Raw genomic sequence first — 576,716 nt, forward strand, 5'->3', positions numbered from 1 at the left:
CTTTTATTGACCTTATCTCAGGGTCTCTTCCACCACAGCCTAACCTACTTCCCAGGGCTCCTTCTCCTTGCTGATTTCCTGCCTGTTTAAGCCCTAGCTCAAGATTCCTCTTAGAGCCAAATTAACCCTTGCTTTACTTCAAAGTAAACCCTACCTCTACTATAGTCCCTCCACTTCATTATAATGCATGAGCGCCTAATGATCCTTACCTATTTCCACCACATCTGGCCAGAGGAAATCAAACACAGGTGTGCTAATAGGCTCTTAATCCCTTGTGTAACAGGTGATGGGAGTAAGCCCCACCACAAGAAGGAAGAGAATTAATTTATTCTGCCAATCTGACAGTCAAGTGTGAACGCTAGCACCCAAGCCAAAAGGGGAAGTGTTCAGGCAGTAATACAGGAGGGGCCTCTCAGGAAATCTCACCCAGTAATTACCCTGGCACATCAACACCATTTGTGCTCCCAAGTGTTTTGTTAGTTTTTCTTTCTCCCTAGGTAGATGGACCTTCTTCCTAAGCAACCTAGGAAAGACCTCACCAATGTCTGCCTCCTCCAGGCAGCTGTTGCTAACTTGTAAGTACTATATGAGACTGAGATTTCATATTGTCAGCAGAAAAAGAAATGTGTGATAGAAAAATGGATCCCTCCTTCCCATAGAAACATGTTGTGTAAAAATGGGTTTGCTTTTGATCAGTCCTAAACTCTAGTTAACTCAGGTACAGAGCTCACCGTAGACAGGTCCCATTCACCATTGGGCACTGCATGCTGATATGTGGGACACCACTATCCCCTTCTTCCTGGTAGAGGAAATGGTGCATTGTGGCAGCTTTTTAATTAGGGTAAAGGATATCTGCAGGATGAGTGAAGGCTGGGCTGGGATTCTGAAGCTCCACTTAAGATAGGATTGCTGCCTAGTGGTACCTTTACTTGCCAGGCGGAGATGATTAGTGATTATTATTTCTCGGAGGGACTACTCCATATTTCAGATGGTTAACCTCTCTGATCTGGTGGGACTGACTGGTTGTGGTCAATAGAGTATGTGACATAATTCTGGGATTTGCTAGTGATTGAATGTGTTGAGTGTCAGATTCCTTGTGAGCTAACAGTGGATGAGTGTCAGCTGTACCTACCTGTTAAACCACTATCAACTGCTGATATAGTCCCTAGGTCTTCACTATAGATCCATTTCATACAGAAATCTGAATTTTGGAGAACCGCATATGCTGTAGCACAACTGGGGGAATGTTATGCTTATTTCTCTTGTATTATGCATATGTATGTCTGTGTATATGGTATTCCTTGGTTTTGTCACCCACTTAAACTAATTTAAAAACCTACTCCAAATGAGTCATCTTCCATTTAGCTTCCCAGAAGCAGTTGTATCACTACTCTTTCCAGTCTCAAATTGAATATAACAAGGGTACTATTATTAATTATTTCTGTTACTGTAACACCAAGGAGTCCTTGGAGAACTAGAGTTATTTGGTTACTAGAGAACCCAACTCTACCACCTTCCCTCACACCTAGTAGTACCTTACTCTGAGAATAGTCCCTTTGAAATCAACAAGACTACTTTTATACTTAGATACTACTGGGGTGATAGAATTTGTGAAAATACATCAAGAAACCTATACTTGCTTCCTATACTTTATTACATTTTCTATTAAGTTAGGGAGATAAATAACTGGTAGCATTATAAACATCTCAAAAATTCACTTACTAGTAAGATTCATTTCACTGATAATGTTATATATATTCATGTAAATCTTTAATACTAAATTACCTGCTGTTTTCAGTGTTGTAGCTAAAACTTACATGTATGCAGTATTGCAACAAATCACAACTTCCCTTGAAATAATTGGAGAGAGATTTCTTTTCTATAGCCCTCTATAAGTATATTATATATAAAACCAATGCTCTATTATTGGATAGTATGTTGCATTCTCTTCTCTAGCAATATGTGGTCATGTAAGAAAAGACCCTATCACGCAGACACAGGAGGAGACACAGTTAAGGTTGCCATGGGAACCTTAGCTCTAAATGGTCTGGCTTTTGTTGACTTAAAATCTCAAACATTGCATTAATTATGTTTTTGTTGGGGTGGGGGTTGCACTGAATCTATAATTATGTTGGATTTGCTCTTTTATAAGGTTATGTATGAATGCAGAATTTGTAAAAACAAAATTACATGCACTTTCAAATACAAAAAGAGCAAAGATGTGTTTAACTACCAAAATTCTTTAAAATGCCAAATAGGATTATGCTTTATAAATAGCGATGGGAAGAATTCTTTTTTTTTTTATTCATCTAGATAAGTAGTGGCTACCAGTTCCACCAAATACTGAATGTGGATCTTGGATACTGATAGACACTATCACAGAATGAGCTGCAGTAGTGGGGAGCCATGAGAGGAGACTCTGGAGCCAGGAATGGGGCAATAGCTGTGGGAAGGATGGCTTGGGGAAAATCTATATCTCAGGCAGTAGGAGGGAGCTGGGCAATGGGAGGATGGGTAGAAGGATGCTGAGGACAGAAGCTGTCTGAAGGAAGGGAACAAGACAAATGGACAGAGCAGGGAGAGGGACTTGAGCAGTGACAGGCAGCAAGTTGAGAGACTGATCCTAAGGCAGGAGTAAAAGGGAAAACAAACAAACAAAGGGACTGTGAAGCCAAGGTGAGTCAAGCTGTGAAGTGGGAGGGAGGGAGATGGACCACAATTGAATGGACACTGTCAGTCATTATGGTAATTAGAGTGGTATAAAACCCTAAATATAGGATCAAATAAAATATCTATAAGTTGTATAAATACTTTGAATCAAACTCCTACCAATTTTAAATGGGCAAAAAATAAATTAAGATATATAACATGTTATTCTATAGAACAGAATTTGTACTTTAGCCTCTTTCATACTTGGCAGGTATCTCAAAATACTTTAGTAGGCAAAAAACAGCAATGCCTAACCCAGTTTTAGATACTAGAATTTTTTTAATGAGAAAGGAAACCTTGTCCAGGGCACAGAGTTTATGCCCTTCTTTTTTCTGAAAGTGCAATTTGATCATTTTCTTCTTCCTGGAAAGCCACTTATAGATAATGTAATTTACAAGAAGGAAAATTAAGCCATATGCATTATCTGTTCCTGAAGAGTTTATATTTCATCTGATAAACTTGCACCAAGACAGTCACAGTCTTTATTCATCTTTATGGGTGGCACAGAATCTGGAGCTTTTGTGATGAAAACTGATACAACACTTAAAAACTTTTCTGTCCTTGAAAATAATTCATTGCACTACAGGGTGGCAGCCACAACCCAGGTATTAACAGTATGTTACTTAAGCCCATTATACATGTCCTTATTTTAAAAAAAAAAGCTGCTAACATTTCATAGCATCTTAGCAACCTTTTGAAATGCCCTCATCATCCTATTGCTGTTTCTTATACACCATCATTTTACTGATACCTACGTGTTGTTCTCAAATGCAAACTGGCATGTTAAACATTCAGTTTACTTGTCATTGTTTATGCTATGTTTTTAAGTTTTGCATTTCTGTCAGTTTGGACAATGAAAATCAATTACTCCTTTCTCTTAGAAACCGCAGGGGAAAGAGGTGCAAATTAATAATCTGATTTACTTTATATGAGTTTTCCCTTTATGTTGTGGCACCATCATAGGGCATTTATAGGTGTAACCATAAGGGAGAAGATTTTGAAAGACCCGTTACTGCAGCAGTTGTGCTATCTAGGGACTGGGTGGGAGCCAGTCAGTTGAGCAGAAGCATGGGGCATCTGTACGTCCTGCAAATTCCTGATACTTCCTGCAAAGCCCTTATCGTCTGTGGGTTAAGGAGGTTGAGGTGGAAAGGCAAACCCTGCTTCCATCTTCCATTCAGAAGAATTCCTGGGAAACTCTGAGTTAAAACTCAAAAGTTTCTTCTCTCCTGTGTGGGTCTTTTCACATACCCTCTGTGGCAGGTATGCATTATGGCTTAACTTTAGATAACACTGACTGCTATGAATAAAGTCTAAATTTTACAGTCCCCTTTTAAATAGTAAAGAAAGTTCTCAAAAAAAAAAATTGTTTCCAGAAGTAGGATTTGAACCCATTCAGATACTTGTCCTTTAAGTCTACTTCCTAACCACCCACCCACCAGCATAAATGGAGAGAATAGCAGTTATGCACACTGAAAAATGTTATGGGTTGGGTCCTTATATGAATGGCTTTGAGAAACTAATTGAAAAGCAGTGGATTGAAGATGCAATACGATGTAACGGGGTAGTCTGCCTCTCTAAAGGCCAGAGGGTCTGGGGCCAGCCAGTGCATTTTGATTATCAGACCAAGCTGGGAAAGGGTCAGGTGTTTTCTATAAACTGCTGAGGGAGCTCAGATGGAGAGTATGGCAGGAGGGAGATTAGTGCCTGTGACTTACAGAGGAGGGTTGGCTCTGGGCCACTATGATGTGTGTTGGTCATAGCTTTATTTTGTGTTACTTTGTGAGTGTTTTGTTTGAATTAATAAACTTTGTCCTGAGGGAAGGGCCCGAAAGAGACTAGAGTGGCCCTGAGTTTTAACTAAGGTGGTGAGGGGACCCACCAGCCTATATAAAGCACCTTTGAATAAAGAGAGAATTTTACATTTTAAGCATAAACTTCTTTATTTAAACATGCAGTCACAAAGTGAATTTCATAAATATGGGGGAGGGAGGGAAGATAAAGATATATATATATCTTTACCTGATACCAGTGTTACCAAAGATGAAAATGACTTAAATATGATACCTGAAGATTTAAAGACTAAGTTTTATGAAAATGGGGTTCAAGTGAGACTTTTGAAGTGAGGCAACTGATTTTTTTAATAGAAATTTTGGAGTAGTCAACAAACTTAACCTAGCCAAAATGTTTTCCCTTGGGAAATACCAAAATCTTGGTATTTGCAGTTGATGGCAAACAATAGCCATTGTGATTGTATAAAGCATACAATGGCCTCACAGTCAAATTCATTTTTAAATGCCAGTTGTATGATTTATTGTAAACAAATGAAAGTAGACATTTTAGTCTAAAAGCTGTTTGGCAGAGGCACTTTTTATTGTATGCGAAATGATTAGTGCAATTGGTTGGGGCTTCTAGGTTCTACTGCAGTACAAATAATAAATCATAACATCTTTAAATATGTGTTATACAGAAATTATAAAACACTTGGATTAAATGAAAACAGGCACAGTAACTTTTTCCTTCTATTACAGTATTAAATCGGGTAATGGAAGAGCCAAGTCAAAGGGTGCCCAAAGCATGGCCTTGGATTTTAACAGTTGGGATGGCTATGATGTTAAATTTGTTCAATACTCCATTATTTCTTTGTGCAAAATCAGTTGCTTCAACCTAAAGAGTGATTGAGTGAAGAGTGTAGGTATGAAAGGAATGAAGTTGTGTTAGGTACAGTTGGTTCAAGGCAGGTGTCTTTCAAGGGACCACATAAGTTGTTCAGTTAGTGAGGGCCTTCTAAACGAGGACCACCTATTGTGTAGGGCAGCAGTGGCCAACCTGAGCCTGAGAAGGAGCCAGAATTTAACAATGCACATTACCAAAGAGTCACAGTAATAAGTCAGCAGCTCCACATCAGCTCCCCGACCCCGCTCCCAGCGCCTCCCACCCACCGGCAGCCCTAACGATCAACGCCTCCCACTGCCTCCCCACACCTCCTGATCACCTGTTTCGTGGCATGCAGGAGGCTCTGGGGGAGGAGGGGGGAGAAGTGAGGGCACTGCAGGCTCAGAGGAGGGGGCGGGGCCTGTGGCAAAGCCAGGGTTGAGCAGTGAGCACTCCTGGCATATTGGAAAGTTGGCGCCTGTAGCTCCAGCACCAGAGTTGGTGCCTATACAAGGATCCGCATATTAACTTCTGAAGAGCCACATGTGGCTCTAGAGCCACAGGTTGGCCACCCCTGGTCTAGGACCTGGTATTTTAATTAAGTACCACTATAGGTTTTGAGTTTGCAAATGATTACCCTTTTCATTTCAGCTATAGTGAGGTTGGGGGCACATATGCTATTTTATACATGCCTCTAGCCATCAGGAGTTTCCTTTCCTAAAACATTTCACACGAGGTTAAGTTGCTGGAATAAAAATGCAAAGCAGTTGAAGGACATGGAGAAAACCCTCCCTGTTAACTCTATGTAATTTTGGATCTTTAGAAGTGAGAAAAACCATAATAATGCTCATCACTATATAAGGCTGTTTTAATGAACTGAATGATCTAGAGTCCTAAATACAGGTCAGGTATCCAGGAACTTCTGAGTTCTAATCTTGGCTATGTCACATCATACTGTGTGCCCTTGATTATGTTAGTGATCCTCAAGGAACTACATTAATCTGAACAAGGAATCTTTTAGTTCTCACCCGCAGCATCCACATGGGGGCGTTACAGTGCAGCACTCTGATGTGCACTGCTATTCACACCCCATAATCCGAGCTGTGGGGCAGTGTAGATGTACCCTTAGTTTAAACTGTTGCCGTAGGAAAAACACTAGCTCCTGCTCACGGAGGGGTGAAATTTCTTCATTAATGCCTGTACTGCACTTTGAAAAGTGCTTCATGAAGTCTAGTTACTTCCTACAATTTCCTAAAGCTCTTCCAATAAATTATTATTATTAAACCTCTGTTGGATATTTAAATTTTCACAGTAACAGTTACAGTTCATAAGTGCCCACAAAAATGCATTAATAAAATAACATCACTAATAGCTTTATGGAGGAAAAACAGTTTATTGAACCACAACATAAATATTACGATATTATTTTTCATCTGTACTTGGAAAAGGGGGTTATCTTTTTCATTTGTCTTATGTGAACAAATTAATATTAACTGTAAGTGAGCTTATGTGTTCTCTCTGTGTATGTTGGCAGAAAGCAATTTTTTTTTAATAATTTTGATGGATAATATTGACGTTTGTAAACATTTTTAGATTTTTTTTTAATCTATTTAAATTTTCACGGTTATGGGGAAATTCTGGGATGGTCAGACAATATAGGGTCAAACAATAATAATTTAATGATGGTAGATGTTGAGATTCAAAAAGTTAAAGCTTTATAATTTAAAATACAAATTGTCAACATCATATGTCAAAATATGCAAAATGAATAGCCTTAAATCAAATTCTAATAAATTCTCCAACAGCATGTTTCTTTCTTTGCCTACCTGTACATTTTGATTATTAATGGAAATATTTTTCATTGTGTACTTGTGTGTGTACAGTGAAATAAACATTTGTTGATATTTACCAATAAAAATCTAATCCTTACAAGTGTAAAAATAATGTTGTTAAAACAAGTATGAGTGTGTGTACGTATTTTTGAGGGTGTCTGTGCATGTACTGCCTGCATTTAGGTTGGTGTATATAGGCTTTGCACACAACTGTAGGCATGTATGGATAAGGGAGTTTCATGATTTTTTACCTTTGCCTTTTCTGAAATAATCATGTATGTCAACAAGGGGTTTTTTGTGTGTTTTTCTGCATGTGTATATTACATTTTGTGTTTCTATTTATGTGTACTTGTACTGATTGCACTTGATGTTCATATTGCCCTTGTATATATTTGCAAAATTTATAAAGCCAGTCTGGTCGGTAAAATCTGTATGAATGTGCATTAACTTTGGCACAAAGGCTGTCTTGCAGTTTTCCCCTAGGTTTGTGAGAAGTTCATTCTATCGGAGCTTGACATAGAGGGGAAAGGAGTAGTGAGAGGAAGTAGTCTATAAAATTATGTATTTGCTTTCACACTTTGAGCCCAGAACTTTATCTCTGACTCATAGCCTGAAAAGAAGAAGTGTTAGGATAGAAGTAGCCTTGCTATTAATTCTTCTAACAATAACAAAACTGTCAGAAAGAAAACCCAGTTTTCGGAAGGGACTGCATGTGGGCAGTTAGGCCTACTGGTATTCTGCACGTTTCCTTTCTTTAACTTTTTTATTTTTTTTTAAATCAGCCACAGCCAAGAACAACATTTATTTCAGAAAGGAGAGGGGAATGTCTGTTTGTCTCTCTAAGACTTTCATGATTTTGATTTGGTTTTATGTTTTGCTAAATAAATCAAATTAAGAATGTGAAATATTTATTGCTAAAGCATTTAAAATATGTTGAGAACATTTTCTTTGTAATTTTTTGGTTTACAACTACTAAAATGTAGCTTCCCCTAATATTTCAAGGCTATTTTTATTGTAGTGAAATTCAAATGTAATTTCATGAAAATGGTTAATTTCATTATTTAAAAACACAATAAAATAAAACACCTGTTTGTACTTGGGTATCTGGGTACTTCATATTCTGAATGAGTTACAGTTAAGGGTATGTCTACACTACGGAATAAGGTCGAATTTATAGAAGTCGGTTTTTTTAGAAATCGGTTTTATATTTTCGAGTGTGTGTGTCCCCACAGAAAATGCTCTAAGTGCATTAAGTGCATTAACTCGGCGGAGTGCTTCCACAGTACCGAGGCAAGCATCGACTTCCGGAGTGTTGCACTGTGGGTAGCTATCCCACAGTTCCCGCAGTCTCCGCTGCCCATTGGAATTCTGGGTTGAGATCCTAATGCCTGATGGGGCTAAAACATTGTCGCGGGTGGTTCTGGGTACATATCATCAGGCCCCTGTTCCCTCCCTCCCTCCCTCCGTGAAAGCAAGGGCAGACAATCGTTTCATGCCTTTTTTCCTGAGTTACCTGTGCAGACGCCATACCACGGCAAGCATGGAGCCCACTCAGGTAACCATCACCGTATGTCTCCTGGGTGCTGGCAGACGCGGTACTGCATTGCTACACAGTAGCAACAACCCATTGCCTTCTGGCAGCAGACGGTGCAATATGACTGGTAGCCGTCATCGTCATGTCCGAGGTGCTCCTGGCCACGTCGGCCAGGAGCGCCTGGGCAGACATGGGCGCAGGGACTAAATTTGGAGTGACTTGACCAGGTCGTTCTCTTTAGTCCTGCAGTCAGTCCTATTGAACCGTCTTATGGTGAGCAGGCAGGCGATACGGATTGCTAGCAGTTCTATTGCATCATCTTCCGCCGGGCAGCCATGAGATGTGGATGACTTGCAGTCCTTCTGCACCGTCTGCTGCCAGCCAAAGATGTAAAAGATAGATGGAGTGGATCAAAACAAGAAATAGACCAGATTTGTTTTGTACTCATTTGCTTCCCTCCCCCCTCCCCCGTCTAGGGGACTCATTCCTCTAGGTCACACTGCAGTCACTCACAGAGAAGGTGCAGCGAGGTAAATCTAGCCATGTATCAATCAGAGGCCAGACTAACCTCCTTGTTCCAATAAGAACAATAACTTAGGTGCACCATTTCTTATTGGAACCCTCCGTGAAGTCCTGCCTGAAATACTCCTTGATGTAAAGCCACCCCCTTTGTTGATTTTAGCTCCCTGAAGCCAACCCTGTAAGCCATGTCGTCAGTCACCCCTCCCTCCGTCAGAGCAAGGGCAGACAATCGTTCCGCGCCTTTTTTCTGTGCGGACGCCATACCAAGGCAAGCATGGAGGCTGCTCAGCTCACTTTGGAAATTAGGAGCACATTAAACACCACACGCATTATCCAGCAGTATATGCAGCACCAGAACCTGGCAAAGCGATACCGGGCCAGGAGGCGACGTCAGCGCGGTCACGTGAGTGATCAGGACATGGACACAGATTTCTCTGAAAGCATGGGCCCTGCCAATGCATGCATCATGGTGCTAATGGGGCAGGTTCATGCTGTGGAACACCGATTCTGGGCTCAGGAAACAAGCACAGACTGGTGGGACCGCATAGTGTTGCAGGTCTGGGATGATTCCCAGTAGCTGCGAAACTTTCGCATGCGTAAGGGTACTTTGTGACTTGCTTTCCCCTGCCCTGAAGCGCATGAATACCAAGATGAGAGCAGCCCTCACAGTTGAGAAGCGAGTGGCAATAGCCCTGTGGAAGCTTGCAACACCAGACAGCTACCGGTCAGTTGGGAATCAATTTGGAGTGGGCAAATCTACTGTTGGGGCTGCTGTGATGCAAGTAGCCCATGCAATCAAAGATCTGCTGATATCAAGGGTAGTGACCCTGGGAAATGTGCAGGTCATAGTGGATGGCTCTGCTGCAATGGGATTCCCTAACTGTGGTGGGGCCATAGACGGAACCCATATCCCTATCTTGGCACCGGAGCACCAAGCTGGTGAGTACATAAACTGCAAGGGGTACTTTTCAATAGTGCTGCAAGCTCTGGTGGATCACAAGGGATGTTTCACCAACATCAACGTGGGATGGCCGGGAAAGGTACATGATGCTCGCATCTTCAGGAACTCTGGTCTGTTTCAAAAGCTGCAGGAAGGGACTTTATTCCCAGACCAGAAAATAACTGTTGGGGATGTTGAAATGCCTGTATGTATCCTTGGGGACCCAGCCTACCCCTTAATGCCATGGCTCATGAAACCGTACACAGACAGCCTGGACAGTAGTCAGGAGCTGTTCAACTACAGGTTGAGCAAGTGCAGAATGGTGGTAGAATGTGCATTTGGACGTTTAAAGGCGCGCTGGCGCAGTTTACTGACTTGCTTAGACCTCAGCGAAACCAATATTCCCACTGTTATTACTGCTTGCTGTGCGCTCCACAATATCTGTGAGAGTAAGGGGGAGACGTTTATGGCGGGTTGGGAGGTTGAGGCAAATCGCCTGGCTGCTGGTTACGCGCAGCCAGACACCAGGGCGGTTAGAAGAGCACAGGAGGGTGCAGTACGCATCAGAGAAGCTTTGAAAACCAGTTTCATGACTGGCCAGGCTATGGTGTGAAAGTTGTTTGCTTCTCCTTGATGAAACCCCCCGCCCCTTGGTTCACTCTACTTCCCTGCAAGCTAACCACCCTCCCCTCCTCCCTTTAATCATTGCTTGCAGAGGCAATAAAGTCATTGTTGCTTCACATTCATGCATTCTTTATTCATTCATCATACAAATAGGGGGATGACTACCAAGGTAGCCCAGGAGGGCTGGTGGAGGAGGGAAGGAAAATGCCACACAGCACTTTAAAAGTTTACAACTTTAAAATGTATTGAATGCCAGCCTTCTTTTTTGGGGGGGGCAATCCTCTGTGGTGAAGTGCCTGGTTGGCCGGTGCCCCCCCCGCACCGCGTTCTTGGGCATCTGGGTGTGGAGGCTATGGAACTTGGGGAGGAGTGGCAGTCTGTGCTCCAGCTGCCTTTGCTGCAGCTCAACCATACACTGGAGCATACTGGTTTGGTCCTCCAGCAGCCTCAGCATTGAATCCTGTCTCCTCTCATCATGCTGCCGCCACATTTGAGCTTCAGCCCTCTCTTCAGCCCGCCACCTCTCCTACCGGTCATTTTGTGCTTTCCTGCACTCTGACATGATTTGCCTCCACGCATTTGTCTGTGCTCTGTCAGTGTGGGAGGACAGCATGAGCTCAGAGAACATTTCATCACGAGTGCGTTTCTTTTTCTTTCTAATCTTCACTAGCCTCTGGGAAGGAGAAGATCCTGTGATCATTGAAACACATGCAGCTGGTGGAGGAAAAAAAAAGGGACAGCGGTATTTAAAAAGACACATGTTATAAAACAGTGGCTACAGTCTTTCAGCGTAAACCTTGCTGTTAACATTACATACATAGCACATGTGCTTTCGTTACAAGGTCGCATTTTGCCTCCCCCCACCGCGTGGCTACCCCCTCAACCCTTCCCCCTCCCCGTGGCTAACAGCGGGGAACATTTCTGTTTAGCTACAGGCAAACAGCTCAGCAGGAACGGGCTCCTCTGAATGTCCCCTGAAGAAAAGCACCCTATTTCAACCAGGAGACCATGAATGATATCTCACTCTCCTGAGGATAACACAGAGAGATAAAGAACGGATGTTGTTTGAACACCAGCAAACATACACTGCAATGCTTTGTTGTACAATGATTCCCGAGTACATGTTACTGGCCTGGAGTGGTAAAGTGTACCATGAAGGACGCAATAAGGCTGCCCTCCCCAGAAACCTTTTGCAAAGGCTTTGGGAGTACATCCAGGAGAGCCGCGAATGCCAGGGCAAATTAATCCTTTCACATGCTTGCTTTTAAACCAGGTATAGTATTTTAAAAGGTACACTCACCGGAGGTCCCTTCTCCGCCTGCCGGGTCCAGGAGGCAGCCTTGGGTGGGTTCGAGGGGTACTGGCTCCAGGTCCAGGGTGAGAAACAGTTCCTGGCTGTCGGGAAAACCGGTTTCTCCGCTTGCTTGCTGTGAGCTATCTACAACCTCCTCCTCCTCCTCATCATCTTCTTTGTCCCCAAAACCTGCTTCTGTGTTGCCTCCATCTCCATTGAAGGAGTCAAACAACATGGCTGGGCTAGTGGTGGCTGAACCCCCTAAAATGGCGTGCAGCTCATCATAGAAGCGGCATGTTTGGGTCTCTGACCCGGAGCGGCCGTTCGCCCCTCTGGTTTTCTGGTAGACTTGCCTCAGCTTCTTAAGTTTCACGCGGCACTGCTTCGGATCCCTGTTATGGCCTCTGTCCTTCATGCCCTGGGAGATTTTGACAAAGGTTTTGGCATTTCGAAAACTGGAACGGAGTTCTGATAGCACGGATTCCTCTCCCCATACAGCGATCAGATCCCGTACCTCCTGTTCGGTCCATGCTGGAGCTCTTTTGCGATTCTGGGACTCCATCATGGTCACCTCTGCTGATGAGCTCTGCATGGTCATCTGCAGCCTGCCACACTGGCCAAACAGGAAATGAGATTCAAAAGTTCGCGGTTCTTTTCCTGTCTACCTGGCCAGTGCATCTGAGTTGAGAGTGCTGTCCAGAGCGGTCACAATGGAGCACTCTGGGATAGCTCCCGGAGGCCAATACCGTCAAATTGTGTCCACAGTACCCCAAATTCGACCCGGCAAGGCCGATTTAAGCGCTAATCCACTTGTCAGAGCTGGAGTACGGAAATCGATTTTAAGAGCCCTTTAAGTCGAAATAAAGGGCTTCATCTCATGGACGGGTGCAGGTTTACATCGATTTAACGCTGCTAAATTCGACCTAAAGTCCTAGTGTAGACCAGGGCCAAGTTAAATGGGCACAGTTTGTGGAAAGAATAGTAAAGAAAATGTTACCTACTCCTTAACATAGAGTACTTTAAGCAAGGCCTGCATTTTGTATCATACTAAGAAAGGCATCATTGTATTAATCAACTGTTCTCAAAGGTTAGCTAGATTATAGCTTTGAGAGCAAATGTGCAGAATATAATTAAAATGTAATCTTTTATTTCTCAAATGGTTAAATTTCTTGGTCATCTCTCTTGAGCACAGGACAAGAGCAAGTTTCCTGCCTTTATAGCTTTTTAATTTTAATATTTTAAACTTTATTTATTGTAAGTACTTTCTCCATTCATTATTATAAAGGTCATTACTATAAATATATCAAAAATATATATTTTGACAATCCAAGCATTTTCTTTTTCACTCATGATATTAAAAACAGGTATAACTTTCTGGTCAGATGTTATAAAATCTGTGCAACAGTTATTTCAGTGGTTATAAACAATGACACACCTATTTAGAATATTTATAACTGCATTTTATTTATAACTGTGTATTTTATCACGTTGAGTGCAAAAATACATAGAACCAGAATAAAAGAATTAGGAGAAATGGAAATGCCTGTATTAGATTAATAACTGAGCTATTTGAGGAAAGATGGGCTATATCGGATAAAATGATTTTTTTTAAAATTGATACTAAAACAATATGAATTCCTATGGAAATGAGTATTCCATGATGTCTTAGCTCTTTTGTATTTGCTCCCTTTCTTTTAATAATTATGTAAGGATATATGTACCATCAACAATTCTGTTCCTAGAAACATAGGACTGGAAGGGACCTCCTGGGTCATTTAAGTTCAGTCCCTTGCTGTCACAGGCAATGCAATCATATAATCCCATACATAAATTTATCTAGCTCTGTCATGACCCCAGATTTCCTATGCCCTGGGCTCTTGTAACTGCTACCATCACCAAGCTCTACATTAGGAAATTATATATCATGTCACCCCTCACTCTGTTACCTTTTTTCCAAGGACTCTGTTCCCAGGAGCAGGGTGCTCGCTGATCAATATGACAGGTGCTCTTCAGGGCCACTGCAGGAATACCCACTATCCAACAGCTCCATTCCAGATCTGGTTAGCAAACTCTCTCTTACAATTAACTTACAAGTAAACCCATGGATGAATTCATTTACTGTTCATCTGGAGGTACCTTCTTTACCCTCTCAACACAGGAAAGCCTGCTGCAGGTCTCAGTTCAGATTTCCTTCTCAGAAAATGTGGGGTCCTAAATCTTCCAACATGGATTTCAATGCTACCTTCCCAGTAGCCTGGACCCATACAGTTCCTGGGCCTTGTCTCTGGTGTCCTGAAAGGCCAGTCCTAGCACTTTCATTGAAATCCTTACAAAACCCCACGTGTAGCTGGCAAGCTTCAACTCTCTCTTCTAACAGTACATGCACCCCTGCTGACATTTGAATGAACATTCCATGATGGCTCCTAGCAACTAAATGGGCCTTTACAGAGTCTGCAGATGTTAAATCACTGTCTCATGTCCTATCACAGGTTTTACTTCCCACAACCCCATACACAAAATAACATTAACTGAACTCACCATATTATTCTCCACAAGCTTTGTCTTGAAACTAGTTAGTTAGTTTTTTTTTTTGTCCCCACTTCTCCTATTGGAAGGCTGTCCTGGAACCTCACTACTATGATGGTTAGAAATCTACTTCTATTTGCCAGCCTAAATTTACTCATGGCCAGTTTATACCCATCTGTTCTCGTCTTGTAATTTATCTTTAAATTAAAGGTCTAATGTTTTGGTTTAAAATATGTAATAAAAGTATATAATCTGTGACAGGAGGTATTATAAATCCTAGGGTTTTTACAATTTTCTCTCCAATTACTCACATAGGAAAACACATTAGGATATTTTAGTTAACATTCAGATTTATAAATGGCCATTTTTCCTTACCAGGTATCTCTGCACTTATTTAAAATACATGTCTATTTTGTATTTTAAATTTTTAAAACATTTTTAGCTTCCTCATGATTTTAGCTTTTCCCTCCCCCCCCCCCCCCCCCCTTTTTTTTTTTTTAAATTATTTCTAGAGGTGGTGTTACTTTGCAGTCATTGGCTTAGAAGTACTGGGCCATACACCAATCTTATTGGTTTCCCTCCCAAGGTAAGATGGTTTTCTAGTTGGGGGTCAGGTGCTGGAATACGTTCAGCTGGACCCTGAGCATAACATTATATCTGGTTCGCTGTCACGTCCCGTGATATCTTATTTCTCAGTCAATCTCTTATCTTTCCCATTAATCTCATTTTTAACATGTTACTCTAGCCCAGTTCTGTTTGAGTTCACAAGCTACGAAGGAATGTTTAAATTTAAAAACAATTCTTTTTTCTTCCAGGAAAATAATGAACAAGGCTGTGCAACAAAAGAGTATTACATTAACGTAAGAAAGCCCAGGTAGATGAGGTAATGTCTTTTATCGGACCGCCTTCTATTGGTGGAAGGGACATGTTTTTGAGCTTCACAGAGCACAGAAGTCTTCAGGAAAAGCTCTGTGAAGCTCAAAAACATGTCCCTTCCACCAACAGAAGGTGGTCCAGTAAAAGATATTACCTCACCCATATTGTCTCTTTCATATCCTGGGACTGACATGGCTACAATAACCTTACTTGTTTATGTAACACCCTTAGCAGCAGATAACCGCTTCCTCATTCATAAACGTTCATAATAATAACAGGAAATCTTATAGACAATAACCTTAATGAACAAACACCTAACAAATCAGTATCTATTTTTACTTTAGGGTAAGGTTGTGAGAAATAACAGATTTTTTTCAATGAAAAATATCAACAAAACATTCTGAGCCATCCCCCAGTCTACTTAAGCCAAATATCCTCTGACATCGGGGTTTATTATATACTTTTTTTTCACATGTAGATTTTTGACCTATTATTTGTTACGTGTCCTTATAAATCCTAACCAGTGTAATAATAGAGAAGAAAAAGAGCTGTTAGGTCATTTTTCCAGCTCAGGTGGCTCTCTGGGGGGGCCTATGTAAGAGTGCTCACTACAGTAGATTACCAACTGCATTGTAATACCAGGCAAAGCTATCTCAAATCACTTGTGGCATAGGAACAAGAAGTAAGCTTGATATTGCTTTAGAAAACACAATATGGTATGTGTCAGTTAAAAGCAGCTCATCTGAGGATGGTAGAAAAAGGAATATTGTAAGAAAAAGAAGAGCTAGAGCACAAATAATGACAGGTTTCAGAGTAGCAGCTGTGTTAGTCTGTATTCGCAAAAAGAAAAGGAGTACTTGTGGCACCTTAGAGACTAACAAATTTATTTGAGCATAGGCTTTCGTGAGCTACAGCTCGCTTCATCGGATGCAGCTCACAAAAGCTTATGCTCAAATAAATTTGTTAGTCTCTAAGGTGCCACAAGTACTGCTTTTCTTTTAGCACAAATAATGTAGATGAAAAGTTCCCAAGAACACCCCATGGAAAAAAATCAAATATAAATTGCCCTCTACTTTGACAGCTAATAATCTTAAAGGACAATCTCGGGGGACAAATTCTTGTGCTGATTTATACTCCATAGAATTCTGATAGCATTGGTGGTAAATCAATGCAGAATTTATTTTTATCGAGGTTTCTATAAATTTCATAATGGAGTCTATGCAACTGCAGAAGGCTGGAAATAATGCGGAACATCACCAGAGTTTTGGCTGCAAAGATACTGGAGCTAGGGTTGCACTATCCTAATCAAATTATATTGCATAGCCAATGCAACGAAGCTTCCGTGGAACAGTGCTACTCCTTTCCTTCTGTAGCTTTTGGGCTAAACGTAACAGAAGACAAAAATATATAAAGATGATGTGAGCAGGAGGCAGAAAGAGAATAAAAGGACAGAGACAGATAGTGGAAAATAATATTTTTTTTCATTTTGTCCTAATGCTTCTCTCCAACATAATTTTTAGAATTCACAGTTCTATAAGCAAAAATTTTGTGTTTAGGCAGCCCACAGGACTACCATGTAATAAAACAATTTATTCATTGTAGAAAGAGACAGGAAAAAAATAGAATGGCTAAGCATAAAGAAGATTGCCTGATTAACACGATTAATGAAGCCATCAGTTTTTCAAACTATAAAGGTGTCACTGAAAGAGTCTTCTTGCCTTGTGAAAGTCAGGAACGTGGGGGAGGCTTCTTCTGTTAATAAGAAATCATTAAGGCACTGAATGTATTGTCTCTGTAGAACCTCCCCCCAACCCCACTCCATCAAAAATGTAAAAGCTGAAGTGAGGGGGTCATGTCACAGATCACAAGCCAATCCAGCTCCTTAAAAGACCATGCACCAGAGCAAGCATATGTAAATTTATTAGTATACACCAAAGATTATAAACACAGTAGCCCACATGGGGTACACATTGCCAAGGAAAACTGCAGGTGGTTTTTGCTGCTGCTTTGTTTGTTTGAGCTGGCATTTAAGTTTCTTTCTGGAACTTTATCTTCCATCCTTCATACTTCTGCCTGTGCCAACACTAACTGATCATAACCTCCTCCCACTTTGTGTTGAAGAAGGCTTTATATATCAAAGGTCCCATGTTGCTTTGGGCTCTATTCCTATAAATACTTGCATGCTTTATATCAATAGGACACATGCATAAGTATTTGCAGGATCAGGGCCTTAAATTATGCACCTGTGACTGTCAATCAGTCAGAGCTGGGCTAGTCAGACTCTAATGGCTGCTATTACTCAGAAAGCAGCTGTCAGACTTATTCCTTCTCTTGGCTCAATCAGAGAGGACCATTTCAGGTAAGGAGAAAAGAGGAAATAAAACCAGAAAATCTATAAGATTTCTTTATTAGGATATACTAAACTTATCTTTTCTGACTCAATTAGCCCTCAATTAAGGGAAATGGCTTTCTCTTTAATTTTGGGAGGAAATTAAGAGAATGCTGCAGAGATGTAAAAAGAGGATGAGAATGGTTATGTTCATTCACATACACATATAACATGAAAAATAACTTCTAAAGTAGAAAAAGGGACTAGGGGAAGGAATAGGGCTAAACACTCCTCTTTCGGAACACTTTCCTTTCAGGAATCTCTAAATAGATGAGATACCAGAGAATAGAGTTTCCTTTTCTGCTATGTAATTTAGGAAGAGCCCTTCTCCAGAAAAAAGTAGATGTTAAACAACAAAATCTTCATAAACAGACAGGATGCCTGCCCCAGCAGGACAGCCTAAAATCACGAGCACAACCAGTTTAATATCTCGTAATTCCTCTTGCTGAAGTCAATATCGTCCTCCTGTGGGGGTTACTCTTTAAATGGTCCATTTCATTTCAAACTACTTTGATGTTCATTCATTAAAAACAGTAGCAAAGACTGGGACATAGGGTTTATGGAATTATAATCGCTGTCATTGATTTGGTCAATAAAGACACACGAGCATATCAGCATTTCTTTTTTTTTATCAAAATAAAACTCCTAGTTTTGGAAAACACTTTGTTAGATTTGAATCAAAAGTCTGGTCTCGCTCAAGGGAGACTTCCTCATTTTGAATTAGCATTATGGACCCAGCCCTGCAACTGGATAAAAGTAGAACCTTATGCCCTCATGGGGCCACACTGAGGCATAGTCTACCCGCATGGATCCCATTGCAGGATCAGGGTCTTAGTATCTGTCTGTCTGTCTCTCATGATAAAGAATTTTGTTGTTTTAGGTTTCAATGAGATATTTAAAGTCGTTCTCATTTTTAACATAAATCCTATGCATTTATCTTTTTCTAGCTTGAACTTTGAATTTAATCAGTAATGAAATACCACCATGTCAAATGTTCTAATTCCTCTCTGAGTAAAACCTGTTTTTCTAAGACTGGCATTTTGAAGACTAAGGATTTAGGCTTCTCAGTACACTAAAACTTTCAGAGCACCCTTTCAGCAATCCCTTAGTTCAGGAATTGTAAGGTAGAATTAGAGGAATTCTTTAGTCTTTTTTCTTACATGCTATCTCTTATGCTTGGAACTTCCTCATCCTATTTGTATGAAAATTGACTGCTCTCTTAAAATATTTCCTTAAAACACACTTATTTCCTGAAGTCTTTCAAGGATAATCTAGAAAGTAGGTAATATTTCTATAGTTTTTTTTGTTTTGTGTTTTAAATCTGTATTGCTTTGTTTCTGGACCTTGAGCTATTTGTTTGGTGCATTATGTACTTCAATTTATGTAATTTAGGGCCTGATTCTCTAAACTCCTATTGAGTTCAATTGGAGTTTTGGATGTGCAAGGAATGCAGGAATTGTAAATTCACCTTGGCCCAAGGACCACATCTATCTTTTAAAATTTGGCTTTAAATTAGGCACTTAGAGCCCTGATTCTGCTATAAGTTTGTGCTGGTGAAATCCTCTTGTGCAACTGAGGGAGACTGGCCAAAGTGTCTCATATTTTTGTTCTTAAAGCTTGGGCTCCTATGATTGTGAGAAACTGTTTCCATTTTAAAACATAAGTTTCTAACTCCCCTGCTTTGAGAGAGAAGCTTTAAACTGTGAACCCTAAAGGCTCAAAAACCCCTTATTTTTACGTTTATTTTTAATTTCTCATGATTTTGACGGGCTTGACTCTGAATGTTTGGTGTTGACAATATCGTGCATCAGCGTTTGCAGACTCCGCACCTTAAGCACTTAAATAAGAATAGCGTCAGCGGGATACTGGACAATTTTAGAAACTAAAATAAATTAAATAAGCGAGGCCTTGGCTTTGTGTATGTGTTTGATTATGACCTAGAAGGGGTTGGCAGGATCCTCGGCACAGGATTCACTAATTGCCCCCTCAGTCTTTAAAGCTCATTCATTTTATGTAGTTCAACCACCCACACCTCACCTTTCCCCCCACCAAGCGGCAGCCTCCTGAGCTGATAAGGGGGGAGCGGCAAAGCCTTAGATATTTACCGGCACAGCCCTTGTGCGGCCATTTTATCATCCAGGGGATAGGGAAATTAGAGTCCCTTTCCCTGGAGGCTGTGGGCTGCACGCCCTGGGGTTAGGGTAGGGGCTGTGCGGCGGGGCTGAGGGATGACTAGTTAAGTCCCCGGGAGGAGAAAAAGGCAGCAGCAGGCTTCCTCGCTCCTGCAGCGAGGATATGTGCGGGACCCGCAGGGAGAGGCTGGGTCAGGCCCCCTTATTCCCCCGCCGAGGTGGCAGCAGGCAGCTGCCAGGCCAGGCCTGGGCTGGAACCACTGAGGGCTGCCGGTGGCGGACACAATAAGGGAACGAGCCGACGCGCTGCTTCTTCCTCCCGCAAGCGGGCCGGAACAGGCAGGGAGCGGGGCGGGGGAGCGTCGCTCGGCCGGTTGCTGCGGTGCCCTGGGGAAGCCGGGGGAAGGGGCTCGGGGCTGGGTTGCTGTGCGGAAGGGAGAGCGCGCGGGCCGGGCGAAGGGCCTGGCCCCCGCCGGCGGTGCCTGGGCGAGCAACGCGGGCATGGAGTGAGGGGAGCAGCGCGAGGAGGAAGATGGCCGGTGGCGGCGGCGGCTGCAGGGACAGCTTGTTTCTGGAAGGTGCGTGTGTGGCTGAGTGGGGAAATGTGGCCCACGGGCGGCTCCTTCCTCCTGGCAACCAGCCGGCAAAGGGGCACGGCACGGACCGGAGGACATGTGGGGGGAGAGGGGGTGCTGGGGGAGGGACGCAGCGAGAGGTGGCCTGGTGTTGGGGGGAGGATGAATGTTTGTAGGGGCAGGTTTGTTGAGGGGGGGGAGCGAGGCAGCGGGGGGGGGGGGGGCAGGACCGTGGGAGAGAGTTTATCCAGGGCTGGCACAGGGTGGCTCGTTGGCCTGGGATTAGCGACGTCCGGTATGGAGGGGCGGCTTGCGGGAGTCTGAGGTGGGAGGTTAATGGTCAGGTGGGGCTTGATGCAGAGCGGGGTCTCCGCTCGCTGCTCTCAGCCGCTCGGGCCCCCGGCCTCCGCTGGTTTCTTCTTCTTCTTCTTTTTCTTCTTCTTCTAACGTTATAAAAGGCCGATCTGAAGAGTTGGGGAAGTGGGGGCTGTGATATGGCCAGAGAAGACTTTTCTTCTGCTGGGGTTTCTCTCTTATGTTTGTGTCACTGGAAAGAGGGAGCTTTGGGATTATTTTTAAAGCTTCAGGCTACTATTAGACTTAGACATAGTCTTGGTTTTTGCATCTGTCTCTAATAATAATGCAGAAATTAACTAAAAACAAATTAATAAGGCTTAGAGATATTTACTCTAAACCTTCACAGTACAATTAAATATTATATTCTGTTGATCTAGCCTTGCAAAATTGCCATAAAAATTGACTAGAATAGGGGCAGTGTACCTTACCTGCCCTCTTACCATAATGATAATGAAAAATCATAGACCTGAAAATACTCTGCTTGTATGAATAGAGTTTTGCATGTCTGTGATGGTTTGTTTTTTCTTTGGCACAGCATATTTTGCAGCATGTATATTGTATAAAGCATGTACTGTACAGGATTTCTCTTAGTTTTTTGGGTTGTTGTATTTTTGCGGTTTGCATACAGCAGAAATGTTGCCTTTCTGTGTGAATGAATACTTACTTTAGGACATCAGCATTTCAGATGAATTTTTTTAAAGACCTATTTCTTAGCCAACAATGGCAGAAATTTTTTTAAGCATATGGTGGTGAAATAATGGTACCTATTCCACTCTCCCCCCCCAAAAAATCTGATCGTGATACTACCATAAGAATGACAGGTGTGGGGACAACCATATGATGATCACTAGTTTTGTGTGTGTTCAATGGGTGGTATGCCACTCCTGTATGTTATACAGGTGGCAAGCAAAAATAAGTAGCATGCATAATATTTCAAATATTATAAATCCTGGGGGGCTCCCTTTCTAACAGCAGTGGCAGATTAGCTAGCGTGCATTACAGTGCCAAAATATTTGGTAGTCCTATGATCGGTGGACAAAATAGGTCATTAATTTAGTTACATTTATATTGTATTCCAGATTATTTGGGAAACCCATTTATTTTATAGGTAGTGTCCAATAATGGTGATGGTCTAAGGAGTCAAAATATGTTAACAGAGACTATTATGAGCTCTGTGTGAAGGAAAGTTTATGCAGGCAATGGTGCTAGGAAAAAGGAGTTAATTCTCCTGAGCGCACAATGTCAGAGTTGCAGCCTATTAAAATAGCAGAATAGGCCTGTAACTGGATTATGGTGGGTTTTAATGTTTTGCAAAACTTCATGTTTTTGTTTATCAGGTACCATGACTACTATATGTGAAAGTAAAAGCACAGGTGATGCAGATCTTTGTTTTTAGCAGCTAATGATATGGAATGGATGAGCACTTCAAATCGGCCTTTGGCGTTAGACCTATCATTGTCTAGAGTTCTGACTTTGGACAATAACAAAACCAGAGGGTTGGGACAATGGTAAGAGAAGTGTGAGGTAGACAAAAATAGGAGTGAAGGTGTAGTATAGACAAGGAAGTGAAGTAACGCGTGTTGCTGAACCATGATTCGCAATCTGTATCTAAGCTGAGTAGAGACCGAAAGATGTTTTAAGACATAATTAAAACATCAAGAACTTCAATTAATATAAAAAACCCTAAAACAAACCAACAACAACAACAAAAAAAAACAGTAAGGAATTCATCTTTATTAGGTTACTCTTAAAAAAATGTATATATATATTAGTGGGCAGAGTTTTGAGAATTGTTGTTCCCCTCCCTGTCCCACATCAATCTTTTGGGAAACAAATGAGGTAGGAAGTGTGTGTAGGTGTAGCGACTGTCTGTTAATTCTGGCCTCATAATTAAATTGAGATAATGAGATCAAAGGTGGACAATACTTTTTTTTTTTTTCCTTCTTTAAGTTAATGCGCATATTTAATAGCTCTGTTTGGCTTATAGTAACAGTCTATCAATCAGACTATAAAAAAGGTAAAATATACAGTACAGAAAGAAAACTATTAAATTGTAAGCATGACAGTTTTATAGGTTTAGTATTTTTTGGGATCTCCATTAAGACATTTGTTTTCTTTCATTTGGTGTAATAAAGATTCAGTTAAAATGTCTGTCATTGTCTTAACGGTTAACATTCCTCTTTTTATATTGAAATTATCCTATCAAAAATAGGATGGTTGATGTATGGAAAAACATTCCCTGAGGGTTGTATATATTGCCTGTCCTGTTGTGCAGTGTGGTGATTCATAAGGTCATTCAGTTTTTGTCCATTTTCACCTATATAACATGGTGTGTCATCACTTAAAAAAATGTAGATTTGTCTTCTTGGAAATGCAAGAATGATTCTTAGAATTTCTGTGCTTGACTCTTTGACACTATGTTTGGTATGATAATGTAAATAAGGTAGAGCATTGATTAACCTGGCTCAGAGCTGAGCTTTCCTTCTTGACTTTCAGCTCTAGAGGCTGTCAAAATACAGGTGGTATGGGGGAAAGACATTTATCTGTGTGATGCCAGTGGCCAAAGAGCTAACGTGATCCGTGGATGTATAAACAAGGAAATCTTGAGTAAAAATAGGGAAGTTATATTATCTTTGTATTTGGCACTGGTGCCACTACTATTGGAATACTGTGTCCAGTTTTGGTGTCCAAAATACAAAAAAAGATATTGATAAATTGGAGATGGTTCAGAAAAGAGCCACAAGAATGATTAAAGGATTAGAAAACATGCCTTATAGTGATTGAGCTCCTTGAGTCGCTATTTATCTCCCAAAGAGAAGGTTAAGGGGTGACTCCATCAGTTTATAAGTACTTACATGAACAGAAATTTGGTCGAGTGCTCTTCAGTCTAGCAGACAAAGGTATAAAAATTTCAGTGGGTGGAAGTGAAGGTAGACAAATTCAGATTGGAAATAAGGTGAGGAAATAACAAGGGTGGTTAACCATTGGAAAAATTTACCAAGCATTGTGGTGGAGTCTCCGTCACTGAAAATTTTTAAATCAAGATTGGATGTTCTTCTAAAAGATACTCTAGTTCAAAGAGCAATTAATTCAGGGAAGTCCTGTGGTCTTTGTTACACAGACTAGATGATCGCAATGGTCCCTTCTGGCCTTGGAATCTATAAAGCTTATGCTTTTAAAGGTAATTTGCAAATGGAATTAACAATTTTTTTAGATAGCATTAGTATGTGCAGAATGCAGACTAATGAAAGCTTTCAACACATTTCAACTGAAAATTCTAGGCCAAATTGTCACTTCCATGATAACATGTTGCAAAAGGACAAGGAAAATCTAAGTTCCAAATTATGTAACTTCCGTAGGCCACGTCTACACTACCCGCCGGATTGGCAGGTCGTGATCGATCTATCGGGGATCGATTTACTGCGTCTAGTGTAGACAAGATAAATCAATCCCCGGTCGCTCTGCTGTCGACTCCGGAACTCCACCAGGGTGAGAGGCGGAAGCAGAGTTGACGGGGGAGCGGTGGCCATCGATCCTGCGGTGTGAGGACGCGAAGTAAGTGATTCTAAGTCGATCTAAGATACGTTGACTTCAGCTACGCTATTCTCATAGCTGAAGTTGCGTATCTCAGATCGATTTCCCCCCCTTCCACCCCAGTGTAGATCAGGCCTTACTGGAGGAACCGAGGCCAGAGTTCTTGCCATACACTCACATTTTAAAAGAGCACTGAGCTTAAAACTCTCCTTAACTCAGAAGCCTGGAGGGGGGCGGGGGAATGATCCCAGTTAGTCTACAGAGGACCAAAAAATTCACAGAGGCTCAGTGTCTCTGTGAATTCTTTGTTTCCAGTGGCAGCGCAGTTATCTCAGGAACTTATGCTTCATGGGATCCCTGGTGATGGCTGTCCCAACTCACTTGCCTTTAGTGAGAGATTGGAAGTTGCATGGGGAAGCTGCACAAGATCTTGCCAAGATCATTGTGTTGCATGGAAAATCCCATCTAGTTGGGAGACTCGTTATTTGTAGCTGAAAGTGATCAATCTCCAGCAGTATCCATTCATTACTCAAGCCATAATGTGGTGAAATGTTGTGGAAAGGTTTACTCGGAGTTGGGATAGGGAAAATTATTCTCAGTCCCTCCTCCCTACAATAGAAATGGGGCAATTCCCACTGTTCATTTTTTCTGCAAACGTAGGAACAATGGTTATGATTTGGCCCCTTATATTTAATTTAGCTGCAAGGGGAATGTTTGTGCTGCTGTATGTCTCCTTCAGTCTCAATTTGAAGCTTTCACTTTCACGGTATTGTGGTAACGTGTATCAGATACATTTGAAGCACTCTGAAATGCACACTGTCTGACTGGTAGACTTTTTTTTTTTTTTTGCTTTTCTTTTATCTCAGTCTCCTGGCTACTACAAGAATGTGTTGGGAGTCCCTGTCCCTTCCCAAGCTTCTTTTTTAGAGCCGCCTCATGGGAATTTTTCCAAAGATGATCTCTCAGCTGGTGAGCGCTTCCTAAGCAGCCACAGAATGAAATAGATTCCTATTAATATCATGCTCACCACAGATTTCTGACTAACAATAAGAATGACAACACTGGCTCTTAGCAGCAGCAGAAGCTTTGGACTTGTCTGCGGGAGGACTCTGGAAGACAGCACTTTATACTCAGTTCACACTTGGAGAATTCTTTGCAAATGCAAGTACGGTAGAATAGTGTGTTTTTTTTGTTTGTTTGTTTTTTTTAAATGAAATTTAGATTCTGTAGAAGCTGATGATATTTGTGGGAAAGTATCCTTTTTGCCCTGGGAGGTTAGATTTTTTTTCAAACTCTCACCATTGGAGGTAGGGGAGATGGTGGTAGTGGGAATTTTATTTGGGGTGGGATGTGTGAGTAGTGTAGGATAGAGTGGAAAGAAGGAGGAGAGAGTGAAGCTTTTATGCACATGGAGAACTTTAAGTACTCTGCCTTCCTTTGACCCCCTCTGACCTTTTCTAAGCAAGCAAATAAAGGTTTGGTTTTATTTTAAACAAAGTTAGCCAATTCCATTTGACACGCTACTTATAACCTAGTGTATATGCAGTTTAAATGTGGGTAACTGGTGGGGATTAAATTGATTTTGGATTGTAGGGAAATAGGCTTTTTTAAATCTAGGTAAGGCCTGTGTTTTCTCAACTTTCAGATGCACCTGTGCACCCCTTTCCATGTCTCTTTCACACTGCCCTATTTTATACTCTGATTAATGCTCTGTCATATCCCCTTCATGTCCATGAATGTTCTGTCCCCTCCTCTTGCCTCCCTCAGCGTTAGTCTTCCATTCTGAGAATGGGGAGCCTTGCTCCCTTCCACAGTTTCATGTGCTTCCTGGTCCTCTACCCCTTTCAAGCCCCAGCTTGCCAGTCCTTTTCTTTTCATGGTCCTCTGATCCACTGCACTTTCCCCTGATTGCCTTTTCAGTGTGTGCATTTCATCTGTTTCCTGGAATCATTTAAGAAGTGGGTCAGTTTCTATTAATAAAGACTGCTTTTCATACAGTTTAAAAAAAACAAAACCCAAAATCAACATCATCAAACCTGAAAGCCACTTCTCAGTAAGAAACAAATCTGGATAATATTTTCAGACTTTACAAAAGTGAACAGATAATATTTCAAACTCTCTGTCTTATTTGCCAGTCTTCCCTAGGATGAAATGTGGCATGCAAAACTTCAGGGTGATGGGGTTTGTTTTAGGGTACTATGGCAGGCGTTTAAAATCGAATCTAAAAAGGAGCCAGCTTCAGCCTTAACTATGGAGTGGATGATGCTGTTCCACGATAATGGACAATGCAATAATTGGTGGTATTCTCTAAAATTCAATAATTTTAAGGAAAAATCCTGTTCCGTATTACCTCCATGGGGAGAAAGGGTTTTATTTAGGGCTATCGATTAATCGCCATTAACTCACGTGATTAACTCGAAAAATTAATCGTGATTAATTGCAGTTTTAATTGCACTGTTAAACAATAGAATACCAATTAAAATTTATTAAATATTTTGGATGTTTTTCTACATTTTCATATATATTCTGTGTTGTAATTGCAATCAAAGAGTATATTTTTATTATAAAAATTTGCACTGTAAAAATGAGAAACAAGAAATAGTATTTTTCAATTCACCTCACACAAGTACTGTAGTGCAATCTTGTTGTTGTAAAAGTGCACTTTACAACTGTAGATTTTTTTGTTTTGTTTCATTACATAACTTCACTCAAAACCAAAACAGTGTAAAACTTCAGAGCCTACAATTCCATTCAGTCCTACTTCTTGTTCAACCAATCGCTAAGACAAACAAGTTTGTTAACCTTTACAGGATATAATACTGCCCTCTTCTTATTTACGTCACCAGAAAGTGAGAACAGGCCTTTGTATGGCACTTTTGTAGCTGGCATTTAAAGGTATTTATGTGCTACATATGCTAAACATTCATATGCCTCTGTGCTTTGGCCATCATTCCAGAGGACATGCTTCCATGCTGATGATGCTCATTAAAAAAAATATGTTAATTAAATTTGTGACACAATTCTCCCCCAAGGAGTTCAATGTCCCTTGCTCTGTTTTACCCCCATTATGCTATATATTTCATGTTATGGCAGTCTCGGATGATGACCCAGCACATTTTCTTCATTTTAAGAACACTTTCACTGCAGATTTCACAAAACGCAAAGAAGATACCAATGTGAGATTTCTAAAGATAGCTACAGCACTTGACCCAAGGTTTAAGAATCTGAAGTACCATCCAAAATCTGAGAGGGACGAGTTGTGGAGCATGCTTTCCGAAGTCTAAAAAGAGCAACGCTCCACTGCAAAAACTGCAGAACCCGAACCACCAAAAATGAAAATCAACCTTCTGCTGGTGGCATCTGACTCAAGATGATGAAAATGAACATGCATTGTTCCGTACTGCTTTGGATTGTTGTCGAGTAGAACCTGTCATCAGTATGGATGCCTGTCCCCTGGAATGGTGGTTGAAGGATGAAGGGACATATGAATATTCAGCGCATCTGGCACGTAAATATCTTGCGACACTGGCTACAACAGTGCGCTGGGAATGCCTGTTCTCACTTTCAGGTGACATTGTAAACAAGAAGCGGGCAGCATTATCTCCTGCAAATGTAAACAAACTTGTTTGTCTGAGCTACTGGCTGAACAAGAATTAGGACTCAGTGGATTTGTAGGCTCTAAAATTTTACATTGTTTTGCTTTTGAGTGCAGTTTTTTGTACATACTTCTACATTTGTAAGTTCAACTTTCATGATAAAGAGATTGCACTACAATACTTGTATTAGGTGAATTGAAAAATACTATTTATTTTGTTATTAACAGTGCAAATACTTGTGCTCACTTCATATTTTTGATTACTGTATACTTTATATTCTGTTGTAATTTTAATCAATATATTTTAAAATGTAGATATCATCCCAAAATATTTAAATAAATGATATTCTATTATTGTTTAATTGTGCGATTAATCATAATTAATTTTTTTAATTGCTTGACAGCCCTAGTTTTATTGCTTGTGAGGTACAGGATTCTGGGAGCGTGTCCACAGCCCCTTTGAACACATTGTGTTCCAAGTGGGATTTCTGAACCCAGAGGTCTTTTTTGTAAAGAGGGCTAATGGAGTGTAAGGAAATGGATCCTGATTGACTGAAACCACAACACACTATGTATCCCCATGTATGGATGGGTAAAGAGGGCCCCAGAAGACATTGCCAGGGTTTCTTTTTAGGAAGCTCTGGAAGGTGTTGAAAATTGAGCCTTAACTATCGAGTGGCTAGTCCTGCTCCCCAGTAGCAGAATATGCTGTCCTATGAATGCAGGACTGGCTATCTCATGATTTTTTTGGTGGTGGGGGGTCTTGACTTAAGATTTTTGAATGCTTGGTGTTGGCAATTACACACTAGCTTTTCTAGGGGGAGGGATGGTTCTGAAATCCAACTGTTTCTAGGTAGCAACCTCCCTCCCCCACCTTATTTAACAGTATTTCAGTGACATTCTTACACCTGTTAACATGATGTGCCAAATATTTTAACAGACTAGTGCATAGTCTGATAAGGATGAAACAACATGAACATTTTGCAAGTGTTCTGAATACAAAGACATCAGATAACATTGTAGTCAGCCAGCTGAAATATTCTGAATATATTGTTTCCTCTTGTTTCACGTATAAGTATGGAACACATCATGGATTGCTAGAAAGAGGCGTTATAGCTGTCAACAATGTTGGCTCTTGCTACATATGTGACCTCTTTCTGTATTAGTTGATCAGTGTCTATACTCTCACACAATACCTGCTGTTCAAAGTTTCAGCTGTTATACCTGAAGTCAACAAATGATCATGCTTTTTTGTGGTAGGTCCTAAAATGTGAAATTAATTACCTTACACTAAAAGCCATCTTGTTTTTTCTCTTCAAAGCTCTTTCTAAAAAAAGCAACAGTTTAATAATGACAGTGTTTAGACCCATGTTTATCACCTTCCCTTTTAAAAATTGGCCTTTTTTTTTTCATTTGTATGTGTTTATTTTGTGTATGGAAATGTCTTTATTACATTTGTTGAATTCTTTCATACAATGGCCAAACCCCTTCACGTGCCCTGCAAAAATTGTTTGACTACCTTTGCTACTTTTTTGAATCCTGCACTATCTAAATAAAATAATTATTTTTATACCGTAGTTGTTTGTGATAAGTCAGCATTGTGTTTTATAATTTTTAAAAGCAATATATTTTTGTTGAATGTGAATAAGGGAAAATGTAAAACAAACCCCCTCACATTATTTTTGATTAGTTTGGACAACGTGATGTGTACGTTAATGTAAGGAAAAACTGAAGTAATTTATTAATATAGTATATTCTAAACTTGTCTTTTACGGACCAGTCCATTCCAGTAGCAGAGACCACCATTCTTAAATGTATAAACTACTAATACATCCTTACTCCTTGAAGAAATATTGGGACAGAGATATCATAAATAAATCTAATAAGAAATCTAGAAGATTTACGTTGGTCCTTTGGTGTAACTACTGACCCTAGTCTTTGACAGTTGCTTGCAAGACTATCTATTGATGTGTCCAATAAATAATTAGATGATTGGTTCTGTCTACACTGGATTGATAAACTGATTGTATATTGCTGTGATTCTGGGTTAATTAATAAATTGTTGATTGGTTAAGAATAATCAAGTGTCCTGATTTAAAAAGAATATTGTTTAAGTTAAAAGTTGACCTGAAAATAATTTAGTGTTAAATTAGTAAGCTAATGTTCCATGGACTCAATAAAAGGGGTTATCCTAGAAATTCCATTCTGATATTGGCTATAACACTTATCCAACTGGCAAATGTAATTTGTTAGATTTCAGCTTTAAAATCTGTCCCCTTTGCAAATTTGTAAAATTGACTGCATTTTCACAACATTTGGTTATTCTACACGGGACACTGAAACTTTTATGGGTTCAGGACATTATTGAAAAATCCACATCCTATTTCTACTTCAGATTTTTTGTTGTTGATATTCCCCAGAAGAGGTGGTGGTTATCTTTGACTTGTGTAGACTGTACTGGGCCAGACAGAACATAAATACCTACAGAGTTCAATTTAAGTATAGGCCTTAAAACTTTTGGGATAAAGAAATTAAGACAAGTGATTTAGGAGGGAATTGCTAGAAGCTCCAACCACTGCAAAAAAGGAGGGGAAGGGAGGAGGAATTTAAACCATTCACTCAAACTTTTTTTCTCTCTAAAGCCAACTGCTTCTAAGCCTCCAACTGTATCTAAGGGTATATCTACACTGCAATTAAAAACCTGCAGCTGGCCCTTGCCAGCTGGCTTGGGCTCACAGAAAATTGCCATGTTTATGGTTGGGCACAGAGTGAAAGGGTCCCAGAGCTCATGCTGCAGCCCGAGCCTGAATGTCTAAAGTTAAACCACAATTAAACAGCCCTTAGCCTAAGTCAGCTGGCACAGGCCAGCTGTGGGGTTTTTAAATGCAGTGTAGACATACCCTTGGTGACTGCTGCTGAGCTAATGTGACATTAATGCTTCTAGGATACTGTAAAGGCTGATTTCAAACATTTAGACCGAGATTTTAAAACCTTTCTCTCCACACCTTGCATATCTCCCAGATCCTTGAGAGTGATAGTTACTATTTTAGAATTAATTTGATCTGTTTTGTGTGATTTTGTTTTTGTTTTGTTCATTTCAGTTTCTCTTTTTTGACTGGTTTCTGCCTTATAGTCAAACCAGGGAATTTACTGAATTGTCTAGATATGAAGCTGCCTGAATAGGAGCAGGAAGGCCTTTAGTGACCTCTTTTGCTGTTTTAATTTTATCTGGAAGTATTTTGTTTAATAATAAACCAATTATTTGTTATGGTTTGTGTGTCCTGTGGGTAAATAGGACAAACTTACTTGCCTGTGACAAGTCAGAAGCCAGCATGTGAGAGATTGATTGATTTGATTATTCCTTTATCCATAATTGTTTTCTTCCCATTTTTATAGTAGGGTATAGAAAGTAACAGCTCACTATATATTTAATTTGCCACCCTCCCCCCCCCCCCCCTTTTATGGTAAGATATAGTGTTCTACATTTTTGTTGATATCCCAGCACCTGGATTTAATTTAACAGCAAACTAGTGAGGTTTGGTAAATGTTCTCTGCAACAGATTGCAGCAATATAAATCTCTGCTGTGGAAGGAGATATATTTACCTTGCTACACCAATGCCTGTGGCGTAAATGTTTTTTGTATTGTTCAGTCTGCCTACATGGCATTGGGGGGAAGTGCCAGATAGCAGGATCCACCCTATCAGAGCTAGAGCCTAATACAAAACAGAATATAGAACGGTTAGTGGGTAGTGGATTGCTATAGAAGGAGGGTCTGAGAATAAGTAACTCTTTTTAGGAGATTTTTGGAGCATGGCTGTTTGTAAGTTAAAAGAAAATTTAGTCTATTGATGAAATCAGTTGTTGGTTGAAGCAATTTTTGTTCTAGATAGGATGTCAAAAATGGTACTCTGGTGACTGTCCCTATGACATATAAGAATATTTCATTGTTAAATTGAATTAGTGCATTTTATGGTAAAACTATGAATGTTGGCGTCTTATAATTAAACCGCCCAGCAGTAACTAGTGACATGCCAGTACTGGGGCGGTGGAGGGAGGAGTGAAATACAGCTTTTGAACGTGGTACCAGGAATATTGTGGGGTGGGGATGATGTCTAGTGACACAAAGTTATTTGGCTTGTAAAAGATGTTTCAAGATTCATAACTACTGATATTTCTGTTGTTAATATGGTAGTTCTAAATGCTGTGTCTATCTGTCTTACCCGGTTTAGGGTTAATTTAGCAAAACATAAATATCCTGCTCTAAGGCAGGGTCAGGCAGAAAAGATATGCAACAGCAGGAGCAACCATGCTGGGGCTCATTGCTGCAACTGCATTTATAATTTCTGTGGCATATTTCTAAATGAAACAACCAACTTGTCACTGAAATTCCAGCAGAGGCAAGCATTGTGGGCTCTCTTTCATCACATCTTGGTAACAGATGATGTCCAGGTCTCTCTGGAGGCAGTTGAGGGACACTTTGCTATTAGGAATAGACTTCCAAGCCCTTACTGTCCAAACTTTTATGACTGTATGGCAGTGGTTTTCAACCTGCAGGCCGCTTGCAGCCCAGTTAGCACACAGCTGTGGCCCAACTATGTGCTTAAAAAAAATTCAAAGATTGCCACACCGATTGGCTCACTCTTTGGTCCCAGCAAGGGTGGAGTCAGGGCCACCTGAGGAGGAGATGGCACCACGGAGCCCTGCTGGTGCTCTCCCTTTTGGTGGAGGAGGAGCTCAGCTAGCAGCCTGCTGCTTTCTCCCTCCCTGTGGTTCACGGATACACTGAGAGTGCTACTGTCAGGGGGAGTGCAGCCTCCTCGCTTCTGGGCATCTGTGCCAGAGGCGTCTGGAAAAATGGGCAGGGGGTATGTGTCTCCCCTCTTCTCTCTCCCCCCCCCCCAGCTATGTGTCACCTCTGGAGGGCAGAGGGGAATGAGCATGTTCCAGGCTGCAGTGCACCCTGGGCTGCCTGCAGCAGACATCGCCCGCCTGCCCATCTCCTGCTGGCCATGTCTAGACCTGGAGCGCTCAGCCAGAGTCATTACAAGGCAACTTGCCTCAATGTAGCTTTGTTGTGTAGACCAGGCCTAATTATTTCTCATACTGCCAAGTCAGTGGTGTAGCTTGTACTAGGGCTTTCATTTAGATACAAAATATTTGCAAGTACACATTTCAAAAGAAGCATTTGTCATCTTAAGAATTGGAGAACCAAGAAAGGTTGAAAACATTTCCAACTATGCATGGTTTTGTCTTTTCTCAATCAAGTTTTTAGAGGAATTATAAAGTTAACTTCAACTAGGATATTTCTCGAATTAATTTGTGATATTTTGTTTAATATTTTCTTTTTGTTAATAATAAAAGAAACCATGATTATTAATGATTATTTTGCTTGGTTTTGATCAGGGTATCTCTGAAGTTATGTAAAAATACCCCTGTGACTGAACACTGGGAGCCACACACCTGAGTTGGCAGTAAGAGAAGGAATTCGTAAGAGTTGGCCTCCCATTTCTTGCTTCTCTACATAATACATATATATTTTTAGTAATGTTTAAAATACAGTTATTTGGCATCCTGTTTAAAACTATCTCTGTCAATCCCACACTGTCCTGCGGTAGGATCCGCTTTCCCTGATTGCTTGGTTCTCGACTGGATAGAGAGTTCTAGGAAGCTTGTGTTGTCTTAGCTTTCTAAATGTCATCTACCAGAAGCATTTGCAATAATATAGGAGGATAAATTTGGTGCATGATGCAGACAGGCCCATTTGGACCACCCCTCTATTTTGCATGTTTGACTACTTTCTCTGCTTTTCTGAATCTGCCATGCGTTAATCTTCAGGATCTGCTACAAAGCACATCTCTAAGGACTCAGGAGAGCAAGGAAGGGAAAGGAGGGCTGGGGTTGGTGTATAATGTGGCTGGAGTTGATTGGAAGGTGTTGCCTGCCCTTTTTTTTTTTTTTTTTTTTTTTTTTTTTTGAGAAAACTGCTGTCTTTTGCTTCTTTAAAGGTTGTTTTGAACTTTTCCAGGGACGTCAAAATTGCTATTTTAGATTTTTTAAAAAGAAAATCTAAATGAAAAATACTAGCAAATTAAAACACTCTTGGCAGCTCTTTTGTCTTATCGTGGGTTAGGCACAAGTAGGTCAATGTCTCTGAAGCCTCGGGCATCAGGTTCATGTGGGGTTTGACACAATACAAAGCCCCCTGTGATTTAGGGGATTAATGTGGTTATAACACTGAGTTTCTGTGAGCTTCCTGCCCTAATATTGGTCTACCTTGTTCCAGTTCTTAACCAAATAAGGTAGTACTGTGGACTTCACCCAAAATTCCTATTCAGGATTATGGGGGAGAGAAGCTTATTAAAGTTATCATCCTACCAATGTTTTCTCCATGCTTGTGTGTTCAAACTAATGAAGCACTTCTCTGTATGTTGTATGTTAAAAGTTTCTTGAACTTAAAGCTGACTAAAAGCTCTTAGAAGCTCCATGTTTCTAGTTTCTTTTGCCAATACTTTGCTGGGTGATGCTTTAACCAAGAGGATGTTTTCTAAATTGGTTGCATTTCTTATTGCTTTGACCTTGTTAGCCAGAAATTAAGACTGTCTTAGGCTGTGGCTTCACTAAAGTGTGTGTTCAGATTTTTCCCCAGACACTTTTCCACTTCTCTTAATTGGAGCTCTTAACTCAGGGTGTCCTGTCCTGAGGTATAAGCTAAAACCCAAGAGAGGCTTTAATTTGGGCTGCTAACCCACCGACTCTGCAGTGGTGACACAGGCTGTCACTCAAATGCTGACAATCCTCCAGTGTCCTCCCACAGCTCACTGAGGGGAAAAAAAAATCCATAGAGCTCCTCAGCATACTGCAGCACAAAGAAGCATGGAATATATACCCGGAAGTCCTATCAACACATGGGTAAGTGAAGCACCAGTGAGGACACAGTAACTTGGGTATGGTTTTGCAGTATGTCTGGGCTAACATAGGTGCTCAGATTTAGGTGCTGGTCACCCGGGTTAACTCTGCAGTGAAGATACCTCCTCTGTGATGTTTCCATAACACACATCTGTAAAGCAGCAAAGTTGTCTTTCCATATAGGATCTAGTCAACAGTGTTCTGTAAGTATCTTCTCTTCACCCTCCTCTCTCCCTTCCGCCCCTCAAAGTTTTTCTTTTGGAATATGCCTTATTTTCCAGCTAGCAAAATTTCTGCATGCCTTCCCCCCCCCCCCCCCCCCCGACTACTTCTGCACACTTAAACATCCAACAGTAAACAACATGAAGAGGTATTTTGCTTCTCTTTTAATTAATAGAATTTAATTCTCCCGGTTGTGTTCCTGTGTATATTACTGACTTTCTTGAGGAAGCTACTTAACTGCTATGTATCCTGAGTTTCCTTATGTTAAAGGGAGAACACCTTCCCATAAGCACTTTGCAAACAAAGCTTGCATGAAAGTTGCTTATGTGTAAAATACTATAAATTTTTCTTACATACATTTTTTTTTCCCTAAGTGTAGCTGTGGTGCTGTTTACTTCAACCTGACATTCCAAGCTATTGTATTGAACTCTGGGAAACTATGGTGCACTTTCAGTTGCTACTTTTGCAGCTACTTAAGCTAGGTTCTTAAATCGTATTTTGTACCTAACTGCCTTTCTGCAGTTTCTAAAAATAGATGTGCAGTTTGATTATTGCTGTTACCGTGTATGTAATTGCACAAGCTTGGCTCTTTTGATGACAGCTGTGATGGTTCCTGCAGTTCATAAGTGGGTCTGCAATCAGCAGTCTGCAATTCGGATGCAAAAATTCACTGTACATCTCCTCCTGTTTCAAAGGCAGCATTTGCTTCGTGTCTCAAACTTTTACAGTTCCTGTGGTTCTCATAATTTGAGACCTGATATGATTAACGTCACCTGCTGATTGTTGCTCCCAAATCTATACTAAAGTTGGTGGCCACAGAGCATCTTGTTTAAAATTACTTTTTAGCTGCTTCTCTATACCATTTTCACACGCTTCCATTTTGAGAATAAATTGTAAGAGGAGAACCCGTGGATTTCCTCCTCTTCTATGAAACCCATAAACTTTCTTTCTGCTTGGACTGCTTAAGCATACCAGACAAATGATAATGGTCTTATAGGAGCAGGGAATTGCGTAGTGCCAGGTCACTAGACATGCAAATGTAACTTTTTTTTTCTGGATCCGGATTTATAAAAAATATTTAAATTTTGAAGAGTAGTTACGAAAGGATTTCAGCCAGTGGGTGGTTTTCAAACTGTTCACTTATTATTTACTATTTACAGTGTGCGGTTGGCACGTAAGCAACATAATGTTGTCCCTTTTTGACCCGTATGGCTAGTCAAAGTTTGGGTACTGTAAATTGTTCTAGTTGGGAGTAGAAATTGATGGAGTGTGGTGCTTTCTGTGATGCAATCATGTTTATTTACAAGCAACGTACAAAGTTCTACTTCTCTGAATGCAGGGAGGAAACAAAGGCAAAAGGAAGTGGTTTTTTAAAAACAGGCTAAACTCTCCTCCGCCCCGCCCGCCAGCACCTTTACCTAAAACCTTGTTTTAGGCTTCTCTCAGTTTGACACTGTGCTTAGACTTCTGCTTGGATTTTTTCCGGTAGTCTCTGATGCACTCTAGTTCTGTGTTCCAGACACAGACCCCTTATCCAAAACAATACTCTGAAAAAGCCGCTCTGCCCACACACTCCAAACTCCTGGGTGGGGTCACATAACCCTTTAGTCTTAGGTGAAGGCTTGTGATAGGTTAATTGAAGGGTGTATTCACACAAATAAATGTAAATGAGATTTTAATTCACCCATAATGAGGTTGCACCCAGCTCCTAACAATATTATTTCTGTCCCTGACTAGAAGAGTGACACCTTTATAAAACAGGAGCCTAAGGGAAAATGTACTTAGAAATTATTAATCCAAATACATGCATTCAAATATTTATCAGTATTTTTAGAAATCACCTGGTGGTCATCCATATACTTATTTGTGGGATATTATCCCACTATTAACAGCATGCCTGATTTGTTGTGCTCATGAAAATATTCATGAGTCACTTAGGATTGGGGTCTGCAGTAAAATTATTAGTGAAGTAAAGCTACCTTAAATGTGCTGGTTACATAAAGTATATCAAAACATATTTTGCATTTAAAGCTAACTGGTTTAGTAAACAAAGGAAGTATTAAACGTAGTTAGTGAACTTACTCACCTATACATACTTTTGGTCACTGTGGTCTGGGTTTTTAAATGTAGTGGGATTTTAAAGTACCACACTCCCATTTGAAAACAGGAGTTAGGCAGGTTGGGTAATCCTACCAGACATTGTTGTGATGCTTCCCAGGGGTACCCAGAGTTTTAAGGCACCTAACTACCACCTGCCCTTAGTGTGAGGAAGTCTTGTCTGTGCCTGCTGCGGGACGGTCTCCAAACGTTACTGGCCATGGCCACCACAAGCACTCCCCCTAGGTCTCTCAGTCATTCTACAGGTTAGCGACTGGCACACTCCAAACCCTCAAGCCCTCTGAGCATCTCCTTGGAGTATCGAGCCCCTGGTCTACTGGGAACTTGTGGTATTCACAGATTCGCTGTTTCCAAAGAAACCATTCACCACAGCTTCCTGCTTCCACATCAGACAACTGCTCCACTTAAGCATATTCAATTGCTGTGTATTATTGTGAAATAAAATGTTTATTTAACAAAGCATAGAGACTGATGTAGTAGAAAATATTGGAAACGTTTACATAAACTCATAAAATGCATGCTAGAGCCTACATTTAATTAACAGAATGCTCTCATGTCAAGTATTGCTCGCTCAAAATTCTTGCATCGCTTTCCAGGTAGTAAATTGGAGAACTGAACTATGTTGAGTATCAGGTGAGATCATGGAAGACTGCATTCCCTCTACCCAAAACATTAAAACCGAAGAAATAAGAAGTTAAAGGGAAAGACTTATTCTTTTCCACCATCATGTTGTCTCCAACATTGAGGTTGAAAAACTTTGTGCTCCATTGGGCTTTCACTTCTGTCTCCAACAAGTACCCAAAAAGGAATCCATTCCCCAACTGATAACTCAGTGTTAAGGCAGAACCTGCCAAATGCATGAAATATGTGACAATCAGATGCACTGATCTTTGGATATAATTGATATAAGCATATGAGGTTACTGTGAAAGTTTTATTTTAGAGTGAAAATTTGAAGTGTTGGGCATCCATCTAGAGATGGATGTTGAAAGTCTTAATGGAGCATTGGAGAATATGCTATCAACAGTTATAGGCAATCTGAAGGTAGATAAGAATGCACTAGTCTTTCCCCTTAGTTCTTATTTCCCTACTTCTAATATTTTTGGGTGAATGGGGTGTGTCCTGCTGCAACCTTAAATGGCACTAAATGTAGTTTTTGTTAAATATATTCTCAGCAGCATTGCCGTTTTCCATTGGTTCTTAAGTCCTTTTTGTAATCTTGAATCTTTAAATGAGTTCTCAAATCTGTTCCGTTAGTAGTTTGTTCAGATTATTATAGACTGGGCACTAGATGGTACTGCTCTTCTCTCCCCTCCCCACCCCCGCCTGTAAATATGATGTAGAGTTGTGGTGTTTTGTTTTTTTTTAAACTCCTCCAGATTTCAATCCACTCCATGTCAGTCTTCACAGTGGGGAATTCCCGGATTGCATGGCAACTGGGTGCAGACCAGGTCTTTGCTTTCAGCTTGGGTTTAAGACTGCTCCTCAGGAAGAACTCTCCAAAATTCTGTCTCCAAGTGGCACATGTGACAGCCTTCATGTTTCCCTTGGTAGCAGAATTTTCCCAGGATTTTTAACTGAAGGTCTGTTTCTTCATTGGCTTTAAGGTTTTTCTCAAAATTGCTAAACTAGAAAGTATTGTGGCTTTCTGAAGAGGGTTTGAAGGACAGCCCCTCCCTCAGAAATGACAGGCTGCAGGAAGTTGTCTCCCCACTAACGTGTGGGGCAAGGTCCATGCCAAGAGTTGAGCAGACTGCTGTGAAACCTGACTCCTAACTGATGTGTGGACAAGGTGCAAGCTGCATGGAATCTCCCTTCACCGAGACCAGTCTAGAATCAGTGGCATGGAATTGGAGAGAAGTTATGTGGTTTTTTTTGTTCTGTTTTTCTTTTCCTCCAACATCCATAACTCCCCCGTAGACATGGAAATCCCTATTTTCATGGCTTCCAGAGCAAGCAGGAACAGTTCATGGAAGCCTTCTGAATCTTGGGGGAAGGCAAGGTCCCCCACCTCCCTCACTGGTAGCAACCTGGAGGAAGAAATCCATGCTCACAGCCAGCACATGGGTAAGGCCTGTGACGGGATGGTTGAGAAGGCTTCAATCTGCCCTTCCTGCAGGCTGTTTTAACTCGAAGTCCTCTGTTCCTGCAAACTTTGATACCAAGCAGTCATTTGTCTCCAGTGGCTCTGGCTTACTCCTTGTTCTATGTGGTGAGCCTCTGCTTAGCCCAGATAAAGTAGCAGGGATTGAATTGATTCAGATCCCTTTCCTTGAGGGAGACCTATTTCTTCTCTCCTCCTAGTCTCCTTGTGTCCCATAGGACATCATAAAGTGGCTATGATTTTCCTTAGGGAGACATGCAAGATACATGTCTGTAGACTGTCCTTTTAATCTCCCTGGTAATGCTCTTTCCACCTCACAGGGCCACTCCCATACTCTCATGTTGGTGAATAATATTGCTCACAATCAGCTCTTAAAAGGCAGCATAAAATCTTAAAACTCATGAGAGTCTCCCCTCTAGATTCTTGAAAATGAATAGGTGCCTAAAGCTGGGGCTTTGATGGAGATAACTTATTCTGATCTAAGGTTCTCAGAGTAAGAGACTTCAGCCAGTAATGTCAAGACTGAGGTTGCTGTATCCAAGTTTAGTCTGAGTGATGATTTTATTCTCCTGTCTGTGTTTGGCTGGAGTTCTTCCTCAGTTGGTATAAATGTGTTTACTAAGGAGACTGCAACAGGCTTAATCTTACGCAGAGTAGTGAAGACCTTTTAGGTCTTAAGTACAAGTACTTCCTGATGGGGAATTCCCACTCCACCTTAAACCCTCATAAACGGTTGAGGAAGAATTATACACCTCTTCAGCTCTGCAAGGTTTTTGTTTTATTTGTTGTTTTTGTGCTCACCTGGGAAGCCATGTTGAGCGCACATGCATTCACATATATAGCCAAACAAAATCGAAACAAAATAACCTAGTTTAAAGTAGACTTTCTGTAGTTTTCTTATTTTTTTTCAGGACTGGTATTTCACCTGACTATGATTTGCTGTGCATTCAAAACTTCCAAAGACATGTCCTGAAAAGGTCCAGTCAAAGAAAGCTGAAATTGTAGGCTAACAGCTCATATCCTTCCAGATATGTTGATCTCTTTGATGAGCACAGGAGACACAATAGTCACAAAGGCTTTAGCCAAAAGAATAAGGCCTCATCCACACCTAAAATTTAGGTCAACCTAGCTGAGTTGCGGGGGGATGTGAAAAACTCACACCCCTGAAAGACATTTTAGATGGCATAAGCCCTGGTATAGACACCACTACATTGACCTAGCCACCGCCCCTTGGGGGGTGGATTTAGTACAGTGATAGAAAAACCCATTTCATTGCTGTAGCAAGTATCTACATTAGAGGTGTAGCTGCAGTTGTGCTGCTGTAGCACTTGTGGTTGTAGACCTTGCCTAAGTCACTCCCTCATTTCAGTGAGGACCTGGTGAGAGAATCTTCAAACTCCCTTGTCTTAGCAGGCGTTCTTGTTGAAGCTGCTGTTTCTCCAGGCTCCACTGTAGAGATTACATATGAGGAAGGGGGCTATTGCTGTCTTTCCTGAGAGCTGGAGGACCACGACTGGGATTCTCTAGAGGAAAACTATCCAACTCCAAAAGCATCTCTTGAGTTGTAAGTTTCTGAAGTCTGAGAAGATCCCCTGTCCCCTTCCCACATATGATACTTCATGGTGGGCCCTCATCTGGGTGTGAATTACCTCAGAAAATGGGTGCTTGAGATTCAGGAAAGGCTCCACAGTAGAACTCACTTGTTGTCCCTGGGGATTAAGCATGGAAACAAATCTGGCACAATATACCATTTACCTTCTTGAGTCTCAAACTATGCTTGATGTAAATTAGCTTCTGTTAGACTCCAGCACTTTGCTGAATCTGGCATTTGCCACCTCTGACTGAAGTGGGGCTGCTAATGCTTAAGATTAGGCATGTTCTTAAATACTCTGAATTGGGACCCCTGTTCTCCTTTCAAAGGAGAGGCAATCTGGATTTTTCCTGTCGATTCTGGGAGATACTGCAAAATATTCTTGCATGATAGAAATTCTTCCCAGGGGAATGACTTACAACATAGTTCTAACATCCTTACATCAGTGGGTACTAATCTGGTCCTTCCAAAATTGTCTTTATATTCTTTCCACTAACATCTTACCCATCACACTTCTTTTTTTTCAGACTTTTTATTTTTCTTTCTATAATCACAGCTCTATTAATTGGCTAAGATATATTTACACACAATTGAAGTTGTATGCATACTTTTAAAAAATCATGACAGCTTTGGTGTATGTTTCTGTGTATAATCGAGTGCTCATTTGAAAGATAATGCAATAAAAACATACATTTAAAAAACTAGTTGCTCCCCTAATTTGTCAGTATCATAATTTTTTCAAAACTAAATATTGTCTAGTTAAAAGCTTGCTTCTAAAGTTGTCAATTTTTAAAAGAATTAGTTTGCATTGTAGCCATTTTCTATTAAACATTTTTAAAGACAAATTTATTGGCACACGTCCAGAGTTCTTAAAATGCTGTGTACTGTAGCTGCAATCTTAAAGCTACAGTATAGATACTGAAATTTAATTATTCCCACACAAATTACATGACAAAATCCCAGCTAAAGTGTTGAAACACTGATTCTGCACTCAACAAAGCTTTGCTAGACCTATTTACTTTCTGCCGGGAAAATGAGATGATTTTATCCCAGGATTTCGAAGATGCCAAAATCATTACAATCTACAAGTGCAAAGGGGACAGACATGACTGTGGCAATTATCATGGCATTTTGCTCCTTTCTATTGCTGGTAAGGCCCTTGGTGAGTTGTTGCTGAAAAGGCTTCAGGTTATTGCAGATGATGTACTTCCTGAATCCCAGTATCGTTTTCATTCATCGCTTAGCACCTTTGAAATATTTACCTTCTGCCAGTTACAGGAGAAAGCTGCTGAACAACAAATGCCCCTCTATTTGCCTTTGTTGACCACAGTAAGGCGTTTGACTCTGTCAAATGCTCTGCTCTTTGGTGCCATCTTGCAAAGTTTGGCTGCCCAGACAAACTAATCAACCTTATCTGCTGCTTCCATGACCACATGCAGGCCCATGTGCCAGTTGGTACTGGCTCACCTGTCCCTTTCCTGTACCCATGGGGTTAAACAGGGCTGTATGCTTGCCCCTACATTATTTACTTTGTTCTTGTCTGGAGTGCTAGAAGTTACCACATGTACTACCACTGCAGGTGTTGCTCTAACAACACGATTTGATGGTAGACTTCTAAACCTCTGCCGATTCAAGGCCAAAAGCAAATCCCAGCAAAGTGAAGTAAAGGACCTATTGTATGCCGACAACTCAACATTTGTTGCCCTTTCTGAGAATGACCTGCAACATTTTGCTGAATTTCTTTGCCCATGCTTTATCTATGTATTGGCCTCTGTACTAATGTGAAGAAAAGAAGTCCTGTACCAACCATCTTCAGACCACTTCCATCACCACCAGAAATAAAATTGAACAGCTGCCAATTAAACAATATCAAGTCCTTCAGCTATCTAGGTAGCACAGTTACTGGTGACCTCAAAATAGAAAAAACTTTCAGTATGGTTAGTCAGCTGCCTCTGCTTTCGGTTGTCTACAAAAAGGCTATGGACAAGATGGGGTGGAGGGGGCAAAGTGTCCATAAAATGCTAAGTTTACAGAGCTGTTGTGCTTCCTTGTCTTCTATAGTCATTAGAGACCTGTGCCCTTTATCATCTTATTCAAAAACTTAACTCTCTGCAACAATGCCACCAATGCAGCAAGATGGGAATCGCATCTGACAAAATCACCAACAGTGAAGTACTACAGCTGGCAGCTATGCTAAGCATGGAAGCGATGCTAGCACGGAGGCAAATGACCTGGACTGGTCATGTTATATGTATGGATAACAATCGACTGCCTGAGGGGTTCTGTATAGCGAATTTGACAATGGGACGGCCAGTCTTCCTACTGCCTAACTCCGCTACAAGCTCGTACAATCTGCTGGGCTGGACTTAATGAAGTGGGAGGATATGGACCATGGCAGGCGAGGTTGGCACTCCATTACGGAGGAAGCAAAATGAGCATGTTGTCATGCCACCCTTGTCCAACAGTTGGGGGGAACATTAGACACCAACTTGCCCTGGCACGTCTCCTAAGCCCTACGTGTGGAAACTGATTTCCAGTCATAGTCCTACTTGAATACAAATAACAGTCATTGCATTACAGTCTCTGTGGGGCATTGATGCTACTTTCTCAGGGGCATCACTGAGAGGGTTGTGGTGGGAAAACTGATTCACCTATTCAGTTGAATGCCCCTCCAGCCTGCAGTTTGCTCTTGCATGCCAATCAGAGAGCATTTAGTTCAACCTGCTTTTTATATCAGTGTTGTCTTTATGTGAAATTGTCTTGCTTGCTGTCATGGCATTAGTGCTTGGTCAGTGGAATATTTGGGTGAAAAATGTCCAGAGGTGACGACTCTTCTGAAACGCTGACATTGTGCTCCCCTTATAATGAGAGGATCTAAAAAATGTACGTTCATTTCAGAATGCAATAGGTTTCTACCTATATTGTAGAAAGCTTGGTTTTGCAGTATACACTTAAATTATATCCTGGTTCTAGTTCCTCAGGAGAGTTAAGGCTTCATTCTCATTAGAGGTTATCAGCTACTAGGCCTACGACTGTGTACAGTTTGACCATTTGCATCTAGAAGGTTTTACCTGCCAGATTATTTAAATAAAGCAATGGTTGATTTGAAAAGTTTAACTGGAAAAATAAATGGAGTGTATTTGTGCATGGTTGAGGTTTAGACTGACTGATTAAGAGTAAAAATGCAGAGAGACTGGTATAGAATGTGTATACAGGGAGGAAACTTTGAAAGTGTGAATGTTGTCAACCAAATGGCTGATTAGTCTAGTTAACGGTATGCAGTTGTCTTTTTTTTCCTCTTCAGTTAGCAATCTTGTAATAATAATGTGTGGTGTCAAATGTGTGCAGCTACTTACAGAAACACAATGCTTTTTCACTTTGAATCTCCTGTTCCAGTATTAATCAACATGCTGAAAGATGTTACTATATAGCTGTGCACGTTCTAAAAATAAGTCTGTGCTTCAGTCACTAACCTTATTTTGTCAAATGGTACTTGAATGATTATATCAACTAAATATCTGGGATTGAGTTATTTTACCCTTCCAGTTTGAATTGATTAGTGACCTGGCTTGGAATCAAAACTTATCTTATCTTGTTCTCATTTCAGCTTTGAATAGATCACAGTCCAAGAGAGATGGAGGTTATAAAAATAATTGGAGCTTTGATCACGCAGAAGAAAGTGAAGGAGATGCAGAGAAAGAGTAAGGATATTTTTATCTAGGTTATTGAACATAAGTGCTTAATTATAGAAACCTAATTTTTTGTAAATAATTAATAAACTGTAGTATATAATAGTGTGTGTGTGTAGAAAATTAGATCCTTAACTTTCTCTTCAGTAATTTAATACTAATTTAAGAAAAATCTATTTTGCAAGAACTTGCTATTGTTAATTATTCCCAGACAAAAACATGCATTCAAATGGAGTTAAGATATAAAGCAGTAATTTAGGTAAAACAGTTGGCAGAGATGTTGTAATTATCCCCAAAACAAACAATACAAATTCAGGAAATTCAGAGTTAAAGGTTAAATTTAAATGAAATCCAAACATGTTAAGGTAAAGGCATATACAGTTAGGATACCCAAACAATCCTAACTCTGCCCTATAGTGCCTTTCTGCAATAACCATATCAGTATGATTAAAGCATTTTAGTGTTTGTAGTCTCAGGTTAGATTAAACTGGTTTAAAAAAACAAAAACTGGATTCTCACCTCAATCCCATGTTGTTAATCACATGTTCTTTGTTCCCTAATTGTGCACTTCCATACCTTGTATGTTTGGTTTATAATACATTTTGTTTTTGGTTTTTTTTTAAATAATTATCCCATCTTTCTCACATATTTTACCCTAAATTACTGATATGTTTTCTCAAACTTAATGTAGCTTTCTGTCTGGGAAATTTTTTGGTTTCCAAAAATTAGTACAAAGTTCACACGTAAACAATAAATGAGAAATCGGAGAAAGATCTCATGATATTTCTAATTATTTGAAGATACATAGTATGACTTTTAAATTGCGGTTGAGTGTATCTGGTGGATAGCATAGCTTTTTAAAAAGAAATATTTAGGACTAATGGTCCTTTCTTGGAATTTTAAAAATGAAAGTTAATGTATAAGCTGAAGAATAAAATCTTCTGCTCTAGAGAAACTCATGAAGATCACCCTCTTTCAAACTGGGCACTCTTCCTATTGCTCCCAAAGGGAGTGAAGCCAAGCTGCCCTCAGCAAGCTGATAATCCTCTATGCTATATGGGGGGAGGAACACTCTGAGGAGTGGTAATTGGAGGAAGTGGCCATTTTTGGAAAGGCAACCTTTCTCAGTCCCATTGAGGCCGAAAGGAGATGACAGTCATTTTGGAGGAGGGTAATTTTCATGGAACCTTTTGATGGAGATTGTGTTAGTCTTGCTGAAGAATAATAAGCTTTCATTAATTAAACAGCAAAATGTGATCTTCAATAAATATGATAATCCATCCTTTTTTTTCTCCCTAATGTACCCAATATACAAAACTTCAGTGAGTTTTAACTGTGTGGATAAACTGTGTTTTTTATTTATTAAGATCATTCAGTGGGGTCTAAAAAGTTGACAGAAGCTTGCTAAATTTCTTAAAGGACTCCTTCTCTGAATTTGAGAATTTGGAAGCAAATTTGTTAGTTTTTAATTAATTTTTTAAAATGATGTAATTTTGAAGATGCTATTGTATTTTTATGCTTAGCAAGCAAAGAGGTTGAATTCTTGTTTTAAGTGCCAAATTTAACTATATAGAGCCACAAATGAGCCTCCATAATATCCTCAGCAGGTGTTACATCTCTGCATAGACTGTGACAAAGCTCTGTCCTTGCCTCCGTGGGTCCCACATTTCCTGGCGGATTTTGCTAGTCTCAGAGGCTCACTGTGACCCTCCACGTAACCCTTCTTTCTCTAGAGACAAGGGTCACAGCCTACTGAGCCATTTTCATCATAAGCCAGCGAGGGAGGTGAGGAGAAGTTATCCTTCCTTGCAGTCTCTGCTGTCTCCCAGTCTCAATGATTAATCAGGGGGCAAAGGTCGGGGGGAGCCCAGGCCCACCCTATACTCCAGGCTCCAGCCCAGGGACCCGAATAGTATCAGCTATGGTAGCTGACCTTTTAGAAACATGACATGTACAATTCCCTGGGCTACTTCCCCCACAGCAGCCCTCGCTTCCTCAAGCTCCACTTCACCCTTACCTCAGGGCCTCCTTTCTTGTGCCTGATATGGTGTGTACTACTCAGCCTCTCCAACAGCACAACTTCCTTCCACAGCTCCTGACATGCACCCCCACCTGACTGACTGGGAGGCTTTTAACTAGTTTCAGCCAGCCCCTGATTGGCTTCAGGTGTCCCAAGCAACCTAGCATTCTCCCTGCCTTCTGGAAAGTTCTTAATTGGCCCTAGGTGTCTTAATTGACCTGGAGCAGCTTCCATTTCACTTACCCTGGTACCAGGGATTTGTTTAGCCTGGAGCTAATATATCTGTCTCCCACTACTTTTCTATAGCCATCTGGCCTTGCCCCGCCACAAGACTCAGGAGCAATCGTTATTTTCCATCAACCCCAGCGTATGGAGTAAGGTAGTGGAGCAGGCAGACATATTGTTGCCATCTTTGATCGCAATAGCAGACTGCTTAGAGATCTGTCAAAAGCATCAAAAAATTACATTTCTTTCTTGAAACAAAGCCACAGACACACAATCCAGTTAATTGTACTGTTGCGTTGTAAAACGCAAAAAAATTCCAAAAAGCTTAAGAGTTGAACAGTTATAAGTTGAAAAATTTAAAAGTGAAGAAAGCAGAGGAAGAGAAATGAGAAGCATTTGTGAAGCAAAGGGGGGAAAGATATTTTCAAATGAGATTGGAAAATAGATGTAGAGTCTCTTGGATTGAGAGACCCAAGAATACTGTTCCAGTAGTGTGAGCGAAGGCTTTTATATCAATAGTGGCAAAATTCTGTTAAAGGACAAAGCAGGCAGAAGAAGCTATGAGGAAAGCAAATACAAGAAAACAACCTCCTTCTCCCCCCCCCCCCCCCCCAAACCAGGTATGCATGCTTAACACGCATAGTATGTTAAGTTATTAGAAATAGTATGTTCATCGAATGACAAGCACTGAGATCCCCTTGTTGAAATGAAGGTTTATCAGAAATTTAGAAAAGCCCTCAATAAAAGGTCGTGCTTACAAAATAGCACATTCTTAATTAATTTCCTTACTGTGCTATTTAACACTTTTTTTAATTGCCAGTTTTAATAGTTTAATTTTAGTGTGAAGTATTGTTTGGTGGTGGTTTTTTAAATTTTTTTTGTATGCTGGCAGTTTAGTTTTGCTTTTTACTCCTCTTGGAAAATGAAGATGATACATCAGGAGATGATTTTTTTTTTTTCTTTCAATAATTTCCTACTAGCCTCTTGCTGCCTTCAAAAGATGACTTCTCAGCATAGAATGAGACTTGTATTTAGTGGTAGTCCCATTAAAATCTCTGACGAGTCAATGGGTAGCACGTGTTTTCATAGTGAATCTGTTCTCTAATTTTAAACCAGTGTTTCTGAATGGTTGTACAATCCCACAAAATAGGTCCAACAGACAGCAGTATAAGTATTGTATGTGTAGTCTTATATTTTCACGTACAATACTTACACTGCTGTCGGCTGGATATCTCACACCTTAGGAGATTTTTGTTTATGAATTTTTACAGGTTTGATACCACTGATTCATAACTACCTAGTTTTCTTCTCTTTTCTATAACATATAGAAGCTATTGAGTATTCCTCTTCCTTTTTTTGTATATAATCTATTTTTATAAAGGAGTAGCTCTATACAGGATCCACTGTGTTTAAAAATTCTTTGATAGAAACCATCTTTCTATTTCTGCTTTCCCCATAGTTGGGTGTTTGTTTTATGTGCATCTTACATATGTAGCTGCTGATAGAACCCCAAGCTACATAGAACGTAATTCTTCAAATGTAGATACAAAAGTAGTTGAAGGTTGTTAAGCTTGTTTTTAATTTCTGTATTTATTTTTTGTGTGAAGAAAAATAAAAGAATACTAAGAACCTTTGACCCACCTTCTTCCTCTATCCCATATCTTAACCTCCCTAATCTTGTGCTCAGAATTTGCATTTTGTTCTCCAGTACTTTTTCTTCTTGTTGCGCGTATATGTATGTGATTTCACTGATCTGGAAAATAAGTGGTGATAGCATCTTTTGCCTTGTGTCCTTGGTAGAGAGAAACGGTATTAGAACTGTATCCATTTACAGTGTATCAGTTGTTGCCTGGGGATGGAAATGTGATGGTTTCTATCCATTGAATAAACTGCAGGTCTGTGCCCAGGGCATTGACTGTTGTTTTTTAATGTCACCTTACCCTATCAAATGCCTTTTCCTCCACACTAATAAGAGAAGTTGAGAGGGGGATTCTTGAACAGGGTCGAGTATAACATTCTTAACCTAATAACCACTATATATAAATCGATCTTAGTTTCTCTTGTAGCCGGGCAATATTTTGATGTTGATCAGGCATACCTTGACCACATTCTTTATGTGTAAGTTTAATAAAGAAATGTAATGAGCATGTGCTAAGGTCCTTTCCAGATTTAGAAATAAGTTACTGCAAACTCTTGAAAAGAAGCTGGTATCTATTCCCCTTTTAATAGCATATTAAGCATGTCTGTGAGAGGCCTACCAGTCTGTCTTTACATGTTTATAATTTATCAGCCCAAGGTTCTGCTGATTTTCATACTTTTTATGATGAAGACTGGTTCCTCTCTGCTCAAATATCTCCAAAAAAAAAAAAATTGAAATCTGAGAGGGTTTCCTTTTTTCATATAACTTACTACTTTTTCTAATATCTATTTTATTATTCTCTAAGGATCTTTTATAAGAGGTTTTAAAGCCCCCTCTGTAAATTTTGGGATAGATAATTATTTGCTTCCCTCTATTCCAGACTGGATGGATAATATAGTCAGATGGCATTCCTTTTAGTTTTCTAATCACTAGATTATTCTTTTTATTCGCTTCGTCACAATATAATTTATTTCATATACCTGATGGTTCTTTGTGTATTATCTGTTAGTAAAATGTTTAGCATTCCCCTTAAATTGGTTGAAAATCTTGTTCAAAGCAGTCACTTTATGACAAGATTCTGGTTTTTAATGTTCAGAATTTTGTGATGAATTAGTAATGTCATTTTTTTCAATCAAAGATTGATTAATTTATAGAGCTATCATCAATGTTTCACTTGAATTCTAGAGAAGGCGTCTTTATATGGTGTTTATCAACATATTTGAAATATCTTATGAAATGATTCTTCTCTGGATCTATTAATAGTCAATAATAACCTCTTAGTTTTCTGCAAAATGATTTTCAGCAAGGTTAAATTTCAGTTTGGTTGAAGAGCGATTTGGACACATACTATTACGTATGACAGCTTGCAGTTTTTAGGAGGATAGGCTTAATGCTAATCATTAACACTATCTTTGTGTAAAGTTTCTGGATGATGGTAAAATTGAGCACTTTTTTATTTGGATTATGGCTTTTCAACTTTTTCTCTAAATCTCATTGTTTATAAACAAATTATAAGAATAATGGAATTTGTATTTCTCTTTAGTCTCTAGGATTTAATACACAATTAAGATCTCCTCTTTGCAAGAAGTCTAGTATTCTAAACTATTTTGTTTTTAAAAAAAGTTGTGTTTGGTAATGGATATGATTTGAGTTTATTTTAAATTTCTTCAATTTTTAAGTAGCTACTGAATATTAGCCCTACCAGGAATATATCCTAATTTGGTTTAATTAGTAGAAATTTAATTTCTTTTGAAAAGAGAATACCTACTTCGTTTCAAAAATGTTGGTGGAGTTAAAAAGCCCCACAACAACCATATTCCTCTGATGTTCTGTCTCTCTCTCCTTTTAAAAAAAGAAAAAAAAATCCTGTATGCAGGTAGTGTGATGCAGTCAATAAAAATAGAAAAAAACCTGTATCTTTTAATTATATTATATAGGCATTTAGTATTTATGGAGCATGTAAACCTCTGGACACTAATTTTTTTTTAACATTACATTCTAATTTACTTAAGGCATATGTACTTTGTAATCTTTTGAACAGAATTAAAACAAATGTGTTCTTTAAGATCATCCAATCACAATACATTTTTCTGGTCCATGTCATTACTTTTATTCCTCAAAAATTATGAGCATCAGAAGATCTATTCCTATTCAGTTTAATTTATCCTTTTGAGACTTTTTGTTGATTCAGGGGTTTGTTTGTTGTAGTCCTCCCTGTTTTTTGCTCTTACTCTTCTGCTGTTGTGTTCTGTTGATACAGTAATATCTAGGGGCCCCCTTGTGATAGACACTGTGCAAGCAGTAAGACAATTCCTATCCTGAAGAGCTTGAAGTCTAAAAAGAAAAGATCAGCCAAGGGTAGGAAGGGAAACGAGAGGCAAAATTACTTGTTTAGGGTTACACAGCAGACCAATGAGAGAGCTAGATATAAAAATCTGTCTTCTGAATCTCAGTCCAGTTGCATGTTCACTAGACTATATTGCATTTATTTCTTCTATAGGTTTTGGTCTTTCAACAATCAAGGTCCTGTTTGTAGCCACTCTTGCACATTTTTCATGAACTGTACCATCTCTCTTCTTATTAGAGATCTAGGGAAGTGCAACAGAACTCTTTTTTGAGGGAGTGAATTCCCATCCTTGAAAAGCAGATAAAAATGTAGTATGTGAAGGTTTTCCAATCCACAAAGATTCCATCAAAAATATTAAACCCCTTTCTTCCCTTGTTGTGACTGTGTAATTGAAAATTAGTTTTTCTTAACTTTTTTTTTTTTTTTTTTTTTTTTTTTGCGCCATGGTATCTCTAGAAAAGTTCTGATTCCATAATTGAAGCTAGAATACAATAACATTGATGACTAACCAGCTTGCTTTCAATATGGAGAAAAAGTTTGCACAATACGTACCCATACCAAAGCTAACTATATGCACATTCTTGCTTCTAGAAGTTTATTTGCATAGATAATGGAGTCCTCCTTTGTTCTTCATCCTACCTAGGAAGAATTGTAACTTGAAGGAAAACCTTCAGTGGCATATTTTGAAATTGTGCTGTAATCTCCCTAAGGTCTTTTTACCTAATTACAGAGATGCAACAGAGAGGCCTTAGATAGGGTTACCATATGTCCGTATTTTCCCAGACATGTCTGGCTTTTTGGTTCTTAAATCACCGTCGGGGAGGAATTTTTTAAATATCTAAAAAGGTCCGGGATTTTGCCATTCTTATTTTTCCCCAAGAAGAGTTGATCATTTAAGAAAGAGAGTGAATGTTGATCACTCGAGCGAGTGCCCGCTTTTCCCCCCTAGCTTCCAACACTTGCTCTGCGAAACAGCTGTTTCGCACAGCTGGGAGGGAGGAGGAGGAGGGGGAATGCAGCATGCTCAAGGGAGGAGGTGCGGCTGGGCCGGGGATTTGGGGAAGGGGTCCCTTGGGGCAGGGACGGGGTGGAGTTGTGGCGGGGCCGGGGGCAGTGGCACGAGCTAATACTACACCTCCCCTGTGGAGTGTCCTCTTTTTTGAATGTTCAAATATGGTAACCCGTGTTAGAAGATCAGTATCCTATGAACTTCATACCTGTTTTTCCCCAACTCCCATTTCTCTACATGTATACTACTATTTCATTGTGCTATCACTGGCATATAGGGTACAGGTTTCTGTACCCTTTTCATCTGGAGAATCCAGACTTAAGAGTTCTCCAGAGCCATATCCTAATTTGTGCGATTGAACTACTATTAAATTGAATATCTCTCAAAGGTAGACTTGTCTGTTTTGGTGGAAGTTTAAATACCTTAACATTTTTATCATGTAAACTCGCATCCTGAAGTGAAACTTGCATAGTGAGTTTGACAGTAATTGAATCATACTCTTTTTGCCCATGGACAAATTAACCTTCTGCTTACAGGATAAATTTTAGGACTTTATTGTGTCTGGGTGTCCATTTTGTGTGAATGGTAACTTCACAAATGCTGGGAGAGCCAAAAGTTAGTATAACTTTCCCTTTTGTGTAAACATCTCATATACTAAAGCTTTCTGCATAGCATAACCATTTATGTAACCCCATGGGCATTAAGTTGGCCCCTTTTAAATATTTAAGTTTTGTTAACAGTACAATATTTCAAATTGCTGGTAACTTTATTTTATTCTCATTTCCTGTTTGTAGTTTTCTTTGTGCATTCACTTAATGTTAATCTCCAAACAAATCTAACGTAATATTGCTTGCTTATTATACTGCCCACTGTAATGTTTGTTTTTTTGGGGAGGTCTGTTTGTTTAAAAATACAAAAAAATATATTTTTTTTTAATGTGTAGACTGGCTTTGAGTTATAGTATGGTTTTATGACTATTTTGCTGCCATTTTGCTGTATTACAGTATACCCATACTTTTCTCCCCAACTGTTTAGTGAGGCAAAACTGCTCAGCATAGATGAGAGTGATGGGTCCTTCAGTCCCAGTGAAGAAAAGAAGGCAAGTATTTTATATATTCATTCATTAAAACACCTATTAAGATTTAGTTTTAAACAAAGTTGTATAGTAATCCCACTGAATTAAAAAAAATTTGAAAAATGGGTGAATGTGTTGCTTTTCTATGATGCACACTGCAAAAATATCTTGAGTTGCATTCCTTTAGTATGTTTCTCATTCTGAATTCCAGGGGGCTTGCTTGCTGTACAGTACTATATTTTCTTTTCTTCTGAACTCTGAAACTATCAGCATTGATGGTTACATTTATCTCTAGACAACTACCAGTCTAAAACTAAATTATTTTTCCTTTGCAGAAAGACTAAATTTACTTCCTAATCTTTCTTGAGCAGGGAGCAGCCATCCATTATATTTTTAAATTGACATGTTTATATTAATACAGGCTTAATAAATTTAACAGTAATCAAAAGGGAATAGTCCTCTATTAAGATATTTTCCAAAGTTCAAAAAGTCTCAGCAAGTAAAATGCTATCTGGAATCCAACAAAATATAGTTGAAATGCTGATGTTATCTCAGAAAGACATCATCTTGGCAATGCAGAATAGTTTTAGTTCCTATTTATTTACCTTTTTTTGGGTTTAAGGGCATTGTAAAATTTTCTCAGTATAAATGGCGTGTTCTCTTTTTTGTAGTTCCTGGAATTATGCTATCCAGGACAAAACTTTAGACAGAGTTCTGAACAGAATATTATATGAAACATAATTTTAGTTTGAGTTATGAGATCTTGGGGAAAACTGTGTTTGAAGACCAAGGGACAGGATTTATATAGGAAACGGCTTTTGACTAGATTTTTAGATAGAACATTAAGATCTTTAACATCTAGTACAAAGGCAACATAAATATGGATTCCAGTGAGTATTCATATAAGTATTTCACAACTTAATAGTTGTATACTCTCATCAACCAAACATTTTGTTAATTGTCTCATTACAGTCACTACGCTGTCGACCAGGAACCGTTGGCACCAGTGGCGAGTACATAAAAACGTATGCAAGGCGAGGCAAAACTGGAAGTTATAGAGTTTTGAAAGGGAACTCAATTGGACTCAACATGCTGGCAAATAGCAAGAAACTGAGGTACAGAGTTTCCAAGTTTACTAAGTAATTGTTTAGTTAACCATCAGTTTTATTTAAACATCATATATGAATATCATTTTAGATACTTTTTTTTTTTTACTGACTGGAGTGACATTAAGGAAACTACAGCAAAGACTCTCAATTTGCACTTTGCTAATCTGTACAGTTGGCAAGTTACAAATAAAAGTGGTCCGTCCTTTTCAGCAAAATTTAAGATCTTTTAAAATTCCATTACTCTTACAAAATGTGTTACATAGCACTTACTAGTAAATGCTGAAGGCTTTCTGCACAAAAGTAACTGACCCTGGATATTCACTTGCATTTTGACTAAGTACCATTCAAGACTGCTTCTACCATCACCCAATCTCCCATTCATCACCCTGAGGTACAGAATGTAATGTACTCTCTCTCGGTCATAGGCTTCTGCCTCTTCCAGGCCATCTCCAGCACTAGCTGGGATGCTCCTTCATTTTCCCTCCTATTGGACATTATATCACACAAGAACCACTTTGCACTACTTCAGAGCAAGACTTCAGCAACTCTACTCACTCTCAGATTCAGCCTATGGTCTCAAAAGAATTGAGCACAAATGCTGATATCTATCTATCTGGTGTTTCAGCTGCTCACCACCACTGCTGGTATTCAAAATTGACAATCCTCCTACTCTACTCCTATTCAAGTTGTAACTGAAAGCAATAGCCACAGGAAGTTCATAATATAGTTAAATTGTTTCCAGTGCAGTCAGTTCCCATCCACCCCATGTGCAGAGAAAAGATCACAAGACCGCTACATCCAGTCAATAAGTAGCCATCCTATATAAAGTCAAACCAAGCATAACCTGAACCTCAGCCTTGTTGATAAGCAGTAAGTTATTGGTTAGTAAGTGGTAGTGTAGCCATGTTGGTCCCACGATATGAGTGAGAGAGGGTAGGTGAGGTAATATCTTTTATTGGACTACAATTCTATTTACAGAAGGGACTAGCTTTTGAGCTCCACAGAGACCTAACAGAGCTTTGTGAAGTTCAAAAGCTTAACCCTTCTGCCAACGGAAGTTGGTCCAATAAAAGATACTACCCCGCTTACCTCTTTATCTTTTATCTTTCAAAAGCTAGTCCCTTCTGTAAATAGAATTTTAGTCCAATAAAAGATATTACCTCACCCTACCCTCTTTCACTCCTATCATGGGACGAACATGGCTACACTGCCATTTGTTTCTTATTAGTAAATATGACAGTTCCAGTGACTATCTTGTCATGGAGAGTCACTTCAGCTAGTGTGCATCATAGAAACATGGAGTGACCTTACATCCAGTGCTATCTCGCCTCGTTTCCTCCCACTACTCTGTACGCTAGAGACTCTTGATAATGGAGAAAACAAATCTGTAAATGGTCAAACCATTCTATTCCTAGCCATACAATTTCCAGTTACATGTAGTCTGATCTGAGTCCTTGGACCGAATATAAATATAAGGAATACAAGAACTTCAGGCAGAAATGAGAAACCTCTGTGTCCCCAGATAGGAAGAAGCTGTTACACTGGTCCATACCTAAACACCCATGAGCAGTCTGCCCCCCAAATTTGAAAACCTATGTGAAACTAACTTCACCTGACAGAAGAACTATATGCAAACTCGACTGCTTTGATTTAGCATTTCTCCAGTAGCATGCAAGCGTGTAATGCACACGGGTCAAACTCATCTCTTCTTAATTCTACAAGCAATGGAAGAGGAGTTGATTTTATTTTAATTTTAATTACTGGGGAGATGCTGAAATGCTACTCTGGTGAAGGACATATAAAAATCTAAATCCATCAGATAAACAAAGTATATTTTTTCCTGCATTTGTTTTCTTTTGCTTATTTAATTTTGCCAAGTAGCAAGTACCTTGCAATGGGTGTTCCAATTATTTAGTGAGATTCTGCACTAAATGTTCATTTCTTGGTGTAATTTTTCTGTAGTACAATAAATTAAGTGACTCAGATTTGCCTATAAAGGGTATTTCACTCTAACTGTTGTATATTGAGAACTATAAAATAAAGATATTTGTTTGGAATAGGCTTTAAATAGCTATAATTTACAATGCAAAAGCTTATTGCTACACTGAGGTTTAATTAAATCTCCCATATCTAAAACTCCTCTGAACTCCATGAAGACTGCCAGTAGATTTCTTTTGCAGGTGCAGAGAAATAGTTTCTTCTTTTCAGTTTATTCCATTAGTTCATTTGAATGATGAGTCCATTAGTTAAGAAACAAATTGGGAGTTGAAAAAGAAGGAAAGCAAGCTTTCTTCTTCCAATCTATGAGAGGATGAGATCTACTAGCTATAAGATCTTACAGCATGTGGTGACCAGAAACCGTCAGCTCAGCTCACTAATTAGAGATACCACTTCCTTTGTTTTAAGAAATGTTAGTTTTAACTGGAAAATTCATTTTGATAAACTTTTCCATCTTATAGATATAGCACATTTAAGGTAGTTTAATTAGCTTAAAAAAATTACAGTGCTGTTTTGCACTCTAGTAATTAAATTTGAATTTACATCCAAAAAGGGCTGGATAAAAACTGCAAGTAAAAATTTAATTATCCAGTAAATGAGAAATGCATCATTCACCGTTTTCTAACACCATAAAAATTAAGAAACTGAAGGTAAGCTATATAGTTGCTTAATAAATGTGCATAGATACACTATATCTTCTTGGTTAACAAAAAGAGGCACCGAATTTAGCGTAAAGCTATATTTAGTTGCAGCTAAATTTGTTTTAATGGTTATCAACCAATGAGAATCAACCTTTCTTTAGGAAAATAAAGTATAAACGCAAAACACTGTTAAAATCACGAACGAAGGCATGAATGAAAAACACCACCTTGGCTGCAATGAACATTTTTGATGGTGTTGAAACTATTACTGGTATCTCTTACCGCTAACTGCTTTTCTGACTTTGGTCATTTAATCTGGTCAAGAATGTGATTATCCTACAAGCAGTTATCTTTGTTTAATACTGAAGTGCAGCATCTCCTAACTTTTATATACTACAGGCATCACAAGAAAGGCCAAAAATATATTTTTCCTGTTTTTATATATTTTGTTCTGTAGATTTACATAATTGGGACCAGTTTGTTTATTGTGAACATTAATGTGCCCACTGATGTACAATATGAAGGGTACTCAGTAGTAATTCTCTTGAGTTTTGGGCATCTAATTCTCAGCAGACTGAAAAGTTTAGTCATACAATTAAATCATAGAATTAGCTGTGAGCAGATGAGATTTATGAAATTCCTGAATTTCTCAGTGATAGTCTGAGACCTTGGGAAATCACTGTGCTTCAATTCCTCTCCTCTTCCTCCCCACCCCCCATTTGTAAAATGAGGATAATATAACCCACCTATATAAGGTATGTTTTTAGATCCTCTGATGAAAAGCATTTAAATTAATGTAGCAGTATTGTAAATCAGCGTTTTTCCTAACGTGGGTGAATGCCTGGCAGTGAGGAGGATTGTGCAGGTTGAGTGAGCACTGATACATGGTCTCAGCTTTAATTTAAAAAAAAAAAGGTGGGGGGGGCGTGTCTAGCTGTTATGGTTACAGTAATATGCATGCATTATAGAACTGTAGGACCGGAAGGGACTTTGAGAGGTCATCTTATCCAGTCCCCTGCACTCATGGACTAAGTATTATCTAGACCAGGGGTTCTCAAACTGGGGGTCGGGACCCCTCTGGGGTTGCGAGGTTATTACATGGGGGGTCGTGAGCTGTTAGCCTCCGCCCCAAACCCCTCTTTGCTTCCAGCATTTATAATGGTGTTAAATATACGAACAAGTGTTTTTAATTTGGGGGGGAGGGTCACACTCAGAGGCTTGCTATGTGAAAGGGGTCACCAGTACAAAAGTTTGAGAACCACTGATCTAGACCATCCCTGACAGGTGTTTCTCTAACCTGCTCTTAAAAATCTCCAGTGATGGAGATTCCACAAGCTCCCTAGGCAATTTATTCCAATGCTTAACTATCCTAACAGGAAGTTTTTCCTAAAGTCCAACTTAAATCGCCCTTGCTGCAATTTAAGCCCATTGCTTCTTGTCCTATCCTCAGAGGTTGAGAACAATAATTTTTTTCCCTCTTCCTTGTAACAACTTTTTATGTATTTGAAAACTGTTATCATGTCCCCCATCAGTCTTCTCTTTTTTCCAGACTAAACAAAGCCAATTTTTTCAATCTTCCCTTACAGATCATGTTTTCTACACCTTTAATAATTTTTGTTGCTCTTCTCTGGACTTTCTCCAGTTTGGCCACATCTTTCTTGAAATGTGGCGCCCAGAACGATACAGTATTCCAGTTGAGGCTTAATCAGCACTGAATAGAGTGGAAGAATTACTTCTCTTTTCTTGCTTATAACACTTCTGCTAATAAATCCCAGAATGATGTTTGCTTTTTTTGCAACAGCGTTACACTATTGACTCATTTAGCTTATGGTCCATTATGACCCCCCAGATCCCTTTCCGCAGTACTACTTCCTAGGCAGTCATTTTCCATTTTGTATGTGTGCAAATGATTGTTTCTTCCTAAATGGAGTACTTTTCATTTGTCCTTGTTGAATTTCATCCTATTTTCTTCAGACCATTTCTCTAGTTTGTCCAGATCATTTTGAATTTTAATCCTATCCTCCAAAGCACTTGCAACTGCTCCTAGCTTGGTATCATCCACAAACTTTATAAGTTTACTCTCTATGCCATTATCTAAATCATTGATGAAGATATTGAACAGAATCTGACCCAGAACTGATCCCTGTGGGACCCCACTAGTTATGCCCTTCCAGCATGACTGTGAACCACTGATAATTCTCTGGGAACGGTTTTCCAACCAGTTTTGCACCCACCATGGTTGTAGCTCCATCTAGGTTGCATTTCCCCAGTTTTGTTTATGAGACAGTCATGTGAGACGGTATCAAAAGGTTTACTAAGGTCAAGATATACCACATCTACTGCTTCCCCCCCATCCACAAAGCTTTCTTTGACAGGGTAACAAGCCATCAGGTTGGTTTGACACACTTTGTTCTTGACAAATCCATGCTAACTCTTACTTATCACCTTATTATCTTCTAGATGTTTGCAAATTGATTGCTTAATTATTTGCTCCGTTATCTTTCTGGGTACAGAAGTTAAGCTGACTGGTCTGTAATTCCCCGGGTTGTCCTTATTTAACTTCTTACAGATTGGCACTATATTTGCCCTTTTCCAGTCGTCTGGAATCTCTCCGGTCTTCCATGACTTTTCAAAGATCGCTAATGGCTCAGATATCTCCTCAGTCAGCTCCTTGAGTATTCTAGGACGCATTTCACCAGGCCCTGGTGACTTGAAGACATCTAACTTGTCTAAGTAATTTTTAACTTGTTCTTTTCCTATTTTAGCCTCTGATCCAACCTCATTTTCACTGACATTCACTATGTTAGACGTCCAGTCACCACCAACCTTCTTAGTGAAAACTGAAACAAAGAAGTCATTAAGCACCTCTGCTATTTCCACTTTTTCTGTCACACCCCCCTTCCCCCTCCCCCCCCCCCCCATGAGTAACGGGCCTACCATCTCTTTGGTCTTCTCGTGCTTGTAATATATTTGTAGAATATTTGTTCCTTTTATGTCTCTAGCTAGTTTGATCTCGTTTTGTGCCTTAGCCTTTCTAATTTTGTCCCTACATACTTGTGTTATTTGTTTATATTCATCCTTTGTAATTTGACCTAGTTACCACTTTTTGTAGGACTCTTTAAAAAAAAAAAAAAGAAGAAAAAAAAAAATCACTGAAGATCTCCTGGTTAAGCCAGGGTGGTCTCTTGCCATACTTCCTATCTTTCCTACACAGTGGGATAGTTTGCTCTTGTGCCCTTAATAATGTCTCTCTTTGAAGAACTGCTAACTGTCTTCAGTTGTTTTTCCCCTTAAACTTGCTTCCCATGGGATCTTATCTACCAACTCCCTGAGTTTTCTAAAGTGTGCCTTCTTGAAATCCATTGTCTTTATTTTGCTGTTCTCCCTCCTACCAATCCTTAGAATCATGAACTCTACCATTTCATGATCACCTTCACCCAAGCTGCCTTTCACTTTCAAATTCTCAAACAGTTCCTCCTTATTTGTCAAAATCAAATCTAGAACAGCCTCTCTCCAAGTAGCTTTCTCCACCTTATGAATTAAAAAATTGTCTTCAGTACATTCCAGGAACTCGTTAGATAATCTGTGCCTTACTGTTATTTTTCCGAACAGATATCTGAGTAGTTGAAGTCCCCCATCACCACCAAGTCCTGTGCTTTGGATGATGGCTAGTTGTTTAAAAAAAGCCGCATCCACCTCTTCTGCCTGGTTAGGTAGTCTGTAGTAGACCCCTACCATGACATCACCCTTGTTTTTTACCCCTTTTATCCTTACCCGGAGACATTCAAGAAGTTTGTCTCCTATTTCCATCCCAACCTCAGTCCAAGGATATACGTTTTTAATATATAAGGCAACACCTCCTCCCTTGTTTCCTTGCCTGTCCTTCCTGAGGAAGCTGTTCCCTGTGATGCCAACTATGTCATAGTTGTGTTTATTTACTAGCATTTTAAGTTCTTCCTGTTTATTCCTCATACTTCTCGCATTAGTATACAGACATCTAAGATACTGATTTGATTCCCCCCTTCCAGTTCTGTCTCGTCTTTTCTTTATCCCTGCTATAACAGCCCATGCTCTCCTCCCCCCCAACCCAAAAAAAAAAAAATTCTAAACCCTTCTCCCAGGTCTCCATGTTTTTGACTTACCTGTGGGCTTTGGTCACCTGCCCCCTAGTTTAAAGCCTTCCTCATTAGGTTAGCCAGTCTGTATCCAAATATGCTCTTTCCCCTTCCTCAATAGGTGGACCCCATCTCTGCTTAGCAGGCCTTCTTGCTGGAACAGCATCTTCTGGTCAAAGAAGCCGAAGCCTTCCCGTCAACATCATCTTCGCATCCTGGAAGTGAATGCCTGGCTGCATCTGTCTCTGCCTGGGCCCCACCCCTTACCCTTTGCCGGAAGGATCAAAGAGAACACCACCTGTGCCCCCAACTCTTTCACCCTTACTCCCAGAGCCCTGTAGTCACTTCTGATCTGATTATAGGTGGAGCTGGTAGCAACCTATAATTCAGGTTGCCAAACACTTTCCGTTGCAAGGCTCTGTTTCAGTTGTTGTTTATAACAACCATTCGGACTGTAATTTCCCATGCCGGATGTGTGCCTTGGGCTTTTTTTTTTTTTTTTTAAATGTTTCAGCAAAATTCAGCTGTTTCTCAGAACAAAGTTAAGGAGAAATATATTATTTTGCCCACATTAAGTGCCTATGTCCATTTCATTAGGAAGTTTTATCATCTCCATACTTTGAAATATGATCTTGAAATTTGGCAGGGCTGTCATCCTGGTGTCAGTCATGTGCCTTTTGTCACCCCCATGAAAACCTGTCCAAATTGGCCAAGTTAAAAGCCTCCCAAAAACTGCAGTTTGCATATACTTAATAGAGACTTGTTAGTTTGGCAGTTAAATTGTCTGAAGATTCCATTTGCACTGAGCATGCTCAAGCCCAGGGCTGTGGATGCTGAGCAGGTGTTTTCCTGCAGTTGCTGCTTTTGGTAGCCAGGAACCATTGTAGCATGAGGCACAGGAACTGAAAGCCTGTGTAGTTAGTGATATGTGCACATTCAGTGGTGTGAGCACATCTGCTCCCTGCCACCAGGGATAACCTATTATACTGCATTCAGATAGTCGTTTTGCTTAAGAAAGGTGTTTGACACTAAGAGCTATTGACTTTGATTGGCTCTCAGCTGCTGGCCCAGCTTCGTGTAACAATAGCTTTTCTACTCAAGGGCCTGCCGGTCATGCAGGCAAGAGAGAGGTGTGGCTGGAGCTTCTCAGTTTTGTGTATGTCATAGAGGGGAGACCCTGTTTAAGAGTAGGGTTCTTCTTTGTGTAGGAGGGGGTGGAGATTAGGAGTAACCATCACCAAATATGAGGAGGACTTGGAGAAGAAAGAAGGCAGGAGAGACTCTGCTTTCCTGAAGTGCTTATGAACCTCTGACTCACAGTAAGGGTAAGATTAGTCCAAGGGAGGGTGTATCTCAGGACTTCAGTTATTTTCAAAGGTCTTTAACTCTCTAGAGTGCTTTGAGTAAAGCTTCTCTGGTTAAGAAGTTCCATTGTTAACTCTGTTCTTGTTTTCTGCCATGTTGTCCCCATGTTATCTACTTATATCTAAGTATATTATCTAAGATAATTAAGTCCCAGGCAGACTGCGAAGAGCTACAAAAGGATCTCTCAAAACTTGGGTGACTGGGCAACAAAATGGCAGATGAAATTCAATATTGATAAATGCAAAGTAATACACATTGGAAAACATAATTCCAACTATACATATAAAATGAATGGGGTCTAAATTAGCTGTTACTACTCAAGAAAGAGATCTTGGAGTCATTGTGGATAGTTCTCTGAAAACACCCACTCAGTGTGCAGCTACGGTCAAAAAAGTGAACAGAATGTTTCAAATCATTAAGAAAGGGATAGATAATAAGACAGAAAATATCATATTGCCTCTATATAAATCAATGGTACGCCCACATCTTGAATACTGTGTGCAGATGTGGTCGCCCCATTTCAAAAAAGATATATTGGAACTGGAAAAGGTTCAGAAAAGCCTAACAAAAATGATTAGGGGTACGGAACAGCTTCCATCTGAGAAGAGATTAAGAAGACTGGGACTTTTTCAGCTTGGAAAAGAGACCATTATGGGTGGGGGATACGATTGAGGGTCTGTAAAATCATGACTGTTGTGGAGAAAGTAAATAAGGAAGTGTTGTTTACTCCTCCTCATAACAAGAACTAGGGGTCACCAAATGAAATTAATAGGCAGGAGGTTTAAAACAAAAGGAAGTATTTCTTCACACAACGCACAGTCAGCCTGTGGAACCCTCTTTGCCAGAGGATGTTGTGAAGGCCAAGACTATAACAGAGTTCAAAAAAGAACTTGATATATTCATGGAGGTTAGGTCCAGTGATGGCTATTAGCCAGGATGGGCAGGGATGGTGTTCCTAGCCTCTGTTTGCCAGAAGCTAGGAATGGGAATGGATCACTTGATGATGACCTGTTCTGTTCATTCCCTCTGGGGCACCTGGCATTTGCCACTGTTGGAAGACCGGATACTGGGCTAGATGGAGCTTTGGTCTGATGCAGTGTGGCTGTTCTTATGTTCAAAGGTGTTAAATTAGAAGCCCGGAGTGTCCGCATCTGAGGTGGAGCTCGAAGGAGTGTGTGTAAGCAGCTGAGGAAGCTCACAGGTTTTAAGCAGTGATTTGTGGGATTTAGAGTGACTGCGTGGCAGTGCTCTATGGCCCATGGACAGCCTTCTGACAAGAGTTCTGAGACTGGGCATATGCTGTATAGACCAGAGCTAGAAATAGTGATTAGATTCTACCCAGACCCAACTAACTTGAATTTGGCAGCTGGGTCCACTTGCAACAGACTACTGATTACGGCTGGGTACTGGCCTAGGTTGTAACAAACTGAGCCACTAATTAATAATGAACATAGTACAACTAAGTTCAATATACTTGAGGGAGTAATTGTGCCAATCACTAGCACTGTACTGAACATTAGGAAGGTCTTTAACCTTTTCCCTTTTTTTTTTTTTTCCTTAAGTTAAAAACACATTGAAATCAAAAGTGAAATTAAAATCCTTACACACAATACAGCAGCTCCTTAAAGGTAGCACATTTCTTCCTGAACGCATTCATATTGCTGAACTAAAAAGTAAGGCGGAACAAAAATCCAGAACAAAGAACACTCCTCTGTAATATATGAGGGTACAATGCAGACTGAGCAGCTTCCTCTCTAACCTGAGGTGCCCTTTACAATGCTTTCCTGCTGTAGCCATCAGCCTGGACTGCTCACAAACAGCCCCCAGCATGCAAGTCACTACTGGCTGTGTGTGTGTGTGTGTGTGTGTGTGTGTGCGCGCGCGCGCTGCAGCCAGCCACACTTTGGCTCTTACTAGCCTTGGTTATACTGCAGAGTGACCTAAACAGACTCCCAATCTTAGATTTTTCCCCAGAAATGTATGTCCTGTACTGCCCAGCCCTCTTCTGGACTTAATATAATACAAGTTTATATTAAGTTTGTTATTGCTTTAGTAGAAATAATATGCACATAACATGCCACCTCAAATGGAGTTTCCCAAACACTTCAGTTTAAGCACATTGGATTAGATAAAACAAATGTATTAACTACAAAGATTTTAAGTGAGTTTAAGTAATGAGGCATAAAAGTCAGAAATGGTTACAAGAAAATAAAGTTAAAATACTACCGGTGCCTAACTTAACAAATTTTCTCACCATATGCTTTCAGCAGTATTACTGACCAAATTTCTTAGGTCAGGATCCCTTCTCCCAGAATTCAACAAATGCTTCCTTTGTTGCTTCTGGTGCCATGAATGTGGTGGGCAGGGAGAGAGGGTGTGCTTAGCTATATTTGTTCCTCCTTTTTATAGTGTCCCCTTCTTGAAAAACATGTCCAGCCGAGATTCAGGAGACCAAGTCTATGTGGAAGGATGTCCCCTGCTGCTTTTCCCTCACTGATTTGAGCGTCCTTTGTTTCCCTTCCTGCTTGATGGCTCTGTTTACTGCTTAAATGCAACTTAAGCAGAGCACATACATTCCTCTGTTTTGGGACAGACCTGTCCTGCCAACCTCAGTTTCGAATGTGTTGTTAACACTATACAGTGGAATCTTATAACTTTTCTCATACAGTGTTGTCACACACATTTTATCAGGACAATGACTGGCAAATTATGAGTTTTCAAACGGTACCTCACAAGGCATACTTTGCACAATGATTATTATGATAGTGATGTGTGAGGTGTGGACACACATACATTTTGTCATGCTGTCCCACCCCAGTATTATGGCTAAATGGCAAGGTATGATATGTTGTTTCAGCCATAAAGTTACCCTTTATAAAATGGAAATACTTCTCAAACGAAGTCAATAGAAAGGACCATGTACTGTAGCAAATAAAATGTAATATCGAAGTTAAGGGAAAAGAAGGGTTTTGAAGAGCAAATGGACAAAAATATAAAAAGTAACAAAATAGACGGCTGTGTGGGATCTGGATTTTTTTTTTTTTCCCTGTTCCGGAGCAGAGCAAAACAAAATTCTGAAAATAACAATCACAAAATCCTGGTTTTGGCTCAGTTGAAGTGTTTTGTTTAGAAAGTAAAATATAAAATAAATCAAACTCATCTTGAAATAAAAATGGAAACATTGTTTTGCATAATTTATAAAAATGTTGTCAGGGTTTTTTTAAAGAAAATTTTGTTGAAAGAGGCACGTTTTCTGATCCACTCTAATAAAATACTGTAAGTGCATCACAAGATGGAAGCCTATGTGAAAGAATGGGTGACTCCATTGCACTACCAGGGAGCGATTTATTTGTGTAATGATATTGAAGTGAAGCAGCATAATTTCTTTGTATCTATCTTTACCACAAAAGACAGGAAGGAAATAGCTATCCCTGATTTTCCTTTTTTTCAGGTAAGTATTGTCAGAGATTGACATGTCAAAAGAGGAGGTGCCTTAATAAAAGAAAACAAAAGACTAGGTGGTGTATAAATGGGGTCTCGGATGAGGAATACGAAGCAGTGAGCCTGCCTGCAGTATTTAGTAAATTGACTGAAAAAACAGTTAAGATGAACAAAACAATAAGTATAAACCAGCATGAAAATTATGCATCTATGAGAGTTCTTTGAGCATGTGAACCAAATAATAGATAAAGGGATCCTAGTTGACATTAATTTGGACTTTGAAAAAACCTTTTACAAAGTCCCTCATGAGGCTAAAAAGGAAAACCAAGCAGGCCTGGGAGAGAGGTAGACTACTCTGATGGATTAAAACTGGCTAACAGACAGAAAATGAAGAGTAGAAATAGCTGATCAATTTTAAGTATGGCAGAGGGTAACAGTGGTGTGTCCACAGGATTGATACTCGAATCGGTGTTCAGTATGTTAATGATTTGGAAAGGGAAGTGAATAGTGAGGTCAGACTTTTGTGGATTGCACAAAACTGTTTAAGTCAAGATATGAAAAGAATCCTATGATATGAAAAGGACCTAACAAAGCTAGGTAAATACTGATGATGTGTGGTGACTGATTACCTCGCATTAGTCAACAATGAACTTCATGTGTATATGGGAAGGAATAATTTGAACTACTCATTCACATTATTGGATTCTAAATCAAAGTTCATCACAGTGGGAAAAAAAAGCTGTTTATCATTGTGGACAACTCAATGAAAACCTCTACTCTTCTGGTTTCCATTGCATATTGATTACTCATCATGCTAAGATTTATAAAGAGGGGGGAGAAAATAGTGCAAAATATTATTCCATTATAAAACGTGGTGATTATCCCATATCATGAATGCCGTGCTAAATTCTCTAAAATAATTATATCAAAGGTGGTAGAGCGCCAGAGATAAGCAAGTGATTAGTCATGAAAAAACTTCCAAAGGGGAGAGTGACTAGATTAGGACTGCTTAAAGAGACAAGTAGGAAGAAACATAAGACTTAACAGTGGTTCTCAAACTTTTGTACTGGTGACCCCTTTCACATAGCAAGCCTCTGAGTGTGACCCTCCTTATAAATTAAAAACACTTGTTGGTATATTTAACACCATTATAAATGCTGGAGGCAAAGCAGGGCTTAAGGTGGAGGCTTGCAGCTCATGACCCCCCATTTGACCTCTTGAGGGGTACCGACCTCCAGTTTGAGAACCGCTGACTTAAAACAAAAAAAAACCCACAAAAACAAACAATCAAAGGAATGAATGAAAATGAAGGCAGCTAAATTAAAAAAAAAAAAAAAAAAAAAAAAAAAGATTCCTTTTGAACACAATGCCTAATTAACCTGGGGAACTCATGGCCACAAAATACTTTGTGACCAGGAGTTTATCAGCATTGAATAAAGGCTTTTGTCAACCTTAGGTATTATAAAATAAAAGGTATATCTTAGCCAACCACGAGCTGCCTCAGGTTAGGAAGAAATGTTCCTTTTTGGCAGAATAGTCTATAATGGTCTATTTATTATGCAGATTTTTGTCCCTTCTTTTAAAGAGTCTGGTACTGGCCAATGTCAGCAATAGGATGCTGGGCTGTTTTGATATGTCATTTGTGCTCCTGCAGGCACAGAAGTATACTTCAGCATGGCCAGGTTTAGAACGAGAGACATTGATTTCCAGTTCTGTGTACATTAGTCTGGACATTTCCTATTTTTTGTTAGATTTTTTTTAATAACATTTTCAAATTAGACATTTGTGACTGCAAAGGATTATAGAATATCATTGCAAAAGATTATAGCACTGAACCACAAGAAGAAGCCGTGTGTGGTTTATGGGCCCGGAAGTCGGGAGAGGCTGAGAATCCTCATTTTTGACTGTGCTGCCTCTTTATCAAACCAGTCTAGTTATGTAATTTAAGTATTATATTATTTTAGTTGCTGATTAGCTACATGACATTTCTTAGCTTTTTTCATTGTTTCTGCAGTTTTGTTAATTTTGTAACTTTTGTTTACCTTACTTTCTATCATATTTACAGTGAAAATTCCCAGAATATAACTTGTCCAGGAACCGTAGTGCAAGGTAGACGTTTTCACCATGCTCATGCACAGATACCAGTAGTAAAAACAGCAGCCCAAAGGTAAGACTGAAGAAACCAACGTGTGTCATTCTCGTGTCATCCCCTCACACTTTCCCACCCGTGCATCTCATTTGTGGCAGTGGTTCAGAGTGCTATGTTTTTAAAAAGAATTTTCATACTGTCTTGTTTTCCCACAGCTGAGATTCGTACATGGTAGTCTTCACAGTCCCGAAAACATTTTTAAAGTAAACAGGGATGTGTGACATGATAGTGCTTTCTGGATCCTTTAATATCTGCCTTCTTTGAATTGTGAAGGTCTCCAAAAGCTTATCTTGTTAACCTTCATTGTGAACGAACCCTTCACTTTTAAAAAAAAAAAAAAAAAAAAAAAAAAAAAAAAAGTTCATTTGACAGCATTTTGTGGAATCTAACCTTTCAACTGGAAAGTAGTTAACAGTGAAACTATTTTAAAAAAAAAGACGTCAAGCAATTGTAAATAATGTATAATAGAACGTCACTTAATAAACACTCCTGTAATCAAACACTTGAATTGATAAAAATTCCAGTTTCTTCCGCCACTTGGCAACGATTCAGTAGCAAATGTACTGAGATGTCATATAAGTCACATTGCTTAAAACAATACAGCAGACTTAATAGTTCACTATGACATATAAACCTTAAAAACAACAGCCATCAGAATAATTGGAGAAATACGTGTCTTCAGTGGGACTGCTCATGAGCAAGGTTATGCATGTGTGTGTTTGCAGGAGTAGGGTCTTAAAGGATGAAAAGGGAAAGTGTAAGTAAATGCAGTTAAGTCTCCTACAAAATTTTGACCTTTAAAAATCAAATATTGAATTGAATTGAACACATGCATTGGTTTTTTTTTTGTTTGTAGTAGCACCCATTGTGCGTGGGTTGAACGCTGTTAAGAGAACAACCTTCCTAACCAATAGCTTAACCTTGTCTTTTTATTTCTCCTTCTTCCTCCTTTTTTTTTTTTTTTTTAAAGTTATGCTAACCACCAAAATCATTTTGTTGCAGGGAAGTGTCTGAGGAATCTCAAGGGATCTCCTAGGTCTGATATTAATGGATATCTTAATGGTCTGGGACAGCTAGTAAAAATCAAGTTAATGAAAAATGTAGATGTTAAATTAGGAAGATTTACAAACATCAGCGAAGATCAAGAGGACGACTTACGTTATAAACATGAGCAGAAAATAACTAAATGAGCTTTAAGTTGAAAAAATGCAAGCTAATAATACCTCTAAAGGGAAAACATTGTATGGACCCTCACCAGAAGTTAGAAATCTGGGAAGAAATGATAGCAATAGAAAAGATGATATAGTGGACAGCAAGTGAGGCATGAATTTGCAAAGTGATAGAGGCACAAAACAAAAATATAACTTTTGGCTGCATATGCAGAGGTCTCATGTCATAGGCCTCATAGTCCCTCTGTATTTGGTCCTACTACAGAAGCAACAGGAATACTATGTTCAGGTCTGGGCTACTGAGTGCCATAAAAGATATTGACTAACTGAAAGATGTTGAAAGAAAACATCAGAAGTTAGGGTGTTTGAAGGATTTTTGTCTTTATGAGTAAAGATGGAAAGAGCTAAATAATAGATCGTGGCTAAGGGAATAAATGGTGGGAAATAATGTAGAAATGTGTAAGATGTAAACACTGAGAAGGGTGAGGTATAACAAGGTGTAATGAGATGAAATTAAAGGAAGACACTTAAATAGAATATTAGGGGTAAGCTTGTTAATGAGATAAGTTTGACTGGCATAGTCTAAGGAAAGTGGTAGAAATCCTGTTGCTTGGGACACTTAAAACTCTGTTGGACCAAAACAACCAACCATAGTAAATGTACAATAGGGAACAACCCTGTGTTGGCCGGGAGATGGAAGAAACCTATTAGGTTATCTAGTCCATCTCTAGATTCTGTAAGTACTTCAGAAAATTAAATAGTGGAGAATTGCTTTTATGAGGTCTTCCACTGGTGATATTACTGTTTGTATAATTTGTTTTAAATTAGTCATGTATTGAGGTGCATGTACATACCACCTAAGTCACATCAGAAAAATGTGAACGACATCACTCCTTATTTCCTCCGGCAGGGCTGTCCTTAGCGGGGTGTGGGGCCCGGGACATTGGTGCAGAGTTTCTATCTGCCGGGGGGAGCTCCCCCATGGCTCCACCCAAGCCCTGCTGCCACTCCACCTCTGCCCCCCCTCTTCCCTGCCTAGTTCTGCCCCCTCCCTCGAGTGTGCTGTGCCCTCACTCCTCCCCCCAGTGTCTCTAGATGTTGCGAAACAGCTGATCGGTGGTAGGCACTGGGAGGGATGGGGAGAGGGGTGGAGGAGGTGCTGATTGGCAGGGCCCACAGGAGGTGATGGGGGTAAGGGGTGGGGAGGGGAAGGTTGGGAGGGGTGCTCTTCCTCGCCCCCGGTTGCCCATCTCCCACCTCACCTCCCGGCCCACCTCCTCACAAAGTGCGGGGTGGGGTCCGGGGTGGTCACCCCGATTTGCCGTACCCTAGGGACAGCTCTGCTCTCCAATACTGGTGAGCATCCTTAAGACCACCAGGGATTCTCTATCATTGGAAGTATTTAAATGACGATATGCTTTAATTCAAACAGGAATTAATTCGAGGGAGTCCTACGATTGTGGTTTATAGTTCAGACTGGATCAGTGTTACCTTCTGGCCTTCTAATTAGTCCACCAGTGCACACCATATATGCATTTTGTATCTATAGCCATTTTATCTTTTTTTTTTTGTTTTTTTAATTAATTGTAAAACAAAAAAAAGATAAAATGGCTATAGATACAAAATGCAAACACCCTTGCCTCCCCCCCCCCCCCCCACAAAAAAACCAACATGCTCTTGAAATATGTGAATGTGTTACAGAAATATAAGAGTTAAAGAGATGCTTTAAGAAGTTCTTCTGTCCACGGTCTCTCCATTCCAGTGCTATCTTTTTATCTGCGAGTTTCTCAGATTTACAATGGTGCCACGTGAGTGCTTCCTTCCATAGCTGTCCTCCCTTCCCCATCCTTATTCCTCTGTTACCCTGCGAATAATTCAGTTCACTTCTGATTGGTGTGGCTGTCGCATCAGATGTAGGTCCTTAATCACATCCCTTTTTCCATCCCATCTTGTTTTTTTTTTTTTTTTCTTCTTTTGCTCCTAACCCATGTATAACATGGCTGACTAAATGGTGTGATTTAAGTAAGGTGGCCACGGAGAGTTTTTAATTTTGTGTTCCACACACTGTTCCTGCCCCCTCTTGGAGTTGTATTATTAAGGGTGGTCCTCCCTACGTAAAATGCGCTGGCACAGGGCCTCTGTCCCCCTGGTACTAGCAGGCATGGCAGTATACCGGTCTGCTCCCCTCTTCTCTTCTAGAGGCACAAGTGGCAGAAGAGGGCTGGTGGCACCTCCTCCAATAATTAACCTAGAAATCAGGGTATGTCTGTTTGTGTGGGTGGGCCAAGTCCACCTGACTCTTTTCCTGCCACATGCAGTTTTCTGTTTGGGGATGGGGCAGTGGGAGAGGGGAACCCCCAGAGCATCTGGTGTTAAAATGAGTGCTCCATTGAGAGACATGGAGCAGTTCAAAACACTCCAGCTGTTTCAGTTGTCTGCAGAAAGACAAAGATCAGTTAACGCAGGTCACATTAATGAAAGCAGTGACATCATATCTACAGAAGTCACTAGAACATTTTTTAAAGTAAACAAGGACATGTCACAGGGTGCTTTCTTGGATTCTTTAGTATCAATCTTAATTTAATTGAGGTTTTCTAAAATATACCCTGTTAAACTTTATTGTGAAACCATCCCTAGGCATAGACCTATAGCACCTATACTGTAATCCTGGTCCTGATGTGACATTAAATTTCTCCTTATGCTGTCTTATGTTGCCAACTACAGACCTATAGGTTTAAGCAAAAATAGCTCATTTGTAAGTGCACCTTTGCAAAATTAATTGACACACCAGTAGATTAGCTATTTAAATAATTTGATTTTAGTGATTTTGATTTTTGATTTTTTTATGCATATCCAAAAATTATATTTCAAGTCCATTTCTTATTGGTGCTATTTGCCTTCACTTGTACTAAATAACAGGCAGATGACTGCAGGATGAAGATTTTGTGTGTTAGTTACAGACAGGAAATAATATCATACTTTCTTGAGTGTGATTGGCTCCAACATCTGCTAATAACAATGTAATCTGACTGATTTGAATACAGTGTAACCTGTCAGCATGGATTCACCAAGGGCAAGTCATGCCTGACTAACTTAATTGCCTTCTATGATGAGATAACTGGCTCTGTGGATGAGGGAAAAGCAGTGGACGTGTTATTCCTTGACTTGAGCAAAGCTTTAGATACGGTTTCCCACAGTATTCTTGCCAGCAAGTTAAAGAAGTATGGGCTGGATGAATGGACTATAAGGTGGAGAGAAAGCTGGCTAGATCATCGGGCTCAACGGGTAGAGATCAATGGCTCCATGTCTAGTTGGCAGCCAGTATCAAGTGGAGTGCTCCATGGGTCGGTCTGGGGCCCAGTTTTGTTCAATATCTTCATTAATGATCTGGAGGATGACGTGGATTGCACCCACAGCAAGTTTGCAGATGACACTAAACTGGGAGGAGTGGTAGACACACTAGAGAGAAGGGATAGGATATAGAGGGACCTAGACCAGTTGGAGGATTGGGCCAAAAGAAATCTGATGAGGTTCAACAAGGATAAGTGCAGAGTCCTGCATTTAAGATGGAAGAATCCCATACTGCTATAGGCTAGGGACCGAGTAGCTAGGCAGCAGTTCTGCAGAAAAGGACCTAGGGATTACAGTGGATGAGAAGCTGGATATGAGTCAGCACCGTGCCCTTGTTGCCAAGAAGTCTAACGACATTTTGGGCTGTATAAGTAGGAGCATTGCCAGCAGATCGAGGGACATGATCATTCCCCTCTATTGGGCATTGGTGAGGCCTCATCTGGAGTACTGTGTCCAGTTTTGGGCCCCACGCTACAAGAAGGATTGGAAAAATTGGAAAGAGTCCAGCGGATGGCAAAGAAAATGATTAGGGGGCTGGGGCACATGACTTATGAGGAGAGGCTGAGGGAACTGGGATTATTTAGTCTGCAGAAGAGAAGAATGAATGGGGATTTGATAGCTGCTTTCAACTACCTGAAAGGGGGTCCCAAAGAGGTTGGATCTAGACTGTTCTCAGTGGTAGCAGGTGACAGAACAAGGAGTAGTGGTCTCAAGTTGCAGTGGGGGAGGTTTAGGTTGTATATTAGGAAAAACTTCACTAGGATGGTGGTGAAGCACTGGAATGCGTTACCTAGGGAGGTAGTGGAATCTCCTTCCTTAGAGGTTTTAAGGTCAGGCTTGACAAAGCCCTTGCTGGGATGATTTGATTGGGGATTGGTCCTGCTTTGAGCAGGGGGTTGGACTAGATGACCTCCTGGGGTCTCTTCCAACCCGGGTATTCTATGATTCTGAGATTCTATGATTTACCTTTGGCATCTAAGGCTGGAATTTTCAAAGGAGCTTTAGGGTATATCCATACTGCAAAAACAAAAAACCCTGAGGCATTGAGTCTCAGAGCTTGGGTCTGTTCACTCTGGTTTGGACTGTGGGGCTAAAAATAGCAGTGTTAGATATTCCAGCCTGCGTGGTGGAACCTGACATGAGGGAGGGTCTCAGAATCTGGGCTGGAGCCCAAAAGGGAGCATTTACGCTGCTATTTTTATCCCTGCCACCTGAGCCTAAGTTATATTGACGTTCAGCCAGCACAGTAACTAAATCGCTTTTGCATGTCTGCATTATGCTCCTTGCATCGGACGTGTGCGTCCTCACCAGAAGCACTTGCACCTACTTAACTGGCAGTGTGGGGAATTGTGGGGCTTCTGAAAGGCAGCAACGGTAGATGTAAGCAACACAGTGTTTGCACTGACACTGCATCAGCCTAACTACATTGATATTGACTCTACACCTCTTTTGGAGTTATTAAATTGGTGTAGTGGGTGAGATTCTAGATGCTTAAAGAGTTAGGTCAACGTAAGCTGGTTGATGCAGATGATGTCTCAGACACAAGTGATCGTGACTTGATCAGAGTTACCAATGTGCAAGAAGAATAAAGTTCAGACCAGTAATACAGTAAAAGATTTGTCATCCGGCATGTTGGAGGAATAGGAGGTTAGTCAAAAATTCCAGTTAACTATGAGGTATACTTACCAATGGAATACCAATTTTCAAAGAATTTAGAATACAATAAAATGAATAAAGTATAAAATAATAAACAGGTACTCGCCAATCCAGTAGTAGTACTGCACTGGAGAGTTGTAGGTTTCTTGAAGCACGTAAGTGTATGCAGGTGAAGTTTTCTATACAGCAGGTTATCTTATGACACTACGTATCACTATGGACAGTGCATGGTGTACATCCAGATCACTAAAAATACACTTAACAGTAAAACTGTATTGAACATAATTTAATCGATGGTTCAGAAGGCACCTCAGGGTCATCATTATCAACAGCAATTATCATCGTAGATGTAGAAGGTGTATGAGATTGGGATGAACACCCTCGAAACTGCTTTTTTGAATAAATCCCTAATATCAACTTGCTGACTTGTCTTCTGCCTCTTTTGCACAAAAATAGAATGTAGAATGTGCAACTGCATGACCTCCTGGGCAGTATACTAGTCCCGGTTACTAGATTGAAGATTTGTATTGGGAGATATCGGAAATGCCAGTTAATAGAGCTTTCTGGTTGATAAAGTGCTGGATAACATAGCTTTATGTGTGTGTTTATCAAGACCAATTTCACAACGCTGAAAACAATTAAGAGTCAAATCATCTGGGAGGAAGAATTTAATCAGAAAAATGTGAACGATTGGGAATCACTTAAGAACACCTTATAGATGTCCAAAAAAGCTACAATCAGGAAGAAGGCTGTGCTGGTTAAACAATCAACTTGGTTTAGAGGGGAAGTGAAGACAGCTATTTAAAATAAATAAATTAAATATAACCAAATGGAAGAAAGGGGAAGTTGACAGTAATGAATATGAATCAAAATTTATGAATTATAGAAAAGTGGTGAGACCCAAGGAGAAATCTATGGCCTGCAGAGTTAAGGGCGTCAAAGTGTTTTAAAAATTATATTAGGAACAAAGACTCCTGGTGCTGGTATTAGTCCATTAGTAGATGGAAATGATCGAATTATCGATAATAATGCAGAAAAGGTAGAAGTGTTCAGTACATATTTCTGTTCTGAATTTGGGGTGATAGTCTCCTCATATGCTCTTTCCTTCAGAAATACTAGGGGAATGAATGTTAAACACAAGCTAATAAGGACAAACATTTTTAAATCAGCCAATCCAGATAACTTTTATCCAGAGGTTTCAAAAGAGTTGGCAGAGGAGCTTACTGGATAGTTAAGATTGTTTTCAGTAAGTTTTGAAGTAGCGGGGAAACTCCACAAGGCATGCACATTAGCTTTCTTCCAGTCTTTAAAAAATGTTGACAGGATGACATGGGTAATTCATAGGGCTGTCAGCCTGATACAGATCCTGGGAAACACAGTGGAGTTGCTGATACCGGACTTGTTTAATAAAGAACTAAAGGAGGGTAATGTAATTAATGCAAATAAACGTGGTTTACTGAAAATATATCTTGTCAAATTAATTTGTCTTTTTTGTGAGATATAATCGTTTGGGTGATAAAGATAATAGAGTTGATGTTCAATTCTTATACTTTCTGTAAGGCATTTTACTTTGTACTGCATGACATTTTGGTTAAAAATAGAACAGTATAAAATTAACATCACACATTATAGAAACTGGCAGACTGATAGTTCTCAATGTAATTGTAAGCAGGAAATCGTCATCAAGCGGGTGTTTTCCCAGTGGAGTCCCAAAGGGATTGGTTCTTGGCCTTACGCTATTTAATGTTTTTATCAATAACCTGGAAGAAAACAAAACTATCACTGATAAAATTTACAGATGAGACAGTCATTGGGGAGTGGTAAATAATGAAGAGGATAGGTCACTGATTCAGAATGATCTGGCTTGCTTGGAAACTGAGTGAGAGCAAACAATATAAGTATTGATATGGCTAAATATAAATGTATTATATCTAGGAACAAAGCAGGTAGGCCATGCTTACAGGATGGAGGACTCTATCCTGGGAAGCAGTGATTCTGAAAAAAATTTGGAGATTGTGGTGGATGATCGTCTGAACATGAGTTCCCACTGTGATACTGTGGACAGAAGAGCTAAGGAGATCGTGGAATGTTTAAACAGGGAATCTCTAGTAGAGAAGATAAGTGATTCTGTCTCTCTATGTGGCACTGGAATGACTGCTGCTGGAATACTGTCCATTTTTGGTGCCCCAATTCAAGAAGGTTGTTAATAAATTGGAGAGAGCTCACAGAAGAGCCATGAGACTGATTAAAGGATTAGAAAATATGCCTATAGTAATAAACGCAAGAAGCTCAATCTAGCTTAGCTAAAAGGTGATTTGATTGCAATTTGTGTATCTACATGGGGAACAAATATTTAACAATGGATTATTCAATCCAGCACAGAAGGGTATAAAACAATTCAGTGGCTGGAAGATGAAGCTAGACAAATTCAGTTTGGAAATAGATCTTTTACAGTGAGAGTGATTACCATTTGAACAGTTTTTGCTAGGGGTCATGGTGTATTCTTTATCACTAACAATTTTTAGATCAGAATTGGATGTTTTTCTAAAAGATAAGCTCTAAAAATTATTTTGGGGAAATTCTATGGCCTATGTTATATGGGAGGTCAGACTAGTGTATCAGAATGGTTCCTTCTGACCTCTAGCCTCTCTTATTCTAGTTTTACCAATAATGTAGCCAAATAGTATGTGCATGTGCCAGATTAAGGTCCTTAGTGTCTAATGTACGTTACGAAGTGTGATTCAAGTAAAACAGCATTGGGAACTTGAAAGTAAAAACCTCATGACAGCCCTATGCTGTATAATTTCCTTGTAGAATTCCCTAGCATGTCATTTCTGAAGACCTATATTTTTAAATCTAGATTGTATCATAAGCAGAACTAGTTCTGTGGTTCATTTCAGCTCTGTTCTCTAGTTAATATTATTTCAAATAATGAACGCCACTGTATTTTGAGCCATTCTGGCAGATTCTTCTGAGATTCAGGATTGGAATAGCATGTATATGCTACATGTCTCAACCAGATTTTATTGCATGAGCTTAATGGGATGATTTCTTAAGGCAGTGCCTGTGTTTGATGCTTGTCTGTGTTCTGGAATCAATCTCTCTCCTGAAGTGTACAAAATCAAAGTAATCTTTTATTCCTTTTTTTCTTTAGGCATGTTACACTAAAAAGATATATAATAGGCAAACAAAGCATTATCTGTTGTATGCATCATATTACACATTCAGGAAGATTTCTTCTGTCCTTACATATGTGGCGTTCTGGATTCTGAGTTAATATGAAGGATTATGGAAAGTGGGTGGGACAGCATGATCACGGACAACACCCTGGTGAAAAGCTCAGTAGACTCCCCATTGCTGGTGACTGAAAAGTAGGGGTGGAATTTAAAAAAAAAAAGGCGTTCTCTCTCAAGGCAATATCTTAGACTAGGCTTTGGGTCCCCTACCTTGCATATCAACCTTGTGTACTAAGGGTCTGACTTCCAGAAGTTTTGAGCACCTCCAGCTCCTATTAGCTTTAAATAAAACCCTTCTGAAAATAAGACCATAAGGCAATAAGACAACTGCGGCTGGCCTGTGCCAACTGATTCAGGCTTGCAGGGCTTGGGCTACAGGACTGTTTAACTTGGTGAAGACTTTCTGGCTTGGGCTACAGCCTGAGCTCTGGGACCCTTCCACTTTGTAGGCACCTAGAGCCTGAACATCTACACTGCAATTAAACAGCTCTTGCCTGAGCCCCATAAGCAAGAGTCAGTGGGTTTTTAATGGCAGTGTAGACATACCCTGAGTGTCTGATATATTTAGAGCTTCTTCCTTGCCCCTCCTTTTGGATATGAGGAGAGCTGTTCTGTCACTTTCCTCTCTCAAGTATCTGGTCACATGTAGACTCTGGAAAATATGTAACTGTAATTTTTTTGCACCTGTGAATATTACATTTTCTCAATCTAAATACTTATTTAAAAAAATATTTTGAATAGATAGGATTGGATTGCTGCCTAAAAATGCAAATAAATGGTAAACCTGTAGACTTTTATTTTCCGTGATAGTCCAGTGGGGTTAGAGCAAAGCTCTGTTTTAATTCATTCTGTCATGCCGTCTACATGGAGTGATTTAAAGCAGATTACCAGTCTTAACTCAAATTTAATGAAATTATTTGAGATTGAACAGGGTGCATGTCAGTATAAAACTTTGCTCACTGACTTTTGCTGGTTTGAGGAATAAAGCTAATTATGTTTGTATTTACTGCTGTTAAAATGCGGTCAATATTTTTAACTTTTAATTAGAAAAGTATTGCAACATGAGTTCAAGAAGTGACCAATTGGTGGTAGTTTATATTTGATAACTATTAAAACTTGAGTGATGTGCAACAAATGTGGGGCTTTGCATCTTATGTTTTTCTCTTTTTTTCATATTTTTAAGCAATCTGGACCGAAAGGAAAGGTAAGTTTAATGTTGATGAAATAAGCATGGAAATGAGAAATAAGTAAGTTAACTGAATGATTACCCTATCAATACTAGCTAAAGAATTATCCGTAAAATCATGGTCAGCTCTGCTGCCTGTGAGCTATTTTATGAAAAGAACATGGAATACAAACAGTACCTTTTTATATTCAGCTATAGGCACTGATTGCCTTTTTAATGTGGACAGTGTACTGGGTACATTCGCATACAGAAACATGGATATAGATGTACAGAAAAAAAGATTGACTTCAGTTTTCTGTGGAAACTTGGAAGTTAATTTTAAGTGTTTTGATATTGCAGGAGAGCTATTGCTATCTGGTTTCTAACAAAGTCTTGTTAAGCTATTTTTTAGTTTTCTAGCAATCTCGTAGCTTTGAATAAAGTTTGAATTTCGTTCTAAATATAGTCATAATTTTTATTCATTAAATATACAAATTAGAGCAATTAACCAAAACACAGAGCAAAGAAAGAAATCTACTATTAAAGCTGATTTGGTGCTGTTGTTTATTGTATTTGTGTGGAAACACTAAAGTTTGCCATGTCACATATTTCATGTTACTTGGAAAATGCTGGTTTCTGTTAATATTCTTTTATATAGTTTAAGTATACAAATAGATGTAAATATTTTGTTCATTTTGAATACTTTATTAAAACCAATCAGACATCTGACATCATTTGACATCTGATGTCATTTATTCCACAAGAAAGTAATTCTTTTCTGTTACATGGCAGTATAAGCTTTATATTAAAGTTAAATTATGATTAAACTGTACATTTAATATTGAACTAAAATTGAAAATAATTTACATAACTGTTTAAAGTAGTTTTCTTTGGAAATTCAGGATTTAGTGGATTGAGTGTAAATCAATAGTATAATATTGTGCTTTCTTTTACTTTCCAAAATTAAAATTTAAAGGGATGCTGACATATCAGCCTTGGCCCTCATATTTTAATCTCATAAGGAGTTTTACAACTTTTTCTTGTTTTTTAATTTTTTAAATGTTCATGATTTTTTTTTTTTCAATTTTATAGTGTGTGGATTTTAAAGAATCAGTTATTATCCTGTTAGTGTTTGATTCAGGCACAGTAGGGATTGTCAGAAGAATAAATTGTGCACAAGGTCACAGCCCCTAGTTTTTTTTGTTTTTTGCAAAAGTGAAACAGCAGCTTCTGTTAAATGCTACTAAGAACCACTACCAGCAACTAGGCTCCATAGACATATAAAGTTGGTAGGGGCTTTGTCTCCCCCCAGCATTGTGGAAAAAATCATGGAGCAGGCCTTGGAGAAACACAGTTCTTCCTCTCTCTTGCTCCAGGCAGGAGCTTTTCCCAGTTGTTTTTCCCCTTGTATCCAGTTCCCTTCAGGAAATGAGATTATTCTGGGGAACAAGAGACCACAGGGGAACAAGCCCTTTTGAGTGTAGTGGGTCCCAGACTAAGATCATAGGGGCTCTTGGTCTGGTTCTGTGAGCCATGCTTCCTTTTCTCTATTCTCCAACAACATGGCTGCTGAGCCGTAAGCCGTTTGGGGCAGAAATTCAGCCTCAGAATCTGACTTTGCAATCTACTCTCCAAAACATTAATCCCTGGTTACTCTATGTATGAGATGAAACATAGGTATGAGGGGTGACTACAACAGCAGGGACATGTCAGGCAAGACTTAAGCTTCTTGGACAGAAATTCCACACCAAAATCGTATGCTCTGAAAGCTAAAAGCCCTCCTTGACTGTTTTCTTCTGGCTGAAGAAGAAACATGAAATCTGAGAGTATCCCGGAAGAACAAATCATTTAGATGGCTAGGAAGTGGCCAAGGGGCAGCATGTTCCATACCCTGCCACTGAGCAGAGTGGGCTATTATTTTGCCTTCCTTGTTCCAGGGAGGGCTTGATATTCAGTCCATGTTATCCGCTATTTGCCTGTGTTGCTTCTTCTCTGGATTGTTTCCCTCAAATATTGGTTCCTCTCCTTCTACTTGAGGGAACAGAAATCAAAGTTCTTGTTTGTTAAATAAGTAAATAAATGGAAAATCTCAAATGAATTGAATTTCCAGTGTCTGGAACCTGTTAATAATTCCTGTGGGTAAATGTGGAGCTCATAGAATTATTTTCAGGGCGCTTATTATCAAGAGAAATTTGCATATTCCTTCTTGGAACAGTTCATTGGCTACCTCCAGTGGGACCTGCAGGAAATATACTCAAAGCAGAGTGTTGTACCTGCTATTTGACATGCCCTTGATGCCACTTCAAAATTGAAGATGACTGGCTTGAGATTTATAAACTGGATTGAACAGGAAGGAGGAATTTGCCTCAGAAGTTTAAAAAAAAAAAAAAAAAGTATTTGTGAATGCTTTCTTTGGCAGGTCATAAGACATGTCTTTCAAGTTGTGTTTTTGTATATCAAACATTGTTTAGTTCTTAAATGGTTAGTTGAGAGCAAAAACTAAAATAGAAACCACACAATGAAAATGTACCACCTGTTTAAAATTTTCTGCTCTACTGGGGTGGAGTCAAATCAGCTGGTGTTCAAGTGTGCTGCAAGTAAACCTCCTGGTCACATGTAACCTTTGTTTTACCAGCTCTAAAAGCTTTCAGTTATTTTATTATTCTCCTGTACGGCTTTTTAGGCGTGTGAGGGTTGTTTAGACTGATTTGAAGCGGTTCAAGATTTTTTTGCCATGCTCTCTGTCGTTGTTCCTCAGATGCCACTTTTCTGAGATAGATGGGAAGCCAGGCCTGAACGGGATACATTTGAGCACTTCTCAAATCTTTAAACATCAGCAATAAGCTTAACACATCCTTTATTTCAGTGAAAGACAAAATAGTAAAATAAAATGCCTAATGAATAGATAGGACAATTTTAAAAAAATTCTGTCATCATTCTGAGGTTTGCATGGGTGATATAGATCTGGAGTTGCTGGCATGCATGTAATGCAAACAAGGTCCAATAACTAATTCTGTTGACGGGACCGATGGCTACAAACATCCCCCTTGATATCTTTGGTAGGGAAAAAATGAGAGTGAGGCATGTGAATACTTGGAGCTCGAGTGTAATAAGTTCTGTTTATATTTATGAAGAAATGTATTGATTGTATTTTAGATCTTAGACCTGTTAGACCCAGCAAATTTAACTGAATTCTGCTGAGAAGATGAACCGAGAGAGGAGATTATTTTATGTTTCATCATGTTAATAACACTCCAAAACCATATGACAGGAACTTGAAAGCCCAGAACAACCTGGGAGAGAAATGAAAGCCAGGACTTTTAAATTTCTTTGAGGCTGAGCTTCATTATGAAGAAACATAAGGCTGTCGTAATCAAGGGATATGTGTACACTCCAATAAAAAAAAAAAAAACCACGGCAACAAGTCTCAGAGTTCAGGTCAACTGGCTTGAGCTGCAGGGCTAAAAAAATAGCAGTGTAGATGTTAAGGCTTGGGCTGGAGCCTGGACTCTGAGACCCTCCCCCTTGCAGGATTTTAGAGCCTGGGCTCCAGCCCAAGCCTGAATGTCTACACTGCTATTTTAAGCAAGTCTGGATTCTCAGACTTGCTGCCGCAGTGTATGTGCGTGTTTGGTTTTTATTGCAGTGTAGACATACCCATGTAGGCCTTTTGGGAATTAAGATATGGTGGTGCCTCTAATTTTGTTTATGGCTAAAATCTCTACTCTTAAACTTCTGAAAAACATAGAATGTTTCAATAAAAAAGGATGTGGAAAAAACCAACTATTTCAGAATACCTTTTTGCTGATGTCTTCTGTTTGAGGAAGGTTAGAAATTTAGGAAGTATATCCATTAATGTACTACTAGTACCGTGTGAAATATGTTCTTGTTTTCTTAACGCAATGTTGTTTTCTCATACCCGTCTCCCCCTCCTCTATTTGTCACTTGTACACTATCAGTAAGAGACCGATATCCACAGTTGGCCTTAAAATTTTGGAAAAGGTTAAGGTGATGCTTTTAAGTGATTTCCTCTCTTCTCCCTCCTCCCCCCCGCCCCCAATATTTTATTCTCATTATAAACAAATAATCAAAGGACTGCCATTAGGCTCTTGTGCTGCAAAGAAGGAAGGCAGCCTTTTACACTGGCACCTTTGCATAATTGTCAGTCTGGGCTTCTTTTCTATTTTTTCATTCTACATACAATTTTGGCTTTTGGCTATTGTTTTGTGATTGTTGTAATTGCAGAAGACTAGATATAACTGTCCAGTACCTTGAAACGTGACAGTGAGCAAGCTTGATGGTGCCTTGCCTTGGCTGAGTGCAAAGCTTAAGTTAGGGAGTGTGCAGTATACTGTTGAATGTAATTTCAGTGTTCAACTTATTTTTAATTATTGTTCAACAATATATGATGTGAAACATGAGTTCAGTGATACCATACAAATTTTAAAATGTGTTTCATCAGAAGTATGAATATGCCAAGGTAAATTGCTATTTCATCTGCTGAATTTACTGTGCATTGTCAACTGTGTATGAAGATTGGTCAAGAAAAGTTGAAAATGGAGAAAGCGTAAGAGATCTAATTTTTTTCCAAAAAATAATTACAGTATACTTTAACTATGTGCAGAGATTTTGAATTGTCAAACTAAGTAGCTTGGTCCAGCACTTAAAAAGCCTTTGATTTCTTAGGGGGGTGTGTGTGTGTGTGTGTGTGTGTGTGTGTGTGTATATATATATATACGTATCTAATACTTGTACTAAGCCTGTACTCTCTGTTGAATTCAGATATTTAAATACTATCAAATAGTTTTACAAACAGTAATGTCAAATATATGACACAAGCCAAGGCATGTTCTGGTTGTTGAGATGAGGGGATTGTTAAAATAAAATTGTAATAGGCTTGAATCATCCCAGAAGCAAAATGGTTTTATACTTTTATATCTCCTATACTGCATTAATACATAATAGTTCTAGTTATTGCTAATGTTAGTGATAAATGAAATATTAAAGGTACAGCAAGCTAGCTACATAATGCCAAGTGACATCTCACATACGCTTTTGCCTTACAGAATTGCACCTTAACTGTTTTTGTTATGCTGTGAATCTTTTGACTTTTTTTCATTTCTACCAAAACAAGTCAAACAAAAAACCCACACAATTTTTATAAATGTGTAAAACTTACTTTTTGGTTCAGTTTACATGCATATTAAAACACACACTTTGAAACAGAGTTGCCACACAAACATACTTGTTACAGACACAGAAGCAAAGAAAATAAAAAAGTTAAGGTACATATCATTACATGTTCTCTCCTCTTCATCCCCATGCACAAATCCTAAATTATCACAGCATCCATATGTACATGCCACAATCTTATCAAACTACTCCTTCAACCATCCCTACTGCATAATGCTATCATCGAACTGCCGCCACCCAACACTATAAGATATGGATGTTTGGTGTAGTTGTTTGGTAAAAAGGGTGCCAGAAGGCATTGTAGATAAACAGTAAAAAGAAAAGGAGTACTTGTGGCACCTTAGAGACTAATAAATTTGTTTGAGCATAAGCTTTCGTGAGCTACAGCTCACTTCATCGGATGCATGATAAACAGTGTTTAGTCAACAATAGAAGCCCTGAAAAAAATTCAGCCAGAGACAAATTTCATACACTTGCAAGTAAACATTTATTATTCAGAACCAAACAAACTACATATAAAATTCAAAGGGGATAATAAATTTGCACTTTGGTAAATTTCCCACATTGAAAAACTGACCGGGGGGAAGGGGGGGCGGCAAGCGAAAGGGAATTTATGCTACATACTAAGCTCATTTCAGAATGCAAGCTTAGTGTTTCACAACCAGCATCTTTATAATTTTTCTTCAGTTTCCCAATCCAGTACCAGAAACATCTAGCTAACTCATTAGCACCTTAGTGGAGCTGTACGGTTAGCACAAGCTGAGTAAATGCACATTGCGTCACTTTTATGTATAGAATATACAGAATTCTTAACATAAGAGCATAAGATTCTGTTGAACAGCAGCTTCTGCAATATAAAAAAGTAAACAAAGTGGTAAAGTATTTTAAAGTGAAGAAATGCCAAAGTTAAGATAGCACATATACATATTTATCTTTTTTTTTTTTTTTTTTTAAAGTTTTCTTAATAGGAAATCTGTTAGTCACTGTCATTCTAAAATATGGATCAACCTTTTATTAAGGTAATTTTTAAAGGGGGGAAAAGGGGAAAATTTCAGGCAGATACTGGGCCTGGAAAATTTCATCCTGAAATGTGAAAGATCCCAAGTTTTCAGCCACTGAAAAAGGGGATTGAGGTTGGAAACACTTAGATAACCTTAAATGAGCGTAGCTAGTACTCTGGCAGTGAGATTTAGGTTATTAATTTGTCTGTATCGGAACATACAGATATTTCAGTGTATGTGTAGTATATAATAGGAAAAGCTATTCACTTTCTTAATTCAAATATATTTATTCAGAGTGCTAAAATTCATATTTCTGGGTTTGGTGAAATGTATAACAGTGTCAAAATACGTTACAATTTCTGACAAAACTACAACTGTATTAATTTTTTTTTCCCAGAAAAGAATACCCTCCTCATTTTCAGAAGATAGAAATTGACCCTATTAGATTACCTCGGCCTCATTTGATGGGTAGGTATCCTTAGCATTTCATTTACTTTAAACTAGGAAGTAAGTCTTTATTTTTTTAAATAAACTGCTTTGAACATGTCTGTGCCAAATTCTATAATCACACCTATGTGTATCTGTAGTATATCCATTGATATCAATAGGATTACTCTGTATTTATACAGGTGTGATGGAAGCTGAATTTGGCCCTTTGTGTGGATTGAATTATGCAATACGTGCTGTCTTATTATTGTGAATTTCAAATTACATCTCAATTTTTCCAAGGTGAACTCAAGTGGAAAAAAATAAACTATCAGTGGTTGAAATGGTATTTCTGTAACACTGCAAAAGTGTAGTATATGATGTATGAAACAAGTAAGAATGCTGCACTAAAGACCTTAGCTTTGTACAATGCAAAAGAGAGAGGCAAAATGTCTTTTTAGCTTTATATTCTTCATGGAGCAGCATCTTGAAGCTGGAGACTAAGGGATGGATTTGTTTTTTATTTAACTATATTAGTAATTGTTTTGTAGTAGCACCCAAAAACCCCACTCAGAATTGAAACCTCAGTGTACTGAGGGGCTGTACAAAGAAGTAGGAAGATTTGAACCCTGCCCTGAAGAGCTTACAGTCTAACTTTGAAACAAGACTCAACTAGTAGCAGCCCAATAGACTGGGGGTGGGAGGGAAGTTGAGAATCAACAACTGATTACCAAGGTTCTTTGTCTGAGTCCAGTTTAGAGCAATTGGGGGCTGCTCTATCACCAGCTGACTCTTAGGGACCATATGCCAGCTGGGATGAGTTTGGGTACAGTGCACTTCAGCCATGTTCCCTCTCCATTTTTGACTCACCCCTCCAACTTAGGGGGTGAAGGGAATGTGATGTGGGAGCTGGTGGTTAGACCTGTCTCTGTACCTGATGTGGAGTACCTCATATCGGGGGAATTCTCAGTAGGGAACTGTCAGGTGTTGGTTCCATTTGCACTGCATAGTCAACTTAATGGGAGTACAACAGGGCAGAGTATATACCATTAAGTATTGGTTGTGGCCCCTTAAACTTTTTGAAATAATGTTCAGCCCACAGGCTGAAAAGGCTGGATGCTACTCAATGAGGAAGAGAATCCAGACTAATAGTAACTATTGTTAAAGTATTTTTTTCATGCCTTGAAAATGTTTTATAAGTTAATTCAAGAAACAGAAAAACCTAGGCGTACTAACACTTCAAGAGTCAGTAGACCTTGCAATTTATATTTCAAGTTATCTACATGGAGTTAATGTAAAACTTATTAGCTATAGCTAAGCAAACTTAGAGCTGAGAAAAGATGATTGTTTTACTTCCTAAATATGCACACTTTTCTGAAAAACTACATATTTTATGGCTGGTAACTCTTTAAAAAGCTTTGTATTTCTCAATGATTTACTTTTTGTGCATGGTGGTGTATATGTTTAGTGTCCTGAGACTGAGTGTAACAGATATCATGATGCTTCTTAACGGATGGATAATATTAAAGGGAAATGCAGAAAGAGAAACCAGGAGTTGTAAAATATGAGAAAAGAGGAAAAGGAGGAGTGTCAGATACTTGAATGTCAAAAGTGCTGGATAAATCCAGAAGAATCAAGATGTGCCCTTTCAGTTTGGCTAAGAAGAGTTTGTCAGAGACCTGGGTGAGAATGGTTTGCTGGAGAAAAGAGAATAGATTCAAATTGAAGGGTGTTGGTCATTTGCTGCCAGAACTTCCTATCTGCCAGGAAGGGAAAGAGCACTCAGAAGCTTGGAGATAAAGGGGAGGAGGAAGATAGTACAGTATATGGAGTGAAGTCTCGGAAGACTGACCAGATGAATTAAAATCCCATTCAAAGACACAAATTTGTTGACAGAGGAGTGCTATATTAAGACTTGAAAGATCAGTGGATTTAAGTATTGTGTCCTGTACTTTAACCCCACCCACCCACACAAATGTTCAGTCAAATGAGACTTGTCCTGACAGCAGCTTGAATTCTCTGGCCCACATTGGGAATATTCTTACAGTAAGCACTTTAGGGCAGGGATTGTTTACATAGTAATGCAGGAATTGCCATACTGCATCAGACCACTGGTCTGTATAGCCCAGTATCTTGTCTCCAATAGTGACCAGCACCACATGCTTCAGATACCGACAATAGACATATCTCTGGTGATCACCCTCAAGGGGTGCATCCTCCTGATTCTTAATAGTTAGGAATTGGTTAGGGTTCTTTAACATGAAGTTTTATATCCCTTCTAAAAATTCTTAGTATTTACTGTTACAGTTTGGGGTATTCTTCATATAAATGTCCAGTCTCTGTTTGACTCTCTTGCTAAGTTCTCGGCCTCAGTGAAATTCTGTGGCAATGAGTTCTGCCATCTAATTATGCTAAGTGTGAGAGAGTATTTTCTGTAATGAAATATGAATTTACCACCTTTCCGTTTCACTGAATGACCACTTGTTCTTAAGAAGGAAAGAGTAGAAGCTCCTGATCCATCATCTTACCATTCACTACTTTTATGTCTTTTCACATCCTCTCTCATTTCTCCTTTCTAAACTCTAACGTAATGAATCTGTCTTTTCAGTGTTCGCTCATATCTGAGTTTTTCCATGCTCCTAATATGTGTCATCTCTGAGTCCTGGCTGATTTTGCAATATCCTTCTTTGAGATGGAGCGACCAATACCATGAAAAGGATTTGGACTAGAATCCTGATCTGTGTTCCCAATTCCCAATCTGGTTCTGTAACTACAAAGTCTTTTGGACTTGAAGCCACCTTGGAGGAAGGTCCTATCTGTGAGAGCAGCCCATCTTCACAAATCAGGAATCATGATATATCTGTATCCAGGCACAATCCTTCAATGCCCTATTAGCCACGCAAAAGACTATGTATTCACGCGGTTGGGACTACAACTGAACACTAAAAATCGACTCTGACTCTAGTGCAACATCTAGAATTCATAGGAGGCTATCTTGATGTGGTGAAGTCCAAAGCCTTTCTCTCACTACACAGGTTCAACACCCTAACTGTCTAACACGATTCAGATCAGCCCCCAGATCTTGGCCACACACTACTTTCAACTACTCGGGCACATGGTGGCAGGCACCTTTACGATAAGTCTCACAAGGCTCCATATGCTTTTCCTTCAGGCATGGCTCAAAACAGTACACCAAACAGGGATAGATTGAACAAACTACTGTAGATGCCTTCGATGGTCGAAGACTCTCTTGAATGGTAGAAAGATCCCCAGCATATGTGCACAGGGCTCCCATTCATGCAGCAACCTCCAACATTGATACTGACAACAGATGCATTTTTATCATCTAGACAGTCACACAATTTAAGGCAAATGGTCCCCCTTACAAACTTATTGGAGCTCAGAGCAGTCAGGAATGCTTGTGCATATTTCCTACCATTGATCAAGGGGCAAATGTATAAAAGTCATGACAGATAGCATAGCATGTGTGTTCTAAATAAACCACCAGGAAAGAGCAAGATCACTATCCTTTTGCGCAGAGGCAGTAAAACTGTGGAATTGGTGCATTCAGCACAGCATCATAGCAGCAGCCTACCTGCTGGGTGTGCAGACTACCACAGCAGACACCCTTACCAGAACGTTCTTGCAGGAACATGAATAGGAAATGTACCTTTGTTGTTCTCCACAACGTATTTTGGCATTGCGGGGTCCCAAAAATAGATTTGTCACGACCAAAACCAAAAATTGCTCCCAGTACTTCTCCACAGCTGGTTTGGGACATCATTTGCTAGGAGATGCCTTAATCTTTTACTGGAACACAGGTTTCCTTTACACCTCTCCTCCAATTCCTGTCATATCGAAGGTCATGCTCAAGATAGGATAAGAGCAAGCAAAAGTTATTCTTATAGTTCCCATGTGGCCAAGACAAACTTACTCAGTTAGTGATTAGCCCATCAATCACTCTTCAGCCCCTTCCTCATTTCCTCTCTCAGAACACTGAACAGATCCACCATCCCAATTTATAGGTTCTTTGACTGATTCGTCAATCATTTGAAAGCATAGAGGTGTCCTGTTCAGAGGATGTGTAAGAAGTGCTATTACATAACAGAAAAATGACTTGTTACAAGTATATGCAGATGTGGAAAAGATTCCAAATCTGGTGTGGCTCAAAACATGTTACCACTGCATGCTCTCCCCTTTTGCTAGTACTAGACTATATCCTAGGTCTAAAAAAGTCAGGATTATCTCTAAATTCAGTAAAGGTATAACTCGCAACCATAACTGCCTTTTCATCATAATATAGATGGCTACTCCTTATTCACTCATCCTAAAACAAAAAGATTCCTCAAGGGTCTGGGTAATTTCTTCCCACAACTCAGATATCCTACACCAACAAGGGACCTTAACCTGATCCTTAAGTGCCTTACAAAGCCTCATTTTGAACCCACGGTCACATGCTTGCTTATATATCTAACTACGAAAATAGCATTCCTAATAGCCATCACCTTGTCTCAGCTATTTGGGGAATGGCAACCCACCTTTCACCTTTTTTTTTTTTTTTTTTTTTTTATAGTGTTACGGTCACACTGAGACCACACCCAAAGTTGGTCCCAAAATATTCCCTGCTTTCCATATCAACAAACTTATTCACATCCCAACTTTCTTGCCAAAGCCATACCATGATAAAAGAGAAGCAATATTACGTACGCTCTATCAGGAGAGCTTTAGCGTTCTATTTGGATAGAACAAAATACTTCAGAAAATCTCCTAGACTGTTCTTTTTAATTGCAGAGAGGTCTAAAGCAGGGGTGGCCAACCTGAGCTTGAGAAGGAGTCAGAACTTACCAATGTACATTGCCAAAGAGCCACAGTAATATGTCAGCAGCCCCCCCATCAGCTCCCCACCCCAGTGCCTCCCGCCCACTGATCAGTGCCTCTCGCTTTCTCCCCACACCTCCTGATCAGCTGTTTCATGGTGTGCAGGAGGCTGTGGGGAGGAGTGAGGGCATGGCAGGCTCAGGGGAGGGGGCAGGAAGGGGTGGAGTGGGGGCAGGGCCTATGGCAGAGCCAAGAGTTAAGCAGTGAGCACCACACGGCACACTGGAAAGTTGGCACCTGTAGCTCCACCCCCAGAGTCGACACCTATACAAGGAGCCGCATATTAACTTCTGAAGAGCCACATGTAGCTCTGGAGCCACAGGTTGGCCACCCCTGGTCTAAAGGATCCTCAATCTCATATCAAAGGCTTTCTAGATCAGGGGTAGGCAAACTTTTTGGCCTGAGGGCCACGTCGGGGTTCTGAAACTGTATGGAGGGCTGGGTAGGGAAGGCTGTGCCTCCCCAAACAGCCTGGCCCCTGCCCCTTATCTGCCCCCTCCCACTTCCCGCCCCCTGATTGCCCCCCTAAGAACTCCTGACACAGCCAACCCCCCTGCTCCTTGTCCCCTGACCGCCCCCTCCCGGGACCCCCCACCCCTAACCGCTCCCCCCAGGACCTCACCTCCTGTCCAACCCCCATCCCCTGACTGCCCTGCCCCCTATCCACACCCTCGCCCCCGACAGGCCCCCCCAGGACTCCTACACCTGTCCATCCCCCCCCACTACCTGTCTCCTGACCGCCCCTTGACCCCATCCAACCGCCCCCTGTCCCCTGACTTGCCTACGGGGCCCCTGCCCCTTATCCAACCCCCCGGCTCTGCGCCTTCTTACCATGCTTCTCAGAGCAGCAGGACTGGCAGCCGTGCTACCCGACCAGAGCCAGCCACGCCGCTGCACTTCCCGGCAGAAACTCGCAGCTCCACCGCCCAGAGCGCTGGCGGCACGGCGCACTGAGGCTGTGGAGGAGGGGGGGACAGCAGGGGAGGGGCCAGGGGCTAGCCTCCCCGGCCAAGAGCTCAAGGGCTGGGCAGGATGGTCCTGTGGGCCAGATGTGGCCCACAGGCTGTAGTTTGCGCACCTCTGCTTTAGATGGATATTGAACTGCATTATATATTGCTATTACACCCTCAATCTTCAACTTCCATCTGCAGTTCAAACTCATTCCAGGAGATCCATTTCCATCGCTATAGCCTTCATGTAAAACGGTCCCATCACAGAAATATGCAGAGCAGCAACTTGGACATCTGTTTATACTTTTGCGGAATATTCTGTGATTACCTATGACTTGACATCAGATTCTATGTTTGGATCCATGGTTTTTATCATCAGTACTAGACTCTACTTTGAAGCTCCAACCCTCCATCGGGATACTGCTGTAGAGTCCCCTAAAGTGGAGCAACCTGTAGAGACATTGCTCAGAGAAGAGGAGGTTACTTACCTTGTGCAGTAACTGTGGTTATTCGAGATGCATGTCCCTTTGGGTGCTTCATGACTCACTTTCCCACACCCCAACGCTATCTACTTCAGAGCTCTTAATAAGAGAAGGAACTGAAGACGGTTTGCCTGCTCAGTACTAGGTAACCTCGAGGCAAGGCATGAGACCAGGACAGCACATGTATGGTCCAAACAGACATGGCTACCTAAAATCTCTGAGGAGAGGCATAGGGACTTGGATACACCTATAGTGGGACAACTCTAGAGAAACTAGAGTTACTGCATAAGGTGAGTAACCCCTTCTTTCCCTCTCCTGTCCAGCCGTCTATGCTACCTCCTATCTCAAACACTGTGGGCAACACTATCATCCTGCCTGTCGCTCAGTCCCATAACCTGGGTGTCATCTTTGACTCGGACCTGGACCTACCCATGCTGTCTAAATCTTGCCGATACTTTCTGCATAACATCTTTAAAATACAGCCTTTCCTATTATTCCTCAGTTCTGAAACTGTTGTCCAGGCTATTACCTCATCTCTTAATTACTGCAATTTTTTTCTTTGGCCTTGACAAATGCAGTCTTGCCCCAGTCATATCCATTCAAATGCTTTTGCAAAGGTTATTGTCCTAGCCCAGCGGTTTTCAAACTTCATTGCACTGTGACTCCCTTCTGACAACAAAAATTACTACATGACCCCAGGAGGGGGTACTGAAGCCTGAGCCCACCTAAGTGGTGGTGGTGGGGGGGGGGGGGCAAAGCCCAAGTCCCACCGCCCTGGGTGGGCGAGCTGGCCAAAGCTGAAAACCAAGGGCTTCAGCCCGGGGCAAGGGGCTTGTAACCTGAGCCCAGCCACCCAGAACTTACGATCTCTGGCTTCGGCCCCAGGCAGTGGGGATTGGGTGTCGGCCCTGGGCCCCAGCAAATCTAACGCCAGCCCTGGTGACCCCATTAAAACAGGGCCGTGAACAACTTTGCGGTCCTGACCCATAGTTCGAGAATCTATTGTCCTAGCCCATTGCTTTGGCCATGTCACCCCCCTCTATGCATCCCTCCACCAGCTTCCCCCTCTATTGCGTCAAATATAAGCCACTTGTCTTCACTTTGAAGGGTGGGGACAGGCTATGAGGGGCCTATCTATCACATCTTATTCACTGTTAAGAGGTTGATGCCCACCTCCAGTCAGCCAATAATGCCAGTCTCTATCGCCCAGTCATTAAATTTTCAAACAAGCACCTTTGTGCTTTCTCTGTGCTCCCCCTCGTGCTTAGGAGGAGCTCCCCATGAACACCTGTAAAGCTAACTCATCCTCATTCAAGCCTTCCTTAAAACTACAAAAAAAAAAATTAAGTTAGGCTGTTGGTGTGCTGAGACTTCTGCCTACCATGCTGATCAGTATTGTTTCCTTGTACACCCCTATTGGCCTGTCTTCTGTCTCTTTTCTTACATTATAAGCTCTCTGGGGCAGGGATCATCTTTTTTTTGTTCTGTTTTATACAATACTTAGGTCTGTGGGGTTCTGGTCCAAGTCCAGGACTCAGAGGTAATGTGGTAATACAAATGTATAATAATAGTGTATTGAAAGTATTGAGTTTCCTTGGTAGGGATCCAGATGATCAAAAGAGAACCTGAGATAATGTTTTTTACCCAATCAACAGTGTCCTAATGATTCTGCTGGAATTTATTTCTCATTTTATGTTAGTATTAACTGAAATATGTAACCATTTTTAACTTTAAATTCTGTATATGAATAGAATCCTCTTCAAGTCTAATTATTTCTTGAGTGAAAATAGATCCTTCTCTAAATGTAAGAGTCAATGATCCTTGTAGTTGTCAGGGAGATGCAGGTGGGAGGGAGAATGGGACAATCAATACGTTGTTTAAATGGCATGTATATCTATTTTAAATAGTGTAGCCCTAAAAGGAAGTTCTAATGTAAAATAAAATATTATAATTAAATGTAGTTTGCACACTTTTATTAAAAATCTTTAAATGAGAAGCCACTGTTTTTACAACAGGTTTCAGAGTAGCAGCCGTGTTAGTCTGTATTCGCAAAAATAAAAGGAGTACTAGTGGCACCTTAGGGACTAACCAATTTATTTGAGCATAAGCTTTCGTGAGCTACAGCTCACTTCATCGGATGCATCTGAAGTGCCACAGGTACTCCTTTTATTTTTGCAACATTGTGCAAAGTATCCCTAAAAAGAATAGCCTATCTGAAAACATTGTAAACTAGGGCTTTTTTTGCATTAAGGATTTTTTGTACCAGTGTAGCTATGCTAGTGCAGCTCCCCCAGTATAGATGAGCTCCACCATTGTAAAGTAGGGCTTGCGCAGGAATAGCTTATACCAACGCATTACATGTACACTGGGTTTGTACCAGTGGAAAAACTCCCTATTAAGACAAACCCTTGGTATTCCACAGTTGTTCCAAGTAAGTGCTCCAATTAGCAAATTTCCTATGGAAATCATCACCACATCCTTGCCTGCCATTTGGGAGGTTGTGTTGGCTCTGAGCTTTTCATGGTAAAGCAGAAGCTATAGGAGTCCTTTACTACTTCCTTTTCTTTATTTCTGGCAGAGTTTCCATTGCCAGAGACTGGGTTCTTCTGGTGTGGAGTGAAGTTAGCAAGGTTAGCAAGTTAGCAAGACAAGGTCGCCTGCTAGGAAATAACATTACAATTACAGATTTCACTGAGGCACACCCGAGCTCCCTTAATAAAATGGGAGTCGGCAAATGGTGGCTGATTTCTAAAACAAAAAGTTCAACATTTTTCTTTTGGTGTGCGTTTTTTATCCTTTATTTATAAGATCATTAGTAGGGCCCTACCAAATTCACGGCCATGAAAAACGCATCATGGACCGTGAAATCTGATCCCTCCCCGTGAAATCTAGTCTTTGTGTGCTTTTACCCTATAGTATACAGTTTTCATGGGGAAGACCAGTGTTTCTGAAATCCAGGGTCTGGGTTCAAAAGGGAGTTGTAGTGGGGGGGTCACACTATTATTTTAGGGGGGTTGCAGTATTGCCATCCTTACTTTTTCAGAGCTGGGTGGCTGGACAGTGCTGACTGTTGGCCAGGCGCCCAGCTCTGAAGGCAGCACCCTGCCAGCAGCAGAGCAGGAGTAAGGGTGGCAATACCATAGCATGCCATCCTTCTGCACTGCTGCTGCTGGCAGTAGCTCTGGTTTCAGAGCTGGGTTCCTAGCCAGCAGCCGCCACTCTCCAGCTGCTCAGCTCTAAGGGCAGCACTGCCGCCAACAGCAGTGCAGAAGTAAGGGTAGCAGTAACGCCCCCCCGCCTCCAACTCCTATTTGGGTCAGGACCCCTATAATTACAACACTCTTAAATTTTGAGATTTAAATAGCTGAAATCATGAAATTTACAATTTTAAAAATCCTATGAAATTGACCAAAATGGACCATGAATTTGGTAGGACCCTAATCATTTGCTGTTCCTCTGTGTAGTTGGAACTTGATTGGGTATTATGTCTATTGGTTACAGTGGTTTTTAACTTTTACTTAACTAGCAGAGTTGTCACTTAACCATTCATACGTTTTATCATGCCAGTCAGCCATGTAGATATGGCTGAATGGCACGATAAATCAGACTATTACACAAACATCATAATATGTTGGGGATAACAATAAAAAAAGAGACATAAACAAATAGTCAAAAAAGGGAAGGTGGATATGGGGAGGAAGAAAGGGAAAAAGCTGATAGCTCACAGAATACCAGACTTTTTTTCCACCTGATCTATCTCAGCATTCTTTATCCAAATGTATCAAGAAATGGAGTCCAGATGTCTTCAAATTCATATAATTGCTCTCCATGTCTATATGCTCTTCTTTCTTTCACTGCTAATTCATACAGGTCCAAATGGCATTGCTATATTCTGGGCATAAGCCTACTTCTCCATTTTTGTAAAATTATGCAGTTGGTAGTCGTTACAGTCCTCAAGAACCCAAGTTTTTGTGATGGAGTTACTCCCAGTGTAGTAGGTACAGAACCTACGATATAACTTTCAGCTAAGATTTGGTTGATGAAACCAAGCACTATTTTCACTCTTGTGCTCACCTCTTTCCACAGCTGCCTGACTGTTGGACAGTCTCATAGCGTATGTATCAGGGTTCCTTTTTCTTTATTACAGTGCCAACAAACATCAGAGGACAAGACCCCTATCTTGCTCAACCTTTGTGGCATCGACAATATTCTGAATAGAATCTTTTGCTGTATTGGGTGTAGCCTGAGATCCACAGAAGCATTTTTAACATATATGGTCTGCCACTGGGGTTCTTTTACGGGCTGTGATAACTCCCCTTTCTACGTTTTCACGAGAACTCCAGACCGCTGGAATTTGTCTTTGTTAGTAAAGCATACATAGTGGACATAGGCTTGGGGAGATTATGAAGCATTTCCAAGGTCCCCAGTAGCTCTGGGGCCTGTGACAATCCTAGGGCATCCAGACCAAACTGGTACATTAGCACGTGTGTTAGTTGTAAGGACGGCCACTATAGTGAGGGTGGCAGGTCATATGGTTTCTTTAGTGTTTCGAAAAGAGAAAAGAGCCTTTATCTTTGACTAATTGGGAAATCTGTTTCATGCCCTTCCTCAGCTAGTTCTTTGTAATTATAGGTTTTTTTCCCCCCAGTTTGCAAGTTTGGGTTACACTTGATAGGTACTTTGTGGTGAGGATGAAATTGGTACCTCTTAGCTAGGATAGTCCAGACTGTCTTCGCAGCCACCACTATAGGCACCTTATTTTTGTCCATTGGACAAAAGGGAGCACCCAGGAGCTCCATAAGAGGAACTGGATGCATTAATACCCTTTCAGCTTCCTCCTCTATAGATATAAGTGTATTAGAATGCTAGAACCAGTTTGACATTTGTAACATGATAAAAGCACAATAGTAATTTTACAGGTCTGGGAGCGCAAACCCACCTTTTGGCTATAGGGAGCTGGAGTTAAAGTAATAGTCCTGGGCATTGATTGACTGGGGACCCACAGAAGGGCTCTAACAATGTTGTTAAATTTTCTAAAATTAGACAGAGAGATATAGATAGAATATATAGTAGTCTAGGCAGAATATTCATTTTTATTGTACTAACCGTTCCCTACAGGCTGAGGCAGAGTAGATGCCACCTATTTATATAACTAGTTATTTGACAGAGTACGGATTCTAAACTACTGAAGATAAATGTATTAATGTTTCTTGGTACTTATATATTGAGGTATACCTCTCCCCCGATATAACGCTGTCCTACCAAAAGTCTCACCACATTATAGGTGAAATCTCGTTATATCGAACTTGCTTTGATCCACCGGAGTGCGCAGCCCCGCCCCACCCGGAGCACTGCTTTACCGCTTTATATCCAAATTCGTGTTATATTGGATCGCGTTATATCGGGATAGAGGTGTACTTAATTGCATCAGTTTGCCTATGGAAAAAGCCCAACTACATGACAGCAGAGAAATGGTTCTGATTTTTCCCAATTTATTTTGGAACCAAATATTGCTCTGAATTTTTGAATTAATGATAGAAAGGTTGGAATAGTGGTTTCTGGTTTTCGATGTATACAAAGGGGTATCGTCTGCATATAACATCAATTTATACTCCATGGAACCAAGTTGTACAAGATCATTATGATATCTGAGGCATACAACTATTGCCAGGGGCTCAAGAGCCAAATAAAAAAGTTAATGGGGCCAGCAAACACCATTTTCTAGTACCCCAGAAGAGGCTGAAGAGGTCTCATTGTTGGTTGTGATATGGAGGGCTAGGTAAGAATATAACAGTTGGATCCAGGAACTAAATATGGGTTCCAATCCAAATTCTTCTATGGTGTAAAACATATACCTCCAGCCCACTCCTGTCAAAAATCTTTTCTGCATCTAAAGCTAATACATTGATTTCTGTGTTAATTTATTTGATTTTTTTTTCCGCCCCATAGAAAGTATAATGGAGAACACAGAAGAGTCAGGATCAGAATCGGAATCTGAAATTAAGAGGAAGGTACAACAGAAACGTCACTGCAGTTCATGTCAATCTGATTTGCCTCTTTCTTCTGCTACAAAAAACTGTTTAACCCACTTAGAGGTGGGTTAGATACAAAATGAAAAGTTCTATTTTAACTTCAAAAACGAGTAGCATTAGTAAGACACAGCTCAAGTTTTGGAGTGGAAATAGTTTTAAAAGTGTTTGTAACTGAGAAGGGAATGTTTTGGTGATTTTAAATGTGTTTATCTACCACTCTGATACATCCAAAGTGTAAAGGGTCAATATTGGTACTTTATAATATTTATTTCTTCAAGTGATGATCCCTGTTTTATTCTGTGGAGGGTAATATGCTTGTGCCATGCATCCAGAGATTTTGAAAGTAGTAGTGTCAGTTGGTCTGCAAATGCACCCTGGATCTGCGCATGCATTCTTGATTTCGTCTGAGGTGATAAAGGGCAGGGCAGACCGACTGCCCTCAGTTCCTTCTCACTGCCACGTGGTAGGACTTGGAGCCTCAATTGTTTTCTCATCTCTTGGAATGTACTTTCTAAAACACAGAAAAGAAGACTCTTATTCTTGTATATAGTTGGTATGTTGGTCAACGATGCTATTCTCCAACAGGCCCACACTGTCTGGCATACTCTAGCCACTTGTTCACCCACCTCAAAAGGGGGCGGAAAAGAAATGCTATTTACTGGTGAAGGGAGCTGAGTTTTTCTCACCCAACCCCCCAATTTCCTGGTTATTCAAGCAGCAACGGAACAGGCCAGGCAACAACATCTGTGTTCTACCCCAACTGACAAGGAGGGTAGGAGATTGGACCTCGTAGGTTGTAAGGTCTTTTCTTAAGCCAGCCTTCAGTTTTGGCTCTCCAGTTACCTTGCTTTACCAGCAAAATGACTTTCTGAACTATGACCAGTTAGTGGACTTTGCTGACAAACTTCCCCAGGAGGACCTTGCCCAATACCATACTATCTTAGAGGAAGGTAAATTGGTTGCCAGGATGATGCTCCAGGCCGTGGTGGATTTGGTGGACACATCTTCACGCTCTGTGGTCACAGTGATCGTCATGAGAACAGAATCGTGGTTGCATTTGTCTGGGAGGTGCAGAATACCACTGACGATCTCCCTTTCAATGACTCTCTCCTCTTCAACCCAAAGACTGATGATTCCCTGCACTCCCTCAAGGACTCCAGAGCTACTCTGCAGTCACTGCGGGAGTGTGTGTGTATACACATACACACCAGCACCTAAATGCAAGTTCTACCACCCACCCCTTGCACAACAGTTCAGAACTCCTCAATTTTTTGAGCAACCCTACGAGCCGCCTCTTAAGAATTAGAAAATCCAACAATCCTATCCACCTGGTCCGTCAGCGCAGACTTCAGCACTGTGTACTCAGTCTTTGCATAAGTGATATTTCTGAGTGCATTTAGAGAGCCAACAACCACCTTGCATTCCACCATACATACAACCCACCCCTTTTGGGGAATGTCTAGCACTCTTTCTACCAGCCTGAAGTGTGATAATGGACAACTGGGTTCTGGATGCCATTTGACATAGCTATGTGATCAAGTTCATGATACTACCTCATCCACATCCCCCATCCTGTCTCTGGGACCACTCTCATGATAGTATCCTCACCCTAGAGATAGATGCCCTCCTTCAAACGGGAGCGACAGAACCTGTTCCCATGGCCTTTCGAGGCACCGGGTTCTATTCCACTTATTTCCTGGTACCTAAGAAAAAAGGAGGATGGAGACCAATCCTAGATCTGTCATCTCACCCACTTCAAACGTGGGCCAAAGTTTTCTATGGTCATTCTTGCAACCAATTACATGCTCACTAGAAAGAGGCACGTGGGTTACAGCTTTCGATATGCAAGACGCTTACTTCCACATATTCATCCTACTCACAGATGGTTCTTGAGATTCGTGGTAGGCTCTCGACACTTCCAATACAGTGTTGTACTATTTTTGGACTCGTCACTGCTCCATGGGTCTTCGGCAAGGTTTTCTCTGTAGTGGTGGCCCACCTCCAGCAGCCAGGGATCCTTAGAGTATGTCTACACTTGCCGGTAGATTGGCCCTGCTGCAGTCAATGCAGCGAGTGTCGATTTTTAGCGGGTCTGGTGAAAACACGCTAAATCGATGGAAGAGCACTCGCCAATTGATTTCATATACTTCACCTCCCCAAGAAGCATAAGGGAAGTCAACAGGAGACGCTCTCCCATTGACACAGTGCCATGTAGCTATCGCGGTAAGTGGATCTAACAACGTCTACTTCAGTTACGTTATTTACGTCACTGAAGTTGCGTAAGTTAGCTAGATTTACCATGGTAGTGTAGACCAGCCCTTATATTCCCCTACGTCGATGACTGGCTGCTAGCAGCATGATCCAAACAGGAGGCTCAAGCATCTACCTCCTTGCTGCTTCTACTGCTCTCCTCCCTGGGGCTGAGCATAAATGAGAAAAAATTGACATTAGACCTCACACAGTCCTTAGAGTTCATTGGGCCATGCATCAGTGCGGTCTCTGCATGTGCTTACCCTACCAGAGGACAGATTCCAGACCCTGCTAGAACTGATTACTATGGTGACTTCCAGTCCTTTTGTTCCTGCCAGAATTTGCCTTTCCCTTTTTGGCTACATGGCGATGTGCACGTATGTCACCTCCTTCGCTTGTCCCTGCTTCCGCTGCCCACAGCTGTGCCTACAGAGAGCCTGTTCTCCTACGAACCATTCCATGGACCTTCTACTGACTGTCCCCTTCTCTGTCCCCTTCCCCCACCCAAGTTTCTCTCCTTGTTTTCAGTGGTGGAAGAACCAGTTCAAGTTTGCACCAGGATACCCTTCCTTCAGTCTTCCCCATGCACAATGGTCATTACAGATGCATCGCTCAGCACATGGGCTAGCACCTGACACAAGGAACTTGGACTGCTCAGGAATCCAGCATGCACTTGGGGCAGCAAGGAGAGTGTGTTGTGCATTTCTCCCGTCTATCCACTCCCGTCGTGGTGTTATCATGTTAGATGACACCACCACCGTTTACTATTTAAACAAGCAAGGGGGCACAAAGTCGCCAGCACTTCGTACAGAGGCGGTTCGCTTGTGGAACTGGTGCATCTCACACACTATCCTGTTGTCAGCAGCTTATCTTCCGAGGACTCAGAACATGATTGCAGATTCTCTTAGCAGGAAATTCGTGACCAACCACAATTGGGAACTACTACAACTCTGTGGTCAATGACATTTTTGACTGCTGGGGAACTCCAACCAGGGACCTCTTTTCCTCCCACACCAGCAGCAAATGCATACAGTACTGCTCCAGGGAAGGGCTCTGCGTATGTCCTAGTCATACGCTGGTCGGACCACATCAAATTACGCCTCTCTTCTTCTACCGTTTCTGTCCCTTATCCTCCTCAAGATCAGACTGGAGAGAGCAACGGTCATCCTGATCGCCCTGTACTGTCCTCTTCAGTTCTCATTTTCTCTCCTCCAGATGTCAGCATGTCCTCCATTTCTGCTCTTGGGTTTTCTGGAATTGCTCATGCAACTCAACGGCAGGATCAGACACCGCTATCCACAGGCGCTGGTCTTTAGAGCTTGATTTTTTGGATGAGTATCTTCGCTAGAACTGAAGTGTTTGTCAGCAGTACAAGATGTATTTTCAAGTAGCAGGAAAAAATCCACAAGACAGTCCAGTCGAGCCAAGTGGCAATATTTCGCCTCCTAGGCCCAGCAGAAGGATCTTACTCCTGAGGCTGTGGATGTTCCTTTCCTTTTGGACTATCTCCTATCGCTGAAGGCCTTGGGACTCTCTCCAACTCCGTCAATATGCATGTAGCGGCCATTAGTGGTTTTCACCCCCACCTGTGGAGGAGACTTTTGTCTATATGCACCCCTTTGCTGCAAGGTTCTGGAAGGGTCTCTTATGAACTTATCCTCCCATTCAATCCATCGCTCCCGAGTAGGACTTCAACTTTGTCCTCACGGCATTGATGAAATTGTCCTTCAAAGCTCTGGCCTCTTGCTCACTGTGTCTCCTCTCCTTCCTGGTAGGTATTACTTCTGTGAGAAGGGTAGGCAAACTGGGGGCCATGATGATGGACCCCCACCCCCCTTTATCAAGTTCCATAAGATGCACCCCAAGATTCTGCCAAAGCGGTTCCTTGCTTTGACCTCAACCAAACCATTGCTTACCTGCTTTCTTTCCAAAGCCGCACTCCTCCGAGGAGGAACAGTGCCTTCGCTTTCTCAACATCCAGAGGTCCCTGGCCTTTTACCTGCAGAGGATGAGGCCATTCAGGAAGTCCCCTAGACTGTTTATTGATGTAATGGAGAGGATTAAGGGGCAAGCCATCTCCCCTGAGCAGACTTCTAAGTGGGTTTCAATTATGTTCTATCGATTATCGGGACTGGCTCCACCCCTTGGGTACGAGTCCACTCCACAAGAGCACAGGCATCCACTATGGCCACGCTTCGCAACGTGCTGCTTACAGACGTATGTAGGGCGGCCACATGGAGTTCAGTACATACCATTTCTTTCCATTACGCCTTGGTGCAAGACTCTGCGACAGATGCCTCATTTGGTGTGGCTGTTCTCTGCTGCACCGTTCTGTCATCTTCCTTGCACCTTCCTCCTAACTAGGTAATGTTTGTCTCTATTATATTCCACTGAGGCTGATTAACAATCACTCAAGAAGCGGTTACTTACATGTAACTGGTGATCCTTCGAGATGTGTGGTCCTTATCTATATTGTGATCCCACCTTCCTTCCCCTTGGTTCATGGTACAGAAGGAACTGAGGGTGCGGTCCATTCACCCCGCCTTTTATCGCTTTGGACGAAACTATGAGGCGGACTACATGCTTGGGCCAAACAACACTACTACTTTCAAAATCTCCAGCTCCAAATGCATGTTGCATGCGTATAATCCTCAGTGGAATAGAGATAGAGACCAGGCATCTCGAAGAACCTCCAGTTACAAGTAAGTAAGCTCCTCTTTCTGATGAGAGGTCAGAGTCTAAATTATTTAAATCCTTTCCCATGCTTTAACATGATCAGTTATATTTTGACAAACCCGAAAATGCCAGTAATTTACAATACTTGTGTTTTGTATACTCAATGTTTGTGTTCCATATTAAATAGTAGTAATATTTCAGTGTGTTAGTATTTTAAAACAAAAGGAATCTGGTAAACAAGAGTTACTTTTTAGTGTTTCAGACACTAGAGAATAAAAGTTATTAATAAGATAGATAATGCCCTCCTTGAGATTGATCTGTAATATAATAAAAATTAATCTGTTCTTTTTTGAGTGCTTGCTCATGTTGATTCCATTCTAGGTGTGTGTGCTCCCACATCATGGCCATCCGAGACTTTTGCCTTAGCAGTACCCATAGGGCTGGCTGTCATGCCCTCTGGAGTGCCACGCTCATGGTGCAGTATATCAGGTGCCCCCAGCCCTGTGCCCTCTCAGTTCCGTCTTACTGCCCGTGGTGGTTAGAGTGCCTTCCTTGCTCGTCAAGGAATTGCAGTTACTTCCTTTGGACTTTGTGCCTTTTGGCTTTGTATATAGTTATCTTTAGTGTTAATTACCTGTTAATTGTGGTAGTTTAGTGTTAGTAGTTAGGTCCCAGCAGGGACTTTGTGCTCTGGTCTCCGGGCTTTAAGCCTTGCGACTCCTGTAACAGGCCTATGCCTGTTAGCGACCCGCACAGCATCTGTCTCAAGTGCCTGGGGGAAGCACATGTTAAAGAGTGGTGCCGCATTTGTAGGAACCTTAGGCCTTGCACGCAGAAGGAGAGAGACATCAGGCTTGGAGTCCGCCTTCCACCTGGCATTCAAGTCATCTCGGCATGAGGCTCCCAGCACCTCGGCATTGGCCAAGTGCGCCATTGGCACTGGGGCCCTCCTGGCACCGCTCCACGTTGCTGGTGCCAAAAAAAAAAAAAAGGGCCGAGTAGTACGGTTCCCCGGCATCAGCAAAGAAGGCTGTGAGCAAGGAGCTGGCCCCGAGCTACCTGCCTACACCAAAGCCCCACAGTTGGCCCTCCCCGGTCAGGACAGTCTGCTGACAAAAGGTCCTTTGTCTCCTGCGAGCGAGACTGGACCTACTCCCCTGCCGGCACGGACGCCTTTGAAGGCCCAGGTGTCAAAGGAGCACAGGCCTCTGCCTGTTGCAGGCTTTGTCTAAGGCTCCCCAAGGGGGCAAGTTGGTCGATAAGGCTCCTCAGTGAGCAGAGGAGCGCTGCTGATCCCTCGAGACAAGGCATGCTCTCCACCTCAGCACAGTCAGTCGCCAGTGCCGTCGTCGAGATCGGCGAGGGCTTACCATCAGTCGCCGGCTCTGCGGTCGTGGTCACCTCATCTCAACGCAGCTCACTGGGAGGGAGGCACCGGTCCCCATATTACTGATGCTGGTCACCATCCCGAAGATCATCGTCCTGGCACCATTCCGGGTCACGGGCACCGTGGTAATGATCTCCTTCCCGCCTCCTCAGTACTGCACCTACTCACCGCACCATCAGCACCAGTCTCCTCGGGCGGGGCACAGTGTCTGGTTTCAGTGGTCTTGAGGCGGACCCAGGCCTCGTAAGCCTCTGTGGTCTCTGGAAGGGGGCTTCTCTGGTACCGAGGGCTGCTTCAGCCCGTCACCCCGGCCTCAGCAGTGGGACTGGGCATTGGAGCCAACATCGGTGGCAGCTAGTCTGTGGTCTGCTCAGTGGCAGTGTTGGAACGCCTGGGGTGTTCCAGTCATGGAAATGCCCCCCTTGATCCACTCGTTGGCTGCTGCTGTGGAGCAGCGGCTGCCGGCATTGTTGGCGCTGGGCCCGGCACCGGAGGAACACCCAGTGGCCGAACTTAGAGCCTGTGCCTACCCCCAAGCCATCCTCCCCAGTGAAGGAGGAGGAATAGGTCCCCCCTCCACCCATACAGCCATCCTCGTCCTCCTGATGAAGCAGTCGTGGGCCCATCCAGCACCAGCCTGCCTGATCACTTTAAGGACTACCAGGCCTTGCTTCGGTGGGTAGCCGACAACCTGGGCTTACAAGTGGAAGAGATGGCTGAATAGGAGGACACTGTTCTGTCAGCCTCAACCCCTGCTCATAAAGCGCTGCTAGTGCATGAAGGGGTTCTCAAAATTGCCAAAGCCATTTGGCAGATGCCCTCCTCCATCCCTCCTACATCAAAACGAGCCGAGAAAAAGAACTTTGTTCCTGCCAAAAGTTTTGAATATCTTTATACCTCACTCCCACCCTGGCTTGTTGGTGGTCTTAGAGGCCAATGAAAAGGAGAAGCAGGTGCACTTCAGTTCCACCCCAAAAAACAAGGAGGCCAAGCGGCTGAACTTGTTCGGAAGAAAAATTTATTCAACAGCAAGTCTACAGTTTCAGGTGGCAAACCACCAGGCCCTCCTGGGCCGCTATAACTTTAATTTATGGGACACTCTCCATAAATTTAAGGAGTCCCTCCTGCAGGAGCAGGCCCAGGAATTTGGCACTCTCATGCAGGAGGACACCTCAGCAGCCCGCTGCGCCGTGCAAATGATGTGGGATGCGGTGGACCCAGAGTGGTGGCATCTGCAGTGGGGATGAGGTGCAGCTCCTGGATTCAAACCGCTGGACTTCCCCAGGAGATGCAAACGTCCATTCAAGACCTTCCCTTGGATGAACACGGTCTGTTTTCTGATCAAACGGATGTGAGGCTGCATGGAGTAAAGGACACCAAAGCAAACCTCTGTCCTCTGGACATCCACACGCCACAGTTGGTGCGTAAGACGTTCCGGCCGCCTCCACCGCCAAGGTCTTGGCAACCTCGTTCTGGACCTGCCAGGAGAAGGGGTAGGGACACCACCTTTGGTCGTCGCCGCCCTTTTACCTCCTGCTCGCCCATGCAGCCTAGCCAGGCTAAACTTACAACAGGGCAGAAGCGCCCATATTGATGGAGCAGTCGAGAGCGATGCCCAGGTCAATTTCCCGGATCCGCCACCTTTCATCAACCGCCTCTTCCAATACCACTTGACCTGGTTGAGGGGTATGTCGGACCATTGAGTCCTGGACATAATAGCTTGGGGCTGTACTCTGCAATTTTCGGCTGCCCCTCCTTCCCGCCCGTTCACTTCCTTGTCCCTCATTAGGGACCCTTGTCACGAGGAACAGCTTGTTCAGGAGGTCGACAGCCTTCTGCGTCTGGGGGCCATGGAGGAAGTTCCTCGGGACATGAAAGGAAAGGGGTTTATTCTTGGTACTTCCTAATCCCAAAAGCCAAAGGGGGCCTCCAACCTATCCTGGACCTGCGCCACCTCAACAACTCTCTCCAGAAATTGAAGTTTTGCATGGTTTCCCGGGCCTTCTCCATCCCCTCCCTGGATCCGGGAGACTGGTAGGCTGCTCTCGACTTAAAGGATGCTTACTTCCATATTTCCATATTCCCGGGGCACAGGCGCTTCCTCCGTTTTGTGGTGGGAGCGCACCATTTCCAGTTCCTGGTGCTGCCCTTTGGCCCCCAAGATGTTCATAAAGTGCATGGTGCCGGTAGCGGCATACCTCACGTGGTGGGGGGGTCCACCTGTTTCCGTACCTTGATGACTGGCTCATCAAAGGCAGGTCTCCGGATCAAGTGTGGGGCAGCCTCGATCTGGTGTGTTCCACTTGCTGTGATCTGGGCCTGTTAATAAATATAGAAAAGTCCATGTTAGTGCCAGTCGAGCGCATAGAGTTCATTGGAGATGTTTTAGACTTCGTGTGGGCCAGGGCCTTCCTACCGGAAGCGTGCTTTTGGGCCATGTCGGACCTGATCTCCCATATGAAGAAACACCCGCTCTCTACGGCCTAGGCCTGCCTATGGCTGGTGGGTCATATGGCCGCATGCACATATGTGATTAGCCATGCTTGGCTCCACCTATGGCCCCTACAAGCGTAGCTCGCCTCGGCCTACGTTTCCAACAGACACGCCCTGAAATGGGCGGTCAGGGTACCGGACTGTGTCCTTTCTTCCCTTTAACTGGTGGCTAGATCCCCGATTGGTGCTGCAGGGAGTCCCCATCGCTGACTCTGGTATCCGATGCCTCGGATCTGGGATGGGGAGCCCATCTGGGAGAGCTCAGCACCCAGGGCCACTGGCTGCGGGACGACCTACCCCTTCATATCCACGTCCAGGAGCTCAGAGCAGTTTGTCTGGCCTGCCAGGCCTCCTTGCCCCACTAAAAGGCAAGGTAGTGCAGTCCTGACAGACAATACCGCTGTGATGTATTACATCAAAAGGCAGGGTGGGGCCAGGTCTTCAGCCCTTTGTCAGGAGGCCCTCAGCCTTTGGGACTTTTGTGTGCAGCATGCCATTCATCTGGTGGCGGCCCACTTACCTGGTGCCAAGAACGTCATGGCAGATCGCCTCAGCAGAGCCTTCTCATCTCACCATGAATGGTCGCTCTATCCGGAGGTGGTCAGCCTGATCTTCTGCAGGTGGGGGAGTCCTCAAGTGGACCTGTTTGCTTCCAGGCAGAACAGGAAATACCAAGTGTTCTGTTCCCTGCAGGGCAGGGACAAGGGATCCCTGTCAGATGCCTTCTTGATACATGGTAGGGAGCGCTGATGTACGCCTAATTCACAGGGTCCTGATAAAAGTGAAGCAGGAGAGGATGAGCATCATCCTCACAGCCTGGGGTGGCCTCACCAACACTGGTTCGGCATGTTACTCAGTCTTTTGGCATCCGCCCCGCTGCAGCTACCTCTTCAGGTGGATCTGTTGTCCCAGAACCACGGCACACTACTGCAGCTGAACCTGGCAGCACTGCACCTGACAGCATGGCTACTGCATGGCTGAATGTGGATCAGCAAACATGCTCTGCTGGGGTCCAACAGGTCTTGTTGAGCAGTAGGAAGCCTTTCACCAGGGTGACCTACCTGGCAAAGTGGAAATGATTCATGTGTTGGGCCTCGGATTGACCACTTCGGGCCTTGGAGGCCCCGCTGCACCATGTCCTGGACTATTTACTGCACCCAGGGCCTGTCGCTCTCTTGGGTTAGAGTCCACCTGGTGGCCATTTCAGTGTTCCACTCTCTGTTTCAAGGCAGGTCGATCTTTGCCCATCCTATGATGGTGCAATTCTTAAAAGGCCTGGAGCACCTCTACCTGCATGTCGGAGACCCTGTCCCCCCCTTGGGGCCTGAATCTTGTGTTGTCAAGTCTCATGGGCCCTCCCTTTGAGCCCCTGGCTTCATGCTCCCTCCTGCTTCTCTCTTGGAAAGTTTATTTCTTGGTTGCCATAACTTTGGCCCTCAGGGTGTCTGAGATCTGGGCACTCACTTTGGAGCCACCCTATACAGTCTTCTACGAGGACAAAGTCCAGCTGCGTCCGCACCCGGCCTTTCTGCCCAAAGTCATCGCCCAGTTTCATATGGGTCAGGAAGTGTACTTAATGGTCTTCTGTCCAAAGCCTCATGCGCTGAACAAGGAACGCAGACTGCATACCCTGGATCTCAGGCAGGTGCTGGCCTTCTACATGGATAGGACCAAACCGTTCTGAAAGGTTACCCAGTGTCTACCCAAAGAATTTCATCTCGGATCATGGCCTGCATCCGTTACTGTTATGAGTTGGCAAAAGTGCCCCTGCCGGCGATCGTGACAGATCATTCGGTTAGGGCACAGGCATTCTCGGCAGCCTTCCTAGCGTGGGTGCTGATCCAAGAGATCTGTTGGGCTGCTACCTGGTCATCAGTCCACACGTTCGCATCTCACCCAGTGAGCTTGGGATGATGCTAGCTTTGGTAGAATAGTGCTGCAAGCTGCAAGGTTGTGAACTCTGAGCTGGCCTCCAAGGAGTCTGCTTGTGAGTCACCTAGAATGGAATCGACATGAGTAAGCACTTGAAGAAGAAAAATAGTTACCTATCTTTCATAACTGTTCTTAGAGATGTGGTGTTCATGTCCATTCCATTACTTGCCCTTCTGCACCTCTGTCGGAGTTGTCAGCAAGAACGAACTGAGAGGGCATGGGGCTGACAGCGCCTGTTATACTGCGCCATGAGCACGGCACTCCAGAGGGCGCCACAGCCATCCCTGTAGACAACACTAAGGCAAAAGTCTCCAGCGGCTATGCATGTGGGCGCGCACACACCTAGCATGGAATGGACATGAGCAACACCTCTCAAAGAGCAACAGTTACGAAAGATAAGTAACCGCTTTTTGTTGCTGTTGGGAAAAAAAAAATTCTGACTTTTTGTTAAACTTTCCTTTTGGATGGGAGAGTTAATATTCCCTTTTACTTTCTCTTACCTACTTAGGTTAAATTTATTTGTAAAGTCTTGTTGTTTTTAATGTGACCTGTTAAATCTAAAAGGCTTAAGAGAACTTTTAATTTGCTTTACTTGTTGACATTTTTCAAATATTTATTCTTTCAAGCTACAAACTCACTCATAATATATACCAAATGGTTCTTTAAGAGCATCATTTGTGGTAACTTGGCATAAGAGGTACAAGCACTCAACTATCCATTCCTGCTGATATATTGGTAATTAATAAGTATTGTGCATAGAGAAGTAAAACTGCCATGTTGGGTTTTGTTCCGGTCAGGGGAAGTTGGAGCTGTTTTCAGTACAAAAATATCCAATGATTGGAGAAAAACTAGAATGTAAAATAAATTTAGAAGCCTCCTTGCACATGAAATGAGAAAATAGCACAATTTCATACTAAAGATCTAAAACTTCTACTTGCAGTAAATTGATTTTCTATCAAATGTCACAAACATATATAATTTTTTCATCCTTGGACCTTTTGGCATTTTTCTGTCTTCTAGTCAAATGAATGCACTGGGGAATATACATAATGTATGTGTATTTCAGTATATTCAGTACATAATGTGTGTAATGTAGTTATGTCGAATATTGTATATACTCTGAAAGCTAGTGAGCCGTTTAAACAAAGGTATTACTCTTGTTTTCTATTTCTATTTCAATTGCAAGACTCCATATTAACTGCTAAATATGGTGAATACTTTATTATTGGAGAGAATTCTGTTCCTGCGACAAATTTAAAATGTCAAATGGCTACATGGCTGAGCATAAAAAGAGAGAAGGTAAAGTCCTGACCTCAGTGAGGACAATGGCAAAACTCCCATTGGGTGAAATCCTGACCCAGACTTTGCAGCTCATTCTATGAGTGTAGCTAGAGTGCTATGCCACATGATACCATTGTGTGTACTGTATATGCCAGAGACGTTTAAAGAATGAGAAAAAAAAAAAAAAGATGTGTGGGGAATCTGTCTTTTGAGTCAGGTGCCTTAATTTGCATGAATCCTACTGTGCAGGTTCAGAGGGAGTAATAATAAAATCCTCAAATGTTTTAAAATAATATTGTGATGCTTTTATGTATAGAAAAGTTAGTTTGTCAGCTCTTTTCTGGGTTAGAAGAAGTGTGGAATCTCTTTGGAAAGCTAGGGATTTCCCTTTCCAAATGGAGCTAGAGTTCATTTTGAGCTTGCTGCAATGCCATGAAATATCTGACATAAATGTCTTGATGCTTTTTATTAATAGAAAAGATGTTAAATCGGGACTGAATATTGTCTATCCTGAAATAAGCAAGTGGGGTGTTTTAGGCAGAAGGAATTATTTGCTCCTCCTCCTCCCCCACACATATGCCCCTAAAACATCTCAGGGGCTTGAAATACTAGAATAACTGTTGGAGGAGATTATATTAATGAGTAGAGGGCACATGAGTCAAAGATACATAAATGGTGATGTTTAAGATTTAGTATGTTGTGTGGATTTGTGCTAAGTTTTAATTTACTTTGTGCTATTCAGGATATAAAACAAATGCACAATAAAAATAAGGCAAAAGTACCATCTACTTAAATAGCCTGTTGCTTTCAAAGAGAGCCTAATTCTAGCAAGGTTCAGTGGTGGGTGTATCATCAGCATAGCACATGCTGAGACATCACATAAAAGAGAAACTGACACCTTCTACTTTGGGACATCTGAAAGACAATTATTGTTGAAAGCTACGATTTCATGTCTCATTGCTGTGTAGAATTCTGGGCTGCGAGGAGGGAGAGTCTCAGACCTTGGGCTCCAGCCCAAGCCTGGAAGTCTAAACTGCAATGAAAATGGCCTACAGCCAGAGCCCTGCGAGCCCAATTTGGCTGGAATGGGACAGCCATGGGTGTCTAGTTGCAGTGTAGACATTTGACTCCCACTTAAAAAGCAAAACAAAAAAGTCAAACTACCCTTTAATGCTTGCTTTAGGCTTGCATTCTTTGTGGTATTGCTAACATAACATAACATAGGTCTGAGTGATTGTTTCTTTTAAATATACATTTCAATAGCAAGATTAAAATCTGGGTCTCTGTTGTACCTTTTTCTATAAATGCCGAAACCACATGTGTTGTACTTACTGCCTTTTTTTTTTTTTTTTTTTAATTCAAGGATTTGGAGCCAACTGATTATTCCACATTTTGCCCAGGCTGTGAGAAGACAAATGAAAATCAGACCAAATGCCAAAGTTATGGAAATGCTTTCTGTAAGGATTTGCAAAGACGCTCCAAACAAACTGTGACCTTAAGTGAATCTCTGAGACCTTTATTGCGATCTTCAATACATCAGAATTCAACAGGGCAAAAATCTCCAGGTACAGGATTGAACACACAGAAGTTCTATGGCTCTGCTGGTGGGAAGGGTCCAGTTGATATCATACTGAGTCGTGATATTGTAGGACATTCTATGTCGCGACCGAATGGAAAAGTTGGTCTCTTAACTGGGACGAAAATTCCTAAAAGTTCAGGAAACTTAAGACAGAGGAGTACAAGACCATCTGAACTAAATGATCCAAGTAAGTATGCTTTTATATAGCTAGATATGATTTGAACTTGCCAAATACCCAAGAATATCCTATAAGAATGAAAAATATTTGGTTCCATTTGTCTCCTGCCAACTATTTGGAATCTTTTGCTGGTCGTCTTTTTTTGTTTTTAACTTTGCATTCTTCTGTTTTTTAGAGGTACTCCCTTTATGAGTACAGTAAAATATGCTGAATGAGGAAAATCTGGATTGGTAAAACAAAGTATTAGTAATTTCTTAATATATTTAAAAATGCAATACATGCTGCTGCTGATTGATTCTTAATTTCTAAAGACTATTCCTGCTGAGGATGCATTACTCAATCTTGAAAAAGGGAAGGTGGTTTTTTGGCTTCTCCCTCTCCTTTGCCCCTCACATCCAGGTCATGTCACATTTTGCTGTTTCTTTCTGCATAACATTTCTAAAATCAAACCTTTTTCTTTTAATCTACATGGTTGAAGTTCTCTCGTCCAAATACTCAGCTTATGTCTGGACTGCAGCAGCCTCTTAATATTTACTTTGTCCTCCCCAGTGATTACATCACTACACTGTAGTCCAGTGTAAAATGTACCTATGAAGACAATGTTCCTTATCCATTGCTCTAACCATGTCCACCCCCCCAACCTTTGAATTAATCCCATTGAATACTTCCACGTACGATTCAAACTTACACTCACCTTCAAAACCCTTCACAACTTTTCCCTTGCTCTTGCACTTGCCATATCACCCCCTCACCACCTCCATTTATACCAAGCAAAAAGTAGAAGTAGGGACTTGCTGAATGGCCTACAGGTCCATAGGGGATAATAGCACAGAGAGAGAGGTTAAGCAGCTTGCTTACAGCCACACAGCAGTGCCAGAATTAGAATTTCCAGAGTTTCTGGTTCCAGTCCCATGTTTAGTCTACTGTATCATGCTGCCTCTCAAATTTAAGTACCTTGAGCTGTGCTCTGAATTTTTTTTTAAATATTTGCCAGGGCTCCATTGCCTTTTAAGAATGAACCCTTCTGTCAAAAGAGAATTAAATTGGGCTTAACTCGTATTGATCACTGCTAATTCCTTACTGAACAGGTTTATTTGTCTGAACCATGAAGTTGGTATTTCCACTTCCACTGATGGTGGCAAAGTAAATATTAATAAAGAAAATATGTTGAAGAAATTGATGCAGATAACATTTGATATTCTGTGTTTTAGCTATCCAAAAAGAGAAAAGCCACTAAATAGTCATTTAAAAAAATTATTACATGCATCAAACATTGTATTTTATATTTAATATTTGCTTCCTAGTTATTTTGTCCAGTGATGACGAGGAGGATGACGACGACAACAGTGGCAGCACTAACAGAATGGAAAGCACATCACCTCGACCCGCAGATTCAGCCTGTTCTTCCCCAGCGCCTTCCACAGGAAAGGTGGAAGCAGCATTAAAAGAAAATACTTCTGGAATAGAACAGAGACTAAGTAGTGTTGCAACAGACACAGAAATTGCCATCACGTTACCAAGAAAAGCAAGAATGAAAGATCAGGTACTCAGTTAAAAAAAAAAAAATAATTTTTTTTTTTTTTTTTTTTAAATAAACCTCCGTGTATAAAATTTCAGATAGCGAATGAGAAATGTAAAGGTGTATCCGACCAGAAGTGGGCTTTATTTGATTATTTTTCACCTTGGACAGTTGGTCAAGTATTCTTCTCATTCATACAACATTGGAAGCCTAAGGAAACTTGTTCAATATATGTAGATGGTTATGCATTTAGGGATGTGTTTAAAAAAATCATACATTCTCAACATACGCTGTTCTTTGTGTTTTTTAATGCTGAACAGATTATCTTTCTATATAATTAGGGACCTGGTCTTCCATTGTGGGATGTGAAGTGGTGTATGATATTTGTATGCATTAATGGAAGGATAATTTTTAGCATTAAATTTTTTAGACATAAAGGGACACTGAGCAAGGATGATGGTCCTTAAAATTAAATACTTTGACAACTGTCCCAACTAATAGCACTTATTTTAAGGATTTCATGGTGGGGATTTTTGTTTTTTAGTTGAGCACCACTGCAAGAATTGGATAAACAAAGACAAAAAATGCACCATGAGCAGACTCCTTTAGTGCTGTCAAAGGGGACAGCTTTCACGGTATGTTAATTTAAAGACTTAACAACCTTGACAGTGATCCTTTTAAAAAATAATAAATAAATTCCCTATAACAGTTGGTGTTCAATTGATGATGGTGCTGCTTAAAGTTCTTTTGGGTCACTTGTACATTTGAATTATTGTGACTTAGGTCCAGCAGCTGTATGACTATACTGCAATTAAACACCCGCAGCTGGCCCATGTCAGCTGTCTGGAGCTGCAGGGCTGTAAAATTGTGGTGTAGACATTTGGGCTTGGGCTGGAGCGCAGGCTATGGGAACCCTCCCCCTTTGTGGTGTCCCCCCGCAAGTCTCCACTGCGGTTTTATAGCCCCATAGCCCAACCCCCATGAGCCCAAATCAGCTGACACAGGGCAGGCATGGGTGTTTAATTACAGTGTTGACATACTTCAAGTGTACTTGATACTATACAGGATGTTGGATCCAAGTTTGACGTGCTGAAAGTATTTGTTGTTTAGCGGAGCCCGGAGCTGGAGCACAGAGCAGCTCCAGAGCAGTGAAGCTGCAGGTTTTTGCCTGGAGCTAGAGCGGAGCAAGAGCACAGCTCCGAAGCCCTGTTGTTTAGAACACTCAACTAGTGGTATAGATTTCAGCATATTACATTCATATTCAAGAAGTCAGCACTCCTTTGCTGAAATTTACTAGGCTACATAATATGCTCAGTTTGATTAACTTTTAAGATGGCAGGGCCTGAAGTTAGGGCCAGGAATACAATTTTTCCATTTCAGTTCTTCTGATACTCTTCTGAAATTACATAAGGAAATAACTGAAAACACTTCATTGAAACTCATTGGAAGTTAGGCACTAAGTGCTATTTGAGCCTTTTGAAAACCTCCCCACTGTTTTATACTGCACCGCCTCATATTCCTTTTCACTAACTTTAAAGAACGAACTGTCAACATCTGAGTTTTACTGAACACTTTAGAGTGAGTGAAATAAAGACAGAAAATCGTAGGCAAAATGAGATGTGGGCTGAAATATCATCAGCATAGAACATACCTATAGCTTTAGCCATGACAGAAGGAAACTACCATTAACTGTGTCTGTTACAATGCTTATAGTGTTGACATAGCAGAGTTGATCCCAGGATATTGAGAGATTGATTAGTAACTTAGCTTAGGTAGTTATTTTTCAAGCTCTTAGTACCTTTTTACAGCAATATAGTCATTGGTTATAACTAAAATCAAGCCTTAGCACAAGTTTTTCATGAAAAGAGAATATCAACACTAAACATGAGATGAACACAGAAAACTGTTCAACAGAATAGAACAAAGTAAAAATGTGTATCATTAAGATTGAAAACCTTGCCTGACAATTAACGATCAGCTTTCCTTCTAAAAACAATATTCTAGAATTGTTCTTCTTGAAAATCAAAGCAGACACATCTCTTGAGCTAATGCATCACTTCAGGTTCACTAGATTCTTTGAGTTGAAGCCAATCTCCAAATGCCTTCTTTCAGTGCTCAGCTTCTTCATTCTGGAATCTGCTCTAAAAATCTAACAGCCCTCCGACAGAGGTCCCCTGAGGGTGTCCATGGTTATGCATGATCTCTCTTCTGGAATGTTGTGATCCTGGTAACATTCTCATGTGCTGTACTTCAAGAATAATAGTTCTGCACTTTCAGTCCCCCAAAGAATGTACTAATAAAACTAAAAAGAACATTTTGAGGAAGGAGAGAAGCCGTCTTGAGCATGTCAAGCAGCACCACACTTCAATGCATTAGTGTAATTATGTTGTGTTTTGGCAACTCCAAAAGCACTAATCACAATTCATAATTGTGGCAAAATGTACACAAACAGCACTAATAGTTGCGTCTGTAATCTGGTTGCATTAACAAAATACTTAAACTTTGTTTTCCTGATTTTGATGTCACCGGAAATTCTTGGGGGAATAACAGCCTTTGTACAGTTGGCATCAATATTATGTAGTCCTATTTATCTATGCAAAAATGGGTGAAAATTAAGTTGTTACAATTTAATGGGTTTCTGCATTAACAGCAAATAGTAATGAGAAATTCTGATACTTGAAAATTACTTTGCAGTTTGGCAACATTGTATCTAACACACCAGTAAAACGTCGTAAAGTTATTTCTCAAGAAGTAACTGATGCCGTACCTATAAATTACCAAAACTCCTGGGAAAGCGTCATTCTACACTGTCGAAGTATACGAATAGGAACCCTTCGAAGAATGGTTGTGGAACCTGTGATTGTAAGTACACTTCTGCTTTGTCAGTCCCCTTTTCAAATTAGGTTGTCATTTTGGAATATTAGTAAGTAGCAATAATAATCTCTTTGGTTAGAAGGCAAAAGTCACGTGTATGTTTTTTCAGGGTATTTTAAACCTTTTAAATGAAAGCCAAAGTAAATGCAGAGAGAAATCCTGTATATGTTCAACAATCAGGCTGACAAACAGGGACATTGACATATATGGAAGATGCTAATTTCTTTAAATTTGGTTTAAATATATACTGCATTCAGTCTTGAAGTCAGCTTTCTTAAAACTTGGTTTTTAAAAGTTGGGGTTTTAACTAATATGACTAACTAATAACTAACTAACTAATAACTTACTATGAAGGCTTTTGGGGGGCTTATTTTGGCGGAAGCATGGGTTATGGAATTCCAGCAATATATAATACTAATATAGTTGTATCTTTCACAGTTTTGCCTTGATTTTATCAAGATACGTCTTGAAGGTCAGTACTTACTTTCTTTCCTCTTGCAGAAATTCTTTGTAAAGAAGTTGGGTTTTTGTTTAGAAATGGTTCAAAGCTTAATTTTTGATTATTTTCTTTAAATGTAGTAAAGTTTTCTTGTGTGTGTATATAAATATTTGTAACAGTAAGTTATACTAGATCTCTTTTCCCCACAGACAGCAACTAATATAAAAATCTGAGATATGTATATAACTGTCCTTGATATTGATTGGTAATGTCTGGAGAAGTAAAGAACTTTGGTCATATAAATAATCTATCCACCATTAGCAGGGATTGACGTATTTCAATATAATGTATGCTTACCCTGGAGGAAAATTTAAAATTCTTTAGATTGTTGTAGTATAGTCACAATTACATGATCATAGATTTTCCTAGTTGTAATAATGACTGTTGGTGTGCATCTTCCTCTGAGAGGGGTTGCAGTCACACCTGACAAGGATGATACTAGTAACACTTTTATACCTATACCTTTTAACACTTTATCATCAGCTCAGTTCAACAAGATGAAAATAGCAAGCTCAACAAGAGAGTAAATTATTGTTTTGGTTGCTGGTTATCCTCCGTGTCTGCACCCAATTCATCCTCTTCCTCCCTCTTTAGAATTTTTTTCCTTTTCTTTTGTCTCGCAAGCAGTTTGCATATTTCATGTCCCAGAGGAGGTAGGACTTTTTTTGTTTTTATAGTGACTTAATTTGGGGAATCATAAGGCTGCAGATATTCCCTTTATGAATAAGCTCTGTTTTCCCCTCTTAATCTTTTTACTCTTTTTGACTATGTTGCAAAGCTAAGTTCTGGAGAAAATAAGGTTTCCCTCCTTATGGAATAGTCATTCTTGTGTAAGGCCTTCATGTAAATGTTGACAAATTATAATGGTTCAGTATTTCCACGATATATGCAGTAAGGCCCTATACTACAAAGAACTTAAGCATGGATCAGTGGAACTACTCAAGTTAAGCATGTACTTTGCTAAAGTTAAGCATGTGCTTTGCTGGATGTTAAGACTTTGACATTTGTAAAGGATAATCTCTTAATATACATTCAGTAGTTCCGGAATCACCACCTTTATATATGAAATGAAATCTGGATATTCCTTTTCACCAGAAATCGTATTAGACATGGTCGAAAAACTTCCACCTGCTTTTTTTTAATGACTATTTTGACAGAACAAATTTCCATGGGAAATGTAAATTTTTGACATCCCAAAATTTATTTTCATTTATAAAAAAAAAACAAAACAAAACCCTGAAAACTTTAAAAATTTTGTTTTCAGCAGCCAGTGTTTCAATTAGAACATAAAAAAATTATTTTTTTTCGTGGCGGACAAAAAAAATTCCCAGCCAGCTCTTATTATTACTTCATAATCTGAGACCACATTTAGTTTTCAAACAACTTCATATATTTCAAGATAAAAATTCTTGTGAATTTTATTTTCAGTAGATTACTACAGGTTTTATTACAGTCTAGCTTGTATCTACAGTTCATCTGTCTTTTTCAACCTTGTAGTCATAATTTAGATTTAGGGATATAGCCAACTAGAGTTTATTCTGCTGAGTAAGTATTTAATCAAACCTTTTTTCTTTTCCTTGGATCTTCGAGATTTTGTTCGGCGCATGAAAGTCATAGTACTGACTGGGCTTCCATAGGGAAAAGCTGTGGTTTTGAACATTCCCTCTGTACTTGCTTTAACTATGTATTTGTATGTATCTCCATGGAAGACTGTCTGAAATTTCTTCTCTCCACTTTCCAAAAATACCTGGGTCTTGCTAGCCTTGCTCCTGTTCCCGTATAGCACTAGCAGGTCTTCATTTATTGTTAGAGAAAGAAGTGGCCATCTTATTGCCAGGTTTACATGGGTGACATTGGTCAGTGGAAGAACAGAGAGGAGGAGATGAAAATGAGGATGAAAGTTTAGTATGTCAGTCCAGACGCCCAGTGTCCAGTGTGTCAAACTCCACATAAACATATCCATACTTGTCAAGGATGGCAGGTATTCTGAAATTCCAGGAAGTGTTTGGACCTTATACTGTTCTTGACTTTAGGGCCCCACGGTGCTGCCCTTCCCCCCTATGTGATAGTAATAATTAACAATAAATGAAATATCCCATACAAGAAACCAGCCCCCTAGTGTAACATTAAAGGCTCTGTTATTTCAGATCTTCAGATGCAAAGACACCTACTGAGCACCTGGGCATCATATTGGAGGTAGCAAAGAGAATGACAATTCCTATGGAAGGAGAAGCACTTTTTGTGAATTTCATTGATGGAGAAAGGGAGACATCCCTTAAATGATCATATGAGGCCTCAAATCTTCTGTTGTAAGCTTCAGTTGATAAGGCATGCACCACACAGGTGATCGTGAGAGGGCTGCAGATCATTAGCAGGTCACTAGAGATCCAAAATGAGGACTCAGAATTGGGCAAGTGTCATGTATATGATACAGTTTTATCAACTTCTGGAGTCATGGTTACCTTCCCTGTGGCAAATAGTAGAGCTTTGTGGCTAAAACAATGGACAGATCCGTCCTCCAAAGCCTGACTAGTTCCAGCAGTCCTGAGCTGCTTCAAAGAGCCAAGGCCTTGTCCAGATGGGCCTTCCAAGACAGTGATAAAGCAAAAGAGATCTGGTTATCTGGGGAGACAAAGACCTGCTGTCCAGGAAAAAGATGATCAAGCCAGAAGACAAGCAGGCAAGCTTCCACTACATAAGTCCTTTCACTACTAAAAAGGTAAAAAGCCTCAGGAAAACTTATCAAATTTAAAACAGTCGGCCATATGATACAAGTTTCCAAGTATAGAGCCCCAGTCTTGGGGGGAGCCAGGGAATTTCTTCTGCTCGTGATCAAAATAACATCTGACCAATGAGTCCCAGACACACAGTATGGAAAATGTTCAGGATTCAGCAGTAAGAAGTCTTTTGCACACTGGCATAACTGTGACCTATGGAGATCCCTAGCAAGGCACAGGTAGTGTTTTCAGGGAAATGGATTACTTGAGCTAAGAAGAAACTCCACAATCTATCAGCAATCTGTGCCAGTCATGCCGGAATTCCTGTAGTTTATTTAATCTTGGTTTTGGTGCCAGTTGGTCCAAGCAACCGTGAGTTAGCATTCAGAGACTAGGGATATGGCATGTTGATGAAATTGTTGCCATGTTACTGAAAGGCAATAGACATACTGAGACAAGTAGCTAGTCTCCTGTCCCACATGAGACTTAAACCTTGTGCTGAATTTTTTTTAATAAATATGAATGTTCTCCCAGCAAATTCTATTCTTAAATCCTGTTGCTAATATGTTAGGCAAGAAGAATAGGAAATTTTTTTCCTACAAGTTGCCTTGCACAGTTTTTCACCAGAATAATGTCATCCTGAATAGCCTTGAAATTCAGGCCCAAAATATTATTGACCCTTCCCCTGAACCAGGAAATGACCATCTGGGAAGAAGGATAAAGGAGTTGGAGGCGCAAGTGGTGTTCTCGTCCATCCTCCCCGTGGAAGGAAAAGGCCTGGGTAGGGACCATCGAATCGTGGAAGTCAACAAATGGCTACGCAGGTGGTGTCGGAGAGAAGGCTTTGGATTCTTTGACCATGGGATGGTGTTCCATGAAGGAGGAGTGCTGGGCAGAGACGGGCTCCATCTTACGAAGAGAGGGAAGAGCATCTTTGCCAGCAGGCTGGCTAACCTAGTGAGGAGGGCTTTAAACTAGGTTCACCGGGGGAAGGAGACCAAAGCCCTGAGGTAAGTGGGAAAGCGGGATACCGGGAGGAAGCACAGGCAGGAATGTCTGTGAGGGGAGGGCTCCTGCCTCATACTGGGAATGAGGGGCGATCAACAGGTTATCTCAAGTGCTTATATACAAATGCACAAAGCCTTGGAAACAAGCAGGGAGAACTGGAGGTCCTGATGATGTCAAGGAACTATGACGTGATTGGAATAACAGAGACTTGGTGGGATAACTCACATGACTGGAGTACAGTCATGGATGGTTATAAACTGTTCAGGAAGGACAGGCAGGGCAGAAAAGGTGGGGGAGTAGCACTGTATGTAAGGGAGCAGTATGACTGCTCAGAGCTCCGGTACGAAACTGTGGAAAAACTTGAGTGTCTCTGGATTAAGTTTAGAAGTGTGTGCAACAAGAGTGATGTAGTGGTGGGAGTCTGCTATAGACCACCGGACGAGGGGGATGAGGTGGATGAGGCTTTCTTCCGGCAACTCACGGAAGCTACTAGATCGCATGCCCTGATTCTCATGGGTGACTTTAATTTTCCTGATATCTGCTGGGAGAGCAATACAGCGGTGCATAGACAATCCAGGAAGTTTTTGGAAAGCATAGGGGACAATTTCCTGGTGCAAGTGCTAGGGGAGCCAACTAGGGGGGGCGCTTTTCTTGACCTGCTGCTCACAAACCGGGTAGAATTAGTGGGGGAAGCAAAAGTGGATGGGAATCTGGGAGGCAGTGACCATGAGTTGGTTGAGTTCAGGATCCTGACGCAGGGAAGAAAGGTAAGCAGCAGGATACGGACCCTGGACTTCAGGAAAGCAGACTTCGACTCCCTCAGGGAACAGATGGCCAGGATCCCCTGGGGGACTAACATGAAGGGGAAGGGAGTCCAGGAGGGCTGGCTGTATTTCAAGGAATCCCTGTTGAGGTTACAGGGACAAACCATCCCGATGAGTCGAAAGAATAGTAAATATGGCAGGCGACCAGCTTGGCTTAATGGTGAAATCCTAGCGGATCTTAAACATAAAAAAGAAGCTTACAAGAAGTGGAAGGTTGGACATATGACCAGGGAAGAGTAAAAAAATATTGCTCGGGCATGTAGGAAAGATATCAGGAGGGCCAAATTGCACCTGGAGCTGCAGCTAGCAAGAGATGTCAAGAGTAACAAGAAGGGTTTCTTTAGGTATGTTAGCAACAAGAAGAAAGTCAAGGAAAGTGTGGGCCCCTTACTGAATGAGGGAGGCAACCTAGTGACAGAGGATGTGGAAAAAGCTAATGTACTCAATGCTTTTTTTGCCTCTGTCTTCACGAACAAGGTCAGCTCCCAGACTGCTGCGCTGGGCATCACAAAATGGGGAAGAGATGGCCAGCCCTCTGTGGAGATGGAGGTGGTTAGGGACTATATAGAAAAGCTGGACGTGCACAAGTCCATGGGGCCGGACGAGTTGCATCCGAGAGTGCTGAAGGAATTGGCGGCTGTGATTGCAGAGCCCTTGGCCATTATCTTTGAAAACTCGTGGCGAACGGGGGAAGTCCCGGATGACTGGAAAAAGGCTAATGTAGTGCCAATCTTTAAAAAAGGGAAGAAGGAGGATCCTGGGAACTACAGGCCAGTCAGCCTCACCTCAGTCCCTGGAAAAATCATGGAGCAGGTCCTCAAAGAATCAATCCTGAAGCACTTAGAGGAGAGGAAAGTGATCAGGAACAGTCAGCATGGATTCACCAAGGGAAGGTCATGCCTGACTAATCTAATCGCCTTTTATGATGAGATTACTGGTTCTGTGGATGAAGGGAAAGCAGTGGATGTATTGTTTCTTGACTTTAGCAAAGCTTTTGACACGGTCTCCCACAGTATTCTTGTCAGCAAGTTAAGGAAGTATGGGCTGGATGAATGCACTATAAGGTGGGTAGAAAGCTGGCTAGATTGTCGGGCTCAACGGGTAGTGATCAATGGCTCCATGTCTAGTTGGCAGCCGGTGTCAAGTGGAGTGCCCCAGCGGTCGGTCCTGGGGCCGGTTTTGTTCAATATCTTCATAAATGATCTGGAGGATGGTGTGGATTGCACTCTCAGCAAATTTGCGGATGATACTAAACTGGGAGGAGTGGTAGATATGCTGGAGGGGAGGGATAGGATACAGAAGGACCTAGACAAATTAGAGGATTGGGCCAAAAGAAATCTGATGAGGTTCAATAAGGATAAGTGCAGGGTCCTGCACTTAGGACGGAAGAATCCAATGCACCGCTACAGACTAGGGACCGAATGGCTAGGCAGCAGTTCTGCAGGAAAGGACCTAGGGGTTACAGTGGACGAGAAGCTGGATATGAGTCAGCAGTGTGCCCTTGTTGCCAAGAAGGCCAATGGCATTTTGGGATGTATAAGTAGGGGCATAGCGAGCAGATCGAGGGACGTGATCGTTCCCCTCTATTCGACACTGGTGAGGCCTCATCTGGAGTACTGTGTCCAGTTTTGGGCCCCACACTACAAGAAGGATGTGGATAAATTGGAGAGAGTCCAGCGAAGGGCAACAAAAATGATTAGGGGTCTAGAGCACATGACTTATGAGGAGAGGCTGAGGGAGCTGGGATTGTTTAGTCTGCAGAAGAGAAGAATGAGGGGGGATTTGATAGCTGCTTTCAACTACCTGAAAGGGGGTTCCAAAGAGGATGGCTCTAGACTGTTCTCAATGGTAGCAGATGACAGAATGAGGAGTAATGGTCTCAAGTTGCAATGGGGGAGGTTTAGATTGGATATTAGGAAAAACTTTTTCACTAGGAGGGTGGTGAAACACTGGAATGCGTTACCTAGGGAGGTGGTAGAATCTCCTTCCTTAGAGGTTTTTAAGGTCAGGCTTGACAAAGCCCTGGCTGGGATGATTTAACTGGGAATTGGTCCTGCTTCGAGCAGGGGGTTGGACTAGATGACCTTCTGGGGTCCCTTCCAACCCTGATATTCTATGATTCTATGATCTCTACATCTGGTCCTTACTCAAAGATTCCTAAAGAGAGAGAACAACATTGCTGGATGTCCATAGTGCTCGCCTTGCATAGAAAGGACAGCAGAGTTGAGGAAGGCTTGAAGACTTTTACGTTTGCATCAGAACGTGTGCACTTTTGAAAACCTAAACTTGACTTAAGTGACTAAAACAACAAGGAGTCCGGTGGCACCAGCAACTATACACCACACCACAGAAACACTAACCCAGGAACCAATCTCTGTAGCAAATCTCGTTGCCTACTCTGTCCCCATATCTACTCTAGCAACACTATCAGAGGACCCAACCACATCAGCCACACCATCAGGGGCTCGTTCACCTGCACATCTACTAATGTTATTTATGCCATCGTGTGCCAGCAATGCCCCTCTGCCATGTACATTGGCCAAACCGGACATTTCTTTTGTAAAAGAATAAATGGACACAAATCGGACATCAGGAATGGTAACATACAAAAGCCAGTAGGAGAGCACTTCAATCTTCCTGCACATTCTGTAACAGATTTGAAAGTAGCTATACTTGAACAAAAAAACTTTAGAAACAGACTTCAAAAAGCAACAGCAGAACTAAAATTCATTTGCAAATTTAACACTATTAATTTGGGCTTGAATAGGGACTGGGAGTGGCTGGCTCATTACAAACGCCGCTTTGCCTCTCCTGGAATTGACACCTCCTCATCTATTATTGGGAGTGGACTACATCCACTCTGATCGAATTGGCCCTGTCAACCCTGGGTTCTCCACTTGTGAGGTAACTCCCTTCCCTTCATGTGTCAGTATATTTATGTCTGCATCTGTAATTTTTACTCCATGCATCTGAAGAAGTGGGGTTTTTACCCATGAAAGCTTATGCTCAAATAAATCTGTTAGTCTTTAAGGTGCCACCAGACTCCTTGTCATTTTTGTGGATACAGACTAACATGGTTACACCCTGATACTTAAGTGACTGAGTCCCTTTCGGGGGGGGGGGGGACAAGTCAGTAAGACTTGTGCTCCTAAGTAACGTCAGCACTTTTGAAAAACGTACACTTAGTGGCTTGTGAATCCACCTTTTAGATGAATTAGGAAACTAATGAGATATTATTATGTTCCAGCAGAAAAAGAGAGAACCAGAATCTTTTTAAATCCCACTCTACTTGCTTAGCAGGATCTTTGTGAGTAGAAAAAGGGGAAGCGTCTAAAAAGAGATTATCAAGCTTATCTCTTGGTGTTCTGTACACGTCTTTGCCAAATGTCATAGAATAAGTTTGCTTTTGTAGTCTTTGCAGAGTGGTGTTGCAGGCAGTAGTCAAATGGCTTTCATGCTAAAATGATGATCTGCTTTAAATATATCTGTCCAGCACGAAGTAAGATTTAAGTTCCTACTTTATTGCTGAGAACGTGTGTGTGTGTAGTCACTGATGTAGTCCAAATTGTCACTAAAGAAATTTTATTATTTTTCATAGAATATCAGGGTTGGAAGGGACCTCAGGAGGTCATCTAGTCCAACCCCCTGCTCAAAGCAAGACCAATCCCCAACTAAAACATGACCAGCCAGGGCTTTGTCAAGTCTGACCTTAACTTCAAAGGAAGGAGATTCCACCACCTCCCTAGGTAACGCATTCCAGTGTTTCACCACCCTCCTAGTGAAAAAGTTTTTCCTAATATCCAACCTAAACCTTCCCCCACTGCAACTTGAAACCATTACTCCTTGTTCTGTCATCTTCTACCACTGAGAACAGTCTAGATCCATCCTCTTGGGAACCCCCTTTCAGGTAGTTGAAAGCAGCTATCAAATCCCCCCTCATTCTTCTCTTCCGCAGACTAAACAATCCCAGTTCCCTCAGCCTCTCCTCATAAGTCATGTGTTCCAGTCCCCTAATCATTTGTTGCCCTCTGCTGGACGTTCTCAAATTTTCTCACATCCTTCTTGTAGTGTGGGGCCCAAAACTGGACACAGTACTCCAGATGAGGCCTCACCAATGTCGAATAGAGGGGAACGATCACGTCCCTCGATCTGCTGGCAATTACCCTACTTATACGTCCCAAAATGCCATTGGCCTTCTTGGCAACAAGGGCACACTGTTGACTCATATCCAGCTTCTCGTCCGCTGTAACCCCTAGGTCCTTTTCTGCACAACTGCTGCCTAGCCATTCGGTCCCTAGTCTGCTGCGGTGCATGGGATTCTTCCATCTTAAGTGCAAGACTCTGCACTTGTCCTTGTTGAACCTCATCAGATTTCTTTTGGCCCAATCCTCTAATTTGTCTAGGGCCCTATGTATCCTATCCCTACTCTCCAGCGTATCTACCATTCCTCCCAGTTTAGTATCATCTGCAAACTTGCTGAGGGTACAATCCACGCCATCCTCCAGATCATTAATGAAGATATTGAACAAAACCGGCCCCAGGACCGACCCTTGGGGCACGCCACTTGATACCGGCTGCCAACTAGACATGGAGCCATTGATCGCTACCCGTTGAGCCCAACAATCTAGCCAGCTTTCTATCCACCTTATAGTCCATTCATCCAGCCCATAATTCTTTAACTTGCTGACAAGAATACTGTGGGAGACTGTGTCAAAAGCTTTGCTAAAGTCAAGGAATAACACGTCCACTGCTTTCCCATCATCCACAGAGCCAGTTACCTCATCATAGAAGGCAATTAGATTAGTCAGGCATGACTTGCCCTTGGTGAATCCATGTTGACTGTTCCTGATCACTTTCCTCTCCTCTAAGTGCTTCAGAATTGATTCCTTGAGGACCTGCTCCATGATTTTTTCCAGGGACTGAGGTGAGGCTGACTGGCTTGTAGCTCCCAGGATCCTCCTCCTTCCCTTTTTTAAAGATGGGCACTACATTAGCCTTTTTCCAGTAGTCCGGAACCTCCCCCGATCACCATGAGTTTTCAAAGGTAATGGCCAATGGCTCTGCAATCACATCCTCCAACTCCCTTCGTACTCTCGGATGCAGCGCATCCGGCCCCATTGAGTTGTGCTCATCCAGCTTTTCTAAATAGTCCCGAACCACTTTTTTCTCCACAGAGGGCTGGTCACCTCCTGCCCATGCTGTGCTGCCCAGTGCAGCAGTCTGGGAGCTGACCGTGTTTGTGAAGACAGAGGCAAAAAAAGCATTGAGTAAATTTAGCTTTTTCCACATCCTCTGTCACTAGGTTGCCTCCCTCATTCATTAAAGGGCCCACACTTTCCTTGACTTTCTTCTTGTTGCTAACATACCTGAAGAAACCCTTCTTGTTACTCTTAACATCTCTTGCTAGCTGCAACCCCAAGTGTGATGTGGCCTTCCTGATTTCACTCCTGCATGCCCGAGCAATATTTTTATACTCTTCCCTGGTCATTTGTCCAACCTTCCACTTCTTGTAAGCTGCTTTTTTGTGTTCAAGATCAGCAAGGATTTCACTGTTAAGCCAAGCTGGTCACCTGCCATATTTACTATTCTTTCTATACATCAGGGTGGTTTGTCCCTGTAACCTCAATAAGGATCCTTTAAAATACAGCCAGCTCTCCTGGACTCCTTTCCCCCACATGTTATTCTCCCAGGGGATCCTGCCCATCAGTTCCCTGAGGTTGTCAAAGTCTGCTTTTCTGAAGTCCAGGGTCTGTTTTCTGCTACTCTCCTCTCTTCCCTGTGTCAGGATCCTGAACTCAACCATCTCATGGTCACTGCCTCCCAAGTTCCCATCCACTTTTGCTTCCCCTACTAATTCTTCCCGGTTTGTGAGCAGCAGGTCAAGAAGAGCTCGGCCCCAGTTGGTTCCTCCAGCACTTGCACCAGGAAATTGTCCCCTACGCTTTCCAAAAACTTCCTGTATTGTCTGTGCATTCTGTATTGCTCTCCCAGCAGATATCGGGGTGATTGAAGTCTCCCATGAGAACCAGGTCCTGCGATCTAGTAACTTCCGTTAGTTGCCAGAAGAAAGCCTTGTCCACCTCATCCCCCTGGTCCGGTGGTCTATAGTAGACTCCCACCACGACATCACCCTTGTTGCTCACACTTCTTCTAAATTTAATCCAGAGACTCTCTCAGGTTTTTCTGCAGTTTCATACCGGAGTTCTGAGCAGTCATACTGCTCTCTTACATACAGTGCAACTCCCCCACCTTTTCTGCCCTTCCTGTCCTTCCTGAACAGTTTATATCCATCCATGACAGTACTCCAGTCATGTGAATTATCCCATCAAGTCTCTGTTATTCCAATCACATCATAATTCCTTGACTGTGCCAGGACTCCCAGTTCTCCCTGCTTGTTTCCCAGGCTTCTTGCATTTGTGTATAGGCACTTGAGATAACTCGCTGATCGTCCCTCTTTCTCAGTATGAGGCAGGAGCCCTCCCCTCTCGTGCTCTCCTGCTGGTGCTTCCTCCTGGTATCACACGTCCCGCTTACCTCAGGGCTTTGGTCTCCTTCCCCCAGTGAACCTAGTTTAAAGCCCTCCTCACTAGGTTAGCCAGCCTGCTTGCGAAGATGCTCTTCCCTCTCTTTGTTAGGTGGAGCCTGTCTCTGCCCAGCACTCATCTTTCTTGGAACACCATCCCATGGTCAAAGAATCCAAAGCCTTCTCTCCGACACCTCCTGCGTAGCCGTTCATTGACTTCCACAATTGGACGGTCTCTACCCAGGCCTTTTTTCCTTCCACAGTGAGGATGGACGAGAATACCTCTTGCACCTCAAACTCCTGTATCCTTCTTCCCAGAGCCATGTAGTCTGCAGTGATCCGCTCAAGGTCATTCTTGGCAGTATCATTGGTGCCCACATGGAGAAGCAGAAAGGGGTAGCGATCCAAGGGCTTGATGAGTCTCGGCAGTCTCTCCGTCATGTCCTGAATCTTAGCTCCTGGCAAGCAGCAGACTTCTCGGTTTTCCAGGTCAGGGTGGCAGATAGATGACTCAGTCCCCCTGAGGAGAGATTCCCTGACCACCACCACCCATCTCCTTCTCTTAGGAGCAGTGGTCGTGGACCCCCCCCATCCCTAGGACAGTGCATCTCATGCCTTCCAGTCAGCAGAGTCTCCTTCTGTTCCCTTCCCTCAGATGTATCATCTAGTCCACTCTCTGCATTAGTACCTGTGGAGAGAATATGAAAATGGTTGCTTACCTGTATTGGCATTGCTGGTACATGGACGCTCCCCTTTCTTCTTCTGGAGGTCACATGCTGCCAGATTTCTTCACCGTCCTGTCCCCGCTGCGCAGCCTGCTCTGAATCTTCAGAACGTTTTGTCCGTAGAAGCATATCCTGACATCTGTCCAGGAAATCTTCAGTATTGTGTATTGTGGTAGTGCCTAGTGACCTAGACCAGGTCGGGGTCCCATTATAGTAGGCAATTTATGATTGATTTATACATTTGTAGTCTCAATTGCAAAGAGCTTACAGTCTTAAAGAACAAGGTGTCAAATCTGGTTGACGCTAACATACAGGCAGGGGAGAGAAGAATGTTCTAATGTAAATTACTTTTGTGTGCAGGGTATATGTATAGTAAGTCGCTTCGTGTTAGCAATTATAGGAATCTGAACCATCTCCCCAGCCGTTATCAGATATTTGTTAATGGTTATTGCCTTGTGTCAGTCTAAACAAAGAATTAGTACTGCTTTCTCCTCTTGTAGCAGGGTCCCCCCCCACCACCATCTTTTTCCCCCCTGTCATTCAGGGGTCAACATATTAAAATCTTTTGAGAGGATGGACAGAACTGAGATAGGGAGAATGTAGGGTATTGTTATGATGGAAGGTGTAATGGTTGCCATCAACAAATTCTTTGATATGTAGACAATTCTAGACCTGGTTGAAGCTGCTGGGTCTGTTAACCAGATGCCAGGGGCTTTGTATGGCTTGCATTTTCACCAAAATCAATAGGATTCTGTCCATTAAGGCCAGGAACATTCTCTGAAATTTTGGAATTGTGTTGTTCAATAGTTACTGTGTTACATCCAAATGGAGAATGTCAGCTATTTATGTCTGGGACTTCACTTTGCTCGGCCAATAAAATATAGCTATAAAGTGGAAAGCTATGTAATATAGCTCAAGTTCACTCCTTTAAAGAACTGTACCATTTTGGTGTGGTCTCTCAGCCTTTTCTAGGAGCTCCCAGGTAATCACAGTTCACGTGTACCTTTATTTCCTCCTTCATTTTAAAACTCCCCTTCCTTAGAGTAGGGGTTCTCAACCTTTTTCTTTCCGAGGTCCCCTGAACATGCTATAAAAACTCCACTGCCCACATGGGCTGCATGTTTTTATAGCATGTTCAGGGGACCTCGGAAAGGAAAAGGTTGAGAACCCCTACTGTAAGGAAGGGGAGTTTTAAAATGAAGGAGGGAATAAAGACACACATGAACTGTGATTACCTGGTAGCTGCAACAATTGTTTTCTGCATATAAAATCCAGGGTCGGTGTTAAGAGGTAGCAAGCAGGGCAGTTGCCCGGAGCCACACACTGTGGGGTGCCCACAATGCTCAGTTGCTCATGCTTCAGCTCCAGCATCCATGGGGCAGCACTGGGGTCCAGCCCCTGTGCAGAGGCGGCAAGGAGGCTCTGGCGAGTCTAATGCCATCTCTGCTTGGTGGACCCCCTGAAACTTATTCACTGCCCCCAGGGGGCTGCGGACCCCCGGTTGAGAACCACTGCCTTAGAGGACATGGGCAGAGCACATTTCAGAGGTCTATGCTAAGCACATTTCATAGGTTCATTTTAAAATTTGCAATACTGCAGGCAGAGACAACTGTAATTACCCTGGGAATCTTTTTTTCCATGGAATAAAGAATGGATTAGAATAAATTTATATGTGTCTTTGCATTAAGCTTAATGGCTTTCCTGCCTAGTGACAATAGAGACTTTTAATTTTGAAACGGAAATCACCATCTATGTTGTTTTGAATCTGAAACTTATTAAAAATTCCTTTGGCTGCAGCAAACAAGTGAATTGACAATTCACTTAAAACTAAAATGAAAAGTTGCAAAGGGCATCTTCATATAGGCTTTAATGAAATTGTTTTTTTCCCTAGAGTCAGAAAGTGATTCCCGAGAGATTAATTTAAAAACTTCTGAACTTACCAAATGTGAGTGGTGTGGTGTCCGAAAGTTACCAGTAGTGTTTCTGCAAACATTACCTGCTGCCTGTCTTAGCCTGAGATCCCAACTGAAGATGAGTAGGGAGAAGGATAATGTCTGGTATGACTGTAAAGGAGTGAGTAAGTAAACCTAGTTTGTCTATTACTGTAACTTAAATTGTGTTTTTAATATTCGGGTCATCTTGTAAGTGCTTTAAAAAAGTGAGACTAATATCACTGGCTAGAGTGATATATGGTTTAGTCAGACACTGTCGCCTTCCTGAGCATCTCTGACCAGACAACTTAAAACAGCCCAGCAACATTCTATTCTCCCACTCACCCCACGTACATATTATTGTTAGGTTAGTAAAATTAGTTCTTTATCAGTAATTTGGGTGAAACACAAGAGTAAATTTTTTTCTTTGAGGTGTTAAATTGTCATGACAAGATCATCTTGTAATTTCACTGTTACCCCCCCTTTCTACAGCCGGACCTCTGCTTGAATAGAAACAGTAACAAATTATACCACGTTCTTATGGTAATCTTGTGATGTGATCAAGTATTTACTGGCAAGTCGAGCTATTTTATTTTATATTAGATTTAAGCTGAATTTCATTTTAGAGTTCCTGACTTTAAAGCATAGCATATTAATCTACTGTACTTTTCTATCTAGTATGCAGTCCATCACTCTTACATAGATGTGTTTTAAGATTGTGTGTGTGTGTGTCTGTACTGAATTCAAGCAACACACAAGTTATGCTTTACTTATGCTGTTAGACTGAAGGAAGATTGCCTTCAGCCACATAACAGAAATATCCAAAAAACAGAATCTAGTAGTGATGGGGGACTTTAACTACTCAGACATCTCTTGGAAAAGTAATTGTGCAAAACACAAAATTTCCAGTAAGTTCTTGGAATGTATTGCGGGCAATTTTTTGTTTCAGAAAGTGGACATAGCAACCAGGGGGACAGCCATTTTAGACTTGATTCTGACCATCAGGGAGGAATTGATAGCATATCTGAAGATGGAAGGTAATTTTGATGAAAGTCATCATGAAATGACAGCTCTTTAAGTGGTGTCCTATGAGTGTTCCACTTCAGGTGTGCATGTGCCCTACACACCGTCGATTGGGGATTTTTTTTAGCATCATCTGTTCGGCCTGTGCATGCTTCATGCCTCAAACTGGGCATGAAGGGGCTGCAAAATTTAGGGCTGCAAAAGTGGTCCTCCCTCTGTTCCCTCACACCAGCCTTGGCCTGAGACAGAGCATTTAGTGTGTCTGCCTTGAGCATGTCTCTGCTAAAAGGGTGTTTTCCACCTCCCCCTCTCTCTTCTCCCTGCCCTCCCCAGTGCCTAGTTAGTTTGCTAGTTAGATTATCTTAGTTTAATAGGTGAAAGAGTTTTGTTCCTCTCCTTCCCTCTGGGGAGGCTTGCCCAGCTTACCACGGTTCGAACACTGACAACCGGGAAGTGGCCATCCCGGTTAGCCACTCCAAGTACATTTGCTGTTGTGGAAAGTCGGACATCTCTCAAATGTAACTTCCGTCTGGTGCTTAAATCCAGGGCAAGGAAGAACTGGGAGATTAAATCAAGGATGCTAATGGTGGAAAGTTCCCTTCTTCAGAGCCACTGTTTATGGCTATCAAGCGCTTCTTGGTACTGAGACCTAAGTTCCCTCTAAACTGCGCGGCTGCGCAGCCGCCTATTAAGCTCCACGCAGGGGCTTAGGGCTGCGGTGGGGAGAGGTGTCCCTCCCCGCTGGCCCCAGTGCAGACCTGCCCTGGACTTGCCAGGGGAGAGGAGCCCCTCCCTCAGCCCGGCCCAGGCCCGCTGGAGCCGCCAGGGAGAGGAGCGCCTCCCCTGGCCCATGCCTGCCGGAGCAGCCAGAGAGAGGGGCGGGGGGGGGCCTTTCTCCCCCCCCATCACAGTCCTGGGGCAGCCTGCACCCCAAGCTCCTCATCCTCATACCAGAGCCCACACCCCCAACCCTCTGCCCCAGTCCTGAGCCTCCGCCCCAGCCCCACCCCAGAGCCCTCTTCCCGCATCCCCACACCCCAACCCTCTGCCCCAGCCTGAGCCCCCTCCCACACTCCGAACCCCTCGGCCCCTCCCCCACCACATGAATTTTATAGGCACCAATATGAAGGTGATATCTCATATCACCTCCATATTGGTGCACATAACAAAATTCATTCCATACATAGACATAAAAAATTAGAGGGAACACTGCCTGAGACCCGCTCCATCTACCTGTGCTACCGCCCTATTCACCACCCTGTTTGATAGGGGCTCCTCCAGTGGACAGTGTTGAGGATGATGATGGAGATATCCCTTCAGTCTCTTTCATCTCGGTGCAGGGCTCTCCTAAATGTCCATACAGAAACCCCCTCTTGGAGGGAGTGAGGAATTTCAAGGAAGACATCACAGATGGTGAGAACAGCCTTGGATGCCATTTCTCCTGTATGACCCCCCACCAACACACAAACACAGTGGCCATACTGGGAGCCCTATGAGGAATACCAACAATTTTCCAAGGCCCTGAGTCTCTTCCACTGAGATGAGAGAGGGATACATTCACTTCCACCCCAGCTCATTCGTCAGGAGAAGACATTTGAGGAGCAGGAAGCCATGGCAAATAAGGAGGCTATCCCTCAAACTACCACATCCACTTTGTCTCCAGATTAGGCAGTTATGCCTCTACCACTGTCAATGGCTGATGATGTCCAGTGGTTTCAGGACATCATAAAAGGGGTGACAGAAATCACTGCAGAAGAAGTCAAGGAAATCACTGGAAGAGGTCAAGGAATCACAATGTAAGTTGCTGGACATTCTGCAGAATTGACCACTCACCAGAATTGCATTACCTGTCACTGAAGCACTTTTTGATCTGGTGAAGACTGTTTGGCAGACCCCAGCTACAGTACTATCAACATGCAAACAGACAGATTAAAAATTTGGAGTCATTGGTGGGGAAATACTTGTTTTCTTACCCTTCCCCACTCCAAACTCTCCAGTGGTGGATGTTGTGAATGAATAGGGGAAACACCACCACACTAAGTCAAGCCTTTTTTTTTTTTTTTTTTTTTTTTTTTTGGGATGGAAGCCCTCACATCTGCAATCCTGCAATTTCGAATTGAAATTTTCAGGTGTTCATGGCAAAATATAATTACACAAACTACATGAAATGTACTGCTTTTATCGAGCAAAGAGCAACATCAGACCATCATTGCAGAGACACAATCACTGGCCAGGATATCCCTTCAAGCCTTGCTAGATGTGGCAGACACAATGGCCTGTTCCCTCTTTGGTGGAAGTTGTGTCGTGTATCCTGGCTTCAACTGTCCAGCTTTCCCAGAGAGGTCCAAAGCACTGCAGAGGACCTCCCTTTGATGGTCTGAAGTTGTTTTCAGAGGTTACAGATGAGTCCCTGCACAGTTTGAAAGACTCCAGGACCATTTAGCAATACACCCCCTACAAACAAAAGAAAATGTAGTGGGTCACAGACTGCCCAGAGATCCCATCCTATCCAATTATTTGAGTTCCAGATACTGATTGAACCCCCTCTCACCCACGTCCCCACCAGAATTCCGAGCAATTCTCCACCTCAGTGCATGATTACTTGATGGTGTGTGGGGCCAGAGGCTACCTGTTCTACCAAGTACAACAGATGGTGTTAAACAGTAGGAAGGAATATACCTGAAACAGATATTTGCAAAAGCAGAAAAGATTTAGCCCATTATGTAAACTCCGACTTGCAACCGAATCTGCTGCACTCTTGGTTATCTTGGTACCTGTTGAAACTGAAGAAAATAGGATTACCAGCCAGCTCGGTCAAGGTTCATTTGGCCACCTTAACAGCCTTTCGTTTCCCAGTGGAAGGGTTCAGTGTTTGCTCACCCAACAACTTTAAGGTTTGTCAAAGGTGTGGGGAACCTTTTTCCTCAAGTGAAAGACCCCACTCCGGCTTGGGATCTCAATCTAGTTCTTACACACCTCACACCACCTCCCTCTGGTGACCTTCTCCTTACCTAACCCGTTAGTGAAAACCACCTTCTTGGTAGCCATCACATCAGCCCAAAGAGTTGGAGAAGTTGCGGCTTTAATAGTAGACAGTCCTTTCACAGTATTCAAGGACAAGATTTCATAGAATTGTCGGACCGGAAGGAACCTCGAGAGGTCAACTTCAGTCCCCGGCACTCATGGCAGGACTAAGCATTATCTGGACCATCCCTGACAAGTGTGTCTCTAACCTGCTCTTAAAAATATCCAGTGATAGAGATTCCACAGCCTTCCTAGGCAATTTTATTCTAGTGCTTAACCACCCTGACAGTTAGGAAGCTTTTCCTAATGTCCAACCTAAACTGCCGTTGCTGCAATTTAAGCCTCCTCCTTGTAACAACCTTTTCTGTACTTGAGAACGGTTATCATGCCCCTCTGTCTTCTCTTCTCCAGGCTAAACAAACCCAGTTTTTTCAATCGTCCCTCATAGGTCATGTTTTCTAGACCTTTAATCACTTCTGTTGCATTTCTCTGGACCTTCTCCAATTTGTCTACATCTTCCTTGAAATGTGGCACCCAGAACTGGACACAATACTTCAGTTGAGGCCTTATCAGCATGTAGTAGAGCTTGCTTACAATACTTCTGCTAATGCATCCCAGAGTGATGTTTTCTTTTTTTACCACAGTGTTACACTGTTGACTCATATTTAGCTTGTGATCCACTATGACCTGCCAGATCCCTTTCCGCAGTACTCCCTTCCTAGGCAGTCATTTCCCATTTTGTATATGTGCAGCTGATTGTTCCTTCCTAAATGGAATACTTTGCATTTGTTCTTATTTAATTTCATCCTATTTAGTTCATACCATTTCTCCAGTTTGTCTAGATCATTTTGAATTTTAATCCTATCCTCCAAAGCACTTGCGACCTCTCCCAGCTTGGTGTCATCTGCAAACTTTATAACTGTACTCTCTCTGTCATTATCTAAATCATTGATGAAGATATTGAACAGAACTGGTCCCTGTGGGACTCCACTCAGTGTTTTTCCAGATTGACTGACTGTGAACCACTGATAATTGCTCTCTGGGAACAGTTTTCCAACCAGTTATGCACCCACCTTATAGTAGCTACAACCTAGGTGGATTTCCCTAGTTTGTTTATGAGAAGGTCATGTGAGACAACATCAAAAGCCTTACTAAAGCCATGATATATCACATCTACCGCTTTCCCCCTATCCACAAGGCTTGTTACCCTATCAAAAAAAGCTATTAGGTTGGTTTGACATGATTTGTTCTTGACAAATCCGTGCTGATTGTTACTCATCACCTTATTATCTTCCAGGTGTTCGCAAATTGATTGCTTAATTATTTACTCCATTATCTTTCCAGGTACTGAAGGTAAGCTCGCTGGTCCTTATGTCCACACTCCTAAATTCCTACCTAAGGTGTGATCCGAATTTTATCTTAATCATTTGCTGGTTTTGTTTGTTTGTTTTTTCAACAGGAGGATTCCTTTCATACCCTCGATGTTGGCCTTCTAACTAAATAGGACCAAACTATTTTGGAAGTCTCCTAAACTGTTTTGTTTTTGTTGCAGACAGATCTAAATGATCCACAGTCTTCACCCAAGGGCTATTGAGGTGGACCTCTGGGTGTATTATTGCATGTTATGATGCAGCCACCATTCAAGCACCTCCTAGGGTGTTGCTACACACTATAAGGTTGCAACCAATATCTATGCCAATATCTTAAAGACGTTCCAGTAACCTGAGGCCTGCAGAGCCTCTCCATGGTCTTTATTATATACCTTCTCCAAGCACTGTGTCTTGATCCATGCTTTTAGATCTGATGCAGCAGTTGGCAGTGCAGTTCTGCCTTCAGTTCTGGACCCAATTCTGAAGCTCCTTGCTCACTGTGAGGATATTGTTCTAGAGTCACATGAAGTGGAGCACCAATAGAGACTACTGGAGGAAGAAAAGGTTACTCACCCTGTGCAGTAACTGAGGTTCTTCAAGATGTGTCCCCCGCCCTACTTTACCTCTGTGTCAAGAGTTTCCTTTGTGGGGCTCCATATAGTCTTGGTGTATGTGTGGGCTGAACAGAAACTGCTAACAAAAATCTCTGATTAAAGGTGTGTGAGGTGCATTTAAATCTGAAGCCGGGCACCTACAGGGACATACTTCTCAAAGAACCACAGTTGCTGCACAGGGTGAGTAACCTTTTCATTTCATGATTCTAAGGAAACGAAGGAATGAGAACAGAATAAGGACAATGGAATTAAAAAAAGAGAGGAAAAAAAAAAAGCAGACTTGAACAAACTGAGAGTACTGGTAGGTAAGTTCCCATGGGAAGAAAATCTAAGGGGAAAAATTGTTTAGGAGAGTTGGCAGTTTATCAAGGAAACAATATTTAAGACACAATTGTAGTCTATTCCAATGTAAAGGAAAGATAGGAGGAATAGTAAGAGGTCAATGTGGCTCCATCAGGAGCGTTTTAATGACCTGAAAATCAAAAAGGAATCCTACAAAATGTGGAAACATGGACAAATTGTGATGGATGCGTACAAAGGAATAGTACAAACCTATAGGGACAAAATCAGAAAGACTAACGCACGTAGCAAGGGACATAAAAGGCAATAAGAAGAGGCTCTTTAAATTCATTAAGAGTAAGGGAAAGATCAAGGAACACCTAGGTTGTCTGCTTACAGGGGAAGAAGAGCTAATAACTGATGACATCAAGAAGGCTGAGGTGTTCAGTGCCTATTTTGCTTCAGTCTTCACTAAAAAGGTTAATGGTGACCTATTCAACACAGTATTAACCACAAGGGAGAAGGCAAGTAAGCCAAAATAGAGAGAGAACAGGTTAAAAGAATATTTAGGCAAGTTAGATGTATTCAAGTCAGCAGGTCTAAGGTGTTTAAGGAACTAGCTAAAGCATTCTCAGAACTGTTAGCAATTACCTTTGAGAACTCATGGAGGATAAGTGAGGTCCCAGAGTACTGGAGAAGGGTAGACACAGTATCTTTAAAAAGGGGAACAAATGACATTCTGATAAGCAAACTAGGGAAATGTAGTCTAGATTAAATTGTTACTAGGTGGGTGCACAACTGGTTGGAAGACTGTACTCCAAGAGTAGTTGTCAATGATTCACTGTTGGACTGAGAGGTCCTATTTGGTGGAATCCTGCAGGGGGTCGGTCTTGGGTCGGGTATTATTCAGTATTTTCATTAATGATTTGGATAATGGCGTGAAGAACATGCTTAAAATTTGTGGTTGACACCAAGCTGGGATGTTGCAAGCAGCTTGGAGGACAGGATTAGAATTCAAAACGATCTTGACAAATTGGAGAATTGGTCTGAAATCAAGATGAAATATAAAGTACTTCATTTAGGATGGAAAAACCAAATGCACAACTACAAAATGGGGAATGACTGGGTAGGTGGTAGTGCTACTGAAAAGGACTTGGGCGTTATAATGGATCTTAAATTCAAATATATGAAGGGCTGTTTGTAAAAAGAATGGTGATCAATTGTTCTCCATGTCTAGGAGGTAGGACAAGTAGTCATGCTTAATCTACAGCAAGGGAAATTTAGGTTATATATTAGGAAAAGCTTTCTAACCATAAAGGTAGTTAAGCTCTGGAATAGGCTACCGCGGGAGGTTGTGGGATCCTCCTCATGAGAGGTTTTTAATAACAGGTTGGCCAAACACATGTCAGGGGGGTGATCTAGCTGTACTCAGTTCTACCCCAGAACAGGTGGCTGGAGTTGATGACCTCTCAAGGTCCCTTCCTGCCCTACGTTTCTATGATTATGCAAGAATTGCCTTCAACTAACCCGGAAGTAGGCATATTCAGTAAAAATAAAATAAATAAAACAGTTATTAAAAGATTTGTTCTAAAATAAATTTTAAATGCTTTTTCCCTCAGACCAAGGTCACAGGCTGGTTTTCAGCCTAGTGCTTTATCACTATTATTTGTATTGTGGTAAGTGCAGTTTCTGTTTGCCTACTGAGCAGTGAAATGGATTTTTAGTGTTTCCTCTCAACTGGTGACTAACAGTCCCCTTTCCAGTCCAATTTCCATAAAAACTGAAAATTTGTGGTAACAGGAAGCATCTATTTTGGTTTTTGAACAAGTCAATATTTTAAACCTTTTCCTTGTTCAGTATAATGTGGAAATGGAGACTGGAAACCAGTAGCTGAGAATTAGCTTGTCAGAAGATTTCTATTTTCATGGCAGAAAAGATCTGATCAGAGAAAATAAGTATTTCCTTTATGAAATTGCAAGCACAGGTCTTCACAATTGGAGTTGTATACCAAGCCAGGCAGACGTAGAATCATTAAAAGTAGTTAGGTATTTGAGAGTTGTTTGCCTTTATGCATATGCCTAAAAAGCACTGAACTCCCATTTTTAAAAGAAGGTACATCTCTCCCTTTCGGCCAAATCCTGTTGGTGGTGGTTTTACAAAGAACTGCTGATAGCTTACCAGATTTAAAGTTATTTTTTAAATTTTTTTCTGTTCAGTTTTTAGTTCTTAAAGTTATGAGTTTAGTCTGGTATGCTACCAGCCAACTCTCCCCCATAAGTATAAACCTATACTTATTTCTGAGAACCTCTTCCACTAGCCCAAGGGCTATTGGTACATGCTGGAGCATGCAAGCAACACAGAGTAGTACCAGCAAGTAGCAGTGGAAGCTGTTTAAACTTAGTCTTGCAGCAGACCCCACCCCTGCATCAGCCAGTCTCCTCCAACAGTATCTCAGGGCAAAGAGGTGAGCAGTCAGGCAGTGGCACCACTTAATGTTGCAGTGTTTTGGGGGTAGGGTTAGCAAGATGGATATGAACCATCTGTCCTAATTGTCTCCCTTATTCTCACCCTGAGGAGCTAGGAAATGTTGTATGTCTGCTGCTGAGCAAAGTCAGGGTGTAGAATGCTGCAGTCTGGTCAGAAGCTGTGGTGGTTCATCTCTGGGAGTAGATCTGGAAGCTTGGCATAACTACTGTTAACATTCAGAATGTATGCATTTAAGTTCATGACTACAAAAGGATGAATGTGTGGGGACAGTTTATTTTGAGAATTCTTACTGTTACGTAACCAGATCTTTTTAAAAAAAAAAAATTAATTCACAGTGCAGTTTGTTTCCATGGAAACAGCTTGGAAAAGGTAAACAATGATCCATAGCCATCAACTGTGAACAGAAATTCTCACAGGTTACTTTTGCTGCTGAAAGTGCTGGCTTGTAAAACTATCTAGAATTTAATCTCATATTTAGTGTCTATATCTCTACATAGTTCTTAAGTCTGTAATATAAAATAAATAATAGTAGGTTAAAACCTACTTTTCTTTCTTGACCATTTCAGCCTCCCACTCAGCGATGAGCCTATTGATTTCCCATAGGGCATATTAGACAGATTCCTAACATCTGGAGTTACTCTGGATCTGCACAGTTTGAGCCCTTGTTAACCAAAGAACTTTTTTAATAATCACTTTATTTTTGAGAAGATTGAAAACACATAAGTGGAGAAGCATGATTTGAAAAGTGTTTCTTAAAAGTTAGGGATGATCAATTCAGGTACCACAGAGATGTGCTTCAGAAACAACTTGGATAAATCACATGTTGCGTAGCAAATTGGGTTTACAAGTGAATTACCAAGGTGTTTTCTAATGAGTGACAAGTGCTTCTCATAAACTTCTTTGTATGTTCGACATTGTTTATTTATTATTACAAATTGTTACATAAATGCACTTTTAAAAAATTGAAAGGGCATCCAGACATGTAATATCAGTAGCTCTTAACCACTTCAGTCGTTCTAAGCCCAAACAATACCACCAAAACTTATTTAACATCTCCTGCTACTTGAAAATCAAGTAGCAACAAAGGAACCAACAAGACTCCCCTGGTCGCAAACCTTAGAAATGAATGAGCCAACGCTCCACTTTTATGGGATGCTGATATGTCCGCTATTTTTGCTGGTTGGTTTGAGCATTCTTTGAACATCATCTCAATCTTATTTGGGTTATATAGTATACATCAGATTGCTGCTAAATCATACTGAACAGTTTACTAGCAAATTTTAAAACTCCCCAAAAATATTCTCTGTTTCAGGGTGTGTCAACGCTGGGGGAGGTGGGAAAAACCACACAGCAGGGAGTTTGAGCCCAAATCAACTGACTTGAGCTCATGCTACAGGGCTAAAAATAGCAGATGTTCCCACCTGGGCTCCAAGACCCAACCCCCCTTATGGGGTTGCAGAGCCCAGATTCCATTCTGAGCAAGAATGTCCGCCCCATAGTGCGAGCACCACAAGACACAGTCAGTTGACTGGGGCTCTGGGACTTGCTTCCGCAGGATTTTGTGTGGGTGGTGTGTATGGGTTTTTTTTTTTTTAGTTTTTTCAGTGTAGTTATATCATTAGTGCACAGCCAATCTGTGAAACTCATTACCACAAAAAATTCACTCATTCACTTTCATTCTGGGCCCTCATGTTCTTTTCATGAGGGAAAGAATGAAAAGAGATGCCTGATTGGCTAATGATTGAAGGGCTGGAAAAAATGCATGACAGTGAGAGGTTGAAGGAGTTCAATCTGTTAAATTTATCAAAAAGATCAGAGGGGACTTGGTATTTACACACTGTTATCTTCATGGGAGGAAAACACTGGGTACTAAGGGTTCTTTCTTTCAGCAAGAAAGGTATAGTAGGAACCAATGGCTGGAAGTTAAAGCCAGACAGATTCAAATTAGAAATATGGCACAGATTTTTGACAGGGGTGACTAACCATTGGAACTCCTGCCAAGGGAAATGGTGGATTCTCCATCTCTTGATGTCTTTCAATCAAGAATAGATGCCTATCTAAAAAATATGCTTTAGTCAAGCACAATTTATTGGACTCTGTGCTGGGGTAACTGGATGAAACGCTATGGTCTGTGTTATGCAGGAGTTAAGGATAGATTGTCTAATGGTCCCTTCTGGCCTTAAAATATGAAACTTTGAAAAAACAATCTTGGATCTACTTTCATACTCCTTTTATCTGAGTTAGATAGTGACTAGCTAGGCAGGGCCATCCTTACCCATAAGCAAACTATGCAGATGCTGAGCCGTCCAGGAAACCTGCCCCTGCTCTCGCCCCGTGCCCATTCCACCCCTTCCCCATAGTCCCCGCCCCTCCTCTTTCCGCCCCTGCTCCTCCCCAGCCCTGCTCCCACTCCATCCCTTCCCCAGAGCTACGTCCAGGGGGACTGCAGCAGGGGTCAGGCACGCCCTGCACTTACCGGGCGGCGAGAAGTGAAGTGACCCGGCCCCAGCCCACTCCACGCTGCCAGTGTGTGCTGGGGGGCAGTTTCTCCCTGCCCCCCAAGCCTGCTCCTGCCCCACACAGGCCTTGGGCGCAGCTCCCCCATCCACCCCCACCACAGGGGGAGCTGCTTAGGGCACCACAATGTCTAGGGACGGCCCTGTAACTAGGGTTACCGTAATGTTCAACAGGACAGACTCCTAAACTGCTGTAGTACAGTTTGGCTCCTCCCAAAGTGGCTGCAGCTACTCCAGATTTCTAGAAGCAGGAGAGAGCATGAAGAGTCGTTCCCAGATGCTCTTTCTAACACAGAAATTTAATCTGGCATCATCTAGGTGCCTTTTTCCTTTGCAGCCATGTCTGTTTGCGGGTGGGGGGTGGGGAGAGACAGGGTGGATGTTTTAAATGTCACATAGTAATAGATGAGCTGGCACATTGCTACAGATCGTAAGAGAAGGCAGATGGATTTATTAGTAAAGAGATTACAAAATCAACAAATAGTGAAATCAAAGTATGTGGTAAACTTTAGCTCAAGTCAGTTTACTTGCATGTTGCATTCTTAACCCTAATCCTTTTGGTTCTTTGTCAATTTAGATCAGGGGTCTCAAACACATGGGCTGCATGTGGCCCATGATGTTATTTTCTGCGACCCACCAGTTCCCCGCAGCACCCCCACCTCTGCCAGTTCCCAGCCAATGGGAGCTTCGGGGGAGGTACCTGGAGGAGCTGTAGTTCACAAAAGCTTATGCTCCAATAAATTTGTTAGTCTTTAAGGTGCCACAAGTACTCCTTTTCTTTTTGCGGATACAGACTAACACAGCTGCTGCTCTGAAACACAGACCCCTGTGCCCCTCCTCCCCCAGGTCCTGGCTGTTTCCCGGAGTGCACCGGGCCGGACCCGCCCCCCGAACCCCTCCTGCACCCTGACCCTAAGCCCCCTGCAGCATCCCTGCTGCACTAGCCCCCTGCCCTGAGCCCCCTGCCGCACCCCGCACATCTCCTGCACCCCAACCTCCTGCCCTGAGCCCCCTGCTGCACCCCTCCTGCACCCCAACCTTCTGCCCTGAGCCCCCTGACGCACCCCGCACCCCCTCTTGCACGCCAACCCCCTGCTTTGAGCCCCCTGACGCACCCTGCACCCTTCCTGCACCCCCTGGGAGCAGGAAGGGGGCGGAGTTGGGGTTGGGATTTCGGGGAAGGGGTTGGAATGGAGCAGGGAAGGGGTGGGAAGAGGCAGGGCAGGAGCGGGGCCTGATGGAAGGGGTGGAGTGGTCAATGGTGTGGCCCTTGGGTCAATGTACTAGTTCTCATGTGGCCCTCGTGGTCATTTGAGTTTGAGACCCCTGATTTAGATTATAAACCTAATTTAGCTTGTGAACATTTTAGAACAGGGGGACTTGCTTATTCTAGGTCTATAAAAGTGCGCACGCATACATACATATATACATCCTGGGTTATGACTCTCCTCTTATACCAGATATATATTGGTGTAACTCCACTGATTTCAGTGGCACTGCTGTTCATGAATACTGGTGTTGATATGGGAACAATTAAGCCCCCTGTCTCCAGATATAAAATGATAGAGTATAAATTAGCTGTTACCACTTAAGAAAGAAATCTTGGAGTCATTGTGGATAGTTCTCTGAAAACATCCACACAATATGCTGCAGCAGTCAAAAAAGTGGACAGAATGCTGGGAATAATTACGAAAGGGATAGATAATAGGACAGAAAATATCATGTTGCCTCTATATAAATCCATGGTATACCCACATCTTGAATACTGTGTCCAGGTGTGGTCGCCCCATCTCAAAAAAGATATATTGGAAAAGGTTCAGAAAAGGGCAACAAAAATGATTACGGGGTATGGAACGGCTTCCATATGAGAAGAGATTTATAAGACTGGGACTTTTCAACTTGGAAAAGAGATGGCTAAGGGGAGATATGATTGAGGTCTATAAAATCATGACTGGGTCACCAAATGAAATTAATAGGCAGCAGGTTTAAAACAAATAAAAGGAAATATTTCTTCACACAACGCACAATCAACCTGTGGAACTTCTTGCCAGAGAATGTTGTGAAGGCCAAAAGCATAACGGGGTTCAAAAAAGAACCAGATAAATTCATGGAGGATAGGTCCATCAATGGCTATTAGCCAGGGTGGGTAGAAATGGTGTCCCTAGCCTTGGTTTGCCAGAAGCTGGGAATGAGCGACTGGGGAAGGGTCACTTGATGATTACCTGTTCTGTTCATTCCTTCTGGGACACCTGGCATTGGCCGCTGTTGGAAGACCAGATACTGGGCTAGATGGACCTTTGGTCTGACCCAGTAGGGCCATTCTTATGTTCTTTTTATACCGATATGAAATTTTACTGAAATTACAAGACAGCAGGTATAATACGAAGAAAAGAAAGTGTGAGTGACTTGATAATTTCATTGGCTTTTTAAGTGAGGTCCAAGTTACAGAGAAGATACTGCTTTTTAAAGTATGTTAGGACCTCTGATTCTTTGTCTTTTTATAAATATTTGTATCAGGTGTGATTCTCCACTTTTCCAAATGATAATGGTAGTATTTTGCAATACTTTGCACAGGTTTAAATGGCTAGACAAAATGTAAGACATGGGTGAATAAACTGATTATAGTGTTTTGTTTTAAATCCTCCAAAAAATACTCCATGTACATTTTTATGACCAGGAAGCAATTATTACACTTTCTGTTTTCTGTAAGAGTATTTCTTCCTCCCCCCAGTACACGTCGTTTTGTGTTGTTGTTCTTATGAGATATTTTTAGAGTGAGAAATCTATGTATGTTTGTATTTCAGATTATCTGTATTTAGGATAACTTTACCATACTAAACAAACTTAGGCCAAATTTTTCAAATCTAGATGCATGTCTTTATGCATTAATTTTTAACCTTGTAAATCAAATGTGCCTGATATTTCAGAATAGATAGAACACACAATACTCATGGGATTTGTGGAGGTTCCGCACCTCTGAAAATCGGGCTTCACTTTGAGAATCCAAGTTGTAAAATTTTGATATTACTGTTTTAATGCATTTGTTTTGACTGAAGGCTGTTTAACATCAATAACTTTCAAATAGGAAAATCCGATAGATTTTTATGCATTTTTAAGTAAATTGTCAATTGTGTGTCTGTTTTTTCCTTAGATCCAGAAGAACAGTACATTGTTCTGATTTTTGAGACTGGCCTTGATGCTCATGGAAATACAATATTTGAAAAAATTGTTGCTGAGATTGGTATCAGGAATAATATTTCTGATTTCTTTGTGAAAATTCCATTTGAAGAAGCCAATGGTAGGCTTGTGGCCTTTACAAAATCCTTGGAAGACAACTCCAAAGGAAGCACTTCTTCTCATAAAGAAAACAAAATTAAAAATGTAAATATATTTTGTTCTGGACCAAAGGTTTACTCTGAGTTGTGATGTCATTTTGATTTACAAATACTATGCTTAGACTGTGCTGTTTCACTAGGAGCAATTGTCTTTTAGTATATATTTTTTCGTCTTTCTAGATTTTAGTTCAAATATTTCATTTTTGCAGAATTTTAGCTAAATGTGTAACATTAGTACAATTCCAGAAGAGGAAAATTATTTTGCTTCACTCTAGTTAAATGTAATTAGTGTTTTCTTTTCACCGAATTTAACTTCCTAAGAGCTTGCAGAATTTTGAGCTATCACTTTAGTTTGTCTGCCAGTCAGACTGACATATAAGTACCATAATTGAATTAAAACTATTTTTCTTCCCTTTGTTATGTTAAATAGTTCTTTTAGACCATGGTACTAATGATATTACCACCCTGTCAGTAAAATGCCTCTGCTTAGCTTCTCAAAGCATTTTTTTAAAAACAATGGAACATGTCTCCTTGGGGGAATTTATAAGGATTTAATAATTTAATTTTATAAACTTTTGAATGTACAGTTGGAATAAATATTATATTCATTTTATAAGGTTGTCTCTGAATCCAAAATGCAGCTGCGAAATGCACCTCCATTTCAATTTTTTGATGATGATGATGAAATTGGAGAGCCACATACAGTCTTTATTGGTCCTATAGAAAAGTAAGATGTCTTTCTGTGTTTTTGCAATGCTTTACTACTTTCTGTGGAGTTTCATATTTATTATTTTAATGTATTTTCCTTTGCAGGTTGATAGTTTATCCTCCACCTCCTGCTAAAGGTGGTATTTCTGTGACCAATGAAGACCTCCATTGCCTAAATGAAGGAGAATTTTTAAATGATGTTATTATTGATTTTTATTTAAAGTAAGTTTTTTGTTATTTCAAGCTGGTTTTTAGCATCTCTTCGCTATGGCTCTTGAAACGTGTTTACACCAAAGCTCTGTAGGTCAATTAACATGACTTGGTTTCAAGCCATTTATGTCTGCCAGATTTAAAAGTTGAATTGTTACTTTGTTAAAAGGTTTTTAATCTTATGGTTTATGTCCTGTCTGACATTTTTCAATTTGAAAACAAGATTCTGCAAAGCTTCTCAATAACAGGAATAATAGTGATAATTAAGTAGGGAAGAAATATAACCTTAGTTTGACCTTCCTCTCTTTAAGGTGAATAAACATGTTCAGGTTTCAGAGTAGCAGCCGTGTTAGGCTGTATTCGCAAAAAGAAAAGGAATACTTGTGGCACCTTAGAGACTAACAAATTTATTTGAGCATAAGCTTTCGTGAGCTCTACAGCTCACTTCGTCGGTTGCATCCGATGAAGTGAGCTGTAGCTCACGAAAGCTTATGCTCAAATAAATTTATTAATCTCTAAGATGCCACAAGTACTCCTTTTCTTTAAACATGTTCAGAATTTTTGTATGCACTAGACCTGAATTTAATTATTTTGATTTATAGAATTTGCTAATCAAAAGCCTTTTAGCTGTCCCTTAGAATACGATTTTTAAAAATGCCAGTTTTCAACCTATAGTATTAAATGACATAATCGTGTGGTTGAGGTTTGGTGCCTAATATGTTGGAGAGGGGGTGTGTGTGTGTGTGTGTGTTTGTGTGTGCGTATAAATTCAATATATTTATTAAAATATTTTTTAGAAGAAAAGAGAAGACTGAGAGCCTCAGTTTTAGAATGTTAATTACTCTTTCTTTTGTAACAGAGCTTTGAGGTTGCTATTTTTTATTTGTATACTGTGTCAATGACCCATTAACTAACAAGTTTAAATCTTCTATGTGGTTTGAAAACAAAAGAAATTAAACAGAAACCCATAATAAAGGACCATCTCAAACCCACAAGTAATGAAATTTCTTGAGCAAAAATGTTGCCTCGAATTGTGGGTAGCATAGCATTTGTTAGTTTCAGTCTAGTTAGTTAACTGAGCCATGACACTTTTGTAGTTCATTCCAATTTAATGAGGGGCATCTGAAACCTTTTGGGTGGGCGCTGCTGTCTGGTCAATATGGCCACTATGTGGCAGACTTTGCCAGCTAGTCGAGTAACACAGAGCTTTACATAAAAGAACTGCAGGCATTTAAAAAAAATATAAAAAATAGGATATTTTTCCTAAAACAGGTATTTGGTCCTAGAAAAACTGAAAAAAGAAGATGCTGACAGAATTCATGTGTTCAGTTCGTTTTTCTATAAACGCCTTAATCAAAGAGAGAGAAGAAATCTTCATGAAACTGCAAATCTCTCGTAAGTGTGATGTATTAAGTGCTAAACACAATGAAGGCCATTAGAATAGAGACATTACACAAAACCTGTAGAAACAATATATGGAATTGTATTTTAGCTGCTGATTCTAGCTAAAATTTTGGAAGTCTTATCCCAAGAATTATAAATGTAGAATATGCACTACAAATCTTTAGAAATTTTTTCCGCTAGTGCTAATATCATGAAAATATCCCAAAAGGTAGTCTTAAAAAAAAAAAAAAAAAAGTCCAGCAAAACAAAGATTACATGGTGCCATAAAATATTGTATAATGATATTGAATATTTATTCTCTGCTTTTGGTGTCTTACAGAGTACAGCAGAAGCGACATGGGCGAGTAAAAACATGGACACGGCATGTTGATATTTTTGAGAAGGATTTTATTTTTGTTCCCCTTAATGAAGCGTAAGAAAGAACTGCCTTTTATTAATTTTATACAGTAGAAGTTGTTTGGATTGCCAATTTTTAAATGAAAAGTATGCTTACAGCGATTGCACTTGAAGTTACAGCAGCCTTCCCTGTTTCATATGTTGAGTGTTTATCTCAAACTGGTAAAAACTTCCAAAAATGGAAGGACAGTGCGAGTGTCATAACACATGAATTATTAGGAAATATGGAGATTGAGCAAAAATGAAAGAATTTTCTTGAGAAAGATCTTACTTTTCACCTAGCTTTATTTAAAACTTTCGCTTCTAATCTGATTTTAGTCCGTACTGTTGGGGTTTTTAACTTTTTACATTGAAAGCTTTTTTTTTTAACTGATGGATTATGAGACGACCCCCCCCCCCCCCCCCGCCAAGGCATTCAAGTGGTCTGCTCTTGGCTCCAGTGGGGCCAAGCCCCCACAGCTGATACAGTTTATTATATATTATTTGTATTACCGTAGCACTTAGGAGCTCTAGTCTTGTGCTGGGTCCTGAACAAAAACAGTCCCTGGTCCCAGGAGTTTGCAATCTAAGTACAAGACAAGAGATAACGGATGCAGACAGACTGGGGAGTACAAGGCAACAGAGAGAGACAGCATTGGTCAACGTAATAGGAAATGAGGCTGCTGGTATGCAGAAACAACAGTCATTAAGTTTTTTGTAGGCATCACAGTAAAGGAGAGTTTTAAGGAGAGATTTGAAGGTAGGTAATGCAGTAGTCTTGCAGATGTTTATGGGGACTGCCTCCCAAACATGTTGGGATAGCATGGGAGGAAGCATGAAAGTATGTTTGAAAATTTAACAGTTGGGCAAGAGAGACTACTCTTATGGGCCAATTGGAGGTGAATACTGACAGCTAAATAGCAAATGAGAGGTGATAGCTCGTGTGGGGATGGACTGTAAAGGGCCTTGAAAGTAAATACCAACAGCTTATGTTAGATTGGATAGAAAGGGGGGAACCAACGAGTGGATTCAAGAGGTGACATCAAAGTGACAGGTTAAGAAAATGATCTTTGCAGCTGTATTCTGAATGAATGTGAGCAGGGTAAAACTGCATTTGTGAAGACCAGAGAGAAAGATGTTGCAGTAATCAAGATGTGAGATGATGAGAGTGTGGCTGAGAGTTTTAGCTGTGTGGATGAATAGAAAGGCTGTATCTTAGAGATTTATGCAGAAAGAATCACCAAGATTTAGATATAGCCTGGATATAAGGATCTAAAGACAGGTCCAAGTTGAAGGTTACGGTCCTGAGGCCTTGTCAACACTACAGGGGAAATTGGATCTCAGTTACGCAATTTGAGTTACATGAATAGCGTAACTCAGATCGACGTAACTTTGATCCTACTTGCCGTGAGGTCCATACTACACGATGTCGACGAGAGACACTCTCCCGTCGACTCCCCCTACTCTTCTCGATCCGGTGGAGTATAGGAGTCGACGGGAGAGTGATCTATGGTTGATTTAGTGGGTCTTCACTAGACCTGCTAAATCGACCACTGATGCATCGATCGCCACTCATCGATCCCTCCGTAAGTGTTGACAAGCCCTGAGCGACAATACAGATGGTGGTGGTGTCCGTAGTGACTCAGAGAGGAGGTAGTGAGGAGCGTTTTTTGGGGAGAAGATTGATATCTGTTTTTGCAGTGGTGGGCTTGAGCTGTCAGGTGGGCATCCATGAGATGGCAGAGAGACAGGCTAGGATTTAGTCCGTACAGAAGGAGACCGGTCTGGAGTAGATCTGTTGAATCGTCAGCAAGAGAAGATAGTTGAATTTTTGTTTGTGGATAAGATTTCCCAGAGATAAGGTATAGAGGAAGAAGAGAAGGGGACCAAGGACAGAGTCCTATGGAACCCCCACAGACAATTGGAGAGCAGAGGAGAAGGTTCCTCCAAAGGACATACTGAAGGAATGACTAGAGAAGTAGGAGGAGAACAAGGAGAAGCAGAGTGACAGAAGCCAAGGGAGGACAAGAATTCAAGAACATCGTCAACTGTATAAAAGATGGCTGATCAAGGAGCATGAGGATGGAGTACTAGTTCAGAAGCTATCTGTGACATGGGAGAAGGAGATGTGAGTTGTAGAAGGGGAAGGAAGAACGTTCTATTTTGTCAGTTTTCTCTTGGAAGAAATTGCCAAGAATCTGCATGGAGAGGGACGTGGAGGCAGTTGAAATTCTTGTCTTCATCACTTTATTTAGGTGTAATTATTTTCCTTAATCTTTTTAAACCATCACTTTCCCTGTGTAAAAAGGCAGACTGAGCGTAAGCCTATACAGCAAAGGAAAACCCATGGCTGGCCCTTGCCAGCTGATTCGGGCTTGGGCCATGGGGCTGTTCCTTTGTCATGTAGACTTCTGGGCTTGGGATGGTGCACGAGCCCTGTGAGCCTGAATCGACTGGGATGAGCCAGCTGCAGGTTTTTCTTTGCTGTGTAGACATACCCTTAGACATCTGCAGCTGGCCTGTGCCAGCTGACTTGGGCGTAGGCTAAGGGGCTGTAACTGTGGTGTAGATGTTCAGGCTCAGGCTGCAGTCCAAATTCTGGGACCCTCCCCCCTTGCAGGGTACAAGAGATGGGCTTGAGCCCAAATATCTACATTGCAGTTAAATAGCCCCACGCGCCTAAGTCCTGCAAGCCCAAGTCAGCGGGCACAGGCCAACCATGGGTTTTTAATTGTAGTGTAGACATACCCTTGTTGACTTCCTAATGGTCGTCAGGGAACATTAGTGTTAAGTGCTTCTCCAAGGACGAAAGCACGTTACCTTCTGCTCCCCTAACCTTCCATCAAAATGAGCAAAAATATCAAGGTAATTCCCAAACTCATTTCCCCTTTTAGAAACATGAGGTTACCATTAACTCTTCAGCCAACTTTTTAAGAAAATGTAAACACTTATGGGAAACTACAACTGGAATAATATAAAGAATGAAAACTTTGACTAAGAATAGTGACATATTTATCACAAGTGGTAGCTTTCTGAATGTTTGGAATACGAAGGGTGAGATTCTGATCTATGGTCTTATCAAAGCTGCCCAAAATCTTGCTTGTATGCAAAAGGCCTATAAAGGAGCTCCTTAAGCCATTTTCGTCTTCCTTGGTGCGCTTGTTCAGTGGTTGGCCTTAAAGAGGCAATATGATGTAGTTGACTGAGCACAAGACAAGGAATCTGAATTCTATTCCTTGCTCTGCCAATGGTTTGTTATGTAGCCTTAAGCAAGACTCTTAATCTCTCTCTTCCAGTGTTTTCATAGCTGCAAAGTGAGAATAATTCTTAATCCTGAAACATGCTATTCAGCTAGAAATATGCTTCTGAGTTTAGTTGAACATTAATTTGCACAGAACTTTGAAGATGTCAGGCATTAAAAGGCGCTGTCTATACTAGAGAAATTTGGACTACTGGCATACCTGTAACATACCCATGTGTCCACACAAACTTACTCACATTGGTTCACAGACAGTCTCACACTTGTCTTGACCAGAGGAAGTACAATCTAAGTCACAATGTTGGGCTCCACTAACGGAGTGCTAGCTGATTATGAAGCAAGTCTTGGAAGAAGCCATCGTACAAGGACACTCTGCCCTGCTGGCCCAAGGCAGATGTCTGGGAGACAAAATGGTTGTTGCAGCTGAAACTCTGAAATTTGGTACACTCTTGTCCCTGAAAAGCAGGGTATTGCTTGCTCTGAGAAACAGAGAAAGGAAAAAACAAAAACATTGATGGTCCAATCCAGTATGGGCCAAGGTAACATCCACTTTGGGGCAGACATGAAAATGTCTTTCAGTGAACCAATCCCTGTCATTGGGCCTTTTCCATCTGTGGAGAAGGAGGTTCTATTGGACAGCATCTAGACACCCAGTATAAGGCTTGTAAGGATCCGAATGGAGGACACCATTAGGATGGTTGAGTCCAAGGCAAGAGATATTTGAAAACCAAGAGGTGCTGGAAACCATGCTGGGATCACAGGACCTATTAAGAATTTCTGGAGTTGCTAGTGAAGATTGTTCAGGTGGAAGAGGACTCTGGAGATGAGGGGACTTCTGTATAAGGTATATTAACTTTTTGTTTGTTTTTTTATTTCTGCTGATCAGGGCTAGTTTTGCAAGCTCCTGAATGGGGGAACAGACTTCTGGGTTCATAAGATCAGTGCCATAATTATGAAACTGACAGATACAGTTTCAAATGAAAGTAGAAGTCACTCCTATCATGCCCTCCGGTCTCTGCAAGTATCCTCTCTGCCTGCACAGCAGCAGCTCCTTATGCCTTCCCCATTCATCCAGCTTTGCTCCACTAGATTCCAGCAAGTAGGCAGCTCTCTAATCTTCCACTTGAGACTGCCTGGGCTGTTTCAAGTAAAGCCAACGTTTCTGGGAACTAACAGTGGCTAGCCTAAATCATGCTACATGTCCATATGCAAAATTGTAGTCCAGTAATTTTAAAAGTCAAACACTGAAATACAGAAAATGTAAAAGAAGAACTTCATTGCAACAAGCTAGGGCATCTTAGCCCTAGCATGTACTTGCATTATATCTATTGTTTCATATGCCAGGCTCAGGTATCTGTTCAATTGGCTACCTAGTTGCAAATGCATTTTGTTCTGCTTTTTGCTTAATTCATATCAACATTTGGGCACAAGCTCATTGTTTGCACACAATTAGAGCAGTTTGCTAACAGCCACAGTCAAGGGCCATGGAATTGTAGATCTTTTCTCCTCTTCCGTTGTCCTCACTGCTATTCATTAAGAACTGGTCAATATACAGTTTTTGTACTGCTATAACTGTCAGTTGCAGGTGTGATTTTTCTTTATTTTAACTGATATAGTTATACCACTATAACTCCTAATGTAGATGCAGTTAGACTAGTATAAAAGCACTCATACAAGTATAGTTTATTCCCATACAGGAAGGGTAATAAACTACCCTGCTTTAACTGCATCCGCCCAGGGGGAGTTGTACTGCTTTTTAACTATACCAGAATTATTAAAGCAGCACAGTTTTTCTGTGTAGACAAGGCAGAGCAGTAACCTAAAGTAGAGAATTTATTTTTAACTAAAAAATTTTGAAATCTGCAAATTTTTGCCAATTCAGACTATTGTGTTTACCAATCAGACCAGAAGATGATGCTAATATACCTGTGGCCCTATGGAGCCTTCTTATGTGTGTCTAATTTTGGAGCATGTCCTTAAATTATAATCCATGAGAATAACTCAAGTATGAATTTATCCCTCTGCCCCCCTTGTTGTTTGTTTTTGTTTTGTTTGCTGGAGACTTAACTATAAAGATTATGTTGAGATGCCTGCAATAAATGTTTCTTTAGTCCCTTTTGAAATATACCACACCTCTATCAAACGACTTCCCTGCCACCACCACACACCCATGTACATTGGTCCCAGTAATCCAACACCTCTTCCCAGTGAGCCATATTATAAATGTTGTTAATGTTCGTTTATGTCCCTATCATTTCAAATCCCAAGACAGACTGTGCCATTAATGACCTAATGCATATTAAACCTCTCCTTCTCACTTCAGTGACTACTTTTGCCCCAAGAGCATCACAGAGCAGAAAAGGAACCAGGAATCCAGGAACGCAAGTAGTCGAGTGCTTGACCATCTTCTGGGGAAGGAAAGTGAAAATGAGATCTTCCTTCATGTTTGTTGGTTTTGGTTTGGTTTGGTTTTTTTAAGCACCACTGTTACCGAGTTTGAGGAACCACATACCAACATTTTATTTTTTATTTTTAAGACAACTGATTTAACCAAGAGAACAGAGTATCAATGAATAAATGTACATCATGGTAGAGGAATGAAGCTCCAGGAGCAAGAGATACATGAGGAGTTCTTGAAAGAATACTTGCAGGTGCAAAGACAGCAAGCAGTCTTATCCCAACAGTAGTCCTCTGCACTTGTTAAATATGTACCACCTCCTCAGGACAATACCATGGTACAGGAGAGTAGCAGCTTTTGTTGGGCTGCCACCTAAACTTGTATGCTCCCTTCCATCTGTTCTCATAGCACTCCACTTGTGCAGGCAATCAAGACAAAGAGAATGGGAATCCCCAGCACATGACTTTCTTGTCTCTGCAGTCTGGAAATATTTCATTGTTGCTTTTTGTATTTTCAGTGGCTTATTTTTGCCATTGTAGGCTTAATAAATTTGATTTGTGCCTTTTATTTCTGTGTTAAGTTGATCTATCCATCATACTTCAATTTACCTTCTATACATCACCATTTCACTACTCCCTAGCCTCCCTTATACAGACTCCTACATTTAAAAAACTGATGAAGAAAAGCATATTTACTATAATAAGATGAAATTCACCATTAACAAAAGAAAAAAATATTTAATAGCCGCAAATACCAACAGTTAGAATTATAGAACTGGAAGGGACCTCAGGAGGTGATCTAGACCAGTCCCCTGCACTCAGGGCAGGACTAAATATTATCTAGACCATCCCTAACAGGTGTTTGTCCAACCTGCTCTTAAAAATCCTCAATGACGGAGATTCCACCACCTCCCTAGGCAATTTATTCCAGTGCTTAACCACGCTGACAAGAAGTTTTTCTTAATGTCCAACCTAAACCGCCCTTGTTTCAATTTAAGCCCATTGCTTCTTGTCCTATCCTCAGTGGTTAAGGAGAACAATTTTTTTCCTTCCTCCTTGTAACAACCTTTTATGTACTTGAAAACTGTTATCATGTCCCCTCTCAGTCTTCTCTTCTCCAGACTAAACAAACCCAGTTTTTTTCAATCATCCCTCATAGGTCATGTTTTCTAGACCTTTAATAATTTTTGTTGCTCTTCTCTGGACTTTCTCCAATTTGTCCACATCTTTCCTGAAATGTGGCGCCTAGAACTGGACATAGTACTCCAGTTGAGACCTAATCAGTGCGGAGTAGAGTGGAAGAATTTCATCTCGTGTCTTGCTTACAACACTCCTGCTAATACATCCCAGAATGATGGTGGTTGTTTTTTTTGTTTTTTGCAGCAATGTTACACTGTTGACTCATATTTTGCTTGTGATGCACTATGACCACCAGATCCCTTTCCGCAGTACTGCTTCCTAGGCAGTCATTTCCTATTTTGTATGTGTGCAACTGATTGTTCCTTCCTAAGTGAAGTACTTTGTATTTGTCCTCATTGAATTTCATCCTGTTTACTTCAGACCATTTCTCCAGTTTGTCTAGACCATTTTGAATTTTAATCCTATCTTCCAAAGCACTTGAAACCCCTCCCAGCTTGATACCATCTGCAAACTTTGTAAGTGTACTCTCTATGCCATTATCTAAATCATTGATGACGATATTGAACAGAACCAGACCCAGAACTGATCCCTGTGGGACCCCACTTGTTATGCCCTTCCAGTAGGAGTCTGAACCACTGATAACTACTGTCTGGGAACGATTTTCCAACCAGTTATTTCTGTCTTTCAGGTTCCAGCATGGTCAGTCCCCTACATCCTCCCATGTATTGGCAAAATATGAGCCCAAAGCATCTTTGATCTGATTTGCATACCTATTTCAAACAACATGTTAAGCTTCCACTTTAGGTTGTGCTCCCCAGCTATGTTTATTAAGTGCTGGATGCCTTATGGCCTCCTTACTGTATAGTCTGTTAAGCACTTCCACCTGGCATTCGCGGATGTGCAGAATACAACAAGAAGATATTAAAATACCCATATTACTAATTGTACTGTGATTGCATGTTAGATGCTGCCATTTTGAGTTGAGTCTTCCAAGTGCACAAGGATGGCCTTGTAATGAAAGCACTGAACTGGGACTCAGGAGATCTGGGTCCCAGCTCAGCCACAGACTTTTTATATGACCTTAAGCAGCCATTTAATCTCTTTTGTCTCAATTTTCCATTTGTGAACTGAGTATTATAATTTCTTACCTTTATAGTAGTGTTGCAGGGTAAAATTGTTTGAGACACCTTCAGGTGTTCTGGTAATGGAGGTCATATACATGCTTATATAAACCATCCTGCACCAGCTGGATGTGTAGTTGAACTAACTTCTGTCTGCATTGGGGTATGTCTTTGTGACCCAGGTAAGGAGTCGGTATGGAGGGTCACGGAAAATCACTGTTGGGATAGAAATCCAGTTAATTTCAGTGATGTAGGAAGGGAAGTGTGTCCTTCAGTGTGTTCCTGAAAAGTGCAAAGTTTTTAAAAATTCTTACATGATGCATATTGCCTGGCAACTCTTTTGAACATCTAGGAACCAACTATGATGATCTAGTAAGATCATCACCCAACCTTTTTCCTTTAATGCACTCCTGGTCTTGAAGGAGTGGGCACAGAATGGACACTTCTTTTTCTTCTGTAACTGCAGCACAATTCAGGTGAACCAGTTACTCAAATCTCTCGATGATCTCAGACATATTTGCTAGTTGATAAATTGCAGTGTAGAGATCCATTGCAACAGTATGCACTGTGAACTTGCCAAATCAAACTGATGCCTGGGGTAATCACACTGATTTTTCTGTGGTCAGCAGAGCTCTTTCTGGTGGTCTGATTCCACATTTGTAAGGACTTGCTCCCCACAAAGGCACATAAAAGTTTTTGGTCTCTTACGATGTCACTGCTGTTCATACCAGGTCTCAGACAATTCTGTATCATTCTGTCAGGGACCAAACTTACTGCTCCACCTGGTTAGCTCCATCTTGAGGAACAATTACTCCAAGGACCAAGAAACATCTAGAGAATCTTTCACAATCATATAGTATAAATTCCAATAATTGCTGATCATCTTTGACGTTACTTGTCAGTTGTACTGCCAACATACAAGACCTCTGCTAGGCAGCCTGAGATGATTGACTTTTGAGGAGTTTCAGCCAAAAAGAGCACACTATAACTATTTGCCCTGGCCTTCATTTTGAGGATATGTCTTTTCAATTGCTGAGTTTCTGATGGAGTTGCTGAAGTTGGACCATCTGCTTCCAGAAAGCCTTTTTGAAATCTCCCACAAGCCACTGTTTCCGGGAGTTTTTCCAGGAACTGTGGGATAAGTATACAGAAGACAATTGAACTGCAATGGCTGGGTAGAGAACTGTGTGGACACAGGGCAGAATTGACCTCAGAACAGGATGGACGGTTTAGACACAACTACTCCGATGCCATTTACACCAGTACAATCTTACTGGTTCAGCTGCCAGTGCTTCAACTCTCCAGTGTGGAGACAGCCTAGAAATCAAAATTTGAAACTGATGTTACTTGCATTCAGATGCTAGTAAACAATCAGTCTGTTTAGAGAGTTGATGATAAAGTATACAGTTAACAATACACAACCCACACTTGACAAAGCAATACTGGAATTTGGCATAGTATCTGCAACTAATAAGCTTATGGTTGTGCATCTAGTAAGTGCTGGAAGGAATAAGAAATGGGGTAAAATGCAAAAGGACATAAGTGCGATTTTCTAAAACAAAATTAGGAGCCTAAGTGCCATTGACTTTCAATGATATTTAGGCTTTCTGAGTGCCCAAGTCACTTTTAAAAATGGCCCTTAAGTGCCCTGGGAGTCTAAGAGCTTTTGAAAATTTTACCCAAAGTCAGTTTTTTTCTTAGAGAAAGCCACTAGCTAAAACTCTTTAGCTATTGCTGCATCTGTATAAAGCACTGTTTGGCTTTGTTTTGTTTGTGTTACAATAGCTCCAGGAGAGCTCAATCAGATCAGCCCCCTCACCCCGCCCCCCCAGTCTCTAATTGGCTGTCACTCCATGTGTGATTGTGTGGAGGTGCAGGCTCTCAGTGAAACGTGTAATGGCAAAGGGATGAAACATCTACTGTGGAAGAAACTGGGGTTTCCCCCAGTTTTTCATTTTTATTTTTATTTTTTTTGACACTGGTGTGGAAGAAGTGTAAACTCTCTTGTCCTGTGGTGTCACACACTCTGGTGGTGGCAGCATTGTCCCCACTTCTCCCTCCTCTGTTTTTCCTCCACCAGAGGCTACATGGTATTGGAAGAGGTGTGTGGGGTCATACTTATAATTGTAGGGTGTAGGGAGCTGGAGATGGTGGGCTGGTCGTGCCAGCAACAGTCAAGACTGATTGACTGAACATGCAGGCTGGGCTGCAAGCACTGAATCTCCAGGGGGGAAAAATGAGATGCAGCTGTAAAACATCAGCTCTTCATTTAACAAAACACACTGGAGGAGGAAACTTCTATATTTAAGCTTCAGAGGAGGAAAAGGAGTCATAAACAATGAGTGAAAGAAATATGCAGACAGTGCCCCTGTTTAACTAAACCTATCCCATTAATGACTTTGATGGTGGCTAGCTAAGTACATGGACTAATTCTGCCTTCGGAGAATGTTATGGATGCTTAAAGCAAATCTGTTCAGGGAAGTGGAAAAACAAACCAACTCCCATTCCCAATAGTCATTGCTAACTACAATTTTTGCCATTTTATTTCTGATAACTTTAAACATTAAATCAATATAAACTTACTAATTCATTTTTCTTTTGCAGTGCTCACTGGTTTTTAGCTGTCATCTGTTTTCCTGGTTTAGAAAAACCCAGATATGAACCAAATCCCCACTACCATGAAAGTGCACCAATGCAAATAAAAGCATCCTCTTCAGAGAGAGAGAGCAGCACTCCATCTCCTTTGCCAAATGAATTGGATTCATCTTCACAAAGCTCTCCTTCCAAGTCTACAGTAAAGAGGACACTGAACAAAAAACTTCATGTAGCTTTAACTGACACAAACAGGGAAATGGAGGACAGTGAGTCGCTATATTGTAGAAGAAGCCCTTGTAGGGGAAAAAGTGGAATTAGAAAAGTAAATCAAATAGACAGTGATTCAGAAGAACCTAGGACCATGGAATCTGCATGTCATAAACTTGATCATAGGACTGCAGATGAGAATGGCATGCAGAGTGAATACACAACTGCTGTACAACCTATGGGTATGTACATTTAAAATCTATTTCGATGTGCTTTAGGATGAAAGATTCAGCGTTCCTATTATCAGAAGACAGGTATCTCAGCTGTGGAATCTTGGTTCTTCTCTCTTGTACGTATGTATTATACAGTTTCACATACTTTTTTCTGCATTCAGCGCACAAGATGGACAACTCAGGAAATGAGGCTATTTAATTTTTGTATCATCCATCTATCACTGTATGGGCCTCTCCCCATACCTGCCTTACCACACATCATCTAATCCATGCATGATAAGAGATTAATTTCCTCATGAGCTTTCTGTGTTACTTAACACTGTTGTGTGAATGCTTCACAAAGATGATGTATTTATCTTTACCACATCCCTGTAAGTTAGGGGGTTTTATGCCATTTCACAGATGGGCACAGACAGAAAGATGAGAGCCAGCATTTTCAGAAGTGTTCACAAAGTTTTGGGTACCACAGTGATTGGCTGACCAACTTGACACCTCCAGTCTATTATTTTTTTTAGAGGTACTGAGCAGCTGCAGCTCCCATGGAATTTAGTTGCAGTTGAGAGTACCATGGCTCAGGTTGGGCACCCAGAAAATGAGGAATCTATAACTAGTGGTTGCCTGTGAATATTTGGAGGTTACTGACTTGCCTAGCACTACTTAAGAATCTATGGTAAAGCCAAGGATAAAACATTACCTCAAGACCATCCTTTCTTTTCCTGTAGTCCCTGGCTTCATTCACTGCACATCTACCAACTTCTGCTACAAATGAGGGTTAAATATCAACAACCTAATTTGTTACACAAACCTGAATAATTTACTGAACATCATTCATCCCATCCTGTGCACTGAGCGAGGCAGCGGTCCTGTGGAAAAAAAGTTTGTGACCATGGAATTTAAAAATTGTATCATCATACGTATGCCACAAGGGGGCCACATTAAAATTGCACAGGCAGCCCTATGTCTGGTGTTTCCTAACTTTTGCGTGCTGGATTTTGCAACCTTTAACGTTCTTTTAAATATAGTGATGTGAAGTATGTGATATCCTACATTTGAAAAGAAACAGAAATGAAAACAATTGTCATGTAGTCACCGTGCCATCCTTAGAGGGTGCCCTTAGTGTGCTGTCCCTCTGCATAGGGCAAGCTCCAGTGGCCAGCTTTTCTGTGGAGGCTGCTTCCAGCAGTGGCCCTAGTCTGGAAGAGCACTTTTACTAAGGTAGGGGTTCTCAAACTGGGGGTTGGGACCCCTGAGGGGGTTGTGAGGTTATTACGTGGTGGGTCGTGAGCTGTCAGCCTCCACCCCAAACCCGGCTTTGCCTCCAGCATTTATAATGGTGTTAAATATATAAACAAGTGTTTCTAATTTATAAGGGGGGCTGCACTCAGAGGCTTGCTATGTGAAAGGGATCACCAGTACAATAGTTTGAGAACCACCGCACTAAGGGGAGTTCAGGAGCTGCCATTGTATCAGGTAAAGGCACAAGAGTGGGAGGAGGAAGGGTCCTTGTGTTCTTTCTTCTCATAGTTAGAGTTTAAGGTCAGAAGGGGCTGCCAGATCATATAGTCTGAATCTGGTTTATCACAGGACACTGATCCAGCACGCTAAACGTACTAAACCCAACAACCAGAATTAAAGCAAAGTATTACAGTCCTCAAGAGACTGAACTATTGTGTGCCACGGACAGAAAACAGGAGGGACCGAGGTGCACCAGTATCTGAGACTCCTGCAGTGGTAGGGAACTGATTAAGTGCACAGGGCCGGGCACTGTTGAACCAGAAATCTTTCTGGAGAGACTTTGGTTCAAGTGCCTCAAAGACTAACGTTTTGATTAGTCCCATTGACTTCAGTTGGATTACTCACAGTGGGCAAGTTCAGCACCTGCATAAATCTTTGCAGAATAGGGCACTTGATCTTTCTGATAATATTACAGAATTAGTGGATGGTGATAATGCAGTAAACATAATGCAGTTTATTTTAGTAAAGCTGTTAATACTATCATGAAATATTACTTTAAAAATAACGTAAATTGTCTTGGTTAAGAACATCACAGAACCTTCAGTTAGTTTCCAAAAATGGTAGTCCTAAATGGGAATGTATTTGAATTGTGAGGGATGTCTAGTGAGGCAGTACAGGGATCATGTTAGGTTTGATCTTTGTATGCAGTCTTAATTATGTTGATGAGGGAGTTTGAGGAGATTTAATTTTTCTATGTTTAACAAGGAATATAAATTCTGTTATTCTATAAATATAAGTATGTATGAAACTTCGAAGTTTCATTAAAATTTGATTGTATAAAACTTCAGAGAACAATTGCCGCAGTTGTGCAGCTTTTCTCTGTTTTTTTCGTTTCCTTTCTGTTCCAAGCAAGAGACTCCCTCAGCTCTTCTGTCAGCATCATAGTGGAAAGGGAAGAGGAGGAAGAAGGAAATGCGTCAAAATGTTTGATGCCTGTGAATTATTTCTTAAAGTTCAATTTAGACTTCTAAGTGCCTAAGACGCTTTTGAATATGGGACTTAAGGGCCCTAAGTCATGTAGGTGCTTTTGAAAATTGTTCCCATGTTCTCAAAACTTAAATTTGGACATGTGGTGGCTTTTTCTTTTTTACCTCAAGTTTTTAGCTTGCTTATGCAAAATATCTGCACTGTCAACCTTATTCAAAGGGAATAATATTTCAAAATGCTTTACTAGTGGTAAAATTATAATGGCTGGTGAATGTAGTGGCTGCTAAAGTTAAGACTACAGAATAATTTTTAGAACGACCCCATCTTCATATGCTAATAATTTCCCTAATTTTAGCCTTTGTGCCTGAAATTTTCCATGCTTGATGTCTGCCTCAAAGTGAAACTTTTCAAAAAAAAAAGTTTGAACAAAATATGTATTGTCAAGCGTCTGAGTTATGGGAGGGAGAAGAAAATGCAATTTTTCCACAAATTTTGTTAGTTGTGATTTATGAGGTGGCTCACAGTTGCTAATCCTTTACAATTCAAATTTGACATCCATAACTTTCGTTACGTGCTTTGCCCAGTTGCTTTAATGACTCATAAGATGATGGAATTTCAGTAGAACCTCAGAGTTACAAACCCCAGAGTTACGAACTGACCAGTCATCCACACAGGTCATTTGGAACTGGAAGTACACAACCAGGCAGCAGCAGAGATCCCCCCCCCCCCCCCCCAAATTACAATACTGTGTTAAACGACTAAAAAAATAAATAAAGGGAAAGCAGCATTTTTCTTCTGCATAGTATTGTTTCAAAGCTATATTAAGTCAGTGTTCAGTTGTAAACTTTTGGAAGAATAACCATAATGTTTTGTTCAGAGTTATGAACAATCTCCATTCCTGAGGTGTTTGTAACTCTGAGGTTCTACTGTATGTTCTAATATCCTTTTCCTCCTTGCTCCCCAGGTACCTATGCCATAGAAAAGTCACATTTTAAACTATTAAGTTAAACCTCTAGATATTGGGTGTAGGTGAACCTCTTTTTAAATGCATAGCTGTGTTTCCAGCTCCAGTTTATCACCAGTCTTATGATAGTCTTATTCAATCTTATTTTCAGCAGGTGCGGCTTTAAGAAAAATATCAAGTATCAGCTTCCTTTTTTTAAAATGAAAGTTTCTAGTCCTTTATCGTACAGAGAAATCTGAAAACATGAAACAAGTGTACTCCAAACGCTCAGAAATAAGAAGACAAATAAAAACTCATATATATTTAACGTGTGTGTGTGTGTGTATACAAAGTATGAGATTTTAAAACAAATCTCATTTATTTGCGGGCCTGTCCCATGCCATTGGAATGCATGGGGCTGGCAGCTATAGCATAGTGAAAAAACATAGGTTTCTGAATTGCTCCAACTCAGTCATACCAACATTTTGGGGGAAAAAACAGGTTCTGTAAAAGTACAGCCCCACTTTCTGTTCCTGCTTTCATCTTTAAAATACCCATTTAGGTTAAGGGAGTGAGTCCTGACCTGTACTCTCTCTAGGCAAATTATTTTAAAACTATGCCTTAGTTAAATCATGTGTAAAATAGGACCAGTAATGTTTTAACTCACCTTTGGCAAGTGCTTTGAATCCTACAAAAAAAAAAAAAAGGACTTTAAGTACAAAATATTACTAGTTTTGTTTTGATAGATGCAGGAAGTAAAGCACAGAAAGGGTAACTTGTTTGTGTGGGAAAACATTGAGTACATTAGGCAAAGGTTTCATGGAGAAGAACTGAGCTGTAATGCTGTGATCATGCACCAAGTCACATCATGTCTCTGCTTTCTCATCTGTAACACTGGTATATTTATTTACCTGCTTCACAAGGACTCTGAGACTAGTGTTTGTAAAGTTCCTTTGGAAACGTAAAGCTTTAAGGAAGTAATTTGCAAAGCAGAGTTTTGCTAGTGACATAAACACATGTAGCTTAGTTTCACTAGTTATTGTTTTGGTCTAGGTCTAAAGATTTCGAATGCAAAACACTTTCTGAAATGCTATTTGTGAGGAACACTTCACTTAGTCCATTATGAGGTTATAAAAATGATGTTGTATTTGATTTTTAAATGTCTGGCTATCTGTGTTTAATACAGATGGCTTGCACAAAATCAGGCTGAACTATAGTGAAGACTCCACTGATGGCAGTAAACTAAATGAAGATGAGCTTATAGATTTTTCTGAAGATCAAGATAACCAGGTAAAGAATTTAACAACGTTGTTTAGGTAATGTGTAATATTGTTCCCCTTCTGAAGAACAAAAATCAGAGTGTATGTGTGAATAGTGTTTTTAAAAGCAGTATGCAGATAGTAAATTACGTATTGTGTGAAACCTAGATTTGACATTTGTAAGGTTAGAACCTAGAGCATTTGTTGCTCAGTATTAGAATTATACTTGCATCTACTTGCATAGAAGATTAATGATATACTCTTTCACAAAATTGGCTCAGTAAGAATCTGCTGTACAGATCATGCACTATGCTTTGTGCACTTTTGCTTATTGACCATGGACTATAATGATTTAGCTGAGGTTTTGAGAGACCAGTGACTATTACTTTCCCTCATTTCCTCTGGTTCTGTCTTCATAGCAGGTCCTGGAACCATCCACTCTCTGTTCTTTAAATGCCATTCCTTGGCAATAGACCGACTTCGTAGGTAGATGTTAGCCTTTTTCTTTTTCTTTTTTCTTTTTTTATATTAATTTTAAAAAGGGGGTTTTGTCTAGGTTTGTTGTCTTTCACTCTCCACTCCCAAACCAGAGGATCAGAAGAAAACATTGGGATTTAAAAAATGTGGGGTCTTAGATAGTGGGAAAATGTCTTTTACAAACCCATTTTAGGCCATTGTTTTGAGGTCCTGGGAGGGAGGACATTCTTCCCGGCTTTTAAAGGCTGTATTGTCCTTCCGGAAGGTATACAAAAAGTTATCCTCCCTTAAGAGGCCATCAGAACTGAATCAGTGCCGGTGCAGGTCTTCACATCTGAAATCAAAGGATCAGAGACCCTCAAATCCTTTCACATAAGTCATAGGAGTCTTCTGTTCTACCATTTATCTCCCTCTCCAAAAAAGAGACTCAGAGTACATCACACCTTGGGATTGTAGTTTTCTTAAGCAGTATTCTTCCTACTGAGCCCAGCATACTGAATAATCTTTCTCAAGGTTTGCATTTGTGGGGTGTTTTTGTGTGTGGTCAAAACCTCATATCTGGGCTGAAACCTAAACGGCTGTTGCAGATAGACCAAACTCATCTTTCCCAACTCATGACTGTGCCGAGGTCTGCTTTAAGCCTTCCCCCAAACGGACTTCTTATTGTCTTTTCTCTTGCACTCCCTAAATCCTCAATGAAAAGGGAACCTTTGCTGGGAGCAGATTGAGAGGCCGTAAGAGGGATGGGCAGAGAGTCTGAGTTGGGGTTGGTGGAGGGTGGCAGTCAGGAGAATGGTATAGGCAGCCTCTGCCTTGGTCCCTGCATTTTGGGAGGAGAAGGGGATATGTTGAATCTTGTTGTAGCAGCAGCTCAGGATTCAGCCTGGATTTGAAGTTGTTATTACATCTATCAGAATTTGCCAGAACTGGAATAGAAACAGGTAAGTTGAGCTAAAATATATAGAGGCTGACTGCAGTAGAAACCTTTAAGAAGGCACAGAAATAGGCGAAATGTGCATGACAGTGATGCCAGAGAACAACCATCTAAACTCTCCCTCAACCTGGCAACACATTGCATTATGAGTTGGCTAGTTCTGTCCAAAAGATTTTCAAACAATTTTGCTGTACTTCTTTGTTTTATTTTTTGAAAAGCCGTCTTCTTTCCTGTAACAAAAATGGTCCTCGGTGCTAGTCAAGGAGTTTCTGTTCAAAACGCAAGAAGATCCATGTGTAATGTTGCATTATTAAATACACGTAAACACTGACAGAATTCTCATCTATAAAAGTTCTGTCTTCTCCTATAAAGGCAAAACCTTTGCACTGAAGATTGCTCAGAGTGATATAAGTGAATAAAATATGAACCTGAAGAGCAAGTTCTCCTTCGAGTGATTGTTCATGTGTATTCCACAGTAGGTGTGCGTGCTCGCCACGTGCACCGGTGCCAGAAGTTTTTCCCCTAGCAGTACCCATAGGGGGAGCACCGCTGCGCCCCCTGGAGTGGCGCCTCCATGGTGCGGTATAAGGGGAGCTGCGCGCTCCCTCCACCCTCAGTTCCTTCTTGCACCAGTGAAGGTGCGTCGGAACTACACTGCTCCAACTTAGCTGTAGCTCGTCCCCAGAACTTTTCCGTTCGCTTAGTGCTAGTACTGTTGTTAGTCAGTTCTTTCAGTCAGTTCAGTTAGCTAGAGTACCCTGGCCGGGGCATGCCCCAGGCTTCAAGTTGTGCGACACTTGCAGGCGTTCTATTCCAAGAAGTGACCCGCACGCGGATTGCCTACGCTGTTTGGGTGAGGCTCACATCAGCGACCGCTGTAAGATTTGTAGATCTTTTCAACCCCGAACAAAAAAGGGAAAGAGACATTAGACTCCAGTCCATTCTCATGGAGTCAGCGCGGACCCAGGCGCACCGCACCGATTTGGCTCCTGGCACCGCGACTTCGGTATGTGGCGACCCTTCAGTGCCTTCCACTAGCTGGTACCACTCCCCATCTATGGGACACAAGAAGTCGAGGAAAGGCCCGTCATCGCAGCGGCATCGAGAGAAAGTAGGGGCAGAGGCTAGACCCATGTCAGGCAGCCCTCATTCCTCTCCAGCCCCTAGGCCTCTAACTCATGTTGAGAGGAGTAGCCCGGCCGCGTCAGGTCAGGCCTCTCCGGATGTCCAGATGCCTTCGACGCCGGAGGCCTTGCAGATGTCATGACCATGCCGGTACCAGGGGTGCCGCCGGTGTCGGGCTCCCACTCCAGAGGCAAACCGTCGCTGGGCTCCCCGCAATCGCCCCCAGCTCGGCGCAGGTCTCGGACAGGAGACCGACCCCGCTCTCCGCCCAGCGATCGTTCAGCAATGCACGAGGACTGCATCCCGTCGACACCTGCTAGACTGTCTGATTGGGTGCCGTCTGAACAGGGCTCCCTGCACCGTTCCATACTGCGGAGCAATTACCGACATGACCAAGAAAGGCATTGCAGACCGTCACCGAGTCGTTGGGGCTACTGCAATCGGTCGTGACATGGGCGCTGTCGCCCTTCCGGTCAGACTCCTGCTCTCGCTCCATGCCGAGACACTGCCCCTGCAGCTTGAGGCGTAGATTGCTGGCACTGCGCTGTTGAAGGTCCGTGCGTCGGAGCAGATCGCGGAGCCGCAGCTATGAGCAATACTTCTCCTCTGCATCGGGATTGCGGTCCTGTGGACGCTGTCGCTCCAGGCACCACCATTCCTCCCACAATAGCGCCAGGTCACTTGTCAGCCCAACCTCTGCTCGCAGCCGCTCCTCCTTTGGTCAGCCTAGTCAAGCCAACCAGCCGGTGCCGCAGCAGGGGCAGTGGCATGGGGCCCCATGGCAAGGGCAGTGGTACCAGTGGGCACCGTGGCCTCTGACGCAGCCCCAGGTGGGGGCTTGCTCGGTAACCGGAGCTTCAGAGGTGCCGTCAGCCTCGCTCTCTTGGCCCCCAGGAGCTAAATGAGTGGGACATACATCCTTGGCGCCGCACCCGGAGTCCGACTAAGGGGTGGACCCTCCGGTGCCGGCAGACACTCAGAGCTCTGTGCCAGCCTTGTCTCCCGCTCCGGATGACACAGTTGCAGCCCCTCCGCCCCGCAGGAGGACTTCAGAGCACAGCAGGAGCTCCTGAGAAGGGTAGCATTGAGCCTTAACCTCCAAGCAGAAGAGATGGAGAGGCCCTCAGACTCCCTTTTCAATGTCCTGTCCTCCCCGGTGCCGGGCAGGGTGGCTTTGCCCCTCCACGAGGGGGTAGCAAACATTTCGAACGCCATGTGGCAAACGCCGGCTTCCCTGGCCCCCATTTCAAAGAAGGCAGAGCACAAATATTTTGTACCCACCCAAGGGCATGAATACCTTTATTCCCCGCCCCGGCGCCCAACTCCCTGGTGGTCGAATCTGTCAACCACAGAGAGACACAGGGCCAACCAGCTTCCACGCCCAAAAATAAAGATTCAAGGAGACTGGACTCTTTCGGTAGGAAGTTGTATTCATCTTCAAGCTTCCAGCTACAGGTGGCTAACCACCAAGCTCTCCTGAGCAGATACGAATTTAAGTTGTGGGGCTCACTGCCAAAATTCGAGGTCTCCCTCCCGGAGTGAGACAAGAAAGAGTTCAAGGCGCTGCTGGAGGAGGGTGCGGCTGCCGCCAAAGCTGCCCTACAGGCGGCGTCGGGTGTGGCGGACATGGCTCCTTGATCCATGGCCTTGGCAGTATTCATGCGGAGGGCATCATGGCTCCTGCTGTCCGGGCTATCCACGGAGTCCTAGTCAATTATGCAGGATCTCCCGTTTGTTGAGAACGGGAGATCCTGCATAACAAACGGATGCATAACAAACGTCCCACAGAACAAACGGATGCCAGGCTGCATGGCATGAAGGATTCCTGCATGATCTTGCAGACCCAGGGCCTTTATGTACCGCCAGCCAAAGCCAAGTTCAAGCCACAGCAGGCCCCCGCCCAGGCTTCTCAGCCTAGATATGAGCCCGCCTATAACAGGTCTAAGGACCGGAAGGGGCGCCCTCAACAGCGGTCGCGTCCTGCCCCACATTCTGGGTCCTCTAAGGGCAAGCAGATGGGAAAAAGGCGTTTTTGATGGGGTGCCGGGGATAGCTGGGCAACTCCCGAGGGGACTCCCCTGTCAATAAAGCTTCCCTTCCGCAATCACTTGTGTGCTTTTCTCTTGGAATGGTCGCAACTAACCTTGGACCAATGGGTCCTCAACATCATCTCTCGGGGCTACATGCTGCAGTTTGTCTCGCCCCCGCCCAACCGCCCTCCATCCCTCACTGGTCTTGGGGACCCATCACGTGTGGACCTGTTAGAGCAGGAGGTGGGCCGGCTCCTCAGTCTGGGAGCTGTGGAAACGATGCCCGGGGAGTTCAAGGGCAAGGGGGTTTACTCCCATTATTTCCTTATCCCCAAGGCGAAAGGGGGTCTCAGGCCTATCCTAGATCTGCGGGACCTGAACCAGTTCACGGTCAAGCTCAAGTTCCACATGATCTCCCTGGCCTCTATCATACCCTTCCTGGACCCTGGGGATTGATACGCGGCCCTGGACCTGCAGGACACGTATTTCATATTCATATATTCGAGGGGCACAGGCGCTTCCTCTGGTTCCTAGTGGGGCAGAACACTGTCAGTTCATGGTCCTCCCATTTGGCCTATCCACTGCCCCCAGGGTGTTCACGAAGTGTATGTTGTTGGTGGTGGCCTACCTCAGGTGCCGGGGGGTCCAGATCTTCCCCTACCTGGACTGGCTGGTCAAGGGCAGCTCCTGGTTGCAGATGCAGGACGATGTGGTGCTCCTTCTGTCCACTTGTGCCAACCCGGGTCTGTTGGTAAACAAGGCCAAGTCAACATTAGTTCCAGTCCAGCACATAGAGTTCATTGGGGCGCTCCTGGATGCCTTGACGGCCATGGCCTCCCTCCCGCTGGGCAGGTTCGAGACCCTAAAAGGGCTAATCGCCTCAATCTCGAAATTCCTCATGACAACGACCAGGGCGTGCCTACAGCTCCTGGGTCACATGTCAGCGTGCACGTACATAGTACGCCACGCCAGACTCCGGCTGAGGCCCTTCCAACTTTGGTTGGCCTAACAGTTCTTCCAGGCCCAGGACAGTATGGACAAAGTCCTCACCATGCCCAACCTGGTGATCGCCTCCCTACGGTGGTGGTCCTCCCTGAGCAACATGCTCCAAGGGGTCCCCTTCCAGGACTTGGCCCCATCACCGGACCTAGGTTGCGTCAGACCTGGGTTAGGCAGCCCATATGGGGACAGTTCAGGCCCAAGGGCTGTGGTCGACCACAGAGTTGTCCCTCCGCATAAACGTCAGGGAGCTCAGGGCGGTACGCCTGGCATGTGTGGCTTTCCGCTCACGCTTAAAGGGCAAGATAATCAGGGTCCTCACGGACAACATGGCCTCAATGTTTTACATCAACAGGCAAGGCGGGACCCGGTCTTTGGCCCTCTGCCAAGAAGCCTTCAGGCTGTGGGACTTCTGTATAGCCCACATCATCTCCCTGAGGGCCTTCCACCTGCCGGGAGCCCGCAACACGTGGGCCGATCATTTGAGCAGGGATTTCTCCTCCCCTCACGAGTGGTCACTCCACTCAGAGGTGGCTCACCAGACCTTCCGAGCGTGGAAAATTCCCCAGGTGGACCTGTTTGCATTGCCCCCGGTTCTGCGGTTGGGACGGGGTGCTATCTCAGGTGCCTTCCTCCTGCCGTGGTCAGGCCAGCTTCTCTATACCTCCTCCCCCCCCTTACCCCTCATCAGCAAGGTCCTAGAAAAGGTGAAGTTAGACAAGGCACAGCTTTAATCGTCCCAGCTTGGCCCCGGCAGCATTGGTACGGGACCCTCATGAGCCTAGTGGTGGCCCCACCACGGCCGTTGCCTCTCCGCCGGGACTTGCTCTCCCAGAACTGAGGCCATCTCCTCCACCCCAATTTAGAGGCTCTCCACCTCACACCGTGGCTGCTCAATGGCTAGGCGGGGAGGAGCGGGTGTGTTCAGAAGGGGTCCAATGCGTCCTCGTGGAAAGTCGGCGGCCATCCACACGCCGAGCCTACTTGGCAAAGTGGTCCAGGTTCTCCAGGTGGGCTGTTGAGTGGGGTGTTTCCCCGACAGCCACCCCAATTAATCTTATCCTGGATTACCTCCTCCACCTTGGGACCCAGGCCCGGGCCCCCTCCTCAGTCAGGGTGCACCTGGCAGCCATATCGGCCTTCCATCCGCTGGTGCAATGTCGTACGGTGTTCTCCCATACTTTGAGCGGACGGTTCCTCAAGGGATTGGACTGTCTTTTCCCATATGCTAGGCCTCCTGTCCAACAGTGGGATTTGAACTTGGTGTTGTCCCATCTCACGGGACGCCCCTTCGAACCTCTGGCCAAGTGCTCCTGGTCTCATCTTTCATGGAATGTGGCCTTTCTGGTTGCCATCACATCGGCCAGGCGGGTATCGGAGCTCAGGGGTCTGACCTCTGGACCCCTGTACACGGTTTTTCACAAGGATAAGGTCCAGCTTGGTCCACACCCCGTGTTCCTCTCTAAGGTGGTCTCCAGCTTTCACATGGGCCAGGTCATCTTCCTGCCTGTCCTCTGCCCCAAGCCTTACGCGTCCAATGAGGAACACCACCTCCACACGCTCAATGTGCGTAGGGCGCTGGCTTTCTACCTGGAACGGACTAAGCCGTTCAGGAATTCTTCGCACCTGTTTGTTGCTTCGGCTGAGCGCATGAAGGGGCGGTCGATCTCCACCCAGCGGCTCTCTCGCTGGATCATCTCATGCATCTGCACCTGTTATGATCTGGCAGGAGTTCCCCCGCCATCGATCGTGAAGGCACACTTGACGCAGGCACAGGCCTTGTCAGCTGCCTTCGTGGCCCGCATCCCAATTCAGGACATCTGTAAGGCCGCTGCCTGGTCCTCTGTTCACACGTTCACCTCGCACTATGCGATTGTATCCCAAACCAGGGACGACGCTGGGTTCGATAGGTCTGTACTTCGTCCCAGGAACGTTGAACTCCTACCCACCTCCAACAGATATAGCTTGGAATCACCTACTGTGGAATACACGTGAGCAATCACTCAAAGAAGAAAAGACAGTTACCTTTTTCCGTAACTGGTGTTCTTCGAGATGTGTTGCTCATGTCTATTCCATATCCCGCCCTCCTTCCCCTCTGTTGGAGTTGTCCGGCAAGAAGGAACCGAGGGTGGGGGGAGCGTGCAGCTCCCCTTATACCGTGCCATGGAGGCGCCACTCCAGGGGGCTCAGCGATGCTCCCCCTATGGGTGCTGCTAGGGAAAAACTTCCAGCACTGGTGCACATGGCGAGCACGCACACCTACTGTGGAACAGACATGAGCAACACATCTCAAAGAACACCAGTTACGGAAAAGGTAACTATCTTTTTCTGGTAGTCTTTTTATCTTTGCATATATAAACAGTATGAATGTCACTTCCATGGAAATTCAGCTTAGGCTACTTGGAATATCCCAACCTGAGTATTTTAGCTTGTTGCGTTGAGTAGCAATTCCCAATCCGGGTAGGTTTGCTGAGTCTCCTCAATAGGAAACTGACAAGAAGTAATGTTAGCTGAAAGTTTGATGATGCAAAATTTACTGTTAATTTGTGGGAGCAAACTGTGCTAAACTTGAGTTCCTTGTCTTAAGTAAATACTGTAAATAAGTAAGTGTAACTTTTATTTGCATTCCATTTAAAAAGCAGTCAGCCTATAAACTCCCACAAATATTTTGTTTTTGTAGGAAGACAGCAGCGATGATGGAGGCCTTGTAGATGATAACTGTAATTCAGAGTTGGGACAGTGGCATCTGAAGCCTAATATCTGCATACAGTAAGTATAAAGATATATTGATTAGAACGAACTTCAAAATAATAAAATGTAAAACAGAATGACAGCACTAAGAGGGTGTCACTCAACCTTCATAAGATGCTGCTAACATACTGTTTCTATTTTTTGACGTTTCTATATTTTGCAGTATAATCTAGTTTTAGGATTTTGTGTGGAACTCCCTATGCACTGAAAATAAATAGGTTTCAGAGTAGCAGCCGGGTTAATCTGTAGCTGCAAAAAGAAAAGGAGTACTTGTGGCACCTTAGAGACTAACATTTATTTGAGCATGCTCAAATAAATTTGTTAGTCTCTAAGGTGCCACAAGTACTCCTTTTCTTTTTGAAAATAAATAGATATTCCCCTTTGGTTTGCTAAGGTAGAAAGACTTGCTTTTACAAGCATCTGAAGATATTTTTATTCTAATAAAACTGCTGTTCTTAGTGATTTAGTATTTAGGTTCCAATTCAGCAAACTACTTAAGCATGTACTTAAGTGCCATCCCTATTTAGCAAAATACATAGGAAATTGCTTACAATTCAACATGTGCCTAAATAGATGTTGAATTAAGGCCTTAGTTGTGGGCATCTCAAATTAGCAGGGGAGAATGGGACAGATATTAAATAATATAAAACTAAAATATGTATACAGTCTCAATTTCTTGCCAAAAATATTGTGCAGTTGTCCTCTTTCTTGCACCTCTTTCCTGACTTACCTGTTAGGTATATTTCCTTTGCTTTGTTCAGAACAGTCATAACAGAAAATCTGTTAGTTCTGTAATTGCTTTTAGTTAAAACAGTTCTTTCTATTGCAAACATGAGAACTGGATTCCAAGAACCAGAAAGCTATGTAAAAGCAAATTTATTGCCTATCACTAGCTTTAGTAGTTCAAATGTTAAGTGATAAAAATGTAGACTTCTAAAGTCATAAATACTTTTCAATTAGCATTGATGTCTTCACGGATTCCCTTCTATTCTTTCTTTACCTTTTAATCCTGTTTTTCCTTCGTGTTATATTATATACTACAAGAAGGAAAAAAATGCAAGCATATTATAATATAAAGCTTACAGTGACAAATGCATAATAGTTTAATGCATGTGTATCATCCATAATTCATTATATTTTATGCCGTATTTATAACAGCAGAAATAAACCTAACTTGTGAGATCTAAGAATATCACAGCTGGAGGTGCAATGGCTTCAAGTTACGGTTTGAAATTAAATGCCCCATGCGGATGGTGATCGCCCCCTTCAACACTGCTCCCACCCAAAATAAAAAGGCTCAATGTGCCATGGATTACCTTTAGCACTCTGAGTTCTAGTCTGTCTGTAGAAATGGAAATAAAAGCCATAAACTCTTTAGTATCTTCACACATAACCATAAGGTCCCTCTTACTAACAAGATCCTCAAACTGTTGTGTCAAAATCTTAGCTTAACACCAACAAAAATCATTTTTGGAGTTTCATTTCTTCATTAATTTAAAATGCACCTCTTTCCCGAAACAGCATTTTAATATTAAAAAACCCATTGCTTGTGTAAGTAATTTACTTTGTTTCAAAGTTTAAAGGCTGTGCAATTCAAAAATTTGTACAATTACCAAGCGAACATATTTATTTTTACTATAAACGTGGTCAAATATTTCCATTCTACTTTGAAAAGTAGTTACTTGCAGTAGCATCATCTATAAAAGTATAAGATACTGCAAAAGTTGTTTTGTACTATCTGAACAGTGTATTTGTTTTCTGTTATTGGGAGTAGGCTGTTCCTTTGGGGACATGAATACAAGGACAAGTTGTCTCCACTGTTAGCAGTGATAAGTATATGAACCAGTAAAACATATTAGCACAATATAACTTTTTCAAAAGGTATTTTGTCTGATTTTTTTTTTTAATGACTTTTATTTTGCTTCAACTTTTACTGCCAGTGGTTGGAAAGTCCTTGAAACTAAATGCTCATGCAAAACTTTTTCTGTATTAAGTTCACTGAGTGAGTAGAAGAGGTAGTTTGTTTTTTTCCCCAAATATGGGAAATATGTTTTTTTTAAGTACAGACATTTGTTATGCCATTTTACTGACCTACAACTTAAAGCAGTAAATGAGTTTCTGAAATATTTGATTATATTACTTATAAAAAAAAAAAAAAAGAGGACATTGTCATTTTGATACTGACTATATATAAATGTGTATATTAAATCATTAACTGTATTTCTGTTGCAGTTATCTGCAATGTATACTCTACATTTTCTTCATTATTGTTTTGTTTGCTGTTTTCGTAAAGGGACATTGTCAACTTGAAATCTAGTCCAATTTTAAAAAAAAAATTAATAGCATAAGAGATGGAATCTCGGGAATTTACAACTGCATTTTATTTTAAATGTCCTCTGTCAAGGTTCCTTCCCCACTCTGAACTCTAGGGTACAGATGTGGGGACCTGCATGAAAACCTCCTAAGCTTATTTTTCCAGCTTAGGTTAAAACTTCCCCAAGGTACAAACTTTTTTCCTTTTTCCCTTGGACTTTATTGCTGCCACCACCAAACGTCTAACAGATATATAACCGGAAAAGAGCTCCCTTGGAAACGTCTTTCCCCCCCGAAATCCTCCCCAAACCCTACACCCCCTTTCCTGCGGAAGGCTTGATAAAAATCCTCACCAATTTGCATAGGTGAACACAGACCGAAACCCTTGGATCCTAGGAACAATGAAAAATCAATCAGGTTCTTAGAAGAAGAATTTTAATTGAAGAAAAAGTAAAAGAATCACCTCTGTAAAATCAGGATGGTAAATACCTTACAGGGTAATTAGATTCAAAACATAAGATTTTGCCTAGAGGAATTCTCTAAGTTACAAAAAGACCTAAAAACAGGAATCTACATTCCATTCAGCACAGCTTATTTTCTCAGCCATTTAAAGAAAACAGAATCTAACGCATATCTAGCTAGATTACTTACTAAGTTCTAAGACTCCATTCCTGTTCTGTCCCCAGCAAAAACATCACCCAGACAGAGCAAGCCTTTGTTTCTCCCCCGCTCCAGCTTTGAAAGCATCTTGTCTCCTCATTGGTCATTTTGGTCAGGTGCCAGCGAGGTTATCCAGCTTCTTAATCCTTTACAGGTGAAAGGGTTTTTCCTCTGGCCAGGAGGGATTTTAAAGGTGTTTACCCTTCCCTTTATATTTATGACATCCTCCTTTTCCCTATTGCTGTGTGAAAGACCCACACAAAAACCAAAATTGCTGAAGGCCTAAGTGCTTAAGCACATGCTTCATTTCCAGGATGCAAGTAGTGCCATTAATTTCAATGGGATTAGTCACATAATTAAAGTTAAGTACATGTTTAAGATCTGGCACAGCACTTAAATGGCTGTACAAGAAGATCAGTGGTACTCACCGTACACACAGTTTTGTCAAATGCCCAGAGTTACACACTGGAAGAATAGAGTAAGTTTTCTCTAATCTTTCAGTGAGAGTATCTATGTTTTACGTGTAACAATGGGTATGTCTACACTGCAAAGAAAAACCCATGGCACTGAGTCTCAGAGCCTGGATCAATTTACTCAGGCTAGAAATAGCAGTGTAGACATTCCTGCTTGGGTTGGGTTGGCTATGAAACCTAGCGAGGGGGAAGAGTCTCGGAGCCTGGGCTCCAGCCTGAGAGTAACATCTACACTGCTGTTTCTAGCCCCACAGCTCAAGACCTGCGAGCCTGTGTCAGTTGACCCAAGCTCGGAGACTCAGCGCCACAGGTTTCTCTTTGCAGTGTAGACCTATCTAATGAGTAAATAATTTTCAGACACAATGTGATTCTTTAAAATTGACACTTTTAAATAGCCACTGAAGCTTTCTGGACTTAGTGAAATGTTAAATCTAGAGATAACTTCTTTTGCACTTATACTGATTTCAAAGTAATATAACTTTTTGTGCTTTTCTAATTGTTGTAAAATACTCAGTACTTCCAAGAGTAAAAAAAAACTTTTTCTCATTCATAGACCCTGCATTTTGCTTATGGACTCCCTGAGAGGCCCTTCCCGGTCAAATGTTGTGAAAATACTAAGGGAGTAAGTTCTAAACATATAATTTCTTTTTTTTTCCAAAAGTTTTAACATTCCATAAGAAAAAAAACAAGTTTTGATTTCTGTACACCTTTTGTCACAGATATTTGGAAGTGGAATGGGAAGTGAGGAAAGGTAGTAAAAGAAGTTTCTCTAAAGATGTCATGAAAGGCTCCAATCCAAAAGTGCCACAACAGAACAACTTTAGTGATTGTGGAGTGTATGTACTGCAATATGTGGAGAGCTTTTTTGAGGTAAGTTTACTTGCTTCTGTCATGGTATTTATTTTGTATCCTGCATTTGTCAAATAAAACCTAGTTTAAAGAATGGGAAGATTCCAGTGCAACAGGATTTATAGGTGTTGTAAAATAAGTTTGCAAGGTGAAACAAATCCATTCTGGAAAAAACAATAGTTCTCACATTTAATGATCACACAGAAGAAGTGTCACAACATACAGTTGAGAAGATATGGATGTTTCGGAGGAAAACATTAAGAAAAATGTTTTCCGTTGCTGCACACACTACATATTTTTTAAATTATGCATTCAGCAATGTAGGTTTAAGTGAGCCTTGTAATCAGTTCTGCTTTAAACACAGAAGACTCTTCTATTAACATTTTGGCAACTAATCTAATTCTTGAGATTTTTTTTCTTCCAATAATACAGGAAATAGGGTTCTGAATATACTCAGTAACTGTAAACTTCTCTCATTGGACTTCTCACTACACTAGAATTTAAGAAGCTCAGCTACCTGGATATGCAGTTAAATTACTGAATTGTTACCAGATAAGAACCAAATCCGTGTTACACTGAAATAAAACTGTATAACTCCCATGATTTCCACAGGACCAGAATTTGACTTTAATTGATAAGCTTCTCTTTTAAGTTTCTTATATATTTTATTACTTTTACCTTCAAATTAGAGCCTCATGCACACTTCCCTGTGAACTAACCTGGGGAACATGGCAGGCAAGAACTGCCTTCATGGTACATTCCCTCTTTGCACGAATCTGCAGTCACGAGGTCCTAGAGGTTCCAATTTTTCATATGGTGAAGGAGTTAGGAGGCAACTAAGTTCTGTAATAATTTTTAGCCCACTCACCCTGCAGAATAGTTCCTAAGTTACTACAGACTGACTCTTTCTCCCTATCTGGTCTGGCAACACAATTAAAGAAATTGTCAGTCAGGGATGCTCCTTGCCTCTGGCATATCCCCTGTGAGCCACATTATACCACAGGAAAGAACAGATGCGGGAGAATTTGGCTCTTAATCTTGATGCATAGTCATCGAATATTTTTGAGTTGATAAATAATTCAGTCAGTTTTGGTTACTAATATATTTGAAAATTACAGAGAAGTCCCAATAATTGTTTCAGCTACCAGGCAAATAGCAGAAATTATTTAAAAAAAAAAAAAAAAAGAGGTGTTTAAGGTAAAGCAGGGGCCACAACTGTTACTAAAACAAGTGAAGAAAAAGAAGTAGAGGACGGGAAGCAGCTACAGAATGTTAATTCATGTACTTTTTTCCTTAGACATGGATTTATTTCAAATATATCTCTACTTATATTTAAAAACATCTCTACTCATGTTTTGAAAGTAAAACTGCTTTGACCGACAGATACTATAATTGGGAAACATATGACATGTCCCTCTCTTATCATGATAAAAAGTAATTACATCTGACCATACATTAATCTTCTAACAAAAGGTAAAATGCTTCAGTTATCAGATGCAGTGTAGCTGTAGCTATGTCAGTCCCAGGATATTAGATACACAAGGTGGGTGAGATAATATCTTTTATTGGACCAACTTCTGTTGGTGAAAGGGATTTCAAGATTTATATATTTGTGACTTCTAGAATGTGCCATGGAAACTTGAAGTAGTGTATAAGTGTTTTATAGTAATTGTTGTAATTTGGTCAGATCTCTTAAAACATAATCAGCCAGCACAGTAAAATGTGTGGATGATACATCTCCAATGAGAAAAGAGTGATGCTGGTGATGAAATAGGGAAATATCCTTTTCTCCGATCTGTTTAAAGCAGTGCCCATCCCGGTGGTAAGGAATGCTGTGCTATTTAAAGCACTGCCTTTCAGATGAAATGTAAAATTGAAGACCCTGACTAATTGTGGTCATTAAAGACACGTATATGAGTAGGGGTATTATCCCAAATGTTATGATCAAATTTTAATTTGGGTTATTACATTCAGGCTACCAAAATTTTCCGTAAAAACGGTAAGGTGGTTTTCTTTTTGTTCTAAATCATTAGTATTGTTTTTACAGTACTAACGTGAAAGCAAGGTCTGTGGGTCCAAAAGATTTTGCACTCTAAATAGACTATTTGTGCAACTTTTGTGTTTAACCAAAGCAGTGTGACTGAATTAACAGTAGTGTATGTCAGGTTACTTCATGATTTATTTGAATTTAGAGGGGAGTATAAAACAAAAATAGAAGTCCATTCCCTGATGCCGGGAGGGGAAGGAGGAAGGAATGTATCTTTTTATTGGTGGGTGGAGTGATTCCTATATCAAATTATCTGTAAAGTGGTTTGAGATCTTTTTGGATGGAAGGCACTATTTTACATTTATAAATAGTTTTGTCATTTCTACTTTCTAAAATTTCTATAAAATTTAAGCATTTAGTAACCAGTATCAATCATCTTACAGATCATGTGGGAAAACATTTAATGGTAGTCAAATATGACTAGTTCCCCAAGATGATGATTCCTTTGTTACTCACTACAGAGAGAGAGAACATTTTGGTGACAATTTCAGATTCTCAATTGCATTGTCTTGTGTTTAATATCATTGTGTTGTAAAGATTATGTTATAATACTCAACTGAACTCTTTCCAGAATCCCATTCTCAATTTTGAGCTACCAATGAATTTAACAGACTGGTTTCCACGCCCCAGAATGAAAACTAAACGAGAAGAAATACGAAACATAATCCTAAAATTGCAGGAACAGCAGAACAAAGAAAAGAAGGGACAGAAGGACCTACGTTCACCAGAAGGATCTTTGCCAGAAGGAACAGAACAATTTATCAACAGTAGCTCAGACTAAATATTACGTCTGTTGCATGTTAGCTCTGCAGTCAAAAACTGAAATATATTTTATCTTTGTCTGCCCAGACTAAAGAATTGGAGTATTCTCTGCTCAAAAGTTATTTGGGAATGTTAATGCCTGTATAAATGTGTGTCATAAAAGGAATACATTCCCAAAAAGATATGTATTAAGTAAACAAGTTTGTACATATGTTAATGAGGCCAACTTTTTCAGCATTTGTAATTAATTTTTTTTTGACTTGTTAGGAAGCTTTTGTTATGTATTTCTGTTAATAGAACTTAAATAGCTACTTCTAAACATAAAGCAAATAAAGAAAATATTTATAGGATGAAATGGATAACTTTTTCTTTTTCAGTAAAATTGTCATGTAACACATAGGGAATGATCTGGTACCAAGATAATTAATTCATATTTTGACCTTTACATTTGCCCTTACAAGATTATTCTGCTTGATCTACAAACGAGTATGTGTCAAAATGCACTGTGGTCCCAGAGAGGGTAATTCACATGCTCACGTACAATATCCAAATGTAAGCAATGTAATAGTTAAATAGGAATGCTTCAGATTTGGGGTCGTGAGAAGATCTGCATTTCTGTTTTAAAAAAAGAAGAAAAAATACAGTTGCTCTTTGACCAGAGATTACTTCTCAAGCAGTATTATAACAGTTTCAAATAAAGTGATCTTGAGTGATATTATTATATCATATTTTGTGGATCCCAGTTGTTGTACAGTTGTATTTTGAAACTTCCCTCACTATAAAATTGTATTTTGGTAAGTGTACTTGGATAGCAGATTGCCCACATTACATTTTCTATGTTACAATTCTGAATGTTCCATTCATATGTGCTTTATCTAAGTAATGAACATTTACAAATGTATGATTACTATTTTTTGTAATGTCCACACCAAAAAAACCAAAATATCAGTGTTCATTGCTTGCTTATTTGTTTGTTCTTGAGTCTAGGTAGCATCAAACTAAGATGTTGGAAATAATTTGTTTATTTGGATATTTTCACAGTGTAATCTGATTTTAAACTATATAAAAACACAGCCTTATAAAACCAGCATTTCTTGTAGTACAGAACGAAGCCACTACCTTGCACAGCCCTTTAAATATTAAAAAGGTTTTGTTATGCAGATGAGAGAATAAGAACTGTTGTTGCAAGGGTCTTGAATAATTCAGTCTTTCCTTAACATTAATTAATTTTATATATAGGGAGGGGGAAATTGCCCCCTCCCATTTAAAAAAAAATATCTGCGGGAGAGGTGGGGAAAACAAAGGTGCCCCTACCTCACCCCGCAGTGTTTTCTCCACATTCTTTGATTTGGAGTGTGCTCTGCTGCCTCCTTCTCCTATTGTCAAAGAACCAGGGAATTCAGCTTCTAAGCCCTATGGATCCACTGAGATCAACTAGAGACACTGGACCATTCACATGCAAACTTGTACTTCTACATCAGCTTTTCACATGCTAGACCCTAACAGCATTGCCAAATAACTTGTCCTGCCAGGGAAATCCTGCACAGATAGCTGTCTCCGAAAAACCCTATTTGAAGGGTGGGTTCACCAAGGTACCATGATTGCATAACCTTGGGATGTTACCTTTTGCACAGATTGACCATGGGATTTGGGGGTGATTCTGTACATTTCCTCCCACCTCTTCTCTCCACGCATGAATCCTGGACCACACAGGGAGCCTTCAGGGGGGCCTGGGAAAGTGTGAATGCTACCGACATACGTTAGGGAACTGTGGATACAGATTTCCTTTTGCATACAAGTGTGGTTTAACCTCTCTTGTGCATAGTATTAAATATGTAAGACACATAACTCTAGTCATGTCCTGCATTCTTGCCATTGTCTGGGAAAGTCTATGATAAAAACAGGGTCAGAAAGAAGACGGGAGGGATGGGAAGTCAATAACTAGAGTGCAACTAACAATCTAGAATAGTTGCTTATACAAATGCAAGTAAAATCAAAGATACAGGGGAAAAAATTGAGATACAGATATACTTGCAAATAGAAAACATTTTATTTCTTCTCAATCCAGTCTTCCTCCCAATTTTTCCCTATTGAAAGATTCTTAATTATATATAATATATCGTAATGTGATCAATATAGCACTGTTCCGTTTATAATAATTGTGGTACAGCTTTCAGGGTTTCTGATACTTTAGAACTATTTCCATTCTCTTCCTAGGAATGGCCTAGAGCTTATTTTTCCCACTTGGGATGCGAGGAATAAAAATGCTTGATTTATCATTTAATGTTAAAAGTCTTGAGACCTTCAGTCATGCAGCAAACTAATACGTATGTTGAATATAGAGAGATGTTTATTTTTTTAATAAAATGTGATAATAGAAAAATACAGAATTAAGAATTTGACTTATTTAAAACATTTCTTGAATCAGATTATACAAATTTATGTATGTATGATGTTTGTTTTAGAGAAGTACGTTTTGATATTTTGAGGGAATTCACTACTGATCATTTGGGACCAGTTTTCTTTTACAAAAGTTAGTGCAAAAAACAAATATTTAAATATCTACTTTGTGTGTGTGTGAGAGAGAGAGAGAGAGAGAGAACATTTTAGGTGCATATTCCTTTAAAACATGGTGATAAGATTTAGTATTACAAATACTTTTCAAAAGTAGCATGACACAGTTATTCAGTGAAAGTTATCAGATACCTGACTAATTAGATGCAACTGTTGTATTGGCTTTCATGTTGGATAGAATAACAGTTAAAAATTCTTATAAGAGTTTTAGATTACTTCACATAAAAAATTCATGCCTCTATGGTAAACATTTGGTGGCTAACGTCAGAATAGAGATGACATTTAAGTAGTCCCTTATGACATTCTTAGTTTTCTTGCTTAAGTAGCTACACTAATGTGCATGCATGTGCGCATGCACATGCTCTCTCACATCTTTTAAAAGCACCAAAAACTGGAAGAAGAATATTTTGTTAATCTACCACTGGGGAAAATGACCACCCTATTCTTTTGATTTGGAAACTAACTTCAAAGGATTCAGTGAAGAAACTATTTAATTTTTTTAAAAAAATCCTTCCCCATAAACAAAGAGGAAAATGCACTGCTGCTTGGTTTTTAATTATACGCTGTATGTTACACCATGAAGGAAGAACAATATGCCCTTGCATTTTGAGGTCATGAAGCTTTTTTCCCCTCTTTCACTGTTTTCAAAAAATAAATGAATAGACTTTTTTCTATTGAACAACCTCAACTTCCTGAGGTTACAAATACATCATATTGAGCGCACACTGTTCCTATTTTCAGCATCTGTGTTCATATTCTATAATAAGCTTAGTTTTCTATTGTCTTTGATTAATATGTTAAAACATTAAGCATTATATAATGAAATTTTCATATAAAGGTGCTTATACTTTATAGTCCTACACACCCCATTTGCTGTTTAAGGACCCAAGCTTGGGAGGTGCTGAGCACCTTTAACTCTTGAAGTCCTGGTACAGGGACCTTGCTTCTTTTAGTCATGAAACTTGCCATCTTTTTTAAAATGCTTTGGAGTTGCTTTGATATGCAGAATTCCAGGAAGGCCTACAAACATCTCTGCCTGCACAGTGTGCTTGGATGCACTAGGAGAGGTTGCTGAGTGCAGGAGATTCCTGGAGTTCACATACACTTTCCCATCTGTGTCTGGAAATAGTGACAGAGTAAGTAATGGTGGCTATCTCAGACCATAACCCATGTGGTTAAGATGACAATGACCTGGGCATCTTTCACCAGGATTCTTTCAAGCCAAATCCCCATCTCTCTTAACACCATTGTGCCTGCTTGCTGATGTGACGAAAGATGTGTTCTGGCTTTTAGGACCCAACTTAGTGCAGTTGTACTCTGGAGAATGACTGTGGAGTTTGGTCTGGGTCTCTCTGACTCAGACCAGTTGGTCCCATGTACTAGCTGCCAGCCCCACACCCTGAGTTCTAGCTGTCAAGCTGTTTTCTTTATTACATGAGCCTATTGCTAAGACTACGATTCTGTCACGGATTCCATGATTTTAAGAGATGTCCTCAAGTTCGCGCTCCAGCCCTGGGCAACAGGACTTTGGGAAGGTGCGCTACCTCCACCCCTGACTCACCTCAGTGGGTCACCCAGCCGGTGGGTCAGTGTCAACGCCTACCTTGTAATACTTTTTAGTTAAATTGTTACACATTCTTTCTTGCTGTGACCATACACCCTGACTGTGTGTACATTTTTACCAGCACTGGTCTGTGAATTATGCCTAATTTTACCATGACATAATCATATCTGTAATCACTGGTAATAAACAATGTGTTGTCAGAAAGGAGATAATCCTGTTTCTGCATATGAGTAATTATAAACTCATTAGTTTTGAGGTGCTTAACAAAGATACTTTCATTCTTATATCTTTAAAGGATGAGAATGTATTTTCCTTTCATAAATGTTTATATGAATAAAAAAGAAAGAATAAAGTCTAGTAAAATAACTTAATAAACCACTGAAATATTTAGAGATGCAAGAAAGGGAGACTAGTCTGTTTCTGAGCATCTCTTCCTCTCCCCTCCCTGCTCCAAGTTCTTATTTTGCTGTTTTGAGTTTAGTTGTTTCTTTGAATCCTTAGTCGGATGCATGTAGTAGAAATTCCCAGAGGCAGGTATAAATATGCAAGCAAGAATCAGGCTAGGGCTAACGAGGTTAGTTCAGTCAGGGAGCGTGAGGCCCTCTTCTAGCACTTGAGGTGTGAACACCAAGGGAGGAGAAACTGCTTTTGTAGCTGGCTAGCCATTCACAGTCTTTCTTTGTTTAATCCTGAGCTGATGGTGTCAAATTTGCAAATGAACTGAAGCTCAGCAGTTTCTCTTTGAAGTCTGGTCCTGAAGTTTTTTTGCTGCAGGATGGCTGCCTTTAAATCTGCTATTGTTTGTGCCTTGGTGTTCATACCTCAACTGCTAGAAGAGAGCCTCATCCTCCCTCATTGAACTAACCTCGTTAGCCCTAGCCTGATTCTTGCTTGCATATTTATACCTGCCTCTGGAAATTTCCACTACATGCATCTGACGAAGTGGGTATTCACCCACGAAAGCTCATGCTCCAATACGTCTGTTAGTCTATAAGGTGCCACAGGACTCTTTGCCGCTAAATGCAAATAGTAAGTTAAAAAAGAGCCGCACAATTATTTTACATTTGCTAATTTTCATACCATGTTGCTTCATTCCTGGAACTTCCATGTAAATGTTATACAGCAATATGCCAGATCGCACCTATGTCCGATAATACAAGTAAACAAGGTAGGCCAATGCAATAGGAACACTCTCGGATCATTACATCATTTAATTGCACTTCTGGTGGGAAATGAATCTAAATGTAGTCCTGTGGTATGCAGGAATGTAAATAACAGATGAACATGCTTCTGACTTAAAAGAAAACATTTACTTATACTGTACTATAATCTCTCTGAGTTAGCGGGGGCAATAAAAGGCTGTGAGAAGATATACAAAAGCTTCATCCCATCTGAGTGACCTTAAGAAACTTCCAGACTATACTACTGCATCCAAAAAAAACCACATTAAAAAGATGTTCAGGTTGCAAAGTCAGGAAGTCATAAATTAGAAAAAGCCTGATTTAAGATTGTCTTTGCACAAGATAGACAAAATGCTCATTGAATGAGCAGCTATTCAACGTTTCATTTTAAACCCCATTGTTCAGCATGTGGCCCCAGGCCTTGTTTACTGAACACAGTTCAAATCCTGCTCTAACTACAGAACTATTAATTTCCTCATAGGCTTTTTCTATGGTGCCCATCACCGTAGCTTATGCATGTGTCACAAACATTGAATGAATTTATCTTCACAACACCTCTGTGACCTGAGGGCTGCTGTCCTCATTTTACTGATAGGGAGAAGAAGCATGGAGATTGTCAAAAGTCTACACTAATTTTGGGTGCCCAATTTCAGATGCTTATGGCTTGATTTTTAGAAAACGTACCATTTTACAATGCAGCGTCCACTGACTTCAGCAGTAAGTATCCACCTTTTGCAACAAATGAGGCAGACAACAGTTTTCTTAACTATATAACCATGATTCATTCGCAAAGTAGGTCCAGCCTATGAACTGAATGAGGCAGGGGCCTGGGGAAAGAATAGTATGCAATCATGTAATTAAAGACTTTCTTATAGTACATAGGTACAGGGCCGGCTCTAGGTTTTTTTGCCCCCCCCCAGCAAAAAATTTGCCGCTCCAAGAGCGCAACTGCCCAAGCCAAGAAAAAAGAGGCTGGCCGGAACGCCGCCCCTGGGATTGTGCTGCCCTAAGCACGTGCTTGCTTTGCTGGTGCCAAGAGCCGGTCCTGCCTAGGTACTAGGAGGATAAGTTAGGGTGACTCGGGTGATCTTAATTCTGGCATTTCCTGACTTCTGAGTGCTTGTCCTTGCAACTATAACATTCTTTTTATGTAGGTTTTTAAAAAATACATAATTTACTACTTTTTTTTAAAAAAAAGCAAACTCAGAAAACAGAACTTTCATCATGTTGCATCACAATGACCCCCACAAGTTTCATCAGCAGGTTCATTCGATCAAGCACACTGACCTCTGCCATTTAAGCTAATTGAGTAACTCAGTGCTATAGTATTTTGTCATCCTAGAAGTGGTCAGAACCCATTTTAGATATGTGCTTTGCATGCTGAATTAATCTAGCAACTAAAAAGTTTAATTATTGTTCAGTCTATTGCACATGGTCCCTGTCAGGAGAAGTGCCTGGGAACAGACAAAGGATAAAAAGATTTTCAAATTACTGGTCAGATTTAGAAAGCCTGGTTCAGAAGAGTGCAAGTTGCCTCTGCCTGTACCAGCAAAACAAGCCCCCTGTACCAGTAGGGGAAATCACCCTGCAAATGGGATTAATTTGTCTGGGTGAGGGCAGATTTAACTCACACTCAGATATTACTAGCAGGAGCCACTGAGCTGAAGGGCTGAATAAACATAAGACCCCAGACACACTCCGCTTTTCTGTCCAACTACTACACACTCTGGGCAGCACTGGCCCTAACAACCTCATCAACAAAAGGGAGGTTCTTCTTTGAGTGGTTGGCCACATGGATTCAGCTCTTTGGATACACTGGGGCCACACCTGTGTTGTTGACATCCTAGCACCCTTCCACCAGAGGCCCAACTATACCTGTACCCATGGCAATGAGATGGAACCCCTGCAATGTCCATTTGCTTCTCCATGCACTGTTCTAGCATGAGTGTTACATATTAATATTTTAACTTGTTACTATGTGTGTTACTCGTTTTGCCAGTTGGCACCAAAAAAAAGTCAGATATTTAGTTTATAAGCTAGGAAACACAGCCCTTCCTTCCCACGTGTGCACACGTGCACTCACACTTCCCAGGTTAACACTTTAGATCATGTACGGTGGTATTGGCTAGACCTCTAGTCACTGAGACCTCAATACCACAGACAGAGAGATCCCCCCCCACTTGAATGATAGGCCATTTGAGCATCTCGATTGCCACTCACCCTCCTTCCTCTCTATGGGAATCACATTGGGAATCTGGGGGCGGGGGCTGGGGAAGAGACTCTCACAATAGTACAAACCCCATCATCCAAAAATCATGAGATTAGTCTAAAAATTGCCATGGTGTTTTGTTTTGTTTTTAATTAGACTCTGGGGTTGGTCTGTCTTTCAAGGGGTTCAAGTACTTTTATTCTCACCCAGGGCCAGGATTTTTGTTTCAGCTGTCCAGGAGAAGCCCAAATAGCAGGAGCCTCCCAAATCAACACCTAGGGAAAAAGACCCTCAGAAGCTAGACCTATGTGTATGTTAAGTCTATTTGTCAACCAGCCTCCAAATACAAGTAGCTAATCACCAAGCCCATCTCACAAAGTACAGTTATTTACATTGGGACAAACTGTTTAAACTTACAGACAAGCTTCCTCCTGAACACAGAGATGAGTTAAAAATCTATAATGAACACAGAGAAGCTGACAGCTCACACTTCCTTACAAGCAGCACTAGATGCATGCACCATCACCCCATCTGTGACGATGAAAAGGTCATCCTGGCTCCAGGTATCAGGGATATCTAGAGAGGACCCCACATCATGACCCCACATCATGACCCTCCCTTTTAAGACAATTAATTTTTTAATTCAATGACAGTTAAGGCTCTCCATTCATTAAAGGACACCAGGACTACCCCAAATTCCTAGGCCTGTATGTCCCAACTCCAAGAAGGAAGAAAGCAAGTTCTCAGAGCACCTTCAGGCAGTGTCTCTCTGCTCAATTCTACTACAACCTTCAGAGGACTTCAGAGCCACAAAAAGAAGCAGAGGTTCCACCAATGTTGCTCCTTTTCCTCATCCTCCATTGCTGCAGTCAGTGTCTTCCACCAGGCGGCAAATTTTATGCCAGTGTCGAGAGCTTGGCTCTTGAGGATCCCGTTCAGCCTCCCTGATTTGGCAACCCACCTCTTACTTTTGGGAAGCCTGGACTTGGATCACCTTGGACCAGTGAATCCTGGAAATTGTCTATGAGGGATATTCTATTCAATTCCAGGCCATTCTTATCCCCTACTTCCCTTCTATGGAGAAACCAGGTTTTTCTGCGATTCATATCTCATGAACTTCTCATTACAGCCCCTAATCACATGGAACAGTGGAGGGAGGTGCCCATAGAGTTCTGTGGCAGGGTTTTATTCCCATTATTTTCTCATTCCAAAGCACAAAGGGAGTTGGCAGCCCATCATGAGCCTTCAATGTCTCAACAAATTCATCCATTGTTTCACTTTCAGGCTGGTGGCTTCGGGATCTCTAATTCCCTCATTAGACCCTTAAGACTGGTTCACAGGTCTTGACCTTCAAGATGCCTATTTTCACATATACATTCATCCACCTCAGGAAATACTTCTGATTCCTAGTAGGAACATCTCATTACTAATACAGGTCCCTTTGTCTTTCTACAGCACTAAGGGTTTTCACCAAGTGCTTGGTAGACATGGCAGCTCCTCTAAGAAAAGAGGGGGTCCAGGTCTAGCCATATCACAATGACTGCCTCATCCAAAGAAGCAGATGACCAACTCGTTTCAAGTGACTTAAAACTCTTCACCACAGTGGGCCTCGAAGTCAACAGAGAAAAATCCACAATGACTCTGACTCAAAGCATAGAGTTCCTAAGATTAGATTCCAGCTCAGCGAGAGCTTGTCTTTCACAAGAAACATTCCAGACTATAGTGAACCTCATCAACCAACTTTAAGTTATCTCAAAGACATCAGTGACAGCATGCCTCAGACTCCTGGGATGACATGGCCTCAAGCATCAGGGACTACCCAGGATCTGTGGAAACTGAGATAAGATGCTGGATCAATGATCATGACAGCCATGGCATAAGACACGCTGCTCTGGCATTCATATTTCATGAACCGCTCAATACAACCCCTAATAAGTTTGCCTCCTGTGACTAACATAGTCTTGCAGAACAATGGTTAGATCCAACACCTGGACCCAGCATTGTTACATCTGACCGACTGGATGATGGTGGCTGATTGACATCCAGAGAAAATGGTGTTCAGCTGAAGTTCAGAACATTCTACTCCAAAGCAGAAAAGTCTTGACTTATAAAGCTAAGTAGAATATCTGGGCAATTCAGCACCAGCTGTCTCCCATGACAACACCCACTTCAGCAATACTGGATTATTTACTAGTCCTGAAACAATCTGGATTTTCTATTAGTTCCATATGGGTCCATCTAGCAGCAATATCTTCACATTACCCTCCTGTTCAGGGCCACATAGTATTTTCTCCCCCTGGACTACAGCATTCACAGGGTGGAACCCTAATCCCTATAGCACCTATGAATGAAGACTGCTTTTTGAGGAGCCATTACATCAGTTTAAAGGGCAGGAGAAATTCAGGCCTTCATGGCAGGCCCCCCCTTATACATTGTTTTATAAGGATCCCTCTCAGGCCTCATCCCAAATTCCTGCCCAAGTTTTTTTCTCAACTCTATGTGAACCAATTGATTCATCGCTCCCAGTTTTCTTCCCCAAGAATGTCTGAACACTAGAGGACGCTGAACTTCATACACATAATGTAGAAAGGACATTGTCATATTACCTTACTGGGACAAAACTATTCAGGAACACACTGAGCCTGTTCATGGCCTTTGGTAATAGGATTAAGGGTCAGGCAATATCCTAACAAAAATTATCAAAATGGGTTATGAGAAAGGCTAAGATTTTGTCACAGATATTTTTAATAAAAGTCATGGACAGGTCACGGGCAATAAACAAAAATTCACGGAAGACCATGACCTGTCCCGGACTTTCACTAAAAATATCCTTGACAAAACAGGGAGGCGGGTTAAGCACCAGTTGCTGCTGAGGCTCCCAGTCCCCCACCCCTTCAGTGAATGAGAGCTCTGGGGTCCCCCCCGCACAATGGCTGAGCAGCTCTGGGGGGACCCTGCCGCTTGTGACAGCAGGAAGCTCCAGGGGGTTCCCTGACACCTGCAGTGAGTGGGAGCTCCAGGGTCCCCCACTGCCCGAGGGGGCTGGGCTGCTGTGGGATCCCCTCACCCCTTGTGGCAGCTGGGAGCTCCGGGGGGGTCCCCGCACCACCCATCACATTTCAACCTTCCTTCCCCACTATTAAAGTCCTACTCCCTGGAGATTCTGTATTGGCAAAGGAACTGAGAGACAGTTAGACTCATTCTTCTCTTTATGCCCTCAGGTGGGGGGATATGAGCACATCTAAGGTATAGGTGCAGCCCCAACAGACAATGCTGGCCAAAAGAATTAGATCTTGTGTGCATGCAGTGTATGCATACCAAGAGTGGAATCCATGTGGACAAGACATCTTGAAGAGCCACTGTTACTGCTAGGTAAATAATCATTCTTTTTTACTTTTGTGCTGCTGTAATCTCACCTCCTAATGGATCTCATCATTTGCGATTATGGAGTGAATGTGACCCTACAAAAAGCAATGGTCTTGAAAAGGACTGAGATAAGCAGGTCAGGGGTGGTGGTGGTAGTGGGGGGGGTTAAAGAAATTATTGAGGCAAGTCTATATTTTGTCTCTTCTTCTCTTGATTTGTTTAACATTATTTTGTGTTAATTTCTTTGGAACTAGAATTCAGAATTGTGTTTTTTTTAAATACTTACAGCTGTAGATAGAAAGAAAGAAAGAAAGAAAGAAAGAAAGAAAAAGAAATGTTCTTTAGGCACCATGAATCCAAGAAATTGGGCCAGCAGAACTGCCTTCAACCAAAATACAGAACTGCAAACAGCCAAGGGATGCCATCACTATAGGTGCAAATTCAGAATAATCAATCCCTCTTTAGCTTATATACATTTTAATACTAGAAAGGGGAAACTATGTTCATTACTGAAATCGCTCATTAAAAAGAAACTGGACCATGTTCACATAGTAATTCGTGCCTTAGATACAAAATCTGACCAACTAGTAACTTGAACAAACAACTTGGAATACACAACGGATGTGGGGAAGAGAATGACGCAGTTAGAGGGATTCAAAGATTGGCAATGGCTGTGTGACCACATGTAATGTTTAACCCAAAGTCCACTGAAAAGAATTAAACCTTTAATGCAGCAGTGCAACAAATTAGAGAACAAAGCATTTGCATGAAATATTAGACTTGTTTGGGAAGGTATTTAGATCTTATTAGCTTCCTATCTCACCAGCCGGTAAAGATTTTACATCTTAAAAAAGTAAGATAGCCTACTAAAAATGAATAAAAGTGTTGAAGTTGGAAGGACCATCATCTGAAAGGTCTCACATCTCATATATAATAGGGCTGTCAATTAATCACAGTTAACTCATGCGATTAACTCAAAAAAATTAATTGCAATCAATTGCAACAACAGAATACCAACTGAAATTTATTAAATATTTTTGGATGTTTTTCTCCATTTTCAATATTGATTTCAATATTACAACACAGAATACAAAGTGCACAGTGCTCACTTTATATTATTATTTTTGATTACAAATATATGAACTGTAAAAATGATAAACAAAAGAAATAGTATTTTTCAATTCACCTCATACAAGTACTGAAGTGCAAACTGTAAAAATGATAAATAAAAGAAATAGTATTTATCAATTCACCTCATACAAGTACTGAAGAGCAATCTCTTTATCGTGAAAGTGTAACTTACAAATGCAGATTTTTTTGGTTACATAACTGCACTCAAAAACAAAATAGCGTAAAACTTTAGAGCCTACAAGTCCACTCAGTCCTGCTTCTCATTCCGCCAATCGCTAAGACAAACAAGTTTGTTTACATTGATGGCAGATACTGCTGCCTGCTTCTTATTTACGTCACCTGAAAGTGAGAACAGGCGCTTGCATGGCACTTTTGTAGCCAGCGTTGGAAGGTATTTATATGCCAGATATGCTAAACATGCGTATGCCTCTTTCATGCTTCGGCCACCATTCACTTAAAGAGAACTTCCAAGCTGATAAAGCTCGTTAAAAAAATAATTTGTGATAATAATTTCAATTAAATTTGTGACTGTGTTCCTTGGGGAAGAATGGTATGTTTCCTGCTCTGTTTTACCTGCATCCATTTACAAACAATCTTTTGCAAAATAAAGTACATGCAAATCATTCTTTTACCTGCTAAATAACAAGTAAAACAGGTTGCTGAGACTTGGCTTCAACAGGGCCATGATTTCACACCAAATTTGAAACTGTATTAGCTGGCTATGTTTTAGCCTAAGGAGGTACCTGGGGTACAACATGGCCAGCTAACATGACTACAGACATGTTAGTCTGTGTCTTAAAGTGGGTTTTCAGACATGTTCAGATAACGCAACTGAAATAACATGACTGAAAAAAATACCCCTTTAACCTGTCAAAACGTACACCAAGGAGTTGTATTTGTTCTGCACCCTGGTTTCTGTATTTTAGTTTTCTCTATAAAATTTGGGAAGAAGAACTTCCTCTCACCATGCCAACAACTTGAAAATGGCAGTGTTATTTGTTGTATGCCGTGTAGCTCTAGCCATCTCAGTCCCAGGATATTAGAGAGACAAGGTGGCTGAGGTAATATCTTTTATTGGACCAAATTCTGTGGGTGAGAGAGACAAGCTTTCAAGCCACACAGCGCTCTTCTTCAAGGGTATTCATTGTATTTTCTACGTGTAAGCCTGATAGGCTTTGCGTTCATGTTGTTTCTGATATCATTAGTATTTACTTTGGATGGTCAAGATCTGGAGCAACAGGATAATCATATGTGAGATTTTCACCTTATGAAAAATTCAAATACAGCCACACCTATCACAGTGTGTAACACAGTCTGGTATCCAAATATAGGGTGTCCTCCCAAGATCTGCTAGCTAGGGAGGCTGTATTGAGTCCTGCATTCACCCATCTGTTCATGTGATCTACCAATATATTCGTGCTTGCAAAATACAATGAAACTATACAGTGATCTATGCTGCATTTTAAAATGTCTGAACACTCTGAGGATAATCATTGTTTACATCTGTCACAATAATTCTGAGTCATCTCTCATTTGAACAGTGCAGTGAGGAAATCAACTGTAGATTCATTTGGTCAGAGCTGGATTGAATTCATTTTGGCTATTTGGAATAGCAATCCATCAGCACTATAACACAGAGCAGGCGATCAGATTGATACCAATATGGTCTTATAAAATCTATAGTTACCTTCCTTTGATGGTCTTTCTGCCCTTTATGATGGTCACAGGAACCTGGTGGGTTTTCTAGTACTTATCATTCATGCGGCAAGGACAGTGCTGATTTATTTCTTACTCCTCACTATGGTCCCATGTTGGTCAACAGTAAGCTTTGTGGAGCCTTTTTAGTGAGCATTGTGCCTACATGTCCCACTTGCACATAACCCTTGAATGGATATTTCTCCAGGTGCCTCCTCCTATGTAACAGAATAAGGTGGTAAGCATTTTTATTTGAATGAAGAATCTTTGTTGTTGTGATACAAGCATTCTGGGTGCTAACATGTAAATATTACTTCCACTCAGCTAGCCATTAAACTATATCTATCTCTGGTAAGTATTCACTTCCTGAAATCGCTGAAAAGCCAAAATGGGTCTTGCCAACCCACCAATCTGGTCACGTCACTACCTTCTATTGTTTGGAGAAGTCTCTATTTAGACCCAAGTTTTGTAGCTTCATTTAATCTCTTCTGTTAATTATGTTTGAAATGCTTCTTGCCATTGTCTCCGTGGCATGGTCAGAAAAGAAGGTAAGAATTTAAAAAAATTATGTTGTCCTTGTCTGGATTTTTTTCTTTGAATGTGGGTCAAAATCCTTGCACCCACATTTCAGCTTGTGTGGGGATATTCCTCTAAAAGAAGGAATCTGACAGAGTTAGAGAGCAAACTGCACTTTACTATTTCCTGGATTATTTTTAGAACTACATGAGTGAGAAAGAGTGAGACTAGATAGATGTTCCCTCTAACCAGGAAATGGAATGACTTAAGGTCATGAAGATACTCTCTCGAGCATTATATCCTGCATTCAGACGCAACAGCAGTTTTTCAAATTATTAACTCAACCTATCACAAAATGTATCTGTTTAATAGGGCAACATCCATTAACTGAATTGTCCCTTACAAGGCTCACTTAAAGAGAACTATTTGTATTCATCTTCCAGATTGTGTTTCTTTGTAAATCATTGATACTTATAATTCACAACAAACAGAAGAAATGTTTTATATAGAATTTTTATATAAAATTTAAATAAAATAGCCAATAAATAAATAAAATAAATTTGATGCCATAGTCCCCAAGGTCAAATATTTGTGATCCAGTATATTATCTAAAAAATCATTTGTTCCAAAACAGAAAATGAACTTCAGTTTACTGACTGGAATAATACAGTGTGTTCACACTTGTGGGGTTTTTTAGCAGCAGTCTGAGAATGTTTAACTCACACTTACATTTCTATAGATAGTTCCTTGTAGCAATGGTGATAACTGCAAACTTTTCCTCCCTATTTCAGGACCATTTATTGTAAAGTTCCAAAGTACAGCTACTATCATTTTTTCACTTTCCTTAATTTTATGGGAAAAGAAAACCTCTCTAAGGGAGAATGGAATTGAGTGATTTGTATACATTAAATACATTTTGTTGAATGATTTCCTGGCATTATGTATCTTGTTTCTGCTATGACAGAGTTTAACTATTCAGCACATTTTATATTTAACTCAGTTTTCCTTTCACACATGAACAGTTTTCCCCCCTAGATAACAATTACCCATATCTGTGTATGTTTTGCAAATGGAAAACAACATTAGTCCCTTATAGAATGTACAAATACTGTCCCAAAGGGTAATGCTTTAAACGAGAAGTGTCACTCCAGTGCTCTAGAAACGCAAAAATATTGTAATTTACCCAACCCCTTAATTATTTTAAAATGATGCCAAATAAAGTTGTCCATAAAAATCCAAATGAACTGCCATATTGAAAAATCATGTTTTTAAAAATATGTAGAGTCCAAACATAAAAAGTTGTATTTGACACAGAAGTGTTCTGCAGTATTAATAGCTGTCTTATTTCACATTCTCCCCAACTCTACTGCATACCTATAAAGGAATATTGCAACGGATGGGATAAATTCTAACAGTCCAGTCCCACTCTCATTGGCAAAACAGCCCCAGGCACAAACCGCCATTTGGAAGAGCAGTCTTCTATTCCTTCCCTTAATCTGTGCTGTGTTGGGCCACTCTAAGTACATTATAAACTGCACTTACAAAGTCACAGCACAAGCATTTCTGGTGTCTCTCCTCTTCTAGACATGCCATGAAATGGAACAGCCATGGCTGCCATTTATTGCTAACATACTTTCAGGGGATAAAGTGGAGGTGTGTAGAACCGCACTTCCTGCCACTTGGGTCTTCTTAGCGTATGCACAATGTGCCTCAGGTGGCACATGAATTTGGTCGGTTGGTTGGCTTCTCCAGCCTGGGCCGGCTACTGACAGGGAGCATGATCCATGCCCCCTACCACTTGAGTCAAACAGACACAATTCAAACTCTGCAATTATTGCAGAATGGGCATGTCAGCTATGCAGCTGCTGACTGAAACTGGCATTTTACATGCACGTGTAGTGATCGAGAGAACAAAACCAACTTGTTCAGAACTTGTTTTATTGACACAGAGAACGTTAGTCAGGACACAGGAGTTAGCTCCAGCTGCACTCCTCCCAAGTTGCATGATTAAGCACCCACTTTTAATCATACACAACACATGTTCATTTTGTATTGTCCATAAAGAGTCTAGTACAGTGTTGGTCCCACACAAATAAATAACAATAGATTACTTATTTTGGAAAAATCCTGAGGGAGGAAAGGGGGTTCCTTTAAATTCTCCTAGGATAGAGATTAGCAATAGGCATGGCTAAACATCAGCTCTTAAGGATAAAATACAGTTTGAAGACTTGTGGCACCTTAGAGACTAACCAATTTATTTGAGCATAAGCTTTCGTGAACTACAGCTCACTTCAGCTGTAGCTCACGAAAGCTTATGCTCAAATAAATTGGTTAGTCTCTAAGGTGCCACAAGTACTCCTTTTCTTTTTGCGAATACAGACTAACACGGCTGTTACTCTGAAACCAGTTTGAAGACTATTACTTTGCAATTATTTATTCGTGTGTGATAATACCCAGAACGTTCTGGAAGTTTTTCAGACATTCAGGACAGAATGGTCCTAATCTGCCAAGTCTAAGGACAGAAAGATATAGAGGTTAGTAGAAAGAGAATAGCAGATTTTTAAATACAAATTAATTAGATTCACTCTAGCAGTATAACAGAAGTGGGTTTCTGAGGGACTTAGGGAGGACAATGTACAGGTTTGGAGCATAAGCTCAGGCTGATCACATTATTCACAGAGCACTGTGTAGAAGAGAACATGGAGGTGATTGTGGGAGAAGCTGATGAATGCGTGGAGAAAGTTGAGAAGGCTGGAATGAAGGGCAAGGAAGCAACTCAAAACTCAATTAAGGAGGGGCAGAATTATGTAGGTCTTTCAAGGTGGAGAAAGGAAGTTTAAATCTGATGCAATAACATATTGGGAGCCGGTGGAGACATTCAAAGAGAGGAGTGATGTGATCACATGGGCAGGTCAGGAAAATGATTTTTTAGTGGTTACATCTTGTGTGAAATGGGGCAGTGTGGGTTTCAGAAAACAGGGTGTTTTAGGAGTCAATGCAGAATATACTGAGGGCCTAAATAAGAGATTTGGCTGGGGAAGGGAAAGAAAAGGCTAGCTCTTGGAGACATTAAGGAAGAAGTAGCACTTCCATCCCCTTTTATGTATGCAAACTAGTAAAACAAATATTTCTAAATTAAAGGAACACAGCCAAGTAGTTGAGTCCCCAAATTAATTTTCTTTTTTAAAAATAATTATTACTTTTAAAAGATTCAATAAAATCTTTAAAAAGATTAAGAAATACTGAAACTGAAATATTTTCAGACTAAATGTTGCAATCCTGTATTAGTGTATCAGAACTTCAAAGTGAAATAGAGTTGAAATTGACTGCAAAGTGAAGTGTCTGGTAAATTTCAATGACCAAGCTGGGCAAAAAGCAAATAGTAAACAAAGGAATAAATAGTCAAAGGAAAAATATGTATTTTAATTGTTCAATTTTAATAATTTAAATTATTGTTTGTATTACAATAGTATCTAGAGACTCCAACTGAGATCAGAGCCCCATTGTGTTAGATATTTACAAATACTCAATAAGGCCTTGTCTACAGAACAAAGTTGAACTGCTTTAACTATAGCCTATATTGGTACAGTCAGCGTGGCACAATGTCCCTAGTGTGGATGCAGTTATATCGGTAAAAATGTGCTTATACAAGTATGGCTTATTTCCATTCTGGCATGGGAATAAGCCATACTTGCATAAACATATTTATACTGGTATAATTGCATCCACACTGGGGTGGTGGTGGTGGCGTACTAATATAATGGCATTGATAAAAAAAAAAAAATCCGTTAATTGACATAGTTATACCAGTACAAAAACTGTGTGTAGACCAGACCTAAGAGACAGTTCCTGCTGTGAAGAATTTACAAAGGCTAAACAGTAATAAAGCTCTCTTATTCCAGAATAAGTATGTCCACGCATGGAGTTATTCAGCAATAACTATTGCAAATACAATTCCCACACTACCTTAATCTAAATTAACTTTCAAGTGTAGACAAGCCCTAAATCCTGCAAAGGGCATGTTTGTAATATTTTGTACTGTTGATACTGAATTAAATGGCATTACCCACTGAATGCATCCGATGAAGTGAGCTGTAGCTCACGAAAGCTTATGCTCAAATAAATGTGTTAGTCTCTAAGGTGCCACAAGTACTCCTTTTCTTTTTGCGAATACAGACTAACACGGCTGCTACTCTGAAACCTGTCATTACCCATAGTGTGTAAAATTAAGCATTTTAAGACTTTTGAAGGATCAGGGCCTAAATAGATAAGAGAAAACAGAGAGACAAGGTGGGTGAGGTAATATCTTTTATCTCTCTAATATCCTGGGACCAACTGCACTACAACAATACTGCATATAGGAGAAAACAGAGGCAGAGATCTTATTTCCACTTGGAAAAGAAGTTACCACTTCTTAGCTAATGTGGTAAAATCTTGGGGTATGTCTACGATGAATCCAAGCTGTGATTGTAGCTTGTGAAGATGTGCCCAAACTGGCTCTAATCTAGCTAGCCTGATTAGGGATAGCAGTGAAGCCCAAGCAGAATGGGCTACAGCCTGAGCTGTGCAAGCCTACCCAGGACCCTGAGTACTTAATGGTGTGGCCAGCCCAGGCCAATGCCCATAGTGCCCTGACTGCAGGGCAGAGCCAGCTCGATTCAAGCTGTCTTGTGTCTGTCTACACCTGATGTAATCGCACCTCCCAGTGCAATGTAGACGTGCTGTTTGCAACTGGCTTTTCCCTGCCGTTTGTACTCCTGTTGCAGCTAAGCAGTGATCGCTACACCAGCAGGATGTTAGCACTTAGCTGAGTGGAGGTGACCCCCTCCCCTCCGCTAGCCCGATACTCCAGGTCACAACGCAGGGCGCTGCCCGAGCCAGGACTGGGAGCCAGGGCTAAAGGGTAACACAGGGAGAGTCACTTCCCCCCGGACGGGCTCGAGCAGGGCGCCCAGGGGTTGCAGGTCCCAGGCCGGTGCCTGGAGCGCCCGGACTCAGCCCCAGTCTCAGGCCCGGTGGCGGCGGCAACCGGAGCCGAGCGGCGGCGCCCCAAGGGCCGGGGGCACCAAGCCGGGTTCCCTGCGGCTGGGGAGGACCCCGGGCAGGCGCCGGCCGGCCGGCGCGGGACGGGACCGGGGCCGGGATGAGCCGCAGCCCGGCAGCTCCCGGGCCGAACGCCGGCGGAGGGGGGGCCCGTGACGGGCGCGCGGAGCCGGGGCCGCGCCTCCCCCTCCGTAGCGCTGACGTCTGCGGCGCCTCCCTGGACTCGGCTCCGGGGCGGGGCCGCAGCAGCGCAGGGGCCGCGGCGGCATCAGCTGGGGACGGAGCGCGGCGGCGGCTGCAGGTAACCGGGGCCGCGCGGCGCAGCAGCGGCCGGCCGGAGCCAGGCTCCCCGGGCCGGAGAGCTCCGCGGCAGGGCCCGGGCGCGGGCCCTCGGCTCGCCACCCCCCTTCCGGGCTCTTCTGCCCTCCCTGGCAGCCCCTGGGGCCGCCCCCGGCCCGCCGGGGTCCCCGGTACCCACCTCTCCTCTCCCCCGCCCTGGGGCGCTGGGGTCCGGCTCCCGGGGTCTCTCGCCGGGCCGCCGCGCGCCGGCCCCCGGCCACTGCGGGGAGGCGGCAGCGGGAGCCCCGCCGCCGGGGAGGGCTGGGGGCGCCGGGCGCTTGGGCGGCGGTGGGGGCGCGCACCTGTCGGGGCGGGGGAGGAACGCAGGCGGGCGAGGGGAAGCGTTCGCCGGACCCAGGGGCGCGCGGCGTGTCCGGCTGGGAAGGGAGTCGGAGGTTCTGGGAACTTTCCGGCTGAGCTGGTTGTTGGGGCAAGTTTCCACATCCGATTGTGCCTGTGTCCGAGTCCAGAGCATTATTCGTAGGGTGCAAGGTCTCTTACCCCACCAGCTGTAGAAAAGATACTTAGTCGTCGGCCTGATTTAGATGCGACTCTCGAAATTCCCTGTTCTACCCCAAATAGAGGCTTTTCTAGAGAGGTTTAGAAATTGGAAGGTTGAAGAGGTTAGACGTTAGGAGGAAAGTAGCTAATTCTCTCTTGCATTTTCGTTGTGTACAGTAGCTCTCACCTCACACACCTTTCTTTAAATAAACATACAGTCTGCCAATTACTTGGGAAGGAGAAATAGAAGGGCCAAACTAGAACATGAGTCCCAAGTATTCACACACATATCCTGAGCTCCTGCACAGTAGTGAAAGAGTCAAGGTCTCATGCTGGGGCCTCTAAATTATGTATTTGAAGATTTAAGCAATTGAAAGGGAGAGCTCAGGGATTCATCTGGAAGAAGGTAGACTTTTCCTGGCAGGGTGATTTTTTTTTTCTTAGAGTGAGAACTTTCTTATTGTGCATACAAACAGATAAAGTGCTTTTTTGTACTCTGTGAAAATGTCATTTTAATCATCTCACTCAGAAATTCCTTCTTGTGGTGTTTTGTATAATTTTATTCTGTAACAGACAACCACTGCTAAGGTAAATGCTAAAATTACACTGGGTTTCAATTGGACTATTGTAGTCTCCATTTCAAAAGCCTAAACATTTCTGTGCAAGTACAACTATACAAAGTAAAGACTCCTCGTGTGGATAAAGCCAGGTTTTGTATCGACTGCTCTAAGGACATATAATCGGGATTGCAAAAAGCATGCTTTCTGTTGAAGCTCTTTGCTCTTTTGCAGGTTTGATTACTTTATGGCTCGTCACTTTCTCAAAAACGATTTACACTATCAAAACGCTGACTTCTAAGCTCTGTATCTCCACATTAATTTTCAAGCAGAACAAAGTTTAATAAAAATGTTCTTTCACTGCACAGTTAATCAACCATTATGTGGAATACAATGCACAATGTATCCTATGTATTGTAGATGCTTACACATGCTTGACCAATGGATTCCTCACTAGTAAATCCTAACACTGCCAGATACCTGTAAAAACTTGAAATGGCTAAATTAATAGACTAGATGAAAGGATGTTTGTTACAGTCTATCAACAGCAATTACCTAAGTAATAAGTATCAACCCACACTGTTTTTGTCAAAGGTGGGAGTAAGTGTGTGTCATTATTTAAAATAAGTGTCTTGGCTTACTCATGCAGGGTAAAGAACTTTCTGTGGAATGAACTAATTTCTCACAGTTCAGTTGAATTTATTCGGCCATAAAAGAGCCTATGAACTTGTTATCAGAGTACAAAGGTTGAGAACTGAGTCAAGTTTTCCTTTATTGCAAAAATTAACAGAGTGTAAAGAGAAACTCTCAGGTTAAATTCTATCTATAATTTAGTTTTTCAGAAGGAAGTAAGGTTGGTAAAACCTAAGTACAATTGGAATGTTTCTATGATTTTCTTTAAAGCTTCCACTGGATTTTTTAAAAGCAATTTTGTTCCTGTAGTGTTTGATATTCAGACACTGCAGAACTGTGCCTATGTGTAAGATCCAGAAAGAGAACATGACTGTAAACAAAAGTAAAACTAATTGATTTAATTTCATTGTCCAGGTTGAGATAATAAACCCAAAATTAAAATATCAGATAGTGAAATGTAAAATCTTTCAGGATCTAAAATGATTAACACTTATTTACCATGTTAAAACAATGTGACTGTATCCTTCAGCTACAGTGCTGCAGCTGTGCCTCTGTAATATAGACAGTTCCTATGTTGACGGAAGGGGTTTTTCCGGGGATGTAGTAAAACTGCCTTTCTGAGAGGTGGTAGCTAGGCTGATGGAAGAATTCTTCCATTGACCTATCTTTGTTTACATTAGGGGTTAGTTTGATGGAACTGTGGCACTCAGGGCACAACTTTTTTCACAACCCTGAATGGCATAGCTAGGTTGATGTAACTTTTAAGTGTAGACCAGACCTTAGTAGAAGTACAGTTGCTGCTTCATTATGAAATTTGTTATAAAATTGCAAAGTCAGGAGGAAGACTCCAGCAAAATGAAAGAATGGAGACAATGCTATGTGGGCTGGTAAACTTGGGTCAAAGTTCAAGTGTGAAGCTGTGGAATCTATGTGATTGTCATGGATTAAAGCCATAGGATTGGACCAGAAGGCTCTTTTAGACCTGTGTGGTCTTGCATGTCCAAAACATCATCGTATCCCTTATAGTAACATCTCCAGCCTGTCCAGAAAAAGCCACTTTACTCCTTTAAAATAAATATAATTTCTATAATGTCACACTGCTGTCATTTTCATTGTTTTGTAGTGATGTGATTTTACACCTTAATAAAAATTTGGATATTAAGAGCAATAATAGTTGAGGCAAACTCTTTGAACGCATATTCAACTACAACGTGCTGTGTTTCAGGGCTGGATTAACCTTTTGTGGGCCTGGGGCCAAACATATTTGTGGGCCCCCATGGAAGCAATGGAGCATGGCTTGAGGAGGTCAGTCCCCAGAGCAAGGGGCCAGCCAGGGGCAATGGGGCATGACATGGCAGGGGCAGTCCCGCTCCACCCAGCCCAGTGTGAGGGCACTATTTACAAATCAGCAGTTGCCAGACGCACAATGGCCTGGCTGGCCTTGTGCTGCCAGCGTGCCCCTTCCCCTTGGGGAGAGCGTCCGTGCCACGGTACACAGCAGCCCCACCCAAAACCCCATAGGTGTGACTCCATGGGTGCTTCAGGGGTGGAGCACCGACAGAAAAAAAAATAGTGTGTGCTCTGCACCCAGTGGTGGCCCTGCTGATCAGCTGTTCAGCAGGTGGCAGGAGGTGCTGGGAGAGAGGGGGAGGAGCGGGGGAGGAAGAGATGGAGCGAGGGCAGGAGCTGCGGGGGAGGGTGAAGAATGGGGCAGGAAGAGGCATGATGGGGTCTGGGGGGAGAGTGTGGAGTGGGGGCGAGGCTTGGGGCAGAGCACCCACAAAGAAATCAGAAAGTCAGCACCTCTGCAACACCCCCCATGCCTCCCAACTCCCTATGGCCAGAGGGACAAATGCAGTGCCCCGCACAACCTTGCAGGCTGAGCAGAGCAAGTGGTGGGCGGGGGAGAGCTGGCGGGGTCTCAGGGCACAGTGCAAGCAGAGCAGGCCGGAGCCCCTTCTGAGCATGGGCCCGGCGCCAGTGGCGCTATTGTAAACCCAGTACTAGTTCCATAGGCCCCAATCCTGTATTGTGTAGCACTTGGGTGGACTGCAGCATCCCCATGCTCTGTGACGTGGCCTCGGCACTGTAAGTGATTTTAAACAAGCAAAGACCGGGAAGGTCAGAGATAAGACTGAGATGCTTACTCATCATGTTTTCACTAGTGTGTATTGTATGAGTTATTGCCTATCGTTTGAAGAGCTATAGCAATTTCTGTTTTGATACATTTTCAAAGGCATTTTCAATCTGTAGTATGCTAAATTTTAAAGACAAAGATTAAAAAACCCCCAACTTCTAATGGCCAATTTGAAATAATACATATCTATACTTTAAAAAACTGATGTGTAACTTCAGTAAATTTGTATAGAATGTTGAAATGTGGCAGCTTTGTGCTTGCATTCCTGTTGTTTTAAATGCTACATTTGTTTGTCCCAGCTTGTAGTAAATACTGATAGCTGAGTCCTGAATACATGTGTTTATGAAGAAGTACTTACAGACACTTCATTATAGTTTGGAGTGTTGATGTAGCCATGTTGGTCCCAGGATACTAAAGAAACAAAGTGGTTGAGATAATATCTTTTATTGGACCAACCTGAAGAAAAGCTCTGTGTAGCTCGAGAGCTTGTCTCTTTCACCAACAGAAGTTGGTCCTTTAAAGATATTACCTCACCCACCTTGTCTCTCTACTGACACTATACAGTAGAGAATAGTATAGGGATATAATGAACATATGGAATAGAATTGCTATTGAATTAAAGTCTGTTGAAGAAGTTGAATGTGCCTGTGTTATGTGGAAAGCTAAAAGGAGCTGGCATGATGGACTAAGCAGTCTTCTCCGGTTGTCAGGGTGTTGTAAATTCATAAATTTTTAATATCAAGATGAAGCTGTAAATTCTTGGGCTTTTTCATTTGCAGTAGAATTATGTATAATATTTAACTATTAATGATTATACATATAAATGTAATTTTTATGCACTTTACTCAACATACATATTGTTCATCTAGTGTAACAAAACCCTCAGCATATTGATAGAAACAATTGATCTAGACAAAGTGACAGGTTTCTCAGTGGAGCGAACTTTTCCTGTTAGGAGCAGGAAAGGCGAGTGAACAGTAAGTGTCTATACTTCAGGGCCTAATCCAAAATTATTGAAATTAATAGAAAAATTCCCATTGACTTCAGTTGGAGTGGGATTGAACCCTTAAACAGTAATTTTCTAAATAGAACCTGGGCTTACCTGTATAGTTTTATTTAATATTGAATGGAAAGAAAACCTCTGTGCTGTCTGTCATTTTCTGTAACAACATTTCACAAATGATCCTGCTGAACCTATTTTGCAAAGATGAAGTTAAATGGACAGTTCAGTTTTGTTAAAGGCATAGTTTTATCTGATCGTGGATTATTATTTAGTTTACTATAGTAGGTGTCTCTCTCTTTTTTTTTTTTTAAAGTTGCCTAGATCTAGTTAATTTGTTGAAATCCAGAAAATTTTAACCAAGTGAAATTAATATGTTGAAGTAGACACCCAATAGCACCAAAGCAATAAATCTGGCAGGTACACAAATCTTGTTTATATCAGGTAGGGAGGTGGTTATTTGATTAAGTGGCAGCAGCTTTTTGAAGTGAAACTAAGCTACCTACTTTTATAGATGGCCTGGAGCTTGGTCTACCCACAAGAATTCTGATGCTCACAGGGTTAAATCAAGTACTTAGAAAGCATGGGTGAACACAGTCTTACAAGCATTACAAGTATTGTTTATATTCACATTATCTCTGAGCAAAACCTGCTCTCCACTGATAACTCAGAGCTCAGTCTTGCTTATCTGTTAGTGCTCTGACTCTACTTTGCTCTCAGGCTTTCATCGAGCTATTGAGGAATTATTTGTATGGACCCACATCTGTTCCCAACCCCCAGGATCCTGGCTAGTGTGAGTGCAGTTGAGTGAGTATAGTAGCCATTTTTAATGAGAGATTGCATATTTGTGAGCAGCAAGTTCAGCCACTTTATTCTTAAATTTACATGGAAATTTCAAAACATACCCAGCATTCAGATGACAGGGTACAAGAATTAAAAATATTAAAACAGATATTTTAGTGATTGTAACATGCTTTATTTAGATGTCTCTATGTGGATAAGGAATTTAGTAAGATGCATTTATGCTTAGCTTTATGGAGTCATTGAAAGTTACCATTTTTTCCCTAATGATATTTGCTGATCACTTTAAGCCTAATGCTGCTTCTGGCTGGAGGGTTTAGTTACTGGAAGGTGTTCAGAGACTTGAGTGATCCCCTAGCGTATCGTACGTTTCTGCTGCAGTGCTAATAGTGTTGTCTACATGTCCCACAGGATGATGATGTTGTTACATCTTCTGTTTTCTATTGCTTTTTCCTTTTGATTTTTGGATTAACTGAAGTCTGTCAGTCTCATTTCTCCTCCCCCGCCCCCATTTACTTTTTCTAAAATTAGACCTGCCAGCTATGTATTGGTTTGTGGGAGCACATGTACATCGTATCATCCCTCTGCTGTCCTCAGCTATTCTGTGCTGGGATCAAGTTATTTTTCTGAGACTAATATTCTTGTAAATTTCAATAACAGTGTGACAGCTTGCCCCCCCTTCCGGGTGCCACCTGATGTACTGGGGTACCACTGAGCCAGCCTGTTCCACTAGCCTGGGCCCCCTCACCCTGTCCTGCTAAGCCAGACCCTCAAGCCTTCTCTAGCACACACTCAGGTAGGGACACACCCAGCTGCAGAAAGACACAGACACTGAAATCAGTACTGCATGGGAAGGCTTTCAGCTAAGGAACTGCCCAGCACTCAAGTGCATTCTCCCCCGGAGAGTAAACCCAAATTGTATTGTCTTGCACTGCACCAAGAACTGTACAGCATAAGCTAATAGAAATTTGCTCTCTCCCTCGGTGTGGAGAGAGAGATGCACAGCTTTTTGCCGCCGCCGCCATGAATTACACAAACTGGGTTTAAAACAAAAACAAGTTTATTAAGTACAAGCAGTAGATTTTAAGTGATTACAAGGGATAGCCAACAGATCAAAGCAGATTACTGTATTAAATAAACAAAACCCAAATGGAGCTTAACACACTAGATAGGTAGGATGTAAATTAGCAGATTCTCACCCTGAGTGATAAACAGGCTGGCAGACTCTTAAGGTACAAGTTTCCTTGTCTTTCCCAGGTTTTCATACACAGGCTAAAGATCCTTCTAGCCTGGGACCATCACTTCCCACAGTTCCGTCCTTGCCCCTCAGGTGTTTCCAGGTGTATTCTTGCAGGAAGAGTGAGATCCCCCCATGATATCATTGTCCCCCTTTCTGGAAAGCTCTTTTGCTGTGACCTGTGTCAAACAGTTCCCATTGTGTAGTTCTATCTCTGAGAGGTTTCTATTGTACACAGTTTCTGGGGTAATCCTTGTGCTTATGTGCATTTCCTCCATAAGCCATTAACATTGTTTGGCCTTTTTACTGTCGTACCTGAAACACTGTTTGTGGGTGCTTTCAACCACACAACATGTTTCAGTAACACATACACAGCCAAACTTCATAACTTCACATATGACAACACATACAATCCAATGAAAAGTTAATGTCTAGCTGATCAAGACTTTTAGACTGATACCTCACAAGGCATACTTTGTACAAAATACATCCTAATTACATGACAGTGGTGAATATTGGGGTGTCAGGGTGTCACAAATGGACCTTCTCATAAGAACTGATGAGACAGGGCAGAGGAAAAGGGTGACTTATATGTATCTGCTCAAGCCCTGATCCTGAAAATTGGTAGAAAAATGGCTGTTCCTTGTTATCCAGGTGCACAGACTGGAAAGAGTTTGTATTTGGTACATTTTGCATCGGTACTTCTGAAAGCAGAATTTAGCTCAGAAATTTGGACTTGGATAACAGTTGATTCCTGAAACAGAACAGAATCTGACTTCTTTTTCACAGATGTATTGGGATCTGCAGTGTTACCAGGACCAAAATGTAGTACAGTGGTTCTCAACTAGGGGTCCGGAGCCCCCCCTTGGTGGGCCGCGAAAAGGTTTCAGGGGGTCCGCCAAGCAGGGCCAGTGTTAGATTCACTGGGGCCCAAGGCAGAAAGCCGAGGCCCTGCCACATGGGGCTGAAGCCCAGGGTCCTGAACCCTGCCACCTGGGGCTGAAGTCAAAGCCTGAGGAACTTAGCTTCGCGGGGCCCCATGTGGTGTGGGGCCCTAGGCAGTAGCCTTGCTTGCGACCCCCTTATCCCAGCTCTGGCTTTTATATGCAGAAAAAAGTTGTTGTAGCACAGCTGGGCCGTTGAGTTTTCATAACGTGTTGGGGGAGGAGGGCTCAGAAAGAAAAAGGTTGAGAACCCCTGATGTAGTATAAACTTTTTCACCATAGTAAATAAATATTATGAATAAGGTGATGATTTAGTCACAGAGGTCATGGCATTCATGGATTCCGTGACTTTATTGGACCTCTGAAGAATGGAGCTGTTGAGTAAGAAGACCATTTTTACTTAAGATGTTTCAGAGTAGGGGATGGAGGCTAGACTGTGTGCCCCTTCCCTGCTGCAACTTGGGCTGGATGGGTGGAATCAGGACCCAGCAGTCCCTGACCTGTGGTTTGCGGCGGGTGGAGGGACTGCAGCTGTGGCGAGATCCGGAGCAGGGACTGTGCACCCCGTGGCTGCACTCCCTGCTGTGCCCCATCCCTACGGCTTCCGCCGGGCGCTGCAGCCAGGGCCATGCAACCCAGCTGCGTGGCTTCCATTGGCTTCCCAGGCTGCAGCCAGCTCCAGAGCTGGGGCTGTGCACTCCCTGCTGTGCCCCAGCCCCGCAACTTCTGCTGGAGGCTGTGCTGCAGCCAGGGCTATGCACCGCAGCCCCATGGAACATATATAAGATATATACATACACATGCAGATAAGTTGGAAGTTACCATACAAACTGTGAGAGGCTAATTAGTTAAGATGAGCTATTATCAGCAGGAGAAAAAAACTTTTGTAGTGATAATCAAGATGGCCCATTTCTTCCAATTTATCTGTATGTATATGTATATATCTTACTATATGTTCCATTCTGTGCATCCAATGAAGTAGGCTGTAGCTCACAAAAGCTTATGCTCTAATAAATTTGTTAGTCTCTAAGGTGCCACTAGTACTCCTGTTCTTCGTGCATAGTAGTTTCCTCAGGAAGTCAGTGGTGTCTCGAAGATAGTTAGGAGTGCTGGTAGCATAGGGTTAAAGAGAGAGTCCAAATAGCCAGATAATCCTGCCATGTAAGAGTGAGATGATGCGGTGTCCAGGATTTCCAGGTTTATGGATCCTGGGTAGCAAATAGAATACCCCTGATCGGGGCTCTAGGGGTGTGTCAGTGTCGATTTGTTCCCGTGCTGTAGCAGGGAGTTTCTTGAGCAGATGGTATAGTTTCTTTTGGTACTCCTCAGTGGGATCGGAGGATAGTGGCCTGTAGAATGTGGTGTTGGAGAGTTGTCTGGCAGCCTCCTGTTCATGATGAGTATAGCACCTCCTTTGTTAACCCTTTTGATTATAATGTCAGAGTTGTTTCTGAGGCTGTGGGTGGCATTGCATTCTGTACAACTGAGGTTATGGAGTAAGTCATGCTGTTTGTTCAAAAAAAAAAAAAAGGAGTACTTGTGGCACCTTAGAGATTAACAAATTTATTTGAGCATAAGCTTTCTTGAGCTCACGAAAGCTTGTGCTCAAATAAATTTGTTAGTCTCTACGGTGCCACAAGTACTCCTTTTCTTTTTGCGAATACAGACTAACACGGCTGCTACTCTGAAAGCTGTTTGATCACAATTTCAGCCAGTGCACGTCTGCGGAAGCACTCTATGTAGAAGTCCAGTCCGTCATTTTGACCATCAGGAGGAGCCCACGCAGAATTCTTCTACTTGTAGCGTTGGTAGGAGGGTTCCTGTAGGTGGTTAGTGCTCTGTTCAGTGGTGTGTTGAAAATATTCCTTGAGTCGGAGATGGCGAAAGTAGGCTTCCAGATCACCGCATAACTGTATCATGTGCGTGGGGGTGGTGGGGCAGAAAGAGAGTCCCCGAGATAGGACAGACTCTTCTGCCGGGCTAAGTGTGTGGTTGGATAGATTAACAATATTGTTGGGTGAGTTAAGGGTTCCACTGTTGTAGCCCCCTGTGGCATGTAAGAGTTTACTGTCCTTTTTCCTCTGTAGAGAAGTAAAGTGTGAGTTGTAAATGGCTTGTCTTGTTTTTGTAAAGTCCAGCCACCTGGAAGTTTGTGTGGAAGGTTGGTTTTGTATGAGAGTCTCCAGTATTGAGAGCTCATTTTTGATCTTCTTTTGTTTGCTGTACAGGATGCTGATCAGGTGGTTCCTCAGTTTCTATAAGTGTGTGTGTGTGTGTGTGTGTGGCACAATCTCTCACCATAGTCAGTTTAGTATGTCGATTGCAATGGATTTTTTTACCTTCAGTCCATTTGATATGATGTCCATCTGTTTGAAGTTGGAGAGGAAGATGTCTGTCTGAATCTGTGCAAGTTTTTTCATGAAGTTGATGGATTTCCACTTCATACAGCTAAATTCAGCCTGTGCACGTCTGCGGATCAGGAATGGTAACGTACAAAAGCCAGTAGGAGAACACTTCAATCTCCCTGGACGCTCAATAACAGATTTAAAAGTTGCTATTCTTCAACAAAAAACCTTCAAAAACAGACTTCGAAGAGAAACTGTTGAGGTACAATTCATTTGCAAAATTAACACCATCAATCTGGGCTTATAGAATCATAGAATATCAGGGTTGGAAGGGACCTCAGGAGGTCATCTAGTCTAACCCCCTGCTCAAAGCAGGCACAATCCCCAATTTTTGCCCCAGATCCCTAAATGGCCCCCTCAAGGATTGAACTCACAACCCTGGGTTTAGCAGGCCAATGCTCAAACCACTGAGCTATCCCTCCCCCCTTGAGTAGGGACTGGGAGTGGCTGACTCACTACAAAAGCAATTTTCCCTCTTTTGTTATTGACACGCCCTCAATTACTGGGAGTGGACCACATCCACCCTGACCTAATTGGCCTTCAACATTGGTTCTCCACTTGTATGGTAACTCCCTTCTCTTCATGTGCCAATACATATTTATGCCTGTTTCTGTAATTTTCACTCCATGCATCTGAAGAAGTGGTTTTTTTTAACCCACAGAAACTTATGCCCAAATAAATCTGTTAGTCTTTAAGGTGCCACTGGACTCGTCATTGCTTTTGTGCATACAGACTAACACGGCTATACCTCTGACATTGCGAACTATGAAGACAGAATTTTTTGAACCAGAGTGGAAATTTATATAATTGTAAAAAGAAAAGGAGTACTTGTGGCACCTTAGAGACTAACCAATTTATTTGAGCATAAGCTTTCGTGAGCTACAGCTCACTTCATCGGATGCATACTGTGGAAAATACAGAAGATGTTCTTGTACATACAAACCATGAAAAAAATGGGTGTTTACCACTACAAAAGGTTTTCTCTCCCCCCACCCCACTCTCCTGCTGGTAATAGCTTATCTAAAGTGATCACTCTCCTTACAATGTGTATGATAATTAAGGTTTCCAGCACAAATCCAGGTTTTCTCCCCCGCCCCTCCTTTCCACACACACAAACCCACTCTTCTGTTGGTAATAGCTTATCTAAAGTGATCACTCTCCTTACAATTCCAGAGTAACAGCTGTGTTAGTCTGTATTCGCAAAAAGAAAAGGAGTACTTGTGGCACCTTAGAGACTAACCAATTTATTTGAGCATAAGCTTTCATGAGCTACAGCTCACTTCATCGGATGCATACTGTGGAAAATACAGGAGATGTTCTTATACATGCAAACCATGAAAAAATGGGGTTTAACAAGAACGTCTGGGGGGGGAGGGGAGGATTGGGTTTGTGTGTGTGGGGGGGGGGGGGGGGGGGGGGAACCTGGATTTGTGCTGGAAATGGCCCACCTTGATTATCATTCACATTGTAAGGAGAGTGATCACTTTAGATAAGCTATTACCAGCAGGAGAGTGGGGTGGGGGGAGAGAAAACCTTTTGTAGTGGTAAAGACCGATTTTTTCATGGTTTGTATGTATAAGAACATCTCCTGTATTTTCCACAGTATGCATCCAATGAAGTGAGCTGTAGCTCACGAAAGCTTATGCTCAAATAAATTGGTTAGTCTCTAAGGTGCCACAAGTACTCCTTTTCTTTTTGCGAATACAGACTAACACGGCTGTTACTCTGAAACCTGTTATATAATTGTGCAAATCTGTCAAAAAGTTCACAACAAATGTCAGGTGCATGTGGTTGGAATATCTGTAATCATTCCATGAGGAAAGCAGTTCATAGGGAAATTATGTACCAGAGTGCATAAAAGGTTAGGGCTTGGTTTGGTTCCTTTGTTCTTGTTTTTATTGCGTCAACATAGGTAATGGTTTAAAGAGGTTTTTTTTTTTTTAAGGTTTGTATCTGATAATAAAAACAAGTAGCTGCTCTAATGTGGGTGTAAAATACTGTACGACAACTAGTTATCAGCTAGCATTTCACAGACACATCTAATAAAGGTCTCAAAACCTGAAATCTGATATTTTCAGCTCTTCTTAAATAAATATTTAATGAAAGTAGTCGAGATAACTGTAAGACTGGAAACATCTGAAGGGCAAAATATTTTCAGAAGTATGCAATATCATTTTTTGTCTCCTGTGGATATTGTTAAATAAAATGCTTAGTTTTTGAAATTATACTCAATGTATGGAATACATAATATTTAAACCTTTTAATAAATTGCACTAAAGTTAAAACTGATGTTTTGAATGTCTAATTTTTATAGATGGTTGACCCACAAAATCATACATTATTGAAAACCATTTGAGCAATTTTTCCTTGACTTTTTATGCATGTTTCATCTTTGAGATTCAGTACTTAGTACTATAGTTGAGGGATGAATACTAGGAGGCACAATTGGCTTGTGTGATCTGCTGCTAGTTTCTAAAATACACGCTGAGATGCAGTAGAGAAGCAGAAATTATTGTGATTATATTTGAAGGGGCTCCAATGTTGATCCAGAGAATGTAGACTAGTAAGCCCTACATCTGTGTCAGTCCTGTTGTTTAAAATGTTAATTAAAAACAGAATAACAAAACACCAGGAAGATCATGATATGATCGGGTCTAGCCAACAGAGATTCTGCAAAATAAAATTCTTTCTAATTTGTTAGAAGTCTTTGAATCTGTCAGTGAATAAGAGAGCATTTACTAAATGGATTTAGACTTCCAAAATGCCTTTGACAAGGTTCAACACAAGAGGCTAGTAAAGAAGTTAAGTAGTTATGCGGTGAGAGACAAAGTATTGTCATGGATTAAAAACTGGGTTGAAGACAGCAAGCAAAGAGTAGGATTAAATTGTAATTTTTCATCATTGCAAAAGGTTATGTATTAGGTCCCCATGTTTTATAATACAATTAAGCTTGGAATAATTTGATTTTTTTTAAGAAATAATAATTTTGACGGATAACGTCGGTATTTATTTCTAAGATTTTTTTTTTTTGTATTTTTATCAATTTAAATTTTCACAGTTGCAGGAAATTTCGGGAGGATCAGTAGTGTGGGTCAGACAATTATTTAATGACAATAGACATTGAGATTCAAAGAGTTAATGCTTTATAGCTGAGAAAACATATTGTCAACATCGAATGTCAAAATATCCAAAGTAAATATCTTTAAATAAAACTTCAATAAATTCTCTAGCAGCATTTTTCTTACTTTGCCTATATTATTGATGGAAATATTTTTGTTTTGTTTTGTTTGTGCGGTGAAATTGATGTTTACAGACAGCGACTAAAAATATCTCATCCTTCCAAACCTAAATATATTAATGAACTGGAAGAGGGATGAACAGTGAGATAGCAACATTTTCAGATGACCTAAAGTTATTTAAATTAGTCAGGATCAGATAGGAGTGTGGTGAACTTCAGATGCAACTAAAAAAGCTAGGTGAATGGTTAGCATGATCGGGCAAATTAACTGTATCTGCTCAAGAAAGGGAGCTGGGTGTTGTGGAGAACTCAATAAAGACCTCTGCTCAATGTGCTGCTATGGTCAAAAAAGCGAACAAGATGTTATGTTGCATAAGGAATGGGATGGTGACTAAAACAAAAATAATATTATGCCTTTATATAAATCAACAATGCAGCCTCATCTGGAGACTGTACTTTGCTGCTCACCCTATTTTAAAGAGGATAATGCAGAATTAGAGGGGGTTCAGAGAAGGTGACAACAATCAAGGGCATGAAAATCTCACATTTGAAGAGATTAAGGTGAACAATCCCAGTCTTCTCAAAGTGGAGCGGAATAAGAAGGGACATGATAAAAATATATAAAATAGTGAATGGTATAGAGACGCTAGATCAGTAACTTCTGTTCTCCATGTCTGATAACAAAAGAAAAAAAGGGACCTTGAGTGGAAATTAAAAGGTGGAAAACTCAAAAACTGACAAAAAGAAAAGGAGGACTTGTGGCACCTTAGAGACTAACAAATTTATTTGAGCATAAGGTTTCGTGGGCTACAGCTCACTTCATCAGTCTCTAAGGTGCCACAAGTATTGCTGTTCTTTTTGTGGATACAGACTAACACGGCTGCTGCACTGAAACCTGATAAAAGAAAGTGATTTTGACATGTATAATTAAGCTGTGGAACTTACTACCACAGAAAATTGTTGATGTCAAGGTCTTAATAAGATTTTAAAAGGAAATGGCTATTTATATGGACATCAAGAATATTCATTTGTTATAATTAACTATAACAATTTTTTGGAAATGATATTAAACCTCCTGCTGCAGAGTTTAAGTCAGTCTCTAATAGTTAGAGATCAAGAGAAGATCTGTTTGAGGGCAGATTGTCCCACGTCTGCCTAATGGAGGGTTGTGATTGAAGCATCTGGTATTGGTCTCTTTCCAGCAGTAGCAATTACTAGAGATTATTGTTGAGGATGCTGAACATTATTATAAAGAGTAGGGTGGCTGTACTTCAGGTGTGACACTTCCCTTGAAGAGCAAGCATGCTGTCTGTCTGAACAGTATTCCATGTAAGGGACACCTGTGCTCCAGAGAGTGCTGCCTTGGCTTTCAGTGGTTTTCTAGGTGCAGGTCAAGGTTGGTGACAGCAGGCATTTTTAGAAGCTGTTTTCTGTGGTGTTTGCAGAAATTCAGAGAACAATGAGCAAGGCCTATGTATTCTCTCAGGGGCTGAGCAAGGATGACGATGATGAATTCTTTAATGTCATTCTGTTGGTTTGCTGGTGGAGAGGGAGGAATATGCAAGCTGTGAATTTGCCAAAATATGTGCATTCAGAATGGCAGAAATGAGGGGCGGGGTATGGTTTTCTAGTAAGTCCAATGTAGACAAATGTGAGAGCAGCAGGCAGGCTCTTGGGAAAGGGAATTTATGGAGGATCTACTTGGGGGTAGAGAATGGAAATTTAGTGATGGAAGTAAACATTTAAGTGAGGCTGGGCTGGGGGAAGGAATTGGTTGCTGCTTTTTGAAGCTCAGCTGTTAGCACTCTTCAAATTACTAAACCCAACTGAGAATTATTCCCTCCTTCCCCCCAGCACATCCACATGCTCTGAAAACATCTACTGTAAATTACTGGCCTACCCTAAGATTCTGGTGTCCATTAAAAGGCCAAATTGGAACCTGTTACAGGGCTTCAGTGCAGATATCTAGTAACACTACACTTAAATTGAGATCTTTACGGCCTGCTGTGGTCTCTCTACCCTGGGTAAAAGGGCTGGTGAGGAATAAAACCCTGTGTCTGGCTGGGGGAGGATACCCCCTATGCCGGCAATGTAAAAGACAGCTTTGAGGCTGTCCTCTGAGGACACCCTTGCAAACCCTGGCATAGGGGGGCATACCAGGGAAAGTGTTGGGATGGGATACATCATTGTGGAAGTCCTGGGCAGTGCTGCAAACCACAGGGCATCCTAAGGAGATGAGCATAATTTAGACAGAGTCTCAGGATTGTCTAAATTGTGCTGGGGGCCTCTAAGAAGCAAAGCACAAAATTTCCCCTTGGGAGTTTATAAAAGATCTCTGCTTTGCAAGAGGTGGAGTGCTGTTTCTTCACCCCAGAGAATCAATGTAAACTGTTTGTCTCCAAGTCCCTTACAATGAGCCTGCTTGCCCTTTCTGACAGCATTTTGTGGCTGTCTGTCCAGTCCCAACTGTGCGTAAGTCAGTTGTCTTCTGTGTAAAAGGCAGGGAAGCTCATTTTGAAGTTGGAGGAGGGGAAGGGATGCAGAATCTGAAGAGGAAGGGCAGAATGAGAGTCCAGGAAATGGCAGATCAGAATAGTGTGGATCTAGTAATATTCCTTACTACATTCCTTCTTGTAGTGAAAACAAGTCTGATGAAAAATCCTCCCTTCAAAAACATTTTTTTCATTTAAAAATATTAATTTAAGATTCTAATAACAATAAGTCACACCTAGGTAGTTATGGTTATTAGAGCACTTCCTGGGTGGTTCAAGTTACATACTTGAAGTATGCACCCAGTACATCTGTAATGTCTTATTGCCATGTGTTTTATTGGCATTACGACAGGGAGAATTATATATAATTCTCTAGGAGAGAGAGAGAGAGACATCAGAACCTTCAGAGTTTAAACTTGTAAATGTGGTTCCTTACAGTAAATACTTCTGCATTGGAAAAAGATTGTCAATCAGCAAAGGTTGGTGTGTATGTAACTGAATTCAATGCTTTATAGTAGCTGTCGGGTGTTTATGACGTTTATACAAGTGGATTCAGGTTCAGATTGAGCTGCTAATTGGTGGCACATTTTTCTACCTCATCATTTTCACTTAACAAAATTAAATGTTTCTAGCCCTTTTAAAGGAGAACTGATGCACCTGTGCTTTTTGACAGACTAAAACTTTCTTCCTCCCTAGATCATAATAGACTTTGTTAGCTTGCGAGATGTGCTGTAAGACCTACCTTTTTTCCCTTGCCTGTGAGGAGAAGGGTCTTAGGTATTACTGGTGGTGTTGGTGAGAGACTGGTGATTTGTGGGGTGGGTTAATTAATTTATTTTTCTTTATGTTGTTCCTGGCTTATTGAATTTGATTGGGGCGGCCAGGGTGGAATTGATGGGTTTGTTAGCTTCAGTGTATTTTTTAAAAAAGATTGTCCAGGGCACTTAGAGTAGTGAGTGGGTGCTCTTTTTATTGTTTATAAATATCCAGATAAAGCAATAACTTTAGAAAGTAAAAAAGAGGAAATTCACATCTTAATGGGGCATTAACTCTAAAACTTCCTGTTAACTTTATGTTAATAGTGTTAATTCTCACTATTCACGTTAGCCAAAACAAACAGCTGCTTTGGGGTTATGGGTGAAGCTTGGGCTTCCCCAAATGCAATGTTGGATGTGCTCTTTTTCTAACTGTAATCTGTTTCTTTTAAATAGCCTTACACTTTTTATAAAAATGATCAAAAATTATCTTCAGCCCTGCTTATAGTTTAATTTAAGAGGACGAGAGGTTTAGCCTGTTTAATTTATTTAGGATGGGCAGGCTGTTGGAAAGGGTGGAACCAAGGTGAAGAGAGGGTGGAGGCTCCAATAACATGGTATAATGGGGACACTGACTCATCTATTAGCCATCTGTTTCTCTGGATGGTTCTGTTTATGCTCCAGTGTAGTTGACCATGAGTTACTTTTCGGAATTGATGGACTTGATATACACTTTGTATTTCTTTTACATTTTGTAAGGAAAATGTGCAAATGTATATAATTTTTATGTTTTGAGTAGTTAATCATAAACAAGTACATGCAAAAGAATATTCTCCTAGCCTTTGTAGAATAGGGACTTAAAAATACAGAAGGACAAAGTGAATCACACCACCACGCAGGTAAGAGTATATTTTATAGCTACTACGTATATGAGTAATGTGTCCTCAAAATCAAGGTATGGTAGTTCAGTATATATGTGTTCTCAGTGAGACCAAGGATACCCTCATTTCAAGTAGTTTATTGAGAACTAGAAAGAGAATAAGAAGTAGTAAAAATACGGGGTAGAGGAGCCACACCAGCCAGAGAGGGATGTCCATGGGAAGTAATATAGGTTTGCTGGCACGTATCCAGCCAAGGATGTGTGGAAGGGTGCATTAGAAGGGTGTTGTGAGTCAGAGGGCAAGGTGTATTTTTGCTCTCTCCGAGGCACCCCTTCCAGGTTACAGGCCTATATGTGCACTTCTTTCAGAGTGGAATCCCTCAATTCACCCCACATTTGACCAGGCTACAGCACCCCTGTTCACCAACCATTTTGCCTCAGCAGGTCCAACAGGGTTCGGACCCTGTTATAGATGTCTCCCTGGGAGCTTGTGACTAGTATGGAGTTGCAGTGACAGAGAACAGCTTCCTCAAAACATGGTCTGATTAATTTTTGGCAGGAATACAACCAAGAGAGAAGTCAGGTTAACATAACAAAATCTTAAATGCATGTTGTCTTACCTAAACTGTCAAGGGAAGGCTAAATTTAAGTCGGTCCCACTTGACTTAGGCACCGCCCACACCCTTCAAGGGTTTGGGAACAACAGGCGGCACTGCTGCAACCTCTGCCTCTCTTGCAGTCTGACCCCTCGAGCCTGTTTGTCTCTCCCTGAGGTCACAGGCAGCCTTTTTATCCATTTCAAAGTTCCTTTGTTCAAGGGTTCCCGCCTTAAGACCCACTGTGGTTTCAAGCAGCTCCTGGTCAAATACAACGCTCCAGGTGGGTTGGAGGCAAACTTTAGCAGTGACTTCCTTTTATTATCTATTTGAGCACCTTTAGGTTTCATAGATGCAGCTATGCCACAAGACTCAAACAAAATCGAGATAGACGGTTTTCTTAAAATTAAATAAAGAATATGTCCCACAGTCTTCGCAGAGGGGTAACCAGTGTGGTCATAATTGTGGTGTGTTGTGGATCTGTTAGGATATGATCTCTTAGGACTCTTTAGTGATATAAAGGGATAGAAAACATAATATAAAAAGCTTTTAGTTTTCTGGTTCTCATGAAGAATATTTACTTTAATGAAACCTTAAAAAAAATCCCCGCCAGTCGATGTTTATAGTTACCAGTCCAGATTCTGGATCAATGTAGTGGCCAGCCAGATTGGTCGCAGATGGGAGCTGGGCTTTGTCAGTTGCTAACCGAAGCTCCTGGAATAGTGGCAAGACGAACCCAAAAGCCCATGGCAAAGCACCCTGTTCTTATAGTTCTTTTTCTCTGTTGAAGTCTATGGATTTTGCTGTGTCAGTTTGTGACAGGTTACTCCTTAATTGGTGTATCTTTTAATGTAAACATTCCAAAACACCTCCGAGAGGGTTATCCTGTCCTGGTTCCAATTTAATCAATTGTCCTGTCTCTAGGGGTGCCAGCCTTCACCTCAGGGTCGTCAATTTGCCCTTCCTTCATTATGGATGTGCGTTGATGATTTTCTGGTGTCAAGTCTCTTTACTCTTTTTTCTTTGACCATCTGGTTATAACAGTGGCCTTCACACCTTATCTTTTCCTGATGCATACATTCCTCATTCACACAAACAGTCTTTTTTTGTGAATACAAACAGTGTCAGTTTATTTTGAACCCCGTTAACATAGACACAATACAAGATCCTGTCTTTTACTTACTAAATCTTAAAAACAATGAAATGTATATTTAACTAGAGTGCCTAATTTGTAATACATATAGGAAACCATAGTAGAAATTATAACTTATCCTAAAACAAAAGGGTGACCATAATCAGTCATAAGGATTGTTCTGGTCTGTCCCTGCCTTAACATCAGTACAGACACTGGCAGCCTGTCAGATGCATTCCTACCAGTGTCCCAGAGGGTCATTCCTTTCTGCTATTCAAAAAGGGTGGCTGGTAAAATGAAATCAAGACATACATTAGTACCTCTATTCTTATAGTCCAATTATAAAATCCTGCCTCTACATTGAACACTTCTTGTAAACAGTTGACATGAGGAGGCCTGTTATATAAAGTCCAAAAAAATGCCTGTTAGTATGATGGATGACCTTGAATTGGATTGTTTTGGTGCAGAAGGCCATAAAACCAAAATGGATACTTTAAAAAGTTTGTGTAATGAAATCTCCATAATCTTTTCTCATATGGTTATTAAACCATGGTTGGGTTTTTGAGTTCTTTAGTAACTCTCAGATATGGGAAGGGGCAAAAAGAGATTTACCTTAAGTCACTTTGGAAGGTCCAGGGGAAGCATCTTTGGACTTCGGAGTTAGTAACAATACATTTTTAAGATGGAGGGATTTCCAGGTCTAGTCAGTCAGATCATGCTGGAGTTGGTGTAATAATTTGAAGATGCTGTTCCTGAGATCACAGAAGGTGTTAGAATAAAAAAAAAAAAGTATAAGAAGATTTAAGTTTCTTTGAAGCTTGATTAAGAATTATTTGGCTTTATCCTCCTCTCCCAAGGATTGAGTAACCGGATAATAGGTTTAAATGTGCCAAATAACAAAACACATGGATCCAGCAGCAATTGATCTAAGTTATCTAATTAAGTTTGGAAGAAAGGTTTTTCCTCTCACTTGTGTCACCTGGGAAAATACTAATGATATGTAACAGGTAGAGTTAAGTTGGATTATGACGGACTTTGGGGGATGGTGGTGGGGAGGTTTATGAATAGTAAAATGTTATTTAAAAACAAGTGCCATGCCAAGTTAACTTCTCTGTGATGCATCAGGTGCTCCAACCCCCGCCGCCCACCCCAACATATTAATGACCTCTGAGAAATCCAATAGCTGATTTACTTTCTTGATTATAGAAGAAGAGCAGTTGTTTCAGCATTCCTAGATTGTATTTCTGGACATCTAGGGCAGAAGTGGATAGAACTGGTGCAGCCTAACGTAGCATTTTCTGATTGCTTTAGGAGAAGGCTGTGTTGATTACAAAGCTGTGTTGGCCACATCTTAGAAGTCCACATCAAGTACCCCACTCCTAATTTTGGGAAATGCTACATGTGATTATCCCAGCCCTCCCTTCTCTGCCAGATGGCCCTAAGAAAGGGTAGTAATGTATCTAGGCTAAAACCCCTGATGCATTTTACAAGGGAGTCTCTCTTGCGTTTGTTTGTGTCAGGAAGTCCTGTTTCCTAAATATGGTGTAAAATACATATATAGTTTTTTATAGGTAGTAGTAGGTGCATGTGCTTTGCTAAATACACATTTTAAAACTTTTTTTTACCTCCAAAGAAACTGTTCAGAAACTCTGTACTCTTTGTGAACACTTAAAATCTAGCTTTGTCAAGATAATTCATACATTCTTGATGTAGTATATTTCTCAGAATTTTGAAAATGTTATGGATAACATTACCTGAGTGAGAGAGAGAAAATTATTCTGATTTCTACAAAACACTCTACAGAGACCTAATCAGAAATGTTATTTGCAGAACACCTTTCAAAAGTTTTGGGATTTTAATCTTCCTATATATGTATATATTTTTTTAAAGCTAACATTGTTAATACTTAAGATGATCTTTGGACTTCTGCGTCAGTTTTTCCAGTTGTTTAGTAAGTAACATACACAGTATTCAACTATAGGTTTTGTGTGCCAAACTGTAGGAGAAAGTATTTAAAAGGCACAAAATGAAGCTAAACATTTAGTCATTTTTGTATTCCGGTGAGAGAGATAATGTTGTCTGGATTTTTTCCCTCTCCAATTGAAATAGTCTACCCTTACTCCCTTTCATTTTCCTCTTCACTTCATCATGATGTCTGTGGGTAACTTTGATATTTTTTAAAGAAAGTACAGTAACAGCAATATAGGTTAAATAGCCTACTTGAGAGAGAGAAAGTGGGTGAGGTAGTATTTTTTTATTGGACCAACTTCTTCAGCGCCCTGTGTAAGCTCGAAAGTTTCTCTCTCTCAGAAGTTTGGTCCAATGCAAAATATTATCTCACCCACCTTGTCTCGCTAATATTCTGGGACCAGCACAGTTACAATAACACTACATACAAAAATAGCCTACTTTGTCACTTGTAGAGATGATTTGGGGGAAATATTGTATGGCAATCCTAGCTAGTTCGTCAGAACCCCAGAATTTTGGGGGAACCATATAAGATAGAATTTTAGTCTTCATAAGTTTTTCATAACCCATAGTCACAACCATTAAGAAATCCTGAATTAATATTTCAGAAGTCATAGACCCTTTAGGAGATTTGCACTGATTAGGAATATATGATTTAAAAGAATGTGAATTTTTACTACAGTATATTCATGTTCTTTATACAATTACATGTCAATTCTATCATGTTCTTTTGTTTTAAGTTTACTGCTTCTCTTTAAAATTAACTTCTCTTCAAAATCTAGATTATTTTAATTAATAAAGACAAGTACAGGAAAAGGTTGCTTACAATTCTTCATGCTAATAGATATAGCTCATGTTTGCAGAGTGTGCTTTGTTTCCAACATAAACACTGACTTAGTTTTTCTCTTTAGGAATGGGTGATAGACTCCTGTTTTAATATTGGTTAAAAATAATTTTCTTCTGAAGGTGTGAGGATACCTCATTTTGATATGATTTATTGTCAAGGCCTGAAAGCCTGTCAGCAATCTACCCATCTCCTATCTCCTCCACTTTTATTTCCCAGTTAGGAAAATTCTTCAAAACATTAATTATCACATATTTTAGAATAGGAATACTTCATTATCTTGCCATAGTTGATTTAAAAAAAATACACAGAAACTGTTTGAGAGCTGTGCATCTACAAATAATCTATTAACTCAAATGTTTTTGTTGCTTGCTAGGTGAAATGTTAAAACTATTAAGCCTTAAATCTGAACTTCAGTCAGGTGAACAAGATGTTGTCCCCTGATTTTTGCTTGGGGGTTTCAGATAGATATTTGTTAAAGGGCAGGAGGGGAAATTGAGGAGGGGACTGGTGAGAATTGGGAGGGGTAGAATTTATGGGGAAAGGAAGGTGAGTGCTCTGGGGTGAATAGAGAACTTTGATGTATTTGTGTGTAGGTACTTGCTTCGTGGGTTGTATAGCAGTCTACCTATTTTGGTACGCTGCAATAAAGTTTACATATGTAAATTTCACTTTTTTCCTCAAGGTTTTTTAGCATTAATATGGGCATATCTGATGACCTCTCGAGTAGTTTTAAAAATAACTAAAGTGTACATTATACTCTAATAATAATAATGTCTAGTGTTTTTTATCAGTAGACCTGGAAGTGCTTTACAAAGGAAGCAGGTAAAGGGAACCTGAGCTGGTAGGAATTGAATCCAGATTACTAAGGAATAAACAAGTATTTTAGTTTCTGGAACTTGGCCAAGTAATGTGTGATGACATTTTGGTAAATGTGCTTAAGTGTTGGCATTTAAATAATGCTTTTGCTACCTCCAGTCTCCCTTTCTACAGGTCAGTTGTGTGGAGGTTATTCTCACTAGAAGAAAGGAAACTGCAGTATAAATTAGATTCAACAAAAAATGAAAGCCATAGTGTAAACTGAACAAAGGTTACGTTTCTGTTCAAAAAGCTCAAGGAAAAAGCATTTTGTCACATAGTGAAAGAGCAGAATTTACAGCTTCCTGACTTTCTGCTGCTGTTTCCTGGTTTCCAGTTTACATCCTCACCTTCTGGGGAGATAGCACTTGTATCTGATTAGGCTACAGTAGCCATGGGATTGCAGTCAGACTACGCTATGGGTGTTCTTTTTTGCAATGGCTACATAAGCATCTGGCTTGACAAACCCATGTCAGGTAAGGCTCACGTTAGTTGCATTTGATTAGTCATATCCCAGTTTTAATATAGATTATACTTGTCTAAAATTATTGGTTGATTGACCTTCCTTTTGGTGTCGGGCTGTGATGTCACAAATTCCCAGTTAATTCATAGCAGTGACCTCATTGAGAAGATTTGGACCTCCCATAATGTGGATGTTTGGGTAAAGGGTGGGATAAGCCTGAAAGCTTTCCTCTCCCTTGTTGTAATGATAGGTTTAACTTCAGGCACTAGCTGCAAAGGCCGTCAACACCTGCCTTATTTTTCCATCCCTCTTTCGGGAGTAGGAACAGCAAGATGGAGATTTATTTGCAGGGGAGGGTGGTGGAAATATATGGCAATGTAAATTTAAATAGGCACAGTGTTGTGTGGGGGAATGGAAGTACTATATTTTCATCCAGGCTAGCAGGCAAAGGGTAATTATATTTCTTAGCAGCTTTTCAAGCCCTGAAAACATACAGGGAATTCAAACAACAAACTGTACCTTGAGGCCTGAGAGAGTCATGGGGGATTCTGCTTTATGATAACAGTAGGACCTCAAAGCCACGTGAAAGCCTGGTAAAAAATGTATCCATGCTCCTTAAGGGTTGTTGAAGGAAAAAATGAAAGTGGTGGCACAGGAAAGATCTAGATCCCAATTTATACTTCTAAACCCTTTTGCCCTCACCCCCTACAGGTTTGGAAAAGTAAATTAGTGACTTGACCTGATTTGTCCGTGCGTAGATAATATTTCTTGGTTAGTTTCTAGCAGTTTTAACGGTTGCTGCTATAGCATGATGTTTGTTGTGAGTTTGAAGTTAGTCACAGCCTAGCAGAATTTTAATGGCTTGTGCTGTTAAATTTAGGGAGAATTGAGGATAATTTATAAATTATCCTGGTTTTTTAAAAGAAGCTTATGACTGGTTATATAATCTTTGAAAGAAAAAATATTTTGCTAACTATTTGAGCTCTATAATAATGAAGGTTTTTGAAGTAAACCTGGTGCTGAAATACTACACAGAGCTTTGCTCTGTACATAATAGACCTATACTTGACTTTCATTGTAACCACTCCAAGTAGCTCTCAAGTTTGTGATTGGAGGTGTAGGGCAAAATACCTAGAGATCAGTTGAGTAGACTGCCGTTAGTTAGGGACCCAATAAACAATTAAAGGTGTATTGTGTTTGTTTAAATATGTTTTGGGAAGCTGCAGTCCTTTTACCTCAAGCAGTATTCCTGCTGGTGGATGCTAGTGCTCTGGATTCGTATCTCACAGTAGCTGCAAACAAAACTTGAAGAAGAAGAAGAAAAAAAATCCTAGTTTGCAAATGTGTTTGGAGGCACCACAGCTTTTCCTTGTGAACTGTGTCCATTGTAAGGTACAGTATGCATTTTAGACACACATTGTTTTCCCATCCATTCTTGTGCCATTCTTCAGATATACAGTTGATAACTCCTGGGGGCTGGGCCAAGTATGCAGACATCTCAGGTACTCCCTTAGCTTATGAAAACTGGAAGTCCTCATTGCTAGAATCCCTTACAGAGCCAACAAGAGAAGAGGGAATTCTTGTTTAGTTACCATATAAAAATATGGAATTTTAAGTTATTTAGGATACTTATTGATGAATTAAGTGGAAACAAATCACCGGTGCTAGATATTGCGCAGTAAAGTTCTGTAGCAGCTTAAGAATTAAGCGACCCTTCTGCTATCAAAAATGTGTAGCTGACTTGGTTGGTAGATTACTATTCAGGAAGACTGTGTGAATAGCCTTATAAAAGGTGCAGTCCCGGAAATTAGATTGCTGTAACCTAGAGAACTAAGTATATTAGTTGAAGAAAATATTAATTATAAAATGCCTATGTAAGCATTACTAGTATATTAAAAAAATGTGGAAGGAAATAAAGGAAATGAAGGAGAACTGTAGTTATTTGGACTGTCAAATGCCTTCGGTGTCATTCATATAAAAGGTACTGGGAATTTGGACAACACCCAACTTATGTATCTTTTTAACATCAAATTCTTATTGGGAGGGAGAGAGCTTCTCAGCTCCACTGCCAGGGAGTCATCAGCCTTTGTGTAAAGAATAGTAGCTGGAACTGAACTTGACACACTTTGAGGTTATGCATGCGGTGAGACAAAGGGCTTTGAGAAATTTGCTATCAATAACATACTGTCCATTGATTAAATCTGTCATCTCCTCATCAAGATGGTACACAACCTTGGGGGTTTTCTGGACTCTTTGTTACAGTTGTAAATGCCAATGACTATGGTTGGTAAAAATGCTTTGGTCTATCTGCAGAAGTCTGCACTGTTCTATCAGACTCTGATCTGGGCCCATGCATTTTTGATCTCTAGACTTGATTCTTACAGTTTGTTTTATCCCCAAATAGCTCTGTTTAGTACTGAATGTTGCAGTTCACCTACCAAAATACATGGGCTGCTAAAAGCACATTGTCCTAGTGCTGTGCTCTCTGCATAAGCTTCATGAAGTCATGTATGACTTCATAAGAATCATATTCAAGGTTTGGTCCTGATATTCTAAGATCACTGTGGGATTTGCCCAGTTTACTGGAGGAATTTAGGGTATGTCTTCACTACCCGCCAGATTGGCAGGCAGCGATCGATCCAGCAGTGATCGATTTATCGCGTCTAGTGTAGACGCGCAAGCAGAGTCGACAGGGGAGCGGCAGCAGTCGATCTAAGCACGTCGATCTAAATACGTCGATTTCAGCTATGTTATTCACGCAGCTGAAGTTGCGTAACTTAGATCTATTTCCCCCACTAGTGTAGACCAGGGCTAACTTATTCCAGGGAACCATGAATGCCTGTGATAGCAATGTTACACTAGAAAAATTGGAAGTCAATCTCAAGAGTGACATTCCTGAGTGCAGGAGATGGAGCTTTCATAGCAGCTGCCCACAATCATGAAACTTGCTTCTAGAAAACATTGAAGTGACCACAAATCCCACTTCCTTCTGAACATGCAAAACTAATGTATTTGATTTGGCTTTCCCACAGTCACTATATTTTTAAAATCACCATCTAGACTGAGGAGAGAGCTTAATTTATTATATTTAAAATAAAAATTATGAAAGAAAAAATTGGAAGGCTCATGGATCTTGATTACAAACTAAATAAAATAGAAACTTAGTATTCATGGGGTGAGAGGTATAGGTTATCATATGTTTAAAAACTGGATAAAAGAAATCAGAGTAGGATGTATGGTCAGTTTTTCCTTGGAAAGAGGTTAGCAGTGGGGTGCTGCAATAATTTGTACATATTGAAGGTGGCAAAACGTGTTGGTACAATTATCGGTAATTCAACTATGTAATTGGGTAAGATGGCACATGAAGTTCATTAAAGACCATTGCAAGATAATGCACCTGGGAAGAAATAGTAGCTGCACTGATTTACATTGATAGGCTCTAAATTAAACAAAAAATCACTGTCCCAAATTGTCTCCAATCTTGGCTCATCAGAGGACACCAAGTAGGAATGAAACAACTGGAGGGGAAGGAGAGTAGAGTAACGTGGGTGTCATCATAGACAGCTCACTGAAAGTATCTGGTCGATAAGCAGGTCAAGGGGGTACAGAAGAGTAGTGAAAAATGACAGTGGGATTATAATAAATTAATTGTGCACCTTCACTTTGAATACTCTATTCAGGGTTCGTCACCCCATCTCAAGACAGGTATGGCAGAACTAAAAGGCTCCAGAGAAGGTCTATAAAAATGAGCAGAGTAACTGATAACATTCAAGGGCCACTGTTGTCATAAGCCTCAAAGTCTCTTATGTTGCAACTGGGTGATGAACCACCAAGTCTCACTAGCTTAGACGTATTCCAGTTCCTCCAATCCAAATTGTGACTGTTGATAGCTCCGACATAAGATGGGGCACTTTTAAAACACTTGATTTTTCCATAAAAAATAAAACTTAACGTTTTTTCAGTACTCTACATGTTTAAAGATACAGTGCTTCCAACTCATGATTTTATTTTAAGGCTCATAATATTTGGCAGGTTTTCTTAAATCCCTAGCTCCTAGAGTCATGTGATTACATGCAAATTTCCTCTTTAAAAAAAAAAAGATCCTAGCTCTCATGGTTGTGGCAAAAGTTTGAAAACATTAACCCTAAAGGCTCAAAGCGCAGAAAGGAAATAAAGAGCCCAAAATGTGTTTATTTTTAAAATCTAACCATTTTTAAGCTAGCTCATGTTTGTGCGGGACTTAACTCATGATTCTTGAAGACTTGGGGTTAGCAATACTGCAGTGATAGTTATTGAAAAGTAAGCTGTTACCAACAACTATCATATGCTTATCCTAGTTAATTCGTATTTCAATTTTCATGCAACTTGCATCAAGACAATACGTAGTAAACATCCTGTTTTAAGAGACTATCCCAGTGTTGTTCCAAACTTTCTGAGTATGATTTTGTTCCACTCCTTTGCTTAAGCAATTGATTTTATTGGTCCTTAGACTCAGGTCACTTCAAGCAGGTTTCGTTTTTAAAAGAAAAAACTACGGTTTTGATAATGCTGTGTGGTAACTGTTGGAAATTACTGATTTTGTTTAATAGGTGTGACATTCCCCTGGTGTTATCTGGACCGCTGATCTGCTAGGTCACTCCAATCATAGAATCATAGAATATCAGGGTTGGAAGGGACCTCAGGAGGTCATCTAGTCCAACCCCCTGCTCAAAGCAGGACCAATCCCCAATCAAATCATCCCAGCCAAGGCTTTGTCAAGCCTGACCTTAAAAACTTCCAAGGAAGGAGATTCTACCACCTCCCTAGGTAACGCATTCCAGTGTTTCACCACCCTCCTAGTGAAAAAGTTTTTCCTAATATCCAACCTAAACCTCCCCCACTGCAACTTGAGACCATTACTCCTTGTTCTGTCCTCTTCTACCACTGAGAATAGTCTAGAACCATCCTCTCTGGAACCACCTCTCAGGTAGTTGAAAGCAGCTATCAAATCCCCCCTCATTCTTCTCTTCTGCAGACTAAACAATCCCAGTTCCCTCAGCCTCTCCTCATAAGTCATGTGTTCTAGACCCCTAATCATTTTTGTTGCCCTTCGCTGGACTCTCTCCAATTTCTCCACATCCTTCTTGTAGTGTGGGGCCCAAAACTGGACACAGTACTCCAGATGAGGCCTCACCAATGTCGAATAGAGGGGAACGATCACGTCCCTCGATCTGCTCACTATGCCCCTACTTATACATCCCAAAATGCCATTGGCCTTCTTGGCAACAAGGGCACACTGCTGACTCATATCCAGCTTCTCGTCCACTGTAACCCCTAGGTCCTTTTCCGCAGAACTGCTGCCTAGCCATGCGGTCCCTAGTCTGTAGCTGTGCATTGGGTTCTTCCGTCCTAAGTGCAGGACCCTGCACTTATCCTTATTGAACCTCATCAGGTTTCTTTTGGCCCAATCCTCCAATTTGTCTAGGTCCCTCTGTATCCTATCCCTGCCCTCCAGCGTATCTACCACTCCTCCCAGTTTAGTATCATCCGCAAATTTGCTGAGAGTGCAATCCACATTATCCTCCAGATCATTTATGAAGATATTGAACAAAACCGGCCCCAGGACCGACCCCTGGGGCACTCCACTTGACACCGGCTGCCAACTAGACATGGAGCCATTGATCACTACCCGTTGAGCCCGACAATCTAGCCAACTTTCTACCCACCTTATAGTGCATTCATCCAGCCCATACTTCTTTAACTTGCTGACAAGAATACTGTGGGAGACCGTGTCAAAAGCTTTGCTAAAGTCAAGAAACAATACATCCACTGCTTTCCCTTCATCCACAGAATCAGTAATCTCATCATAGAAGGCTATTAGATTAGTCAGGCATGACCTTCCCTTGGTGAATCCATGCTGACTGTTCCTGATCACTTTCCTCTCGTGTAAGTGCTTCAGGATTGATTCCTTGAGGACCTGCTCTATGATTTTTCCAGGGACTGAGGTGAGGCTGACTGGCCTGTAGTTCCCAGGATCCTCCTTCTTCCTTTTTTAAAGATTGGCACTACATTAGCCTTTTTCCAGTCATCTGGGACTTCCCCCGTTCGCCACGAGTTTTCAAAGATAATGGCCAATGGCTCTGCAATCACATCCGCCAATTCCTTTAGCAATCCTCGACTCGGGGACCCAGCCTTACCCTGCTCCGCTGTGAGAACCCCCACTCCCGGGCTGTTCACGCACAGCTTCTAGCACAGGTCTCAAACATGCGGCCTGCAGGCCACATGCGGACCCCGGGGTTCTTTTCTGTGGCCTGCCAGCTCCCCGTGGCCCGCCCCAGCATTTACCTAGAGCAGCTCCTGCCCTGCCACCGCTCTGCTTCAGGAAGTGGCTGGGACCTGGGGGAAGGGGAGCACAGGGGTCTGTGTGTTGCCCTGGCCGCTCCTCCAGGTACCTCCCCCGAAGCTCCCATTGGCTGCGGTTCCCCGTTCCCCTGTCCCAGACACAACCCAGTTATGCCCGCTGGACGTTGCAAGCTTGTATGAGTTCATCAATTTAACAAAGAAATTGATATACCAGGCTTGTTATCCCAAGGGGCGTCTCTGACACACTTCAAACCAAATGCACTGCTTCAGCTAGAATAACCAAACAAATGTATTAAGTATAAAAGATAGATTTTAAGTGATTATAAATCAAAGCACAACAAGTTAGATTTGGTCAAATGAAATAAAAGCAAAATGCATTCTAAGCTGATCTTAACACTTTCAGTGCCCTTACAAACTTAGATGCTTCTCACCACAGGCTGGCTCGTTGCCCTTCAGCCAGGCTCTCCCCTTTGATCAGCGCTTAAGTTGCTTGGTGGTGGTGGTGTCTGTGGATGGAGGTGGAAGAGAGAGTGCATAGCAAATGTTTCTCCCTTTTATCATGTTCTTTCTTCCCTCTTGGTTTTGCCCCTCCCCAGTTCAGAGTCAGGTGAGCATTACCTCATCATAGTCCCAAACTGACCAAGGGAAAGGGGGTGACTCTTTCAGAGGTCCAACAGATCCTTTGCTGCTCCCTAGGCCAGTGTCCTTTGTTCCTGTGAGGCTGGGCTGGGTTTGTTGCATACGTGCCCTGATGAGGTGTGAACTGCCCCTCTGGTCTTGGAGAGTTTTGCCTGGGCCTCTGCTCCTGGAGAATTTTTGCCTGGGTTTGTTTTAAGTCATGAGGACACATTTTCAGCCTCATAACTATATACATGGAATTACAACCTATAACATTACTATAACAACAATACCAAGTGCATCATGAGCCTTCCAAAGACACCCGGCAAATAAACTTTGCATTGGATACCACACAATTATATTATAAGGATGAACATGGGGGTACAGGGTGTATTCCCCAAGGTACAGAGCGTCACAATGGTGTCTGCTAAACAAATTAGCTACGCCTTACAGCACTCTTTGAGGCACACAAATATTACTAAAAATGTGAAACAGAGGCACAATGACTTGCCCGTGGCTTAAAAGAGAATCTGTGACTAAAATAGGATGGCAGGTCCTGAATGCTCTTAAGGCAGGGTTGGCTCTACATGTTTTGTGTCACGGAGTAGAAAATGTTTTCATCTCCCACACTCAACCAGAAAAAGGGAGAGTGGGGATTTGCAGCTCCGCAATGAGATCATTTGGCACCCCAAACACTAGTTTGCTGCCCTGCCCTACTAATCTACACAAAACTAGTATCCCAAAAAGTGATCTTGAATTAAACAGAAAAACAAGTTACTGTCCACTATGTGCAAGTAGGGCAGGAAGGGACCCATGGATGGGAGTTTAGCTGTGGTCAGGACGTGGCTAATATGGAAATTGTGCTGGTCTGTAGTTCCGTTTCTGTTTCAGTGAGACAGGATTACTTCTCTGCCGAAAGCTATAGAATCATAGAAATGTAGTGCTGGAAGTGACCTAGAGAGGTCATCTAGTCATCTCCCCATGCTCAGGCCAAAACCCTGTCTGTATGGATAGAGGGTTTTTTCTAGCTTGTTGTTGTGGAGATGCCCAGCCTTATTATGCTTCAACAGACATGCAGATGTCAACTGTTCTGTCTTGGCTCAAACACGTCTGACTGTCCCAGGCAGATTTTGCACATAAAATGGTCATATTTTGGATATCCTAGAGACTGAGGTGCTATAAGTGATTTTTGTCCAGCCTCCATCTGTACTTTGACATTACTACTTCTCTTTTCTGCCATCAGAATAGAGTATGTATTCCATCAGTCCTCCCATGGAGAATTATGTGCTGGTGAATATATTCTGGCCAATGTCCCTCTTTCAGGATAGCTTAGGACATTATGATCAACTTTTGTCTTCTGCCGTCAATATGTTGGATCTTAAGTGTCTTGTTTCTTAATATAATGGAGTATAAAAAAGCTCAGTTAAATCCCAGACAGCAGAATTATTTTTTCATGGTTGACAGAGTGGTGAGTCTGGGCTGTATTTGTTTGGCGGGATTCAGGTATTAATAGAACTTTTCTAATTTTGTGAACAAGATTTAATTGATTGGATTCGGACTTCATAGCTTGGTTTTTCAGAGCCAGGTCTATATATTTAGAGATGGTAGTTTTCTTTCAATTTTGGGTGGTCTAAATGTGATGGGAAGCTTTGGCCTGCAACCTGTGTATTGGACCCATGCCTTTTCATGAGTAGAATAATCAGCTGGGGGTTACTGTGGTGTTTGAGATCAGAGCTGGTTAGAATAACTAATAATAACTGTGAACATTTTTTTAAAAACTTTTTTTGTTTTGTTTTTTGGCCAAAGTTTAGTTTTTTGTCAAGTTCGGGCTAGCTCTAGTTGAGATCATTAATGTATCTTTACAGGAGGGCATTGCTCTTCTTTCAAGGAAACAGTCATTGGATCAGTCCTGATAATCTCTGGATGCTGATTATTTCACCAGTTTATGTCCCTTTCTTAAACTTTCTCTTTAGGCTGTGACAAGAAACATTGGTAGTATCTGAAGACCTCTGATTTGCTTGATTCTTCCCACTCTGGCTTTCAACCTGGGTATAGGACAGAAATTGCAATAACCTTTTTGGTGTCTGATCTCCTTGCAGTGGACAGAGGGTAAATGTCCATACTGTTTATTTTAGCACTGTCAGTAGCCTGTGATACTGTTGACCACTAGGTTTAGTTGATTTGGTCGTGTGCCCTTGCTTGAATAGGTATATTTATTATTTATTTATTTATTTAGTATTAATTAAATACCAGTGACCTTCAGTAGTTCCATGTGTCTTCTGACAGAGATCCCAGAAAGTGGTGTTGGGCAATGGGTTGTTGGCCCTAAAGGTTCTGTGCTGTACGATGTCACAGATTTTTATTCTGTCACTGATTCTATTCAACATATATACCGAGGAAGATAGTGAGACAATTTGGGCTGTGATGCATTTGGTACTCAGATGACATGTAGGTCTGTCTTGTATCAAACTCAGATTGTGAAGTTCTTTGCTTTAGTGGTTCACCAAGATAGGGACATGAATGAAAATTAGCTGGCTGAAGGTCAGTGTGGATAATGCAAATGAGTTGAGGGAAGCACCTAGAGAATATGATGGATGGTGTTGGCACCAGTTACTGAAAATTTTTCTCTTCAGTAATTTTTTTGAAACTGATAACTTGGGAGGTTTTTTTGGCTCACCTGTTCCTTGTTGATTTCCAGATATTTTAAACCACCATTTTTATCTGAGTCTGGCAAGGTGCTTATGATTTTATTTGTTTGTTTTTCCTTGTGTGTGGACTTTGCTACATCATTGTGACCTTTCCCATGAATTACTGGGTGCTTTCTATAGGTGACTCTTCAAGGCTCCTAAGAACCTAAAGCTGGCATATAATATAACATTTTCCCACTCTGTGGTTTCATGTACCTGAAGGAGAATGTACTGCATCAGTTTCTTGAAAAACTGCACTGGTGCCTGTTTTATTTTCAGGTGCAAATAAAGATGTTGACACTGATTTGTAAAGCACTAAAGGGCTTGTTTCCTGATTATTTGAAAAATTACTTCTCATCCAGATACTCTCATAGCTACATAGATATGCAAAAAGAACAGGAGTACTTGTGGCACCTTAGAGACTAACCAATTTATTTGAACATAAGCTTTCGTGGGCTACAGCCCACTTCATCAGATGCATAGAATGGAACATATAGTAAGAAGATATATATACATACATACATACAGAGAACATTAAAAGGTGGACCTTGCCATACCAACTCTAAGAGGCTAATTAATTAAGATGAGTTGTTATCAGCGGGGGGGAGACGAGGAGGACTTTTGTAGTGACAATGAAGATGGCCCATTTCAGACAGTTGACAAAAAGGTGAGAGGATACTTAACATGGGGAAATAGATTCAATTTGTGTAATGACCCAGCCACTCCCAGTCTCTATTCAAGCCCAAGTTAATGGTATCTAGTTTGCAAATTAATTCCAGTTCAGTTTCTCATTGGAGTCTGTTTTTGAAGCTTTTCTGTTGCAAAATTGCCACCCTTAAGTCTGTTACTGAGTAACCAGAGAGGTTGAAGCATTCTCCTACTGGTTTTTGAATGTTATGATTCCTGATGTCAGATTTGTGTCCATTTATTCTTTTGCGTAGAGACTGTCAGGTTTGGCCAATGTACATGGCAGAGGGGAGAGACTCCAATGAGAAACTGCTGAACTGGAATTAATTTGCAAACTAGATACTATTAACTTGGGCTTGAATAGAGACTGGGAGTGGCTGGGTCATTACACAAATTGAATCTATTTCCCCATGTTAAGTATCCTCACACCTTTTTGTCAACTGTCTGAAATGGGCCATCTTGATTGTCACTACGAAAGTCCCCCTCGCCTCCCCCCCGCTGATAATAGCTCATCTTAATTAATTAGCCTCTGTATGGCAAGGTCCACCTTTTAATGTTCTCTGTATGTATATATATCTTCTTACTATATGTTCCATTCTATGCATCTGATGAAGTGGGCTGTAGCCCAAAAAGCTTAGGCTCAAATAAATTTGTTAGTCTCTAAGGTGCCACAAGCACTCCTGTTCTTTTTGCGGATACAGACTAACACGGCTGCTACTCTGAAACCTGTCACTATACATAGATATGGTTATACTGTAGTCCCCTTGTTTGAATGGCTGGGGACTGCAGGCAGGATTTCCTCACTTGGGAAATCTTGGCAGTGGAATCTGCTTCTGCACTTAGTGTGTCAGAGCTGGTGTGTGTGGATTTGGGGAGACTTAGGTGTTGAATTGTTTCAGTTGTTTATATATTTTTTCCAGTGCCCACAGAAATTGATGGGCATTTCTTTAAAAAGAAAATAAACAAATTAGTTCCTCCATTAAGTTATCTGAAGATAGGCAATGGCTGGGCAATCGGATGTGTTGGATGCGGAAATTACATATACTTTCTTTACAATAGAAGAGTATTACATTTAGAATACAAATATATGTGGACAGTTAAGGGGCACCTCTGAAAAAGACTTGAAGAAATCAGGGAGAGAGATTCTAATTCTTTGAGAAACATTTGTCCACTCCTGGCCTATGTCTATATTGGGCAAATATGTCATGTTAGAAAAATGTGGTGGTCTTAGCATATGCACCATGTGCCTCAAGTGGCACGTGACCAGGATTCATCACTGAATTTAGTCCACTGATTGGATCATTATCTTCCCTGGCTCAGGCCCGGTACTGAGGGGGAGTGCGACGTGAATGCTGATCCCTGCCCCCAGAAACACGTATTGACCAACACCACTTAACATGAAGTTAAACACAATTTTGTCCTCAATGTGGACAAGACCAGTCAAGCTTATGTGTGTGCTGATTCTGGTGTTGTGTCACCAGCATTCTCCATGGGGAAGACTGATGCAACTAAATCATCGCTGACAAAACAAATATCCTCATTTTTCTTAACTGCTACTTTTTTAAAAGATACGGTGATCCAGCAGATCCAGCAACCAATTCATAGGCTTTCTTCTTCTGCTATAGTTGCTTTTTGTTATCTATATTAAAATCTTAGCATCCCTTTCCCCCAATTTCCTTCTTAATGTTGCGGTAATTTATGTTCCTTGTATTGGCTTCGTTAGGATTAGATTTAGAAATCCTTGAGAATTTTAATCTGATTGGCAAAGCTTGAGCGGTTGTTCAAGTTAACTGTATTGGCAATATGGGCCAATATATTGGTTTTGTCATTCTGCTTTTCTTTTTGTTCAGAGGCATGTATGTCTTCTGATAATCTTCTACTATTCCCTAAAAAGCCTCCGTATATAAGGATTTTATTTCCTTTTAATTTTGATTTTAGGCCCTTTTTGAGTAAGTTTACTTTACTGAAATCTTCCTAAAATTTAGTGTTCCTGTACTAGTTTTTGGAACCTTTCCTTCCTTGAGGATGCTGAACTTAATTTTATTGTTATCACTATTAGCAGCTCAGCTATTGTTATTTCTTAACCAACTCCTGCAGGTCCTTGGTCTGTATTCCTGCGTGGGTCCATCTGCCATTGCCACCCATGTAGGGAGAAGTGAGCTGTGTGGCGTATACTCCCTTCTTGAGGCTGGACTATCAGTCACAGAGTGACTCTGCTCCTGAGTATGTCTACGTTGCAATCAGAGGTGTCATTGTAGCAAGCGGAGACATATCCAGGCTAGCTTTAATCTAGCTAAATTGGGTACCAATAATAATTAAGCTGCGGCAACAGAATTGTCACAATAAGAGGTGATGCAATTTTAGACTCGATTTTGGTAAACACTGAACATCAGAGAAGAGCTGGTTCTAGGAGATAACCTTGGATCAAGGGATCATGAGTCAATTAGGTTTAAATTAAATGGAAGTATAATGAAAACAAGGGTTGTTGTTTTTTATTTCAAAAGTGCAGACTTTGTGAAATTAAGGGATTTAGTTAAAGAAGTCAACCAATCTGAAGAACTGAAGGACTTAAATGTGGAGGAGGCTTGGAATTTCTTCATATCAACTATACAAAAACCACCTGAAATTTGCATTCCAAGCAAGAGGAAAAAAACTTGTAAGGAAAGGCTCCAACCACAGCCAGATGAATAACCACCTCAACAAGGTTATTGTAAGGAGTAAGCAAAGAGCCAGTAGGAAATGGAAAAAGGCTCAATCAGCAAGAAAGTTATTTTCTTAATTAAAAAAATGTAAGAATAAAGTGGGATATGATAGAAGTCAAGCTGAATTAGCTCTTAACAGGAAATTAAAATAAAGAACAAGGGTTTTTCAGTTCTATAAATAAAAAGAGAATAAGGAAGGATGATGTTGGGCCATTATGCAAAGTGGATGGGAAGGAGATTAAAGATAATCTAGGTGTGGCTTAAAACCTAAATGAATACGTTGTCTCAGTTTTCAATAAGGATGATAATATGGATGAGGGCAGTACCTCCAATGGAAATGAGTGTCTAGAAATGGAAATTAGTCCATCTGTGGTGGAAGAAAAAATTAAAGAGCTTGATATGGTCAAATTAGTGGGAGGGGGGGCGGTTAGGGAATAATTTCTATCCAGAATACTGAAAGAACTGGCACATGAGACTGCTAGTCCAGCAGCAAGGATTTTTTAATAACTCTGTCTGTTTGCGGTAGTACCACATGACTGACGAATAGCTAACATCATACCTGTATTTGAGAAAGGGCAAAAAAGTGATGCGGGCAATTACAGACCTGCTAGTCTGACCTCAATAGTATGCAAAACTTTAGAACAAATTGTGAAGGAAAGAATAATTAAATCCATGGAAGTGAATGATGATGCAACATGGGTTTAGCAAAGGCAGATCATGCTAGACTAACCTGATGTTCTCCTCCTGATTTTTTAGATAAGGGAAGTGCAGTGGATTTAACACACTTGAACTTCAATCAAGTATTTGACATGGTACCACATGGGAAATTATTACTTACATTAGAAAGATGGGGATCAATACAAGAACTGTAAGGTGGATAAGGAACTGGCTAAAGGGCAGAAGGCTCTGGGTTTTGCTGAAAGGTGAATTATAGGACTTGAGGGAAGTTACTAGTGGCATTCCTCAAGGATTAGTCTTGGGACCAATCTTATTCAATAATCTTATGAAAGACCTTGATACAAAAAGTAGGAGTGTTTTAATGAAATTATTTTTGATGATAGCAAGTTGGGAGGCATCATCAATACAGAGAACGACTGGAATTTGAGACCGGAAGATCTGGATGCCCTTGAAGGGCGACAGAAGTGGGATGAAAATGGGATGAATTAAATACTGCAAAGTGCAAGGTCATGCGCTTAGGATCTAATAATAAGAATTTCTGCTGTAAGCTGGGGGCTTATGAGCTGGAAGAGACAGAGGAGGAGAGAGACCTGGGTGTGTGGGTCAGTCACAGGATGACTATGGGCCACCAGTGTGATGCGGCTATAAAAAAGGCAAATGCGATCGTGGGATCCCAGGCGAGGCATTTCAAATAGAGAGAGAGGGAGAGAGGTATTAATGTTCTTATAAAAGGCACTGCTAAGACCTCAGTGTGTACAGGTCTGGTCATGCATGTTGAGGAAAGATGAATTCAGACTGGTACAGGTGCAGAGAAGAGATACTAGGATGATCAAGGAAATGGAGGGCCTGTCTTGAAAGGAGACTGGAAGAGCTTGACTTGTTTAGTCTAGCAAAAAGAAGGCAGAGAGGGGATATGATTGCTCTTTAGAAATACAAGAAGGGGGGTAAATACCGGGGAGGGTGAAGAGCTATGTAAGCTAAAGGACAACGCTGGCACAAAAACTATGGATATAAACTGGCCATGAATAAATTCTGGCTGGAACGTAGACGGTTTCTAACCATCAGAGAGGTGAGGGTCTGGAACAGCCTTCCAATAGGAGTTGCAGGGGGCAAATAACTTAATTATTTTTGAGCAATAACTGGACAAACATCTGAGTGTGATTGTAAGATGGGGTAGCTTGTGATGGTAGGGAGCAGGGCCCAACAGCCCTGGAGCTCACTTCCCATTTATGCTCATAAAAGCTCATGCTTCAGGGCTTCAGCTGGCCACCTGCTGCAGTCAGGAATGTATTTTCCTCCATGTATTCTGGGTTTTTAAAATATTTCCTTCCTCTGGAGCATCAGGGATGGCCCTGGTTGGAGATAGAACTTTGGATGCAGTGGGCCAAGGCTCTGAAATGGCACCAAGCATTCTCTTTCTAAGGTGGTTGGCTGGCTGATTCTTGCTCACATGCTCAGAGTCTAACTGAGGGATCAAGAAGAAATTTCCCCCAAGGTCAGATTGGCAAGACAGGGTTTTATTTCCCCATCTTTCTCTCTAATGTGTGGGTGCAGATTACTTGCCAGGATTGTCTGGCTATCTCTCACTTATCTCTCATTTCCTTGCCATTGCAGGGGCCTCTGCAGCTGGTGAACTTTGGTCTCTCCCATTCTCTGCCTGTAACACATAATAGTCTAGTCTCCTGCAGGTTCTAATACTTTGATCTCGTTTCAGTTGTTGGGTTTAATGTGCGCTGGGTGGTGTTGGTAATCTGTGGTATGTAGAAGGTCAGACTGGATAAACAAGTTGTTCCTTCTGGCCTTAAACTCTCTAACTTTATGGGCTAGTCACCTCCAAGTGTGTACCCAGGCTCCCTGTGTTGTACTCAGCTGGCTTGCTGGAGTGCATGCTGTACTATTACAATCCTACAGCCCAGGCTTCACTCTCCATTACGGTGCTGGAGCAAACTAGATTAAAGCTAGTTCAGGTATTCTACACAGGCTACAGTCACACATCCGATTTCAGTGTAGACATGCCCTGAGTAGCTTATGGTGAAGGGGTAGGTTTCTTCCCTATCCACAGAGGATTTACCCCCTTCCTGCAACAAGGTAATACGTACATGCAGCTAGGCAGAGAAGGTGTTCTTCTAGTCATTAGTGACTGGATTTGTCATGTCTTAATATATTGTCATTAGACCTTTGTATCAGTCACCAGAAAGCTCTTGGTAGGCACTCAAGTAATGTGGTGGTATGTGTGGTTATAAAGTGGAAAGAGGCTTGGTGTAAAGGAGGCTGGACTACAGCTTCTTTCACAAAGCAGTTCAGTTGTGCAGTGTACTTAAGTAGATTTCAATGAAATGGAAAATATTTTGCTCTGTTTTTCATGACTAACAAAATCAGATCAATTTAGCAAAGGTGAATTATTGCCTTTTGGTAGGGTTGCCAACCCTCCTGGATTGGCCGGGAGTCTCCTGGAATCGGAATCGATCTTCTGGTGGCTACGGAAACCAATCCAGGAGATTTTAATAGGCAGCTAAAAGTCCAGTCGGCGGTGCAGCAGGGCTAAGACAGGCTCCCTACTTGCCCTGACTCCGCGCAGCTCCCAGAAGTGACCGGAGTATCCGGCTCCTAGGCGCAGGGGCAGCCAGGGGGGTCTCTGCGCACTGCCCTTGCCCTGAGTGCTGTCTCCGCAGCTCCCATTGGCTGGGAACTGCTGTTGTAGAGATTGGCATCATTTTCCCGAAAGTCCTGTAGCATGCTAATCCAGGTGAAAATTGCAGATCAGACTTTTGTACAGTTTTATAAAATGTGTGTAAAGTAGGTTCTTTAACAAAACGTAACCATGTACATTTTTTTTTTTTTTTGCTATGTGTTATATATACCTGCTTGTTTGTGTATCTGGATGCAATCATTGTGATGGGATACCATCTGTTCTTCAGTGCAACCAGACCAGTTTTATTTTTCAGTTGGTTTAATTAGTTAATTTGTTAGTTAATTCAGTACAGTGCCTTGATGTAGTAAGCTGATAGTTCACAGATCACTTCACACATGAGTGTTTACCTCAGACCTCTGATAACAATGTTAGAAACTGCAACACTATATGTTGCAGTTTGTAGAACTTTCACCATGTGCTAGGGTTAAGTTGGACAGAGCACTTGGTGGGAGAATGAAGGAAATCAGAAGCGAGTTTAAAAGTGGTTACGTTTTAATTCAGTATGGATAAGTGGTAGGATGATGTAATAACTAGAGCCGTGGAAGTCTGCGTATATCCGCAGGCCATGTTTGAGGATTACAGACTGATGCGGATCCAAATTTTATATCTAGAGCCCCATAAATCTGCGGATATCTGCTTTATATCCACAGATCATGTTTGTGGATCGCGGATTGGATGTGGATACAAGTTTTGTATCTATGCAGGGTTCTAGTAGTAACTTACACAGATGGGGAGCCTTTCACCTAAGGGATTCCTTAGCACTTTACAAATTCAACATATTACAGCCTGATTTTTTAAAAGATCAATATCTTTGAAGCAGTGTCTGTGAGAGGAAGAAATAGAGCTGCTAATACTGTTGCTTTTTCACGGTCTATTTTTACCTGAGGGGAATGTTTGCATTTTTGCCATCATAGGCTGGGGCCCCAGGATGCTGAATTTTTTGCCTCAAAAGCTTCTTATTGCTGGTTGTCCACATTTAGCAGGAATCAGTTTTGGATGTCATCACTGGTGTGTAAGGTCAACTACTTCTTGTGTGCTTATTCTGGTACCTTCTGGGTATTCGTTTTAAGCAAACAGCGCTTGTTGTTTTGTCATGCAATTGGTTTTCAGTCACAGAAAGAAAAAATTGAGGTTATCCTATATAAAAGTGTGTATAAAAAATCTTTGCCTATTGCTGAAATATAGCTACTTCTGTTTAACACCTGTGTGAGCAATTCAGCACAGGAAGTGAAGAATCCGGTTCCCAGTAGAACTACCAGCAGTGGTCAATGTAATGGAAAAATGAGGGGGCAATTTTAAAAATATTACTTAAATTAATTAGAATAACTGTTAGATATGGAGTTGGATTCCGATTGAAGTGTAGAATGAATGTTAGTTAAGGAGTCAGTATTGCTAAAAAGTTAACTTTCGCTTTGGGGGGTGGGGGGAAATTGGCTGAATTGCTGCTGAATGTGTGTATAATCAAATTTTAATATAAATCTTAGAAACAGAATTTGGCAGTTAATGAAAAGGTATATTAGTGCTCAGTTCTGTAATGCATTTTAATTGTGAAAACACACCCTTAAAGGGACAATCAACTTGCATTGTTTTTTGAAACTTACACAAAAAACTTTATCAAATAGTACGATTTTTGAAATGGAATGTCCTGAAATTTTAAAAAATGTAAAAATGAAAGATGGTTACATTTTTTTCTCATTTGTTTGTTTAAAAATATCTTTAGGGTGAGCTTGAGAGCAGTGCCACCGAAGTTAGGGCCTGTCCTTCATCTCCCCTTTCCTTTGTGCACACACCAGCTTTGCTATCTGTTTCGATTTAGCGGGTCTAGTGAAGACCTGCTAAATCAAGTGCAGAGCGCTCTCCAGTCGACTCCGGTACTCCACCGTAACAAGAAGAGTAAGGTAAGTCAATGGGAGAGCATCTCCCGTTGATGCAGCGCGGAGTAGACACTGCAGTAAGTTGACCTAAGCTACGTCGATTCCAGCTACATAATTCACATAGCTGGAGTAGCGTAACTTAGGTCGACTTACCCCGATAGTGTAGACAAGGTCTCAGTTTCAGTTCTGCTGCTGCTGTCACAATGTGCTTGCAGTTCTTGGGAAGGGTATGCAAAATAGTGAAACTGATTAGTATCCCTACACAAAATAAATTGAAAAACAGGGGGTGGGGAGGGATGTGTTTAACATTTGTTGTAGTAATGTTGTGGGTGACTTGTAACAACAACAACAGGTAAAGTTTTACAGTGAAATATATGATTTTGACAGTGTCCCTTTTTAGATATAACTTTTCTCAGTTTTTGTATATATTGAATACAGATTGTATTTCAAAGTTTTCTATTTTAAAACCACAAAAGTATAGTTTAAAATTTTTTTGCTCAACTTGCTTTTTTCAATGACGTGCCAAGTGATGGAGAAGTACAAATTCAGAGTTGAGATACTAATAGAGATGGGTGTATTACTGGTGCCCAAGATGGATAGATTAGCACAGACTTTTGGATAGTTTTCAGAGTAGCAGCCATGTTGGTCTGTATTGGCAAAAAGAAAAGGAGTACTTGTGGCACCATTTGTTAGTCTCTAAGGTGCCACAAGTACTCCTTTTCTTTTTAGATAGTTGTGAGTGTGGTTATTAAAAATGTTCATCATCTAAGTGGTCAGATAACAGGTTTCAAATATTTGTCCACTGTTTTTAGTCATCATTGGTGTAACTATGTTAATGAAGTGGATTTGTAAGTTCACAAAAATTGTGAACAGTAATTTACCAATAAGACATGAAACAGACTGCAGAGTGTATGAAAAGGCAAAAGCCTGAATAAACAAACAAACAGTCAAAGCCTGAAGATGCTAATTTGAGGGATTGGGTTTCTAATTTAAGTAGAGACAATTCATAAGAAGCCTGCCTGTATCGTACGGAAACTGTAGCACTAAGAGATAATACATGTTAATTTCAAGCTGTATTTTGTTGTGCAACGTGGTTACATCTGGAATATTGGCAATGGTCCTCTAAAAACAGGGGAAAGCCTTGTTTTATATGGTCGTGTGACATATCACTAAGTACCAACCTGAGCAAGCATTTTAAAGGAAAATGATAGGCTTATGAAAATGAATGTCTGCTTATGCCTATAAATAAACATAAATGGTTAGCAGCTACACCCATAACAATTGGACTTGAGTCATAACAATGGACTCAAGACTGGCTCACAGTATCTAAAGACCTATAGAACTGTGGTATGTATTTGATCAAATTTACAGAAGTTTAAAAAAAACAAAACAAAAAAAAAACAGGTGGCCAGGAGCCAAGTCTGGGTGAATACAGATGTTGTTCTAAGGGATTTACTGTATGTTGCTGACAACACATGACCAGGATAATCGGGTGTTGTGGACTTTATGGAATGTGGCTGAAGGTTTCAAGTAAACATAAACCAAACTTGACTGTAGAACATAAACTTTTCTGTAGCTGGATAGATGTTGAAGATTTATTCTCTGAACATAAGAGAATATAGAATTAGAGGCTTCTGTTATATTTAATACAAAAGTTTAATAATTTTTACAATAGTATATATATCCCAGTAACTTCATTTTTTTTATCTTAATTCTAGATTCATACACTCTAAGGCCACATGCACACTGTCATAGTTTCAAGGTAACTGCATGTGTATTTCCACCCCCATGGTCCACTCCACGAGTTCCCAGTCAGGTCTGAGGTCTCCAGCTGTCACCTGTGTGACTCTTGTCCCACTCCTTTCACACAGGAAGTGGTAAAGCTTCACAGCTTGCCTGACACTGATATCCACAGCAAGCCAGTCTGTGTAAAGGTCAGCTCCTGTGCATTGCTTTCTCTCTCCGAGGGCTATGAACAGTGTATTGCCAACAGTTACAAGTTACCACGCAGCTCTTTCTAAGCAAGCACACTTCTTCCTAAGGTCAAAGCATTACAGAGACAACACACAAAAAATCCTAATAAATAGATTTAAACACACACTAAACATATCAGGAGTCAGTCCTCAGTCTTATGGGGTGCTAGTAGGCCAAAGTCTTCCAGTCCTTCTGCCAGTGTCCTGATGGTTTGCTGGACTGCAAAGAAGGCCTTGAGTCAGTTCAAGCTCATCCTATTATGCCAAAAACCCTTTCTTTGTCTCTTTCTCTGGAAAATCCAGGTTGGGTCAGTGTGTATATATAAGCCTCTGAAGGGAGCCTCTCTAGAATTCCACCCCATATGGCTAAATTCAGTGGAATTGTTTCGTCTCAGTGACTCACCTTAATTACCCCCTACTGTTTTTAGTTTCTGGAGGAGTTGTGGTAACCCTCCCCCACACATGAACAATCATGCATAGACTATTTGTAGATTTAATACAACAGGCCAGCAAAAATATTGCATGGGTTTGCAATATCTGTGTCACACACATTCTAAGATAGAGATGTTAGATATCATCTAATCTTGATAAGACTCCTCAGAGTTCAGTCTTTTTTTATAGAAACACTTTGTCTTAATATTTAATAATTTTCCTCTTGAAAAACAATACATATTTTAAAGTGAATTCTACTTTGAGAAAAGGCTATGTATAAACAGCATCACCTTACTCCATAAATCTGTTTCCTGTGTTTTATTCAGTCATATCTGCTTGCATTAGTGTGTGTTTTTTTTAAAGCCACTACTGCCTGCCATGCAGAATCAGCACAGTACTGGGAGAATGAATTGTCATTGTTCTTTCTGGCTTTAATGTCAATATAGAATGACTAAATTGCAGTTGTCTGTGCAACAATGTTGTCTTCAAATTATGCTTGGTTATTCCTCTGCAACCACAGTGAAGATGAGTTGCACCAGATATACCTGAAAGAAAAATTTTGTCTTGCAGACTCTCTTTATTAGAATCCAGAAAGGACATAGCCTGACTTCTAGGTCCTGGGTTGAGTTTGCAGGTTTTGCAATTAGAAGTATCACATATTTAGGGGGAAATCATTTATTTTTTAGCATGTTAACTGAGCAAAATCGATGTGGAATAAATGAGAAACATTAACAATGGCCAGGAGAGGGGAAGATGGGGATAGGTTCAGTATTTTGGAGAAAAACAAAACATGGAAGTGACTAAATATGTCAGTCACCAACTACCCTGATTATTTTGTATGTTGTATTTCCTCTGTCCTATTTCATCTGCTCTGTGTCTTCAGATGTAAGTTGAGGGATGCCTTCCTGTGTGTCTACTATGCCCAGCACATTTTGGGCACTACTGTAATATTACAAATTTAACTATCCTAGATACATTATATTTCAATACATCCTCTAATGGAAGTGGAATCTGAGAAATGAGACTGTTGTGCTATAATTAGGTGAAACTTTCTATATCATGAGGACACTTAGAAATACGTTTGAATATAATTTCAAATATTGAGTGTAATTAAAACCAAAGAAGTATACAATTTTTAACAGTTAGCTGTTTGTGGTGATTGAATATTTGTAAGATGTAAAAATGTTTTTTCAAAGTTATTAAAATAATTGACTTTTAGAGCTAAATAATGTTTGCATAAATATTTTCTTTGGGGCTGTGCCACTAACCAGTGGGAGAGGACCTCCTAAATATAAGTTTCTCCCTTTTTGCACATAACACAGTTATTCACAGCGGTCTCTGAATGTTACAGGTATAGAAGTTCCTCTAGCCCAGTGGTTTTCAATCTTTTTCATTTGTGGACCCCTAAAAAATTTCAGATGGAGGTGCAGACCCCTTTGGAAATCTTAGACATGAAAACCACTGCTCTAATTCAAGAGGGTGGGAAGGGAAAAATTTGTGAGTTATCCTTTCATTTAAGATGTACTTTCGTACCCTTCATGGGTGTTTTTATATGTTTATTTGAAGTCTGTTTCCAGTTTAATGATTACTGGTTAGCAGGTTATTTTTGGATAATGGCCAAAGAGTAGATCATATACCAGAAGTGTACTTTTACAAACTCTGAAGCTCTAGAGATGACTGAAGCATATCTCTTTAATGTGTGAATGTGTGTTGAGTGGAAAGGAAGAAACTGGCAACTGGAATGGACCTGTCTGTCAGACTTGGTGGAATCCACAAATCTGATTTATAATCTATATAATAGAAATTATCTAGTATTAAAGTAGTTATCCAGAATGAAGATTAATTCGGTATATAAAAATATTGTGTTGGGCCTATTCAGAAAGTCCAAATCCAGGCAAAATTCCTGTTTAATTCAGTTGCTATTGTATGTGGTGAGTAACTCTGTAAATTAAGCACTTCTTTAGGTGCCTAACTTTAGGAATCCAAGTTTGAAAATTTTGGCCGTAGATATTTAGCCTTTTCAGATGCCTGTGTTTTTGCATAACAAAGGGTGCATTTTGAATTCAAGACATAATCTAAAACTGTTTCCAGAGAACATTTGGACAGAGATTACAGTCAAAGTTATTTAATCAATAAGGCGTACATATGGGTGTAACTACTTAATACTAGAAATCAGTGTTTCATGTTCTCATTTTATATACACTGTTTGGATTAAAAATAACAAATTAAAGTTTGTGTACAGTTGGTCAGATTTTTATACAGTTTTTTTTTTCTTACAGGAATAGTGAATAGCTCCAATGATGGAGGACGGGAAGCCTGTTTGGGCTCCCCACCCAACTGATGGGTTTCAGATGGGGAATATCGTGGATATTGGCCCTGACAGCTTAACTATTGAACCGTTAAACCAGAAAGGCAAGGTAAGAAAGGGATTAAGGAATCCTTGAAGAACTATACCATCACATAGGTCTATGCATAGAGCACAACAATGGGCGTCAATTTCTAATCTCCGCTTTGTCTGACTTGAGCAATTCACTTAACATTTCCTTTGCCTCAGCTGCCTCAGTACAAAGAAAAATGATCATAATATTGAATTCTGCAGTACTGGCTCCCACTGGCAAGAAACACACAGTTTCTGGTTGTCAGATTTCCATGTATCTGAAGTATCTATAGTAAGTAACTGAATATGTGTGTATCTTTCTGTGCAGTGTTACTTTTCCCATATTGAGACTGGCTCAGGATCTGTCTTAGAGATGATGCCTCTCTAGTCACAGGTCAAGAGGTGACAGAGCAGACCTTCCTTTTCTGGGGGACATGGGTATATATCTTAGGAAGAAACCTGAATAGGAAGCTGGTCATCTTTGCTTGATAAAAATATAAACAAAGTGTAATGCCATCTGATGTCATTCTTCATCATGGTAAAAGCCACAGATAGATACAATGGGCACCTTAGCCTGTTTACACCTTTGTGCCAGAACCAGAACTTTCAGGTTGGAGTGTACTGCGTATTGTGAAATTACTCGTAAGAAGTCTGCAAATGACCTAGACAAATTATCTATATATCCTTTCTCATCTACCCTGGAAAGTTTTAATAGGGTTTTCTTGTCACTCCTATGAGCCTGGGAAAGCATTAGGCTGTTGGCTGCAGCTGGCACTGCAGGTCACCATGCCCTAAATTATTGACCATCATTCTCAGTGGCTGCTGTGGGACACAGTGCCCTAATATCCAGGTTATTGCTCCAAGCTTCTGTTGCAGGATTTTAAGCCTTGCCAGCACCACCACCTCTTCCCTTCACAGATGAAAGTAGATGCAGAGGAACCAGAAGGCCTTGAGGGGCCTCTTGGTTCACTGTTTTTCTTTCTACCACACCCTCTGCCGGCCTTCATTCTTTAAGGCTAGAAGTTTCCTCAGTGTGCACTGGTCAATATTTAACTTGGTATCATCACCAAAGTTAAATGGGAGTGTCATAAATAGAAAGGGAAGGGTAAACCCCTTTAAAATCCCTCCTGGCCAGAGGAAATCTCCTCTCACCTGTAAAGGGTTAAGAAGCTAAAGGTAACCTCGCTGGCACCTGACCAAAATGACCAATGAGGAGACAAGATACTTTCAAAAGCTGGGAGGAGGGAGAGAAACAATGTATGTGTCTGTCTATATTTTGTCTTTGCCCGGGATAGACCAGGAATGAAGCCTTAGAACTTTTAGTAAGTAATCTAGCTAGGTACGTGTTAGATTATGATTTCTTTAAATGGCTGAGAAAAGAATTGTGCTGAATAGAATAACTATTTCTGTCTGTATCTTTTTTGTAACTTAAGGTTTTTGCCTAGAGGGGTTCTCTATGTTTTGAATCTAATTACCCTGTAAGATATCTACCATCCTGACTTTACAAGGGGGATCTTTTTTTTATTTCTATTTACTTCTATTTCTATTAAAAGTCTTTTTGTAAGAAAACTGAATGCTTTTTCATTGTTCTCAGATCCAAGGGTTTGGGTCTGTGGTCACCTATGCAAATTGGTGAGGCTTTTTACCAAACCTTGTCCAGGAAGTGGGGTGCAAGGTTTTGGAAAGTATTTTGGGGGGAAAGACGTGTCCAAACAGCTCTTCCCCAGTAACCAGTATTTGTTTGGTGGTGGTAGCGGCCAATCCAAGGACAAAAGGGTGGAATATTTTGTACCTTGGGGAATTTTTGACCTAAGCTGGTAAAGATAAGCTTAGGAGGTTTTTCATGCAGGTCCCCACATCTGTACCCTAGAGTTCAGAGTGGGGGAGGAACCTTGACAGGGAGTATTTTCCACAGGGGGCAGGGACTCACAATTTCTAATTGTGGGAGATTTTTTTTACCTGAAAGAGTGGCCTCCTCAATATGTGGGCACATCACTGGCAGCCCAGTCCAGGCAGGCATTATCTGAGCCCCTGATTTGCCATGGAAACTCTCAGGTAGCATCAGGCCAGCAAGAATGAATAAACAAACAAATGTGAATTGTTATCTGATTCCTAAGTAACTCTGTGTGCTTTCACAAGCAATACTAGCATGGGTGGACAGTATTGTGAGTATGGTGCCTCTTGGCCTAAAAATTGCATATCCTACACACTTCTCTTTGGAAAGAGAAGAATAAAAAAGTGTCCTTCAAATATGTTTCATGCAGCTATATGGGGCTTTGGTTCTTGGGATCAAATACTCAGGGAAATCAGTTCTGAGCTATCTTAGTGGTACAATAAACTTTATGGAAAGCTGCGGCTATTCAGAGCCAACAGAAAATTCAACTTATGATCCTGACTCCTGACACACACTATGGAAAGGGATACAAGTCATGTGACAAGTTGAAGCAGTCTGTGAAGTACATAGGAGAAAATATCTCTTTGCAAGTGGTAGCAGGATCATTAGCTGCTCATTATTGCCTCAGAGCTATCTCCCAAATGGCTCTGTCTGGAGTTAGACCCTAAATTGGTGCCAGGCTCTCTCAATTTGGGAGCAAAAGGGCTACCTATAGGTTTGATCAAATGAGCTCAGTGGCACTTGTGAGGAGCGACCCTATAAAGCTGTGCAAAAATTTCAGGAGCAACTTTGTCCCATTCCCAATCTCAGCAACCTGGAAAGACCATGACATGAATGAAGTAATACAAAATCTACTTCAAATTGGAATACTGTCACCTGCTCCCAATGCTATTTCTAGCCTCAGAGAATCGGGGACAAGCAGAGAAGAGCCCTGTCTGAAACATCTAAGTAAGTTCTGAATGGAGGCTTGTCTTCAAAGCATTCCCATTTTATTATCCTCAGACAATTCTTAGGTTTTGCAGATGGATGGCAGCTGTTTTCTTTTCCCAACTTCAAATATTACCATGCTATTTTACATGTGCTCCCAAGGTCTCTCTCCAGGATCTTGGTAGGAATTATACTGGCTTTAGAAAAGAAGAAAATTCATGTATCTCTTCCTGGACAATTTTTCTGATCTGGGCTCAGGATGACAGAGAAAACTGTAGCAAACACATGGAGTGATAAGAAAAGGAGGACTTGTGGCACCTTAGAGACTAACAAATTTATTTGAGCATAAGCTTTCATGAGCTACAGCTCACTTCATAGGATGCGTTCAGTGGAAAATACAGTGGGGAGATTTACAAATCTGCACAGACACACCCCTGGAACCCCAACCAGGGGTATTCTGTCTGCTACCCAAGATCCATAAACCTGGAAATCCTGGACGCCCCATCATCTCAGGCATTGGCACCCTGACAGCAGGATTGTCTGGCTATGTAGACTCCCTCCTCAGACCCTACACTACCAGGACTCCCAGCTATCTTTGAGACACCACTGACTTCCTGAGGAAACTGCAATCCATTGGTGATCTTCCTGAAAACACCATCCTGGCCACTATGGATGTAGAAGCCCTCCACGCCAACATTCCACACAAAGATGGACTACAAGCCGTCAGGAACAGTATCCCCGATAAAGTCACAGCAAACCTGGTGGCTGAACTTTGTGACTTTGTTCTCACCCATAACTATTTCACATTTGGGGACAATGTACACCTTCAAATCAGCGGCATTGCTATGGGTACTCGCACGGCCCCACAGTATGCCAACATTTTTATGGCTGACTTAGAACAATGCTTCCTCAGTTCTCATCCCCTAATGCCCCTACTCTACTTGTGCTACATTGATGACATCTTCATCATCTGGACCCATGGAAAAGAAGCCCTTGAGGAAATCCACCATGATTTCAACAATTTCCATCCCACCATCGACCTCAGCCGGACCAGTCCACACAAGAGATCCACTTCCTGGACACTACGGCGCTAATAAGTCATGGTCACATAAACACCACCCTATACCGGAAACCTACTGACTGCTATTCCTACCTACATGCCTCCAGCTTTCACCCAGACCACACCACACGATCCATCGTCTACAGCCAAGCTCTACGATACAACTGCATTTGCTCCAACCCCTCAGACAGAGACAAACACCTACAAGATCTCTATCAAGCATTCTTACAACTACAATACCCACCTGCTGAAGTGAAGAAACAGATTGACAGAGCCAGGAGAGTACCCAGAAGTCACCTACTACAGGACAGGCCCAACAAAGAAAATAACAGAACGCCACTAGCCATCACCTTCAGCCCCCAACTAAAACCTCTCCAACGCATCATCAAGGATCTACAACCTATCCTGAAGGACGACCCATCACTCTCACAGATCTTGGGAGACAAGCCAGTCCTTGCTTACAGACCAGCTCCCCAACCTGAAGCAAATACTCACCAGCAAGCATACCCCACACAACAGAACCACTAACCCAGGAACCTATCCTTGCAACAAAGCCCGTTGCCAACTGTGTCCACATATCTATTCAGGGGACACCATCATAGGGCCTAATCACATCAGCCACGCTATCAGAGGCTTGTTCACCTGCACATTTACGAATGTGATATATGCCATCATGTGCCAGCAATGCCCCTCTGCCATGTACATTGGTCAAACTGGACCGTCTCTACGTAAAAGAATAAATGGACACAAATCAGACATCAAGAATTATAACGTTCAAAAACCAGTTGGAGAACACTTCAATCTCTTTGGTCAATCGATTACAGACCTAAAAGTGGCAATTCTTCAACAAAAAAACTTCAAAAACAGACTCCAACAAGAGACTGCTGAATTGGAATTAATTTGCAAACTGGATACAATTAACTTAGGCTTGAATAAAGCTCTCCTGCTTGTAATAGCTCACCTTACCTGATCACTCTCGTTACAGTGTGTATGGTAACACCCATTGTTTCATGTTCTCTGTGTATATAAATCTCCCCACTGTATTTTCCACTGAATGCGTCTGATGAAGTGAGCTGTAGCTCACAAAAGCTTATGCTCAAATAAATTTGTTAGTCTCTAAGGTGCCACAAATCCTCCTTTTCTTTTTGCGAATATAGTCTAACACGGCTGCTACTCTGAAACATGGAGTGATGTGGTTCCTGGAGTATCTTTGATTCAGGGCAAACACAAATATGTGGTGCCAGGGAAGCCAGTCATAGGCCTGAACTGAGAATGAATCTATTAGGTAAAAGATCTTATCTCAGAAGAAAACGAAGATGGCTATAATAGAAAGTGGTGTCAAAGAGACGCAAACCTAATTCCTACTGGTTCCTGTTGGGATTTCTGGTCTGATACACAGGCATGCTTCAGTGATCCAGAGTTCATATGATACCTATCCAGTAATTCTCTGTATCCCTTCTGTATTGCTACTTCATCCATTGGCAGATCTGTATTCTCTGCTCTTACAACTGGTGAATGCAGAGAATCATGGTTTTGTTTTTGTTTCTGTTTTACACATCTTCCCAGTTCAGTTCAGGGTATGTGTAACAGATGGAGACAGCACAGCATCCATCAGCTAGAACACAATGATTCATTGAGGGCTCAGTCCATAGCTCCTTCCATGGATAACAGACCAGTTCTGGTCATGACACCCACCCCTTGGAAAATGGACTTTCTTTCTTTAGTTATGGGGGAAAAAACCCAGTTCTCACAGCCATGTGCTTTGAACAGGGGGTTTCCTGCTCTCTCCTCCCAAGACAGACTCCTCTGCAGAATCCATTCAGAGGCAATGGCCCTGGTGGTAGCAATTCCACTGTATCGCAACGGGAGAGCCATTCAATGCTGATGGCCTTTGAGGGTTCTGTTATGGCTTTCCAGACAGCTTCCTCACTACATGTCAAGTTCCTACTACAAAATGGCTGATATAATAATTCATGTGACTGTTACAATTACCAATAGAATTCATAAAACCAAATGGAATTCATAACTGGACCAGACAGTCTTCCCCACACCATTTCACTGCCTATCAATGGGGAGATTAACACCAAAGTTTATTGGGCAAAATCAGATTTGCAGAGTGACTGGTGCTCTCCGAAATACATTGCTCATTGCAGGTCAGTTTGGTGGGCTGCTGACTGACCTTTTTGCATATGGAAATAGTAAATAAAGTGCTCTACAGCCTCTCTGTCAGGATCTTGGATTTGGGGTGGTGAGTGGCATCTTACAAACCTGGTCAAGCTCCCTAGTACATATGTGTTCCCACTTTTCCCAGAGCTCCTCAGGACATTACAAAAGAGGGGTGAGGGAGCAGCCGTGATACCTATTTAGACCTTTCTGGCTAAAGAGGTTAATCAAGCCCAAGAGCTATAATCTAGTGTTGGCTCCTTGGATGCCTCTGTCATACAGAGGAGGTGAGCTAATGCAAGACCGGTAATCCATCAGAGACCAAACTTGTTGACAATAAATACTTGAATTAAGTGATTATTGCTTTCAGGGACCCCAAAGGAGAAGGCAACAAATACAGCTTATTCTACTGCCTGGTGCAAAGTCCATATTTAATTACAATGATATACCAGTGACATGCAACCTTGAGTTCTTACTGGAAGGCTTTGTTGTGGGTGTATGAATGTTGAAGCAAAAAGGTCAAGGCTCTGTAGCCTAATGTTCTTAAAATGTTAATGAAAAGGAAGTTTTATACAAATCTCAACGTTAAATGCTTCCTTAGGGCATTGCTTTTATTCCAGCCCTACGAGGTCATAGAGCATGGCCTTGGAACCTCATTCTGCTCCTTAGAGCACTACCCAGAATGAACCTCTCTGCAGGAGGTGATGTTACACTTCCTATCCATTAGAGTAGGACTCCTAATGGCTACTATCTCCAATCAGACACGTTTTTGCTTTTGTTTTTTTCATTTGAAGTTGGAAGCTTCCTCTAACAGGACCCAATATTATACTTTTAATTCAGTCCTCAAAATTGTCACAGCATTCGTTTCCTAAGTACATTCAAGACTTAAGCTTCTTTGGTTAAGTATCATAGTCCAGCACTTAGGAGCTGAAAATCTGAGGGCAGTGTTTTCATATCTCTAATATAGAAACCTGCTAGATGGCCAACAAAGCAGAAGTTCACCAAATTCTGCATGTTGGTCATTCAGTCCTAGCCAATGCCATTTTCCTTTTTTTGGCAGAAGTCTTATCCATGCCTTAGTGCACACGGTTTGGTGGAGGAGGTATTTGTTTACCTTGTTTTGTATCAGAGGGGTAGCCATGTTAGTCTGGATCTGTAAAAGCGGCAAAGAGTCCTGTGGCACTTTACAGACTACCAAATGTATTGGAGCATAAGCTTTCGGGGGTGAATATCCACTTCGTCAGATGCATGTCCTTGTTTTGGTTTTCCACATTTAAAGGATGATCGTGCTTCCCATCCTGGAGGCACAAAGCTACGAAAGCTCCATTTTAATAGATTTGTGGACCTTAGCATGAAGAGAAACAGGAAACTGTGTTCATGCTTTCCTGAAAACTTCCTTTCTTTGGGTAATTAAGTGCTCAGATCTGTCCTACCCTGGAGACAAATAGATCATCCAGATTAGAGATGGAAATTGACACTTGTGGTTTTTGTTTTGTTTTTTTTTTGTTTTTGTTATGTGGGATTTACAATGCTCCCAATAAGAGCAATTGTTGTGCTTTTCCTTCAAAGTATATTTAACATAATCCGTAATTTAGGAATGTAGATTTCAATTTTTTCTGACTGTGAAAGTTTTCAACTGAGGAGAATTTCAGGAGGCTGAGTAGTTCTCTGCTACCAGTGACTGACAGGGCTGGTTTTGCCCCCAAGCTTCAAGCAGGCTGAAAGGAAACATGCCGGGAGAGAGAGGGGACTCCAGCTCACTCGGCCCTGTCCCCAGCATCCGGGTCTGGGAGGGGGGTTAGCCTGCTGCTGCCACCTCAGCCAGGCTCTCTCAGGCAGCTGCTGGACTGCACAGAGCAGCGACCCAGAGTGGTCTGCATGAGAAGTGACTGGTCTTGCCCCTTCTGCTCCCGGCCCAGCTGCCAGGGACAGGGGCTGAGCGTGCTGCAGGGGGAGCCCTTTTCCGTCCCTCCTCCAGCAGCAGACCAAGCAGAAATCTGGGGGAGGAGGCAGTTGATCTTGTATATTCCTCCTCCTGGCCATGTGTTGCCTATGAAAGGGCTCTCTATGGCTGCAACATGCTTCATTGAACAACATTTGTATCTAGCAACTATATAGATTTCCCAAGGAGGTCTGGCTAATCTAGATTCTGACCATCTCCAAGGCAATGTGTAGCCCCTTCTTTAGAATGTTTTAGCACATAACACTAATGAGAGGTAGGAGGGAAAAAAAGGGAGTGTCAGGACAAGGAGTGTGTAACCCATGAAGAGTCTCTATACCAGGGAAGGAAATCATGGAAGTTTTTTTACTATTTTCCAACTGGCAACACTTAGTTTATAGACGCTTTAATACTTCAGTTTAAGAAACCTGGCACTTCAAAAGCGGCTGCTTAACACTGTGTGCAATTTTAGATTGTGTGACCTACTCTGTATTGTTTCTATTGTACTGAAGTAAGAGGGTGTCTTAAACTGGTACAGAAAACAAGATGTTTATCATGAGGGTGTCTCACTGAGCAAAGTTTTAAATAGACAAACTTGCTTAAAATGTTAAGATCATTACTTATGATAGACAAAGATCTTGTTGCTTGTCTTTTTTGCCATTTTAGATAAAGTAGACGAATCTCACTGCCTTAATCCCCATCTCTTCATGGAAATTAGCTTTGTAGCAGCATAGCAGCTGCTTCAGCATAGCAGCTGTAACATTAATTGATACAACAAGGTTCATAGCAGCTGCTACAGCATAGCAGCTGTAACATTAATTGATACAACAAGGTTCATTCATAGATAGCTACAATTCTCTAATGTACATAACCTGTGCATGCTGTATAGACCCAGATAAAATGTCTGAACAAAAGTGTGTAATTTGTTGAAAAATGCAGTAGATGTTTGTACACTGTGGACACTCTGATAGATCTATTCTTGCATGTTTCTCTTTCCTTTAAAAAAATATAAATTACAATTTCTGGAGTATTAAAGAGACAAGTTTGCTTTCCGTTCCGGTGAGTGATGAACACTGGCTAAGTGGTTTTCTTTTGTAATTGAAATACAGGATTAAAGGAAGTGCTTGTAAAATCAGAAGTCAGTGTTTGGGAATATACTGTGTTTTACTATTTATATAGGTAATGTAGTGTATTTTAAAATGGGAATGTATTTAAATGGGATAGGAGTACTGAAGCATGCTTGAGGGTACTATGCTAGGAATCGGGAGACTTGGATCTTATTCCTGGAGCTGCTATTGACTTGCTGTATAACTCTGAATAAGTCCAGTTCTTTTTGAGTCTGTTTCCTTTGAATAAAATACATATAACTGTGTTACTGTTTTCTGTAATGCCCATCACTGAAGCATCTAAATATGTGGGGATAGTGCTTACCTTTAAAGCACTTAGCATTTTTCATCCATAGATCCCTAAGTATTAGTAGCAGTAGTACAGTTGAGACTACGATTGCTTTAATGCAGCTATCTTTACCATTAGCATCCCTCCATTTGTCTAAATCCGAGAATGGTAAATGCTCTTGATCGGGATATATCTTCGTTTGTATGATACCGATTATGATGAGGCCCAAATCTTTGATCAGTGTCCTTAGGAGCAACTGCAGTAGAAGTACATTGTTGCGGTGGTTGGGTGAACACACTAAAACCTGCCACAGTAAAATATGGAAATGGCAAATTTTCACTTTTTCTTAACTCAAATAATACACTTATTTAAAACATAGCTCACCATATCTTGGAGCTGCTTTCCCATCTGCAGTTTAAATTCTGAAAATATCAATGTTTTTATCTGACAGACTTTTCTGGCTGTTATCAACCAAGTGTTTCCTGCAGAAGAGGACAGTAAAAAGGATGTGGAGGATAATTGTAAGTACTGTATTTTAAAGTGTGTGTGTGTGTGTATAATAGCAAGGATCCATTTGTTCTGTAACCAGATCTCTACTTTTCTTTGTTTATTTGCTTGAAGTTGCACATAATATTTATAGCAGTAAAGATCCATTTAATGCAGGGATCTCAAACTCGAGTCACCAGGAGGGCCACATGAGGACTAGTACATTGGCCCGAGGGCCGCATCACTGACACCCTCTGCCCCTGACCCCGCCCCCATTCCACCTCTTCCATGAGGCCCCGCCTCTTCCAAGCCCTTTCCCAAAGTCCCCACCCCAACTCCGCCCCCTCCCTGCCCCTATTCCAAGCCCTTCCCCAAATCCCCGCCCCTGCCGTCCCTCTTCTCCACCTCCTCCCCTGAGCACGTGGCTCCCCGCTCCTTCCTGGAAAGCGCTAAGCGCCTGGAGGTAGGCAGAGGAGCAGGGCTGCAGCGCGCTGGGGGGAAGGGGAACGTGGGGGGGAGGGGAGCTTGGTGGCCCACAGGAAATAACTCTGGGAGGTGGGGGGGGGGCGGCGCAGGGCGCTTGGGGGGCGCAGGAAATAACCCCACAGGCCATGTGTTTGAGACCCCTGCATTAATGTGTCCTATGTCTAAACCAATTTTAAGAGGTAATTGTACCTTACATATATTGCTGTTCTCAATTCTCAAATAGGTATGCAAAAGCAGAATGTTTCATTCCCGTGTGTGAGCTGCAGTACTCTTATAAAACTGTAACAAAACTCTTGTCAATTTGATCTACATGTGTTAAATCACATGTGCGTCATAGTACAGTAGTGACACAATTCTTCCGTTTAATGGTCAGTAGAGTGAGCTACATGCAGCAATGCAGGGCTTGATTCAATCTTTTGATCTGTGTTCAAAAACTACCTGTTTTGTCAGACAGAACTCAAGTTTGGGGGTAGTAATGGAAGAGGGATGCTGTATACCCAAAATGTTAAGGCTATTGTACGCTTCTGTACTTTTCCTCCTTCTTTAAACTGGCAGCAGTGGCTAGAATTTTGTTGTTGCCTTATGCAATCTCATCTGTCTGCAGTGTGGCTTATTTCCTGGAAAAAAAAAAAAACCTGAAGAAGTTGTCTTTTTAAATTTTGCTTCCCAGGGACCATTGGCCTGAACGTTTGAGATTGCCTTTTACATGGTCACCAAAACTAGCTTCTGCTGTTCTTAACGTAAAATACATAGAGGGTGAGATAGCATCTACTTCCTGTGACTGAAGCTAGATATGTAGCCACTCTGCAACAATGAGGAAAACAAGACTTGAAACTTGTGATATCATGTACAGTATAGGGTCATTATAGGCAGCACTGGTAGCTAACATTTTCTGTTAGAAGGTTGTCTTTTCAGTTACTTATAATTTTACCCAACTCTTAACTATTTGGGCTGAAATTTTCCGTGCTGGGTGTCTGTCTCAGGCTTATTTTTATTTATTGATTGATTTTAAAGTATCAAATAAATAATTGAGCAGTTTCTGAGAACAAGGCTAGGAAAAATACTTTGCTTGTGTTTTTTTAAAAAAATTGTTCACTGCCATTTCACTGAGATGCTTTACCACCTCAGTTTTCTGGAGTAGGAACTTGATGTTTTGTAAAGGGGTTACCCCGTGGTATCAGGGATGTGCATTTTACCATCTCTGTGAAAATCCACCCCATTTTGGTTGGGTTATAAGCATCTAAATATAAATTTTCATATTTATTTAGTTGTTTATTTTATTTGGCATATGCAATCTGGTCAAGCCAAGCCATAGCGTTCTTATCAACAATGTTCAAGGCATGAAGACCTCTAGGAAGTTGAGTCATTTTGCAGTCCTCAGAAATGTGTGTCATGGTTTGTGGCTGCCCACATTGACATAGTGACCTCTTGTATACTCAGTAGAGACTTGTTGGAGTTTGGCAACTAAATTCTCCAAAGATTCCATCTGCAGTGAGCATGCTCCATCCCTACACATCTCCTAGCCGTTGCCTGGACTGCACATTGAGCTATCTCCACAGATCAAGTGAGCTGTCTGGACTGCAAGGGATGAGCAGTACTTTCCCTAAAATTTCTTCTCATGAATGTTGGGAGCTGATTGTCTCTCCTGTGCCTTCAGTGCCTCCCTGCTTGTGCCCATGCAGTGTGGAAGAGAAAGAGGAAGCATCCATGTTGAGATAGCAGTGGGAGGCAGACTTGTTGAAAGTCTCTGTTAAGGATAGAAGCAGTAAAAAATGAGGGTATTGTAGGGTTCTACAATAGACCACCTAACCAGGAAGGGGAGGTGGATGACACCTTTTTAAAACAACTTAACAAAATCTTCCGAAACAGAGGACTTGATGGTGATGGGGGACTTCAACTACCTGGACATCAGTTGGGAAAACAGTACAGGATGACACAGATTATCCAACAAGTTCTTGGAATGCATTAGTGATAACTTTTTATTACAGAAGACGGAGAAAGTGACTAGCAAAAAGGCTATTCTGGATTTGATGCGGACAAACAGGGAGGAACTTGAGTGAAAGTGAACAATGAGTTCATGATTCTCAGGAATGATAGGAGGAAAACAGCAGAATAGAGACAATGGACTTCAAGAAGGCAGACTTTAGCAAAGTCAGATAATTGGTAGGTAAGATCCAATGGGAAGCAAGTGTAAGGGAAAAAAGAGCTCAGGAGAGTTTGCAGTTTTTTAAAAGAGACAATAAAGGCACAAAAGCAAACTATCCCAATGCATAGGAAAGATAGGAAATATGGTAAAAGGCCAAACTGGCTTAACCAAGAAATTTTCAATGACCTGAAACTCGAAAAAGAGTCATGCAAAAGTGGAAACTAGGTCAAATTACAAAGGATGAACATAAAAAAACTCAACAACAAGCATGAAATTAGACGGGCCAAGGCACAAAATGAGATTAAACTAGGTAGAAATATAAAGGGTAACAAGAAAACATTTTACAAATACGTGGGAAGCAAGAGGAAGTCCAGGGACTGGGTAGGCCCATTACTTAATGAGGAGGGAAAAACAATAATAGAAAACACAGCAATGGCCAAACTGTTAAATGCATTTTGTGTTTCAGTTTTCAGCAAAAAAGTTAGCAATGACTGGGTGACTAACATAGGGAACATCAGTTTAATGGGGTAGGATCTGAGTCTAAAATAGGGTAAGTTAAGAATTACTTAGACAGGTTAAATGTCTTCAGGTTGGCAGGGCCTGATGAAAGAAACTGTCTGAAGAGATCTCTGAGTCATTAGTTATTATCTTTGAGAACTTGTGGAGGACTTCAGTAAGGCTTTTGTTACTGTATCACATGACCTTCTCATAAACAAAATTTAAGAATAATAACCCCTTGAACTGGAGCAACAACCCTTTGATGGGAAAAGAGATTTTAATTCATTTTAGGGACAAACAAAATCCTTTATCCTTAGCCAGAAATTTTATAAAGATCCTAAGCTTGCTCTCTTCCCTTCAGAGAACTTTTTCTGACTTAGCAGTATTTTGTAAAGATGCAGAAATAGGAGAAGATTGTTCCCCACTATACTTTCTTTCATTTTGAGGGGTCTCTCCTTTAATAGTCAGGGGGTTATAAATTTCCACATACTCAAGAAATTAACTTGTCCCACAAGGTTAGAATCTGAATTATACTCCTGGGAGAAATCAGAAGAGGAAGACACTTCACCATGAGTGTAGAAAAAAGTTGTTTATTTGGCTGATTTTTCTCTCCCCATCCAAGTATAATCCCCCTGGAGGGGAAAAGGATAAAGAGTTTGGTAGGATGGAACATATGGATGAGAAATAAATATCTAATTTAAGTACCTGATTGTCCAGTTCAGTAAGAACCCCTCAGGCGGTGATCTCAGGAGGAGAGAAATTAGTCTGAGCAATAGGATGAGGAACAATTTGAGGGATTTGCAGGCCAGAGCGAGCTTCTGCTCAGGATAAAGCCTAAGTATTTCCTTCATTGACCTTATCTTAGAAGACTTAGACGTGTAGGAAAGGAGTTTTCCTTCTGCTAGTATCTATTCATATCCTCCCATAGCGAAAGATGCCCTCCCTAAGCAGTCCACGTGTTCAAGGCCTATTTGGAGATATATGATGGAGTCTGACCATGTGAAATCAAGTTACTCTTAGATAGGTTCCAGAAAGGGAAGCGCTGCTTCTTGCTGGAGCTGTACACATGAAAGGGCGGCCATGGGAATCTGCTTCTGCTGCAAGCTGGTCTGGCACATTTGGGAAGGAGGCAGATTCATTTTTCACTGCTGAAGGGAGTGAATGGCATTGGCAGACAGGGCTCCGCTGCTGTTGCCAAGCTCACATTGTCCACTGCTAAGGTCTGTTGGACTGTGGCTGCTGATTGTGGCAGAAGGAGGATGAAGAGGAGGTTACCAGTTGCCAGCCTGGCTTCAGTGTTTCCAGGGGGTTTCTATGATGCCCCTGTGGATTGAAGTAGCTTGGAAGGCTGACCTTTAGCAATAAGAACTGGATGGTTTTGTTGCAGAGGGATGTTGAGTAACTGTGTAAAGATAAGGCTTGAGAGGGTCCTGATCGGTAATGGGTCTTGTACCATTTTATACTAAGCTTTTTGTTTCTGGTGTTTGGAAATAGAATGAGTCATTTGAGTCTCAGGAAGTTGAGGAAGAAAAAACATGGTTTTCTGTGCAGGAATCCTGGGAAAAGAGCCCTTCCTGGCCCAAATTCAGAAACAGTGGTCACTTGCTTCCATTTTGTGCGTCAGTGTCTTCTTGCGGGGTGTGGTGAGCACTTGCACATGAGCAATGCATCAGTAGAGTTGTTAGAGAGCTCATGAGACAGAAAGTACAACTGACCATCAAGAAAACAGTGAAACTTGACTCTAAATAAAGTACTGTCAAACGCACAAAGGAAACCCACTGAAATAATAGAGATGATTTTGTGTTGCTGATTGTTTAAAGTTTAGCAGTCTGAGGTGTTGTTTGAAACAGAAGAGTAAGGATGTGTGTGTTTTGTGTTTGAAATTCTAACCGGAAACTAAAGAGACAATGAATAGAGGAAGTAGAGGAAGTTCCTAGGTTGAGGAAGCTCTACATAAGAGGTGTTCACAGAGTAGCTTTAGGGATAATGCTGCTGTTGACATAGATGGAGCTGGTAGTGATGCCCTAGAATTAAGACTGCCTAACACTTTCCATTGTTAGCCCTGTTTTCAGTTCTTTATAGCTTTGCCAAACGTTAACCTTTCAGTATGAAACTTTCTATGCTGGCTTTCTGTCTCAAGATGGTTTTTTTTAAGTTTTTCAGGAAAATTGGTTTGCCTATTTTCAGCAATGAGGTTAAGGAAAATAGGTAGTTTTGTTTACGTTAAATTTTTTTCTAATAGTTTCTTTGCGCACCTACAGAGTTTGGAGCAGGGATTTTATATATGGCCAAGACAATTGTCTGGGGATCAGTTGGATGCTTTTTGTTCTCATCATGAAAATACACCCTGATTTGACCAAGTTGTGAACATTTGAAAATCACCCCTGGGATATGCTAAGAATTAGCAATTGCAACTACCTAGCTGTTAGATGGCATTTTTCTGTATGCACAAAGGCAGAGAAAGATTTGAAGGAGGATAAGTTGGTGCCTTTATGGATTTTTACAAGAAGTTTGTTGCCGTGTGTACGTGGCAGTATGGAGGAAAGCATGAATGTGCTGGTGGGAAAAGCTATTGAGGGAGTTTGGGGCTGCTATCATTGATGGAGTGAAGTCAGAGATTGACACTTCCATGCTCTAATGTTCTTTGTTAAATGTTAGAAGAAAATAATATTATTTGATATGTCTTTTTTTTTACTGTTGTCACAGTAAATGTAGGCAGACATTTTCCAGACAGAACTATAAATTTGGTTTTTAAGTTGATAGTGTCCCTTTAAAAGGTTTTGAAGAAATCAGCAGGATTAAACTACTTATGGGCCAGAAAAGAGGAGGGGAAGCAGAATTCTTCTTAATGCTGAATTTCAGTTCAGTGATCATACACTAAGATGGTTATTTGTCAAAATAACTGTATGGGTTTTTAAATTGCAGGTTCACTAATGTACTTAAATGAAGCTACACTCCTTCACAATATCAAAGTGCGGTACGGTAAAGACAGAATTTATGTAAGTATTCCATAGTGTATTAGCTTGTACAATATGCCAAATAAATGTAATTGTACTGTTTATTATGTAATATTTGTTTTATAGCAGAAAGGGGTTTAAATGCCCAAGCATAATTGGTAGCATTTATGAATGTTAGGATTTTTTATAGGGAAAGTCTGGTGTGCCACCTGATTCAGATGGGTAAAAGTAGTCAGTTAATCAGGTAATTTGGACTTTCTGTATGTTATTTAGTTCATTATTTTATTACATGGTAGCAAATTGCATTCCTTTAGGTATGTTACTTTGCCAGTAGGTCTGCTGTTACCAAAGATGGCTCTTTTTTCTTCATTATTTTTGAACGAAGCAAACAGGTGCCTCCTTTGACACATTCTAGCTCGGATGACCATCTTAATCTTTTATATTGCTATCAAATTGCCTAATTATACTTAATGAATTCTGACTAAATTACATTTAGTCCTTGCCATCTGCCCTGGCAATGACAGCTGTGAAATAGAAGAGATGCAAGAAGCTTAGAGGGGGGGAAAATCCAGTTATTGACATGTAGTTATATAAAATTATTTGTCGTCACCTTTTTTTAAAAAAAGAAATCAGCAATGAGATGGTAGAGCTAGGCAACATTTGCATTAAAAATCAGTTGTACTCAAATGTATTTATTTAGACCTAAGCTTTCCTATCCAAAATTGCGTTCACCCATTTTCAGTTGTTGCTGCTCTGAACATTATACAGCTATGAATTATTTACAGAATCAAGAATACCAGTCATCAGTTTAGAAACCATGCTGGCAGCGTCAGTTATTTGACTGCAGTTAAAAACAAAAAACAAAACAAAAACCAAACCCAGAATACACAAAACAGATATCTAAAGCAGAAAAGACGAGAGTGAAAGTGTTTCAGCTTAGGAATCTAGCTTCACTGTTTTAAATAAATGCTACCTGTGTGTTTCCCAGAATCTATTTTGTATAAAATTTGGTTCAATTTTTGTCATAACTAGTTTTCCCTGGTAACTTCAAATATAATTGGAGTAAACAAGATTTTTTTGTATGTTGTTTTCAGAATCAGTGGCGTGTAATTTATCTAGCTACCTCGAGGAGTGTTAATATTAGTGCTGATGACTCTTGAACATCTTTACTCACGCAGTTTTCTTCAGGGAAATAGAAGAGAAGTAGCTGAAATAAGCTTTCTGTGAAGAGGTGTAGTCCTCTCCCCATTTCAACACAGAACATGCACACTGGGTTAGTGGCCCATATCCAACCCCCTTCTTGGGGTTTTCCAGTATTCTCAGCTGAAGAACAGCAAATGAAAACAGTTAGCCTGAATCACTGCATCATCTGGCTTTTTTAGGGTCTTTTTTGTACAAGAGTATCTCTTGTCTCATCCTCGGGCATCTAACTATTCATTTATGGAATCTGGTCATCATCACTGCTATCTGAGCACCTCACACACATTCAAGAATTTATCCACATAACTCCTCTGTGAGGCAGGGAATCTTCATTCTTCCCCACTCTACCCCTGGAATTGTGACTATCTGGTCTGGCTGTAACTGTGCATCAGAAGAATAGCACTATATTGCTATGCGGGATAGTATGATCTGCTACCTTTGCTGTTTAAGTATTTAAACTTTTTAAAAAAGTGAATATAAAGTTGTCTCACCCCAAATTGTTTTCTAGCTTGATAGACAGTCTATATTATGTATTTAGTTGTTGCATAATGTTTTTCTGTGTATCTATGGAATTTTATTCCAGTAGAATATGGATTTATGTTGATGTTCAATACATCCAAGACCAATGAGATACATTGGTATACAGTGGCTGTGTAGATTCACAGCAGCCTTCATGTGCTCAATGACAAGTTATACACATCTTTATGGGTTGGAACTTGTTTTACAGGTGGATAGAATGTTGTTTAGGACCCAGTTATACCGGGTATGAGGTATTTTTTAGAAAGTGCTTTGGGAATTTTTGCTTTCTTCTGAGATGTCTTTTAAAGACTGTTAATGCATCCGATGAAGTGAGCTGTAGCTCATGAAAGCTTATGCTCAAATAAATTTGTTAGTCTCTAAGGTGCCTCAAGTACTCCTTTTCTTTTTGCGAATACAGACTAACACGGCTGCTACTCTGAAACCTTAAGAAATACAGCAACTCCAAGAGCGCATTACCTATCTGTACTTGTTGTATGGTGTCAGCATTAGTTATATATAATCCCAAATTATGAGACTTTTCTGGCAATATTTGATTGTGTCCCCAGTGTAATTTCATTGTTCCAAACTCTGAGATAGGTTTCTGTTGTCTTTAATAGCAATTCGGAGTTGCTGTTAACAAGTTAGTTGAATACTTGCTAGTGGTTTACTATGCATTTTTTTTTCTTCACAGACCTATGTAGCCAACATTCTTATTGCAGTGAACCCATATTTTGACATTCCTAAACTTTATTCTTTGGAGACTATTAAGAAGTACCAGGGTAAATCCCTTGGGACATTACCACCACATGTCTACGCAATAGGTATGTCCACCATTTATGCCTTTCTTCTGTAAAATATACTTTTTCCCCACTTCATCTTGCAATCACATGTTAAATAACACACACACACACCATATATATATATATATGGATCTATTTTTAAACCATGTTTAAATAAGATAAATCTGTACTAAAATGAAAAATCTTCTCACCTTTGATATACTGCTTCTGTATTTAATAATAATAATAATAATCTATTTACCTCCCAACACAAATGCTTAGACTGTTGATTATATCTAGTTTAATATACAATGCAATCAAAGCATCATAAAAATGAGACTATAATATTTTAAAAAATGAGAAATGCCATCATTAAAACTGAGCGATGTCCTCTGTTGTGACGTGATCCACATTCTGAAAATTTTGGTCCTTGCCAGTAAGTTGTTCATTTCCTGTCTACTTCAGCATGTTGTTGGTGTGGATTGTTCCTCCTTATACATTTTCCCTCTTCAGCATTAAAATGCCTTTAAATGATTTAAACAAAGAAAACAGTTACTGTGAATATTAAGTTCTTTACATGTTTAGTATGAAAGTAATATAGTGTATAGAAGGTTGTTCAAAAAGACAACAGGTATGAGTAATAATTGAGTCAATTTGATGTGCTGCTAACTTTCTCTCATAGAGTATGAAAACTATACACTTCTTTTGTTTTGATCAAACAACATTTAAATAATTTTCATTAAAGTTCCTTTTTAGGATCTCTTACACAACCACAAAGTGTGGGGGGTTTGAAACAATATGAAAATGAGTTAGTGTGTCTGGATATAATTTGTCACAATGTCATGTGAAGGTGAAAATTTCTTAATAAAACACCTTCATAGCTATAAAATCAACCCTCCGCTATTCTGTAAATAAATTAACTCCAGAGTTCAGTTCAGTTGGTATATTAGCCCTGCACTTGTTCCCCTGTGGAACAATAACTGTGTGGGTCTATGCCTCTGTGACTCTGCTGCGTGGATGGGCCAGACTGAGAGTGCCACTCTCAGGGCAGACTGCAAGAAATAGGGCAAACACTCCCCCAAAGTGGTGGTTTATTCTATAATTAGATTCACCAGGGCAGTAACAAAAGAGCTTCTGTAATACCACATTGGTTACCAAGGAGCCTTTAGGGATTCCAGCTCTTGGCTCCCATCTAGACAACCAAGTCTAATGTAGTGAAAGGTTATTGAAAACCTGCTTCACCATATGTAAGGTTCACCAGTTCCAAAGGAACCGACAATTATCCCCAGGTCCATATGAATCTCAGATTTTACCCAGATATCATGCTGTCAGCCAATCCTTAATAACTAAATCTAACATTTATTAATAAAAGAAAGAAGAGAGTTATAAATGGTTAAAAGATCAATATACATACAAGTGACTTCCAGTGTTCGTAGTTGAAAATCACAGCAGTGATGGAATAAACTGCTGGCTTGTAAAAGTCTCTCTGGAATCATCCCAACAGATCAGAATCCAAAGGCCGCTTAAATGTAAAGTCTGTTAGTCTTTCCAACCATTTTCCAGGGCATTCCAAATCATTATTTGGAAGATCTCCGTCTTATGACTTATACTTTCCCTATTCAAAGTTTAAGCAGATTAGAGATGGCAGGATCAGGCCCGAGGTTTCTCTTTTATAGCTCTTCTAGCAGGTTGACAAGCCTCTGCACAGAAATTGTCACAGCAGGGCCTTCCCAGGAGGAAGAATAGCAATGCACATCGCTTGTGGACCATTGCTTTGAAGTTAATCTTCTATTGCCTGTGCATACACAGGTAAACTAGTTACACTCATTCACATAAGGCAATTAGCTGATTCTACATTATAACATAGTTAAGTTGGAGACAATGTAGACAATATTATTAGTTTCCTGCAGTATCTTACATCTGGACAAGGTCACATATATAATTAAGGCAATTAACACATGTATAATCTACAAGCTAATTTGGTTACATTGTTAAACATCTAACAGGATATAGGTAAACACAGACAAATACACTTAGTATCTACCCTTGATTTCTATTACTAAAAATGAAGGAGTTGCTAGTCTAGTACATCTCTTTGAAATTCACATACAAGTTAATTGTCTGCGTACAAATGCCTCTTGTTAAGTTGTTAAGGGTCATACATAGGTTGTCTGGTCTGCTGTCACAGCCTCTTTGAAGATACAAGGCTTCATTCTTTGAGGGTGGGCCACTGTAATGTAACATAAGCAGAAATGGACATTCATAGGATATAATGCAGAAATTTAAATGTGTAGAGTTTTGATTTTTATTCTCCAAGGGATTAAATTAGGTGTCATGTACATCATAATTTACTTCTGATTTAGCAGTTGATGGTAGGAGGGTAACATAACAACTTTGTGTCCTTTAATGTAATTTTTGTTGTAGCCGATAAAGCATTCCGTGACATGAAGGTACTCAAGATGAGTCAGTCCATCATAGTTTCTGGAGAATCAGGAGCTGGCAAGACAGAAAATACAAAATTTGTTCTGAGGTTTGTAACCAGAAAGTTATTCAATGGGAATCTTTTGTATTGATACATTAGTTTATCATGTTCAGAGATCAATTCTAAAGTCACTTGTAATGTTGTTAATATATGTTTTAGGCATGACCCAGCAAGACAGCTGAATGCTCCCAACCCTCAGTTGATTTCAGAAATTCACTGTTAAGGTTAAACTTAAAAGAAATGCAAACATGATAAATAAGACTATGATTTTGGTCACTGTGTTCATAGTAATCATGAGTTTCAGTAATGAGCTCACACTGCAGCGGTGGCTCCTGTCCTGCGGGACACGGCCTGGCCAGCTCTTCACGCTGGGTATTGCAACCTGGCACACGTGCTTGCAGTGCCACTTGGGTTTGGTTTGTCCACCCTCCCTAGGTGGAGATGTGGGAGCTGATGGGCCAAACCTCAGTGGTGCGGTGACCAGATTGCAGTAGGAACTGTTGCTTTTCAACCTTCCTCCCATGTTCTGGGCCTCACCTTTCAGCATCCCCACTATATAATCCACTGTTTTATTCCCCTTCCTCCCCCAATGGTACACGTTTTTTTTGGTGTCAGACTTCCTTTTAAAAAAAATAAAAAAATATTTTATAGCCAAATACCCTACCAACAACAACTGCAGTTATGTATTAAATGATATTTTGGGGTGAAACCTTAATTTTACTACTTAAACATGTAAACTGCGTTATTTGGTGACCCTTCTGTGGGACTTTTTTCCCCATGCACTTCTGCCATGAAATTTACTAAAAATATTCAATCCAAAACTGTAGCTTTTGTGATAAAATATGAAAATGACAGAGCTCCCAAACAACCTTCGCTCTACTCCATGGTGACATAATGTAATAACCATACGATTATGTTTTGGGCCCAGATGAGCTAAAACTGAGTTTTAGAGATATTAGATTTTTTTTCCTACTGTTTTCCTTAATGGTGTCACACTGGGGCAGAATTATGGTTTGTGTCCTAACTGTGCATTTCTATACCTTACCATGCTTGTATTTCTTTTACGTTTAGCCTCAACTGTGAATTTCCTGGGTTTCTAACTCTTGGTCTAGAGTAAAAGTAATTATCTTAAAAATTATACTGATATGTGTGCTCAACTTCAACCACAGCATAACCTGCAGTTTTATTGGGAATTTCTTTTTTATTCTTATGTGAACACTCAACAAGAAACACTGAGGACACTGTTATGATATTGTTGCTGATTTGAAGATGCATAGTATCAACCTTAAATCATTTTTTATTTTATCTTAATAGTTATGACTATATTCACTGTTATGCCCTGGCTGCTTTATGCCATGCTAGAACAGCACAGCTAGAGACTACTGCTCAGTAAAACCTCCTTTATCAGATCATTTGCTTTGCCAGAGTACTGTAATGCAGAGTGTACGTCTCGCTTTCCATCTGCCTCCTTTCTTCCACATTCCCTTGTATGCACCCCTAATTTCCCCCTCCCTTCCGCATCTCACATTTCATTGCATCCAGATGCCCCAGTTTTCCTTCCCTTCTGAACTCCAGAAAAGATGGCCCAAAATCACAAAGATGGCCCAAAATCACCTGCTCCTCAGTGTTCTTCTCTGCCTTTTGACAGCTTAGGAGGCCACCATCTAGCCTGAGGACCATTTGGCTTCACTCTTACCAGAAGCAATGGGATATGGAGGGTGTTTTGAAAGAGGGTATCTTAACTGAGGACTCCATGTGGCCTTGCTTCCATTGAGAACATTAGGAGATGGCAACTGTATTGAAAGAGTTGTTTGTAGAATTTTCTAAAACAGAATATTCTTTTAGTGAAAGAGCAAGCTTGTTATGAAGCAGAGCAAGAGGACATTACCACTACTCCTTTTAAAATATTCTTCAAATGTAGCCAATGATTACAAAATTTCAGTGGGTTTTAATTATGTGGAACGTTTGAAGGGTTTGCATTGTGTCTTGTTACTGATAAGTAACTGGTACAAATAAGTCTAATGGTGGAGGCAAAATTTCTCAAAGGATCCATTTAAATTTTTTTAATTTTAACCTCTAAACTAATTAATGGATTTACTTGTACACTTTCACCAAGTGTAAGCAGTTTGATTGCAGACTATTTTTCATGTAAAATTAGTCATTTTTAATTCCTTCTTTAAGGGTAAAATTGAACTCTGTCCGAATTATGGAGCTGCAATTTGCTCCTCTGGAATCCAAACAGAATTTTGTTTATAGGCTACTAGACTGTATATGTGTGAATATCTTTAATTCTTGATGTATAGATAAAAAGTGTTGTATAAAAGCTTAACAAATACCTACAGATGGCACGATAATATACTGGTCAAATTGATTTAAAAAAACCACTTCTATAAATATTGATATACATAGACAGATATGAAAAGATTTGTAAAAATGAAGTCAGAAATACCAAAAACCACATTTAAAGCCAACAAAAATACGTATGTTCCTATTACAAAAGAAGAGTGTTTTAACTTATTTAAATGCATATGCACAGAGAACTTGTAAAATAATCTTCCATTTAAAATGTTCAGATACGTTCCCCTCTGTGTAAATGGCCAACATATAATACAGATATTTAACAATTTCCTCAATTAGACTGAGGTAGCGTTACTTGGGAGTAAAAGAGAGATGGACATTGTTTTTTTTTATTCTTCTTCTACAGGTATTTGACTGAATCCTATGGTACTGGTCAAGATATTGATGATAGAATAGTAGAAGGTATTGTATTTTATTAAAGCGAACAGAGGTCAAATTGTTCAAATTTAAAATGTTCAACAACAACAACAACAAAATCTAGAATTGAAATGTCATCAAACCAATTTGGGCATAAAAGGTCAATGGCCTGCTCTGATCCATCTAATTTGCAAAGATATGTGATTGGGATTTTCTTCTGTTTTATTTAGTGTAGATGTTGAGCACATAATAATAATTCTCTTTGAGACGGTCCTGAAAATGCATAAGCAAGTGCATGACATTAAACTTGTGGGGCCTTATTTGGCTTGATACGTGTAGGGGCAGTTAGATCATCATTGACAACAGTGGTTTTTAGTGGAATGGCGTGTTTTGTTTTGTTTTGCTCAAAATTGGGAGGAAACACAGAACCAATTTTCAAGAATAAGGTTTCTCCAATTAATCTTTCTGCCATGTTAATTTGTATATGTCATAAAGTAACTCATCCTGAATACTACTTCCATGTCATCTTTATTGGATTTAAATTTGTCATATTAATACATTATAAGGCCAGAAGGGGAACCATTGTGATTATCTAGTCTGCGTAATTAGGCCACAAGACTTCCCTGAATTAGAGTATATCTTTTAGAAAAATATCCGATCTTGATTTACAAATTTCTAATGAAGAAGAATCTACCACAATCCTTATTAAGTTGTTCTAATGGTTAATAATCCTCACTGTTAAAAATTTACACCTTATTTCTAGTCTAAATTTATCTAGCTTCAACTTCTAGCCATTATATCTTGTTCAGAGAAATAGAGCAGGCTTTCATTTTTTGTTTTTGTAGATATGTATAATAAGCATGATATTGCTGAATTACAGCTGGGTATATAAACATCCAAATCCACCTTATGTGCTGTAGGATCTCAGAAAGTGACTGACAGTTGGACATAATGCCTGAAACTGCATTCCATAATGTTGATTGGAGGTATTCTTGGAAAAAGCTGTGAAATAATTGTAAACACCTTCTTAACAAGCATGCTCACAACAGCTGTATTGTTAGGAGAACCTGTAACTGATCTGAAAAACTTCTGGTCACCTTTTTATTCAATAATCCACATTTCTGTAAATATTACTTAAGCTATTTTTAACAGTTCTTCAATAAGTATTTATTATTAACGTAGCAGCTTTGAAGCCCAGATTTTCAAATCTCGTAAACTTGAAAGACTATTTTTTTGTTTATAACAACTGTTAAGAAAGCCAAATTAAGAAGTTTAACCATCAGGTTGTAATTTTGAATAACAAAAAACAAAATTCCAAGGAAGGACTGACACTTTATCATCCTTAATTTATCTGACTATTGTGGATTTCCTATTGATAACCTTTTAATGTTAGTAGCATCAGATTTGTAGATAATTTCAATAGGCTTTAAATCTAGGGAACAGTTCTTACTGAATTTCTTTAGTTTTAATGGAGTTCAATTTTAAGGTGAAGGCATGTATCACAGTTCAGGGCAACTACACCTGTATTTCCTCTCAGCGGCCCAGCCAGGGCACCCAGGCTTCCAGCTCCCCAGCCATTGCTTTTTTTGAGTGGAGAACCATATGTCACCCTTTCTGACTGGGGAATTTCCAGTCTCCACTGTTCCCTGCCTTCACTGTGTTATTCCCAGCAGATCCTGGCTGCCTGAGCACACCTGCTTGCTTTCTCTTCAGAGACTGATAAGAGTGATTGTCAACAATTATAAGTTACCACACAGTTCTTTCTATGTAAGCCTATTTTACTCCTAAGATAAAAGTGTTACAGAGAAAACATTAAAAACAATAAAAAAAACCCTGCTGGCATGCTAATAAGCTTACCAGGGTTAATCGCAACCCTAACATGGATTCTGGCAGGGGTATTTCAAATTCCCACCCAAGGGGATTCCATGTAGTTATAAATTTGTCACAGTTCCAGCTTAGAACAAGCACATAATCTTCAGAGGCTTCAGTAGGACCAGTCCTTCCAAACCTGCCCTAAGGATTGGACCCTCCATGGATCAAGAAGAAGGCCCTGAGCCAGTTTAAAACCAGGCTACTTATCCAAAAATCCTCTCTTTATTGGTCCCTGGAGAATTCAGTTTGAACTTTATGCATGCCTCTCCGAGAGGGTGGCTTCTGCTGACAACGGAGGAAGTACGTTAACATCCCCCTCCTGCTAGAGAAAGTAGGTACAAAGCCACAATAATACATACACATTTACATTTTAAAACAATGTACCCCAAAGGTATCAACCTAATTCAATAAACCTTAATTCAGTAAACTTTATCTCAACTCCATAAGGTTTCCTCAGGATATTACAGGATATTGTCAGTCTGTCACTGTAGGTTGTCAGCAGTTCCTTAAATATAGTTTTCTATGATTTCTGATAGACAAAATGTGGAAACAGTTTTGCTAAGCCTGCTACTGCTGCTTTTGCTAGCTAGCAAAATTATGTTTTTTAGAAGCACTGTGCTGCACAGCTGGATAAATTTTAAACTCTGCTTAAATGGTGCATGTTCAATATGTATGCACTGAATTATTGTGATGCATTCTGGATGAAGCTATTATTGAGGACTGGGAGCTACAGCTACTGCAGAATGTGGCCACCTGCTTGGTGGACTTCAGTGATAGGAGGCACCCTCCAAGTCTTCTTCAAAGTCAGCACTGTCTTTCATTGTGTATCTTGGGCATTCCAGGTGTCAGTATGCACCATTCTAACAGCAGTTTTAAGTCCTTAAAATTAAATGTAGTTGGGATAGATGCTGGGTTTTCTTAGAGGACAGCTCTTGGTTCCCCCCTTATTAATGTAACTGTGCTTAGTGTTCACCTCATATGTACTTATTCATGCTTTTGCCTGAGGAATAGATGGGAAAATTAGTTGTATTTTGGGGCAATCCACCTGGAGCTCAAATTGTCCATAATATTTTATATTTTGTTTATGATTATTTACCCAGTTTTCTTTAGGAAAATATTAGCTGAATCGTTTTCAAATATTTTATCATTCAGATTCAGGAATTGCACGTGGTGTAGAATATTTAAAGTTTGTATTACAAATTGCTTCCACAATAGATTCAGTACAATTTGGAAAAAAAATGCTGTTTTTCATGTTAATTTTATTTCTAAGGGGTAAGACTTATTCAACTTTCAAATGTCATCCTCAGTAGTTACTTCGAGTAATTAGTTATCGTAACTGTAAAGTGATGTGAAGTCTTGTTTTTGTTTTTTGTTTTTTTGCTAGTCTTCTTTGAATCAAATTTTGAAATCTTTTATTTTTAAACAGCCAATCCACTCTTAGAAGCCTTTGGAAATGCAAAGACTGTTCGCAACAACAATAGCAGTCGTTTTGGAAAATTTGTAGAAATCCACTTCAACGAAAAGGTATGAGTACTTTGTTTGTAGTTAGTATTCAGTGGTGGGTTTTGTTTGGTGGCATAGATTTTTGGTGGGTGGCACCCTCCTATCACGTGAATATGTAATCTGTGTTCATCCTGAGTCATTGTTGATGCATATACAGCAGCGCTTTTCAGTGACCTATCCGTGGATTGGCACTGGTCCTTAAGATCTCCCTGACACAATTATGGAAGAAAGCAAGCAGGTCCCTGGTATCAAAAAGGTTGAGCAACTCTGATATAGAGGGTTGAGGATCCTCTCTGTCACCCCACTCTTCCTTTCCTCCATTTAAAAATGTACCGTTAACAGATTTTAACCAGGTTTTGGCGCACACTTCTTCTGATATGTGTGCAAAAGTAAATATTGCACATTATGTGTAGGTGTGTGTATGCATTACATGCGTACATTTGGGGATTTGCACATCTAAATGGGGATAAACATTTTTATGTGTCTGTATGAAAATTTGGACCCTAATGTCTATATTTTGGAGCTGACTGAAATCATACTGTTGGACTGAGTTTTTTGTGACAAAAATGCCTGTAACTATACAGTTTAACAAAAGTTTTATTTTAATTTTGTGTTTTAAAAATAGCTTTAAATATATATTAGTATCTAAGGAAATGTTTTCATCTATTGCCTGGTAGTGGCCATCCTTTGGTACTTACAGAGAACAGGCCATGTTGCAACACTCTTGATCAGACCAAGCAGATATATTTTTAGATGTCTGTATTTCTTGGATGATTAAAAACATAATTGTTTTTCTTCCTTCTAGAATTTGGTGGTTGGTGGATTTGTATCACATTATCTTCTGGAGAAATCCAGGATCTGTGTGCAAGGCAAAGAGGAGAGGAATTACCACATATTTTACAGGCTTTGTGCAGGTGCTCCTGAAGATATTAGGCAAAAGCTGTATTTAAGTTCTCCAGATAACTTTAGGGTGAGTTTGCTGCTGCTTTTGGTTTTTTGTTTTTTTGGGTTTTTTTTAAATCTTTTTATCTTGTTATTAACATACATGAACTCTGCAAACAAATGTCAACAAATCTTATTCAGAATCTCTATTTGTTACCTTTAAAAGACCAATTTGTAGTGTTAATCTCTTACTCTTGTGTATTTATTTATTCATTTATTATAACCATTCTATTATAAAATCTACTTGATACTAATATAAGGCTGTCTACCATTTTTCTGTTTAAAGGATTTCCCATACTTTATTTCTCCATGCCATAATCTTGGGGAATTTTTGTGCTTTTACAAAAATGAGCTATTACACATCTGGCTGCTAGTATTGATTTTATCAGTAATCCTTCCTTAGGACTGTAACCTAATGGAATCAACTATGGGTTCTGTGGGTAACCTAACTTCAGTTGTCTTGACAATTTATACTTATTTTCCTCCAAAATGCTGTTATCTCAGGGAATTGCATTATATATGCAGACAGGTCCAGGAAATCGCATCCTTTCTCTCCCCCTGTACCCTCATCTCTTTGGTTTTGTCTCCCCTTCCTGTGTATTCTCATCCCCACCTAGTTCCCACCAGCTCCACCCACTCATCTTCCCTTCTCCATCCTGATCTCCTTCCACCAACATAAATCTAGGTCCCACATCCATGGCATCTTCCTAAATTCTGTTGACATTTACCCCAACCCTGCCCCTCCTTTCACCCGCACAGTCTCCGCCTCCCATATCCATTGCTGCCACCATCTTTGTCCCTCTCATGCTACCTAACCTCCTGCCAATAATCCCCTTCTTTCTCCCATCCTTCCTCCCCTTCTCTTTCTGTCTCTGGATTGCCCACTCCCATTTCTAAAAATATTTCAGCTATCCATGACCTCTTTATATCTCACTCCTTCCAGTTCCTGGCTCTCACAGAGATCAGGATCCATTCATGTGACACTCCTCTACAGCTGATGCATCTGCCAGAGATTTCTTCTCCAATACTTCTGCTCTGGACCAGACTGCGGTGGGGTGTTGGGCTTCTCCCCCGCTCCTGGTGCTTCCAACCACACTGCATCTGACTCTCCTTCCACTCCATGGTGCTGTCATCTACTGTCAGCATTCCTCTCTGATTTCAACTCCTGGCTCTATTTTTTCCCCTCTCCTTATCTCCCACACTCGTCGTCTGTGATCTCAGTTTCCATGTTGATGACGCATCCAACTCTTCAACTGCACACTTCCTCACCCTCACTTCTTCAGTTGATCCGCAGCCCTGGTTCAACTCTCCCACTCAGCCAAAGGGCTGTTCACTTGACTTAATCTTCACCAAGCACTGCTTTCTTTCTAATCTCTCTGTTGCTGAGTTCCCCTCTCTGATCATCCTCATGATCTCCCCCCACTCCATAACCTGTCAGTTGGCCTTTCCATGATCTCCAGTAAATCAGTGTTGATGACTTCTCTTCTGCTCTCAGCCCTGTCCTCTTTTCTCCCTCACTATGGTTGTTGATTTTTTGTACGCTTCACTCCCCCCCTCCCTGGACTCTTTAGGCCATCTCTCACTCATTGTAAGGTCTGCCCTGCTCTCTCCCAGCATCTGCTTTCTCTGCTCCTCCTTGCATGCAGCAGTGTGTCATTGGCAGGAATCCTGTAATCAGGCTGATTTCCTCTACTACAAATATGATTTTTCCTCCTTCAATTCTGCCATCTTCCTAGGTAGATATCTCTACTACTCCAGCTTGAGTCCCACTCCTGCAGTCCCAGATGCCTTTTCATTGTCTTTGACTCATTGCTCCAACCCTCCCTTCTTGTTGCTTCCATCCTCCTGTCTGCACAGGACCTTGCCAATTTCTTCCCTTAGTCAAATGGCAAAATATAACACACAAAATCCCATCCCCTTGGCTTGCCTTCATTTCCCCTCTTACAATGCTTTTATTAGCCTCCTTGTGACAGAGGCTTCTTTACTGCCCTCTTCCTTTAACCTCTCCACTTGACCAAGTGACCCCATCCCATCCCCTGATCTCTCTCTGACCTACTCTCATCCATTCCCTTACTCTTCTCCTTAACCTCTCTCTCTCCTCCAGCTGTTCCCCTCAGAATACAAACATGCTCTAGTCTCCCCCAGCTTAAATAAATCCCCCAAAGCCACCATCTTGACCCTACTTGCCTCTCGGACTACTGCCTCATCGCCCTTATTGAATGTACTGTCTGCAATTGTCAAAAAGGAGTTTCTTTCCTCGGATCCCATTCTAGACCATCTCCAATCTGGCTTCCTCCCCGTGCACTCCATTGAAACTGCTCTCACCAAAGGCTCAAGCTCAGAACCAGCATTCCATCCTTATCTTCGATCTGTCAGCTGCCTTCAACACCATTGACCATCTTATTCTTTTGGAAATTTTGTGCTCCCTTGGTTTCTGTGACTCTGTCCTCTCCTGGTTCTCCTCCTACCTCTTGAAATGCTCCTTCAGCATGTCCTTTGGAGGATCCTCCTCATCCCCTCTCCAACTTTCAATGGGGCTTCCATAGGACTCTGTCCTTGGTCCCTTTCTCTTCTCCTCCTACAGCTTATCTCTGGATAATCTCATCTGTAAACAGAAATTCAGATATCACCTTTGTGTTGAGGTCTAACGGATGTACCTCTCTACCCCAGGCCTCTCTTCTTCTATCCAAACTAAAATATTGGCCTGTTTGTCTGACATCTCCTCATGGATGTGTAGCCCTCAATTTAAGTTAAACATAACTAAAATATATTTGTTCCACATGACCTCCTTTCTCACTTGTTGTGAAAAACACCCTCATCCTGCTTGTTTGTCAGGCCCATAACTTGGGCATCATCTTCAGCTTGGACCTTTCTCTCTCCTCGGATCCAGGCTAAGTTTAAATCTTCCCAATTCTTTCTGCATAACATCTCTAAGATATGGCCTTTCTTATGCACCCACAAAGCTAAAACGTTCCTCCAATCTTTCATTATCTTGTCTTGTCTCCTGGGACATCATCGTCTTTTATTTTGACACATGCAATCTGCTGAGATCCATTCAGAATGCTGCTGCAAAGATCATTGTCCTAGCCCATCAGTTTGACCATGTCCCCCCTTCACTGGCTCCTCCTTCTCTATTGCATCAAACATAAGCTGCTTTTTTTCCATTTTCAGGGCCTTTTGTAGAATATCCCTACCTACCTATTGCCTCCCATATGTCTATTCTCATCTCCAGTCAGCCTATGCTGCTGGCATCCCATACTTATTTGTTTCATTTTCAAATTTCATACTCTGCTATGCTGTCCTTCATGCTTGGGAGGAAGTCCCCCTAAATGTTTGCAAAGCTGCCTTATTATTCTCCTTCAGAGTCTCCTTAAAACTCAGCCATGATGTCTCATGCTGACCCATATTGTCTCCTTGTTTCCTTGTATTCTCTTATTGTCCTGCCTGTATTTATCTGCTTTCTCTTGTCTTATACTTAGATGGTAAGATCTCTGGTGCAGGAGCTGTCGTTTTTTGTTCTGTGTTTGTACAGCGCCATGACTAGGGCTTCTGAGTGCTATGGTAATATAGATGATAACACAGACCTTATTCCCCCATATCTAAAGTTGACTCCTTTCTATATAATTTTTTTTCGCTTAAATGGAGTGAGATACTGTTCATGAAGTATTTTATAATAATTTTCCATAGTGGTTACACAGGTAGAAAATATTTTGGATCTCCTCCAGACATTTCCCCATTGTTCCAAAATAATATGTTCTTAGTTACTTCTCCATTTTTTCCATCACTATCTGCTAGATCTATCACTAATTTATGCCATGTGGAGACTGGGGCCTGTTGAGTTGGACTTGCCAGTAGTGGGTGTAGTTTCCACCCCTGCAAATGTTGGTTTATTCCAATCCAGCACATCATTTTTTGGAATAATGGGAGGAAAATAAATTCATGTAGGTGATGGAGGTTAGGAGAAATATTTTCTTTTAAGTACTTTGTTTAGTCTATACAAATTCATATGTATCTTGTAGCTGTTTAGTTGTAGATTACTCAAGCCCTATATTTAATGCTTCAGATTTAGTATTAGTAGCCTGATTTATCACTGAACTCATGAATTTCTTTCAGAAAGTAATAAATTATGCAGGACTGGTAAGCATTAATAGCACATCATCCACATACAATACAGTTTTATGTTCTGTTTTATGTTCTGTTTTATTAACTGTAACTCCTTGCTATGCTTCTATTCTGATGAGTTTGTTGAAGAGGGTTAGCAACAAAGGGAATAGAGGACAACCTTGTCTGATTCTTCTTTGTGGATGAAATTCTTTAGAGCTGAACATTTTAATTTTTATCCTGGCAGAGGAAGTGGTGTCCCATAATATATTTATCCAGTTCTTCATTTTGTCTCAAAACCCCATTTCTAATACCAGTGTTTTTAAGACCTTTACTTTATCAAGTACTTCCTTGGGCTCCAGGAATAGCAGTAGACTTTTAATGCTTTTTATTCTGCATTTTACAAATTCTTCCTATGATTCTTCTAATGTTGTTACTCAATTTATCTGTTGTGTATGAAGCCCATTCAGTGTGTGGTAACTGAGGAAAGACAGCTTCTGTTCTTTAGGATGAGATTTTTTCCCTCCAGAAATACTGGTGACTAAAAATTTTTTTGTTTTGTTTTTTTGTTTTCGGGTGTGTTTTGTTTAACAAATCCATTTGTTTTCACATCATGTGGAAACAATTTTCCATAGTTATCATCTTTATTGTGTTCCCCCCTACCTGTTCATGTTTGCTTCAGGAGCTGAATCTCAAACCTGTGCAAAGTTATGAAAGTGGAGGCCAGATTTATGTTCTGCTTAAAATTGAGCTTTCTGAGTCCAGTGCTGGTAACAACTGCTACCACTGCCTATGCAGAAGTGCTGTTACTTTACTGTTTTATGATGATGTATTTATTTAAGGCGCCTAGAATCACACTGGCTATTTTTTTTGCAATTGTACCAGGTTATACACTGATTTGATTTGCTGTTTGCTACTAAAGTTATGTTGTTTAAACATTATTGCCTCCCAGGTGTTTCAGTTCCATTGAGTATGTGTTAAGATTATTTTCACAAGTCTGCATAATTGCAGAATAGTTTGTTTTATTTAGATGTTCATTTGAGTGCTTTCAAATAATGACTTACATGGTGAGAGAGATTCACTTTGTTTAAACAGCAAATGTAACATTTTAACTCTTCCTCCCTTTTTCGTTGAGATTAAGGTACATCATCTTTTCTTCAGTTATCACAGAAATTTAAGATGATAATTTTAGAAAAGCTGAAGTAAAAAATCTCTTTCCATGAAATTCATTTTAATATTAAGGCTATTTTTATAAAAGTAGTCTCTCAGATTTCAGGATTACAAATTGAGGTCCCAAACTAGTGTCAGTCCTTTTAGGACTCACATCGATTATGCAATCCCTTTTTATTTATAATTGAGGATGATAGTGGATAACAAATACCCTGAAGGTTGAAGAAAATGACACATTGGTGTTTAATCTAGTTAAACTCTAAAACTCCTAATCGTCGTCTTTTATTATATGCTTTGAAAATACCTTTTTGCCCTAAACCTAATCTGTGTATTGACTGGAGTTTTTTGTTTTATAATAAAACCCACTATGTTTGGATTAAGCTTCTCCTTTATAGGAAACCTATTAAATTCCACAGTCATTCACTTTGTAAACCTGTAAGATTCCGCTGGAAACCTCAAGTCCTATTCATGTAAACATATAACTTTTTTTCTCAATTACAAAACTATTTCTGAGGTCAGCTCCGTAAGCGTTTCAATGCATAGAGAAACATTTCTATTTTTAAAACGTATTATACAGGTGGGCTCTGTGCGCTGTCTCCACCCATAGGCGCCATTCCCGCAGTTCCCACTGGCTGCGGTTCTCGAGCTGGTGCTCGAGATGGAGGCAGCGGGTGGAGAGGCCTCAGCTCCATGTAGGAGCTTGAGGGACATGTCGGGGGAGCCGCACGGAGCCAGGTAGGGAGCCTGCCAGCCCCCTTCACCCCCAGCAGCAACGGGAGTCCCAGCCGCGCTCCACCGCCCCCCTCCCCCCAGCAGGTGCGGCATCCATGGGCCGCCCCCCTCCTCAGAGCACCCAAGATTTAGTCAGGGGAATATAGTACAAGTCACAGGCCATGAATTTTTGTTTACTGCCGGTGCCCTGTCCATGACTTTTACTAAAAATACCCACAACTAAAACATAGTCTTACCTATGAAACAGCATGCAGTGTAGATGTAGTTGTAGCCATTTCGATCCCAGGATATTAGAGAGACCAGGTGGGTGAGGTAATATCTTTTATTGGACCAGCTTCTGTTGGTGAGAGAGACTATCTTTTGTGTGTGGCTTGAAAGCTTGTCTCTCTCACCGGTGTGAAACTTGGCAGCTTTGTAAACATTGAGGATAATACTTGCCAATCTCCGTAACAGTGCTCTGAGGATTAATTATGGTAAAGTTTGTGCATCACTTTGAAAATGTAAAATGCTAGTAAGTACGTTTTTTTTTTTTATAATTTAATGCCCCCTGCAGCTTCTGACTACAAATGGGAAAGCAAATGCAGTTCCCAAAAACCAAGCTTGACTGCAGTTATCTATGGGTGGAGTTTACTACCTGTAGGAATACACATTTTGTCCAGTTATAAACCATTTCCCCCTTATTTGGAGCTTCATTTCCCTTATCTTTCAAAGCAGTTCATTATGAAGGTACCAGTAGCATCTTCATATGTTTTGCTTTTTAAAATGGGGCATAAACTGTTGTTTTCCTCCAACAGCAGGTTTCCTTTTGGTGCGAAATTTCACACAGTGTCTGATGTACGTCATCAGTATTAGCTTTTGTTTTGCTGAGGTATCACTTAATTTCTTTGGTGTGGAGATACATTTTAAGAGATTCCAGATATGTATTATAAAATTTTGAAGAGACGTGTGTGTTACCCAAACTGAATTTACTTGAGAACAGACTAGACTTGACTGGATGTGTTTTACAAGAGTACTTAATATTGCAGAATGTACCTCGGTGCTAAAAAGTTGAAATGCTGAAACTGACAGCTGGCTTCCTACGAAGTAGCACCTTTTCTTTTGTTACTTACTTGCAAGGTTTTATAGAGGTTGATTTAATTCAGTACTAAATGCTGCAGGTAAGTCTAGGAATTATATGTCTCTTTCAAGTCACAAACATGTTCCGTTTAATAGCTGTGTCTGATTTAATAGTTCATTTATGAGTTCTCACTGTGTCTTCCCAGTTTGCTTACAAGAAGTACTTTTGTTAGAATAAAATTACTTTCAAATAAGAATTTTTTCCCCATCTTCCAATTCTGTGATACCATTGTTATAAATAAGATATTGCTTTCAAGGAAGTAATCCTGAATGCCTGATAGTATGTGATTGGTGTCATATGTTGAAGTTAGAAGAGGTAGTGCACCTCTGGGTTAGTATGATATACTGTAATTGGACTGAAGCACTAAATCATTAGCTAATTATCTCCTTGCTGTTTTGTTTTATTTTATTTTATTTATATATGACATGCATTTTCCCCTTCTGTTGTAGTATTTAAATCGTGGCTGCACTAGGTACTTTGCTACCAAAGACACAGACAAGCAAATTTTGCAAAACCGCAAAAGTCCTGAGGTATGATATATTTTCCACATTTTCAGTTACTTCAAATTAGTGTCTTATGCAGATCATGTTAAAAAATTTGTTTAGAATAAAAGGAAATATTCATTTTACACATCTTACTTGACAGGTTTAAATGGGAACTGGCTGGCATGTTTAAAGTTCTAGTTTTGGAGTGTTACTAATACTTTATTATCAGGTTCAATACTGGAAAGACTTTTTAAAAACAAAAATGTAAATTTATAGCCTAAAATGTAACCCCTAAAATATTTTAAAAATCGCTTTTTAATTTTTATCATACTTTAATGCCGATATTTGTCTTAATGACTCAGCAGTTCTTCAACGGGAGACAAAACAAATATCTTATCAGAATGTTATCTTAAATTGTTGCTTCTCTTAGCAGTGATATTTTGCAGAGCATTGTTTATTCACCACTTACGATTGTTGACAACCTTTTTGCTTTGCTTTTGTTAATAGCTGAGTATGGTATATTTACCCAGAGAATTCTTTGGAATTACTGTACAATTAATTATATTCCTATGAATTAGATGCAGAAACCAATAAGCAGAAAATACAAGTAAAGCTTTTTTCTGTCACAAAAAAGTTTAACCAGTTGAGATTGAATTCTCTCTTTCATAGTTTAAAAAAAAAATCTCTTGTTGGTGCTGTTGTGAAGTTTTGGACAATTCTGTATTTCCTAGTCGTTACTAAGTTAGAAGTGTGACTTGGGGCACTGAGTGTCAAAAGCCATGACCTCACTGGCTGGTTAGGCCCTTTGAGTAGTGTCATAGCCACACACCAACTCTTTAAGCACAATTATGACTTAATCGCCAGGAAGAGCACGTTCTCTTCGCCACACTCTTTTTTTCTCAACTGTTTTCTCTTATCCTACTGGTAGGAAGTATTTTCCCTAGTGGAACAGTGCATTTCTGAGTAGAACATGTGAAATGTCACACCTCCCCCACAAAAATAAACTAATTACATTGTAAACTGTAATTTAAATGACTGGATCTGATGTTCTAATAAAGGTAAGACACTTCAGGTAATTGAACAAGACTATTGCGGAACTTCTCAGGTGGCTCAAGGCGCTTGATTTTCAGTTGAATGCCTGATAATGCATTTCACTCATGTACCAATACCCTATTACTGTGCACTCTGGAGTGGTTTATTACAGTTTTGTGGGTGAGAGGGAGTGTTAAATTTTGACTTTCCACCACCAAGCTATAAGGCATCCTCATGAATTGGCAGATAATTAAGCCAATCAAAGAAAATGTTTAATCTAACAGTTAATTGTGAGTGCTGCTGAGCTATAGAAATACTGTTCTTTCGTGAACATTTTTTATACCAAAGTTCAGTTTGAAACCAATGTTAATGTCTAAATTAAAATGTACTAAAAGGAAGAGATGATATTGGAAATGAATGTTGACCACTAAGTAGTGAAACAAATGATACCACTGAGTATTATGTCCTTTTCTTTGAAGAACTACATTTCTTTGGGAATGGATGGCAAACTGTTTACTGAGGACAGGTTTCAGAGTGGTAGCCGTTGTAGTTTGTATCAGCAAAAACAACGAGGAGTACTTGTGGCACCTTATAGACTAACAAATTTATTTGGGCATAAGCTTTCGTGGGTTAAAACCCACTTCATCACGTGCATGGAGTGGAAAATACAGTAGGAAGAGATATTTTATAGATATAGATCTATATATCAGTACATGAAAAGATGGGAGTTGCCTTACCAAGTGAGGGATTGAGACAATTCAATTAAAGTGGGCTATTATCAACAGGATGAACAATCACTTTTGTAGTGATAATCGGGGTGGCTCATTTCAAACAGTTAACAAGAAGGTGGGAGTAACAGTAGGGGCAAATTAGCATGGGGAAATTAGGTTTTTGTTTTGTTTTAGTTCTTGGGTCACTACAAGAACTAAAAAATAAAACAAAAAACCCTAATTTCCCAATGCTAATTTGCCCCTACTGTTACTCCCACCTTCTTGTTAACTGTTTGAAATGAGTCTTGGCAGATTACTACTACAAAAGTGATTGTTCAGCCGGTTGATAATAGCCCACTTTAATTTAATTGTCTCAACCCGCCAGTTGGTCAGGCAACTCTCATCTTTTCATGTACTGCTATATATGTATTTTCCTACTGTATTTTCCACTGCATGCATCTGATGAAGTGGGTTTTAGCCCACAAAAGCTTATGCCCAAATAAATGTGTTAGTCTATAAGGTGCCACAAATAGTCCTTGTTGTATTTACTGAGGAGTAATAGAAAAAGGCAAGTTTTTCATAGTACACTAGAACCTCAAGTCTAGCTATCTAACTGGAAACTATTGTATTGCCAAGTTCTTTTTAGATAGGCAATGGTCGTTTTTGCTCTGTCACTTATTAAACTTATTCCTGTTGTATATTTTAATAGAAATAGCTCAATAGTGAATTAATGTTTAAATTATTTTTCTTTTCCTTATCAGGAAGATGAGGTGATCATTTTACATAATTAGAAAATTTAGTTAAATTTTTGTGTGCGTCTAAATACTGTTTGATGTGAATCTTTCAGATGCATGCACTATTTTATTCTGAGATGACAATAGAAGTGTTTTCACTATAGGCTATTATATGGACTCTTCTTTCAATTAAATTAGGCATCTTTTTCAATTTAAAGCATTTTAAAATTTAATTGTAAAGTTAAAAATTGTGTATATGTTTGATTTAGCTTTTTGGCTGCAAGCAGTTGTTTACTGTCTCCCACCCTGAAATAATACAGTTGTGGCATTCTGGTGTCAAGACAACCAGTAAAAGATGAATATAATATTTAATGGGTGTGTGTCTTTTAACCTTTAAAGCACTACAGACACATATACTTTTCTGAACAGGAAATGCAAACTAGTATACTTTTGTAAACCACCCAATGAAAGACTCCCATTCTTTTCCATTTTTGAATCATCCTGTATCCCCTTCTTCTTTCTGCCAATGTCATCCACATAATGATGTCATTAGCACCTCAACCTGTCTTTCCCCATCAAAGACTAGAAATCCTCCCCAGTTCGTATACTGAACCTTTCATAACTGCTTTTTGCCATCACCCTTGCTATCTGCTGCTGAACCGTTTGTTTTCCTGTTTCCCCTCCCCTAGCTGTCAAACTCTCCTACTTTGTTAGATCTCTTCTGAAGATTGGTTAATTTTCTCAGAGCCAAGGACACTTGAAAGCAAGTTATAGTATTTTTAAGCATGTGCAAATAGTAACATCTTTAATCCCTTATATAGTTTAATGTTTTGTTTTTGCATGTTTTGTGCTGCTTGTTCATAAACTAAATTATTAATTACAGTTTACTTTCAATCATTTGATTAAATTGTCTGCTTTTCTTGCTCTTTAATAGTACCTAAAAGCAGGTTCCCTGAAGGATCCTCTACTAGATGACCATGGAGACTTCAACAGAATGTGCACAGCAATGAAAAAGATTGGCTTGGATGATGAAGAGAAGCTTGATCTTTTCCGAGTAGTAGCTGGTGTTCTTCACCTTGGAAATATTGATTTTGAGGAAGCTGGGAGTACTTCAGGTTAGATTAATTTTTTTATTGTTATAGTCTTCTTCTAAAAAGGTGTGAATGTTTCTTGACTAGACGACTAACTGAGGTAAACTGCACCCTACATTCTGAAACAAAATCCTGTTCAATATCTGCTCCACAGCTAAAGTTAATCTAGCTGCCCATTATCAACCTCATCTTCTTTTGAAGACCTGTTTTCTAACTTTATCAAAAAATATACTAACACAGTCCCCCTGAAATTGTTCAGGAAACAGGTTTCCTGGAAAGTTTTTGGTAGAAGTCAGAAAAGAAATTTTGCACAGCTCTGTTTTGAAAATTTACCTGTCATTCAATTTTTAAAAATTTCCTAGCTTGATTTTGGCTCTTATCACTAGCATGTCTTGGCTTAGAAACTCAGCTGTCTGTTGTTTTTGTTAACTTTGGTAAGGAGAAATACCTTCCTTTTAGTAATTTTGGGATGAAGGAAGAAAGTGGTGCACTAAAAAGATCTGTAATATAATCAGCTTTATAATCTTACAATTGGTAGGGAAGAGGTTAGTTGGGGGCTAACTAGAGCAGAGATATAAATTGAAGGTACATGAAGGCTGGAGGAGGGGAAGTAAGGAGCAACTGGGAAACTGATAATCTTACTATGCAACTTACGAGACTTTGTTAGGTCTGTTTGCTATTTTGCTATCCTTCTTGTTTCTTTAAATGTATTTATTTATTGCTGCTCTGTTTTATGGATGAGACTTAAGAGAACCCCAATCTTGACACACTTTGAATTTGTCCAGGATAGAAGTATTCTTTGTGTGGAACTGTGTATGTCTAAGATGGCAAGATAGTGGTTTTTTAACTGTTCTTCTCTTCCTCTCCTCCTGCTACCTGCATAACCAGGTCCTTATTTGCACAAATCTGTTAGAATGAGCATGTAGAGAAATGTTTAAAATTATTTTTAGAGGTTTATAAGTGTAAATTGACTAGCTTCTGATTGCAGGCATGAATTGGGTGTGGAAAATGTGAAAGAAGAGAAGGCTGGGAAAGATGGGCAGTGGGCTGGGGGTAGTAAGGAGCTGTTTGGTCCTGTTTAGGGGAAGGAGCATGGGAGGTATGGTGGAGTGGGGTGAAGAAAGGAGACAGGTAGGGAGGAAGAGGGAGTTGCAGAGGCCAGAAGACATGGAAGCAGGACTGTCAGGTATTGGGAACGGCATGGAATTATCTGAGTGCAGAGGATGGATGGGAACATAGAAGGGCAGAGTCTTTTATTTAAACTTACAATTCAAACTGTTTTCTAGAATAAGATCTTTAAGAGCTCAAAGTTTTAAATGTGAGTAAAAGCCCCACCCATTCTCCCCCCTCCTATGTATACGCATAGAGGTGTCTAATACACTTGCTGAAACTTGCAGAAAGGTAGCCTAGCTTTGATGGGTTGAATATGTTCTGCTGGATCAGGACTCTACTCCTGAAGTGTGTTTATACCAACCTGATTTAAACTTTTGCTGCTGCTTCAGAAAGCTGGGGGATTTCCAGACAAAATCTTTTGGTTTATAAAAGTTATGTTTGAAAGTGGTGTGTCAGTGGAGCCCAGTTTACTCCCAGGCATTACATTTCTTCACAAACCCACTAGTCTTTTAAAGAACTCAAATGTTTTATTGTCTGTCAATGAACAGTTAAGGTATTCAGGCAGTCCTCCACTGATTCTTCATCATTTGTGATTACCCTCACAATATTTCCACCTTAGTTTTCGAGTTATGAGGGATAAAAAGTTTGTGCTTCTGGCAAAAGTAATAACACTTTATTTTAATTTTGAAGATACAGAAACCTTAACTCTGGAAAAATGCTGGATTTTTTTTTAATTATTATTTCAAGGCCTTGCTAAACTGTTGTGGGTCTATGAGCAGATTCTAAGTCAGTTTAGAAATAAAGCATACATTTTTAACACTGAAGGTAATTAACAGTTGGAACAATTTACCTAAGGATATGGTGGATTCTCTTGCTTGGAAATCTTTAAATCAAGACTGGTTGTCTTTGTAAGAGAAATGCTATAGTTCAGACAGGTTTGGCCTTAAAAATCTATTACTCTAATTACACTTTACAGCATCATGAAACATCGTAATGCTGGAAAGGCCTTCACTGTGCATTTGTCAAAGAAAGCATTTAAGGGAAACTAGTGTCGTTTCTGCCAAGTCAATCCTTATTTTTCTTGTGTACCATACACAAGTTTATGGTTAACTAATGTCAGGGTTATCATGTTATGTGCCATGTTTCTAAGAAAGTAAAGTCTGGTTTATTATATGTCATGTGGGGAAAACCTGCTTCAGAAATTAAAGGCAACAACCATCAAGTGAAATAAGAACTGAGATATGTAATATACTTACAAGTCTAACAAAATTATGGGTGAAATATTTACAAACATAGGAATCTTTTAAAAAAGTCTTTCAAAAATAGCTATCAAAATATATACAATAAAGCAGTATAACAACTAACTAGGAAGAGTATAAACAACTACAGTACATTATGAAACATTAACATTTATTTCTCCAACTCTTTCTTTCTATATTCTGAGAGAATCCTTTCTTTAAGAGCAGGGTAGTTTTACATATCTTTAGTTTTTGGAACCAAGAAATGCATCCTTTGATGTCAAGAATTCTGTGGGTTAGGAAAACTGATCTTCAGGTTGCAGTGTTTCTTTTTCTTTCAGGTCCTGTTCTGCTCTACCCTGCAGACTGGAGCGGTTTCTATTATAGTGAAAAGGGGATTTGTGAATACAAAAATGTCATACTAATATAATACTATATGACTTGTTCATATTCCTCAAACTTCTGTCGCACATCTCAGTAAATAGCATGTAATCACTAAATTATCAGTAATGTAAAGGTGGATATTGATTAGTCGACAGTTCTGAATTTTTTTTTTTTTTTTTTTTTTAATAAGTAGTCACTTATTGTCCTCTCAGCTGGCTTTGGTTGTAACATCTTTCTTAACTTGTGCTCTAGGTGGATGTATTCTGAAGAACAAATCTAGTCAGTCTTTAGAATGCTGCGCAGAATTGCTAGGTTTGGATCAGGATGATCTGCGTGTCAGCTTAACCACCAGAGTCATGCTTACAACAGCAGGGGGCACCAAAGGAACGGTTATAAAGTAAGTTCAGAACACTCCTCTGTTCAGCTGTAAATGCAAAAGTAGCCCATTTAAAAATAAATTGTAAAAGTGATTATAGATTTTATTTTTTTTTAATTAACAGCCCTGCATTGTTCAACACACATCTGCTTGTCTGTAAACAGTCTCTGAAACATGGACTTTGACGCAGGGTTTCTCAGTCTTTCTCATTGCTTTAATAACAGAGTCAACTTCCTGATACCAAAGTGCTTGAAACAGTAAATAAAATACTTACCACCACAGCAGTTTTTATTCTCTCACCCTCACCTTCAACTGTAGGAATTGGATACTATCCGTGTAACAAAAATAGCAATTATGAGTGATATATATATTTAATACAATATAAGTAGCATCACTGAAGTAAATTGTTTAGAGAGTTCAGCCCTTTGCTTGTACATTTGGGAGAGGGCAAATGCTCTTAGGCCCGTGCTTAACCACTTTTAAGTACAAACTGAATCAATTTTAGCATAACAATGATTACTTAAAAGTTAAGGGAAAACTTAGAATAGTAATTAAAAGTGTGTAGCACCTTTCAAGATGCGAACGGAGATGGAAGTGAAAAATATTAGCTTGTAAGTAATGGTGGTTGTGCTGGTTGTTTGTGGTGGTTGTTACAGTAGTTTGATTTTACTAAATGATCTAAAATGTACCTGTTGCTTTTCTGTGTTCTTATATTTGCTTTCATTTTGAAGGATAATGTGATTGCACTACAGTATTATGATTAAGTCATTATTTTTAAAAAATAAAAATTGACTAAGTTTTGAATTTTGTTTAAACTTCTGTATCAATGAAGTTAGGATTAAGTGTAAATGTATAGCAGTAACTTGTTAAATCCATAGTTAAACCTCTCAAAATATTTAATTTTTTGTGTTAACAAATATTCATTTAAGGGGATCATGGCACTGTTAATTAATATTAGGCCTAAAACTTTAATATATGATTGCTATAATCTTGTTGGGAATGTCCTCCAGATTTTAAACTGTTTTTATTTTTAAATATACCATTTTTATGATTGCAGAAAAATGGGCGATTTTCCCCAGTTTCTTGGCAACAAAGTTTGAGCTTCTGCTGTTTAAGCAGTTAACTACTGCAGCAAAGGATGTTCACAGAACTGTGCATATAGCTGCTGTTTATATGCATCAACAAAGACTTAAAAGAAAACTGCACAGTTAGCTTTTGTTTCATTAGGAATGTTAGAAAAATAGAACAAGAGGACAAACTAAAATGAAAAGAAATGTGCTTTAGCCATTAAAAGGGTTATTGAATTTACTTGCGTAAATAGTAATAACACATTAAAAAATCAGTAGTTCCTTTTAAAAGTGTTTTTATTATAGATTTTTATTAAATATTTATATCACTTGAGATTTAAAATGTTACTCATTACTATGATATCTTTTTGTATTTTATAGCACTAAATATTGTCATAGCAAAAATAGAATAAGTGTTGTACATCTATACAAAATAGCAAATGGTTTTGAGCAATAATTTGGTTTGACTTTGGTATATCACACTGTGGTCTTGAGTTTAAGTTGAGCACTCAGCAAGTTAGTTAATGTACATTTATATTATATCATACTTACGAGGTGAAAAATTGATCTTAAAGCACTTTGGAACAGTGGCATTTCTCTGGTCATACTCTGAACTTTAGGGATGGAGTTGCTTACCACAACATGAATATAGGCAAGTCTGCTGTATGAACTGCTGTAGAGATTTTTTTTAAAGTAGGTAACACTGAGGCCTGCTTCCCGACTGAAGGCTATTTAGAATGGTCTCCAGGCTTGAACCATACTAATGCTGATACAGTATTTTAGGTCTCTGTTAAGATTGATTCTGCACCCCACAATATGTGTGAGCTCTAGCCTGCATCTTTTTCTTCCACTACTACATTATACTAAATGGCAGTTCACTTGTAGCCTTTCCCCTCATTTCTAGTTAAAATAAACCAGGGGTGGCCAAACTGTGGCTTGTGAGCCACATGCAGCTCTGCTACCATTAAAGTGCAGCTTGCAGAACCTCTCCCCACTTCCCGCACCAGACTGGGGGGAGCTCGGGACCTCTGTGCCTTGCAGCAGGGTGGTGGGGTAGGGGCTTCTGCCCAGCGGGGCAGGGGGTCATCTTGGGGCTTCAACAGGAGCAGGGCTGAAGCTCCAAACCCTGTTAGGTGCCTCCCACGGGGCTGAAGCCCCGAGCCCCAGCAGATGCATCCTGGCTCTCAAACTTCTGAAGATTGTTGTATGCGGCTCGGACGGTCAGTAAGTTTGGCCACACCTGGAATAAACAATCAGAATCTTTAGGCAGTGATGTGAACACTTTATCCTGCTTGTCATTGTGCATGAGAAGGGGATTCAATAGTGAGAACTTCAAGATGGCCACTGCCGGTAAAAATTAAAATGGGGTTGGAAATAAGAAGGGGGGGAATCTGTGAAGGAGTGTTCTAAATCCTCTGGAGCAGACAGGACCAGCTTTCCCCAGATGTTTAAGAACATAAGAGCTGCCATACTAGTACACACCAAAGGCCCATCTATCCCAGTATCCTGTCTCCAACAGTGGCCAGTACCAGAGCTTCAGGGGGAGAGTATAGAATAGGGCAATTATGGAACGATCAGCTTTTGGCAGTCAGACATTAAGGGTTGCCCTGAGCATGGGGATGAATTCCTGACCCTCTAATAGCCATTGACGATCCTCCATGAACTTACCTAGTTCTTTTTTTTTGAACCCTGCTATACTTTTGCCCATCACAACATCCCATGGCAATGAGCTGTGCCAGTTAATTGTACTCAGTGTGAAAAAATACTTCCTCTTGTTTGTGTTCATAGAATATCAGGGTTGGAAGGGAGGTCATCTAGTCCAACCCCCTGCTCAAAGCAGGACCAATCCCCAGTTTTTGCCCCAGATCCCTAAATGGCCCCCTCAAGGATTGAACTCACAACCCTGGGTTTAGCAGGCCAATGCTCAAACCCTTGAGCTATCCCTCCCCCCCAAAGCAGGTGTTAAACCTGCTTCCTATTAATTTCATCAGGTGACCCCCGCTGAAGTATAGTTAGGGTAAATAACACTTTTTTCTATTTAGGTTTCAGAGTAGCAGCCGTGTTAGTCTGTATCCGCAAAAAGAAAAGGAGTACTTGTGGCACCTTAGAGACTAACAAATTTATTTTCTATTTACTTTTTCAACACCATTCATGATTTTATAGACCTCGGTCATATCCTCACCTAGTTGTCTCTTTTCTGAGGTGAACAATCCTAATCTTTTTAGCCTCTCCATATATGGAAGCTGTTTCAATGTCTCTCTGGTTCTTCTTCTCTGAAAAATGACTGGGGGAGCCAGATCAAATTTGCTCAATTTACAACTAAATGAGCAATATTTTTTTTTTAAACTGCCAGACTTGCATACTCCCCTTGGGGTAGGAGTCTACTATGTTCTTTCTGACTAGCAGTTTTCATTGGTAACCCTGACCCAATGTTAACAGGTGTATCATTTCTCTTCTTATTCATTCTAACAGTTATTAGGATTTAATTTTTCTCAATGTTAATCCATGAGACTGCATGTATTCTGTGTTTTATGCTTACTTTTTGTGGGGCACATGTCATATTTTTAAAGCAGTCTTTTACAGCCTAGAGTTCACAAACTGCAAGCAGTTGGCACTACTTCCTCAATCTAGATCTGATTTTTGGATCACAAAAAAGTCTCCCTATACCGCATGATATAGGGAGCACCGATCAAGTAGCCCATATTGTAGGAAATGCGTCCTTTTGGCATCCCAGAAGCCAGAAAATGTGGGACGGGGCATTATTTCCTTTTCTCCTAGAAGTATGGAAAGTGAGGAGGGAAGGATGAAGTGGAAAGGAAAAGGAAAATTCCTTTCCTTCCTTGCAACCAAGAAAAGGGAAGAAAGAGACCACTCTTACGCTTTCTGCTCAGCAGGATGTGAGAAAGAGGGTTTGGGAGGGAAGAAGGATAGTAAGTAGTATGATGATATTGCATTATTACTCTGTCTCAGTACCTAATAACTCTCCAACTACATTCCATCATCTCAGTGCAGTGTCAGGACACTATATTGTAATTCTTTTGTGCATTTTAAGTTGTGAAAATGCATTTGTAGAACCAGATTTCTCTCTTTCCATGGGTTTCTTCTGTTTGAAGTAAGTGCTCACAATAGTTGTTTTGTGCAGTCCTGGAATTAACATTGCTGCAGTAGTTCAATCTTGAGTAGTTCTAATATTTTTAATAGAATAAATACCCTAGCAGTTTCTTAGCTACATGGGTTAATGATGTAACATCTCAGTTTTTTATAACCGTTTACATACTTTATAGCTAAAACAATTACATCCTTAAATAAACATGGTATACTGGATTATATAAGAGAACTGCAATTGACATGAATTGTTGTGAAGATTACCAGACTGATCTCTTAAATATATCAAAAGGGAATGTAAAGGTACCTTGCCTCTATTTATAAGATAAGATTCCTGTCAGTACTTGTTACCGTAAGATAAATCAGGAGATACTTAGTGGAAGAAGAGATTGTGTGTTAAGCTAATTACTATCTAATGTAATGTAGCTCCAGTTGTCCATAACGAATGGAGTTTTTGCTTTCCTAATTTATCATTTATGATAGAAAGTGATCTCCGATGTTAGAAGTACTGTCTTTGAAAACATATTTTTTCGCAAGAGAATGTAGTGCTTGTAAAAGGAGACTAACTCTGCTATGGGTATACAGAGCTAGTTTAACATGGACAGCTGCACTGTGTACGCTTTCTCACTCTGACCTGCCAGTTCTTCTCAACCCTAATTGAAAGAGAGCCCTGTAGTGGTTAATGCTTCATAATTATGAAAATCATGACCTCTTACATGGATGTCAGCAGCAAATGTTTTAGTTATGATGGCTGCGGGGGCAGGGGATAAGTGGATTCTTGTCTGTTTGAAAAGCTCCATATTCGAATACCAAAGCCCCGGGGTGCTGGAACAATTTTTGTAGTGGGGGTGCTGATGATGGAGACCATGGAAACCATGCATTTGGTGGTTGTTATTGCTACTTCAAGCCAGGGGATGCGGCAGCAACCCCAGCACCCTTAGTTCCAGCACCACTGCCAATGCCCTTAGCCGTTCAGTCCATCCCACTTCATCCCTGATCTTTTTTTAACACAGACATATAGTTGTTCTGCTAAGAAAAATTAGATTCCATTATCAGCAAAGCTCGGTCAATATTGTATTCTAATTTTCTTTTAAAAGAGGTTTACAGCATGTTTTGTGGGGGCTTAACATTTCCGTGCAAAATTTTGGTCTTGTAAGGGCCTGATCCTGCACCACTGGAGGTAGTGGGAGTTTTGCAGTTTGATTCAGTGGCAGCAGGACTGGAGCCTGTGCGTGTGTGGTGTTTTTTTTCTTTTTTCTTTTTTAACCATATTAAAATATATTAAAAATATTTTTCCATATTTTGACTTCTCTTGAAGCTAAAAGTTTCCTTGTTTGAGATGTCTCTTCCCACACATCTAGTTGTACACTGGTTTCTAGCAATAAATGTATAACTTATTGCACATATGAATATCTGACTATCTGATGGATTTCTCTAGGTCTCTCTATATTTTTGTGATGTCCAGATGATGTAATACTTCATTCTTATATAAGTTTTCATATGTAAATCTTTCAAAGGGCTTTGAAAAGACTTACATTCTCAGGAGATTAGATAGCTGCTTCATAAAGCCAAAATATGGTAAATAGACATTTTAAAATACATGTAAACATAGATTTACCTAACTGGCTTTAGATTTACCCCGTGTGCTTGGAACCTTTTTTGATCACGTATTTCTTAACATTTGAAGTCATGAACAACTTTTAAACAGTAAAACCAAGAAAAAAAATGTGAAGCTGGGAAAAGCACATTGCAGTGTAAAGGCTGATCATTAGAAGAAGAAAAGCCAAAGGACATGTTCTCCTTTTCCAGACGATTAAAAAAAAGCAAACACCCATTCCTTTTTTAGCATATAAACAAAATATCATTTATATTTCGATTTGTGTCCAGTTTTGCACACCCCCCCATTACTGATAAACTGATGTCCTAGTCTTTGTAAAAGCATAGTAAACTGTAATTAATAAATAAATAAACACAAAGCAAAATTGAAATCATGATACCATCATGGTGGCAGCTGATGAATATTTTGTTACCTGATGAATATTTTGTTACATTGAAGAGTATTTATTTATTTTATTGGCTCTTCTATGGCACTTATCGCTATGGTGTCTGAGTTTATCTTCACAACACTCCTATGAGATTGGGAAGATGTATCTATGTTTTACAGCTAGTGTAGTTAGGCTCAGAGTGATTGAATTACCCAAAATCACATAAGAAGGCTGTATCTGAATTGGGACTAGAACCCAGGTTTTCAGGGTTCTAGTCCAGTGCCTTAAGCAAAAGACTTCTTCCTCCATCCTTGCAGTCTCAAGTGCTTAACAGTGAAAAGATTCTGAAACTTAATGATGTCTCTGTTTTTTGTTTTGTTTTCTAGGGTACCCTTGAAAGTAGAACAAGCAAATAATGCACGTGATGCGTTGGCTAAAACTGTATATAGTCACCTTTTTGATCATGTGGTAAACAGAGTAAACCAGTGTTTTCCATTTGAAACCTCTTCTTTCTTCATTGGCGTCCTAGATATAGCTGGTTTTGGTAAGTGCTCTTTTTTTTTTTTTTTTTTTACCAGTTTCATGTTTCCCAGATAGTTTACCTATTCTACTGCTATCAGAGATGCAGTGATTCATACATGATTTTGTGGTAGGAAGTTTTTGGATTCTCTTGTCCTTTATCATTCGTGTATGTGTACACACACTCTAGGTAGGTATAATGGTATATTAATGAGAGTGGACACTATTCAGATTATTCTGAGATATGAAGGTATACGGGAGTTTCTCAAGATGTTAACAGAATCTCTAAATCATGAATGTGAAGCTGGACAGGTCTGTTTGTTTGAAACTGGACTTCAGAACCCGGGGGTGTCTACACAGACACTACTTTTTCCTGTGTGTAGCTCTGTCCAGCCTGTGCAGTTTGAGTCCAAGAAAATTCCCAGACTAGGCCTGGCAGAATTTGATTTTTACAGTTTTGGTGGATAATATTGATGTTTGTTTTTAAGCATTATTTTCAATTTTAATTGATTTAAAGGTTCACAGATGTGGGAAGTTAGCAGGGGGAGAGGTCATACAATAATTATTTAATGACAGTAGATGTTGAGAGTCAAAAAGTAAGTTTTATAACTATTAAAACAAATTGGCAACATCTCATTTCAAAATATACAAAGTGAATGTCCTTAAATCATGTTCTTAAGTAGCATTTTTCGTACTTTTTCCTATGTGTAAATTTTGATTGTTATCTACAGAAGTATTTTTTCATCAATTTAATTAACGTTTACCAGCATTTACTGATAAAAATCTGATCCTTCCCAGCCTTTCCATGGCCCTCTCTGGTTTTAACAGCAGCACTGACTACTCACTATTCTGAGGGGAGCCTTCCTCCTTAGAGATGTTAGTATAAAGCTATACTGAGCTGTCCAAGCCTTCCTTTTTCCTTGAGTGGGGTCTGGTTCTGGACAACCAATGAGATCATGAGCAGCATTGAATGTGCTTACAGTTTCTCATACAATCTTAGGGGGAGTGGAGTATACTGACTGATATGCAGATGAAAAAGAGACTCAGGCCTGGTCTATAGTACAGAGTTAGGTTAACATAAAGCAGCTTACGTCAACCTAATTATGTTAGTGTACACACTACTGCCTTGTCCCGCTGATGTAAGTGCCCTACTACACCCACATAATAACTCCACCTCCACAAGAGGCGTAGTGCTTATGTTGGTGTATTTAGGGCAATGCAGTGTCTGTGTAGACACTGCCTTACTTACATTGGCTGACCAGCTTTCTTTCTGACCAGAAAGCCAGGTAGCTAGAGTTTGGCTGCCCCCCCCCACCCCCCGGCTCTCCATTCCCAGACAAGCTGCTACCTAGAGGCTCCCCGCCCAGCGAGGTGAGAAGTCTGCGCAGCTGCTCCTCCCCCCTTCCCAGCTGGGAGCCTAGGGGGCAGCTGATCTCTCCACGGGGAGCCATGAGCCCTGGCTCTCAGCCCCCCACACTTCCCCTCTTCAGTCGGTGGACGCACTCTTGTTGAGGATGCATGCCACCAACAGAAGGAGAGTAGTGTGGACATCAGCCACGACAGTGATGGCCAGGGGAGTCACAGGTGGTATGGCTCTTGTAAGCGCTGTGCTGTGAAGTAGCTTCAGGATGGTAGTGTGGAGATAAGGTCCTTTTTCCACTGCATTCTTGCTGCGTATAATAGTAATTTGTATTGGAGAGTGTGAGATCAAATATAACTGTCTGCAAGTTGTTGGTTCCAGAAACATGAACTTTCACATCCTTTTTATTTCTGGTTTATACCCAACTTATTACAGGTACTATGAGACTCAGTAAAACCACTTCATTCAATGGATCTTTTCATGGATCTGAACAAAAGATTTGAAGTGAAAATGTTAACTCTATTAAACTGCCCCCCCCAACATTATATAACTAAATTCTCAGAATACTAACTTATCATAATTCAAAGCAATTTAACATTTTGTTTTTCAGAATATTTTGAACACAACAGTTTTGAACAGTTTTGTATAAACTACTGTAATGAAAAGCTGCAGCAATTCTTCAATGAAAGGATTCTGAAAGAGGTAATTTATATCCCACTTCATGTCTGAGTAACCCACTGACTTTTCGGAAAAGAAAAGTAAGATAAGGGTATGTGAAATAGCAGTGCTTTCCATAAATTTTGTTCATTTCCCTTTTAATTACAATTAAAGAGCCTTGTGTGTCTGTTATAGTGTCGAGTCAGGTGTATACTTGAGGAGAGTAGTTTGCTCTTGGTTGAAGCATTTTTCATTTGTTGAATATGTCAGAATCTTTCCCAGTCTGAGTTGGTTGGTGCTTTGTTCATCTTCGGGAACATGCATTAAGAGCAATGCGCCTCACATCTTCCTGTACTAAGCAATTATTATTATTAATTGTAGCGTGTTAGCATCTAGGTGCCAGAGGCAGAATAAACGTACAATGGAGACAGTCCTGGATCTGAAGAGTTTACAATCTGAGTATGAGATTATAGGCAACAGATGTGGGTTGGGGGTGGGAAACACAAGGAAACAATGACATATCAGTCAGTTTGATAAACCGGTCACAGCACATGAAATGCCTAACCATTGTTTAGTGTAGGCTTTGTGGCAGAGAAGATTTCTACAGAGGGATCTGAAAGAGGACTACAAGGTGAAATCTAAACTGCACCATTTTTATGGCTTTCCTTGTCTTCCCCGTGCAAAAGGAGAGAGAGAGAGAGAGAGAGAGTTCAGAGGCCCTTATTAAACTGCATGTGTCCCATGACTGCACAGGTTTTTTGGCACTACTCCAACTGCCCTGCTTAATTAAGAAATACTTTCTCCTCAGATTGTACTATCAAATGTGACCCATTCTCAACAAGTAGTGCTCATGAAATCAGTATGTTTGAAACTGATCTAGGACTTAAAAGTAGTGAATAAAAACTAAAATAACACTTTTGTGTTCAGGTTGGACTTCTGCTGCATATTGAAAAGACTTTGTTGAAAACCAGTATGATTGGATAAACTACTGGTTAAACTCTGAAAAGGGCCATTGGTACTTTGGCTGGGGCAACCTGAGAAGAGCAAGACTCAGAAACAGCTCCTTATCTTGTGTCTGCCTGTAATTTTGAAGAGCTAGGTAGAAACGGGATAAGAGCATGAGAGGTCAAAGAGGTTTATCGTATTCCTAAAGAACAAGAGTAATGGATTGGGCAGATTGAAGAGGCTCCTCTGAATACTGGGTGAAGTGAGCCAGGCTTTTTAGAAGCTCAGGGCAAGAAAGAAGCTGGCTGCTTTGGCACAGTTTCATCCCCAGGAACTAATTAACTTTAATTTTAGGACTGTGTTGACTTGTGACCTGAGAACATTTGCTACGTAAGTCACTGAAAGAGAATATCAAACTCCACCATGCAATCAGAAAAGTGACTTTGTAATCGTAGTTTGAGAACTTCTGGATGAACTCCCAGATAGAGCTGTTTTCAGAAAAACTGAATCGGTGACTAAATTGTTGGAAAATCAGGTTTTCATCAGACTTGTGAGAGAGAGGATTTTTCTTGTCAGAATGGCAGGAACATTAAGAAAATACTTCAAATTCCAAGGCCAAAAACTTTTAAAAAGTCTTGTGGTCTCTGTGATGGCATTTAATCACCTACAAACATCCTGAGCTTTTGGAGTTCTTGGATTCTCTGTTGGATAGATGTTGTCCTGATAGTCTGAGATTGTATGGAGATAGCAGGACTTGGAGCTAATATTCTCATCAGTCTTACTAGCTGTATTTAAATTTAATTTACTTCCTTTCTAAGACTCACTAAATTATTTATAGCAGTAAGCACTTTAAAAAATTTTTTTTGAAGCTAACAGTAACTAAAACTCTTTTGGGTTCAATCTGGTGGTAGCCCTTTTTTTCTAGGAGATTGAAGTTAGAAGGGACATACAAGCTTTACTTTTGAAGGTGAGATAAGACTTTGTGAGCTGGTACTTTCAGAGAACAATTACAAATAACTAATTTTCATTACTTTATAAAGCATACTAGAAAACTAGGTAAAAGGTCAGATTATACTGAGTAGCATTTTTCTGAGCAAATAGTTATTGTACTTCAATTACCTTGAAGATATACCAAAGCCAAGCAGATTCTTTTAACTTTTTAAATGTGAAACTGTTGTTTACAGTGCTTTTCTTAAAAGTTTGGATACTATTTGAGCTGCTTCACCTGTCACATTTGCTGGGTTAAAGCCTATCGTGGCCAAAGGAAAGATTGTATATTTAGCAATATGCCTAGCAGGCTATTGCAGACATAAATTTGCTAAGACAGGCCAATAATTAGGAAATAAAAAAAGCTGTTCTCTGCCTATTCATGGGAGTACTTGGAAGAATATTTAATTAAAATTACAATACATTGAAAAACAGTAATTGATGCATACTCAGAGTTTGCAAGCTTTGTGCAGATGAAAGTGGCATTTGAGTATATAATCAAATAATTTTAATAGTTTGAACTCTTTAGATTGGGTTTCATTTAGTGACTTATAATGTGAGATGGCTTTAGAGTTTGTTACTACATTTAAATGAAATGTAACATTGTGGAGAGAGGATGATTTCTCCAAAATGTATCTAAAGTTTAATTGTTTCTCTTACAAGCCCTATCTGAATGCCACCCTCTAATTTTGTCAGAAGTAAATCAATCTGGCTGAATGTCCTTGTGGACTGGTGACATATAGGAATAGTGTTTTGCCACAAGTTTGAGGAGTTATAGGACAAGATATTTGCAAGATCAGAAGTTTGAAAACATGAGTTCATATCCCCGGAAAAGTACCTTAACTCTTTTTTCTATTTCATATTTTTAGAGCAGCTTGGCATAGAAATTCTAAACTTAGTTTATTCTATTTATTCTTATTGATGACTTCAACAAGGTGAATTTTGTAGTTTCCTGAAAGGTTTACTCTGGGCTTGTGGGAATTCCTGAGTGCCTCAAATTCTAGAGCCTATGTGTGGAGTTTTAGATGTCTGGAGCCACTGCCTTTGAATTTTAGTTTGTATACATACTGGCTGAAAATTTTGAATTAAAGATATAAACATCCATAGGTAAGCCAATAGGCATTCTATGGAACTAATTGTATCTGGGCACCAGCTACTTTCTTGGTGGATAGTTTATTCTCAGAGTGTCTTGCATCTTTTAAGGGTTATGATCCTTCTAATTCTATGAAAGAGAGCCTAGTATTTCCTTCTCCACGTTTGCATTTACAGAGCTAGTACAGTGGATATAGGAAGGCTTATTTCTTATATCAGGAGCAGACATTGGCTTTAGAATCAAAGCAAATATATTCATACTCCTAAGCTTTGAGGTCATTCACAACTGTCTTTTCCTACTTGTCCACTCCCTTCTCTTATCACATGACCCCCACCTTCAGTTTTGCTAAAGATGCCAACCTGATCCACTAGTGGGCTGGATGGTATATGGGCTTAGATTCCCTTTATTTAGGGCAACTGTTCCTCAGGTGTTCAGTGGAGTTTCATATGTAACACCTTCTTAGACCATCCTCTAGGGTCTGTAAATGTGATTACTATGATGGGGGTCGGCTCTGCGGAGTTTCTAGGCTCCCAGCCATGCTACATTTTCCTGGGGTAAAATGGAGTTTCCCCTTTACACCAGGCTTTTTGCCCTTCTTTTTGTGGCTTGCACCCACTGTTCATAGGAAACAGCCAGATCCTGTACAACTGCTTCCTGTACAGAACCTAAAGTGTTATCTCAAATGGTTTCTCTGATCTCAGAGCAAAAGCTCAGTAGATGCCCGTATGCACAGGGGTCAAATAACTTGTCATAATCAGCCTCTTCCCCGTTTGCTCATCAAATCACACATTTTACATACAGATTCTCTATGACTCATCACCTTTTCAGAGGTTTCTAAATCTCACCCTGTACACATTAGGGGTAATTTGAAACCTTTGCAACACAGCCTTTTAAAATTCATCATACTTCAAATCCTGTTCAGTTTCCACTTCATTTAAAAACACATTTAATGCTTCACCCGAGAGCTTTGCAATCACTGTGGGCACTTTCTGGGCTTCTGAAATTTTATGTAATTTGCACAGTCTTTCAAAAGTACAGAAGTATTCTTCAATACAATCTGATCCTTTGTTCTCTGGGGATAATTTATCTCAGCTGGGTGTTCCTTGTGGAGAGGAAACACTTGGGACCTGTGGGATCTGTCTATGCTTTTCCTACCAGCTCAGGTTACACTGTCTTTCCTTCCCTTTTTTTGGGCTGTCCCTTTTTTCAGTTCCATGTTTCTCTAATGGGAAGCTCTCTCTTCTTCCAGGGTTTGCTGGTATGCTTCTCCTTGCTGTTGTGTTTCTACCTCCCACTGACACTCATTTCAGCTTCCCACTTCTGGTATTCGCGCACTCCTGTCACAGCTGCTCATTCTTTATCTTTCTGTTCAGCCTTCAATCTGGCTATTTCTAATTTCATAGACGTTTCGCTGTTGCTCATTTTTATACTTTCTTTTGTTGCCTGAAATAAACAGAAGAAAACAAACTGCAACTGTTTTGACTGTTCCCAGCCTTCTCACGTAAAATCTACTTTATCAGTGCTTGAAATGTGAACTTCAGTCAACCAGTCGGCAGTGTGTAAATCCTGTCAAGACCACACCACTGTGATGTTCTGATCAGGACTCCCAGAATTGTAAGCCACTGTCTTGCCCCTCTGCGTCAGCAAGTGAGAACTTTTCTGCTGCTAAGCTGTGTGTCAGCTCCCTGCCATTCCAGCCTGTCTGCCTTGCCAGCAAACTCCTCGAGAACCTACCAATTTAAACTATGTCTTGTAGGTAACAAGCAGTTAACCCCAGTACCCGGAGATGTCTCCCTGGGTATTCACTGGACACTCACAGAAAGTATTAAATTCAATGCTTCCAAAGAGACACAGCACACATCAGCCTGTTAGCTTAGCTGAAGACTCAAATTTTCTTCAATATAACAGCACTGAGATGGTTTATAATAAAACTAAGAATATGTTTATTTACAAAGAACAGAGATTTAAATGATAATAAGCAAGGGAATAAGAGACAGCTGTGGTTGCAAACAAAACACGCTTTTTAGTGTCTAAAACTTAATTTTAGCAAGTTACAAACTGTTACAAGTTAGTTTCCTCTCTTACATCAAGTTACCAGCACCTCTGGTCCTCCTGGCCAAGGGATCCAACTTTCACAGGTTCAGAGAGTGCTGTTCCCCATGTTCCCTAAATGATGAATAACTAAAATGTCTTTCTGCACCTTCTGTTACCAAAAATCCATTGTCTCTGCCTCAAGAGCCAGGAAAGCTTCCTGGGATGCAGATTCCACACCCCCGCCCACCGTGTGCTTAATAAGTCATCTCCTTTGCCACCCATTAGCTTGATGGCTTTGTTTACCTTATATGTAAATATACTTTCCTTGTACTGTGCCTGTAATCAAGCCAGCCAGACATGCCAATCCACATTCTTTTGTTAGGCTTGGTGTATGCACTGCCTTCCAAACACACTTAAAGAACATATATTTCCAGCACACACACACGTAACTCTATTTACACAGCCTGTACACAATGCTTTTTGGGAACAGTGTGTCACTAGTATGTTTCCATATGATACCTTACATGACACCTTTTTATATGCCTCTTATGACAACTGTGTGTTGTGGGTACTGAGTGTGCCAGGCCTGATGTGAGTTACATTATGGTAGGCCCTCTGCCATTTGGCATTGAGGGGCATCCAGGGCCACAACTTATTGGTTAACATCTCATGTAATAATCTCTGTGCCTTCTATCTTGATGTCCATTTTTCATGGAAAAAGAATAGATCCACAATCCTGTTTGGGCCTTCTGGTTGCTGTGTAATATAAGCACATTTGGGAAATGTTTAATGTTCCCAATTTAATTTTTTATTTGAAAATTCAACTAAGCCATTTATTGTCCAAGGTGTCATAGAATCATAGAATATTAGGGTTGGAAGAGACCTCAGGAGGTCATCTAGTCCAACCTCCTGCTCAAAGCAGGACCAACCCCAACTAAATCATCCCAGCCAGGGCTTTGTTAAGCCAGGCCTTAAAAACCTCTAAGGATGGAGATTCTGCCACCTCCCTAGGTAATCCATTTCAGTGCGTCACCACCCTGTCCTGCAGTTATGTCTGGGTAGCATTAAAAAATCAAATTGAGTTTGGAAAAAAGTATATTTTTTTGAAAGGGGAGGGGGAGCAGGTAGGGAGGAAGGTGGAGAGGAGGAAGAATGATTGAGTCTTCATCTATTTTAGAACTTAGAAACTGCAAAAAAAACCCAACAACCCTCCAAAAACTTATAACGTTCTTTAAAAATGTTTTAAATGTTACCTTTTTTTAAAAACAAAACAAAACCTCTTCATTTTATAATCTCCATGAGACATCTACTACCACACTTTGAGTTGCTGAAGGCACAAAGGAGATATGTATCTGAGAAGTAGCTTAATGGACAAGTAAAACACATTTTATATCTTAATGTTGTTTTCTGAAATATATTTCTGAAACTTTAAGAATTTAAAAATGTTTTGTGTGGTGCTAGTTGCACTTGGTTCTTAGAACCATTTCACATGTCATTAAGAGGCACAGCACAGGAGAAACTTTTATGATCATCAGAATGCTCAAATTAGCACTTAAAACATACTGTAAAATAAAATATCCCATGTTGAAAGTGTGAAGGAGAAAAGATCATAATTTTCTCATCAGGTTTATTGTGACATTCTAAACTTGGATTCAGAGATTTTTAGAATATTTTTGTATTCATTTTAGGAAGTCATTATTTTTAATCAAGAATATATTGTTTAGACTTTTAAAAAATTCTTGCATATATGTTTGAAAGTAATCAAGTAACCCTGCTAGAAACTAGAAATAAATTAAATTTAAAGATCAGTTTTTCCTGTTAATAATTTTTACATTAATTATTTTTCACAAAGTGCTGAACTCCAAATTATTCTAACATTTGAAAGTAATATTCGCAAGCCAAATATTGACATCTTACTGAAGTACTTTATCCTCATTTATCTAAAATATATATTGTATTGTTAGTGTTAAGGAAATGGAATTGGAACTATATTAAGCCGTATCCAAGCACTTTAAAATCTCCAGGTTGTTTGTTCATTGTCATTATAGAAGTTAAAATTGTCTCTTTTGGTGCATGGGAAAAACTGTGGTAAATGATATTTTCTCTGAAATATTCTTATTTTTTCTATTTTAGGAACAAGAACTTTACCAGAAAGAAGGTCTGGGAGTCAATGAAGTGCACTATGTAGACAATCAGGATTGTATAGGTATGTACTTGAAAACCATGTATACTGTTTCATTAAAGTGTTACGGTCCTGGAGCATAGTGGCTTTCAATAGAATAGACCAAAATATGTTTAGTAGTGTAGTAATTTTGTCGTATCAATGACCATCCCAGCACTGGATCCTGCTGTTAGGTTTTAGTCCCTGATGCTGCAACTGTGTCTGTGTGGATGCAGAGATCTCTTCACTGATGCAGTTGCAAGACTGGGGCATATTTATTTTATTTTCTTGTGGCCCTTGTTGCAGATGACCCTGCACCTCTCTAAGTACTGCCTGCTTCTGCCCGCTTCTGCCCATTGAGTTGTTCCTGCCCAGGGTCAAAGGGGGAGATTTCATCAGAGTCTCTGCAAGTTTGTTTTTGCAGAGAATAGACCAATAGTTCTGTCAGAAATTAATTCAGGGAAGATTCTTTTGCCCTATTGTAGCGGGGTCGTCACCCGCTCCAGCCCTGAAGGGGTTAAATCAGCCCTGGGAAAGAGCTGCCCTGGGGGAGCTAAGAGGCTAGGCTGATTGGGAGGGCAGCCTCAACTGGGACCATGCCGCAGTCAGGCCACAGCTGGCCTTATATAAGGCTGTGAGCCAGGAGCTCAGGCAGAGTGTCTCTCCCTAGCTGTGGAGAAGAGACGGGCCTGGCTGCTTGAGAGCTCACCAGGGTACCTAGAATGAAGCAGAGCTGGGGAGCTCCAGGCTGGAAAACCCCTAGCCTGCAGGCCTAGCTGAAGGCCTAAAGCAGGTACTGGGGTTGCAGAGTGGCAGCCCAAGGTTAGGCAAAGGCAGCAGGTCCAAATCCTTCTTGCCGACGAGTGGTACAGACTGCAGTCTGCCCCAGTGTGTGAGGGCTAGATGAGGACTGGCAGTAGCCTCTGAGGCAAGGTGGGGATAGAGGGTGGGGATTCCCTGGGGAGGGGAGACCCAGACTGTGGGGGTACTACAGGGGGAAGAACCCTGATGTAGAGGGGCACCGGGGTCTGGGAGAGATACGGGGACCTGAAGCAAGGGGGACACCAGCCTGCAGAGGGCGCTCCGGAGGCTGGAGAACTAATTTCGAGGATGACCAGCGGGAGGCACCGCACTGGTGAGTCGCCGCATTGCTACACCTATTTATATAATAGTAACACACAGAACCCCAATCAGTAATGGAGTCTCATTGTGATAGGTGCAGATAAATATATGCTCAGACATAGTACTTGCCCTGAGGATCTTATAATCTGAGAGTGGTGAACATGTGGAATTTTCCAGGTAAATTAATCAAAACAGGTAATGTGAGGTATACAGACCAATATTTTTGTTGCGTAAGGAGATTAAAAGATCTGTGAACCAAAGCAGAGATGTCTGTATATTTGGAGAAAAAGGGTTCCTTCCTTTAAATTTTTTGTCAGATTTTTTCCCCGTATACTTGTTGCTTGAACAGGGTGAATTAAAAACAAAATAAAAATTTAGGTATTGCTATTGTTTTCAGTATGTGAGAGGGTTAAAATGGTCTATCTGCTCCCAACTTCTGTTACCATAATTGGGGTTATCCAGTATGATGAAGAGAGAAACTGACTTTGACATACAATTCAGTGCAGCATTGACGGTGGTAGCTTCAGGATCTCCATTTAGGGAAGCAGTGATGATGGCAGAATACCCCATCTGGCATCAATTGCAAAGTCACCACTGGTGGTTCCTTCTGAGCGTCTGTATATATGTTCAGACATCTTTCCTCCTAGGCAGACAAGGATATGCATCACTGGCTCTGCATTGGCCACTGGTAGCCATGTCAGGCAAAGATGACAGCTGGCTGCTGACAGAAGAGTAGGAGATGATCCAGGGAAGAAAACCTGAAGGGTAGCAGCAAGAAAAGTGCTGTCTTGTTGTATGAACACAAACCAGCCCCATCTGGTAGTCTGATATGGGTACATTTCCATTAATGTCGTCATGGCTTAAGGAGGTTCCAGTTCCTACAAAAAAAAATCATTTTAAATGATTTCAGATGCCTATTTATTTTTTTTCAAATGTGCCCCAGAAGCAGAAAAGGGCTTTGTTATCTTAGTTGAATGGATGAGAAAAGACAGCAACACTGGTTTCTGTATAAATACATTTTCATTTGAGGCTTTGCTTTTTGTGTTGCTCACTGTTCAAAAAAGGAGCCATCTGAGACTGAGATGTGTGAGTATTGCTTTATATTGCACCTTCCAAAATGTTCCAACTTCCAGTGACATCTGATAATTTATAATCAGTAGACTCCTTAAATATAGTGTTGATTTGATATGTCTGTATTTTGAGGGGCGGGGAATCGAATCACACTATTCTCTGCCTCAGTGGAGATGCTACTGCCAGACACCAGATCTTGGGAATAAAGGATTCTTCTGCCTAAACCTCTGAATTTAATATGGTATCCTATAATAGAATTAAGGCAGGGCAATAATTGCAGTGAACATCTGTAAGTAGTATTTGAATAAGGTACAGAATAAAGGTAGATTATGTTCGCTTAGGCAATTACTTTTCAAATCATCATCTTCTTTTCCTTTTTCCAAAGCCAACGTTGGGTAGGGCCAAGGTTGGAAGCAGATTTCACTTAAATCTGTTTTTGAGCTGCCATTTGAGCCTGTTGTTAAGGTGTTCCCTGGATGGTTTTATATACTGTGTTCTACAACTGTCTTCTGGCTGACCGTGGCACCTCTCTCTCTCTCTCTCTCACCACGCACTCTTCCACAGAGAACAATTGCAGGCAGTCGGTATGGGGTCATTTTAGCGACATGGTCAAACCGTTGTAGTTAGCACCCTTTGACAATTGTAGTTACTCACTGCACTTTTTCACTTTTCTGTGGATGCTGCCATTTCTTAATTTATCTAGTGTTGTCACACCTACAGCCAGAGGTGCTGGAACAATTTGTATAATGGGGGTGCTGAGAGCCATTGAACTAAACTATAAATGATGGAAACCACTTCAAGCTAGGGGGTGCTGTCACACTCCGAGCACCTTAGTTCCAGCACCGATGGCCTACAGCACAGGAACCTCATTTCAAATGTTCGTGCTTTTGCTCCAGGCTCTTTGTCAGTACCCATGTTTCACCACCATAAAGTAATGTGGGTACAACGAGTGTTTTATATAAATCTAGTTTTAGCTGACACAGATGTTGATTTAACCATCCAAACATTTTTATTCAGGCATGTGAATGTTCTGTTCTCAATAGCTGTCTGCCTGTCTGTGTCCTCTTCACATTATTTGTCATATGTTATGATGGAACCCAAATAGTATAAACCATCTACTTGTTTGGTTACTACACCATTGATAACTAGTTTAGCCTGTTGCTTGATTTTTGATGTTGCCATTAGTTTGGTCTTTTGTTAATTTGTTTTTAATCCCCATTCTCTGGATGTTGTGTACAAGTTAGTTGCTGCTTTTTGGTTTCATTCCTCCGCAGGGAGTATCATTACAATATTATCTGCAAAGTCAAGGTGATTGATGATCTGGCCCCAGTATTCTGCAGCCTCCGCCAATGTTACTTAGAGAGTATTGGACTGAGTACGCATCTCTGTTTGACTCTACTTTTCACTTCAAACCATTCTGTCGTCTCACCACTGACTCTTACTGCATGCCAAACTAGGCTGTATGGACACTGCGATATTTGAATCAATTTCCTGCTAAAACTGTACCACTTGAGTACTTTTCACAGAGCCTGTCTGTTAACAGAGTTGAATGCTTTCTGAAAATCAACGAATGTGCAAAATAAGTTCGTTGATTTCTCCCTCCTCCAAGATTTGACGCAAAACAAATCACTGATTTGTGGTGGACCATCCAGGTCTAAATCAGCTAGTGACTCAGAAAGGATTTCCTCTGCTTTTCTTTTCATTTGGCTGAGGATCACTCTTTGGAATACGTTGCTAGGAATGCTAATAGGGCTTATTTCTCTGTAGTTGTCATAATCTGCCAGGTCACCATTCTTAAAGAGTGATGCAATAATTTAGTATTGCCAGGTTTCAGGGACTTCACCCTTTGTCCCTGAATAGTTTTGTAAAGGAGCATGACCTTGCTTCTTCCACCATATTTTAACACTTGAGGCAATATACCATCTGTACCAGGTGTCTTGTTGATTTTTCAGGGGCATGACTGCAGTTTCAATTTCTGATTCCAATATGTGTCTTCCTTCATTGTTGCCTTCACAGCTGATAGCCTCAAAGACTATTCGTGTTCAATAGCTGATGAAAATATTCTTTCCATGTTTTAAGCTTCTGATCTTTATCGACTCTGCAGTTCCCCTGAGCATGGTGTAGCTGACTTGTTACAGGTGTTAACTTCTTTGATAGTAATCTGACTTTCTGAAAAAGCCGTCTAGCATTACTTTATGTAAGTATTGTTCAAGTTCTTTGCCTTCTCTCTCAAGCCAGTCTTTCATAGCTTTTTTTTAAACTGTTCTTTTTAATTCCTTGTTGAGCTGTCTGTATTTCTTTTTTCCACTCAGGGTAATCTTTAGCTTTCAGATGTTATACTTTCTATTTCTTCTTGATAGGTTTTCAGTCTCTGGTGTCACCTAGTATTTCCTTTTTTGGATACAATCTCATCCCTAAAACCTCCTTGCTCATAGCAGGAATGAAGTATTTTGCCTCCTCCCAGAATTGGTCTACTGTTATGTCCTCTAGGTCTAAGAGCGAGGCAAAGTGGCCACTGATGGTGTTCTGAAAGGTCACCATAGTGTCTGTATTTTTCAGAGCTTTGATAGACCCCGTTGCCGTCTTTTGCAAATTAACACTTCAAAAGCCTAAATACAAACTCAGACCAATCACTACCCCATGGTCTGAGTTTGTATTTAGGCTTCTGTAGACCTTGTAGTCTAGTACATTTGTTTTCCAGTGTTGTTTTACAAGATGATGTTGATCATGTTTTTTGTAGTACCATCATTAGAAATCTTTATTTCTTTATTGACCTCACCTGTGCTGATCTGCTGTGTGTTATTTAAATAGATTGTTGATAGCACAGAACTGAAGTAATCTGTCCCCTCACTCATTTCTATGCCTTCTTTTCCCAGGTCTCCCAGTCCATATTATTATGCCCCATCTTGGCAGTAAAGTCCCCCCCTACCTTTTTATGATTCTATGATTGTGAACAAAAAACTTCTAGAGAGGGTTCCGGGAATCTCCTCTTGATGTTCATTGTAAAATTGGCTTCTGACGTTGTCTTCTGTATCTGTTGTGGGTCTGTAGTTTTGTATTATAGTCACAGACCTTGTAATTTAACGCTCATTATGTGAGATGACACATGTATAGCTTTTCAAAGAACTGTAAGCTTTTTCTGGTAATATGAAGGCAATTTCCTTTGTTTGGGCATGTCTTTCCTTCCAAAGTAAATGATTTTACGATGCTTTATGGAAAGTTGGCCACTTCCAGTCCAGTTTGTTTCACATATATTGAGAATGTCTATAGAAAAGGATGTAGTTGTAATTTTATCTAACATTCTGGCTTTGCCGCATTGATACAGCGTTCTCATGTTCCAATGTGTACTCTTATTTTGTTGCCAAACAATCTGTTCTTTCCTAGCCAACCTTTTGTGGCAGCCGAAATTCCCAAACTGCTGGCGCAGACCTTTTTAGGCTGGGTGTAGTCCAATCTAATTTGATTCTTGCCTGTTTTGTCAGTTTCTTGGCTTAGGTAAATACCTACACTGAAGTCTAGGCAGCCCCCTCCTGTTCACTACTCATGAAGGGTGCCTGAGTTGCATCATGAGGAGGTTAGAGTGAGGCATTGAGTTTGTAATCCCCACTCCCACTTACGGTACCACCACCCTCTCCAGTGCATGCGGAGAGATAGGTGCCTAAGAATAGAAAGCCAGCACACTAGTGCAGCGCCACCTGAACTAGACAAAGTGAGATGCAGATGAGTAGGGTGTCCTAAACCCCACCCCTCCCAATTTTTAGGAGATTTTATCAAGAGTTAGGTGCCTAAGTCTGGGCTGCAGGGAGGCAACGTTTAACTCAGTATTCTTGCCAGCAAGTTGAAAAAGTATGGATTGAATGAATGGACTATAAGATGGATAGAAAGCTGGCTAGACTGTTGGGCTTAACGGGTAGTGATCAACGGCTCAATGTCTAGTTGGCAGCTGGTATCAAGCGGAGTGCCCCAGGGGTTGGTTCTGGGGCTGGTTTTGTTCAACATCTTTATTAATGATCTGGATGATGGGATGGATTGTACCCTCAGCAAGTACAATGACACTAAAATGGGGGGAGAGGTGACACTAAAATGGGGGGAGAAGTAGATATGCTGGAGGGTAGGGATAGGGTCCATAGTGGCCTAGACAAACTGGAGGATTGGGCCAAAAGAAATCTGATGAGGTTCAACAAGGACAAGTGAAGAGTCCTGCACTTAGGATAGAAAAATCCCATGCACGACTACAGGCTGGGGACCGACTGGCTAAGCAGTAGTTCTGCAGAAAAACACCTGGGGATTACAGTGGATAAGAAGCTGGATATGATTCAGCAGTGTGCCCTTGTTGCCAAGAAGGCTAACAGCATATTGGGCTGCATTAGTAGGAGCAGATCGAGGGAAGTGATTATTCCCATCTATTGGTCACTGGTGAGGCCACATCTGGAATATTGCGTCCAGTTTTGGGGCCGCCACTACAGAAAGGATGTGGACAAATTGGAGAGAGTCCAGTGGAGGGCAACGAAAATGATCAGGGGACTGGAGCACATGACTTACGAGGAGAGGCTGAGGGAACTGGGCTTGTTTAGTCTGCAGAAGAGAAGAGTGAGGGGGGATTTGATAGCAGCCTTCAACTACCTGAAGGGGGGTTCCAAAGAGGATGGAGCTCGGTTGTTCTCAGTGGTGGCAGGTGACAGAACAAGGAGCAGTGGTCTCGAGTTTCAGGTCTAGATTGGATATTAGGAAACACTATTTCACTAGAAGGGTGGTGAAGCACTGGAATGAGTTACCTAAGGAGGTGGTGGAATCTCCATCCTTAGAGATTTGTAAGGCCCAGCTTGACAAATCCCTGGCTGTGATGATTTAGTTGGGGATTGGCCCTGCTTTGAGCAGGAGGTTGGACTAGATGACCACCTGAGGTTGCTTCCAATCCTGATCTTCTATGATTCTGTGAACTCCTCCACTCTGCCTGATGGAGAGAGGATTTGAACAGGGGAGTTTTGCCTCTTAAGAGTGTGTCATAACTACTGTTCTGTGGGATACTCTGATGTGGCTCTCCCATCACTCTGGTTGAAGCTGTTCCATTTTAGATATATAGAATCACTGGAGCAGAGGGACTGGAGCCTGGGTCTTCCACCATCTAGGTGGGTGTCCTAACCGCCAGGCTATAGAGTCCTCTCTCTCTCTCTCACCCAATGACTAAGTATTTTTCTAAATTGGAGCAATTTCATCAGGAGAGGTTGAGGAGACCACATCAGAATATCCTATAGCCAGCGCTCTAGAGCAGTCTCTGAAGAGGTTGGAGACCCCCATTCAAATCCTGTCTCCCTATCAAGCAGAGGAAGGAGTTGAACCTGAGTCTCCCATATCGTGGGTGAGTGCTCTAATCAGTAGGCTAAAAGTTATAAGGGACCACCACCGCCTCCTCCTCTAGTCAGATTTTGAATGGGTCCCAATCTAGTATGCATGCTCATAGCACACTTGTTGGATCAAGCTCTGAAGGCAAGATAGACTGGAGAACACCTATCTGCACCTAGTTTAAGGATGGTGGTGGGGCTTAAGCATGAGAGAGGCATCCAGATACCTAGAGAGAGGCACTGGGTCTATGCAGAGAGTGGGAACTTAGGCACTTCAATACTTTAATACATAAAAAATGTAGGTGTTGAGTGAGTTTTGGTGCTTACAGGGCTAGGGATCAGCCAAGAGGGGTTTTGTGGATTTCAGTGGTACTTAAAAGTGGAACGTAAGCACTTAAAACTTGAGTTTAGGCACCTAAGTCCCTTTGAACATCCGGTCCTAGGTTTCTTAGTCATTTAGCATTAACCAATGAAGTAAATACTAATGGGAATTGTGTGATCTTGGGGGACTTGGGAGATTCCCAGATATAGACTGGAGGACAAGTGCTAGTAATAATAATAATAGGGCTCAGATTTTCCTGGATGTGATAGCTGATGGATTCCTTCACCAAGTAGTTGCTGAACCAACAAGAGGGGATGCCATTTTAGATTTGGTTTTGGTGAGTAGTGAAGACCTCATCGAAGAAATGGTTGTCGGGGACAACCTTGGTTCGAGCGATCATGAGCTAATTCAGTTCAAACTAAATGGAAGGATAAACAAAAATAGATCTGTGACGAGGGTTTTTTATTTCAAAATGGCTAACTTTAAAAAAATAAGGAAATTAGTTAGGGAAGTGGATTGGACTGAAGAACTTGTGGATCTAAAGGCAGAGGAGACCTGGAATTACTTCAAGTCAAAATTGCAGAAGCTATCAGAAGCCTGCATCCCAAGAAAGGGGAAAAAATTCATAGGCAGGAGTTGTAGACCAAGCTGGATGAGCAAACATCTCAAGAGAGGTGATTAAGAAAAAGCAGAAAGTCTACAAGGAGTGGAAGATGGAAGGGATCCACAAGGAAAGCTACCTTATTGAGGTCAGAACATGTGGGGATAAAGTGAGAAAGGCCAAAAGCCATGTAGAGTTGGACCTTGCAAGGGAATTAAAACCAATAATAAAAGGTTCTATAGACATATAAATAAGAAGAAAACAAACAAAGAAGAAGTGGGACTGCTAGACACTGATGATGGAGTGGAGGTTAAGGATAATCTAGGCACGGCCCAATAGCTAAACAAATACTTTGCCTCAATCTTTAATGAGGCTAATGAGGAGCTTAGGGACGACAAATGGGAATGAGGAATTACCGCATCCGAGGTAGAAGTGAAGCTCGAATGGGACTAAATCGGGGGCCCAGATAATCTTCATCCAAGAATATTAAGAGAACGGCACATGGAATTGCAAGCCCATTAGCAAGAATTTTTAATCAATCTGTAAACTCAGGGGTTGTACTGTATGTCTGGAGAATTGTTAATACAGTTCCTATTTTTAGGAAAGGGAAAAAACGTGATCCGGGTATTTATAGGCCTGTTTGTTTGACATCTGTAGTATGCAAGGTGTTGGAAAAAATTTTGAAGGAGAAAGTAGTTAAGGACATTGAGATCAACGGTAATTGGGACAAAATACAACATGGTTTTACAAAAGGTAAATCATGCCAAACCAACCTGATCTCCTTTGAGAAGGTGACAGATTTTTTGGACAGAGGAAACACAGTGGATCTAATTTACCTTGATTTCAATAAGGCATTTGATATGGTTCCACATGGGGAATTATTAGTTAAATTGGAAAAGATGGGGATCAATATGAAAATTGAAAGGTGGATAAGGAACTAGTTAAAGGGGAGACTCCAACAGGTCATACTGAAAAGTGAATTGTCAGGCTGGAAGGAGGTTACTAGTGTAGTTCCTCAGAAATCGGTTTTGGGATCAATCTTATTTAATCTTTTTGTTACTGACCTTGGCACAAAAAGTGGGAGTGTGCTAATAAAGTTTGCGGGAGGTAATAACAAAGCTGGGAGGTATTGCCAATACAGAGAAGGACCGGGATATCATACAGGAAGATCTGGATGACCTTGTAAACTGGAGTAATAGTAATAGGATGAACTTTAATAGTGAAAAGTGCAAAGTCATGCGTTTAGGGATTAATAACAAGAATTTTTGTTGTAAGCTGGGGACTCATCAGTTGGAAGTAACAGAGGAGGAGAAGGACCTCGGAGTATTGGTTGATCACAGGATGATTATGAGTTGCCAATGTGATATGGCCGTGAAAAAAGCTAATGCGGTCTTGGGATGCATCAGGCAAGGTATTTCCAGTAGAGATAAGGAGGTGTTAGTACCGTTATACAAGGCACTGGTGAGACCTCATCTGGAATATTGTGTGCAGTTCTGGTCTCCCGTGTTTAAGAAGGATGAATTCAAACTGGAACAGGCACAGAGAAGGGCTACTAGGATGATCTGAGGAATGCAATACCTGTCTTATGAAAGGAGACTCAAAGAGCTTGGCTTGTTTAGCCTAACCAAAAGAAGGCTGAGGGGAGATATGATTGCTCTCTGTAAATATATCAGAGGGATAAATACCGGAGAGGGAGAGGAATTATTTAAGCTCAGTACCAATGTGGATGCAAGAACAAATGGATATAAACTGGCCATCAGGAAGTTTAGACTTGAAATTAGATGAAGGTTTTTAACCATCAGAGGAGTGAAGTTCTGGAACAGCCTTCCAAGGCAAGCAGTGGTGCAAAAGACCTATCTGGCTTCAAGACTAAGCTTGCTAAGTTTATGGAGGGGATGGTATGATGGGATAGCCTAATTTTGGCAATTAATTGATCTTTGACTGTTAGTGGTAAATATGCCCAATGGCCTGTGATGGGAGGTTAGATGGGGTGGGATCTGAGTTACTACAGAGAATTCTTTCCTGGGTGTCTGGCTGGTGAGTCTTGCACACGTGCCCAGGGTTTAGCTGATCGCCGTATTTGGGGTCGGGAAGGAATTTTCCTCCTGGGCAGATTGGCAGAGGCGCTGGGGGTTTTTTGCCTTCCTCTGCAGTGTGGGGCACAGGTCACTTGCTGGAGGATTCTCTGCCCCTTGAAGTCTTTAAACCATGATTTGAGGACTTCAGTAGCTCAGACATAGGTTAGGGGTTTATTACAGCAGTGGGTGGGTGAGATTCTGTGGTCTGCATTGTGCAAGAGGTCAGACTAGATGATCATGATGGTCCCTTCTAAGCTTAAAGTCTATGAATCTATGAAACCTAAGAGCATGGGTATGTTTATTACTGTTATCTTCAAAAAACAGAATTTACATGTATTTAGTCTGGGGATTTAGATAAACAGTCAAAGCAGCACGGTTTTAAAAAGCAATCATGCCCAATGCTGCTGTGAGCATGCTGAAGTCTTTTCAGCTTTTTTCAGCTTTTGGTCATCCTCTCTTGTTGCTATCATAGATTTATGATCCTTCCTCATACTGTTGATTCAGCACAGTGAGAAACCTGTATGAGAGACTTTTAAAAGCAAAACGGTGTATAGGCCTAAAAGACCTAGTACACCAGTGTATTTCTACTCTTCCATCATATCCTGGTTTCATAGCTGGAACTTGACAGTGAACTACAGAATACTGCTTAAATCAATAGCTATATGTGCCAAACTTGTTTGTAGTGATCAGATTTTTCCTTAACCTAAACTAAGATGGTTGTAATAATTATACAGTACCATGTTGGTAATATTTTTGAAGTAACATTCTTGTTCTGGTAAGTAATTATATATAGCGTTTTCACAGACATTGATTTCTGTTTTACAAATAGATCTGATTGAAGCAAAATTAGTAGGTGTGCTGGATATTTTGGATGAAGAAAATCGTCTTCCGCAACCAAGTGACCAGCATTTTACTTCTATGGTGCATCAGAAACACAAGGAGCATTTCAGACTATCTGTAGGTTTACTTACTCTTCATTATTTTATAAAAATAAATTCCCAGAGTGGATGCTAATATAACATAAGTTAGAAATCACTGTGAATAAAAAACCGAGTGGATGTTCATGCAGTCTGGTGGCAGCATATTTGCACTCCCATTTGGAAAATCGGTTTGGGTCTGAAGGATGGCAACGGTAGGCAGCCCTAGACTCTCTCTCAATGGACCCATGGAGCTTTCTTGACCAGAACAATGGCCGAGGCCAAGATCATTCTGGTGCAAAGTCCTCTCTGTCTATTATTGTATATTTTTAAAGATATTTTAAAAATCTGTGAGGAAGGCGTTGAAAGCAGTGTTTAGGTTTTATAGAATGATTTGCTGAAAAGTAGAAAAACTTTCATTTTAGAAAGTGTTACATATTCACCTCTCCCTTAAAAAACAAAGTGTCTTAACTAATACTGTGAAAACCTTTCTTTATGCAATCCCAATCATATGACATTCAGACATTTTTACAAACTGTAAACTCAGTTTAGGTTTTATTGAAAGGTTCACTAAAGGTTTAACTTCCATCAAACTTGTGCATAATTTTAACTGTAGTGGATATCACAACCTCCCATGCATGTCTAATAATTTCTAGCTATGAAAAGGAAATAAAAAGGATTTTCATTTCGATACTTTTAAAAAGGCAGAGTTGATACCATCAAATAACCCTTTTCCCCTTCCCTCTGCAAGATTCCTCCAAGATTTTTAGCTTTGAGTTTTGGCAAATATCTGTATAGTCCAATTTTCTCAGTTTCCCACATAATACTTTAAAGATGAAACGGAACCTTTTGGGAAAGGTTTGTTTGTTTTTTAAGCATACGGTTAGAAGACTAACACAATCCCAGACTATGTATTTACACGCATATTTTAAAATACAAAAACACAAGAAATGCCACTTCCATAATAACTAAATACAGGCAAATTTAACAAAAGTGTGTTTTCCTCTAAATTAATACTTATTTCCTTAACTGGATTCCTGTGCTATGAGAAATTCTTGTCAGACTCTTTTTAGGTTTTAGTAGTCAGCTAGTACTTGCAGCCTTTGGTTCCTAGTTCCGTCTCTTACAGCTGGATCTTTCACCTTATATCCAGCTATTCAACACTTAATTCAGAAGTCTACACAGCTAATTTGCAGCTGTTGTAGCTTCCATCCTGTGACACCCAATGCTTGGACAACTCATCAAGGCAAATTTCAATGTCACTGTCTTATTTTTGGATGAAAATATTTACAAGATAAATTTGAACCTCTATCCCCTATCATTATGACAATATTGTGCACCAACCAAACATTCTATGCCACCTGTGGGAATCAGTGTTGAACTAGGAAGCAGTTGTGATGATAAAAATTGTTAATCTTGGCAGTTGCAGTGGCATTTTACTATGAGTTGCAGGCGCATTCAAAAAAGCTCAGGATGAAGAAAAAGTTTGAATCCCAGTGAACTGAAATAGTGGAGTTTCTCACAGCTTTAATCTTAACCTGTAGGAAAGGCCATAGTATCTAATATTTCTAGCAGAAAAATATGATTTGAAAATTTACTGTTCTGATTTTGTCCTTAATGATTTTTCTGTGTAACTTGGTTTTTTATTGCAGATTCCCAGGAAGTCTAAATTGACTGTTCACAGAAATATCAGAGATGATGAGGGCTTTATTATCCGACATTTTGCTGGAGCAGTGTGCTATGAGACGGTAACTTGATTTAACAAACTCATGTTAATTATTTCATTTGTACTGCCCTGTTCTCCTTTATATTATTAGAGTTTTCCTATGAAATCTAGGAAATTGAGATCACTTGGCATAATCAGGCAAGTTAAAAATTCTTCCGGTTTAACTTTAAATGTCCCCCCTCCCCCCCCACACTCCCAAAAAAAGACATGGACACTTCAAATTCTCCTTTATGCTGATTAACCCAATACGTCTAACCAATATTTAATCAATAGAAGTACAAATATAATCGCTTGTTGTTACTGCTAGCTCAGTAGTAAATGTATTCAGAGTTCAGAAATGCCCTGATCATTATTCCATTAAAGCAAAATTCTCCTTGATTCCAAAGCATAACATTAGGTGCAAACTTCTCAGCCTTTGGTTTTAGTCAATTTAGTTGGTAAGACTGACCTTTTAAATGCATCTTCAAGTTAGCGACTAAAATATCCCAATTATTTCTCACTTCATTTGCCAACACTAATATGTACAAGTTAAGGTCTGAATAATAATTCTGCATTTCTACAGCACCTTCTAAGGATCTCAAATTGCATCACAAGCATTAAGAAATCAAGCCTCACAACACGGCTGAGGGGTGAGGTAATGAGAGCTGAAAATAGAAACCAGGGGTAAAATTCTGATGCTATTGTAGTCAATGGCAGAACTAGCACTGACTTCAGTACGGACTAGGCTTAGCCAGGATTTCAAATCACATCTCATGACTCCCAGTCCTGTGCTTTAAACATAAGACCAGCTTTTCTCCCTTTACTGTTGTTAGTGTCAGACATAGACAATAAATATTCTACAATTACATTTTAAATATCCCCCCCCCCGCCCCCCAAATTCTTGGTATTTTAGCATTAGGTATTTTTGGTGGGATATTTTGAACAAACGATGTCTTTATGTAGGACTAAGTAAGGCTATTAGTACTGTGAAGTTTATATGCAACGCTTTACTGGTTTGTTTCCTTTTCAGACCCAGTTTGTGGAGAAAAACAATGATGCTTTGCACATGTCCCTTGAATCTCTTATATGCGAATCCAAGGATAAATTTGTCCGGGAACTATTTGAATCTACCACTAATAACAACAAGGATCCCAAACAAAAAGCAGGAAAGCTTAGCTTCATCAGTGTGGGAAACAAATTCAAGGTATTGGAATACTAAAAATGAGTTCTTTCCTTTAGTATGTTGCTTTTAAATTGCTTGAAATGAATGGAACTTTAAGTATGGGAGAATCAGATGATAACTTGTTTCATGAAAAAAATCCTCTTAAACAGCTGTTCTTCAAATAAAATGTAATAAAACCACATCTTCAAGTTAAATGATGGCCTGTGCTATGCAAACAATGAAGATTGTTTGAAGGGAATCCTTGCTTTTATTTTAAAATGCAGCAGCTTATAATTCTGTTTTTCCCCAAATTCAAATAAAGCTTTTGAAGCACAAGTTCCAAGTTCTTGTTCTAAATCTGGAACCTATAGTTCTAAATTTGACAAAAAGTGTTCTTCCATTCTATTTGAAGGTGTAGAGGTAACAGTTTGTCAGTAAGTTACCACCTCAGCATTTAAAAGCTAACCTTAAAACTGGTTTTCCTCATTTCAAATGGTGCAAGACAGCAATAGTGATTGCTTTGACAGATATTTTCAGTGTGCTGAGTACTTCCTTTTTCACTACCTGACCATAGTATCTGATGCGTCTCCTAATTTTTTCCTTTCTTCCACTTGGTGTAAAGCTGACCTTCAAGCCTTGTCTTCTCCACATGTTTTCTGCTTCCTTTCCTCATTCAGCAGTTTTATTTTTAGCTGGATTATTTCAGCTCAGGATGACTAGAGAGAACTATAGGGAAGTTGAGAGAGGAAAAGCAGGCACAGCCAGGGGCTGCAGGTAAATTTATTACCTTAATGGACTCATTATTTTATAGCTGCTGCAATTTCAGCATGAGTTCTTCTTTTCAACACATCAGTGTTCATAATGTTTTGTACCTCTGTGGCATTTTGAGTGTATATGTTCTACTTACAGTAATTCATAAGTGTTAATTTCCCAGACATAATACATACCCTTAATGAACACTTCAAGCACTGGAAATTTCAGTTTCACTTCAAATAGCACTGGGGAATGTATCACTACCAAAGGGGACTTTATTTCTTCTGTGGTTTAAGACTGGAAATTTTTCACTTGTGTATCGAGAAATGTGAATAAATCAGTCTTGAATTTCTCTAATTGTAACAGTTACCTGAGCAACTTGAGAGAGAAGATGAAACCATTTACAGAATTTGTTCATGGGTCTCACTGGATCATTCCTTGCTACTCAATCATGAGCATATATAGATTTTTGCATAAAGCCGTTGTTGTTTCTTGTAAAACTGCATATTGACACTCACAGTTAAATTATTTCCTCCAAAACAATGCTTACATAAAATACATTCCTTAATAAATTTAATGACAGGTTTCAGAGTAGCAGCTGTGTTAGTCTGTATTCGCAAAAAGAAAAGGAGTACTAGTGGCACCTTAGAGACTAACCAATTTATTTGAGCATAAGCTTTTGTGAGCTACAGCTCACTTCATCGGATGCATTCAGTGGAAAATACAGTGAGGAGTTTTATATACACACAGAACATGAAAAAATGGGTGTTATACACACTGTAAGGAGGGTGATCACTTAAGATGAGCTATTACCAGCAGGAGAGTGGGGGTGGAGAGGAAGAAAACCTTTTGTAGTGATAATCAAGGTGGGCCATTTCCAGCAGTTAACAGGAACGTCTGAGGAACGGTGGGGGCGGGGGAGAATAAACATGGGGAAATAGTTTTACTTTGATTAAAGATTAAATAAGATTGATCCCAAAACCGATCCCTGAGGAACTACACTAGTAACCTCCTTCCAGCACGTCAGCGGAAGCACTATATGTAGAAGTCCAGTCAGTTGTTTTGACCTTCAGGAGGAGTCCACCTAGAATCCTTCTTTTTGTAGTGTTGGTAGGAAGGTCTCTGTGGGTTAGTATGTTGTTCAGAGGTGTGTTGGAAATATTCCTTGAGTCGGAGACGTCGAAAATAGGATTCTAGGTCACCACAGAACTGTATTGTGTTCGTGGGGGTGGAGGGGCAGAAGGAGAGGCCCTGAGACAGGACAGATTCTTCTGCTGGGCTAAGAGTATAGTTGGATAGATTGACAATATTGCTGGGTGGGTTAGGGGAACTGGACTTCTACATAGAGTGCTTCCGCCGATGTACACGGGCTGAAATTGTGGAAAAGCAGCATCAGTTGCCCCATAACCTCAGCCGTGCAGAACACAATGCCATCGACAGCCTCAGAAACAACTCTGACATCATAATCAAAAAGGCTGACAAAGGAGGTGCTGTCATCATCATGAATAGGTCAGAATATGAACAAGAGGCTGCTAGGCAGCTCTCCAACACCACTTTCTACAAGCCATTACCCTGTGATCCCACTGAGGGTTACCAAAAGAAACTACAGCATTTGCTCAAGAAACTCCCTGAAAAAGCACAAGAACAAATCCGCACAGACACACCCCTGGAACCCCGACCTGGGGTATTCTATCTGCTACCCAAGATCCATAAACCTGGAAATCCTGGACACCCGTCATCTCAGGCATTGGCACCCTGACAGCAGGATTGTCTGGCTATGTAGACTCCCTCCTCAGGCCCTACATTACCAGCACTCCCAGCTATCTTCGAGACACCACTGACTTCCTGAGGAAACTACAATCCATCGGTGATCTTCCTGAAAACACCATCCTGGCCACTATGGATGTAGAAGCCCTCTACACCAACATTCCACACAAAGATGGACTACAAGCCGTCAGGAACACTATCTCTGATAATATCATGGCAAGCCTGGTGGCTGAACTTTGTGACTTTGTCCTCACCCATAACTATTTCACATTTGGGGACAATGTATACCTTCAAATCTGCGGCACTGCTATGGGTACCCACATGGCCCCACAGCATTCCAACTTTTTTATGGCTGACTTAGAACAACGCTTCCTCAGCTCTCGTCCCCTAATACCGCTACTCTACTTGCGCTACATGGATGACATCTTCATCATCTGGACCCATGGAAAAGAAGCCCTTTAGGAATTCCACCATGATTTCAACAATTTCCATCCCACCATCAACCTCAGCCTGGACCAGTCCACACAAGAGATCCACTTCCTGGACACTACGGTGCTAATAAGTGATGGTCACATAAACACCACCCTATACCGGAAACCTAGTGACCACTATTCCTACCTATATGCCTTCAGCTTTCACCCAGACCACACCACACGATCCATTGTCTACAGCCAAGTTCTACGATACAACCGCATTTGCTCCAACCCCTCAGACAGAGACAAACACCTACAAGACCTCTATCAAGCATTTACAACTACAATACCCACCTGCTGAAGTGAAGAAACAAAATTGACAGAGCCAGAAGAGTACCCAGAAATCACCTACTACAGGACAGGCCCAACAAAGAAAATAACAGAATGCCACTAGCCATCACCTTCAGCCCCCAGCTAAAACCTCTCCAACGCATCATCAAGGATCTACAACCTATCCTGAAGGACGACCCATCACTCTCACAAATCTTGGGAGACTGGCCAGTCCTTGCCTACAGACAGCCCCCCAACCTGAAGCAAATACTCACCAGCAAGCACATCCCACACAACAGAACCACTAACCCAGGAACCTATCCTTGCAACAAAGCCCGTTGCCAACTGTGTCCACATATCTATTCAGGGGACACCATCATAGGGCCTAATCACATCAGCCACACTATCAGAGGCTCGTTCACCTGCACATCTACGAATGTGATATATGCCATCATGTGCCAGCAATGCCCCTCTGCCATGTACAAACTAGACAGTCTCTATGTAAAAGAATAAATGGACACAAATCAGACATCAAGAATTATAACATTCATAAACCAGTTGGAGAACACTTCAATCTCTCTGGTCACTCGATTACAGACCTAAAGGTCGCAATATTACAACAAAAAGACTTCAAAAACAGACTCCAACGACAGACTGCTGAATTGGAATTAATTTGCAAACTGGATACAATTAACTTAGGCTTGAATAGAGACTGGGAGTGGATGCGTCATTACACAAAGTAAAACTCTTTCCCCATGTTTATTTCCCCCTCACCCCGCACTGTTCCTCAGACGTTCCTGTTAACTGCTGGAAATGGCCCACCTTGATTATCACTAGAAAAGGTTTTCTTCCCCCCCACCCCCGCTCTCCTGCTGGTAATAGCTCATCTTAAGTGATCACTCTCCTTGCAGTGTGTATGATAACACCCATTTTTTCATGTTCTGTGTGTATATAAATCTCCTCACCGTATTTTCCACTGAATGCATCCGATGAAGTGACCTGTAGCTCACGAAAGCTTATGCTCAAATAAATTGGTTAGTCTGTAAGGTGCCACTAGTACTCCTTTTTTTTTTTTTTTTTTTTTTAATAAATTTAAGTAAATGTAAATAATTTGTTAAAATTAGATAAGAAAAGTATGTAGCATCAGTGAAAACTGAGTAGCAGGTTAGTTGGGCCGGGCCTGCCCAGCCTCTCATGACACTCCTTTATTCATCGCAACTGTATGTTCTAGAGTCCACCAACTTCATCTGCAAGAAAAACCAATAGGCCCCTTCTTTCTCTGCAGGAGAGATGCTGGTAGCTTTAGCTGGAGCAGCAGCAATGTATTTGGTAGGCCCCAACACAGATCCCTGCACACTAGGCTCCCTGAGAATAATAGACTAGCTAGTCTAAAATAAGAATCTTGAAAACAATCCTGTTTTATGGTACACAGTACAGTAGTAAGGGCAGAACTGTGCTTGACCACTTGGTATCAGAATTTTGTGTAATGTCACATTCCACAATCAGTATTGTAAGCATCAGCAAGTCAAGCATTACACTAGTCTGTGAAAGATCAGGCTACTCCTGTGCCAAAAATTTAACCATGTCTCTTGAGCTGGTTCCCTGCATATGTAAGTCCTAACCAAATGCTAATACATAGAAGTTGTAATGTGCTACTCAGATGCCTGCATCTGTAGTTGAGGCCTAAGGCTCTCATCCTTTGATACACACAGTCAGTTTCAGAATCAGGGCGTTAATTAATTTCTCTGTTTGTTTAAATTCCATCTAGGATAAATATAGGATTCCTCCCCACCCCCAAATAAAATGAAGACTTATCTGTTGATTGTCATATTCAAAGAACAGTTCAGTGTAAAGTAATTCTGAGGATTTTAGCTGGCCAAATATATGACACATTAATCCATTAAAATGTTAAATCCGAATCTTAGGTAGCCTTGAGTAATGGTGAGCACAGCATCTCTTGTAAAGAGAATTTAAAAAAAGAAAAGAAAAGCAGTGTTAAATGTCTTGACGTGCAAACTGTGTTGAGAATGTCCTTATCCATGTAGTGTTTGACATGCTGATGCACATTACTCCTTACTATCTGTAGCTTTTCATAGATTTTAAGTTTGATTTATATTATTCATATCACTGCTGTCCAATCACCTCATTAACTCTACTATGTATACAACATTTTCCTTATTTATTTTCCTACTGGTGTATGTACTTTGAATATCTAATCGCTAATTTTCAGACAATAAAGAGATATACACATGCAGTTATTATACCATTCAACACAAGAGTATTCAACATAAGCAGTTTCCTTGGTGTGACTCAAGTCCTCTTGCATGAAGTTGTCTAAGATTTGTTCATGTGTGGTTTATCAAAACTGAATGAGCTACTATTCACGCACACACGCACACACACCTAACAATAACTGATGCATGCAATAGTGTTGTGTCACTCTAATTTATAACCGTCATAGTAAGACAGACACTTTATGGTTCTCTAATATGAAGTATTGTTTCATTTTTTTTGACAGACTCAATTAAATTTGCTCCTTGAAAAGCTTCGTAGTACTGTAAGTATAAATATAGATGCAAATTCTGTATTTTCCTTTATCGCTCCGCTCACGTTAACCAAGAGTTTTGGCTTAAATTTAATGTTTTTATAATAATAAATAGTCACTTCAAAAATGTCATCCAGTTGCAAAACAGGATAATTTTAAGTGTATTGCTACATGGGTGCTGAATATTATTAAATTCATAGACTAAATATTAAAGTTACTGAAAGGAAAGTTGCTTTGTATTGTAGCATGGAAATTCTACCAATTCAGATAAAGTGCATTAATATTACTTAGTTTTATCAAGTCTCCAATTCCTTTCCTGATCATTTCCCTTTCCTCTAGTCTACTTGCTTCTCACTCATGGGTAATCTGCCATCCTGTGTTTGATTTATTTTTGTGACCAGATTTTGATTCACTGTATATCTGTAGTTAACTCATGAACAGCCAGGGTTTTGAACAAGTTCTAGGAAAACTCTTAACTCGGATAATTTTATTTTTTATTTGTTGTAGCGTGGCACTTTATTTTTCCATCCCCTTTTCACTACACGTTCACATTTTCAAGTGTGAGAAGGGAATCTAGAAAATCTAGGAATGAAGTTTTATATCTCTTTTTTTCGGGGTGGGGGGGCATTTAATCTAATACATTCATGTAGTTGAATTGGTAGCAGGAAAAAAACCTCATACCCCCACCTCCATCCCTACTCCCAATATTAAAATTAGTTCACATTAACTTCATTCACTTTCCCTCTAATCCTCTACTGTGATTTGTTTCTGCTTCTCTCACCTACACCCCTTAAAATTCTGCCTAGTGGTAACCCTCCCTCCATAGCCGGTCAGTGCTGCTGGTAGATGGAGGAGTTTGCGTTATGTCTTTACATTTCAGGTCCAGGATTTAGATGAGCATATTTCCCATTTATTGTAAATTCTGTTTTAATTTATTTTTATGCAGACCCTCAGAGAATACTAGGCATGGGTTTCAGTAAAAGATGCTGCTTGTAACTACCAAATGGCTAATATGCTTCAGTGTTAGAAAGGTTTGCTGCATTAAAAATCTTCGAAGAAGCTCTTGAGCCAAATTAATCAATTTTTAAAGAGCTTTAGTTCATTAGTGAAAGACAAACGTGACTAACCATGTTTCACAGCCCTTTGCTACTTCCTCAGGGCTTCTGGAGTTGCACAGCCATTTGTCTGATTTTAACTTCCTGATTGCGTCGGCTCCACAACTCATTGCTTGATCCCTCAGTATCTAGTTCAGGCAGTCATCTTTGAAGAATTTGGCTAAAAAGCCACTATACCTTTTCTGTCTTTGATATAGTTTTACAGAGAAGCAAATGGTCTACTCTTGCAAGCCCTCCATGAATGTGTACTCTGTTTCTTAGATCCTCTTATGTGCAGGATACATCTTCCTAGTATTTTTGTAGATCTAGAAGTATTCCCTATCAGATCAACCGCCTCCTTGTCATTAAACAGCTCACTTCATGAGAGGATATTACAGCTGATTGTACTCCTGTGCTCTATGATAAGTATGAACTAGCAGCTTCCCGTTCCACACTTAAATGTCTCTCCTATGTTTGTCTTATCCTGTGAGATTTTTTTAAATTTCTCTCTTCCTTTTGCATTCTTTGTGTCTTTCTTCAGTGCTTAGGGCATAGAAATTACGGTTTCTATACATAACGAAGGGAATCCAACCTACATTTCACACATCTTTAATCTGGATAACAAATTCTGCTTTACTTGCTGGAAGATTACCCATTAGTACGGAGAGAGTTTAGCTCAGGAAATAGATTGCAGAGTTAGTGGTGTATTACCTCACTTTTCACTGAGTCAGAGTTATCATACTTGTGAATTTATATATTTACAATTTCTCTAACATTATGGTCAGAGGAAGTAATCAAACTGAGTTACAGTTGAACTTTAGGGAATCAACAACTCTATAAATAAAGGTAGAAAAACATTATTTTAGCCAATGCAACTTCTTTAAAAAAAATTTAGATGTAGTAAATTATCCTGCTTATTTAAATAGGATAGTAATCGTTAAACTTTATGCTTTGATCTAATTTCTCAAAAAACAAGTTAGATCATAGAGAACCATAAAATTCTAGTCCATTTATATCATCTCTGCTTTTTAAGCTCAGAATGGTGTGGGGCCTCTCCCTATTTCAGTATTACTTTAGCAAATGTCTTCAGACACTTTTTGGTAGGAATTCTAAAATTCTTCTTGTTTATATTAGGACAGTAACCAAAAATATGCTTAGCACTTCTCAGACATAACAAAAGATAGTCTGTGCCCCCAAAGAGCTGGATCCTAGTCTTCAGATATGTTTTGCCCTGCCCCAGACTCAAAGCTGGCCTGAATGACCAGGTGAAAATTCTTCTTTCCTAGGGAAATCTTAGAACCAATGTAGCTAAGTGTTCATCAGCCCTCTTTCAGCAGTTGGAGTTCAAGGGCTTGTCCAGGAGAAGGGGGCATGGCCAGGGTGCTACTTCACTCCAGTGGTCTTAGAGTTACCAGGATTGGGGGCATAAAGGTGACATACAGCTACCTTTGCCCAACCCTTTCCTTTCCTCCCCTGACCCCCAGGACCTGTGCTGAGCACAGTTTTACAGCTTGGCTAGACCTGAGATTTGATCCCAAGAGGAGAGGGGGAGAGAGAGATACAAGGTACAGTCAAAGCAGTCACAGGTCAGGGTAGTCATAGTGAGGGTAGTCACAGGTCATATTAATCCCAATTTTATTCTAACACACAACATGAATGGGATTTTTTTTTAAATGTCAGGGAAGACACTGATATACTTGGGCTGGTGAGCAAGGAATGAGTGGTTAAAGAAGGAACTGTTTTGAGGGATGAAAAAAATGGAGAGAGACATGGTTGGATGGAAGCGTAAAGAGATGGTATTAGCTGCTTGTCTTTTTCAAGCAAGATGATTATAGTAGTGGAGATAGAGTGCAACTAGACTGATGCAATAATAATTGGATTCAGTTATTGATGGGAAGAAAAAAATTGTTGAATGAAAAGGTGAGGTTCTATTGACAGTTTGAACTTTGAGATCAATTGCGTCAAGATATGTTGAGTGCAAAATGGATATGAAAAGACTGAAAAGCATAAAAAGTCAGTTTCTCTCTTTAGAAATCTATTACTATTCCTTTGTTATGTAATTCTTAAATGATCACTTATTTCAGAAGGTTTAAATTTATGTAGATTCTGCTATCTTGCTGTCCTGACAATAGGGGTCAAGCTTTATTCGCTGCATCAAACCTAATTTAAAGATGACAAATCACAATTTTGAAGGGGGACAGATTCTTTCTCAGCTCCAGTGTTCAGGTAATATATTCCTCTTTTTTTAAAATTTTGTGCATTACAGATTCACACAAAGTTGGAATGTCTATCGTTGAAACAATGTTTCCTTGATTGGATAAATATTTCTGTTCTTAATTTAATGGTCTCTAGATACAATTAAATGATTTGTATCTAATGAGTATTAATTAATTTTGATTCTCAGTAATCAGATAATTATTTTTAAGTAAGACAGTGCAGCCATCGTATTTTAGACTTTTTCAGTGTTAAATGAAAAGCTGGCAAGCATTATGCACTCCACAACATTAAAATATACAATACAAATTCAAATTCACAATATGTAGTATAAGACTGCCCATGTAATACTTGCTCAGATAAGAAAGAATCTAGCAACCCACACATCTGATCACTCTCTTTAATCCTCTATCTTCTTCCTCCCCCAAACACCTGAAAATAATAATGAACTTTGTAGTGTGTCCCAAAAGATGGACTGAGCAGGGGACATGAGTTTCAGAGTTGAAGACTCATTACAAGAAACACCTGGTCAGCACTCTTTTCATGTTTAAACTGATGGTGTTCCAATTTGAGCACATCTGCTGAATTGCAGGGGTGTTGCATAGAACAAGAGGCAGTACCTCAGAAAGCCAGGTCCCAAACCACTGAAGGTATGAATGATATGCATCTGAAGGGAAAGGTGTGCTTTTCTTGCTAAACATATATGTGGGAAAAAAGCACTCTTGTTAACAACTCATATCTGAACATCCAGAAGCAGAGAAGGATCTAACAAGACCATTCCATTGTGTGTTTGTGTCATAGATTCATAGAGTTTAAGGCCAGATGGGACTGTCAGATAATCTAGTCTGACTTCTTGAATATCAGAGGGCCTTAAATTTCACTCAGCTACCACAGTATAGACCCCAATCATTTGTGTTTGACTAAAGCATATCTTCCAAAAGCCATCTAGTCTTAATTTGAAGATGGCAAGAGATGTGTTTTGGCACAAGATTTCTGCCATTTGCACTTTAACAGTCTTTCATATCACTTCAGCTATTACGGGTAATCTGTAAACAAGAATGACCTGTGCAAGTGAAGTTGCAGAGCAGCTTCTTTAGGGGCCACTGTATCTATGGACAAGTACTGAAGTTCATTTGAAGTTCCATTCAATTATCAGCTGAATTTTCTGTTGGCTAAATAGTATTCTCCCTGAGAGCTCTCTGGTTCCATTGCCATCTGAGGGTACATCATCAAAACAGACTCTGCCCTTAAGCAGAAGGTAAATGGTTTGTCTGTAACATGGGAGTAATCTCTACCTCCTTGAGGTCCAATCTCAGCCCAAATATCAGCTCTTGAATATGTCCCACACTGTTGGTTATGCCAGAAATCTCTTGGGCACCCCATGATGGTCGTCTATCAGCAGAAGAATTGTCATCTAAATGGACACCGAAATCACCCTGTACCATCAGTTTCAGTGACTTCAGCCATGTATGAGTTCAGCTGAGACCTCTGCAGTGTACCCAGGCTGATCCATTGAAAGTAGGCCCATCTGAATCCTGCCCCATAACTCAAATGCAGAATGAGTACAAGCAATCCGATCTAGTTTTTTGAATGATGCTGCATGGCCATGAATCTGGAAATACAAGGTCCTTTCAGGTTTTATGATATTGTTTACAGATTTATGCAGCCTTGTTCTTGCACTATTATTCTTGATACAAACAGTTAACTGGGTTACTAGAATGAACTTACTCGCAGAAAATCATGGTGGCACAATATAAATAAGTCAATAACATTAAATTGCATCATTTCCCATAAGACCTTTATACACTTTTCTGTCCAGGTGTTTGTTTCCATTATCCTTTTGTGGGTTCAGTAGTTTGAGCTTAGTTTTTTCTACAGAATGGTTTAGCATCTGGTGTCTTGGTAAGCACACTTATATTTGTCATGCCAAGTTATGTTTAAGTAAAAATTAGCACATCATAAACACTACAAATGCTTAACAGTGTTGCTTTAATTAGGATTCCTTTAACGCCGTTATCAGCAGCTAATAGCACTTGACAATATTTGTGAGACTAAACAAATCAATAGACTAAACTTTTGATTTTTCACCATAAGCTTCTATAAGCACATTTGTGTATACGTATTAATCTGTTTGTTTCAGTAATATAACAAGTATACATAAATATTAAACTGAGGGGGGGAAGTAAAGTTTAAGCTAGAAAAGAGCTACTTATAATATGATTTTTTTTTTTTAAAAAAAGGTATTAATGGAAGTAAATCAAAAGGCGAATGACAATAGTACAAACTTCACCAAGAACAAATATGCAATAAGGAAAGGTGGCAAAAAGAGTTAGTAAAAACAATCACCAATAAAATTAAAAATGAGATACTCAAGATCTATTGCTGGGAATTTGTCAAAATTAGCATAGAGACATGGCTGGTTGTATGTTACTTAGCTGCAGGATATAATGAGATTTGGAATTGGGGGGAGTGGGTCAAGGATGGCTCTTGCTTCCAAAATATAACCCAATTTTCCTAGTTTATTCATTCTGCAAATTGGTATAATATGTTAATATTTAACTGCCATGGAGATCGTGTTGTTTGTTAAGATTTTTGAGATCATTGCATGAAAGAGATTGTAGAAGGCCTGGCATGAATTTCCTGTATTTGTGCTGTGACACTCTTACCGTGCAACTTTGGAGCCGTTTTGATGTATCAAGACATTGGTATCTTTGCGGTTCTCCCACTAATTTTGAGATCTGGGGTGATTTTGAAACTCTTTTGAACTCCGGCTCATGGCATGAATTTAGCCTTGAATTATGTACTCTGTGGCATTGCAATGTCTGTTTTAATTACTAGTTGAAGAATCTCCAGCCTTTTACTGATTTGGGTAGCAATAAATCGTACCTCTGGAGGTGATGGCAGTATTTATGGATATCTATAATAGACTCATTCCACACTGCCACTTTTGCTGTATCAAAGATATACAAAATGCATCTCACCAGCTAAGGCACACCCCAGCATTACATGTAAACAGGGTGCTAATGCCAGTCATCTGCCCTTTGTACTCTGCACTGCCTCTCATGCTGACATCATTGGTGTGCCATCGTACACATTAATAGTCTTTGTCCGTTCAGAAATTATTGGGACCCTGCTTTAGGGAAGGAACAGCAAAATAGTGGATCTGCCAAAAAAGATTTAACAGAGTTACCCACTGAAGTCGATTAGTTGCCACGTGTCTGGCAAGGATGCAGAATATTATCGTAGACTGTCTCAGATGTTCAGGAATAAATTCTTATAAATGGCCATTTGACCAGGAAATTGTGGGTGCTGGGGCCAGTCCATGCAGAACTATGTACTACAATGGGGACTTAGGCCAAGCATATGAGCACATCCAAATGGCCTAAGCCATTAATTGCTCATTAATATGAAACGACTGCTTTATTTACATTTTAATGACATATGTATTTTTGTGTGTATTTCTGTGAATATAGGTATGGTGTCTGTTTTGGACTTGATGCAAGGTGGCTTCCCATCACGAGCATCATTTCATGAGCTATACAATATGTACAAAAAGTATATGCCTGCAAAACTAGCTCGACTGGACCCTAGACTTTTCTGCAAGGTAACAATCACCTGAGTGCCAAATGAATTGTCCATATTTTTTCTCTTCATCTCGGATAGAAAATATTTATTTTGGTTTATTTTGTGCCTTTTTTGTGAAATATGAATCAAACTGATATTTTTTTTCTTGTTATAGGCACTATTTAAAGCCTTGGGCTTAAATGAAAATGACTACAAATTTGGATTAACAAAGGTGTTTTTTAGACCTGGCAAGGTAAATAGTATCTCTTTTCAATTGCAGTTTTTGAACATAGAGGATTGAAGGTTGTGTAAACTTCCTGAAAAGTATTGCTTTAGAGTGAAAATATATTGCATGCTTAAAATAAAAAAAGTTATAGCAGAGAAACAAAGGCTTCCCATTAAAACATATCCATATTCAAATCGTCTTTCTCTGAATATGAGCATTGCTGTTGCTGGGGCAAAGGAAGAAGAAGCAGTAAAAGCTTTTATGTCTAGGACTGAGACATCAGTACAGAGATGTAATTGTCTTACTCATTAACATAATTATCCAAAAGCTGAAGATTTTCAAAAATGGATGCCCTTAAGTTATGCTGATATGTCAAGGTTTTCAAAAATGGCTTTGGGGGCTTCTCTCTTTGGGTACCCAACTTAAGATACCTTAAGGGGCATGATTTACAGAGTGGGTGCTAAGTAAGTGGGGTACCCAAAATTACTAGTCTCTTTGGAAAATCCTAGCCATAAATCTTTATTTTGGCACCTAAATATGTGTCTGGATTTTCAAAAGCACTGAGCACTCAGCAACTGTCAGAAAATGCCTGGCTTGGAAGTAGTCATTTCTGTTATCAACAGAACCTATTAAAATGTAAAAGCAAAGTACCTTTTCATGGGTTTGAATTAATTGGAAGTTGAACTGAAGTTTCCATGGTTACAAGGTTCTGTTTACTGTACTGATCTTTTACCTTTGTCCTCAATGCTCTGTTAGGTTATAATGTTGACTGTCTATTTTCTACCTATTATTTTTGTTATGTAAAACTGGTTATGTATTTAGTTTGCAGAGTTTGATCAGATAATGAAGTCTGATCCAGATCATCTAGCAGAGCTGGTTAAACGAGTCAATCACTGGCTTATCTGCAGTCGTTGGAAAAAAGTTCAGTGGTGTTCTCTCTCGGTGATTAAATGTATGTAATTTAATATTGCTTTTTAGTAAATCAAAATATGCTAACAGAGTATAGCACAGCAACTGGATCATTGCTTCGTAATTTGAACAGTATTAATTAAAGCCCCCAGCCTGCAAATACCTACTTGCTTAACTTCAGGCACGTGGATAATCCCTTTGGAGTCATTGGGACTTCTCAGTGCTTCATGTTATTTACACATGCAAATGCATGAAAAAATTGGTACCTAAGTATCACCCATGAATCTGTTCCAGGATATTTAGAATCTAGAAATTTACACAACTTAATGACCCTACTTTTTTGGAATAATAGGGCAGAAGGCCTGCTACCTTAAAACAATTACATCTAAGGAAATAGTCATTTGTTTGGTGGGCTTTGTGTCTTAGAGGAAATAAGTCTTTACCTAATTTACAGATCAGCTAAATCTGAAATAGCATCTAGTCATAGATGAGAGTTGAAGACTTGTCATATATTTATCATTCTGGGACATCACTTTTTAAAAATAAATACCCTTGTGGACTTATCAAACATGTATTTGTATGGACTGTAGGCATTCCCTTGAACTATTTAAAATTATAAAACCATTCAGACTCATTGAACTTATTTTGTGTGCTTGCAGTGAAAAACAAAATAAAATACCGAGCTAGTGCCTGCATTAAAATACAAAAGACTATTCGTATGTGGCTTTGCAAGAGAAAGCACAAACCACGGTAAGAAGGGAGGGGTTTTATAAGGTTCAAAAACTATTTTTCTAAATGTAGATATTTCTTATGCCTAACTGAATGGTCTTAAGGTGGGGGTGTCAAACAATAACTTATACTAGCAACATTTTTAGAGTGTGGATTTAGGTTTAGCTTTTGCATTCATGCTTATTCAAATTGAATGGATGAGTAACACTTATTAAAAAATTAATAGAAATATTATGCAGTATTCTGATTGATCCATTTATAGACCTTTTCTCTCTCAAATAAGTACCAGTAATATAGAATCATAGGACTGGAAGGGACCTCAAGAAGTCATGTAGTCCAGTCCCCTGCAATCATGGCAGGACTAAGTATTATCTATTCTAGACCATCCCTGACAGGTGTTTGTCTAACCTGCTCTTAAAAATTTCCAGTGATGGAGATTCCACACCACAACTTCCCTAGGCAATTTATTCCAGTGCTTAACCATGCTGACAGTTAGGAAGTTTTTCCTAATGTCCAACTTAAACCTCCTTTGCTGAAATTTAAGCCCCTTGCTTCTTGTCCTATCATCAGAGGTTAAGAAGAATAATTTTTCTCCCTCCTCCTTGTAACAACCTTTTATGTACTTGAAAACTGTTATGTCCCCTCTGTCTTCTCTTTTCCAGACTAAACAAACCCAATTTTTTCAATCTTCCGTCATAGGTCACCTTTTCTAGATCTTTAATTATTTTTGTTGCTCTTTTCTGGACTTTCTCCAGTTTGTCCACATTTTTCCTGAAATGTGACACCCAGAACTGGACATGATACTCCAGTTGAGGCCAAATAGGCGCAGAGTAGAGTGGAAGAATTAGTTCTTGTGTCTTGCTTGCAACACTCCTGTTAGTACATCCCAGCATGATGTTTGCTTTTTTTGCAACAGTGTTACCCTGTTGACTCATATTTAGCTTGTGATCCACTATGACCCTCAGATCCCTTTCTGCGGTACTCCTTCCTAGGCAGTCATTTCCCATTTTGTATGTGTGTAACTGATTGTTCCTTCCTAAATGGAGTACTTTGCATTTGTCCATATTGAATTTCATCCTGTTTACTTCAGACATTTCTCCAGTTTGTCCAGATCATTTTGAATTTTAATCCTATCCTCCAAAGCGCTTGCAACCCCTCCCGGCTTGGTATCGTCCACAAACTTTAGAAGTATACTCTCTATGACATTGTCGAAATCACTGATGAAGATATTGAACAGAACCGGACCCAGAACTGATCCCTGTGGGACCGCACTCGTTATGCCCTTCCAGCATGACTGTGAACCACTTATAACTACTCTCAACAAGCTACCATGTTAGCAGGGAGCACTTACCTATTCTTATTGAAGAAATGAAAGGCTAGTATGGAGGACTTATTACCTAAGGAATGCAACTAAAAAACCCCACCTCCATTTTGAATATTTCTGTCTACAGTTACAGGTATCACGTAAGACTACTATAGCTGAAACGGACATGGTGAAACATTGTTGTCTTTGCTTTCAGTTTGTGTACATTCTGCAATGATTTCATCTGTTTTAAAGTTTTCTCTGGACAGTAATTTTCCTCTTTTATCTGAGTCTTTCACACAATAACAGGAAAGAGAGAATCTTTTTTTTTTTTTAAATAAGAAAATGTGATTGTAAAACCACAAAAAAGCACAGTTGTACCCCAAATTACTTCAATTTTTTTTAATTTGACTAAATTTCATGCTATTGGTTGTGTTCCTTTTGCTCAATTCAGTCTTTTTAAAGGTGTTATGCTGAAACCCTTGTACTGCACGGGTGCTGAATTCCTCCTCCAGTTCTTATTAATATGCCTTGACTATGTTGCAGGGATCACCTGTTGGGTAGTTGAGTTTCTGTATGATTCAAGTTCCAGTACTGCTTCAGGTTAAGTAAATGGCAAAACTCAATCTTTAACCACTCAGATTTCTCCAATAATGGTGACTCTAATAATTTGTTTTTGAGATGTGAACATAGATCCACTAGAGATCACAAATGCATTTCACATTCTGTAGGTCACTTTCTGACCACAGACTTTGGTCACTGCTAATTGGATTCACTGTATTAATAGAGAAAGGCTCGATGTGCCAGTACTTGTCCTCTGTGCCACGCAATCCCATATATGTTGGATTTGCAGAGTTACAGGGCTTATCTACATGGTGTGGCAATGTACACAATGGGTGTGTGATTTCTAAAGCACACTAGCGTGTTGCACATTAGTTGGTCGGTGTGGACCCTGCTGGTGTCCACTAGTGGGATTTAACTTAGAGCTATTTCAAAAAGTACTACGTTAAAGCACATCAGCAGCGCCTACATGCATCACATTAGTATGCCTTAGAAATCCCATCCCTATAGTGCATGTTACCCCCATTTCAACCTGTGTAGACATGCCCATAGTTTAAACAGCAAATTTTAAAAGGGAAAATAAGATTATAAATTAATGTGACTATTTACTGATACTTAAAAATATTTATCACCTACTTCACAAAAACATCTTAAAATATAGTGCTCTTTTTTTTATATTCACAGCATTGATGGCCTTGTAAAAGTGCGTACACTGAAAAAGAGACTTGATAAATTTAATGAAGTTGTAAGTGCTCTGAAAGAGGGAAAACCAGAGATGAGCAAGCAGATCCGGGATCTGGAGTTATCTATTGATGCTTTGATGGCCAAGATTAAGGTATAACATAACAATAGAACTTTTGAGACGGTTTTTAACTTCATCTGATATAGAAGACCAAAGGCTTTATAGTTAGCATTTAATCCAGAGTTTTTAATATAAGTGCCTTAAATTAGATTCCTAAATTCATGTTTAGGCATCTAAATAAAGAGGCTTGATTTTAAGAGATGTCGAGCACTACCAAATCCCCTTAAATTTAGTTGAGTGCTCAGCATGACTAAAAGTAAGGCTGCTTATTTGGCACCTAAATCGATATTTAGGCACCCTAACGCTAAGCATCCAAGTTTGAAAATTTGATTTTAATGCATATTGTGGTGGATGTGGCCACCCTTTTGATATTGTCAGATAAACATATTAAGTAAGCTTCCTCTAGTGGCTGCAAAATATGGTGCTTAGAATAATGTACAGTAGCAATGTTTTAAATTAATTGGGGTTTTGGTGTTACCTTAATTGCTTAGTAGAACATGGTGCTTAAGAGGTTTTGCATAACTATCAAGTGAAAGAAGATTACCACAAGGCCAACAATGTTATCTAAAAAAACTAAATGTTTTCTTTTTGCTTCTCAGTGAGCTCATGTGTTGGTTTTGAAAATGCTTCCTGAAGAGGTTTATGTGTGATATCTGACTGAAAACTTCTGGGAATAGCAGGTTTAGCTGAGAAGAATGAAAAGACTGAGCGCTAGGAATAACTTAAGGAGACTGTGTCTTTATTGTTTGGTTCTACTGAAGCACTGCCAAAACTCTGATTTTAGTCTTATATGGCGGTCCCAGGGGTTGTTAATAGAAAGTCAAAGCAAAATTTAAAGATTATCCCCCAGTGGGATTCAGGACTGATTTAAATGCAGTGGTATGTGTGCGTGCAAGGGCAAGGGTTGGGGAATGGGGTTGAGTCATAGTTGCTGAAACTGGGGGTGTTGCCATTTGGTTCAATGGCTCTCAGCATCCCTATTATACAAATTGTTCCAACACCTCTGGGCCCATTCAGTGCTGCACATGAGAAGGGCCAGAATGCATGTACCAGAATTGCTGTCAGACGCTGTTCTGGCTCCCAAAAAAAGTGCTGGAATGGTGTGTCCGCACGTTCTGGCCAGTCTCAAGCTCTGGGCCTAGGACCACTGCCTCTTGGCACTGTTTCTGCCGGGGGGGAGAAGACATTTATTACTGACCCCCAAGTAAGAGGCAGAACGTTTGTGGTGTGTCTAGGACTCAGACTGTTTGAATTCATCCCTGAAGATATGTTAGAGTTCTTCACTATACTCTAATAGGGTATTAAAGAAAGGTCTCAGATACCAATGAAGAATAACTGTATGGCCACAGACGAATTCACTTTGTTTTTCAGGAGCACTTACACTTGTACCATGAGTGAGACATATTCATGTTTCTCTGTCCCTCTGCTCTTCCTGTGTACTGTATTCTTGTGACCCAGCAGATGAAATATGCAGAATTTTTCATATTAATTTACTTCCAGTAAAATGGCTCTTGGTCATTTTAATCCCCCCCACCCCCCATCACAAAAGCAGAGCAGGCAGCTAGAGTGAAGGAATATTGAGACTGACGTGCATTGAAAGAAACCCAACATATTAGTCTCGATTGTGAATGGTTCTGCTGTCTAGGAAGATGACATTTTATCAATGGTCCCATTGCAGTGGGATAGTATCTTATTTTTTTACATTTGAAATCCCAGTTAAAAAGACACAGAAGGTTTTACCACAGAGCCGGTCAAATTTTGACCTTAGTCAACCTTTACAGCGCCCGTTTAAAAAAAATAATAGTCATGTGAAAAAGATGAATCATCTACTATGCACGGAACGCAAGACTTCTGCGGAAAAAAGTTTCATGATTGTTTGTTTGCATTAATCAATGTGAAAAGGGGAAGACAGTGAAGCAGGAATGAAATAAAAGTGAAGCTATCAAACATTTTTCAAAAGCTTAAAAAAAAGTAATGGGGACCATTGCCTTGTCCAATTAAAGCATTTGCATCATATTAAGGTCGTTTAAAATACTGGTGTGTTTGTTTCTTTAAATGTTGGCGACTAGTAAAAATACCATACAACGATATGAATGCCAGGGTAACAAAAGTTGTAGAACCATCCACTGTGTTGCCATATGATTAGTATTGTATGTAACTGATCAGGAATTAAGCGGATATAACACAGAATCCACCCAAGAAACAGACCTACCAAGTGAGGAGCTAATTGCCATCCTTCATCCTAGAATTTTAAAGCATGAATATCTTTCTTAAGGGAGTAAGGGTTGAAAAGGGATGACATGCTTCAAAGAAGGAAGGTCCTAGCCAGTCCTCAGCTGTAAGGATAATGATTATTTGTAGTTTAAAGTGACAAGTGAGACAAAATAGTGGATCTTCAGTATTTTGGAAAGGAGGTGGAGAACTCCCTATTGTGCTCCCCCAAAACAAAACAAAAATGCAAATGTAATGTACCTGTAATGCACTTTTATAGGGCTTTATATTTTTAAATGCAGTACAAACGTTAATGAATATTATCCCCTATATTTCTTATTTTATTTTCCAGGCCATTGTCATGACTAGGGAACAGATACAGAAAGAGTATGATGCTCTAGTTAAGAGCTCAGAGCGGCTTCTTAGTGAGCTACAGAAAAAGAAGCAGCAAGAGGAGGAAGCGGAGAGGCTGCGACGCATCCAGGAGGAAATGGAAAGAGAAAGGAAAAGACGTGAAGAGGAGGAGCAACGTCGCAGAAAGGAAGAGGAGGAAAGGCGACTGTGAGTGTTGAATTCCATAATCAGTTCTTGATTCAAAAGCAAACAGAAATGGCAGTCTGACCAATTTGTTGTTAATATTAAAGTAGCACCTACAGGCCCTGATTCAGTTTGGGGCCCACTTGTGCTAAGTGTTGTACAGACATGGTCCCTGCCCTGAAGAGCTTACAGTCTAAATGTAGACAAGATAGTCCCAGTCCAAAGCCCTGTCCATTGGACTGCTCTGCCTCTCAAGTTGCTATTTAGATTTATGTAAGATGCCTAGAATCATAGAATCGTAGGACTGGAAGGGACTTCGAGAGGTCATCTAGTCCAGCCCCCTGCACTCATGGCAGGACTAAGTATTATCTAGACCTTCCCTGACAGATGTTTGTCTGACCTGTTCCTAAAAATCTCCAGAGATGGAGATTCCTCCCTGGGCAGTTTATTTCCATGCCTGTATGTTTCTCATTCATTTATGTTCTGTTATAATTTACGTAATTATCAAATGCTTTCTCTTGTTTTTATTTCTTGTATTAGAAAAGCTGAGATTGAGGCAAAGAGAAAACAGGAAGAAGAAGAGAGGAAGAAGAGGGAAGAGGAAGAAAAACGTATTCAGGTAACATTTTAATTAAACTTTCCTGATCTTTCATTTAAATCATCCTGTTACTCTCTTTGAGCTAGTAAGTCTAGAGGTTCTGTTCCCAAGATAATAAAACAGTGTTGTGGTTGCCATAGTTAATATAAGCATTGACAAAAACAAATAGTGGAATTATAGTTAGATAATTTAGTAACTGTAGAATTGGGGAAGAGAAAGAAATTAATAGTGATTGGTAAGAAAAAAAACACAACATTTTCCAGGTAGGATTAAAAGTGTGTGTGAATGAGAAGCCGAGAGAGAGAGAGAGAGGTTGTTCTAGATGGCAGGAGCTGCAGCATAGGGTTTTGTGCAAACAGTGTCCAGTTTGTATGGAACAGCGTCGAGGAAAGCCGTGACAGATGAAATGATAAAGAGAAGCTGAGGCTATTTATGTGAGCTGAGCATGAACAAGTCCATGGAAGTTCTTAAAAATAGAAGGCAATATTAAATTCATGGGGACTTGTTAGCATTGTTTGTAGATGTGACTGAATGCAGATGGTGAGCAGAGTCAGAAGGTGCCATTTTAACAATCGCTCCTTAGTACACCTCATTTCTAAAGGCAGATGTGAAATGACTGTGTGGGAGGAAAACTAGAAAAAAACAAGGGCTGAATCTTTTAATTAAAGGACAGGTCGAGGCAGTGCTGCCACCAAGGTATGAGAACAAGGGATATGATGGGCAGGAGTAAAACTGAGACAGAAAGGAACTGGAAATGTTCTTGTAGCTATAGAGTTTGTAGCACAGTGGTTTGTGCTTCCCCCCAAGGTAAAGGAAAATGAGGGAGAGGGAGTCATTGTCAGCAGAACTGTTGTTAGTTACACTGAGGAGAGCATTTTGCATATGATTAAACCAGAATCAAGACTGAAATGAATCAATATTGTTACAAAAGGAGATTGAATTGATAACAGGAGGCTGCACACACACACTCTCCTTCTCTCTCTGCCTCACTGCCACACACTCACATCCCCCCCCCCCCCAGTAGCTCGAAAAGGGAAAAGTGTAAATTAGCTTAAATTCTATGAATTATCAGATTTGACTGTCCTAATGGTGTATTTTCTATAAATAATGTAATGTTAGTAGTATGTTACCTAACCATACACCAGTGCTACTAAATCTTGTCTGCGAAGTGAAGTTAGACTGACCATCCCCCCTTTTTTGCTTTTTCTTATATAGTTCTCTATATGGTGGGTTCCAACGTGAGAATTAGTGAAGTTCTGATATACTTACCACATAAGCGTCACAGTTCAATGAAATATGATCATGTAATTACAAAAACACTATTGCAATCCATGATATGTAACTGGTTAAATTAAGGTTATTTTGTAAATTTTAACTCTGCATATCATGGTTTTAATTTTAAAATATTGACCTAATGTGGCATTGAGATAATTTTGTGCATTGAAGTAGCTATATACAGTAGCTGAAGAAGAAAAATACTTCCCTGTAGCAAAGTGTCATATTTTCCAGCTGGGATTTAATGAGAAGTCTATTATTTACAGCTGTGACATCTGACTTCAAATTGTTTAAAAAAATAAAAATATCTTAATTTAAAAGTCGTATGTCATAGCTTTGTTAAATTTCCCTAGAGTTAAATGATATAATATTTCTTGCTAGTTGGAGATAGGATTTTTTTGCTTTGACATTATACCTATTTCTCTATATGAGCATAATGCTGTTGATATAAATGAATATTTAGAGTTTTTGTAATTTAGAAGTAATCAAATCCCAGAACAATTTTTACAGTAAAACAAGCTTGTAAAAGAGCAAGCCTGCTGTAGAATGATTGACAGAATTGCCATTGATATCACAATCCCATCTACCTTCCCACCCACCTTTGCTTTCCCACTGTTCATAAGACTGTTAATCAAACGAAGAACATGTAATGCATGCAAATTCCTTTGTTAATTTTGGAATTCTTCAGGAAGCTGTCTCAGACACTTCTTATACTTTCCTGAGTCCTAGAACCATTTAAATGTGTTAAACATTTGATTCTCACATACACAACAACCATAGATCCCTGTTCTATTTGTTCCACACAGAAAGCATATTTTTTCCTCACTATTGACTGTAGGTTACAGAACGATTCTCTAATGTTTCTTGTCATCGTATCAGTCTCTACTTATGAGCATTCTCTTAAGTGGTTATAAACAATAGTTATAAATTTCCAATCCATTGCTTCAGCAGTCAGTGTTAAGAACAAGTAATGGCTAGGACTAGAAATATCCGATCTCTCTGAGGACGTCCAAGTGAAGATGCTGGCCTTTGCCTTTTGATAGTCTCGACTTTTTAAAGCTCATTCCCAAAATCATGTTTCAGTCTTTTGAGGCTTTTGCAGTTCTGCACAGAGAGGGCATCAGATTTGCACTACTAAAAGCCATACCAACAGCTACAGTCAGGCTATATCAATGCAGATAGCAATCCTAACATAAACATAGAGAGTTCCAGGATGCTTACAGCTATCAAGGGGGACAGAACTCTCCTGGAAGACATCTTTTAGTTGCAAATATATCATCCAGATGGATAGTTGCAATCCAGATCCAACTCCATCCTCCTAGATTCATGAAGACAGTGATGTTTTTCTCATCCTAAATTAAGAACATAAGAATGGCCATATTGGGTCAGACCAAAGGTCCATCTAGCCCAGTATCCTGTCTTCCAACAGTGGCCAATGCCACCAGGTGCTTCAGAGGGAATGAACAGAACAAGTGATCCATCCCCTGTCACCCATTCCCAGCTTCAGGCAAACAGAGGCTTATAGCCATTGATGGACCTATCCTCCATGAATTTATCTAGTTCTTTTTTGAACCCTGTTATAGTCTTGGCCTTCACAACATCCTCTGGCAAAGAGTTCCACCGATTGACTGTACATTGTGTGAAGAAATACTTCCTTTTGTTTGTTTTAAACCTGCTGCCTGTTAATTTCATTTGGTGATCCCTAGTTCTTATGTTATGAGAAGGGGTAAATAACACTTCCGTATTTACTTTCTCCACACCAGTTATGATTTTATAGACCTCTATCACATCCCCCCTCAGTCGTCTCTTTTCCAAGCTGAAGAGTTCCAGTCTTATTAATCTCTCCTCATATGGAAGCTTTTCCATACACTAATCATTTTTGTTGCCCTTTTTCCAATTCCAATATATCTTTTTTGAGATGGGGCAACCACATCTGCATGCAGTATTCAAGATGTGGGCGTACCCTGGATTTATATAGAGGCAACATGATATTTTCTGTCTTTTTATGTATTCCTTTCCTAATGATTCACAACATTATTAGCTTTTTTGACTACATTGAGGGGATGTTTTCAGAGAACCATCCATGATGACTCCAAGATCTTTCTTGAGTGGTAACAGCTAATTTAGACTCCATCATTTTATATGTATACTTGGGATTATATTTTCCAGTGTGCATTACTTTGCTATTATCAACACTGATAATCTAGGCTTCAGAGTAGCAGCCATGTTAGCCTGTATTCGCAAAAAGAAAAGGAGTACTTGTGACACCTTAGAGACTAACCAATTTATTTGAGCATAAGCTTTCGTGAGCTACACCATCCGATGAAGTGAGCTGTAGCTCATGAAAGCTTATGCTCAAATAAATTGGTTAGTCTCTAAGTTTCCACAAGTACTCCTTTTCTTTTTACTGATAATCTAGGCTTTTTTACTGTTTAAAATTTTTTCCCAGGGTGATGTTAGAATTCTCTGAATCAGAACATCGCCTTTTTGTTCTTTTTTTCCGAAATCTTGGGAGCTGCCAGCTGGGAAAGTGGCCACCAAGAGCATATTGTCTCTGTCCTGCCAGGAGCTGGGTGTATTTTCAGCTGTACTGGGGCTGCAGGGAGAGGCCCAGTGATGTCAGCAGAGTGCTTTAAACTCTGTCCACTGTGAATGATGATTTCTTCCAAACTCTTCCCTCACTGCTAACTTGCTATCCCTGTGCTGCCATCTTTGCTTTACCTGCCTCTCATGGTCTTCTCCACCCCGCCTCACAGTACCGTGACCCTCCTTTGCCCCCGTTTACTCCTCCCCTTCACTCACCTCGACCCACATAGTAGTAGTAAACAAAAGCGTGGAACTAGCATGACACACATAACAAAGAGGTTGAATCGCTGCTTGAATTGTAAAAGGGAGCTCAACATTTACTGATGGTGCTGGGACCAGTGTCGCTATCAAAATAATAAATACTGCCAGACTACATAAATTTAAAAAGACCTATTAGTTGCAATTTGGTTGAATCCAAGCCCTTTTTTTTTTTTCAGGATTATCCCAGATGCTCAAAGTCAAGGGATAAATAATTTCTGTTCAGAGGTAGTTTATATGGATTAAATTGTATCCATTGAGGAAGCAAGTGTCCCACTGCTAGAAGGATTTAAGAATTGGTCAGCTAGTACAATGATTGTCTTTGTGGCTTGCATATGTTGTATTTCTGGGTCTGAAATTTGTAGGTCTGCAATGTGCAGTACGTCTTACACTTCTATTCAGTGCCAATCACTCTGTTCTGGGTCTATCACAGATGCCCAATTCAGGAGGGCATTTCTTTGGTCTATGTAAAGTTAATTACTCATTTCTCCTTCTGTTTATTGCTACTACTAGCTAATCTAAAGTAGGACTCTACAGAAGCTAGTCTCTGCAGGAGAAAGGATGACTACTTAGCAGTTAAGGATGTTCGACGGCATTGCTGGACTTGCCCTCCATCACCATCTCTTTGAAGTCTTAGTCTAGATTTTTGACTGGTGGAGAGGAACTGATGAAAGTTGGGTCATGGAACTTTGCTCACTTTGGGTAACATGCTCAGATTACATTTGATATGCACGCATGACCCCAGTGGTTAAAAATGGACTTGTGAGAAAGAGCAAACTGTTCCTAAGATGGGTTTCAGAGTAGCAGCCGTGTTAGTCTGTATCCGCAAAAAGAAAAGGAGTACTTGTGGCACCTTAGACACTAACCAATTTATTTGAGCATAAGCTTTCGTGAGCTACAGCTCACTTCATTGGATGCAGCTGTAGCTCACGAAAGCTTATGCTCAAATAAATTGGTTAGTCTCTAATGTTCCTAAGATGTTGCTCTACAGAAGCAATAAGTTTGGATCCCGTACCTTTAAATTTAAATTGGTAGAGTTTTGCCATTGACTTCAATGAAAGCAGAATCAGGCCCTTAGAGATTGCCAGTAGTTTTCCTGATACCCTCCCTAATGGACCTTAAACAAACATGCAGGAGAATATTTGTAAATGAATTAGTAAAAACAGTGTTCGTTGCCAAAGTCTTATAGAATACTCTAAATAGATAAAATGCAGGAATGTTACCTTTAGTGCTACATAGCATCTGAGCTTTGACTCCATAAACTCTTCTTGCCTGGCTCTCATGCCTAATAGAATTGTGAGGAGACCTTCATGTGTTTTATAGGTGGAATAATTGTCTCACCTTTTGAATTATGAGGCTGTAATTCAGTCAGTGGGCTCAAATGGTTTGCTAAACCACGTTGGGAATGAAGCTGCAATTGAAACTGTTGCTTCCTAATGTATCTCTTGATTTACATGTGTCAGAAATCTATCCCTGTGTCTTTCCTGTTTCCACTGCTACCACTGTCTCCCCTCAGTCATGCTTACCTCTTCCTTCCCAATCATCTGTAACTACCACTTGAGCAGTTTTCCCAGCTGGTCCAGTGGCTCCCCTTTGATCACTGAAGGTATCCTTTCACTAGCTGAAAGGATAACTTACTCTTCAGTCACACTGGTGCTGTGACAGCTTTGAGCTATCAGAGAATTTTGCACGCAGAATAATGCACTTAATGCTGCAAATCATGTATTTATAGTTGGTTTTGTTTTTTTAAATTCACCTTTGTAAGATTATCGTTTACCGTTGTTGTAGTGGTGGGTGGGTGAGTATAAAGCATTTATTAAAAACATACGTTTTTACTATGCAGGCTGAAATTGAGGCACAGCTAGCTAGAGAGCGTGAAGAAGAGACCCAACAACAGGCAGTCCTTGAACAGGAACGTCGTGATCGTGAGCTTGCGATGAGAATTGCACAGAGCGAAGCAGAGCTCATCAGTGATGAGGCTCAACTTGATTTGGGATTGCGAAGGTATGGTCATTTATTACTCTTACTTTACTTTCAAAATTTTTCATTTACAGATCCTATTGTTATAAAATACTGAGATCTTGTGTTTTTAATGAAGAAATAAAAGTAAAATAGGGCTTTCGAACCAATATATTGGAGTATTTTATTTTCCAAATAACGCTATCAAATTTGTTGAAAAATAGCTTATTCAGTTTGCAATGTGCATGTAATCATATGAAATCCCTCTTTTGGCACTGCCTAAGTAGCTGTATGATATTTGAGCAAGAGAGGGGTACCTCAGTCTTTGGACAGTCCCAAAGTTTCTATCACCTGGGCTCATTTCACGGTGCTGCTATCAGGCACCTGACTGTTCCTCCTGGTGTGCTAAAGAATAAAGCTACTTTGTGGTGCCTCCAGCGAGACAAGGGGTTAACCACACAAAGGCAGTTAACACGCTGCACTTAAACACAAATATCAAACTTACACAAGCAGACAAATTAAAAATAATAGCTATAAACTTTTATATAGGGATTTGATTGAAGGGACATACAATCTATAAGACTATTGAACGATTAAAATGATTTTAATTTTATTAATAATACTTTTGAATTACTAAAAACTATGCCAGCAATCACAATAGGTCACGTGACCACACACTCCATGAACCCCAGAGTTTGTCCCCCATCAGTTTTGTCTGTCCCTCATGTCTCTGGTATGCAGCTGGTGCAGTGGAGACACATTGCAAGCCTGTAAGGATATGTCGTTATACACACACTTTATTATACTGGCAACTGAGCAGGTCTTGATGATCCAAGCAGATGAAAGTCCTTTTGCAGATGAAAGTGCCGTAATGATACAATATTAAACCCTAGCTAACTGTCTAACTATAATACAGGGTACTCATTCAGGTTTCTCTTCTGGCTGTGTGGTCAGGAGACTGGTGCAAACAAGCAGGGCCTCATAGAATATCAGGGTTGAAAGGGACCACAGGAGGTCATCTAGTCCAACCCCCTGCTCAAAGCAGGACCAATCCCCAACTAAATCATCCCAGCCAGATGAGGTCAAGCCTGACCTTAAAGACCTCTTAAGGAAGGAGATTCCACCACCTCCCTAGATAACACATTCCAGTGCTTCACCACCCTCCTAGTGAAAAAGTTTTTCCTAATATCCAACCTAAACCTCCCCCACTGCAACTTGAGACCATTATTCCTTTTTCTGTCATCAGTTACCACTGAGAACAGTCTAGATCCATCCTCTTTGGAACCCCCTTTCAGGTAGTTGAAAGCAGCTGTCAAAACCCCCTTATTCTTCTCTTCTGCAGACTAAACAATCCCAGTTCCCTCAGCCTCTCCTCATAAGTCATGTGTTCCAGTCCCCTAATCATTTTTGTTTCCCTGCGTTGGACGCTTTCCAATTTTTCCACATCCTTCTTGTAGTGTGGGGCCCAAAACTGGACACAGTACTCCAGATGAGGCCTCACCAATGTCGAATAGAGGGGAACAATCACATCCCTCCATCTGCTGGCAATGCCCCTACTTATACATCCCAAAATGCCATTGGCCTTCTTGGCAACAAGGGCACACTGCTGACTCATATCCAGCTTCTCGTCCACTGTAACCCCTAGGTCCTTTTCTGCACAACTGCTGCCTAGCCTAGTCTGTCCCTAGTCTGTAGCGGTGCATGGGATTCTTCCGTCCTAAGTGCAGGACTCTGCACTTGTCCTTGCTGAACCTCATCAGATTTCTTTTGGCCCAATCCTCTTAATTTGTCGAGGTCCCTCTGTATCCTATCCCTACCCTCCAACGTATCTACCTCTCCTTGAGGATTGCTGGATAGACACGATCTATCTGCTCCCTTCTGGAACTGTGCCAGCAGTTTTTAGAGATTGGACCCCATGGGCCCAGGGGCCAGTAGGTTAGGTCTCTGTATCCAAAGTCCAGAGTCTGGTGAGGGCTGGCTACATGGCAAGCAGGCTGCAGATGGTGGCAGGAGAGATGGGCTGTCTCCTGTTGCTCACAGCAGGTTGCAGGAGGAACGGATTGTCCCCTCCTGAGGCCTTTTGGCAGGCTGAGGGGAAAGACAGGCCGGTTGCTAGGCCTGGAAGTGCTACAATCAGGCCAGGAGCAGGGGCCTGGAAGTGCTGTGTGGGAAGGTTGTAGGGAGATCACCTTTCTCCTCCACTCCCCAGCTGATCTCTGCCATGTGGAGGGAAAGCAAGGCTATATATACCCTTCCTGGGGCATCTGGGGCCTTGCACAGGGTCAGAGAATGCTTGCTGTGCTGCTTGGCTGTCTTCTGCTCTCTAATTGGGTGCTGGTGACTGCTGTTGTCTCCCTTCTTCCCATTGGTTTGGGGGAGGAGGGTTTCTGGGGTGAGTGGGGGGTTGCGCTCCCCGCCCCTTCAGCTGCTGGTGTGAAGTCAACAGCACAGGACTCGGTGTCATCAATCCCATGGGGGCCCACAAGGTGTGTGTCTTCCCCTGGGGCACTGCCCCCTTGCTAAGGTGGGTGGTGGCTACAATAGAAATGTAAGGCTGGGAGGAACCTAGTTCAGTATCTCCTCCTGAGGCAGGATGAAGTATACTTAGACCATTCCTGACAGGTGTTTGTCTGACCTGTTCTTAGAAACCTCCAGAGATGGGGATTCCACGACCTCTCTTGGTACCTTTTTCCAGTGCTTGACTATGCTCATAGTTAGAAAGCATTTCCAGATATCTAACCTGAATCTCCCTTGCATTTGTGCATTAATATGACCAGTTCTGTAGGAAACTGCCTCGGTGGAAAAACAATATTTTTCTCGCATTTTATTAGATTATAGTAGGGATGGCAGCCAATTTCAGTCTTGATTATACAGTCCAATGAGATTACAAACTCGGATATCACCAGTGTAATGCAGTGTTTGCGCTTTCTGGTACTTACATGCTCCCAGTAGCATAACATAAATTCATTTATTGGGGGGGAAAAAAAAAACCCTACCTAGAAGGAAATAGTAGTTCTTCTGTATCTTAACTGGCAAATATAGAATTTGAAATGCATGCATTTAACCTTAACAGAATTAAAAAGCCTATATCAACTGACCTTGTAGGCACTCTATTAAAAGATATAGACCCTCCAAATGCAAAGGTTTTTTTAGATAATGTCACAGCATTTGCTTTGTCACTGATATTATGTTGTCTTTCATGTAATTTTATAGGGTATTTACTAATAAACTAGTTAATAAATTTCTTAGACAGCTGACATACATATAACTGATGTATTTTCCACTTGGCTTCCTGTGAGACTGGGCCCTATTCATCTGTTCTTCATTGTGTGTTGAATGCTTTTTCCCTATGTGACTTGTGGTTACAAAATTCAGTTTAGGGAATCCTGTTCTCCAGATCTTAATTTTACACATAGAAGAACAATACAAGTACTCTTTTTCATAACATTTCACTAAACTGATGATGGTAATTTTATACAAAACAGGGAGCTATCTTTTAATGTAATGAACCTTGTTTAGTTTGGTGAAGCTGAGATGACACCTTGGTTGTTACAGAAGGGATTATATTTGTAAGAAGGTCCCTTTACGTTTCCAGTAACAAATCCATTCCAGTATTTTAGATAGAATTAAAGAAAAAGAGCTTAGGCAGTTTTCTGTGTTTGGTATTGTATCTTTATCAGTCAGAATTCTATATTAGAAACTCTTTGCTAGTCTAGAATGACATAATGAAAAAATTAAACTTTTTACAAATCAGAAAAGTAATGTACAATGTACCAGAAAACTAAATGTTGCTGTGATTGCTCAGTTTGTGTGTTTTCTGAGTAATATTAAACTGTTGGAATATTCTATCACTGTTCACTGTATAGGTACAGGAATACAATGGTAAACTAGTACCCTCCTGCTGTCACCAATCAACATACAAATATTACTCCTGGGGGAATTCTGCACCAAAAATTTTAAAAATTCTGCACACAATATTTTAAAATTCTGTATATTTTAGTGGTCAAAAATAGCACTATACGATCTTGCAGTTTAAATTATTTTGGTAATTTATTTCAAAATACCTGTCAGCAAGAATATCTCTAAAGATACAGACACACACGGAGTAGAGTGTTAAAGAAACCCCTACGACAACCCAGTTCCTGTTTCTCTGCACCCCTCCCGCCCCAGAGCCCAGCTGCAGACCCCCCAGCCCAGACACTGGCATCCCCTCTCCACCCAGGGATCCAGAGGGAGAAACAGCCTTATGCTGGGTCCTGTGCTTGCATGGAGTTTCCTGTGTGCCACTGCTCCCTTCCTTCAAGGCGTGCCAAGAACTGCAGCTGCAGGGATCCCTCCAGCTTCCTCCCTCTCCCTGCATCAGTGTCTTCTGTTTGCAAGCTGGGCTCTGCCTGGTCCAGCGGCCCCTAGTGGGAGCCAGGAGCTTTGCAGTCCATTTCCGGGTGGGGGGGGGGAGGAAATTCTGCGCGCACAACATTAATTTCTGCATTGTGCAGTGGCACAGAATTCCCCAAGGAATAAAATATAAAATGTTTTTAAAAATGAGAGTGCCATTTACTTGTCAAATGAAGAACAATGAACCCTCCACAATCCACTCTAAAGACCGATTGAATAGAGTGATTATTTTGTAGAAGTGAAGCATCTTGAAAAGTTGGCAGATGACAAGGAGTTTCTAAGGAACTCAAGAAAAACCCTGAAAATCTTTACTGTTCTTTATTACATTCTTTATTACAGCACTTTATTTCCATGTATATATAGATGATATGGTTATTAAATACATGGTATTTTTGTTGAGTACCCATATTGACTTGCAGAGGTTGCCACTAAAAAGTCAACATTTACTAACAATCACCATACAATAGTTATCTCAGACACTGTTTGGTGTCTGTTGATAAATGTTGATGTTTTAACAGCAACCACTGTAACTTGCAGATGGAAATTCAAGTGTGATACTTATTTACACAGGCAGAGTTCTGGAAGTTTTCACTTGCTCCCTTTTCTTTAATTTCCTATACAAGCTATGCTATTTTTATCAGTGTCTCTCAAATCAAAGAGCAACTTTTCAAAACCATGTGTAGGAATGCAAAATGAGTAAATTAAGGTATGCAGCTCTACATGATGATAATGAGGGCAAGTTTGTGGCAGACAGATCAACTTCTGTAGGTTTGAATCAATAATAGATCTTATTCTTCAAAGTGCTTCCATTTCCCTGACTTTCTCTTAACCTGTGAGGGTGAAGAATGAGGTTTAGGTTTGTGGTCCCAAATGGATATTCTATATACATATATTTGTTTTGAGGAAGTTTAGGGCCTTCCGGAGCTCTGCTTGAGGATTTGCTTTTAGATGACAGAGCAAGATACATGGTTCCCAGGAAAGGAAGAAGCAACCAGGCCAGTGAAGCTTTTCAACAGCTGAGGGGAAAAAGTAGAGCTGCACCAGAGGCACCTAGAAATGCTGGGTTGAAGGGAAGGATCTGAGCAACCCCTCTATTTTTAAAGTACTTACATTAAATAGGGAAGTGGGGTGGGATATACGAGAGGCATTAGTTCCCTAACCTTCCCTCCCTCAAGTTTGAAAAGGGAGTAGATAGACATGTCCCTTAGTGCCAAGAAAGAGGCAGAAATTGGAGCCCAGGAAGGAGGACTAGTTGGCAAATCTTCCTTGCAAGAGGGAGAGGAGAAGATGGGAGAAGGAAGAGCAGGGAGAGGTATGGCAGTGTAACTGCATTGCAAGAGATTCACTCAAACTCTGATCTTCCCCACTTTTCCCGCTGCCAGAGGATGTGCGTGGCCTTTCTGTCTTCCCTGCCTGGGATGCCCTTTGAAGCACATAGGATGAGTAGAGAAAACGGATGCTTAACCTTCCCTTTCCTCAGAACTTCTCCAGTTTCTCTGTCTATTCAGGTGGTAGGGGAAGGAATCCTCTGCTTTGAGCCACTGGAAAGGGAGCAAGGGTTTGGACAGCTTAATGTGGCAACATAGTGTCACTAGTGATCTCAGGATATCCTAGACACACCTGAAAAACAATCTACCCATTTTGAGCTATAACTGAGTCTCTTCCTCCCTTTTTTTGTTTGTGTGCATGCGCACATACACATGGTGAGGGTTGAGAACACAGCAACACTATCTAGGCTCGGAATAAGTGAGTGCAACCACACTTAAAAACCAAAATACTTTTGAATGGGAGGTTTTGACAACACTTTACAAAAATGTCCATCTTGTTTTCCATCAGTGTAAATCCTTTCTTAGACTGGTTTCTTCACTGCATTTATAGTTGAAATACTCTGCCTTTGTTATAACTTTCTTTGAAGCATTAGCAAACTCATTTAATTTCTAACTGCTCGTGTATAGGCACCTAGAAGACTTGCTTAGAAAAGTTGTGGAAATTTTGTTCGGTCTGAATCAGCTGTTTTCAAACTTCATTGCACCGTGACCCCCTTCTGACAATAAAAATTACTACATGACCCCAGGAAAGAGGGACTGAAGAGCGAGCCTGCCCGACCCCTGCCTTCTGAGCTCCACTGCCCCGGGTGGGGGGGGCCAAAGCTGAAGCCCAAGGGCTTCTGCCCTGGGCAGGGGGCATGTAACCTTAGCCCTGGGTGGTGGGGCTTGGGCTTGGGCCCCAGCAAGTCTAACACCAGCCTTGGCGACCCCATTAAAGTGGAGTCATGACCCACAGTTTGAGAACCCCTGGATAAAACTGTTGAGTTCAGCAAGTTTTGTTTTTTAAAAAAAATCCTTTTACACAGATCCTCACAAGGCATTTTAGTCACGTTGGCTGCAGGGAGAGGTTTGAAATTTGAAGCATTGCATGGAAATAGTGCTTAAAGAGAAGAAATTCCTTTGTGAGATTTGGAGAGGCGGGAACTAAACATAACAAGTTAAGCATTGAAAAATCACTGCTGAACATTCTTGCTCAGTGGGTATTTGTTAAAATGTAAGCAGACCCGAACATGTGTCTTCCTTTGGGGCAGATGAACTGAACATTCCAACATGCATAGGCTTACACTGCTGTAACTTACACTTCCTTCTCTCCCCTCCCCCACACCACGTTCAACCTTATTGTTGCATAACATACTAAGTATGCTGAACTCATCCAGCCTCACTGCCTCTCCCGTGCTTTGCATAGCATTTCCACAAACCATTTTCGTTTTACTTTTGCATCATGATATGAGCAAAAGTATTTTTTTCATAGAACTATACTCCTTTTGGAGTACTTAATAATCAGCACTAGGAGCTTTTTTAGCCAAAAGCCATGTGACGATATGATAGTATGTTCTGTTTCTAAGGACAACAAGTAGTGACTAATATGTTCTGCCCTATCGTGCTGTTCTCCACTCCCCAAAAAATAAAAAAAATCAATCTGTAGCATGTCCTTCTGTAAACGGCCTCAATTTTTATTCAGTGTATACACATTCTGTTTAACTTTTATAGCTAGTCCCTATTTTACTAATCTTCTCAAGTTGATAAGTACTTAAAATAAATAGGGTATGTACTGTGTGTGTGAAATACATGCTTGAGTAAAATCACAGCACTGTAAAATCATAAAAATAGCTTATTCCTCTTTGCACCATATTGTATTATATTTTTATCACTTTCAGGTTAAGTAAATGAATACATTGCTATTTTGTTTTTTTATTCTATTGACATTTACTGGCTTGGTTACAGTATCTGGTACCAAAATACACACTAACCCTTTTTAATTTTGGCTAGTCTATCACTTTTGAATATGTTGCATATTTCTGGAGAGAAATCTAAATATGTGTGTATTTAATATCTGTGTACTGTATGGATGTATGCAATATGGATTACTGTTGATACTGTATTTGTGTACATTCATGACGTGGGTCTATATTGTGACAAACCATTTCAATTCTAAGTGTCTTTTCACAGATTGGATACTGAAGTTATTCAGCCTGTTCCAGTAGTTGCTAAGTAAGAATTGTTCCATTTTTTTTTTGTAGTATGCTCAACCAGACACAAGTGCATCTGTTGCATGTCTGAGTCTTTGATTCAGAAAGATGAAATCAATTGATTACGTACAAATAAGTAAATTTCAGGTTATAATGTGAGAGTATAAAACAGCCATGGTGAAGTGAGATGGACATCTATAAATGGAGTAAGGCTTTTCTGAATTATTTTAATTTCACTTTTTCTAATCGTGTTACTCTGATCAATAAATTCAGAACATTAAAGAAGAAAAAAAGGCTTCATAATCCTGAGTCCAGATCAAATAAAATCATTAGATGATAAATCAGAGGAGGATGGGAGAGAGGGAAAAGTTGAACTGATTGTCCTCTTGACATTTCAGATTATTAGAAAGTTAATTAGGAAATTGCCAGACTAACCTAAATATCTTCTGTTTGCAGAGTCAATGGAACAAAGCCTCAAATGACTGCGTATGATACTTTATTTTCACTGAGTTTTGCACTACTTTCTAATAATAATAATAATTAATAATTAATAATAATTCTCTTATTAGAAGAAATTATTGTATTGTCATTTTATTATTTATCTGTTCCCCTATAATAGTAAGCATTGTTATACATTGACCTTTGATAATCAATTTTAATACTTCATAGCTCATACTTTGCTTATGTCTAAGAAATGTTTAAAGTTAATTATAGAGTATGTAGATTCAGTATCTGGCAAATACCATGAATTTTAACCATCCCATATGAAAGAGGCAAACATTCAGAAGGAATTACCACAATATAAATTGAGCATTTGGTTGAAGTTGATTGCTCCTGCATTAGTTTTATCTTAGACATAATATACCATCAGTCATAACAGACCTTATTAATATTTGAATATAACACTTTTCTTATGTACACTTATCAATTTTCTTATAGGGAACAAATGGCCAAAGAAATGTCAGATGTTTTGTCTAGGTGGGTGAATAGACCGTCCAAAATTAATTTAATCACTCAATTAAATGAAATCATAAACTGAAATTGCTCAATGAAATAAATCAACCTTTTCTTTTGGATGAAATTGCCATATCAGTATGCTTCCTATTCAAAATCATTATCTGATTTCTTTCTTTAATTATTTTGCCATGACATTTATTTGATTGCATAAACATGCTCAGAAGGAAATTATCAGTAAATTGCACCTTAAGGTTTCTGTTTGAATAATTTCAAAAGATAAAAAAAAGCTTTGAAGAGCATTCTTTTTCCACTATATCTGAGATGACACCAGTGGTAAGCTGGAGCCAGTTCGCACCGGTTCACTAGGACCGGCTGTTAAATTTAGAAGCCCTTTTAGAACCGATTGTTCCCGCTCAGGCCCAGGAGGCAGAGCGGAGGTGAGGTGGGGCGGGGGGGGGGGGTGCACGAGGAGGGCCACCCGTGCCGCAGCAGGTAACCCGGGGGTCGGGGTGGGGGTTGCGCAGGGGAACTGCTCCCCGCCCCAGCTTCCCTCTGCCACCCTTGGCCTTAGTGGGAAGCTGCAGCCTGCTTCTCAGTCCCCCCTGGCTTCCCGCTGCACAGCTGATTCACAGGAAGCTGGCCGGGGGGGTGGGGAGGCGCAGAGAAGCAGAGCGGGGCGGTGGGTTCAGGGGAGGAGGCCGAGGTGGAGCAGAGGTGAGCTGGGGCCAAGTGCGGGGCAGGGAGCTGCCGGTGGGTGGAGAGCTCAAATTTTCCCCGTGGGTGCTCCAGCCCCGGAGCACCCAGGGAGTTGGTGCCTAAGCCACCACTTTTGATGTGATCAGTGGGGGGAGCGGCCGCTCCCCCTGCTGCCCCCCTAGCTACGCTCCCCCACCCCTAGGAGCCAGAGGGACCTGCTGGATGCTTCCTGGGAGCTGCCCAAGGTAAGCACCGCCGGGACTCCCCACCTTGCCCCCCGGCAGGTGCCTCTGGCTTAGGGGTGGGGTGGGCACCCACTACAGTGGCCCACGAGACCCTCCTGCCCCGTTCTTGGGGCAGTCAGGGGAGGGGGGGGTGGATGGGGCAGGAGTCCAAGGGGGCGGGAGTGGGCAACGACCCCCTCGTGGGGTGAGGAGGGAACCTGTTAAGATTTTGGCAGCTCATCACTGGATGACACTGACAAGTTTCCAAAATTTTCGGGCCCCATGCTTACAAGTTCAGAATAGTGTTAATAAGGACATAAAAAGTGTTATGTTTATGTAACCATAAGTAGCTTTTTAATAAGAAATTAAATCCAGACATAATTCCATTTCAAACAAAATGAAATCTGAAGCATTGAAACACAAAATGCCAGATGGTGTCTGTTCAGCAATCTTGGTATAATGTAGCAGTTTTATAGACAATGCAGGAATGAATGAGTATACAGGATAACCTGTATATTCTAAGTTAAAATTCTGTTTTATTGAGTTACTAACTGAAAGGGATCTTTGGTAACTTCAAGGATAAAAAGCAGCCTTATGACATGCTGTCTGAAGTTCACATGAAATCTTTCATTCTTTTACATTTTTAAAAACAAACCCTTCAGAAAACAAGATATTATGCTGTGTGTATACGATCTTAAGATATTAGTATGTTTGTTGTGGCATTTCTTAATTGTAGTGCTGATAGTATTGAACACAGCAGATGCTTACATTTGCACAAAAACATTATATGCAGTATTTTTGAACAGGAGAAAAGGAAGATTAGCACATCCAATTGAAATTGCTGGGGGAACATAGGTAGGGAGGTTGTAGAATAAGTATGTAAGAACTGAGCTGAGTCACTGGAGTTAACATGCGTTCTGGAAGCTAAGGGCATCACGAGAACTTTGGCCAAAAGTGGTCGGAGCACAGTTTTTAAGTTCTGTCCATAACCTAGTATTTTTAGTATACATGAGTGTGACTAGTAACTAATTAAATTCCATTGTTTAGAAACATTTGATTCTTCTTTGAGTGATGGTGCCTATATTTATTCCACACATGAGATATGCACTTGAGTTTGGAATTTCTTATAAATAGTGTCCATTGGCTTGCACATGCTTCGTAGATCTTTGTGCTTCTAGCTGATGGCATAAAGGACGGTGCAGGCCGATTCCTCTCCAGATACTCCTTACCGCCACGCGGTGTGAGTCATTCTATTTGGTGTCCTCAGCTCCTTTTTACGGCATCATTCCTTTATGAATTATGTATAGTTAATTTTTGTAGTTTTTATGGTATAGCATAGATAATTAGATAACATTATTTCCCGCTGCCCTGGAACTTTCCCCCCAAGAAGTCTGGGATTCTGCCCAGGATCCAGGGGTTCAAAAACTGTGTTTCCTGTCCTCACTCCTTTACTGTGAGCAATGAACATCAACGCTGCTTCAACTGCCTGGGTGAGGCTCACATTTCTGCTAAGTGCAGCATCTGCCACGCTTTTCCCCCACAGAATTTGTGAGGGTCGGGAACTGAGACTCAGAAAACACCTCATGGAGAATGAAGGCAATGAAGCCCCAATCCGATCTGGGCTGTGGACCCTTCCACACACACTCTAATTCAGCTTCAACAAGCAGGCAGTGCCCCTCTGAGCATGAGTTGAGGAATAGAGGCTAAGTCTCATAAGCCTAAAGAGAAGGCTTCACAGGAGAGTAAGGGGCATTCTCAGAGACATAAGGACAGTCATTTATGTCTGAAAAGAAGGGATCCCTCCCTGACCCCCTCAGGAGAGCCAACACGCATGGGTGCTAAGCTCTTCAGCCCCACTAAATCTTCTTGACAAGTCAAGAGGGCACGCAAGGATATGGATCCATGCTTCCAACACTGGCTCTAGTGATGAAGACACATGATAGATAGCTCCTGGTGCTTCAATCCACTTTGGGAAAGTGGCCCTCCCTGTCAATGAAGTTATCATGAACCCAGCAAAGGCAGTTTGGCACACCTCTGCTTCTTGTGCTCCCACCCCTAAGAGGACCAAGAAGCACTGCAGTGTCCCATCCAAGTGGGGAGAGTTCTTGTTCTTTCACCTCCTGCCAAACTCGCTGGTGGTGTATGTGGCTACAGAGCGGTCTAAGCAACAGCACCCAAAGGATACCCCCTCTTCTGCCTCCCTCCAGGTCAGAATCTTGATAATTATTAGGCCCTCATATCCAAATATAATTTTATCAATTATGCTAGATTTCTAGAGTTTAAGGACAAACTCCGGAGGATTGATCCCACTTTCAGGTCTTAGTAGATGAGGGCAAATTGATGGTGAAATTCACTCCAACTCTGGTGAATGTAGCAGATGCCACATTGAGGGGGATGCTGTGGCCATTGTCATGAGGAGAGACTTGTGGTTGCAATCCTTGGGTTTCCCTATAGAGCTGCAGCGTACTATCCAAGATCTTCCCTTCGATACTATCTACGTATTCCACAACAAAATGGATGAGTCTCTCCACTCCCTCAAAGACTCGAACAGCGCTTCACTTGCTTGGCATTTATACCACAAGAGGAAGCATCATAGACAGTGGTATAGGGCAAGACCAATTCCTCAGGCTTTTATCATCAACTTCCTCAGGAGCCACCAGGCAAGAGACAGAGGGTGTATAGACCTAGGAACCTAGCCTCTGCAACATCCACTGCCAGTTTGTACTCTAATCCCTAGGTGAAGCCTTTCTTTTGATGGGACTGTCAAGACCCATGTCCCTTTATTGATACTCTTCATTCCCCTGTCCAGATTGTTTGGAGGCCACTTTACCCGGTTTGTCAAAGACTGGAGCACCCTCACTACACATAAATGGGTAGACATTATCTGTGGAGGCTATCTAGTTGAGTTTCTGATATCTCCTTCACACAAATGCCCTGTCTGGTTCCTCTTCAGGGACCACTCTCCCAAGGAGATTTTACAACAGAAGGTTAGCTCCCTGCTTCTTAAGGGAGCCGTAGAAAAGGATTCCTCTCAAACCATGGGAAGGTATTCTATTCTCCTTACTTCCTGATCCCAAGAAGAATGCAGAATGGAGACCAATTCTCAATCTTTGTCAATTAAACAAGTTATTTTGAAAACTAAAATTCCTCATGATCTCCTTGGCATCAATAATTCCCTCGTTAGAGGAGAGTGCATAGTTTGCAGCTCTTGACATGAAAGATGCATATTTTCATATAGATATCCATGTGATCCACAGAAGGTTCCTTGAGTTTCTCTTCTACCAAGACCATTAGCAATTCAGAGACCTCCCCTTCAGTCTGGCCACAGCACCCAGGGTGTTCACAAATCCATTTTGACCCCCATGAGGTGCATATACTTCACAGGGGCAATGTTAGACTCAACTATAGCAAAAGTGTATCTACTTCTTGAAAGGTTTCTGGCCTTGAGCACACTCATACACCAGATTGCTATCACACCCAGGACATCAGTAAGAACTTGCCCTTCTCTCCTTGGCCACATAGCTTTGTGCACACACATGACACCATTCTCCAGGCTACATCTGTGATGCCTACAAGCCAGGCTTCTCTCCATATACTCACCAGAGAAAGGCACCGTAAATGAAAAGGTCACAATTCTGCCCAAGATGTTAGGCTTTGTTGTCTAGTGGTCAAAACCAGAGAATGTTTGGGTAGGGTTCCCTTTCCTCACACTGATATCTGAAGCCACCATCATTACTGACACCTCCCTCTTGGGTTGGAGTGTGCACATGGATGATCATATGGCACAAGGAGTTCAGAATGCATATCAACTTACTAGAACTCAGGGAAGTCTGTTGGACCTGCAGTGCCTTCCACCTGCTCATCCAATCCAGACATGTTCAGATAATGTCGGACAATATGATAACAGTATTTTATATAAACAAGTGGGGGGAACGAGATCTCTTTGTGCATGGAGGTAGTAACCACCTGGAATTGGTGCATCAAACATCACATGACCCTATCAGCAGCATACTTACCAGGGTGCAAAGTTCCCTAGTGGACTGCCTGAGCAGACACTTTTTCTGTGAATCACAAATAGAAAACTCATGATTCAGTTCTCAAAGACATCTTCACTCAATGGGGAATGCTGTCCTGGGACCTTTTTGCCTCACAGGCAAAAAGGAAGCTTCCTTTGTACTGCTCCAAAGCAACCCTGGGCAAAGACTTGTTGGGAGATGCCCACCTAATGTCGTGGAATGGTCGCCTGAAGTATGCCTTCCTTCCAGTTCTTTTGATTCCACAAGTTGTATGGAAGATCCACTAAGTTAGCGCTCAAGTCAACCTTATCACACTCAACTGGCCAAGATAGTTCTGGTTCATGGATCTGATGAAGCTCTCAGTGCATGAACATCCCCATGTTTCTGGACCTTCTAACATAGTACTGGGACAAGGTCACAACCCCCAGTCTGAGGCAGCTGCAACTTGGAGCCTGTTGTTTGGATGCACTTTGGTGATAGAATGCTCATGTTCCAAAAGGGTCAAATGCATCTTTAACTAAAGTAGCAAAGATTCTACAAGAAGCTGTTACTCAACTAAATGGAAGCATTTTTACACTTGGACTCATTGATGTTCATTTTGTTCCAGACTCCATCAGAATTTCTGATATCTTAGAATATCTCCTTACCCTCAACTCTTTGGATCTTGCATTCAGTTCCCTGTGGGTGCATTTAGCTGCAATCAGTGTGTTCCATCCTCCTGTGGATTCTCAGATCGTTCACACACCCTGAGTGGATTCTCAGATTCTTTCCACCATTGGTGAAGTTTTCACCTCAGTGGTATCTCAATTTTGTTCTATCATCACTCTCCCTAAGACTCTCTCTGAGTCACTGGCCACATGCTCTATGATCCATCCTTCCATGAAGGTGGCCTTTTTGATAGCTAGAGCGTCGGCCAGAAGAGTCAATGAACTGAGAGTGCTTATGACAGGCCCACCATAAACTACATTCCATAAAGAAAAGATCTTGCTACGCCCCCACGTGAGATTCAAACCTACAGTAGTTTCCGAGTTTCAGATGAGTCAGGTCATCCACTCACCTGTAGTTTTTCCTAAGCCATGTGCCTTGGAAGAGGAGAGAAGGCTGCATTTTCTGGACATCTGGAGCACTTTAGCTTTTTATCCACTGTGACAGGGTCAGGCCAGATGGCTATAGGAGAGTAATAGAAGGCAGATATATTAGCCCCAGGCTGAGTAGGTCCCTTTTCCCTGGGTAAGGTAACAGGGAAGGTTCCAGAACAATCAGGAACCTTCTGGAGACAATTAAGACAGGCTGATTAGAACACCTGCAGCCAATCAAGAAGCTGCTAGAATCAATTAAGGCAGGCTAATCAGGGCACCTGGGTTTTAAAAAGGAGCTCACTTCAGTTTGTGGTGTGCGTTTGTGGTGAGGAGCTGGGAGCAAGAGGCACTAGGAGCTGAGAGTGAGAACGCGGAATGTTGGAGGACTGAGGTGTACAAGCATTATCTGACACCAGGAGGAAGGTCCTATGGTGAGGATAAAGAAGGTGTTGGGAGGAGGCCATGGGGAAGTAGCCAGGGAATTGTAGCTGTCACTCAGCTGTTCCAGGAGGCACTCTAGACAGCTGCATTCCACAGGGCCCTGGGCTGGAACCCGGAGTAGAGGGCGGGCCTGGGTTCCCCCCAAATCCTCCCAGCTCCTGGTCAGACACAGGAGTCATCAACCTGGACTGTGAATTCAGAAAAACGGCCAAGATGAAGGCTGCCGTGAAGCTCCAAGGCGAGCAATCCACCAATAAGCTCAAGACCCACCAAGGTAGAGCAGAAACTTTGTCACACCACATAGAACAACGGACATTAGAAAGACACTGAAACTATTTGTTTCCATTGCAGAGCAATCAAGAAATCACCGTGTATTGGCTTAGAGACTTTTGAAATGGATCTCGGGTTATATTACCCTTTGTTACCAACTAGCTGGCATTCTCCTCCTACCCACAACCTCCCAAGAGGTAAAAGCTCATTCTACCAGCTACTTCAGCTGCATCTCCGAGACATACCCGTACTAGAGAGATGTGTAGGAGAGCTACTTGCAGCTCTTTGCATACCTTCACAAGACATTATCCCCTGGTGCAGTTATGAACTGCGCAGACAGCTGTGGGGACAGCAGTACTACAGACTGCTATCACTTCTGCCTCCTCACACCCACCATCTGTTTGCTTACTGCTTGTTAATCTTCCACGTGTGAAACACGCATAGGGACCATCACCCAGGGAAGAAATGGAGGATTTTATCTGGAACTGGAGGTTCTTCGAGATGTGTGGTCCGTATCTGATTTCCACTACCCACCCACTGTCCCCTCAGCTGCAGATTGGTTATATTGTGGTAAGAATGGGAAACTGGACAGACATCAGCACACACAGTCCGTTATGCCCTCATTAGAGAGCACAGGAGAGCTACATGTAGGCCAACGGATTCTGCTTGCAAGAAATTCTGGACTCAGGCACATAATGCACTTGTGTATATCCCATGTGGAATACAGATAGGGACCAGCCATCTTGAAGAACCTCCAGTTACAGGTAAGTAACCTCCTTTTTGAGACTGAATTTTAATAATCAACTGCCATTCTGATTTTGGTCCATACCCATTATTTGGATTGTGAGTACAGTAATGAAGACTAACAGTATGAAGTGGGTGTTCTTGTTCTTACTACTTCCAGGCTACTTAAAACCAGTAGAAAAAAACAAAGTGGTGATCTCAGCACAGAGTAGTACTGTAATAGAAAGGCTTAGCCATTCAATTGGATTAACATTCTTAAAGATTACTTGTTTGACCAGAGACCTTCTGGCTTACTTCTGTTGATCTAAACTCTGTAGGGGATTCTTAGGAGTGATGGATGATGTTGCTAAATAAGGAAAATCCTCAGGATTTGTCAAATTAATGGTTCAGGAAGGTTAGACATGTAGCGGAAATTACATTTAACAACAATCCTTTAATGGCATACTCCTGATATTTTAACAGTGTATTAAAATATTTTTTAAAAGTAGTCTTCCATTTAGTCATTTGTTTCACAGGTGAGATTTTATATACATATTTTATATTAGTGTCTTGTAATTATAGAGGGAGGAAAATGTTTTCAAAATGTATTTCAACTTTGTATTGTTTAGTGGATGAAGAATATAACTTCTGTATGAACTTGTCACACGTGTAGTAATATATTTGTAATCGAGGGCTGTCATTACAAGTCAGTAAGTGCACATGAGAATGGTCATAACAGGTTGGAGATTGCTTTAAAGAGTAAGGAATTGCAGAGTTAATCATTTACATGTGAGGAGTTGTTTGAGTTGCTATTAACAAGCATGTTTGTATAAATTAGCTGGTTTTATTCTATCCCCTTGATGATTATTTGTGTATGTAGTATTCTGTCTGCTCCAAGGACTATCACAACTAGATGCCCCATGTCACTGGAGAAATCCCAAATAGAATCTCTCTCTCGTGAGTGAGTGTGAAGTTACACAAGTTGTCCAAACACCTATAGCTGAATAAGCTTCCATGATTAATATGTTTTTGTATAAATTACATAATATATTAAAATTAATATAATTATATCTTGATAATTTTAGAAGTGTAATACACTCTAGGAGTTTGGAGAACTTGTGTAACTTCATAAAAACAAAATGAGACTATATCTAGATATCACTCTGTACTTTACAGAAAAGTAAACTTTCTGTCATATACATATACCTACTTGCATTCTAATGATATTGTACTCATGCAAAGACATGACTACAATACAAAGTTGCACAAAAAGAACATGGTATATTGTTTCTTATGTTCATTTTTTTAGTGATATGCCTATATCTAGTGATGTGCTACCCTGGTAATAACCTCAACCCCTGGCCTGGAGAATGGATCCTCCCAGAGTTTGAGATAATTTAGTCTGCTTCCTGGCGTATTCCTGGTCTTTAGTAGAGGCTACCAAACTCATGTATCTGTTATCTCAAATCACGCAACAATTCAACATGTTCCGTCATTCATTAGGGATGGTGATGCTGCAATCCCAATTTGAGTCCTGTTAATGCACAGGATAATCACAGATATGAAGAGAGTGCTTTCATCCCTCAGTCATAATTGCTAAGAGCGAAAAATAAAGATATTATCTGCATTATTGTTGCTCAAAATCAAATGACAGTAGTATATTATAGGATATTAAATTTGTCTGCCTTGAATGTACTACAGTGAAGACTGATATATTTGAAAAATCATCAAAGTATCAAGTTAGGTCATTTTATCATTTGTCTGGGCCTGATGTAGTTAGTCCTAACTTTCATAATTACCATGGGGTCCTATGCCTTTCAGCCTTTGTTCTGTGAATGGTGGTGTCTCATGGCCTTTCCATCCACGTTACTTAATGCTGATTTTTTGTGAATAAGTGAGACACTTTACAGTTACTTTAATTTAGAATTAATTTTATTTCTTCTATTACATTGGGAGTTTTGGATGAAACATTGATTATTTTATTTATTCTCTGTGTTTTTAGACAGTGTAAGGTGTTTCCCTTTAAATTTTGTTCTTTTCTACTTTGTCATTTTCCCTCACCCTTGTTTTGCTAGTGGAACTTAAAATTTACTTTGCTGTTGTTGTTTACTGCCTTTATTCTGCATCACTATTACTGATGTCCTCAGGACTATATGTAGTTCTGGGAACAGTTTATAGTTAAAAGCTGCTGCAAAAAGAGTAGTGGAATACACACAGCCTTGTTTTCAGCAAGCCACACTTACATATTAACTTCTAGTTTGTTTTAATCTCTTTGCAAATGAGCAAATTGAACATTTAGAATACAAAGTACATACAAAATATATATTTTAGGTAAGTCAGATTTTGGATCTAAATTATACTCCAACTGGAGTTTCTTTTTAATAATGCCAATATGTTACAATAAAGATATATTATGCTGCTGGAAGTTATGAGGTGAATTTTATTTTGTCTTTTTTGCATTCAGCTCTTAGAACATATAATGTTTTTCAATGTAATGCGTATTGCATAGAGATGATTGCGCAATCTGCTTATCCTGTTGTCTCTAATATTTCTTCTCACTCTCCTTTCCTTTCTGTACATTGAACATTATTATGATTGTTTATTGGTTATTATTGTTATAACTGTAGGGGCCCTGTAGTTCAAGCCACAAAAGCTGCGGCTGGCACTAAGAAGCATGATCTTAGTAAGTGGAAATATGCAGAACTTCGTGATACAATCAATACTTCCTGTGGTAAGTTTATGTTTGCTTGGGACTGAGGGGGATTGTGTTCCAATAGTACAATAAATCTATCTCCTCTTTCACCAGGACAGAATTTTGAACTCACTAATTTAGTCTCAGATGAAAAACTAACTTGAATGACTTTTCTCCAAAGGAGAGAGCAAATATGCTATTTCCCTTTGAGGAAACAGATGCTATTATGTTACCTGTTATATTCATAGTTGTATCTGTGAAATTAATACACTTCAGTCAGGAGTAACTTGCTATAAATTCTTAATGACATTGTTTAAAAATAATTTATATTTCAGTGAAATGGAACTAAATACATGTGGTTTTACCCTGAATTTGTAAGATCTTCTAAGTTTATAACTGTAATTTCTTGCCTTCACCAAAACTAAAAGGAACATAATGAGTTAATTTAAAACACAATCTAGATGTGTTGACATTGTAGCTGATCAAATTAGTATTTGCTTAATTTTCTCAGAAGTTACATCTTATCTATATAATACTTAGATATTTTCAGTATCATGAAGAGATGAACTAATTTGTAATAACAAGGAGTCTGGTGGCACCTTAAAGACTAACAGATTTATTTGGGCATTCTTCAGATGCATCATTTTCTGGATACAGACTAACAAGGCTAACCCCCTCCACCAGCCCGATAATCTGTAATATTCCTTTATATTGTATTATAATTGTTACCTTGTGTCAATTATGAACAATTGGTTTATATCTTGGAAAAGATATCCGTCTTGAGGCTAATGGATGTATCTGTCAGATGCCTCATTCCTCCTCGGATATCTTAGATAGAAATCTATCCATTCTCAAGATTTGTTTTTAAACCACTGAATTAGCCTTAAATTTGAGCCTTTTCTTTTATAATTTTTGAGCTTTTGGATTAAGACACTGTTGGCTGCAGACTAGGGCGTGCAGTGGGTTAATGCACTTAGCTGTTCACCTCTGGTGAACCCAGTTCAAATCCTCTTAGGTGACCAGTGACATGCATTTGGTATCGTTCTACCATCTATTGTCTGTGTGGGCCAGATAATTTGGCAAAAGTAACCATCTCTGTTTAAAGGAAAAAGTCCAGGCCTTGATTGAGTAGCCAGGCTGCCGAGTGTTTTCTCAGCAAGCTAGTTCCCTGTATGGTTGGCAGGAATGAAGTAAGTTCTGCTTGTAGTAATTAATAGGCAAAGAAAGGAAATTGAAAATCAATACTCTAGATGACTGTTCCAAACCTGGCAGCCAGTCAGCTGCTGCTAGGCCGTCCCTACCTCCAGAAAAGAGAAAAAAACCTTCCAGGCTGTCCACTGCATTCGGCTTCCAGTGTGAGGAGAGGGAGAAGGAGAAGGATGCTTGGACCCTGTGGGTACTGGGGAAAGACACTAGAAAATCCAGCTGTGAATCTTTACGTTTCTCTTCTCGCCACTCCCACATTGCAGTATACCTCCTCTGCCAGTACTTGCAAGGGAGTCCTTGGGAGTCAGTCTTACAGCTGTCTTCCACAGATCCTGCACCAGGGGAATGCTCTATGGCTGAATATGGGTCTTTTAGATTCCCTTTATGCCACTAGGCCTTTTTACACATCACAAAGGGGCCAGAGCATAGGTGGTGATCTTGCCCCTGGACTTTAGTAAGGAGAAGAATATGCAAGCAAGGGACAGTGAAGAGGGTCTCACCAGCATTTGGATCCACCTTCAAGCGTGATGTGAAGCCATTCCCTTGCCATTCCTCCTCCTCCTCCCTTGCTCATTCCACCTCAGCTGAACTGATAAGTGTGGTGTGTGACTTTCACATGAGTGGGAGTTTATCAGAGACTGACACACACAAACTTATTACCCAGTAATGTATGGCTGGTATTAAAGATATTGCCTAGTCTGCTTGTATCTGTCAGTCCTGCTGCAATCAGGAATGCCAGAGGTCCATATTGTGGTGCTTGTGCATTGTCTCTCACTTGTTACAAGCTTTCAATTGACTTGCATTGTACGAAATACTGTTATGTTGTAACTTGCTCTAAAATTATGTAACTAATATATATAACATATTTTGTAAATAGGTTTGTCATCTGATTTTTTGCACTCTTTCCTTCCCTGCTGTTTTTGAGACAGATATTGAACTATTGGCAGCTTGCAGAGAAGAGTTTCACAGACGACTAAAAGTGTATCATGCATGGAAATCCAAGAATAAGAAACGTAATACAGAAACAGAACAGCGTGCTCCAAAATCAGTCACTGACTATGGTGAGAGAAGTTTTGTTTTTGTTTTTTTTTAATAAATAGGGAAAAAATTTCAAGTGAAATGTTTCTAGAATAAACAAGCAGATTATTTTTTAAAATATTTTTCTCTGTTATGTTGAAGAAAAGGGTGATTTTGTTTAAATATGTTTGTATGAAAGCAGGTAAAATACTTTTTAAACTGATTTTAAGACAAATAGTTTGCAGTTAAGATACGGTGTTACTCATAAGATCCAGTATAAGTTAACCAGAATAATTATTTTCTGAACAATCATATCTACTAATTCACATTTGTTATAAGTTGGAAATCGTTTTAAATTTGGTATTTTGTGTGCTGGCAGTTTGTTAGAAGTTAACCACTGGGCAGAAAGATACTTAAGGCTTAGCTGATGAAGAGCACTCTTTGTAAAAGCTGTATTACAGGCTACTTCAGCTACATCCTATAACACACACAAAACTTTCTTAGGTTATTTAGGAATCAGGTTATTGTTAGCAGAAAACCCTCCCTCTGAATTCTGCCAGATATTCTGGTAGATATTATCAGAATTCTGGTAGGCATTATCAAAGATAGACCAAATCAGAGATTCTAAATATTCTTATAGTCAACCTGCTGTACCTGAACCAACAGTGGCTGTAAAAAAAAAAAAAAAAAAAAAAAAATTGGCTTGCTGCAATACTAATAAAAAAGCAGACAATTTTAGCTCGTGGCTGCTCCATGGTATGATTGTTTTCAGAATAAGCATGACATAAAACATATTGAAGACAAGATTTTTTTTAACCTTTGTTTATCCAGCAACTGCTTGTGTTCCCTGCTGGTTCATTTTAACCAACAGCTTAAACTTTTTTACAGTTTAACTTCTGTTCAATAAACTTTAATATTAAAAATGTGTGAAAATGGGACGATTTACAGTCTGGCTCTCACCCTGCTGGTCTCATAAATGGTGTTCACTACGTGAAATTTCAAACACTGCACTAATGAGAATGAATGCTTTTGCCTTTTAAGGAATTAGATGGATGATACAGGTGTATTTTCAGAGAGTGCATATAACACTATTTGGTGTTAATGGGAATAATGTGCATTAAAGAGCACAGATCTACTTGTCTGGGTATACCGCAAGAAGGACAGGAGACTTGTTATGGGTTTTAATCAGGCCGCAACTTTATTATATAGATGTCTGGGACTACCCGGCAGATAAAGCGTACAGTGCAGGCAAATCCATGCTTATTCAAATCAATTTTCCGGGGCTTCCACCAGCCCCGCTTTGTTTCCATCCAGGTCCCCCAGCCAGCCCATGGCTTGAACCTTACCATCCACCAGCCTCGTAAGAGGGTTAAAGAGGGCTATGAGAATGAGGTGGGGGGTTGGCTCCCTGACATACCATTCATAGGAATCCCCGAACCCCCTCCCCCGTTCTGTTCCTTTATCCAGTACCTCCTTTTAAGTCCTTTACCAGGCCATTTATCTGGTCACTGGCTGCCCTCCCTGTGGAGTACCTTCACTGAACATCTGCCACAAGGAGGCGCCAGTGCAGTCACTTTGGATGTATGTATGCAACTCTTATGGCTCTCTGTGGGAGACCCACATTTGTATTGTATCTGAGTGAATAAACCACATAGCAATCAATTTTATAGCAACTCTAGTTTTTCATTATAGTTTTTTTCCTTCATCTTCTTAAAATGTGGCATTATATTTCTTTATAAAAGTCGGATCATTGCTATTGATACTGACCTTCAGAAATTCATATTAGTGTCACAGTAAATTCTTATTATTGTAAGTAATTACACTAAATGAACATTTCAATTCCATGTATTATAACTAATCATCACTATAGTGAATAATTACTTACCTGATTTCTTGGATGCTTGTGCTATAATTCTTTTAGATGTCACTGAATACATGATTCAAATGACATATTTCTGTTTTTATCCACTCACTAATATATTGTAGTTTTATGCAAACTGTCCTGTAATTAGATGTCAGTGGGCATGAGAAATAGAACATGTTCAATGAGCACTGGTTCAGAGAAGGGATTAGAATTAGTGGGTTTTACAGTGCCAAAAAAAATGGAGCTGCCTTTCTCTTTCCTAGATATCAACAGAACTGTGGCAAATTAAAGAATCATTTTTCTTTCCATGTAAAAATGTCAAAAGTTTATTAAAGGTATCACATGAAATAACTAACAAAGATGTATCCTTGCAATCTGTGCTGAGTATACCTGTACCACTGTTTTTTGTTCATTTGTTTTTTGTGACTGGGACTATAAGTCACTGAAAAATCAATTTCAATTTTATATCCTAGTTAGAGTATAAGCAACCATAGATTTGTGAAACATAATACAAGAAAACATTTTCTTCATGTCAATAAATAGCACAGAAAGGCAGAGAATTACCTCAGCACCCACATTTCCATTACAAGTGGACTCTCCATTTGTCACCTGGTTTGGTGATACATTTTCAGTATTTCGTAAAGTTTAACTTTAACAGCGTCAACGTTGTTATGTTTCCTTCAATATGGAATATTTGTTTACAGATTTTGCACCAGTTTTCAACAACTCAAGTAAGTGGGGAGATGGTTAAGATAACTTTAATGAATAGGAACATTTGTAAGCTCTATACTAACTTCAGTTGAACAGCGTTTTGCTATGTTTGTATGTAGAATCGAAGTATACCAATCAAAAATATTAATTCACTGACCACAAAAAACATTAACTCAAGATGTGGACACTTAATGGCTATATGTATTCCATCACCACAGCCCTGTATAGCTTGAAAGCATGTCTCTCTCACCAACAGAAGTTGGTCCAATTAAAGATTTTACCTCACGCACTTGGTTTCTCTAATGGTTGTATATTTTTGGATTTCTTTTCATAATGAGATCCTACATGTTGGGAAAAACACCTTTTTGATGTAGGTTAATTGGTGTAGGTTAATCTCATTTTTTATTTCAAGAAATGCTGTGCTATTTTAATTCTACCCTTTTTATTATATTTGTACACATTTTTCTACTGTAGCAAAACTCTGCAATCAACTTAATATAGCAGCTGTTCTCTTAGAACAAAAACTAACGTTAGGGTGCTGGCTTCTTTTTTAAAATGGAGTAGTTCTGTATGTTTCAAAATATCTAGCACTGAAAAGTGAAGGCTGAGCTGACTGCTTAGAATTTTTATCCTTTAGATTTACGTAAATGTGCAAAAGGATAGAAATAAGACCTACTGATTGCTGTTGTAATGCAGAGATGTGTTTTACAGTAGCATGTCTTCAGTGTGTTGTGATGCACATTTAGGCAATTCACAAAGATTCATGAAGTTCTATGCAGTTTAATATAAATAAATACAAAATTTTATTCTTTCATATGGAACATGTTTTATCAATGTTAGTGTATAAAAGTGGTATCCACAGATAACTCATATGTAATAAACATTACTAAAAACCTGATCTGTAGAAAATCTTTTCTTGTTTTTCTTATGTAGACATGAAAAATTCTTGTTTTCTGTATAATTTTCAGGCACTAACATTTACATTTCAGGCCTTTTTTCAGATGTTGCTTTCTACACTTTAATGAACCATTCTAGTCCCTTACTAATGGAAGAAATAGCAAGTGCGGCTTGCTATTCTCTTCACTAATGTCTTGTTTATGAAACTGCAGAAATATATACATTAAATGTGTCTGCCAATTTTTAATTTTATTAAAGTTCCAGTATAGATTTGCTACTTAATAGGTGACTAATATCTATTAATATGAAGGTTGCTATTTAGAAGCATCGGTCTTGCTTTCAGAACTTCTTAAACATGAAACGAGTTGCCTAAAAATATGCTTGTCTCCTGTAAATTTTTGTTCAACTGAGCTGATTTTAATGACATACAGTAAATACTTTTTGAGGGCAGGTCTACATTACAGTACTAAGTCGACCTAAGTTACGCAACTCCAGCTACATGAATGACCTAGCTGGAGTCGATGTACCTTAGGTCGACTTATTGTAGTATCTACACCGCGCTGGGTCAACAGGAGAGAGATCAGTGTTCAATTTAGCGGGTCTTCATTAGACCCGCTAAATCGATCTCTGGTGGCTCAATCGCTGCGTGTATATCCCCTGGTAAGTGGAGACAAGCCCTGAGAGTCTCAGAAAGTAGTTCTAATTTGTAAGTTCAATGCACATTTCAGAAAGCAATTTTTGGTGAGTGTTTTGTAATAAATGGACATTAATCAGCATTTCTGTTAACACGTTATATGTCTTTAATGATATTACAAGATTTTTCTGTTATCAAAAGAACATCTTTCTTTAGATATTACAATATTACATTAGCCTTTCATATCTAAAATTGCTTGTCTGTGGTATAACTTGATTTTGTGGAGAGAGAGACTATAATATAGACTAGTTGCTGCTTAATAATTTGCTTTTATGTGGGTAAAGGGTTGGATGAAAAACAGTATATCTTCAGTATTACTCTAACCCTAGTGGCTTTTTAACCACCCCATTGTATAGATGAGCTCAAGGCCAGACACCATTGTGCTGCAAATTACCAAGTAGGCCAACGCTAACTCTTCCCAAGTCACTACCATTGCAAGAGCGCTAACTGTGAAAATGCAGGAGGGTAAATTTTGAGTCACGTGGTTTTAGCTAATTTGCTTTTTAGCATTGATTTAATGTAATTAATACATTATTTAATGACGAAATATTTCAGTTTTTTGCACATGAAAAAGAAGGCGTTTGGGGGGAAGGGCTGCTTTTGCTGTTTTATCTGCAGTTGTAACTCTGTTTTCTGTAAATAGCTCAACAGAACCCAACAGCTCAGTTGCCTGCCAGGCAACAGGAGATTGAAATAAACAGACAACAGCGTTACTTCCGCATTCCCTTCATTCGCCCAGTAGACCAGTATAAAGATCCTCAGAACAAGAAGAAAGGTTGGTGGTGTGCACATTTTGATGGGCCTTGGATTGCTCGACAAATGGAACTTCATCCTGACAAGCCACCTATTCTGCTTGTAGCAGGTTGGTATATTCTCTTAATTTTTGAAAAGAAAAACTCAAGTATAGAAAATATTCAGTGCTGATATTTATATTGTAGCTGTGAGAGGCTTGGTACAGATTCCAATAACCTCTGGACCAAAACAACATCAAAACCAAAGATAAAGACATAAAGTGATCTAAGAAATAGTGCATGGTCACTGCTTTATTTATCTGATTTTAAGTAGCAGTGACAGCAGTTGTGGGTAGGGAGAGACTTAAGCAATATATCATTCCATTATGAAAAATAGTTTATAATAGTAGGATAATTTTAAAAAGTCAGAAATTAGGGCATAAACGCATTTATCTACAATTTTGAATATTTATATATTTAACAATGTGTTTATAAATGTTTCCTGGACTTGTGGGAGATCCTTTCTCTCACCACCTAGCCTCAGTCTGCTGCCCTTTCATTTACTGTTCATGGCCCAGAGGATACTTTTATTGGCTCATAGATTTTAAGGTCAGAAGGGACTATCATGATCATCTAGTCTGACTTTCTGTACATTGCAGGCCACAGAACCTCACCATCCCACTCCTGTAATAGATCTCTAACCTTAGCCTGAGTTATTGAAGTCGTGAGATCATGATTTAAAGACTTCAAGTTACATAGAATTCACCATTAACACTAGTTTAATCCTGCAAGCGACCCATGCCCCATGCTGCAGGGGAAGGTGAACCCCCCCCCCCCACGGGGTCTCTGCAAACCTGACCCAGGAGAAAATTATTTCCTGACCCCAAAAAAGCGATCAGTTAGACATTCCTCTCTTTGTGTTGAAATATTCCTTACCGGGGATCGTGCTGCTGCAATTGATGCAGCGGGGGTCAATTTAGTGGGTCTTAATCGTCCGCAGAACGCTCTCTGATCGACTCCGGTATTCCACCAGAATGAGAAGAGTAAGGTAAGTCGACGCGAAAGCGTCTCCCATCGACCCAGTGCGGTGTAGACACCGCAGTAAGTCAACCTAAAACTACGTCGACTCCCGCTACGTTATTCACGTAGCTGGAATAGTGTAACTTAGGTTGACTTGCCCCGGTAGTATAAATAAGGCCCTAGTGAAGACCCTTCCCAGGTGACTTGTGTATTGTCTTACGGTCAGGGTGCAGTTCCAAGCACCTAAGTTTGTTCTCTCTATGCTAATTAGAAGTAATAGTATTTTTAATTATTATAGAAATATCTACCTGGTGCCTCTTTCATGTATTAAGTGTGTGTGTGTGTGTGTATGTATGTATGTATGTATGTGCACACATACATATATATTTATATATATATATATGTATACACACACACACACGTTTCCTATGGGTACACTGTTTAATGTCCCTCCTGGCACAGTAAAAAAAAACAAAAATTGTTTAGCTGCATTCTCCATGTATTTGGATTAAATGTACATATAGGTAATACCAGTTGACAAATGTCATTTTAAATGTTTAGTGTGGGAGACTGGCTGATTCAGCTTTTGGAAGTGTTACACAAAACCTTTTAACTTCTGGGTCACTTGTTCAGATCTGAACAAGCTTAATAATGATAATTCAGTAGCATTTCAGTCGCTTATGTGAAACAAACTGATTAGTAATTTCCTAGTGGACAGGGTGCCCACATTTCAAAAACCATTCTTGTCAGTGATCTCAGCAGAAAAGACCTGGAGGCTGAGAACTCTTGACAACCCCTGCAACGTCTATCCTATTCACTTTTGAAGCACATTTGCATGTCAGTTGCAACATGCAGTATTAGCCTATACTGCAGCTGTCCATGCTATACTTATTTAATGGGTAGGAGAACTTCAGTCTCTTCAATCTATCAAACTGGTCTCATAGCACTAATGTATGTATGTTTGTAAACTACAGTAAAACATTGTCTCTTAAAAGCAAGATACACATGGGGGGGAACAAAGCAGATGTGTAATTTTTGTTAATGGGATCTTGAACCATGTAAATGGTTTTATAAAACCAATTTTGTATTAACCATTTCAGGGAAGGATGATATGGAGATGTGTGAACTAAATCTTGAAGAGACTGGCTTAACTCGAAAGCGTGGTGCTGAAATTTTGCCGAGACAGTTTGAAGAGATTTGGGAGCGCTGTGGAGGCATCCAATATCTTCAAAATGCAATTAAGAGCCGACAAGCTCGTCCTACGTATGCAACAGCTATGTTGCAAAGCTTATTAAAATAGTCACCTTGCACATTGATATTAGAGTTGAGAACCCTTACTATGATATAAAGGGAAGAGTTCCTCTATGCAACGGAGGATTTAAACATTCTGTAATTGTGTTAGAGATGTTTAATTTAAAGTGAACAGATTTTATTAATCATGGGAGTTTAATTTGTACTTTTGATGTTTAATTTGTGTAGTGAACTCACTAATTCTGTGGACCTCGCAGAAGTTTCAGTCAAGTATGTTTGTTGCATTTTCTTTATATGCTGCATCCTTCTCAAAAGTTTCGGTTATAATGCTAACACTGTAAAATACCACTATTGTGCTTGGAGTTTATCCTAGTATGTACCCTATTACAACTTCCTTTTTATAAAATCCTCTTCAGAACATGCAAAATAGTAACCTTTCAAGGATGGTCTAGTGAAGAGGGTACAATGTATCTTATAACTGCAATTGTGAGGCCTTAGCTTCAACTTCTTCTCCAGAGAAGTTGGAGTGTACAGTACTTCTATATGATCAAAGACATTTTATGTCCTGATCTGAAAGCTGCTCAACATCTGTATGTACTGACTTTTTGAGAAACTTATGGGAAATCTTTGATTTCTTACCTTGTCTCTTAGTTTAACTGACATTGTTCTTTTATATGTTTTGAGAAGAGCACATATGTATTTGAAGGATTGTGTAATAATGGAGGGACTCAACGGATGTGCTGCACATTTAGGCTTGCATTTCTCTCTCAATTTTTTTTTTAATACCGATTTCTTGCAAACACCAATTATATTTTTTCTGACAAAACTTTGTTAGGAGTCCTTCGATAGTTAAATTACCCAGGTAGTGTAATTTAAATACATGATGCAAAAATTGTCTAAGATATCTCTTTAGATACATTTAAGATTAAAGGAAAGCATAAGGGAAATGTGTTTTTTTTTTCCTTTTTGTTCTTTTTTTAAATAGTAGCATGGCATAATTATAATACAGAGGTCTGAATTTTAAGAGATCCTTTTTACTTTAATCCGTGCACACAGATGGTTACTTCTGTTAGATGGTATCAGAGTCTTGCTCAGCAACGCCGCACTGGAGTGTCTAATTACAGTAGGCTACTTCAAATGGCTAAATTTTTTTGGTCAACTGTAATAACAAACTTTTCCTTCAATCACTCTGATTTCTTTGTACTTCATCTCCCTTCAGGGTTTCCACCTTTATGTAATAATGCCCTTGCTTCACAAGTAAAATGCTTGTGTATAGGAATTATCCATTTCACACCATGAAAACTGCCTTTTATTTATTTATCTGGGTGTTCCTAATGCTGGCCCTATATCAACAGATTAAAACTTGATATTTATATCTCAGTGCTAGAAAGTGGAAAAATATAGATATAGTTTGATGCCTTCTAGTTAAAATTAAATAGGTATCATTTGAAAGCAAAATATTCTCTCTTCCGGTAGTGAAGAACAAAGCTTACATCCTTCAGTTTACACACACACACACACACACACTGTACAGTGCAGTAAGAAAAAGTGATGAGAACACTTCCTAACTGTCAGAGTAGAGATTGTGTGCATGCCACAGTCAGTCTGTTCTCAGAAATACACTCCAAGTTGTAATAAGTGTGAAAATCTTTTAGTAAAGAACTAGTTATTTATTTATGAATCCACTACACAAGTGATTGACAGTGTCTCTGAACTGAACATTGAAAATGTCAGTGTGTGTTTTCTTTCAAGGTAAGTATCGCATCGCTCTTGGGTCATGTGGTGGCATTGGTCAGGCTCTCAAAATGTCCTTTTTCTTCCCACACCTGACACTTTACTTAAGCAGTAATTATTGACTGCAGTATGAAGGATGCATACATGAGGCCCCAATTCAGCAATTTATTCCATCACATGCATATATTCAACTACATGAATTCAGTGGTACTGCTTGTGTGGTTGAAGTTAGGCACTTGTTTCAGTACATTGCTGAATTCGGACCAGAATTTCAGAGCCTACAGTCACCATATTCTTGGAAATCCTAAACATTATAAGAAACTGGAGCATTTAATAGGCACATTTAAGGAAGTTTTGAACTGTCTTGGAGCTCAGATGCTCACGCTCTTCTTTTTCTATCTGAATTTTAGTTATTGTCTAGTTATGTATAGTCTCATGATATTTTTGGTACATTATAAAGAGTTTAAAAAATACAATTTATTCCTGATATTAACACATTTAAAAGTGTTCTCTTGATGCATACCCATAACTTCCCTCAGTAGTAACTATGGTTATACATCGGGAGGAAATTAGCCTTTATTATACAGTATGGCATATTTAAGCTTCTTATGTCAGAGTATATTTGTAAGTCACTCAGATATCATGGCAATGGGTCTGAGATAAGAACCAAGAAATCTTTCTTACTTTAGTCAAAATGGAAGCAGCTGGTGGCTGGATGTTATCATCTGACACATTTCCCATCTCTTCCTATTGCTCTCGGTACTTGCTCTTGTCTTAATTTGAGCCAGTGAAAAATTTCTAAAGTTTGCAATTTTCCAATTTTGACATGATAGCATGCATTCCAGTAAAGGTCTCGGCTGGAAGTGGCTGCTGGTAGCTGAGCCTGTTAGTACAGCAGAAGTCATTCTCAAATCAGAATCAAGGTTGGGGTTAAGACCACAATCAGCTGCTTACCAGTCCTTTGCATTAGCTGATTGCTAAATTAGACGCTTAGTTATCTCATTGGTGATATGGAGTTAGCCTCATTGTCATATGGAGAATACAGTGTTGGCTAATGCTGCTCCTGATATCTGGCAGTAAGGAGTAATTTGAACCTGACCTGACACTTCAACAGGAAAATGAATAGAAAACATTGGCTCTGTTCTATGTGTTTGATTTAAAAACCAAAACAAACCTGGTGTCCAGAGTAGCTGGCACTTTTCACATGTAGCATGTTAGTAAATAAAAAGAAATAAACACACATACCAGGCTGTATTCCTGATCACGTGACCCAAGAATATGGATCTACCTAGAATTTTATCAAGTCATTAAATACATCCTTTTCTTTCCGTTGATGAGATTCTATTTTTCTTTTTGCACTTGCACCCTCTTTTTTTGTTTTTGTTGTTTAAAAATATTTTTCAAGTAGTTTACCTAAACTGATCTCTTAATGATGTACTGAAAGTTACACAAAATAAATACATTCCATGTTGAAATTTGTCTGGTATCTCTTTCTTTTAACCCAATACTTGCAGTTTAAGTGGGAAAAGTTGACCATGTGTAGAAAAATGTAAAAAAAAAAAAAAAAAGGCAGAAAGGCCTTTATGAAGGAAAAGAAATATTGTAGATGAGTAACGGTCACTTGACACACTGATTGAGTGTCAGGAAATCAATTAAGGGATGACCAGGTGAGTTATAGTACTAGCAGAGTCGCCCAGTCCAAGCAATACAGACAGGCTGAGTGTTAAGACCACCCTTTCTTCATGGGAAAGGGAGTTACCTCAGAAGAGGACATTTCATTTTGTGGTGATGTCAAGGAGCGCATAATGTTGAGATTTTGCTGGTGAATTGGGATCCCATTCATTCAGCATTGGAGTGGTTACATCCTGAACGTAGCTTAGAATAAGAGTCCAACTTATTATGCCTGTCATTGGCAGCATCCAAATGCATAGAAGGGTTTGGAGGTCCCTGTAGAGGAAAACAGTTGAGTGGTTTATATGTGCTAAACTCTCCCTGTTTGTCCCTTCCTTCAGAATCATGTGAACACGTCACAGGAGTTGATGACTGGATGTGCAGACACAATAGTATGCATTTGGCTCAAAGGTGGGTGGCTGTTTCCCCCTGGAAGTCCATTGCTGGGATGAAGTTCTGAGTTGGCATGGATGGAGGGGAAGGTGACATGGAGCAGATCATGAGACTTGGTGTTTGGATCTGTGGGCACAATATTATGCGTTGGGACCCACAGGGAGGCAGTCAGTTCCCCTGGAGGTCCACAGCTGGGCCTCACTGGCGAGGCAAGGCAAATCGGAGTTGACGTGGCAGGAGGGATGTGCTCTGGGACCAGCTGATGCCTGTTTTACACTCTTTGCAGTCAGGAAGCAGCCACCTGAAATGATTATAGTTCATTAGTTGATTAGGGATTTTGTAAGAGGGTGATGTAATCATCAGGGCACAGAGATATTTAGGGAAAATCCAGATCCGGGGTCTGATGCTGACTGGTCTGAAATGCTGCAACAGAATGGTATAATGGGGAGCCACCAGCCTTCTCTCGGTTGACAAGGCCAGAAGGTGTGTGAATCATCAGGAATGGGGAGGATCCATAATTACTCATCCAAAACTATTGTATTTGGTACCGTAGTTATTCAGGGACAATGAGGTACACCTTCCTGAGCAGGGAGCAGATATATTGTTGGCTGTTATGGAGGAAATTGTTAACTATCTGGGAACCCAGGTGGGACTGGTGTAAGGCAGCCAAGCAAAATGACTGGTGCTCCTTGTGGCATGTGTCCAGTGCAAGGATTTGTTCCACACAGGGTCTAGGTCCCTGATAAGCTGGAAGTGGATTTAGAGAAAGGCATCTCCTAAACCAGCTGAGGAATGGGACTGGGGCTCCTGATACCTGGTACAGCAAGAACACAACCCCTTTTGTCCAGCCCCTTCACTCTGGTACTTGGTGAAGGGGTCCCAACGATGGGCTGGGACCAGCTGTGGAAGGGTTGGGGGCTGATGGCAGCCCTCCATCAGGTGAGAGCGATTAAGGAAGGGCTCATGGGCTGCACTGTACAAACTATCTAGGAACTTGCCAGCAATGAGACAAGTTATTAAAGTCGCAGCCTAATTGTCTTTCTTCCTGCATGTCTGGGACAAGGATGAAGTGATGTTAAGCATCCCTTTGGATTTATCCTATTTCAACTCTAGATTCTACTTGCCTGTGACAGTTTTTATGCTCTTTATTTCCAAATTAATTTAAGACCCAAACATCAAATTAGGATGTAATTATGATAATGAAATTAAATACTGATTGAATCTCCTATGCAATTTTCAAGTAAACAGTTTTATTATATTTTATTGAAATACAAAAGGTTTACATCCAGCAAGTGTATTTGGTAATTAATATTTAATAGTGATAAATACAGTCATGAGCAATCATTTCATTATTCAAATACACATTTAAAAGTGACTTCTTTATTGCCTGACTAATGAAGAGTTGATATGAATTGAAATATACGAAATACACTGGAAAAAAACAGACTATTTTGCGCATTCTTAAGTGATATGATCAGCAGTTACAGCTAACATTTGTTGGAAGAGATCTTTCAATGCCCACTGAAAAATATTTTAAATGAGGTTCTACTCTGAGATGTGACTTGGTAAAATAGCATCATGGGTTCCCTGCTTATTGTCTAAATGATTTCCTACTCAAAATACTCAGTTTATAAATCATAAAGATGTTATGTCAGCCCTGCAAATTCAGTGGGTTCTTCTATCTTGCACATGAGCACCAGTAACACAGGTTCTGCATGCCAAATTATGGTTTGCACAGCTGTAACTAACAGGAACTTTGTCATCTATTCTGTTGACACTGCACAAGATAACACAGAATAAAGCTCACTCCCTCTTTGCTCTGGTGGCTCTCCAGCACTAACAATTAAAAAGTAAACACTTAATTTTTGTCACTAAAATAGCAGATAATACTCTGAATACACACACGATTCAGATCTGAATAAAGAGGTACCATGTTGCTATAGTACACTGTACTGAGTAGAACCGCATTTTTAAAGTTTTAATTACAGGTTTTGTTGTACAATAAAGGGTAAACAATGCCCAAATGTAGTATAACATTGATGCAGCATAGACAGACTTATGAATAGGACAAGTAACATCAATATTTGAATGTGGATTATGAAACAATCCAGCACAGACGGGTGATAAGTGTATGGAATCTTTATGGCTGCCCATTGCTTGTAGAGATGCCTTCTGCAGAAACTTAATGGTAACCATTAGGAGAGATCTGTGTGTATACTGAATATATATTATTTGTGTGTGTGCATATATATGTATATACTCTATTTGCTACCATAGAGTAATCATAAACACAAATCTCTTATGTACATTGTAAAATTTACAGAATGTTTCTTTATGCCTGGAAAGCCTACTTTCAGGAAAACTGCAATCATTTTGCTCCATCCAAAAGTGTGAAATCTCAGAGCGATAAATCTTTTCACCATGAATTAAACAATTAAATATGTAAAGTTTTGTTGGGGTCAGACAATTATTTAATGACAGTAGATGTTGAGATTAACAAGTTAAAGCTTTATAACTGTTAAAATTGTCAACATTGCATGTCAAAATATAAAAAGTGGGACTGTCGATTAATCGCAGTTAACTCATGCGATTAAATCAAAAAAATTAATCTTGATTAAAAAATAATCACAATTAATCCCAGATTTAATCACAGTGTTAAATAATAGAATACCAATTGAATTTTATTAAATATTTTTGGATGTTTTTCTACATTTTCAAATATGTTTATTTCAGTGACCACACAGAATACAAAGCGTACACTGCTCACTTTATATTATTTTTTATTACAAATACTTGCACTGTAAAAATGATAAAAGAAATAGTATTTTTCAGTTCACATTGTACAAGTATTGTAGTGCAATCTCTATCGTGAAGATGCAACTTACAAATGTAGATTTTTTTAAAAAAACAAAACAGTGCAAAACTTTACAGCCTAAAAGTCCACTTAGTCCTCCTTCTTGTTCAGCCAATCACGAAAACAAATTTGTTTACATTTATGGGAGATAATGCTGCCCACTTCTTATTTACAATGTCACCAGAAAGTGAGAACAGGCATTCACATGGGACTTTTGTAGCTGGCACTGCAAGGTATTTACGTGCCAGATATGCTAAACATCCGTATGCCCGTTCATGCTTTGGCCACCATTCCAGAGGACATGCTTCCACACTGATGACGCTTGGTAAAAAAATGATGCATTAATTAAATTTGTGACTGAGCTCCTTGGGGAAGAATTGTATGTCTCTGGCTCTGTTTTACCCGCATTCTGCCATATATTTCATGTTATAGTAGTCTTGGATGATGACTCAGCACATGTTGTTCATTTTAAGAACACTTTCACTGCAGATTTGACAAAACGCAAAGAAGGTACCAATGTGAGATTCCTAAAGATAGCTACAGTACTCGACCCAAGGTTTAAGAATCTGAAGTGCCGTCCAAAATCTGAGAGGGATGAGGTGTGAAGCATGCTTTCAGAAGTCTTAAGAGAGCAACACTCCAATGCAGAACCGACTGAACCTGAACCCCAAAAAAGAAAATCAACCTTCTTCTGATGGCATCTGACTCAGATAATGAAAATGAACATGCGTCGGTCCGCACTGCTTTGGATTGTTATCGAGCAGAACCTGTCATCAGCATGGTTGCATGTCCTCTGGAATGATGGATGAAGCATGAATCTTTAGCACATCTGGCATATAAATAACTTGCAACGCTGGCTACAACAGTGCCATGAGAACGCCTGTTCTCACTTCAGGTGACATTGTGAACAAGAAGCGGGCAGCATTGTTTACATTTGCAGGAGATAAACTCGTTTGAGCAATTGGCTGAACAAGAAATAGCACAGAGTGGACTTGCAGGCTCTAAAATTTTACATTGTTTTATTTTTGAATGCAGTTATTTTTTGTACATAATTCTACATTTTTAAGTTCAACTTTAATGATAAAGAGATTGCACTACAGTACTCGTATTAGGTAAATTGAAAACTACTATTTCTTTTTTTTACAGTGCAAATATTTGTAACCAAAAATAAATATAAAGTGAGCACTGTTCACTTTGTATTCTGTGTTGTAACTGAAATCAATATACTTGAAAATGTAGAAAACATCCAAAAATATTTAAATACATGGTATTCTATTATTGTTTAACAGTGCAATTAATCGTGATTTATTTTTTTAATTGCTTGACAGCCCTAATAAAAAGTAAATATACTTAAACACTAAGTTCTCAAGCAGCATTTTTCATATAGTACCTGTCTGTAAACGTTGAATAAAATTGATGGAAATATTTTTTTCTCTGTGTGTGTACAGTGAAATTGACGATTACTGATGTTTACTGATAAAAATCTAATGTTTCCATGCCTATTTATAAAAGCAGGTTGGAACTGCATTCCACTTACTGTTCCTTCTACTGGGTTCTCATACTGCTAGTGAAATGTAACACCGGCAAGATATCTGCTTGTATCACTTATCTTTGAAATAACTAATTAAAATTTTTAAGCCTTATACTTTAACACTGAACACTTAATAAATGCATTTTAACACTATATTCATGATGAATTTTTTGACTGTTGCACTGAGCAAAGTGGCTGCAGCTTTCCATTAACAAAATGGTGACTTTCACTTGATGTGTGCTCCAGTTTCAACACAAAATTGTAAGACTTTCTATTATCCCAAAATTTGCCCCTATACATAGCTTAGCCTGAACTCCAGTCTTGAATAATGCAGAACTTTTTTCTGAATACCTGTAAGAAAAAATCTTGTAAGAAACGTTTTTTAAAGGTTTACAGAAGTCCTTTAATAAGCATTCTCAAATTGAAATGAATTGAAAATGTTTTACTAAACCACTGTGATCAGGCAGGCAAAGTTTCACTAAAATCAACTAGGATTTTCCAAGTTGTTTCCAATAGAATATAGTAGTCCCCTACTTGCAGCTATTTAATTGCACATAGAGGTAATGCTATAGCAGTCATAGTGTTGTTGCTGTGCTTAGTATTATGGGTTTTTTCTCTTAAAATCTCAGTGAAATGGTGCATGAATAGTATTCATTTGAATAGTATATTCCTGATTATTAAACAATGAATGAAATACAATATTCTGAAGAAGGATTCACATATGAAATACTTATGGATCCATAACTACTATAGCTCTAGCAGCTGAAATAAAGCCTTCTCCTTCATGACTTTGCCTGTATATAGTCTCAATGTAAAGATAGCTTATCTTACAAACTCACAGAACAATTTCCGAACCTCAGATCTATCATTCTGGAATTAAGGGTATAGCCCTTCTCATTCCCCCTCCCCCTCCAAAAAGTCTCTTAATGGTCCCTCAGTTCTCCTTCCACCAGCCTTAGTAGGAATGGAATCCTGCCTGTGTGGTGGTATGACTTGACTTACTTCTATTGTTGTACTTTTAAAAAAAATTCCTATTAATATTTCAATAATTCAGTTACTCTTGAGACCACGTGCCTAATATAGCAGATGTGGAGCAGAAAAGAGATTGTGGCTCTCCTTCTGCCCCTCAAAATTGTGTAATTCCAGCAAACACCCCTGGTGATTGGAATACTTGAGTGAAAACTTATGCTGTTTTTTCCCCTGGGTCAGATGAGAAAGGAACTATACATTGAGCCATGTATGATGGGGGAGCCCTTAGGGACCTCCAGCCCCAAACAGCTGTTTCGTGGGAAGTGCCTGTGTCCACATAAGGCAGATCCAGCGCCAAATGACTTGAAATCCAAGAAATCATCCTCAGATCCACCTAAGGAGGTTCCCATATGCTTCCATTCTAGTACTTCTAAATTATTTGATTTGAGGTCTTTGGGTCCATCTCCTTTGAATGGGACATTTATAGCGGCGACTCGGAACTCCAGGAGAGCATTATCCTGTTCTTAACAGAATCTTGCAAACCGATAAGAAATGCTCTCAAAGGCAGGATCTGAAATGGGGTTTTGTCTAAGACTGTTACAACTGATTACTTCCTGCACCTTTTACAAGGCTGCAAATGTGCCTTCTGCAAGGTTGCGCAAGTTTTGTTTGAAAACCGAACTTTGTACTCAATCCATATAAGACCCTTTCTTCTTAAGGAGATCAAATATTAGATTTATTGATGGACGGTGCCAGTCAATGTCTGGAAAGAGATGCCCTTCTCACCTCTGATGCCATTCACAGTGGTAGACATCGGTATTCAAATCTGGGTTGTGGCATTTAAGTCAACTGAAAATGTATGGGCTTTGAAAGTCAAGCAAACTTAGACTTCAGACAAACCTCTTGCAGCTGTGAGTAATGTGTGGCTGCTTCAAACACTCCTGCTGATCAGAAGGCAGGCATCACTAATTCTGACAGGCAATGCTGTGATAAAGCTCCTTCCTGATTCTTTAAATAATATATTATCTCCCCTATTACATACTTCCACACAAATGGTGCATTTTGAAAGAGATGTTTTCTTCAGTTCCACGCCTAGCAGGAGTGAAAAGCAACTTAGTAGATGGCTTAGGTTGCAAAAAATCAGATCAACATTGGATAGTCTCTTAAGGACTGTTGTAGGTTTGACTTTTGACATATGGGGTGATCTAGGTTTGGTCTTGCTTGCTTGAAGTCACAACATGAAATGTCTGGTCTGCTTGAGCGCAGGCATGAACCCAAATTTCAGTGTCCGATATGCTGCTTTTGCATAGAGGAGCAAGACTCACATATAGCTTTCCCTTATTCCTTCCATTACGGAATATTCGGAGGGAGAAAGGACAGAGTCCATATGATCCTGATCCCCCTAGCACAGGCTGTGGCTTTCAGATTGGTTAGCCCTGTTCAAGGTTAACTTGGTTTTGATCTTGAGCACGGATCTTTCATTTCAGAATAAGGGTCTGGTTCTTCATAGTCATGAATCCTTTCGTTTGACCACTTGATTTCTGGGTTACTAGCAGGGTTTTTTCTGAACAGTCACATCCTTGCTTTTGGAATCACAGATACCTTTCACTTAGTAATCATAAGACTTCATGTGAAAGCAATTTTCAAGCTTATGTAGAGACTAAAGAAGTTGTTTCAACTTCTTCACTATATACTGGATTTTCACGTACCCCTTTATGAACTCAGAATTATCTTTGACTATGGTGAAGGTGTACTGAACAGCCTTCACTTCTACCGTCTCTATCTACCACACACCTGTTTGAAGGAGTTGGGCCTTTTTTCAAGCCTTGATAAAATGATTTCTTTAGGATCTGGGCTGGGATTGTCAAAGAGACCAAAGCGTGTTTAGGCATGCAAGTCCTACTGAAAGTCAAGAAGATTTGGATGTCTAACATCTGTAGTCTCCTTTGAAAACCCCAGCCAAGTGAATATGTGTTCTCCAGATTGTAAAACTGAGCCTTTGCGCTGCCCATTCATTTAGCTTTGTTAGGTCCCACTAAAGTTCCCCAGCTGCTGCTTCAATACTAACTAACACAAATAATTTTGTGTCCTCTGCACATTTTTGCCGCCTCCTCTCTCTGCAGCACCTTTTTCGAGTCACTAACAAATACAATAAGCGTCAGTCCTAGCATGGAATCTTGGGGCACTACACTGTGAACTTTAGCCATAGTGAAAATTAGCCAAGTATTCCTATTGTTATTTTAGCCAGTTTGTAATCTGTGACATACTTCAGCTCTCACCCAATAACTATCTAGCTGTCCTAATCTTGAGAGGAATTTTGTCAATGTATTTTTGATAGTTCAAATAAAATGTTAACCATGTCTCCTTTACCCACGATCATACTCAAAGGATTCTAATAGATTAGAGAGGCATGGTTTTCTATGGAGAAGTTGTGTTAGTTTATTTCTATAATACCATGTGTTTTAAGATTTCCACCTGTTCACCTGGTATGGAAGTAAGGCTTACTGGTCTATAATTCCTATAATCACCCTAGTGCCTCCTTTAAAGACAGGTACGACATACACAACTTTTTAATTCTCAACTATAGTAGCTGATTTAAGAGTAGACTTATTTTTGTAAGCAGCTGAGCTCAGTCACTTCACTGTCCAATTCCTCAGAACTTTTGAGTGTATACAGTCCAACCTTTGTGACTTACAGATCTTTATTTTACCAGTGTGTTCCAGCACCTCCTCTATAACAGTGCCTCATCTTTATTACTTGAAGAGAATAAGCCTGAGGTAGGTATTTCCTCAACAGCCTCTGAGTGGTGAAGACCAGTGAAAAGAAATCACTAAATTTCTCTGCTTCCCTTACTCTGGTAATCCAGTAAATTAATCTGTTCTTTTGCAGGATATGATTCATAGAAATTATAATAGTGGAATATTTTGAAGGAACAAACCAACACAACTTCAGTGACAATAACTTTGGCTCTGTGCCAGGCAAATCAACAATGGGTGCTATCTTTTCATGAATAGTACATGTGGAAAAATATCAGAAAAAAGAGGAAATCCCTGCATGGTAGTATTCGTCAATATTGAGAAGGTTTATATGACCCTGTTCTGAGAGAAGTCATCTCTTGGTGTATGAGAATGAAACAGATACCTGAAGGCACATCGGAGGGTGCTGTTACCATAGTTAGGCCATGTGGAGAAACTGAACAGCTTCTAGTAAGAGTTGGAGTACATCAAGGCTTGGCGCTAAACCTCTCTTTGTTCACATTGGTGCTCGATGCATTAGAGGGGTATCTTGATATGAAGACAATGAGACTGCAAGTCTAGAGGGACCAGCCACCAACAAAGATACAGAAATTCAAGTACCTAGGTTCAATAACACAGGATAATGTTGAACTCAATGATGAACTTAACAAGCAGAACAGGAAAGTCCTGGACTAAATGGAGAGAAGTGAGTGGAGTGGTCTATGCTAGGAAAATGCCTATCAAACTGAAAGTAAGACCTACAAGACTGTATTAAGCCTTCATTTTTGTATGGCTCAAAATGCTGGGCACTGAGGAAGAGACAAGAGCAGATCTTGAATGCAGTGGAAATGAAAATGTTAAGATGGATGCTTGGAGTTACAATGATAGGCCACATTTGAACAAATGAATTGGGGAATTTTGAAGCTGGTACTATTTACAGAGAATCCAGGAAGGAATCCAGAATCCATTCTGAAGGAATCCAGGCTTAGCTGGCTTGGGCATGTGAAAAGAAGATTGGCAGATTATACAGGAACAGGACATTAAACTTAGAAGTGAAGGGTAAGAGAAGGGTTGGAAGACCCAAAACTGAATGGATAGATATCATACTGCAGAGTTTCTGAGGAACTGCTTTAAGACAGACTGGGATGGAAAAGAAGGACTCAGAGCCAACCCCATATAGATGGGACTAAGGCTAGAGGAAGAAGGAAGACGTAGCTTGACAGTACAGAGAGAACTTCTCAGCTCAATCAAGTTTCCACCCTTCCTAGTTAGATCTTTTTGTTACATACAAGCAAGAGATTCTGTACTCCAAGTCACACATTTTGAAGTATAGATAGACACAAAGTAAAATACAGTATATTGTTCAAACTCAAATGTAGGTGCCTTTTGTATGAAGGTCTTGTGCCTAATTTAAGTAATTTGCAGCTCCTTACATTGCATTAATAAGTGAAAGTATATGACTACTATTCCTATTAACATTAGTTCTTTTGTTTGTGTCTTTTAGTGTCTTTTAGAGACTACTGCTTTTGAAAGCTGGCATACAAAATGGCACAGTATTGCATAAAAGCACTTCAAAATAGAATGTGGCTAACTTATCAAGCTCCCAAAGGAAAAGTCATTTTCAACCGAAATATACATGTTTCTTTTCAGCTTCAAAAGGAATATGAAACTAGTACATGGACAGGTTTCTCAGTCACGTCTACAAATGGTAAACTTGAGAATAAACATAAAATGGTACACTTTTCTTGAAAATGGAGTCACAAACCTTTCTTACCTGGCTGATGCTGGAACTCCAGAATTTCAGACACTAGCTTGTCAGTCTTGGTTTTGTAATATCATCTGGTGACCTACAACATTAAAACAAGGATATTCAAGCTTAATTTTTGCACTAATGATTAGGAAAGTCATCAGGATAGAATGGACGGCCAAAGCCATGCAGAAGAGCTGTAAAAAGGTAATTTCTAAAGTTCTATTATGAAACCTATGCACAAGTAAATATTATAGATTATTAGTAAATTTAGGGATTAGTATTTTTAGCTCTGAAATGGCTAAGGCAAGAGGACAAACAAACAAACCAAAACCTGATTTAGTTGTAAAGTTAATGCGTGAAAGTGGACATGTTATTTTGGGGAAACTTCCTTTGAAGAGGATGAGAATGTATGTGCATGCATTTTACCTTCAGACTGAGTTGTTTTTTCATATTTGTGTAATGTTCCTTGGTTAATGATCTCTGAAGAACTGACACAAGCACTTACACTACAAGGCATATTGCAAAAGCTAGTGATGGGCTCATCATGTTCAAAAATGGGATTAATTCTTACAGCATTTTCTGTGCCACAGTTGTTGGGAGCAGGACCTCTAGAATGCAGAACATTTTTGTTTTATATAAGAATCTGTAACTTAAGGAACATAATTGAAAATTAATTTTAAAATGTGAAGGGAAAAATCATGAGCTGCTTACTCCAAATTAGTCTGGTATTTGCATTTTCTTCTTATCTTAACAATTAAAATGATGACAAGAGAAACAAGGCTTAATAAGCTAAGAACCACAGCTTTTAAAATGAAGGGTTGTATAGGTTCTGGAGCAAACTTTGCACAGCGCTCTCCTTGGTAAAACCGGTGCCTACGTACAGGGCATCTAAACAGGAAGAGGGGGAAAAGCAAAAATATACATAAAAATAAGACTGAGGGCAGGAAATCCAAAGTACTTGTGTCCAAAATACAGGGAAAACTGCCAACAAAGTATAAGAACAGTTTTCTCATTGTAATTAATCAAAAAGGGTCTTTCCATGTGAAGCAGCATGATTAATAATACATGGAAGACTATATCTTCAAGTTCATGATGATTAATATAAAACAATTGGAGACTAAAGTATTCTTTCCCCACCCCTGAATCTTAAGGAAGTTTGCATATAGAACAGAGCTTTGTGGCTGATTCCTAGCTCTATAATGAGGCCAAACCAAACCTTGCACTTGAATGCCCTGGAAATTTGTTCCCTCTCTAATGATATCTCTTTTTTAAATCTTTCCTACACACTGCTCAGCAGTAACCTCTAACTTGAGAAGTGCTGTCTAAAGCTTTATGCTACTCTACTATAAAATAAACCTCTCCCAAGATGTTGGGTGAGACCTCTGGCTTTTCTATGAGAATGTAGGTTCATAAATTATCAGAAGTGGAAATCAGTGAGGTTTGAAGTAGTTTTGAAAATGAAGCAAACATTGGACTGAATTCGACATGCCTTACCAAGTTCTTACTTGGAAGTACTTCCATTGGAATCAATGATCTGCTGTTTTCATACCTTTCTTGGTTTTGGTTGCACAATCTTTTAAAGTTTATCCTGGCATTATATAAGTATGTAACCAGACACAATTCACAGGCATTGTATTCATTATTTTTAATAAACTTGCATTCTCATTATGTTCATTATCTGCATTTAAGCTAGGCCATTTGACACTCTGGACAAAATTCTGACCCTGCAAAATCATGATCTTGGGTTGATATATTATGGACATTAGATCCAAGCTAACTTTATCGTTGCAAAATACAGCAAGTCTGCTACCGTGAGTTTGCATATAGGGAATTCAGCAGTGTCCCTTCAGAACTCAATCTGAGCTTCAAGCGTCAACATCCCGTTCTTCTCTAAGGCTTGGTCTACACTAAGGGGGGGCCGGGATCGATCTAAGATACGCAACTTCAGCTACGAGAATAGCGTAGCTGAAGTCGACGTATCTTAGATTGACTTAGAATCACTTACTTCGCGTCCTCGCGGCACGGGATCGACAGCCACCACTCCCCCGTCGACTCCGCTTCCGCCTCTCACCCTGGTGGAGTTCTGGAGTCGACGGCAGAGCGATCGGGGATCGATTTATCGCATCTACATTAGATGCCATAAATAGATTCCGGATAGATCGATCACTACTCGCCGATCCAGCGGGTAGTGTAGATGTGGCCTTAAGAAGCCAACAGGGGCAAAAAGAGTTAAGGTAACTCAACTATTGTACATTTTAAACACTAACCGTATACAATGTAGTGGATAATTCTTCTGCAGTCATGATGATATGCAGAAATTGTTCAATGTTCTTATTGTTTGTAGCTGATATTAAATGCTCTAATTAGCATATACTGACCTCTTGAGGTCAGTACTAAGAATGATTGACAGGGCTAATCAGATTTGTACTCCGCTTGTTACAATGGCAGTCAATCAACTGCCAGGTAACACTCAGGTTCTGGACATCCTGTGTAAGAGCCTCATAGTCTTTGACCTACTGTACAATCTACCCTCCCTTTGAACACTAGAATTTGGTGCCATAAGGGGAAGTTTGTGTATCTGGATTGTATGACATTCTCAGTAACTGGCCCACTCTCCTGAATTTGCTCCCTGTGGAAATATTTATGGTGTCTGGTCAAATTTGCAAAGAGTTGCAAGAAACATCATGCCTTCCCAACTAATGGAATCCTGGCTCACTTGGTTACTTTGAAAACTCTGGGCATACAAAGTTTGATCATACAAAGATCTTGACTGTCTCAACGCATGCCTTGTAAGGTGGCCAGCTGTTATAGTGGTGGATGCCATATATATATATGCTTACAATAGTATTTTAAAATGTATTTCATACAAACCAGCCAAAAGTTAATTCCTCACAGATATACCTATTTACCAATAGCCAAAAATGTGAACTGATGTTGTTTGATTTTCCAAAATGTCAGAATAGTTGCATTTTGAAAATCAAGAACCACCAAGAAGAATATCATTTCAAGTTATTTGTAATCTAGGTCAATGGTGCTTCCTTTCTAATAAATGTACTCTTTCTAATAAAGAACTAGACTGTGTGATGCTCTTACTGATATTGTGCAGTACTTGAATCCTTAAATAGACCCACTGACTTCAGTGGAACTATTCATGGTCTAACGTAGTTTGTCAATGGAACAATACCACAACCTAGATCAAAATGTCTGTAGAATTTTATACTCGCTGGCTTGCTCTTGATACTCCTGAAAAATGGTAATCTCAATTCCAACTCTTTGTGTAACTGATTTTTCAGGAACTATTGTTCAGCAGAATTATTGAGAAATATAATTTGCCTACCTGCAGACAGCTCCTTTTCCTGGAACTAATTCACATTTTCCGCCGTTAACACAAAGATGTGGCTGCATCTCACATAGACTCCGACATGGCAGTCCATCTTGGCTTGCGTAACCAGATTTACAAAGGCAGTCTGCCTCTTTTGTCCATTCATTTGTTATGCACTGTGAAAATTCATCACATGCCATGAATTTGCATGGGTCCGCTCGATCAGCTGTAATAAGATAGAGACATTATTAGTGGATGCGTTGATGCATTATCTCAGTGTACTTGGCAGAACTTGTGGCAGCTACAGAGAACAAAAGAGATTCACTACAGCCAGGCTCCTTCTATATCAATTGGTGGGGATATCTCAGCATAAAAGGAATATGTACATTTTTCTTTCCTCAGATACCACAGAAAATTGCTATGTTATATTTTCTTGCACAATCGGCTTCCTTCCCACATATTCAGAGTCATGTTTTTATGTTTGAACTGTAGAGTCTTTTTTGCATGTGGGTATTCTGATTCCATCATCTTTTACTTTTGGGGATGCTAGTACTATGTGATTCTTGTCACAAGTAGCTTGCAATCTGATTAAGGGCAAGGAAAAAACTGCACCGTCCCTGTATGTTGTACACAGGGTGACACTACTAGCTAGAAATGGTGGCATTCTCGAGGGGAGATCCATGTGTGAATGGCTTTGCGGAAGTAAGGTGGTTTACCTTTTAGAACAATCTCCTTTCATGAGATGTATGAAACCATCACCACTTGCTGGTTTTCTGGGTTTGGGAAGGAGGCTGCCATGAGACACTGTACTGGGGAAGATGAAGGTCTATGGATGCTAGAAGAAAGGACAAAGCCAGGACTGCAGCCTGAAGCCATATTTCCTCCTCCCAAGCACCTCTAATTCTCCTGTGGACTGCCTTGCCCTGCTTCCTCCTGTTGCCAGGTTTCATCCCCAGCCTCTCTCAAAAAGTCAGCAGGGGACTCAGCATGAGTCTTCCCAGCATGACGCGGCTGTTAGATGGAGGCAGTGGTGAGGAAGGCTAGATCCAGTGTAGGAGTATCATTTGGCACCTGGAAGGAAGTATGGGAGAGGAGGAGGGAGATGAGAGCCAGGCTAACTCCTTAGCCCCGAGGATACAGTTAATGAATAGCAAACAATTCAACAGGGCCTCGAAGGTGCATATGAGAAGCCTGAACTGTTAAACCAAACTGAGAAAATGCAGCCTTTACCATAGCTGTAGAGATCAGCATGGGTCTATTGTATAAAGATTAACTATCAACAGCTCTTAAAATGTCAGCCGGGGATGTTATCTCCGCAATAATGGGCCGTCTGTTTATTTTTCCTAGAAAGGCAAATCTTTAGTTTCAAAAGAGGATTCACGTTGGACAGCCTACCTACTAACTATAAACCTGTTGGTTGAGATTTTCAAAGCTTTTAGAGGATATGGCTGACCAGTGCCATCAATTTCCATGAGAACTGAACACTGAGTCCTCCCTGGTGGCACTGAAAATCTCAGCCATGCTTGAGGGTGCTCGTATCTGCCTATACAAGTAGTGAAATGGATTGAATGATCAATAGGTCTCTTTCAGCTCTAACCTTCTATATAATTCCATGATTAGCTTCTCCGTAAAATTAAAGACTAGGGAGACCGTTTTAAATCATCTTTGGTACTCATAAGATGATATCACTTTGGCATCCACTTTGTTATTGGAACGAAGAACTTTGTATTGTACTAAGTCTGAACCAAAACAACAACAACAAAACACATTGTGTCAGCAATAATAATTAAGTAAATATCTGTAAAGGCTGACAAATCCCTGTCTAAATGTAATAGAAAAAATTCTTTACCGTATTAATAATAATTTTTGAATGAAAATTAAAAAAATCATTTTGTAGCAAAGCAATAAGTTTGTAAATCAAAAATTGTTAGCTTTTATTTTACAGAAGGAAGTGAAATAACTTAAACAGGCTTTAGCCTGGAGTGGAATTCTGTATCAATGTTCACAGAGAAACAATTTTTCTCTTAAAAAAATAAAATAAAAAGCCTGTTAGATAGAAACAAAAAATATTAGCTGGATCCACTGAAATATGTCATCCTGACTCCCCGCAGCATTTTACAAGGCTAGTTATTGACTAGATGACTCTCACTAGTGTCTATCTTAGCTTGCTTATAAGTAAAAATAAAATAAATAAATACATAAAATTGTCAAAATAAATTGAAACTTTGATTAAATATTTTTGGGAAAAAAGTGTGTGTGTAATAGACATAATAGAATTAGGATTATGCTTAGACTCATAGATTGTTAAGGCCAGAAAGACCATTAGATTATCTTGTTTGACCTTTTTGTGCATTGCAGGCCTTTGAATTTCATTCAGTTACTCCTGTAATGTGCCCAATAACTTGCATTTGAATAAAGCATATCGTCCATAACGGCATCCAGTCTTAATCTGAAGACTGCAAGAAATGGAGAAGCCACCACTTCCATTAACATCATTCCTGATGACACTGTACCTCTGATGTGAAATTTATTCACTCTTCTTCACAAACGGTGGGGCATGTATTCAGAATGCTTTTTTAAACCATTAAAATTGACTTTTACAATATGCAAGAAGCTTGCTTTTTGTGCTCATGTAAGGAATACCAGCCATGAAATAAGGATTTACCATTCTTTCTGTTGGCTAAGGACAAAGTAGAATTGATAGGTTCACTTACTACTTTTAAAATGGTCTTTCAAGGTAGTGATCAGACTCTTGACTGATTCAGGTTGGAGTCATGTTGATCCTACTTGGGCCTTAGAAAAACATGCTTTCCAGACTATGGGCGGTCCATTTCCATGGATAATGAGTTGGGGAATCTGTTTATGTACAACTTATGAATTCTGGTGGTTGTTATGAAATTGTTGTATCTTGGAATGCCTCTATCTGGATGTGGGATCCACTATTTGCTGACAGATCTGTAGCACGTACCTACCAGATGAGGGACAATGGTTGGCTACTAAAATAGTTGTCTATTCAGGTGAAAACCTTGAGACAAAAGACTGGCCTTTACCTAGGAGACCTGGTTTATCAGAGGAGAGGTTGCTTGCTAGCGTTGTCTCTTGGTAGGGATGTGTGATCACCTGTTGAGGCTGATCAGGAAGTCACCTGAAAAAGGGTGCTGCAGTTTATAAAAGAAAGGGCCATTTTAGCAAGCGAGAGAGGGAACACAGGAAGTTTTGGGCAGAAAAGAAGGAAATGCGAAGGCTTTTGTAGCAGTGGGATCTAATTTAACTGTGGATCAACCAAGGTAAGGGAAAGTTAGCTGATCTAGAGAGGGAAAGAGGCTCCATGTTTCTGAGCTGAGACACTGAGCTTCAGGAGAAGGATCCCAGGTATCCCAGAGGCCTCTGTCCAAGCCCAAAGAACTCTCCAGAATGGTGAGGTAACTGATGGAGGGGAAATGCATGCCTTTTGTCTAGAGCTGTGTATTTCTCATGCTGTTAAGTAAAGAGTAAATTGTGTTTAGAGTCCTGTGCAAACTCTTCGTGCTTTCACTGTCATGTGCCCCTGAAGAGGTAGACCAGAAGACAAACCAGAAAGCCAACAACTCCAGTGGGATTCTGGGGAATATGCAAGAGCTGCTGGGGATGCGTGAGGATATGGCACTAGTTTCAGGGCCTAGGCAATTGGGCTGCGGGGTCCACACTGTCAAGTGGGATGTCAGACTTGAAGGCCACACATGGAGTGTGTGCCTAGAGGCCCAAAGCCAGGGATAATACCTGAACTCTGTCTAGCCCCAGCAAGCTAAGAGTTCGTGGAGTTGTGTTTGGATCCCCTCACAGCAGTCTGGCTAATGTTAATGCATTTAAATATTTATGCAATCCTGTTTTACTTTCTCGCTGGAATCCGTATCACTTTGTAATTTATACATGGAAACGGTGAGTCCTGCAGGTAGTTCATTTCTCTCAGCTGCATCTCTTTGTAGTCTTTAAAGTTAATATTTACTCTTTCCTTGCCTTTTCCACAGCTACATGGAGAGCTTTCCCTTTCTCATTTTATTTCCCTCATCTTCATCTCTTCGGTTCAGATGCATTTGCTTGCAAAGATACAATTTGTATTAGCATCCCTTTAGTAATTGTTGTAGTGAGAACAGGTTGAATGCATTGTACTGTGCATTCATCTCAGATTACATTTGGCTGTCTCCCTAGTTATCAGTTAACATTTCTATTCTCGCATTATTAAAGGAATGCATTCTTTAAAGTAAAGGATGCTGTATGGAGAATCATGGGAGAACATTGTTAGAGACAATTCTGCTTTCTGAGTCAGATGCTGTCTTTTTCTTCTCTGGTTCTTTACCTTTAAGGCTAGTCTCATGAAAGCAGGCTATATCTGAGCTCTTCTGCTCCTCCTACTTATCCCGCTGCTTATTTTAGCTTGTTAAATGAACTTATTTTTCCTGAGGATATCAGTGGATATTTTAACTAAAATCTTTTCAGTAGGGGTCTGAGAGATCGTGATAGAGCTGTTCATCTAATTAGTTCATTGATTAAAATATTAACATCTACATTAGTTTCATGTCCTCTTGTAAGTTCCCCATTTTAACTATAATATTTTAGTTTCATGGAAGTGATTTTTTACTGTGATGTCAAAGGCAGCATCAGCACCACAGGAACTAGGTTCTAGCTAAGTTTTACTTGGTGTGTAGATCAGCACTGTAGTTTTCAGGCGTTTGAAACTATCACTTTTTAGCTGTTAGAGTTAGGCATAAAGCATTCTTCTGAGCTATACTGTGTCATGTTTTCCTGTAATGTTGTGTCATTTTCCTTAATATAATTCTGGCTGGACAATGTGACCATCACAATTTGTTGCCATATTTTCACTTTGATATGATGATTAAAAAATACTTGCAGGTATTTGCGAATGGCTTTGACAGGTCTTTTGGCTGCTTCTTGCAGAAGGCTGAGATTTGTTTGTTTGAATATTTAGTTGTGGTACACCATTGTTTCCACTAGATGGTTCTCATTTTCACAAATGAAAGGTGATTTACTTGAATTTACTTCAAGAAGATTTAAACATGTCTTAAACCTGTAGATTTTTTTGAGGTGATTTCAATTTCTATGGGAAAACAGTAGAGAAAATGGTGGCATAGGACTCTACAAGTATGATGCTAAATGAGGCTGTTTATTGACATATTCATTCATCAGGGAGAGATCGGGTTTATGAGATGGAATGTGTTCCAATCACTGCTGATGACTTTAAAAGTGTGTTGATAGCCTGATAAACATTATCATAATTGGGAAAGTTTCTAAGTATCCCCAAGTTATTTCTGGTTGCCATAATTTCCTACTAAAATGAAAGATCAAGGGCAATCTGACATACTGGAAGCTCAATATTAATAGTCTTTAAAATAGAAATGTCGTTTTTCCAGTTGTTGGGTAAAGCCATCAATTGTATCAGTGCTATGAAAGGTCAGCTGTACAGTTTTTGTTTTTACATTTTTAGTAACATAAGCTTACCTGGCTCAATATCAAGGGAGTAGCTGTCAATTTCCAAATTCAGGCGCTGGGCTGCAGCATCGCAAAAGTCTTCCAAAACACAGTGCACAGCTTCTGTGATATTGTATGGAACGGTCTTAGCAAACTTCATTTTGCTATTGACAATCACACTTCCATTTCTGAAGTTAAGTATTTCCAGTTGCTTAAATCCTGTAAGGTTGGATTGAAGATATGGAAGCAGCTGCAAAACAGGAAGTTGGTTTACTTTAAATCCCCATCAATGCCTAGCTGCAATTAATTTCACTTATATTCACTTTTCATTACCAGGTACCTGAATCACCAACTTATTTTTCTGGCTTTAATAATAGTGCTTAACTACCAAGTCCAGTTTTCTGTTTGCCTTGATTAGTCTCTGTATTTGCATCTTTCTCAATAGTGTACTGAGATGGATGGACGCTAGTTTTCCTTGTAATGAAACACAGTGTTTGGGGAATTTATGGGTCTGAATAAAGAAAAATCACCTCACTAAAAAGCCAACTTCAATTATTTTCAAAGGGTTCCTTCCAGGCAAGTGAGAGCACGATATAATAGGCATGTTACTGTTGTCCAATGGTCCAGCAGTATCTCTGGGGAAAATCTATATCTAATCACATTCTCTTTGATAACTCATGATGTGTTTTAAAAGGATTGATGATAAATCCAGCATAAGGATTCAATTCTTAGGTGTAATCAGTGTTACCATACCACTGAAGTGGAGCTAAGAAAAAGCCAATTAAAATTACTTGCCAAGAATGTGTGTGTGTGGTTTCTTGCATAGGTAAACATTTTTCTCTCTCTTTTTTTTTACATGTATTCTCGTTCATAAACCACTGCTATCTGTTACCCAGCCAGCATCACAGACTAAAAAAAAAGTTACTTGTTACAGTAGTTCAAGGTGTTTTATTAAACTGGACGACAGGGCCCTATACTGTGCTCTACTTCATACAGTTGTGTTTTCCAGCTCCTCCTTAGCTTACTGATCTGGTCAGAATAAATCCGTTTTCTAGATGAATGCCCCTGGTAGCTTGTCTCTTTTTATTGCTTCTGCTAATCTGGGGAGCAATAATATAAGCTAACAAGGAAAATCTTTTTTCTTTAATGTGTGCTCGAATACTATACATCGCAGACTATCTGTTTTTACTCACCAGCTGCATGAATTGTTGCTCTAGTGCCCTGTATTCCAGAGAACTCCTGTTGAAGAGGTCATCAGAAAAATGCATGTTGGTTACTTTCAGGCTGAAGAAAACCACCAGCTCTTTGCCTTTGGCTGCCGTCGTCATGGAGCTAGTGGTTACATACTTCAGTGTAGGAGCTGGAGTGGCTTCTGCTGGCTGGCTCGCCAACCCGGAAATATATCCACTGCCATACTCTACTTCATCCATCGTTGCTGTGCTCATCGTGTTGACTCTGTCCAGTTCTGCAGCAATATCCTGCACTCCTGTTTTGAAGTCAGTAGGGATGCCGCTATCAGCTGCTGGCGTTGGTGAACTGGTTATTTCAAAGGACTGATCTATGATAATGGAGTGGCTGTGAGGTGGACTAGTCACTGCTGGCAGTAGTGTGATTTGGTCAGTGGGTAATGTGGCTATGATGACTTCTTCAGGCAGGGAGGTGGAGTGGTCACTTGAATCAATAAAGAAAGGCAAAGTTCTGTCTGTCGATAAAATATCATCACCTGACGATTCTGGTGGATCTATGATCTTTACGGCTGCAAAAGGTGGGGGGAGGCAAATATTTAACTTTGAAAAATATACATAATGAAATATTTATATAGCATTTCAAGTGAGACATTTTTAAGGAGAATATACTCATCGTGGGAACATGACAGTCTTATTATGACCGCTTTCTGATGACTTAGTAAGAAAATGGAGGAAAATGCTCAGTCCACATGGTTACGTGCTGAGCTTTGTGTGTGCTTTGTTTAAGTGATAATTACACTTTGTAAGTGTTTCCCTAACTTCTGCTAACGCACTGTGTGGCTTTGAAACATGTAATCCCACAATTACACTGACTGAAAGTGCAGGTTGCAGCTTTGACTTGTCTGCTTGGATCAATGCAGGGCTTGAGTCATTCCTGGCTACTCCCACTTTGTGAAAGATTAAAGATGGCATTTGCCACTGACCTCAAAATGTGGTTGTACAAACCTGTGCCACCTCCTCAGATACAAAATACGTCTTTTGTATTTATGCTATTTAAAAAACAAACAAAACCCTCCTAAAGAATCATTTGCTGCATTTAAAACAACCCATTTGCCCCCCGATTATAGGGTCCCTTCAGATGCCTGCTGGAGCTCAGAGGCAGTCTAGGAATGTGTTGCTGAAATTCAAATCTTAAGCATGAAGAATGAGACTGTTTGAATTCAAACAAGTAGCTAACTTACTTTAGTAAGATAACAGAAAATGACAGATTTCAACTTCAGACTAAAGAAGGTAACTTCACTCTTTCCCAGTGGTGCCCTCGTTAGGGGGCTGGATGGGCTCCTAGTCAAAACTCCTGACTTGACTTGGCAGGAAAGTGAGGGTGATTTCCAGCCTCTGATGGAATCTGCTCCATCTTTGGACATTACTTTATTATCCCTGCCAGAGATCACTTATCCTGGCAGTATCCTTCAAAAATACTTCTGAAGACCAAATATTTCCCCTTAGAATGGACTGGACTGGGGGGAGAGAGGGAAAAAAAGAGGTATTTTCAAAATATTCCCAAGTACAGTTATCCCTAAACCCTCCATATGAGCTCCCCTTTCTTCAAATGACACAAGTTGTGAGCCTGTGCTTATCCGATCTGTAGGGTTAGGAGCAAATATGCATTTCCACGAGAGACAACCTTAGTATAAATGCATTGCCTCGTCTCTTGATAATGGTTACAGGAGACCTTTTCTGTTAAATGGGAAAGTAAAGAAATATGCTACTCCCTCACCCCTCCTGTCTGCAGATAAATCCTGTCAATCAGAGTGTCTCCAAGTCTAAAGGGAATTCTTGTCCTTTCGTGAGCCCATTCTTAAAATATTGCTGCCACTCACCGTTCTTTTAATTACCAATGAGAATTCTTTCATACGTTAGCTGAAAGCTAGTGTTCCTTGGTGGGGAGCTACAAAAATCAACAAGTCCTCTTTCCTTTAGGATGATCAGACATTCAAAATAGATGCCCTGTACCAAAATCTGCCCTCAACTGTATGTGCAGTTCTAAAGACTTCAGAATTAGGCCCTTGAAAAAAAAAATCATCTTCCTGTCATAGTCACCACCTTGTGCAAGGTGGGAAAATAATGGATACATATTTTCTTTCATTCATCATTTTGTTTTCCCATGGCTTTGTTATGTGGATATATATATATATATATGTATATATATATATATATATATATATATATATATATATATATATAAAAATATATATATATATTCAAATTGATAATTCACTGACCTACACTGTTTGAAGTATGTTTGGTCAAAGCACTTAAAAAGAGGCTGGTCTTGTGGTTAAGATAATGTAGTGGGCCTTGGAAGATCTGGGTTCAATTCTCAAACTTCCTATGTGATTGTGAGAAAGTCCATTGATCTCTCTCTCTACTTCAATTTCCATTCTCAGAGCTGTTGTGATTCATTCATGTCTGAGAGGCTTTCAGATCCTATGGGGTGAGAGGGGCATAGAAGTGCCTTGGTAGATGTTTTTGACCTAGAAGGAAACCTTTGGACTGTTTGTCATGGTTTATGACGTAAGCAGTTGGGATAGCATTGCTCAGACGACAGCACTCTGTCATTTGGCATCATCTCGTATCATTGAGTTTATACACTTTTGCCAGTATCGGTTTCTAGGGTAAAAGCAGGTACAAATGTTAAGTCATTCCTTCCTATAAGCTGAGTTCTAGAGTGCTTCATTTTTTTCAAGCGCTCTCCATCTTTTGGATGAATGGATGAACAAAGGTCTTTCTGACTGTCCAGCTTGAACAATTTATTGCCCTTTCTGAAAAAGAATAAGGGTGCAATGGGGTACAGTTCCTTCTTGGGTAAAGCAGAGTCTGTTAACAGCCTTATGGCAGCTGCTTCTGCCTACACAGTCACTACATCAGTTTACTCCACTGCAAACTGCTTGAATACCAGTATGAAAGGCACCATGCAAAAATCAGATTCCAATACTGCTTTAGGCAGGCACTGAGTAACAGGACCATATATTGTATTTCTGTAATTTGCTGATATTTACCTTGGAAAATACAAATACTAGGCAAACTTTTGTTAAATACTTGAGTTTACTATGACAGTAACATTGTATCCCAAAGCATATCACAGTACCCTTGTGGCTATGCAAGAAACGGTCACTCAGAAACAAACACCTGGCTTGCTACAGGGAAGGCAATTGGAGAGATTACATCCTGTAATTTACTCCCCTTCTGGAAGTAGCAGAATCAGAGGTTTGGGGAGGAAGCAACAACAGATAGCAAGGGCATTGGAAGGTGGCTGAATGTATCTCTTGCCCTTCTGAAGATAGGGGTTATTAGTTATATACTACAGTGGTGAACACTATAAATAGGACACACAGACAGCGGGTGATAGGAGGCGGCTTGTGGTTCATTCGTCTCTTTCTTCCCTGTTACAAGCCCGGCAAACCTTCCTGACCAATTCTGCTGCCTTCTCCTTCATAAGTGCAGACCCCTATTCGTTGTACACCTTATTATTTTGGACAAAAGTACCCTTAGTCACAACAGTATCCTTATTTAGATAAGGTGATTTTTCTAATTAATAGGTAAACATTGATTCTGATTGCTGATTGAATGATTAGGGACAGGTTCTGATCTCATTTACTTCAGGAGTGAGCTGACAGAAAACAGTGGAGCTACCTGGGTATAAGACCTGGCCAAGTGAGATGAGGCTAACTGGATTTGAATTGAGCATTAAAAACTCAGCGCAATGATTCTAGGAAGCTGAACAGGTTGTATGGAAAGAAGAATTATATCCTGGTGACATTGTATAGCTAGATGTTAAAATCAGTCAGAACACCAATTTGCTTACATTACACAACTGCATTTTGACAGATCACCCACCTAATGGCTCCTTCTTCGAGTGACTTTTATATAAAATACACACCATGCAACAACGTTCAACACTAAAAGGAAGTCAGAGCATTGGCACTTGGGGAAAAGAAAACAGTACTGTTAAATCCATGAGTGACACTATTGATTGTTGGATGCTATGAAAGTGTAAAAACACCACTGAATGAAATGGAGAGGCTGAGGGCGTATTTATTCTAAGACTACTTTACAGATCCCTGAAAGTGCAAAGGGGCTATAAAATGAGAGTCAATTTATATTTTCTTCCACACAAGAGTGCAGGCACAACATACAATTTGCACTGTTGAAAATGTAATACAGGAACTATCGTCCTATTAGGGCCAGAAGAGAAATCTCAGGACACTGGATGAAACTGAAGCCATGTACAGTATTCAGTTACATTAATGGTGTATGTGATGTCCACAGTAAATGCTATACCAAAGTATGGGGCCTTAACACTTGATTAAAATCCTCAGGTGCTGCCACAATAGAAACAATAAACAATAATACAACTGCATACACAATTAGTTTGTCAGTGCAAAGACCTCCTCCTGTGTCATTCAGCATTAAAACTGGGGTCCATACTGCATATACCATCAAATCAGAAACTGAGTGTGTATATCTCATAAACTGAAGTTGCAGAAATGTTTCTAAATACAAAAATAATGAACTCCCTCTGCCCTTATCCAAGTAAATTGGGTTTTGGTTAGCACAAACAGGTAGAGCTGTGTATATGACAGTCAATAGGCATATATGCTAAACAGTCTCCTTTAGTTGTAATATATATGTGTGTGTGTATAAATTTAATAAAATCAAATTACAGGAGCTTTAAAATCTATATCCCCATTTTATTGACAGCTGTAGCAATAAATCATTCCCATCTCCTCACTTTCATGGTTTGTTGTGACACTGATCAATCAGGGAATGGGCAGAGTTTTATATCAAATAAACCTAACCATGTCCTGTGGTAAATAAGTCCTCTCTTTTATTGATGGCACAATCAGCTGTTAGATTGACAGTGAATAAGACAAGATTGCAGTGAGATACAAGTGAGGTACAAGAAATAGGTTTTAGTTTGGTGGAGATTAGTGTTGGATAAACAATTTTTTTAGGAAAATCACCAACCCTCTGGAGCATCCCTGTCCCAAAATGATAAATTAAAATGGAATATTTATGGGCTTGAGTTTGGCAGACTGTGAAATTGTGATGGTATTTGTGAGACAGGTAGTTTTAAGTGACTCATCTGAATTCACACAGTGAATTTTAGGCCTTGAATACAATACAATTCTGATGCCCAGCCCTGTGTGTTAGCAACAATGCATCTATATTACAATAGTAATAACTCAAACACTACTTGTGAAGATGAGTACCATTTCTTTATAGCAGGAATCTAGGCAGAAGAGGGTTTGGGAGAAGTGCTAACAGAAACTCTGCAGTGAAGCAGAGGGAGACAGACTAGGTTTAGGGATAATATTGCTTACTTATTTTAATAAATTACCTTAATCAGCATGAGAGGAAAGTGACTCTGTGCTATTCTCAAATATTGTCCTATGACAGCGTATTGTTGTGTTAGACTGTTATTGTGGAAGATTACAGTATTTTTAAAAGCACTTTCTGTGACGTTGTATGGGGGTGGCGTCTCGTGCATAGCGGGAACCATGCAGCTGTTCATCCGTGCTCAGAAGCTGCACACCCTAGGTGTCTGGACAGGAAACAGTAGCTCACATTAAGGCTCACATTGATTCCCTGGAGGGCATGGCACCTGAGAATCAGGTCGTTCTCTTGGGTGGAACTCCCTTGGAGGACAAATCTCTCATTGGGCAATGTGGCATCAGCGAGTTTACAACCCTGGAGGTGGCTGCTCGCATGCTGGATGGTAAGGTCCATGGCTCCCTGGCTTGTGCTGAGAAGGTGAGAGGCCAGACTCCCAAGGTTGCCAAGCAAGACAAGGAGGAGGAGGAGACTGGCCGTGCCGAGAGACACATGCAGTACAATCGGGGCTTTGGCAAGAAGAAGGGCCCCAATGCTAACTCCTAAATGCCACACCTCACCCAATAAAGCAGATGTCACCCGAAAAAACAAAACAAAACCTGTAAGAATAACAATACTCCCTAACAATTGGTGCTGTACTGATAAAATAGTTCGATATAATGACTCCTGAGTTCTATCCTGTGCAACTACTCTCCTTATAATCCTCATTAACCAAAATCTGCTAGGTGCTATATATACATATAGAAAGACCCTGCTTCGAAGAACCTATGTTCTGAAAGATACAAAGCAGATGAAAGGTGAGGGGGAAATGGGACACAGCACCCAAGCAAAGTGATCAGGGTGATGGTTGGCAGATGTATTGCTAGTTCTCCATCTCTCTTGGCTTTAACTGGGCTTTCCGGCTTTATAGGATACCCGCATACCTTCAATGCATGTTGAGCTGAAGGGCATAGGACAAAGATGTTGGGTCTGGTTCTCAAGGATGCTGAGCTCCCACATTTTCAACTGAAATCAGTGGGAACTGCAGGTCACCAGTACACACGTCTGAAAAGTCAGAGCCAAGATTCAATCTTAAGAGGGTCTGGGTTCCAATAATAAAATGTCTTTATTATTGGAAATGTTTTATAGCTTATATGGACATTTATTCCAATATTACACAAATCTTTAAAAGTCCCTTTCCGGGTGAATTTACCAGCTACCTACAAAGGGAAGTTGTAACCATTGTCAGCATCAGAATAATCAATTTAAATGATAAACTAGGGCCTAGGAAACAGAGGCCCCAGTCCTCAGTCCCTCCATGGCTAAGACCCTGAATAGAGGTCAGCAGGGAGGCAAAGTTGGGTTTGAAACATCTTTGTGCTTCCTGTGGTCTGGGGACATTTGGGGCTGGTGCACAACCACCAATGTAGGTTAGAAGAGCCTCAGGTCTACTCTAACCCCGGTGGGCCGCGACACACAGAGAATAGCTTTATCACCGGGTGTTCTTGCCGTGCCCCCAACTTGCCCCTTCACACCAAGGACAGTGGATGGCAGCAGCTCTAATAGTGCTACACCAGAGAGGATTTACAAAGAGGGACCCTCCCACAGACCATTTTTGCGCCCTTCACGCTACCAGAGCGATATAAAGGCTCCTTACTGCAACAGAGAAGCAGTTCCAGAATCTTTGAATTGTGCTGAGCCTTGTGATTGAGTCCTCGTTTTCTTTTGTGCTTGAATAAGCATGTGTCATATAACACAAGACAGTGTTCCAAAAGACCCTCCATTAAAATCAGTAGAAAAATGAGTGTCAGCCATTTTATGGCAAGCTGCATGGCTCAGCCTCTGTTTGCTCACTGTTCATAACTGATTTTTGATCAAATGATCCTTCTGAGTTGTTAATGCATGAATGAAATATGTAGAAGTTTTGAATCCAAAGACCTTTGCCTTTGGACATTTCCCATTGTCTCTCTGAGTTTTTACTAGACTGGTAAACTATTTACTAGATAAATGATTAAGGATACAGAACCATGCTGATAACATTTCTTCAAAAACACTGTTTATAAAGCTTTGGCACCGTATGAAAAAGTGAAACTTTTGCATTTTATTTTGGATTTTCCCAGATGAAGAATGGAAATCCCCACCATGCTATCTGATACTGAGGATATTATGATGTCTAAAACTAAACTGCTGTTGGCATACATGTCTAAACATTAAATTAAAAGAGGCCATTTCCTGAACACTCTGCAATATTAAATCGCTGTAAGAGTGATTTTCTAGACACAGAGTTTAATTCCTCAACAGGGAGAACAAATCATGTGGGTTTGAGTCACCAAAAAGAATCCTGGCTGTGATCATAAGGTGTTTATTTTACTTATAAAGTTAGATTATCCTTTTGTAATTATTAAAAAACAAAGCAACCCCCCCAACCTCATTCTCTAAGAACAAGGAATTATTTTCCCTACAGGGTATAATAGTCTTGGAAAGCTCTATTACCTTGTCTGCATTTTTTTTTCTAGAAAAAAGTTTCAGAGGAAAAATTTGACGCAGCTCTAATCTCGAGTCTTAAACAACCTCAGGTCTCCTAGGGGTTAACTCCTACTAGGGTTACCACCAGTGATGAGCTGCCAAAATCTTAACAACGGGTTCCCTCCTCACCCCACGAGGGGGTCATTGCTCACCCCTGCCCCCTGGGACTCCTGCCCCATCCAATCCCCTGTGTTCCTTGATGCCCCCCCCCCAAAACCTCTGCCCCATCCACCCCCCGCCCCTGTCCCCGTCCGCCCCCAGAACCAGGCAGGAGTGTTTCGTGGGTGCCCACCCCACCCCTACGAGCCAGAGGAATCTGCCGGGGGCGAGGTGTGGAGTTCCGGCAGTGCTTACCTGGGGCAGCTCCCAGGAAGCATCTGGCAGGTCCCTCTGGCTCCTAGGGGTGGGGGAGCGCAGCTAGGGGGGAGCAGGGGGAGTGGCCGCTCCCCCACTGATCACGTCAAAAGTGGCACCTTAAGGGGGTGACTCCCTGGGTACTCCGGGGCTGGAGCACCCACGGGGAAAATTTGGTGGGTGCAGAGCCCCCACCGGCAGCTCTCCGCCCCGCGCCCGGCCCCAGATCACCTCACCTCCGCTCCGCCTCCTCCGCTGAATGCGCCGCCCCGCTCTCCTTCTCCACCCCCCCTTCCCACGACTCAGCTGTTCGGCAGGAAGCCTGGGAGGGCTGAGAAGCAGGCGGTGGCTTCACACTCAGGCCGAGGGAGGCGGAGGTGAGCTGGGGTGGGAAGCGGTTCCCCTGCACGGCCCCCCCGCCGGGGTTACCTGCTGTGGCGCGGGCAGCCCTCCTCGCACCCCTCCCGCCCCAGCTCCCCTCCGCTCCGCCTCCCTGGGCCTGAGCAGGAAGCCGTGGCCTGCTTCTCAGCCTGCCCCAGCTTCCCGCGCGAACAGCTGATTCGTGGGAAGCCGGGGGGAGGGGGGCGGAGAAGCAGAAGGGGCGGTGCGTTCAGGGGAGGACCTGGAGGTGGAATGGAGGTGAGCTGGAGCGGGGAGCTGCCGGTGGGTGCTCTGCCGGTGGGCGCCACTTTTGGCCGGTTAAACTTAGAAGCCCTTTTAGAACCGGTTGTCCCTTGCTCAACAACCAGTTCTAAAAGGGCTTCTAAATTTAACCACCAGTTCTAGCGAACCGGTGTGAACTGGCTCCAGTTCACCACTGGTTATCACTTGTCCTGAAATTTTCAGGGCAGTCCCAATTTTCACAGGTCTGTTTTGCATTCTACAACCCTAGCCCAGGACTATTCAATGGTATGTAGTTGCTAACTGTTGTTTAACAAGGCCTGAATTTATTTTGGGAGTCCTCATGCATTGCAGTTGTGCACTGTCGTCATGTTACCTGTGAAGATGCAGGTGACATCACACTGCCTCTGGGTGAAAACTTGATTTTGTACCACAGGACAAATACAAATGGATAGTAATATTGTACACATACACACAAAAACTACATTAAAATAACACTATTAAGGTTGTGAAGTCAACTCAGGAGATAGAAAATGCCAGAATTAAGGTTGCCTGTGCCACTTTAATTTGGGCCCCCTTTTTGTACATGTATTATGATACAGTCTAATTATATTGCAGATGAAGGGTAAGACTCAACAATATTGCTTCCATTCCATGATCTGAATGGGAGGGTGCAGTAGTGGTCACAGACTCTTCTTGCCCCAAGTTTAACTCCTTCTGCCATGTCCCTTCCAACTGTTCCCTGCCCAGTCCTTTTCCACCTTGGCTTAAAAAATTAACTTAAAAAAAAGCAAAGATGTCTCTACTGAGCATGTGTGAACTTCAGTTTTTCAGAGCCTTATCGCTTGGCCAAATGTGTGGGTGAACTTTTCAGAGGCACATCCCTGATACATAGGCCACTCTGCCAAATTTCAAGTCCGTGTTTCAAAGCATGGAGGTGTGAGAGCTTTTCAAAGAAAAAGCTATGAGAATTTTTTAATGTGGGCAAAACAAAGTGTTTTCTCCTAGTCTTGTTCTCAGGAATGGCTGAACAATTTGGGCTGATTCCCCCCCCCCCGCCCCCCCCCCCAAATTCATTTAGCCTGAGGCAACACTCAATATATAAAATTACAGTCCAAACTGTTAAAATCTCACAAAGTTATAAGCCCCTGAAAACAGGGTCTTTTAATGGGAAGTGTCAGCAACCTTAAGAATTGGTGATGCTACTAGCACAATCTATAATACATACTACAGACTAGAGAAAAATTACTCTCTAAGGGTATGTCTTCACTGGAGTGGGAGAATTAATTTCCAGTTCAAGGAGATGTACCCGCATTAGCTCTGATCGACTGAGCGTGCTAAAAGTACAAGTGTGGCTGCAGCAATAGGGCTGGCTAGCTACCTTGTATACATACCTAGTGTTTTGAATGCATATGTATTTGGGGAAGCTAGCCCCTTCTGCAGCTCGCGCTGCCATGGCTACACTTACACTTTTAGCATGCTAGCTTGATCTGAGCTAGCGTGGCTATATCTCCTTGAGCTAGGAATTACTTGTCCAGCTTGAAATCTAGCCACACCCTAGATCGGAGGGCTATTTTCTTCACATACATGAAACAATGACATCTAAATTTAAACCACAAGATCTTCAGTTGTATTTATTACAGCCCCATATTCAGTGTGCTGATCAGTGAGGACCCCAGTATGGGGATGCAGCTCCTTAGGTAACCATAAGCTCAAATGCACACTGCCGTACTTGGGTATGCCATAATTTTCATGGAAATAACAGAAGTTAATTTCATGTGACCCTCCTTCCACTGTGTGCTCCTGCCCCATATCATTTCTAAGTGTTCCTTCAGTGACCCCCATTGTGTCCGTCTTGGCAATCTTGTTCACTTAGAAATTCTACTCATTACAGTTTTCTGAGGGACTTGGTTCCAGTGATCTTTATTCTGAATTCATTTTTTTTTCAATTTGCATTCCCAAATGCCTTGTCTCATAATTTCTTATCGTCTAAAAATACTAATTCAACTTGGCATTTTCTGTTTCATTAAGGACTTTATATACCTCAATTAGATATTTGCCTGTGGCTTTTTCCTTCAAGGCATTTGATGCTTCTGTTTATATATAAAAGCCCTGCTCTTTTCACTTATAGTTCCTTACCTGTGGGCTCCACAGCCTCCTTTGATGCTGAATTCTTTCAAGTGCTACTGCTAAGAACATGGTTTTTTAAATGAGGTGTTGGTGAAGAATTAGTGCCTTTAAGATAAAAACACAGACAAGGGACCGTGTAGGACATTTTATATATCTGATTTTATATCTATCTATCTATCTTTATGCACCTTTACTAACTTCATACATTTGTGGAACTTGCAGGTTGAATTTTAGGTCTTGCGGGTCTTTGGCACTATCAAGGTTCTTCAATGTAAGCACAGTTCTATGGAGTAACCTGTTCCAAAATATGTGCATATCCCTGAATGAAGTGGAAAAGAGGTTTGTGGGGGCCACTATTTTATGAGGAGGTGTTCAAAGATATCCCCAATGTCTCTGTGCAACACTACTTGACTCCACTTCATGATTAATCTCTTCAATGGGGGAAGACACTGCAGTGTAAAAAATACTAAGGGGTTGACACTGGGCCTGATCCAGCATCCACTGAAATCAACAGGAATCCTTCCATTAACTTCAAAGGGCTTTAGATCAGGCCGGGTGGGATGATATTTCCAGAAATGCTGCATTTTGAAGGCAGGACTCTCAAAATCAATGCACTAACCCAGCTGTTTGCTGAAGTATATTCTGAGCATAGTGATGTGAAAGAGACAGCATTTCCCTTTCCTCCCACCTGTCTTATTAACTAATACTATAAACTGCCTAAAATAGTTATCTCTAATTAGAGGATCATCAAGCAAGAGCACTGTGGGGTTATTGTCCCTGCGTTTTATGAGAATACCAAAATGGGGTGAGCCTAATTAGAAACCCGACATGACAGGAAGTCAGTGGTGGATCATGAAAGCTACAGTACAGTCATGTGAAAGAAGGTCAGGGTTATTGTTCAGTGAACCCTTAACTCACTTATTATTCAACTCTCCAAATAAAATAACACCTTAGTTTTCAAATGTTGTAAAACTCAGTCCTACAAGTAACAGGTTGCTAGCAGGGATGAACTACTTGAGTCCAGAATAATCCTGAGGGTACGGCGTCAGTAAGGACATGTACAATGAAAACAGATTGTAAAATTACTTTGATAGCTGGATTAGTATATTAGGTGCTACTTTCAGTGGTTTATTAAAACCATAATTTTGTATTAAAATTCTGCATTAAAGAGAACAATGTGCTATTTGTATTTATCAGTATTAAATTCCTTCTCAAACAAGCCACACACCATGTCAAACAAGAAGGTCTAGATGAGATCAGTGTTTAAATGAATGAAGGCAGTGGAGCAACAGAAAAATTGAGACGCAAAGCATCTCTGAGATTAATGTACTTTAAAAAAGAAGCTGACTCAATGATGAGCAATGAGAAGCTTACTCAAAACCATAATACTGGGGCTAGGACTCACCACTCCAATTCCCGTTGCAGACTGATGTGCAATCAAAGCTCGAAAGTGCAAATATGTTGACATATCGAAGTGTTTAAAATGAGGGATGTTATCAATATAACCAAAACTTTACAGAACACCTGAAAATTTAAAGAAATGTGTAGCTAGGTACACTAGATGTTGCTGAATTGCGACTGTGGATAATATATTTTATTGTGGAGCTTTCTAAAGCATGGCATACGTAAGGGATTGGAGTACCAGTTTTGTGTGGATTAGGTGGGAGCAATTTTAAATTAAATTTTGACAAGCCTCATAAACAATGCATATACTCTAGAACTGAGGAAGTGATTTGAAATGAAATTCTAAGTAGGACGCTTAAAACCCTAGAGTCCTTTTCTTCTTTTCTCTACTGATAGAGCAACATGACAAATTACCATTATCTGCAAGAGGAAGACCAACATAATACTCGGACATGCAGCTCTGTGGTACCAGAGTTTATTAGTCTATGCAATAACAAAAACAATACAAAAGTCCCATGAGATAAAAATATTCTTGTAAGAACATGGCGCCTCATTTCCTAAAACCAAAATCAAACATAATATTGAATGTTTTAAAAAGGAAAACTGACTATGATCAACTCTGAGGTGCCCCAGCCTCTCCAGCATTTCTGTACTTACAAGGGAAAATAATGAAAATAGCCTACACATAGGTTCTCAGTTCAAGCAAATGCCTATATCTGGAAATCACTGAAAGAACAGATATTTTATATCCCTAAGCCAATATGCCTTTGAAATGATGTATGCAATCATCTTATTTTTCATATTGCTGACACTACTAGAAAGTGTGTAAGAGAGAAATTGAAGGGTCTGTCCAAACGTGGGGGCCCTACTGTTTTGGAGAAATATCTGTTGTGTGTGGCTACCACATACTTCAATTTGGCCAGCTTGATAAACACTATAGCCCAGATCCTCAATTTAGGAGTCTATTGATTTCAGTGGGACTGGGACACCTAAATACCTTTAAGGATTTGGGCCAAGGTGGGCACATTGCTGGTAAACTCCAAATGCTTTTTGCCACTTGAGCAAAGCAAAGCAACGCAGATATCTTTTGCCTTAACTGGATAGTCAAATTAGGTTTATGGATGCTTTGCATCACCAGAGCAGTTTAAAGTAGCCAAGGCATAACTGGTGAATCTGGCCCTAAATGCGAGGACTCAGGCAGGTCAGATGCTAGTAAAAATGGCTACAATCAAACATGATACAAATAGGCACAGTATGAGCTTCCTCACATTTCTGCCAATTAATCCATATCCTTCTTGACCTACATAGTTCCACTTTTGAGCATGTCCTCCAAAGGGATGGCTAGTCATGTTGAATTATGCCTGATTCTGAGATGCAGATCAATTTGTCTAATGGAGGGAATAGAATGAGACCCTCAAATTCACTTTACTAGTGATCCAAACCAGGTTAGGCCAAAGTCTACACAGATGAAAGGCTTACAAATAGGGCTGTGAAGTGATTACAAAAATTAATCACAATTTAAAAAATCACACGGTTAAAAAAATGAACTGCAATTAATTGTACTGTTAATAACAGAATAACATTTATTTAAATATTTTTAGATGTTTTCTACATTTTCAAATATATTGATTTCAATTACAACACAAAATACAAAGTGTACAGTGCTCACTCTATTTATTTTTATTACAAGTATTTACACTGTAAAAACAAAAGAAATAGTATCTTTCAATTCACCTAATACAGCTACTGTAGTGCAATCTCTTTATCATGAAAGTTGAACTTATAAATGTAGAACTATGTACAAAAAATAACTGCATTCAAAAATAAAACAATGTAAAACTTTAGAACCTACAAGTCCACTCAGTCCTACTTCTTGTTCAGCCAATTGCTCAAATAAGTTTGTTTACATTTGCAGGAGATAAGGCTGCCCGCTTCTGGTTTACAGTGTCACCCAAAAGTGAGAACGTGTTCAAATGGCACTGCTGTAGCTGGCATTGCAAGATATTGACGTGCCAGATGCGCTAAAGATGCATAGTCCCTTCATGCTTCAGCCACCATTCCAGAGGACATGCATCATGCTGATGACGGGTTCTGCTTGATAACTATCCAAAGCAGTTTGGACCGACACATGTTCATTTTCATCATCTGTGTTAGCTGCCACTAGCAGAAGGTTGATTTTCTTTTTTGGTGGTTTGGATTCTGTAGTTTACACATCGGAGTATTGTTCTTTTAAGACTTCTGAAAGCATGCTTCAAACCTCATCCCTCTCAGATTTTGGAAGACACTTCAGATTTGAAGGCACTTCGACCTTGGGTTGAGTACTGTAGCTATCTTTAGAAATCTCAGTTTGGTACTCTCTTTGTGTTTGTTAAATCTGCAGTGAAAGTGTTCTTAAAACAAACAACATGTACTGGGTCATCATCTAAGACTACCATAACATGAAATATATGTCAGAATGTGGGTAAAAAAGAGCAGGAAACATACAGTTCTCCCCCAAGGAGTTGATTCAGAAATTTAATTAATGCATTTTTTTAACAATCATCATCAGGATGGAACCATGTCCTCTGGAACGATGGCCAAAGCGTGAAGGGGCATATGGTAAACATTCGTATCTGGCACATAAATATCTTGCAGTGCCGGCTACAAAAGTGCCATGTGAACACCTGTTCTCACTTTCAGGTGATATTGTAAACAAGAAGCAGGCAGCATTATCTCCTGTAAACAAACTTGTTTGTCTTAGTGATTGGCTAAACAAGAACTAGGACTGAGTAGACTTGTAGGCTCTGAAGTTTTATATTGTTTTGTTTTTGAGAGCAGTTATGTAACAAAACTAAATTTGTAAGTTGCACTTTCATGATAAAGAGATTGCACTACAGTACTTGTATGAGATGAATTGAAAAATACTATTTCTTTTATCATTTTTATAGTGTAAATATTTGTAATAAAAATAATAGAAAGTGAGCACTGTACACTTTGTGTATTCTGTGTTGTAACTGAAATCAATATATTTGAAAATGTAGAGAAACATCCAAAAATATTTAATAAATGTCAATTAGTATTCTATTGTTTAACAGTGCAATTAAAGCTGCAATTAACCGTGATTAATTTTTTGAGTTAATTGCATGAGTTAACTGCGATTAATTGACAGCACTACTCACAAACCAAGTCCTGTACAGCTGCATTCTTTGCTCCTCCAAGCTATGTAAACAGCTAGGATAAAGTACTGGATTCCAAAATTAAATTTCTGGTGGAGATATTTTCAGTTCCTAAAACTCTTTTCATTGGGAGGGCAAAACTGAGAAACTGAATTCTTCTAGTCTGCTCACAAATATGAGGTAGCTTGACTTGGTTACGGCCAGAAAATGAATAGCCAACTGCGTAATAATATTCCCCTTTTACTTAATTACCCAGTCAGTTTCCAGTTATAGCCATTCCAACCATCAGAAGCATCCTCTGTTAGAAACTCCTGTTGGTGCAATTTGCATGGCAGCTTCCAATTACTTACAGAGTATGCGGTAATGAAGAAAATATATTCTTTTCTGTCACCAGCTCAGTTACTGGTCAATGGCACCAATGTTCCCATCTGCAAAGGAATAGCATAGCTTTAATCAGACAAAAAATCCTTTGAATGAAGGGGGAAAATTGAAATGAAAGTTAAATCTATTAATACAACTAAATGAGCAAGAAACTCATTTCTATAATAATTTCTGCAGAAAGGCTTCTATTAATCAAATGCCATATTGACACACACAATGATGTCATTCCTTTATGGGGCTAACGCGTTAGATTTCTACCTGCTTGGAGAAAAGCCCTACAGAACAAAGCATTAGAAAGGGAATTGACTCTTTCTTGTAGACCACGGGCATCATTACTTGTAATAGTGCTTAATCCTTTCATGAATTTACTTTTCCACGAACTACTGGAAATTGAACAGTGTCACACTGAGAAGTAGTGTTAAGAATTTAATAGAATAACCTACAGTATGTTCAAACAATAGTCAGGGCCAATTTTTTTAATGTGCATGAACAGACTCAGATGTGCAAGAACAAATGTCTATATGTATATGCATCAAGAGTTACACGTGTATTTCGGATTTTTCATAAGTTCAAATGAGCCCACACAATTTATTATATACACTATTGAAAATTTGGACCTGTGTGTCTGTTTAAATTGACTGATGCCATAATATTTAAAACAACAGTGTCAATACCATCTTTAAAGGATACAGCTATGCCAAGCCACTCTTAAAAATGTCTGGTTTTATCTTATAAATCTAACCTCTAATACTGAAAGGACATTGAACCCCCTAAAAAGTTAAGTGCAATGATTTTTAAAATCAAAATTTTAGTTCCATACACATTCCTGGAAGCCAGAATTTCTAACAAAGATAGCACGTAGGACAGGATATTTTTACTGAAAGAGGGAAGAATAATCTTCAAGGTCCCGTAACAGTGTCTCTTTAAGCAGTAAGTAACTGTAAAGATTGCAGTGGTCTCTGAGCAGTTCGTTACTATATACTGTGTGAGCTTCAATAACCAGACACATACAGGCTGGTGAGGGACACAATTTCATCTTCAACTCTTAAATTTGCAGACTTAAATAAATCTTAACCATTTCTTTCACGGTATTATTTTAATGTTACTGCTTTGTTTCCTATTTCTTTAATTAAGAGTAATCTTGCAGAAATGTAGGAAAACTAACACAGTGGATTGGAATGATTCCCTTTGCAGTCTGGGCTATTGTGAAAATGGCTTTTTTTGGAAGCAATATTTAAAATATATAGTGTTTAGCTCACAGATTTATTAGTCTATTCTATAAAGACATTCTGAATGATATTGGAGTAAATTATCTATAGAAACAGCCTCTCTAGATTATCATGTAATTTAAGAATTTCTCTTGTGTTTTTAAGTTTCTTATTATGTCTCTAAGGACAGCTTGTTAATAGCTAGTTTATAAATACATTTTTGGGTGTGTCACATAGGTTTTTAAACTATCAAACAGGTTTTTCCATTTTCAGATTCCATTTGGCACATTTTGGGCTAAAGCATGCGGACTAGCAGAATTTTGTATGGGCAGGTAACTTTTCTTGACATGTGTTTGAACAGTTTTTTATGCTGCATAGAATAATATCAACAGGTCCATAGAATTATGAGTTCCATCTAAAGTATAATATGTTACCTGCTTTGATAACATATATGTATTGCATATTTTTGACACACAAAAGGTGATGAATCATATTTGAAAGCAGTAAAGCTTAATCTTACATTGACGTAACCCTTAATTGGAGAGACTGGGTAATTTGAATCTGAAATCATGAAATGTCTATGCAGTGGTCTCTCTCCCCCTCATAGTTCTTGTGAAGAATGCCCAAATGCAACTGACTTTCTTAGTGTTGATTTTTAGTTTAACACTTTAAGCATGATTTGAAGATGTGATATTGATTATTTTATTCTATCTTTTTTTTTTCTATTTAGGTTCTTCTAGTGTTCCCACCATAGTCATAGCTGAGAACCAGACTAAATTACATTTGTCCATATGCTATTCACATACTGTAATATCGACCGTGCTTTCTGATTTTGAGTCCTCCTTTTCGACTTCTGCCAAAAGAATCAGCTTAGTATGTATTTTCCACCCAGTCCCCTTTTAAACATTTCTGGTTAAGAAGTACAGAGCATCCTGTCCTTAGCCTTTTCGGTGGAATTTCTGTGGTCATATTACAGGCCTGCTGGTCACTTTACAGCCACTCTCACTATCAGTTTAAAGATAATGGTCAGACTAATCAAAGCTGTAGATAATGCTTGAAAAAGTTACATAGCTAGACTTACCTTTTCACTCCTTAGAGTACTGGGTGAGGTAGTGCTCCTATAACGAGTATTCTTAGCACTTCTGAAGCAGCCAGTGATAATGTGAAACAGCAAAAGGGTGCACAGAGAATTTGACGGAAAAAAAAATTAAGAGAAGCTTGTCAGTTTCTGATCAAAGAGAATTCATGAAAACCAAAAGAGAGAGTAATGAAAATAGAAGAATTCTTACCCTTTAAAACTGGTGATTTGGGGAAAGGAAAAAATGCCCTTGGTGTCAAGTACATAGTATGGACTGAATTCCAATCACTGTGAAACATCTGGAGCAGTTCTTGTAAGAAATAAAAAATGGGGTTTTCTTTGCAATTTGAGTTTAAGATCCGGCCTAGTGGAATGTCATGTTAAAGGTGACATTTTACAATAATGGACCTTTGGGCCGCTGGGAATGAACATGAGGCGGAAAGAATACCAGAAATACAGTAATGTCTATATGATATTCAGCTCTTCCGGAGATCTAGCATCTGATCACTGTCAAATATTAGCTCAAAAGGATGAGCAGAAGACTGTATTAACTGCAGCAGGAATGTGGTGTGTGAAGGAGCCATGCTGCCTTACCTGAGTGCAGGGGTTGGGAGGGTACCAGAGCAAGCTTGGAGGCACAGAACCATGGGGCTTAGGGTGCATAACCACCACCCACTCCTCAGCATGGTCAAAGAATGATCCTAGGAAAACTGAGAGAGGATCCTTGCAGAATCTTCATCTCCCACAGGTATCGGGGGAGCAATCAAGGCCTGTGACTCTATGAAATGTACAAATGCAATATAATGGCAAAGGTTTAGGTCATCTCCAGCAGTCCATGTGCTGATCATTATGTACCGCAGGGTCCAAACTAGTTACTTTTACTAGTGCATTTCCAGAGTGTATCTCTGGGAATGATGCTCTCAGAAATACTATTTCTTATATAATGCTAGGGATTTTATTAATAAAATGCCAATAGAATGCATTAATAACTTTAATTAAAACAACAAGGAGTCCGGTAGCACCTTAAAGACGAACAGATTTATTTGGGCATAAGCTTTCGTGTGTAAAACCCCCCACTTCTTCAGATGCTTAATTAAATTACTTTAATTTAATTTAATTTAATTCTTCAGATGTTAATTAAAACGTGCCCTAATCATTTTAAAGAAATTCTTACTACTTTGGAAGTAACCTTATTTTTCATTTTTTTGGTCAGTTTCTAAGGTTTTCAAATGCTTTTCTCTTTCACATTAGAAATTTGCCCTGCTTCCTTTGCTGCAGCCTTAATATTTTCTTGTATTTTTCAACAATAAGCCATATAGTATATTATCTGTGATTTCCCTCCTGTACAATTATTAAAGAGTATTGTGTGGAAATAGAGGAAGATTGCAAAAGGAATAGGATAATGAGTACTTTAAGCATATAGAGGAGGTTTGGATATGATGAGTTTAGCCCCGGAGGGAAGTCAAAATACATAGACACAAGATACTGAGGGTCAGAGACTATTTAATAGACATTCAAGAAAATGGAAAGAATTGACTTTGCACTGTTTATAAAGGAAAAAATGGCAGTAATTTAGATTCTGGAGGAACTTTAATAAAGAGAAACGATGTATGACTAGAGATCAGTCTAAACCAAAACCTGAGCTCTGAACTTTGGGAGGGGGGAATTGGGATTGAACATCTGGTTTTGAATGGTGTGCCTGGGTCTCATCCCTAATTCATGCTAGCAATTACACAGGATGAGTGTTTGTACTGCACCTCTAAGAAGAGTGGCACAGTACTTGCAGCCAGGTGGGAGTGAGGATGCTAAGTTGCCTGGAAGCCACCTTTGTACCTTCCTAATTCTGGGATGCTTTAGGGACTGAAGCACAACTCTCCCACCTTCACCCCACCATTGGCATGTTCCCAAACACTAAGGCACGAGAGGAAATCCTTGGATGATAGCCTGTGGTCTCCCTTAGAGCAACCATAGGGGAATTTCCTTCCACCAGAACTAGGGCTTTTAGAGACCCTTTATACTCCTTCAGCCCTTTTGTCCAGTGAAAGAGGGTCTGAGTGGGGATGAGAATCTAACCCACGGATTTCATACTTTTACAAAGAAAATGTGATGGGCAATTTTGTCAGAAAGAAGCAAGAAATAGATAACAATAAGCCTGGTTTGTGAAAAAGGAAAAAAAAAAGTGGCAAGTGTAACTAAGCCAGTAAGTTAGCATGGTTGCTGTGTAGCAAGCTGCTTTCCACACTGTGTAAAGAAAGAATCTATAACATAGGGGAGTTTTGAGTTGGATCCAACAAGGTACTTAAGCATACCTAACTTTAGATCAAAATAAGATTACTCCGGTGCCCGAGTCCCTTGCTGAACCAGGACTGTATGAGTAAGAGACTGGACGTGACTGGATGAAGAAGCTAGAGAAGTTGTGGTGTGTCTAAGTAATAGTGAATAAGTCAGATTCATAACTATAATAAAAGCTGAACCAAGAAGGGGGAAAATCAGAGTGTTAAATTTCAGGAGAGCCAGTTATGAGAAAATGCTGTGGTGTCAATGGATTTAAAGGGAGGAATACAGAAATTCAAAGAGAAAGAAAGTTTTAATAGCACAACTAGTTAACAAATGATACAGCAGCCTTACCTCCAAAAAATCCTACAGTGCTTATCAAATTTTACCAAGTATTTCCATTATGAAAATGCAGCCACTTGCAGGGTAGAAAACCAGCAGCTTATATACATCCAACTCAGCAATTTTATATGTCTCTCAGACTTTCTATCATCAACAACATACTCTTGAATGATATCCATGGGATAAAATTAAATAAACATTTTAATCTTTGAAATGTAAGTACACTCCTATAAGAACTGTGTAATTCACAGAAGAGAAAAATCCAGAGAACACTGGGAATATTGCTATAACTAGTAGCAGCTGTCAAAAAGGAGAAAACTTTTTAAATCTCCCAACAACCTCAGTGGAACCTTCCAAAATCTGTGTTCTCTGAAGCATCCAGCATGCTTTGGGGTATTATAATAAATAAGTGATAATATATACAACCATGTATTGCCACTAACATAGGCCTAGTCTATTCTGAAAAATTAGACAGACCTAACCAAGTTGCACAAGGCTGACCCCCACTGTAGATGCAGCTATGTTGATGGAAGAATTATTCTGTTGCCCTAGACACTGCCTCTCAGAGGGGTGGATTAACTACATTGATGGAAAAAACCCATTGCTGCTGTAGCCGCTATAATGTAGGCATACCCATAATGTATCTACTTTCTTAGCCATCACCATTCCATAAATACTGTATTTCTCCAATATTACTCAGTTACACAACTGATTATGGAGTCTTTTTGCAAAGTCTTGCAATGGGCATGATTATGTGCCCCTGTATACACCTGGATACAAGCAGGTGCTAAAGTAATGGATCTTGTGTTTGGGGGAAATGACTTTGCCAGCTTAATAGGGTTATTTGATTTTTGAGAACTGTTAGCATTTAACACAGCTGCCCAATAAAAAACTTTCCTTAGCATACTATGGATAAAGAGCTCACTTCCACAGGGTGCTGAGCACCTCCAAGTACCACTGAACACTGTACCTCGCAGGATTAGACCCACAGAGAATATTACTGTAGAGATGGCAAAAACCACATCTGTCCTCAGTTAACAGTCAGTGCTATGTTTGCCTGGAGAAAATAACATAAGTAGTTAAAAATCAACTGAATGAAAAATGTAACAGAGTTCCAAGTAATCTGGGAAGAATTTGAGAGAGAAAATTACACTGGAAATTAAACAATTTCCTTTTCGGTTGTTCTTCCTGCACCTCATAGTCATTACAATGTTGAAAAACACTATAGGACATAGTGGATTATAACGTAATAGGTATGTAATGTTCCTTAGCAACATTTAAAAGTATGGAATAAAAATTCCCATTGAATTCACAAGAACAAGCCTAATGAGAATAAAAACAAATGACTAAGTATTTTTCAAAGATATAATGGAAAAGAATTCAGTGAAGTAGACTGAAGACCCTCTAAAGGATAGCAAAAATAATTTATGGATAGAAGAAAATTCAACATTCTTTGCATATTTTCACAGTGCAGTAGTAGAAATGGTCATACGTTTCCATGGGAGGAAGAAAGGGATAAATGAAGGCCAGTGGAATCCCACTTCAATTTATAAAGGACGGGTGGAGGAGGAGAAGAGAGAAGTATCTTTTAACTTCCTTAAGGGAAGGTAAATTCCATATAGTATACATGGAAGAATCTATCCATCCAGGGATGTTACATAATATGTACTTTCCCTTCCTCAAATTTGGGCCTAAAACAATTTTATGCCGAGTCTTTTTTAAGAAGTCTAGGAAAGGACTAGAATACGGCAGATTTCTAAGCATTAATGGTAACACTAATTGGGAACAAGATATGGGAACGCTAACTGTAGCATATTAGGACTTGTCTACACGTACGTTTTATAGTGCTCTAACTTGCTGGCTCAGGGGGCTGAAAAATCAGCCCTCTGAGTGCAGCAAGCCACGTTCCCAGCACTTGCAGCTAATCCCCTTGTGGAGGTGGATTACCAGGAGCGCTGGGAGAGCTGTCTCCCAGCGCTCGCACGTGACACTCGCACTTCAAAACGCAGCCGCAGGAGTGTTCCCACTGAAGCACTTTGAAGTTTCCAGTGTAGACATACCCTTACAGATAGTTAGCCTGAATTTTTATTAAAAGAAACATGCCAAACTGCTGGACAGGAAGGAATTTTCTCCCAGGTCAGACTAGCAATGACTGTCAGGGTTTTTTGCCTTCCTCTGCAGCATGTGGGTACCAGTCACTTGCCAGGATTACCTGAGTATATTTCATTTAATAAAATTCTCTGCCATTGCAGGGGCCTCAGGCACTGGTCCCTCCTATTCTCTCAGTGTGGCACACAGTAGTTTAGTCTCCTGTGGGCTGTAATACTTTGGTCTAATTTTGGTTGTTAGGTTGCATGAGTATCAGGTAGGTATGGCACTGCCTCGTCTCAGACAGAACACCAAATATCAGAGTCCTGAGGTAGAAGAGCCTATACTGAGAGAGCCATTTGATCCATAGTCCTACACTGGAATCATGGGAGGGGGGTTCAGCCAAACAAATTGGATCCTGGGTCAAGAAACAGGTCCCCTGGTGAAAATCAGTTAGGTGCTAACTGTGATTCAGCATAATTAACACATTCTTCATGGTCTGTGACCTGGAAATGACTGAAGTGAAACAAATAAATCATGCCGCTTTGCTGAGGTAGCCAATAGAGAGGTCACCAATAGGGAGCTGTGTGGCTACAGTATTTTTCATTTATTTAGAAAAATGCAATATTCAGCAATCATGTGGATTGGTGCCACTAAGTCTACAACCAGTGAGTGGATGACACTGAGATAAATGGAGCATTTTAATCTATGAAAGGTATAATTTCATGCCCATGCTTGCTTATCAAAGGGAAACTACCGTTTTTGATCAGCCCTGCATCTGAAAGATGAGATGTGCTACTCTGCATTAATAAGATGTGCAATGTATTTGAAAATAAAGTTATTAATGACAATTGTCATCAAAGACATTATTTTCAAGTACAATGCACAGATTGTTCAGGCAGAGAAGTGTTTCTTATTCCTTAGAATTTTCAGAGCACTGTGCTGATCAAAAAGTGTGTGGTCTTCTTTTGTTTCAGAACTCCATGTGTGAGAAAGAAGACTGCAGAATGAGAATAAAGTGTACAATATGTGAGAGAGTCTTGCAGCAGTTCACAGCATGTACCATGGCTGCTGATGAAATTAAAAGCCTAATACAATTTTTGACTGTGGCAAGAAATTACCATTTCATTATCTACAAATATATAAACACTCAGAACATAAGCCAACAATTAACCACCTGCAGTTGGAGGGACTGAACATGTTATTTCATACTACAACTATCCAGTATGATACTTTCCTCTGCAACATCTGGTTCTGGTTGCAGTCAGAGACAATGTACTGTTAGTTCAGACAATTGATCTGTTAGTCCAATCTTGAATGGCATTCACTCTGGTCCTACTCCTCTCATAATGCTAGTCTCATTTTCTATGTGGTTCTTTACTGTGTCCAGAAAGGAAATGGCAGGGAAGGCCATTTTGGATTAGGCGATTAGGATGAGGGAAATGTAGACATCACATACTACACACGGATATCTCCTCACACAAATCTCTACCATGGATTATTTTCTTCTGAGAGGCCCATAGACATGAAACTTATTTTTTTTAAAGTAAAAATAACATATTAACCATTCTTCTAGGTCCCCTGATGTGACTTCTTATTTTTGTTTTACAGTGATCAACTGTGCTAAGTGGTTTAGGTAACAAGACAAGGTCCCTGCTCTGAAAACCTAACAATCGCATCTTATCATACTTGTCTGTCTTTTAGTTCCTCAGGACAGGGAATGTATCTGTAGCTTATCCTGTAGAGCAGGGATTCTCAGTTTTTTTCTTTCTGAGGCCCCCCCAACATGCTATAAAAACTCCACAGCTCAACAACTGGTTTTCTGCATATAAAAGCCAAAGCCGGCATTAGGGGGTAGCAAGCAGGGCAGTTGCCTGGGGCCCCATGCCATAGGGGCCCCCTCAAAGCTAAGTTTGGCTTCAGCCTTGGGTGCCAGGGCTAAGGGCTCCGGACTTCAACCCCAGGAGGTGGGGCTTTGGCTTTCTGCCCTGGGCCCCAGCAAGTCTAACACTGGCCCTGCTTGGCGGACCCCCTGAAACCTGCTCGTGGCCAGCCAGGGGGCCTCGAACTCCTGATTGAGAACCACTGCTGTAGAGCACTGAGTACACTGAAGCTTAGGTGTAAATTTAAATTGACCATACTTACCAGAGGTACAAATATAGAAACACTGTCCACAACCACATTTACACATACATGGTAGATCCATTTGTCCTAGAAACTTTCCTCTCACAAACATCACACCATATATGTGGTGCAAATCCTAACATTACCTACCAACCAGAATGTAACAAAATACGTAGAAGGACTCTTAGAAGATCGTTGAGACACCAGACTGCCTATTCATGCACTGTATATGATGGAGTCAGGTTAAACATGCCTTTTCTGTTGTGCTTACAGACTTTGCAAGTGCTGGGGGAAGGCACTGAATTCAGCTCCGGGGTCCCTCGAGCAGCTCTTTAATTTGCCATAGCTGCACATATCTTCATTCACTTAAAATTACCCCTCCATCCTCAATGGTGACTACTAGAAGGTTTCACCCTCAGGAATTGTCTAACTTGGAGAGATTTTAACCTTTCAGGGCTCCCTACTTTCCAAGACTTTTTTTTTTTTTGAGGCTTATAAATGGTACTATGGAGGGGCCAGGATGGCTCTCCTGCATGGAGACAGTATTGCTCTATTTCACTGACCTCTGGCTTGCTCCTTGCCCTGCCTCCTACTGCTGTTAGTGCTGGCCCCAGGGTCATCCTGGAAGTGGTAGGGGATGGTTGGCTAAGAAAAGCCAAGAAAGCTATATTCTGTGCTCAGACACTGACTGGTTGGCTAGCAGTGAGGGAAGGGGGCTCATTGCTCACTGGAAAACTGAGTAGGCTCTTTGGTTTTATTTGGAGACAAAGAGGGGAAGGGACAGGGAAGAAATTATAGTGCCACCCTTATCTCTTATTTGTAGTCATCTGTTTTAGAAATGCATGCAGCAGAACCTTGATTTTACGAGTGCCGATCTTACAAAGGACCAATTACACTAACCGTTTTTCCCAACAGGAAAAAAAAAATCATCTAACGAAAGTGAGATCAATGAAGAACACCTTGACATCTCTTCATATTCTGATGCCGTCAATGCACTGGAAATTGGTCTGTAGTGATTTGAAGGACTGGAAGAAAGCGATGCAGTGACTTATGCACTGTACCTGTGAGTTCAGTTTTATGAACTTTTTGATTTTATGAATTCTTAAATCCCCAAATAATGTGCAAAATAGGGGTTGCACTGTATATGGTGCGCTAGAATACTGACGTTACTGTGCTCCTCGCAATTTTGTTCATGCATTATTTCAGACTCCACAGATAAAATACTGGTGTGGTTAAAGTTAATGGGAGTTTTGGCATTAATATGGAGCCAGAATTTCACACCATATGTATTTTTTTCTCTGCAAATTTGTATTGCTTATTCATAGTGAATGTCCCTTAAAGAGCTGACAGAAGATCCTGTGGACATCTGCATACTCCCATGCATCAGGGTTCTGTAAATCAAATTACCAAACAGAGAGAATGGAATAGATGACTAAAGAAAAGGAGTTGTTTTTTAAAACCTTGGAACCCTCAATCAGATTATTAGAAAATCCTTACTCTTTCAAATTATTATTATTTATTTGTATTGCTGTAGTGCCCAGCGGCCCTGGTCTAGGCCCAGGACCCCATTGTGCTAGGTGCCTGTGGTGTTCCTATTTTGGGATAAACTCTGTTGTTGTACTTATTGCTGACTTCAGATTGAGGTGCCTGTAGTTTATGTGGGTAATTTAATCTCCATTTTTGAATACTGGAATTGTTCTTATTTATGGTTGGTCTGGGATTTTATCTGGCATTTCTTTGATTTCCTTGGGTTTGTGAAATCCTACACTAATCGCCTATATGAATCCCACCTCACCCTTAAGTACGTGTGGTTTTTACTTGCTTTACTAACCCTGAAGTCAACCTAAAAGACATGTTTGCTCAGAGTGGATGTCAAAAAATTCTAACTCATATTTTCACACTTGATGATGTAAGAATATTCATTCAGCTGCAACGCAAAATGTAAATTTAAGGAAATATTTAGTCTGTTTACTAAATTGTATATATGTGGCACAATAGCTGGGTGTTTCTTATTTCTTCTCATGTATAGATGTTTTATAACCTACCTTGTCCAGATAGACTTTCCTGGCTGTCTCCCTTAAGAACCAGATCTGTGCTAACAGTCTGCTCTTTCTTCCTTTCAGCTTCACTCTTCTGATCACTGGGTTGCAGAAAGTTAGGTGGTGTAGTATAAGCCAGTGTGACAGCCTGCTCAGTTGGGACTTCAGATTCCCTTGTGCTTAAATCATTGCTGGCTGACTCATCTGCTGGAGGAGGTAAATCAGAATCCTCTGATTTTAAAGGGCCATCGGTGCTATCCAGAGTACTGAAAGGCACTGTAGAGCTTTGCTGGTCAATAATAATGTTCATGTCTTCAATTTCCTTTAAAGATTCTGGTTCTTGTTCTTTAGCCCATTCACTTGAGGGTTTGGCAGGAAATGCAGGTTTAGATGAAATAAAATTTTCAGGGGCACTGATATCTCCACTTAGCATAGTACTGCCAGTGGTATATCCACTAATTAAATCATCTCCCGTCTGCTCCACCGTTGCTAGACTAGGGTAACCTAGTGGGAGTTCAGCACTCAAACCATCATCCTGAAAATCAAATTCAGAGAACATTTACAGGGTGTAGCTTTCATTACTAGAGAGTCTGATACAATGTAGCCACAACGTCTTGTAACCATTGGCTCAATTGTATAGTTATGAAATATGGACCAATGCTTGTCATATGTGAATGTGATCCTAAATAAAATATATAACAATCCATTGCTTTAAAATCAGTTGAGCAAAGGTCGCATTTTATTACACCATGCGCTTTGTTCTATCTCACTCACTGAGATGTACAGTTTAGATGATGGTTCACCAAATAACTTGTAATTCTTATAAAGTCAGAGGAAACCAGGCAATGTCTTCCACATGTAAATACTTCAATCAATTACTTTTTGCTTTTGCAAAATAATACATACTACTCACACTGGCTGCATTTATTATAAGGATTGTACTTATTTTTAGAATCAGTTTGGGGATGGGGCAAATTTTAGATTATCTCAGTTCGTTTCCCTTTGAGAGAGAGAAAAGCAGAATTAGCTTACCGACTCATTGCCTGCTGGAGCAATGGTGACCACTGATTTGATATCATTGCCTGAGTCACTAGATGGTTTAATAGCTTCTGCAAAACAAAACAAAAGGCAAAGTATGTTTTTCAATAAAACTGCAGATTGAAGATAATGAATGCTGATCAAAGTACATAACCTCTATAATAGAGATAAAAACTCATGGAAACAAAAATGATTCATCTGAAATACTTTTAAAAATCAGAGTGAATGAGAATGACAGGTAAATTTTATTTTTAAATTACAATAGGAAGTAAAGCAGCAATTTATTTGCAGCACTCAATATTATGCATTACATAGTTAGTGCAAATGAGATACAGCTGTAGAAAACTCCTATTGGTTAAAACCAGCTTAAGCACAGACTATTCAATGTATCCATATGAGCCATGTTGACTTGTGTAATGAATAATTGCAGTGTTGCCCTATGTCCACATCATTGTAATTTTAAATCTAGTGCTTTCTTGGGTTTGTACCCCACAGTTCTAAGTGGAGCTACTGGTTGAAATATTTCACAAAAAGGGGATGTTTTTGGTTGTCGAAGAAGGCCATATTTTTTAAAAAATATTTTTTTAAAAAAAATTTGTTGACATTATTAAAATTTTCCATTTTCAAGAAATTTTCCATGACACTTTTTATCGATAGTTTAGACTATTTTTAAATCAATATAGGAATTTAGTTTTGGCACACTTCATTTAGACCCATGAACCCTTTAGAAGCTTTGCAATTCACATCCTAATAGGTTAATTATACCAAATGGAAATAAGCTGGAAGGGAAGGAAAAAAATCTTATTTAAACCTTATAAATTAACAAGACAGAGATTCAGATGTATGCACTTATCAGCCTTTATGTACTGACCATCGGTAAACTGAAGTGTTCCAAGGTCCATTATCAAGGACTGGTCTTCCTGTAGTGCCATGGCAACCAGCTGCTGAAGGTCTGTAACTGTGAATTTAATTCCTGGTATCTCCTCTTCTTCCTTTGTACTAAGAGGGCTTTTTTCATTTTCAACTTTATTGGAGCCAATAGTTGAGATATCATCCCCAGTGCCCTTTACTTCTGAGCTGTCTCTCTCAAAATTGACAACGTACCGTGCTACAGTGCTGCTTGACCTGCAGTGTAAAAATGCAATGATCAGCTACAACAAAATGAGTTACATGTCAAGCAGACATTTTTAAAAGGATTCCTATAGCCCCCAATATGCCAGAATTGTTTTATAAAAGTAATGTAATTATACTTCTAACCTAATTATCTGAGTTGTTACCTCCAACTTACTTTTTCCACCACTGAGATTTTAAAAAGTTAAAAAATTTAAATTTAAAAATGTAAAAATTCCATGCACAGAAACACTGGATTCATTAACCAAAAAAATAATAATCCATTGTTCAAAGAAAATGTAAGAATTGGCAAATATAATCCAATTAAAGCTTAATTGGTGAGCTGCTTGGCTCGTGGGATCGGTAATAGAACATTAAGTCTTTCATTCCTAGGTCATTAACTCAAATACAGTCATAAAGCCATGCTGGCAGTGCCTAAAAGTCATAACCATCTGTTGACTACAATAGCCTATGTGAAATGAGTTGATGAACTCATTTCAGTTTACAGTGGCGAGGTTCCCAAACTCCCATCCCAATAGGTAATATTGCTAGCTGTCTTAGAAGAGCAGCTAAGGACTTAATATGCATGGAAAGCAAAAGTAGCTTTTCACAATTTAAGCTAGTTCTTCCAGGTCATGGGTGAGTCATGTAAATTGGGCCATCTTGGAAAAACTTGCAGTATTGCTGCTGTGGATGTTCCTGTTCAATGGGTACACAGAAGATGTGATCCGCAGGACTATTAATCTGTCACTTTTCATAAGCAGTAAATACACAGTTTTTTTACAAAAGTAACAAACATTCATTCTAAAAACAGAAATTGTGGAACAGCTTTCCACAATGATGAATAACTGAAGGTCTCTTATCTGGGATGTGCTATGAATTTACATTTATAATACATGGCAAAAATCCAGTAAAGATGTAGGCCATTTTTGTTGTAAATCAGATTAAATAATAAATCTTATTCTCCAGCAGCATTTTTAGGCTGGAAGAAAATATTCTAGTTATATTACCAGTTAAGTATGAGAGCCAGTTTGCCTCTTATCAAATCATTCTCGGAGACAAAGTTGGCCTTTTTGCGCAACTTCTGTCTCAACTGGGAACTGAAGTAGCAAATTAGATCCTACTACTTACTGAAGGGAATGTGTATGTGGAAACAGAACTAGCAAGCAGCTGTCATGCCAAAAATACTTTTTTAAACATAATTTAAAGTATGACATTTTCCCCTTTTCTACTTAAACCTTATGTTGTATAGAGGTATCTTTAGCTGTTCAAATCAATGTTATGCTGCTTATCTAGTAGCGTGATTTAGGCTAAAGAATTTTTGTCCCTCTTCATAGATAGGGTGTTACACTTTGATTAAATGAGCCTTTCAAATGAAGGTGGAAGCCATGCTTCTTGTTTACCACAGATTCTGTATCTGAACAAAAGACAAATTAATTCACTTTGCCACATTAATAAATCGTGTCTTATCAAATTATTCACTATATTTATTTTTTTAAAAAAATGCTGCTGAATTACCCATCTTTTTCCATATTCCGGCTTCATTTCATCACACAGGATAGGACATGATAATGGATTGCAAAAGAGAAAGAAAAGATCCATGTAAACTGTTAAGCCAGGCAGTCATATATCACATTTATCTCAGGACAATTTGTCTTTTACCTATCCTTTGTCATCTTTATTTCAATGTGAAAAATGTCAGCCTGCTGTCCATCATTACACATTTTCCCTCCATCTTTCTGCTCTGTCTGTGTGTGAGAGCAGGAATTTTACTGTACTCTATTGCTCAAAGATTTGCACTCCCAGTCCCATTACAAATGACACAATCTGTGGTGCTGTCAGTCCTAATCTGCACCTCCCCAGTGGAGTTCAATACAACAGAGAAGCTGGGACCAAGACTGTGACTGGCTGCTATCCAAATTTAAGCCTCAGAAGTAACCTGACCTATTAATTACCTACCATGTACAGTTATGAAGGTCATGTCTGATGCTTCTAGAATTTAATGACAGACATAACACTCTGTTGTTGTTGTTTCCCTGATGAATCCTCTAGTCCAGCCATAATGAAGCCCTTAAGCTACCACACACACAGAGCCCTGTACCCAACAGAGCAGCAACCCCTGCTGCAGATCCCACAAAACAGTTTTCTTGTCAGTCAAGGATGAATGAGGAGGGAAACCCTCGTGGAGCAAATCAGAGCTGCTCTCTAATTCTCACGAGGTGGCATCATTACTAAGTGGTCCAATGTACTCCCTACCTCTTCCAGACTGGTGAATATATTGGCTTCTCAACTCTATCAGCCCCTACTGACCTGAGAATAAGATACCAGGACAGGTACTGACCTCAGGTTGCTTGGAGCCGTTCCTTAGAGATATGACTAAGGGCTTGTCTTCACTACAGGCTAAATCGGCACTGCTGTGATCGATGCAGCACACATCAATTTAGGGGGTCTGGTGTAGACACCGCTGTAAATTGATCTAAGCTACATGAGTTAAGTTATGTATCTTAAGTAACTTAATTAGCGTAACTTAGATCGATTTACCTCATTAGTGTAGACCAGGCCTCAGTGTAAGATGTTGGTGCTTAGTGTTCGTCAGATTTGGTCTTTAAATGGCAGGGTGGAGCACTGGGGCATTTAGCTGGCTCAGTTGAACGTTCTTCAGCAGGGAAAGGTAAACAATAAACTTTTTGAAAATGAAAGCATATTTTAACCCAATATTGACATGTGCTCACTATTTGGAAAGACTATGTGACTTGCCGCAGAATAATTTGGGGAAGGTCTAGCTTTCTCTGTAGGGAGCACTTCTTGAATGAGCGTAACCCCTCCCCTTCCCTAAAGTACTTTGGCTTCCTCTGTCTGAGGTTCTATATACTTCGTAGGGCAAATTAGCTAAGTCAAACAAGACTTGACCTGTCAAAAATGGCAAAACACCCTATGCATCAGAAATAATGTACATGCTCTGTGTACAATGTACAGTGTCTTTGTTTGCATAGAAAAATTAATTAAATAGTGAGCAGTTTTCCAAAACTGCATGATAGAAATTAAAATTGTCAGGAAATTGCATGATAGAATCAGGCCTCATTGGAGCGTACTTGGTGTAAAGCTTATATAACTTCTTTAACCCTTTTGCTGCGGGTCCTTTCTGCAGCTTCTGTGCTGCTGAAGAACAGATTTGGGACCTCTAGAAATGCCAGAATTTTGTGGGAATGCCAGCATGGAATGTTGGCACTGCATAGGTAGTATACCTGGTAGAATAAAAGGACTAACACCTACCACAGTGATTTCTTATTCTAGGTATGGAAAAATTTAGTTGTGTCTTACATGGCAGTAATTTTTATTAAATGCTGACTTTTTAATGATGACCACTGTCCCTGAGGCAGCAGACAGGTGTGAAGCAGTTAAATCTCTTAAAGCATCTCAACTTCAATGCAGGCAGAAGCTTCAACCTGTACTCTGTTTCCATGAAGATTGAAGAGAGCAAAGGCCAAGTCTAAAGCAGCATCTCCATTAACATAACTTACTGTCTAGGATTCTTCACCATAACTTGAGTTTTGGTCTCTACCCACAGGAGATGTGCCCTTTTGGCATTCATTAGAAGTAGGGTGAGGCCTCAGGAGAAGTTTTCAATAGCAGAAGATTCTCTGTAACTGCGTTCACTATGACAAAGTTCCCTTATAATATAACACATCTGCTTAAAATTAGTCTCTTCTCCAGTTTAATTGATGCAGCAGCATGCTTTTTAGCAACAGCTTGTGCATAGGACAGTGTCCCCTCAATTTTTATTCCTGCTTCATTCAACTGACTTCACATAAAATGCTGCAAAGTGGCACACTGAAAATGAACATAAATGTCTTTGCTTCTGTAAAGATTAAAAATAAAATCACCTTGATGACATTCAATTTACATGATGAAGTTAGAAAAATCATTAGTGCACGGAAGCCAAAATCACATATGATCCAAAAACGCAAACAAACTTCCTAATTCTGAACAGATTTGCAAGTCCTGTTGCTGCAGACCATGATTCTCACTGTAGTGACAGAACAGATTGCAAATGTGTCAGAAGAGTGCCTATTGGATCCCAGGCATCTTTGTATTGGTTGCCCTTCCTTGTAAGATAAAATAATTCCCTGGACAAACTAAGGGAATTGTGATAAAGTGCTGAATGTTTTTTCCTGACTGTTCTGCAATAATCAGTTTCTTCTCATTTTTTTGGTCTATTAAAAAATTTAACAATTTATTTCCATTCTGTTTTGCCTTTTCTTTTCCAGTAATTCTGCAGAGAGGAAAACTAGGAAGGAGTGAGTAACTCTGTAAGAGTAGGGTATGATGGGAACATCCTTCAAAGCATTAAAAGGTGTTACCCGAAGGAAATTAATCTGGTGGAGGTGCTGATAGAGGAAGGACCTGTATGAACTGCAGGATTCCAGACCTAGGTTGGGAGACCAAGTTCTGGTCTTTGCATTTGATCCCCCCCCCCCAAACATTATTTTGTATTTTTATTAATATTTGTAAATGGGGAGGTAGTGTGTGTGTTTATATTTTCATGCTATGAGCTACAGATTGTTGATGATTGTGAGACAGATGAACTTTAAAACAGCTGCAGATTCTTTATTAATAAGCTACAAGACAGCTTGGAGTAATAGTAAATGTACGTGGAAGTTTAAAAAATCAAGATTGTATTAAAAAAACAAGTGAGACTCTTTGAATAGTGTAGAATGAACCTACTGCAAAAAAAAATCACAGCTTGTATGAATATATCATAAAAGTACCCAGTACAATAAAGCGGCTTACAGCAACTGCCCTGCCTCGTACAGAACACTCTCGAGTAACTGCCTAATTACATTTCCTAATGTAACCTTCCATTGCTGAGCCATTTTTCTGTGAGCTGTAAGGGGCACATGATTAATGCACAAAACAATAGTCTGAAGAGACAGGCATACTCCCAGAACCCTTTTCCTTCCTTAAGTAGTTTGAGATAGGTTAACACAAGGCTGCTGGCAAATAACAAATGGCAGGTGATGTGCATATTGATGGCTCCCTGAAATAGCATTTCTGTTTTCCAGAGGGAATCTGAAACTCTTTTTCCTTCTCTTTTTTTAATAATCTAAAGGTCTCAATCTCATTTGGAAGTATTTGTCTGTGCTATTCTCCATTCTTATTTCAAGGGGTCCCAAAGAGCTAATTTATGTTTACAGCCACATACTTTCTACAACAAAATTGCTTGTAATAGTCCTTTCGTGATGGGGAGGGAATCCTAGCCGTAAATAGAATGAGTCTTGTTTTCTTACTTACCTAAATCCTAACACATGAATTTCTTTGAATCCTGGAAGTTTCTCAAATATCTTTTGCATCTATAGAAAAGCATAAACTCATTAAATCCATGTAAGTTCCGCTGTTAGAGAATAGTGAATAACTGCTGTCAATGGGCACAGTTTGAATGCTTGAAATGTAACATTTAGGATTTCAGAAAATGCTTAGGAAATTGTGCCATTTGTATTTTTATTGATATGTTTTGTTGTTCAACTTAGACATGACTTGGCTTTGTAAATGTCTGTACTACCTGATGAGCAGAAAGCAATATAAAATGCTGCTTTTTCAGTGAGAGTAATTGTGTGAATTAGTGGTAGCCAAGTTCATAATAGAGCAAGTCAAATAGTATTCATTGAACCAAATATTTGATTTATTTTGACGGCTTTTTGTTCATGAATCATTTGCAAACCTGTCCCGTTAGTTGTAAATTATTAATTATTCAAAAGTATTCACTGAATTTAGCAGATTGTGGGTTGTTTGCAAACTGCTTGTGAACTGATCCCTTTGACTGTTTTCTATTCATTGTGTTTGGGTGGTCACACAGTAGACTTTCTGCTCCCTAAACAGATAACTGAAACTCTTTAATGTGAGAACAGGCAATAATGAAGAGAAAATAATGGATAAAAACATGTCTATGATATGCATTTGTCCAGCTGTAGAGGTTTATAAGCATCTTCATTAATACCTGGTGGTCACAAATAATGATCACCACAAATCACAGTGAATTGAATTCATGAATGCCTTAACAAATCTGTGTTTTCTCATTTATGGTAACCTTTACACAATATATTAAATGATATATTGTATGTACTTATATTATGTAAATTGGATAAACTCCTGGTTTAAACACACATTTTCAAAGAACTATCTGATTAACAGCCTGGTTCTGGAAAAGACTGAGGACATCAGCCAGGGTGCTGAACACTCTCATTCAGCTAATGAAGCCCTTTGTAGTGCTGAGTTCCTTGAACTCCCAAGACAATGAACAGCACATTAAGGAATAAGGCCCTAATACCTCAGCACATCATTTACAAGGTACATGAATTAGTGTAACCAATAGGTCTTTTCCATCTCTTCTTAGTATTATTCTGCATAAATCTTGCTGAAATTGCTGTCCTCTTCCTATTCATGGTGGATGGGTCTTGAGCTGATTTTCTTCACCACACCAGTGGCCTTCAAAATGGTACCCTCCATTGAGGTGAAGGGGGAGGTGACTTAAAAGACTCGACCTGAGTATTTAGGTTCTCATATGTTGCCCAGCCTTCCCCTCTTGAGTTTCTCTTGGCTAATTGCTGTGATTTGTCAGTTGCTGCCAGATTTCTTGTTTGCCCCTCGGTTCCCCCAGCGCCATGGTGATGTTATGAAGGATTTTTCTCTCACTCATGAAATGACACAGTCAGTGTATGTTTCTCATCTTCCTCAGAGCACACAGGAGATCTGGCCTAGGATTCTTTGTGAGACTTAATTAATTGTCACAACTTTTTGCAGGTATCCAGTGCAGGTTAAGGAAGGTAGTAGGTGGCCAGTGTGCCATCCTAGTTCCAGAGTTGGCTACATGGCATCTGCCTAGAAGTCTTTCTCTGCATTACTAGAGGAGTGGAGGATTTCATATCTAGTGCAGAAAATGGCACCTCTTATCTAGAACTCATCCCTCACATGAGGAAAGAGCAAGAGAGATCTGGGAACCACCTCAATCTTGATCTTGGATTGTCTTGATGTGGGGGGTGGAGGAGTAGGTGTAGCCTCATCCTAATTGCCATGCAAACATGGAGCCTAATGTAAGGCACTGGACTTGTCCTGCTGGTTACTTGTTAGCAGGGGACTCTTTGCAGTCCTTCCTTGGTTCTGTTTGTGTTATAATCAATAAAATTACAGCACTGCTTTAATCAGATATGTAGTGTCTTATTTCCTGCCTTCTCCAAGCGAAAGTTAGTTTGTCTACATAAACAAACATATGTGAACTTCATTTTCATCCAATTTTATGCAAAGCTGTTAGTGTTCACATTTGTGCCACAAACATCTACAATGACTTGAATTTCTTTTGCTATGTTTTGGGCTATGTTATGAGCTCATGGATGTTTGGGTCCCAACAGTCCCCTCCCTAAAAAGAGCTGAATTAGAATTTGTGGATGAGGTTTCAGAGCTAGTTGAGTTCACACTGCTGGTTCTAACCTGCTTACCCACACTCCACTAATGCACTTCCAGTTCTACCTGGTGATAAGATCACCCTTCGCCTCCTGTGTACTATCTCTGGAGAAAGGCATGCCAGCTGTCCCATATGGTGCTAGCATGTGAACTGTTTTACTGTTCAGTACTGCATGTCAGAAACATAGCTGCATAGCCTTTAAAATGGTAAGATGAAGTTTCACAAAAAGGAGGATACTTTAATAATCAAAATCCATTTTCTCTTGTTTCTTTCTTATGAAAATACTGTAGAAACTCCTAAACAAAGCAACCAAAAGACACAGATATGAGGTAGCCCCAGTATATGTGCTGCAAAGAAAAGTCTGAAAGCAACCTTTACTAATGAGATACACTTAGATATCTTGGGAGAAGCAGCTGCTTATTAGCTCTGTCAATACTCCCTTTGCAGTTTCATTGTGAGTATCTACAATTGATTAAGAATGAGTATAGCTGTGGAGAACTCACAAAGGAACACTGGAGAAACTGGCACTAACTTTTGGTTAATTTTATTAAGCAAGCCTCCTGGAGACCACCTCATCATTATGTGCTAACTATGAAATTGCTAACTGAAGATGCAGTTAGCATTATTAATGATATAAATACATCACTGCTGCTCTAGTTCACAGTAAAATAACTAGAAGAGGCGGTGTGCTTTCAGTCCCTTGGCTGCTTGCTCCCAAAAGTAGTTCAGACAACAGTAGCTAATTTCTCTCAACATCTGTATTAAAGTGCTCATTAGGTTTATTGTGAAAATTAAATTACTACAAAGCACTGTCCATTAATTCCTGATTAGGCCCAAATGACTTTCCTAATGTTGAAGAGGGGCTAATGCTCTGCTGATTGGTTATCTGCAGATATACTACGGAACAGATGCCGGAATTCTTGTTAGACTGATAGATGAACAGATATTTCAAGCAAGAGATGTCTATGCTTGGGGGAAAGTGCAACAGGCAGGGACAATAGGAGTTGTCTGTTTCAAATGAGGGCAGTTCCTATTTATTATTTATATTGCAGTAGCACCTAGAGCCATCAACTAGAGCAGGCCTTTATTGTGCTAGGGGCTGTACAAACATAGATGACGGTCCATGCCCCGAAGACCTTACTATCTAAAAGCTTGGGAAAGACTTTATGCTTTGAAACAAAGTATTCAAGGCTCATGGGCAGATTTTCAGCAGGTGGAAGTTTGTCATAGCCATTGATTCCATGGAACTATGACAATCTACACATAGCTGAAGACCTGCCCCTGTCTGTTTACTATATGGTTGTACATGCTTAGTTCTGGCCAGGGCTCATATGAACGACTGAATGTAAAGAATAATACCAATATGTCATCCTACTACTAATACTATAATACTAATAATTTTGTAATGCTGGGGCATCCACGTTTGTGGCAGGAAAGTAAAACCTTCTGTGGCAGTCTTTTCTTCAACAATTCTTGTTGCACTAATTTGATATTGGCCTGAAGTTTAGGAAGGATTTTGTGTTGATTAAGAGACCGTGAAGTACAGCAGAAACTATTGAATTCTTGTGTTAATGCCCCATGGTAACCTGCAGCAATTCCATGGAAACCTACATTATTGTAAGATATTACTGTTCTTTAATAAGACAGTACTCTGTAATATAGTACTCTGAGAGGTCTCCAATGTATGTGATGCTTTGTTTTTAACATTGTGAATATGATGCAGTTGTTTCTTGTTATAAACAAATGTCATGTACAAGACCCATTCTTTAGCATTGGGTGAACTCTCTTACCTGATGTTGAAATTTTCCCGCTAGTTCCTGGTACTGTGGGGAGTTGGGATCATTCAGCTCTGTTGTGTACTCCTGATTGATGAGAGTGACACTGAACTCTACCATCTGCTCCACCGGGAATTCTGGGACTGTATTAGTGACCTCTGGCTCCAGCCCCTGGGACAAAGAGAGAGGAAATGAGCTTCATGGAGGGAAAATATGAAGACAAAGTAATTTCTTTAAACACTTTAGTACCTTTAATGGGTACAAAGACTTTTTACTCTTGCTACAGAAGAGGTTTCTCAAATATATCTTATCAAAAGGATTTCTAATTATTATTTTTAAATTATTCATTTTGGCACAGAGTTAGCCGATATGTTTACTCCACAAAGTGCTTTCAGGGAGAACAACAGAACAAGAAAGAACAAAAGTAATGTCTGCATCAGAAAGCATGCTATGTTTCTCCTATGAAGCAGGCTCAAAATGGCAGCTGCCTCTAGACTAGGGAAGGGGGCTTACTCCATTTAAAGAAAAAAAAGTCTTAGTATTGGGCCTGATTCTCCCCCCACTTATAAAAGTTTTTGTTCACTGTATCTTCAGGGAGTTACTTCTGGTTTACACCATTGTATGTGATAAGAGAATCAGGCCTTCTGTTACAAAATGAATGGTGTTATAAATTTTTTTTCGAGATCCCAACATCATCAGAGTGCAATATAGATCTGTACCTTCCCTTTTTCGTCTCCCCACTTTTTTGGCAATTTATCTGACATCTGCGTAATGGTCAGATAAAGCTTTTTGTGGAAACAACGTAGGTTTGAACCTTGCTGTGTCTCAGCTTGCCCATGTAGTTACCTTTAGCACTTCATACAAACATTCTGCTTTTGTTTACCACTGTTTAACCTTATTCACAATTAGGTTCAAAGGCATCACTGCCAACTCTTTTGATTTTATTGCAACTCTAGCAATTTTGGGATTTTTTTTTACCTATCTTATGAAAACATGGTGAAAGGCACCTATTTATGAATTTTCCCTCATTCAAAATGTCCACAATCTCCTATAACTGTCAATGGGGCTGAAGCCAGCTAGATGGCTGCCATTTCCCTGAAGGCTATCTGCAAGAAGAAGTGAGGCTGCCCTTAATAAAGATGGCTGCTGCCTTCCACTGTTTTCAGTAAGATTGAAAACATGTCCCCAGGCAAAATGGCTGCCACTTTGTGGTTCGGGGGGCTAGATAGGATACAGGGACAGTGAGGTGCAGCAGACACACTGTGAAGGGTGACTGGGGAGAGTGAGGGGGAGCAGGGCACTGGGAGGAGCAGAAGTTTAGTGGTTGCCGGGGAGACGGGATGGGGGGTTTGAAGAGTAGGAGGCAGGTTGAGCAGGTTGCAGCGGACAGTGATGCAGCGGTGGATGGAGGGGATAGATGGGCAGCATCCTCTGCCTAGGGGTAGTGGTGGGTAAGGGGAGTCCCCTCTGAGCAGCCAGGGGAGGTGGTGTTCCTAACTCTCATGAACTGATCGCAAGTCTTGGGATTTTGGTGCCTGCAGGAGGAGCTGTCGAGATAACATGAGATGCTCCTCCAGTCCTGTGATTTTCTTCAGTGCTGGGCATGTGGGCAGAGCTCTGTGTGAGATCCTTTAGGCTAAGGACACAGACCTGCCCTGCCCCTGAGCCCTGCCTTTAGGTATGGCCCTAGAGCAGAGAGAAGGGCAATGGGAGGCAGTGAAGAGGGGAGTCAGGGAAAAGCTGCTGCGAGGTCCTGAGCCTCAGACCGAGCAGCAGCACTTCCCTTCTTCCACTGCCTTAGGACTTCTCCTTTACTTGGGATCCAGGTAGAGGAAAAGCCCAGGGAGACAGCGAGGCAGGTGAGGGCAGGAGTCAAGAAAGAAATAGGAAGTGAAGGCAGTTCCCCTTTCTTATTGGTGAGGAGAAGGCAAGTGGAGTTTCCATCTGAGCAGCCAGGGAGCGGCATGCATTTTGTGTGCATTAAAAATGGATTTTTCAACCTGAAATTATTATACACACAGTAGAGGAGAGTTTAAAAAGTCAGACAGACTAAAAAACATGGTTTGTAGGGCAAATATCATGATTTTTTGGGGATCTGTCTCATGACTTTTGCTTTCTTTAGAGAATCCAACGCATGCTTTTTGATCTCTTGAGGTTGGCAAAACTGCAGAGGTGCAAATGAGAACAGAATTTGGGCTACTGTTGTTTTTAATTTGTTGTTAGACACTTTAGTACTATGATTTTAAACACAACACTTCATTAACCAGCTAAAGTGCACTGCTCATTGGGGAGGCAGGAGGAGGGAAACCACTTTTGGCCCTTTCAGAAAGAATTTTGAACTTAGCCCATATTTAGTGTTATTTATTCATATATTTTTAAGGCTAGAAGAGTCCTTTATGATCACCTAGTCTGACCTGCATAACACAGGCCATAGAATTTCACCCTGTAATTCCTATATCAAGCCCACTAACTTGTGCCTGAATTGGAGCATTCAGGACAGTGGACTTATGTGCTTTTAAGAACTGCATCCTCAAACTTTAAAGATTTCAAGTAATGGAGAATCCACCATCTCCCTTGGTAAATTGTTCAACTTGTTAATTTACAACTTGGTATTATAGATGTTGCTCCTGGATACCTGTGGAATACAGGAATCTCTAAAGTCAGTGTAAAGATTCCAACCTTCTTCTGTTTCAAATCCTTCTTCAAGACTCCTGTGGTAATCAGTAACACTGACCCATATCAGTACAATTCCATTGCCAAACCAATTGTATTTGAAAATAAATGCTGTAAAAGAGTACAGTCTTCTCTGTTTCCCAGTGGGTTTTCTATTATCTGCCTATTAAAAATGTAAGGAACTTGGAGCAAGGACCATCTCGCCGTCGTCTTTGTCTTGTACAGTATTGAACATATTGTTAATGCTTAAAAAATGTGACCTTTTTTTATACTTCATGGACATTTCAGCCCTTGTGCAAAGCCAAAAATGCTTTTGCCTCATGTATAAGACGATATTACCGGAAGTGTATAAATCAAGAGATATGACCCAAAAGAACTGCAGGCTGATCAACCTTAGTCCCACAGACAGGTGGGTTTTCTTTTTCCACCGTCAACTAGGTTGGCGTTGGGCTACTGGAGAGATTTGTCCCAGAACTGAGCAGCTGGGTTTTGGTAGCTGCCAGGAACAAGCAGAACAAGAGACTTGCTCTATTATGATGGTGACAGAGGAGAAAGAGACAAAAGGAGCACTTTACATACAATCAAGGATAAATAAAACCAAGTGTATGTCTGTGCCAGCATATTCTGCAGTGGCACGGCACGTGCGGTGGTGTTGTGCAATTATTCGTCAAGATGCCTCAGTTTTAGAGTAACATATGCTGTATGCAGTGCATACAAAAGTCTGTGGTTTCAATGGCTTGTCAGAAAGGGAGGTGGATATTCGGTGTCCGTCTACAACAAGTGGAGGACCAAGGATACATAAATTTTTATCACTACTACCGTTGCTCTTGGAAGCAGTTCCATGAGGGGGCTACTACCAAGGACTTGGATGAAGGGAGAATGGAGAGAGAGCCTACAACATGGCAACGTTAATTTATTTTGAAGTGTATTAGGGGCTCTGGATTACTAGAAACAAATGACTTTTGCGCAGCTCTTTCCCCTCCACAGATAATAAAGAGTTGAGGGCCAGATTTTTAAAGGTAGTTAGGTGCCTCACTTTAACAAGGCACCTAACTACCTTTAAAAAAACTGGCCCTAAATGAATTAAAACTTTTTTGTCTGCTTTGCCCCGGTGAATTAAATGTGATTGATAGTAGTGATAGAAAAGAAACAATCAGTTGCAATTTCCCTGACTTCACTGCCTAAGAAGAATGAAAAGCCTATGCAGATGAGTTTTTAAAAGCCAGTCAGTTTTTTTCCAGTGCTGTATAGAGGTATTTCTGTCAGTAACAGGGGACTCTTTGCATCCCTGAACCGCTGAAGCCCTTGGTGCCTGTTTGCTCTGGAGAGCTGTTGGGGAAGATTTCTGTGTCACACTTGGTTGCTAACAAGGTAGAAAGGCCAGATGGAGTGGCGATATTCTTGCCTGTTCCACTGTGCAGTACAGAGCTCAGAGTGTGAATTTTCACTGCTTTTACATAAAACAGTAGGATTACAAAATTGTGTAATTAGGCCTAACATCCTTGATTCAAAGAAAAAGAGGGAGAACTATGCTTCAAAGAATTATAATGTCTGTATATTTTGGACTCTCATGAGCAGGAACCATTATTCATGATTAGCGTATAGAAGAGAGGCTAATAAAACCCTTGAATCTTAATTGAAGTGAATAGAAAATAGCACTAACGGCTGTGAACTGCAGAGATCTACAAACAACATTTATTTATTTATTTATTTGCCATGTTAGTGTAAAGAGAGGTGAATCAATAGTAAATAGGATATTAGACCGTCCTCACCTTCACAGGAGTCTTTGTGTCATTGACAATTTCGTTGCGTAGTGTGCCATTAGGAGCTGATGCATATGGAGGTGGAGATACGTTAGGGGCACCTGCTGGGATTCAAAATAAAAAGGAAGTGAGAAAGGGACATTCATTTGCAAAATGGCAAAAATAAGTCACCTTTCTCTGTTGCTTAGCTACCAACTGACAGAAAATGCACTTCCTAATTTCTTGTGTGTGTGAGTGAGAGAGAGAGAGAGAGAAAGAGAGAGAGAGAGAGGAGAAGCTTGGGCTGTTGAAATGTGATAATGAATTAAGGCATGACTGAAAGTCTTTTTCCTGTGTATAATATATGGCCTTTCATGAATATCATAAAAGTCAGTGGGTTTGCATATGAGTAACTGTAAGCAGAGTTTAACTCTGAGTTTAACTCTGCAAACTTCTAAGCCAGAGAGCTGAAGCTGAGGGCCAAAGAGGGCTTAAGGCAAGGGACAGCGGAGGACTTGGATATATGTATATAATGGCATACAATACACATATTCTGCTAAATGTCCTTACTACATGGTAAATTAATGTGTAGATTTGATTTTACAGTTGCAATCCTTGTTTCTATGACTGTATCACTGGTTGACACTGGCTTTTTAAGAGGAAAGAAGCTAGTGCACCTGTGTCTGGTAAGCTGCCCCCAAATGGCTTAAAAGAGGGCATGTGGGCCCTAGAGGGGAGAGACTGGCAGGTGAGAACTTTCCAGGGACAAGGAAAGTGTAGAAGGTTCCTGCGGGAAGCAGTAGATTGTTCCTGGGGGAGGGCCAAAGGCAGGAGAGCAGTAGAGCGATTTGATGACTAACCTTCCCAAGACAGGGCCAGAGGGCTGAAGGCCAGAAAGCAGCAGAGTTGCATACTAACATGTGTGCCATAGAGTTAAGGCTGAGGGCCAAAGAGAGCTTAAGGCAAGGGAGCAGCGGAGGGACTTTCCTGCTGATGTCTCCTCGCTGCAGAGCTGGAGTTAGGGGAACAGTGGAAGGGCCTGCCTCTTGGTCTGTCTGAGATCTGAGACATTAATAGAACAGGGGAAGTGGTGGATGATGAGGATGAACTGCAAGACGAAAGGCCATTCTGCTGGGAAGAGCAGGCTTGCATTCCAGCTGGAAGGATGGGGGTGGTTGTCCTGGGAGAAGGATAAGAGAAGACCCACAAAGGGCCCATGTGTGACACAAAATGCTGAAGTGTGATGTGTGTGTGTGTGTGGTGGGGGAGGGGGAGAGGGTGTCAAAGGACAACATGTGGTGGTATTTTATGGACTACATGCACTGGGGGTGATAAATGGACTATGTTTTGGGTCTTTTGTGATGGACTATTTTCTACAATTTTTGGAGCAGGGGTGTTATTGAGGCAGAGAGAGCCTGGTGTGGAGTTACTGGTCTTCTGAAGGAGGGAAACTGAGGCAGCACACCTGTTCTGCTGCAGTGTGTTGCTGGAGGGTGCTCCATATGGCAGACTAATATCTTTCACTAGTAGTCAATTTAAAGTAATAAGAGGCTTTGGGAAAAAAACTTGAATTTTCCATTGGAAGCAAATAAATTTGTAATATTAGAAACACCTTGGTTAAAGTCCGTTTTAAGAAGTTTCTATAATACACAAATCAATAAAGAAAATATAATGATTGACCATTTACTTCACTAAGCTGCTAATATTTACAGTTTTTAATTTCAATATTTTACCATTTAAAAAAAAACTACTTTTCAAAGCTTGAAACACATTGCACCTGCTAACATTCTTTCTTGCCACACCTTTTAAATAAAAGCTTGAATTAATATGCTGATTAATATGACTTTCTGGCTAGCCACTTGAAAATAAAGAATTGTATTGGTATATCCTAGTCTGCTAATTTTGGCTAACAAAATGCAACAGCTCAAACTCCAAACATTGTTTTATAAGTGAAACCAAAATGAACACTGTGACATCTTATTGGCTGCAAATCAAACTAGAAAAGGTGAAGTTTATGAAAGTGCACCCTTGGAATGGAAAATAATGCAAGAAACCAAGTTAGAGTCATGGTTTTTTTTGTCTGAATGTCCAGGTACACTACACAGAAATCCTAATGTTCTCGGTATAGATGATTTTGCTAAAACACTTTTTTTTTTGGTTGTACCTAACTGAACATTTTTTACTTTTGTTGCAGTCACCAAATTACAGCCTTCTAAATTCTAACCGTAATTGTTTCTTCCAATTTTGTGCTAATGGACAAGCAGTTTCAATTTTACCTGTAGAAAGGGAAGAAATGTCCTCAAGCTTTTTGCCACCTGTCTTCTCTGTAGATATTTCATCTTTCCTATTAATCAAGACAGAAAGGAATGATTTAATGGCCAGCATGAATGCGGTGTCATTATCAGCAGGAATATAATGAAATTTTGGCTTCTACATTAAATGCAGTTTTAAACAAAGGAAGTTATTTTTAATGTAATATTTTGATTACATTACATTTAATTACATTCTAAACAAGGCAGTGGAGCAATCAATTGCTTTTTTATTTGGGAATTTTAGAACTTATATTTATGTCCTTTTTCCAGCATAACATTCCTCCTTTCACTAAGAAACTATTATGTGATATATGCATACACCATGTAGTTGTATGAATACCACACCTAACATGAGCTTGCTTGTGAAATTTCATTAATTCTATGAATAATCATAAAGAGAGTGGGCCCTTTAAAATGCGATAATAGCATATAGTCAGATTATACATACAATAGCTGTTTCGGGCCTGTTTCTTTGCTGACTGAAGTCAGTGAAAGTTTTGCCTTTGACTTAAGTCAGAATTGGATTGGGCCCCAAGTCAATAACTCTCTGTGTGTGAATATTTTCTAAACCAAATATTTTCTCCCTTGCTAGTCATGACATGAAGCATGGTCTGAGCATCTCTTTAGAATTCTCATCTTGGAGCCATTGGACTCTGACTATACAATACCTCTTATATTTTTCCTGGCTAATTAAGGGGGGGGGGGGGGAATAGTGAGAATCAGTTGTCAGACCACCGGCAGCCAGATGGCTGTCATTGATCCCCTTTAAACTCGTAATGGTCTGGTCTTAAACCAGATCCCGAGATCAAAACCTTCCTGAATTATAGGAAAGTTTGGATTCAGATCTGGATCCAGACATCATAGGCCTGTCTACGATAGGCCTAAAACCGGATACCCCAGAACTTTGAGAAAGTTTAGATTCAAATCCAGATCTGAACTTTGCAGCTCTGGCCCCATCTTCTCTTCAAACACAGGAATGGCACCTCGATAGCGCACCAGATCTGTGCATGACCAGAGTTTAAGAGCACAAAGTCCTGACTTAATCTAGCTCTGCCAGCTGGCTGCCTGAATTATATCTATTACTTTTTACCAGTGGTCTATCTTACATTATTGGTATTTCAAATAATTTCTGGTGACAGGGAGGCTGTTTTTTGTACTACCAAACTGGACGTCTGAATTCAATAGAAGTCTCTTTCCCCAAGCTAGCCAAGATTACACTGGAAAGAGGAGGAAATGCCTCACATATGCTTTGAATTGCTGGTACTCTTTTAACTAAAAAAGAAGTATGACATTCTATGCTAGCAATATGTCCAATCTCCCTTGGCTGGAAGGATGGTGGCTGTGATGTCACGTGACAACACTAGTGAATACACCAAATTGAGGGAAAATAGCTTTTACGGAGGAAATGCCTATGAGTGGAGTGTTCTGGTGAAAATTGATCTGAGTGAGAGAAAATACATTGCATATGCAAAGTATTTTGTTCATGATGACAACACTAAGCTCTTAGCATATGTAGCCAAGGCAGGTCATGCTGCACACGCACAAATAGCTAACTTAATAACTTAGTTATACCATGAAAAAATTAGAGGAGGTGGACAGTAGATCCTTTGCCTCATTCTCTGAATATCGTGTGTGGTGGGAACTGAATATAATACCATGTTTTTTTCTAGAAACTTAGATATGTATGTGTAGCATATTTTAGCACTGAGTACGAATCTGTGCTTGGCAGAGTTCATAAAAGGTACATGAAATCATTCCTCCAAACAGTTCAGTAGTAAAGAATAAGTTTAATAGCATAGAGCCACGGCCACCTACATTTTCAGCTAAAATTGCTCAGCTGAAATACAAATAACTTCATTGTTATCTGCCTCATCCTCTGAACTGCACATAAGGAAAGTTGTGCTGTGCATGCGAGCATTGGAAATTAGCTTAATAATTAGCCACTTCAGCCCATGTATACTGAGTGGCTGCTGACATTTGCACTGACGTGAATGGGAATTTAATCAGGCCTTGCATTATTAAACTACATACCTAAGAAAGCAGAAAACTCAGAATAGTTAAATCAAAATTACTAAGGACATTGTGACAATGATAACAATATTTGAAAACAATGAAAAAATATTACAAGTTGCCACACATGATTATCTACTTGTACAAACAATTGTATGAAATTATATTATAGTAATTCAACAACCAGATAATTACATGATTAAGACTGTACCATAATATTTACGTACAAGGGGGCAGAATTAAGCATGCAACTTTAATTTTGTCATTTTCAGCCTTTTGAGGGTTTTACCCTGTAGTCCTGATGTTCTCTTAACGTAGGACCTGAACTTCTATTTTGTTACACTGGTTTTATGTGAGTGTATTCCATTAACTTTAATAGAATTTCAGTGGATTAAAACTGTTATAGAATTGTACCTAGAGTTTTTCAATATGAATAAATATTATAAATAAATAAATTATACACAATAGCAGTGATATGCCTGAAATTGACGTATAAATTTCTCAGTTTCTACTGAGGAGTTTTAAGCAAGGTTCAACCCTTTCCTCATTTCTCTACATGTTTCTTTAGTTTTCATGCACCATACATAATTTTCTAGGAGTTTATCCCATTGAATTTTAGTGATGGTCTGTTGTCTGCCAAGCATCTACCATTACATCTCTTAGATAGGACTGTAATAATCTACCTACTTATTTTTAAGCTGCATGGAAAGAAGCTGGGTGGGGGTTATCTTTTCAGCTAATATATCATATATATTGCATAATACATCTTCTTTCTGTGGCTTCTAGTGAACTATGAACAATTTTTGTATCCTGGCAGAAAGAGCTTCAACTCACTATAGCATTCAAAACAATAATTTAAATTGCTTCTTAATCAAACTAAAAAAAATCACGATAGGAATAAATCTTATCTTATTGAAACATGCCATTTCTTTTACATACACACACACACACACAATAAAGGTATCTCTACTAAAATGTATACCCTTCATAAAGAAAATGCACACAAGGACTAAAATCTTGGCTTCACTTGAAGTCAATAAGAATTTTGCCATTGACTTCAATGTGACCAGGATTTCACCCAAGGCATGTTCATATGTACACAGCACATACATGGTCCGTATAGCTACACAGAGATAGCAAAATAACATTAGTGAAAAATTAAACAGTTGAACAGTTAAAATCACAACAATTTTTTGCAAAGCTTAAGATTCCAACAGCAATGTGAACTCACCAGCTATGTACATCTTATATATTTTATGCAATATATTTTTATGACAACAAATAATATATTAAGCTACACATGAACTCAGAAAAATAGAAATGGAAAAAAGTTACATATATCCAACATAACTGAGTTACTGTTGCTATGTTAGAATCTTAAGTTTTGCATATCCTGGTTCGTATTTAAAAGGCAATGACTGCATAATTTCAACATCATGTTAAAGGGAGAACCTTAATTTAAAAATATTACTTCTGTGGCTACAAGTGACATGATAAGGATACAATCATTTTAAAGTGATTCAAGAAGAAACATTTTTCAGTTTGTTTTCTGTTGCATTTGACTGCACTTTTCATATTGTAAGTTAATTAATCATTGCCATCATGTTGTTTGTCTGTATCTTTCACATAGCAATAGGAAGAGAAAAACTTTTTAAAAATAGGAAAATTTGATTATTGAGAATCTCTAAGATTGGCAGGGGGATTTGAGTAGGTTATCATAGGAAATTGCTTGTCAGTTTCAAAAAGTAAATTTACTTTAAGTCGACGGTGTTCCTTTAACATAGTTTTTACATTTTAATTTGTGTGTGTGGGGGGGTGGTTAATTAAAAAGGAAAGGATCAAAGCAAACACTTGCGCTTAATAAAACTGGTCTGCAGATGGTCCCAAGTGGTGACCCATTTAACTGAGATGATTGGGATGGGGTTGGGCTAAGTTTCTCCAACTGCTATATTTAGGGCTTGTCTATGATTAGGAATTTACCAAAATAGCTATTCTAGAAGTGGATTAAGTTAAATCTGAAAAAGGCACTATTATTCTGAAATAGCTCTTTCCGTACATTTCCCAGTGTAGACAAGCCCTTAAAGCCTATGTAGAGACAATTTTCTACATGGTAGGATTTACAGGATAGCTGAACATCAGTTAACACTGAGATAAGCATATTTTCATTATGGGGATGTTTAATTTTTTAAATTAAAGCACAGGATTTGCACTTTCTTGTAGAATGCAGCAAAAGTGATTAGAACCCCTACAATCAAGTCATGGAATGGCTGACTTTTTCCCACACCAAAGATTTCTCCTTTTCTCTGTCTTCTTTTTATTTAACTTTCAGGTTTTGCAGAGAATTTTGGGGTATGTATGTGTGTTAGTCCTACTCTCTCATGACACCTATTCTAGCAGAGGCTTTGGCCTCATCTGAACCTCATGGTCACACTAAGCAAGGAGAATTTTTCGTGATGTTGCAAAGGAAACAGGTATTAGCTAAGACTTTTGCACAGCCTTAATTATATGGGGCTCTATTATTGTACAAAACACACAGCTGTCTCACATATACTACACACAGTGCACACCGGGGTTCTGTACATGCACGCACTCTCTCACACCCACATACATCTGCACATACCTTTTTCAAAAAAGGCAGTAGCATCAACTGGCGAGTACTCTACTTTTGCTTTACTTACCTTTCCTGGAAGGGTCTATGTTTTACTCGCTGCAAAAAGATTAAAAAAAAAGTTTTTACCAGTGGGTGTATTCAGTCAAACACGAGAAGCCTGTTAGTCCTTCTGTTTACTTTATTGTTAACACCACTTTTTTTTCACCCAGTGAATGTTGATTTTTTGCAGTGCACCCTCCCTTGTCTATGTTAGTCCTTACCCTTATGCATGACATTTAAGGGGTGGAATCTGGGAAATCTTCACATTTCTAAAGAAAGTTCAGTCGTTCTTACCCGTTGGATTATCTCCAGATGTTCCTGGGAGTTGCTGAAGTTTTTGCCAATGTCAAATATGCAGAAGGTTTCTCGCTGGCAGGCATTGACCCAGTTCTGATATTCATTTGTATCAGGAATCCGATCCAGAAAGATCCGAAAGGCTTCCCATACAGCTTCCTGGCAGACTGAAGAAGCAGAGCAGGGTCAGGGATGTATGTACTAAACCATACAAAAAACTTCCAGGCCAACTTCCACATACTCTTAAAGCAAGAGCTAATTTTCTGTTGCATTTCGGATTTTTTGTTTTCATTCCATGAATTTAACAGAAGATATATTTTTTTACAGTTTTCCTGTTTATCTGAGTTGACATTTATTTGTCTTCACACTGAAGGACCGAGCCTCTGAGTGCTAGCAAGCACTTTCTTGCTACAACATGTATGCCTTGTATGAACAATGAAAGAAAATAGAAGTAAGGAAACATGTTAACAATGGCCAAACCATAAATTCACAAGTGGCCTTGTAAAATACATGTAGTTAGTAAATAAAGAAATAGTAAGAAGAGTACTGTGTGATAAGCTTGCAGCTGCAGCTTTGCTTATTAATATATTTTGCAGCCCGTGGATGGTTCAAGCTCTGTACAGGGATTGGTTACAAAAATTAGTAAAAAGAAAAGGAGTACTTGTGGCACCTTAGCGACATTATGTCAGGGCAAACCTGATGGCTGAACTTTGTGACTTTGTCCTCACCCATAATTATTTCACATTTGGGGACAATGTATACCTTCAAATCAGCAGCACTGCTATGGGTACCCGCATGGCTCCACAGTATGCCAACATTTTTATGGCTGACTTAGAATCATAGAATATCCGGGTTGGAAGGGACCTCAGGAGGTCATCTAGTCCAACCCCCTGCTCAAAGCAGGACCAATCCCCAATTAAATCATCCCAGCCAGGGCTTTGTCAAGCCTGACCTTAAAAACTTCTAAGGAAGAAGATTCTACCACTTCCCTAGGTAACGCATTCCACTGTTTCACCACCCTCCTAGTGAAAGAGTTTTTCCTAATATCCAACCTAAACCTCCCCCACTGCAACTTGAGACCATTACTCCTTGTCCTGTCCTCTTCTACTATTGAGAATAGTCTAGAACCATCCTCTCTGGAACCACCTCTCAGGTAGTTGAAAGCAGCTATCAAATCCCCCCTCATTCTTTCTCTTCTGCAGACTAAGAACAATGCTTCCTCAGTTCTCGTTCCCTAATGCCCCTACTCTACTTGCGCTACATTGATGACATCTTCATCATCTGGACCCATGGAAAAGAAGCCCTTGAGGAATTCCACCATGATTTCAACAGTCTCCATCCCACCATCAACCTCAGCCTGGACCAGTCCACACAAGAGATCCACTTCCTGAACACTACGGTGCTAATAAGCGATGGTCACATAAACACTACCGTATACCGGAAACCTACTGACCGCTATTCCTACCTACATGCCTCCAGCTTTCATCCAGACCACACCACATGATCCATTGTCTACAGCCAAGCTCTACAATACAATCACATTTGCTTCAACCCCTCAGACAGAGACAAACACCTACAAGATCTCTATCAAGCGTTCTTACAACTACAGTACCCACCTGCTGAAGTGAAGAAACAGATTGACAGAGCCAGAAGAGTACCAGTTCCCCGCAGCACCTCCACCCCCGCCAGTTCCCGGCCAATGGGAGCTTCGGGGGAGGTACCTGGAGGAGCTGTAGCTCATGAAAGCTTATGCTCAAATAAATTTGTTAGTCTCTAAGGTGCCACAAGTACTCCTTTTCTTTTTGCGGATACAGACTAACACGGCTGCTACTCTGAAACCAAAAATTAGTAAGGCAGTTATAAAGCGTGATACAATGTAAAATGTAATGCGCATGCACTAGTGTGTTTTAGAATAGGTATATAATCTGATTTATTATTATGTGCTTTGGAGATGTGGTAAACTGCTATACCCAACCAGCTGCATTTGAGCTTAATCACCTCCATGTAGTGTTGCTGTATGCCAATAAAAAAAAATACAAACTCAGTGACGAGTCCAGATTTGAGCTAATTTCTCGGGAAGCAAGTGGAAGAGGTTGTGGAGAAAAATTCCAGCCCAACGCAGTGTATCATGTTCAACTGTGGTGTAACTCCATTGACTTCACTGCAATTACCCCACGGATGAATTTGTTAAGTAACAACTCCACGGTGATGAATCACCAAATTATATGCCAAGCTGCAGCAAGCAGGAAAGAGATGGGTATCTCCATTGCGGAACAACCACTGCTGTTCTGTATCATTTGGGAAAATAAAAGTGAGCACAAGAAGAAAAAAAAAATGGTGATGGAGATTTCAGAAGCAGAGCTCAGTAGGCTAAAAATCACATGGCACTAAGGAATGGCTCTGACAGCAGCTCTACTTAATGGATTCTCTTAGCTGTCTCCAGCAATTAATGATATGGTGTGAGGTCTCTCTCCCTCCCCACCCTGCCAACCTGATGTTCAGCAGAAGACATGCATCTATCTATATAGACTATTTACTCTCTCCTTATACAAGAAAGCCATGAAATTTAACTGTAATATTTTATAAAGTAGTTTATATTTGGGGCTGGCCCCATACATTTTTATTTATTTGCTAGTATCCACAAGTGTGCTATGCACTTCACAAGCAACATATAGAAGTAAGGTCCTTGCCCCAAGGAGCTTGCATATTAAATGGTGGACAAGTGAGGAGCATAACATGCAGCAGGGAGAGAGGAGGAAGCAGATGGGTTATACTAAGAAGACAGCAAGCTTTCTCAGACATACATTCTATTGGTTTAATTTTTTTTATGAATCTGGGCATGACTTTTGTAGGCAATGCTGCAGAAGTGAGTTTTTAGAGATGATTTGAATGAGCCGAGGGTGGAGGTCTGGTGAAAAGATTTTGGAAGTTCCCCAAACACAGAAGAAGATAAGGAACATATAAGTGTGTGATTCAGCAGAGCCCCATTCTGTTAGCACTTCTACCCAGCAAACACCTACAACTTTTGATTGTACTCTTCTACCTTGTAAGATGAAGTTGGGAGCCCAACTGTTCATGGATCCACAAACATAATCACCTAATCCACACCCCTATTAGTGCTTGGCACCCCAACTCCGTTGATAAGTGCCTCAATCCCTGCGCAGATGCCAACCCCTCCTCTTGCCCAGAATGTTCTGCATGGGTTACAGAGATCAGGCATTTCTCACTTTGCAAAGTGTCCCGTTAAACTTACAACTGATTCTGGTAATACATACTCTGGTCTGAGAGAATCTATCTTTGTTATGTTTCAGAGTAGCAGCATGTTAGTCTGTATCCTTAAAAAGAAAAGGAGGACTTGTGGCAGCTTAGCGACTAACAAATTTATTTGAGCATAAGCTTTCGTGAGCTACAGCTCACTTCATCAGATGCATGCAGTGGAAAATACAGTGGGGAGATTTTATATACACACACAGAGAACACCCATTGTTTCATGTTTTCTGTGTATATCTATCTATCTTCCAACTGTATTTTCCACTGCATGCATCTGATGAAGTGGGTTTTAGCCCATGAAAGCTTATGCTCAAATAAATTTGCTAGTCTCTAAGGTGCCACAAGTACTCCTGTTCTTTTTATCTTTGTTATGTGACTGATGTGGCAATTAATATTTAAAGGATCACATATCTTAAACACTATATATCATCTCTAATGTTGCTTGAAATACAAAATGGTTCTGAGATTTATGAACACCGTGGCTATTGCACTGTCATTTTTCTTTCTCTGAACTTCCTCCCTCCCTGTTTTGGGATGATTGCTTCATTCATTATCTGTTGGATGAGTCCATTGTTCATTACTTTCAGTGTCATCAAATCCAGCTAAATATTTGGCTTTGTGAAAAGATGGTGCTCACACAGAATGAAAGCTCAGACTACTTAAAATGTATATTTCAAGCCTGAGCCCTTCAGAGGAAAAGGAATTCAAACATTTTCAAAATGTAGCATACTTTTAGCACGGAACTTCTCAGCAATTTCAAAGCTGTATCTTTCAGCAGTTCCAGATCTATTTTTGAATCTTTTATAACTGTAAGATGGAGATTTCACTTTTAATATCTGATAATTTCAGTAACTGCAGGTGAAAATTGCCTACAGTATCTAAAACCTCAGGGTCTCTAAAATTAATAGTCAGTGACAAAAATGGCTATTCTCAAAGCTAGTGTAGGTATGCACTGTGCAAACATGCTTGCACTGCTGTGCCAATACACCTCAATAATAAGTTGTGAAACATCTGCCCTCCCAGCGCTGAGCCTGTCCTCTGACTAGAGATAGTCACATTAACAGTGAATAATTTACCTAATTAAGTTAGTCCTTTTTTCTGTCCATGAATTGCCATTGTTCAGGTTGTCCTTTTGACTGATTGGTTCCTTATTTGCAATCATTTAGAGCTATGTTCTGCCACATTATAGTTGGATGGAATAGTACCGTTTTTTTGTAATCAGCATCTGCTGAGTAATGTATTACTTAGTGAGAGTTAGGGGGGGCAGAATCTGGCCCTCAATGAGTAGCTTACTAATGAGCATTCATTATTTACTATTCACACGATGTGGTTGGTCCCTTAAGTCACACCTGGTAGTTCCTGTGCTCCTTCACTGGAGGACATGCATTTTCTAAAGAGGAATCCTTTTTTTTCTATTGGCAGATTATTTGTAAACCTCTCTCTCTCTCTCTCTCTTTATTTTTACTGTGTGTTTCAAAGACCATGGAGCTGGATGGGAATCTTTCCATTTACTTCAATGAGCTTTGGATCAGGCTCTTGGTGTGTTCATTCTGTTACCTGGATAAATGCTCAATATGAACTAAGCTAAAACCACTCAACCCAGTTTAATTTGTAACCTACAACAAAGTACATTTGGGATTAAGATTTCAACCAAGGTCTTCAACCAAGTGGTGGCTGTGTTATTTGCACATGCACAGTTCTGCTCCAGCAGGAAAATAGTGCTTACAAGTCACTTGCATCTATTTAGCTAGAAAATACATAAAAGGCAGAATGGCTATTTAGAGTGACAAAATGTTTTTAAAAACTGTAAATTCTCCAGGGCAGAGATTGTGTCTAGTTCTGTGTTTGGAGAGTGCCTAGAACATTTTGAACACTATCACAATCTAATCAACAATAACACACAATGGAACCCAGTTTTTCTGATCTACCTGGGACTCGGACCAGATCGGATATTCAAACATTTGGATAATGAGGAGAATTGGCAAAGACCTTTCCATCCCTTATTTTGACAGCCAGAGTCCCACCCACCCTGGGCTGACTGCTCTAGCCCCACCGCTGTCAGCCTTGGGTGACTGGTGGTTTGGTTAATGCAAAGAGCTAGATAATGGAGGCTCAGATAAACGGGATTCTACTGTAGTTTAAGTGCTTGTTTACGACCAGACTAGTATTTCTAGAGTTTGTGCTGTGCTGGAGGGAGTGAGGAGAGGAGCATTTGTGAGCAGCAGTGGAAGGAGGCATTAAACCTGTGGCATCTGCTACATCTTTTTAAAAGGTGGCCTTTTCCCACCGGTTAGTGCACCCATTATTTGGTTTTTATCATCAGCTAAACAAGAACACATTGTAACTTCCTTGGAGATTGTGATAGCAACTTAGTATCTCTTGTTTGCATCACTCATGATTGCTCATACCTTGTGCCACCACTGTACTGTGATGTACCTGCAACTGTTCCCCAGTCTCACAAAAGAGTAAGTGCCAAATTTTCTGCCCAGTACTAGAGAACAACAGAGTGACAAAGGGCTATTGTTGGGTTTCTTAAATTAAAGGAAAGATTCACAAGAAGAGAATATGTGGTGCAATCATCCTCTCACCTCTTAACCGATAATAAGCTTGATGGCTGGCTAAAACCTGCTTCACTGATTCTTGTGGACAGACTTTCACACCAGTTGGGAAAATAGATGACCTCTTTGTTCGATGTTTTGCCATATCAAATATCCTCCTGATAGTTGACACTCTGGACCTCTTCGTTGTTCTTTCTGTTTTGTCTGACCCTGAGTCATCTGCAAGCTGTTTGGCTTCATTACGATTTATTTTATTAGGGATTTCTGCAAGGGGTAAAATAATAGAAAGAGACATGAATGAATAAATAAACACACAGTATGTGGGCTGTCTGTATGTACTATAGGTTTTGGTCTATTTTCAATACGTTATCTTAAACACCAAACACTAGGGTTCTCAATTACCTACATTACTCTGAACAGGTCAACAAACAGGCTGATATACTGTGCTGATATGGGTATGGACTTGTGATCCGACCATAGAACTGGGAGTCAGGATATCTGATTTCTGTTCTCCACTCTGACTAGCTCATTGTGTGACCTTGAGAACACTAAAGGTAAAATTTTCTAAAGCACCTAAGGTCCAGATCCACAAAGGTATTTAGGGGCCTAATTCAATGGGAGTTAGGTGCCTGAATAGCTTTGAGGATCTGGGCCCAAGTGACTTAGCAGCCTAAGTCCCATTTCAAAAAGTGATGTAGGCATGTAGGGCCATATTTTTAAAGGTATTTAGGTGCCTAAAGATTCATATAGGTGGCTAGTGGGATTTTCAAAAGTGCCTAACTGATTAGGTGCCAATTCACCTTGATTTAAGTGACTAGTTATTTTGAAAATCCCAGTAGGCACCTGTAGGCACCTAAATACCTTTAAAATCTAGCCTTTGGGAACCTCAGTTTCATTGAAAGTCACTTCAGGTGCTTTTGCAAATTTAACCCTTAATCTCTGTGTGCCTTAATTTTCTCATGAGAAAAATGAGGATGGACATTGCTTGCTGTACTTAAATAAGGTTTCATAATCATTTAGATCCTTGGATGGAAGGCACTACAGAGGTGATAAGAACCTTTGTAGTGAATAGTAGATGTTAGCATAAAGTCATATCCTTAGTTACTCAGCGTTGTCTTATGGAGAATAATATCTATAAGGAATGGTAGTGCTTCCAGGGTGACAAAATATGCTCAACTTATCCGCAGGTTAGCAAATACCTCTATATTCTGAATGACACACAGTTCTTCAGGACACATTTGTCCCATTTCTACATTATACCCAACACGTTATCATACAACACAGCAGTTCAAGTTTGATTTTAAAAAGTTTAACAGAGTAAAAATAAGGTCTAATCTATAAACTTTAGTGAGCTGACAAAGTAGCCTTTTGATGAAGATAATGAAGAAGCCCTTGGGTGAAGCAATTGATGTATTTTAGATTCAGTTCTTTAATGCTGCATAAATTATAATGTTGATGTTAAAATGCACTTTTAAGGATACTTTTGATGCATTTTCATAGGCCTGATATATTCTTTAGTCATAAATTTAAAAAAAATAAATTGTTAGTTGAAAGAACTGCTGTGAAAAGGAAGGGATGAATTCTGTAGATAACTGGAAAAAATGTTGAGGCAGAAAATAAGAGGGTGACATAATGTGCATGTAGCCTAGATGCTGATGAATTGGCTGCAAACAACAAATGCATTTGGAAAATGTTCAAACTTTCTAAGTGGAGGAGAAAGTGATAAACCAAGACACCACATTTACAAGAAAATAAGATTATTGGAAAATTAAGAGTAAAACAAAGCAAATCTGTTTTCCTGTGAATTTGAACAAATTGCCTAAAACAAATAGTACAAAATTAGGCAGGGTATTGGAACAATTTTTATAGTGAGGGTACTCATGATGGAAACCATGTAGTTGGTGTTTAATACTATTTCAAGACAGGAGGTGTGGCAGCACCCCACCAGTACCTTCCAGCACCACTGAAATTATGTCAGTTGTTTTTAGACAGATAAAAATAAAATAAGGATGATAACATCACTTCGACAATTTGGAACTCAGTGAATTACAGTCTTGCAGAAAATATGAGGTGGAAATGGGTAGGAAATGAGAAGCAGAAATACTGGACGTGGCAAAAAGGGATGGAAAATCTGGAGATGGAAGAGGCTTTCCTCATGTACATGGCTATTGTTGGTGAAAATGAGGATACAGTAATGTAACATTTGTCATATCAAATCACTGCAGTTCACTTATCATGTAAATATTTGTATCAATGTGTTGTTGACATGTGCCAAAGCAAATGAGCAAAAAGATGGAAAATATTCTGAAGAAATGAAAGGGGTAAGACAGAAAGGGATAGACTGGTGCTTCTGATATATTTTACCTGTCCTTGGACTCACCGCAGCTTATGAATGAATTAATGTTTCCACATTCAGGGAGCAAACCAATAATACACAGTTATATTTTTAATGGTGCCCAGTTATGATTGATGAAGGTGAGACAGCATGAAAGGATTTTGCTCCATGCAAATGTTGCCAAGGGCTACCAGAAACCATAATGGGCCAAATACTGATACATCCTAGGCACCACCTGTGGCAGTAACAGCAGTGGAAATCTCATGCAGGAAGATTCCACCCCAGTAAGATCTCCAAGGCAGGTCTGTGCAAGCTCCTCTGCAAGGATGAGATATGCTGGGTGAGGCCAAAAGCCCACACAGAGGGGAGAGCAGGAGGCTATGTTTTCTGCTCCACCCCACATGCTGTATTTGTGGTTCTGGCCCAGATGCTCAGGCCATCTGACCAGTTGGGATGAAGGATTTTGTCACTAAGCCCATGATAGCTTTTGTATGAAGCAAAGACCTTCCACGAAGGATTTGCTTCTTCCCCAGGATTTGACCCTGTGGCATTAGCTTGAATTAAGAACCATTCTATTTACAAGACTATTATGATGGAGAATCTCCTTTCAAAGCTGGAATAGTGACTGCAGCTCCTCTGTGCCACCTATGCTAAGATTGGGATTTAGGCTGCTGTCCTTACATTGTACTTACATGTACTCACCCTCCTGACCCACCTCCAATAGCCCATGCTCTACTTGCCTATTCAGGGCAGGAGTAATCTTTCTCTGCTATAGCCACCCCAGCCACAATCTCCCCCTTCCACACACAGGGGCACTGTGGGACCTGAATGGGACAGAGGGTTTTGCATGGGCTGTGCATAAATGGATGAATTTCACCTTATTTGCATCTTATAGGTGACCCTATTCCTTTTTGTACACATGACTCCTACTATATGAACTTGTGAGCTCACTCTCTTGTCAAACCTCTATAAAACTTGACTTAGAAAACCCACTGTCTCTTCATAATGTTTCCCAGAATTTTACTGAATGCCAATTGAAGAGCAAACTCTCTGTGGATAAAAATGCTTGTTTTAGACCCCTGTTCTCCCTCTGCTTTAGTGGAAACTGTCAATTATAGACCTGAGAAATTTTCATCAAAGGGCACAAGCATCTAAATGGCTTAAACATTTTACATGCTTGAATATGTGTCATTGGATTATGCAGCTTGTTTTTGTGTGCATCTTTATCTCCTTCTGTTGAATAAAAATATACACTTATACATAACAAGTCCTTTGCCAGGTGGTGATGTGCCTATAAGCTGTAGTCTACCCTGTCTCTTTCTCCCCCCAGCCCCCTTTATATCTAAGTACACTCAGATCATCCCAATTTTATATTGTATATTTATTAAGCCCAGTACCCAGAACACTTTTTGAAGAAACCACGTCCCAAGGAATCCCAGGAATATGGGAATTTATTTTAATTTAAAGCAAAGCATTTTTGCGGGAAGGATATTTTTCACTGTTGTGTGTATACATAAGACGCTTGCCCTACACAATGCTTTTGCCCTTTTGTTTAGACCTGTTAATTGGCAAAGGCATTTGTACCAGTTTTACCTTCAGGAGATGTATGGAAGATGGTTTTTATTTTGTCATGATAATTCTAGTTCAGGAAAGCAGACATCGGCCGCAGTATGGTGACTTTTTAATAATAAACTTTAAGTGTTTATGTAATGCTTTACAAATGTTTAACTAATCCTCACTAACTACCCTATGAAGGAGGTGGGTATAATTCCCCCATTTTCCAGATGGCATAATTGAGGAAGACAGGCAAAGTGGCTTTACCAGGGCCAAGGCGGGAGTTAGTTTCAGTGCAGGTATTTAAAATCAGGAATCCCTGTTCCCCCAGTCCTGATCTCAGACATTTACAACACAGATTCTCAAACTATGATGGTCCTGAACAGGAAAATCAGAATCTTTTGTTTCAAAAATGTTGAAACAAAACCTTTTGGTAATTTTGATTTTTTTTTCAAAAGTTTTTGGGGTTGGGAAATTTGTCAAACTGACCTTTTTATGTGAAAAGTTTGTTTCAACAAATCAGCATTTTCTGACAAAATAATATTTCATCAAAAATTTCCCAACCAGCTCTATTAATTTACATGTTGGTAAAAGGAGAGTATGTGGCTATTTAACAGAACTCCTAAAAAAAAAAAAAATTTAAAAACTTCATGGAGTAGGTCAGTGGGATTCTTTTCTTTTCTAAAGAGAGGAGCAAGGAGGTTGCATCCATGGTTGCTTTCCTATTATTACAGTGGATGTCCTTTTATAAATATATCCTTATTTCTGACTGCCAATACTACCTGTTTCTCCTAGTTCTCATTTTTTTCTTTTTGAGGTCTGCAAAATATACCCACATGACTGCATTATGCTACTGGCTTAATTCAGAATACGACATTTAGTTTGACTAGATGCCAGAAAGTTCGTTATCTGCAAAGAAAAGAGTTTCAAAATTGTGAATGCTTGAATAGAAAAGTAAAGGGTGATATCAGGGCAAAAATGTTAAAGTTTGAATAATTCAGGAGGAAAAGAAAAGAACTGCCTGAAATCAACACAAAGTTTGAAATCAATTAAAAAAAAAGCAAGTTAGTCTCTGTAATATAAGAGCATGTTCTCCAAATGTAGAGAGGAAGGCTTGATTGATAAATGAGGCATACTGCCTTCATAGTAAACTAATTACTAATTAAAACCCAAGACTCAGTCAAGGAAGAAAACAGTAACTGGTAACAAAGAAACTGACAAAAAATTACCAAATGGGTTATTTCAACAGCTTTCCTATCGATGTGTTTAGCTCACCCAATACCAAGAATTAAGTGTACAGCAAGTAACACAGTACACTATTTGATATTTATATCTGTAGCAGTAGGCAAGGATAACGACATACAATTAAAAATAGATCAGCAGCTCTCTAGAAGTGATTGATTAGTATAATGTGAAGAAAGAAGCTAACATATGAGCAATAGAGCATATAAGGTGCAATTGGTACAGATAAAAGGACAAGTGCTGGACTTCTTATTTAGAACCATACTCCCATTCACTAGTGGGAGCAATCATGAACCAAATCTGGTGGTACCTGCCAGTGGTGGGCAGGGCCTCTGCAGCACACTCTTTCAGTGTGTCCTGACACCTGTGAGTCCCTCTACACCAGTTCCATGGGGATGGGCCTGATGAGGGGAACAAGTGCCAGGACTGAATGGGGCCAGATTAAGGCAATGCAGGTCCCTACCCATGCAACCCACCCTCCACTTGGAGCAGCAGTGTCAGGGCCCCCCTCATCTTCCCAGGTGGCAGGGACAGTAAGCATGGACATTCTTCTTTGGCTTAGGAGTGACAGCACAGGTCTCCTCCTTTTGGGAAACTGGGAACAACAGGTGTGTTAGAAGGGGTCTCCCAGTACTTATCCCAGCATTTGGGTGTGTTTATTTGCTCTGGCTGATGGACTGAGCCCACAAAAACACAGTATTTTGGTCGGGTCTATTGGCAGGGCCCCCAGAGTGGTGGGTCCTAGGCTTAACACCCCATATTGAAATGTATGGTGCTGTTTATGCTTCTTGGTGCTATTGTTTTGGGCTGTCTGCCAACTCACACAGGTAACGTATATTGGCTACACTCGGGTCACATTTCCAAGCTTTTGCTTAGAAATATGAGGGATAAAAACTGATCTTCAAAAAAAATTAAAAGTGAGAGTCTGAAGTAATCACATGATTCCAGGATCTGGGACCATGGGCATAGGCCTATACTACAAATGCCTTAATCTAACCCTGGGCTGGAGGATGGCCACTTTCTGCTACAGTGTATTTCCACAAACCTGCAGTGATTGCCTCATGGTAGATAATTTTGATCCTGTCTCAACTTCCCTTGCCAATTCCTCCACCCCCCCGAAAACAACAACCCAAAACACCCTAAGTGTGTTGGAGAGCAGTATCCAACCTAGAGATCATGGCCCCATAAATCTTATCATACAATCATAGGACCATAAGGTTTAGAAGGGACCCAACCCCTTGCCCAAGATATAGGATTTGTTGTGTCTAAATCAGGGGTTCTTAAACTTCATTGCACCATGACCCCCTTCTGACAACAAAAATTACTACACAATCCCAGGAGGAGAGACCAAAGCCTGAGCCCGCCTGAGCCCTGCTGCCTTGCATGGCGGTAGTGGGGGGGGGAAGGAACCCAAGCCCCTCTGCCCCGGGCCGGGATGCCAAAACCAAATGCCAAGGGCTTCAGCCCCAGGCAGAGGGCCTGTAACTTGAGCCCCACCACCCAGGGCTGAAGCCCTTGGGCTTTGGCTTCAGCCCTGAGCGGTGGGGCTCAGGCTTCAGCCCCGGACCGAAGAAAGTCTAAGGCAACCCTGGTGACTCTATTAAAATGGGGTCATAACCCACTTTGCGGTCCTGACCCACAGTTTGAGAAGTGCTAGACTAAACCATCCAAGACAGATGGCTATCCAGCCTCTTTTTGGTTAAGTGAGCGCAGTATGGAGCCACAATCTTTGGCATGTCCCAGAATGCATGGGATTTCTGTCCTTGAGAATCCAAGAGAACTGTGGTTTTGGTGTGTCATCTCTAGCTGCTCCATAGCATGAAGGTGGCCTTCATTATTTACTTAAGTAAAATTCCCATCAAAGTCTGGAGGAATTGTCTTACAGTAATACAATATTCAAATGAGACAATGTACTGCTGAGGCCATTTTCCTTGAATGAATGAATGACTGATCCAATTTCATAATTAGTAAAGAAAAATCTTGAGAGTCAAGAACATGTATTAAAATAAAACAATAGAAGAGCTTTTGATGATTTATTTCCAAATATGAAGTTTACAAAATGACAGTCTTAAATCTCTTGATTAGGAAAAAATAAATTCTTTGCAAAACACATTTTTTTTAAAGCAACGGCTTTCATATGGATAAGCAAAGGGATAATGAACTAAGTAAGGGCATCTTGATTCTTCTACTCCCCTGGAACCTCATTGGATTAGCATTGCAGTACCAGACATTACTGTTTTCACTCAATGGTGCACACGTTGATTTGGAATTTCAGTGAATGGGAAGGAGTTCATTTCCTTAACTGAGTATCCCCAAGGAACTTGACCAGTGACACACTGCTCCCCTCCCACAAATGTCTTGTTCTCCCTGCTTGCCCACACAGATGTCCTTGGTTTTCTGACATCCTAAACCAGATGAGGAGAGAGAGATGGAAACTCAAACACAAATCACTGAAAACAAATGCTGAAGCAGACAGATTGAAACAGAATTTCTCCAAGCCTATGGTGAGGATGTATAACAGGCCAAGAGAAACTTCTTCTCAGACTCCACAGAACTTGCCAAATCCCAACCTAAGGAGCTAGTGAGGGTGGAAAACTGCTTCATTAACACTGACTGCCTACAGTCTAAAGCCAAGTCTACGCCGCATCATGCTCAGTGAAGAACAATGCTCCTACTTCGCTGTAAAAGATCACACATGTTTGGGAAGGTTCCTCTTGTTGCACGGATCCAAGCCTATACACGGACCAACAAACAGCCCATCTTCAGTCTGAGTTCACACATTCACTCTACAGAAAGTATTGGTCATGTTGAAGAAGTCTTGACTTAAGACAGGTGAATCTGTACCCTGCCCTTCCTACCTGGTAAAAGAGAATCATAAGAGAGTGGGTCTTTCCTGACAGAAACAACCAATGCCCAGGGCCGGCTCTAGGTTTTTTGCTGCCCCCAGCAAAAAATTTGCCACCCCAAGCTCCGAGAGCGCAACTGCCCAAGCCGAAAAAAAAAAAAAAAAAAAAGGATGGCCGGAATGCCGCCCCTGGAATTGTGCCGCCCCAAACATGTGCTTGCTTTGCTGGTGCCTAGAGCTGGTCCTGCCAATGCCTCATTCAGGAAAGGAATCTTCCTCCTTCAACCAAGTGCAACCAGCACTGAAGAAATGCATCCTGGTTACAGCAAATCTATTCAAGCCCTGCCCAGTATAAAATCTTCCATTCCTGAACGAGTTCTTAGAGAAACTAGCCAAAGGCTTCCTATGAGCTCATCTAGCCGAAGCCAATACCCAGGATCCAGCACAATCTGGTTTCAGGCCAGGACATGGGCCAGAAACAGCATTAATGTCATTGGTGGATGATTTCTTGGTGTTAGTGGATAGAGGACAGACATCCATTCTCATTTTCCTGGATCTCTCTGCAGGATTTGATACTGCTACCCCACCTGAGAGAGGTGGCAAGGGTACCAGAGAATGCTTTATAATGATTTGAGTCCTTCCTTGAGGATGCACCCAAAGGACAGTGAAGAGACACTGTATCTCTGCTACTAGGTCCCTCATTTAAAGAGTGTCTTTAGGATCAATTCTCCATACCAGTGGCTCTCGACCTTTACAGACGACTGTACCCCTTTCAAGAGTCTGATTTATCTTGTGTACCCCCAAGTTAAACCTCACTTAAAAACTTACAAAATCAGACAAAAATACACAAGTGTCACAGCACACTATTACTGAAAAATTGCTTACTTTCTCATTTTTACCATATAATTATAAAATGAACCAATTGGAATATAAATATTGTACTTACTTTCACGTATAGTATATAGAGAAGTATAAACAAATCATTGTCTATGAAATTTTAGTTTGTATTGACTCTGCTATTGCTTTATATGTAGCCTGTTGTAAAACTAGGCAAATATCTAGATCAGCTGAGTACTCCCGGAAGACCTCTGAGTACCCCCAAGGGGTACACGTACCCCTGGTTGAGAACCACTGCTCCATTCAATGCCATTCGGCATCTACATGCTGCCACTAGGAGAACTGTGAGACAACATGGGTTCAAGTGCCACCAATTTGCATATGACATCCAACTTTGTTTATCCTTTGATATGTACTAGCACCACCAAGATGGTTCATTGCTTGGAGAAGATCAACTAATGGGTGAAGAGAGCAGCTGGTTGAAGCTGAAGTAAGATGATGGTTATGTTGGTTGGCAGAAGAAAGTACTTTTAGGAGTCTGAAGCCATGGTGTCTAAAAGATCACCTAAAGCTCTGGGATAAGGACACCAGTCCTCAGGCAAATGGAACTGTTCGCTGCAAAGGTAAAGCTTACCACTGCACGAAATAGAGCTTTCTCAGTCCATGAATCTGCAATGAACTTCTACAGGAGCTAAGAACCACAACAAACCTCACTACATTTTGTTCCAAGTGTAAGGGTCTTGACATAGCCTCCCTAAGAGAAAGGAAGGATGGTGCAGAGTTTAGGGTGCTAGATTGGGACGTGGAGTCTTACATTCAGTTCTCTGCTCTGCTACAGCCTTTCAGTGTGACCTTGGGTAAATCACTTAGCCTCCCCATGCCTCAGTTCCCCTTTGGTAAAGTGGGGATAACAGTACTTCCCTAATACATTAAAGTCTGTGAGGCACAAACGGGGACCTCAACTGCATTAAGTATAAACTATTAGCAATTTTGTGAAAACGTAGGGGTGCTTTTTGGTGATTGTTAATATAGTGCTTAGATCTGGCAATGTCTGTCCCATAATTGTGGTGGAACCCTTCACTGTAGGGGTCACTCTGGGTAGCTGAAATAGCCTCCCCACCTAGGGAAAGAGAAAAGAAGCCCCCTTTTTAAGTGTCTCCTAACTTACACTTAAGGGTCATTAAGAGGCAATGCCAAAGTAAACAGCCTTGATGGCTCTAGCCTGCTCTCCTGGGGACTACTGAAACATGTCTGAACAGAATGGGTTGGACTGAGGGACCCAGGGACCCTCAGAAGGATCTGGGCTTGCTAGGAGAATGTAAGTTGGTTCTGTTCTGTTCCTTTAATGTAAGAGGAAAGTCTGTCTAACTTAGCCTGTAGTGAAACGTAAGAGTAGGTGAAACTAAAGATGTGTCAGCTCTTTGTTACTGAGGAATCCCTTTTTCTCTAATGCTTTGTTCCCAATATTTAATAAAAAAATACTTTGCTTTAATAAGGGTATTGGTCAATATCACAGGTTCCTGAAGGTGCCTGAAACCCAGTCTGGTCTGCAAGGTGGTAAGTGTTATTGGGCCCCAGTCTAAGATGCCAAGATTCCACCCCAAGACAGATAAGGCCAGAAGCTGGGAATGGGCAACAGGGGATGTTGCCAGAAGCAGACCAGAGAACTGCCAGAAGCTGGGAATGGGTAACAGGGGATGGATCACTTGATGATTACCTGTTCTGTTCATTCCCTCTGGGGCACCTGGTATTGGCCACTGTTGGAAGACTGGATACTGGGCTAGATGGACCTTTGGTCTGACCCAGTACGGCCGTGCTTATGTTCTTATGTAAGGGGAAGAGACCTTCAGAGAGACCAGAAAAGGGGCAGAGACATAGCTAGTCCTGTGTCCATGACAAACATGTACATATAATTTAGGGTGAAAAAAAATTTAAACCCCATAACAAATGAACCAGAATGCATATACAGTTTTTTCTCCTGAGAAAAGGATGAGAGCACATGAACCACACATGACAGATATTAGTCTTGTTACTTAATGTCCAACTAGTAGGCACTAAGATACCACAGTTATGAGGGCACTATAAGAAATTGTGCAGAACATACTAAACCATAATATGGCTTCTAGCATGTGGAGAGTAATTTGGGATAAAGTCCCTTCTCTGTGGCCTTTAGTTTAGATCCTTCAAGGACAGACAGCCCTTTATTGGTGATAAATACCTTGTTCTCTAGAGTCCATCTCTATTGTTGTTCTCTTAAAAGCTATCTTGTGTAAGTATTTATAATGCACCAATCACCACAGTATCGGTGTGCAAAACTATAATACACGTGCTACTCCGGTTTAATATTCACTGACAATACTAATATTTTAATACATATATTTAACTTTGGAGTTAAGTCAAGGAATGCCAAATATTAAAAACCATTCCTAATTAATTCACTATTTTTGCATTCAGAGTAACCTGAATTTTATTTTTTCAGTTGTTTATAAACATAAACAGGGAAGCTACCGTCCTTAATTCAGCAAGATGAATTTTTATTTCATGGATGATCTGTGGAATAATTCTGATGAGTAAATCTGGCATTTCCATGTTTTGTTTCTTTGAATTTTTTAATGATTTCCCCCCCCGCCCCTTCCTTTGGCATAGATTTGTTTAACCCTTTTCTCAAGGGCAATTACAAGTAACAAAAATCTGCAACAGTTACTGTTGAATTGGCACAGCTCAACGGGAAGGGATAAGTCAGACTGAATTAAAATGATTTCACCGAGCACACAGAAAGCCATTGTCTCCTAAAGAATGACTGTGAGTGAATGGAGAATATTTGTCTACTTAAAAAATCCCCTGAAATGTAGCAGCCTGAAATGAGCACTGTTATGCGGCTAGCGTACCTTCTTTCCTACTGAAAGCGGGGTACAAAAGTACATAGTTTCAGTACATAATTGCAGGAGATGCTGCTGTAGCTCAAAGCCTCTCAACATTTTCATTGGTGAATTTGTATTTTCAGTGCTTTGTAACTCACATTCATTCTAGGCTGTAATGTCGCACACACTTTGTGTTGGGTTTTTCTTCTGTGTTAAAAAAGGTTTGTGCCAGCTTAGTGGTAGGGTAATGCATAAAATGCGAGCTCAAGTTCAGCCTTTGGATCCTCTTCGGACTAACAAGCTCTGGAGCATTGTTGAAGTTCTGCGTACTCAGCCCATGAAGTCCCCTTGTATTCACCTCCAGCAACCCCCTTTGACATGTGTAGCCTTCTTGGTTGTTGAGGCTCTCAAAGCAAAATTAGATGGGTAGGGAGAAAACAGAATATCTCAGAAAACTAACTCAATTTTTTCTGGCCACCTTGAAAATAACAATTTGAGTTTGACAGTTCTGTGATAGGGGAAAAAATCAGCGATTGATTAATCCATGAATTAGTTTAGAGACTATTAGTGTTCTGAAGATTTCTTTTTTAAAGGAAAAAAGTTAATTTGCATTTGAGCCTTCAATTTCCTAGGAATGCTGAGTATCTCCAGCTATACATGTACAGCAGTTGCACTGTATAGTAGACTGGAAGGGCCATGAAAATTTTGAACACATCTAGATTATTTCCGCTATCCACTAACAAATCCACTACTTGAATTTAAGTAGTTAGGGTGAGATTTTTAAAGATATTTAGGCGCCTAAAGATGCAGATATTCAAGTAGTGGGATTTTCAAAAGCACCTAGGCACCTGAATCCCATTGATTAGGCACCTAAATACGTTTGAGGTTCTGGGTTCTTGGCACTTCTGAGAATCCCATGAGCCACCTGTCTGCATCATTGAACACCTAAATACCTTTGAAGTCAATGCATGGATATTTGAGAGCAGAATTTAGTTTTAAAAATGTTTTACTATACAATATTAATAATGAATATGTATGAGAACAAAAATAATCTCAATTTGTGCGTGGACATACTTTCCAAACATTGGGGTGTGGGAATTTTTCCAATTATTATTAAAAATGAATATACATAACAAACTACTGCCAGCTAAAACAACAAAAGCCAGGAAATTCCTATAATCTTTGTTCCTAAGTATTGCAATAATATTTGATCAAACTGTTGTGTGTTGCTGTTTATTTTAAAGAATTAGAAAGAGTAGAGATGAAAAAAAATCCATTTAATCATTTAGTCCTTTCCCTCTTTAGGTGCAAGATGATCCCTAGATATTATCTAGCATGTCGTCCACAGCTATTATTAAATGTTCCAGTAATGGGACTTCTATTAAATCTCTTGCAGAAAACACTCACAAACCAGTCCAGCACTTTGTTCAGTAAGTTTCCCCTAATATTTAGCCTAAACTTATCTTTGTAAAATGCCATCCAATTATACGGTTATCAGATGTATTGCAATATCTAGGTACAACAAATGATGATAAGCCAGAATATTCAGCTTTAATTTTCATTTCATTTCTTTCTAGTTTTATAATCACAAGTGTACATATTATTGATACCATCATTAGTGCATTAATAATAACACAGAATAAGTTTCATCTTATAATTTTGTAAATGCATTAACATTATGTTTTGCCAAGGTAAATCATCCTCAATACTTGGATGAACTAAATGTTCTCTATAGCTGTCTGTCTATATTTCAGTGAGATAAAACCACTATTTAAAAAAACCGAAAACAAAATCTGCAAACAGAAAAATGGTAATAGTCTTTGCTGCATAAATAAAGTTTTCTAAACGTTATTAACAACAGACTGAAGAATACTGGGGCTCTCTCTTCCTCTACAAACATTTAAATACAAATGGAAATACTCTTTTTCTGATACTGCCTGATCTCTGCATTTAACTAACATGACTAGGACTGAAAGAAAGTAAGATGTGTTAGGCCATTTATGAATCCCTTAGGCAAAGTGTAAAGCAACAGCAACCTGGGGTTTTAATTAGATTACATAAATGTCAAAGACAGACAGAAAAGTTAGTAAAAAGAAAAGGAATACTTGTGGCTAAGCAATCTAAAAAATAACAACAAAGAAATAAACCCCCCCAAACCAAAAGTGAAATAAAACAAACAACCCTTCCCCCCCTGCATAATTATGGAATAAACATGGGTTTACCTGCACTGTACACTTTTATCTGTCGGGTAATCCCAGACATTTAATAATAAAGTTGAGGCCTGATTAAACCCATGTCAAATGTCCCCTGTCCTTTCGGTATAGCCAGACAAACAAAAAACCCAACAACCTTTTGTGATAAGAATAAAATCTGATGTTTTTTTCCCTGTATGTAAATGAACAAGAGGAAAAACACATTTTCATGTTTTTGTTTTTGTTCTTGTTCATGTTGAACAATTAAAGAAAGACTTGTGAACTTTTCAATATGTCTAAAGGAACAATTGTTAGTTGCTTCACTGAATACAGAATAGTGGTCTCTGTTCTGTCTTGCTTTATTCTTCCTAAAGGCTTACAAATCGATGCTTCCTTTTATTTATTTTTTTGTAGGAATCTGTTCATTGAAACAGATTTTAAATTTATTTTACATGCCAGAAAAAATTACTATTATGATTTTTTTTTACATTTTTTCACTAAGTACTTAAGTCAGCAGATGTATTCTTTTTCATTTTTCTTTTATAATGTTTAAATTTTTCTGCTTGTTCTGCTGTACACATTTATCAGTAACGTAGTCCTTATTTGTATTGCTATTTTCTGTTTTTTGGCAGTATTGTTTCCACCTACAATATTTGTGTATATACCTAGGAGTCTTTTAAGTTGGCCATGACAATACCCAGTAAAACCAGAAATACACTTTGTTGCTTTCTTTTCAGTTCAGTAACAACGAATTCTCATTAAGAGTACAATCATTTTCTTATGCATTCACTTCAGCTATTGTACTCCTTCCACGTAATTTGTAATTGTTCTTTCATCTAGAAACATAAATAAGTAAATAAACTAAAGTGCATCTTTTACAGAGAATTTAATGCTGAGCAAACCTACATGATACAAGTTAAGTCAACATTTTCTTAGGGTAGCCTGTCAAGTTAACAGTGTCACTAACCTAGACTTTTGTAGCACCCAATTCTAGGCAGTGACTTTTATAGCGAGGGAAAACCACTTGACCTTTCCAAAGATTTTTCAACTACGACACAAAATAAATAAATAAAATCATTTTACATGTGAACTTACCTTTGCTTCCTTGAACTTGGAGAGCAAGACAAATGACCAGAAATATTAATCCAGTTTTCAAATGCATGCTGGCAATTCAGAACTTTCAAGGATTGTCATGCAGGAAATATGACTAGTTTAGACTGGCTAACAGATTTCTTTTTAAGAACTAAAATTCCCAAACTGCCTCGTATTTCTACTTTTTTAAGAAAGTGCTCAACAGTTTGAAATGTTTTGAATCTCAGGTAAAGTGTGAAACAGGTGCCAGAACACAGTTACTGAACAAACCCCTCAAACACACACACTTGTAGTCCAGGAGACTGAAAGGGGGACTGGAGTGGTAAACTCCTAAATGTGATAAGAGTGACGAAGTTTTAAAAAAAAACCCAACAGTGTCTGTTTCTGGAATAATCTGTTTATCTACTGCTCAGACATAATCCCTCTTATAGTCCAGCTGGAAGAGCTGTCTTCATCTTATTAACCTTCTGGAGTGGCATCTGTCAGCCCCAGAAGACTTCAGTAGCACCATGATAAATAACAGAAGCCTCTTCTAGTGGCCATTACCTGTACATTTTGGTCATTTGGTCATTCCAGTAATATGGCATGTCAGCAGAGGCATTGCGAAATGATGGCGATAGTTGATTGTATTATTTCTGAAATGTATGACCATAACAAATGGTGAACTTCCTTTGAAGAAGATGACTAATTGCTTGTCTGAAAGAACTGTGACTGTATGGAGCTTTTCAGCAGTGTTTGACTTGGGAGCTCTTCTCCTTTCTCACACCAGAAAGTTTGCTTTTGCAATATTTCTATCAGAGCTCTGATGATGGACAATCCATTCTGTTTCACTGATAAAATGCCATGACTCAGCAGTAAATTGCTGTAGCAGTCAGGACTGGAACAATCTGATTCCAAATGAGGAATGGGGGAGGGAGGAGGTGGTTATAGGGAGAGGAATAAAAAAGGGGAGGAGGGAAATAGCATTTCAAGCTCTAGCTCAATCAGGCCAATGAGTGAAAAAACTGTTACAAGCAGTTCTTTTACAGTTATATAAATAAATATTCCTATTACATAACATTTGGTAGGCCCTTTGTTATATTTATGTCCTACATTTGCTACATTATTTTCAAAAGCATTTTGTAAAGTTTTGTTAATCAGGGAGGGCTGCCAGGTGGGCATGTACAGCCGTCTGTCCTATTTAGAGATTTATGTGGTGACTGTACTGTACAAACGGAGGCTATTTGCTGGCAACAGGAATCCTTCTAGCTCTGCATGTACAAGTTGCTTTAAGAACAACCTTCATTTGAACCTGGTCAGTGTTCTATTTTTACATGGGATTTGAACAATCGCAAAAGAAAACAAAGATCACCCTCTTCTAAATACTTGGAACAATTAGTACAGGGACATTGCTGGGACCAAAATTTGACCTACCTTTCTTTGTCCTCCTTATCTGTTTTCAAAACCCATAGTAACTTTTTATGTTGTTTTCAGAACAAAAGTTTCAACAGCCTTCTTAACACAAAGAAATCCATGCCATCAATACAGCCAGAATGAAGGATGATCTGGATTTATACTTGAGGACATTTGCACGGAAGAACATAATTAACCTTTACTCGAATATTACACCTCTCATATCTGGATTGAGATGCTTTTCAAACTATAATCAAACCTATCAAGCACTCTTAAGAGCCAGCTAAGTTTTAGCAAATCTTATTTAAAAGGTGGATAAAATGAGATATCCGGGAAAAGAGTCAAGTATTCAAAAATATCATCTAATTTTGGTTGCCTCCATTTTTTGCCTAACTTTTGTAAGTGAGGGGGATTTTTCTGAGGTGCTGGGCACCAAGAACTCCCATTGCCTTTCAATGAGAATTTGGCCCTTATGAGCCTAAATCACTTTTGAAAATGGGACTTAGCTGCCTAAATCACTTAAACCCAGATTTTTAAAGCTATTTAGGTGTTACTGCACTCACCGTCGCAACACCTAACTAGTTTAGGATCCTGAATCTCTTTTTTAAAGGTTTCAGGGTAACAGCCATGTTAGTCTGTATTCGAAAAAGAAAAAGAGTACTTGTGGCACCTTAGAGACTAACCAATTTATCTGAGCATAAGCTTTCATGAGCTACAGCTCACTTCATCGGATGCATACGATGAAGTGAGCTGTAGCTCACGAAAGTTTATGCTTATGCTCAAATAAATTGGTTAGTCTCTAAGGTGCCACAAGTACTCCTTTTCTTTTTTAAAGGGGATTTAGGCACTAAGGAGTCTAAATTTCATTAATAGTCAATAGGATTTAGACTCCTAAATCCCTTTTGAAAAAGAGATTTAGGTTCCTAAATCAGTTAGGCTGTGCAACACTGAATGTAGCAATACCCAAATAGCTTTAAAAATCTGGACCCAGGTGTCGAATTGAAGCAACCAATATTAGAGGACACTTTTGAAAGTGTGGGCCAATGAGATTGGCTGAAGATCACACTATGAGTCATTATCAGAGCTAGGGACCTAGAACCAGGCGTCTTTCCTCCCTCCCCCACTGGACAACAATCCCTTCATGAATAATGGAAGAATACATGTTTAGAAATGAAATTTTACTTTCAAGGTTTTACAGTGTACAGCCCTGGGTAGAGAACTGATTTTAAAAGAAAGAAAACACTTTAACAATGTTCTTTTTAATTAAATGTGCTAGATTAAGGAAAATATTAGGCTATACAGCAAGTTTGTGACTAAAAATTATGCTGCTGGGATCTGAGTATAGTGAGATGATCTGTAAATCATGAATATTTCAAGTTGTTTTCTGTCAAGGCTAGTACCTTTTACATATTTCCTTTTAATTAAAATTTTTTGTAACTAACCTTGATAACTGCTACAGTCCAAGTAAACAATAATGATAAACACTCATTATAGCTAAAGCAATACTATCAAGGGACCATTCCATCTCTAAGTACTGCTGTTTTTAATTATGGGTCACTGTTAATTAATCTGGAAGTGATTCTTCTAGCTGGTTTGCTGTCAACAACAATTATATATTCTTAAAGAGGCAAAATCTTTTTTTGATTCTGGCTGAAATTCAATAATGCATTAAAAATATGCCAGCGAGGCATGGAAGGGGCAGTACTGCAAGCTGAAATGTCTGTTCAGACAAGATAAGTGCACATAAATGGGCAAACTAGAGCTATTAATGTTGAGTGCAATGAATCAGTGCATATATCTGAAAGAATACACTAGTTCTGCTGTTTAAAGTAAAACTGCCAACTGACAAAAGACTGTTTCCTTCCTTTTCTTTCACAAAAACTGCGTTTTACGAAAATCTTACATCAGAGTTTTGATATGACGCCAGTCCTTTAGAGGGAATCATAGCTTGTCTCTGTACAGTGAACATACATTTTTAAGTGGAACTCCTGGAGACACTTTTCACCTTTAAATGCTATGATCCTACAAATCAATAAACACAGTCTTTCTATGAGCAGGTTGTTTTCATAAACAAGCCTTATCCTAACTGGAGTTAGAATTTTGTAATTAGTAAATAAAGAGTTTGCAGTATCTCTGAAAGTACCTGAGCCAGGGAAGTGCTAAGTTTAAATTTGAGGAACTACATGCTCCCTCCCATGATCACGATAACAGCAGGAAAGTAGCGGTACTGCTCTGCTGGAAGTAAGTAAGGTGAAAACAAACTTCTTTCTAAGTGATCTAATAATTGTTCTAATGACTCTGCTCTTTAATGTTTTGACACTGATGTGTATAGGAGCAGAACCTAAATATATTGAGACATTTCTGCTCGTGATTTGGCCAACTACATTCTTTTCCTTTTTAATGTTATACCGCTTCAGAGAGCTGTACCACAGTTCTGGAAGCATATATTAGTATTACATTATTTACACTGAATGGGAGGAGACCATATCTTCAGTAATATTTTGTACAGTGAGATTTGGGGTGGCGCTAAGAAAGCAGGGTCACCCTTTATGGTGGTACCACAATGTGTGCAAAAATGACATGAAGTCATTCAGCACCAAGGTAAAAAGCTGGGAGGAGTGCAAAGAATCCCATCCAATTTGGAGGGAATATCTGGCACTGGGTGCAGCTCAAGAGGAAGTGGCTTTGATCAAGAGGATGGAAGCAAAGTGAGAAAGAAGAAAGCAGCGTGCTGTAATCTTGGACTCTAACTCAGACAATATATGGATCTATGAAATTTGTAACAAGCTGTGTCATGCTCGAATTGGACGTGTCAGCCATAAGCGGATTCTTCAAGCACCTGATTAGACCTTTTACGCGTATATCATGATCCAGTTTGGATGGACCGTTGTTGATGATGCTGATGATTTACGCTGAGCAGGGAGAGAAGTAAAATTAGGAATGGAACTGCAGGAGTAGCACCAGACTTGTCACAGCTGCTCACAGGACTAAAAATACATGAAAAGCTTCTGCAGGAGCAAAGACACCAGTGAGAAGTGGAAATGGACTAGTTGGTTATTTTCTTCCTGTCCCTCTGTTAATATTATCACTATTAAGTAAGATTTACATTATTTTATTATTTATGTTTTGCTTTCTGCTTACCAAAGCCTAGTCCCTGGCACTAATCAGTGCTATGGCTGGTTTAACTCATTCACCACAATGATCATCCATTGTTTTTGCATGTCTTCTAGCCTTTTCCATTGGATAGTATTTCCTTGTACTTTTGTCTCTACAATCATTCAGCCATCACACTTTTCTTCTCTTTTCTACTGAAATAAAGAAAGAAAATCATGTTCTCATACAACATATTCTCATCGACAAAACAAAATATTTGTGAAGTGAACAAGATTAAGCCTCATTTAAAAATATCTTAATTTTATTTTTTATGCTTGGATGGACCTCCCCCTTTTTTCCTTTCTGGTATCTCTCCAAAGCGGCAATGAGCAAAGATGATTGCATGAGTGATTGACATCTTGAAACTGAGGAGATCTAGTCTCTGTTCCAGAAAAAGCTAACTAACAGTAACACTAAGTAATTAAGTAACAGCCGCTTCTTGTTTGCCCTCTCTTTCTTCCTTTTAATCCCTCCTTAAAACCTATTTCTTCCAGAAAGTCTCCATACTTTGTTCTCATCAAAAATCTCACCACTACAATACTTGCCTGCTCTGTGTCTGGTTCTTATTGGCTGCTTTAGATGATCTTTGGGATGCAGAACTTGTTAAACTTTTTATAAAGCTCCAACTAAATATATGGTGATATATAAATAAATTTAATAATAATGGAGACATCACGTTGTCCTTTAACTCAGACTAATCTCCCACTGAAGTCAATTTGGGCTGATATTAATAATAATTACTCCCCTAATATTGAGTTATGAAGCAAGTTGAATTTTTCCTTTCATACCTCTCTCCACTAAGACTAGGACTTCTGGTGAAGTTCAGTTCTGCAGTTACAGAAAATGCTGTGAAATTCTGGACTGGCCAGATAGTTTGAGGACAGCAGCAAAAGTTAGTTCAATGCAGCTCTACATCTGCTTATATGTATAAAAGCATCAGAGCTTTTAATACTCATTTTAAATCAGAATGAAATAGTAATAATGCCCCTAAAAGTCTTCTGAATCATACTTCTTTGCTGTAGTGCCAACACAAGCCATCTTGAGGATAATGTGATATTATTACTAACATGATATCAGCACCGTTCATTCTTATTTATAACAGAAAAAGGTAGTCACATGGATACATTTACATGATGAGTGAGTTACAGGTGTCTCATTGGCACTGACTTCTTGACCAATCTTCTTCATTTTCTATTTACAGTGGAATTGTTAAAAAGGTTGATGAATTTAGATGCACCTAAATGTGACAGGCAGATAAGAGTATGAGAAAGACATGGTTCTGAATGTATCTCTGCAAATATACCTCAGCCCTGATGGGCTACATCCTTTTCTATTTCAATCTGGCCTCTTGTGAACAAAGATTGCTGATGCTGTCATAGTACATGATGTTTTTGTGATGTACCAGATGTCTACATAGGATATAAAATGGTTATTTATGATGGGCAGGAAAATGCCCAACTAGCCACTAGGTTGTAGTCCGTGGAGATATACAATAGCCTATCTGCCAGTCCAGATTATCTTGTACTTGCCTACATACTCATGTGCAATTTTCTGTTATTCCAAGAGCTGCTAAAGTGTCTAACACATAGAAGCTCTAATGAACTGAAACATGCTTCTTCAACTGCTGATTTGACAAGTTGTTTTCCTCTTGCAGCTCAGAAAGGATTTTTCTAGTTTTAGTAGATGGATATAGTGTCCACAGAACATTTATGACATGTGTTGCACGTGTGACAGGATCCCTGGGGTGTAGCCTGGGACTGTGGGACTGCTGTGCCCTCTTAACTCTTCAGCCTCGGCTGTCTCTCACAATGTTTTGCTAGTGACAAGCCGCAAATCCCTCCAGGTGCTGTTATCACTCAGAACAGCCACAACCCTGGGGTGCAGAGTGTCACAGCACATTAAATTGATGACTGTAGTTATCAATTCTGCAGAATTCAGCAGTAATTAAGGTGTAGCTGTGTGCAAAGCCAGGCATATATAGACTCCATCTTTCATGATACATGTTGTCTAATCAGAAATATGAAACATGGGACTAACTGATAGCTCAGCTTCTTTCTATAGCAATGGGGGGAATGGGACGGTAGTGGTAAGACAAAGGGAAGGAAATGAAGTATTCAGTCATGTTGAGTGGTGAGCAATTATTTGAACTATGGAAATGTCATGCTGAATAGACAAATAAACATATGTACTACTGAATGCATACCAAGAAAATGTTGTCCATCTTTTACTTTTTCAGAGTTTCTTGACAAATGATAGGGAAGTTTGAGGGGGGTCAGCTTGAGATTGCATTTAATTATCTCTTCATTTCATGCTTGAGAATGCTTGGGGAAGTATTTAAGTACTGTTGCTGTCTATATTATCAGTCTCTCAGCTTCAGTTACTTTCAGTTGTAAATCAATCATTTTTGGACTCTTAGAGAAATTCTGCTACATACCTTTTCTGGCAAAGATTTTTGAGAGGAAGGTTCCAAGTTACAAGTACTGTCTGCCCATCTAAATGAGTTTGTTTTGTTTTGTTAATAGGTTCCAGTCTGTTTTCTATTCATCCCACAGCATCATGTATGCCCTTTTGTAGGGTAATAGCCTGTGTTTGTCTGAAGACCAAAGTTGTTGTTTTTCCTCTACTGCTGTTGTCGGAGGCCTCTATGGAATCTGACACTGTTAACCTTGAAATTTTGTTACCACTCTTAAACGGCTTTATTTGTCTGTTCAGCATGACATTACCATAATTCAAGTAATTGCTCTGTCCCCTGTACATTTAGTCTTGCTTACTACTACTTTTTCTTTTCTTCCCTAGTTCCTTCAAGGATCTGTCCTGGTGTGTCCTCCATACTTCCTTTTGGGAAATATTATTCATGCTTATACAACCTGATGACCCACAGACAATGTCAGCCCTTGCAGAACCTATTATAAGAGCTCTTATTTGTGTTGCTCACTTGGCACTTCCGATATCAAGGATCGGGTATTGATAAAGTTTAAGTGAAATGTCTATTGGATGAATTCTTATTGAGGGCCCATTCCCAGCAGAATATCTTTTTACCATTTTGGCAGTTTTCTTTGATGAGAGATGTATTTTGCCTGTTTTCATATTTTAAACTTCGTTCACTGCTCAGACGAACCAGATTGGAAAGATGCAATATTATTTTAGCAGGGTTACGACCTATGTTCTTCCAAAGAGATATTGAGATTCTAATACTTTAATTTATTATTGTTCGTATGTGTAGATTCCCTAGCTGCTTCCTGAAGTATTGGAGCTTTTCTGGACTGTTCACCAGGCAATGATTACTTTCATAGTGAGTGAGCTGCATTGGCCTCCTGCTACAGAGACAGACAGATATTTTTCACATCCAGCTGTGTGCAGTCTCAGTCCACTCTATTTAAGAGTTCTTAGCTCATTCTCCTCAGAGGGTCCATTCAGCTCTGAGCAGCTGCTCAGTTTTTAGAGTCAAAGCTACACTGATTTTTGTCTTGAGTCAATAGCCAAAATTAAAGAAATTCTTGGAAAATACTTCATAAGGTTTAGTATTATTTTTTCCTCATGCATTTCATAGTTTATTCCATTACACCCACCTGTATAGATCTCTGAAATGCTAACAGCCATCTCAGTTTGATTGATTAATCCAACAAACTCAGATGCAAATACAGAGCTGAAAGGTATAAATATCAAGGAGGGAGAATAACTGTTAGCATGCTGCAAGGAGTATAAGTAGACGTAATAAAATGTATTTAAATTAAGAATGGAAAACTTAGATTGAGTAAAAGGAAAAAATTCACTGTAGAACAATCTCTCCAAGAGTGTGGTGGAATCCCCACTCCTTGAGTCTTTTAAAATTATGATGTTGTTATAATATGTAATTGTTTATATTTTAAGTATTGTAGCAGTGCCTACAGGCCTCAACAGAAATCAGGGATACCCCATGCTAGGCACTCTACAGATGCACAGTAAGAGGCAGTTTCTGCCCAAAAGAGAATATACAAGATTGGTCCAAGTCTGAACACAGGGCTTCCCAAATGTTTTCATCGTGTGAACCAGATCATGTTCTGGTGAAATTAAAAGCTGCAGTATGTAACTGCACAACACCCTTTAGCAAACAGCAATTCCTCAGGCAGGGTGGGTGGGGCAAGGAATTTTTCATGTCTGAATGGGTTATGGTGAGGGAATGGGGGAGAGCAATCGCCACACTCACAAACTGCCTCTGTCTCATACAAAATCTGTTGTTCCACACCCCCACGAAACTCATTTCATTCCCCCACTCCATCCCCCACATCAACAAACTAATTTTACTCTCCCACAATCCATTTCCACTTTATCACAAAATCAGTGTATTTTATCCACCGTTTCACCAAGATTTTACTTACAGAAATACCATTTGATGACCCTTTAACCTCCATGTTCCCTGCTGTCTGGTGGTCCCACTTACCCTAGACCCTGCCTCCTTCCCCTCACCCTGCTTCTTCCCAGACTCTACGCTCCAGCTCTCCGGCCGTCTCCTCACCCCCAGCTCCATCCACTCAAGCCTGCTCCCCAATTTCACTCTGCTTCTTCCCACAGTGTTCTCAGTGACTTCGTACTCCCAGCCTAAGGCGCACTCTGAATCCCATTACTGCTGACACGAAGCCCACTGGTTCTGCTCCTGATGGGGGGGTGACATGGCGGGGAAGGGAAAGGTTGGTCACTTTCTTTGGGTGGCAACTCCTTTTATACAGCAGCACCCTCTGCTGGCAGATTTTTCTTCCTTTCATAGGCATCTTGTCAGAGGCAATAGCCGTATCATCAGCCCCATGACTCCAAAATTCAGGAGAGAAAGAAAGAAACAAACAAACAAAAAGTCCAGCTAAACATCCAAACAACAACCCATGTGTGAGAGAGAAATGAAACAAAAATGTGTTTTGGTGTCTGACGTTTGCTGTCTGATCTCCTCACAGAAAACAACCAGGTCCCATTGGTGTGTGATTTTTTTTCTTAACCTCTAGGATGTCAGCCTTTCCCTTCTGACCCTTCAAGCCCTCTCTTATAGCGGTCCACAATTTTGCTCAACTTCTTCTGGTACAGTGCACCTCCCCTAACGGACTTTAATGCCCTAGAAGGCTCCAGAAACAGCTCCCTGTCTCCAGCCTACAGGTGAAGATGCTCTGCTGGATGCAGGAATCCACTAGAGAGATCACAGAATCAGAAGCCTGCCTTAGATATATTCGTCTGGTGGAGATATAAAAGGAGCCATTTGGAGTGCCATGCATACTTTCACTCTTTGGATTTAGCATTGTGCTCTGATGCCCAGTTTGGGAGAGAGGTGTTACTGTCCATATTTAATTAAGATCTCCTCTCCATGCATCTGCCCGATGGAACACATTTTGCTAATCTCCCACAAGTGGGAATACACAGAGGCCCTCAAAGATGAGAGAGGTTACACATCAGAAACTCTGCAGATTGGAAGAAGGCTGCTGAGGAGGTTGGCGTGTACACTCCTTTATACAGAGTAAAGCTATGCCATCACCCTTATGCAAGAATGCTACAGTACCACCACCCCCCGCAGCAGATATGGATTTTCAAGGCAGTTCCTTTGAGTGTGAATACACAGAGGCAACCCTAAAAGAACAGTAGTTACTGGTAAGTAAACTCTCTTTGCACACAGAGCCATTACAAGGCCTCTGCACCCTATATGTAGGATAGAGTTTATAACACAGAACAGATATATGTGGTGTATAGGCTCTCTGCACAGGGGTGAATTTCACTGTTGGCGAGAGAGAATCTGATGCAGAAATGGAGAGAATACATTAGAGAAAAAGATTGGAGGGGGTGATAGTGAAAATTGAGTGAATAAGAGCATGATATATTCTGCTGCTGCTGTTGCAAAAAGTCAAATACTATATTGGAATGTATAAAGAGAGAAGTAGTGAGTGGACCAAAGAGACCATTTTTTTCTGTCGGTGTAGCCATATTGCAGAAGTACCACATAGACTCATAGATTTTGAGGCCAGAACAGACCATTAAGATCTCCTGCACATCACAGTTCACAGAACCTGCCGTACCCACTCCTATGGTAGGTATATAACCTCTGGCTGAGTTAGTGAAGTCCTCAAATCTTGATTTAAAAACTTCAAGTTACAGCAAATCCACATGCACCTTTAAATACTTTGCTTTAAAACATAAATGGATTAATTTGAGACAATACTAAAAAAATCAAAAAGCATGAAAGGTTTAGGTAAGGTGACCTGTTGAAGGTGGGAAAAAGGCCTGCATTAGTATCCGAAATAACATAAGTAATTGTAACGACCTAACCGAAGGAAAAATGGGGCTGTGAAATGCAGGTATATTGAGGCATAACAGCATAAAAATAGAGAAGTTAAAAATGAGACTAAACTATCACTCCCATGATAACACGGAAGGCCAATTGGACAATGGAGTAATGTGCCCCACGAGTTTGTCAAGGCAGGCAGGGAAATAATGGATTTCTGCAGAAATCTATCAGTTCTCTACTATCTCCATGATAGAAGATGGGCTAGATGACTTCAAAGGTCCAATCCTAAAACCTTAAACATCTGTGGAAGGAACCACTGTCCATATGAATACCAGCTTTGAAAGTGAGTTGAAATGGACTCTGTGTTCCTTTCTTAATGTAATTATTTTGAATGTAGAAACAGCCTTCTTTTCTGTGACAGCATGACAGTCTGATCACATTTTCATCATTTGTAATAGCTCCGCCATATCAGTATTCATTTTAGCTAATGCAGTAACAAAAAGTCTTTATCACATCTGTGACACAAAGATTCCCACTAACAAATGTAACAGAGAGTCAATAATATGGGGAAATGTTTAAAATACATTAGAATTCCCCAAACAGCATTTTTGACATTGATTTCCTGTCATGCCTAAGAACCTCTGCCTATCCAAGCAAATTCTACAGAAATTTTTTTGAATAACATCTCACTATTTAATTTGTAAAAGCTATAATGAATATACGCATATTTCATGTCTTGTGAGGATGGACTAGACAAAAGGAGAATTTAATATGAGATGAAGGCTGATAGCACATAACTGGTCTAGTTGAAAACTGATTATTTGGCAGAGCTGACGCTTGTCTGCAGTGGAAACTATCAGTTACCACCATTAGGATGGCACAAGTCATTTGTTATAAAACAAAGCTGTTTAGCTCCTTATTGAATGTTACAAAGCATACTAGGAAGGATGGAAGGATTTTCTATAACAATCTTCATTACTCCAAAATTGGGTCTTTACTGACAATGGAGAAGAAATATGTTTTCAAGCTATCTTTGATTTTATTACAGGAAATCAATTCATATCACATAAATTTAAATGTTGGTAAATTACTCTACATGCTTATTTTTATTGGTTTTCGTTCAATTATATTGTTTTCTATATACAGTTATATGCTTCAGAATAGCTGTTGGTTAATGCATTTTGTAAGAGTAACTCTGAAAAATCCCATATGCAATTTAATCATTTTCTCATATAGTGACCAAATGTGAGATCAGATACATCTTCTGAAACCTTGGGGGCGGGAGGGGAGGGTGAAGATATGACTTCTGCTGTAGCAGAAAACAGATTCTTTTTCCAGAAAATTACCCAGGATAAGTATCTTATATTTGCATTACCAGTGCCTCTGCTCATAACCTCTTAGCAGACTGGATTTGTTCTTTTTCAGTGAAAGTGATTTAAATTTCAGTACATATATTAGCTTTATTCTGATTCCCATAAACACACAAGAGATGGAGAGCTAAAACCAGAAGTGGTTTGTTAATAGATATTACAAGGGCACTCTTAATAAATGGCCCTTATCCTACAAACATGCACTAGATTAATTTTACTCACATGAGTAATCCCATTGAAGCCTGTGGGTCTACTCACATGAGTAAAATTTAGCATGTGCATAAATGTTTGCAGGGTTAGGGACTTAGTATGGATTTATCACAAACTTTAAATGCAATTTTATGGGGTTCTCTTATTCAATTTACCAAACTCGTGATTTTTCATTAGAAATTATCAAATACAACTTGGTCAGAGAAATATCTCAGAAAGATAAATATATGGATAGGGTGTTTAAGTACATAAAATACTGGGACAAATGATCAAATGTTTATGCATCAGTTTGCATAAACCTAAAAAGGGTTTTAGAGTCACAAAGGTATTCTCAAAAACATCTGGGCAAGGAATTAAATGCATACAGCTTTTTGAAAGGACGGTACACATTTAGGATACTTGCTGCTATTTTACATTGTGCCAAAACTATTTTTTTAAAAAGGGTAGCTGGTTTGTAGCATTTCACTCAGACAGTGACGGTAATGAAAAAAGCAGAAAGTAAATTTTGTTAAAAATCTTATTCCTCAAATATTTGGTTGGGGGTGGGGGCGTGAAACCTACAGTCTCATTTAATACATGAAGCGGTGTCAGAGAAATAATAGGAATACACATCTTTGGTAAATTGCAGAGATTAAATTTCCATTAAAATGCCATTATTTCTTTCAGTGCAACAGGAAAGTAATTAGAATAGTTGCTATAGTAGTTTCTTTTGTTACATTTACTGAGACTTCACTTGAAAGATAAAATCTGTGATATTAGGGACTTCTGTGCCACTGAATATACATGAAAAGAAAAGGAGGACTTGTGGCACCTTAGAGATTAACAAATTTATTTGAGCATAAGCTTTCGTGAGCTACAGCTCACTTCAGCTGTAGCTCACGAAAGCTTATGCTCAAATAAATTGGTTAGTCTCTAAGGTGCCACAAGTCCTCCTTTTCTTTTTGCGAATACAGACTAACACGGCTGCTACTCTGAAACCTGAATATACATGTTTTACCTCATCATATGAAGAGATCAGGTAAAATTCACGTGGTAGCTGGTAAAGCTTTCGGATGTGTGCAGATATTGTGGATCATTAGTTCAGTTTCCCAAGCAAAAGGTTATGGACAAGCACTTTTCTCCCCTTCTGTTCTTGCAGGAGTATTTTTCATTTTCACAAATGCAGAATGGAAAGTATTGTATGACAGTGGACACTGCACATTACCTTATTTATTGGTGTAATATGAAAATACTGCACTCCTGCTCATACCTGTTAATAGCCATTTTTAAATAAAATCCTTGCCGTTATATTCTATACTAGTTGTGCATGGATGACTCCCCTTGATTCTATGGTCTCAGAGGATGAGTTTAGAATGTTGTATGCATTGTAGTTTATGAATGTCCACGGTTTTCTTATGCTGCCGATGTAATTTGTTGCAGATATATGTGGGAAATATTTTCTATTTATAATATTGCCAAGATCAAACAAATGAGAAATAGCAAACTTGTCATGTATTAGTAGGAAACCTTGGCATGCCAACATATTACCCAACAGAATTTACCTTGTCATGGAGGAGAATGCTGACTGAACAACCTGGTGACAAAGGCAGTAAAGTTCAGTGGTAGCACTCAATTAGGATAGACCAAGAGGATACCAAGAAATTCATGATAAGTGGGCACAAAAATCCAGCATGACAATTATTTTCAGTTGATTGAATTAGTCTTCTAACATCGGAAAAGCTGACTCAGTCTATTAAGGGACAGCTTGACGTTAGAAAAAAGGGTTGATCCCACCCTACCTTATGTGGTATATGTTGATATTTATCTTGAATAATGAGTTGGTGTTGTGTGGCTATGTAATCATTTGGCTGTCATGAAATATGGAGCAAGAGATCTTCTTAAACAAAAGGTATTTGTTAAACAGAACAGTAACCAATTATAAACACATTAAAAAGACTTTCTAGCAACAATCCCAGCTCAGCTCTCTGTTGTTTATTAGAGACCGCATCTTGTATGGAACCCTGTACAGCACACAGAGACATCTAGTGACTGAATTATATACTGCAAGTAAACCTATCATACTAGCTTTTCAGGTTGGAAAACAAGAATTCCATTTCATGAAAAATGTCAAGGTTTCACAATTTGTTTTTGTTTGCATCAGAACAAAAACTAAACCTTTTGAATTGTTTTCATGAAGAGAGAGCGCAACATATCCTAAAGCAGTCAATAGCCAAGAAGTTAGATCACTCATGAGGAATGTGGGAGACCCAGCCCCAAGTCTCAAATTCCCAAGCAGCTCTACTCAGGGCACAAAGTGTAAGTAATGCCCAGAGGAGAGTTCATATTTAGCATGCTGGGATGGAGTGAGGGAGATGTGACTTATCATAAAATTATCTCACACCTGTGTAAATAATAATACTGCTGTACACACTCAAAATAAAATTTAACATAAAGACCCTGGAATAAGGCAGTCATATGGAAAATTAGATGAGGTAATCTCCTTTTATGTAACAGTTATTAAAAACTAACAAAACCAAATCAGATACACTACTGAACAATACTTAGTTTTAAAATATAAAAATATATATTTGAAATAATCATATAGTATTAGCTTCGCCTATAAAAGCTGTCTCTTCAAATCTATTTAAGACATGTAGAGTTTGAGGAAGAGTAGTGAGAGTACTAGTGTGGGAGAACTGGTGTCTGTCCCCTGTTCTGCCACAGACTTCCTGTGTGACCTTGAGCAAGTCAATTAGGCCCAGATTCTCAAAGGTATTTAGGCATCTAACTCCCATGTATTTCAATGGGAATTGGATGCCTAAATACATTTGTGGATCTGGGCCTTACTATCTCTGTGACTTAAGCCCCCATCTATAAAATGGGGATCGTAGTACTTCCCTACCTCACAGGGACATTGTGAGGATGAATATGTAAAAAAAATAGAGTAGAGGGGGGCCATATAAATACCGTAGATAGAATTTCAAAAATCAGAAACCCTGCATTGTGTGCTTCCTAACTTGCACATGCAAAACCACAATTGCACATGAAATGGTAGTTTCATAGCTGGCCATTTGCATGTGCAGATGCTTGGTTTGTGTCTACTAATGCAGTAATTGTGCATGCAGATTGGGTGAGCAATCATGGATGTATTTTCCCCTCAGTCTTGGGCTTCTGATATTTAATAATCACATCCTGAATCCATATATTAAATGCTTTGTTCGATACATACCAATTTATTCTATGCACACCAATTTAAAGGGTAACCATGGTTTTTGCTGTCAAAAGCTGCATTTTTAGTCTTATGAGGTAATGTTATTTGTTCCTGACTATGGATTAATGAGTTTATAGCCTCTGTTTCTTTGAACATGGGAAAAGCTTTCTTGAAGCTTTCAGTGACAAATGGCACATCTATACTACTGCCTGAATAGATCTAATTTATGTCACTAGGGTGACGCAAGTTTTGCAGTGTTCACACTGGCACTATGTCGGCGGAAGATGCTATCCTGTCGACATAGCTTATGCGTCTCGCTGAGATGGAGTAATTCTGCCAATGGGAGAGTACTATCCCATTGGCATAGCATGTCTTCACCAGTGCCAATGTAGCACTGCCCAAAGAAACAGAAACACCAGCTTCAGTCACAGGCAACAGGTTTGCTGAGCTGAGTAGCAGCAGCAAAGCTACTGGTAGCTAGTCAATTCTGCTCTTACCAGGAGGCGACCCTACAATCAATGGGACTTGATAGAAATAATTTTAGATAATACTGATATTTTTAAAACAAAAATGACAGAGTGCCTATCATGGTTGGCTTAACTTTAATATCTTTCCCAGGATATACATGTCTCCTTTGGCTACAAAAAATATTCCCTGACAGATCATCTTCTCTCTGTTGGAAATGTCAGTCGACCCTGGAGACATCATACTTTCTAGGCCTGCCAGTTACTTTTAAATCATTGCTGTAATGTTTTCCTATACAATTTCTCTCAGGGAGTGAAACCAAAATCCTGTCTTTGAACATTTTCTCTCTTTCTGTCGCTTTCTCTCTGTAATAAACTGGATGTTCAAGTATCTTCTTCTGCTCAGCAATTCTCAGAGCATAAATTGTATCTTATTTGCAGAAAAGATGGAGGATGTAACTATCTTTACATAACTTTACTATCTTTATAAAATAACTTTTCTCTTGGGTGCAGAGAAACTGTCTGCATTCGCTAGGGGTGATCCCATCCAGATGCCTTTGTCATACACCCTCTCTGTCAGACTTATCCACTTGTGGAACGATGTGAAATTTTGGGAGTTATGCGCATTTCATAGCTGTAGACACAGAAAGCAGGAGTGTTGTGAAAATTTTTTTCCATTCTGGCTTAAACCTACTTATCAGTATGTCTAAAAGTTTAATGGTTAAAAGTCAAGAATTATAGTAAACAAATAACAACCCAACATGTTGTTAATAATTTATATGCCCTAGAGACTTTCACCTACAATGGCAACTTTCCTCTTATATATAATAAGCCAGTATGTGTTTGCTACAGATATAGATGGCAACCACAATGGTGTACTAGTCTCCTATTTAAAAAGTTTTAAAGGCCAAATTGTTGTAAATTGGAGCAGCTCCTTTAACTTGAGAGGAGCTATACCATGGTACATCACCACAGATTCTGGTCCGATATAATTATACAAAAACGAGAATGGCTATAATGGCCCCTGCGAGGCAATATGATTATTCAGATGCATTACATTTTATTGGCCAGACAAATAACCTTGAGGAACTCCAGAGGGACCTTGACAATTGAGCAGCATGATAGACTCATAAACACATACATATTAAGGCATGAAGGGACCATTGTCATCATCTAGTCTCACCTTCTGCATATTGCAGGCCACAGAATCTCACCCATCCACTCCTGTAATAGGCCCAATCTGACCTCGAGGAAATTCCTTTCTGACCCCAAATATGATGATCAATTGAATTCTGAGCATGTGGTAGTAGTAACTTGGAGCCCTCACCATCTACTGCCCCATCTCTGGCCATTGGGGATTTTTGCTGCTAGCAGTCACAGATGGGCCACATGCCATCATACCATCCCCCCAATACAATTATCAAGCTCAGTCATGAAACAAGTTAGGTTTTTTGCCCCCACTGCTCCCCTTGGAAGTAGGGTTGCCAACTGTTTAATCTCACAAACCCAAACACCCTTGCCCCACCCCTTCCTCGAGGCAACGCTCCTTCTCCGAGGCCCTGCCCCTCTCCATCGCTCGCTCTCCGCCACCCTCACTCACTTTCACTGGGCTGGGGCAGGGAGTTGGGGTGCAGGAGCGAGTGAGGGCTCTGGGCTGGGACCGAGGGGTTCGGAGTGTGGGAGGGGGTTCCGGACTGAGCCTGGGGCAGGGGGTTGGGGTGTAGGAGGAGGATCTGGACTGGGGCAGTTCCCAGCCAATGGGAACTGCAGAACTGGCGCTCGGGGAGGGGGCAGCGTACTGAGACCTCAGCCTCCCTGCCAGGGGCTGCAAGGACATGCCGGTTGCTTCCAGGAGTGGAGCCAGGGCAGGGCAGGGTGCTGGTATCTTTTAACCAGTTATCAATCCATGAGGCAACCTTCCCTCTTATCCCATGACTGCTTACTTTGCTTAAGAGGCTTTGGTGAGGGACCTTGTCAAAGGCTTTTGGAAAATCTAAATACACTATATCCACTGGATCCCCTTGGTCCACATGCTTGTTGACCCCCTCAAAGAATTCTACTAGAATGGTGAGGCATGATTTCCCTTTACAAAAACCATGTTGACTATTCCCCAACAAATTATGTTCATCTATGTGTCTGACAATTTTGTTCTTTACTATAGTTTCAACCAGTTTGCCCAGTACTGAAGTCAGGCTTACTGGCCTGTAATTGCCAGGGTCACCTCTGGAGCCCTTTTAAAAAATTGGCGTCACATTAGCTATCCTCCAGTCATTTGGTACAGAAGCTGATTTAAATGATAGGTTACAGATGACAGTTAGCAGTCCTGCAATTTCACATTTGAATTCCTTGAGAACTCTTGGGTGAATACCATCTGGTCCTGGTGACTTATTATGTTTAGTTCATCAATTTGTTCCAAAACCTCCTCTAATGACACCTCAATCTGGGACAGTTCCTCAGATTTGTCACCTAAAAAGAATGGCTCAGGTTTGGGAATCTCCCTCACATCCTCATCCGTGAAGACCAATGCAAAGAATTCATTTAGTTTCTCTACAATGGCCTTAGCGTCCTTGAGTGCTCCTTTAGCATCTCGATTGTCCAGTGGCCCCACTAGTTGTTTAGCAGTCTTCCTGCTTCTGATGTACTTAGAAATTTTTTTGCTATTACTTTTTGAGTCTTTGGCTAACTGTTCTTCAAATTCTTTTTTGGCCTTCCTAATTATATATTTACACTTCATTTGCCAGAGTTTATGCTCCTTTCTATTTTCCTCATTAGGATTTAACTTCCACTTTTTAAAGGATGCCTTTGTGCCTCTCACTCCTTCTTTTACTTTGTTGTTTAGCTACGGTGGCTCTTTTTTGGTTCTCTTACTATATTTTTTAATTTGGGGAAGACATTTAAATTGAGCCTGTATTATGGTATTTTAAAAAGTTTCCATGCAGCTTGCAGGGATTTTACTTTTGGTTCTGTACTTTTCAATTCTATTTATCTAACCTCCTCATTTTTGTGTAGTTCCCCTTTCTGAAATTAAATGCTACAGTGTTGGGCCGCTGTGGTGTCTTCCCCACCACAGGGATGTTAAACTTCATTATATTATGGTCACTATTACCAAGTGGTCCAGCTATATTCACCTCTTGGACCTGATACTGTGCTCCACTTAGGACTAAATCAAGAATTGCCTCTCCTCTTGTGGGTGCCATTTAAGGTGTCAAGAAACTTTATCTCTGCATCCCTTCCTGAGGTGATATGTACCCAGTCAATATGGGGATTGTTGAAATCCCCCATTATTATTGAGTTTTTTATTTTAATAGCCTCTCTAATCTCCCTGAACATTTCACGGTCACTATCACCATCCTGATCAGGTGGTCTGTAATATATCCCATCTGCTATAATTATTCAAGCATGGAACTACTATCCATAAAGATTATATGGCACAGTTTGGTTCATTTAAGATTTTTACGTCATTTGATTCTACGCTTTCTTTCACATATAGTGCCACTCCTCCATGAGCACTCCTCTGATGGTTAGAAACCTTCTTCAAATTTCAAGCCTAAACTTGTTAATGGCCAGTTCATATCCATTTGTTCTTGTGTCAGCATTGGTGCTTAACTTAAATATCTCCTCTCTCTCCCTGGTATCTATCCCTCTGATGTATTTATAGAGAGGAATCTCCTCTCAGCCTTCTTTTGGTTAGGTTAAACAAGCCAAGCTCTTTGAGTCTTCTCCCTAAGAACATGACCTGCACTTTGCGCTGTTAAATTTCACCCCATTTCTATTACTCCAGTTTTCAAGGTCCTCCAGATGTTCCTGTGTGATACCCTGGTCCTCCTCCGTATTGGCAATACCTCCCAAATTTGTGTCATCTGCAAATTTTATTAGCATACTCTGCTTTTTGTGCCAAGAACATGAATAAAAATATTCAGTAAGATTGGTCCCAGGACTGATCCCTGAGGAACTCAACTAGAAACTTCCCTCCTGCCTAATGGTGAATGAAATTCATTGTGATATATGCAAGGCAACGAACACTAGATTCAATAATTTGAACTAATTTGGCCCATGCTCATGGGCCCTGGCAAATGGGGGGCCCCCCAGAAAAATTGGTGGCTCTGTGCCCCGACCTGCTCCACCTACCCGCCCATCCGGTGCTCCTGCCGGGGATCAGGGTCGGAGTGCGAGGGCTTGCCCTGCTCTGCCCAACCAGCGGTCCTGTTGTGGTATGGGGACTGCCCTACTCCACCGGCCCGGCGCTCTTGATGGGGAGTGGGGTTGTGTGCTGGGGCTTCCCCCGCTCCCTGGCAGGACTGCTGGGTGGGCAAAGCGTGGCAATCTTCCGTGCCCCGACCCGCTCCCCGGCATGAGCGCTGGCAGAGGACCGGGGGGGGGTGACTGCAGGTGGAAGTGGTGGGAATGGGCCCCCACTTGCTCTGGCTCAGGGGTCCACAAAAAGGTAATCTGCCTTTGCATGCTGGTTACCTTCTGCAGACCTGAAGAAGAGCTCCGTGAAGCTCGAAAGCTTGTCCCTTCCACTAGCAAAAACTGTTCTGATAAAAGATATCACTTCACGAACCTTGTCTTTCTAAATATGCATCTGTTAATTATATGTCATTGACTGTAGTTCCACTCTAAAAAGTGACTCTGGAAAAACAGGAGTTTCTTATTTCTTACTGTTCTCTCTGTGTATTCAGACTCTCAGCTACTTGTCTTAGTTACTGAAATAAGTTTGTACTATTTTTTTACTCCTTCAGAGCCAACATGACCAACAGGGACCTGTGTTTTTTTATTAAGTTCCAATCATCTTTGCCTGTGCAAACCTACTGAAGATAGTGCTACTTCACAGGTGTCACTGGGGGCTTAATTTACCTTGCAGAACCTTTGTTATTGATGATGATGAATCAGAAGTGAAAAACTTGTATGGCTGGCAAATCCCAAGGTGAGTTTCCAAGGCTGACAATTAGGGTGGGGGGGATCTTTTTATTTGTAAATAGATCTGGAAAACTATTGACACATCATACATGTGGAGCTCAACTGTGGCATTTTTACTGAAGTTTTTGGAGTAGAAATGAATTTTTAATAGCCATAAGACTTTGGAGGTATTATTTTTGCCACTAGAGGGCTTCAATTTTTCTTCATTAGTTCAAAAGAGAGAGTGGAAGAATGAAAGTTTTTTTTTTAAAATTGAAGGGATGGAAATCGTAAACCTATCTGAGTATAAACTAATCCCCACATGAATATAACAACTTTAAAATTAAAAGAGTGACCATTACCTCAGACCAAGATTTACAGCTTCATTAAAATAAGACTTAGTTATATTCTTATATATATTCCTATATAGGTACTTCTTAAATAAAAATGCTAAAGAAAAACTGAAAAGTAAGAGTTTTCCTACATTTGAGCTATACAGTGTCTCCTCTATGTAATGCACCATAAATGATGGTACTAGAGTGATTATGTCTATACAAAATCACACAAAGAATAGCTTCCTGCATTTGTTTTCAGCTGGTGCCCCATCAGAGAGACTTGGATTTTATCAATGTTATTGCTTTCATTTGGGAAATCTGACCGGTTTAGGATCAGAAGGAATGTTTTTTTTAAACGTGATATTTTTACTGTAGGTCATGTTTTGGGCCAATCAACAATCATAGTACCTCTTTAAGTAGTAACATCAATTGTAGAACAAGTAGTTGTCTTCTACCCATCTTAAATCCTTAATATTATGCAGTAATGCCCTGCATATGACTACAACTCCTTCCATCCTCAAAGTACTCGACAGATATTAATAAATTAAGTCCCACAACATCCCTGTGAAGTAACCAATTATTATACCTATTCTGCTGGGAGGGAAATTGTTATATTCCTAGGGACAGCAGAGAAGGAGACAGACACAGAGACGCAGAGGGAGCTGATAAAAACGAAGCTGCCTGCTCTGGTACCTTCATTGTTCTGGCTGCAACTGAAACTAACACAGGAGTGAGGCTTTGCAGTGGGGAGGGAGGAAAGTACAGAGCCCGCTGAACATTTAAAGGGACAGGACATAACAGAAATAAGCACAGAGAGTTTGAATGACCTGCTCAAGGTCACACAGGAATATTGCAGAGGTAGAATGATCAGATACAAGGTGATCCAAACTAAACATAGTATTCCAAGTGAGTGCATACCAGTGAGTTACATCAAAGCATTTGTAATGTTTTCAGAATTATTTTCTAGTCTATTCTGTATACTTCCTAACAGTTAAAGTTTTTGACTGGCACTGCGCACAGAGCAAAGGTTTCCATTGAGATGCCAACAATAAGACTCTGATTTTTTTCTTGAGTGACTACCATTATTCTTTTAGAACCCAGAAATGTGTATAAGGATTTCACACACGCTAAAGGAGACTGTTATGCAAAATCCATCAATACAGAATCCTAAGTGCATGTACAGTTACATAAAAATATATGCATAGTTCAAAGTGAGCTCTAGACTCATTAAAATCCTTCACCCTGTTTTATATGCTAGTGCTAAAAGCAATTTAAATTATTACATCATATAGTATTGATTTTCATTTGAAAATGCACATAAAACAATGGGCACCCAATGTTTAATATTCAATTAAATTGATTCAAAACCTAAACCACCCTGGTTTTGCCCATTTCTAATTTAATATATAAAAACCAGCTCTGCTTTGAAGATTAATCTTTCAGCCCTGTAACATCATGCTGTATGTATGTATATTTGTTTGTTTTCCAGATTAGTGAGTTTATAGCAGTGGCTTCTTAGCAACCCAAAAGCAGAAACTTTCTCTGTTATCACAAACAGTGGTTTAGCTCAGTAGCAAGACAACAAGCCTAGATGTGGATAATGAATACATTAGCTCCATCACAGTTTAAAGTTCTTTAATTATAAGGTCTCATTTTCCAAAGATTTATAACACAATTATAAAATCATTCGTATTTTTGTCTACATTTTTCTAGCTTTGGGTTATTTATTTATTCGTTTTAAATAGCCAACAATTATCTCAAAATGTGGAATAAATCCTTTTGGCTTTTTTTTTTAAAGGCCCACATAAAGCATTAACATTATCCATGGTGAATATTTTCATGACTTTGCACATTATGTGTTTCTGCAGGAGTTGTTCCAGGCTGTTGTATTCACAATGTTCATTATTAAACAAAAATTCTAGCCAAAAACCTAAATACCTGAAAGTCACCATTCTAGTAACCCATGTTTGAAATACAGATTGTTTTTCTTCAAGGACATTGAGAATCAGAATAAATTATACCTACCCTTGGAAAAACTTGCAGGAGGTGAAAAAACTCCAGGCATAATGCCACCATTTTGCGGCTTTGCTTAAAGGCCAGTGCTAAGATCTTCAGACTGTGAAGAGCCCAAGTAGTTTTGGTCCCAATCCTCATGACATCTGTGTTAAATGCTAGCCTCTCCATGCTGCTCCATGACCCCTCCACCCAACTTGTAGCATTCAGGATCTGTGCTGCCATTCACTCATTCTGTTCCACACTATGTTGCTGCAAAAAGGCCAAAAGGCATGAAGTGGAAGTTAAAGCTTCTATAAGTTATACTAATGTTCACCTATATACTACAGTAGATTACCAGTGAGATATATCATGTGGGTATCTCTGTTGCCCACAAGTCTCTAGAGCTCAAGTTAGTTGTGTTCCTGTAGAGAGGCGGAGGGGGATCATACAGATTAGGCCTTTGTCTCTCTTATGCAGTCTTTAAATCCTTGCATCCCTTAGTGGAGGAACATTTAACTAAACATATTTACAGTACTCAAGTGACCAGACCAGCAATTCAGTATCACACAGTGACTGAATCCTTCATGCACTTTCCATGATACCTAGTTGCAATTTTTTATTACATAAATTAGTAATTCAGATGTTTGCTATTTCACTTTAACTTTCCAGATATGATCATCTGGGTCCAGTAAAAAAAAAAATAAATGTTTGCATGTGTCAAAATTTGCAAATTACGCAACATGCCCAAAGTCATGTGGCAAGTTAATGTCAGAACTGAGTTTAGAATCCCGATCTCTTAGTTTGCAGTCCTGTACTAGTTCAACAGGTTAGTACTTATCACCTTTTTTGATATGAGACTAGAGCTGATCAAAATTATTTTGATGACACAGTTTTCCAACAGAAAATACAGTTTAGTCTAAGTCAAAACGTTTTGTGGGAACGTGTCTGTTGATGACATTTGTTTCAGTAATGTCAGAATGTTTAATTTCTACTTTATCATTTAATTTCATATTGTTTTGACTTATGTGAAAAAATTAGTTTTAATATTGATCTTATATTTACTATTTTAGACAGGTATATAAAATTACAATAATACATATAATAATACTATTATCAAAACAAAATGTTTCAATGATTCTGAATTGAAATTTTTCAGAATTTCCTTCCCCCATGAAATTCTGAAATCTCAACTTTTTGTTTTGATTTGAACAAAAATAAATTTCAAAATGTTGGAATTTCCTGGGGGAAGGAAATTCTAATTTCTGACTAGCTCTGTTGGGGATCAGAACTACCCACAGTTTCTGATTGGTGCTTGGTAGCCATTTGCTGTGGGAAGAGGTGCTTTTACGTTCCCCCCCCCGCCCCCCTCCATTCACATTACACTGAGCTCATGTGCAGCATTGCTTTAAAAGGGTCTGGTGCTCATTGTCTGTCTGCAAAGCCCTTGGAGCACTACTCCCTCTACTCTGGAGCTTTGTGTTGCTGGATGGGGCAGGTGGGGAATGTGACAGCTACAGTGGAATTGGGTTGTAGGCAGGAGAGGTTGCTGTAGCTGCAGGGTGGAACAAGACCCTCATTCCATCAGGTCCTAGCACTATCTTATTTGATTCCCCTTTCCCTTCAACCAGTAGGGTGTGATCCAGTGTGTGCTCCTTAAGAACCTCCTGAAGATGCCACGCTCTGCCATATCAGAAGTCTTGAATTACGACATCCTGGGACTTTCAGGGAGCACTGCTATTTCCTCTGTTAGAGACATATTCCAAAGTCACTAGCGTGAACGTTAGTGTTATAATGGTAGTACAGGTTATCTCATGCTTCACTCTGGATACTTTGCAGTTTCTTGAAAATGTAAGGATGAAAAAGATGAACGCGTTGGACACTGCAAAATCTTGTAAAATGAATTGACAAAATCTGTCTCATTTAATTTTGATGATAGTAACTGTATTAGTTAAACCATCTCTACTACTTTAAGCCCTTCATCATTGTTGAAACCCAATTAAATCCCTAATTAGTCAATTAGATATTGCTCTTATCCAAGTGTTATAGACACCACAGAGATGAGCTCTATTTAAATATTTTCTCACTAAGCCACCTAGCTTTCAATCAACACAATTTTAAATGTTCACTGTGCTATAGTTCTTCTGAGAATAGACTGTGATCTTACCATCTCAAACTATATTACTGTATATCAGTGATTAGGTGAAGACTTTTTTTGTTCTCAACATAGTTCAAGATAGATGTGCTGCAGGTTTAATGCCTGAGCAGCACAAATTGCAAATACAATTGGACTCTTAATATGCAGTATGCTTAGGAACTGGAAGCATGCAATGTGCTTTCTGGTTTTGCATTTATTACATTCAAGACTCCCCCTATGCATGAGTATGGTATTAGAAGCTTTTGGTAGTGTAAGTCTGAGAACACATGTCTGAATAGGTCAAGTTCATTGTATTAAACCTAGGTGGAGTATATCTTCTGTGGATTTTGTTGGGGGGCATGGATCAGCATTCATGTCGCACTCCCTGTCAGTACCCAGCCCAAGCTGTGGAAGCTAATGATCCAACCAGAGGACCAAATTTGGTGATGAATCCTGGTCACATACCACCTGAGGCATGTTGCGCATATGGTAAGAAGAAGTGGATTTTGTTGATGCTGCTGCTCTTTTAAATTGAATCTCTTTTAGCCTGATAGACTTGGTGACCTTCATAGTATTAGAAAGTTTCTGACTTTGTGTCATATCTCTATCTGGGAACACACTACTATTTTCCTGTTGCTGTTGTGAGTTGAGATTGTAGGTAAATAACCTTCCTTGTTAATATTTGGGAAATAAACACTCAGCACTGTCTCTCTCTGCTGGGGACTGGAGTTATTTATTCTTAGTTTAATTTAATTTGTGTGCATTTATTTAGAATTTATAGGCTGAAGCCTGAGGTGACCTGAGCTTTTGCAGCACCCAGTAGCCTCATTTCAAGATCTCACAGGATTTGGCCCAGTGGTGCCACATGTTGTCTGGGCTGTGTCTATCCCTTTAAGACATTATTCATTTGATAGTCTGGTATAGCTGGGAAGTAATTACAGGAAATACTATGGCTTTGAAGAAGTGTTTAGACATTGGTCTCAGTTGGGATGCTTGTTACCAGCTGGGGAAGGGTTTAGATTGAACTGCTGGTATGCTTAAGCAATAATTTGTCTTGGAAGTAATTTATCTCAGTATGTTGAGGTAAACCTCTCATCTGTAAGATCTATAGAAGAAAATTGCATTTTTTCTTGTAATTAGAGTTTCCCAATAGTATGTAAGCAGATTATTTGTATATTATTCACTATTTTAATACCTTGGCTGGACAATTCATTATGTAAATGTTTTCCCAGTAAAAATAGATGCCATTTTAATAACACCTTGAAATTGTTTCCAGTCCCTTGCAAAAATCTTGCCTGACGGCAGTATATTTTCTTATATTATATATTTCCTAGTGACTAAAGTTAAGTGGAAACATCTTCCTGTCTATCTTCCTGATAAAGCTGGCAGAATACTGGCAGTTAGGGGGGAGGAGGAATACTTGTACACATTTTTGTGAATTTTGCATTGACTGTTAATTTAAACCCTTGTCTTGTATTTTCCTTGTTTTTTTTTTGCAAACAGGGTGTATGTGAAGGTTTCCTCATATGAATATGTGTGGAAAGTGAATTTTAGGCCAGTGGAATCAATTGGTTTCACTGAGAATGTAAATTTGTTTTAAATGAAAGAAATGAGCCTCTGGAAGGAATGTGAGAATGCAAAGGAAGACTTTACACGGGGGAACAGCATGGAATCATATTCTTATCACAAAAAGTGAAGGTGTCATTCATGATAGTGTCTGATACTGCACCCAACGCAGGAAATACTTCTATGAAATTTCATGTGAGTTGTCTCTGTGTCTGGACTGTAGGTTTTGGCCCTAACTCACAAAGTAAGAACAATCTTTTTATCTTACTGAAAAAAATATTGATTGCTGTGAAATCTCTGGTTGCCCTGAACTTACTTCTGGACTAGACATTTCAAATACTTTTCTGATTTTGATTTGAATAGCTATGAGCTAGATGAGCAAAAAATACAAAGTATCAACTATGTAATTAAACACTCAAATATTCCCCCAATTAAACATTCATTGGGATGTCCTATGTTCATCGTTATTGAGAGGGATTCAGATGACAACAACTCTCTCTCAGCTGTGCTGGGGACTTTTTCTATATGAAGAAACCCCATGTCACTTAAGCTGACATTTTGAAATGTACTCTCATTTCTTTCTCAGACTTGGGTCAGGAATCTTTTGCTTTCAGGTCTTTCTGAAACAGACAAAATGTGCTCAGAGTTTGTGCCATCTAGTTCTGACACATTTTCAATAGTACATGCTTTTCACACAATAAGTCATTCAAGTTTACCTTCAAGACATGTATCTACAGTTACCATCCTTTTCTGCAGGGCCTATGTCTCACAAGAGCTCATAGTCTTGGACAGACTACAATTTACTCTTAAATATACAGAGTCACACATATAACAGGTTAACCTAGTCTTTTTCCAGACATGTGAAGAATATTTCCTGATGACAGTTTGGATGAGTTAGTCTGGGAAAGTAAATCCAGGGCTGTGGGATTGGAATATTGTCCAAAGTCCTGTCAGAGATATGGACTTTACTTTCTGAGCACTGGTTCACACAAGCATGACCTCTTTCAGCTTACTTTAAATAACACATTACTCTTCAGTTCATGATTTAATATATTTGTGATTTAACCTTTTCTCACAAGAGTTTGCAAGAATGAACACAATAGCCAGAGGTCAGCTTCAGCCAAAGCATTGGTGATTGGCTTGCTGAAACTATATTAAATGTCATCAGCAGTCCAGCTCTGCCACATGCTTTTTCTTAGCTACCTGATAAGGCAGAGTTGCTTTTCATGGTTACAGTTTCAGGTAATAAGAAAAGGAGGACTTGTGGCACCTTAGAGACTAACACATTTATTTGAGCATAAGTTTTTGTGAGCTACAGCTCACTTCATCGGATGTCACTTTTGCTACGTTTTGCCACTTTCTCTTGGTCAGCAGAGATTCTGGTGTTGAAGTCTTATATTTCACAAGGTCTTTGGCTCTCTGAGTAGTACTAATAAGTAAGTGGAGCGGTGTGAATGAAAGACAGGAACAGTCACATGATCCGGCACTCTAAAACGTTGCCAGTCATGCCTGCTCTTCCTTCTTATTAGCCTCAGCCCCTTGATTATTCAAACCCTATGATTTTATGACATTTTCCTACTATTATTGTTATGTATTTACTGAGTGCCAACAGAGTTAAGCGCTTAGGTTCCCTATACAAACAATGGGGAGAGATAGACACATCAGAACGGGATTCACATGAGCCAACATGCTAGGTGGCTTCCTGTCTAAACTGGCCAGTGGGAGTGCCAAACCGAGTGTTGTTTATGCTAAGCCCCTACAGGGTCATTCCCATGCTTAGTTTTTCTCTCTGGTTATGTCTGCACTGCAACTAAAACCCCAGAGGTGTCCTGTGCCAGCTGATTTGGGCTTGCATGGCTCAGGCTGTTGTGCTGTTTAATTGCAGTGTAAACTTCCACACTCAGGATGCAGCCTGGGCTCTAGGACCCTGCGAGGTGGGAGGGTCCCAGCGCTCTGGCTGTGGCCTGAGCCCAGATGTCTATGCCACGATTAATCAGCCCTGCAACCTGAGCCCTGTAACCCCAAGTCAGCTGGCACTGGCCAGCCAGGGTGTCTAATTGCAGTGTAGACATACCCCATGAGGCCCAATGATTCTTTCGTTATTTAACCGCAGTGGATCAGCTTCAAGAGGAGAGATGAATGAGGCCCCATCTGGCTATCCCATAGCCCAGTGGCCAGAACCCTCACCTGAGAGGTGACAGATCCCAGTTCAAATCCCTCTTAAGCAGAGGGGGGATTTGAATTTGGAGTTTCAAAAGTTATGTGGGAGGTTGTCATCCTCAGGTGTTTTGTGTAAACTCATCTACAGGGGCCAATCCAGTAGGCAAGCTCTGAACACATTTATGAGATTGCGCCCTGCAGATGAGACGGGGGAGGAATGCCTGTCTTCTCCTAATTTGTGCACTGCACTGGTGCTTAGGTGTCCAGATGCCTGTTTAGGTGCTGAAGTGCACAGTCACATGCTCAAAGGGAGATATATAAGCTTCTTATGGACCTTTTACTAGGGAAGAATAGCTTTGTGATGCCATATGCAGATGTTTTAGCATTTAGTTAGGTGCCCAAACCATCAACATGGTTTTAACAAGTCAAGATTATTTCATCAAAATGACTGTGAAATACAAATTGAATGAGGTTTTCTCTCACACAGGGTCCAAGCTACATTGGTGAGACTGGAGAATGTAAAGTGAACTTAACTGCAGTACTTCTGACGGTTGGTCTCCTACTATTGTAGAGTATTAATTCAACATTACATTAAAGAAAAAAAAAATCCATTATAAAATTGAAGTATAATGAGAGTCCTTTTACCTTGGATTAAATGCAGATGTATTTTAAATTAAATCCACTAGGACAGTTTCCCAAACTTGGGATGCTGCTTATGCAGGGAAAGCCCCTGGCAGGCCCGGCTGCTTTGTTTACCTGCCGCGTCCACAGGTTCGGTGGATCGCGGCTCCCACTGGCTGCGGTTCGCTGTGCCTGGCCAATGGGGGCTGTGGGATGTGGCGCGGGCCGAGGGACATACTTGCTGCCGCTTCCCGCAGCCCCCATTGGCCGAGCACAGTGAACCATGGCCAGTGGGAGCCGCGATCGGCCGAACCTATGGACGCGGCAGGTAGACAAACTGGCCAGGCCCGCCAGGGGCTTTCCCTGAACAAGCGGCATCCCAAGTTTGGGAAACACTACACTAGGAGATTCTTTTATGCATTGTGACAACATTTTCATATTCATTCAGGAGTGCTGGAACAATTTGTATAGTGGGGGTGCTGAGTGCCATTGAACCAACTAAACTGTTTACATGATGGAAACGACTTCAAGCCAGAACCCTAGTTCCAGCACCTATGCGATGTACCTATAAGAAATAAGAGAACTGACTTGTCGTCAAGGATACTTGGCTGATTTTGGCTTCCTTCTTTGTGGAAAGTAATCTGTTGAATATAAAAGGACAAAACTAAATGGTTATTAAGATATTTGCAGTTAGCTACGTTTTCAAAGCATGTACTCTTGTTCCTTTCTCTACTGATTGTAAGTAAACTGCCCAGTATGTTTTAAAAACATTTGCTGAATCACATCACTGGCACTGTATGATCATTGGGGAACATTAAGGAGACTATGCTTTCTTATTCCACCTACCCAGAGGAGCTAAGCTCTACATAGCTCTGCTAATGTTGTACAGGCTGCAATGAAATTGCTGCATGTTGTATTGTTACTAATCAGCAAGCAAAAAGTCTGAGACAAAGGGAATTAGTTGATATTTATACAGACTAACTACAAGGGAAGTAAATACCCCAAAAGAAAACAAAGCTTGTAGACCAAACTCTAAGAGAAACTGTGTGTATGGAATCATCCTCTGAAAAGCATTTTTAGTCCAGTGAGACAAATGGAAGGATCCTGTGGAGGCTGCAGATTTCCTGATGCAGCGGCTTCTGTTACAAATTGAAATAGCAGAAGGGGATAGAAGTCCATCTCAATGTATGACTGCAAAATGACAGCAGCAAACGGGGCTGATTCTTGTAAGGCAAGCCTGCCAGCCACACTTTTAAAGTGATGCCAGCCACATCGCAAAACCAACAAAAGTTTATTTAGATATTTGGAACGATGTGTATAAATGTTTAAGAATGCGGATACTCTAGACTGGTGTATGCAAGGTGTGAAAAAGTGGGTTTTCCTCATCATGTCGTACGCAAGCCGATGTGAGTCCTACTATTTAGCATGAATACTCTGTGTGCCTCAGTGTCTCTGTGTATTGCACCAATGCTTAGGTGGTGGGAATAAGGGTGTGTGACTTTTTGCTGAGACCCTCGGGGCAGGTGAGGTGGATCCAGCTGCCTGCACATAGGCTATGGCCAATGCCCTTCGTAACCTGAGACCCATAAGGGGGATGCGACCAGATGATACTTTGCCCAGGAAGAGCAGCGACAAGTGTGTTGGAGGTCGGGTCACTGGAAGCTGGGCAGTCTGCTGTTGGGACTCGGAGAGGGGGGAGTCCACGGCATCCGGCCCGGGGTCCCCCCCAGATGGACTTTGCTGGAAGTCACTGATTTCTGTGCTAACAAGCTCTGTTCTACGCTGTGTTCCTGTTGACTAATAAACCTTCTGTTTTACACTGCTGGTTAAGAGTCACTGCTGACTGCAGAGTTGGTGTGCAGAGCCCCCTGGATTTCCCAGGAGCTCCACCTGGGCAGACTCACTGTGGAAAGCACACGGTGAGAACAGGGATGCTCAATGCTCTGATGTCAGACCCAGGAAGGCTGAAGCTGTGTAAGCTTCTTGCCTTGGCAACAGTATGCTCAGAGAGAGAAGGCATGCTACCCCAGAGCAGTTCCAGAGCATCACCCTGATGACTCTGTGACACAGGGCTGCCCAGAGGAGGGGAAGCAAAAGGCCCCCCATTTGAGATGGCCACCAAAATAACAGAGGCAGCTGGGCCAAATTTGAGTGAGAGGGGTTGCAACCTGGTGCATGGGGTCACTGTGCCACTCAGATTTGACACTTATTATTATTATTTCTCTAAGTTGTCAAGGAGAAGGCACTTCAAGGCACAGTGTAACCCCCAAGGAGATTACACAGATTCCTGGGACCCTGTCTGCTGGCAGCTCAGAGAGAGGCACACTGTCCCTGGTAGGGAGAGGGAGCCAAGGCAGACTCAGAGTCTGCCCAGCAACCAATAGGGAGTGAGAGGCCCTTCCAGGGAATTGAGAAAAGGGGAGAATCCATTTTTGGAGTCAGTCTGCAGCCAGCCAGGAAAAGGGCAGGACTGGCTATGTGGGGAGCTGGTGAGTCCCAGGCCTGCATACAGGGTTCCCCCTGAGAACAGGCCTCTAGGGACCTGACAGCAGATCCCTCAGCTGGGTTTTTCCTTCCCCACTGATGATTCCCAATTTGTAGAGTTTGCTGGGAAACTTCCCCAGCCAGGCTGAGTTCGCCCTCCAGCTCTCTAGGGGAGACCACATGGTCAGCTCTGCTCTGTCTGCTAGTCCAGGGAAGCTGCCTGCGGAGTGTGTGTCTGGAGGCTGGGCTAGGAGGCTACAGTTTCGATGTTAGTGTAGTTGTGTAACCTACACCTTGAGTCCTACACCCCTTTGTGGTGAGGGGAAATCCTGGGACCGATGCAGCCTGATGAGAGCAGCCCCTCTGCAATGACTGAGGAGTCCAGAGTCATTTTCGAACCTGAGGATCATTCATGGAGTTTGTGAGTGCACCATGTTTTAGTTAGTTAGTCAGGGAATTTGTTTTGGGGACCCCCTACTCCCTGAACTGTGTCCTCAAACCAGGGAGTAAGGGTTTGAGGATTTTATAACCTGTGGAGGGATTTACCACCTTCTCCCACTTGTGAGTCCTTTGGGCTGTACTGAACCCAGTCAGCCGCACTGCTAAACCACTGCAAAGAAGAATTTTGTGGTTATAGGTCATCAAGGGCCCCAGCAAAATACGTACCAGTGGGACACTAATTTTGCATTTCCTACATCAAGTCATGGGTATTTTCAGTGTGGGCACTGGTGACCCTAAAAATAGTGTTGTACCCTGTTATGTTGTATTTGTCTCCTGTTTAATATAATTATTGTGTTGAATATATTGTATGTGTTATTTCTTGGAAGTCTCCAACTATCTAGCAAGTAAGTGGGAATTACCCTGTAGTTAGAATTTTCTGCCCAAGCTGCCCTGGTGACTCAGCCAGGAAATAGCGAGGGGGGCGGAGGCTCCGCCAAATAATTTCGTAGGAAAAAAGAAAGAAGATACAACCTGCTGTCGGGTGGCAGGATCCAAAAGAACCCAGACCTGTAAGCGGATTGGCATTTAAAGGAGGTAACCAGGTGGAGAGAAGGCGCTACATATGGTTTCGGGGAAATCGGGGATTGGGAATGTGTTGGGGTCATCTTGCTGGCTGTAACCCAGGTTGGTAGAAGCCGCTGTGTGACTGGTGTGTTGCTGGCAGGCTGCTAGGATTAGAGCCAGCAGTGTTCAAACAAATTTTATAGTGGGGGTGCTGAAAGCCATTGATCCAAACTGTAAACTCTGTATATGATGGAAACCACTTCAAGCCTGCCACACCCCTGATTCCAGCCCCCTGTTCAGAGCTGCTAGACCAGGGCTGCAGCTATACATATATACTCAGGGTATGACTTGTAGGCTGGTTGCCGTCATTCCACATTGGAAGCTATAGCAGCAAAGCATTGTGAGGCATTCAGAGTTATAGGGCAGGCAGCAACACAACCCTTCTCTGGTCTGGATTTGTACATCCAAACCCCAGAATGTAACGAAGCAGCTCATTTTCAGATTTTTCTCTGGGCCCCCCAAAAACCTCTAAGTGGCTGTGGCGTGTAACTCTCAGAGGCCATATATATATATGTATATATATACTCACATCCTGACTGACATCCATAACCTCATTGACTACAATGAGATTATATATGTATGTTTTGTCACTGACTTCAGTAAGGGGGGATTGGGAGCCTGTTATGAACAGCAATAAAGGAAGAGGACATTTCTTCATCTGAATCACAGGCTCATCTTTATCCTTCATGTAAAACGCTGATAATGCAGTTACACCAGGGATGAATTATGCAAATAATTGCCCCAGGTAGGAAAAAATCTTCTCCCTGAATCTGAATAATATTTTCTCTCCCTCCCTACAACTTTACAGTCCTGGTGTGTTACAACTGATTTAGATTTAACATTCCTTTTCATACTATGGGGCATCATACTCATTAAATCAAATCTCTCAGTCCTGGGATTAACCCATGAGTTCCTAAGAACTCGATTTACAGTACAGTAAACAAACAATGGAAATAAAAATTGTTTCTGCAGAAGTAATATATCAGACTAAATATCTAAATATCTGCAGCCTCCACAGGATCCTTCCATTTGTCTCACTGGACTAAAAACGCTTTTCAGAGGATGATTCCATACACACAGTTTCTCTTAGAGTTTGGTCTACAAGCTTTGGTTTTCTTTTGGGGTATTTACTTCCCTTGTAGTTAGTCTGTATAAATATCAATTAATTCCCTTTGTCTCAGACTTATATTTTAGTGCAATCTGTAAATACAGATACATGTGAATACTCATAGTAAGAGGGCAGGGAGTCTTGTTTAATGTTTAAAGCAGGAGGCTGGAAATGAAGGATCCTGGATTCTATTCCTGGCTCTGCCATTGTTTCTCTGTTTGACTTTGAGCAAATCAAATAATCACTCTGCTCATCAGTTTACCCAGCTGTCAAATGCGAATAATATCAACTTCACGGGGTTATAGGTCGGCTTCTGTAAAATTTGTAAGGCACTGTGAGAACCTAAAAAGCAAAGGCTCAGTGTTATTATTTACATAATATTTATACAAAATAACTGAGGAGGATTCAGAGTATATAGCTATGGTACATACTGCAATTCTTTCCCATAATTATGTAAATGGAAATGCAGCACAGAAAAAAGTTCCTAGCATTTAAAAAATGGTGTATTTAATTTTGTTTGTTTAAAAAGCCTCAAAAAAAAGTTAGTGCTTACAAAGCAATAGTTGGAGAAAGCACAAGTTGCTCTGAGTAGAATTTAAATAACTGGGGTGGCAGGGAAAAAACCTGATTTATTCATGAAGAAATCTTTTTGTTTTCTTTCATGATTAAATCCTGCCAAAAAACAGCACCTGCTTTGTACACTCAGCAAATCTCTGCCCGCTGTTCCAAGGCCCAACTTCTTTTCTGTGGGTGAGAAGGGCCTGTCATTAGATAGCTGCTTGGATCTAAGCTATCTTCAATAACTTTCAAAGATGATATGCTGTCAAGAACAATATTTAATTGTTTCTCAATACTGAGAATGCTACAGGTGAGTATCTCACTAATCCTACAAGGTTTTAGACAGGTACTTAATTTTAAGCATGTGACTCGGTCCCATTAAAGTCAACGGTACTACACAAGTTTTTAAGTTTTTGTAGGATTGAAAACTGAAGAAGTATTCTATATATATTGGATATAATTTTACTCCTTTTTCTTATGTTCCACTAGGTTATTATAGGTTATAGATGAGTTCTTATTTCAATACTTTGGTATCTCTTTTAGTATGTCTATATTTTGTATAATTTTTTGTATGTAAAATGCAAGAAAGCTTTTAAACAAACAAAAGCTTTCAGGCATCTTAGCATCTTTTTATTAAATTTAAACTGAAATAAAAACAAAACCTCTGATTACAAGGTATTTTCCCATTATGATTCTGAGGGTAGGTGGAACAAAACAGGCTAGTTCACTGCCACTGTCTGCTCCACCATATTACCAACATAGCTTCTGCCACATTCTGTGTCTTCTCAAAGAAATCCAGTTGTCCATATGTAGGTAATAAAATATGTATGGATATGAAACAGAGTTCAAGTTGGGATTTGCCCTATGAAGCTATGATTTAAAGATACTTTTATTTAAAGATTTGCAGTGCTGTTTTAGTCATGTTGGTCCCCTGAGAGACAAAGTGGGTGAGGTAATACCTTTTATTGGATTAACTTCTGCTGGTGAAAGAGACAAGCTTTTGAACTACATAGGGCTCTTCGGGCCCAGATCTGAAGAAGAGCTCTGTGTAGCTCGAAAGCTTCTGTCTAGGGAACATTACAAACATTGTCTCTGGAATGTCAGGGCATTCACAGTCTGTTCCTTGTAGGTCCCAGGTCTCCTTCGCAGGCCTCTCAAATTTGAGTTGTTACACATTTTTATGCAATTATTACATGCTACCCAGTCTCTGACTGCAGGCCACTAATACGAAAGAGAAAATGTCGGCACAGATTCTGCAAACTGTTCCATGCAGGTAGACCTTGGATCATTTCAGTGGGCTTCTGCGTGGACTCAGGGGTCCACCCTCATGCAACAGCCCACAAATCCTGGCCTCAGGATGAAAAGATTCAAGAGTCCCAACTAGCGTGGGTGTATTTGTTGCTTTTGTCTAAGCCCCTACATCTCAGTATGCTCAGAATAAGCAGTACTAGTATTAGCTCTCAAATATTTATGTATTCTGAACATAAATGCATCAGGCTGAAAAAGAATGTAAGCATCATTGTAAAATTTATTATGCATCTTTTGTTAGGTACCCTTAGGAAAAAGTTTACATTTGTCTAGAAAACACAGAATATTTTATCATTGTAATCTAAAAAAATCCCTCTGCTTCTATGTTTTTATTTAGATTATTAGCATACTTTTAAAGTTAGTAATCAGTGAGGCAAATGAACAATGTATAGAATGCAGACATTGATAGCTAATTTATACATTTTCATTGAAGGTCAAATGCTCAATATGCAATTTAGATTTAGAATCCAATTTTTGGGAATTTTATCCACTGTACAGGGGACTTTCACATAGGATAATAAAAGGAGCATTGATAGAAAAAGCAATTTGTTTTGTATTGTAGTCCCCTTGCAACTATTGAATAAATATATATTTGAATAAGAAATTTCTCCCTCCTGGACAGAACCCAGCACCACTTCTCCACCTGCTTCATCTTGCATAAAAGACATAATCTTCTCTTTATGACATCAGAGTCTGCTACCATTGCAATGATTCTGATTCCACAAATGTATATCATTGTTGAATTAATTAGGAGCACTGCAGGATTAATTAGAAGAGGATGGCTGTAAGAAAACCCCTGTTTAAAAACAAATAATTAAAACAAGAACTTTAGAAAAACGATAAGAAGTAATTGTATTACAGAATGGAAGAAAGAAGTAGCTAAAATATGTACTTAATATGTATTAACTTAAGGTGCAATTCACTTCATCAGCATAAAGTTTGACTAATTAGGTGTTATGCAAGTGAAGTACATGGGAGAGAGTATGAAATCCATCCCTCCAGTCTGGGAGTCAATGTAAAATGCTGCAAACTGCTGTTCCTCCTTTCAGGATCACCACTCCAGCTGATGCGCTGCAGCCATCATTCCATCATCTCATTGGCACGTGTGGATGGATATGCTGTATCTGTCTCTCTTGTGGCCTAACCAGTTGCTACTGCTGCTCTCTGCACGTCTATGTGAAATGGCCTGGAGATCACATTTGCAAATGCCTGGTGGCTTCCCCCATGTAGTCCGTGCAAGGTTGAAATGATTCAGAGGACTTCATATGGGCCCTCCAGACTGAGGTGAGTTTCACCCATAAAAGGTATTTTATATTGATATTAAAAGCATGATGACATAGATGTATTGTGGGTTAATGTTGTTTTGTTACACCAGGCATCATATCCTATGATTACAGCTGGTTGGAAAATATCTTGGGAAAAAGGACAATAATTTTGTGGACACTTTGACAAATTTGTTCCCTCTCCTCATTTTCTGACCAGCTCTACTTGCAGTAGGACAGTCTTATCCTTTAATTATTTTTTGAGGGGGAGCACTGAAAACTTGCCATTGAAATGGCAGATGAAACACGTGGAAGATAAGGAATAGATTTATAGCACAAGGAATAATGCCATGATATGTTTCTGCTATTGCTTTTAATATGAGATCAGGGGAAGGATAAGTGTCCCTTAAGTGAAAAGTCTGAATCCAGTAATATGTAGTGATGTCCTCCTTATACTCCACTATGACCTCCCAAGTAGCATCAGTACTGGCTCTTTTTTCCCTATGACATTTTGGAAAATGTGCCTGAACCACTTGTGTTAAGGAACTCCCTTATGTTCAAATCTGACTTAGTTTCACCTTGCTGGTCTGGCAAAGGCTTGGCTGTGGGCAAACTGTGAAAGAGAGCTCCACCAGATCTCTAGCTGACTTCTCCCTCCCCTCTCCTAGGCACTACTCTCTAGTTCTGGACTGCAGTAGGGGGCCAACTTAGTTATAGGGTCTTTACATACTTCTGTTTTTCTTCTCAAGAAGACTTACTCATCTGGTGAGAAAGTTTGAGCACCAGAGGCACTAAAGGCCCTCTTGATGTATGTATCTCTGCACTTCGAAAGGCCATCATGCAAGTGGAAGGGACCTGAGTCACCCTCTAGTGTAGTAAAGGCAGGCGCAGCAATAGCAACACCTGAAGGAGCTCTGGGTTTGGTCCACTACGTGGCTGACCCAGCAGTTCTTAAAACCAATGAACCCTGGATGAAGAAAGATATGAAAGGGAATTAATCCCTCCTTTCTGGTAGCATAAAAACTCAGGGCAAAACCCTGCCCTGCTTTGTCATTGTTGAGCAAGGTACAATATTTTTGATGTGATCTCATATCTTTGAGAAATATAGAAAAATGTCTCTAGATAGAAAGGTCAGCAGAGGGAACCTCACTATGACAGCTGCAGACCTCTGCAGACTACTGATATCTATCTTGATAGGGGCCTGGATTAAATGAGTAACACAGGTTTAGAAATCTCAGATATGAGGCCATTTCCACAAAGGATCATGTACATCTTCAGTAGCCTGTAAGGAGTTTGTATGGCGGTAGGGTTGTCTACAAGTGAGTTGAGGGCAGGGTCTTTGGAAAAAATTCTTGAGAAGACCCTCAGATTTAAAAAGTGCAAGCTGATAATTCCCAGTGTTTTTTATTTTTCCATATTATTTTTAGTTAGACATTGCTACTATATTAATGTCTAAATAATATAATTTAGAATGTATTTTTATATTTTAGACACTTTTACTCCAACTTAAATATGTCCAACTAATATTTTACCAAAAGTTTCCATATTTCAGGGAAATATTACACTTACTGGGGGAAAACTCATCCCTACTTTAGCTTTACTTCAGTAAAAAGGGTTATTCCAGGGATGAATATATCTATCTATTTTAGCTACTTATCTGGCTTATTTGAGCACCTCACAGTCTTTAATGTATTTATCCTCTCAACACCCCGATGAGGCAGCGAAGTATTGTTTTGCAGATGGGGAACTGAGAGGGTGAGTCAGCACTTGTGCCGTGCAAAAGCGCGCCATAACATCATTCCAGCACTTTTTTGGGGCGCCAGAATGGGCTTCTGGTTCTTCTGATAATTGTAAGTAAAGAAAACAAACCAAGCCTCATCATTCCCCTTTTAATTCCAGATATTCTTGTCAAAGCAGTGTTCTGACACTTCTTTTTTTAGGACTCAAACCCTCTAGTGAGTGATTCACCGAGGATCACCTCAAAGCCTATGGTAGAGTAGGGACTTGAACCAAGATTTTACAAGTCCCAGGCTATTACCCTCACTACTAGACCATCCTTCCTCCCATTGTTTTTACAGCTACCATGAACCTTTTTTTCATACATTAATATGGCTCAGAATTGTTAATGGCTATAACACAATTCATGAAGGTAATATGGGAAATAGGAATACTGGCCTGAGGGATACTTATACCTCACCTGATGAAGAAACACTGCAAAGGTGAGCGTAATTAACAAATACCAGCAAATAGTACTCCATTTCTTTAAAGTAAAAAGAATGATCAGTTCCTAAAATCAAAGATAATCTGTTTTTGTACTGAAGGATGATAGAATATTAACTTTTCACAACTGTGAAAGTCCCTCTTAAATACTGACACCCTTTAAGTACTGTATGACTTTGGGGATATACCCAGAACTGAAGATCAACAGAAACTGCAGCCTAAAATATAATTGGGGTATATGTGGAGCTTCACTTCCTATTTGATGGGAAAAAATCCCATATTTGCATGCAAAGTGTTTGAAAGGTTTTTGATTGAAGTGCTGTTTTACATTGCTGGGAAGGGTTCTCTCTTTGTGCTAATGCCTGATTACATGGAGAAAGATAATTTCAAATGAACAAAAGAATTAATGTGATTTTTATGTAAGAATTTTTGTGAGTAAAACATGTCTGTCTGCATATTTTTTACCTACCACACTGTGGAATTTTAGCAACTGCCATACAAACACTGAAGGAAAAGCTTAGTTCAAAGACAAGAGGCAGCGAGAGAGAGAGACTGAAAGATGAGAGGTCAGTGAGTGGGAGTTGTTCTATAGTAGATCTCCTTTTAGAATCATTTGAGAGAGAGAGGAACTGGGAGCCAGAGGCTCATGCTATCGAGTGATCTCACTATTCAAGTGGAACATCTATGAGCAGTGCACATTTCAAGAATGCTTCCACCCACTACTTTATATCAGTCATCTGTCACTTCTCTAACAGAAAGAATACTCTCTTGGCCCCAGTGCACTTAGTCTGCTCCTGGAGTGTGATCATAATAAGTAGATATGCCTTCAGCAACTCCCCAAAGGCTCCGATTTCCTGCCCCGGCCCCTTTTAACTCACTGGAGGAAACAGGCAGAGATACCAGCTAGTTTAAGTCAGGTCTGTTACAGAGCTACAATTTCTCTGCCAATTATTGCATTGACAGGGCCCAGATGTTCTCCTTAATAGTCCAGTCATCACTCTCATTATAAAACTGTGCAGTTCATTGGTTTGAAATTGGGCACATAGATTATGGCTTTGGTTGTAAAATTCTGTTTCAGATGAGGAATTACATCGATTTGATGATTTTTGATTTAGAGACTATCAGACGTGAAATCTTCAGGGTTTCTGACAACTTTTGTGCAACTCTGAAATAATAAAAAAAGAGACTTTGAAAACAATTCAGTCTCTGTTAGCATATTGTTACAGTCCAAATAAATTAAATCTGTGAGTTTTATGAGGATGGGCAGAAAAAGGGGGAATTGGGGTCTGAGCCTGAACATGGAGTTAAGCAGATGTCTCCAGAAGTATTTAACTGCTCAGCAGTTGGAGGTAATCCATGTATTTTGTTGTGATGGTGGTGCTGTCATGTGGAAAGGTGTCCACTGGAAAATGGACCGAGTTCCCCACTTCACTGTGCACACACCAAACAGCTACCCATTTATTATTATTTATTGAACAATGCCATTGTGCTTAGCAACATTTAATGCACACAAGAAGACACAGTCCCAAAGAGCTTATGCTGAGATTTTTCATCACTGCTTAGGGGATTTAGACTTCCAATTCCAGTTAAAATTAATAGGAATTGGTCATCCAAATACCTTAGGAAGCATTGAAAATCTCAGCCTTAAATCTAAACTGAACAGATATAGGTCTGATGAACAGGGGTAAATCCTTCCCCTTCCCCTCCCTCTGACTCCAACAGATACTGAGGATCCCATGCAAAGCACCACCAGTGTGCAATGTGGGATTTTTGGAGCCCATAGAATGGATAACACAGAAGGAATCTGGAAATAAGGAAGAGATCCACTTGCTATTGATCCCACTGGCGCATTAATCTGTGGTGCTAGAAGATGGAGTTGTGGCTGCAGATCATCCAGTTAAGGGAAAGGAGAAAGAATAGACCCTACCCCTGTGGAGATGCCCAGCACATTTAGTCAGGCTGTGCACAGGAAAATATAGTTAGATACTAAAGTTAATGTCCAGTCTCAAAGTGAGTACAATTTTCTATGTATTTGTCTCTAGATAGGTGATAGCATTCCTTGCATTTATGTAGTTAAGGTTTTGATGATAAGGCAGGGATTCCACCACTATGTTATATATCCTCCCTAAATTACAGAACATGTTTGTTAGGCACAAGATGAATTTTCTTAATTTCCAAATAAATCCATTCATAATTTAATGAAATAAAATTAGTTTTAAAATGGGAAGCAAAAGGACACAAGGAGAACACTCTGGCCATCAAAGTTAAGAATAATAGTTCTTTTGAAATATATTAAGAACAATAAGAATCCTAACACTAGCATTGGTCCATTACTAGCAAGAAATGGTAAAAATGTCAAAAATAATGCAGAAAAGGGGAAAGTGTTCAATACATTTTTCTATTCTGTATTTTGGGAAAAAACAAATGATGATATCATGATGAAACACTTTCCATTCCAATAGTAACTCAGGAGGACATTAAACTGCTGCTACTAAAATTAGACATATTTAAATCAGCATGCCGAAATAACTTGCATCCAAGAGTTTTAAAAGAGCTGGCTGAGGAGCTCACAAAACTGTTAATGTTGATTTTCTGTAATCTTGGAACATGGAGGACATTCCAGAAGACTGGAAGAAAGCTAATGTTGTCCCTGTATCTAAAAAGGTTGAATAGGATGACCCACATAATTATAGGCTTGTCAGTCTGACATTGATCCTGGGCAAGATAATGGAGTGGCTCATATGGAACTTGATTGATAAAGAATTAAAGAATGGTAATATAATTAATGTCAATTAACATGGGTTTATGGAAAATAGATCCTGTCAAACTTGATATCTTTTTTTGATTAAATTACAAATTTGGTTGATAAAGGTAAAGTGTTGATATACTATATTTAGATTTCTATAAGGCATTTTACTTGGTACCACATGACATTTTGATTAAAAACTAGAAAGAAAAAAATTAATATGGTGCACATTAAAAGGATTAAAACCTGTGTAACTGATAAATCTCAAAATATAATTGTAACCAGGGAATCATCATCGAATGGATATATTTCAATGCTGTCCCATAGGGATCAGTTCTTGGCCCTACACTATTTAACATTTTTATTAATAACCTGGAAGAAAACATAAAATCATCACTGATAAAGTTTGCAGATGACACAAAAATTGGGGGAGTGGTAAATAATTAAGAGGACAGGTCAGTAACACAGAGCTATCTGGATTGCTTGTTAAGCGGGGTGCAAGCAAACAATATGTATTTCAATATGACTTTATGTAAATATATACATCTAGGAACAAACAGTGTAGTCCATACTTACAGGATAGGGAACTTTATCCTGGGAAACAGTGACTCTGAAAAGAATTTGGGGGTCAGGATGGGAAATCAGCTAAACATGAGCTCCCAGTGCGATGCTGTGGCCAAAAGAGCTAATGTGATCCTTGAATGCATAAACTAGGAGTAGAGAGGAGTAGAGAGGAGTAGAGATCACCGCTGGAATACTGTGCCCAGTCCTAGTGGCCACAATTCAAGAAGGATGTTGATACATTGGAGAGGATTCAGAAAAGAGCCACAAGAATGATTAAAGGAGTAGAAAACATGCCTTATAGTGATAGACTTAAGAAGCTCAGTCTATTTAGCTTAACAAAGAGAACGTTAAGGGGTGACTTTATTACAGTCTATAAATATCTACCATGGGGAACAAATATATAACAATGGGTTCTTTGACCTAGCAGAGAAAGGTATAACACAATCCAATGACTGGAAGTTGACGCTAGACAAATTCAGACTGGAAATAGGACGTAAGTTTTTAACGGTGAGAGTAATTAACCTTTGGAACAATTTACCAAGGGTCATGCTGGATTCTCCATCAGTGACAATTTTAAAATCACAATTGGATGTTTTTCTAAAAGCTATGCTCTATGAATTATTTTGGGGAAGACTTATGGCCTGTGTTACAATGGAGATCAGCCTAGATGATCACATAAGAATATCCATACTGGGACAGTCTTTGACAGATCCTTCTGGCAGTTGGAGATATAGGGACAGCCAGAGCATGGGGTCATGTTCCTGACTGCCGTGGCTAATAAACATTGATGACCTCATCCAATTCCCTTTTTAACCCATTTGTACTTTTCGCCTTTACAACATCCCATTGCAACAAGTTCCACAAACTGACTGTGTTTTGTGTAAAGAAATATTTTCTAATGTATGTTTTAAACCTGCTGCCTATTAATTTAATCAGATAATCCCTAGTTTTTGTATTAGATGAAGGGGTAAATAACACTTCCTTATTCACTTTCTCCAAACCATCCATGCTTTTATAGATCTATATCACATCCCAGTTAGTTGTCTCTTTTCTAAACTCAACGGTACCGGTCTTTTTAATCTCTTCTGGTACATAAGCTATTCCATCCTAATCATTTTCAATTATTCACTAGTCCTTTCTGGCATTGGAATCTGTGAATTCCACAAAGAGCTGCTGTCAGGGTTCCTTCCCCATTCTGAACTCTAGGGTACAGATGTGGGGACCCGCATGGAAGCCCCCCCAAAGCTTATTTCTACCAGCTTAGGTTAAAACTTCCCTAAGGCACAAAGTCTTTGCCCTTGGATTAGGTAAAACGCTGCCACCACCAAGTGATTTAATAAACAATCAGGGAAAGGACCACTTGGAGTTCCTATTTCTGCAAAATATCCCCCCAAACCCTTACACCCCCTTTCCGGGGATGCTTGAGAATAAACAAGATGAGCACAGACCAGCCTGGGATTTTTAAGACCCAAAAAACCCAATCAGATTCTTAAAAAAACAGAACTTTATTAGAAGAACAAAAAAAGATAAGAGAACAACTCTGTAAGATCAGAATGGAAGGTAATCTCACAGGCAGTCAGATTCAAAACATAGAGAATCCCTCGAGGCAAAACCTTAAGTTACAAAAAGACACAAAAACAGGAATACACATTTCCTCCAGCACAGTGAATTTCACAAGCCAAACCAAAGAAAATCTAATGCATTTTCTTGCTAGATTACTTACTAACTTTACAGGAGTTGGAGGGTTTACATCCTTGATCTGTTCCCGGCACAGCTATCACACAGACAGACAAAAGCCTTCCTCCCCCGTCCAGATTTGAAAGTATCTTGTCCCCTCATTGGTCATTTTGGGTCAGGTGCCAGCCAGGTTACCTGAGCTTCTTAACCCTTTACAGGTAAAAGGACTTTGCCTCTGGCCAGGAGGGATTTTATAGTACTGTATAAAAAAAAAGGTGGTAACCGTTCCCTTTATATTTATGACAGCTGCCCTCTTTCAAAATGGCTATTACCTCCCATTGTTCCTAACAGGAGTGAAGCCAAACTGCCATGAGTTAAAATAGTGGCTTATGACAGCATATCATTCTCCTATTCACAGTCACTTCACCTTATCTTTACTCCACCTACTCTCAATAGTGTTGCCAACTCTCTAGTCTCCAGGAATTAAAGATTAATCTTTGATTAAAGATTATGTAATCTGATGAAACCTCCAGGAATACATCCAACCAAAGTTGACAACCCTAGCTCTCAATACTCCCCGCATTCATTCCCTCTCTCTTTTCCCCTTCCCTACTCCCTTTACTTCCCTCCCTTCTATGTCCCCTCTCCTTTCCTTTTTCTTTCTATTTTGTTAACTGCCCTCCTAACAAAACCCTACACAAAGAATTTAAAGATCCCGAGCCCCCTCTAGCCCGCCTGAAAACAAATCCATAGAACTAACATGACGTTTGCAAACTATCCATTGTTCTGTTTTTTCTGCTTGCCAGTTATATCCCTTCCTCCGCCTTTTATTCATCTTGTCTACTTAGACTATAAATTCTGTGCAGGCAGGATCCTTCTATTCTGTGTACAGTGCCTAGCATAAGGAGGGTCCCATATGCAGTGGGCCCATAGGCTCTACTGCTATACAAATGATATATAACAATAACATTCAACATAAATAACGGTATCACTGTCTGATCCTATGTAATATATGTAAAAAGAAATTGGCTACATTAATTATTTGTTTAGAGTTGTTCCTGATTGCATGATGAATTATATAAGGTAAGTAACTAATTTATAAATTAAGTATGTATGTAACTTTTAAAATGCATGTATGTAATTATTTACTTTGTACATGAATTCTTTTATCATTTCTAGTGCAAGTATTATAATTAATGCTATTTTAAGAGCAAATGAGTCTTAAATTGCAGATGTCTTTGAAGGCATAGAGACTTCATTTTGGAAGAAGGTGGTAATTGAAATAATTGAACCTCACATTGTAGTTGAATTTGCCTCCTGCTTCTTCCTTTTAACAGTCACGATAGACTATGGAATTAATTCCTTTAAACTTTGAGGCTAGATTAGTTTTATGTAAGTATCCCTCAGGTAAAGGTAAAAGATGGAAGAAAAGCTAAAACAGGATTTCTGTGTTTTCTCAATAAGTAGCTTCTGTTAACATTGTCCATTCTGAGACGATTTTTTTGGTATGGTGAAAGGGAGGAGGCAGAATGTGAGAGGATGTGTAGTGGAGGTCCTCATCACTGGGGCATCCTCTGGCAGCCTGGTTCAGCACCGCCATTGCTTCTGTGCCTCAGTTTCCCTGAGTGAGGGTTTTAATGAGTCCACTAAGGCTTGTATATTGAACAGTGCCTCTTCTGGGGTCCAGTTTATTCAACCCCCCAAAGGCAGAACATCATGCAAATAAGCCTCCCTCTTGGCTTCTCTGGCCCATACCAGCCTAACTTCCAAACTATCTTTATAGTTTCCCTCTTTAAGGCAGGAGTTTCCCACAGCTTTCTTCCGGGAAGCTGGGCTGTGGGCTTTAACTGGCTTTTCCTCCAATTGGACCACTCAGTCCTTCCATCCTCAGGTAGGGAGGGTTCAGCGGGCAAACCTTCCCCTGCTGTTGACTTCTCCCTGCTAATTCAGGGTCCCTGCAGGAGCCTCTTGTTCCCTGCAGTTTCTCCAGGCATCTGCTCTGCTGTGAAGGAGGAGGTAACATTTATGTGGGTCCCTACTGCCAGCTCATTCATCATTTTTTGGGTGAGAGGGGAGATTGGCCTCACCGTCTCTGCAAGGCTGCAGGTCCTAGGCCTTTAAAGGTATAGTTAAAGGATTCTTTCTAACTGCTACTTTTTTCTGTGACCCTTTCCCTCTCTCCCCTATCTCCTCAGGCCTTGTGATCAGACCACTCAAAATTCTTAAAGGGCATGACAGGGAGAGCTGACTAATAGGAAGTACTGCCCTTAAGGGGCTGACTACTCCATCACAATATTTAAAAACAACAACAAATCATGATTTGTTTTTTGACTTTTTAACTCCCCTCTACTCCTCTGCCAGTGTGTGTGTGATAACTTCAGGGGGAAAAGGCAGCCTGTAAAGCAAACAAAAATGCACACCTGTCCCTATCTGCTTAGATGGACACCCCACTTTCTTTCTCCTCACCCCTGAGAAGGGACATGCCATACATTTCCTATTACTGTCTTGGCCCAGCAGCATCATTTCCCTGCCTCCCACTGCTTTGGGGCTTCTTCTTTGCCCAGGCCCCAGTTTCCTCAATTACCCCTTCCCCTGCCTCCTTCTGCCCCAAGACCCTCTCTCTGCTATAGGACCATACATGTGGACAGGTCTTAATGACAGGGAGGTCTATGTCCTCAACCCCAAGCTTTTTTCACAAAGTTCTGCTCATGTGCCCAGTCCTGAAAATTGTGGGATCAGAGAAGCTTCTCATGTTATCTTGACAGCTCCTCCTGAAGGCACCAAAAGCCTGTGACTTGCGATCAATTTGTGAGAGTCGGCAACACCACCTGCCCTGGCTGCTTGGAGGGGACCCTTGCCCAGCACTATCCCCAGGCTGCAGGAGCTGCCAAGTCCATCACCTTTCACTGAGTCTCTGCTGCTTCTCACAAGTCCTGGGTCCTCTCACCACCAGAGCCTTGGTGTGGCAGCCCTTTTGCCTGTGCCCATGGCTTCAATCTCATTGAAAACAGTGGGAGGCAGCAGCCACTTTATTAAGGGCAGCCTCACTTCCACATGAAGATAGAGTAGGGAAGTGGCAGCCATCTTGCTTGCTTCAGCCTCATTGACAGGAATAGGAGGTGGTGGCCATTTTGAATAAGGAAAAATGTGCATGTTGGCACTTTCATCATGTTAAACAGACAGATAAAAATACACCCCAACATCGCTAGTTGTGATAACACAGTGAGAGCTGGCAATACTGAAGACGATATCTTTTCAAGAGCCTACGTCTACAGCATGATTGTTGTGAGACTCTAACAGCATCATTGCTTTGGTGAATCACTGGTCAGATTAATTCCTGGTGTAACTCTGTTGCCCTAAGTGGGGTTACACTAGGGATTAATATGGTCCCATGTGTTAGTTGTTTAATAATATTGTTAATTATTTTTTCTCTTTCAATACCTTCCATCTAATATTCACCGATATTAATGGATTAAGCTTCAAAAAAGTAGTACGGTTGAGAAGTATTGTAATGATCCTGCTGGCTCAATACTAGGTACTTCTCCTCCACACATGCTAAGCTGGAGGGAAAGGATCTAACCAGTGCAGGGCATCACATTACTCAGTTCATCCTTTGTCCAGTACAGTGCTCCATAGAGCACAGGGAAAAGAACAAATATTCTGGGGTTTCTAGGGACCAGACTCAGGAGAGGGACAGAGGCAGCAGCCTGGGAATCAAATAGCTGAGAGTGAAAGCTGGGCAGACACGCAGACACTTGCTGGCAGAAGGGAAGCAGACAGAAGTCACGCACAATGCCCTGCAAGCAGGAGAGGTGGGACAACTGGACATGAGAATAGCTGGAGGACAGCACATATGGGCCCCAATGAGGTTGTGGTTGTGAGGTTGCGGATTGAGCTGTGGCTGGTGGGATTTTGCAGGTCAGTGCTTGATTGACTCTGGAAGAGGGATACACTGGTAGGAGCATCCCTGGACCACTAGGCTGAGGAGCCCTATTAGGGGTTAACTTTATGCTCTCACTGGACTGCCTCTAAGGGGTGGGTTGGAAATACTTGGTTTGATCTGTATTGTAACTGTTAAAATAATTATGCCTAGTGTAATTACACCTTTTATTTTCTGGTAGCCTGCTTTTACTTCCTCAGTACTTGTGGGTGTTTATGGGAAGTCGCTGAGCCCTAGAGGCTGAAGCACCTAATGTATGGAGAGTCTACAGTGCTTGCCTCTGAGCTGGTGGTACATTGGGAATGCTGCCAGACATTGGGAATGCTGCCAGAGGGGGTTGGGGCACCATGACACACACACCTTCATTCTGCAACGGGCTTCGTTACAGTGTTATCAACCATGCATTACAGATTGAGAAAGTGAGCTTGAGTAAAGTGCCTTACTCAAGGTCACATAGGAAGGCTGTGGCAGAACTAGGAATGATATCCCTGGCTCCTAGTTCAAGGCTTGGGTGACACAACTGTCCTTCTTTTCCCTATTTTACTGGACTGATTTGTAATTCGTAATAAAAAATTGGAAAGGTTTGTTCCACAAAGGATGGTTGATATGTGCTGAGTTGTGATATGTGTCTATTCACAACCTGAAACTAAACACATGTATTAGTTCAAGATGTATTTTTAGAGAGATTTGCTTTAATTATAAATTGTCTACTGACATATCTGTATAATAGAGCCTTTGTATTCAAACATGTTAGAAGGTGGCTGAAAGCCTGTAGAGAATCACGGAGTCAGTTAATTGATGGAGCAGTCTGGCTGAAGGAGGGGAGGGCCACTACCTGGAACAGCTGGCTGCCCTAATGATTGTGAAAAAAGATACGGAAGATGAGAGAGAAGTCTTGTATGCAGTCATTTCTGTGAAAAAGTCTGTAAGTGTATAAAGTAGTTCTTCCCTTTCCTATATATATTGCTGATGCAGCTTGTCTTCCTGCCTCCATCATCACCTGACAGCATAGTAAAACGTTTTGGGGAACCTACCTGACTTTTATTTAATCAAGGGTGATATAATTCAGGTTTCTACTGCATTACAGTGTATTGCAGCTTTCTTGTCTAGTTCATACTGCAAAAGGTTTGTATCATTTATACAAGCTGTTGACAAGTTCCATTCCCTGGGGAATGATATGAGGCTCAATAAACCTGTTCAGTTAGTGTGAACCAAGAAATGGCACCATGCAAAGAAAAATCCATTGGCTTTGTGCGACATTCTCATAGCAGACAGCTCTCTTTCTGAATGAAAAGTTATGCCAAAAACAGAAGAAGAAAAGACTTTTGACTGAAACTGGGGGAAGCAGCTAAGGAAAAAGAAACTTGACATTTATATTTGATTGCTATGGACCTGACTCGTATCTGGCAGATTGGCTAAATCTCCTATTAAGTGACAAAAAATAGAAAAGAAACTGGAAACATTGATTATTTTAAATATTTTTTCGATGCCTATCCCTCTTTCCTTTTTTGACTTTTAATTTCTCCTGATTAATATGGAGATTTACTGCAGTAGGGTGTGTTGGTTATAGTTCTAAATAAAAAGAAATAAATTCTTCTTATTTATATATGTTCAGTCCAAGAAAATGCAAAAAAAAAAAAAAAAAGCAATACATATGCCACAAAACTAGTGCATATAGGCCCTGAACCAAAGTCCACTGAAATCTGTGGAGAGACTCCTATTGGTTTCAATGGGCTTTGGATCAGGCCCTGAGAGAGAGCCACGATTAGGGAGTCTGGTTCTGCCTGTCCGTGGAAAAAGAAACACAGTAAACTCACCACACTTCTTTTCTGGCCTCTGTCCTTCTGTGCCATTGTGTTACCCTGCACTCTTCCACTACTTGGGGTGCCTTTTTCAGATGACCCAGTCAGAAAGCAACAGGTCCCTGCTAATAAAGTGGTAAATGCACTTACTGCTTTTCAGCATACTGCCCCCCATTCTGTGACTCTGATTTAGCGGTTGTGGTGGATAAACCAGCATGAGCTCCCAGTGTGATACTCTGACTAAGAAATGGTCCTTTGGATGTATAAATGGGAATATGGAGTAGGAGTAGAGAGGAGGTACTACTGTGTTGAAAATGGCGTATCTCAGACACAACAAGGAATAAGATGTTAATAAAACCCTTCTTCACGGTTACAACATTAAACAGGTAAGTGTGGTCCAGGATTTCATGTCAACTTACCTCTGGCTTAATCCTTTTGAAACAGTCTCCATTAATTTTTTTTTAACTTTTTATTAAAGACAGACAAAGAAGGAAAAACAGGTGTAGCATTTGAAATGTAAAGTATTAAGGAAGGCTTTCAATTTAACAATATGTCTTATTACATTTGCCTTGCGCTGTAGAGAGTTTTTAAAATGAAAACGTTAACATGTAACATGGTTGCTTGCAATAGCAGGGGCTGGATATGATGGCCTAGCAGGACTCTTCCAGTCCTATGTTCTCTGTCTGACAGTGTTTTAGATGGTATTAAAGATGGTAATAAGTGTCCTTTTGGGGGAAAAGAGAAGAAGCTGAGATGTTCTGGAATGGCTGTTGTTAATGTCTGATCCTGTTTCCTTGAAGGTAAAATGAGAAAAACACACAAAAAAGGGAATCAAAAAGAAAAGCAAAGATAGCAAATGCAGCTTTTGTCTTGGGTGCTGACTCTTATTTGAAATCTCACGGCTGGAGAAAACGTAGGCACAGCACAAGATCTGAGACATGGCGAACTTGTACCAGCATCAGTGTCTTTAGGGCATTGCTTTTAGTTGCCTCTCTGGCCACAGGCTCACAGCAGTGTTGTGAAATATGCATTCTTGGCCTGCTAAACCTACTCCTGGGGGAATTCTGTGCCACTGTGCATGCACAGAATTCATGTGCCAGACAGATTTTTTTCCCCACAGAAAATATATTTTGCTGGAAAGGAGCTGCAGTTACTCCTTTTGCCCACCATGGGCCACTGTGGTGACAGAACAGAGAACAACTGCTCCCAGGAGGGAGCAGCCCCAGCTGCAGATAGGGAAGAGAAAGAAGCTGCCTTCCTCGCAGCGCTTTGCCTGTGGGGCCAGGTCAGGAGGCACGGGATGTGGGAGGGACGGACAGCATGGGGCACATGGGACTGCGGGGATAATTAACCATCAAAACAACTTACCAAAGGATGTGACGAATTCTTCACCACTTTGTCTTAAATCAAGGTTGAATGTCAGTCTAAAAGATTTGCTGTAGCTCAATGAGAAGTTAAGGCCTGAGATATGCATGAGATCAGACTAAATGATAATAATGGTCCCTTCTTGCTTTGAAATCTATAAGCAGATAATTTCTTTTACAAGGGAAGAGACATGGCTGGAGCAGGAACTCTTGTTCTCTCACTGGAAGGGGCATGCATGGTGGTTGGAGAAGTCACACAGAGACCTAGATGGATGGAGAAGATAAGTTCTGTGTTTGAGACTGCCGGATGGGGTAACAAGGAGGGGTGAAGAATCCTATGAACCAGCAGAGAAAGACTTTGGTCAAAGAGGTGAAGAGAGCTTGGAGACTGGACCAGGTACCAGCTTCCTTTTCTTGGAGTCAGAAGCAGGAGATTCCAGCAGAAGGCAGGAGGAGCTCCCCTTTGCTCCATTGGATCAAGCAAGGCACTCCCTGAACAGAGCTGGTGCCTGAGAGTTCAGTGTCTTTAGAACTTCCTGGTTCTTCCTGGTTCTGTTTACTTTTTTGAATTTTGGTTCTCCTGGAAGGGGAGGAATTTTTGATTTAGCTGGAGAGCTAAGCTACATACCAGCAAGGGGAAACTGAGTCAGCAACTGTGCTATCATGGCAACAAGGTAAGATGTCCTTGTAGTGCTCCATAGTTGCAAGATAATCACTTTACTTTATATTTATTATTCATGACCTCATATCACCTATACCTTTGGAGAAAATGTCAAGGAGTCCAAGCTTCTGTTTGGGAATTCCTATGTAGGGTGTCAGGAGTAGTCCCTGAAAATAATTGAAAAGCTCAGATTCTAAACTGTGTTTTCTAACACAGCTCCCTTTTCCTGTGTATGCACATGTGTATGCATGCATGTGCCCATATCCTGAGTCTGCTTTCTGTGTATATTCAATGGAACCAGATCAGTTTCCTCCTCAAAAGTCTCATTTCCAATAAGCTTGATTCAACAAAAAGCCCATGGAAGGTAAGTAGTTAAACTCACAAATGCTACTGTGTATTAAAGTCACTCAGATAGCAATAGGCTGGGGGATTGTGACACCAGGAATGGGTGATCATGTAATTAAAGACTGTATCATAATGCATATGTACAATGGGGCCAAATAAAAGTTGCACGGGCATCCTTAATCCTGGCATTTCCTAACTTTTTATTGAATGACTTTGCAGCCTTAATTTTTTTTTAACATAGAGATACAAGAGCTCTATGTAACTCGAAAGCTTATCTCTCTCACCAAGAGAAGTTGGTCCAATAAAAGATATTACCTCGCCCACCTTGTCTCTCTAATATCCTGGGACTAATACAGCTACAAAAGCATTTCTTTTATAGTTTTTGGTGTGTAATGTAATTTATAATCTTACACTCCAGCCCCATTAAAGGGCAGCAAGCACATAGCTGCTCTGCTTCAGGATCAAGGCAGGAGCCAGATTGTGATAATCTGGTGCCTGGTTCCCCCTTCATTCATAGGGGGAAGTAATCTGCACCAACCCTTGTGTTTAACCTTTGCACTGGCTGTAGTGCAATGTCACTCACTCCCCACCCACTTGGTGGGACAGGGAGTAGTAGTCCCCCTACAGCAGCTGCTGTCACCCCTACCCCCCGTGCAGGTTCTGGTGACGTTGGTTAGCCAGTGCAGCGGAGTAAGGAGGCTTCTTATCCTACTTTACTCCTCTGTGCAGGTTTTTAGCAGGGCTCACAGCTGACCCAAATGGGACTAGTTCAGACTCCTTTATGCTTCTCTGATTATTTTGCTTTGCTGTTACTTCAGGTTGGCACCTTTCCATGTGCCTATGGGCAGTGGGAAGGAGAGAGGAAGGAGACCGTGACATTAGGCCAACATTAGACCAGCTAAACTAATCTAGTGGAACACATATTTTTTTCTACCAAGCTTGCCAGTTAGGTTTTTTTTTCTGCCTCCCTGGTGATCATGATTGGCAGAAGATTTCAAATCCCATTTTCAAAAGCAATGAGATGATGAGTAGGCAATTGGACTCTCTCCAAAAGGTTGTGATCTCTGAAGATTAAAAGTTTGTGAGTTTCAACTCCAGATCAAGAATGCTGAATGTGAAAGTTTCAGACTGAGGCCAAATAAGAAATTCCATTCGGCACAACAAAAGAAATCAGGTCATGAGATTTATCATGAGAGAGATGGCTCTGATTTAATTGGGAATTAAATTAAGATCACTAAAACCACCTTACGTACAATTTAAGTAGGATTTTAACTTCAGTCTTCAGAAAGAAAAGCTAAAGCATTTGAATTCAAATCCTAATTAGGTTGTATCGCAGGGAAGTTTAGTGATCTTAATTGCTCTCCAATGGATATATGTTTGCATCACAGTAATGTTATGATTGATAGTCACTGCACTGGAGAGGGTCAGGACTGAGGTACAGGGGTCCTGGAATTCAGGAGAGAAATCAAGGAAGCTTGCTCAAGCCTGGCCATTCTAGTGATGTGCATGGCATTTGGAATTAAGGAGAATTGTAGGACTGATCAACTTCCATCTTGACTACAAAGGGTGGGTGGGGCAGGAAACTGTCATTTTCTTCTTCATCTTTGGAACACTACTTTAGGATTCATGCTGCCCTGCCATTTAGTGATACCAGGGAATCAAATGCCTATGCTATTAAAGCATTTCTAGTGAATTCTCCTAATATACACAGGTAATTTCAGTAACACATAGTATGTTTTTTATTTACTAAAACTGGGATTTTTAAAGAAGCCTAAGAGAATGAGGCATCCAAATCCTGTAGAAATTCAATGGGAATTGGCCATCTTATGTTCCTTTGGAAATCCCAACGGAAGGGTCACATAATCAGCTAACTTTATTAAATACTAACATGTTCAAATCCCCCAAAAAAGAATCAGCCCAAGAAGACCTGGACAGTGTTTGGACTTTGAAGCCTTTTGAGGAAGAGGATTAGCATTTTACAGAAATTTCTTACTCTCTGCTTTCTTTTCCTCAGTACACCTCAAAGATTTTTCTCAAGTGGAATAAATGCATCACAAACAGCTAAAAATACTCAAACTATTACAAACACCTACACTTAGTGTAAATGTAATCAGAACAATTCAAAACCATGTTTTATAACCTTAACAGTGTGTGCAAATATGCCTCAATAAGTCTCTCAGGGATGGGAGGGGGCACTTCTTTCAATGTTACCATCAACTTTAGCCTTTGTAGAAATACTACATTTGGTACACTGCCTAGAGACATTATGAAGTTCAAAGATAACATTATTAGTTTCAGAAAAATGTGCTCAGATCATGAGTGCTGATTTTTCATTCTCTCCCTATTCCTCCACGCCAGTGGCGCTCCAGATCCAGGGGAGCAGTGATCTGGTTTTTTGGTTTTTTTTTCCTGGTTTGGGAGCCACATTGGTATCTCCATTTCTGCAGGAATTTCTGATGTAGAACCTCGGAGCTTCCGCTTCTAGGTTACCTCATAGAGATGTTTTAAGCCTGAAGGTGACCCCTGGAAATTTTTGTCTCTGATTCCTTTATCTGATCTGCATGGGCTGACTTGTGCCTATGTGAAATACCAACAATTGTGATGGGTCGCTGCACGTGAATAAGGCACCTGCCTTAATAATATTCATTTTTTATATGTTAGGTCCATCTTTAAGATGTGCTTGTTTCTTTCCCCATGCAAAAATGCCTGAGGTGCAGGTGTACATCAGGGTTTGCATCCAACATCCGGTCCTCTGGCAGTTCCACATGCAGTTCTAGTAATAGCTTTGGAAATCTTCTGGGCTTGCCAAATGGTTATGTGCATGAGGTACTGTCTGAGCAGACTTGCCCATTGGAGACTAATGTTTGGTCTACTCCTGATTTCCAGCAATTAACACTTATTGATTTTTTTTGCTTTTGTAAAACTGCTCCCATATGATTTTATGAGGCCTTCTTTTTGAAAATGGATCATTTCTCCATGTAACATGCCACATGTGCAAAACCAGCAAAGCCTGGAGGATGCTGTTTTCAAACGCAGCTAAGTGCCTTAGGAGCCTGTTGGAAGTCAATGACACTTGTGCTCCTAAGCTACTTAGGTGCTTTTGACAATTCCACCCTCAAACCTTTATCATGTGGTTCAATTACGGCTCAGTCCCATAGTTAAAAAATTGCGTATGTCTCCCTGACTGGCAACCTGGCAGCTACTCCTAATCCTCTACAGAAAGAAAGCTTTTGGAGCTGCTCTGTAACAATTTATGACTATCCTATGTTGGCCTGGTTATTAGGATGTTTACTTTATGACTATATTGGTATAGTTTAGTAGGGGGCTGTCAGGAACAATAAATGGGAAGAGGAAGAATGGCTCAAAATAAGTCATTTATTCACAAACAACTTCAGGGTTGTTAAAAGACAATGCCAGGACGGGGAGAGGCCTGAGACCTCGAGAGATCAGAAGAACTATAGCAGAGTTTAAAAAGGAACTCTCCCTCAAGAGTGGATGATAGTTGTTTGGGGGAAGCAGGCTGAGACGCAGTTCACCCACAATCGGTGTCTGAAGAAGTTAGGCTTGCTAGGTTATCATCAGGGGACGATATGCCTTTAGGTAAGTTCAGCATGCTTGTGGACTGTTTTACAGTCCTTTTTCTCTAAATACTTTGTTTCTACTATGAAAATAAACAATACTTTTGTTTTCAGAAGGCTGACTGATCACTGTGTACAAGTTACCATAGAATCCCAAAGGGAAGACTCACAGGTACCAAAACTCAGTCAAACCTGGGTAAGAACGGTGGATACAAGGGACTGCAGCCCAGGGTCTGATCTAAAGGTGGGACCATTGCGGAATTCCACCCCAGGAAAGATAAAACATGAGGTCTAACACCTGAGGGGGTTGTACTCAAAAGAGATTTGGAAGCCCAGCAACCATGACAGACCACATTAGGGATTTCACACTGCCCTGCTCCTTTCGATTTCCTGATATAGTTGATGGTGGGAACAAAGTGGTTACCAATGGTTGTAAGGCATACCCGGTAACTTTTGCTGAAGTCCTGCCTTAAGGTTCATGCATTGTGTCATTCAGTGTTGGCCTTTAACTGCTTATTCTGTACTTATTAGGCACACAGACATGGAACACAGACATCCACTGTGCATCAGAGAGAATTTTGCTGAATTGGTAATTCTAACACACATGCTTGTAATGTGCTTGTGAAAGTTGCTATATAAATACATTAACCAAAATAAATATTTCCACCATAATTTTAAATAATGCAGGATTGTTCCATTTTTTACCACAATTCTGAAGTATTTAGAGCTCTGAAATTCATGAAATAGGTTATATGGGAAATATATTTAAACCAGAGACCTTTAATAAATAATACATAAGAGCAATTTTTGCAGAGGCTGTGCTGAGTAGCAGAAAAGAAATGTTTATGTTTTCTCCATAATTCTGCTTTTATGGTGTAGGACATGTTTTCAAAATGGCCTTTAATTTTGTGCCCACAATCAGTAGTGAGCAAGTAGTGGAATTTTGACATCTAAGTACCTGCAGATCTGATAGATATGTAGGGCCTGATTATGCTCTCATACTCATGTTTCCTGATTTACACTAAGAGGAAAACTGGTCCCCTAAATTCTACCCACAATTAACCACAGGCACAAAATTAAGTACTGGATTAGGGTCTATTTGAAAATTTGGTACCAAGTTACAGTACCAGCCTTCATCAACCAAAAACAAATTAATAAGAAAAAGGAGGCGCTAGAACATTATTTACAAAAATCAATATTCACATGTAATGTGCAGTCAAACCACATGAATTCTTTTTCTTCTTTTACTTCGCTCTCCTCCTGAGATGCATATGAATAAATAAATGCTTCGTTTGCTATGTGCACTGTACTTTCACAGTATGAATCAAATACTTGCAATGTATTCAGACCAGAGTGACACTCACAAAGTTATTTGGTGTGTGTTAGAGAGCGGAGAAATTTTCTCTTGAAGACTTCTGCTTCCTTTCAAGTAAGCTGCAGGAAGGATTCAGGCAATCAGCCATCTCCCCCGATGTTTAAAGGGGGAATAAACATGGAGCAATAAAAGGCCTCAATTGACTTGTATTTAGTCCAATTATCTAATATGCAGATTGGTTTTTTGTAAGTAGCTCATCATTGTGCTCATTGAGTCCAGTTCTGGTTAGTCAAAAGGATATAGTGGAGGAAGCACAGTGCTATAATATTTGTTTTCTATTTTGAAGTGAAGCACATGATGGGAGGCAGAGAAGAAGTATGAGACTGAAGATGTAGTTATGATGAGATCACCCTAATTATTACCCATCAATGCTATAGTTGTGTGTAACTAGAAATGAAGAACAGAGTGATCTATGACCACTACCGGGGAAAGCTGCTGATAATGAGCATTAGGGAAAATGAATTGGGTTCAAGGAATAAAAGGCAGACATTTAATCAGCCTGGCTCACTACATGCCTGTGAACTTCTCATTAGCTTTTCAAGTGTAATTATATGTGCAGATGCATGAATATGAATAAGAAACCATTTTACTTTTAGAAATGCTAAGCAGCAAGGTTTGGTGTTGAAATGGGGTTCTATACATTGTGAAATGCTTAGACAGATCACACTCCTTTTTCCTGTTTTTACGTATAAAATTGTGCTGATTAAAACCCTCTGTACTTCAAAACAGATGTCTAATTTGCAATTTTTATGTTAGGCATTCTGCACAACAGCATTGGTTTTATTGTGTTTTTACAAAATGGATCATATATCCATCTGAACTTTGTCCTTGTTGCTGAGCATAATGGATGCCTTTTGCTGACTTAGTGGCTGTATGCTTTTGTGAAGTGTTTTTCACATAAAAAGCAGGTGCATGTGTTCATAAGAACATCACAGGAGTTCTGTGTACATCATTAATTGCCAAAAATCCTTTGGTATTAACTGCCATTCTGTTTGTTACCATTTCCTTGTCATAGAATCATAGAATATCAGGGTTGGAAGGGACCTCAGGAGGTCATCTAGTCCAACACCCTCCTCAAAGCAGGACCGATTCCCAATTAAATCATCCCAGCCAGGGCTTTGTCAAGCCTGATCTTAAAAACTTCTAAGGAAGGAGATTCCACCACCTCCCTAGGTAACGCATTCCAGTGTTTCACCACCCTCCTAGTGAAAAAGTTTTTCCTAATATCCAACCTAAATCTCTCCCACTGCAACTTGAGACTATTACTCCTCGTTCTGTCATCTGCTACCACTGAGAACATCCTCTTTGGAACCCCCTTTCAGGTACTTGAAAGCCGCTATCGAATCCCCACTCATTCTTCTCTTCTGCAGACTAAACAACCCCAGTTGCCTCAGCCTCTCCTCATAAGTCATGTGTTCCAGTCCCCTAATCATTTTTGTTGCCCTCCGCTGGACATTTTTCCAATTTTTCCAATTTTTCCTTCTTGTAATGTGGGGCCCAAAACTGGACACAGTACTCCAGATGAGGTCTCACCAATGTCAAATAGAGGGGAACGATCACGTCCCTCCATCTGCTGGCAATGCCCCTACTTATACATCCCAAAATGCCCTTGGCCTTCTTGGCAACAATGGCACACTGTTGACTCATATCCAGCTTCTTGTCCACTGTAACCCCTTTTCTGCAGAACTGCTGCCTAACCATTCGGTCCCTAGTCTGTAGCGGTGCATGGGATTCTTCCGTCCTAAGTGCAGGACTCTGCACTTGTCCTTGTTGAACCTCATCAGATTTCTTTTGGCCCAATCCTCCAATTTGTCTAGGTCCCTCTGTATCCTATCCCTACCCTCCAGCATATCTACCTCTCCTCCTCCTCAGACTTGCTGAGGGTGCAATCCACACCATCCTCCAGATCATTTATGAAGATACTGAATAAAACCAGCCCGAGGACCGACCTTTGGGGCACTCCACTTGATACCGGCTGCCAACTACACATGGAGCCATTGATCACTACCCGTTGAGCCCGACAATCTAGCCAGCTTTCTATCCACCTTATAGTCCATTCATCCATCCCATACTTCTTTAACTTGCTGGCAAGAATACTGTGGGAGACCGTGTCAAAAGCTTTGCTAAAGTCAAGGAACAACACGTCCACTGCTTTCCCTTCATCCATAGAGCCAGTTATTTCATCATAGAAGGCAATTAGATCAGTCAGGCATGACTTGCCCTTGTTGAATCCATGCTGACTGTTCCTGATCACTTTCCTCTCGTGTAAGTGCTTCAGGATTGATTCCTTGAGGACCTGCTCCATGATTTTTCCGGGGACTGAGGTGAGGCTGACTGGCCTGTAGTTCCCAGGATCTTCTTTCCTCCCTTTTTTAAAGATGGGCACTACATTAACCTTTTTCCAGTCATCCAGGACCTCCCCCGATCGCCATGAGTTTTCAAAGATAATGGCCAATGGCTCTGCAGTCACATCCGCCAACTCCTTTAGCGCTCTCGGATGCAGCGCATCCGGCCCCATGGACTTGTGCTCGTCCCGCTTTTCTAAATAGTCCCGACATATGAAACTTTAGCGTATCTGGCATGTAAATATCTTGCAACAGCTACAACAGTGCCATGCAAATGCCTGTTCTCACTTTCAGGTGACACTGTAAACAAGAAGCAGGCAACATTATCTTCTGAAAATGTAAACAAACTTGTTTACTTGTTTGGTTGAGCGATTACAAGAAGTAGCACTGAGTGAACTTGTAGACTCTAAAGTTTTACATTGTTTTATTTTTGAATGCAGAGTTTCATGATAAAGAGATTGCACTATAGTACTTACATTAGGTGAATTGAAAAAAACTATTTCTTTTGTTTTTTACAGTGCAAATATTTGTAATAAAAATAAATATAAAGTGAGCACTGTACACTTTGTATTCTGTGTTGTAATTGAAATCAATATATTTGGAAATGTAGAAAACATCCAAAAATATTTAAATAAATGGTATTCTATTATTGTTTAATAGCACGATTAATCACGATTAATTTTTTTAATCCCTTGACAGCCCTAGTTGAGACTAAAAATCTCCAAAAGACAAGTTTCTTAAGTTACTATAGCATTCACCTTTATCGCCATTTACAAAGGGGAAGTACGTCTGTTCACAATTACAGTTATTATTTCAGATAACTCAATTTGTATCAAAGTTTTGTCTCCATCATTTTGACATTCTTTCTCTGTGACTCTCTCTTGTGAAATTGTTCTTTTCTACAGTTGAGTGACATTGCAACCTGTTGTCACAGACATAGTTTTAATAAGTTTAATGACATAAAACAAGATGAATACTGCAAAGCATAAAGAAACATTTTGTTTGCAATTTTCTACACTTATTTATCCTTTAGATGCTTCTTAAATACAGTTAAACAAAATTATGTTTTACTATGCACCATCAGAAGGACCACATTCTGATACCTTAGTTGCAGTCAGTCCTAAACAAGTGCTGGTAAGGGCTAATCCAACTGAATGAAAGGGCTAATCAACGGTAAGGGCTAACCCCAATGGAATGAAAATGCTGCAGTTGCTCAAAGGCTTCTGATTTATCATAAGCTGTCCCTTCTGTGGACAGATCATGGTTTAAGGCTGAAAAACTGCTAGCCAGAAACAATATCCATAGCTAGAAAATTGGGTGTTTGTTAATATTCATGAAATGATCCACTTTAATAACAAAATAATAAACAATTTTGGTCTGTGCAGAAAACAAAGCACCAAATCTGGCCTCGACAGAGATCATGCTCTGTTCTACCCAGCTACTTGAATGACTCTCCCATTACTATGGAATCCAAGTACTTCACAAACACGATGGAGTTTATCCTCACGAAACCTGTGAGGCCAGGAAATATCATCAATTTGACGAATGGGGAACTGAAGCACAGCGAGATTAAGTGCTCGATCGTGAGCCTGGCTCCCTCTTATTTCTCTGCCAGGGCTATTTGCATCATCAGACCCTGTATATGGGAGAGAATACCCACCATGAAGCAGCTGTTCCCCCTTCTATGCTGGGAGATGGGAAATGAGTAGAGTCTTTATTCTGGTCCCAAGAGCACCAGCCAGCACAGTTGAGCCAATGTGGAGAGAAAAGATAGCGCAACTTACTTCCCCCATAAAGCAAAGGGGAAACTGGGATGTAATTGTGACAGGCCGGCAAAGTGTCAGTCCCATCCTGAGTGAATTACCCAAGTTTACTCTTTAAACTCTGACAGAGCTGGGAACTGAACTCAGAACTCTTGAGTCCAAGTCCTGTGCGTGTGCCTTAGCCACAAAACCGAAACTGGAGAAATAAAAATCTTATTTGAAAAGGTTCTAATATAAACAAAAAAAAAATGTACAATAGTATCCCTACAACCAAATTAATGTATCTTCCAGCTCTTTGTACTGTAACTATGACAACAACCACTCATATCCGGTATCTCTTGGTGTTATTTCTTTCCCTCTCCGCCACAAAGTAGACCTTGTGAATCTGTTACAACAGCTGTTTCCAACAGTCCACACTTTACAATGCTACTGCAGACTTCACACTTAGAATTCCAAGCAAATCAGCAGAATATTTAAACATTTTTGCAACGTACTGTAAAAAGGACTGATATTGAATTATTGCTGCTGAGTTTGATGATAACGAAACCAAAATTAGTACAGATTTCTTTTTTCTTTCGGGAAGGACAGACCTATTTACAGGAAAGAAAAAATAAATGTTTGCCTCCTTGCTCAGTTTCAAGTCTTTCTTGAGTCACAGAGGAAGCTGATTAAGTTGCCAGACATTATCACTAAGTCCTAGAAGTGTGCCAACATGCTGCTATGCACGTTCACATCCGCAGCCCATGCAAGAGTAAAGTGTGCACTTTCCTCTGAGCATTCACCCAAAGAACAGACACTCCACGCTGCTGTCATTAGTTATGGTACTTCTGAATCAGCAAAGAGATAGAGGGTTTTTACTTTTTAAATGCTTTTGGGGGTTTGGTTTTTCGCCTCATGTCACTTGCAGTTACAACAGGGACATGGTCGCATTTCAAGAAAGAAAACAAAAAGAAACCCTCTTTGCCAGTTTGTAAATAATTGAATATGGTTTAATTCTGTCTGACTGATTTTGACATAATGCAGTAAAAACAAAGAGGATGTGCCACTGTCCTCTGATAATAGACAAAATGTAGAACTGTGTTTAAAGAATTTCTCTGATTGGGGTGGGGATGGCCTGAGGATGTTCCAGACTTTGGGCTAGATGCTGCCACCCTTACTCATGTAAGTGAGCATTTACTCCCATCAGTAAACTCACTGACTTCAATGGGGCTTCTTGCTAAGTTAAGTACTATTCAGTGTGAGTAGCAGTGAAGAGTGTGGCCTTTTTCCAATCAACATTTTTGTCTAGAAATGTCTAAGGTACAGCAAAGCAGTGAAACAAAATTCAGTGCCAACTTACTTCCTATGTAATCCTATTGAGACTGGCATAAACCAGCAGTGAATCTGGCCCTGAATTTTTAATCTTACCTGTGTTGCCTCAACATAGTTATTCATTCGTATTGCCCTATTGCCTAGAGGTAACAATCAGAGACCAGGTCCCCATTGTATTAAGCACCTTACAGATATCCTGTAGAACAACATATTCTCTGCCCCAAAAGGTTTACAGTCTAGGCTGCAAAAGATTTAGGAGAGGGATGAGACCGACAAACAAGGGAGAAGGAAAGTTGGGAGGATAACGTACAAGTACTGCAAACAAATTACCATCTAATAAGCAGGGGTCTCAGCTCATTCCCGGTGTAGCTGTTATCAACTTGATGCTTTCTAGGCATTGCAGCAGAAGCAAGTCCTGGCCGGGATGGGAAGAAATTTATACTAATGGCTTTATGGATTTTTACAGAGAGTTTTTCCCAGTCATAAAGGGTGACATGGGAAAAAGCACAGGACTGCTGGAGGGAAAACCTGACTGGTGAATGATGAAGGTAGGGTCTAGGATGCATTGGCCAAGCAAACGCAGGGGGTCAATGCTTTGGTAGTACAGTAGAGTGACTAGATAGGGTGGGACTAAACTGAAGAGACCTAAAGGTAAGGGGAAGAAGTTTGTCCTTGAGGCAGCCCAGAAATGGGAGCCAGTGAAGAGACACCTAGAGGTGTGTATGATGAAGTCAGAGTGATGAGCTAGGAAGTTGGTGTTAGAACAGCATTTGGAGTGGTGTTGAGGGGATCAAGTTTGCAAGTGTCAAGGCCCAAGCTGGTAATTCACCCGCTCATTTGGATAGGCGTTTTGGAGAGGACTGAGGGTGTTTTTCCTAGAATGAAGAAGGGTGGAAAGGTACTTTGTAGCAGCTGGCTGAGTTCCTATTTGATTGATTAATACTGCTGGGTTATGTGGTTATATTAAGTGTTCTAGCACCTGGAGCTTTTGTGAATGTCTTCATTGTCCTCATCCCTTCATTAAAGCCTTACAGTTTGCCTGTGTCAGCCATGTTTACCTCCTGTGTGATGTTAGAGCACTATAATGCTGTTCTGGTCCCTTCCTTTAGCAGGGTCATCTGTGCAGCAAGCCAGGGTGTAAATCCTGGGTACGCCGGCTGCACTACGTGGCTGTGTGGAGCCTACTGCTGCTGTGCACTAAGGGTTCCACAGCGTGCTTTCACGCACTGCTGTTTGAAACCACACTAGATCAAACACTCACTATGGAACTTTTATTGTGTGATAGCAGGGTCCACCCAGCCATTTAGTGCATGGCAAGCCGGGGTGTGAATCTACAGTGCACCAGCTTGCTGCTCACCAAGTGTCCGTGTAGACAAGCTCTCAGAGTTGGAGTTTGGATGTAAACTTATCCCGCCGTATACTGTCAATAAAGACACAGTTGGCCTGCTCAAGATATTACAGATGTGATGCCAGTAAAATATATTCTGAAATAGATAAAGTAGCTGTTGCTACTTTTTATAAAGCAGAACTAGGGCTGGGCAAAATCAGGAAATAACGCACATTTTGAAGGGACAGTAGGTGACACATAAGTGATCAAACCTCTTTCTGCAAAAATCTCTGAGTGGCCAGTGAGGAGACATTCTTGCCCCTCAAATATGCACAGAACCCTATATGCTAGCACACGTATACACTGGTCTATTCTGGATGGTCATCTCTCCCCCACAGCGTCTGGCCATGGCAAGAGTTAGAACCTGCCACTTAGTGATAGCTTATTGACTTATTCCTTTAGCTGACGGGATAGAGGTTTGCAGTTTTGGACTCCAGCTCAGCAGTCCATCCCTATTCAGGAAAACACATAAGCACATGCTTGTGATTGTGCTTTAGGCATGTGCTTAAATCCCATTGATTTAAGCATGTGTTTAAGTTCTGCTACAGAATGTCCCAGGTTCTTTACATTTACATTAATTCACAGATTACAAGGCCAGAAGGGACCACTGTGATCACCTAGTCTGCTCTCCTAATTATTGAATGGACAAGTACTGTGTTCCTTTATTGTCTCATAGCAATGGGGGCACATATCAGCTATCTCAAAAACACATACTGTAAGGGAAATAGTTTATCTCCTCTCTTTCATCAAAATTTTATTTCCATAGAGTTTTTAAAAGGATGCTTTAAGCTCAAGTGGCCTATTGAACATTTCTAAATTGTCTTGAGTGGGAAGATATATCAGGCTCATGACTGATGGGTGGAAATGAGTCTCAAAAGATTTCTGGAGTGACAGTCTTTGGTCATAGTATATCTGATATATGAAGCCCACAAACTGCAGAGCAGAAAAATCATCTGAAGATTTTAATGGAAGTAGGTGTCCCAAATTTCAGTTGCAAATGACACTGGAAAATTGCAAATCATTGCGGAAACCAGGAGACTATTTGAAGACAATAAAAAAAAAAAAGATAAATTCCAGAAAATTCTGGGAAATGTGAACCAACTAGTAGACTGTTTTTTCACACCACAGGAAACCTTCAGATGTGTGCCAAGAGCAAATACCATCAGGGGGTTCCAACCAGAGTAAAAACAATACAGCTTGAGCAATGTTTTTCTCTTGTTTAACAATAATTGTGATAACTGCTCCACCAGCTTTTTTCACACTATTATTTCCTTCTTATTTTGTTCCTTGTGGAACTACCCCTGGATGCTACATAAATCAAACACCATGGAAAGTTTACCTCAATAAACAACGGAATGTATGGCTGTCATTCTCTGATTACATGCAATATTAATGTAAAATGATTGAAGGGTTATCATCGCCTTGGGTACAGTTCCAGCAGTGAGACTTACCAAAGCATGCCCCAAGAGTCACGGACCTGAATAAACCTTGATAAGAGAGTTATCTTCATTCTTAGATAACCACAAATGCAGTTTAGACACAAATATAAATTTGACTGTTCAGAAATGGACATGCACTCAGGTAGCTGTCAAAAATTAAAGTATGTACTGCATGTGGGTTGTCTAATAAGCCACCCTACAGTAGTAACCAGTTTCTAAGTAACAGAAGATAATAGCCTGAGGCAGGTAGGGTTGAAGACCATTTGAGCTCATTGTAGCAGCGCCCTGTACGGTAGATCATACTGCTTGAAAGCAGCTGATTGCTGTTTGCTGCTGCTTTTTGTAGTATGTTAAAGCTTGTAGGTCCATAATTAAAAAGGAAATGTTGCCTGTACAACCAAATTAGAACTGTGATTTGGGGATCATATGTTCGGGATTTGTGTCCAGTATATAATAAGTGCTCATTTGTAAGGTAGCTGGACAACTGAACTCTCATCTGTGGTAGCCTCTGTTCTTCAGATAGGTCCAATTTTAACCCAATTCTACAGCCAGGTTTAGACCTGAGAAACTTTTCCAAGGTCACATAAGACCAAATTCTGCTCATTTAAGGAAAATAAAACTCCCATTGAGGTCAATGGGTTATGTTCATGTTAGGACTGCGGAATGTGGCCTTTGTTGATTAAAAAACCCACTTACTAGAACAGAAAACCCTAAACTACAATTCCCACTCTGCACATCTTATTACTTGGCTATACTTGTCCTTACAGTTCATTTCTGTTCACAGCATGCAAGACAAAAATTGCTGAATTGTTTATATCAGTAGCAAGTATTTTCTTTCTTTTTCCCATCCGTTTCTAGCCAAGATTTACAGAAAGCGCTGGTCCATAAGGTTGGTGAATGACAAGAATACTGGAAGCTTAAAACAACAAATATTTTGTTACATAAAAGATAAATTTCAGTGGATTTAAATTCTCGTTTTGGGTGATGATATTAAAATATAAACATGCATGGACACAACCTTAATTACATGCAATTATTGCAAAATGTATAGGATTTTTGTTGCTACCAACACAGTGATTTCTCCTAAAAAGCCTATGAGCTAAGCCATAAATCACAGCTCCAGAGTATTCCTGTAAATTGCTTATTCATTGATCAGTCCAGAAAGTGTACAGTCGAAAGAGCGAATTGTTTTGCATGAAGGCACCTTGGATTTAATAAATGTCAAGTATAATTTGGACTAAAAACAATGAAGTGGTTGCCTGAGAAGCACTCTGACAGCTCAACTCTACGTCAAACTGTAAGGTGCCTAATAATGACCTCTATGAGCTAATGTAACACTTTCTAGCACCAAGCCATGCTACAATCATTCAATTATTTTCTAAACACAAAACTTGCTAATATGTCAACAATAGCCACTGGCAAATAATGTGGCAAAGTCAGTTTTTTTCAAGTTCACTGTGAAACTTCTTTTTAATATGTAACTTCCATTACTTGATAATACAAGGAAATGGCACTTATTTCCTAGATAAAGTGTGCAGCTCATTACAGTACTTCAAATTACACAGCTATTAATGCAGTGAAACTAGAAAGGCTTTAATGAGTATTCATGTGAGAACATCCTCTTTCTTACTCAGACTTCACCTACATTCTGCAATAAATATTTCCTATTTCATGGCTGATCAAAAACATTATATGTTTAATTGATTTCAGGCTGCTCCTGTATTTTACCACCTGCCACAAAGGTTACTTCGTGGGCCTTTCCTGTCACTTTTGTCAAAATCTACTAAGAATATATTCTATTGACAGGTACCATGCACCAACATGATATGTTGTGATGGGGCACCTGCCCCACACTGACCTGAAAGGGGTTAAGGTAATCGTAGGGAGGCTGCACAACAGTCAGCCAATTGGAGAGGACCTAGGGAGGCTGTGCAGGAGACAGCCTATTGGAGAGGGGCTTCAAGGAGCAGCCAATCAGGGCCAGGCAGGCCCATATAAGAAGAGCCGAAGGGCAGAGCAGGTCAGTCACTTCTTGGAGCTTGAGGAGGGTGGAGACTGGCTGCCTTGCAGGCAGAAGACAGCTTGCACCTTGGACAGAGCAGTGCTAGACAGGATCAGGGGAGCAAGAGCAAGTTCCTAGCTGACTACTGGCATGCTGGGGCCCTGAGACAAGGGTGAAGAAAGTGCTGGGGCTGTGGGGAAGTGGCCCAGGGAAGTAGACTGTGGGTTGGAGGGGACGCAGCATGTGGCTGCCATCTACAGGGTCCCTGGTCCAGGACCCGGAGTAGTGGGCAGGCCTGGGTCCCCTCCCCTGCCCCCACTTGCCATTGAGGAAGTGGCTGGACAGTGGACTATGGTTCCCCCGGAAGGGGGGAGAACAGAGTGTGACATAGCCAGAGGGCTGTGTCCTGAAGAGGATGCTGTGTTCTTTGGGACACCACACTTCCTGGAGCAGATGTGCTGGTGGTGGGATGTCACCAGATGAGAGTGCACAGGCGAACTAAACTAATTCCCAGGACAGCCAGCAGGAGGCTCCACAGCAGTGAGTTGAACCCCGTCCAATATGTCATAATATCTGTATACTGGATCTGCACTACAAGTGAAACAGAGTTACCCAGCATGTCATATCCATTTCTGGATAGTTAACAGAAAATGCAGAGAATAAAGTTTCCAGCCTAGAATAAATTTTTTTTTACCATGACAGCTTTCAGGTGTTATAGATGAGAGATGCAGTATAGCAGCTCCATATAATAAATAAGTACACATATGCAGAAACTCACAAAGAACTGTTTACTCAGTTATGACTTTAAAATAACTGAGATAAGTTGGCATCTTAAAAAAAAAAAATCTAACCTAGGGCCTAAGAAAGTTAATAAGCATCGATGAACAGGTATATAGATATATTTCCTGCAACTTAGCTCATCATTGACAAGTCTGAAATGTTGGTGTGGAGATTATTTGTGTTGAGCAAGTGCCTAGTAACCCCAGTCATGCACCAGAACCCCATTGTTCTAGGTGCCATCCCTGCTCCAAAGGGCCTACAATCTACTTTATTCATCACTGGCAACTAAAAGAAGGATGGTCTTATATGTAAGGTACAGGACTAGGAATCAGGACATGTGGAATGTATTCTTCGCTCTTCCAAAGCCTTCCTGGTTGACCTTATGCAAATCACAAATGCGTATGCCTCTATTTCTTCATCTGTAACATGGAGCTAATATTACTTCCCTGCCTCATACGGTCGTTGTGTGGCTTAATTAATTAATATTTGCAAAATGTTTTGGGTCCTTGTTTGGAAAGGGCTACACAAATGCAAAATATTATTGCTAACCAAATTCTATGAATGTTTGTACCATCATTATATGTACAAGTAATAAACTTGTGAATTTCATTTCCATTCTTTACCCAGATACCGATTCAACAAAGTACTTAATTATGTGCTTAATTCCTATTCAGGAAAGCATTTAAGCACATGCTTAACTTTAAGTAAGGGTGTAAGTCTCAGTGCTTTGCTGACTCAGATGCTGTGTTTAGAGAAGCCCAAGACTATTCAGTCAGAAAACTGCAGAAAAGAGTCTGCAAAATTCCTTACTTCCTACTAGCTGAAGACAGCAAAAGAGAGCGTGACTGATGCAAAATTGCACACTAATCACCAGTCAAAGTGTAGGATAATTTTTTTGAACATGATATAAATGTTCTCTGTGCTTTATAGTAAAACCAAGAAGGTTAGCTCTGGGGCGTGAAGTTTGAAGTGCATGCTCATGAGTTATGATTCTGTAATCGCCATGGCTCAAGGCAAAAGGCCTTTTATATTGTCATACGCTACCCAGGAAAGAGAGAATTTTTACTTGTAATACAAATTATAAATAAGTAATAAAATAGTTTATATGTTGTTTATAACACTAATGTTCCAAATTCAAGACTTTTTTCTGGTTACTTAGTAAACAGCTGAAGACTTGGCTTCATCTAAAACCTCACAACTGTTCTATCCATCAGTCAGTCTTCATTTCCCAGTAAAGGACTAGCAGAACAAGAACATTACCATTCTTGTTTTTGTCCCTGGTATTTACATAGCAATGACTTGTAAACCTGTTAAAAGTTCCTAAATATATATATATATCTAAATTAAAAAGAAAATTCTTGTGGGTTTGTATCAGGGTCTATTTGACATGACCCTCACAATGAAAATAAAGAAGCACAAAACAGTCCAGGAACCATGCAAGCAAAGGTATTTTTGTATCACATAACTTTCACAAGACTTTAGCACTTTTTTCATTGTTTACTTAACTTATTCTCTTGAAAAGAAAGATTTCACAATTAATTTAATATTAGGAGTGCTCATCCTCACAGTTCTCATAGAAATGCTCAAAGGTATCACTTACTGGGTTGCACTGATTAGGATTTTTTTAAACTTTTTTGGTTACTTCATAATTAATCACTTTGGATCATTTATTTAGATACCAGGCTGACTGTCACTTAGATGCCATCGTGATTAGTTGCTTTATAATAAATATCTAGTTAGAGAGAGATGTTGCAATAACCATTTTACACAGGTTTCTTTTTAAAGGTATTATTGTAATTTTTCTTTCTAATCTTAAAAGGACTTGGATTTGTTACCCAAAATTTTCCAAGTTTGGGCAAGTAGAATTACCCATTGCCAAACAATTTATTGCCAACTGAAAACAGGAGAGGTGATAAGTATTTTTATGTGGCACATCTCCAGCTGCACAGTATGCTAGACGAATCTCTACAGAAAAGAGATTGTCTAAATGTCTCCGAAATGCACTCATAGTTCCAAAGTGTTCACATAAAATAATTTTTCATAATGTGAATTCCATTCAAGGATGCTGTTTCTTTAAAAAATGGCCACATGGCTTATATTTGCACATGCAAAGCCTGTCAGCTGTACAAGAATTAACTAATGAATTCCCATACCTGTCCTGTGGTGTTAGATGGGTTGATAGATTCATACATTGAAATATTCCAAGGCCAGAAGGGACTATTCTGATCATCTTTGTCTGACCACTGTAACACAGGCCATAGAACCTCCCCAAAATAATTCCTAGAGCATAGCTTTTAGAAAAACATACAATCTTCATTTAAAAATTGCCAGTGATGGAGAATCTACCACGACCCTTGGTTAAAGTGCTACAATGGTTAATTGTCCTCCCTGTTAACCATTTATTCTTTATTTCCTGTTTGAATTTGTCTAGCTTCAACTTCCAGCCATTGGATCATGTTATACCTTTCTCTGCTAGAGTGAATATTTGTTCCCCATGTAGGTATTTATAGACTATGATCAAGTCACCCCTTAACCTTCTCTTTGTTAAGCTAAATTGATTGAGCTCCTTGAGTCTATCACGATAAAGCAGATTTTCTAATCCTTTAATCATTCTCGTTGCTCTTCACTGAACCATCTCCAATTTAGCAACATCCTTCTTGCACTTTGGCCACCAGAACTGGACAGTAGCGGTTGTACCAGTGCCAAATACAGGGGTAAAATAACCTCTCTATACCTGCTTGAGAATCCCCTGTTTATGCATCCAAGGATTGCATTAGCCCTTTTGGCCACAGCATTGCACTAAGAGATCATGTTCAGTTGAGTATCCACCATGAGCCCCAAAATTTTCTCAGAGTCACTGCTTCCCAGAATAGAGTCCCCCATTCTGTAAATATGGCCTGGACTCTTCATTCCTAGATGTATACATTTACATTTAACCATATTAAAATGCATATTGTTTTACACCCAGTTTATCAAGCAAGCCACATAGCTCTGTATCATCTCCTTTCCTCTTCCTTCTTAACCACTCCCCCAATTTTTGAGTCACCTGAAAACTTTATCAGTGATGATTTTATGTTTTCTTCCAGGTCATTGATAAAAATGTTACATGGTGTAGGGCCAAGAACCAATCCCTATTAGACCCCATTAGAAACATATCTGTTCAATGATGATTCCCCATTTACAATTACATTTTGAGACTTATCAGTTAGCCAGCTTTTATTCCATTTAATGTGTGCCATGTTAATTTCATATAGTTCTAGTTTTTTACTCAAAATGTCATGCAAGTCAAACACCTTACAGAAGTCTAAATATATTAGATCAACACTGTTACCTTTATCAGCCAAACTAGTAATCTCATCATAAAAGGATATCAAGCTAGTTTGACAGGATCTGTTTTCCATAAACTCATGTTGAAACCCATTAATTATATTTAACTCTTTAACTCTTTGAGTCCCATTTTAGCTACTCCATTATCTTGATCAGGCTTGATATCATACTGACAGGCCTATAATTAACTGGGTCATCCCATTAACCCTTTTAAAATATTGGTATAACATTGGTTTTCTTCCAGTCTTCTGGAACTTCCCCAATGATCCAATAATTATAGAATATCAACATTAATGTTCCAGTGAGTTCCTCAGCCAGCTCTTTTAAAACTCTTGGATGCAAGTTATCTGGACCTGCTGATTGTAAAATGTCTAAATTTAGTAGCTGCTGTTTAAAGTATTATTATTATTATTATTATTATTTTATTATTATCTTATTATATAATTTCATATATGTAGAGATGCTGTGAGTCAGCAGCAGAACAAGTTCACTGGCTTAGGCTTTTACCATTAAACTGTAATGAGACCCCCCTACAACCAATCAAGATTTAGCAATGGATCAATATATGACTTGCTATAGTTAAAAAGTAGTGGAGAAGGTTGTAGGCAAGAGCCTTTAAAATTCTAATTAGCCCTAGAAAATAAAGGATGAAAAATGATTGAATGATCATCCTAATAAATGCAGATTAAGTGATGAAGCAGTGACAGATCAGACAAAGGAGTCTTTCCTCAGTGAAAAATATTAATGCAATTTCCATATGAATTTGAATTGAACTCTTACTTTTTGAATATTCTTTTAAAGGAGGAAGGTTTCTAAGGTGACCGTGAAATCCCCTATATTTTTACACTTTTTTCCATGGCAACATTTTTCAAGTCACTATCAATCTGCAAAAACATTCTGGCAAAAGCATGCACACCGTCTCCTTATAATGGTGGTAATACCATCTTTTATAACGCACTTTGGGATCTATAGATGAGAGCTCCCTACTTGCTGCAAATTTTGTACTTCACTTTCAAGTGGTATAAATTTGATAAAAATTGAGTTAGTGTGGATCATAGTTACTCCTGGGGGAATTCTGCACCAAAAAATTAAAAATTCTGCATGCAATATTTTAAAATTCTGCATACTTTATTTAGCAAAATAACACAATACAATCACACTGGTTTCAATTATTTTTGGTAATTTATTTAAACTACAATACAATATATGGAGAATGGGAGTGGGGAGCATTGGAGAAAATCCTCAAACCCCCTTGCCTAATAGTAACGTAGCTAGGTTGGACTCTTTATTTCTAAAAATAATGAGGTGTCCTTGTGGCACCTTAGAGATTAACATATTTATTTGGGCATACGCTTTCATGGGCTTTTAGCCCAAATAAATTTGTTAGTCTCCAAGGTGCCACAAGGACTCCTTGTTATTTTTGCTGATACAGACTAACACGGCTACCACTCTGAAACCTTTATTTCTAGTTATTAGTCAACAAATATATGCAGGCATATGCTCAGTGTTACATCATAGGCAACTGAAGAGCAAGTGAGGGCTGGGGAATCAAACTCACAATTTATATTGGCTCCTGACCATCACCAGGAAAGGAAGTAGCAAAAAGTTCATGGAGCACAGTTTGATAGGAAATTTTTTCAGTCCAAATATTTAGTTAAGTTCTAATCACTAAAACACCATAAGCATTTATAAGGCCATACTGTCCTCTACACCACTCTGCAATGTAAAGGAGACTTAAAACGTTTACACCTGTTTATACTCCTGGGGGAATTCACAAAGCAGGCAGGCCCCTACATTCTGTTCTGCCTGAGGGGACAGAACCTGCCCCACGCCTACTTCCTCAGAAACACCCCGATACCCTGCTCCTCCATTCCGAGCATGCTGCAATAGCAAGTGAGAGGGACAGAGTGTCTCTCTCTCTCACACGCACGACTGCCAGCCCCCCCCCTTCCTCCCAGCAGAGATTTACGTCTCTACTGGCTGCTCCAGGTGCCTGAACCGACCTGCCTGTGCTGCTGGGGAGAGGCATGTGACCACTCTTATGGCTTCTCTTTGCTTCCCCATTAGAATTCATTTTTCTGCGGCGGACATGAATTCTGGGCACACACAATGATGTAGAATTCCCCCAGCAATAGTGCATGTAATCCTTCTGCACATTACTCTGACAGTTCTCCAAATGCAGGTATCTGTGATTATGCTGTCTGTTTACCTGTGTACCCTCCATTGCTCTTGGGTCAGGTCAGAGCCATATTATTCCAGCAGCATTATACCAGACCTCATGCAGCCACCTGGGGCTGTGATGAGATCCTTGATTACCATGCCAGCTGGGGACAGGGAATGGTACAGCAAGCTCTTGTGACCAAACACTGCAACAAGAAAGTTTTTGAAAAGCATCACTAAGCAGATGGCAGAGAAAGGTCACAGCCAGGATGCCTATTAGTGCCATATAAAGAGCAAAGAGCTCGGGAAAATGTACAAAAACTCCAAAAGAACAAACACCAACAAAAAACCCACATGCAACCAGGGATGCCAGAAACAAATCTTGTGATGCCCATGTAACTTATCCATTTTATGATGCGCTGGAGGGGATATGTTGCTGGCATGCTACTACAGAACCCTTGGTGGACAGTGGTGCCTATGCCACTTCTACCACCAAAGAGACCGTGGTCCCTGAGGATGACCACAAGTCATTGGAGGAGAATGATGACCAGAAGGACAATGAAGAGCTCTCTCCGAACATTGAGGATCTCTTCAGAACTCAGGACCCTTGGTCACCTGTGTAGGAAGCCAGCCTGATTCCCAGCGCAGGACACAAAAGGAATATCTTTTCAAGGGAACCTCAGCATGTAAGTATCCAACTTTACATCTGATTGTTAATGTAATGTATTATTATTGTGTTATACAGCTCTGCTAACTTCTATTGCTGCCTTTTTGGTGGATGTTAGCTAGCAGCTTTTCTGAGTCTCCAATCCCTGCTTCCCTCCGTCACTTGCCCTATGTTGTCCCTTTTTATTCTGCCCCCTCAAACACATTTTCAAAATGGGGGCTGGGCTGGACAATTGGCTTCTATCTCATGCTGAAGCCCCATCTGTTTACAAACCCACGCCATGAAGGGTACATACCTATCTACTAATTTCCTTTTCCCTCCCTACATCTCTCCTGCCTGGTGAACGCAAGCCCCTCCCCCTGCCAAAAAAAACCCATTAATTTGCTCAAAGTGGTGGCCATTTAGCACTTTCTCTGATGTTGATTCTCACCTGCTGTGCCTGTAGGTGAGAATCAACAGCAGAGACAGAAGCTGCATTTTCCATCTGTACTGTTCTCCCCCACGCACACTTTTGAGCTGGTGGAAGGGATGATGTTCCATGCTAAACTGGTTGGCTATCGACCAGTAACAGTTGGGGGTTGCCAGCTCCCTGATGGCAATGGCAACCTGTTTCTCAATGAGTATGGGGTTCCTTCACCATCCAGAAATTCTGTCGCCACTGCTGGCCATCCCAGGTTTTCAGAACACTCCTCTCCTACCAATCAATGCTGGTTTCCTGAGCCCAGAAACTGGCTGCTCCAGGAACAGCTTGTATAGTAGCAGTAACTCAGTATCATCATCCTCGTCTTCCTCCTTCTCCCTCTGCTGCTGGTGCAGGAGGTGCCACTGCTGTAGTTGTTCAGTGGCTGAACAAAGTTGCTCGGTGGCTGAACTCCAAAGCGGAAGCCACCCAGCCCCAAGAGCTCAAATAAAGCCCCAAAAGCCTCTGCATATTTGATGGCCAGCATAGTGGCACAGAGCATTGTTGCATCCATGCTGGCCAACAGTAATTCAAAAATGGCACTAGCTGACCCAGAAAGAGAGGAACCATGGAGCAGAGGGAATGGAATCGTGAGATTTATGAAGTTTGACCCCAAGTCCTGGAATTCAACTGGCTTCTGCTATGCATCCCACAATGCGAAGTGGGAAAAAATCCCAGAATTCAAACAGCTCAGCAGCAAAGCAAAGGACCATGTAATACCAACCCAGAAAGCCAAATGCTTAATTCACACCAAGTCCCTGCCATGTGTGCACGATGCAAATTGAAATAGGATACAGCTGTCCTGTGTGTATACTTGTACTGCAGCTTATGTACTGCATGTCAGCTAGTTGTATCAACTCACTGTGAACTAACTCCCTCCCCACCACCATATACAAGCTCTGAGTCCTACTTGCCTATTTACGGATTCATTCCTCAGACAGGTTTCAGAGTTGTAGCCGTGTTAGTCTGTATCAGCAAAATTAAAAAGAAGTCCTTGTGGCACCTTACAGACTAACAAATTTATTTGGGCATAAGCTTTCGTGGGCTGGAACCCACTTCATCAGATGCATGGAGTGGAAAATACAGGAGCAGGTATAAATACATTAAAGGATGGGAGTTGCCTTACCAAGTATGAGGTCAGTCTAACGAGACAATTCAATTAACAGCAGGATACCAAGGAAGGAAAAATAACTTTTGAAGTGGTAATGAGAGTGGCCCATTTCAGACAGTTGACAAGAAGGTGTGAGTAACAGTAGGAGGAAATTAGTATTGGGGAAATTAGGTTTAGGTTTTGTAATGACCCAACCACTCCTAGTCTTTATTCAGGCCTAATCTGATGGTGTCCAGTTTGCAAATTAATTCACGTTCTGCAGTTTCATGCTGGAGTCTGTTTTTGAAGTTTTTTTTTGTTGAAGAATTGCCACTTTTAGGTCTGTTATTGAGTGACCAGAGAGATGAATTGTTCTCATATTGGAGAATCCTTTTTTGAATGTTATGATTCTTGATGTCAGATTTGTGTCCATTTATTCTTTTGCGTAGAGACTGTCTGGTTTGGCCAATGTACATGGCAGAGGGGCATTGTTGGCACATGATGGCATATATCACATTGGTACATGTGCAGGTGAACAAGCCCCTGATGGTGTGGCTGATGTGGTTAGGTCCTATGATGGTGTCCCTTGAATAGATATGTGGACAGAGTTGGCACCAGGATTTGTTGCAGGGTTTGGTTCCTGGGTTGGTGTTTTTCTTGTGTGGTGAGTATTTGCTTCAGGTTGGGGGGCTGCCTGTAGTGAGGACTGGCCTGTCTCCCAAGGTCTGTGAGAGTGAGGGATCGTCCTTCAGGATAGGTTGCAGATCCTTGATGATGCGCTGGAGCGGTTTTAGTTGGGGGCTGAAGGTGACGGCTAGTTGCATTCTGTTACTTTCTTTGTTGGGTCTGTCTTGACTGCTATACTTACCTTCATGCCTCCAGCTTTCATCCAGACCACATCACACGATCCATTATCTACAGCCAAGCTCTAAGATACAACCGCATTTGCTCCGATCCCTCAGACAGAGACAAACACTTACAGGATCTCTATCAAGCGTTCTTAAAACTACAATACCCACCTGGTGAAGTGAAGAAACAGATTGACAGAGCCAGAAGAGTACCCAGAAGTCACCTACTACAAGACAGCCCCAACAAAGAAAGTAACAGGTCTGTTCTGAATAAAATATTATATTATGCTAAGTACTCCAAAAAAGCAGGTCCTCAGTATCTCAAACTGGGCACCAAAATTTAGTGAATACTTTTGACTTTAATGTCTTTATTACAGTTATCCATCTGTAAATTAGGGTCATCATACCATTTTACCTCTCAGGGGTGTTGTTACAATAAGTTCATTAATGTTTGCGAAGCACTCTGATACTACAGATATGAAAAGCCCTCAAGCCCTCTGTATTCAGAAACAGGTCTGAAGAATGTGCAGTAAATAAGATCTACAGCACACAGTAAACAATATGGATAATACAAAATATTGAACAGCTTTTCATTCAGCGAAAATGGTCTACCCTGTGCACTGAATAAGGCAAGGGACTTGTCGGAAAAGAAGTATGTGATCATATAATTAAAGACTGTATCATACTGGCCACTAGAGAAGCATATTAAGGTTGCCCGTGTAACCTTAATCCTGGCATTTTGTAAGTTAAATACTTGGCTTTGCAGTGTTAATAATGTTCTTTTAACATAGTAATTTTGTGTATAATATTATATATTCATTTAAGTGTGTGTGCATACACATATATCTAGAGAAATACATCTTTGTATGGTGTGATATAAAGATTTCAGGAACATGATTTTGGGATGGGTGTATTAATTACCAGTGAGTTATGCAGGCAATTGCAACAAGCATAAATAAAAACCTTTAACACTGCACAATTTTGCATTCTGTATATGCCATGTTACGGGGGAAAAAAATCTATTCTAAAAATGTTTGGGAGTTTGGGGGGGGGTTAATAAAAAGTCCTTTGGGCTTTTTTGTATTGATCCTTCTACCTATAAAGTCAGCTGCCATATATGCAGCTGTGCAGAGCTCAGCAAGAAAGGAAATTTATAGCAGATATATCTTGGAGAACTCTAAAACTGATCTAATGTTTTTCTATTAAAAAAAAAAAGTGAGAGATTTCAGCAACCTCCTAGTCTTTGGGCCACAATTCCTTGTAGCCCTAATGAGCCCATTCAAGTCTATACTTGGATAATTGTATTAAAACTACTGTTAATCTATTTTTCCCTGACGTAGTTTGTAGTGTGGGGGGGAGGAGAGGGAGTTACATTGCAGAGTCACCACGGCTTTAAATGTCTCTTGTTTTCTTCACTGGGAGCTGAATTTAATAGTTGGTGTGTTTTCTAGCTAGGTATATCACATAATGTCAACAGAACCAGGGCTGTCTCTTTTCTATGTTTGTACAGAGACCAGCACAGTGGGGCCTCAATCTGATTAGAGCATTGAGGTACTACAATAAAAGGAATGTACTATCTGCTATCAGCAATTCAGTGTCTAGTCCATTGAGGTCCTGGTCCATGACTTAGTCTCCTAGGCACTATGGTAATATAAACCAACACATACACATTATTATTAATTATTATTATTATTTAAGTGGGAGTGCAAATACATGATACTAGAGCAGATTCTCTGGTCTGACCAAGCTGCACTCAGAACAGGACCTAGAAGATAGGGAATAGGTGACTTTAAGCCACCTTGTTCCCGATCTGGTCCCTAGAATGTTAGATCAGTGTGCATACATTAGCTTATTGGAAGATGGTGATTAATGATTTGTCTGCTATGTACTTGGCTTTAACTAGTGGGGCAATTCTGACACTCTTGCCCTGCAGCATATACATTTCTCTAGCTGTAATTAATTCACTTCTTTTAGCTTTTTATTTTCCTGGGTCTCTTTTGAACTCTCATACATTTTCTCAGTACTTACAATATTGATTAAAGCACTTACTGAAATTGTGGGATTTTCCTGATCTTTGTTTCAATGGGAGATAAGGACACAGTATGTCTTCTTGAAATTCAGATTGTCTCTTTGAAAGACATGAACTGAAGGGTCCACTCCACAGGTTAGCTTTTCTTGTGTTAGCAATATCATCACAGGTTGTCTGCTCTGATCTTTTCCAGTACTTGTCAGAAATATCTTTTAACGTTCAGGATCATCCATTTATTGCCTTAGCCTTACAGCTGCCTGATCATTAACAATATTATTTGAATTCAGATTAATCCCTGGTCTTTCTGGCTGTGGTCCTGATCAACTGCTTACATATAATATAGAACCACATACTGTGAGTAGTAGTGATAAACATACGACAAAGAGCAGGGTCATATGATATATTGTATTTGTCATTCATCTTTATTTTATTTGATTCACCATTCTTCTGTCCGTTAAGCCATCTTAATTAGGAATACTTCTAATATTCTGAATCTCAGGGCAGCTTCAAACAGCTGTCATATCTTTTAAAATCAAAATGTGTTAGGAAAAAAATATTTTCCCCAAATGTGGAATTTTCCCTCCAAACCAGACTGGTCTGAGGTACAAGATGGGCAATATTCAGTCCTGCCCTAGCAAAAAGTGGAAGGGCTGATATCTTTTGCTCCTGGAGAGTTAGAAATGGGGGCTTTATAGTTGGAAAGTGGAGACTCCCAGTTGCTCAATGGGGCTACAGTGTTTGCTTCTAGTCCTGGAATATGCATTGGTAAATTCAGGATTATGTAATACACCTAGCTAGAAAACACATCTAATTATTAAATTCAGCTCCCAGTAAAGAAAAAAGAGACATTTAAGACCGTGGTGACTCTGCAATGTCAACCCCCTCCCCCAACACACACAGTCTGTAAACTATGTCAGGAAAAAATAGATTAGTAGTAGTTTTAATACAATTATCCAAGTATAGGCTTGAATGGGCTCATTAGGGCTACAAGGAAATTTCCAGGTGCCCCAAAGACTAGGAGGCTATTGAAATCTCTCAGAGCTTGGAAGGTGAGAGGAAGAACCAATGCTGAACCCATTCAAATAGTGTCCCTGATTGCAGATGCTGTTGCCTGCAGCACCTCTCCCGGAAGAGAGGGAATGAGAGAGAAAGAAACAGAGTGAGTAACAAGAGGAGGCACAGACTGAAAGAGAACCTTTGAGAGAGAGAGAGAGAGAGGATAAAACACAAGAAAAGATGGAGAGAAAGAGAAGGTATTACCTAATCGGTAGATTCTGAAAAACCATGTTCCAGTCCCTCTTCACCCCAACCCCTTTATTCATAAATCATTCCTTTAACATAATTAGATTAGCATTTTTCCATTCCAAAATGTTCTATAATTTGCCTGCAAAGCCCTTCCCCCTCCTCACCTTATCCTAACTCCTGTGTTTTTGCAGTACAGTGGCATGGAGCAATGTGAGAGACGAGGGAAGGGGCATAAAGAGCCAAGGGAGAAGAGAAAACTAGGGAGAAGGGAAGCAAAGGAAAGAGTCAAGAGGCAAGTGGGAAAAGAGCCGATATGACTGCTTAAAAAAAAAAAAAAAAAAACGAGGATAGGGAGGGGGAAGATAAAACAGAATGGAAATAGAATACACTGCTGCAGCATGTAAAAGCAGAAAAGAAGTAGTAGTATTAATTTTCAGAGACAAAAGAATCAATCTGTGAACAAACAGAAATAATATTATATTTGGAAGGAGAGGACTTGGACGCCAAGGTTCTACCAGAAAATGTCATTTTCCCTCTCCACAGACTCAGTGTGACATCTCTGTATTACAAAATAGTGCTATTTGCATAACAGGCTCGGCTTTTCAACAGTTAAGGCAAAATTCTCCTTCAGATCTGCACAGCAGAAACTCCCCCTGGAGCAGAACATCAGTTGACATCCACCATGTGGATCTGGGAGTAGAATTTTGCCCTTAGTGCTTTATATTTAATGGAAGAGGAAGAAATATGTAGAGATTCCAAGCAATGCTTCATGACAAAAATCATTTTTGTAGGCTACCTCCTTGCTGGGAGTTTCTGAGATATCTTCCATCCCTCCTCCTTCTTTTTCAAGAAGACATTACAATTATTCAATTGACTGAAATTGGATTAGATATGAAATAATGGAGTAACTAAAGTAAATATGCTTTGTACAAGTACGTTAGGAGGATTCTGTTGAACAAAATGGGCTTTAGCCTGAATTTGTACTGAGTATTTGTTTTGTGCTGTTATAACACAGACGTACCTGGTCACTAACACAGAGAAAAAGATTTTCAAAATTTTATCAGCAAGGCAGAGATGAATGATCTGGCTCAAAGAAAGTCTGTCAGGATTATGGGGGTGTCCACAATTCCACACTAACTGCTGGTTATCACTTTGATATAGAGGTGACGTTCTTTTTTAACCAATATCTTTGGCCTATGATTTACCTCTGACATAACTGTGAATAAAGTGAACAACTGTCTTGTCAAGCTTGAACGAAATAGAAGTATTGCAAATGTTAGGCCTCAAATTTCCATATACTGCAAAATACAAGCCTTGCAAAAATAAAGCTTAAGCTTGTGACTTGTGGTCAGGAAATGAGGCAACCAGATAGTGATTTATACTGACTCCTATGTACTTGTCAATCCAAAATTACCCACATTCAAGATTTAATTGGCTACAGAAAATAAATAGGCCTCAATTATACGAACAACAAACAATTGGACATAAAAATTAAATACGAATCAATTATACAATTAGGGCAACCATATAAACAATGTGGCCCACTCTGATTGGTTGGTCTGTTCTAAAACAGGGCTGTCAGACCAGCTAAAAAGGATGAAGGCACAGGAGTGTGTGTGTGTTTTCGGTCATACCTGACCCACACCCCCTGAACCAAAGGGACGTGCACTTCTCGACTGTCTATACCTGGCCAGTGTGGAAAGCAGCCGACTAAAGGGTATTTTTCGGACAAATGCAGGGTAAGTCTATGGAGTAAAGAAGTCTGGTCGCTCGAGCTGAATTGATCATAGTCGTATAGATACTGTAGTACAAAATCAACAGTAGGTGGCTAATGCATAATAGCTTTGCATGTATTATTGCTTGTCTTTTACGTAATCCTAGCAAATGCATGTAGCGCTGTCTTTCATCAGCTTTATGTTGCCTTTAAAATAGTTTTACACCAGGAATATAGGGCTGGTGAATAATAGCTTTACTTATGCTTGTCTTTGGGGCTTTTATTATAACCTGCCAGGACCAGCATATGTAGAGTCACTGTTCAGGAACTTGCAAATGGTCCACAATATTACATGTACTTGTGCTTGTCTTCAATATAATCTGCCTTTTGTATTAATCCTTATTCAGTGCTCGTCTTTGGTTTTCCTTTTCTTGTTTTGTTTATGCTGTTATTATAGTCGGAAATCATTAAAAGCCTTCTTGAGGAATAATCAGTAGTTCTTCCTGGTTTTATACGGACACCACTTACCTCAATACATCTCTGTTGGGTGGTGGGATGTAGCGAACACCCCGGGGTGAAATAGGGCCCCGAGGCGTGCCTCCTTCTTCCTTTATCTCCGCAATAACAATCATAGTAATTACCACCATGCAACGGTGCTTCAGTTCTGAGTCAAAACTGTAAGGTTGCTGATCCCCTAATTGCAACAGATGCAAACTTGTCATGTCAATTTTCAAAGGCACTAATTTGTTGTATTATGGGGCCATGTGTCACAGTGACTGGGCTCTCCCTCTTCCTACCCCAGGTCTCTTTAAATGCACACCCCTCAGGCCTTTGGTCATCACCTCTCACAGGGTGGAATCACGTGATTCTCCCACTCTCAGAGTGGGTCTTGGGCTGTAGTCCCCAGGTACTAACCATAGTTACTTCAGCAAGCCTGAATTGTGTTCAGTACCTGCTGTCCTGCTCCAGCCCTCTTAAAGCATAGTATTATTTTATTTAGGACCAAAAAAATTCAGAGAAAACAGATCTTAACAATAAATCTACTAAATTCCTTAAAGCTTAGCCTCTCCTGGAGGGTTGGGAAGGTCCCATACTACACTCCTGCAGGACTCATCTCTGTGTCCATGTCAGAGCTCACTGAAATCCGTCCCCTTACCCACACCTCTCACCAGAGAGTTCTTTTAATTGTTTAGTGCCCTTTGATCTCTAGACGCCCACCCTGGGCAAAATAGCTGTGCCACTTCAAACTTGGCATTGACGTAGGCCATTATCTGGTAATTGCCCAACCAAATTTCTGTAGCTTACCCAGACCCATTGTGTTTCCAGCAGCCCACAATTCAGCTAGACCAATACATTCATACAGGAAAGTCTAATAATCCAGTGCAACTTTACATACATACAGTAACTTCACCTCCCTGACCAGGTCACATACAATAGTAATAAAACTACTATTTATCAGTATTCTAAGCTCCATGTCTGCCACACCACATCCCCATTTTCCTCCTAGCTTCACCTCTCTTTCATTTTGCAAAATATACCCAGCTTTCATAAGTGAAGAGGATACCTGATTCAATAGAGTTCCTATCCCCTGTGGCATTTTTCACCTTTTTTAAGCTATCCAAAGTACAGCGCTACTGAAGCAAACATGTTTTCCAGGGTTTCAGCACTGGTAAGTCACCACACAAACAGTATTCCCTAGAGGGAAAACACGTGGTTCTGCTGTTCCATTGCTGAGTCACTGAAGATAGGCTAAATGTCTCTCATCTGTGCAAGCAACCATCAAAGTGAAAACGACAGCTTAGACGTGGAAAGGAGAAGAAAGCAAAACATAAAGATCATTGAAAAGGGAATTGCACCATGGTAGTATTTACAGGGAGAACACTGATTTTCATTTTAGACAAAGAAGTCATTGGGAGAGTTTTGGGGACAATTTTTCTGTAAGGAAGCTTAGGTGCACAACAGCATTCCACTCAAGCTTTTCTAATAATTTGGGAGAAAAAAACATGTCAATGGGTGAGTGTGGTGGGGCAGCTGCCCCACACAGTGAGAAGAAGGGGTTAAAAGCAGCACCAGGGAGGCTGCGCAGAACCCACTAATCAGGAAAGGGCTTATTGAGCCCAGCAATAGGGGGAAGGCTTGCTGGAGCAGCGAATCAGGGCTGGCGAGGGCCATATATAAAGAGCTGCTCAGCAGAACAGAAGGGAGTCTCTCCCTGGAAGGCAAGAGAGGAGGTCTGGCTGCCTGAAGCAGCACCATAGATAACGCAGTGCTGGGCAGGGGCAGCAGTGTGCGAGGATGAGCTGTTGGCTGACCACGGCCAGGGTGGCGCCTTGCTACGAGGGCTGAGAGGGTGCTAGGGCTGCAGGGGAAATGGCCTAGGGAAAATAGGCAGCAGGTTGGAGGAGGGCAGTAGGTGGATGCCAGCTATAGGGTCCCTGGATTGGGAGCCAGAATAGTGGGTAGACCTGGGTGTCTCTCCCCCCCCCCCACACACACACACTTCCACCCCAATTGCTAATGAGGACAGTGGCCGGTACCCAGGCTGCAGTTTGCCCCTGAGGCAAAGGGCTGGACCTTGGATGCCAGTTGGCCGCTGAGGCAAGTGGTGGGACTATGGACTGCCAGTGCCCTGGAAGAGGGGAGATACCGAAATGGGGGCACAGCTGGAGGACCAGGCCCAGAAGAGGACGCTGCAGTCCAGGGAGCAACGTGGGTCCAAAGGGTGGAGACAGCAGTGATGGCAGGTGTGACACCATTAGCTGAAGGCAGACTGGAAGGACGGAGAGCTAATTCCCAAGATGGCCAGCAGGAGGTGCCGGGTAGTCAGTCCCGCTTTGTCACAGTGAGGCAAACAGATTGCAGAGCACGTAACAACCCTGTGAAGATGCTGTTTTGAGGGGCAACTGAAGCAACACATCTGTAGGTAGGTATTATCCCTGAAAGCCTGTATGCTGTTTGAATGTCTTCATAAAGGCAAACACCAGGGATCTGAGACAAGCTTCTTTTTATTCTTGTCACAAGCCTACATGAATAGAAAACATAATTTAAATTATCAATTTATCCTTCTCAACATTTCCCTAATAAATTCACATTTACACATCAATATAATTTTTATCCATAACTATAAAAACAATGTTCATGTCTCTAACCTCCTAATTCCATCTTATTTAATCAAGAAAATCTGAGACCTCTAGACAGCTACAATACAAATACCAACTTAGAAGGTCTCTGGGTCCTTCCCTGAATCAATAACCTCCTATTGGAATCACTGCAGGTTCTCTGGGTAACCTAATTTTAGTTATTGTAAAAATTCTATTTATTTCCTCAAAGATTCTGTTATCTTAGGATATTCCCACCACTGTATGAAGATAGGACTGTATTACATTACAAAGAGTTAAATGCTGGAGAGGATGTAAAGGATCTTCCTTAGCTTAGAGTGAGGTACCACTGATTAACTTCACTGAAGTAGTCTGTTTATCAAGATTTATGATGATGTAATGAAGATCAGATTCTGTCCCCTTATCCCTATAATTCAGAGGGGCAAAAAGATTAAAGGAAACTAGAGTCTACAATAAAGAAGATTTGGGTACGATAACTAATAAGATTATAACTCATCTGAGCAGAGATCATAGGGATCATACCTACTTATGTGAGTAACACTTAGACATATGGGATCCCAATGCTGATAAAATCGCAAAGATGGCATTTTGAAAGTCCGGTTTTTTCCTCTTAACACAAAGTCTTTCTATGTACAATAAAGGTTACATGTCTCGTAGCTAAGGTCTCATTTTGCGTGGAGTTAGGCATGCTTTGAGACTGTCTGCCGAGCTAGACAGGGCAATGTCTATCTTCACCTGATTTGAGCATTGCACTGGAATTTAGGTGAGACAGGTGCCCCAGAGCATAGATTGAACTGTTGTGTGCATGTCCAGCGGCAGAAACGTAGGTGCCTGGGGGACTTTTACACTGAAAATTTTGGTGCTGAGGGGTTTTAGGGTGCCTCCAGAGTTAGGTGGCAGCTGACCAGGGATTTTGAGGATCTCAGGGGTGCGTAAATTTTGGCTCTAGGTGTCTAAAGTTAGGTGACTAAATCCTTACATGGATCTGGCCCTTTATCTCTCTGCGCCTCAGTTCCTCATCTGTAAAATGGAGATTATATATTTCCTTTCTCGCACCTTTTTTCTGTCTTGTCTATTTAGGCTGTAAATTCTTTGGGGACTATCTCTTAGTATGTGTATGTCCCTTGTCCTAACACAATGGGGCCCTGATCTTGACTCAGCCCCCTAGGAGCAACTGTAATACAAATAATAATAATTACAATAGCACGTGACATTCAGTTGTTGCTGGATTCAGTCATTCCATCTTGAGACTAGTACACCTTCTTTTCTATCCCATTGTAAAAACCTGCATGGTGCTTAGCACCCGCTGCTAAGCACCGAACTCCCTTCCTCCGGTGGCCATAACAGTTGCAGGGAAATCAGCATCTCATAGAATCAGGCTTGGCATAATTAAGTTCAGGAAGTGTTCTAGAGTTCAACCTCTTTCTAAAGTTAAGTACATTTTTTTTCTAATGAATCCCCTGCCAAATTGACATAATTTTGTATTAAAGGTTGATTGAACTAAAAAAATAGCCTTTTAAATAAAAAAATCAAAAGCCAAACCCCCAGCAAGTACCATTATTTCAAGATTCTCCCAACAGGGTTGTGGAAATTAGGTCAGCAGCACACAGAGCAAAATATTTTCAGAGTATATGTTGACCTTATACTATGAGTTCTGACCAGTACCATGTCAGTTTCACATTGGACAGATACTGTGTCATAATGAGCTTCAAATAAGCTCACTCATTTGTTAATTAAATAACATCCAAAAACTGATGAGAAAGCCAAGTATCAACCAGCCATCATGGGTTTTTACAGGGACAGAATCATACCATGAATTTTAATAGAAGTGACTACAATGAATCATTTGTTGTTTCTAAAGCATGCAGCAAATGCCATCTTTAAATCACTCCTGAATTAATTGACCACATCCAGTTTTATGTGGTAAAATTATTCTGAATATAATCTAATATCTGTGTGGATTTTTACATCAGGTTATCCGCCTTGCAGCTTAAGTGCATTGCTTTCACTCAGACAGATTATATAAAGCTACATATTTCCACGGCTTTCTTTGTTAGTTACTAAATTCAGCATCTCATTAACATTACAAAGCCACACACTACAAATATTTTCACACTTAAATGGCTTAACAATTTTTGCCCAATGAAACTGCATAATTAGAATCATAGAAGATTAGAGTTGGAAGAGACCTTAGGAGGTCATCTAGTCCAACCCCCTGCTCAAAGCAGGACCAACCCCATCTAAATCATCCTAGCCAGGGCTTTTTCAAGCCGGGCCTTAAAAACCTCTACCGATGGAGATTCCACCTCCCTAGGTAACCCATTCCAGTGCTTCACCATCTTCCTAGTGAAATAGTTTTTCCTCATATCCAATCTAGACCTCCTCCACTGCAACTTGAGACCATTTCTCCTTGTTCTGTCATCTGCCACCACTGAGAACAGCCTAGCTCCATCTTCTTTCTGCAGAACTGCTGCTTAGCCAATTGGTTCCCAGCTTGTAGCAGTGCATGGGATTCTTCCATCCCAAGTGCAGGACCCTGCTCTTGTCCTTGTTGAACCTCATCAGATTTCTTTTGGCCCAATCCTCCAATTTGTCTAGGTCACTCTGGACCCTATCCCTACCCTCCAGCATATCTACCTCTCCCCCACAGCTTAGTGTCATCTGCGAACTTGCTTAGAGTGCAATCCATCCCATCATCCAGATCATTAATGAAGATATTGAACAAAATCGGCCCCAGGACCAACCCCTGGGACACTCTGCTTGTTACTGGCTGCAGATTAGACATCGAACCATTGATCACTACCCATTGAGCCCGATGATCCTGCCAGCTTTCTATCTACCTTATAGTCCATTCATCCAATCCATACTTTTTTTTAACTTGCTCGCAAGAATACTGTGGGAGACCATATCATAAGCTTTGCTAAAGTCAAGGAACAACACATCCACCACTTTCCCCATACCACAGAGTCAGTTATCTCATCATAGCAGGCAATCAGGTTGGTCAGGCATGACTTGCTCTTGAGTGAATCCATGCTGACTGTTCCTGATCACCTTCCTCTCCTCCGAGTGCTTCAAAATGGATTCCTTAAGGACCTGCTCCATGATTTTTCCAGGGACTGAGGTGAGGCTGACCAGTCTGTTGTTCCCTGGATTCTCCTTCTTCCCTTTTTTTAAAGATGGACACTATATTTGCCTTTTTCCAATCGTCCAGGACCTCCCCCGATGGCTATGAGTTTTCAGAGATAATTGCCAATGGCTCTGCAACCACATGAGCCAACCCCCGCAGCTTTGCATTGCATCTGGCCCCAGGGACTTGTGCATATCCAGCTTTTCTAAATAGTCCTTAACCTGTTCTTTCACCACTGAGGGCTGCTCACCTCCTCCCCATACTGTGCTGCCCAGTGCAGCAGTCTGGGAGCTGACCTCGTCAATGAAGACCAAGGCAAAAAAGCATTGAGTACTTCAGCTTTTTCCACATCATCTGTCACTAGACTGCCTCCTCCATTCAGTAAGGGTCCCACACTTTCCCTGACCTTCTTTGTGTTGCTAACATACTGGTAAAAACCCTTCTTGTTACCTTGCTAGCTGCAACTCCAGTTGTACTTTGGCCTTCCTGATTACACCCCTGCATGCTCAAGCAATATTTTTATACTCCTTCCTAGTCATCTGTCCAAGTTTCCACTTCTTGTAAGCTTCCTTTTTGTGTTTAAGCTCACCAAAGATTTCTCTGTGAAGCCACGCTGGTCGCCTGCCATATTTACTATTCTTTCTGCACATCGGGATGGTTTGTTCCTGTGCCCTCAATAAGGCTTCTTTAAAATACAGCCAGCTCTCCTGGACTCCTTTCCCCCTCATATTAGCCACCCAGGGGATCCTGCCCATCAGCTCCCTGAGGGAGTCAAATCTGCTGTTATAAAGTCCATGGTCCATATTCTGCTGTTCTCCTTTCTTCCGTTTGTCAGGATCCTGAACTCGACCATCTCATGGTCACTGCTACCCAGGCTGCCACCCACATCTACTTCCCCTACCAATTCTTCCCTTTTTGTGAGCAGCAGGTCAAGAGGAGCACAGCCCATAGTTGGTTCCTCCAGCACTTGCACCAGGAAGTTGTCCCCAACACTCTCCAAAAACTTCCTGGATTGTCTGTGCACTGCTGTATTGCTCTCCCAGCAGATGTCAGGCTGATTGAAGTCCCCCATAAGAACCAGGCCCTGTGATCTGGAAACTTCTGTTAGTTATCTGAAGAAAGCCTCGTCTACCTCATCCTCCTGGTCTGATGGTCTACAGCAGATGCCCACCACCACATCACTCTTGTTGCTCACACCTCTAAACTTAACCCAAAGACTCTGAACAGGCTTTTCTCCAGTTTCATACTGGAGCTCTGAGCAACCATACTACTCACTTACATGCAGTGCAACTCCTCCACCCGTCCTTCCTGAACCATTTATACCCATCCATGACAGTGCTCCAGTCATGTGAGTTACCCCACCAAGTCTCTGTTATTCCAATCACATCATAGTTCCTTGACTGTGCCAGGACTTCCAATTCTTCCTGCTTATTTCCCAGGCTTCTTGCATTCGTGTACAGGTATATAAGATAACAAGCCAATTGTACTACTTTCTCAGTGTGAATCAGGAGGCCTCCCCTGTTGCACCCTGCTCCTTGTGTTTCCTCCCAGTATCCCACTTCCCCGCTTACCTCTGGGCTTAGATCACCATCCCCCAGCGAACCTAGTTTAAAGCCCTCCTCACTAGGTTATCAAGCCTTCCTTCAAAGATGCTCTTCCCTCTCTTCATTAGGTGGATCCTATCTCTTCCTAGCAATCTTTCTTCATGGAACAACATCCCATGGTCGAAGAAGCCAAAGCCCTCTCTCCAACACCACCTGCATAACCACACATTTACCTCCACAATTGGCACATAACATGTTATTTAATGGACAAATGCCTCCTCTGCCTAAAAAAAAAGAGAGAAATATTTTTGTTAGGTTTTAACCGGGGTGCGTGGATGGGCCATACTGAGAATGCCACACTCAGGGTAGACAGCAAGAAATAGGGCAGACAATCCCCAACACTGATGTTTTTTTCTCTACTTAGATTCACCAACGCAGTAACAAAACAGCTTCTGCAATACCAGACTGGTTAACAAAAAGCCAAACACAGTCTCCTTTAGGCAATCCAGCCCTTGGCTCCTACCTAAACTGCCAAGTCTAATATAGTGAGGGTTACTGAAAACCTGATTCACCATATGTGAGGTTCACCAATCCCAAAGGACTGGACACTTATCCCCAGGTCAGTATGAATCTCAGATCTTACCCCATAATCACACTGATGCCAATCTTTTAGTAACTAAAACTAAAGGTTTAATAATAAAAGGAGAAAGAAAGAAGCATTATAAATGGTTAAAAAGATCAATATACATACAAGTGACTTCCAGTGTTCATAGCTGAAAATCACAGAAGTGATGGAATAAATTGCTGGCTTGTAATAGTCTCTCTGAAGTCATCCCAACAGGTCAGAATCCAAAGGCATCATAGATGGAAAATCTAAAACTCTTTCCCTGCATCTTCCAGATCATTCCAAATCATCATTTGGTAGCTCTCCATTTTACAACATATACTTTCCCTGTTCAGAGTTTAAGCAGATTAGAGATGGCAGGATCAGGCCAAAGGCTTCTCTTTTATGGTTCTTCTAGCAGGCGTTCCTCTAAGGAATGTGCAGATAGTATGTACACCGTTGCTTTGAAGCTAATCTTTTGTTTCCTGTGCATACACAGGTATTACAACATAGCTAGTTAAGCTGAAGGCAATACAGAGATTATTATTATTTTTCCTTCAGCATCTTACATCTTTGATGTTAAGGTTAACTGGACACAGCCTTATACATGATTAAAGCATGAAAGGAAATTAGCATCTACAAGCTAATCTGGTTACATCGTTAAATTTTGTAACGAGTTACAGGTAAACACAGACAAATATACTTAGCATCTACCCTTGATTTCTATTACTACAAAGGAATGAGATAATGATTGCTAGCCTAGTACATGTCTTTGAAATTCACATACAAGTAGATTGTCTTGATTACAATTGTAATGCCTCCTGTTAAGTTTTTATACACAGTCATACACACGTTGGCTGGTCTGTCAGTGTCACATAGGTAAACAGAATACATACAAACCGAGCTGCATTCCCAATAAGCACCTTATTCTTACTTGGCATGTTCTTGTTCTTGCTGTACTCTACATCCGATGAAGTGAGCTGTAGCTCACGAAAGCTTATGCTCAAATAAATTGGTTAGTCTCTAAGGTGCCACAAGTACTCCTTTTCTTTTTACATGGATAAAGTGTCACCTATCATTGCACATCAGCTGATCACCCAATTTTAACAATGTATGTGCTACCTTTAAAAAAAAAAAAAGCACAAGTTACAATCAGCCTCCTGTTTTCATGCAGTATGGTCAGCTAAAACAAACATTCTGGGCAGAAGTTGCACATAGAGTAAAGAACATTATTCGAGGCATTCCTGAAATACTGAAATTCCAAAAGTGGATATAAGTACTCTGTTACTGTTTTTAACAGTGGCCAAAACAATCTGATGGGATGTATGATCCAGCAGCCCCCATGAAGATCTCTATGGCTCAACCTTATAGGAAAGCAAGTCTTACTAAGATCAACACAGAACTCAGACCAGTTTGATAAATGGGAAATCAAAAATAGGAATCAGCAATCAATAATTTCAGAATAAATAATCTAGATCCTTACCATACCCATCTGTCATCACTTTATAGATACAGTGCAATGCTCACATAGCTGTAGGTATGTTATTGAAAACAAAAGTGATACGATATGCATGACAGAAAGTGGTGAAGTGGTAAATAATGATGAGGACAGGTCAGTTGTGCATACTGAGCTGGATCACTTTAGTAAGGAGGGCTCATGTGAACAAAATGTATTTTAATACAGCCAAAAGCAAGGTCATACATTTAGGAACAAAGAATATAGATCACACTGACAAGATGGGAGAATGTATTCTGGAAAGCAGTGACACTGAAAAGGATTCAGAGATCATGGGATCAATAACCAATTAAACATGAGCTTCCAGTGCAATGCTGTATTTGAGAGGGCCAATGTGATTCTTGGATGCATGATCAGGGAAATACAAAAAGTAGAAGTAGGGAGGTGGCGTTACCTCTGTATACACCATTAATGAGCTCATTACTTACCTAGGGATGTGGTGGATTCTCCATTGCTTAAAGGCTTTAAATCAGACTGGATGACTTTTTAAAAGATATGTTCTAGCTTAAACAGACATTATGGACTTGATGCAGGAAATACTGGGTGGGGTTCAATGGTGTGTGTTAACAGGAGGTCAGCTGCTAATATCTACTCTGGTAATTTACCGCATTTTGTCATCCATCAAGGCACTACTTTGACAACACTGAGAAAATGCAACTGCCTGGTCAGTGTGTGTTACATGTCGACCACTGTGCCTGATCTTTAGAGGATCTGAGTCTGCTACAACCCCAGCTTGAGAGAATAGCTCTTTAGCTGAAACAGCAGATAATATTTTCAGGGGTGGAGGTTCCCAGTTCAATCCCTAGTGTCAGCTAAAATGACACATGTAAATCATCATGAACTACTTTTTTCCAATGTCATGTTACTATTTAAAGACCTTAAGTACATCATTCAGATCTTCATCAAGGCTGACGGTCTTTTTCACAGGAAAAATGTCCAGTATATAATAAAATCTTTAATTCTTCCTATTTTTCATCACCATCCTTAACTCCTCTCTCTCAAGGGCAATTTCTGTATTCTGTTGCTTCTTCCTTTTTAACGTCTTTAAAATGAGTCCCTACCTGTCCATTTCTTGTTCATGCCTTGATAGTCTTGCTCAATTACTGTAACCTCCTTCTATCTGGTTTTTCCCATCACCATCTTTTGCTCCTCTCTTGTCTTGCTAAACTTGTCTTCCCACACACCTCTTCCAGCTCATCACAATCATCCTTTCACAAGACGCTTTATTGCCTCTTTGTCTCCTTCTGCATCGGTTTCACTCTCTTTGCCATGACATTCCAGGCTCTGCACGCCTGTGTCCCTGAGAACATCTCAACTCTAGTTGTCTCAACTCTAGTTGTCTGCCACTCTTGTGTTCAGACCTTGTATTCTGCCAATTCCGTCTCCCTCCAGGCCCTCTGTGATCAAGTGGGAATTTTCGTTAATTCTTTTATGAATCCTATGTGTGTCTCAGTTTCCTTCTGCACTTCGCATTGCTACCCAGTTGGTGCAAAAGGGTTAACACTGTTCCTGGAAGAGCATAGAAGACATGAGGTCTATGTGTCAATCTTGATAAATGCAAAGTAATGCACATTGGAGAACATAATCCCAACTATAGATACAAAATGATGGGGGTCTAAATTAGCTGTTACCCCTGAAGAAAGAGCTCTTGGAGTCATTGTGCGTAGTTCTCTGAAAACATCCACTCAATGTGCAGCGGCAGTCAAAAAAGCTAACAGTCTTATCTATCCGTTAGGAACGGGATAGATAATAAGACAGAAAATATCATAATGCCACTATATAAACCCATGGTATGCCCACACCTTGAATACCGTTTGGCGTTCTGATCATCCCAGCTCAAAAAAGATATATTAGGACTGGGAAAAGTATGGAGAAGTACAACAAAAATGATGAGAGGTATGGAACAGCTTCCATATAAAGAGAGATTAAAAGGACTGGGACTGTTCAGTTTATAAAATAGATAACTAAGGGGAGATATGATAAAGGTCCAAATCTCATGAATGGGGTGGAGAAAGTGAAGAAGAAAGTGTTATTTACCCCTCATAACACAAGAACTAGGGGTCACCCAATGAAAGTAATAGACAGCAGATTTAAAACAAACATAAAGAAGTACTTCTTCACACAATGCACAGTCAACCTATGGAAGTTCTTGACAGGGTATGTTATGAAGGTCAAAAGTATAACTGGGTTCAAAAAATAATTAGATAAGTTCAAGGAGGATAGGTCCATCAACAGCTACTATCCAAGATTGCCAGGGACGCAACCCCATGCTCTGAGTCCCTAAACTTCTGACTGCCAGGAGCGGGGACTGGACAAAAGGGGATGGATCACTCGATAAATTGCCCTGTTCTGTTCATTCCCCCTGAGGCATCTGGCACCGTCCATTCAGAATACAGGATACTAGGCTAGATGGACCAGTATGGCCAATCTCACATTCTTATGTGTCACTGTGACAGGAAAGGGTCAAACCCTTTACCCCACATTGGCCAGGAAAGGGTTAAACCCACACTATGGGCTCAGGAAATCCCACCCCTCAGACCATGCTGGGCATGCTCCAACTGCTGTGCTCATATAAAGGAGAGCATCTCAGTCTGGGATGACCACCAAGGAGGAAAGACACTCAGTGGAGGTGCCAAACCAGGAGCTGTTACACCCTTTGCCTGTGGGAGCCAGAGGTCCCAAGATAGAGACCGGGCACTTGCTGCCTACAGCTGACCAGCTGGAGCTGGAGTCCCAGGGAGTTACCTGCGCTGAGGAGCCCAAGGACCCCAATGCCCTATGGACTGCAGCTTCAGGAATCTCAGTAGGAAGTGACCCAGGAAGGTGGAGAGAATGGTATCTCCCACTCGTGTAAGGTCAGTATATTGTGGTTGGATTCCCTGCTGGCCCAGTGGCAGACCTCTCTGCCACTGTTAGGGCCCTAGGTCGGGACCAGGTTATTAAAGAACTGGTTGAAACTGGCCCATATCAAGAGAGGATCCAGAGAGACAATGATACACATACACACACAATGACTGATCGATCAGCACCTATCAGCAGAAAACCCCAACAGCAGAACATATGAATTCAACTGAAGAATAAAGAGGAAAATGTGTCAGGTGGATGGAATAAATGCTACCATTTGAAGGGACTCAGCAGCTATCACCTGGTAGTAAGGACAAAGAGACAGACAGAAATGGAGTTGATAACAGCTTTCATTGCACTGCTTTGGCTAGGGTAAACTATGGCTTAACCTTTACCTCTGTGATAAGCTAAGGACTTTCAGATTCTGGAGGCCAGGTGACAAATTAATTGTTACCCTGTATTGCTGCAAACAGTCACTGAGAGCATTGTGCCCTGAAGGGGTACAATACAAGTCTCCCACAGGCATCTGACTTGGCTGGATTCATTGCAGGGACACAAAGCAAGACAGGGATCCTGGTGCCCTAAGGCCCAGTCTCGGAATCCACAGACCTGCCCTGTAGAACTTGTGGGTCCTTGGGGCCCCGGCCCAGCACACTAAAGGAGTCACTCCCAAGGGACTTGTTGCAGGCTGGGCATAGACCAGACTCTGTGAATCCAGGTCACCCTCTCTGTTGCATTTTCCTAAATGTATCTCTGTACTTTTTCTCATCTGGTCATTAGGTGTGGAAGTTCCTCCCTAACCTTGTACAGAACCTCCAACAGCTCCCTCAAATTCTCCCTCCATTATCCAACATTTTTCCCACAATCCCTCCAACAATAGTCTCCTACTTCCCTCTAAAAATGTTTAAAGACAAATTAAAGTTTCTCCTGATCCATGGACCACAATCGGAGTACCTTGATATAGTTGTCACAGTTCATGTCAACTGCACCTGTATTTCCCTTCAGTGGTCCAGCGGGGCACCCAATCGCAAACTTCCAGCTCCCCACTGTTGCCTATGTTGGGTGAATACATATGCCACTCTCCCTTCTGACTGGGGTATTTCCAGGCCGCACAGGTCTCTGCCTCCACTGTGTATTTCCCAGCACAGACAGGTTGTTGAAGGACACCTGCTTGCTTTCTCTTCAGAGACAGTTAACAAGTGTAATTGCTACAGATATAGGTTTAGCACATAGCAATTCCTATGCAAGCCCACTTTAGTCTTAAGGCAAAAGCATTACAGAGAAAACATGAAAAACAATAAAAGACTCTACACACATGCTAATAAGCTTACCAGAAGAAACCCCAACCCTAACATGGATTCTGGCAGGAACAGTCCTTTCATCCCCTCCTCCCACTCACCCAAGGAGATTCTTGTTGGTTACCAGTTCATCACACCTTCAGCTCAGAACAAGCCCGCAGTACTATGAGACCTCATTAGGGCCAGTTCTTCCAACCTGTTCCTAAGGATTGGGACTCTGCATGAAACCAGTGTTCCTGTTCATTTGCTGGATCAGGAAGAAGGCCCTGAGCCAGTTTAAAACCAGACTACTTATCCAAAAATCCTTTTCTGTCTATTGGCCCCTGGGGAATCCAGATTGAACTAGTATATGCTCACCTTTCCAGGGATGTAGCTTCAAAGTGTTGATAACAGAGGAATTATATTAGCATTCTCCATCCCACCTAGAGAAGGTACATACAATGCCACAACGCCACATACACAATTGCATTTTAATACAAGGTACCCTAAAGGTATTAACCCTAATTCAATGAGGTTTAACTTAATTCAGTGAAGTTTATCTTAATTCCATAATGTTTTTTCAGGATATTGTAAAAGTCTGTCACAGTAGTCACCTATTTGCTCATATAGGACCGTAACCTGCTTGCCTAGATCATGTGAAACATTCTTCAGAATCAGTCCATCTGTTGGGATTCTTTCCATTCAGGTTCTCGGTTTGATTCCAGACTTCGTCACTCAGGTCTCTTTATTTGTCTTACAGCAACGCTACACTGAGTTGATCTGACTCAAACTCAGGGGGTGCTTGCAGGGTACATCACAGATCCAAAGTTACGTAGAAACCTTCTTCCTTTATATACATTTACACATCTCATTGCATTTGCTACACATTGCATCACACATTTTGGGATTGTCTTGATTACTTTGTAGGAATCGATCCCTGTTCTGCGTGCTTTGTCTACAGACTGTCCATGTTTAATCTACTCTTTTCCTCATCTCTACCTTCCAGATTTATCTTGTCCATTGTTATCTTATGCTTTGTAAATGGTTCCCTGGGTCTTCCTTCCCCTTAGATTAGCTAGTTCAGACATTCTGTCTCTTAGCTCATGGACCCATTTACCTATTTTAATTAGCACAGCAATTCAGTTTTCAGCCTGCTGATCTATTTACCTCCCTAACTCTGTCTTCCAAGAAATAAGGCCTCCCCCATGTTTAACCACCCATATCAAGCCAGGCATACACTATTAAAATGTGCATGTATTGTTACTGAATAACTGTATGATCTTCCTCTTAGAATCATAGAGAAAAAAGTTCTTATGATATGTTTTTTCTCACTTGTTTTAGCATATCAGAAATTACACTGCAAGCTATTTCAGGCCATCTGTAAAGTGCCTATCATACTTTTAGCTGCTGCATAAATAATAATTAATAATAATAATAGTAATGGTAGTTTTGCATGAATAATGTGAGCACAATTTTACTGGCACCGGATATATCTGATGCAGTTTAAAAGAAACATCAAATTCAACAGAAAGAAAAAGTTCTACTGTTCTTGAGTAAAAGAGGAAAGCAAGACAAGGGATAACTCACATGACTGGAATACTGTCATGGATGGATATAAGCTGTTCAGGAAGGACAGGCAGGGCAGAAAAGGTGGGGGAGTTGCACTGTATGTAAGAGAGCAGTATGACTGCTCAGAGCTCAAGTATGAAACTGCAGAAAAACCTGAGTCTCTGGATTAAGTTTAGAAGTGTGAGTAACAAGGGTGATGTCGTGATGGGAGTCTACTACAGACCACCGGACCAGGGGGATGAGGTGGACGAGGCTTTCTTCCGGCAATTCGCAGAAGTTACTAGATCGCACGCCCTGGTTCTCATGGGAGACTTCAATCACCCTGATATCTGCTGGGAGAGCAATACAGCGGTGCACAGACAATCCAGGAAGTTTTTGGAAAATGTAGGGACAATTTCCTAGCGCAAGTGCTGGAGGAACCAACTAGGGGCAGAGCTCTTCTTGATCTGCTGCTCACAAACCGGGAAGAATTAGTAGGGGAAGCAAAAGTGGATGGGAACCTGGGAGGCAGTGACCATGAGATGGTCGAGTTCAGGATCCTGACACAAGGAAGAAAGGAAAGCAGCAGAATATGGACCCTGGACTTCAGAAAAGCAGACTTTGACTCCCTCAGGGAACTGATGGGCAAGATCCCCTGGGAGAATAACATGAGGGGGAAAGGAGTCCAGGAGAGCTGGCTGTATTTTAAAGAATCCTTATTGAGGTTACAGGGACAAACCATCCTGATGTGTAGAAAGAATATTAAATATGGCAGGCGACCAGCTTGGCTTAACAGTGAAATCCTTGCTGATCTTAAATACAAAAAAGAAGCTTACAAGAAGTGGAAGATTGGACAAATGACCAGGGATGAGTATAAAAATATTGCTTGGGCATGCAGGAGTGAAATCAGGAAGGCCAAATCACACCTGGAGTTGCAGCTAGCAAGAGATGTTAAGAGTAACAAGAAGGGTTTCTTCAGGTATGTTAGCAACAAGAAGAAAGTCAAGGAAAGTGTGGGCCCCTCACTGAATGAGGGAGGCAACCTAGTGACAGAGGATGTGGAAAAAGCTAATGTACTCAATGCTTTTTTTGCCTCTGTCTTCACGAACAAGGTCAGCTCCCAGACTGCTGCACTGGGCAGCCCAGCATGGGGAGGAGGTGACCAGCCCTTTGTGGAGAAAGAAGTGATTCGGAACTATTTAGAAAAGCTGGATGTGCACAAGTCCATGGGGCCGGATGCGTTGCATCCGAGAGTACTAAAGGAGTTGGCGGATGTGATTGCAGAGCCATTGGCCATTATCTTTGAAAACTCATGGCGATCCGGGGAAGTCCCGGACGACTGGAAAAAGGCTAATGTAGTGCCCATCTTTAAAAAAGGGAAGAAGGAGGATCCTGGGAACTACAGGCCAGTCAGCCTCACCTCAGGCCCTGGAAAAATCATGGAGCAGGTCCTCAAGGAATCAATTCTGAAGCACTTAGAGGAGAGGAAAGTGATCAGGAACAGTCAGCATGGATTCACCAAGGGCAAGTCATGCCTGACTAATCTAATTGCCTTCTATGATGAGATAACTGGCTCTATGGATGAAGGGAAAGCAGTGGACGTGTTATTCCTTGACTTTAGCAAAGCTTTTGATACGGTCTCCCACAGTATTCTTGCCAGCAAGTTAAAGAAGTATGGGCTGGATGAATGGACTATAAAGTGGATAGAAAGCTGGCTAGATTGTCGAGCTCAACAGGTAGTGATCAATGGCTCCATGTCTAGTTGGCAGCCCGTATCAAGTGGAGTGCCCCAAGGGTCGGTCCTGGGGCCGGTTTTGTTCAATATCTTCAAAAATGATCAGGAGGATGGTGTGGATTGCACCCTCAGCAAGTTTGCAGATGACACTAAACTGGGAGGAGAGGTAGATACACTGGAGGGTAGGGATAGGATACAGAGGGACCTAGACAAATTGGAGGATTGGGCCAAAAGAAATCTGATGAGGTTCAACAAGGACAAGTGCAGAGTCCTGCACTTAGGATGGAAGAATCCCATGCACCGCTGCAGACTAGGGACTGAATGGCTCGGCAGCAGTTCTGCAGAAAAGGACCTAGGGGTTACAGTGGACAAGAAGCTGGATATGAGTTAACAGTGTGCCCTTGTTGCCAAGAAGGCTAAGGGCATTTTGGGATGTATATGTAGGGGCATTGCCAGCAGATCGAGGGACGTGATCGTTCCCCTCTATTCGACATTGGTGAGGCCTCATCTGGAGTACTGTGTCCAGTTTTGGGCCCCACACTACAAGAAGGATGTGGAAAAATTGGAAAGAGTCCAGCGGAGGGCAACAAAAATGATTAGGGGGCTGGGGCACATGACTTATGAGGAGAGGCTGAGGGAACTGGGGATGTTTAGTCTGCAGAAGAGAAGAATGAGGGGGGATTTGATAGCTGCTTTCAACTACCTGAAAGGGGGTTCCAAAGAGGATGGCTCTAGACTGTTCTCAGTGGTAGCAGATGACAGAACAAGGAGTAATGGTCTCAAGTTGCAATGGGGGAGATTTAGGTTGGATTTTTCACTAGGAGGGTGGTGAAACACTGGAATGCATTACCTAGGGAGGTGGTGGAATCTCCTTCCTTAGAAGTTTTTAAGATCAGGCTTGACAAAGCCCTGGCTGGGATGATTTAATTGGGAATCGGTCCTGCTTTGAGGAGGGTGTTGGACTAGATGACCTCCTGAGGTCCCTTCCAACCCTGATATTCTATGATTCTATGACAAGGAAATGGTAACAAACAGAATGGCAGTTAATACCAAAGGATTTTTGGTAATTAATGATGTACACAGAACTCCTGTGATGTTCTTATGAACACATGCACCTGCTTTTTATGTGAAAAACACTTCACAAAAGCAAACAGCCACTAAGTCAGCAAAAGATTTAGGTTGGATATTAGGAAAAACTTTTTCACTAGGAGGGTGGTGAAACACTGGAATGTGTTACCTAGGGTGGTGGTGGAATCTCCTTCCTTCGAAGTTTTTAAGGTCAGGCTTGACAAAGACCTGGCTGGGATGATTTAGTTGGGGATTGATCCTGCTTTGAGCAGGGGGTTGGACTAGATGACCTCCTGAGGTCCCTTCCAACCCTGATATTCTATGATTCCATGATTCTATGTCCCTTGATGCTTCAAACACCATGCCAGGGGACATGTGCCCATGCTGATGATGGGTTCTGCTCAATAACGATCCAAAGCAGTGTGGACCGATGCATGTTCATTATCATCATCTGAGTCAGATGCCACCAGCAGAAGGTTGATTTTCTTTTTTGGTGGTTTGGGTTCTGTAGTTTCTGCATCAGAGTGTTGCTCTCTTAGGACTTCTGAAAGCATGCTTCACACCTCATCGCTCTCAGATTTTGGACAGCACTTCAGATTCTTAAACCTTGGGTTGAGTGCTGTAGCTATCTTTAGAAATTTCACATTGGTATCTTCTTTGCATTTTGTCAAATTTACAATGAAAGTGTTCTTAAAACGAACATGTGCTGGGTCATCACCTGAGACTACTATAACATGAAATATATGGCAGAATGCGGCAAAAAAAAGCAGGAGACATACAGTTCTACCCCAAGGAGTTCAGTCACAAATATAATTAACACATTATTTTTTTAACAAGCGTCATCAGCATGGAAGCATGTGCTCTGGAGCTATGGCTGAAGCATGAAGAGGCATATGAATCTTTAGAACGTCTGGCATGTAAATATCTTGCAACGCCAGCTACAACAGTGCCATGCAAACATCTGTTCTCACTTTAAGGTGACATTTTAATTAAGAAGTGGGCAACATATCTCCCATAAATGTAAACAAATTTGTTTCTCTTAGGGATTGGCTGAACAAGAAGTAGGACTGAGTGGATTTGTAGGCTCTAAAGTTTTACATTGTTTTGTTTTTGAGTGCAGTTATGTAACAAAAAAAAATTTGTAACTGCATTTTCATGATAAAGAGATTGCACTGCAGTACTTGTATGAGGTGAATTGAAAAATACTATTTCTTTTATCATTTTTACAGTGCAAATATTTGTAATAAAAATAATATAAAGTGAGTACTGTGCACTTTGTATTCTGTGTTGTAATTGAAATAGATATATTTGAAAATGTAGAAAAACATCAAAATATTTAATAAATTTTAATTTGTATCCTATTGTTTAATTTTTTTAATCACGATTAATTTTTTTGAGTTCATCGCGTGAGTTAACTGTTGTTAATTGACAGTCCTAGTCTCAACATAAATAGAAGGTCCTTTATGAATTGCACCCTGGTGATTTTCAGTATTATGCAACAATACTAAGTAGATCTAATAGTTGCTTATATGACAACTAAAGAATACAGGGAGTAAAATACTGGCCTCATTGAAGTCAATGATATAGTCTTCATTGCCTTCAGTGGGGTCAGGATTTCACCCATGATGGTTTGTGCAGAGTATAGTGAGTGTCTACTGGTGAAGGACCATTAAAAAAATCAGATTTCCAAGTTAACGATGAGTTCTTCAGAAGTTTTGTTGTAGACACATGGTTTTCATTGAGTTTACATTTAAAAAAACCGATGACTTACCTTTGAATAAAATTACTGTGTAATATATTTTTTGTGGTGAGAGGCAAAATTTATAGAGCCCTATTCAGTGCTTCAGAAGTGGGGTTTTTTTAAGTGTGACTTTCATGAAGTGAGGATGGATGCTTGATCACCAAAGTTTAGAGAGGCGTTCATTATTAGTGGCACATTTAAGGCATGTTCTTGTCTTTCCGGTCACTTCAGGGGGTATTGCAGCAGCCTCTTAGAGCTCTGGGTTACAACTAGGACCGATGGGTTGAAATTAAAAAAGGAAGGTGTAGACTATAGAAATCAAGAAAAATTTCCAGTATATTAGAATATGAAAGCACTGAAAGTCTCATTTCTTGGGACCTTTAAAACCTAGACTGAACAAGCTCCTGGAGAATAGACTGAAAGGAATATTCATGCATTGGCCCCTGACAAGAATGGAATAGGTGGTTTAATAGATCTTTTCTCTTTCCCACTCATATGATCTTTAAACATACTGGATAAAGCACATTAACTAGTTGTTTCTGCTAAAATAGTTAGCAGTAAAATAGTTGTGTTAAACTGTCATCATCAGGCTTCAAAATTTGCACCCCACTGCAATGATGGAGATGGTTAACTCCCTTCTTAGACTTGTTGGGCCATATTTTCAGACTCCTGTGCAACCAACTTCATGCTTAATCTGCATTCATTTATTAGAGCTACATGTGCAGTTGTGGTAGCTGAGTGTACTAAATAACCATTTCCATGCACATTTTCTTTGGTCATTTTGCATGCATACTTATAATAATAGAATCATAGAGGTGTAGGACTGGAAGGGACCTCGTGAGGTCATCTAGTCCAGTCCCCTGCCTTCAAGGTAGGACTATGTAATAACTAGACCATTCCTGACAGGTGTTTATCTAACTTGTTCGTAAAAACCTCCAGTGATGAAGATTCTACAACCTCTCTAAGCAATTTGTTCCAGTGTTTAACTATCCAGACAGTTAGGAAGTTTTTCGTAATGTCCAACCTAACCCTTCCTTGCTGCAGTTTAAGGCCATTACTTCTTGTCCTATTCTCAGAGGTTAAGGAAAACAAATTTTCTCCCTCCTCCTTGTAACTATATATTTTATGTACTTGAAAACTGTTATCATGCCCTCCCCTCCTCAGTCTTCTCTTCTCCAGGCTAAACATACCTACATTTTTCAATCATTCCTCATAAGTCATGTTTTCTAGACCTTTAATCGTTTTTTTGCTCTCCTCTAGACTTTCTCCAATTTGTCCACATCTTTCCTGAAATATGGCACCCAGAACTGAACACAATACTTCAGTTGAGGTCTAATCAGCATGAAGTAGAGCAGAAGAATTACTTATTGCAGTTGTGCATTCAATCACAATACATTTTTAAAAAATCACTTAGGTTAAATGCAAAAACAGTAATGAATTGTTCAATGAAACAATCATGAACCCAGAAATTCCCTTGCTTAAGGTCAGCATTGTTCATTTGGCAACATTGTACATATGTAGTATTTTCTAATGCCATTATCTCCGTTCACTGTATTATCAATTAAAAAGAACAGGAGTACTGTGGCACCTTAGAGACTAACAAATTTATTAGAGCATAAGCTTTCGTGGGCTACAGCCCACTTCATCGGATGCGTAGAATGGAACATATAGTAAGAAGATATATATATACACATACAGATAAGTTGGAAGTTGCCATACAAACTGTGAGAGGCTAATTAGGTAAGATCAGCTATTATCAGCAGGAGAAAAAAACTTTTTACCGACTAACACGGCTGCTACTCTGAAACCTGTATTATCAATTGTTTCTCAGGGGTAATATACAAAAGTACAGCATGGCTGAGTTAACAGTGCTAAAGAAACTGCACAAACTGAATGTTGCATTAACCTTAGTTGTCTACTTTTAAAAATTTACTAATCTGAGCAATTAATAATTAATTATTGTTTCTTGGTCCTGAACTGTAGCATTCAAGTCTGTCATTCCTAAGATTATGCTCAGCACTTTTTAAAGGCAGGTATAATATTGGTCTTCCCCCAATATAGTAAACATTTTAAATTAAAAAAAGGAATTGAGAGAGGAGTACAGACACTCTGGTGGACTAACATAGCGCTAAGAGACAAACCAATTAACAGTTAACGCCCTGATGTTGTAAGAGCGTTGCGTCTCCCTTTATTTTTCTCTGCCCACACTTAGCAGACACATACATTATTAAATAGTACTGTGAACTGACCAAAATCACCAATATGCCCATGTACTAGCTTTTTCTTGCCAAATGTGAAGGAGAGGTGTTTCTCATACAAATAATATGTATTTTGATTCTTATACCAGGCAGGATGGTGGGAGACAGAGGCCTGGGTAGGGGAGGAGGAATTGCTGACAAAGCCTGAGAGCCATTTGAGTATAGGAAAGGAAAGGACTAAGTCTACCTGGAAAACGTTAAAGGTGGGCAAGAAAGCCTGTGAGTGTAATTAATAGCAGAGAAGTCTAAAGACTGGGGGACATGCGCTGAAGGGTTGAGGAGCAGCTAGGATCACCAGAGAAGTATTCAAGGGAAAGGATAGGAAGCCCCAGAGGTTTCAGGTTTGAAACTCAACCTCAGACTGAAGATTCCCTGACTGATAGTAAATCCTTAGACAAAAGGACATGAATACCTATAACCTTCACTCCTTGTCCCCAAATTATCCTTCTGAAAGCCTTTGTGCTTTTCTTTTTCACCTCCCATGCTACTTCAAATCTCAACAAATAATGAATTCTGCAACTGTAACTATTACCTGTTTGTTTTTCTTAGTGTGGTCTCTGTGTTACTGTGGCATAGCTGCTTCTGGTAAAAAAAAAAAAAAAGTAAACTCCAAGTAAAGATGCCCTCTTATTTTCCAGTCTACTGCTTTTTGTTCTTTGGAGAATTCCCTTCCTATAGCTTTATCTTTTTTTTATCACAAATCCATCAAACATATGTCTTATTTTTTTCTCTCTCTAGTGCCACAGCTTTGTTTGTCTAGAAGAGGTTGTTAGTCTTATTTTTTAACAATTTAACTGAGTTTCGAAGAATGTACACCTAATGTAAAATATTGTCTCTCTTTAAAAATAATTGGTACACAGGGCCCGAGTCTCTGGTTCAGCTGATTCTCTCTCAGTGCAGACCAGGGAGAGGTGGACAAAGGTATCACAGAACAATAGGGGTTCATTGTTCCAGCCTATATATAATCTCTTTGGACTACTCTATTATCTGCCAAGCCCTAGACTTAACCTTTCACAAGGACTAGCTTCTCAGCAATATGAGTCTGAGATTGGGACTTGTGGCTCCAGACCCTCCCCCATCTCAGTTTCTCATCATGTACTCTATAAGAAGTCCAAATAACTGTTACAGACTGCTGATTTAAGAGGTTTACCCCTTCAGGAAGCAATGCAGTAAGTATCTGCAGAGACACAGGGCAGCCCTTTCAAAACAAGCCTTTATTTTTTAGTCAACTGGAATACAACCGTTGAGATCCCCGAGGCCAGCAAAGAAACAGCAAGTTTCAGATAAAGTTGGTATTGGCAGAAATAATTGCTCCATCACTCCGTGGCCACCTTGAATTCATTTTAGTCACTGTCTTTCTCTGAGTCTGTGTGTGTTTCTGTTTGCAGCAGCAAACTTACAAACCCGTCTCTTCACACCTTGGGTCTTTGTCCTCCTGCTGGGGACTTTCTACTCTCCACCATGAAAAGACGTAGAGGAAATAATGCGCTCTTGGCTTCTAGTTGTTAGGAGATAATGTCCTGTAGTTGTGTCTTCCACTCACATAGATAGTGCCTGATAATTCATTCATATCAACCCAGACTTGCTAGTTGTTTATGTTACTTCAACAGCCATCTCTCATTCCCCTTGTTCTAGAGGAGATATTAATGCCTTCTCATTCAGTGGGTAGTAATACAAAGTGAGTGAGTACACTGAGTATGCACCCTCCTACAATGATTACAGAAATACATTCTTCACACCCTTTCCTCTTTAAGGGCAAAGTAAACAGAATCACTCCCCACCCCCTTCTCCTCTGTCACAGACACAGAAGTTTCTCATCAGTTCTCTTACCTGTATACCCTCTACTTACCCATGACCCCATCCCATCTCCTGATCTCCCTCATGCCCACTCTCATTCCTACCTTTCTCTTCTCCTTAACCTCTCGTTTGCTTCTGGCTATTTCACCTCACACTACAAGCATGCTCAAGTCTCTGTCATCTTAAAAAACCCATTCTTGATCTCATTTGTGTCTCCAACTAATACCCCATCTCCCTTTTATCTCAAAGCGCATTGAACACACTGTCTACAATCACTGTGAGTTCCTTTCTTCCAGTTACATCGTAGACCTTCTCCAATCCAGCTTCTGCCCCTTGCACTTGTTCTCACCAGCTCTCTAATCACCTCTTCCTAGCCAAAGCTCAGAACCAGTTCTCCATCCTCATCCTCCTTGATCTGTAAGTTGCCTTTACTCTGTTGAGAATGCTCTTCTTCTCCAAATCTTGTCCTCTCTTGGCTTCCGTGACTCTCCTCTCCTGGTTCTACTCCTTCCTGTCTAATCACTTCTTCAGCATGTCCTTCAGAGGCTCTTCATCAACCCTGCTCTAACTTCTCTGGGAGTTCCCTGGGGCTCTGCCCTTCATTCCCTTCACTTTTCCCTCATCACCTTATCTCTGCAAACACAAATTCGACTCACATCTCTATGCTGATGCGTCACAAATCTGCCTATCTATTCCTGACCTGTCTCCATCTCTTTAAACTAAAATCTCAGCCTGTTTCCCTGACATCTTCTCATGCATGTCTAGCTGTCAGTTCAAGCTTAACATGGCAAAACAGTTCTTAGTCTTCCACCCTGATCCTCTCCTCTGCTGCCTTTCTTGGTCACAGTATCACTCAGGCCTGTAGCTTGGGTGTCATCTTTGACTTGGACCTCTCTGTAGCACCTCACATCCAGACTATGTCTAAATCTTGCCAATACTTTCTGCATAACATCTCTTATATCAGAGATAAAGGATAGTCCAGTGGTTAGGGCACTGGCGTAGGCTGTGTGAGACAGGGGTTTAATTCCCTGCTCTGCTATGGACTTTCTTGTGGGATCTTGGGCAAGTCACTTAGTCTCTTTGTGCCTCGCTTACCCATCTGTAAAATGGATATAATAATGCTTCTCTACCTCACAGGACTGTGTGAGGATAAATCCACTAAAGACAGTGAAGTGTTTTGGGATCTACTGATGAAAAGTGCTATATAAGAAATAGGCATTATTCATTTCTAAGCTACAGCCCTTCCTATGCATCCACACAGCTAAAGCTCTTGTCCAAGATCTCATCATCTCACATCTTGATTACTGCAACTTACTTCTCTGGCCTTGCTAAATGCAATCTTGCCTGGCTCATTTCCATTGAGAATGCTGCTGCAAAGATTACTGTGATCCCTCTCTTTGAATCCCCTGCCCTACCTGTGTGCTTTCTCCCATGCTGCCCCTTATGCTTGGGAGGAGCTCCCCATAAATATCCAGAAAGCTCCCTCATTATCCTCCTGCAAAACCCTACTCAAAACTGCTGTGATGCCTACAAAAAACTTGACAATGATTAGGATGCTGTGGTGCTGAGACTGTTGCCTTTCACACTGAACAGTATTGTGTCCTTGTATCTGCCTTATACGTAGATTGTAAGCTCTTTGGGGCAGGGACTGTCTTTTTGTTCTGTGTTAGTACAGTATCTAGCACAATGGGCTCCTGGTCCATGACTAGCGCTCCTAGGTGTTACAGCAATACTACTAATAAATAATAACTTTATCACACTCTTATGACTCCTGAGACCAGTTAGGGACCATTCCTGTCCCTGGTATAGGTTAGAACAGTTGAGGGCTGCTCTAATTTGTGCCTAGATGTCCATAATTCTAAGGGCCCAATCCAGCAGCTGGGGATGTCTTGAGCAAACAGGCGTTGCCTTGACTTTGCCCCTTTTTACCCCCCCCCCCCCCCGCACTGGGATTGGGAGGCAGTTTAGTAGAAGCCCATTATGGCTGCTCCATGGCAGCCACCTGGTATGCCCTTTGATTCAGGGACTGTCTCTTACTATGTGTCCGCAGAGTGCCTAGAAAAATGGAGTTCTGATCTTCGTAGAGATCTCTGGTTATTACTGTACTATAAATAATAATGTGTCATATAAGATCTATGGTGATGCATAGCCAGTTATTGGCTCAAGGTGATGCTTCCTGCATATTCTCAGGCAAAATCTGAACTTGTGTTGTTAGATGGATTCTGTGTGATATGAAACATTTCCTTAGTAATGATTTTGAGTCCATCACACGAGCACCACAGCTCTTGATTAATGTCAAAAGCAAGTGTCAGAGGACTCCGCTGTCTGGGTTATAGGTTTTTCCCCCACTCTCCTCTGCTCTGTGTTTTAATAGCAATCCCTCTGTAATTTCAAACAGAAGGCTCTGCAGGGGGCTCCTTTCCTGTTGATCAAATCACTATAGCATGATTAAGCAATTTTTAAAATATTATGTGATTAAAAAGCAAAGTTTATCTTTAATTATACAGAGCGACTAGCTAATGATATACATGGGTATTTCCCATCATGTCAACAGCTGGACTCCTCAACACTGCTTCTCTTCCTTAAGATTTGTGATTTAGTGCTTATTCTAAATAAATTGGCCTTTCAAATACACGGAGAGAAGACAATTAAAAGCAAAAAAGAAACAGTGGTCACTTTCATGCACAGCATTTAAAATAAATCTTTGTTTGACTTAAATAAAACCAATCTGTATAAAGTGGAATGTCTTGTTGTTATATCGGGACTTCCATTTATTAATTCAGTGGGACTCCATGACAGCAGAAGGAGTATTGGTTTGGGATGAGGAGTTCCAGAAATTCTAGTTCTGTGACTTTATCACACAGCTGTGAACATCCACAATTAAAACTCTTTGCTTAAAAATATGTTAACAGTGTCACAACTCCTGATGATATGGCCCGTCAGTCTGTCTAGTCACTAAAACAAGTGGTATCACTCAAAACGGCAACGGCTTAATATTATATTTTAATAGAATTTGGCCAAAATATAACAAAAATCTCACATCTCTCAGCAAGAGTTTAAATCCTGTCCCTCCTCTACATGTCCTGTCCCTCCTCTACAGCACGAGAGTGCTGAAGGAATTGGCGGCTGTGATTGCAGAGCCCTTGGCCATTATCTTTGAAAACTCGTGGCGAACGGGGGAAGTCCCGGATGACTGGAAAAAGGCTAATGTAGTGCCAATCTTTAAAAAAGGGAAGAAGGAGGATCCTGGGAACTACAGGCCAGTCAGCCTCACCTCAGTCCCTGGAAAAATCATGGAGCAGGTCCTCAAAGAATCAATCCTGAAGCACTTACATGAGAGGAAAGTGATCAGGAACAGTCAGCATGGATTCACCAAGGGAAGGTCATGCCTGACTAATCTAATCGCCTTTTATGATGAGATTACTGGTTCTGTGGATGAAGGGAAAGCAGTGGATGTATTGTTTCTTGACTTTAGCAAAGCTTTTGACACGGTCTCCCACAGTATTCTTGTCAGCAAGTTAAGGAAGTATGGGCTGGATGAATGCACTATAAGGTGGGTAGAAAGCTGGCTAGATTGTCGGGCTCAACGGGTAGTGATCAATGGCTCCATGTCTAGTTGGCAGCCGGTGTCAAGTGGAGTGCCCCAGGGGTCGGTCCTGGGGCTGGTTTTGTTCAATATCTTCATAAATGATCAGGAGGATGGTGTGGATTGCACTCTCAGCAAATTTGCGGATGATACTAAACTGGGAGGAGTGGTAGATGCGCTGGAGGGGAGGGATAGGATACAGAAGGACCTAGACAAATTGGAGGTTTGGGCCAAAAGAAATCTGATGAGGTTCAATAA

At 40.4% G+C, this 576,716-nt stretch overlaps 3 protein-coding genes, 2 long non-coding RNA genes and 1 pseudogene across 34 annotated transcripts; 3 read left to right on the forward strand and 3 right to left on the reverse strand.

Moving 5' to 3' along the window:
• Positions 1-351: 351 nt before the first annotated feature.
• On the forward strand, positions 352-178,503 carry SENP6 (SUMO specific peptidase 6). Of its 18 annotated transcripts, none has more exons than XM_037894344.2 (25): positions 20,014-20,611; positions 44,643-44,736; positions 53,000-53,063; positions 54,012-54,154; positions 67,774-67,875; positions 78,453-78,473; positions 84,584-84,646; positions 85,026-85,096; positions 97,314-97,459; positions 110,779-111,181; positions 112,477-112,715; positions 115,386-115,553; positions 116,004-116,037; positions 129,753-129,938; positions 144,257-144,486; positions 145,058-145,167; positions 145,254-145,370; positions 146,631-146,753; positions 147,082-147,174; positions 157,659-158,098; positions 162,661-162,764; positions 170,979-171,067; positions 175,049-175,117; positions 175,215-175,365; positions 177,963-178,503. In XM_037894344.2, the coding sequence occupies exons 1-25, from the start codon at positions 20,566-20,568 to the stop codon at positions 178,170-178,172; spliced, it is 3,516 nt and encodes a 1,171-aa protein (XP_037750272.1). In that variant the 5' UTR covers positions 20,014-20,565; the 3' UTR covers positions 178,173-178,503. The 18 variants fall into 18 exon arrangements, with proteins under 18 accessions (XP_043398465.1, XP_043398469.1, XP_043398468.1 ...); XM_037894347.2 differs by having other exon boundaries at positions 20,015-20,611; positions 97,314-97,375; XM_037894345.2 differs by lacking the exon at positions 20,014-20,611 and adding an exon at positions 34,851-35,004.
• Positions 158,895-168,031, reverse strand: LOC122464976. The gene is made up of 3 exons (XR_006289453.1): positions 167,928-168,031; positions 162,142-162,162; positions 158,895-158,952 (listed from the first exon to the last, which is right to left on the reverse strand). It is a non-coding gene; the product is annotated as an uncharacterized LOC122464976 (long non-coding RNA).
• Positions 178,504-197,623: 19,120 nt separating the features above from the next.
• Positions 197,624-374,997, forward strand: MYO6 (myosin VI). 13 transcript variants are annotated; one of them, XM_043542540.1, is made up of 36 exons: positions 197,636-197,733; positions 244,177-244,314; positions 254,104-254,173; positions 260,194-260,267; positions 262,636-262,765; positions 265,148-265,253; positions 267,910-267,965; positions 271,219-271,316; positions 272,101-272,265; positions 279,807-279,887; positions 283,253-283,433; positions 286,397-286,541; positions 293,064-293,221; positions 295,167-295,258; positions 302,406-302,478; positions 313,799-313,926; positions 315,539-315,634; positions 316,622-316,795; positions 322,535-322,573; positions 325,788-325,881; positions 329,343-329,473; positions 329,609-329,686; positions 330,482-330,611; positions 331,228-331,318; positions 333,846-333,996; positions 336,527-336,735; positions 337,252-337,330; positions 343,272-343,432; positions 351,280-351,321; positions 351,756-351,785; positions 352,239-352,277; positions 362,333-362,436; positions 364,533-364,664; positions 367,189-367,215; positions 369,430-369,648; positions 371,638-374,997. In XM_043542540.1, the coding sequence occupies exons 2-36, from the start codon at positions 244,195-244,197 to the stop codon at positions 371,835-371,837; spliced, it is 3,903 nt and encodes a 1,300-aa protein (XP_043398475.1). In that variant the 5' UTR covers positions 197,636-197,733; positions 244,177-244,194; the 3' UTR covers positions 371,838-374,997. The 13 variants fall into 13 exon arrangements, with proteins under 13 accessions (XP_037750283.1, XP_043398475.1, XP_043398477.1 ...); XM_037894352.2 differs by lacking the exon at positions 197,636-197,733 and adding an exon at positions 221,205-221,225; XM_043542542.1 differs by lacking the exon at positions 367,189-367,215 and having other exon boundaries at positions 197,654-197,733.
• LOC122464977 lies at positions 301,167-315,401 on the reverse strand. Its single transcript, XR_006289454.1, has 3 exons — positions 315,389-315,401; positions 307,048-307,054; positions 301,167-301,309 (listed from the first exon to the last, which is right to left on the reverse strand). It is a non-coding gene; the product is annotated as an uncharacterized LOC122464977 (long non-coding RNA).
• A 10,485-nt stretch (positions 374,998-385,482) lies between the features above and the next one.
• IMPG1 (interphotoreceptor matrix proteoglycan 1) lies at positions 385,483-466,413 on the reverse strand. Its single transcript, XM_043542550.1, has 16 exons — positions 466,347-466,413; positions 451,416-451,649; positions 445,558-445,724; positions 445,292-445,320; positions 440,568-440,635; positions 438,322-438,416; positions 433,892-434,047; positions 429,938-429,996; positions 426,164-426,184; positions 424,407-424,660; positions 423,530-423,606; positions 422,504-423,032; positions 395,407-395,969; positions 394,244-394,463; positions 388,763-388,973; positions 385,483-385,522 (listed from the first exon to the last, which is right to left on the reverse strand). Exons 1-16 carry the CDS (start codon positions 466,411-466,413, stop codon positions 385,483-385,485), a joined length of 2,790 nt encoding a protein of 929 aa, XP_043398485.1.
• LOC102943482 lies at positions 400,962-401,375 on the forward strand (annotated as a pseudogene).
• Positions 466,414-576,716: the final 110,303 nt, after the last annotated feature.

This window comes from Chelonia mydas, chromosome 3 (genome assembly GCF_015237465.2).
Source record: "Chelonia mydas isolate rCheMyd1 chromosome 3, rCheMyd1.pri.v2, whole genome shotgun sequence".
Lineage (NCBI taxonomy): Eukaryota > Metazoa > Chordata > Testudines > Cheloniidae > Chelonia > Chelonia mydas.

Coding starts and splice junctions, on each gene's coding strand:
- SENP6 (XM_037894344.2), top strand. CDS start 20,566: ATGGCCGGTGGCGGCGGCGGCTGCAGGGACAGCTTGTTTCTGGAAG. Junction 44,737..52,999: donor GAAGGAGATGCAGAGAAAGA/GTAAGGATATTT, acceptor CCAACTGTTTAG/TGAGGCAAAACTGCTCAGCA. Junction 116,038..129,752: donor TATCAAGATACGTCTTGAAG/GTCAGTACTTAC, acceptor TTTTTTCCCTAG/AGTCAGAAAGTGATTCCCGA.
- MYO6 (XM_043542540.1), top strand. CDS start 244,195: ATGATGGAGGACGGGAAGCCTGTTTGGGCTCCCCACCCAACTGATGGG. Junction 331,319..333,845: donor AAGAGAAAGCACAAACCACG/GTAAGAAGGGAG, acceptor TTATATTCACAG/CATTGATGGCCTTGTAAAAG. Junction 369,649..371,637: donor ACCTATTCTGCTTGTAGCAG/GTTGGTATATTC, acceptor TAACCATTTCAG/GGAAGGATGATATGGAGATG.
- IMPG1 (XM_043542550.1), bottom strand. CDS start 466,413: ATGCATTTGAAAACTGGATTAATATTTCTGGTCATTTGTCTTGCTCTC. Junction 395,970..422,503: donor GGAAAGTCTATCTGGACAAG/GTAGGTTATAAA, acceptor CACCTTTTGCAG/CCGTAAAGATCATAGATCCA. Junction 385,523..388,762: donor GGAAAAGGAGCTGTCTGCAG/GTAGGCAAATTA, acceptor TTAATGTTGTAG/GTCACCAGATGATATTACAA.